Here is a 550,751-nt window from a genome sequence, read left to right as displayed (position 1 = left end):
TGGTTAGTGTTTTGTGTATTTCATTTCTCCTTCCAGTCTTCTGTCTTTCGGTTTTGCAAGGTTTTTACATCCTTCTCCAATGTACTTCACCTTTCTCTAAGCTTTGACACTAGTGACCACTCCCTTATTTAAAAATTTTGTTTGCTGTTAGTTTCCAGGAAATATCTCTTTCCTGGTGTCATTTCTTTTTTTTTTTTTTAAATTAAGCTTTTAATTTTACTTCCATTATGGTTTTTTTTTTTTTTTTAGATTATTTATTTATTTATTTGACAGAGACAGCCAGCGAGAGAGGGAACACAAGCAGGGCGGATGGGAGAGGAAGAAGCAGGCTCCCAGCGGAGGAGCCGGATGTGGGACTTGATCCCAGAACGCCGGGATCACGCCCTGAGCCGAAGGCAGACGCCTAACAGCTGCGCTACCCAGGTGCCCCATTTTACTTCCATTATGGTTAACAGACAGTGTTATATTAGTTTCAGGTGTACAATATGATGATTCAACACCTCCGTAGAGCACCCGGTGCTCATCACAGCAAGTGCCCTCCTTAATCCCCATGACCTGTTTCACACATCCCCTCACCCACCTCCCTTCTGGCAACCCTCAGTTCTGTATAGTTAAGAATCTGTTTCTTGGTCTCTCTCTCTCTCTTTTCTTGCCTTTGTTCATTTGTTTTGTTTCGTCAATTCTATGAATGAATGAGATCATATGGTATTTGTCTTTCTCTGAATTATTTTGCTTAGTATTATAGTCTCTAGCTCCATCCATGTTGCTGGCAAATGGCAAGATTTCATTCTTTTTTATGGCTGAATAATATTCCATTACACACACACACACACACACACACACACACACACACACCATCCTGGTGTCATTTCCATCCTTCCAAACCCTATGAATCCTCCGTCTCCTTCACTAATTCCTCTCCCTTCATTTACCCTTAAATGTTCACTGCTTTCTTGCTTCTCTTCTCACTCTATATCTATATTCTCTCTGCATGATCTCATTTATTACCCATGACTTGAGTTATCATTCACCTACTTACAGCTCACAAACTCCTACTTCCAAATCTCTCTCCCCAGTACTCCAGACCTAAAGAGCCAATTGCCTGAAGCACATCTCTAGTCGGGTGTCTCACAATGTGTCCCAAACAGAACGCATTATCTTCCCCCACAACCTAATCTGTATGTTGGTTTCATCACAGTGAATGGGGCTAACATCCACCTTTCTTCCCAAGCTAGAACTACAGAAGCCCTGCTCAACTATTCCTTCTTTTCCCTTCTTAAACCCGTACATTTAGTGTACCTAATTCTTGTCTAGTTCATCTCCTAAATATCTCTTTTCTTCAAACCCATGCCCTGGTTTTCCCACATTCCTGCTGTTCACACCCTCATTATCTCTCACCCAAATGATTGCAACAGCTTCTCTATCTGGTCTCTGGGTAAGTGCTGTGTGCACTGTGGTCTTTACAAAACACAAATGAGGTCATGTCACTCTCTTGTTTAAAAAGTTCTAATTGTTCTCCATCACTTACAGGCTAAAATCCAAAACCTTTCACTTACCATATAGAAGGCTCTCAGAGTCTGCCCCCAGATGCCCTTTTCAGCCCTACCTCCTGCTTCTCCCAGATGTATTCCCCCAAAATGCAGCATCCCTCTGCCTTTTTACGTGCTCTTCTTTCTACCTGGAAAGTCTTGCCTCATTTTCTCTGTTTGACAAGTGGCTTCTCATGTTTCAAGTTATGGCTTAAGTGTCTGCTTCTTCAGGGACTCTTTCCCTGGAAGCCCTCAAGAACCGCATCCCCTCATTCCTCCCTTGCCCTACCAGTTCCTTCGCTCAGTCATGACTGCACTTGTCACGGTGGCCTGTGGTTAGGCATTTACCTTCATTTCTCCTACTAGACTGTCCCCTCTTCACAAACAGTGGCCGCCTTATTCCTCTATGTACTTACTATCTCTCTCATAAAGGCTCAGTACGACAGAACTCGGTAAGCGCTCAATGAGTGTTTGTATAATATTTGATTTCCTGGCTGAGGTCTCTAATAGGCTTTGGAAGGCCCCTTGAGTTCTGTGATATTATATGGAAAGTTGTGTGTTTTGAGGGTATTTTCCTGGAAAGAAGACTCATTCTTGTCACCAGATTTTCAGAGGGGACCTGGATTCACAAAGTTGAGTACTGCTATTTAGGGAGAAGATATAGCCAGGAAGTTGTTTTTAGAAACCTGAGGTTCAGTCTGAGCCTACACTTTGCACTGGGAATGGGGTCCTTGCTGCTGCTGCTGCTGTTACCGGTCCTGCGATGAGGACAGAGATGGAGGGAGGGGTGTGCAGCAGCTCCGGACCACAGGTGGGAACAGTCAGAAGACTGGCTTCTCGAAGCCTAGGACCCTCTTCTCCCCACCTCCCTGTCTTTCTCTTTTTTTAAAGATTTATTTATTTATTTTAGAGAGAGAGCACAAGCAGGGGCAGGGCAGACAGAGAGGGAGAGAGAAACTCAAGCAGACTCCACGCTGAGCTTGGAGCCTGATGCGGGGCTCCATCTCACAACCCTGAGATCACAAGCTGAGCTGAAACCAAGAGTTGGTTACTCAACCGACTTCACCACCCAGGTGCCCCCTATCTTTCTCTTTTATGCTCATGATTTTGCATACCAGGATGAATGCACACTTCAAATTCAAACACACACACACACACACACACCCTCTCTGCATGCACAGAAATACGCACACACAGACACACACACACCCTCTGCATGCACAGAAATACGCACACACAGACACACACACACACACCCTCTGCATGCACAGAAATACGCACACACACACACAGACACACACACACACACACCCCCCTCTGCATGCACAGAAATATGCACACACACACAGACACACACACACACCCCTCTGCATGCACAGAAATACGCACACACACACAGACACACACACACACCCCTCTGCATGCACAGAAATACGCACACACAGACACACACACACACACACACCCCTCTGCATGCACAGAAATACACACGCACACACAGACACACACACACACACCCCTCTGCATGCACAGAAATACGCACACACACACAGACACACACACACTCCTCTGCATGCACAGAAATACACACACACACACACACACCCTCTGCATGCACAGAAATACGCACACACACACACACACCCCTCTTCATGCACAGAAATACGCACACACAGACACACACACACACCCTCTGCATGCACAGAAATACGCACACACAGACACAGACACACACACACACACCCCTCTGCATGCACAGAAATACGCACACACACACAGACACACACACACACACCCCTCTGCATGCACAGAAATACACACACAGACACACACACACACCCTCTCTGCATGCACAGAAATACACACACACAGAAATACACACACACACAGACACACACACACACCCCTCTGCATGCACAGAAATACACACACACACACACCCTCTGCATGCACAGAAATACGCACACACACACAGACACACACACACCCTCTGCATGCACAGAAATACGCACACACACACACAAGCACACACCCTCTGCATGCACAGAAACACGCACACACACACAGACACACACACACACCCTCTGCATGCACAGAAATACACACACACAGACACAGACACACAGACACACACACACCCTCTGCATGCACAGAAATACGCACACACACACACACACACAAGCACACAGCCAGGCATACACAAACACGTTCATCCCCACGCACAAAGATGCACACACAAATCGGCACACACAAATGTGTCCTCTGGGTCACATGCAGCCTCGCCAGGCAAGCTCCCTCCGTAACCACACACACAGAGACAGCCGTGCATGTGAGAATCACCCGACCTGGCTCCTGCCCTCCCTCCCGCAGAGAGCGAGCGCTGGCCCTGGCATCAGGCCCAGGGAGACAGCCGAGTGGAGCCATCTGTCAGGCTGAGGTTCCTGCGCCGCCCATCCTGCCTGAGCTCAGACAGTCGGCACGCCGGGCATGCGGCCTCGCTATTCTCTCTGGCTGAATCATGCTGAGTGAGCTGGCCCGGCCAGAGTTTATCAAATCGGAACAGAATTTTGGCAAAACAGATGACTTGTGAGGTTGGCATTTGTGGGCCTGGGAGGTGGAGACCTGTAGGGGGAGGAAGGAGGAGTGGAAGGAGGTGAGGAGAGAGGAAAATTGCTTCCTGGTACACTGAGAGACAATGGAGAACTGTCAAGAGGCAGTAATGGCACAGGGCCTGGGGTGTTGGATGCAGAGTCGAAAAACGTGGTGCACACTCCAGCTCTGGCATGTAACAGCCGTGTGGTTTCGAACAGGTTAATTTACCTCTTTGAGCCTTGGTTTCTCCTATAAAATTGACCTAAAGAAATCATCAAACACACAGGATTGATAACAGAATCTTGCAAGACATCGGCTAGATTAGCACAGCCTGGCACGTAGTGAACTCAACGAAGAGGGGCTGTTACAGTCAGAGAACATGTGAGTTTAAAGAGAGCACGTAGACCAGCAAGCCCGGGCGGATCACCCCCCCCCCTACCCACTGGGCAGCCAGAGCGGGTACCCTGGCATGGTCGCCGGTCTTCATCTGCAAACCAAACGCCTTGATCCCCCTTGCACTCCAGAAGCCTCTTGTGTGGCTTCCTACCGGTCCTCACACCCCCTGCTTGAATCAATCAACATTGCCCCTCTGATACTAGTCTTTATTTTTTTCAGATTTTTTTTTCAGATTTTATTTATTTATTCGACAGAGAGAGAGACAGCCAGTGAGAGAGGGAACACAAGCCGGGGGGGGGGTGGGGAGAGGAAGAAGCAGGCTCATAGTGGAGGAGCCTGATGTGGGGCTTGATCCCAGAACGCTGGGATCACGCCCTGAGCCAAAGGCAGACGCTTAACCGCTGTGCCACCCAGGCGCCCCTATTTTTTTTAAGATTTTATTTATTTATTGGACACAGAGAGAGACATAGCAAGAGAGGGAGCACAAGCAGGGTAACAGCAAAGGGAGAGGGAGAAGCAGGCTTCCCGCTGAGCAGGGAGCCCGATGCGGAGTTCGATCCCAGGACCCCGGGATCATGACCTGAACAGAAGGCAGACACTTAACTGACTGAACCTCCCAGGCACCCCGATACCAGTCTTCACCTCTGCACACCTCCGGCTGTTCAGCCCGTGTGGCTCCCACCACCCCCATTATCTGATTTGGGTAATAGTAATAAAAAGTAATGGCAGTCCTGGGGCGCCTGGGTGGTGAAGTCAGTTGAGCGTCCGACTCTTGGTTTCTGCTCAGGTGATGATCTCATGGTCGTGAGATGGAGCCCTGCGTCTGCTTGAGATTTTCTCTCTCCTTCTGCCCCTCCCACTCATACTCACGCTCTCTCTCTCTCTGAGATAAATAAATAAATCTTAAAAAAAAATTAATAGCAGTTCACAGAACCTATTTAGCCCTCACTGTGCTAGAAATTTGCAAAGCAAATTTAATTTAACCCTCACAACAACCTTATAAAGTGAGTACTATTATTATCCCCATTTTACAGCTGAAGAAACTGAGGTGCCAAAAGATGAGGTAACCTGCCCCATGAAGGACGTCGACTGTAAGTCACGCTGCGCTCTCATGTACTGCTAAGAGACACTGGCAGTTAAACCATGTGACGACGCTCAGATGCTCTGCTGCAGGGATGCTTAAAATAAGGGGGTGAGGTGCAGGGAAAGTACAGTACAGAATCAGTGAAATCGAGTAGTCGCAGCTTAGCCGGGATGTGACCTCTGAAAGTCTGTCTGCCTCCGGGGTCCGCACATGCTGTCCTGCCCTCAAGTCCACATTCACCGAGCGCTCCATGGAACAGACATTGTGCTAAACTCTTTTTAAAAACTTATTGCGGACGTCTGGGTGGCTCAGTCAGTTAAGCATCTGCCTTAGGTCATGATCCCAGGGTCTGGGATCGAGTCCTGCATTGGGCTCCTTACTCGGCAGGAAGCCTGCTTCTCTCTCTGCCTGCCGTTCCCCCTGCTTATGCTCTCTCTGTTTCCCATTCTCTGACAAATAAGTAAATAATATCTTTTAAAAAAACGTATTATTGAAGTCTAGTTGACATACAGTATTATATTAGTTTCAGACATACAACACAGTGAACTGACAATTCTCTGTATTACGCAGTGCCCACCACGATAACTGTAGTCACCGTCTGTCACCGCAATGTTACTACAACATTATTGACCATAATCTCCATGCTGTACATTTCATCTTCGTGCCATGCAGCATATTACCTCATTCAGACCTCACCTCATTACCTATCCTACGAGGGAAGCACTGTTCTCCACTTTGATTTCTAGATCAGGAAACTAACATTCTGAGAAGTTATGTAATTTGTTCAAGGTATCATCCTAACCCATGAACCTGAGATTCAAAGCAGGACCTGTCTGACTCCAGAGATCTTGCTCTTAACCATCACGCAAGTCAGATACCTCCTCAGCCTAGATGGCTGCTCCCAGAGTTTCCTCCAAAGGTCTCCTCAGGGTGGCTCTGGGGCTGAGCCACAGCTCTTGTTCTCGTGATTCCAACCCTAGAATTGGTCTTGTTGTGGATGGTGGTAAGTGGGTGGGGGGCACCGTCCTGGACTCTAGAGGGGTTCCTGGGCCATCTTTCTCTGGGTGGGATGACCTTTCAGTGAGCTCTTCTTGCATTGGGAATCGGTTACCCCATTGGTAACATGAAGAGAATAATCCTCCTCAAGTTACCTGCCAAAGTTAGTATATGCTTCTTTGAGATTATAAATGGAAGAAATCTGAAGAAAGAGTTAGTGTACTAGTAGACTGTCTATGGATCTAGCCCCCAACCAAAGTTCCAGCCTTAGTTCCCAAACATTTCCAACGAACTAGGAAAATCACCAAAGGATCTCACCTCCCTGCCTTTGTTCACACCTTTCCATGTATCTGAAAGGCCTTCTCATTTTCACCTATCATAGTCCTACCTATCCATCACGGCCCAGTTCATAGGCTTCCTTCTAGGAGATATTCCTGGACAGCTGTCCTTGAAGTGACCCATTTCTCCTACCTAATCTTTGACTATAACTTAAGACATGACCACTCATAGCCTTGCCATAAAATTACTAATGTATAGGACATTTCCTCTTTGGAGGACTTGTGTTGGTTTTTGCCTGCCCAACATCCTATCCTTCTTTTGGTAAAAGCAACTTGATTTTCCTCTCGTGAACCACCTTCCCTCCCTCATAGCCCATATGATTTGAAAGGTGTTGACCCCACTTCCTAAATCCAGAAGTAGGAATGTGCCTTAGGTCTCTTCAATCAATATAACTGTGAATTGATTCAGAGAGGGAAAGGTGATTCAATAAAACCATTGAGAGTTATCCCTGGAGCTTTCCTGGAGCCATTGGAGTATGAAACTCTACTTTTGCTATGATCGGATGTAAATTTAGAGTTGTGAGGGGTTTTCACATGGAAGAATTCCTGAGAATGAAGCCACCCAAGAGCTGATTATGGAGAGAGATCTAATCTTCATTGGGAGCCCTTGGGTCTAGATTTAGTTATTCCTAAAGTGAGAAGTAATCTGACTAGGACAAATAAATTCTGCCCCATGCACATTTTTTTTTCTCTTAAGCTAGTTTGAGTTGGGTTTCTGTAACATATAATTAAAACACACTAACACATCCCTGACTTGTTTATGGACTTCAAGAGGACAAGGTCCAATCTCTTTAGCTTGACATCTCTTTGGGGCCCAGCATACTCCCTACTAAGACACGGTGTCCTCGGGAAAGGGTGTTGATGATGGATGGATGGATGTTCAATTCAGTCTTCTAGAGTATCTACGGTGGACTAAGCACCAAGATCACAAGCATTCATTAGACATCGTCCTCTTCAAGGAGTTCGGAGCTTAGTAAAAGAAGAGCTCTGAAAGCTAACGCATTATAATATAACCCAGGCTATAATAAAAATCTGAACAAGTTTTTGTAGGATCCCAGAAGGTGGGAGGTCTGAGGAGATAGGATCTGGGAAGCCTTCTCAGAGGAGGTGACATCAGAGTGAAAGTCTTAGAAAACAAACAGAAGTTCCTAGACAGAGACGTGGGAGTGGGAAGAAGGTATTCCGGGCATAGGGTATTTCAGGCCGAGAGAAAAAGATCATATATATTTACAAAATTCATAAGAGTAACCCCATCTCCTCTTCCTCTGGCTTCTTCCCATACTCTTCTCTCTTTCTATTTCTCCCATATTGATAGAAAAATCATAGAGATCAAGAGCACAGTCTCTGAGCTCCGAAAGATTTTGGTTCTCTCACTTACTACCCATGTGACCTTGGGCAAAGCCACTCACATCTTACGAATAAGGACAGTAATTATTTGCCTCATAAGATTGTTGAGAACATTGGGGCGCCTGGGTGGCACAGCGGTTAAGCGTCTGCCTTTGGCTCAGGGCGTGATCCCGGCGTTATGGGATCGAGCCCCACATCAGGCTCCTCCGCTATGAGCCTGCTTCCTCCCACTCCCCCTGCTTGTGTTCCCTCTCTCGCTGGCTGTCTCTATCTCTGTCTAATAAATAAATAAAATCTTTAAAAAAAAAAAAGATTGTTGAGAACATTAAGTGAAATTACAGATTTAAGGAGTGGGCCTGGCCCAAGGTCGTGCTCAAGCAATGTTAGCTGCTGTTATTTTTATTGACCCAGTTAAGAACCTGTGAGCCCCAAGGAACAGAAAACCGATCTCACACTGGGGCAAACAGTGAGGAGATTCTTCCTCTCCTATAATGGGAGTCTTGAAGTGGGGTGGGCCCCAGGCATGGGATAATCAGGGCTCTGACTCCCTTTCTCCGCAGTTCTCGCAGCTCTGCCCTCTTCTTTGTATTGGCTCTGTGTGCAGGCTGGCTTTCCTCACTGTGCAGGGAAGGCTGTGCCACATGTCTGGAGCAACTGTGACAACATGCTTCCTTGTTCATGTCCATCACGACAGAAAAAACAAAGTCCCCACCCGGACCGAAATATAAATCCCTTCTTTAAATCTGTTTCGGCCACCTTAGGTTGCGCGCCTGCTCCTGGACCAACCACAGGCGCTGGGGAATTCACTGCGTTGACCGGCTGGAGCCCGGCTTCCCGAACCGGTCACTGGGAAGTGAGGCTGGCTTGCCAGGAGTGCTTAGACGAATTGGGATCTCGCTCTGGAGTCAGAGGGGGAGTCCCACTGTCTCCCGGTCCCATGGCTGTGTCAGAGCAAGAGGGCAGGTGTCCTGTCAGAGACACGGAGAGGAATATGTGGATGTTGGCTGGACACCCAACGGCGTCCTCCGTGACGACACCTATGGAATTTGTTTAGGCTGGTTCACGTGGGTCTCTTCAGGCCTTGGCTCAAATGGCTCCTTAGCAGTACGGTTCGCCTTGACCGGGAGACCCGTTACATAAAAGAATGCCCACACTCCCGCCTCTCCTACCTCCCTCACCCTGCGTTAGTTTGACCTAAAGCACTCATCACCACCTGATATGTCACGTACTTTTGGCGTGATGTGTTTATTGGGTCTCTCCCTCTAGAAAACAAATTCTATGAGGGTTTGGTTTGTTCAGTGCTGTACTCCTAGTACCTCGAGGGCTCCTGGCTCATAGTAGACGCACAGCGACAGTTTGTTGAATGAATAAAACGATCTGGCCAGACCAGACTCCTCTTAGCTTCCTCAGAGGTTGCCACCTGTTATGGGGTCTGGGAATGGTCACAGCCTCTAGAGATCCCCTTTTCTTCTCCCCCTGATCTTTCTCCATCGATACCCGCCCCCCATCTGTCTCCCTGCCCCTCGAATGTCCAACTGCAGGGCAGGCTGGTATTTGTCATTTTGCTTTCTTTCTGCATAGGATTGATTACACATCTTTTCCTTTTCCCTCTTCATGCTAACGATTCCCTCTTCTCCTCTACATGGACAATAGTAAATACATTGTGTTCAAATAAAATTAGGAAACCTGAGTGGCTCTTCCATCTTCCGAAGATTTAAGACCTGACATCTTTTTTTTTTTTTTTTGAGAACTACGTTTACGTTTCTAGACGTGCGCGAGAAATGCATACAAACTTCCTACAGGTTCTTGAGTCTACCGTTCCATGGCTCCCTGTATTTTTACTCTCTTTGAAGTCTCCTTTGGTATGACTATTTTAAAATTTCCAAGGGAAAAGAATTCTTTGTTTTCCCCCATACCTTCCCCACCCTAACACCCATCTGCCTCGAACGAGGGACATGGAATAGGACATTCTTTTCTTGAGGGACATTTTCTTATTCTAGGGCTGGACAAAAGAATAATAATAAAAGTAACAGCAAATAACTATGTATTTGCTCAGAAATTGACAATGAACCATGCCAACTGTTCTTGATTATGAAATTCACATGTGCTCATAAAATATTACTTGTTTAAAGTAAAAAGTGAAAGTCTCTCCATCTTCTGTACTCTTACTCCCTGAGGTAACTACTGTTGATGAATTAGGGTATGTTCTCCAGATTTTTTTCTTCCCGTGGATGGCGTGTCCACCAGAATTTCAGTTCACCCTCTGATACAAGCTGTCGTTGGGAAGCTGTCTGAGCAGGGATTCCATTTTCTAACCATCCTCGTGTCTAGGTGTGGCCCTCAGTATAGTTTTTGCCAGTGGAATGTGAGCAGAAACGCGGCATCATTTCTGGGCTGAAGCTTTCAGCAAGCAAGTGTGAGCCTTCCACACCCTGCTCTCTGTCTGCCTGTAGAAGCTGGGGGCCCCCGGGGGGTCAGGAATGGGAGAACGACCACGTGGAAGGACCCTGGGTCTCTGAATCACTGAGGGAAAAAGGGCCACCTGCCCAACAACTTTGAACTTCTGTGAGTGCGAAATCAACCTCTGTTTGAGTCTTTCCACCTTTGGGGGCTGGTTTGTTGCAGCTGCTGGCAGAACCGTAATTAGCATGGCGTGTACAAACACAGGCTATTTTGTGTTACATTGTATTCACCTGCCCAAGTAAACAACAACAACAACAACTTCAACGGGATCCCATGATTCACCATGAGGTTATTTGCCTTTCACAGCTCAAAGAGGTCATCTAAGAGATACGGCCAAGAGGTGGAAAAGCCAGAACTAGAATCCGGGCATGATGGCCCCAAAGCCTGTGTTCGCTCCAGCACCCTCATGCCAGCTATAAACTGGCCTGAGCCTACTTCTTTGATGACACTAATTTGGAAGAAGGCGCTATTCGTGAGGCTTCTTTGATGACTCAGAGCAGCTGCATTGCCCTCCGAGGTAGCGGGTGGGTAACCCAGGTAAGCTCTGCCCACCAGGGAGCCTGTGGCTTCCTGCCGGCCTCAGTTCAAGGGTTTCTCAGAGCAGGAGCCTTCAAAATGATCCTAGTTCTCAGAAGACATAGTTTGATGTGACAAGCGCAGGCTGCAAAGACTGCCCAGGGGACTGGGGTCTGAGGGCGTGGTGAACAGCCGGGAGGTTAGAAGAGCTGAGCTGAAAGCCTTGCGCTTACAATTAGCTAGCTTATGTCCCCAGAGGGGGCTCCTTCCTCCAGGTCACAAACACCTCCAGAAAGTGACTGCAGAAAGCCAGATGGCCTCAGCTCTCATAGGCTTCCAGGAAACTCAGCAGTTCTAAGAAGCCCCTATTTCCTGCTTCACATCCAGAGCCTGGGTGGGGAAAGTCAGGGAGGCCCCTGCTCCCTGCACCCCCAACCCCAGCACCTTACCCTGGGGAATACCTCTGTGTGCACAGCTGCTCACAGAAGCAACATGAGCGGCTGGCTGGGGTGGGGAGGGAGGCCCTCAGCCTCTCAGATTCTGGGATGCCCCACTCCTCTGGGTCACCATCCACAGCCATTTCTCCTGGCTTAGCAGACGTCTGCCACTTCCTGAGCTAAAGACAGGCTCAGAGGTGAACCCAAGCAACTGGTAACTCAAAGGCATTTTCATTGTGGCTGTGAAATTTAATAAATCAGTGTTTCCCAGTGTGGGAGCCACATAGCCCTGACGGGACACAAAATGATTTTAAGGTTTCCACATAAACACCAGCCCTAAATATGTAATTATTCCCCTTTTCACTCGTTTCAATTACATAAAAAATGTTTTTGTTAAGTGAAATCAATCTTTAACACCTCTCTAATACCAGTAAAACTCAGCAGGAAAAAGAGCGAGAAAGCACAAATAATGTTAGAAATAAAAACGGGGTCATGACAATGGGTACAACAGATATAAAAGAGACCAGCAATCAATATTTTCTAACATAATGTAACTGTTTTCAAAAAGATATCTTTTACAAAAGTAACACCATCGCACGCGTCTAGAAACAAATCTAACAGAAGGTGTGTGCCTGGTCTTTATCAAGAAAATTGTAAAAACTTTAATGAAAAGTATAAAATAAAACCTCAACTAATGAAGAGAGAGAGCATAGACAGGAAGAAGTCCCCATATTATAAAGGTGTCAGTTCTTCCAAATTATTCTAGGAACGTATGTAATCCCAATCAATACACTGACAGTGTGTGTGTGTGTGTGTGTGTGTGTATGTGTGTGTGTGAAATTTTTCTAGCTGATTCTACAATGTAGTTGGAAAAGCAAAAGGGGCTGCCATTATATTTACGGTGCTCAGGAAAGGCCTTTCTGAGAGATCATTGTGCAGAGTGAAGCGTTCTGGGCAGGTAGAACCAAAGCTCGGAGGCAGCAGGTGGCTTAGAATATTCGAAAAATATGAGGGGTCAGCGTGGCTGGAGCGGACTAGCTGAGTGGCAGAAATGAGGCCAGAGAAGTATCCAGGGGCGAGATTATGTGGGCCTTGTAGGCTGTGGTTAAGAGCTTTGGAATTAAATGTGAGATGGGAAGCCAGGAGTTTTTGGAGCAAGGAGTGACCCAATCTGATTAAACATTTTTTAAAATTTTGAAAGAGTTGGAAATCTTAAGTCAACATGTTTTCCGATGGTGTGGAAGTGCAGTAAAAACTGTGAAGGGGGCACATGAATGGGATTTTGGAAATTCTGCGGTAGTTACTCCTTAGGTCACCAGTTTGGTCTTTCTAATCCCGCTCAGTCTAAACAGAATGGGGGGAAAAATCTAAGTTCTTGGAGCCAACACTGACAAACATGCTGTAGAGTTGGGCCAGGCCCAAGTCTTTTTCCTGCTCCTTTGGTTTGGGGCTGATGCCTCGGGCGCTGCCCCCTGTGGTTGGGCCTCCAATGACAGCCTCCCAGGGACCGGGTCCAAAAAGCAGTCACTCAAGTCCTTCTCTTGAAAAACATCACTGATTTCCAGACTAATGAGGCTGAAAGAAGGCTAAAGGTGAAAGGGACTCCAGAGAGAGAAATAAAAATAATAAATTATAATACAAGTAGCATGTCCCTAAGGGAACTCATTATCGTCTCTAAAAAAATGGTTCTTTCTCTGGCCTTCCCAAGTCCAGGAAACGGCAGCACCATTATTCATTCAGTCAACTGCCTCCACAAATAGTACTTCAGCACGTGTGGTCAGTGCTGGATTCACTGTGATGAGCAAAATGGGCAAAGTCTCTGCCCTCGTGGACTTTATAGTCTAACGTGGGAGGAAAGGCAATAAGAAATAAAGTTATTACAAAATGTTCAGTGCTGTGAAGGAAACAAATAGGGTGATGTGGGACAGCAAGGGTACTAGAGGCAGCAGGTGGGCCAAATGTGGCTCACTGCCTCTTCTTTGTAAATGAAGTTTTGTTAAATCACCCCCACGGTCATTTGCTTACAAACTGGCCAGGCTTGCTTTCATGCTACAAGGGCGGGCTTGAGGAGCGCCAATGGAGACCACGTGGCTTTCAAAGCCTAAAATGTTTACTAGCTGGCCCTTTACAGAAAAAGTTTACCCGCACCTGTGATAGAGGATAATGGAGGAGCCTCGCTCCTACGAATGTCCGGTAGAACTTTCTACAATGATAGAAAAGGTCCGTGTCTGTGCTGTCCAATATGGTAGCCACTAACCATTGAGCACTTGAAATGTGGCTGGTCACTGAGCAACTTATATTTTACCATGCTCAATTTATCTATCTATTAAGCAGGCTCCGCCCTCAATGTGGGGCTTGAACTCACAACCCTGAGATCAAGGGTCACATGTTCTACCCACCGAGCCAGCCAGGTGCCACTCCCCCCCTTTTTTTCCTTATTCAATTTTAATTATTGGAAATTTAAACAGCTACATGTGGCTAGTGACTACTATTTTGGACAGCATAGTTCCAGACAACGACTCCAGTCAGAAATGTAAAGCTCCCCCCGCATCCTCGTTTCTTCCTCACACTTCTCCTAACTATCTCTTCAAGTCCCAACAAGGCAACAAAACCCAAAATCAAAATGTATGTTCACCGTAATTGCTGTTGTATACACATGTGTCCAAGGATACACAGAAGTGTATTTTTTAATACTTGAAAGCTACTCCTATTATTATTACTTGATTAAATGGGGAAGCATGATGGGTGATTTTATTTTGCTCTTTCAACATTGTCACTAGTACTATTGAATCATTATATTTCTTAAAAATCTGAGATGAGTCTGTGCTTGGTTCCTTTGGTTGTCAGGAACGAAGAATCATTCAATTTATCTCAAGTAATGTGTCTAATGTGTGTGTGAGAGAGAAATGAAAAGGAAGACAAGCTTCTCATTGACTCTAAGGAGAGGACCCCTATTGTAGTGTGGCTGGGGCCTAAAGTCTGGAAGGTTCCTCTGGATCTAGACAGGTTCAAGGGACCTTAACTACAGGGTTTCCCCGGGCCTTCACTGCCCTGGTCTATGAACGTGACTCCGATCCTCGGCTCGTCTGCATGTTGGCTCCATTTTCTCAATACTGTCTCCACTCATGGTTTCTGATTTCTCATAATTCCTGTTTCCTTAAGACTTTTGTCTGCTCCTCAGGCTTGCCCTCAAATGTCTGTTCCTGCTCCTAAATGTCTCATTCTCTCAGCATGTCTCTGTTTACATTTCCTTTTTTTTTTTTTTAAGATTTTATTTATTTATATGACAGAGAGACAGCCAGCGAGAGAGGGAACACAAGCAGGGGGAGTGGGAGAGGAAGAAGCAGGCTCCCAGCAGAGGAGCCCGATGTGGGGCTCAATCCTAGGACCCTGGGATCACGCCCGGAGCTGAAGGCAGACGCTTAACGACTGCGCGACCCAGGTGCCCCTCCGTTTACATTTCCAAATGAAGAAATAGGCGTTATCCCAGCTCCTCTTTTTGTGCCGTTCAATGTTGTCAGTCATTGGCTGCCCCGTGGATTTATTTCCCCTTTTTTTTCAAGCTTTCTGCTTCCACCTGTCCAGTCAGCTGTAGCCAAAGGGAGGTGGGATCACATGGTCAAAGCCGGGCCACCCTGGGCTGCGGGGGCTGTGGGTATGACAGCTGAGTTAACGCCCATGTCGAGTACCACCCTCTAATGCCTGCACTGGCTGGGACCATCTCTAGGTACCTGAATCTGGGATACTGTGATCCTTCCATGAGGCTTTGGCTCCTGAAGGGCTGGGTCTCTGACCTGAACTGACTCTCTTTACAGCCAGAAGTTCCCAGATGGTTGCTTGGTTGGGGCAAAGCCACAACCCTTCCCCCCAGCTCAGACTTCCCCTATCTCTTCCCCAAGTTAGAAATGCTTCGGCAAGGGAGGGAAGGCCAGTGCTTCCCGCATGCGGGTCTTAGAGCCGCAGAGAAACACTGCTGTCCCTTGGGAGGCACCCCGCTGCCGAGGCTGCTGGAGAATTTCTGATTTTCTGCTTTGGGCCTTAGTAATTCAGGGATGATGTGGTCAGAGCCTGAAGGGATAAGTTAGCAATTTCACCCCTAGCAGCATTGGCTTGGGCTCGGAAGCCTGGGCCACCTCTGACTCAGAGCTGAGTTAAGGAATTAAATCTGGGGCCTCCCAAATTTGGCAAGGACAGCGATGGGGCGGTGGCGGTGCACGCCCTGGGAATCTCCTGGGCAGGCAGAGTGGGCTTCATTTGGCCATATGGGGGTGGGGGGAGGGGGGCCTGGAAGTTTTCCATTCTCAGCACGCCTTCCCCAGCTGCTCTGAGTGCCTAAAATAAGCCAGCAGACGCTTCCCTTACCTTTGGAAGCTTTGGTCCCAATTAAGATGCAACTCTCTCTACGGCTCAAGACTGTCCTCAAACTTGACCTCAGTCCCATGGGCTTTCTCAAAGACTGAATTTCACTTCCCGTCCTCTTATCTGGTTTGGAGAGGGAGACAGCAGGAGCCTGAGGGTGTCTGTGTGTCTGTGAGGATTGGAAGTAGATGTGGGAGGTGGACTTGGAAGAAGAAACGGGTTCACAGTTGGGGCTGGGGCCCCATAGAACGCAGTAGGGACCTGCGTTGAATCTGCCCATGCCACAGACTCTCTTCGGCATGTTGCTTAATCTCTCTGGGCCTCAGTTTCCTCATCTGTAGAATGAAGAGGTTGGGTGAGGAAGTCTCTAAGGGCCTTTCTAGTTCTGAATTGCTGGCCCTCAAACAAATGCCTTCTGGAGGAGAGCCAGAGAGAGGAGAAAATTTCCACTGGACTCTCTCGTGTTAGGCTTTGAAACAGTAAGAACAGCAGCCGTGGCTCCTGCTCAGGAAGCTGCAGCGTGGAGAAGGTCTCACAGCGAAGCTCAGACTGTTGCAGCTTCCAGCCCCGAATTCCAGCCCCTGGCACTTGCACTTGCAGTCCAATTGGAAAAAATGTGTCCCTTCCTCAAGTTACTTCACTGCTGTCTTCCAGAACATGGCCAATAACTCTACAAATCTACAGCGCCGACACTGCGAAGGGCGCTCTGCGGGTGTGCAAGGCACCCCTGCCCGTTCCTCGAGCAGTGCTTCCCATGCCACCAGCACTCTGCGAGGGGCGGAGCGCAAGCGTCGGAGGCACTGGGTTCCGTAAAGGCTGCTCGAGAGCACAGGGGCGCAAAGCGCTGCACCCCATCCTGGGGGGGACTCCAACTCAGTGGGTCTGGGGTGCACCCTGACCCATCTGTAACAAGCCCCCAGGTGCTGCTGCTGCGGCGGCTGAACGGGGTACCACACACGGAGAACCGGACTATAGAGTACTAGCGAAGAAAGGAGGTTCCGAGGGAAACCCACCCCCTGCCCCCAACTCCCTTTCTCACAAATTAGGAAACTGAAGGAAAGGGAGTCGGCAACATGGCGGAGCTGTGATTTCTCATCCAGTCCTCTTTCTACTCCATCGCCTTGCGGTTCCCTGGGTAGTGATATGGATGCAAAACCCAGCACTCTCCTCGGCCTTCCCGGAGATCTTTGAGGAGAGGTGAGGCCGAGTCAGGGCTCCCAGGAGGCAGGGGGAACATGGATAAGCCTCTGGCAGGACCTGGGAAATTCTTTCGCAAATTCAGGCTGCACTAGCGGGGGCGGAGCCTCGGCTCACGGAGGGGCCCTGGTGGGGCGCAGGGGGGCAGTTCCCTCCACACCCCGCCCGGGGAAGGCCTCAGCAAGGACAGCCAGTTCAGGAGCAGCTGCGGGAGGCTGTGGTTTCCTGCTCCAGCTCCTCCAGCCCTTGCTGAGCCGACCTCTGAGTGCCTTGCTTGGCCTCAGGGTCCCAGAATTGCGAGGCTAGCTCCTCTCTGAGGCACTGGTCCTGCTTCTGCTGGAACACCTGCAGGGAGCGGAAAGTCATGCCTTCCCAGGCATCATTCTAACTTCAGGTAAGCACCCCAGTCTGAATCGGAGAATTTCTCTTTTTGAAGGAATCCCTTCATGATGCCCAAGGTTTTCCCAAGGACCAAGCACTTTGTCTTCCCAAGACCAGAGAGACTCCCTCATGCCTATCAGCTAATCAGATGACCAATCAGTATCTGTCAAATGAGTGCATTGGGTTGAGGGTGGGTGGGCAGAATCAAACTGACTGGAAGACGGACTTTATCGGCAGCTACTTAGTGTAGACCATTCAGCCTCACTGTGGCCTTGCATGATCTGGCCCCTCGCTACCTCTCCAATCTCATCTAACACTACTTTCCCCGAACTCATTACTTCTGAACTTCGTATTTATTTGTGTGACCGTCTGAATAGCATCTGTCTCTTCCATCAGATTGGAAGGCCTATGAAGGCAGGGACAGCGTCTGTTTTGTTCACCAGTGTATCCCTAGCTCTCAGCAATGTGCCCACTACATCCTATATGCTCAATAAACATTGTGCAACGGAGGAGGGGAAGGATTGCCTACTCTGTGGCAGGCCCCTGTGAGCCCTCTTAAATCCTTATTGGGTGAATGTTAGAGTAAAGGCTAAGGTGCCATCACAAAGGTCCCAGACTACAGTGATTTGAAGAGAATAGAGGTTTATCTCTCGGGGTGCCTGGGTGGCTCAGTCGGCTAAGTGTCTGACTCTTGGTTTCAGCTCAGGTCATGATCTCAGGGTCGTGAGATCGAGCCCCATGTCAGGCTCAGCATGGAGTCTGATCGAGATTCTTCCCCCCTCCTCCCCCCTCCCCCTATGCTCCTCCCACTGCTCGCTCACTCTCTCTCTGAAATAGAGGAAAGAAAGAAAGAAAGAAAGAAAGAAAGAAAGAAAGAAAGAAAGAAAGAAAGAAAGAAAACCTTAAAAAAAAGTTTATCTCTCTTTCACAAAAGAACCCCAAGGTAAGGAAGCCAGGGAGGCAGATCCCTTCTGATCCACAGTCATTAAGGGTCCCCGTTCCTGCCATCTTACTGGTTTGCCACCCTTGATGCCATGGTCATCACCTGCATGGTCAAAGATGGGCCGCGCCTGCCCTGTGCGTGCTTCAGTTTGTGAGAAGTGGACAGAGCACAAGTCCAGGGCAAGTGATGTTTTTCTTTAAACAAATGAAGCAAAGCTCCATCCTTCACTTCTGCTCACAGTGTGTCAGTGATAACTTAGTCACGAGACCACGTCGAGCTGCAGACTGGCTAGGAAAAGGGGCGGCCATTTGCCTCACTCACCCTCTATTACTGTGAAAGAAGGGGAGACTGGATCTGGGAGGATACCTGGTCGTCTCTGTCACAAGGGGTCTTGTAATCATAAATAACCATTCCTCGGGGGATATGGTCATAACCCAAATTGTTTGGCCCAAACCACTGAGTCCCAACAGTGAACTGCCAGAAAAAAAAAAAAAAGTGCCTTCTCGATTCTCAGTTATTTCTGAGAATGTTTCAGGGTGCTATTCCATGTGTCTTCAAGAATGGGCCTTTCGTCAAGGGGACAATGTATGTCAAAATGACAGACGCTCATACCCTTTGATCCAGGAAGTCCACTTCTAGGAATTTCTCCAATAGATGTATTTGCCCACATGGGAAATGAGATATGCACTGACAGTGGAAAAAAAAGAAAAAATATGATGTCCCCATACAATGGAAACCCATCTAGCTATTTTTAAAAAATGAGGGAGCTCTTTACGTACTGCTTTGCACCAAGCTCTAAGGTATGTTAATAGATGAATAAAAAAGCACAGAATAGGAAGTAGAGTATGCTATCATCATATTGAATAGAAAAAAAAGAATACATATATTATATTGATTTATATTTGCTTCTGTATTCACAGGATATCCCTGGAAGAATTCAAAAGAAACTAGTAACAAGGGTGAGAAGGGGATTGGTTGACTGGATATCTGTAGTATATACTTTCTATACTTTTTCATTTAGGACCATGTGAATATATTGCCTATTAAAAAAGAAGGAAGGGGGCGTCTGGGTGGCTCAGTGGGTTGAGCATCTGACTCTTGATTTCAGCTCATGATCTCAGGCTCATGAGATTGAGCCCTAACGCCAGGCTCTGCACGGAGTCTGTTTGGGATTCTTTCTCTCCCTCTGCCCACCCTCCTCCCCCCACCGTTTGCACGCGCTCTCTCTCCATAAATAAATAAAATCTTAATAATAAATGATAGGGGTGCTTGAGTGGCTCAGTCGGTTGAATGTCCGACTCTTGATTTCAGCTCCAGTCGTGGTGTTGGGGTTATGGGATCAAGCCACGGGGCAGGCTTCCTGCTTGGTACAGAGTCTGCTTGGGATTCTCTTTCTGTCCCTCCCCTTGCTTGCGTGCTAAATAAATAAATAAATAAATAAATAAATAAATAAATAAAATCTTAAAAAAAAAAGAAGGTAGGAAGGGGAAGAGGACAGAAAAGGAGAGGAGAACAGAGGAGAGGAGGGCAGAGCAGAGGAAGGAAAAAAAAGTCAGAAAGAAAGGGGAAAAGCAAGAAAAGGGGGGGAAGGAAGAATAGAGGGCGAATCCTTCTATTCTTGTGCTCCAGCCTTCTCTCCGCGCATCCGCACTGGGGCCTCTGCGGTCTGGTCCCCAAGGTCACTGCTCCGGGGTCCCAGCGTTCCTTTGAACGGTTTCCGGTTCACACAAGGCACTGCTCTCCTCTGGGCTTCTCCGGCCCAAGCGAGAGACAAGACCACCCTTCAGTGCCCATACGCCAGCAGAGAGCAGCCCGTGAGGTTTAAAGAGAAGTGATGGTGAGGCCAGCGTAATGAAAGTTACCATCTTCCCACAATGGCAGGGACTGCCATCCCTCCGCAGGATCCCCTGTGGTCCATCCTGGTCCCGCCGTGTTCCAGGCCCGGCCTCATGCTTAGCAGTCGCTGTTCATCATCACTGGAACTCTCCAGCGATGTCCCCATTTCAGAGACTGAGCCAAATCGGCCCTGGGCCCCACAGAGAGAAGGAAGTTTTCCCCTTTCCCCGGTCTGTGGATTGGCTCACCAGACATTATTTCCAGCCAAAGGACCGAACTCTTGTCAGGATGATTAACAATGGTAATATCCATCCCCTTCTGGAAGTATCCCCTGCATGCCCACAAGGGGGTATTTTGGCTTTATGGTCCTCAAAAGACAATCACAGGAATCTGACTTGAATGCATTTCCAGTGTCTTGTCAGTGGACTTTAGAAATCAAATTAGGGTATGTAAGCTGGGATATCAACCGCCAACCCTGGGGAAATATACCAAAGCTAAGTCTAGTTTCCGCGGGTCTCTCTTCAAGGGCTCAGAAATCCTGGGGTCTAGCCTTTCCCAGAATCAACTTATGACATAAAGAACAGCAACAACCAGCACCAGATCTTAGATACAATATGAGAAACAGGAGAAAGCTAATGGTGCTGAGAGCCTGGGATGAGATCATTACGGCTACGCACGAGTACAGCTCTCAGCTTCACGGTGGCAAGAAAGAATGATGATGAATCCATCCTTGTTTGGTGAGAGGACATTTGTCCACAGATACTAACTTGTAATTCTAGGAAAAAGTCATCACAGATTCTTCTAGAAAAGATAGTGAGGAGCCTAAGCAGTGTCTTCCATGGCCGCGTAGCAAACGCATTGAAGGAAACACAGGCTGTGCCCAAGGGGCTGATTTCAGAACTTACTGGGGGGGTGGGTCACAGGAAAGAGAATTGTTTGGGGGGAGGATCCACATCAGAAGCGGGTAGTGAGGACGGCCTGACTTCAGAGACCGTTGTCTGGCCACGCTAGCATATCTGAATTACGGTGTGCTATGCAGAGAGTTCCAGGCTGCGTGAGCCCATAGCAGACACTTCGTTGCCTCCAGCATCCACTTTAACAGAATCGTGATTTTGTTCTTCTATCCTCTCCTCATTCACGCAGCCACGTACGTACGTCAGAGAGAGTGGCTTTTGCTCCCAGCTCCAAGGGAGAGGCCTGGCTGGCTGCGCTCGAGGCAGTCTTTTCCCCTGGCCCGTGTTTAGGCTGGAAATATGCATACGACCCAATTCTGGCCAGTGAGAGCTGAGAAGTGGGCTGGAGCATTCCGGGGAAAGTTTCTTTGTTTCAAAGAAAGAATCATGGAGAGATGTTCTCTCTTCTTCTAGATTTTGTGTGATGCCTGGAACTCTTACTTCATCTTGCAGTTTGGGGGATGAAGTCAAAATCAAAGACAACATATGGAGAGAGTTGGAAACAACCAGGATTCTTACGATATTGTTGAGTTGCTGAATGAACCTGAGAACATATCCTACCTCTAAACGTATTTTATTTTATGTTTTAAAAAGATTTATTTATTTTAGAGAGAGAGAGAGAGCACGTGGAGGGAGGAGAAGAGGGAGATGAGGAGAAAGAATCTCAAGCAGACTCCCCACCAAGCACTGAGCCCGACATGGGGCTCGATCTCACGACCCTGAGATCATGACCTGAGCTGAAATCAAGAGCTGGATGCTCAGCCCACTGAGTCACCCAGGCACCCCTCTGAACTTATTCTTTTTTTAAAGATTTATTTATTTATTTGAAAGAGAGAGCACTCGAGCACACAGGGGTGAGGGAGAGAGGGTCTTAAGTGCTGAGTGCGGTGCCCTGTGTGGGGCTTGATGTCACAACCCTGAGATCACGACCTGAGCCAAAACCAAGTCAGCAGCTCAACTGACTGGACCACAGAGGCGCCTCCCTCTAAACTTATTTTAAGGCAAATTTCAGTTGGGAGTTCAGTCACTTGCAACTGAAAGCATATACTCCACAAACATATATATATTGGAATCCAACGATTTATTAGGGGCAGGGCAAGCAGTTTTCAGTGATAACACAGCTATCTCATCTCTACTTCCACAGAGCTTATCTTAGAGTGGAGGAGGGCTAGACATCAGACAACTGATTTCACAATGAATTATTTAGTCATAATAGTATAAATTGCTACAAAGGAGAACATGCAAAGAGAAGATCTGATCTTGTCTGCACATTCACGTCTCAGTCTCTCTCTCAACTGGGCGTTTTTTCACTTCAGTGTGCTTCCTGTAAGAAGGTAGTTTGCACTCGGTTCTAAGTTTTGCTTCTTGCTAAGGGGTTGTGGCATTCATTTGATGACTAAAGGGATTCCCATAGACTTTCAATATAAGACCAAAGCTGACATGCTTCTGTGAAACTTGTGGAGGCTAAACTGCATTCCTTCTCAGATGGAAGGATCCAACCTATGGTTTGCCTAGGATGAGCAAATCCCATTTCACTAACCAGCCATCCTGAAAGATTGACAAAAAGTCCTGAAAAATGAGGTAACTAGGAGGGCTTGGGACAGCCCGCTCAAGGTGCTGCAAGTATTGGTAAATTACAAGTAAGTGTTACATTAGTCATCGATTAGCGGACTTTGGGTTACAAGATAGCAACTTCAGGGTCTTTTTCTTCTTTACTCAGAAATCAGCCCACACAAACAATGAGACCAATAAAAACAGAAAGTCCAAAAAAAAAAAAAAACCCAAAAAAAACAAACAAAAAAGGGGCCCCTGGTTGGCTCAGTCGGTTAAACATGCAACTCTTGGTTTTGGCTCGGTCATGATCTCAGAATCGTGAGATCGAGCCCCGCGGTGGGCTCCACTGGGGGTGGGGCCTACTTAAGACTGTCTCCCTCTGTGTCCCTCCCCCCACAATGTGAACTAGAGAAAGCAGCTGAAGAAACCATCTTCAGGAAGTGGAGGAAGGCAAGACGGTTCCAGTAGGTCCCTGGGCTGCCTCACTCCCATTTCCTCAACCCTCCTCGGACTTTAGCCACAGCTCGACCTGGCCTGTGCGGAGAGCATCCTACTTCAAGCGTGTGACTTGCATCTTTTCTCTTTTTGCCCTGGAACCTAGCTGATACAGTCAAAGCTGCTTGGCTTTTGCGGGGGGCGGGGGGGTGGCACTTCACCAAAAGGAAAGCAAACAGTAGATAAGAGCTCCAGCGTGCGGTGCTTCAGAGAATTCCAGGAGGACCAGTCTCCAGCCCCCGTGGTCCACAGTGACACTCTCAATCATGTACCCTTCTAGGGCTTTTCCTTCTTCTCTTGGCGTGTTTTTCTTTGCTTCCTTACTCCTGCTGCCTGGGATTGTCTCCTAGATAAACTACTTGCACCCTAGTTCTTGTCTCAGGCTCTACTTTTGGGAGAAGCTAAACTAAAGCAAAAGGTATTTCTAGAGGGGGACACCGACAAGAAGCAAATCGGTTTTCCCTGCAGTCCCTAAGAAAGGACCCTCAGGAATTAGAGGGACACTAGATGCTCTGGGAGGCAGGGATGAGATCCGCCAAGGAACAAGTCAACTCTCTGCCTACGGAAAAGCTACAGGGAAGCCTCTATCAACGATTCCTGCCCGTAGACAGATTCTAATCGGCATTTAAAGACCCCACGCTTCTCTGCTGCCAGGAGATTATTGATTTAAAAAAAGATTTTATTTATTTATTTGAGAGCGAGAACGCACGCACATCTGTGCACGCACGTGTGTGTGAGCAGGGGGAGGAGCAGAGGGAGAGGGAAAGAATCAAGCAGACTCCCTGGAGCACGGAGCCTGACGTGGGGCTCGATCCCACGACACTGAGATCATGACCTGAGCCAAAACCGAGAGTCAGATGGCAACCCACTGGGCCACCCAGGCACCTGAGAATATTAGTTTTGAAAAACAATCTCAAACCTACAGGAAAGTTGCAAGTCTAATGCCGACAGAGGTGTTTTGAAAACTGGTGAGTTTTAACATATGTGGAATAACCTTCAACTGCTGAACTATTTGAGAGTAAGGCATTGACGGGATGGTCCCTCACTCCCGAGCACTTCAGTGTGTATTTCCTAAAGACAGAGGCATTCTCCTACTTAACCACAGTATGGCCATCAAAATCAGGAACTCAACATTGACGCATGACAATCATCCAATCTTCAGACCCTTTCTAAGTGTCACCAGTTATCCCAGTGCGATCTTGTACCGAAAGGTGTGCCAGTTCAGAAGCGCAGGTTGCATTCGGTTATTGGGTCTCTTCCTTCTCCTTTGATCTGACACAGATCTTCAGTCTTTCCTTGACATTCACGACCTTGACACATTTGAAGATTATCATCTAGTTATTTCGTAGTGGGTCCTGCTGTTTAAGTTTGCTTGAGATTCAGGTTAGGCGTCTTTGGCAGATCTATCACAGGACTGAGGTGTTCTCACTGCATTCTGTCGGGTACGCGGTTTTAATCGGTCCTGCTGCTAATGACGTTCCCTTTGATCCCTTGGTTACGGTGGTATCTTCCAGGCTTCTCCACTGAAAAATCACTCTTTCCTTTTGCAACTAGTATTTTTTTTTAATTGTGGTAGAAAAAAAAAGAAAGAAAGAAAGAAAGCTTAACACAAAATTTACAAAAAATTTTTTCACCATTTTTAAAAAAGATTTTATTTATTTATTTGAAAGAGCATGACAGTGAGAGCACAAGGTGGGGGCAGAGGGAGAGGGAGAAGCAGGCTCCGTGCTCAGCAGGGAGTCCAATGTGGGACTCCATCCCAGGACCCTGGGATCAGGACCTGAGCCGAAGGCAGACACTTAACCAACTGAGCCACCAGGAGCCCCTTAACCATTTTTAAGTGTACAATATAGTAATGTTAACTTTTTGCAAATCACTGTGCAGATTACTAGAACTCTTTCATCTTGCAAAACTGAAACTGTATCCATTGAGCAACAACTCCCCTTTTTGTAGCTAATGTGTATTTTGTGGAGATGTGTTTTGAAACCACACAAATATACTGTTCTTCATTAAGCTTTCTGTTTACTCATTTATTTATGTCAGTATGCACTCGTTGCTTCCTACTTTATGTAGTGGCTTGTACCCCATCATTATCATTATTTATTTTGATGTGCAGAGCATTCTAAATGTGGCCAGTGGGGGTCCTCTCATCCTTGTTTCTATGTCCATTGTTTTTTGACCATCTCCTTACTTTCTGTTATTAAAAGATGTTTCAGGTTCATCTTGTACTTTCCCTGACTGGGCCCTGGAATCAACCATCTCTCCAAGAAGCTCTGGTTCCTTTGGTGGAGAGTCATTTTTAGAAACCCAGAACTGAGTGCTAGGTACGCTCATTGTGTTTGGGATATCACTACTTCCAGACCCTAAGAATGGGCAGTTGAGGATATATCTATGTATATCCATGTGTGGGTGTGTGAGTGTGTGTGTGTGTGTGTGTGTGTGTGTGGTATATGTGTGACGCCCACATACAGACATTGGTGTGTATATTTCTACATCTATATATATATTGAAATTGATCAGTTTTTATCAATACCTCAAGTTCTAATTGAACACTACATTCTGTTTTTTCTCCCTTTCACTTTATTTAACTGTACATTCTGAGAGTTAGAAAACTTATGAATGTGTAGGGAATATACTCAGCCAAAATATGAAAAAAAGGAAGTTACAAAATAGTACGGACACTATGAGATGCCCCTTTCCAAAGTTAATAAAGTTAATCTGCATTGCAAAAAAGTCTGGGAGAATAGGGATGAAACTGCTAGCACTGTTTGTTTTTTTTGTTTTTGTTTTCAGAGAAGTGGGCTTATAGGAGCTTTATACTTTCTTCATTACATCTATATTTATGGTATGAAAAATCAGTTTTGCCAATAGCAGGAATTATTTTTTTAGCAGGATGTTGGCGGCTCTTTTCCTACTGCCCTTCAGTTGCACTAAAGCCTATGGACAAAGAAAAAAAGACAAAAGTAAATACCTCACCCGCTAAAAAGAATAGCCTACATTTGAGGATGTACCCCCCCCCCACCCCCTGTTCCCTTCAATCTTCTCCTGGGTTTACAAATAGGTACAGAATTTGTTCTGCTGCTGCCACCTACCAGCCCCCCCACTACTATACCTCCCTTTCCAAAGCAGGGTAGGGAAGACAGGGGAGAGTCCTTGAGGGTAGTTGGCCCTGTGGAGACCACAGCATTTATTCCTGATCTGTGGATGTTTTCTTCTCTATCTGAAGGCTAGTTCTGGGGCATGGATGGAGGAGTCCCAAAGAATCATTTGTAGAATTTAGAGTTGCAGGGGCGCCTGGGTGGCTCAGTCGTTAAGCGTCTGCCTTTGGCCCAGGGCGTGATCCCAGAGTTCTGGGATCGAGCCCCACATCAGGCTCCTCCACTGGGAGCCTGCTTCCTCCTCTCCCATTCCCCCTGCTTGTGTTCCCTCTCTCTCGCTGGCTGTCTCTCTCTCTCTGTCAAATAAATAAACAAAATCTTTAAAAAAAAAAAAAAAAGAACTTAGAGTTGCAAAGAAAAGAGACCAGAATTCTATTCCTCAGTTGGTTATCTGCTTGGACAGCAGATTCATGAACTACCTCCAGTGTCTAACTGAGGGGAGAGAAGAAAGTTGGAGGGGAGTGCAGGAATATCTGTCTGTCTGTCTGTCTGTCTATCTATCTGTCTGTCTACCTACCTACCTACCTACCTACCTACCTAAAGAAGCCAACATAACAGATGAATGAGAAAATATTTGCAATACAGAGTGCAAAGTTCTACCGCAGATATAAGCTCTGAATATTCCAGAACAGACTGGAGCTGGAGGATCAGTGAAGATTTCATGGGGTTGAGGATGTTTTGGGCGGGCTTGGAAGGATGAGTAGGCATTAGCCAACTGATGAGGTTGGAGAAAGAGCCTTCCTGGTAAAGCAAACAGCACATGGTGACCACAAACATAAACAATGAATTTAAGGGGCATCTGGGTGGCTCAGTGAGTTAAGCGTCTGACACTTGATTTGGGCTCAGGTCATGATCTCAGGTTGTGAGATTGAGCCCCGCATCAGGTTCCACATGGGGCTCCCACTTGGCATAGAGCCTCTGCCTCTCCCTCTGTCCTTTCCCCCACTCTAGAATAAAAAGAATTCAAGAAATATTTACTTAGTGCCTGCTCTGTGGTGATGGGCACCAGGACAGAGTGGTGGGCAATGGGATTCTGCTGTGAAAAAGATTATGGGTAAAGCTCTTGGGCCCAACGTCCACTGTCGATTAATCAGCCGATGAGGGGGATGAGAAATTGGGTGATGCAGCAGTAACGTGGCTTTTGGGAGTAAACTCCTGAGTTGAGGCCAATAGTTTCTATAGAGAAGTCAATACCCCCGGCAGCTGTAAAGATAGCAGTTTTGTCCCAGGCTCTGATGGGATCTGTGTAGTGTTGACAGCTTTTCCTAGGTCTCCTCCAGGTTACACACTCCTCACCCTCCCAAGTTGTGTCCCAGACCCTTTGTTGCTGGTTCAAGTTGTGCCACTAAGGGCTGGACAGTGAGTGACTGGCCAGGGCAAATGCGCTCTGAGTCTGGAAGCAGGGAGGCCAAGGGTGCAGCCCTCTGGGAGTTTGGCCTGAGGACAGTTGGGCTGGCCCCAAAAGGGGCAGAGAGGATATGGCAGACAGATGCCTAGTGTAAAAGGCTCCCTGCTAGGCAGCTCAACTGTGCCTCTGAGTTATTTCCATGAAATTACCACCCCGAGGCACTAGTAAGGTGATCTGAGAGGCAGCCAGTATTTTGCATAATTCCCAGGAGGCCAGCACTAAGGGACCACCATGATCGATTATTCCCTCGTATCTTCCAAGAACAATAAGGGCACGCGGATGAGTGTCATTGTAGGAGCAGAAGCCAAGGGACACCTGGCAGCCCCCTGTTGCAGAGCCAACCCGAGGGTCCCTCTGGAATGGCACTGGGGGAGGAGAGAACTGTAGCTGTTGGGAGTTTTCCTACAATATGTCCTCTCTCTGGGTCAGGCAGGGTAAGTGTAGCCTCTCCTTGGCTCAGGCTCCTCCCTTCAGCCTTCAAACATGTTCAAGCTTCATTCCACGTTTATAAAACCCTCCCCTTCCCACCTCAGTTGGCAGGTTATTTCCAAAGTCAGACTTCTGGAAAGAGTTCGCATCTGCCTCGTTCACGTCTCACCTCAACAGCTCTCATCAAAGTCGTTAAAGTGGAAACCAGTCCCTCAACTTCCTCCCTCCTCTGGAGGGTTTGATGCTCTTGGGATCCTCTTCCCTTGGCTTCTGCAGCACCACCGTCTCTGGTTCTCTTCGTACCTTTCTGTTTTCTCGGAATCCAACTTGCTCACTGAATTCTTCTCTGTGGCCATTCCTTAAATGCTGCTCCCCCAGGGTCTACCCTTGACACTCTTTCCTTTTCGCTCTGGGGGATCTCGCCTATGCGTCTGGTTTCTCCAGTCCCTCGCATGCTGACATTTCCCAGCTCCCTATCTCTTTCTGAGCTTCCAGCCTCCTCCTCCGGCTCCCTGGGTAGACCAGGTCCCCCAGCTCAGTAGCTACACAATCGAGCTAACCATCGGTTCCCTCGGATTTGCTCCTGTGGTGTTCTTGAGTTCAGTCGGTGGCAAGACTCTTTTACTCAGATACAAAAATAAGAAATCTAGGGGTGCCTGGGTGGCACAGCGGTTAAGCGTCTGCCTTCGGCTCAGGGCGTGATCCCAGTGTAATGGGATCGAGCCCCACATCAGGCTCCTCCCCTATGAGCCTGCTTCTTCCTCTCCCACTCCCCCTGCTTGTGTTCCCTCTCTCGCTGGCTGTCTCTATCTCTGTAGAATAAATAAATAAAATCTTTAACAAAAAATAAAAAATAAAAATAAAAAAGAAATCTAAGTAATATTCTACCTAATCCATCTTCGTGTCCAATGTCATTGACAGTTTAACATCTCCAGTGCCCTCCATCTACCTTCCCAACTCCCACCCTGATTTCTAGCCTCACTAACTTAGTTCAGACCTCAACGTCTCTTATGTGGACTTCGCGACAATTTGCTAACTGGTTTCTCCACTTTGCATCTTTCTTTCCCTGTATTCCATCCTCCATGTTACTCCCCAAGTGATCTATTGAAACAGAAATCGATGGCTCCGTCACCTGGTTGAAAATCCTTTAACGGTTCCCCACTTCTCCCAGGATAAAATACAAATCCTTGTTTATGATGAAGGGGGACCTGATAGGAAATCTGCAGGGGGAAGGTTGGGACAGGTTCTCCTCACAACTAAAGGGGATGCACAGGAACAAATGCCCCTCTTCTGTTTGGAGATGAAATGACTGCTTGTGACCTCTGGAAATTCTTTGCTCATCTCTTAACCACAGGGACAGATCTTGCAGACATGCTAAGGAAAGACTAGAAGAAAGACAGCACTCAGATTCTGCTGAGCTCCCTAAGCTACTGAATTACCCAGCCCTGGAACAGCATTCTTCAAGATTTCCTGGAGCATGGGATGACAAATGTCCTAATTACTTAAGCTACTTTAGTTAGGTTTTTAGCTACTTGCAGTTGAAAGCACCTAACCACCGCTATTTGTAATATGTTTCCCTTTTTTAAGATGGAGAAAATATCAAAGAGCGTGTTAAAATGAAGAAGGAGAAGGAGAAGAAGGAGTAGTCTTCTATGACCGTCTTAGGAAGTATTAGGTCTGTATCTTTGTTTTGTTCACATAGAAATAGGTACCTTCCTCTGTTGCGGCATTTAGAACAGAAATTTTTAGATTTCTTTTAACATATTACAGCCAAAGTAGTTACTGCTGCTGTGGACAGCCAAATGCCTTCCCAAATTCATCTCTTACTTCTGCAAACAAGAACTTCCCCACCCCTCAGAGCCATATCTAGCCTGCTTTCGCCCTGAGGTCAGTGTAAGGAATGTAATAATAGCTAGTCAGCGACATTCTGTGGAGAGCTGGGTGTCACAGCTCATCTCTGCTGAAACATCTAGTTATGCTGGGCTGGTCGTCATGGAAACACAGCTGATGATGTGAGCATATGGCCTAGAGCCTCTGTCTCTTACACTCCCAGTGAGGGAGGGGAGCTGGTACTGGCGAACAACGCAACAATGTCCTATATTATCTGCTGTGCTTGTTGAATAAAGGGGAAGAATAGGTTGCTGTGGAGTGAGCTGAATTGGGGGTGCTGTGAGGAATTCGAACTTAGAGAGCTCTGGTCCCTCTGAGAACAGACACTGAGTAAGGCCTGTGTACAGGGTGGAGGAGTGGAGGGGAGGGTGCAGGGGAACAAACCTGATGAATACTTACTGTGTGCCAGACTCTGAATTAGAACTAATGACAATAATAGACATTTTGGGAACACATAGTAAGAGCAAGGTACTTTACACCATTATTTCTCGTAATCCGTGCACCAACCCCATGAAGCAGATTCCATTATTTGCCCAATTTTTCAGAGAAGGAAACTCAGTGAATAATGCCCAAAGTCCCACAGCTAGGAAGTGGTTGAGCCCAGGCTCGAACCCAGGGTTGTCTGGCTCCAAAATATCTGTAAACCATTACGACTCTGCCTCTCTACTGTGATTAGTACTCTGGATATCTTATTTTGTTAAAAAAAAAAAAGTGTATCGGTATTAGACTTCACACCAATCTTACAAGATCGAGTACAAGTTGCTTGTCTGAAATATCATCCCATAGAGTAAACGAGACTTTCTTGGACTGTTAACTATATGGTAGCATAACTCTCATGACGATTCGGTGAGGTTGCTAAAATCATTTTCATTTTACAAATGAGGGGTCTTATGCTCAGATAGCTGAAACAATTTGCCCAAGGTCACGTGGCTGGTGGTAAAGAGGGAAGAGAAACCAATGGGTGCCATTCAAAGCCTGTGCTCTGTCCATTCCCTCCTCTGCTTTAGGGACAGGTAGGCTGCCTCTCCCTGCCCACTGTGGCTGCTGTTGCCATACTGAGTTCACTCCGAAGCCCACTCCTCTCTGACCAAGAGGCTCAGGCCTCTTGCTTTCGCAATTTCATAGTCAAACTTAGTCTGCCCAGACCAAAGCAATCAAGACAACGACCATCGCAATTAGAAAACCCGACATGGCCAAAGTTGACCTCAAGGTCTTCTTCTGTAAAACCCGCTCCTCCTCTCATACCCCAGTCTTAGTAGATGGCACCATCGTTTACTCTGTTGTTCATTCCAGTAACACAAGGGTCATCCTGACATTGCCCTCTCTTTCCCTTTTTTCATGCTGAATCCATCACTGAGTCCCGATGGCTCTACTGAATTGGTCTCCCCACTCCCCTAACCCCTGCTATATCCATCTTTTGTCTGATGACTGCAAGAGCTCTTAGCAGGCCTCCCTGCCTCTACTCTGTCATCCTTCCAGTCCGGTCTCCACTGCAGCAGACTCTTTCCATTACTCTTGGGATTAAATGATTCACTTGGGATTAAATGACTCTTTGAAGAATCTTTCACATGACTTTTGTCATGTTATCCTCTGTTTTGCATCCTCATGGTATTGTCTACTTTTCCTTCATAGCACTGGTCACATTTATGATTAATCATTGCATGAATTATTTGTTTGATGTGTCTCTGCATTTGAGTCCAGACCCTGAACTATTCTAGTCCTTACTCTGCCATTCACCGTCTTTGCTGCCTGCCTCGACAAAGAAGCAAGATTATTGCTTTTGTGCCAGTGTCTAGGGTCTATCTTTGTGTGTCTGTGTGCTCCACTGAACTCTGAATTCCTTTGGGAGGAATTTGACTAGAAACCAAATCAGCCTGACCTCAGAACCTAAATTTCTAATTCTTGTAGCAGAACGAGAATTAGGAAAATAAGTGTGCGGTTGAGGAAACTGAAGCCCAGAGTGGTAAGCGGGTTTGCCCAGTGTCACACAGAGCCGGAGCGAGAACTCGAGCTTCCTGGCTCCGAAGGCAGGGCTCCTTCCTGCAGCAACACCTGGCAGAGGCTAAGGGGAGCCAAAAAGGCATTTCCCATGTCTGTTCTCAGTGTTGGGCATTATGACTACTAGACTTTGCGGGGTCTCTGTACCCCTCTTTTCTTCCCGAATCTGCATTAGAGCTCAGGCCGGACGCGCTCTGGGGGTTGTTCTCTCTGGTCTAACACAGCACCGCTCATCTGCTTCGCAGGGGCCCTGGGAGGCCTCTGGGTGAAGGGGACGTATCCCTGTCTGGCCCTAGAGGATCTGCCTGGGTTTTGGGGTTACCATCTTTCAGTCCTGGATACAACATTCCTTGGCACCCACATGGGGCTCTGCTAGCTCAAGAGCAGTTCAGGGCATATAACAAGCAGGCATCCTCCCTGGTGGACCAACTGGGAAAGGGAGCTGCTCTGGGAGCCCACATGAAACAGCTTCCCTTCCTCCGCCCGGCTCGGGGTCACTTGGGGACCCTGGGCTGCGTCCTCTGCAGGTGCCTTTCTTCAGGGCACAAAGGGTCCCCAGAAGCTGCAGCCTGTCAAGTCTGGAGCCTGGAAATCTTTCCCTCCTCTGGCCATTTCTCTTGATCCTGTGCAATTTGTCCAAAGCATATTCACCACCTACTCGTTAAGACGAGGTCTAGAGAACTCCACACCCACACCTTCTGCTCTGCACCAACTTCCTAAATCATGGCTCTTCCTCTCCTGGAAAGAATCCAAGGTGGTTCTGAGGAGTCACCCAAATTGTATCCATTTACCTCCTCTCAGAATCAGACACGGGCACATTAGTGGGACCTCCTGAAGAGGGGCTGACTCAGGGGTCAACCAGGGTGGTGGGGGAAGGGACAAAGGGAGAGGCAGTGGGTAATGGGGAGCCAAGGGCACTGGACTGGAGATCAGGAAGCCTCAGCCCATTCCTCCCCTGATGTGTGATCTTGGGGAGCTGGTCCCTTTGCTAGACCTCACTCTCCTCAGCGTGGTCCAGGGAGTTGGCCCTGCTGATAACTGGGATCTCAGTCACTGCGGACAGGCCATGACAGGCTCTGTAGGGGGCTCATAAAAACCGGAGCAGGGCTCCCCAAGCGAGGTATACACAGCCCTCACATACTATGTTCACATGCACACGCATCATGTTCGATGATCTTCTAGATCTTAGAGGGTGAGCCTTTTCCATTTTCATGGTTGTGTATTTTTTAATAAAGTACAGTATGTTAGGGAAGATACAGAGCAAGCATTTGAAGAAGGGGTATATTTTTTTTCTTGGGAAATGATTTTTGTTAGACTCTCTTAAAGCATTAACTAAAAGTATGTGTGACATACAGATACAGCAAAAGAACTGAGGCGGTATATAGAGGACCAATACCGACACGATGTGGATTTAGAGAACATTCCATTTTCCCTGAAGACTCGTAATCTTTTCCTCTGTCCAAATCTTCGTCTCCAGTAATGAGAACAATACATCTGATCATGGCTGGGGTGTGTGTGTGTGTGTGTGTGTGTGTGTGTGTGTGTGTGTTTGAACACCTCTGCTGTGAAACTCAGAACTAAATTCAAACCCCAATCTCAGAAATTTTATCGATCTTTCCATTGGCAAGTATGCGTTTGCTTTGGACTTGCTTTCCTTCCGACCTCCACATTATCCTTCCGACCTCCACATTATCCTTTCTCCACATTATCCTATCCATAAACTTACCCTCCAGTGTAAACCGTGGAAAGCGGCGAGGTGCGTTTAGCCGAGGAACATTCCAAAGGAAAGAACTGAACTGCGTCCATCTGACGAGCAGGGACTGACAGTCGCTTAGCCTTTCATAACCTACGGGGCAGTTTTCACCTGTCCCTTCTTAGATCATTTTTGGCTTCAGTAATAAGACTCCTAGCTACCTACTGGGGTAAATACTAGCATTATTCCCATGTCCCAGATGGGAAGCGGGGCCATAAGGCCGCAAGAGGACCTGCTCATGGTCATGAGTTGAGAGCCAAATCGAAGTCCTCCCACTCCCATTTCCCTGTTTCTTCTGTCACCGCACATTCTTTGTTTAAAACAAGCCGGACAGCCCCCCGGGCGGGCGGACGGGCGGACGGGCGGAGCGGACGCTAGATGGAGGGGAGGGGGGGGCTGCCCCGGCGGCGGCTGGAGGCACGTGACCCCGCGTGCCGGCTCCGGGGGCGGCCCTCCCCCGCCCGCCCTCCGCGGCCCCGCGCCTCTCCGGCTCCCGAGCGGCGGCGCGCGGGCTCCGAGCACCCCAGGCTGCCTTCCGCGGCCCGGGCCGGGCTGGGTCTTCGGCACGGCCGCTTCCGCCCAGTCAGCTTGGCTTTTCACGGGCGTGAAGCCCCCTCCCTCTGATAGCACAGCCGGTCGGCGCCGCGGAGGCCACCGACGGCCCCCGCGCGCCCCAGAGTCACGCCTCCAAGCGCTTTCGCCGGCGGCCTGCGCGGAGGAGGGGGCGAGAGCTCGGCCGCCCCGGGCTGGCTCCTGTCGCGTCCGCCCGGCAGCGTGCGCGGCTTCACGTCCGCCCAGCCCCGGTGCCTGCGCTCCGGTCCTGTCACCTGCACGCTTTGCGCTGAGAGCAAGTGTGATTTTGTTGGTGCTGTGGGTTTCCCCCAGCTCGGGGACTGTGGGAGGTGCTGGGAATTGTGGCAGGTTTTTCTTAAAAAACGGGGGGCGGGGGAACCCCTCCCCTCCTTCCCTCTGTAATTACATCAGTAAGATATTCAAGGTGGAAAAACACGAAGACAGCAGAATATCCTAAAGGAAAAATACAAACATTTCTTCTAATGATCCCTGCCTCCCAACCCAACGACAACCACTGTTACTTGTTAGTGTCTGTCCTTCCATGTTACTATTTTCTATGCCTGTAAAAACATACATTGTTTTCTCCCCCACCTCGCCAAAAAAAAAACCACGAAAATGGTCAGTCTTTTGCAGGGCTTTTTATTTGTTCGTTTGATTTTTCTTCCTAGCAGCAAATCACGAGCCTTTTCTGTACCAACCAATATTCTTCCACAATGTGATTTTTAGTGCTTGTACAGGATCCCACTTGTGCATATATCATAATTTATTTAATCAATACTCTGGCATTTACGTGGTTTCCATTTTTTCCCACTACAACAATGCTGTGATGAGTACTCAAGAGCGTACATTTTTCATGCATTGTTTTTGATTATATTCTTAAATTCTTGGAAGCGGTATTGCAGGGTCAAACAGTACGCACGGATTTAAGGCTTTACTCTGGCAGTTCTACAGTGGTTTAAAAACATTATTCAATGTAAAAACAACATTAGAGCAACAATAATGAATTCCTCAAAAGAAATATCCACAAACTTCTTTCTCTGACAAATCAATTGTTTTTATTTGCTTATGTTCCTGGCCATATGCAAAGACTATTTTTATATATTTCTACCTACCGCAGGCTATTATCATCCCCAGGACCGCGTACTCACACAGGCTACAGGGTCTAAATGAAACCATTTAGCAGGAAGGGAAGAGAAAAGAGTCCCACTGAAATTCAGCAAAAGGCGCTGGAGTCCAGTAGGCCTGCTGGAGTGGAACTGGAAAGGTGTTCTGGATCTAAAGCAGCTTTCCAGAACTCAGCAGGACTTCTTGATCTTCTCTCTAGCTCTGCTATTTACTAAAGTTAGCTGCTCTTTGTGGTTTCGTGCCTCTTTCTTTCCATTCATCTGGCCTACTTCCTCACACTTTGTATCTTTTCTCATCTTACTATTTTTTAGTTCTTTATAACACACATGTTCACAGTCTCTCTTTCCCATAGTTGACCTCATGATCTATGTATCCATAAACAAAGATTTTATTTATTTGCCAGAGATAGAGAGAATGAGCACAAGCACGGGGAGAGAGGCAGGCAGAGGGAGAAGCAGGCTCCATGCTGATGCAGGACTCGATTCCAGGACCCTGGGATCATGACCTGCGCCAAAGGCAGATGCTTAACGGACTGAGCCACCCAGGCATCCCTGATCTATGTATCCTTTAAGCTTCAGCTCCTGATGTGATTTACCTGATTCTCTTGGTATTCCCCAAGTTGGAATCCAAAGGATGAGAAACCTATTGGCCCAGTTCACCCCTGTTTGAGCAGAGTTTTGCAGCAACGCATCTCAGAGGATGTTGGCTTACGCTGGATCTGTTGCCATTCCTGACCCAGGCAGCTGTGCAGAGAGCAGGGGTCATAGAGCCACGTGGCAAAGAGCAGGTTGTTTAGGGCTACTCTGCTAAGCAGGTGCTTGTAGGTGATTTAGTTCCTTAAAAGGTGATAGTGGCTATTGTAGGTATAGTGCAATACTATAGATAAAATTGTGTAGTGTGTTTTAATTATTGTTTTGTCATAAACATATAAAGACTTCAGGGGCACCTGGGTGGCTTAGTCGTTAAGCGTCTGCCTTCGGTTCAGGGCATTATCCCAGGGTCCTGGGATCGAGCCCCGCATCGGGCTCCCTGCTCTGCTGGGGGTCTGCTTCCTCCTCTCCTACTCCCCCTGCTTATGTTCCCTCTTTCACTGGCTGTCTCTCTCTGTCAAATAAATAAATAAAATCTTAAAAACATATAAAGACTTCATACTTCTCCAGCTTCAATAGGCATAGTAGTTCAGTCAGTGGACTGAGTATAATTTATTTAAGCAATCTCCTACAATTACATAATTAAATTCAGTTCTTTTTTTTTTTTAAAAGTTAACCAATTTGGAAAATTCTATAATGAACAACTTCTCAGTATATATTTTTACTTTTTTTTTTTGTTTCTCTTAGGGGTGTATCAATAAGCAATGTTTTTCTTTTTTAAAAAAATTTATTCATTTTTAGGGAGAGCAAGAGCGAGGGTCTCGGGGCTGGGGAGGAGCAGAGGGAGTGGGAGAGAGAATCTTGAGCAGACTCCTCACTAAGCCTGAGGTGGGGCTTGATCCCATGATCCTGAGATCCTGAGATCACGACCTATGCCGAAACCAAGAGTGGGATGCTTAACCAGCTATGCCACCCAGGCACCCCTACAATGTTTTTAACTGCAAAGAAAGAAAGCTTCTCTTTAAATTAAGAGATTTTTTTTTTTTCATGTAACAAGTCACTCAAAGGTAGATGTGGTTGTCTGGGCCTTTTTCTCATGTTCATATTCTCAAAATGAGTGCTGAAGCTGAGGTTATACCATCAACATTCAAGGTAGAAAAGAGGAAGAGAGAATGCCATTCAGGTCTTGCTTTTCACTGCTATCATTCAGAGTCACCCCAGTAGGCACAGGCTTATGTCTCTTTGGCCAGAATTGTGTTACATGGTCGCCTTACCAATATGGGAGGCTACAAAAGCAAGCATCTTCCCAACCTCCTTCTTTGGAAGCAGCAGAGAAGAAAAGAGTTGGGGATGTGTACTAAACCAGGTTTCTGGTGTTGTCACAGGGACTTCTCAAAAGTGTTGAAGCTGTGAAAACCTTCCTTCAAATAAAATCTTGCCTGGGAGCCTATTTGGAAAAGCTGATGAAAGTGCGATTGCTTTGGCTGAAGTGACAATGAGGGCTTAGAGCTTTGTGTGGTCAGCACCCCACCCCCCCCACACTCAGTAGGAGGTGTTTCCTGCTTTCTAGCTGTCCGGCACCCCGTATCATCTTGCAATTAGTACTCAAGTCTTCCATCTGGGTGATACCCCTCATGTGCGTATACTCGGGAGATAGTTCCCATCTCCCCTTGGGAAGCCGAGGACCCAGATTCTGTACCCTCACCTCCTGCTTCCTTGCAAAACCTGAAGCATGGGATTTAGGTTCAGTCAATGAGACATTCTTTCCTGTCTTTGAATGACGAGCACGTGACAGTGTGGGGGGAGATCAGAGGTCATTTTCCTCTCAGCAGCAATGCAACATGCACCTGATGGCTCTTGCTCTGTGACCTGTGGTTCCAGCTGCCTAGCCCTCTGGAATTCTCGTTTCCTGCCTGTTTTCAGAACCTGGTCGTAGAGAGATTCTGCGAGCCTCTGAGTTTGTTTCAGTGCATTGACTTTTGGCTTAAGATAGGCACGGTTAACTTCTTTTGCCCCAAGTCCTGGCCAATACAAACCCTCCCTAGCAGTGCCACGGACAGTTCTGTAGAACTTCTAAGGTTGCAAGGGGCACAGTTTAAAATCTGCTGCCTTAGGATAAATCCCTTGGACTGGAATTAAGGGACAAAGGTACAAATAGTTTAAAGTTTCTTGATAATTATTGCCAAAGAGTGTTCCAAAAGTATTGTGAAAATTTACGTAACCACAAGCACTGGGTATTATCGTTGTAACTTTTGCTAGTATAATGGCAGGGAAATGGCTCCTATTAGTGTTTTCATTTGCATTTATTTGAGAAGATGAAGCTCAATACTTTTCCTTATGTTGGCTTATGGTTATATTTCTATTTATGGAAGATGTCTGTTTATTTAGGCTTTAATTTTTCTGTTTACGACGTGAACTTCATGTAATTTAGATATTCATTCTTTGAACGCTCACTGCAAACATTTTTCTTGGTCTATTTTTATCTTCCTCTTGTTACTTTTCTTCCTACAGAAGCTTCACATTTTTATGTAGTAAAATCTGTTCATCTTTTCCTTTGTCATTTCTTCATTCGCGTCAACGCTTTAAAAGTTACTATTCCTCCAAAGATCTGATAAGCAGTGAATTCAATTTCCTGCCAGTTTTTCTGTGATTTGGCTTTTATATATTTTATTCTTTAATCTGGGATTTTCTTTTCTTTTCTTTCTTTATTTCTTTCTTTTTTTTTTTTTTTGGAGTATTGTATGAATCTAAATAATTACATTGGCTTTTAGATTGATAGGCTTTTGTGAACAAGCCAAGCCTCTGGGTTTTTGTTTTGCTTTGTTTGGGGTTTTACTAATGCAAACAAAATTGTCCAGGGAGCAGGGGCTTGTTATTGAGAGAAGTGTGAGTAAAATGGAGAGAGAACTTTAGACAATTGAGACAGAAACAAAGAGACAGGGAAGCTCTGAATTGGAGACAGAAAAGCTGGAACAGAGAGTGAAACAGAAACAAAGAGAAGTGAGGAATCAAAGGTCAAGAAGCAAGGGAGGGAAACCAAGATCCAGTGCAGGAGAGGGCTTTGGATGTCTCTGGGCCTCGAGCTTGGATGGGTGACCGCAGAGGCTGTGGGAGCGACCGGCAGAGGCTGAGACGGTGAGAAGGGGCAGCAATGGAGGCTCTCCCTCTGTCACACTGCCCCATCCCACATTAGCCTGTCCATGGGCCTGGGGAGGCCTCGCATTTCATTTGGGGCTCCTGATTTCCTCCTCAATCTCCAGTCGGCTGCAGGTCTGGGGATCTCAGGGCGTAGAGGAAAATATCTTTCCTCTTCTCCTGTCTGTAGTCTTCCTTCTCTCTGGTCTCCTTTCTGGTTGGCCTTCAGGCGAGCATTCAAGGAAGATCCTGAAGACCAATCATCTAAAATGGCCACCCGGGAGGGGGGGTAGGATATAAACCAAATATCTCAGCCTGGCTCGGAAGCCCCATTATTGTCCTATCTGAGGGGTTAAGTAACTGTGCCCAACATTAAAGGGTAGATCTGGGTTCAAACCCTGGTCCCGTCTAATTCCAAATCTTACAGTTCTTTACCATGCATCAAAATATTGGGCTTATCCTACATCTCCACTAGAAATGATCTTCCCCAACGTGCTTTCGTCTTCATCTCTGCTTATCCAGGTGTCATCTTCCCATCACCGCCACCTTCCATGTCCTATAGCTCAGGCTTCATTTGGCACTGAGGCCTTACTTGTAGTCCGATCTTCTACTCTTCCCTAAATATTATGGTATTTTTGTCTGGTTTCCCCATTATAACCTGGAATGGTGTGTTTTACCTCTTTGGACTCCCTGCATTACTCTCCACCGTGCTGCCCAGTTGTTGGGTCATTCACTCGATCACCCCAGGGAAGAGAAGGCAACCATTAAAGGCATGTGTTATGAAGTCAGCTAAGCTACTCAGTGGGTGAGTGGAGCTTATTCCTACTAAGAAATTATGAGACATGATCTGGATTTTCCCAAACAACGGTGAGGGAACTGCATCTCTCCAGAGTCATTGGCTGATGGCTGCTCTGAGAGCATGGCGGTGTGAGGGGGAGTAGAGGGGGTGGGTGCTGATTCCCTGAGCTGGCCTGCTGGTGGCAAGAATGGACTTGCACGGTTCAGAAAAATCCGTCCAGCAAAGAGATGAAATTCTTGAGGCACTGGGTTCCTGAGTACATTGCAAAGTCCCAGGATATGGGCTGGACTCCAGCAGCCGTGAAAGAACATATCTGTTTCCCCTGACTTTCACACCATAGTGTTATTAAATATTTGACCTTTGCAATTGTATAGGTGAAAAATAATCCTGATAAAACAAAAATAGTAACTCTGTCATTTTAATATTTATGTATAATTCACATTGACTTTTAAAATAATTTAAAACTCAGCATCCATCTAATGCTTCTTTAACTATAAAGGACTCTGACACGTGCCAGTGAGCGATCACACCCTCATCTCACCCTATGAGTAGGTGTTACTGTTATTTTCCATTTTAAAGCACCAGATAGAGAGCAAAGACATTTAGTGACCTGCCCTAAACCATTCAGTTCGTCTGTGGTAGGGATGGGATTTGACATCAGGTTTTCTTACTTCAAAGACCCTACCTTCGTGTCCTTCGGACAAACTTTTTTTTTTTTTTTAAGATTTTACTTATTTATTCAACAGAGATAGAGACAGCCAGCGAGAGAGGGAACACAAGCAGGGGGAGTGGGAGAGGAAGAAGCAGGCTCATAGCGGAGGAGCCTGATGTGGGGCTCGATCCCATAACGCCGGGATCACGCCCTGAGCCGAAGGCAGACGCTTAACCGCTGTGCCACCCAGGCGCCCCCCTTCGGACAAACTTTAATCTTTCGAATGGGAGAAAACAGACCAGCCACTTAGCCTCTCCGTTTTTGATCTATGAAACAGAGTAGTGAACATCTGTTGTTCGTGTCTCTCCAGCATCCTCTCTCTAGTCTTCTGAGAGCATCAAAACGATCAACTGGGAATTTGTTAGAATTGCCAATTCTTGGGCTTTCCCCCGGTCTACTGAATCTGAAACTCCTGGGCTGGGCCCCAGCATCTGTGTTTTAACAAGCCCTCCAGGTGATTCTGATTCATGCTGAAGTTTGAGAAACACTGGCTTAGGGGAAGGAACGTAAGAGGTGCCATAGTGCCAACCCCAGGGGAAACCCTGCTTGAGACAAGAGCCACATAGAAGCAGTACAGCTGAGAGCTACAGAGAGTGAAAGACTTCTGATTTTACCATTTGAGTCTCTGAGTACGGGCCAGCTTGAAGTTAGCACAACAGCTGTAGCCTGTACTTACATGAACCAATAAGTTCTTTTTATTTCAGTTTGAGTTGGGTTTCTGTCGCTGGTAACCAAACACATCCTGACTATCAAAGGGAACATTTATTCCTCAAGTTCCAAGTGGAGAGATTCTCTTCAAGCATTGGTTCTCAAAGTGTGGTGCCAGGAGAGCATCACCAGGGAACTTGTTAAAAACACAGTTTAGGGACACCTGGGTGGCTCAGTCCATTGGGCGTCTGCCTTCGGCTCGGGTCATAGTCCCAGGATCCTGGGATTGAGCCCCACTTCGGGCTCCCGGCTCAGTGGGGAGCCTGCTTCTTCCCTCTGCCTGCTGCTCCCCCTGCTTGTGCGTGCTCTTTCTCATTCTGGCAAATAAATAAAATATTCAACAAACAAACAAACACAGTTTATCAGACCCTCCCCCGTGCCTACCGAGTCAGAGTCCAGGGTCTTGGTGATTCTGATGCCTATTACAATTTGAAAATCACTAGAGTGAGACTCCCAGACTCTCTCCCCACCCCTTCTTCATCCTTTTCCGTGAAGACGGTATGCACTATCTAATTAATGAGTTCAGCAGAATACTCTGGGCATGCTCAGTTCAACCCTTCCCTTTGTTTCCTCTGGCAGCCTGACTAAGGGGGGCAGTCGTTCTGCGCTCCCGTATGTGTCGCAAGTTGTACTGAGGCCAATCCCCGTAAGATGAGGCCTGCACTTTTTCCAGCCCTGCCTGTAACTCAGTGGTGAGTCTGTTCTGGGCGCAGTATAGGCAAGCCCATTTGGCCTCACACCTAAGCCATGTCCTCCAGTGTAGCTCTTACCAGTAATCAGGCTGACATTTTTGTCTCCATCTGTTGGTTTTCTGTGTCCTATTTCTTACTTGGTTCAGAACTTGGAGGAGGAAGAGGGCTGTTATTGATTGGGTCCCCTAATGCCCCACACTGACTAATATGGTGGGGGGGGGTGGAGTAGAAGATCTCTCAGGTGCCTTCCCTTCTTACATTTAGGGCATTGTGTCTCACGCTCTCTCTCTAGCGCTCCTGAGTGCCCCATGAAGAAAACCTTACTTGTTCTCACTAGACCACTGGTATTGCACCTGCGGGAGACAGAAGTATCCTGTGGCTCATGGGGCACAGGAGGGGAGATTGCAATCACAAAGCATTTCCTTTCAGTTCTCTCCCGAAACAGTGTAATTCTGTGGGGCAGGAATGGGGCCTCGAAACCACTGCATTTAAAAACCCTCTTCGGAGCTGTCTACCTTGCCTTATTGTCAGGTTCTACCGGCCAGCTAACCTAAATCCATATGGCTGCACTTGAACTTGTGTCCCATTCTGGAGGCTAGGGATGTCTTAGCTTATCGTTTCAAAGCAAAGACTTCCATTTTCTCTCTTCCATGCTCTTGGCCTTCACCAGTTCTTCACAAATCTTTAAGACAGTCATAGCCATGGTCCTGGTAAGGGATGTGGATTGAAGAGGGGCCTGTTTGGAGCTCCCTAACCCAGGCCTGGGTGCTACAGAAAGCCTGATTTTCAGGGTTCCTTTCCCTCACAGCAGCAGGCCCAACTCTCTTCAGAAAGCTGCTACAGGAAAGGAAGGGACAAAGCAGCCATGACAGTTCAACCTGAGCGATAACACGACAATGGAAGTATTTTCTGTATATTGACCCTGATTCGTGTTTTCCCTGGAATAGTTAATTTTCCCAGATTATCTAACGAACACTAAATTTTACATAGTTAGATTATATATGTACAACCTTGGCTCCTGCTTTGTCTGTATCATTAAAAATTGTTCATAAACAGGGGTGCCTGGGTGGCTCAGTCGATTGAGCATCTGACTCTTGGTTTCAGCTCCGGTCATGATCTCAGAGTCGTGAGATCAAGCTCTGCGTCGGGCTCTGTGCTTGGTGCAAAGTCTGCTTGGGATTCTCTCTCCCTCTGCTCCTCCCCGCTCTGTCTCTCTCTCTCAAATAAACAAATAAATCTTTAAAAAATTGTTCATAGGGGCGCCTGAGTGGCACAGCGGTTAAGCATCTGCCTTCGGCTCAGGGCGTGATCCTGGCGTTACGGGATCGAGCCCCACATCAGGCTCCTCTGCTATGAGCCTGCTTCTTCCTCTCCCACTCCCCCTGCTTGTGTTCCCTCTCTCACTGGCTGTCTCTATCTCTGTCAAATAAATAAATAAAATCTTAAAAAAAAAATAAAAAAATAAAAAATTGTTCATAAACATGACTTCATATTTTTTCTGACTTAAAAAGGAAGAGATTGGACTTTGTTAAAATAGAAAAAACTTCTGCATCAAAGGCCATAGCAAAGAGTGAAAAGCCACAGAATGGGAGACTACATTTGCAAATCACCTGTCTGATAAGAGTTTGCTATAAGAACTCCTTGGGAGCCTGGGTATCTTAGTCAGTTAAGCATCTGCCTTCAGCTCAGGTCATGATCCCAGGGTCCTGGGATCGAGTCTGCAGGGGGCTCCCTGCTCAGTGGGGAGTCTGTTTCTCCCTCTATCCCTCCCCCCACTCGTGATCTCTCTCTCTAATAAATAAATAAATAAAATCTTAAAAAAAAAAGAACTCCTACAACTCAACAACAAAAAGACAAACAACCCAATTAAAAAATAGGCAAAGTGCTTGAATAAACATTTATTCAAAGATGTACAAATGGCAAATAAGCATATGAAAATATGCTCAACATCATTAGTCATTAGGAAAATGCAAACCAAAACTACAGTGAGATGCAACTTCATACCTAGTAGGGTGACTAGAATCAAAAATGGAAAATAACAAGTGTTGATGAAGATGTGGAAAAATTAGAACCCTCCCACATGGCCGGTGGGGATTAAAATGGTGTAGCTGCTGTGCAGAATAGTTTGGCAGTTTCTTGAAAAGTTAAACATAAAATTACCATTTGACCCAGCGATTTCACTCAAACCCAAAAGATCTGAAAACAAGAACTCAGAATTTGTGTATGAATGTTCATAGCAGCATCATTCACAATAGCCAGAAGATGGAAATAATCCAGATTTCCAGCAACAGATAAGTGGATAAACAAATTGTGCTCTATCCATACAACGGGGTACTATTTAGCCAATAAAAGGAAGGAAACATGAATACATGCTACAACACGGAGGAACCCCGAAACATTATGCTAAATAAATTAACCAGACACCAAAGGGTAAATGTTGTATGATTCCACTTACATGAAATATTTAGAATAGGAAAATTCATAGGGACAGAAAGTAGATTAAGTAGATTAGAGGTTACCAGGGACTTGGGGGGGGGGAGAGAATGGGAAATTGCAAAAGAGAGGAAGAAGGAAGGCAGGAAGGAAGAGAGAGAGAGAGAAAGGGAGGGAGAAAGAATCAAATACAGGAAAACTCAAAGGAGGAAATAAAACTCTCCTGTAATCTCACGACCTAGGATAACTGAATATCCTATTGGCCTTTCTTTTCATCCATTCATAATGATTAAGTACAAAAGCTTTGAGCCACTCATAGGTTCAAATGTGTACCCTGCCATTTACTAGCTGTATGACATCTCTGTGCTTCAACTTTTTTTGTAAAATACAAATAATAATAGAACCCACTTCAGATGGTTGATTTGTGGATTAAACTGGATAATAGGTTTTAAGTAATTAGCACAATGCCAAGCTCCTGGTTAAGTGCTCAGTAAATGGTAGCTCTTATGTACATACTTTACATTTTCATATTTACTGATTTGTATCCTAGTCTTCTCATTTTCCCATACAAATAAAAATTGTTTTTAAAGCCAAGTAGTATTCATATTCATACTGTAGCATCATTTACTTAACTGAGTCTCTGTTGTTGAATATTTAAGTGGTTTTGATTTTTCGTTATTTAAAAAAGATGCGGCGGTGGACACTCTTGCTTGATTCTTCCTGGCAGCCATGGCCTGAAAGGGGCAGTGTGACTTGGACGCTGCTCCGTCTCCTCGTCTCTGGGGCTCCCACGGCAGTGCACGAGGTTGGGTCTGGCCCCAAGCTGGGAGACAGAATCTGAGTTCCAGTCGCGCTCCTGCTCTCTCTAGGCAGCGCTGGGGACCGCTCTTTTCTATCTGGGCCTTTGCTTTCCCACCTTTAAAATGAAAGCTTTAGCGGGAATGATGTCAGGGTGCTTTTCCTGCTCTAGGGCTCTATGATTCTCCGATGAACCTCCACGAAGCTATGGATTCCTCCAGCCCTGTTGTGGCCGGCCTCAGGGCTGTGTGTGCCCACACTTCAGCGTGCGTTTCAGTTTCTATTCTTAGCAGCGTGATCTTTAAACAAGGAATAGATTCGTGCATCTGTCTCATCTCAGATGCATGCAGCTCTCCTGCTGGGCTGTTTCATTCTCCACCAGCCATTCATTCACATTAGAAGCAGAGGCCCATTAAGGAAGTAAGTGGATGGTGCGCTTCCATCAACCATGGTAAGAACTGAACGCTCTCAGCTGGGGTCTGGCCCTCTTTGGTTACTGAGGCTGGGCTCGGTCTCACTCAGCTATAGATGAGGTCAGGGGGAATCTTCGTTTCAGCAGTACCTCCTTCCCCACTCCACCCCTAGATCCTTTCTCTGGGATGGGCCAGGGATGGTATTTGGGTAATGGTGGGTTTTAGAGATGGTGAGTCACCAACATTCCAGATGAGAAGGTCATTGTTTGTTCTGAAATAGAGTGGACATGGATGAGTCTACTCTCCACCAAGAATTCTCAGTTATGGAGGTGTCTCAGGGTTACTTTGGATATTTAAATATACAACTTCGGAGTCTTGGCATGCAATCTTATTTAACAAGACGGGGGCGGGGAAGGGGAGCCCAGGTTCTTCATTTTAAGACGATTACAGGTGATTTCAGATGTGCATCCTAGTTGGAGAGCGTTGGCAGATAGTAGTTAAGATTGGCAAATGCTTAAAGCCCACAAAGGCCAGGCAGGTGACATCCATTGGATGGGCTGCAATAGGCCTGCTGGTGACTTTGAAGAACAGGAGCATGCAGACCTTTTCTCAAGGGCAGCCTGTACTTACCCAGACCCAGCTGTCATATGATAATGTTGACCTGGTGTTGCTAGACGTTCCATTTAATTTTATTGGGAAGAGTTAGAAATCCAGATTTGGGGACGCCTGGGTGGCTCAGGTGGTTAAGCGTTTGCCTTCAGCTCAGGTCATGATTCCAGAGTCCTGGGATCGAGTCCCACATCAGGCTCCCTGCTCAGCGGGGAGCCTGCTTCTCCCTCTGCCCCTCCCCCCTGCTCCTGCTCTCTCCCTCTCTCTCAAATAAATAAAATCTTAAAAAAAAAAAAAGAAATCCAGATTTGTTTGTGAAATATCCTACTTTAAAATACCGATAACTCACTTACATAGCAGTAATTCAATGAAAAAATTGAATTATGCCCCAAAACATATCTGCTGGCCAAATCAGGTCTTGAATCTGCCTGTTGAAGTTCTTGACAGCCCTTTAGCCACATCCTCATTCAACTTAAGTCAGAATGATGCGTTCAACAGTTCTCTTGATTGGTAGCATGACGCCATCTCTGTGCTGTGAGGCTCTGCGGGGTTCTGGATAACACCCAGCTTGGCATGACGTAAAGCGCTCTAAGCAAAGGAGTCAGAAGACCTGTGTCCTGCTAACAACTTGCTAGGTGACATTGGGAAAGAAATTCTTTCCCTAGTCATAGGATTTCTTTCAGTAAGGTAAGGGGGATGATCTCTACCACTCTTTCCAAGTTTGTAGGTCACGCTTTTTGTAAAGATTTACATACTTACCTATTTTTTTCCAGCTACTTGAGAAACAAACTTTCCAGATTAAGATGAAAATTCATTTTTATTTGGCTCGAAAGACAACTAGTTCTTTCGTTCCCATATTCTCCTATGTCATCGGTGATTTGTTTTTGTAGAGGTTTCTTTTTGTGTAGGATTTTGGGAGGGCAAGAGGGCAAGAAAACATTTTGGAATAGAAATCTAGGTGGAGTCTAAGCTTCTTGCTTGCTGAACACTCGACTTTGAATCTAATAATAATAATAATAAAGGAATAGAGTTGATACAGGGGACATCTTGAAATAAAAAGACATTTTCTTGATAGCTCTGATAAAATCCTGCAATTGAATCTTTTCTCCCCGTAGTTTTATTAAGATTTAATTCATATACCATAACATTCACTTTAAAAAGTGTATATAATTCAATGGTTTTTAGTGTATTTACAGAATTGTGCCACCATCATCACTATCTAATCTCAGAATATTTTCCTATCTCCAGAAAGAAACCCCATACCCATTATCAGTCACTCAGCATTTTCTCCACAGTCCTGGCAACCATTAATCTACTTTCTGCCTTTATGGATTTTCTTACTTTGAACCTTCCATGTAAATGAAATTATATAATATGTGCCTTTTGTAACCGGCTTCTTTCAGTTAGCGTGATTTTTTAAGGTTCGTCCATGTTGTAGCATGAGTCAGTACCTCCTCTTCTTTATTGCCCAATAAAATTCTGTTGCATGAATATACCACATTTTGTTTCCCCACTCATCAACTGACGACAGTTGGGTTATTTCTACTTTTTAGCTAGTATGGATATGCTGCTATGAACTTACCTGTACAAGTTTTTGTATGGACATATGTTTTAATTTATCTTGGGTCTATACTGAAGAATTTCTGGGTTATATGGTAAGTCTATGTTTCACCTTTTGAGGAAATGCCAGACTGTTTTCCAAAGCAGCAGCACCATTTTGCATTCTTACCAGCAGTGTGTGAGGGTTCTAGTTTCTCCACATCCTCGTTAATGATTGCTATTATCTGGCTTTTTTATTATGGTGATCCTAGTGGGTGTGAAGTGGTATCTCATTGTAGTTTTGATCCCACAGTTGAATCCGTTCCTGATTGCCCTGACTTAGACTATCTACCCATCCTCCAGCTAATTACCGTGGCTAGTGAAAGTTGATCATCTTAAGTGAATTAGAGTGAACCCCTGGCGCTGAGGGTGGGTGCCATTCATAAACTAGAGGGGAAATTTGGAGATACTATTTGAAAGGAGGGAGACATGGATGACTGGGAGGCAGCCGGCACATGTTTCTGTAGGATGGTTTTGCTTGCTTGGTTTCAGGAATTGTCCCTATACACAGGGATCGTAGTGGTGCCGGGTAGGAAGGAAAGAAAATCTTGGTTGGGACTTAGGCATAGAAGCGGCTTACAAATTAGGTGATTGAAATAGATTCTACTGAAAATAGGCTGGTGCTTCAGAAGGCAAGGAGCATAAGGCGGACACTTTGGTCATCTTCTTGCTCCTCAAGGATTATGGGAAATTTTAGGGCTATAGGCAATTTTAGGGCTACGCAGACATCGAGAGACATTTGTGGGAAGATTAACTGGCCCTTTCTCAGCACCTCTCTGAGGTGGGCTCCTCTTTCTTTTCTCTCTCCTTTTTCTCCTTCTTTTCATATTGATGATATATCTGTCATTGAGGCCTTTCTGGCGATTACTGCTGTAATATTTTGTTTCCTCTCACCCCAAAATAGGTGTTTAAAACAACCATTTTGTACCACACTAAAAAAAGATAAAAAGAGTTTGGCAACTAAATGCAATGCTTGATCCTGGACTGAATCCTGTGCTGGGGGGAGAATGCTCTAAAGCACATTATTGAGTCAACAGACAAAATTGGAATATCAATGTAGATTAGATTAAAATATTCATATCAATATGAAATTTACTAAAGTTGATAGCTGTACTGTGAGATAATATGAGATAATATCCTTATTTTTAGGAAATATACACTGAAGTGCTTAGGGGCAAAGGGCCATAATGTCTGTAACTTACTCTTAAATGGTTCAAAAAATTCATTTTTATATATGGATTATATATATATGTATATATGTGTGTGTGTTTCCTATATATACATATAAAAGAGAGAACTAGGGGAGTAAAATGCTCACAATAGTGGAATTTGGGTAAAGGTGGTGGAAATAATTTCCAAATGAAAAACTGAAAGAAGCACAACCAGTTTACTACTTCATTTTGCCCATGATTTTGTGGATCAGGAAGGGCTGGTCTGGGCAGCTCTTGCTTGGGGTCCCTCATGCACTTGCAGTCAGATGCCAGGAGGGACAGCCCTCAGCTGAAGGCTCGACAGCGTTGGATATCCAATATGTCTCCCGAGGCTGGCAGTTGATGCTGGCGGTCTGCTAGGAGCTCAGCTGTACCTTTGACTTGCATGCTTACATGTGGCCTCACTAGCACGGGAGTCTTGGGGTAGTCAAACTTCTTATTTTGTTTCTCCCAGAATGAGAATCCTGAGAGAACAGGTGGAAGCTGTACGGTCTCTTCTGACCTAGCCTTGGAAGTTCTGCAACATCTTTTCTGCTGCATTCTTTTGGTTCCAAGGACGTCACTAAGTAGTGTCTGAGAACTTGCAGTCATGTTCCAAAACTGCCATAAAAGCTTACTGCGTGCCAGGCACTGTTTTATGTGCTTTATAGGTATTAACTCATTTGATTCTTACTGAAAAATAAGAACAAGAACAACAACAAACAACCCTTATGGTAAGTAGTCTTACTTTCCTTAGAGAAGACAAAATTTGGGCCACAGAGTTTCAGTTCCCAACATCACACCTTTAGTGAAAGAGCTAGGATTTGAATCCAGACAGTCTGGCCCCAGAGCCTATGGCCTTATCTACTACCTGACACTACCTCTACATTGAGCTGTGATTCCTGCTACATTTGGTTAAACTGCCATACACATAGATAATCACTTAAAAAAAAGATTTATTTATTTATTTGAGAGAGAGGGAGAGAGGGAGAGAACTAGCGGGAGGGTTAGAGGGAGAGGAAGAGAGAATGGCGAGAGAGAATGGCTCAGACTCCCCCCTGAGCGCAGAGTCAAAGGCAGGGCTCTATGACCCTGAGATCAGGGCCTAAGCGGAAACCAAGAGTTGGAGGCTTAAACAATTGCGCTACCCAGACGCCCCCATAATCCCTTTTCACTCACAATTACTGGCATGCAAACTTCCCCAAAACATTCAAAATCATGTGACACAATTCGTATCTTTTCAGCTCTGGCTTTTGCACATGCAGTTTCCTTTCCCTGGAGTACCTTTCTTCTAATTATTCACCTGTCTCTATTAGTTATTCTTCAGATCTTCTAGGAAGCCTTCCTTGACTACCCAACTCTCGGGTGAATGCTTCTGCTATGGGCACACATGCTGCATGGTGCTTAATAGTTACAGTGCTTATCATTATGCCTTATAATTTTGTTGTTGTCCTGGCTGTCTCCCCCATTGGACTCTAAGTTCCCTGAGGGAACAGGGACACCGCTCTGTTCAGGAAAGGATCTTTGGCACTGAGTACGGTGCCTGGTATGAAGTATGTACATAATTATAAACTAACCTCTCACTTACAGTCTTCTAGACAATGACCACGTATTTCTCACACATAAATGCAGCCACTAGGACACTCTCCTGACATACAAAACCTGTCCCATTCACACTTACCCATGCACCCTCAATCACTGTGACTTATTCCCCACTCTCAGTCTCTGTCACGTTCCTCACACATCCTCACCACTGCAACCCATCACGCACACAATTACTGTGACACAGCTCTGATCCTCAATCACTGTCACACACTGTTTTTCACAGAATCATGGTCGCCATCTGTACTCTTAACACAGGATATTTACTCTCCTACAAAAACTCAGTTAAGATGACAACTGCTCTATTTTTCACACACGCCTTCACATACTGTATTTTTTCATCCGCATAATCCCTGACAATCCCTGACATTACACAGTTATGGTCACACACTGTCTACTGTCTTCTTCCTACTCCCACTTGACACCCACTCTGCTCACACGCGCACGCGCGCGCGCGCTCACACACACACACACACACACACACACACACTCACTCACACACAGTCAAGGGATCGGAGGGGTCCGGCCGCGGGGGTCTGAGCCGCCCTCCGTCAGCGCACGAATCTCACTCCCACACCTTACACACTTACACGCTTACACTCACTCACTAGCTCACTCGACTCACTCTCATCGTCGAGGGATCGGAGGGGCGGGTCCGCGGGGGTCTGAGCCGCCGGGGGTCAGCGCTGGAGTCTCAGCCCGGGCCAGAGCGGCCCCGCCCCGCCCCGCCCCCTCATGCATATGCAGCACCTCAGCCTAGCAGCCCGGCCCCCAGACGGCCATTTGTAGCGGCGCTGGAGGCAGCGTTCGGCAGGCGCTGCGGAGACGTGTGGAGCAGCGCGCCCCCCGGCCGCTGCCGCCCCTGGCCCCTGCGGTCCTCCCGCTTCTCCGCGCCTCGGGCGGGACCCGGCCAGCCCGGGCGCCGCGCTGCCGCCCGGAGCGGCCCTGCCGGCAGCTCCCGGCGCCCGGGACCCCCGCCCGCCGCTCGCCCGCAGCCCGCCGGCCGCACACGTACCCGGAGCCGGGCCTAGGGCGGGCGGCGGCTCGGCGTGGCCGGGCGGGCTCGGCGGCGTCCCCATGGCCGCGGCCGGCTGGCGGGACGGCTCCGGCCAGGAGAAATACCGGCTCGTGGTGGTCGGCGGAGGCGGCGTGGGCAAGTCGGCGCTCACCATCCAGTTCATCCAGGTGCCTGGAGCGGGCCTGCCGGGGGCGCCGGGGCGGCGGCGGGCGGGGGCTCGCGCTACCTGTGGCGGGGCGGCTGCCGCGACCCCGCCCCGGAGGCGCCGCGCGGGCCGGGGCGGGTGGGGGTGCGGGCCCGGCTCTGCTCTCCTGCCCTGCGGCCGTGGCGCCGCGCTCCTGCCTGCCCGGCGCCCTGCTCGGCGTCCCGGGAGTCGGGCTTCTCAGGAATGTGTCCGGGAGGGCGGAGCTGGCAGGGTGGGAAGCGCCGATCCACCTTATCGCTCCGGTCGGGGCCGAGCCCTCCCAGGAGGCTGCGCCGCGGTGCCGGGCTTCCTGCCCCGCGGCCGGGGCTTGGGGCGTCGGGTGTGGGGCTCCAGCCCGTCGCGGTGGGCTTCCAGTCGCCGCGGCCGCCTCCTGAACCGTCGGTGCGATCGCGGTGGCAACTTGGCCGCGGCTGCGCGTGGTCTGCGGGTTTCTCCGCGCACGCTGAGCCGGAGCTGCCGGCTTCGAGCTGTGTGTTTCTCTTTGTGTGTGTTTGTGCTTTTCTTTTAAGTAATCTCTTAGGTAATATGTCCGGGTGGGAGTGTGTGATAATGCCCGAGGGAAATGGTGGCTTCGAGGAAGTTAAGAATGTTCTCCGATAGGGTGAGACCATTTCCTAGGAATTCCTGGTGCCTTCCTGCTTCTCGCTTTGCCAAGGTGAAGTTTGGGATGGGCCAGGCTAGGAGATGACCGACCGGGGCGTGCCTTCTGTATCTGTTCCAACTACCCACTCCTCCACTCCCAGCTCTCTCTGGTTGCTAGAGTCGAAAGTCAGGGCTTGTGGTAAAGAAAAGGGCGGTGGAATTCTTCGTTCTTAGGATTTGCTCTTGTTAAGAGGTTTGAGTGATCTTTTTCGGGATTTTAAAAATGAGAAACCCAGATGTCTCTCTGCTTTTGTCAACCTAAAAGGTGTGGCAAATGCTGGGAGACAACGAACGTACTCCGTTGTAACAGGTAACAAAGATATTCTTACTATATCAAGAGTACTGTTAAGATGCTTTGGTCAAGAATTAATTTTTGGTTTCCATTTCATCCATTTGTTATGTGCTGGGATACTTGAATGGCTTATTTCATTTCACTTAACGTTTAGAGTGACATTAAAGTACAGAGTACTGTTAACATGAATGTGATTGTTACCTTTCACATTGACTAAATGAGCAATAATTGTTGTTATAATATTTCAAGGGGTTAAAAACTGCTGCTAAAACCTTTGTGTCCAGGAAGAGAAGATGTTTATGTAATGAACATTTACAGTATGCTCATTAAGTGGGTTTAAAAAAAAATCACACTGAGTAAGAGGTGAGATTGGTTTAAGTTTAGCAGGCTGCAGAATCAAGGATATTGTCATGTTGCTATTTCCCTAGGGCCGAGAGAGACTTTAACTGATGGCAAAGCAAAACAATTTATAGCTTAAATTTCTTTGGGGACTGTAGTTGGGGGGCCGGCAGTGGTGAGGAGTGAGAGAAGAATCCTGGGTTTCAGTATTAGTAAAGTGTCACCTGAAAGGTTAAACTACACATACTTAGGTCCTTTGTGGGGAAGGACCATCTGAATGTATTTACATCTGTAAGTTATTTAATTAAGGTATTGGAACCTTCTGCTTTTGGGAAATAGTTTTAGAAACTGCTAAGATAACAGTAATTACTGTTTTTAAAAATCATTCTCTGGAATTAATTTGTTAAAGAAACACCTCCTTTATGAATAGTACTGTACTAGATGATGTAAAAGAAGTAAAGGAGGCATACGTGTATGGATGAGAAACACACACACAACACACACACGGGAAAACGTGAGTTTTGAAGTCAACTTAAATGTCTGTCTTGCTCTGTCATTTATTGGTTGTGAGAACACTGCCAGAATATTCAGCTTTGCTGAGCCTCAATTCAATGATCAGCAAAATGGATGGGATCACACATTGTTTATAATCCTTTAAGAGAATGTTCTGAGCACTGTGTCACATAGTATGTACTCAGTTAATGATGGCTACACGTAAGTGTGTATAATTCTGTAACACATTTAAATGCAAAGGGAATTCAGAATTGGGGGGAAAAGTCAGTTTGGGAAGAATTGATAAAAGTAGTGTGTAGGCTTGGTGGTAGGGAGAGAGAATGCATCTTATGTGAGTATGGGGAATTATATGCTATTTTGGAGAGGGAGAAGGCAGGCAAGGAGGGGAGTGGGAGAGGCAGAGGTGTTAGAGCCCGTGGAAGGGAGGAATGGGCTCTGACTCCGAGGAGACTTTCTGCAGAGGTAGAAGCCAGTCCACCTGGATGGAGTCTCAACTCTTCCACTTGCTGCATGTAAAGTCTTAGATAAATTACTTAACCTCTCGGTATCTCAATTTTCCCCATCTGTGATCTGGGGAAATACAAAGTACCTCATACTCTTGAGGTGAAAATTAAATGAGTTGACCTATGTCAAGGGCTTAAAACAATGCCTAGTGCATAATAAGTCTACAGATATTATTGTTGTTATATTAATCTTATGGAGCTAAAGTGACTATTTATCATCTACACTTAATAGAGTCACTATTTATTGTCTGGCTCTGGGGAAATTAAAATTCATTCTGCTGTGATTGCCTAGCAGTAGTAATTGGAGGGAGAGGAGATGGCAGGAGGATAATAATCTTAGCAGGTGGAAGTCAGTTCTTGTTATAGGAGATCAGGATGACACAAATCGGTTTTATTTACTTTTTAAGTCTCCTGAAATGACTTTTTAGTATTCAGTATATATTTTTCTATTATATAATCTTGAGCAGAAAAAATATAAGTTGGGGAATCGAGAATTTAAAAACGACTTTGTTTTTAGCCTTGACTTTCTTTAACCTTAGATGTACTTGGGACCTATTCATATGAAGAGCTGCAAAATAGGAAATTAAGGCAATAATTACTTAATTGAGGTGCCTTTTCCTCTTTAAAAATGAATTTAGCGGATCATAAAGTGTCTGCATAAAAATGTAAAATGTGGAGTTAATGTTTCTATTGTTCATAGTCTTTTGAAAAACGTTTTAAGTTTTGTTGGTAAATAGAATACCTAAATGATGAGTAAACTGTAGTTAGGAAATGATCTTAACATTGTACAGAGTGAAATGGAGAGAGTTTTGCGTATCTGGATTCTTGGTCTCCCTACTCAGGTGATGCTGAGGAATCTTTTAATTTCTCAGTCTTTTCAAGGCTTTATTTTTTTCCTCCATAAAATGTTGAGTTTGGGTGAACAAATCTCTGCACCTTTGAAACTCTGGTTTTTTTCTTATTTAGTTAACTGGCTGTGTGTCTTTTAGTCAAGTGTCTTGGGTTCTCCAAGCCTCAGTTTCCCTGTATGAAAAGGGAGACTAGTAATAGTACCTTTAGGATTTTTGGCATAAATACAATAATGCACGCATATCATTCAGCACAGTGCCACCTACAGAGTAAGTTCATAATAATTAGTTACTTGGTTTTATTTGCTATTACTTCTGTATCTTGTTCTTCCAAAACAAAATTTGTAATTTCTGCATTTTTCCTTGACACATAATCTGGTCTGTTAAGCCTTCAGCACCGCCCACCTCCCACCCCAACCTCAAACTCCCCTCTTCACATTATGTGGTATTTAGGTGATAAATGTTGGTCCCGTTTTGAGTTGGGGAAACTTCTTTTTATCAGTTGCAAGTTGGTTTTTAGGAAATGATGGAGTTATTATTGGGGTTTTGGGTTAATGCTTTACCTGCTAACTCTCAGAAGAGAACACACGTGTTTTACAGAATTAGAGGAATTTCCCAGCTTTTAGTCTTTGTTTAGCATCCTGACTTTATTCAGTAGTTTGTCAGATTTTGAACTGTGTAGGGGGTAGTTAGTTGCTCACGTGTTGAGTTTTAGTCAGTGTTAACAACCTGTTAGTCTGGACCTGACCCAGACATTGCTTTTTACCCAGAGTTTGTCTTTTGCTGAATGCTTTTTCATTGACTTTTCCTGGGGCAGAGATCCTAGAAGAGATTTCAAGACTCCTGTATTTATGTTATAGTTAATTGATCCACGTGTGAAGGGTGTGGGTTTAGGTTCCGGAATTGCTGCTCTTCTGCAATGTCTTGAAGACACTCCCTGCAGCAGAAGTCACTTAAAATAACTCGTGTCTGTGAATTTGAAGCTATGGACTTACTTTTTTGTGTGCAAATATATTGCTTTACATTTTCAGAGTAATTTACAAATGAATTCTTAGTATTGAAAAATAAGGCACCTCTCCTGATGGTGGTACTTATTAGAGGTTGCCTCATTTTGATAACACCTCATTTTGGTAACGGATCTGCTGGCAATTCCTGCATAGAGATGGTAGGCACGCAAGGAAGAGGATGGCCACTCTTGTCAAAGGAAAAGCAGAAGGAAATTCTAACCTTAGGTTTCTTAAAACTCCTTCTTCTTACTCATTCTAACATGTGTGCGGCTCTCCTTATTGGGATGGGGGAATGTTACAGGAGTGTAGTGGGGACATTTCTGTTGAATAGGTCAAGAATCCTGTTTTTCCCCTTGGTATAGTACCATTAGAAGACAAAGTGGTGATGACAGGCAGCTGCCTACTGGGATGAGATTTTTAATTCACCTGTGAGGCTGAAATGTGGGTCTTTTGCAAATTTCGAAGTGAAAGTAGTTGTTAATTTGGTTAGGAATTAAATTGATAACTCTAAAAGGGGTAAGAGGTGGGAAAAGAGACTTTTTCCCCCCAAAGATTTTATTTATTTATTAGAAAGAGAGGGAGAGAGAGAGCACAAGCAGGGGGAGCAGCAGAGGGAGAAGGAGAGGCAGGCTCTCCACTGAGCAAGGGAGCCTGAGGCAGGGTCCTGTCCCAGGACCTTGGGATCATGACCTGAGCGGAAGGCAGACCTCAATCGACTGAGTCACCCTGGAGCCCTGAAAAGAGACTTTTTTAAAGCAGTATTATTTTTTAATTTTTTAAGTTTCCTTTTTCTTATTCGTTTCTTTTTTTGGGGGGGGGGAGGGACAGAGGGAGAGGGAGAGAGAATCTCAAGTGGCCACTTACTACCTGCTGAGCTTGGAGCCCATCACAGATCTTGATCTCAATGACCATGAGATCACGTCCTTAGCCAAAATCAAGAATCGGACACCTAACCAACTGAGCCACCTAGGAGCCCCTAAAGGTTCCCTTTTCAAATTAATTGACATAAAATTGAAACAGATTTTATGATGCCGTATGAAGATTTCTACCTCCCTCCCTTCCTTCTTTCCTTTTTTGTGAGGAAAAATAGAAATGTTCTGTCCTTACTGAAAAGTGATAATGAATAAAAGACTTTCACTCAGTTGGTAGATATTGTGGAGTTAATAGTGAGTCTTCTCGCAAGGCCTTGATCTTGAATTACTTTGGGCAGAGTTGCTGAGTTTGTGTTTGGGATTGAAACTTAGTTTAAAGTAATGTCCTTGGTAGGCCTTTGATTTATTTCTACTTTGCAAAGAGAAACAGCTCTCAGGCTTTTATAAAAAAGGCAAAGATTTATATATTCACTTATTTTCTGTGTGGTTCTGAAAGAAAGTTATGCTACTGGAGACATAGAACAAGTTCTTTTTGCCTTATAAATTATATTTTATTTTTAGTGTTTTATAAAAGCAATGTGATTGTTTACTGGTTACATAGCATTAAATCATAGTTTAATTAAAAATATTGCAGTCACAGAATTTGTTTGTAGATATTAGTAGTTTAATATTGCCCGCCAACTTATCTTGTCACCTCATATGGTGATGTTTTTTCTAGGAGAAAGAGCTTTGTATACAAGTAAGTACATGTTCAGTACTCGATATGGATATAAATGTCAAAGTAACATCCAATGTTTTTTAAAAAAAAAATTGACTCAGATTTTCCAAATGCTAACATTTTGCCATATTTGTTTTATCCCTTCCCCCATCTATGCTATTTTTTTTAAATCATTTGAGTGTAAGTTGAAGATGTTGACCCCTTATTTTTAAGTATCTCCATGTATATTTCCGAAATACAAGGGCATTTGCTTACATAAACGTAGTCTATAACCAACATCAGAGATTAACATTGATATATTACTAATGTAATGTGCAGAGCTTTTCCAGATTTTGCCGGTTGTCCTAATAATGCCCTTCATAGCAGGAGAAAAAATCTTAGATTATGCACTACATTCCGTTTCCATGTCTTCTTTAATTTGGAACAGTTCTTTAGTCTTTGTATTTTAGGACATTGACATTTTCGAAGAGTATAAGTTATTTGTAGAGTTCCCTCAATTTGTCTGTTTCCTCATGGTTAAATTTGGGTTATGCATTTTGGGGGCAGGAATAACATGGAAATAATGAGTTGTTCTTAGTGCACTATATCCGGAGACATAAAATAGATGTAGATTTGACTGTATATGTGTTTACCTTTTGACTCCGTAATCCCAGAACTAGGATTTTACCCTGAAAATACACTTCCACGAGTATGAAAATACACATGCGTGAGGTCACAGCATTATTTGTGATTTAAAAAATTAGAAACAATTTACAGAATAGGAGAGGGATTGAAATAAAATGTTCTACATTTACCCAGTGGAGCATTATGTACCTATTAAAAAAATAAGGAAGATCTCTATGAACTGGTATGAAGTGCTTTCCGGGATAAATTGTTCAGTGAAAAAAAGTGTGAAAGTATCTACTGTATAATGTGCACTATACTACCTTTTATCTAAGAAAGAAGGGGAAATAAGAAAATATGTATTTTCAGCACTGAATGGATAAAGCAGAGATTAATGAGATTATTGGCTAGCCATAGGGAGTGGGTAGGAATGAGGGGAAAGGGGTAGAGAGAAGGAGGTTGGTGACCTTTCTGAGGATTCTTTCTGACTTTTGGAACCATGTTTACTGTTTCACATACTCAGTCCATAAACAGCAGACACCAGTATGGTCAAGTGATGAAGAAAAAAACCACCCCAAGGTGGAATACAAACAAACAAATGAACTGAACTTTATTTCAAATGAGTAACATAACTGCACTGAAGGGGGGAAAGAAAAAAAACTAACTTTTGAACTGGGCGTTTGGACTATGTCCTCAGGATAAAGACAAAGAACTTGAAACAAACATTGAACTCTAGTTAATAGGCTTTGTGTGTGTCTGTTTGTGTGTGTCACAGAGGCATGGGTTTTCAATTCTGAAATGATTTTCTGTACTAGGATTAAGCAAATAAGTAAATATATTTTGGAAAATAGGAGTCAACATTCTCCCTATTTGTTCTCACTGTGGAAAGGGGGAATGTTAGCATCAACTCCGATGCTTGATTGGAATTGAAGATACTGGCATAAATTCATGGTTTAAAAATTATAGATGCAGAAGTAGATACATATGAATACATGTACACACATCTGTGCATCTTTTTTCCAGCTCTGTCTGCTAAGAGTGCATAGAAACAGTGACTCCCCATTAGCAGTGAAATACCTGGTGCCAGATCGTGGTTTCTAAATACCATTCTTTACTAACAGGAACCTTAGAGAAATGACTGATCGCAGGGCTAGGGCAGGGAAAAATAGAAGATGAGCTTGGAGTATCGTGTAGTGTCAGAAAGTAAGGAAGTGCTCAAAAACAATAACAATGGTGACATGTCATAGTGACAGCCAACCCAGAAGGATGCCCATTGGCTAACTCAGGGACAGTATAACCAAATTAATTATTTGTAATTGATTATTATTATTAGTAGTAATTGATTACTATCCATAAAGTAGGAATCTGTGAATCCATAGGAATAAATAAATGGAGGAAGGGACATTCTTCCTTAAGGTAGAATTCTCCTAATAAACTTAGGGGAAATGGTGGAATTAGGAAATCACTATTTGGTGGTCATAACAATTGATTTGAGTCAGAATCATAAATAGATGGTAAAGCTAGTGGATTTTAGAGTAGCTGGATATTAACATAGTCTTAAAGTATCTGCCCATGAGATATTAATTATCGAGGGAAAACAGTAACCACAGTGGGAAAACCTGGCTGACATCACCTTGACCAAGTGATCAAAACTAATGCCTCTGATGTTGCTTTAGGTAATGATAGTCAGTTTGTTTTACTCAGTTATGTTAAAAAATCTGGTTTTCATAATCAGTCTAGCTAGGCACCGAGTGAAATTAAGTCTAAAGAAACCAAGTTGAGGCAAAAAGGGGACCAGCTTTGTTTCTGTTTAAGGAGAAAATTTCTGCCTAATTTTCTATCTAGGTATCTTTTGAGAGTAAGGTTGAAAAATTCATGTTAGGTCACTACCGATTTTGGCCATGATCTTTAGCATAATGACCTCCCTTTGCACTTATCTTGTATTTGTGTGTGTGTGTGTGTGTGTACACACACACACACACACACACACGTTTTTTCTGTGCTCTGTGGTAGATTTGAATGGTAGATTCTCTCTCTCTCTTTTTTTACGACTCAGATTTACCTTAAAATTATTCATAATCTTGGGGCGCTTGGCTGGCTCAGTTGGTTAAGCATCTGCCTTCGGTTCAGGTCATGATCTCAGGGTCCCGAGTTCAAGTGCTGCATCGGGCTCTTTGCTCAGCGGGGAACCTGCTTCTCCCTCTGCTTGCTGCTCCCCTTGCTTGTGCGCGTGCGCTCGCTCTTTCTCTGACAAATAAAAATCTTCAAAAAATTATTCATAATCTTTAACATTTAATTAGAAAAACAGAATAATAGTGTTTTATTCCTAGTTATGGGAAATGAGGAATTTAGCAGTTTTGGTTGCTGTTTCTACCCATCCCTTTCATAAATTTAGTGTCCTTATTTAAAGCAACCAAAAATGTGTGTTGCAGTGTTTTTAAAAGATTTTTTTTTTTTGGTCTTTTTCATTCTTTTTTTTTTTTTCTTTTCTTTTCTTTTTCTTTTTTTTTAAGATTTTATTTATTTATTTAACAGAGATAGCCAGCGAGAGAGGGAACACAAGCAGGGGGAGTGGGAGAGGAAGAAGCAGGCTCATAGTCGAGGAGCCTGATGTGGGGCTCGATCCCAGATTGCCGGGATCACGCCCTGAGCCGAAGGCAGGCGCTTAACCGCTGTGCCACCCAGGCGCCCCCATTCTGTTTTTCTAGTAAATAATAATGGTATTAATGTCTTTCTTATGAAAGGTTATTGCTTTTATTTGCCATTTGTATCATTCTAACTGGTTTCATTGCTTACAGTAGTCTTTATCAATAGCTAGTTTTTATTTTGAATTGTGATTTAGAGAACATTTTCAAGTGCTTTTTACTGAAAAGGTACCTAAGATATTTACTTTTGCATGATAAGTGATGACTTGGCTGGATGTAAAATTATTGTGGCCCAACACTTTTGTATTAAAACAATGGAGGTATATCTTTGTTTTCCATGTCTTTACCTTTATTTGGCTAACTGGCTCAAGTTCCCATTCTGCAGGAATAACTTATTTTTTACTTGGATGCTTGTAGCCTTCTCTCATCATTGGAAATGAAAACATTTATCCGGATATAAGTAGAACTTTTTCTCTGTTCACTAGTTTTCCCTGGGAGATAATGAAACACTCTCAGGTCTGGGAAGGTTGTCTTTTCCATTTTTATTCATTTTCTCAGTCATCTTATGAAATACTTACTATTTATGCATTTATTCTCTGAAATCATACCATATTGTGTTAAGTTAATCAGCAAAAAGGATAAGATAGTCTCCATCTAGGAGAATTTGTTAGATTTGTTAAATCACTGATGAAATTTTCTGGATGTGAAATCTAATTACTGTCTCAAACCGATTTAATGCCCTTGATATCTCAGTCTGATATCAACCAATGGTAATGTTCTCTTGTTTTTTTTTTTTCTTGAGGCCGCAAAACTGCTATTTTCTAAAGTTTGGTGCTGTTTAAGGAAACAGCTCTTTCCAGGGGAGGAGTTTCTTCTTGTGTGGTAGAATATGTTTTTAAAAATGTATCCTGTCACAAAGAGTTGATTTTAGCTGTTCTGGTGTTGGAGGTGAAGAACTGCCCATCTTTCAGAATTACCGTGGGGCACTTCCCAATCTTTTTTGATGCTGAAGGTCAGGTTGATACCAGGGAGCTATAATTTTTGGAGTATCAGCAGGATTTCAACAAGTGTGAAATTCTGTTAAACCCACTAAGACTTTCAGTCAGTTTTGGGGTTTTGGCTGAGAGGTATAATTTTGGAGATTTAGAGATGGTTAAAAGGGATGTTTTTCAAATTTATTTACCCTTCAAGACCGAGTTTTCTGCGCTGAGCCACTGAAGAAGCTGGGGAAGCATGAGTGTGTGTGTGTGTGTGTCTGTGTGTGTGTGTGTGCGCGCGTGTGCTGTAAAATGATCGAGGCAAAGGTTGTTCTTGCTTTAGGTATAGAAATTGGAATGGCTTAGAAGCAAAAGAATTCCTTTTTTCAGCGTGTGTGTGTGTGTCTAATCTGAAGTATGCTTATTTATATTGTATTGTGTATAGATATCTTTTTATGATCTCATATATAAACTTTTGTTGTGCTTTATAAATTAAAAAAAATTTTTAAAAATTTAAATTCAGTTAACATATAATGTATTACTAGTTTCAGAGGTAGTGGTCAGTGATTCTTCAGTCTTATATAATACTCAGTGCTCGTTACATCATGTGCCCTCCTTAAAGTCCATCACTGGGTTACCCCATCCCCCATGGTACCTCCCCTCCAGCAACCCTCAGTGTTGTGCTTTTTTTTTTTTTTTTTTTTTAATGAGAGTGATTGCCATCTGTTTTTCACAATAGTACTTAGGTAATTTTATGTTATAATGTGTATTTTTAGTGGCATTTTAAAGAATTTTAATGAGAGGTTCTCCAGAATACTTACAGTATCCTAAATGATTTGTGGAAAGGCATTACAGGACTGATTTTGCATTGTTTCCTTTGATATGAAATCTTATACTTTTCATTCTTAGGTAATTTTAACTTCAGTTTGGATATCTCTTAATTTTTAAAATGTATATTTGTTGAAGGATTGAGTGGATCCTTTTGTGGATTTCTAGCTTTGTTGGGCTGTGTGGTCAAAGAACATGACCTGTAAATTCTGTTTTGGGCTATTAAGGATTTTTAATGCCAAACATACTGTTAATTTTTATAAATATTCCAAGAACATGAGAGAAGAGTATTCATTTGTAGCTTATAAGGTGCAGAGTTTTATTCAAATCTCTTACAGTGGAATTTGTTCATTATATTATTCAAATCTTCTGTATCTCCCTTTTTTCTTATCTAGTTAATCTGTGAAACTCTGAAATACATTTATTAAATATCTCATGAAGACCATGTTTTATTTTTTTCCTCGTATTTATCTTTTCTTTTTTTTTTTTTTTAAGATTTTATTTACCTCGTATTTCTTATTTTGCTTTATTTTGATGCTGTGTCATTTGGTATATAAAATGTTATGATTGAATTTTTGTGTCTATTAAAATTCGGTAGTATCTTGTGTGGAGTTTAACCTTGATTTTGATCCTGTGATATTATGTTGCCATTCCTGCTTTCTGTTTGTATGCATTTACTGCATTTATATTTCACATTTCTTTTTTGGTCATTTTCTGGTAAGCTTTTTTGAACAGTACTTAATGTGATCTTTAAAGTCAAATCTGAGAGTCTCTGTCTTTTAGTAGGGAATTCAGCCCATTTACATTTATTGTATAATTTGATTATGTATTTGTGAAGTAATCTAGATACATTTGTTTTTATCCTTTTTATTCATTTTATATTTTGTTTTTGATTTTTTTTTATGTAGGCTTAAACTTGTTTTTATTCTTTTATTTCCCCTGCATTGAGAGTATAAATGTAGAGATTATTTTAAAAGTAGAGGTTATTTCTGTGAAACTTATTCCTTGTGGTTGCTTTTGTCATAGTCATATGCAGTCTATGAAATTAAACACCACAGTTGCCATGTTTTTGTTTTATAAAAAGATTTTTTAGACCTGGAAAAATTCATGCTGCTTATCTGAGAAAAGACAGCTTGAGGTAGTGCAGAGAATCCTTTTTGTGAGTCAAGACATTTATTTAGATCTTGGTTTAGCCACTATATGACTATGGCTTTGGACAAGATAACCATTCTGTGTCAGATTCACTTTGGCATCATTATTTTCAACCCTGTTAACACTAGAACATTTAAAGCAAAACAAGTATTTTAGTAGGGGATTTTATTTATTTACTTATTATTTAAAGATTTTATTTATTTGAGAGAGAGAGAGAGAGTGCGTACGCGAGCGACAGCAAGCACAAGCCCGGGGAGAGGCTGAGGGAGAAGCAAACTCTCCGCTGAGCAGGGAGCGTGAACCCTGCGATCATGACCTGAGCCAAAAGTAGACATTTAATCGACTGAGCCACCCAGGCACCCCAGTAGAGGATTTTACAGATTTGGGATATTTTGCCTGAATGTCTGCCCCTTAGTTGTATTTGTTTGTACATTTTATACTTTAGATTTTGAGAGTCAGAGACCAGGATTACATATATGATTATGCTATAATCATATAGCAAAATATTTGTTAATATTTATTAATTGTTAGTAGTAGGTCTTGAACAGGATATAGTAAATAGTTGGGGGGACAAAGGGGTCTTAAGAAAGATGAGTTGTATCCGTTATGGTTCCATAGCCGCTAGTTACTGAAGAGGAGAAAGAACTGAACTGTTTTTCATTTTGGATTTCAGAGTTTCTCTGTAATTAAAAGGTTATCTATATGTAGCCTGTGTACATTTGAATTGAATCTTGAGTTTTAGAAGTTTTAGTAGTTGATCCATAGCATTCAGTTTTATTGAAAATAGTCTTTGGAGAAGATAGTCCCTATTTTAATTTCTTTGTGGAAATTCTGACTCAGGAAATGTAAAACAGCCTGAGAGTAAGGTCTTAAAGATTTATTACCTTTGTCTTATTTCCTGGTGGGTTTTCTTTTAATGCCTTGCTTTTGGTTAAATGATGACATGTGGTTGAGATTACAATACTCAGCATTTTGTTAGCTGAAAGGAAAAGAATGGTAAGCAAGTAGTTGAGTCAAACTGCGAAGGAAGTTTTGTGATAGATACATTTTAGAAATCTTATGGAAACAATACGTGACTATGAAATTTGTAATTTTTGTCCCTTTTGTCTCTGAAATTAAGGTGTGTCAGTAATGTAGGGAAGTTCTCCTTATGTGTGTGTATGCATGTGTGCAAGCATACACAGAGGTGTATGTTACTCAAACTGAGAAAAGAGTGAATTTAAGTTTAGAGAAAGGTTCATGGGTTTTTGAATCAAAAAGCGGAGATAATTCAACAACGGACTAGGTCTATGATAATTTAATGAGTTGCAGATATTTAAATGAATGGTTATAGTAGCTTAATTGAGTACTACTCCAGTTTATTGTTTTCATAATACTGGCATAGAATTTCCCTGCCAAACTTGTTTTGAATTAGCTACTTTTTAATTATCAAATTACTTAATCTTAACAATTTCTTATGATTGCTGCAGTGTTATATGGTCAAATACTTTTCATTTAGTTGAAAGTTAAGAATGGAGTAGGAGTTGGTGAGGTTACATATCAGTAATTCAAACTTCATCAGACGTTGGGTTTTGGGATTATTTTCTTACCATCATAAAGTCTGATAGGTTCTGTGATCATAATTTTAGCAGGTGTTAAAATAGTGTGGAAAATTTTGTTATAACGCTAGATTGTGATTTTCAGTTTTTAATTTTACATTTAAAGTCATGGGTGTTTTGTTTATTTTTTTTTTCTCCTTCCTTAGTTGCAAATCGTGTATTTACTTAGATTTCTCTGTAGCAGTTTCAGGAAGGAGCCTTTGGCTGAGCTGATTAGTCAAATGAAGTTGTCTGACATGGGTTACTTTAGTTTGTGGTTTTAGATGAACAGTACATGGTGCACAGCTGTCGCTCCAACAGCTTTGTTCCAGCTGTCTTACTGGCCTGTCACAAAATACCCCACATTCCTTTTTTTTTTCTGTTTTTTAATGGAACCCCTTGTAATATTCTATACTTCATTGCTTAAAATGGATCCTACTAATTACTTTAATGACTTCTTCACTTTTACGCCTATCCACAGCTATTTATTTAGAATGGTGCTAAAGTGGACTATGAATAATAGGTTTAAGCCTTGTCATATTTATAATTTTTTTTGTTAAGGTTGTATTTGTGAAATAGCTGTACAAGTAGTTAACATTGAAAAAGGCACCAAACTTAAATAATGTCCCCAAATAATTCGTTGGTATTTAAATAATGAAACTGTTCTAATTCCTTATTTTAACCTTAAGTTTGTATTAATAAGTTTCAACAGAATTGTAAAATGAAAAGTCATAATAATATGGTTTATAAAGCTTTTATAGTACCTTATATAGGTAGATTTTAGTTTGTGGGTTTTTTTTTTTGAAGATTTTATTTTTACCTAATCTCTACATCAACATGGGGCTCAGACTTAGAACCCTGAGATCAACAGTTGCATGCTCTTCCGACTGAGCCAGCCAGGTGCCCCTAGTTTGTGTTTTTGATAAAGTGGTTGGACTTGATTCAATTCGTTTTACTATCTTATACAGTAACCGAATTATAATATGAATGGTTTCAAGTTTTGTTTTGTTTTTTAATAAGTAACAGGGACCTATGCAGACTATTTTGTATCTGTAATGTCTGATGTATATCGAATATATTCTGTGTTTTAGATGTCATGCTATAAGCTTTACCAACATTGCCTCGTTTAATCTTTACAGCTTATTATTTCTTTTTTATAGCTATGGAAACTGAAGCTCAGAGGTTAAATCTGTTGCTCAGGATCCCACAATACTGGCTGAGATGCGACTTGAATCTGTGTTTTCTGATTTCAAAGCACCTATGGGTGCTAAGGGCTGCATTATACTACCTTGCCCAAATAAAACACTTTTCGTTTAATGAGTTACCTTAATAATGGAGTCTTTGAGGGTTTTTTTTTCTTTTTCGTTTTTTAAAAAGGTTAGGTTCATGAAGCATTTTCCATTTAGTTGAAGTTAGAAGAGCTGGGGTTGAATAGGGAGTGAAGTTTTGTTTACAGTATTGCCTTGCCCTCCGGTTCTGCTCCCCTGCCTCCTTGTGATCGATGTCCCATTACTCCTGCACACGCTGCCTTGGCTATTGCTCTCTCCAGACCTGGCAACCCGCAGACACCTGTACATACTTATTTGAAATTCCTGGTCTTACACATCGTATCATGTCTGGAGAAACACAGTCTCAACACACTTAGTCACAATCTGTGTCAAGTGCACATCCACGACTCTTCTGAACCTCTGTCCTTGACCAAGTATGCCCTTTTCTCTGACTAATTCTTAGTCATCTTTCTAGATGTGACTCAGTGTTCATCTCCAGCGAGCCTTTCCCCAGGGAATCTCCAGATTGGAGTAGGTGCCCCTCCCATAGTATCCTGTACATTTTTTTGGTGAACTTTCTGAGAGTAAGTTGTGGAAGTAATGTCCCTTTAGTGTTTTTCCTGAAGAACAAAAAAAGAGAGAGCCTTAGTACAGTTACTAAAACCAGGAAATTATAATACTGTTACCTAACCTACATTATTTAAGCTTAGTTGTTCCAGTAATGTTCTTATAACAAAAGAAAAACTTTTTTGGTCTAGGATCCAACCAGGATTGCACATTGCACTTATTTTTCATGTTTTTTTTTTTTTTTTTTGTCTTAAAGTTACGTGTAAAATATTCCACAATTTGGGTTGTCTGATGTTTTCTTATCATTAGAATCAAACTGTGTAGTTTTGGCAGAAATATCACAAAGGAAAAGTCTTCCTCCAGTACCTCATATTAAGGAGGCACATGTTGTCTGTTTTTCCCAATACCGGTGTGGAATCTGACCGCTTAACCACTGAAAAGTGACAACTCTTCCCTTTGTGATCAATAAATATCTTGTGGGTAGAGATACCGAGGTCAGGTTAATAGCTAGTTATTTTTGAGCCTTGAGGTTGTGTCTCTTTCTTGTTGTTCAACTCTTGTCCTTTCTTCCTTCATCCTTTCCTACTTTCCTTCTTCGTTTTTCTTCTTATACTTGCTGTCTCCAGTTTACATTTTTGTGACAAGGATGTTTTTTTAATCCCCTCAAAGAATGCCTGATTTATAGTCACATTTTCTTTAGGGGCAGAAGCCCTCAGTTATCCTACATTTTCTTTATTTAGTGAAAGGATCTATAGTTTGTTGGCCTTGGTTTCTTCATCTGTGAAATGGAGGTTCTGAAATAGATTATATCTAGGGTCCTTTGAGATTCTACAGTCCTATGAGACACGACTTTATAAAGTTTTTTAAAAAAATTAATTGTTTTATCTTGTTTCGCCTTTTTTCCCTCAGATTTTTAAGAAGTCGTCATCATACTTCTTTTTTTGTTTGTTTGTTTATTTATTTGTTGGGGGGTGGGGAGAGAGAGAGAGATGCACGTGCATGAGCGAGTGCAAAAGCAGGGGGAGCGTCAGGCTCCCCGCTGAGCAAGGGTCCTGATGAGGGACTCAATCCCAGGACCCTTGGGATCATGACCTGAGGTGAAAGCAGATGCTTAACTGACTGAGCCACCCAGGCATCCCATACATCTTTCTATACAATATATAAACGCCTCATTGCTTTGGCTTATAAGAACTGTCCTTACTTTGACAGGCGCCATGATATTCTTCACACCTGCATTGATAATGCCTCTTCCCAAGCTGGAAGACAGTGTATGGTATTCTTTTTTGAGTGGGGTGGGGAACGCATTCCCATAACAGTCAGTAAATAAATCCTGTCATTCCGTGGAGTTTTCTAAATTGCTTAAAAAAATAAGAGAAGAAAAAAACCCATTTGGTCCAATAGTGTTTATTACCTTTAAAAACATGGTTTATGTGTAATTTCTTTTGGAGGGTTTTATAGTTTCTAATTATTATATCCTAATTTCAAAGGAAGTGAGAATCTTGATTCATTGTGGAAGTTAGAACAAATTATTTAGTTGTAGAGGTTAATTTCATTTTAAACAGACGGAAAGAGTTGTGTTATTTCAGCGTTGTTAATACTTTTAAGTTCTGTAGTAAAAGCATTGCATTACTTAATGAATTATAAATTGGCCACATTTTGCCCTTTTAAAATAATTCTTAAGAGTTTTTATAATACCTAGAATTTACCTTTTATGACGTTTTGCATTTGTGTAATACTTTCGTTTTCAGAGACTTTATGTGTACATGGTTTCCTTTTAATACCAGCAACATCCCTTTATGATGGCAAGGTGGCGATCGTGGTCACCGTTATGTCCATCCTGTAGGAGAGGAGATGGAGGTTTGGGAAGAAACAATTTGCCCAAGGTTCTCTAGCCAAGTAAGCATTGAAGCTGATATTGGTTTTCCCAACTCCTAAAATACACCAGTCTTCTTACTGTAGACTGTGAATGTTAAATTGGAACAAGAATGCCAACACCTACTAGAGGGGAACTGAAAGGAATGATATGTTCTCATTTAATGGATGAAATTCTGTTACCTGTTACCAGAATGAATCTGGGGGGAGCACTGAATTTGGGAAGGAGGGGAGAGGGAAACAGTAAATGAGGTTTTATCAGAAGCACACTTGATGACTTGATGGGTTTCTACTAAGACTGTTGGTGAAGGCACTTTCGAAAGCTAGTGTGGGGGCAGAAATTTGTAATGCATCCTCTCTGTAAAAGCAGCTTAGGAATGTTGAGGTATTTATTGACTGTATGGATATATCACTGTTGAAATGCATGAGAATGACAAACATCAGATTTAGGTTCCATATTGATTACCTCTTGGAGTAGGGACGGGGGGGGGGGGAGGGGGGAATATGATTGTCAAGGGACAGATAAAGGTCTAGAATTATTGCTAATATTATATTACCTAAGTTGGGAGGTAGGTATACATATTCTTGATATTTTTTCTTCATAAAACATTTTCTGGGTTATTTTATAGTTAATGAAGAACCATAATGTACTCTGAATTGACTTAAATATATAGTCAAAAGGAAACTTAGCTTTTCATTTGATGTTCAAGGTATCATGACTTGGTTGACAAGACATAAGTGTGTTCTTTAGGGGTTTTCCTTCAGGGTGGGAAACTACTTTTTTTCCCCCCGACTGTTCAAACAGCAAATAAAAGTTGAGTACAATTCTTATTGCAATAAAATGTTCATATTTGAATTTGTGAACAAAACTGTTTTGTGTGGATGTGTGTGTATAAGTGTGTTGTGATTTGCTTCTAAAATTACTATGCACCATTTCTGAACATTTTTCCAAAGCACTGTCCCTCATTGCATATTGGTTACAGGAACTGATGATTAATTTTGCCTTAAATTTCCTGTATGAAGAAGTGATACTTTAACTTTTCCCATCACAAAATTCTTAATACTATTTGTAGATATACAAAATGAGTGCTCACATTATGTGGTTTTAGGTAGGCGTGACTAAGGATTAGAAGAAAATCTAGAGTATATATACTAGACCTGTGTTCTGTGTTTCACTGTTGACATTTTTGGCTCGTTTATAAAATGGGTAACTTTTGGGCTGAGAATATGTTTCATCAGGAGCTGATAATTTGGGGGGGGGTAAGATTATTTAAAAAAATGTGTTACCCTTTTGGTGGCCTTGTGAATGAAAGGAATTTCATTTCTAAGTTTGGATGATCATGGGATTAGAAAAAATGCTCTTGGTGGTTATTCATCTGAAAAGCTTTGCCTTTATTTGGATACTTGTGCTTTTTGGAGAGGTAAGATGGGAGTGAGAGAAGGAACTCTGTGTTTTCCAGAGTGAAAGTATGTATACTGAGATGTTGCTCATTTTCATAAAGAAATTGATTGAAAACATGTCATTTAAGGGCACCTTTAGATTTATAGATTATAATGTGTGCTTAAGAGGAAGTGGGTGGGATGGGGTGGTAAGAGGTGGAAGGCTGGGGAAGGTGGAATTTTCTTGTTTCTGAGTTTAGGGGTTTGAATTATCTCCTTATTTGGGAGATTACCTACAAATGAATCCACGGTGTATGTTGGGGGTTTCTTGGTGGTTTTTTGATAGATTCTGAGTGTCATCTAAGCACTAGACTCGTATGGTATTGATTTTTGAGAACTTGAGAAAGTGTTCTGCTTTTGGCATGGTTTAATTTTATAGGTTTTCTTTCTCTGGTGTCTTCTCAAAAACGGCTGTTCTTCCCATTCCAGTGGCAAGTGGATGCTGTGGTCCATTAAGACTTTTGAAGTAAAATTTGGAAAATTTTCTACATGCAGGGTTTCCTTAACCTTTTTTTGTAAAAGGACTCTTTTTGGCAGTCTGGTGAAACCTATGGACTCCTCAGAATACAGTTTTTTTAAATATATAAAATAAAGCATGTAGGTTTATAAGGGAAAGCAGTTACATTTAAATCCAGTTATTGAAATACAACAAAAATCCTCCTTTTTAACTCATGTTGCTATTCTGATTAATCTGTTACGTGAGATATCTGTGATTTGTGTTGGCGACTACCATAGGTACTGCTGTGGTGGCTGATTGAAGGAAATGCTAAATTATAGTTGGATGATCTTCGTTTCAGAATGAAGATTCAATCCCAGGAACCTTTTTTTAATGTAGTGAATAAGTGTCAGGATTTGGAGCCAGGTAACTATGGGATTGAGTCTCCTATTACTACTTAACTACTGTCTATGTACTTTCTCAACTCTGAGCTTTAATTTCCTCATCAGTATAATGGAGATGATAATAATACCTGTGGGATTTTAGCTTATTGTACCTACAACACCCACAAAAAACCTAAAATCCCACAAGTACTATTACCATCTCCATCTATTGTAGTGAACTGGTATTGTCATTTTACTAGTTTGAGTAAAGTACTAAAACCTTACTTCCCTTCATATCTCTTTTAGTCTCCCCCGCTTATAATTATTTTCAGTGTTTCCTCCACATACATATAGAACCACTTCGAACAGTGTTATAATTTTGCTTCAGTTGTCAATTGTGCTTTAGAAAAATTAAAGAGCGGGAAAGTCTGTCATACTTGTCCATATTTTTGCTGTGTCCATCCTTCCTTCCTTCCTGAGGTTACTTTTATTGTTTTCTTCCTGTTTAGAGAACCTCTTTGGCCATTCTTTTAGAGTAAGCCTGCTGGTGATAGAGTCTCTATATTTGCTTTATCTTCATTCCTGAAGGCTCCCCCCCCCCACCCCCGATATAGGATTCTGGGTTGATAGTTCTTTTTGTTTGGCACCTAAAAAATTGTGTCACGTCTGGTCTCTAAGGTTTCTGATGAGAAATCTGTAGTCATTCTAATTGTTTTTTCCCTGTAGGTAATATGTTTTTCTCATATTGCCTTTTTACGACTTTTTCTTTAGTTTTTAGAAGTTTAATTATGATGTATCTAGGTGTGGATTTCTTTGGGTTTTTTCCTTTTTAGGATTTGCTCAGCTGCTTGACTGTAGGTTTTTGTCTTGCCAAATTTGGGAAGTTTTCAGCTATTATTTCTTCAAGTATTTTCTCAGTCCCTCCCTGTCCTCTCCTGATATTCTGATAATGTGAATTTTAGGTCTTTTGTTTTAGTCCCTTGGGGCATTGAGGTCCTTTTCATTTTATTCCAGTTTATTTCTCTGTTTTTCAGATTGGATAGTTTCTGTTGTTCTGTCTCTCACTCCATTGACTATTTCTTCTTTCCTTCCATTTTGCTATTAGGCCATCCTCTGAACTTTTTATTTTGGTTATTGTATTTTCCAGCTTAAGTTACATTTGGTTCTTTAAAACATATTTGTTTGCTGAGACTTTGATTTCTGAGACTTTTTTTTTTCATGTATTTCAAACCTGTTTGCATATTTTATCAAGATGGCTTTAATGTCTTTGTCAGATGATTCTAACATCTCTGTCATTTTGATTTTGGTATCTTGTGATTATTTTTGCCTTTCTGTTTGAGATCTTCCTGGTTTTTGGGTTTTCTGATTGAACCTTGCACATTTTCGTACTTTGTTCTGAGCCTTTGGATCGCACTCAAACTATTTTAGTTGACTTTTTTCATACTGCTCTGGCAGGAGAAGGAAGGTGGAGGTGCTTCCTCATTACTGCCAGGTAGAGATAGATGTCCACATTCCCCACTGAGCCTCCACTGAAGCCTGAGGTGGGGGGGGACACTCTATATTACTCCTGGCTGGGGGTGGAAGTGCAGGGTTCCCCACATAATCTTTCTTCCATATTGTTAGGGGAGAGTTCATTACTGGCTGGCAGGGATGAAAGCCCTGGCCCCCTACTTGGCCTTCTCTGACACCATCCCAATGGGGTGTTTGTAGCCTTGCGAATGGAATTCTAGACTTCGTACTGGCCCTTTGCAGGTGGGGGTGTGAGTGGGACTATAGTGGCTTTTTTTTTTTTTTTTAAGAGCCAGTGCACACTCGCGCACGCACACACACACAAGTGAAGGGTAGGAAGGGGCAGAAGGAGAGGAAGAGAATCTTAAGCAGGTTCCAAGCCCAACATGGAGTCTGACACAGGACTCAATGTGGGGTTTGATCTCATGACCCTGAGATCATGATCTGAGCCGAAATCAAGAGTCTGATGCTTAACTGACTGAGCCACCCAGGTGCCCTACACAGTGGTTGGTTTTTTTTGTTTGTTTGTTTGCTTTTTTTTTTTTTTTTTTTTTTGGTGGTGTTTGACTGGAGTAGGGTGGTTGTTGTCTAAAAGTTGTCCATCTTTCTGGGTTGCTCTTCTCATAGTCCCTCAGTCAGAAAGAGCATGCTTTTGTTGGGATTCTTTTTGTTTGCTCTCGTTGGCATTTCCAGGTTGGAGGCTTTTTCAGGTCCATTTCTGGCATTTTCAGGGTTAAAAAAACTCCCAAAACTGGAAGGGACTCACCATAGTTTTTTCCCTCGGTTTTCAAAGGATTAGCACTGCCTCCTGTTTAACTTTGAGTCTTCTTATGTTTGTTTTGTGTATAATGTCAGGTTTTATTTTTGCATAGCAGAAGGAATGGAGAAAGTTTGTGTGCTCCATCTTCCCTGAAGGAGAAGTCCTTTTAAGTTTTATTTTTGTTTTTGTGTTTTGGTTATATTAAATAATGCTGTAATAAATATTTTCCTCCAGTGTTTTTATTCTGTTTGTAAAATTTCTCTTGACTTAAGATTATTAGTTTAAGAATGAATTAATGTTTTAATGCCTCTTGATTCCAATTGCAAGTCATTATGCCATTCAACTTGATTTTGTCATGAGTTCAGCTCTGTACCTATTGTGTTTGAGGTACTTTAAAGGCAGCAGTGTGAAGGCATGTATTATCCATATTCATGACTAGAGGAGTAGTGTAGTAAAGATTCTGGGCAGAGAGAGATTTGGGAATATAAAGTAATAGATGATTGTTGAGGGTAGCTTGTGTAGATGAGGCTTACCCATGTGGAGGAGAGGTCATGGCTCAAGATGGAACTCTGGAAGGCTGCCATTGAAAAGAGGACAGGAGGAAGAAAAGGAACAAAGTGACTGAGGAGAATATACTGGAGAACTAGAGACAAAAACCGTGTTAGGTATTGCAGGAAGAGAACTTCAAGAAATGTTGTGAGTGTTGAGCAGGGTCACGTCTTAACTGGTTAAGTGATGTAAGGGTGAAAATTCTAAGATTGGCAATGAATAGGTCACAGAGGGCGGTATTAGTGGAATGATCAGAATAGAATCCAGACTACACTGAATGGGAAGTTAAGAAAAATACTGATGGAGGAGAAAGAAGGAAGGTAAAAACTGGGGTGCACATGTTTTAAGATTTAAAAAAATTTCTTATATGCCGAACAGGACAAGCTAGTATGACAGGAAATACACCAGCGAAAGGACTGTTGATGGTAAGGACCTTTGAGAAAGTGGAAGATCGAATCTAGAGCACAAACCGAAGCATTAAAAGTTGATCAGGGTAGTGATACTTTGTTTTTCCTCCTAGAAGGGTGGAAAGGAGATGTGTATAGATAGTGTGATTATGGATGAAAGAGACATTTTAGAAACAAGGGAAAGCTTGATGGGAGTCTCAGCTAGAAATAGGCGAAGTAATCTAGATGTACATAAATGCTTTTCAAAAAAATTTTACCCAAATTAGTAATTTCATAGGTTACATTACAGGCATATCAGAATTGATTATATTTTTAAAAATTTGCTGACTATACAACAGTTCCTGTATCTTAAAAGAAAAATGTCAATAGGATGAGCAGTTAAAAAACAAAATACAGTGAATGTTTTAAATTATCTCTGAGTAGCAAAAAAAAAAAAAAAAAGGTCTAAATAAAATAAGCAATTTCTAAATGATCAATTGGCAAAGGTCAGTAAAAGGTTACCTATTGTAGGTAAAGGTATGGAAATACGGATACTCTCTTACACTGTTCCTGAAATTATAAATCCAAAAGCTGAATTAGGCCTTCAGATTCATAAACTTTGACCTAGTAGTTTTCAAGGAATTTTTTCTGATAGAGGAATTTACTTTATAGTACAAAGGTTTATATACAAAATTTTATGACAGTGTGACTTATGCTAAAATTTTAGAAAAGGCTTATGTGATCAGTAATAAAGATGGATTAAATAATGGCCCATGTTACTGAAATTAATTTTGAGACACTTTGGTAAGGAAGAAATGCTCATTAAGTAGGGGAGGAGAGTAGATTATAAAAGCATATACAGTATAACACAAGTTTAATTATGTATGCATATGGAAAAAAGGACTCGAGAGTAAACATTCCTGGATGATTGTAATTATTTTTGGTGTTCTTTTCTGTGTCTGGGTTTTCTTCACTGTATTTATCATATATCCTATAATAGGGAAAAAGAACTTTAAAACTCCAGTGCTGCTGAATGCACTCTTAAGGGAATACAATTGGTATAGCTTTCTCGAGTATAGTTTGTACTTTATCAATAGCCTAACCTTCTCCTTTGACTTGATAAGTATACCTCCAGGGATTTTTACTAAGGAAATGAGTAAGAACCATAAAGATCGTTTTACAAAGATTTGTTATGGCATCATTTATATAGTGACGTGCTATAATTGTCCTAAATAGGCCAATGGTTAAAATATAGTTCATCCTTCTAGTGGATGTAAAGCAGATCAATGCAGCCTACGAAAAATGATTTTAAAAATCTATATGATGAAACAGGAAGTTGCTTATACTATAATTTACACAAAGGAAAAATATAAAATGGTATGTCTTGTCCTGATTTTCATTTTAAAATAATAGAAAAAACAGTGGGAAGAAAGAGACCCAAATAATGAGTTTCTTCTTTATACGGTTACAAGTTTTCTACAGTGGTCATTTTATAATTAGAAAGTTGTAAATTGCTAATTGGTAGAAAAAGCTTCTGTATGTCTTTTACTTCAGTTAGTTTCTCTGTTATGTGGTAAACACAATATACTAAAATCAAGATTTCTTTTATCACTTAAAGCTTAGAAAAACATCTCTCTCAAAATCTGGTACACACTTCTTTTTCTGTGATCAGATTTTCTCACATTGTTTTATCTTTTATAAGGAATCTGTGTCTTGGTTTTTTTTTTGCTCCACTGATAATGTATGTGTGATTTTTTTTAATTGATTAAAAAACTAAGTAAAATAGTGAAAATTTCATTAAAAATAAGATTTTTTGTTTTTACCTTATCGTATGTGAAGATGTAAGCAATACAAATGTATGTAAAACAAAAAGTAAAAGCTTCCTGTGACGCCCATTCATTCCACTCCTGCTTGCCTTCTCATTCTCTGGTTGTAACCATGTACGATAAAATGCTACTATATTCAGTGTATTAGGTGAGTTTTGACAAATTTATATGTCAAAACTGTGTAACCATTACCACAAGCAACATATAGAATATTTCATCACCCCAAGAAAGTCCCTTGTGTCCTTTCCCAGTTAATAACCTCCAGATGTAATTACTGTATTGACTTGATCACTATAGTTTAATTTTGCCTTTTTTTGGACTTCAAATCATGGAATTATACAGTATGTACTCTTTTGTATCTGGGGTGTTTTGAGATTCATCCATGATATTGCTTGTTTTGGTAGTTTGTTCCTATTTCTTGCTTGGTAGTGTTCCATATTATGATATACTGCAATTTATTTGTTTACTTGTTGATGGACTATTTGGGTTGTTACCAGTTCTTAGGAACTATGAATAAAGCTGCACTGAACATTCATATATATGTTAATGTATGGATTTATATTTTCATTTCTCTTGGATTATAAACCAGATTGTGGATTATTAGGTCATATGTTTAACTTTGGAAAACAGTTTGGCAGTTTCTTGTGAAAAGGTTGGATCATTTCATATTCCCGCCAAAGGTGTATGGAAGTTCCAGTTATTTTGGGTCCTTACCAGCACTTGGTATTTTAGCCAGTCTAATGGATTTGTAGTGGTATCTCACTGTGGTTTTAATTTGCTTTTCTTTGATGACATTGAACATCTTTTTAGGTGCACATTGGCCATGTGTCTGTTCAAATCCTTTGTCTTTTTAAAAAAATTGGGTTGCTCGTGTTACTGAGTTGCAAGACTTCTTACATTTGGAACACAAGTCATTTGTCAGCTATGTGTATTGTAAATATTTTCTCCTTGACTTTTTGTATGTTTCTTCCTATTATTTTCTTTGTTTGAGATATTATTGAGATATGACATTGTATTAGTATCACGTGTACAGCATAATGATTCAATATTTGCATATGCTTTGGAAGTGATCACCACGATAAGTCCAGTTAACATCTGTCTCCATACATATTTCTTCCCTTTTAATATTTACATCCTGTTTCTGTGGTTGTACTGCTTGGGCCAGAACTTTTAAACTTTTAAAATAACAAAATAGTTAAAATGAATCCAGTAGCTGTCCTTGCTTGCTACTGACTTTTTCCCCCCTACATCATATAAAATACTTCACAAATTTTTTGGATAAGTTAAGTAAGTATTCTATTAGTGTTTTATTTAATGTTACTATTAGCAATGTAATTTTATCAGATGCTCCTTTGGCATCTGTAGAAATGGATCTTATTTGTTTTTGCTAAACCATTCTTGGTGGTATCCCTTGATGTTGAATTGGTAAGAAATACCTAGGATATGTATCACTTCATTAGAGTGTATTAGAACACTGAGGAATTTTACATACTATCATTTCACCTGGTAAGTTTCTGGTTTATTTTATTGTATGGATGTTGTTTTATTTTCATTTTCTGGGTACATAAAACCTGTGATCAAGATCATATTTGTCTTGTAGGATGAATGGGATGGTGTGTTCATCTTCACATTCTTCAAGAGTTTTAAATTTTCATTAAAAAATTCTGAACTTATCACTGTTGTCATTCATTATTCCAGATACTCATTTTGTTCATAGTTCTTACTTAGACAGTGTTGTCCATTTTATCTTGTTAATTTAGTTTTCTATTTCTTGTGATAACAGCTTTGTGTGAAATTATGTATTTTTCTTTTTAAAATTTTGTGTAAAAATATTACGATGGTGAAGCTTCTCCATTTTATTTTATGGCTGTATATAAGAGTTTATTTTATACAACCTCTTTCCATTGTATTATCTGAATAACCTCTTTCCATATGTATTATCTGAATCTTTTTCCCCCCCCGCGTGCTACCACATGCCAATATACTGCCTCTTTTTCGGGGAATCTAAGATGATTAAGGCATTCCTGCCCAGTACTACTCATTTAAATTTTCTAGAATGGTCCTCACCCCATCCCAAAGTGCCAGCTCTTAAATTGTCAGTGTTATCAGTTGATAGATCTTTGTATTTATCATTCATGATTACGTTCTGTTTTCCTTTGGGCTTAATAGTTTTCTAAAATCTTATATTTTATTACTTTTTCTCTTTTGATGAACACATTGAAAATTATGATTTCACCTGTGAATACTGCGTTGGTCATTTGGTATTTGTAGAAATCCTGTTTTCGTAAATTTTTTTCTCATTTGAATTGTTTATTATAATATATAGTTGAAATTTAAGTTTTGGTTTATTTCTGCTTTTTTGTTTTGTTCTGTGTTTAGCATTGTGGCTAGGGATCTGGAATTTCTGGACATTAGAGAAGATATATTTCTTGTCTTTAGTACAGGAAGAGATCCAAGTGTTGAGGGGCCCAAAGCTTGTGTAGTTTTTGCATCCCTCTTTAAGAGGGAATACAGAATTGTGTACACAGGTGAATATTTGTTTAGAATGAGAAGAGAAGTCATTTGTGTAACCAAAGGGCTCAGGGCCCAGTCTTCATTCATTTTGTGGCAAATCTGCCTGTGCTTTAAAGTATAAAATTTTGTTTATGTCCATTGAATCTTCATTAATCTTATGTACTTTGTGTCCTACACTTTTGACTACATGCTGTAGATAATATTTTTTTCAACTTCCAGTGCTTACTAATAGTTTTTGCATTGATTCTTTTTGTTGCCTAGATAATATCATTTCCATTATTGTGTAATGGCATTTAAAAATCTTACTATAGCTGTTGTCAAACAAATTTTCCATGTTTGATATTAATGTTTCCATACTTCTGTTGACTAAATTTGATGCTTTTTTTTTTTTTTTGCTCACCCTTTTGTTGTTAGCCTTATAAGCACCGCATTGTTAGATTTTATTTAAAAAGAAATCCTGTTGAGCTTTTTTAATGAAGCCACTTAATGTGATCATGATTAATAGTTTGGCTTCTGTATTTTTTCCTCCTTGCTTTCTCAGGTTTGACCTGTGTTTTAGTCCTTTCATTTTATGGTGACTTTTAAGGAGTAGCATTTATTTTCATTACCTGTAGTGTGGGTGGGGAGTAAGTGAAGCTTTCATCTGTGAGTTTTTTTTTTTTTTTTTCTTCATCTCATGGGTTGTGGTTGTGGGCAAGAAGTACGTATGAAGAGCTGGTTGGAAGACATTGAAAGTATGTAATGCGCATTTTCTTTTTCCCTAAAGCATTTAGAGATTTGTTAAGTAGGGGAGAATTTATGTTGTTTGGGTTTTATTGCATGACTTCATGTTGTCACAATTCTAGTAGCAGTTTTAACTGATGACTTTAGAATGAAGTCAATTAAGAATTGATAAGATAATCACTTGTTCTCCTCAAGTAAAGTTTTAATCCTCACAGCCTTCTGGGGTTCTTCGTGTGTGTGTGTGTGTGTGTGTGTGTGTGTGTGTGTGTGTGTGTGTGTGTGTTAGGCAAGCTACTGCAGACTTAGTTTGCTTAGTTTATTAGTGCAAGTTAAAAGGCAGTTTTGCTAGTACTGATAAAAATGCTTCTCATGCTAACAGAATACTGCTTGCCTCTTAATGTTTGTAATGGCAAATTGTATTTATTCTTTAAACACATAGGAAGGGCATGAAACTGATTTTCCTCTATAGGACTCCCTTCCCCAGTGGAATAGAAGTTAGATAGAATGAGAATTTTTTCACTCTTAAACCCAAGAAGACAACTTCCTCTATTTTGCATTTTTGGGTGGTGGTTATAGCACTTGTTTTGAGGTTTGACCACCCTTTGTTCGGCTATTTTTATTTTCACATATCACTTTGAGTACACTTACTGGTATTTTAACTATATAACAGCTTGTGTAATGAAATTCATACATGCGTATTATATCTTAAAACTCTACTGTTTTGACTTATTTGTATTAATTGGTCTATTCTGTTTCTGCTTCATCAGAGTTTTTTTTTTTCTTTAGCCAAGTGAATGCCTAGTTTTCCACAGCTGAACTAAAAAAGCCAAATCATACTCTTAATAGATTTGCAATGTTTGTTTTCTCTGCTGAACATGTAAATTATTTAAGATATGACATGAATTTTAACTGTTTGGTTGCTCTGTGACCCCACCCTCCCACCCCCAAAAACCCCAGTAGAGGATGGCTTTCTTTCTTTTTTTTAAATGAATTTTGTATTTGCAGTTTGCTTTCATTGCTCCACTGCTAGACACTGAACATAAATCTGGGTGCTGCATGTTACAATATTCTTTCAAATGCCCAGGATCCCGTAATAGTGTAATGTTTAGTTTCTAAGGTGGGTAAGACTGGCTGTCGGCCAAGAGCATCCATTGAGCGCTTTCGTGGCGAGGACTGTGAAGAGAAGGAGCAGAAAAGACTGATGGAGAGAGCGTACAAGAGCAATACTGACGACATGCTTTTTATGGGGCAACATGACAAGAAGTTTGAAGTCCCATATTAACAAAGCAAGGGCTTGAGTGCTCAGAGGGTCTCAAACTGAAATTCAGGGCTCAGTTGGAATCTGAAGTTCAGGTGAGAGCAGCTGTGGACAAAAAACAAGGTACAGATGGGGCAGTTTTGGGGGGCAGCCAGTGTGGTCTAAACACAGGAGAGGACAGACATTTTGCTCTTACTGGAAACTATGTCCTGAATTGAATTGGAGCGCCTGATTTTGTTATGTGAGCTGGAGTAAAGGCTTAGGAGAACTTTTACCCCTTATTTATTATTTATTTATTTATTTATTTATTTATTTATTTATTTATTTATTTTTACCATTGTTTAGCTTTCAAAGGTCTTTTTTTTTTTTTTTAAAAGATTTTATTTATTTATTTGACAGAGATAGAGACAGCCAGTGAGAGAGGGAACACAAGCAGGGGGAGTGGGAGAGGAAGAAGCAGGCTCATAGCGGAGGAGCCTGATGTGGGGCTCGATCCCGGAACACCGGGATCACGCCCTGAGCCGAAGGCAGACGCTTTAACCGCTGTGCTACCCAGGCGCCCCTAGCTTTCAAAGGTCTTACTAAACAAATTTCAGATTCAGTGAAACTTGGTAATTAAAAATTAAGCAAGATGTTGGGGCACCTGGATGGCTCCGTTGTTAAGCCTCTGCCTTCAGCTCAGGGTGTGATCCCAGAGTTCTGGGATCGAGCCCCACATCGGGCTCCCTGCTCTGCTGGGAGCCTGCTTCTTCCTCTCCCACTCCCCCTGCTTGTGTTCCCTCTCTTGCTGGCTGTCTCTCTGTCAAATAAATAAATAAAATCTTAACTATTTTACAACTTGCTTAATTTTTTTAACTGCATATTTCTTTGCACAGAAATTCAGTATACGAAATGCTAGAAATTATGTAATAACAGCAACATTTCAGAAGCTATATAACGTAATAGTTACTTGTAGATTTAAGCTGATACTCTCTCTCATTTTGTGAGAAATAAATAAAGTATCAGGCATATGCCCTGAGATTTTCAGATTTGTACATATTCTGTCGAAGACTTAACTGCTATTTACGGTTTCCATGCCATGGGGTAATAAGGTCACTTTTAGTGCTATTCAAGGAGAGGAAATCACATTATGTTGACGAGGTTCTAGTATTAATATGCTAATGTTTCGCTGGATGCTTTTCTTTAATACTCCCGGACAGAAAATCTTAAATTTCAGTAAGTAGATTGAGTAAAGCCTGATTAGATTCTAAATTCCATCCTCCCTCAGAATGGGATTAGTTGCTGCTCTTTCTCCAATCCCTACTCCATTCCATATTGCACAGTAGTATTTCATGCAAAAAATTATCATTTTACAAACCAAGTAGAAGATACAATGGGAGACCCCTTGTATGACAGCAAACAAAAAGTTCTTTTTATACACTAAAAAAATGTGTAACATTTCTATCAGAAAACCTAAAAATGCTACTGTGGTTCACATAGAAGATTTAAAGGAGTAGAAAAGCACACTGTATTCTTGGATTTGAAGATGTAAGCTCTTAACTATGTCAATTCTAAAAGCTAATCTACAAACTTAATGGCATTCTAAAATAAAAAACTGAAAGGATTAAAAAAACTCCACCAGTTACTCTGTTGTCAAGTATTAGTCTAAGCTCATTTTGTAGATGAGTAATGAAGCTCGGAGAGTCAAGTAACCTCTCCCAGGTCGCAAAGCTAGGAAGTACTTCAGTGGAAGCAAGGCTTCATGACAAGGTGAGTTTGAGGGCTCAGACCTAAGAATAATATTTAGTAAGCACTTATATCATTAAGTATTACTATTCCAAGCAAAGCACTATGCATTTTTTTCAGTTAGAATGACATCTAAATAGTACTTAGAAAATAGGAATCTGTGAGACTTTTCTAGAGAGGTTCTAGAGATAATGCATGCTGTGTTTATAGACTTACAGGTCCTTTATAATTCCCTCCGCCCAGTTTCACTTTTCTCTTATACATAAGCAGTTGTTCCAGAACCTTTTATTGACTAGTCCATCCTTCCCCTAAAATCTCCTCCTCTTTATATGTCAAATTTCATATATATGGATTGTTTTGGGCCATCTGTTCTGTTCCATTAGTCTTTTTGCCTATTCCTGTTATCAGTTCTATACTGTCTTAATTTTATAAGTGGTTAGGATAAGCCTCGCTACTGTGTTCATTCAAAAAAATATCGTTGAACCAGTATTTGTGGCCAATACTGTGTACTAAGAACTGTGTAAGTTCTGGCAAAACCGCGCTGAACAGAGCAGTTCTCATGGAGTGTACTCTTGTGAAGAATTTCTTGGGTATTTTTCCTGTTTATAAATTTTACAACCATCAGGTTCTTCTGGTTCTTTCAATTCATTGACAAATCCAATAGCTTTTTTATTTTATTTTTATTTATTTTAGAGAGAGAGAGTGGGGGAAGGAGCAGAGGGAGAAGGATAAGCAAACTCCACACTGAGCGCAGAGCCCAGTGTGGGGCTCAATCCCATGACCCTGAGATCATGACCTGAGCGGAAACCAAGAGTCAGATGTTCAGCTGACTGAGGCACCCAGGTGCCTCAGCTTTTTTATTTTAAATTGTATCATAATAAGGAAAATTGACATTTTTGACAATTCTGTCCGTGAACATAGAATGCTTTTCAAGTCATATGTATCCCCCCCCCCCCAGTCTTTGGCCTTTACTTAAAGCCTTATGGGGGTGCCTGGGTGGCTCAGTCAGTTAAGCGTCTGCCTTCGGCTCAGGTCATGATCCCAGGACCGAGCCCCATCTCAGGCTCCCTGCTCAGAGGGGAGCCTGCTTCTGCCCCTCCCTCTGCTTGTGCTCTCTCCCTTCCTTTCTCTCTCTCTCTGTCAAATAAAAATCTTAAAAAAAAGTTAAAGCTTTATAGTTTCCTTCCATAAAGGTCTAGAATATATTTTATTAGATTTACTCCTAGTTACCATATATTTGCTGTTGCTACTGTAAATGGTATTGTATATTTGACTTAAGTTTTATAGCGACTTGTATACAGAAATGGCCTTTTTGGGAGGGAGGTCTGGGGGTTATATAGATTTTTGTATCCAAACGCCTTGTAGAACGTTTCCAGTAATTATTCTGTATATTCTGTAGAATTTTCTGTATTGATAAACATATCATCAAATAATTTGTTTTCAATTCTTCTACTTATTACATTGGCTAATTAGGACTTCTAAATTTAATGTTGAATAAACATGGTAATGGTGGACATTCTTTTTTGTTCTTGATTTTAGAGTTTCACTGTTTAAAAAAATTGTTTCTGCAGGTTTTTAGTTCCCTTCTAGTCCCATTTACTGTGAATTTTTAAGATAGATGTGACATTTTCTCATGCTTTTCCTATATCTCTTATGATCATGTTATTTTTCCTTTAATCTGCTCATATGGTGAATTATATTTGTAACTTTTCAAATAAAGTCTATCCTTAATCCTGGATTCCTGGAATGCATTGGTCATAATGTATATTCTTGCTTATGTACTCTTGGATTCTGCTTGCTAATGTTTTATTTATGGGCTTTTGGGTTTTTTGCATCTATATTTTAGTGAAGTTGGCCTATAATTTTCATTTTCCCTGATGTCCTTGTCTGCTTTTGATATCTAGGTTATACTGGCCTCATGAGTTGGGGAGTGTTTCTTCCTTTACTGTTGTCTGGAAGAATCTGTGTAGTACTGGAATTACCTGCTCCCTGACAGCTTGGCAGAGCTGGCTCTTACCATTCCTGGACCTGATTGTATATGTGCAGCAAGGTTCTTTTGTTTCCTAGATTTTTCACTTATATTGGTCCTAGAACTATTCAGACATTCTAATTATACTGTCCGCAAACATGGGTGAACTTAAATAAGAGTAGGGAGGACTTATTGATAAGAAAACACAGGAAAGGCAGAACTTCAGGAATGAGTCAGAATTTCAATTAGAAACTACACTTTGGGCCAGAAACAAGTTGGGGGTGGGTGGATGGGAAAGGAGCTAAATCTGAGATTTTGCTCGAGAAGAAGGATCCCTCCAGCCAGGCTGATGAGGGCATAGGTGAGCTAACGTGGTCTTAGCAAGTTGACACCCCTCCCCCCCACTCCCACTTACGCCTGAATGATCAAGCAAATGTGCACTAACAGAACACAAGACATGGCAGAAGTAACAAACAGATTTAGGTTCCACCCCTGCCCCGTGCGGGGACTTCAGAGATTTTGGCACTTTCTGATCATTCTTCAGAATGTAAATATAAAGAATAAGGGACTTCAGTGCCGTCCTTGTAGAGTTCCCTACCCCATTCTCCCACCTTTCCATGAAGGGAGGTATATTAAGAAAATACAAAATTTGCTCACAGTCAGTCATACTGGTAGAAGGGGAGAGACGGTATGGACATTCTCCTGAAGTTTAAAAGGATTGACCTGCATTTAGTTCTTTACAATCAGTTTCTCTTTTATTGTTATGTTTAAAGTTACTGTGAAAATTAACTCATATTTTCACTGTTTTCCGGTATTTTATATCCTGTTTCTTTTCATAACTGTTTATAGGGACTTGAAAAACTAATTTTGAAATAAATTTAAATTATTTAGTATTTTTACTTCTGCCAATTCATGCTATTTTATATAAACACAGTATATTTAGTGCCTTTCAGAAAAATTCCTTTTCTCTACTTGTTATCTTCAGCTATTCTTAGCTAATGTTTTTACATGAGTTTTTCTGAAAGCAACAAAAAATTGATTAAGGCAAATCTCTGGGCCAACCTGAAGTTTAACTTTGGAGACTTAAGTATTAATGAGTTTCTACAGAAAAAATTTCCTTTGCTTTTGTTTATAGATTGAAATCAGTGAAATGAGCAAGTAAGTCAGTGAGAGTTGCTTAATGAAGTCCATTGTACTTTTTGACTTAATTTCCCGATCTTAGTGTCCATTGACCTGACTTTAGGTAGAAAGCATGTGATTCTAGACAAGCATGCAGTCAGTCATTCTAGGTATATTGCTGCTTAAGAAAACGACTTTAAAAAATGTGTTAGAACATGGGAAAAAAAGCTCTTGCTCTCTTGTGGTTTTACAGGGTGCCAGAGGTTTGGTTGCTTGTATGTTTCACTCAATTGCTTTCTGTTCAATGAGTAGGATCACCACCATGCCTCACAACTTTGCAGACTCACTGCAGAGGAAATAGCAAGAGGTAAAATGACCTCAAATGAATGTGGCTTTTTTGTGGGATGTAGTGAGTAGACAGTGCTACAACTAAATAAATGAATTATGCAGGAAGACCTTTACTTAACTCATCTTTATGTTCTTTTTACACTGTGACTCCCCTGCCCCCGTCATTCCTTGTTCTTTAAACATGTGTACAGTGATTAGTTTGTTGTAAACATGTAACATGATTACAGTTGAGTTTCTTATTTTTATAATCTTATTATCATTTCTCTAGTAAGCTCTTTCTTTTCCTCTTTTGCGCTGACAGCTTCCTTACTGTGAGTGCCTTAAGGTAGGAGATCTTAGACTCAGTGTTGGTTGAATGGAACTAACTCACTCCATCTTGTCATGTTGGATTCTCTATATCCGGCAAGTTCCTATTGTTTTCACTGCATAATCATTTTGTACTTGGAAAAATAAAACTGGTATTTGTATCTCTCTACCATAAGTCTTGGGTAGCGGCATGACCTTTTATCAATTCAGTCTTAGGTGTGAGAGATTTTGATAACAGTTTAAAGGGGAAGCAGAAATCATTATGTATGGTAAACTCCCAGTTACCTGTGCTCTTAGAAGGCAGAAGGAAGTCTGGGTAGTTTTATATCTGTGTTTATTGCAATGCCCATCATACTCACATGCCTAGGAGGCACTTCTTTGCCTGTTGGCCAGCTTATTACCAGTGTCAGGATTGACTGAGATGTATGGGGACGATTTGAGGTCTGGACATTTAACTCCATAAGTATGGAGAAAATAGAAGTGATACATTTGCTTTGTTTTCTGAAGGTAGCTCTCAGTGTAATGTAGTGGTTTTGGGCACAGCATCGAGCCAGACTGCTTGGAATCAGTCTCCAGCACTTACTGCCTGTGGCTTTGGGCAAGTTACTTAATCTATTCTGTCTCCTCTTCCTCACCTGTAAGATGGAGACGAATAGTAAGAGTACTACCTACTGCGTGGACTTCTTGTGAGCTTTCAGTGTGTAAAGTGCTTAGTGCTTGCAGCATGGTAGACATAAATTCAGTAGAGGTATTGTTGCCAAGTCAAACGAGCCAAGTGTGACTCATTGTGTACCTGATGTACGGGTCCCTGAAGGAGTTTGGGGTGTAAAACTTAATTTTTCTGCAAGTCTGATTTATAGTTACTTTTGAATAGCCTCAGAAATGGGGACTGAAAGCATCAATAAGGTATCTGTGTTTGGGTTGTCTTTACTGTACACTGTCTACCTTCCCCGGGAAATATTCTTTTGTCTTAGCTGTTCCATGGCCTGAACGAGTCAGGCTCTTCTGCAGTGACCACAGCAGGGAAGCTTGTCCTGGGAGACTGGGTGAGGGGCACCTCCCCACCCCCCATGCTAGGTCCATGAGTCATGCTGTGAAATGAGGCTTTTGCTTCTCTTATAGTGCCCTAACTAAAAGGTTGCCATCTCATCCCTGGGCACTCTAGTGTTGAAAGACGTGAACATCCAAAATAGGATTTATTAGGATAGTGATTCATTCATTCAGCAAGTGTTTCCCTAGGGTTTATGTGCATGGCCTTAAGGAGTTTGCAGAGACAGGGTTTTCCTGTCCTAAAGTAGAGTGTCAGTCCTAACTGAAGGGAAAACATGAAAATGATTGTTTTGTTCTTCCTGCTATCTCTGAAAATGGCCTGGTTCTCTTTTAGAAATGGAGTTTATGATTGCTCTCTTTGTACATCTAAAAGCTTTGCTATGATTTGTTTTGTAGAGGAAGGTTAAGAGGAGAAGCCGTTAAGTTCTCTCATCTAAGTTTCTTCCTGATAAAATGACTACGTTTCTAAGAAGTGAAAAATTACCCGTGAATTTTGTTTCCCAAATAATTTAGTGAAATGTCAAAATGAATTTATTCATGTTGGCTTTAAAACTTATTAATAAAGATATTCTGCATCTTTATCAAGTCTGTCTTCCATTTTGTAAATAAATTTGTTCTTGGCAAGACGTATACACTTTGAGTTGTATTTTCCCATTGACTTAGAGATGACCGGCTGCGGCCCTGCTCGTGCCGACACTGCACCCCCACGCCTGTGAAGATAGTGTCAGGTGGTCTGTGCTTCCCTGTACTTGACGCTAACTCACTGTAGCGTTTGTCACTCAGAAACTGTGCTGTCTTAGCCTTCCGGAGACATTAAATTCTTATTTTAGTATCTTTGTAATTAGGATGTATCTTCCAGTTGATGGCATCCTAGAGTCAAGAAAAGATGGTATTTGTTTCTTGTCTTGTCTCCTGTTTGACATTGAGTAGATGCCTTGAGGGCAAGGACTGTTACTCATTCATTCGTGTCACCTCCAGTGCGTGATTTGCAGTTAGAACCCCGCTTTTGCTCATCTGCAGTGTAGCAGTTTTTAGGATCACGTCAGTAAGCGTTAATTGAAATGAGTTTCTTCAGGACACTTTTGCAGGAGGAGGCGTTTAAGAGGAGGCCTGGTAAGTGCTGGGAAGTAGTTAAATGTGACTTCAGTTTCCCTTCCTTTGTACCCATTCAGTCTTTCTCTCGTGGTTCTCTTGTTCATACTGACGGAGACCTCAGTGACAAAGTGCTACGTCCACTTTACCAGAATCAGTTGCTTTTAGCAGATGCCAGTGAATTGAAAGAATAAGACTGTTAGGTTCTTATTTGTGATATGCTGTTATTTTGTGAACATCTTTTGGTTATTGCACCGTGCCGTAGTCACTTTTCCTTATGTAAATGAGGAAATGGGGAGTCGGTGTATTTAGGGACATAATGTTTATTTTAGTCCGTGGTGATGGAAGAAAGGCCAAACTTCCTGCCCAAAGCTTCTGCTTTAGAAGCATCTTCTTCTGAATTACTATTTTTTGTTATTTTTATTGGTTTAAAATTATCTGTCTTATTTATAAATAGCTCTGTGATTATGAGACTTTGGGTTTTCACACTCTTATCACAATAAATCAGATGTTTGCTTGAAAGGTAGAGTTGGTCTAGACACCCTTTATCTTGCCCGCAATACTTGAATTATCAGTCTTGCAAAATCCAGATGGAATCTTAGTGCTAGAAGAAACTGCTTAGTGAGTGGTTCTAGTTGTTTTCTGTAAGTTAAGCTTTTGCATGTGAGTGATTAGAAAAGTCTTACCTGAGACCTTAATTGGTATTTTTCTGGAAATGACTACCGTGTACATTTTTAAAATAGACTTTATTTAAGAAAAGTTTTAGATTTACGGAAAAATTGAGAAGATAAAACAAAGTTCTGTGGGGTGCCTGGGTGGCTCAGTCACTTAAGCGTCTGCCTTCGGCTCAGGTCATGATCCCAGGGTCTTGGGATCAAGGCCCGGGAGCCCTGCATTGGGCCCCCTGCTCAATGGGGAGTCTGCTTCTCCCTCTGCCTGTGCCTCTCTACCTCTCCCCTCACCCTCCACCCCGGCTCTCAAAAATAAATAAAAAAATCTTTAACCCCCCCCCCCAAACAAAGTTTCTGTATACCCATAATCGAGTTTCCCTGTTATTAACCTGTGATATTGTATGGTACATTTGTTATAATTAATGACCTAATATTGAAACTTTATTATTAACTAAAGTTCATACTTTATTCAGGTTTCCATAGTTTTTGCCCAATACCTGTTTTCTCTTCTGGGATTCCATCCGGATACCCCACTGCATTTAGTTATCATGTTTCCTTAGGCTTCTCTTTGCTGACTTCCTTTGTTTTTGGTGACCCTGACCATTTTGAGGAGAATTTATGAAGTATTTTGTAGAATGCCCCTCTAATGGAATTTTTTTGATGCTTTTCTCATGAATAGAGTGGAGTTACGGGTTTTTGGGAGGAAGACCCAGGTAAAAGTGCCATGCTCATCAGGTCACATCACATCAAGGGTATACGCCGTCAACATCAACACGGTTCTTACTGTTGTTTACCACGGTCAGCTGACTAAGGTAGCGTGTGTGGTTTCTCTACTGTAAAGCTCCTCCTCTCCTTTCCCGCCATGTTCCATATTGTATTCTTTGGAAGGAAGTCATTGTGTGCAGCCCACACGGAAGGAGTGGGGATGCTGTGTAGTTTTGAGTAAACATATCTAATGGCAGAACCGTTTAAATTTGTGTTTGCAACAAAAACATCACTTTACCCTGCATTTCAGAGATTTGGTTTGGCAGAAATTTTCATTCTCCGTGTTTTGAGCTTCACTGCCGTGTGGCTGCACTTAGGTGTTCCTCTTCACCTACTTCTTGTGCCATCTATTTGATACTTATTTTTGAGAAAATAAAATGAAAGCGAGATGTGGGAGATTATTCAAAAACTCTTGAATAAATTTTGTTAGTGTTTTGATCTTCATCTATTGCTTTTTCTCTCTTAAAAATATTATTTCTAAAATCGAGGGCTTGCTTGATATGTAAATTATGATTAGAGACCAGAACAGTTTAGGACCCAAAATGATCAAGGGAAAGCACCTTGTTGGAAACCCCCATGACAATAGCCTCTCCTTGTAGTTCCCATTTGTGTGTTTCAATTATAAGGCTTATGTTAAAATTAGATCAGAATTTCCATTGTAGACTCTCAATTTCATAGTTGTGTAACTGCCATATAAACTTGATTGTAAACAAAGGCCTGTAATGATGGCCTTATTTGTGCAGTTCAGGTGAGAAATTGTGAGGACTTAATTTGATTCCAAAGGTGAGTATAAACTTTTTTTTCTTACGATTTCCTAAGTTTTCTACCATGGGGACGTATTATTTTAAAATTAAAAAACTAAACTAAAAAATACAACTAATTTGTTATAGTCTTGAAACTTTATTATTATTTGTAATTATGTATATTTCTTTTTGACTACTTTCCCCAAACTTTTAGAAACTTAGAACCATTTAAATCCATTTCCCTTCTTTCACTTCTTGTGTTTTTGTTGACTAGCTGACTCTTTCTAGTTCAGAGAATGAAAACGGTTACTTCGTGTGTCTATGTATATCTCTTTGTAATAAATTGTAATGCTGGTGCTGTGAAGGCAGCTCAGTTTTTGAGTTCCAGTAGTTTGTGAATAGAAAAAAAATCTGCCCTCCATTTTTCTTGGGTTTATAAGCTACATACAAAAAATTATTAGCAAGAAGGGGTAGTTCAAAGTTTATAGGTGAATGTATATGCTATAACAAATTACCACAAATGTTGTAGCTTTAACAGCAGAGAGATATTCTCTCTCAGTTCTGGGGGCCTGAAGTCAGGTTGTTGACAGAGTTGGTTTCTTTCACAGGCTGGAGGAGAATCCCCTTCCATGCCTCTCCCAGCTCTGGTGATTGTTGGCAGCCCTTGGCTTGTGGACACATCGCTCCAGTCTCTGTCTTCGCCTTCATGTGGCCTTGCGCTCTGGGTCTTGTCTGTGTTTGTGGGTCTCAAATTTTCCACTCTTTTATCTTATGAAGATACAACCATTTGATTTAAGTCCAGGATGATCTCATCTGGAGATCCTTAACTGTATCTGCAAAGACCCTATTTCCAAATAAGGTCACATTCACAGCTACCAGGGTGTTAGGAGTTAGGCATCTTCTTGGGTGCCACAATTCAACCCACTATAGTGAGTAAAACCTTTTCTTAAGTTTGCTAATAAGCATTGTAAAAGTTCTTTTACTGAGGGGAAGAATAGTATCTGACCTATGTACATAGAAATGTGATTCAAAATTTAGTTGCATGTTTATTTTCTCTTCGTGTGGTTTGCAATTGATGTGGCATTCTTGTACTGTGAAATTAGGCTGTGCGCATATAGACAAGCTATAATTTGGAACTTTAAATGGTGTGAGCAAAGTCTTAAATTCTACGAACACATGCCATTTAGCTCTTGACTTTTAAAATCTACATAGTTGGGTATTATTGTAAGATGAATGTTTATATGCTTCCTTTTGATATGAACCATGTTTGTCTCCACTTAAAGGAGTTTAAATTTATCCGGTGATGTAGTCTAATTTGAATTTGTGTGCCACAAGGAGGGATTTCATAGATACCAAGAATTGCTGGGTGGATAAATGAGGTTAAATAATCAGAAGTAAGAAGGGTAGTTTTTGGTGTGAATAGACAGAGCCGCTTTCTGAAAAGTGCTGGCCCGTTCTTCTGGCACGTGGTTTGGAGAGAACCTCTGGTGAGAGCATTCTCCTTCTCTCCCACTTTGAGATGAAAGCCATGAGCAATTTAGTTCTTACTATTAGAATAAGTGGGTTCAGTAAAGCTTTTTTTTTTTTTTAAGTTCATTTGTGCTGTAGACCCATGGCTACAATATTTAGTAATGTAATTTTTAAAAACAAGCCCCTTCTTCCATCCATTCTCTATCCACATGAGTGTTTTGTTTTGTAGTACATATTTCAAAAATTGTTATCTTGGGGCTCCTGGGTGGCTCAGTCAGTCCAGCGTCCGACTCTTCATTTCGGCTCAGGTCATGATCTCAGGATTGTGAGATCGAGCCTGCTTGGGATTCTCTCTCTCCCTCTGCCCCCCACTCTCTGCCTCTCTCTCTCTCTCAAAAAATAAATTGTCATCTTTCTTTATTCTGCTTGCCTAGGTATTGTCTCCACTACTGTGATGTAAGCTCCACAAGCACCAGGAGTACATCAGTTTTATTCTCACTCAGGACTGTACCCCATCTCTGAAGTAGTAAATACTCAACAAATACTTGTTGAGTGAATGAACTTAATATACCATGGGTACTCTTAAAATTCATACTACAATGCTAATATTCTTCATTTGTATTTACGTTTCTATAAAATGATTAAGCACATTTAAAAATGTTTAACTGAACTAACTTCAAGTGTAATTGACCTACAGTTTCCTAAATATGCTTGAAGTGCTTTTACTTTTTCCCCCTCCTTGAATTAATAGAAATCTTTTGCCACAACATCCTAAAGGGGATCGTAAGGAAAGTGTACATACACACAGCTCTGATTGCCTCTGTGGGGTGGTTCTTGGCTAATCCCTGTGAAAGGAAGTATCAGAAAGAAGACTTCTGTCCATTGCAAGACTGGGAAAGGAAGGCAACAGCCAGTGTAGAATAAGATCAGAGCATCAGACGCCACATGCTTTTATTTAGAATAAAATCTAAGTCCTTAACCGTGGCCTACACGGCTTTGACTGCCTCTGTTAACTTCCTGAACTCATGTACTGTTTCCCGTGTCGTTCATTCTGTTGTAGCCACACTGGCCTCCTTGCTGTTCCTCAAACATGTTACCCATACTGTCACCTTACTACCTTTAACGTAATGTTCTCTCTGCCTGCAGTGATCTTCCCCCACATGGCAGCATGGCTGACTCCCTCCATTGATCTAGGATTTTATCCTAAAATGTCACATTGCCAGCGAAGCCCTCTCTGGCTGCCTTATGCAATATCACATTCTCCTTGCTAGTTCCTGCTGCTGTCAGCCCCCTTTATTTTCCTTTAGACTTCACGTGACCTTTCCTGTATATATTTTGCCTATTTATATGTTGATGATCAATTCTCCACAAAACTGCCAGCCCCATGAGAACTGGGATTCCATCCTCTGCTACTGACTCATAGGTGCTCGGTTAGTATTTGTAGATTGAGTGGGTTGGTGAAAGAGCCTAAGGAAGATCCATGTGGAATTTTTTTTTTTTTTTTAAGATTTTATTTATCTATTTGACAGAGAACGAGAGAGTGCGCACAAACGGGGGGGCGGCAGGGAGAGGGAGAAGCAGGCTTCCCGCTGAGCGGGGAGCCTGACGTGGGGCTTGAATCCAGGACCCTGGGATCGTGACCTGAGCTGAATGTAGCACTTAACCAACTGAGCCACCCAGGAGCCCTTCCTGTGGAAGTTTTAAAAGTTTAGTAGAACATGGGCTGTGAAAATCACCAGCTCCCTTTACTTCCAGTTTTGCTCTAACAGACGATTCAGTCTCTGTTCTAGAAGAGATGAGAAATGAAGACGGGGTTTAGGATATTGGGAGGTGGCAGTGGATAGAAGGGAAAGGAAATGAAAAGGAAAGTAACCAGCCAGGCCCTGGGGAGCAAAAGTTACAGCTAGAAGCAAGTTGGTCAGCTACCTGCTTTATGGGGCAGCCTCTTGTTTCTAAGTTTGGAAAGGAAGAAAACCAATTCTTATGCATTTATTGACTGATCGATTAAAAATATTTTATTTGAGAGTGAGTGAGAGTAAGAGAGCACAAGCAGGGGAAGCGGCCGAGGGAGAGGGAGAAGCAGGCTCCTTGCTGAGCAAGGAGCCTGATGCGGGGCTTGATCCCAGGACCCTGAGGTCATGACCTGAGCCGAAGGCAGATGCTTAACTGATTGAGCCACCCAGGCACCCCAAGAGAACCAAATTTTAAATGCTTGCTTTGGGCTAAGCCATACACTGGGTACTTGACAGTCATTTAATTTTTTTTTTTTTTAAGTGTCATTTAATCTCCACAGTAGCCCTTTCAAATGAGAATCACGATGGCCATATGATAAGGTCAGGAAATTGAGATTTTTTTTTTAAAGATTTTATTTATTTATTTGACAGAGAGACAGACAGCCAGTGAGAGGGAACACAGGCAGGGGGAGTGGGAGAGGAAGAAGCAGGCTCCCAGTGGAGGAGCCTGACGTGGGGCTCGATCCCAGGACTCTGGGATCATGCCCTGAGCTGAAGGCAGATGCTTAAGGACTGAGCCACCCAGGTGCCCCAGGAAATTGAGATTTAAGATTTATTTAAGAGATTTAGATAACCTTCCCAAGATCACATATCAGTTAAGTGGGATATCCAGGCCTGACAGATTCCAGAATCCATGTTTGTTCTTAAACTTAGTTTATAATACCTGAAGGGGGATACTGTATACATTAATAACTTACATTTCACGTAGTGGTGTAAAAACCTCAGAAGATTTTTGGGTGTCTTACTTGACTTCTTGTAGCAAACTTGTGAAAGTAGCTATAATAATAGTATTTAGTGATGTGATTCGCTGCAAATTCTTTAGCTCGAAAGTGGTGGGAGCTAGGGCTGTAAGCAAACCTTCCTGACTTAAACTCTGATATTCTTTCTGTTATACCACACACATAAAACAAAGGAATTCTTGATAGCACCTGCCAGTTCTATTTGACCCAGTGTAGGAGCTAAATATGTCCTAATAAAATTAGAGAACTGGAGTCTTTTAAAAACATCAGCCAGAGCAAATAGCTCCTTTACCCTAAGACCCAAGAAAGAGGTTGACTCCTCCAGGAACACTTGTCTGGTTGTTGTAGAGCTGGGACTAGAATTCAGGCTTCCTCACACTCCCGTGCTCTGCTTTTATTACTAAAGAATTTGTGTTTAATTCATCCAGGTCTTTCCCCTTGATTCCCTTTTTCATTCACATTTCAGATTTCAAGACCAACAAACAATTTTCCTTCCCACTCGTGTCTCCCAGCTTACAGGTTGGGTTCTTCCCATAGGTAATGATATCTTGTGTATCTTTCTTGTATATCTTTCCAGAGATACTTTATGCAAAATAAGGCAAATAGGTAAACTGTGTTTCTTTAACAACATATCTTGCTGATTCCTCTATATTATTAGTACATGAAGTCATTCTTTTCTTTAATGGCAGCATTCATATTGAATGAGTGCTTCATAATTTAAGCAGTCGTTTACTGAAGGACATTTAAGTTGTTTCCAGTCTTTTAGATTAAAAAAAATTCAATAATGAATGACCTTGCACATGTCATTTCTTATATGTACAGATGTAGTGATAGGATACATTTCTAGAAATGAAATTGCTAGATCAAAGAGTATGTGTTTTTTATATTGCCATCCTCAGACCTTTATTCTCAATGTAGAAATGTTTTCAATTTGAATGAAACAGTAAAAATTGCTTTTTGTATTTGGCAGTAGCAGTTCATAATTTTAAAAATAAGTTACTTTCAGAGTGACGGGATTTATTTTTTAAACTGGTGCATATTGTATGCTTTGATGTTAATATGACAGATTAAAGAATGTGTAATGCAAGCAGTATTGCTTTGGACTCAGACCTGAATTTGGGTCCTTGTTCTACCAGTCTACTGACTTTGTGACTTTTGGCAGGTCATGTAACCGCCGAGCCTCAATGATCTCATCTGGAACAACAATACCAGCCTTACAGAATTATTGTCTAGAACTCTACTGTATTTCATTAATTCTAAGACACATTTTTTCTTTACATTCTAGTATCTTTGACATTGAGAGGCTCATAATCAAAGACATGCTGCATTTGTTTTGTTTTGTTTTGTTTTCTTTCTTGGCACATAAGATAATGTTGGTCTTAAAATTAATGACATCTTATTAGATTTGATGAAGTAGGGTGATGCCACAAATTGGCACAAGTGAACTGTGCTAGGGCATGGTATAAGCAGAGGAAGTTCAGTGTGATGAGGAAAGTTCAGGTTTGGGGTGGGGTGGTTGGGTGTTAGGGGAGTGGGTATAGCAGTGGAAGTTTTGTTCTAGGCAGCAGTCAGCACAGAAGAACCACCACATACATAGTAAAAGGGTAGTGCGGTTGGTTAATGGAGCAGAAGGGCAGACATTACCCACAAATCTGGGTATATGAAGTTGGAATTATGGCAGGTTGTTGGTAGGTACAGGACTTTGGCCCAGGGTTGAGAGGTTAAGGAACTGTATGCTTATTTATAGCAGGAAGACTTCAAAATTATGGGGCTATGAGAAAATTTTTTGCAAATGATACATCTGATAAGGGATTTGTGTCCAGAATATGTATATGTGTATGTGTATAATTTTTAAAAATTTTATTTATGTATTTGTCAGAGAGCACAAACAGGGAGAGCAGCAGGCAGAGTGAGAAGCAGGCTCCCTGCTGAGAAGGAGCCTGATGCTGGGCAGGATTCCAGGACTCTGGGATCATGACCTGAGCCAAAGGCAGTGCTTAACCGACTGAGCCACTCAGGTGTCCCTGTAGCCAGAATATATGAAGAACTCTTACACTAAACAATAAAAAGATGACCTGATTTAAAAGGGGGCAAAGATTTGAACAGACATTTCTCCAGAGAAGGTCCACAAATGGCCAATAAGTATGTGAAAAGATACTCAACATGCCATTACGGAAATACCAGTCAAAACGGCAAGGAGGGGCACCTGGGTGGCTCATTTGGGAGAGCACACGACTCTTGATCTCAGGGTTGTAAATTTGAGCCCCACGTTGGGTGTAGAGATTATAAAAAAGATTCTTAAAAAAACAGCTGTAAGGAGATATTACTGAACACCCACTAGGATGACTAGAATCAAAAAGACACGTTGAGCAACAAGTATTGGTGACGATACTGAGAAATTAGAACCTCAACCACTGTAGATGGGAATGTAAAATGGCACAGCCACTTCGGAAAAGAGTTTGGCAGTTCTTCCAGTTAACGGTATGATCCAGCAATTCCAGTACTAGAAATACACCCAAGAAAAGTGAAAACATATGTTCACCCAAAAGATGGTACATGTGTGTTCATGGCAGCATCATTTATAATAGCCAAAATGTAGAAACAACTCCGATGTCCATTACCCGATGGATGGGTAGATAGAGTATGATATATTCATATGATGGCTTATCATAGCAAAGGGATGAGAAATGATACCGATGCATGCTATGACATGGACAGATGTTGAACACATATGCTAATAACTAAAGAAGCCAGACACAAAAAGACCGTGTGTTACATGATTGGATTTATATGAAATGTCCCAAGCAGGCACGTCGATAGAGACAGAAAGTAGATTGGTGGTTTAGTGGCCCTATGGGTGGGAGAGGGTGGGGGATAGGAGAAATGCCTGCTGAGGGGTGTGGGATTCCTTTTGGGGTTGGTGAAAATGTTCTGGAATTAGATCGTGATGACCGTTGTACAAGCTTTTGAATTACTAAAAAGTGTTGAACAGTGTACTTTAAATGGGTGAATTTTTTGGTATGTGAATTATATTCACATACAGTAATGCTCTTAAAAACAAAAAGAGGCCCTAGTTCTGGGAACGGCCTGGATTACTTACTTAGCAGATTATTTGTATAAGAAAAGGGTTAAGAGTAGAAGCAGCAGATTGTAAGAGCTGGAACGCATGCTGATTGGGAAAGTCTGAGAAGAGGGAGGAGAGATGGTGATGGCTCGGTCCTGAATAAAACAGTAGCAGTTGTCAGCATTGTTACTATCCTGCCAAGGTCAGATGAGTAAGAACTAACAATGCTGAGGCTCTGAGTGTGGATCTTGTAATGATTGAAAATGCTTCCTGCCTAAAGTCCGTATTGGCCCTGAGGTCTTAGTTGTGGGGACCCCCATCGTGGGGAGGACCCTGATATGGAGAGGAAGGATACAGAGAAAGGGCCCAGGTGAGACCTGGACAGTTCATGTCCCGGGGCAAGGACTGTGGTCTTCATCTGAAATGTTCACATTGTTTAGGCGGCTTTGGTCCACATGAGGGTGGAGGTAAGGAAGGCTAACTTAACTAAGTTAATGGCTATCAGGATGGAAAGGATGGATGGATCTGGAAATTCCCTAGGAGACAGGGTTCAGTCAAGACAAAAACCGAAAGGCAACAGTAAAGACTTGGTGTGTTAAAGGGAATGTCGTGGGATTTACTCAAATTTCCCATGGGGATAGTATGAGCTATTAGTGTCCACATATCATTCACAGGCTTATATGGCCCTCTGTTTATTACTTCTGTCTGTGCCAATTGTCATTGTGTTTTTAAAAAATTAAGTGTTATCCTTAAAACTTCATTCGGCTTTGTATATTACCTTTTGAAATAAGATTGCAATTATTGGGGGAATGAGAGCAAATGAGTAACTATTAAGTTCAAACAAGGAAAATAAACTTTATTATGCTGCATGATTGAGGCCACTGGCTTACCGTTGCTCACTGGTTTCTAAATATTACGGCAACTCTGAAGAATGAGTGTGTAGTTGTGTAGGCAGGACCTGAGTTAAGCTTGCTGTACCTACTAATGGTCTGTATATATGAATAGTGGCCACAGCCGTGGCAGGGCCCTCCTTTCCTTTTATCAAAATCACTTCACTGGTACTGTGAACTAAACATTTTTGTCCACCCAATAGGTTAGTTTTACAAGTCGTGATAGCGTTGGTGGAGGGAAGTGAAAGAAGAAAGAGGAAAACCTTTCTCTTCCCTTCTTTCCTTTTGAAGCCTTGGGTTTGGAAGGATAAAAGCTTTGAAGAGTAAGCTGACACTCCCTTTGGGGAGCTGACATCATGAAATAGTGGTTTACCCCCCTGAATAATTTTCCTTTCACAGAGTCTGAAGCTTTTCTTTTTCTTTTTGACCTGTGCTGAAAATGTTACTAAAGATTCATTTTGGTTTAGAATTTTGCTTTTCAAAGAGCAAGCATCACTTGAAGGGTTGGGGTGAGCTCCTACTGCAGTGTGCTCTAATTTGGACCGACAATTTTCCACCCAGTGCCTCTGGGTGAGCTCTAGCTCTCCTGAGGGGATTGTTAGTTTTAATTTGAGAGTGGAAAGTGGAAGGAACAGTGGGCAGAGAGAGAAGTGATTTTGTACCTAGAACGTTATCAGAGGAAAGCGAATGCTAGAATAAGAATGAGGTAGTGGAGAGTTAGGGAAGGATGATGTGGCCGGGGTGACTGGGGGGTGCCCCAAAGACAAGCTTTTCCTCCTCCTTGGTGTAGATTCGGCCTGGCTCTCTGCACTGGGAAAGGAAAGGAAATTCCCTTTCTGTCTCTTCTTGGGCCAAACGCCTCTGCTACAGAGGTTAGACTAGAACTCAGGGTTAATATGGCTCAGGACCATATTTCAGTGGTAGCTTTTGTGGTCTGGCCTTATGGACCTAAACACAGATGAGAACAATTTTTCCCTGGGGAGATGAGCACCAACTAACTTGACTTAGAAACAAATTTTTGACATAGAACCAGTTTATAAGTTGACTTTATACTGTACTTTTTTTGTTGCATACCAGGCCCATTGATTTGCAACCAGGTACTTCACATGAGGTGTGAATATCATCCCTGAGATTGCACAGAAGTCACATGAAAGGCACACGGTGGCTTTGGACAATCTGAGACAATTAGCAACATCGACTGAAGGCCAAGGTTTTATTAAAAAGAAACTAAAAGAATTACTGGACTTAGGATAGCCTTTTATTCTGCATAGAGTCCTGGAGGATCCATTATGGGGAGCTCCATAATTAACACTTGTTAGATTAAATGAAATACTAATTTCAGTCAGGAAAAGCTATGTCCTTGCCTGAAGGAATATCAAGCATATTGGAAACATTTGACCTAACAATAAGGGAGGGTGTTGCAGGGAACAAAGGTTCTCTGTGACTTGACAGCTGCTGTTAAAAAGTGACACCAGGAAGAGCCTGACTCTGGCTCCAGCTGCCTGAAGTTGCTATAGCCTTCTCTAGTGTTACCAGAGGAATTTGCACTGCTCTTGTGTTAGCAGATAGAGGCTAGTGATGGATAGCTAACCAGGTCCTTATTGTGCTCTGGGAAATCAATTTCTGACCTCTCAGTACAATCTTCTGAACTTGGGTTTCCTAATGGCCAGTATTTTGAGGTTCTAACTATGTACAGGGTACCTTGCTTAACTCAAAGACGTTCTAGGAAGCATGAGCTATGCCATGGATACATCAAATCTAGTTGGAAATATGTAACACGGCTTTAACTGGAACTCTAACCTATTTTCGTTTCTCTTGAAGCCCAGAGGCTGAGAATAAAGCAGTGGTTACCAAGTTACCCTCATATTTCAAGGACTTGGCCTTGAAGGTAGCCTAATGGTTTTGCACATTTTGCCCATACCTTATCTCCAGGAAATAAAAGTGTGGAGAGTTAAAGTTTCTAAGACAAGGATGTTTTTGGAGAGAACCTTTAGTATGTGGTGTGTTTTGTGTCTTTTCCCACCTCTACACACAGCTTCTGGAGAGGAGGATGCTTCTCTTAAGTCCCTTTCAGTGAAGGCAAATGATAGGGGAGGCGAGGCTCTAGTAGAATCATTCTGAGAACTTGACATGTATCTCCTGGTGTTTAGCAGAGCATAAGGAATAGTATGTGAATCTGAGGATCCGTAGAAGAACAGAAAGAAACAGGGCTGTATAGTTAGTCATCTGCATTTCAGAGGACAGTAGTGTTTCCTTGAGCTTCTGGATGGAACCAGGGTAAAACCTTCTAAAGAGGGACACTGAGTGTGACCACCTGGAAGATGATATGAACTAGGAGGAGGTGTCCATGGAAACCCTAAGGATGGAGGGTTAGAGGTGTAAATGGCCAGTTCTCATTTAAGTCCTGGGAATTACACATGGAGGGTCCCACATAGGGACTCTGCCAGGAACCCCACAGAAAGTTAGCATGGACATCGGATTTCACTGGTGTGGCCTTTTCAACGCCCATTACTTCTCCCCACTCCTTCAGCTCCAACCCTAAAGGAGCCAGAGACAGCCTTGTTAGAAGTAGAAGGGATGCTGAATAAGATGGGGAAAGAGAGACAATGACTGCTATCACCCCCCACCCCTGCCCTGCCCCACCCCAGCCCAATTGCATACTTCTCAGCTCTAGCTCAGGAGGGGAGAAGAGCTTTTTAATTTAGGTGAGTATTGACTAACACACTGTACTAGACATCTTAATTTTTGAAATCATCATGTCTTGGGGCTGACGGTGAAATTGAACCACTATTTATAATCAAAGAATGATTGGAAAAAATTAGGAGACTCGTGTTAGCTTTCATTCAGGAGTAAGGAAAACTTGTCCACAGAAGGGCTTTGAAGGAAAGCTATAAAGTTATGCTTATACCCTGTTGAGTTTAGTTCAGTACATCATTTCTACATCCACATATACACATGTAGGAAAAGATAAGCAGTTGTGAAAGGAAATTGTAAGTAGCAGTTAGAAAGTATACATAAAGTTTGGTGTACAGATTTTCCAAATCACTACCTAGAATATTTGAAGTTGGGAAAATCTAGACCTATCACCTTAAGGGTAAGAGGAGTCCAGGCGTGTTGAGATTGTTTACTGGTTGGAGTGTTGTAGGTCTTACAAGGAGGTAAGATACAGATGGCGCTTCATTAGCTATGACTTGTAAGAGCCTACTGTGGGTCGGAGGTCGTGCTTTGTACTCCACATCTGCACATACAGTGGTTTTACTTTTCACAACAGTCCTGCAAGCTTCGTATTATTTCCATCTTTTTTTTTTTTTTTGAGAGAGAGAAAGAGGGTGGGCTGAGGGAGAGGGAGAGAATCTTTAGAATGTATTTTTAGATTTGTTTATTTTAGAGAGGCAGAGGGAGAGAGAGTCTCAAGCCGACTCCATGCTGAGTGCAGAGCCCGATACAGGGCTCGATCTCACAACCCTGAGATCATGACCTGAGCTGACATCAAGAGTTGGACGCCCAACTGACTGTGCCACCCAGGCGCCCCTGGTATCATTTCCATCATATCAGACAGTGAAACTGAGGTTCAGACAGGTTACATGAGGCACTCTCATTTCCCACAGGTAGTAAAAGCAGAGAGCTGTGTTCTGGACTGTTTGACTTACATCTCAGGCTCTTTCCACTCCGCCCCGCTGCCTCACCCACTAGGGTGCAGCGGTGGGATGAGGCTGCCGAATCCGCGGGCGCTCGCAGCCCCGAAGAGAATGGGGCACACGCAGCACTCCCTGGAGACTGCAGCTCTTCAGTCCCTCTGGTCAGCTTCCTCCATCTACCCCCACCTCTTTCTGGAAGATTGCTGTTTTCCCATGATCCTCTAGAGCCTCATCTGAGGTGGGCACTGGGACATGCCCTCCTTAAATTATCCGGGTTCTTATCCTTTCTGTTGAGAAAATGGGCTTTAGAGATGTTAATCAATTTACCCAAGGACTCAAACAGCTAGAAAGTGGAAATGGCATCTGGGTTTGAATTTCAGGTTTCTCAGGCAAAGACTTTATAAATGCATGTATTAATAGAAAATGAGCCCTTATGAAACCTCATGTTTTAGTTTATTTTATCATGATTTAAAAAACATAGGTTTTGTGGATAGAATTAAGAATAGGAAAATTTTGACTTGAAATGGAGGGGGGGAGCAGAGAACCACAGAATTCTGTATCTGGAATGTTTCATGATGTGGATTCTGAACAGGATGCCAAGAAAAGAGTCTCCCTTTCCTTTCTGTACCCCATGTTTTTAGAGGACTCCTGAGACTCTGCTGAGACTGGCACTATGCTTAGAAATGGCCTTTCATTTGTTTATAACTTCCTAGCGGCACCTTAGATCTAGCGTCCTGTCCTTTTTTATATGCAAGGGTAGTAAATTTAACCAGTGTGCTGGATTCATGGAGTTTAGGAATCGCCAGTAAATTACCCGTCCCATTGTGTAGACCAGGCACCGCTCTGTGGCAGTGCTTGGGAACTACACTTTCACCAGTAGCTGGGGGTCAGGAGAGAGTGGGCTCTCACCCCGCCCCCTAAAATGCAGAAGTGGCCTCAGCTCAATCTCTTTCCTCCCCTTCCCCCTTCTTTTCTTCCTTAAGGCAGCTTCTTTGAATGGGAAGATAGTGAGTTGGCAGTTCTTTTAGGCCAGGCAGAATTCCTATTGTGCAATCTGGTGGCATATAATCAGGAATACTGTTTATGCCGTCCCAGCATAATGTTCTTGCATTATTAAGGGCTTCTGACAAACTTACCCAGACCAGATTTTATCAAGGGAAAATCTACTCCCTGTCTGAATGGGATAGCTTCCCTAATCCTAAACTTTTCTCCATAAATTTTAACAACCTTAAGGAGACTTGTGTCCATTTGCCCTTTGTACTACCTGGAAGGCATCCTGCCCTTTGAAAGTAGGCATTCCCTTTCTTTCTGGCTAGGGTCCTTCTCAGTGCATCCTTTCCTGTGATACCAAGAAAGCACATTACTTTTCTCCTTGCCCACCTTCCCCTTTCAGTGTGTTCTCTACTGTCTTCTGCTATGCAGTACTGTGCTTATTTTTTTTCTTGCTTTCTGCTATAGAATATCCTTTCTGGACTATGGTTGGCAACTTCTTTCAGCCTGAGGACAGAGACTGTTTTCTTTTCTGGCAGATTGCCGGCCTATGTTTATAGGTGAATGTACACATAGCTCCTGTACGTGACTGCAGTCTTTAAGCCACTTAAATTTTGTTGCCTTCTGAACTAGTATGGTCGGCATTTCATGCTGTTTCCGTTCTTCGGCCAGTATATTTCACACCCCATTCCCCTCAGCCCCAATCGTAGCACTGGATGTTGTGTAAAAAGCAGTGAGGCTCTGTGAAATTTGGGCCTTGTCCCCGTGATGTTCCATAACTGTTGAACAAACGAATGAAACCAGGGGAGCAAGAGCAATCGGCTGAGGATTTCAAGTAGTGAAAAACAAGGCTTCTTATGATGAACAGTACAGATCAAACTAGAAGGCTTTGCGTGCTGTGGAAAGAAAGCACTGAATCCTGTAAACAACAGGGAGCCATTAAATTTATGTATTTTGTAGAGGTCTAATTTGTATACATACAAAAAAAGTGCACACGTTCTGTGTACAGCTTGATGAATTTGTACCTATGCGAATATCTGTGTAATTACTGCTCGGATTCCAGAAAACTCTAAAACCCCGGATGAGGAGATTTTGTCTTGACTCATAACATGTTGGATGCCACGTGCCAATGTTTGGTCTGTGGTATAACCGGGATTGGAATTATTACAGCTGTTCCCAGGATTAACAAGTCTTTATACTTGAATAAAAACACTAACTCGTACCATCTAATCGTGTGACAAAAATCTTATACAGCGTGGTTAACGTTTATCAGTCATCAGTATGTCTTGGCACTTTATAGGCACTACTTGAATTTATCTGCTCCAGAAGCGTTTGTTACTGTCGTCTTTTACAGATGCTAAAGGTTAGAGAGGTAAAGTGACTTGCCTCAGGTTCTGCACTTAGGAAGTAGCAGAGTTAGTATCAAGTCTAGGACCGTCCATCACCACAGACAGATTTCTTGTTGGTGATCTGCTTCCCTAAATATCTAGTACCTAGGCTTAAGTAACAGAAATGGTATGTCTTTGTGGTGGGAGATGATGATTATGTTTATTACCTGCCCCTGAAGAATGCTCTTCTTAGGCACATTCTGACCTGTGGCTTACAAGCATTACGAGAGAGAGAGAGAGAGAGAGAGAGAGAGAGAGAGAGAGAGAGAGAGAGAGAAGGAAGGGGGTCTTGGATTCTTTGTCAGGCCCTGGAGCATTGTTAATTGGATGGATTTTTATGAGGGAGGAAGGTGCTTTCTGGTTCCCTAAAATCAATATATAGCAACAAAATGATCGTCCCTATAGACACAGTTTGAAAACAGGACACAATGAAGGTGAAATATGGACCAAAATATCTAGAAATTCCAGCAGTTAGTTTGTCTTAAAAATGTCAGCGGAATAAGTGTGTGCCAGTGTTAATTAGCAAAATGGCAAAATTCTTATAACACTAAGATTATGTTGGGGCACCTGGGTGGCTCAGTCATTTAAGAGTCCAACTCTTGGGGTGCCTGGGTAGCTCAGTCATTAAGCATCTGCCTTCAGCTTGGGTCATGATCTGAGCCCTGCATCGGGCTGCCTGCTCCCCCTACTTGTGTTTGCTCTCTCTCTGAGTCTCTCTCTCATTGTCAAATAAATAAATAAAATCTTTAAAAAAAAAATAAGACTCCAACTCTTGATTTCAGCTCAGGTCACAATCTCAGGGTCGTGAGATCGAGCCCTGCATCTGACTCTGTGCTGGGTGTGGAGCCTGCTTAAGATTCTCTACCTCTTCCCCTCTCTCCCTCTCTCTCTCTCTCTCTTTTTTTTTTTTTTTTAAAGATTTATCTATTTATTTATTCGACAGAGATAGAGACAGCCAGTGAGAGAGGGAACACAAGCAGGGGGAGTGGGAGAGGAAGAAGCAGGCTCCTAGTGGAGGAGCCCGATGTGGGGCTCGATCCCAGAACGCCGGGATCACACCCCGAGCCGAAGGCAGACGCTTAACCGCTGTGCCACCCAGGCGCCCCTCTCTCCCTCTCTCTCTCTCAAAAAAAAAAAAATTATGTTTCAGGAGTTAAGAGGGCCAAAGAAAATGTGAAACTTCCATAGCCACTAAAAGAAAGACTAATTTATTTTAATGGCCCTCAAAGTTGCTTAAACCCAGTAATCTTCTACATATGTTAATGTCTTAATTCTTTCTCAGTGAAAAGTCACATCGAAGGAATTTGGTATTATGCAGGACTAAAGTATATTTAATATTTGTCCATTATTTTTTCAGGTAAAGTGGGAGGGACAGTGTAGCACATTTTTGCACATTTAGGTATAAACTGGGAGTAGTCACTGAAATTCAGGTTTTACAAGATGAAAGCATGGCAGGAAGTATCCAGTTGCTGCAGAGAAACATGTTTCAGGAAACGAATCTTGATATAAACAGCATGCTTATCCAACTTGCTTGGGGGAAAGACTACAGTTTTAAGTTGTTCAGAATATTGTGTACAAAGGTACTGTTGCTGGTTGTATCACTTTTTGAGGAGATGTGGGTGCCAAAAAGTAAGTTCAGGATTGTTTTGGTATCTGTTTATTTTTAAATGGGGATGGGCTGGTGATGGAGATGGTTTTCTACTCAAAGCTGCTCCTGTTGGTAAATGTTTCTTTTACAGACTTTGAAAAATCATGCATTTAAGTGAAACCATCCAAAGGGAAATAGGATTATGGATACTGAATTCTGTGATTAAAGTTAATCCTAAAATATAAATAAAATGTGGAAAGTATCCATCAAAAATAAAATATATCACGTCACTGTAGCAAGCAGATCAGTGCCCTCCCCCCAGCTCCCCAGCCAGGGGTTTCTGTCTTGTCCAGGTTGCCTACTTCGAGTAGCTTTATGGTGTCTGCATACGGCACATGCCGGGGGTGTTGTCACTTAAGAATGCTGTGGCCCTGGAGCCAGCAGGCCCAGCTGCCAGGAACCCTTGCCTGAAGAATGGCTGAACCCCTTTGGCTCTGGTTCCCAGCATCAAGCTGCCTTCCTCTAAGTCATTCCCTCAGGTTTGGTAACGAGCCAGCGGGAAAGTAGGCTTTGAGGAAGTCAGTCAAGAGGGGAGAGCAAAGGAGATGCTCAGAACAAAAGAAGGATGATGTCAGTGTCCTAGTTAGTGCCCTTCTGTTGGAAGCGGGAAATAAGTTCTCTTTCAGATTCTTATTCTTGCCATTGTTTTCTTTTTAAAACCTTTAAAGAAATGAAGTGTAATACACAAACATTTTTAACTGGCTCACTGAGACTCTTCCCTTCTTACTCTGCTACCTTAACTGTCCTTTCTTCTGATGATGATTGCAGAAGATTACAGTTGGGAGGCTTTGCTAACAGAAGACAGAAATAGAAGTTGAGATGAAAAAAACCAACAAAAATATCAGTGAAAGAATAAGTTTGAGATCCCTGCAAATGAAAAAAATTCTGAAATCTCATTTCCTTATGATAATACACAAGGCAGCTGAATGGGAAAAAGACAAGGTGTGAGGAAAGAAGGGGAGAAATGAAGATGAGGCGTGGAATCTTCCAGGGCCCTATTTGTTGTCTCCCTTTGTTTCAGACTGCTTTGTTCTCAGGACTGATGCTTACCACTGGGTTGCAAATAGACCTGGATCATAACTGACTGTTTTTCTAGTTTTTGAAGAACGTGAGATCTAGATACATATTATCTTAGGTGTATACACTTATGAAAAAACAATTGCATATAATTATGAAAAAACTGTTAGTAGGTCTTCTGCAGTCTGCTTGGATATATCAGGAAAATTCAGAGTTATTTAGTGCCTTTTCTTTACTTGGAACTTGCTCTGAATAGATTTTAGTGGGAAACCAACATAGTAGGATAAACTCTAATACAATGAAAATATCATTATTAATTCTGCATAAGTGGGATTTGATAAAGTTACATTGGTGCTTGGATAGGCAAGTAAACATAAATTTAAAATTAAGATTATTTTTCTTACAGTCCTATTTTGTAACGGATTATGACCCAACCATCGAGGATTCCTACACAAAGCAGTGTGTGATAGATGACAGAGCAGCCCGGCTAGACAGTAAGTAATCGTCTTTTCTTTGATAGTTCACATATCGTATTTTTACAAAGCTTGGGTGTTTTGCTGGTTGCATACTACAATTGAAATATTAGATGGTCTTGAATATAAACCCATCTCTTTCATTAGTTTTGATTGATGAACCAGCATTGTAGAATATTTAAATATTCCTCAGTAAATGTAATGTAAAACGGTAAGTGTGTTGATCTTGTGCTGGTGAAACTAATGATGTCACTGTAACTTGGTGAAGTTGTATTTTTGGGAACATTTGGGAAAAAAACGTGAGGTTTCAGCTCTTCCTGCTTTCTTGAAAAGGTTAAAATGGGTGAAGTAAGTATAGAAAAGATGGAGTATTTGTTAACTTAGAATTTTTAGCACAGAGGCTTTAGCAAATAGGGTTTTGTGCTTGGTCACACACTCTGTGTCTCCACAAAAGATAGCCCTGTCCTTTTAATTTACACGATTCTTTCTTGCACAGAGATCAAGAGGTATGTTAGCACCTGCACTTTAAGTCCGGTGTTTGGGGGGCGTGTAGACGAAGATTTCTTTCCTGAATTTACAGGTATCTTTTTCAGTTCTTTCCATGGAGGAGACAACACCTCCAAGTGACTTCAGAGGTGATCTGACTCTGTCTGCCTGGGTGTAGTTGGTATTTTTAACCTTGTAATTGGTATGCTAATATATTCTAGCTACAAAATCAACCCGCACTGATGAAGAGGACTCTGAAACCATCTGCTGTGAGATGTTTGTGTCTGGTGTTGAGAATAAAGCAGTACGAGGAGAATGTAATGATGTCTTTATCACGCTAAGTCTGATGTGCTCTAAAGGACCCACGTTAATTGGGCCTGCCCTTGTGGGAAAGCCATTTATGAAACGAAAGCATGAACATGGTTACATGTGTTGTTTTCTCTTTAGTTCTGGATACAGCAGGACAAGAAGAGTTCGGAGCCATGAGAGAACAGTATATGAGAACTGGCGAGGGTTTCCTGTTGGTCTTTTCAGTCACAGATCGAGGCAGGTTTGTAACAGTATTAACATGTAGATCTTCTGTTTATGCCTAGATCACTATTGTAGTGAATTTGGACTTTCTTGTTTTTAGAGAAAAAGGTAAAGTAATAAGATATTAAATGGGGTGTCAGACTAGCCAAGTTCTGATATTTGAGCAAATTGATTTGTCTGTTTCTGTTTTAGTTTTGAAGAAATCTATAAGTTTCAAAGACAGATTCTCAGAGTGAAGGATCGTGATGAGTTTCCAATGATTTTAATTGGTAATAAAGCAGATCTGGATCATCAAAGACAGGTGAGAAGGAGTGTTGCTGCTGGGAATCCCACTGTCGATAATTGTGTGGGTGAATAGACGTGTTTCATGAAACCATTGAAAGCGCCATGATCAGAGAAACTGCCGGGTTTGGCACACTGGAGCTGGGAAATCAGATTCTCACATATATTTACACAGAACTTCAGTGGACCCTGTAAGCCTGTAAGTATTTGTGCCAGCTCCACTCATATGCTGTAATTTCTTGGATAAAACTCTAATTCAGTTAGCTCATCTTAAAGTTACCCTTATTATAGACCAAGTTTTTTCAATGTTAATGCTAAATTACTTTCATTTAGAGAGTAGCTTTGACCTGAATGACTGTATTTGGGTTTTCCCTGAGTTCCATCAATGATGGAATGTTCTGTTCATTCTTTACACTGGCAGGCTCTAACACCAGTAACCTGTAAGGGAAGAAGATTTTTAGTATTTATTTAGTAGGCTAGATTATACTCACTTGTTTCTTTACCCACTTATTTCACATTTAATTTTTAGAATTTGGAGTATATATTGTCCACTCATCTTTTTGCGGGTGAGCAGAACAAGGTCAGATGTTAATCAGTGCAGGCTCTCTGTGATTTGGGTTTTTTTTGTGTGTGTCTTTTTATTTTCAGGGTTTAGCCTCTACCCCACATCTGGAATATAATTGTTTAAGTTGTTTCTTAATTTTTGTTGGTATTTAAGTTGTCTTTTGTTTTTATATAGCATAGCTTTGTGTTAACATTTTTAAGTTTTTGTTTGAAAAGTACAACCATCAGGAAGAATGGGTTGATAACAGCATTGAGGACAGCCTTCCATTTTGTAGTTAACTATTTAAAACAAATCTTTGATTTGTGTCCTGTATTTGTAAAATTTTGTTGAAGGTATACCAAGTTTAAATGTGGGCTTAAGAGAATATTATTGTTCTGATGCTAAGATTTAGAATTATTTACTGGTGATACTTGATGTAGAATAAATATTACGGGTAGGTCTTTTAAAAATCTGAATTATTATAAAGTTAAGGTGAAAAAAATTTGATCTTCACTTCAAACCAGTATAAGCTTTTTGAAATAATTTAGAATATGGCTTTGTTCACATCTTAAGCCTAGGGTAGGTAGTCCTTCTGTTTTTTAATTTTTACTTTTTGGGGTCATTTCCTTCAGGGTTTCTGAGTCTAATTATATTTATTAAATGTTGCCGGTAGAATCTGTCTGCTGATCTTCTCAGTCCTTTCTAGTACTAGAAACACTTTGATATACTGGACCTGGGGAATAATTTCTAAGTAGCTCTGCGGTGAGCAAGAGGCTGTCCTCCCTACCTCACGCCGAATTCTTTCCTCACCCCACCCGAGCGCTTTCTGCCCTGATGATGGAAAAGGTTTTTCTCAAACTTTTTCATGGTTGTATACAGCTCCAGTAATGGAATAGGTGGGAGGGCTGGGGTGAGTTGGTGGTCTCCTGTAGGGTAGGCGGTGGCAGGTCAGGGAGAGTGGGGAAGCTGTGTGCACCAGAACAAACAGGCCGTGCCGTGGTGGGCCTGGGGCAGAGGGTCTGTAGGAGTTATTTCTAAGTCTTGTCCATACTGAAGATTGCCAGTGTTTGTGGTATGGTTTCCTCTGTCTGCAGGTAGTCCACATATTACGGCACTTCAACTTTGTTTCACACCCTGTGCTTATAAAATTTTTCCTCTAAATTTTTTTCATTTTTATAAGAAGAGTAAAGATTCTCAGAGTAAAATAAAAAACAAAGGTGATGAGAGGAATAATATAGGGAATGATAAGTTTCATATTTCCATCACCCCGAAGGTATGCATTTAGCCTGGAGTAAGTTCTTCTGTATTCATTTCTCTGCTTTAAACTGTATGCAACACAAATTATGTATATGCTGAAAGCTCAGACGTGTATATCCACGGGAGAAGAGCAAGCAGCTGAGATCTGACTGCTTAATTTTCGCTCATTCCTGTAGTTTCTGCTCTCTGAAGGATGGGCACTGAGAAAAACTGGATTCCTGCATGGCTTCATCTACTCTGTTCTAGATTCCTTCACCCCTGCACTCAGGCACGACTCCTGCACTTATGAGAGCCTTGAGTGCTGGCTGGCTGCAAATCCTACTGCCTTTCCCTCGTCCATTCATTTCCCACTTGTCTGCATGATTCTTACTCACTTTCTCATTCTTAAACCGACAGCACTTTCTTCCCCCTCCTCACTCTCAGCTAATGATGAGTAACATTTTCCTCTTTCACGGAGACATTTCTGCACATTTCCACCTCCACATGTACTGCTAAGTGCACATGTGCCCCTTCGATTCTGCCTTCTCCTACTTAGGTGGATAAACTGTTCACCTCTCTGTGCCCATCCTCTCTGGTAGGCACTGGGTCGCGTTCCTTCTCACCAGCTCGTAGGCCTCACCCCAGCAACGGTCCCGTTCCTGTTGTTCTGTTCTCTGCCGCACGATCACTGCCACCAGCATGGATCCTGCTGCAGTGTGTCTCCTCTTTTAAAACAAAACATAACTCCAGCAGAAGCTGTTCTTAAGCTCACGTTCTTCTCTATGTACCTTTCTGCTGCTTCTATCAAGCAGAACTCCTTAAAGTGTTATCTACACTTGGTTCTCTCTCTCCTCTCTTTCCTGCCATTCTTGCTTGCCCTGACCTCAGGCCTGCAGCGCCCGAGTCAAGGTCACCATTTACGCAGATGTCAGTAACATTTGACACAGTTGCTCATACTCTCATTTTTGAAACACTTTGTTTACTTAGCTCTGGGACAGGGTAACCTCTGCCTCCTCTCTGCTCCCTTTGCTCATATTTCCTTCTCTCTCTCAGGTATCTTAAGGCTCAGGTACACCCTCTTCTGAGGCTCTGGGTGTATGAAGACCACCATACTTCACCTCCCAGCCTTTGAGGGCCGTGCACAGCGCATTTGAAATTGAGGTGCTATGCTAAAGGTTTTTTACCTTTGTAAAGTCTCTTCAGAATGAAATGTGTTGTCTAGAATGTCTTGGCACCTTCCCTTGCTTTACCAACAGCCTGGACAGGCCACAGGGATCCCATAAAAATTTCTTCCCCCTGTTCAGAAATGCTTCTACTTTTTTGGTCATCACCCCTGAAAGGTTCTTACTCAGTAACCAGTGTGGCTTTGCTCTTAGTTATTGACCCAGTTCATTGTTCTCTGACTTAGTCTTAGACATGATCCTTTGAACTTTTTCTAGTTTCTAGCTAGTTTTCTCTTACGTAACAAATGCCAGTTCTCCACGTTCTTTGAATTTGTGGGTCAGCCCTGAGCATTCCTCCTACTGGTTCCTGAGATTCTGAACCCATCTGGGAAGGGAGGTCAGCCAGAAGAGATTTTGCTTACTTTCTTTTGGCTTCTGTATCTCTGCTTCTTCCACCTGTCTGTCCGTCTGTCCGTCCGTCCGTCCATCCATCCATCCGTCCATCCAGTATTTATTGAGCCCTTTTTCTAGACACTAATGACAGCAATAGAAAGAACAAAGTCACTGAAGTTTACGGTAAATAAAAATAATTTGGATGGTTAGCGTTACCACACACCTAGCCCCTTAGAGATACATTGGTCATTCTGTTTAACCTGTCAGAGATGTAGGCAGCAAACATAGGTGAATGACTTGTTTGTGCTTACTGAACTGCTAAAGTAGGTAAACATGATAGCACGCCGATTCTGAAATTTAATACAGCAGTACGTGAGGTTGGGTTATGGACTTCGTGAAATCTCTGATTTCAAGTTCCTTGTCCTTGACTCAGCCCTGTCTAGAGACAGACTGTTTTGCTTTTTTGTTTTTATCCTCTCTTTTCTCCCCCAGCTTACCTTAGCCTCCCCTTCTCCTTTTCCCTTTGTTAGTGCTAGGGGCCACTGTTAATTTGAGAAAGGAACCCCTTACACTTAAAATAATGCCTAAGTGTCCTGACCCCCACTCTGTCTGTTAGTACCTTGACCACAGTATGCCCCCGTAGCCTCCTAGGAAAAAGACATCACCCCTACCCCCAACAGTAGATTGAAGGTCCTCTTCTTGCCGTACCTGTTTTTGCCTTGTCTGCATCTAAAAGATTTGTAAACTACTGAGTGTAGGTAGCACGAGGGCGTCTCAGTTTTGACTGGTTAGTTTTGTTCACGCGTTGTCCTTAGCACATACAACAAAGATACATGTGCTCAGTAAATATTTGCTGAGTGAATGATTCAAGGCATTAGTGCATCAAGCCATGGTATTGATTTGATGATTCTTTCTATGCAATAGATACTTTTGAAAATAAAACAAAAACAAGTTTTGCTTTTGTAAACTTAGGTTAGTCATTAGACACATCCTTCAGTGAGCATTGCAAATGTTTTGGTCTATTCCTATTAAACCCAGTTTGTTTAATAAAATTGCTCTCATCAGTCTTATTTTGCTTTTCTCTATTTGGAAATACATAGAACTAGATAAACTCATTATTGTGGATGTCTTCTAATACTCTTTCGTGCCTTGGAAGTGAGACTCATTGGAGGTTCCCAAATGTAGGTCTGTGAATTTGTTCTATCGGATTCACCTTTGTTGTTTAAAACATTTCTGGGTAGTGCTGCTGTACCAAGTTAAAACATCCAGGAGATAAGTTTTAGGATTTGGTATCTTTGTAAAATTCTCTGGTTTGGGGAACCTCTAGGAAATCCTTGTTTGTGTAGCTTTCAGTCCACACATCATGCAATACTCTTTTTGTGCTTTTTGTTTGCTTTGGTGGTAGCAATGCTATTCCTATTTCTTAGTTAAAGTAATGCTACAATGGTGAGCTCAAAAGCAGCTTTATATGTGGTTAGAGATTCCTTGACCAGTAATGTGTGTACAAACTTTGCTGACCTCGATTCCTAGGAGACAGTGATGTGAGACCATGCTTTAAAAATAAATTAATGAAGCATATAAATAATCTTAGCAGTGGGATTATTTTATCATCTTGATCATTAATTAACTTTTCCTTACTATTTGCCATTTCTCTCTAGCTGAATTACATGAAGGAGGGATGGGGCAAGGTACCTTTTAGAAGAAGAATTGAGCAGAAAGACAAATAGCAAAATTCTTTAGGACATGTATTTCCCTTCCCCAATCAAAGCTATATTAATAAAGTAATTCTTGATTGACTTGTCTCACATACTAATTTTTATTTTTCTTCCTGTATGTTTTCATTTACTTATTTGATTGGTCATACTCTGTATACTTAGCATATGTCTTTATTTAGTTAATGACTCTGCACTCTCCTGGGCTCTGGGCGTACAAAGACGAATATGCCTTACTCCCTAGCTACAAGGGATGTGATGTTGGGAGAGTGGGGAAACAGACCCAAGGATAGGAGTGTAGTGTGTTCAGGGTTTGTCACTGGTCACTGTAGGGCATGATGGGACCTCTGGGGTGCTGTTCCAAAACCACATTGGCACTAAGAGGGAAGTTACTGATTGCTTGAGTCTTGAAGTATTACTAAGGAACGTATTAAGAGTATGGAGTTGGGAGAGAAGGGGTGGCATCCCAGGAAGAAGGAAAAGAATTTGTCCACACAGGGGTATTTTTGTAGGAAGGAATTTCCCATGTCAATTTAAAATAGGAATTTTCTTTTTTAAATTGGCTTCTGTGAAGCTTTTTTTTCTTACTTGACTTCCTTACTTGTTAATTGCTTGCTTGATTTGATTGATTTATATTCCAAAACCATAGGCCTTCTGGTATATAAGCCATTTTGAAAAGAGGCAGGAAAGTTTAAAATTTACAAAAACTTGGTTATACCAGTGCTGTGGAGGACCTGCCTGCTGCCCTTCTGGAGCACGACAAGGTTATCAACTACTATGAAATAATTATTAGGTGTATGTGTTAATGTAATAAACTAATGATACTGCATTGAGGTTGCTGAATTTTGGAAATGGAATATTAAGTTGGGAGAACAAACTAGAGGGAATAATACCTTGAGCTCAAATAGGGCCAGGAATAATTCCTATTCTAGTTAGCCGGAGTGTAAAACCTCGTAATTCTTGGGTTATTGGGTAGTGTACTCAGACGGATTTTGTTCCGGTGGTAGGGCAGAATTAGCCCTTGATGAATTCTGTTCTGGCACTATGTAACAAAAAGGATCACACTTTCCAAATAACTGCATCCCTGAAGAAAACTTAAGAACATTTATAGGAATATAAACTTTCTAGAACCCAATAGGTAAAAGTCCAGTACCCAGCTATCCACTCAAAAATTACCAAGCAAGAAGCAGGAAAATATGACTCACAATAGAGAAAAAGCAAGAAATAGAAACAGACCCAGAAACGACACAGATGATAGAATTAGTGAACAGATACCTTAAACCGTTCTTAGGACTATATTCCATATGTTCAAGAAGCTAGAGAAAAGACTGAAAATTGAATATGGTAGGTAGAGACATGGAAGATGGAGAAGATCAAAATCAGACTTCGAGAAATTAAAACTACAGTGTCTGAGGTGAAGAATGCGCTGGCTGGGGTTAGCAGCCGGAAGCACTAGCTGAAACATTGCTGAACCTGAGGGCAACTGTGAAATGCATATATCTAAGAAACTCAGCAAACCCCGAGCATAAGAAATACGAAGAAAATTACAACAAGACACACACATTTTAATGAAATTGTTTAAAACCAGTGATAAAGAGAAAATCTGAAAGATAGCAGAGGAAAAGAAAACTATTACACACAGAGGAACAGAGCTAAAGATGGCAGCGGTCATCGTGATTTCTCACGGGCAGTGATGCAAGGGAGAGGGTGATAGTGGCACAATATCTTTCAAGTGTTGAAAGGAGAGACTGGTCTAGAATTAAATGCCCACTGAACATGTATTTCACAAATGAAGGTGAAATAAAGACTTTCCCCAGATCTGCAAAAGGTGAGAGGATTCATTACCAGCAGACCTGCATTACAAGAAATGAAAAGAAGGAAAATTATACCAAATGGCAGTCTGGATCCACAAAAAAAAAATGAGCACTAGAAATGATAATTGTGAGGGCAAATATAAATTACATTTATTGTTATTTAAATATCTTTAAAATATAATTGGATGTTTAAAGCAAAAATAACCGTCTATTATGAGATAAAAGATAACAATAAAACGGAGAAACGTACTATTGTAATAAGATTCTTACACGATAACGTGCATTGGTGTAAAGCATTTGAATTAGACTGCGATGAGTGAAAAATGTGTATCATAAACCCTAAAGCAGTCATTAAAACAACATAATACATAGTTCATTAGCCAACAGAGAAGAGAAAATGGAATCATAAGAGCAAAACAGTTAACCCAAAAGATTAGATCAAAGAACAAATGGGGTGGATAGGAAAGAAAGTTGAAGGTGACTCTGTGACATCAGGAATCACATTAGCAGTAAATAGTGTGAGCACCTCAATTAAAGGCAGATGTCATCAAGTAAGATAAAAAAATGAGACCTTATAAGAAATCTGCTTTCAGTATAAAGGCCCAGAGAGTGAAAGTGAAAGGGTGGGGTAACATATAAGACACACCGTGCTGATCCTAATGGAAAGCACACATAAATGTCAGCCTAAGTCCATTTCAGAGCAAAGATGACCAGGAATAAAGAGGATTGTTTCATAATGAAACATGAAGAGAACATAACAGTTCTAAACATTCATAGACTGAATAACCACTTCAAAATTCTTAAAGCAAAAATTGAAAGAACTGCAACAAGTAATTGACATACTCAACAGTCAGAATTTTTAACACTGCTCTCAGTTGAGTGAAAATCAGTAAGGATCGTGGCAGCTTGAATAACATTATTGAACAACTTATTCTAACTGACATTTCGTGAACGCTCCACCCAACTACAGCAGAGTACACATGATTTCGAAATGAGAACAAGTCTCAGTAAACTTAAAAGGACTCTAGTCAGGCCAGGTATGTTCCTTGACCATGGTGGAATTAACGTGGAAATCAGTAACAGAAACCTATCTAGGAAACCTCTAAATATGGGGAAATCAACAAACTTCCAACTAACCTTTGGCACAAAGAAGTGATCAAAAGAGAAATTAATAAAGTATTTTGAACTGATTATAAGTAAAACACAACATATCAAAATTTGGGATGCTACCAAAAAAAAAAGTATAGAGAAATTCATAGTATTATGTGGTTCTTATTAGAAAAGAAAAAGTCTCCATTCAAAGACTAGCTCTACCTTAAGAAACTAGAAGAACAAAGCAAATCAAAACCATAGTAATTAGAAGAAGGGAAATAATAATGGAAATCAGTGAAATTGAAAATAAAAAATCCATAGAAAGGTAAATCTGGTTTTTAGAAGATTAGTCAAAGTGACATATCTAGCCAGAATGACCGGGTTTTAAAAGGAGCAAAGCACAGATGATCAGTATTAGTAATGGAAGAGATTCCATCACTTCAGATCTTACAGATACTGAAAAGATAATAGATACTGGATGAAGAAATATTATGCTATCAAGAAATACCATTCTATAAAGAAACTTTATACCAATAAATTCAGCAAGTTAGATGAAATAGACATAGTTCTTAAAAAGCACACAAACTACCAAAACTCAAGAAAAAAAAATGGATAACCTGAATAGTGCTGTATCTCTAAAATCAATTCAACTGCTTCTAAAAACCTTCCCTCAGAGAAGACGCCAGGCTCAGGTGGATTTGCTGGTGAATTATGCCAAACTGATTTTGCTGAAAGTGTTCCAAAAAATTGAAGATGAGGGGATTCTTTCCAACTCCTCATATGAAGGCAGCGTTACTCTGATACCACAGCCAGAGATTGCAGAATACTGTAGTCCAATTATTCTTGCGAACACAGATGTAAAAATTCTTAAAATTTTAGTAAGTAGGATTTAACAGTACATGTATGAAAGGGACAACGCATCATTACTCAAGTGGGGTTTATTCCAGAAATGCAGTGTTGATTTAAGAGGCAATAATGAATCAACACATTTCAGCATATTAATAGACTAATGTGGAAAAATCACGATCTCAGTGGATGAAGAAAAAAAACATTTGAGAAAATTTAACATACTGTTGCAAACTCTTTACAGATGGAATAGCAGGAACTTTGTTAACGTGCTAAAGGGCACGTGCAGTGAAGCCCTACACCGAACAGGGCGCTTCACGGGGAAGGACTGAATGCTCCTGGCACAGCACCGAATGTGCTAGGCTGTGAGGTCCGGCCAGAAAAAGAAATGAAAGGCATGCACATCAGAAAGGAAGCAACAAAACCGTCTTTAGTAGTAAATGACATGATCCTGTAGAAAAGCCTATGGAATTTACAAAAGAATACCCAGACAAGTGAGTTTAACATAGTCCCAGGGTATAACATACACAAAAATCATGATCCTATTTTTGTAGAGATAAAGGTATATCATTGAAAAAAGACCAGAAGAATGTGGTTCTCTACGGGCGATGGGTCCCTGAGTCCACCCCCTCCCCCAGTCTATAGTTTCTAACTTCTCTGCAAGTGTTTACTTTTGTGCTAATGACAGAAATCAAAGTCATTGTTTCAGAAAACTAGTTTTCAGCCACACTACATAAATGTGATGTAGTTTAGCAGCTTTTGGTAAATGTCATGACTTCAACCTGTTACACTGAAAACATATAGGGCATTATATTCATTTTATGTTTCTTACTCTGTCCTGCCATTTTGGGTTGTTAGCTCTGCCACCCTTCACATCCTGGTGTAAGGAAGGCATCGTGATTGTAATCATGACTCATTTTTCTCATGTATTTATTGGGCATCTCCTATGTACCAGGTATTGGGGAATGCAGAGATGAGGGAGACCCATGGCCTCGCGAGGCTTCCATCCTTGAGAGTTATTTTCTCACCTCTTTGTTATTTTCTCTCTTGGCTTCTTGTATTTAAGCTTTTCTAGACTTCTTTTAGTTCCTGGAACTTGGAAAGTGCACTGCCCCCCTTTCCCCCACAGTGGCTCTCACACCTGCCGTTTCTTTTGTCAGGAATACTTTCTTTACCCACGCCCATATCACTCCATACTCTCTATTTAGTTCTTAGTTTAAATATCATTCCTCAGGGAAGCTTTTCCTGGTCTGCCCAACAGGATTATAGAATCTACTAGCACCTTGTACTTTGCCTTCCCAGAATTTATCACCATTGCATATACTACTTTTTGAGTAATCACCAGACTGCAGTCTTGTTGCATGGTCATATTTTCATCATTGAGTTGTTCTTCAGGGTTGGCCTTCAGTATGTATTGAGCTTGGGAGTCTCTTGGTTTATTTTATGACAAAGCAGGTTGGCCACTGGCTGGATTAGCAGCACGGTCCGTGGCCAAGGATTAGATGGAGCACATCTGATTTTTAACTCTGTACCTCAAATACAACTCTTGGAATTTCAGGTAACACAGGAAGAAGGACAGCAGTTAGCACGACAGCTTAAGGTAACCTACATGGAGGCGTCAGCCAAGATTAGGATGAACGTAGATCAAGCTTTCCATGAACTTGTCCGGGTCATAAGGTAAGCGAAACGCATCTTAGGTGTTTGTTTTAATTTATTGAATTTGACAGGTAATCACACTATGCTTTTTAAAACCAGTAGCTGAGAGAGAGCTGGCCATTCAGTCTTTTCTGTAAGAAAGAGGAAGCTGTACGGAGAAGCGCTTCCGCGCTAGGAGTTCACACCCGCGGCGTGTTACAGATTGTAATTAGGGACGTATTATACACTAGGTACTTCCTACACATGAAACCAGATTTCATTGTATCGAAGGAGAGCGTACACTTAGGGATCTCGAGAAGAATCTGCGCTGCTCCCAAAGGCGTCTGGCTCTCAGTGCCCCCCGCTCCCGTGTGGAACCGCGCCGAGCCCCCCCGCAGCCCGGGACGCCGGACACTGAGTCTTCCTCGCGCTTGGTGAGGAGGCGGGGACGCGCCGCTGAGTTAACTCGCTCAGAGTTCCGGCCTTAAACGGCCGGGCAGGGACTGAGTCTGTCTCCGATCCCAGAGCCCGTGCTCCTCGGCCTCGCGTCCTCCCTGCCTCTTCCCGGCCGCGAGCGAGCCAGGGAGCGAGCGCCGGCCTCCGTTCGCCGGGCGGAGTGTGAGTCACAGACCGCGGGGTTTTCTGTCGGCTGGCCTCAGTGCTCGTGGCTCCGGGCAGCTGGAGGGGACGGGGGAGGTCCCCGGAGTTCGTGTCTGTGTGAGAGACACTGGCGGGTTGAAGCGGATTCTTCGCGGCCTGCGGGCGCCGCGGCTCCGTGAGGCTGCGCGTGCGGCCGGGCGGTGGCGTCCGCGCCACGGGCTGCTCGTGCCCGTCAGCCCTCCGCGGGGGCGTTCGCTCTGAGGGAAGGAAAGTGAGGACTGTAGGTCCTTCTCAGTAGTTCGCTGAAAGTACGAGTTGCGCTTCTAAATGAGCGCGGTTTCCGTTGTGTGAGGCCGCTCCCCGCCGCGGGCCCCGCGGGTGTGGCGACTGCGGGCCTCGGCCGCCTGAGCGGTCCGGTTGGGTGCTGCGGGTTTCAGCCCGCGCGCGTGCGCACGAGTCCGCACCTTCGGGACGTTTACTGCCTTTTGAAGTATTTTGTCCTCGGTTCCGATGCTCAGAATCCATATCCGTATCCGTCAGTCAGTCTGGAGTGAGGAGGCTTTTTAAAAAAATGCCTCATTTTATTTTTAAGTAGGCTCCGTGTCCAGCGTGGGGCTTGAACTACGACCCCGAGATCAGGAGTCGCGCATGCTCTACCCCCTGAGCGAGCCAGGTGCCCCCGGAGGAGGCTTTTTATGCCAGGCACCGATGGGCCTTTCGGCATAACAAGATCTTCCTAAGTCCTGCTGGCAGCTGTGGACGGTAGAGTTCTGCGATCCCTCCTCAAAAACAGGCTCCACAGAGGTCAGCTGACTGGTCTACTGCTGACTTGTGGCCAGTAAGTGGCCAACGGGCATAGGAACTGCGTACCTCTACTTTATATTCTCCCCTAGCAGTGGATGCTGCTGCCTTTTTTTTTTTTTTTTTAATATTTTATTTATTTATTTGGGAGGGAGAGAGTGAGCAGGACAGAGAGGGGGAGAGAATCTGAAGCTGGCTCCTCATAGAGCCAGACGCAGGGCTCGATCCCACAACCTCAAGATCATGACCTGAGCTGGAGCGAAGAGTCAGACACTTAACTGAGCCACCCAGGCGCCACAGTGGACGCTTATTCTGAAGGATACCTTATGTCATGAAATTTCAGATTGGGACGGGAACTTAGAGGTCGTCGAGTTCAGTATCTCCATCTGATTCCAGACTCGCCTATGGGTGACACTCAGCTCTGCTTATGCTGGTGTTGAAACATTTGTGCCTTTTTTCCCCTTGAAGATTTGCTTTGATTCCCTAGTTGAAATTGAGAAGCATATGCACATAAACTAGGCTTGTCCAAAAATAATATATTTGTAATATTACCAGCAAGACAATTATATGTAGATTTTTCTGTCTTACAGGAAATTTCAGGAGCAGGAATGTCCTCCTTCACCAGAACCAACACGGAAAGAAAAAGACAAGAAAGGCTGCCATTGTGTCATTTTCTAAGAATCCCTTGAATTTTAGCTACCAACTGCCAGGAAAAGCCCTCACCTTCTTCTTCTCTCTTTATGGTTTACATCACATCACGTTGGTACCTTTCTGGCCTTAGACAAATGATCACCGTGGTAGCCTTAGACCAAGAAGCTGGCTAATCCTTTCTGTGAAGCTAACCGTATGGTCATTTCCAGACAGATTTAAAGGAAACACTAAGGCTGCTTCAAAGATTATCTGATTCCTTAAAAATACTCATCTATATACACAGACACATTCTTTTTTAAGGGCTTACATTTTAATAGGGATGAATCAGTTTTGGAACCGAAGCTGTTTGCCAAGCTGAAGTCATAGGTTGTGAAATAACTTTTAACTTCTGGAATCATATTTCCTATTGTTACTCTAAATAGAAACGTGAGGAGTTTTTTTAAAATGTGAATTTTTGCCTATCTCTAAAAATTTCGATGTCAACTTTCGTTAACCTTAAGTACACTGAATTGAATCCACAAAAGTGAGACATCTCAGACCTTTACCGATGCTACAGCCTTTGTTTTCCAGTGGCCAAAATACCAAAATGCCTATTGTATTTATAGATTAAAAACTGCGTATGAAGCCTTTATTAAGTGCTCCCCTCCTGAAGATGATAATGTTCTGTGTGGCCAAATATTTGGACTTACTCTGGACTTAGGCATTTCAGTCTTGGTTTTTTAAGTTAACTCTTTTCACAGCCATGTCAAGAGTAAAAATAAATAATTTCTGTCTGTCTTCCTTTTCAAGTATTTCTGGATAAGGGATTCAAAAAAACTAAAACCGTTTTTGTTTGTAATATAAAATATGGAATTGATCTTTCCGAGGTCAGAGATGATTAATGTTTTTGCTATATACTTTTATACATTATTTTCTTATCAAACTAGTTAACAAGTATTTTTATATGTTTGTAAGCAGATATGCTTTCACAGCATACCTTGTGTATATGTAAAGATAAGTATTTAATTCTCACTGTTCACTTTTAACTGACAAAGGAAAAAAAAACAGTGAAAACTACAGAAACCAGTAGAACTTTACTTGCCGTTCTGGTCCTGGTCCTGGTGGTGCCCACCTCTGGCCAGTCACGTACCTGCTCGAGAAACCTTCTCCGTAGATACAACAGGATGAGAATCTGAAGTCACTCTTGATACCCCGTACTAGGTATTGGCTGTTATATCAAGTAGTAAGTGTAAAACTTTTAATTGACAATTAGTGTAACTGTGGATGGCTTCTGATTTTGTTTTTAATTCTGTGGATTGTGTTTAAACAATTCAAAAGTATGTTCCTGATTGTGAGATACTAAGTGGTATTGCACAGTTGTCACTTTACTGAACGTGTACAACAGTCCCATAAAGTCGATAAGGCGTACCCTTGTATAGCTTCAGGTGCTAGAATTAAAATTGATCTGTTATCACAAGATGAGGCTTGATGACTTGTTATTTTGGTGGTTTCTTGAATGAGTGTTGGAAGAGGAAACTTACTTGAGTAGCTAGTTCTGTGCCTTTTTCCAACAGTGCCTTAGGGTTTGAATCTGAAAATCCGTATTGGTTTATTTAGCAGGTGAACCTGAGGTGAAATGGCTTGGTGTTCTTAAGGGTTTCCTGAAAATTTTCTTGAGTTGGTATTTCTTAAACTTCTATGAAGTGTCCCTGACAGAAACGCCGTCTCTGAGGGAGCGAGGAGGGCGAGTACGTACACGTATTCCCCTCTGAAGATGGAGCCGGAAACAGCGGAAGTGGAGCGCACACGTTTATTTGAATGCTCCTTGAAATTACTGCCCGGGAAGGTAGCACAGTTATCCTGTGGGTTTTGATACTCTAGTGCTTTCGCATATCCTTGTTAGAACTTTCAGCTGGAAACATTTATTTATCATAGGTAACTTAAGATAACAAGAGATTGCGTAATAGGTAGATTTAATGGGAAACCTTAAATTTTATTCTGAGTGGACGATTTATAGCAAAGCAGTTTGAGGGTTAAATTCTGTTATATCGGTTTACTTTTCTTTCCTCTTTGCGCTTCACTTTGGATACTTTTTGTTGCTACAAGTTCCCTAACCTTTTCTTCTCTGGTTGTTTCATCTGCTGTTAATCACATTTAATGAATTTTTCATTTCAGACCTTGTGTTTTCTTTTTTCTTCTGTAGAAGTTCTGTTTGGTTCTTTTTTACATCTTCCATCTCTCTCACTGCTCATGTGGTTCTCTCATCCAGCCCCTCTTAACTGAGTTCCCGGGGAACCGAGTCTAATATGTCATCTGCCGGTGGTGTGCAAGGAGTTAACTTCTCTTCAGTGCATCTAGGGTGGTTCTAGTTGGGTACCATCCTTGGGGGAATCGAGAAAGGCTGCTTTGACTATTTGAACATGGTTATAACGGCCGTTTCAAAGTCCTTATTTCTATAATTTTTGGATCTGTTTCTGTTGACTGATTTTTCTCTAGGTATGGGTCACATTCTTCTGGGTTTTTTTTGTTCGTTTGTTTTTGTTTCTTTTTTTTGCATGTCTAGTAAGTTTCGATTGGATGCTGGACATTGTATATTATCTGTTGTTGGGTGCCTGGATTTTGTTGTCTTCATCTAAAGTCCTCTCCCACCCCGTGGTTAATTTACTTGTAGTTCAGTTTAATCCTTTCAAGGCTTGCTTTTATTTATTTTATTTTATTTTATTTTTTAAAAGATTTTATTTATTTATTCGACAGAGATAGAGACAGCCAGCGAGAGAGGGAACACAAGCAGGGGGAGTGGGAGAGGAAGAAGCAGGCTCCTAGCGGAGGAGCCTGATGTGGGGCTCGATCCCATAACACCGGGATCACGCCCTGAGCCGAAGGCAGATGCTTAACCGCTGTGCCACCCAGGCGCCCTCAAGGCTTGCTTTTAAACTTTACACAGTCTCAAGTACCTTTCTCACCCCCCAACCCCCAGGATGGTTCAGCTCTACTAAGGTGCGAGGCTCTTAGTGTCTCTACTGAATACCCTGTGTAACCAGTGAGGACTCTCCAGTTTGGCTAATGGGAACCAAACAGTTCCCAGCCCCTGCGAGCTCTGGGGAGCCATTCTCTCCACAGCTCCTGGACCACCCTTTGCACAACTTCCAGAGTTTCATCCTGTACTTCGCATGAATGCATATGTTAGTACCCAGCGAAGACTTGCTGACCCTGTGCATATTTTTGTTCTTTTTTTCTGTGTAGCTCTCTCCCCTCCAGAACTTTGTCCTGCAACTTTCAGCTGCCTCAAACTCCCGGTGTCTGGGACAGATCTCCAGTGTCTGTCTTTTCAGCTTAGGGAAACATTTATGCCCTGCTTGGAATCCCCCATCTGCTCTGCAATCTGGAATGTGCCTCTCGGCAGAAAGTCAGGGCAATCTTAAGGCTTACCTTTTTGTTTCTCTTCCATTAGGGATGGTAGTCCTGTGCTGTCTGGTGTATAATGGTTGAAAATAGGTGTTTCACACATTAACTCCAATTTTCTGGTTGTCTAGGGTAAGAAGGTAAATCTGGTTCCTGCCACTTCTCTGTTGGAAGCTGAAGTCTCTCCCATTTGATACCTATCATACAATCAGAGGTGCCTTGTAGCCCTCTTAATTTATGACTTGAAATCTTTTTTTTTTTTTTTTTAAACAAAGAATGGCCAGTCTTGTGACATGAATACTCCTTGTCTGTGTGACCATTTTTTTTTCTCTATAGTTGGGGGATTGGCTTTTTTTTTTTTTTTTTTGTAATGAACCATATGGTAAATATAAATATCACCTTGGGTTTTGTGGGTTTTATGGTCTCTGTCCCAGCTATTCAGCTTTGCCATTGTAGCACCAAAGCAGCCATAAACAGTGTATAAATGAACGAATGTGGCTGTGTTCCAATAAAACTTTATGTGGGGACACTGAAATTTGATTTCATACCATTTTTTTTTAAAGATTTTATTTATTTATTTATTTTATTTTATTTTATTTTATTTATTTTTTTTTTAAAGATTTTTTATTTATTTATTTGACAGAGATAGAGACAGCCAGCGAGAGAGGGAACACAAGCAGGGGGAGTGGGAGAGGAAGAAGCAGGCTCATAGCGGAGGAGCCTGATGTGGGGCTCAATCCCAGAATGCTGGGATCACGCCCTGAGCCGAAGGCAGGCGCTTAACCGCTGTGCCACCCAGGCGCCCCTGATTTCATACCATTTTCATGTCATGAAATATTAATCTTCTTTTGAATTTAAAAAAAATTCATTTGAAATTGTAAAAACTATTCTGTACAAAGGCAGATGGCAGGTTGGATTTGATCCGTGGGCCACGGCTTGCCAGTCCTGCTTGGTAGCACATGTAGCATTCGAGATCACATTCTCAGCTGTAGGAGCTTTTCTCTTTATACATGTGAAAATTCTTTCAAACAGTATTTCCTGAATCGAGAGTCATGAATTTCTGTCCTAGGAATTTTCTGTCTATATTATCTGTTTAGGGTTGGGCTTTATGCCTTATTAACATACATCTTACATTGATGATTCCTCTAAATTTGGTGCATCGAAGTTCTATCATATAAATTGGTCCCTATATCATTTGACTTTAAAATTTGCTATAAATTCTGTTTCTCATGAATAAATAAATACTAAAAAAATTTTGCTATAACAAGGTTCTATATATATCAGGTCTATCTTGTTCCTCTTCTGACTTTTCATCACTAGTTTTAATTTATTTCTTTTCCCATTCCTGCACATAAATGACCCCATTAAACAGCTGCAGATAATAGGACGAGATGGTGATAAAGTGGTTACTTTCAATATCACTTGACCACTTAAGAGTATTTTACCAGTAACTGCATATAAAAAGCCTCAAGGAGCTTTTTAGAAAAAAGGCATTTTAATTTGAACAGATGTCTTTCTGCAAGACTTCATTAGGTGTTCTGGAAAATGGGTAAACGTGGAGCATTTCCTTCCTACAGACTTCGATACCTAGTGGAGGAAGACTGTGAGCGAGAAGACAAATGCCAGGGCTGTAGTTAAAGCAAGAGTGAGAAGCGTTCACAGAGCCGTCCGGTCCTGCAGGTGTTATGTGTTCCTTCGTGAAGATCTGAGGGAGCTGCTTAATTAGGAGTGGTGCTTTAGCCAGAGCTGGATGGATTGGTGGGATCTCCGCTGGGGAGGAGGCGAGGGGAAAGGTGGTAGGAAGGAAGGCTGGGGAAAAGCCTGGGCAAAGACACAGAGTTGGCAGAATATAGGAGTATTCTGGGATTGGAACCTTAATCTAAAAGGATTTTAAGTGCAATGGGGAAAAATAATGATAAAGTAGACTGGGCTGGGGTTGTGGAGAGCTTTAAATAGGATGGCCCTTCTGTATGTAGTGGGGAACTGCCAAGGATTCTGAACAGGGAGTGCCTGGATCTAATCTAGTGGTATGGATGACAGAGCAGTGCGGCTTTGAGGAAGGGCGGTCAGGTAAGAGGTTACTGGAGTCATGGAATCTGTCTCTTTCCAGTTTGTTCTGCCACCCATGTTATCGCAATGGCTTTTGAAGTAGTCTTTTTATTTGCATTTTGCCCCCCCAAAGCTGTTCTGTAAATACAGCTAAAGGGATCTTTTTTAGGCCATAAATTAAATGTTACACTGCTGCTTAAAATCTGTCCTCACCTCAGTGCACTTGGACTAATATCCAGATTCCTTCCCGTAGTGTACAAAGCAGGCCCCTTGCAGGATCTGTCCTCTCCTTGCTTCGCACACTCAGGCTGATGTGCTTTCTTAGACCCCGTAGCATGCCCGTGTTTGCCAGACCGTTGATTCACTTGACTCTTCCAATGAGGTGTTCATCCTTTTGCTTTTAATTCAGATGCCACCTGCTCAGAGAGCCCTCTCTGACCAGCTCCCTGTAACACCACATCGCCCTGTATTTACTTAGGGACACGTAGGCATCTGTGATGACTTTGTCTCATCTGATCTGTACTTGAGTGTCATAGGCCCTGTGAGGGCAGAAGCACGTCTGCTATGTTTGGTGCTTTACCCACATTGCCTGGCATGTGCAGAAAAACCATCTGATGAATGAGCAGGGCACACAGGCAACTCTGGTGGTAGAAATACATGGTGATCGTGGCAGTTACATGCAGGGTGAGTCCAGGAGGCATTTGGGGATGGGGATTGGAGCTCCAAAGAAGAGGCCAGGACTGCAAGTGCAGGTTGGGAATTTATCTGTTTTGAGCTGGTGATTGAGGAGGTGGGAGTGGATTGAAGTAGAAAGAGTTCATCTGAGAGAAGATCCAAGGGTAAAATTTTTTGGGAAGACGATCATTTGGGGATAAAACATTAAAAGTCAGCAGAAAGCTAAGAGAAACAGCCATAAACTGGAGGAACCAGGAGACTATTGTCAAAGAAGCCAAGGGGTGGTCAGCAGCTGTGAGTGCTGCACGAAGATTGGGGTGGGGGGTGGTGGGGACTAAGGCAGCAGTGATTGTGAGATGTTGCTGATGACTTCGAAAGTTTTGTGTCGTCTGGTTGTGGGAACCAGATCATAGTGGGTTGTGGTGTGATTGGAGGGCAAGGAAGTGGAGGACGTGCGGGCTACCATTCTGAGAAATTCTGTGGCAAAATCAGAGGGTGATGGGGCAATTACCGTGCTCGCACAGGGTCGGATGTTAGAGGAATAGGAAGAGCCAAGGCGCGGTACTTAATCTAGATAAGTGGGTACACAGATCCGGAAGTAGGTATTGCCGTGTAGACACGGATGCTTTGGAGACGTTCAGAGGCTGGCGGTTTGCAGCTGGCATCGCTTTCTGCCTGGGGAGTGAGAGTGGCGCGCAGTGCTGCACGCCTCAGACTGTTGCAGGTGAACGAACAGCCAGTTTGAGAAATTGTTCCTCTCCTCTGCTGGGGAACGATATTTTTGCTAAATGTAATTTAAAAAACCCAACTATTAGAAAAATAATCATACTCTCGGATATGGTGGCAATGTCAAATTACCGTAGAAGTTTCTGAACGCTCGTTTCCCGGTTTCGTATCTCGTTGTAGAATGGTGACGGAGGACGTTCGCAGGCGGCCGGTCTCTGCGTAGCGCTGACGTCGTGGGTGAGGGGCCGCAGATGGGGTGTTTTTCACAGGCGCCCCCTCTGGCTTCCCAGACAGGCTCGGGCGTCCCGGGGGAAGAGCACAGTAGGAGCTGCTTGCCTCCTAAAAATACAGACTCTACTTTTTTTTTTTTTTCTTTTCACAGAGTCTACTTTCATAAACGGTCAGTGTTGTAAAGCAGTCAGTAGTCTCGAAAAAGATGTTTGCCCTTTTCCCTTCTGCTAATACTTGAAATTATTTGAAGGAAAGGAAAACTGTTCAAACACGTAACAGTTAGAATATGAGAACCGTTCACTATAATGAGAAATCCTAGAATATGAGAACTATTACCAGTCAGTTCTAAAGCCAGGAAGTGGTTAAGAACGTATTCTGAATTTCATGAGAATTTAGAGCAATATGAGAAAATGTTAATGAATGCTGTCTTACGTTCAACACCATAAATGTTAAGTGAAAAATCTGAAATTGCATTTTGGTCTGATGAGAGCCGGGTTAAAAGTATCGCATGTATATTTTCTCCGGACGTTTTCAGTTATAGGTGACGGTAAACGTTTGCGAGTCAGGCCAGCTTCAACACAGAGTGGGCCTTTACTGGTTTCTGAAGACGTGGGGGCTGGTGGGGTGAAACTGGCGTCCAGCGATGACTCCGTCAGTGTGCCGTCGCGACTCGTTCTCAGGCTAGAACTGGCTAAACTGGGGAGGCCGGGCAGAGAAGTCCTTTGGTGTAAGAGGGCTGTGTCAGAGCCTGAGCCAGAAAAGGGCAAGTCCCTGGCCCCCCGCTCTCGTGGCTCCTCAGGTCGTCTCAGGACGACCACAGTGGCTTGAACGCAGGTTCCCTGTGCTCAGCCACGGTAGGACTTCTGCTTCTCTCCCCCACCGAGTGTGTAAAGCCTTCCAAACCCACGGGGATCTAAAGCAGGGACGCCATTATTTAAATTTGACATTTTAGTACAGATCTCTTGCTCACAGATTTCAAAGGATTCAAAGTGAAGAATTATCTTCATGCTCATTAGCATTCAGTCGCTATTTATAGTTTTACGGCATCTCATTCATTTTCAAAAGGGACTAATTTATTTCCCTCATTCTCCCTACTTTTGGGCAATATGAGGAGTAAAATCAATCATTGTATTAAAATTTATAGCACCAAATAAGCAAAGAGTGGAATGAATGTGTCCTCTTTGATTCTGTGTTGTAATTAGGGATTAAACGTGTATGTTTTACTCTCATTTGGACAGTAGTGTCCATTTCTTTAGGGTGTAAATATTTAACTCTGGGGGGAAAAGGGGACTAACTGTGTGGTCGTGGTACACTATAATATTGAGCTCCTTTAATCTGTTCCTGAAACATGTAGGCTGATAGGTCACAGAGATCATCTGATGCAGAGAATTATTGTGTATTGACATTTTAGCTACAGATTGAACCTGGACTAAGTTTCTGGAGAATTGTAGTCCTGTGAGAATGTGTAATGTCCTCTTAGTTCCCATAAGAAGTATACAGACTTTTGAGTATGCCTAAGACCTGTTTAATACACAAAGTTTAAATTACAAACACAGCATGAAATCTTTCATTTTTTTCAGTTCTGGGTCTGAAGAAGCCCAGGCTTTATTCTCTTTTGCTACAACAGATCTCCTTCAATTAACACAGTGGCAAGGAAGGTGGCAGGTGAGTGACCATGGTCTGCTTGGGGAATAGATCTCTGAACTTACTGTCCTCTTAAAATGTGGGTGTAAATCGGTTACAGCTGGTTTGGCATTGATAAAAATACACAGAAGTGTAGCTCCTCCTTATGGGGCGGCTCTTCCTGCGTGTCTTGTGGTCTATTATCTCAAGTGGAAGCTGAAACAAATTCCATTTTTGTAGTAAAAAAAAAAAAAGTATTTTCAAAAGGATGGGTTAGCCAGGAAAACTATAAACTACCTACCCCAAGACTTTGGTAAGAAAGAGATTTGATGCTTCTTATAAATTCCCCCTTGCAAAAGACATGAACACTTCTGTAATAAGAAACAGGTTCCCCATTCTCCGCCGTTAACCAGTTACCTGGTTTTAAGTGTCCACAATCAGGATTTAAAATGTATCCCATAGAGACCTGATAAGAACTGAGACCCAGGGCGGCTTGTCCTTAGACTTATTTAGGAATCACTGACTTGAGGAACTTTGATCTTCACGGGGTGAGAACAAGCATGCTTCTAGATGGCCAAGAATACGGCTGCCCAAGTGGGCAGATTCTGTATCAAGACTTTGTCCAAATTAAACCTCCTTTCTTTATATTATGCTTCTTTGTGGGGCAAGATAGCAATTCATTTAAGGATTACAAAAATAATATTGGAAACAACTAAAAGTTCCAGAAGACTTGGGGATGTGGTAATAATGGTCCCTCTCAAATGAGGGAGCAAAAACCATCTCTATTCCCGAATATGATTCAGGTGGATAACTGAAAAAAGCCCAACCTTCTGAACGCTTAGTTAGTTTAAAAACACGGAAGACAGACCCAAATGCGTTTTTTATTGAAGATTCAGGGCTATATCATATGGATGTTGTGTTTGGAAATATTGTGATATGTTTAATGCAAATTCTTAAAGTAGTGTGTTCAAAACATGTATCTCATCCATGATACATATTTGGATTAAGCGTAATGAAAACCTGCAACAGAAACAAAACAGTTAAAATAATTGAATGAGTAAAAACTGTACTCAGCTCAGTAAAATGTCTTCTTACACGAATTCTTGGTAGTCAGAATCCCTGAATTTGATGCTTACGAGTGTTTGGAAGGGGATGGAAAACCATGGCCTTGGAGGACCCCAGGTAAAGGTGGGCTTTCCCCCAGCTTTTCCTACCCAGCCTGATTCTATGATATTCCTTTCTTCCTCGATTTCTGTTTTGCTTGGTCTCTGAAACACTTTTTCTCTCTACATATAAAACTTCATGATTTAAAAAACAACAAAAACGAAGCCCTTTAAAGTATAGATACTGTTTTTGTTCAAGCAGTGGCTTGGTGGGATGCGGGCAGACGTACAGCTCAACGATGTTTTCTTGGTAAAACTGGTTTGAAAGTGTAAAAGTCTAGATGTGCGTCAGAAGATTTTAAAAGTGCAGGTTCGGGACTGCTAGAGAGGCCAGTTTTGCTGCCTTGGCCTGGTTCCAGTGAGGAGGTGATGTCAGAAGGTTTATAAGGCTGGCTTCCCAGGAGAATTGTGGCAACAAAACAACCAACTTAGGGAAAAATACTTTCTAGACTTAGTACCTTTTACCTCAGGTGGAAGAACTGGCAACTTTACGTTCCAGTAAAGCAGCCAGCGTGTCCTTTCTCTGCGATACCAGGACCCACTAGTAGGAGGGGAGCTAAATGTATTCAGAGCTTCAGAATTTCCGAAAGAAAAGCCACCCTGTATCCGTGCTCTTCACGTCTACCAGCTCTGTTTCCCCCACGAGGAGACTCCACAAAGGACCTAAAGTTCCACTAACTGAAAGGACACGGGCAAACAAGAGGTTCCTACGAGCAAGCAGGCCGAAGGCAAGAATGAGGGGAGTCTGCGCTCTCCATCTGAGCAGGACTGTTTCCTCCCTGCTGTACCCCGAGACCGAGGCAGGGGAGCACTTCCAGACCCTGCGGCCTGTCCCTGTGGAGGCGGCCAGGCTTCTGTCTGCCGCCCGGGGGGGGTGCTCCAGAGGGACACATTTCCGTCTGGGACAGGGTGGCTGACGCTTCTCCCTGCTGTGCTGGAGCGGGGCCAGCTGGGGGGGGCACGTAGCCTGTGCCTACCGAGCCGTGGACAGAAAGGATGTCCCGGCCTCCACAAGGCTACTGGGCGAACCGGACTGCAGAAATGAAAACTAGTGTATACGATTGAAATTGCCTTAAACAACAAGCAGACAGACACTCCAGCCATTGGCGACTGCAGATCTAGGGTGCAGCCCTGGAACACTTAGACCCTTGTTAACAAGGGTGCACGTTGCATGCTCTGATCTCCTTCTTGTCCTTGCAGCTGCTAAACTGGGAGCTTTTGAACCTCTTCTTGACAGTCATGTAGCGTTCCTGGATCCCGCCGCCGCACAGGTTGGTGCATTCCGACCAGGCTGTCCAGGGGCGCATCCTGCAGCCTGGGAGCAGGGGAAAGCCCGGTTAGGGCGGCAGAAACTGGGAGGCTCCGGCTGAACTCCAGCTGTCAATTGAGGGGTCTGGGCTTCCCTGCTCTTGAATGAAATGATGGGTTGAGTTAAACAATGGCTGGAGTCCTTATTAGGGACCGTCAGCCCTTCTGTGGCAGAGCCAGAAATGACCGTAAATGCTTTGCAGCCTTTCCCATCAAGGGGCAGGAGTCCCCATCTCCACTTCCAGAATCGGGGCTGGGCTGTAGGATTTGCTTTGGCCAATGGGACATGAGCAAATAGGGCTTGAAAAAAAGCTGCTGGGAACACTTCCCTCCCCCCACGTAAGCAAGCCGGACGAGACTGCTGGAGAGACCATGTGGGGAGAGGCTCCAGCCAGCCCTGCGGAGGCCCCAGAAGTGCATGGGAGGCCGGTGTCGCCCTTCCAGCTCTGGTTGAGCCTCCAGCTGACAGGAGCCACGTGGTTCTCAGCGAGACCTCAGAAGAGCAGCCGGCTGAGCCAGCCCAAGTCACTGACCCACAGAATCCTAGTAGTATTATGGGATGGCTGGTGGCTGCAGGTAACTGCTTGAGCAATTAACCACTTTCTCCTAGTGCTTTGCTCCCCTTGTACCTGGCCTTCTAAATGCCAGGTAAACTCAGGTATAATTATTTCCCCATCACAGATAAATACGCCTGCCCTAAAGAAAGTTTCCTTGGGGGCCTGGGTAGCTCAGTCTGTTAAGTGTCTGACTCTTGCTTTCAGCTCAGGTCATGATCTCAGGGTCATGAGATTGACCCCGGCCTCTGCACTCAGCAGGGAGTCTGCGCTGCTGCAACCCGCGCCCCCCCCCTTCCCAATTGCTCGTGCATGTGCTCTCACGTGCTCAATCTTGCTCTGGCTCTCGCTAAAACAAACAAAAACACCTTCTCTGACTTCAGAGGTTAGGTTAGATCTTTTTAAAAAATTCTTCCATGGCCCTCTGTTACTCTTGTTCAGCCGATACTATGCTGAGTTTCACGGAGAAGACCACGGCCCGGCGCCTGCCTGGCACATAGTTGGGCTTAATGAACGTTTGTTGAGTGGCTGACTGACTACTGACCAACAGACAACACTGATATGTGCGCGGCTCCTTAACAGACAGGTAGTGAGCTATCAGGGAGCTCTTCATAGCTGCGTTTTTCTCATTGTCCTAGGTGGAGGTGAAATGTCTTAAGAGGAAAAGGGGTAATTTGAGCTGTGTCTTTTAAAATAGAAACTCAGCATACCCATTAACCTTCAGTTTTACACGGTACCTTCCTCACCCACTCCAGGGAATCTAAACCCCACTGATCAGTCTGTACCCAGCACTGAACCACAGATCTTCCTAGTGCCTTGTTTCATCTGTTTGCCAATGATAGTGCAGTCCTTGCCTGTGGACCGGATTATTCAACAGTGAAGCCCCCAGGCTTTTTTTTTTTTTTTAAATGCTGGAGTAGGGGACAGATTTTCCTGGGCTACAAACAGAACTGGCCTTGTGCTTCTGTTTTTACTACCTCCAAACCACTCAACACTGGCCTGCTTAAGTCCGTCTTGCTTAGACCCTCCTGCAGAACCAAGTCTCGAATCCTCAGCAGGCCGCTGGACTTTTTAGGGTCTGGTTTCCTGCCTCTTCTCTTGGGCTCTGCTCCATCTGCCTGTTTCGTTGACCATCTCGTGCTCTTTGGCACTTCTGTGCCTTTGTAAGAACTCTTCCTGCTGCCTGGGCTGCAAACTCCTATCAGCTCCTCAAGACCCACTCCCCTCTGCCCTGCTTGGACAGTGCCCCAATTAGGAGCCGTACCTGGGAACTGCTCGCCGTCAGACTCCTCCCTCAGCTGCTCGCTCCTCCGGCTCTCTCGGGCCTCCCTCCAGCGCAGCTTCTGGATGGATGGATTCTTCAGGCATTTCCGGACGCGGCACTTTTTCCGCTGCACAGTCTCTGGGCAGGGTGCACCTCCAAACTGAGGCTCCATTTGGATCATCCGGGTTCGAATCATGTGGCCTTTCCCACAGGACTTGTTACATTCCGACCACTGGGACCACTCGGTGAGCTCACAGTCAATGGCTGGCAAGACACAGATGGGCATGAGTGTATCTCATTCCTGTCTGAAACAACATATGGCCACTGACACTTTGAGCATCTCAGCACCAGCCTGTGAGAAATGCAGAAGGTGCCGTTATCCCATTGAGAGAACAAACCGAGACCCCTACTCGAGGCACACGGACTTCATCCAGCCTGCGTGGTTGGTAAGCAGTAGGCGCAGGACTGGTGTCCAGGTCTTAATCCATGTTCTATGCCCACGTGATAAAACGCTTTGGGGGGACTTGGGAGATATGTTCAGAGCCTCTTGCCCTGCCCTGTGTCTAGATATTGTCAGATCAGCCTCTGGTGGCATAGAATAGCCTTCCACAGTCCCGAGGACTTGGATTTTCCCAGGGAAGGCACAGCTTGCTGGTGCTTTCACAGCTGACCCCCGTGGACCAATAGCCAAGGCCATTGTGACTTTTGCAGTAAGACCTGTAGCTTCTCTTGTTCGACATCATCCTGGGTCTGCTACTTGGCCGTTTGTGCAAAATACATAGGAGCCAGAAATGGAAGATTCAGTAGAAGAGGGGTGAGAACAAGTGGTATCTTATGGTTTATCAGGATTACAGGATCCAGCAAATTCTTCGTACTAAGCTGGCAGCTCACAAATGTAAAGGGGAAATCACCCAACAGTCTGATTGTCAGGATGTGACCTAAGGAGGCAAAGAATTCTGGACCCCTCCCTGGCTTTGCAGAGTGCAGATCCGGGTTGGATCTAGGAAAGAACTCATTTTGGTCAGTTTTGGGCCCTTCTCCCTGTGAGCCCAGGCAGCTTTCTTATCTGTAAAATGGGGATACTGGTATTGTTCCCATTTGGATGTGAGGATTAGGTGAAATAATCCAGCCCAGTTGCTGGCCTACACTAAGTGTTCATCTTTCTTCTCCATTCAACGAACCCCGTGAATTTATGTTTGCAGCGGTAGCTATCTTGGTCAGAAGTTCTGGAGCCCCAACTCTGGTGAGCTGGGTTGAACACTGGGTTGACCACATGGTCGATCTCCGTTATTAAAAGCCTCAGGCTCAGTTAGTTTGATGGTCTGGGTGTTCTCCCCCTATGACTGAGTCTGGCAGAAACAGGATGTTCCTGGCAGGAACTGTAATGTGGGACATTGAGTGAGGCCTCTGCTTTGTCAGGTCTAGTGCGTGACACTTTGTACCAGGTACGTGGTTTAACGTGCAGAGCAACCTAGGAAGTGTGTCCTGCTGTTTTACAGATGAGGGACAGGGATGCTAAGTCATCCGCGGAAGGTCGTGCAGCCTGTAGGGACAGAGCTGGGACTTGCACCCAGGCAGGCAGCCTGAGTAGTAACAAGGAAGAGGGAGCACAGAAGACCAGGTACGTTTCAGAGGAAGCCAGGAAACAGCCTAGCAAGCGGGTCTGACTTTCTACTTCTACAAGAGAAGCTCGCTTGGAAGACTAGCCAGAAAAATGGGCTCTGTCTCCTTGGAGGTTAGTACTTGTGAAATACAGCTCATCATGGGTGGGGGTGGGGAGTTGGGGTTGGGAATCGAGCTTGTCACGGTTTGTCTTAGCAGGGCTGCAAACGTACAGGAGTCACTGGTTTAATGTCCACCCTCTGGTCATGGGGAAATGGTCCCAGGGAGAAGGACTAGAAGTAAAAAGCATGGAAAACGCCTGGATCAGACACTCATGGAGGGGGGGAGGGCAAGCCCTACGTGATGAGGCATCTTGAGCCCGTGCTGTTTTCCATCCCAGTCTCCTCTTTGGACTTCATAGCAACTTTAGTTTGGGTGTTTCGTAGGTGGGATCCCCTCTTGCTCCTGAGGAGACTGAGAGTTCAGTAGCTTTGCTAACAGATCCAGAGCGCATGCTCTTTCTCCCCCGCAGACGGCTGTACTACACGACCTGGCAGTAGGACCCCTTCCAGTGCTGGTAGGAGGGCGGGGGGGCACCAGCAGCCCCAGGACTTACGGCACTCAGGCAGCATGCACTTCTCCCCCTGCTCCAGCTCCTCGTTACAGTCGCCGAGTTCGGCCAGAGACTTGAGCATCCGCTGGCGGGTCCGCATGCCCTTCCCGCAGGTCACACTGCAGTCACTCCACTCAGACCATGGGGACAGCAAGCAGGGGATGGTATCTAGGCCAAGAGCCAGGTTTGCCTCTGAGAACAGGCTCCTTTCACTTTCTCTGCTCTCCTCCTTGTCTCCCCTACCCTGTCCCTCCACTCTGGCCCCTGGAGTCAAGTGAAATGGACCGATGGCTTCAGATAACCCAAGGGACCCCCCGGAGCAAGAAGCAGCTCAGCAGACTGCTGCTCTCGTCACTGTCCTGCATCTCCCCTGGGGGTCAGGGCAGCAGATGTAACTCAGTAATACAAATACCCAAGTCCCCGCCTGAAACACCACCCATTCCCCAAGAACCATGCAATAAAGTTTTGGACACTTGCTGCAATCCTGGGATGTCCATGTACCTGTGTGCGTATGTATGCTTGTGTACTGACGTGTGGGCCTATGTACAGTAGGCATAGAGCTGGGGTTGTAATGCTTTGTGGGGCCAGGCAAGTCCAATGTTACTATACCCCCCCCCAAGATACTCTGGGGTCCTATCAAACACAGCTGCAGGCGAATGCTTTCCAGAGCCAGCAGTTTGCCATCTCAGCATTGCTCAGAATGTCTCTCAAGGGGGGCCCCTCTCTGGGTCTGCTTGATGGCCCTTCTCTTGCAAGGACAGTGGGCCATATTTTCTCCCAGCACCCGCGCAGCCTCTGGTCTTGCTGCTGGAGGGTAGTAAGGGTGCTGGGATCCTCCACACCGCCCCATCCCCTGCCCCACGCCCACTCACGACACTCGGGCATCATGCACTTCTCTGCCTGGGATGTCTCGGCCTTGCACATGGAGCCGTCCGCCGGGCTCATCTTGACCATGCGGTGCCGCTTCTTCATGCCCATCCCGCAGGTGGCGCTGCACTCATCCCACTCGCCCCACTCGGTCATCAGGCAGCTGCTGGGAGCTGGGAGGCCAGCCCTGTTGGAATCGTGTCTGCGGCCTCTGCCCGCCCCCCCCCTCCCCCGCACTTGCTGGGCGCCCCTACTCACAGCACTCCTCGTTGACCATGCACTTCTCCGTCTCCTCGGTGGGCAGCGTGCACACAGAGCCATCCTCAGGGAACTGCTTCACGTACCTCTCCCGGGACCGCATGCCCATGCCACAGGAGATGCTGCAGGGTGACCAGGTGATCCACTCGGACATGGTACAGGTAGAGCCGTCTGCAACACATGAGCAGACGCTGTGGCCTGTGTGCCCAACTGCCCAGGGCAGGGACCGAGAAGGAACTGGCCGGCTTTCCCATGGCATGTTCTTGTCTCTTCTGTCCAAGATTAATTCACCGTATAATCATGGGCTTGTTTCTGGGTTTTCTGTCCTGTTCCACTGATCTATAGGTCTATTTTTGTGCTAGTACGCAGCTTTGAAGGAGAAAAAGACAGTCTCTTCAACAAATGGTGTTGGGAAAACTGGTCAGCTACATGCAAAAGAATGAAAATGGACCACTATCTTACACCATACACAAATCAAAATGGATTAGGGACTTAAATGTGAGACCTGAAACCATAAAGATCCTAGAAGAGGGGACAGGCAATTTCTGATAATCGCTATAGCAACATTTTTCTAGATAGGTCTCCTGAGGCAAGAATTAAGAGCAAAAATAAACTGGGACTACATCAAAATAGAAGCTTCTGCACAGCAAAGGAAACAATCAGCAAAACAAAAAGGCAACTTACAGAATGGTAGAAAATATTCGCAAATGACCTCTCTGATAAAAGGTTAGTATCCAACATATATAAAGAACTTATAAAACAACACCCCCAAAATAATCCAATTAACAAATGGGCAGAAGACATGAACAGACATTTCTCCACAGATGACCTACAGATGGCCAAAAGACACATGAAAAGATGCCCAACCTCACTCATCAGGGAAATATAAATCAAAACTACAATGAATTATTAACCTCACACCTGTCAGAATGGCTAAAATAACACAAGAAACAAGTGTTGGCAAAGATGTGGGGGAAAAGGGAACCCTCGTGTACTGTTGGTGGGAATGCAAACTGGTGCGGCCACTGTGGAAACACTATGGAGGTTCTGGAAATAGAACTATCGTATGATCCAATAATCACACTACTGGGTGTTTACCCAGATTAAAAACAAACACTAATTTGAAAGGATCCATGCACTCCTATATGAATTGTAACATTATTTACAATAGCCAAATTATGGAAGCAACCCAAGCATCCATCACTTGGTGAATGGATGTAGGTGTGGTAAATGTGTGTGATGGACTGTCATTCAGCCACAGACAGGATGGAACCTTGCCAGCTGCAACGATATGGATGGAGCTCGGGAGTATGGTGCTAAGCAAAGTCAGACAAATCGCAGAGGATTTCACTTACCGTGGAATTTCAGAAACAAACACAAAGGAAAAAAATCTTATTTGGTTTGCCTCTTAACTATGGAGAAACAGATGGTCACCAGAGGGGAAGGGGATGGGGGAAATAGGTGAAGGGGAGAAAGCACACTTATGATGAGCACTGAGTAACGTACAGAATTACTGAATCACGGCACTGTACACCTGAAACTAATATAAGACTATGTTAAATATCCTGGAATTAAACCTAAAAAAAAAAAAAAAAGAACTGGGTAGAATTCAAGGGGAGTCAGGCAGTTGAGGATGGACGGGACCTTAAAAGGTATACATCTTGAAACCAGGGATTGTTCTCGAAGAGGACATGCCCGTTTTCCAGGTGCATGGAGCACTCAGGATTATGTCTTATTCCATGACGATACATTTGAAAGCTGCTTGGATGGTTAGAAGAATGTTTTCTTATACATAAGATTTAAGATAAATCATAATCTATCTTAAGTTAGAGATCTCTATGGTTTAGGGTGTATCCTACATCTAAGACCATTAAATAAAATGAAAACTTCACTTCCTAAGTCACTAACTACATTAGAAGTACACAGTAGCCACGTGTGATTATTGGCTACCATTTTGGACACTACAGATACAGAACTTCCCATCACAGAAACTTCTACTGGACAGTACTGGAAAGATAGGTATTCTGAGATACAGGGTAAGTAAGCTCTTTTGCTCAGAGGAACCAGAGATGTTATAGTTCTGGTCTAAAGCTGCCAGTTCCCAGTCTAGAAAAATTGATGAGAATTTGGTTCCTGAGGGTAAGGATTGTGACTGGCCTTCGGACATCGGGACTGGAGGATGGACACAGGATGGATTTATAACCAAACGGCAGATTATACTCAGTGACCCCAGACCTCCCATTGCCTCTACTGAGGCTGGTTACAATGGGGAACAAACGGTGGGGTGGGGAGGGAATGTGTGTATGCTAGAAGAGGGGACAGAGGAAGAAGGAAGAAGGCTGTATAACCAGCCGTCGCTGTTGATATCTCGGGCTACCCCATCACGAGGTGTTAGCAAAGGCCGTGATCATATAGGAGACACTTCGGAGGCTGGTGGAAAAGATAAAGCTCTCAGCATGGTTTGGTAGTCCTGTTTCCAAGTAGTGGTGGGGGTGCTACTCCTGGTGGAAACACGGGTGTGTGTGTGTGTGCGCGCGCGTGCCTGCTTAGTTCTTTAAAAAAAAAGGCAATGAAGTCTTCCCTCTATCCATGTATTCGTATCAATAAAGATTTACTGAAGGCCTTGAATACTTCATGGTGCGCTCGGAAGTTCAAAAGATGTGTAAGATCTGGGTCTTGTTCTACTTCAGAAAGAGAAGGACACGATGATTCCAGGTATGGGAAGTGTGACAACACAGGTAAGCCCAGGGAACTGAGGTGCAGGAAGGGGGGAAAACTCACTCCTGGGAGTTTGGGGGGAAGATTTCACACAAAAGGGCACATCTGAGTGTACTTTTTTTGGTAAAGGATATCTGGATTTAAGGTGAGGGAAAGCTTATGCAAACAGCCCTGTATGGAGTGTGCACATACGTGGTACTGGGAGGTGAAGCGAGAAAGAAGGATCGAGTGTGAGTCCAGCCTGCACATGTCCACAGCTGTCGCTTGCACACGTGTGATGCCTATGATGGTTATTTAACCTCGGGACAGTGCTGGTGGTAGGGGTAGGAAGAAATCCCTGCCGGGACCCACGGGTTAGACCCAGAGGCAAGGCTAACTAAAGGCACTATCCACCAAGAACATTCTGGTCCAGTCTAATAATGGTTAGGGGACAGGGCTGACAAGCCCCAGGTGTCTTCCAGGACCCGGTAAGACATCATGGCAGGAAGGGCAGAATATGGTCCCCACCCACCGGAGTATGTACTGACAGAGCTTCCACTCCTCCTGATTTCAAAACTTACCTGACTCTTCCGCATTCACAATTCCTGATTTCAAAACTTACTACGAAGTTACAGCAATCAAAACCAGGTGGTATCGGCATAAGAACAGACATATAGACCAGTGGACTAGAATAGAGAGCAAGGCTAGAAACGAAGTCTCACATCAATGGGCAAATAATGGGAAATAATTTGACAAGGATGCCAAGACCATTCAAAGAGAAAGGACAGTCTTTTCAATAGGTGGTACTGGGAAATTTGGATATCCACATATGAAAAAATGAGGTTAGACTTTTACCTAAGATCATAGTAAAAATTACCTTGAAATGGATCAAAGACTTAAACACAGCTAATACCGTAAAGCTCTTAGGAGAAAACACAGGGCAAAACCTTCAGGACATTGTATTTAGCAATGATTTCGCAGGACACCAAAGGCACAGGCAACCGAAGAAAGAGCCAAACCAGATTTCATGAAAATTTAGAACTTGTACTAAAGGACCCTGTCAAGAGTGAACAGGAAACTCGAAGAAGGAGAGAAAATATTTGCAAATCCTGTATCTGCTAGGGGATTAATATCTAGGATGCACGGGGATGGAAGGGTTCACTCCCCTATGAAGTACCTTCCCGAAGGCACGAACGGCAGTAAACCACTGTGGGGGACAGCCAGGAGAGGTATTTAAGACTGTCCTCGGGGAAGAGCCGGAGGGGAAGTGACCTGCAGTGGAAGGAGCTTCCTTCCATTACCCTCCGCTTGGAAGGGGTTTTCTTCCCGCCATAAACCAGCCCAAATTCTGCAGCGCTTCCTGTTGCCTCACAGCACCCCTGAGACAGTCAAGATCGAAGTTCAGAGAGGGTCTAGATCTGTCCAGGTGGAGAGCGAGGGAGAGCCCTGGAAAGCAGGTGCTGCGCTCCGCGCCGCAGGCAGCTTGAGCCATCACGACCGAGGCCCTGCAAGCTCACAGCTCAAGCGGGAGTTTTGCGCCGTCGCAGGGAGCCGGAATTCTTGCAATAGGCCCAGCGGTCCCGACATGGGAGGTGGGTGCTCTGACTCGGGCGGAAGTGAGACAGGAAAGTCCGTGAAGGCCACAGAATTAGGGCAGTGGTTCTAGATTCAATGTTGGCCTGCTTGTTCACCTGTTTCTTCAAAATCGACTGGAGCGAAGGCCCGGAAGCAGGCTGCTCGTTATACTTGTGATTTGTCATACGATGTTTGCTAGCTCTTTAGTGACTCGTGTGACATTGATTCCACGGCTGCGGAGGGACTTGGGTGGATCATCTCAAGAATGATACAGGTTTTTAGAGCCCTCGAGACATTGTTGGAGATGGGGGTCTCCCCTAGTGGGCCCCATCGGCCACTACAGTCAGGGTCCCGGTGCCCTCGCAGGGACACCGTCTGGCGGGTACGAGGGGCCGGCAGAGGCAGGCAGCACCTCCCTCCCCGGCCTCTGCCAGCCCCTGGCGCCCCCGGGCCGCGCCCTCACCTTCCTCGCTGCAGCCCGGGCCCATGCAGGGCTGGAAGTCCTGGGTGTCGGGGCAGGGGACGCTGAGGTCCAGCTGAGCCTTCAGCATGCGCTGCCGCATCCTCTTGCCTTTGTCGCAGGTGGAGGAGCTGCAGGCGGACCACGGGGACCAGTTGGAGTAGATGCAGGTTTCGGGGGTGTCATCTGGAACGAGTACGTGACGGGTTTTCCTGGGGAGCCTGCGGCCACTGGGGCTGGCCCCACCCCCACCCCAGCTCATCTGGGGATGAGAAGATCCCCGCCGCCTGACCTGCCTCAGCGAACCTGGGTGCTCTTGGGGTGGAAGCAGCTACTCACTTGCCTTTAAAAATTATATTTTAATCATTCCAGTAATATCTAAGCAGGGAAGGTCTCTTACTGTCCCTTCCCCTCAACATGTGAAGGGCTCTTCATTTTTAGCCCCATCTTCCCAGTGATCCTATACACAGGTGTCTCGTAAGGGCCGCCTGTGTTCACGGAGCACTTCCTACACACCAACAGCATTCCGAGAACCTTCCAAGTTTTAGCCCCTTTGATTCTTAAAACAAACTCTCAGTGAGGCAGGTGTGGTGACCATCCCCATTTTACAAGTAGGACGCTGTGGGGGGACGTGAGCTGCTGGCCCCAGGCCACAGAAAGAGCCCAGGTGTGGCTCTAGATCCCATGAGGAAACAGCCTCAAGCCTCGGCTCTGCCCCTCCCTCCTCATGGTAGGGTCTGGGCCTCCCTTTCCTCACTGGGGAGTGGATGTGTCCATGCCTGCCGCACAGGCCAGTGTGACAAGCAGAGAGCGCTGGGGATACCGTGACGCCCATGCAAAGGCCGGAGATCCGTGAACACATATTCCGACGTCCCACTTACACCAACTCCCTTATACTCTGTGCCGAGTCCTGGCCTTATTTTGGACGATCTTCCATGCAGAAGTCCTCAAAGATGGGATTACCCAAAGGACATGATGTCTTTGCAGCTCTTCAAACCTGTTAGAAAACTGCTTTCCCAAAAGGCATCGCCAGTTTAACTTCCTACCTGCAACGAAGGACAACTACGTACCTTCATCTTTCTCTTCTGGAGCCAGATCTGCTACAATATCATCGACATTGTCAGGCACAATATTGCATTGTTCCCCCTGCAAAAGGAATTTTACTTGGAGGGCCCACATTAAAGAATGGCATGTATGGGGGACAGAGGAAGGAGGACCTAAAATCGGATGCCCACCCCGTGTACAAATCCCAGGCCACGGCAGAGTTCTGAGCCAACATTTACAATCGGACTGAAAGACACACGGCAAGAAAGCAACAGCTTTCCAGTTCCTGACCCATGGCAGACATTAGTAATCAACTGTGGAACTCACAATGAAACCTGTTTTTCTGGATCAGATCATTCAGTCGAGCATAGAAACTTACCCTTATGTTTATTTTGCTCATTTATAGCTTACGAATAATTTGCATGCTTAGAAACCTCGGGAGGTCCAGGAGTTCTACATTATGGAATATGCAAGGGACCCCATGATTCTAGAGCAGAAAGGGGCACAGTCTACTTACACTCCTGGTGGGAAAGGTTCGTGCCACGGTGAGCTCTACCCCATTACCTTCCGGGCGATTCTCTCGATGACAACTCTGGCCACTTGAGTGATAGACCCGCCCTCTGGATCGTAAAAAGGACTCTGAGGATGGTCCAGACTGGTCAGGGGCCGGATTTTCTCCTGGGGAATTGTGGGCTTGTTGGGTGACTGTGGAGGGAAGAAAAACACAGAGTGTGGGAAACAAAGTGGTTACAAACCACAAATGCAATTTGATTGTAATAGGTTCAGAGCAAAGCCGGGATAGGGACCTCACAGCAGCTATAACTACTACGGATGTTTATGCAAGTCTCTCCATACTGTGTATCGTGCAAGGAGATTGGTGACCTGTACTTTCAGACTGCCAGGTACACAGGATTCCATCCTGATGTAGAACAGATTTCAGAGAGGTCACCCCAGGCTGGCCTGAATCCGGCTCTTGCTACTAGACCATGTGTTGGCAAACTAGTCTGTAGAGGGTCAGATGGTAAATATTTTAAGGCTTTGTGGGCCATCCTGTGTCTGCTACCACAACTCAAATAGCTGTTGTAGTGAGAAAGCAGCCGCCGACAACATGTAATTGGGGGCGGCTGGGTTTGAAAACCTTGTTTACAAGTCAGGTTAGGCCTGATTTGGCCCACAAACGATAGTTTACCAGTGTCTGCTCTAGATGGCCCCGCCACTGGTCTCTAATGGCCAGATTTTAGTGCAGTTGGTGTGCTGACCATAGCTGAAAATTTTTAACATTCAGGACATAATCCAAACTCCTTAACCTGGCTGTCTGTCTGGAAACCTCCAGAATCTGGCCTAGCCTGAGGTACGGATATCAACTTCTGTTGTTCCCCGTTCTCACCCCTTCTCTTGCTCTTTGCTTCCCTGTTTCCTGCTGTTCCCTGGCTTACCTAGGAACTGCCCTTTAGCAGGTCCCTTCTCTGTGGCCACTGTGTGGGTCACACTGTATATGGTACGTGAGGCTGAGACAATGCTGGCCTGCCAGACCACACTGTGAGTTCATCCACATCATTTATGTCCAGACCCCCAGCGCGGGGCCGGGCAAAGAGGAAGTACCCAGGAAGCGTCGTCCGTCCCCACTGCAGGCGCTCACCCACCTCATAGGTCACCCCGCTGTCGGTGCCGGCGTCCCAGGGGATCAGGTCCTGCACCACCTTCTGGACCCAGCCGCACTCCTTGGTGCACAGATCCTCGGCAGACAGGCCCACATTCCAGTCGGGGCTGGGGCCCATCATGGTCAGGAAGGACATCAAGTGGCGCGTCCTGTCTACTGAAAATTCAGCTGAGGGGGCTGCTCTCCTGGAAACCAAACACATCACATTAGGGGCTCTGGGGGTGCACACTCTGAGGGTCGTCTGGCTAAGGGAGGAGAGGACAGAAAGGAGCGGATTCTTGGTGTGCCATGGGTCTCTGCCTTTGGCCATGACTGGCCGCATGTGGAGGGTCCCCTGCTACCACCCTGGCCAGTTTCAGTGCATTCGGAGCACTTACTGTTTCCCATATGTGGATGGTTCAGCTGCTTACGGTCAGCTCTCACTGCACGTGAGCTCTGGAAAGCCAGGCTCGTGTCAGTCTTCTTCACATCTTGATTTCCAGTGCCTACAACAGGGCCTGGCACGGAGTAGATGTTCAGTAAAGTGTCTGAATAAATGCCTTGTGTGTTGTAACCGCATTCAAGCTCATTTGTCTGCTGCCCGGCAAAGACAATCACGCAGACGTGGAGTAGGCAGCCAGGAAAAGGCGCAAGAGGCAGCCAAATGGGGAGATGGGAGGGCAAGCCTCAAATCCACCTCCCCCAAGGAGGAGTCAGGCAAATTTGAAGGCAAATGAAAAAGGTCTGGGTTAAAAAGTTGCAGCTGAGCTTCCTAGTCCGCAGCTGTGATCAGCCCCCTTATCGCTGTGGTTACCAGTTCCAGTCCCCCCTGTCCTTTGATCATTCCTCATCCTGGAGGAAATGGGGACCATGACGGCTCCAGTTACTTCCTGCTGAGAGGGGGCAAGGACCAGAGTTAGAGGAATGGAAACTCTCTGCCCGCCTTTGGCAGGATTCTTCAGTTCCAGGTAGAAACCCGGCATTCTGCACGACCGGGATTTGTGCACTTTGGTGATTAGCGCTCGGACTCTGTTTTACCCAGGGCCTTTGGAGAGACTGGGCATAACCAAGCCTGTTGTACGTGAGGATTTCTTCAGACCGACTCTCCTGACTAGTAGTTTCAGGCCTGCTGGGGGCTGGCTGTGCCAAGCGGTGCTCTGTGCGAGGTCCTCCTTGCGGACAGGCTGTAGGGAGCTTGTGGGTTCTCCCAACTTGAACGTGAGGAACCCAGGGCTTCCTTCCCTCCAGTCTCACCGAAGAATGGGTGGTCAGGGTCCTGGGTGAGGAGGCCAGAGCTGGCCCTGCGCGTGCTTGCTCTGTGGGTCTTTAGTGACCCCAAGTCTCCGGGATTCTGGTGGCGTAAGGGCACCTCTGGGGGGCACGTCAGCCTGCTGGCAGTGGATTTGCCCACTCAGCGTGCCTGATACTATCCAATTCCCTAATAGGAGTTCCTGACAGGGCTCACAAGTCATGAGAAGGGTGTAGAGTCTTCCGTATAACAGGTCATAGGGGCTTAAATCCAGCCCACTCTCGGGGAACACTCTTACCCAGCAAGGACTTTTCCCCAAGTTAGTTTTCTGGCAGATCTTTGCCAAATTTATTATTTTTTTGTTTTTCCAGTTTCCTGGCATATCTTTGCCAATTTTTTTCTGTTTTTCCAGTCAGTTGGGGCTCTAGGAAGCATGTGTTACCACTGACCGCCCAAGGCACTGGGCACCGCCTGTGGGACTTTCGCCACAAATGCTGCTCCACAGTCATCTGAATTGTTAGCGCGCTCCAAACCTACAAGAATTTTGCTTACAAGTGTTTGACTTCTGAGGCCTTCTCTGAAGGGCGTGGGAAGCTTCAGCCCACCTTTTAGAGGTATCTATAAATACTGGCAAGTACTGAAAATTACTTGTTTTTGGCCTCATGGTAAAATCTACCTGCCAGTCTTCTCCAGGTTCAGAGCCTAAAACTTCATAAGAAGTTAGACAAAGTTCCAAGGTATTTGTTTCCTCCCCTTTTGGACAGATTTTGCCATGGAGAGAAGATGAACTTACCTGACTCTCAATAAACACGGGCAGAATAAAAGTTCTGTATTTAATGCTTTTAATTCTAAACACATGTCCATTTTAATTAAACCAGCAACTTTAAGTTAGCTTTAATAGTGAATATTTTCCAAGATTATGTGAAAAACACTTGGGTTGGTTTCTGTCTTTGAGTTTTAGAATGTCCAATTCTAACAAGCACTTGCTTTTAAAAAAAAATTTTTTTTAATTAACGTATAATGTATTTGTTTCAGGGGTACAGGTCTGTGATTCAGTCTTACACAACACACAGTGCTCACCATAGCACATACCCTCCCCAATGTCCATCACCCAGTTACCCCATTCCCTCCACCCCCTCCACTCCAGCAACCCTCAAGTTTGCTTCCTGAGATGAAGAGTCTCTATGGTTTGTCTCCCTCTCTGCTTTGGTCTTGTTTCACTTTTTCCTCTCTTCCCCTCTGATCCTCTGCCTTGTTTCTCAAATTCCACACATCAGTGAGATCATATGACAATGGTCTTCTCTGATTGACTTCTTTCACTTGGCATAATACCCTCTAGTTCCATCCATGTTGTTGCAAGTGGCAAGATTTTTTTGATGGCTGTATAGTATCCCATTGTATATATATATACACCACATTCATCTGTCGATAGACATTCCATAGTTTGCTATTGTGGACATTGCTGCTATAAACATTGGGGTACACGTGCCCCTTCGGATTACTACTTTTGTATCTTTGGGGTAAATACCCAGTAGTAAGCACTTGCTTTTTAACAGCCTTTAATTATCTGCTAAAGTATAATTATCTGTTAAATTAATCTTAGCAACACCATGCAGACGTAGAAAGTAGCTCACGCTTAGAACACATTCAGACACATACAAATACACCACCAAGATGCAAACAGGCTCTTAAAGGCCCAATTGCAAAATCTCTTTTACAACACAAATCTAATTGCAAGGTGGTATAGCTTATGGGTCCATTAATTGGTCATTTTTCTCAAGACTCTAATGAATACTGTGGCCAACCAGTATTGCAAAAAAAGATTGCCCCGTTTTGGAGAATAGAGCCCAACAGGCTGCATGTAGGATCAAATGGTCACTTCCCATTTTCCACTTAGAACACGGCCAGTTTTATTCAAAGATCCCCAAAGCTGCCTCAACAAATGAGCCAAACGAAGCCCAGAGTCTGGCTTCCAAGGGCATCGATTCCTCCAGAAAAGTCCAGGCCTCACCGACTGAACCAGATGGCTTCCTAGTCTCTAGCTCCTCCCTAAGAGTCAGAGCTTTACTGGCTGAACCGGTCGCTAGTCAGCCTTGTCCTGAGAAAAGGAGGCTGAGAGAACCAAAACCCTCTACTTGGAGACCGCTGAGTGAGAGGAAGAAAGCCAAGAAAGCCAGACCAACAGGGAGCAAGAAATGAGCTCCCATGCCACCAAGCACAAGTACTCACCCAGACCCCTCTGGCCAAACCAGACCCCAAAGCCATCGCCTGGCTGCAGCAGTGAATTGAGGTGCTGAAGGTCGGTGGGGCCCTGAGGATGGGGGTCAACAAACTAGGGGCACAAAGCTCCTGCCGGGCTCGCCATGTCTGCATGCAAACCCAAGATCGTCCCCCCAGTGCTCAGCAAAGACCGCCACTGTGAGACGCGGAGTAGGCCGCAGGGATAAGGGCTTACGCGACAGGCAACCCAGTGAGGAGACCGGAGGCCAGACCTCAGATCCATTTCCTTCAAGGAGGAGAGTCAGGGAAATTTAAAGGCAACGAGGAAAGGTCTGGGTAAAAAGAGCCGCAGCTGGGGCTCCCCGGTCTGCAGCTGAGGGCGGTCCCACTCAGTCTTCGCTGGCGTGGCGGCGTGGCCAGCTGGGTTGGGTGGGAGGCAAACTTTACAAATAACAACGGCTGAACCGTGCCCCAAGCCCGCGCTCGGGTGTTCTCACTGAATCTTCGGAACACACCGGAGAGAAGAATGATTGACTCCAACTGATGGATGAGGAAACCCGGGCTCAGAGCGCTCTGTTTATGTAATGGGTCCAAAGTCACAGAGATAAATGGCCCACCGAGACCATGACCTAAGGCAATATTAGCTCAAGATCAGTGTTCTTTCCATCATCCATTTCAAATTCCTTTTCCCTGCACCCTTTTCACTCTACTGAGATCTACCTTGTGCCACTGGAGGGGGCGTCTCCCCGGCCTGCTGCCTCCATTGTCCTCACAGGACTGCCTTCCTCAAGGCCCTGCCCTGGTCCCAGAGCTCCCCCAGGGACTCACAGCTGCTTCCAGTTGCTGAGCAGAGACCCAGCTATAGCACCACAGACCTTTGCCTGACGACCCCAAGCCACAAGAGGTGATTCTTCGACCTCTGTCTCAAGTTGCTAAGAAGAGGTCTTGTGGCCACGGCTGGGCGAGGTCAGTGGTGGTGGCCCCCAGGGGGCTGGGGAAGAAAGCGTTCTACTCACTCAGCACACACTTGGTGATGGGCCCGAGTTATTTTATTTCCCCACCCTCCTGACAAACCCGTGGGGTTAGAATTATTATCCCGTTTTGTAGAGAAGAAAGCAAGCGTATGAAGGTTAATGGACCTAGAGACACAGCTGGTAGGGCTGACGTTGAAAGGCAGCCCGGCCCGACTCTACACCCCCAGGCTGCTAATCGTGGGCGATCCTTGGCTGGGGACCAAGTCGTCTGCTCAGTCCAGCTGGCAGCCGGTCCACGTCGGCTGTTTGGGAGTCCCCGTGTGCCTCTGTGGAGACCAGCTGCTTCTGGCTGCCCTCACCTGTCCCTAAAAGCAATGACCCCACACCTGGTGAGGCCTCGGGGACCTGGACCCCTGGGGCTCTTGCAGGGACAGAAGGCTGGGTGTGCATCCTGGCAGGCTACCTCTTAGAACCGTGTAGCCTTGGGCAAATGACCAAAGCAGTCTGTGCCTCAGTGTCCCAATCTGTGAAAGGGGACGTCCCTGTGTCTACACCCAAGTTTTAGTGTGTGTAATGCAAGAACTTGCCTATAGTACTTAGTCCAGTGCCTGGCCCTTGAGCTATGAGTGCTCTATTGACAGAGCTCAGAGAAGAGAGGCAAGTGGAGGGAGGCCTTCCCGAGTAGACCGTACGTTGTAGCCTGCTGCCAGTCTGTGTTCTGGCACATGAGTGCAGGAAGAGCCCGAGCCCCGGCTTTGGCGTCAGCAGCTCAGCAAGGCCTGGCGTTGCCTTCGTCTTCAGCCTCCTGCCTCCCCTTCCCCACTGCCCGGTGCCCGGCCCAGGCCAGCCTCGGTGCCGGTCCCACGTGCACCTGCAGCTGCTGGGAAAGCCCGTCTTCAGTGGTTTGCACCGTGTGGTCCTCCGGCAACTTGTAAGAAAGGCAAGTTATTGAGCCCCGCCCCAGATTTACCGCATCAGTGACTCTGGGGTAGGACCCAGCCTTCTAGAAGAACAGCCCCTCTAGCGGATCCTAACGAGCTCAGGTTTGAGACTCGTCGGTCTGCTCATCTTTCAAGCCACCGTACCCTGGAGCCTTTCTGATGCCCCTGACCGGGACCCGTACCCGTGGTCTGTGTTGGCACACACTCTGAAGGTCTCTGGAGCCGCACCCAACGGCTGACATCACCCTGTCACCGTGTGGTCTTCCCCGCGTAGACCGGGAGCTCCCTGAGGGCTCCCTCCCGCTCCCTGAGCGGCCCCCACAGGCCCCAGGAGCCCCGAGGGGGCCCGAGGGCCGGTGGAACCGGGTGTGTGTGTGTGTGCGTGCGTGTGTGTGTGTGTGCCTGAGCTCCGCCACCAGCGGCTCCAGGTCTTGGCAGGAAGTTGCTGACCGTCTTCCAGACGACACCACCTGCAGGGAGGCTGGGGGGCTCCACCGAGAGGCTTTTTCAGTAAGCCTTTATCACCTGCTAATGTCCCACACCTACATCGTCTGCTGTGTAGACAGGCGCAAACTGGGGCTTTCATCTTCTCTTCCCGGGTGTGCCTTTACTGGCATGTCGCTGAGTGGTTCTCGCGGCTTTTACGAGAACGGCAGTCTGGGTCGCTGTGGCATTGCTCAGCTGGCAGCTAACAGGACATGGGCCAGCCCCGCCTTCTTGTGTGGGGCGAACAGTGTGGATATCTCCACGGGCTTGGCCCCCTGGGAATCCGGCAGTGCCACGGCTGGCAGACCATGCCATAGAGACCAACCCCTCCACCTGTTACCGTCCCCTTTCCCTGGGCATGTGGCATTGAGTCAGGTTAGTCATTTGTATCCTGTCATCCAGGGGTGACACTATTCACCATGACAACCTAAGGGGCAAAAACCTCCCTACTCCGGAGTCCAGTGCCGGGGAAACAGAACCAAGCCAGACCCCACATGCTGTCCCGATACTCTGCTCAGCTGATGGATGTGACCATCTGAGACCCTCCCGGGGATTACAAGGCATGGTGCAAATTGTTCTCTGCAGATGCATTTCGGCCAACTCTGTAACCTGACTGAGGTCTCCTCCAGACCTTGGTGAGTTTTAAGGAATAGGAAATTTGGGGCAACCAATCCCTGCACAAAACGCCTGACCTAAGGCTGGGTAATAGGGCAAGTCTGAATCTGTAAGGACCTGGTAGAAGTTTTAGCAATTTTCTAGCATCTTTAGGTATGCGCTGCATACCTATCTCTTGTCCTTGACTGGGAAATTTTTCTCCTGACCCCCAGCTCATATATGTCCTGGAGGAAGCATTTCCTGACCTCTCCTCAGATCGTTTAGGACCCCCGGTGCACTTTCCCAGAGCGTGCCGAGCTCACTCTTTCCTTGGGGTTTCTTGTTTAATTTCCATCTTGCCCATTAGGTTCCAACGGAGTAGAGACCATTTTTGCCTTGCTTACAGCTAAATCCCAGAGCCTGGCTCAGAACTTGGCATGCCGTGGATTCTCCTCAAACATTTGTTTTCAATAAATTACTTAATTTAGGAAATGAATATGGAACTACTGTACTTCCTTTGACCTTCAAATCTAATTTAAAAATCACCTCAAAGTATTTATTACTTCTATAATAAAAATGCTATTTAAAATGATGAAATGGATAAGAATACATGTGAGTTTTCTTTGGGAAATGTGAGGTACGACTAGAGTTCTTTAATTTGTCCAAACCATAGTAAAAATTCACATTCATGCTTTCTCATATGCCATGTCTTCCCATATATGATATTTTGTTAATTTGGTTTTATTTCTCTATTATGGGATTTAAATTTTTTTAAAGATTTTGTTTATTTGAGAGAGAGAGTGAGAGACAGAAAGAGAGAGAGCACAAGCCGGGGGAGGGAGGAGCAACAGATTCCCCACTGCACTGTCGCGATACTCTGGGATCATGACCCGCCCCGAGTCAAAGGCAGACACTTAATCAACTGAGCCACTCAGGTACCCCGGGATTTAAATTTTTATCAGTTTTCTAGCAAAGAGAGTTGATCTGGCTATACCATATAACAGAGTACATTATAAATCATGGTAATTAAAATGGTGTCGTATTCAGGATAAGAAAGAAACAGAAATGAGTGGCATAGATTGGAGATCCCAGAAACTTTAGATAAGGTATTATACAAAACAGACTTCTCAAATTAGGGGGAAAAGGATTGTGCAACAGTGGGGTTGGGCTAACTTCACTGCAATTAAAAAATATATATATGGGATTCGCATCTAATCTCATACACCAAACTAAATAAATAAAAATCCTGAGCTAAATAGAAAGCAACCAGATTATAAGAAAAAAGTCAAGTGTACTGATCTGTTGGAGAAATGTTAATTTTCTCAGCTTTGAAACAATAAAGCAATCACAAAAGTAACTAATTGAATTATACACCAACTAAAGACATCTGTGTAATGAAACAACAGTGTCGAATTAGAGAGAGAAAAATGGCACGTTGGCAAAAACATCTCCGCGCAGTGTGACTGACAAACTGACTCTCTGTAGTAGACAGAGAGCTGATCCAGATCTGCAAGAAAAACACCACCATCTCAACAGATACAGGAAAGCTATCAACAGACGGTCCACACCAGAAAAACGAAAAAGGAAGAGCAAATGAAGACATGGGGACGTGTCTGACCTATTTACATTCAGAGGCAGCGTGGTGTGTAGGGAAGAACAAAGGGTTTTGGAAGAGGCAGCTGGATTCGAATCTGGGTTCAGGTACTTGCTAGCTCTGTGCCCGGGGCTTTTACCCCCTTGTGCTTTGCAGTTACTAGGGCTGCAAAATGGGAGCATCATCATACCCACCCAAGGGCTTTGTGTGAGGAAACTGCTTACCATCGTGACCCGCTCATCACAGGACTTCGTAAACATTGATTTTCTACTCATTCAGCTTTTCCAAACAAAACTTCGAAAAACACCGTAAAAGGAAAGAGGCAGTAAGGGATTTTTATGCTCCTGCTAAGGACTTATTATCCCCTTTTAAAATTCAGAACCAAACCGTGTGACTCGGGTCACTGGTGAGACTCAAGTCGCTGGCAATTCAAGTCCCTCTGTTTTTCAAATAATCCCCAATAAGGAGCTTTCGAAGTTGCAGAAACTCCACGGAACCACGAGAGGGCGCCCGAGCCATGCGCTAGGCTGAAGCCCCGCGTGGGTGGAGGCAGGTTTGAGTGCGGTTTCCTGCCTCAGAAAACTGCTGATAACCTGGAGGCATCTAGGAGGACCCTGGTCCCTCTGGCCGATTCGATCTACCGCCTGCTCCTCCAGTCCAAGGCCAGTCTTCTTGGCAATCCTGAGGGCATCCGCGGACTGGGCAAGTGCTACAGGAAGCCAGGAAGGCCCTGAAACTTTGAGCCCCTATCGGACGGAGAGAGACTCCTCTGTCCTCCTGGGGACAGCCCCGGCTTGGGTGATTTGCGGGACACCGACCCTCCGGAGGCAGGATTTCTGGAGAGGGCGACCATGTCTCTGGTCCACCCTCCCCTCATCTGTCGGGAACACAGACGGTTGTCTTATCAAATACTAATTAAACAGAGTGGCTGGGAATCACGAAGGGCACTGCAGACCCTTAGGAGATTCAGTATGAGAATAAAAAATGATTTTTAAAAGTTCCAGTAACTCCTAGTATTCAGATGAAACTGGAGCAACTGGGTGGTGGAAATTCAGAATCGATTTGCAGGAAACCCGGTCACTTTCTACTCAGGCGCAGGAGGAACTAGGGAAGGATGTGGGCTTTGCTCAGAATCTGTCTTTTCTGTCTCTACCTGGGCTCTGGGCTGACAGAGCCGTGGCTTGATTTATTGAGCTAAACAAGTCAGCTGCTAATTTGTTCGTTCATGGCTGTCCTTTGAGAAGTGGTCCTGGGGAAGAAGATGAAGATCATTGAAAAGCAAGTCAGTTTCACAGGGCAGGACCTCACAAAGTAGGTCACCCCGGCTTTCCACTGGCCCAAGGGAGGCTGGAATCCCATTAACCTCAATCGGGTGGGCTCAGTGAGGGGGGGGGGGCTGTTTCTGCAAAACAAAACTTGGCTGCGTGGAGGCTTCCTAATTTGACTTCCTAATGCGATTTGGAAGAGGGAAGGGGAGACTGGGGTATGGGAAAATCAAAGGAAAATTCCTTTCCCTTAACAAGCTGGTGGCACTAGGCGGAGGTTTGTGTGTTCGGGAGGTCTGATGTTTGCCATCGATTAATTCTGCTCCACGGGGGTCTCAGGAAGTCTGAGTGAAGGGTGAAGAGTGGGAAGGTGTCCCCAAGTATTTTGTGTTTTTTTTCCCCAATTATTCAGAAAGTCTCTCCCATCTTAAAAAGAAGGCACAAACTTCATTGACTCTTGAATCTCCTGAGAGCTACTGCTCAGTCTCTCGTCATCCCAGCAAACTGCACAGAAGACTTGTCTGTACACACTGACTCCATAAACTCCCTTTCTGTTCACATTTCACGCTGCTCGAGGCCTCTCACCATTGCTCAGCAGGAAGGAATCTCAACAAGGTCACTGCATTTCTTCATGTTGATCCATCCAACCAGCAATTCGCAGCCCTCATGCTCCTTGACCTCTCGGCTGCACTGGGCACAGCTTTCTTCCCTTGGCTTCCCGGATACCAAGCTTCCTTCCCCAGTCGGTTTGCTACTCCTTTTCTGTTTCCTTCCTTCGCAGGCAGGTCCTCCTCAGCATTAGATGTGGGAGCTCCTTGCGACTCAGCCTTAAACCTTTGCCTTGTTCTCAGGCTCGCTCTCATCCGTGACCTTGGCGTTGATTGTCTACTACTCCTTGACAGCTCCCAGATTTTATATGTTGGCACAGAATTCTCCCCGAGTTTCAGAGCTTTATAGTTAACCGTCAACACCTCTAGCTGGATAACTTGAAGGCATCTCTAACATATCACACCCAGAACTGAGCTTATGGTCTTTCCCACTGAACTTTGTTTACTGTTCTAAACCTTGTAAGTGGCCCCGCCAACTTACTAATCTAGATCTCTCGGCCTCTTCCCCCTCCTTATGCGTCCTATCACTGCAGCCTGTGGGGCTCTACTCCCCCGCGTCTCTGAGATCTCCGCACCTCTCCCATCTCCACCACCATCCTTGTCAAGGTCACTGTGAATTAGAGAATTCTCCTCACTGCTCTTGCTTCATCTGTTCTTAACCTTTTCATATTGGAGCCAGAGTGTTGTTAATTTATTTTTTTAATGCAGATCTGATCGTGTTGTCATCCTGTTAAAACCCTTCAATGATTTCCCATTACTCTTAATGTAAAAATCAAAATCGCTAATGTTGCATGGCTTGGCACCACACCAAGTTCACCTGTGATGTCTGGACCTAGTTATACCACAACTGTTTAGTACCTTAAGTATGCTGATCCCTCCTCAGGGTCTTGACACATGATGGTCTCTCTAGACTTTCTAGAATGTTCTCCCCTTGCTTTGCTTCTTCACCTAGCCAACTCCTATTGATTCCTTAACTTTTAGCTCAATTCCCATCCCTTAAGGAAGCTTCCTCTGACCTTCAGGCTGGGTCAGGGTCCCCTTCACACACTCTCATGGCACTTTGTATCTCTACTTCGCAGACACATCACAGTTGTCATCATCTGGTTAATGTCTCTCCGTCACCAGACTGTGAGTTCATGAGAAACTCTGGGCTGCTCACCGCTGTATTCCTAAGCACCTTTGGCAGTACTTCCCTTTAGAGACCCACCACAAATGTTTGTTGAGGCAATGAAATGTTTCAGTCATCCTTGACAGAAGGACACAAGCTAAGTGAACATCAAGATTCTGTTTTGTTTTGGGGCAGGAGTCAGGCAGTTTGGTTGTGGTCACATTGTTCATCTCATGCTGGCCCGAAGTCTGACTGGCAGATACATATGTTTTGATTGATTAAAAAATGGACACTGAATGAACTGTTACTTAATTGGAGGGACTCTGTTAGAAGTGAAGGACACAGGTGGCAGAGGCAGCTGGTTGTGTTGGAATTCGAGTTCCTCGACCGGCGGAGCTGGATGCTGAGGTTGGACCTGCCGTGGAACCTCTGAGCCTCAGTCTTGTCTGTGAAGTGGGGCTCAAAAATCCCTACCTTGTGGGGCACGTATGAGAATGACGTGGGATAAGGAACAGAAGCGCCTAGCAGGGTACCTGGCACACAGTAGGTACTCAAGCAGGGGTACCTGGCACATAGTAGGTGCTCAAGACAAAAAAGGTTAGTTCTTGGCTTTTTTCTTTTTCTCTCTTCTCTCTTTCCTATCTCCTTCTGGAAGCACCTTGCTTTACATTTTCCTAAATCCAGGCTCGTTAAGGGAAAACTGGGCTCAGGCTTCCTTAGGGTTGTCAACATGGGCATCCACAAACTCTGGCCCAGATGCCCCCAACCCTTCCCTGGCCTTGAGCCCCTGCCTGCTTAGAGGGCTGAAGGTGAGGACTCCTTCACATACAGGTTCTGGGACCTGGGAGCAGCTGAGGAGAGCCTGAGCAAACAGGATTCACAGTGGACCTTTTTTTCTGACTGATGTTAATTGTGTGAAGGTTGCTCAGGGCCTCTGCGAATTCATATCAGTGTTCTTTTTGTGGGACAAGCCTGGGACAGACAAATGCCCACCCACCAGGGGAGAGCCTGGGGCATCAGGGCCTGCCTCCGTTGCTTCTCCTTGGAGGGAAAGGCGCTTCCAGGGCTCGGCAGGTTTTCAATCACTCCGGTCCCAGCTTCCTTGGAGGAGATCACAGCAAGCTAGGCAAGGCCTCCATGCAGCCAGCTGGGCTGCCCTGGGTCAGCTGTCTGTGTGGGCCTCTCTCTTTCCTCAGGTCTCCACGTAGGGCCTTAGTTCTGCCCAGATCTGGGCCCCTCCAGGGCAAGGAGCATCCTTTCAGACTCAGCCCTGTGACGCCTCCTGAACAAGGCCTTCGTGACCTCTCCCAACCTTCAGCTGTGGGAGGGGGTTGTGCCCCTTCTCTGGTTTTCTGGAACCACTGAGATCCTCATCATAACATTTATCCTCTTGGCGCGTACACGGCTGCCATGATGATGTCACTTATATATATTCTGATATATGGTGCCCCCTAAATGTGTGCAAAGGGCTGCTCTGGAATGGCAGAACTCTGTTTTTTGTCCACCTCCCCCCAGCTCTCCCCCCCGGGCATTCCACAGGGTGGGGACTGGCTGTATAGGGCTGGCACATCGTGGGGAATGAACTACTAATTTACTGAATGGTTAAAGAGGTGGGCACCAGGTGCCTGGCACGGCGCCAGCTTCCTGCTCCCCGCTGGTCCTGTGTGAGAGCACCTCCTCCCCCCACTCCTGCTACGTCGTCCTATGCTTCCCTTCCTATCATTTGGAATTTGGTTTTTCTCCCACTGAGCAGAATCCCAGCGTTGCCCGGGTTGCTGCTGTCTTCATCAATGCCATCATTAGTGTAGAGACTACTCCAGAGACTAGCTGGCCGAGCCTTTCTTCATAAACCACTTTCATGTGGCTGGTGAGAACTCTGCTCCAAATCTTCCATCCTTAAAGGAGGAGTGAAACCAGGGCCCGCTCAAGGAGCTGCGTGGGATTCAGTGCAGCTGGAGTGAGGTGCACAGTAGGGAGGAGCAAGACGTGAGCCCTGAGGAAGAGGCAGGGGATGGGGTGTGTTCGGCTCCCGGGGGCCTCACAAAGCAATCCTGGAGGCTGAGAGGTCATGGCGGGATTCTAAGGAGAGGAGGACACAATCAGATTTGGATTCTTAGAAGATCACTCCAGTGACAGCATAATGGAAGAGGGAAGAGTTGAAATAGTCCAGGTGAGAAAACAGGGTGGTTGGAACTAACAGTGGGGGTCAGGTGGAGACTGATTTGTGAGATATGAAGAAGGTATAATCCATAGGACTTAGTGACTTTTTTTGCATATGATGAATTCAAGGTCCATTTTGCATATGATGAGTTCAAGGTCCATGTATGCCCGCCACAGAGAGGTGTCCAAGAAACCGATGGATGGATGATCTATCTACTTACCTATCTACATATCTGCCTACTTCCTACGTACATACATATCTGCCGGGGGGAGTGGTCGTTTAGACAGCCATCAGCACACCCTTGGTCACCAAAATGCAAGGGAGGATGAAATCTTGACGGGACAGAGTAGACAGGAAAGAGATGGGGACTGACAATGGAAGCCGGGGGGAATCGAGTTTTCCGTGAGTCAGACTGGGCCTTGGGTAAGTACGCCTGCGTGTGAAGGCATGTTTGACCTGTGCTGAGAACATGAGTGAACACGGAATGGTTAGTCATGATGTCTGGTTCTGTGGTATTAGAACCACTGGGGAAACAGAGACCAAGCTTGTTTCCCTGAGAAGATATGGGCAAGTATGGTACCCCACACATGGGCGGTGCACTGGACCTGCTCGTCCACCCGAGAGGTACCCCTGACTTTACCGACATAACTGGCAGACGGTGGCCAGGAGCTGGGGGGCTCTGAGTACAAGGCTAGGACAGGGCCGGGCATGGCCAGGGTCTGGTTGCTACTTACACATTGAGAGGCTGCCAGGCTGGCCACTGAGCTTTGGCTTTGATGACGGTGAGGACCTCATCACTCTGCAAAAAAGGACCAGAGATATTTAGTGAGGAGAGCCAGGCTCCCGGGAACCAGAGAGTTGTGACATGGTGACACTGTCCACCCCACTCCCTTACCTGCCGCTGCCGCTCCACCTGCCCGGGTGTGGAGCCATCCCTCTCCAGGGTAGGGCAGCCCCGGGTCTCAGCAATCCCAGGGGCTGGGGGGCTGAATGACCACTGTGTCCTGTGTGTGCTGCATGCTGATGGGCCCCCTGAGCCACACGTTGGTTTCCGGCTCCATCCACCCCTCCCCCACCATAGCCACAGCTCAGACCAGCATTCTGCTTCAGATGGCCAGACTTCTGGAGGGCAGGTCACGTGCTCTGCGTTCAGGCACTGGCTACACGAGGAGCTGCAGTGTAGCCAACACCCGCTCCAGAGGACTGTCCTTCCCGAGGCCTCCCCTGCTCTTGAGACCCACACGCCTGATCAGACTCCCTTGGACAAGGAGGTCAGAACAAAGTCGGGGGCCAGTACCTCTCATGCCCCTCATATTATTCTGCTCTATTTTGCTTTGGACAATGTGCAGCATGGGAGCTTAAAATGATTTTTTTGAGGAAGAATTTGATAATTAGCATTTTGATGGAAAGCATTAAGTCATCCTCGAGGGGCAAACATCAGAACTTTGTTGATCTTGCTTAACTCTACAGTTCGTTCGGGTTTTTATTTTCAATCACACATCGGGACAGAGGAGCACCATAACCTTTTCAAGGCTTAAGACTTCCACAGGCCCAGATTTGGCTTTGGCTGGGGACCTTCCCTGGAGTGGATTCAGCTGGTCCTGGATCTCCTCTTCCCCTGGCTGGGCCCAGCGGGGCTCAGACCACTGTCCACTATGCCAAGAAAAACCCAGAATGTCATCAGCTGAGGAAGGAAGAACTTTGTTGCCGACTGAACAGGTCCCCGAGTTGCAGGGGGCAGAGACTTGCCTGGCTGGCTTACAGCTCTGCCCTAGTCCTTAGAGCCATGCCTGGCTTAGTGCTTAGAACATGCTGAGGGTGAACTGGTGAACTTCTCAGTTGGTGGGTACCATGCCCAGAAAATCCCACAGCCCTGAGGAAACTGGAAGGAGGTCAGAGGTGTCCCCAGACTCAGGCCCAAAGACTATGAAAAGCCTTCTGGCCTGGAGCACCTCACCCGCAGCCCATGGGGTGGGGGACCCTCAGAGGACAGGAGCTCAGCCAGATCCAGCTTGGTCTGCGCACCCACAGACGGTTTTGGGGACAAGCTGGCAGAGCCTTGAGCTCAGGCGTCCCTGACGGTTCCCTCTTTTGGTCAGAGGAAAGAATCTTTGGAAGCAAAGACACCCCCACATTCACATGGCTGCAAGGAGAGGATTTCTAAGTCCCAACTGAGTGGTTTACATGGCTCACGGGAGACCTGGTTATTGGTTGGGAACGTCTCCCTCACTCATTTCTAATAAATATCTGGTGAATGGCTGAGAGAGGCTGTCTAGCATGAAGTCACGCGTGAGACATGACGCCAGCACCAGCTCTCCTGTGACCTGGTTCCCGTCTCATCTCATATGTCCCATGTCCTGCGCTGAGCCCTGTCTCTGATGCCAGAAGCCCACTCCTCCTCCAGCTGCCTCCAGTCCTCCATCCTCCCACCCCTCACAGCGGCGGGCTCCCAGATCCCCTGCACTCATGGTCTGCAAGTCCTCTGAGCCCTTCCACAGCTTCCACACCTCCCTCCTTCCCCCCAGCGCGCCCTCCACGCTGCTGCAGATCCAACCACCCCCAATCCCTGCCTCAGCCCTTCAGCGGCTGCCCACAGCTTCCATGATAATGTCTAAATTCCTGAGTCCCCTGCATGGTCTTCATCATCTAGCTCTGGGATACTTGATTTTCCTTCGATTTTACATATACAGAATATTGCATAAGCAGAATTGTACATGCTTACTGCAGACAAATTTAGCATCCCAGAAGCACACAGTGTGAACGTGGAGCACATTCCACCCCAGCATCTACCCAGCCTTCCGCCTCCTTCTCCAGAATGTTACAGTTTGGTGTGTATCGTTCCAGACCTTTCACTATGCATATGCAACGACGTGTGTGTGTGTGTGTGTGTGTGCACGCATGTGCACGTGTGCACGTTAGCTGGAGCTCTTCCCACAAAAACTGCATCATACTGAATAACTTACTCTGCACCATGCTTTAAAAATTTTTCCTTAATATCCTATCATGGGAAACTTTCCGTGTCAGTAGATAGGGCATTATAGCAATCCTTTTGTTGATTTTAGTGTTGGAGATCTTCCAATTATGGTCAACCAAGTGAAGACGTATAAAAGCGAAATCCAAGATAGGAGAGCTGAGTAACGAGATACTGTCTGATGACAATCCCTTCGCCCTTGAAGAAATACTTTACTGAGAAGTAAAATCAATGCGGGTGGAGTTAAGATGGCCACCAAGTTAGCTGGCCCTGCAGACTTACCTTGCATTATCATGAGATCTTGGTTTTCAAGTCCCAACTCATGACCTATTGATTTTACTTTTGCGGTATATCACTCCACAAAAGTTGTTTGGGCCCTCCATTAGTGTTTATTTATGGTGATGAAATTCCCCCTGTAATTTTGAGAGCTACGGAGACTCCGAGGATGGTGGACCCACGCGTGTGGGCGTTGGATCAGCTTCTCGCTGTAAATTGTTTCATCTGGTGGTTGGACGCCAACTGCATGGTCCACAGCGTGTTTTTCCTTGTTTGGGATCATTTGTGTTTTTCAATCATATAAGGGAGCAGGAGCATTATGGAAAATTTACTTCAAAAGCTAAACATTTTTGAAGCATCAGAATGCTCTTGGTAGAACCTGAATGCTGCAGGATTGGAGGGTGTCTGGCTTGTCTGTTCATGGCCGTATCCGGTGCTGTGGATACTCAGCAAGGCCTTTGGTGTAGAGTGGAATTCCATAGCGTGGACGTTCCGTGATTTACTTAACCAGCGTTATTGGTGGATCTTTGTTTCCACACTTGACGCTATGATGAACACTTGCATATGTATTTCTTTGTTTACAAACCCAAGGCTTCCTGTGTTATAGATTGCCAGGAATGGTTAAAAGATGAAGCAAATTTATAATTTTGGTAGGACCTACCAAATCGTGCTCCAAAAACCTGTACCAATTTATACCCCCGCAAGACTGTATATGTGCCCATGTTGCCACAACTTTGGGCTCACTCCGTACTATCAAGCTTTTTAGTGTCTACTGAGCCAGCGGGTGGGAGAGGAATGTGTTTGGGAGCATAAACTCTAGAATCACATCTCAGTTCAAATCCAGACCCCACTGTTAGCTAGCTAGCTTGCCCTTTGGCAAGACTCTTGACCTCTCTTAGCTTTCTCATCTGTGAAATGGGATTTAAAAAGAGTCTCTCTCCTGGGGCACCTGGGTGACGTGGTGGGTTAAGCATCTGACTCTTGATTTTGGCTCAGGCTGTGATCTCAGGGTGGTGAGATGGAGCCCCGGGTCGGGCTCTGCGTTCAGTGGGGGGGTCTGCTGAGATTTTCTCTTTCCCTCTCCCTCTGCCCCTCCCCCCCTAAAATAAATACCTCTTAAAAGCAAAAACAAAAAGAGTCTCCACTACATGAGGTTGTTGGGGGACTAAATGACATAATTCACAGAATGTGTTAATACCGGTCCCGAATGAGCATATATTAGCTACTATTCTTACTCTCATTTACATTCAGGCCAAGCTGGTATGAGAATCAATTTGTACTGCTTGAGTACAGATTGTGAAGCACATAGCTGCATCTCTAAACCCACAAAGCCTCGGGAGAACACTCCCTCACTTAAAGCCAAGCTCTGAGTCTCAGGGAGCATATGATGGAGGTTTATGTAGCTGGGTGAGCCTCGGATGGGGCTGCTGGGGGGGCTGGGCATTTTCCATTCTGAAGAATGAAGGACTTAAAGTCAGAGTAAGCAATCCAAACTTTGGACTTAAATGAAAAGCTTGTTTTAACAAGTCTCTAAGGCACAGAAAGGATCTTTCAAGAATCCTTAGAGCCCTTCTACATCTCCCATAGGACTCCTTTCAAACCAAGTATTTCAGGGTATTCACAGTTCTTGCCTCTTCTGGATGACATTAGCACTTTTCCAGAGATATGCCAATTAAAATAAAAAGCCCCAAAGAAACCACAGGTCACTCATGTCCATCTTCATGGGGGATGAGTTCTTTCGTTTTGCTTTTGGTAAAAATATTGTGAAGATATTACAGCCGTACCCAGACTTCAGAGGCCCCGACACCAACTGGGAATCACACAGCTCCCAATGGGCCACAGGCTCAGGTCAGATCTGGAGGAAGGAGGGTCGTGTTGGGGGGGAAACAGGCCAGGGACAGGTTGGAGGTGGAAATCACATCGGTATTAGGAGATATCAAGTCTGAGCAGAGCAGAGAGTAAGAATGTGGGTGTGAGGGATCGGGCAGGGGCTGGTGTCAGAACCAACCCCACCCAACATTGACCCTCCCATGCCCTCCAGAGCCAGCACCCAATGCTGGAGGGCTCTGGGCATCTCAGCCATGCCCACAGTGAAAGGCCAGGGTCTGTCACCTCCTCTCCGCCTTGTTCCTCACCTCCTCACCTCCTCTCTGCCCTCTGCGCCCGTGCCTGCCTGAACCCTCACCTCCCAGTCCCGAACCACAACCTCTTTCCTCATCCCAAATCCCCCTTTGCTGCTGCAGGCACTGAGCATGTCCTGCCCTAGACCTACAGTCTGGGAGTCAGTCCAGATGACCTGCCTCCTCCCCGCAGGAAGAGAAATGGGGCGCAGTCCATAATCAGAGAGGGAAAGTGATCAAAGCAAGTAGAAATAACAACAGTAACAACAGTGATCTATTGCTTCGATGTGCTAGGCATCTTGTTAATTACCTTCATAGAGCATTTTATTTAATCCTTACAATACATTTGCAAGGTAGGTAGGTGTACACGTTTTAATCCTCAGAAACACATTTATTTGGCCAAATTAGTTACCCAACTGGTCAATGGCAGAGCTAGAGTTCAAACCTCAGTCTGACTCTGGAGACCACACTCGTCACCCTGTCACCCTGTGCAGCCAGGCAGAGGGAAGCTGGGAGGCTGAGCTGTGGTACAGAAAGGCCAGACACTCGTGGAAGGTCGGGGCACCCCTGCTCACCCGCACCTCTGCTGGCCCAGGGCATGTCCTAGCCTACTCTGAGCTCTGAACGTTACAGCTGCACTCGGACAGTGTTCATGATACTGGCGGTGTTAATGCTGCCCCAAGAACTGGTTTTGATGCCGAGCAGGGGAGGCACAGGGTTCTTGAGCTGGAGAGGAACTACTCCCAAAGGGGGGATCCCAATGATATTAAATGCACATGCAGTGATCCACATACTCGCACAGAGAGCCCCCCACCCCATCGCGCACTTCCTTGCACTCATCAGCTTGTTTCTTAGGAAAACCTTTGGGAATAGCTATCATCTCATTTTGCAGACGACGAAACGGAGGTTCAGAGAAGTCACGTGACTTGGTGAAGCCCACCCAGGAACCATGGTTCCCACATGGATACGTCTGACTCCAAAACTCCTGCTCTTTTCACTTGGCCCATTCTTCCTCCATCTTGCTCTCGTCCCTCTTCCATTTTGTTCGTTTTTCAGCAAGAGCATGGCTGCCCCTGGCTGACAGTTTGCCCCAAAGAGTCCCTGCTTTGAGGCACAGGGTCACCCAGATCCCTCTGTGAGGGCTGTGCTGGCATCTTATGTAAAGACTCTGGCGCACGGTGCTTGGCTCCATTGTTTGCTTCTCTCCTTTCCCAGAATTCCCACTTACCACCCATAAAAAGTATCAACCCTGATGGCTTCCATGTCTGAAGGGAACTTTTCATCCCTTGGTGGGCGTCCTGGTGATGAGCAGCAGGAAATGAGCCGTTTTATGAGGTGATAATGGAGCCATGAGCATCTTTAAAATCAATTGTGCCCAACGTCACAGTTTCCCATCGTTTCGACAGGCTTCGGGTTTATTGGGTCATAAATAAAAACAGATGGTTCACATTGGTGGTGCTCTCCGGCTCTCCCGTGGGCTCATGAGGTCCACACTGCCAAACTCTGAGGTAGGCAGGCAAATGGTTCCCATTTCTCAGATGAAGGAACTGAGATGCCCCCTTCCTCTGATACTGCTCTGGGCGATCACCAAACACCTCACCGCTGCCAAGGGTCAGTGCCCAGCTCTTCGCTTCCATGACCCCTCAGCAGTGCTGGACACAGCTGGTCCCTCCCTCTGCCTTGAAGCACTTTCTACCTGGCTCTGGCACCTGCCGCCTCTCCATCTCTTCTCACCTCACTGGCCGTTCCTTCTCAGCCTGCCTTTGAGACCCCTCTTCATCCATGGGTTCAAGCCCTTGATCCTCTTCCACATTGCTTTACCATTTCGGCTTGTCTCATGCTTTAAAATATCACCATGAAAACACTGATGACGACTGAAGTTTAATCTTCTACCATATGTATCAACTGTTGAACATTTCCATCTGGATGTCGAACTGGTGTCTCAAACTCAAACTCTCCCCAAGCCTGGCTGGCCCCGTTCTCCCCGGCCCATTCAATGGCAATGCCATCTTTCTAGTTTCTCATCCCCGATGCTTCTTTCTCTCCCACTCCACATCTGATCTTTAAGCCATCCTGTCAGCTCCACTTCTAAAGTGTATTTGGGAGCCCACCACTGTCCCTCACCTGCCTTGCCACCACTGTGGTCCAAGCTGCCATCACTTCTCACCTAAATGATTGCCACTGCTCCCTGGCTGGTTTCCCTGCCTCCTCTTTGGCCCTCCTCTGGGCTCTTCTTCACCCAGCAACCATGTCATGCCATTCCTCTGCTCAAAATCCTCCAACGGCTTCAACCCTCACAGCAAATGGGGACCTTCCATGGCCCCCACGGCCCTCCCTGACCAGCCCCCCGCCCCTGGTCACTTCACTGACGCTATCCCTTAGGGCTCTGTCCCTCGCTCCGCTTGTTTTGGCAATTCTGGACAGCTTGTGTGTCCTCGAACACGCCGGGCACGCTTAGCACTTGCTGTTCTCTGCGCCAGGAACGCCGTCCTCCAGGTATCGCAGCACCCGTTCCTTGCCTCCTCCAGGTGTTTGCTCAAACGCCACCTTCTCTTGGGGTCTTCCCTGACCCCACTACTAAAAATAGCAATCCCATGGGGCTCCTGGGTGACTCGGTTGGTTAAGTGACCCAGTCTTGGTTTCGGCTCAGGTCATGATCTCAGGGTGATGAGATCGAGCCCCGTGCTGGCCTTCGCGTGGAGTCCGCTTGGGGTTCTTCCTCTTCCTCTGCCCCCCCTCCCCCCACCCCCTTACCCCGTTTACGTGCGTAAGCTCTCTCTCTCTTTCTCTTGCTCTCAAAAAAATAATTAAAAAATAATGGCAATCCCATGCTGGCTCCTCAACGTGGCCTGCCCCCATCACACTATCTGATAGTATTTTCTTCATCACATTGGTCACTGTCCGATACACTATCGACTTTGTTATTTACTCTTTTAAAGACGATTTATTTATTTATTTTTTCAGAGAGAGAGAGAGAAGAGGGAGGGAGGGAGGGAGCAGGGGGAGGGGCCGAGGAAGAGAATCCTAAGCAGATTCTGAGGACCATGGAGCCCGATATGGGCTCCATCTCATGGCTCTGAGATCATGACCTGAGCTGAAACCAAGAGGCGGAGGCTTAACTGACTGAGCCACCCAGGCGCCCCCCAACCCTTTTTTTTTTTTTTTTGAGAGAGAGCATGTGCACAAGCAGGGAGCAGAGAGTGAGGCAGAGAGAGAGAGAGGGAGAGAGAGGGTCTCAGTGCAGAGCTGGACGTGGGGCTTGATCTCACGACCAGGAGACCATGACCTGAGCGGAAATGAAGATCGGATGCTTACCTGACTGAGCTACCTGGGCGCCCCTGCTTATTTACTTCTTATGGTCTATCTCTCCCTGGTAGAATAGGGGCCCCCTGTGGGCAAGGGCTTTCCTCTGTTTTGCTCCATGCTGTACTATCAGTATTTAGGACCATGCTTGGAACGTGCTCAAGCAATATTTGTTGAATGAATGAAAGGCTGTGAACAGGAAGGGCTGGTGTCCTCTGAGGCTCGGTCCGTCAGCACTTGGTGAGCCCTAACAGTGTGAAGTGAAGCTCAGAGATCTCAGCACGGAGCTGCCGGGCCTGGGCTCTGGCAGGGCAGGGGAGAATGCCAGCCAGCCAGCTCTGCTGGAACTGCCTGAACTGGAGGGAGAGGGAAGGGCCAGGACAAGGGGCTGCGTTAGGAACCATGGTCAGAGCTCACAAATTCTGAGTATGCCTCTGGCAGACACCTAGTGACCCGGGCTGGCCATGCATAAGGGCCCCAGCGAGCCTCACCCCTGGGGCAGCAGCTGCCATCACAAGCCACTGTCTGATCCGCTATTTCAAAGCCAGAGAGGGTATCTGAAGCCCATTCACAGATCCCCAAGAAGATGATGTGGTTGCACAGAAGCATTTCAAATTCAATTTCTTTTTAGTTCTTTTCAAACACAGCCTGTAATTCCGATGGGAAAATTGCATAATGCCTGTAGATAACCGTTTTCCCATGAGACGGTTTTGTGAAAGCAGCTTGGCATTTCTGAAGCCGGAGGGGAAGGGCCCGTCAGAGTCCCCTGGGTCTGCCCCACTGCCCCTCCACGTGCAGCTGACTCTGGCAGGTGGGGCGCTCTGAGGACGGGCATCACCCCGTGACCTGCGAGAGAGGGCTTTCCTTCTGTGTGCTTCTATTAGCCACAGGCATCGATTTGGCTTGTCCTTTGGTGACCGAAGTGTCAATCCTGGGTTTCACCTCATTTTCCGGACTTTTTCGTTTTGTCCTTTGTAATGCTCATGAAAGTCCGCCCCAGGGAGCAGAGGGAGCTGGGGAGGTTGATAGGGAACATCTGTCTCTCCATCCCACCAGCGCCTCTCAACCTGCTCTCCCCAGGCCCTCTTCCCCACCTTCCACCCCGTCTCCAGCAATCAGAAAAAACTACGTGTCACGGCCAGAGCAGAGAAGTAGAAAAGGGGCTGAGATTCTGACATCGCATGGGACAGGGTACCTTCAACAGAAGCTGTCTGCTTTTGAACGGGCAGGGGTTGCAAGGAAGCCCAGGCCAGGCCCAGCTGAAGGTGCCTATGACATAGCCTGTAAGGGCAGCGCCCCAACCCTCCACAGCTCGGCACTGGACACCCCTCGCCCCTCTTCCCTGCCTCTCCCACCCCCCACCCCACCCTCCTCTGAGGACAGCTCCAGTCCAGGTCTGGTCCCAGAAGCCAGAGGGAGAGCAGGGGTGGGGACTTCATCCTCCCTGTGCCACCAGCATTGGCTTGGGTTAGAGAGGTGTGCAGGGGATGATTAAGGGATGAATAATGGGTGAGTTAATTAAAAGATTAATTAATGACAAACTAGAGGAAGCCTCTGGCCTGTGCAGCCCTCCCGGGGGTCCGAGGGCACTTCTTCTGAGTGCTGCGGGACCGGGATGTCGCCAAAGGGTCTGCAAACAGGACAGTGTGACTTGATTGATATGCTCAGAGGGCTCTGTGGACTGCTGCAGGAGAGTAAACACTAGTGGTGCACATGGGGGGGCAGCAGGGGTTGGCGGGGGGCAGGCAGGGGGCATCAGACCAGGAGAGAGCAAGGGGAGCTGAGGAGACAGTGGAGGCAAGGCATTAAAGAGAGACGCAGAAGGAGCGCTGATGGATGGGGGTTGTAAAACAAAGAGGGGTCAAGGATGACTCCAGGGGGAGGTGTCTTGTCAGCAGTTGGATATAGGGGGCTGGAGTTCAAGGGACAAGTCCAGGCTGGAGATATAAATTTGAAAGGCATCAGCTTATAGGTGGTAGTTAAAGTTACAGGACAGAGAAGCTGGGGAGTAGGCAGAGGCAGAGAAGAGGGTGAGGATAGCAAAGGGCCTAACACGGGACAGCCAGTGAGGCAGGAGGACACTAGGTTCTGCCCCAGGGCCTCTTCAAAGCTCTTGTGCTGTTCCCACTGTCCCCCTGCTGCCCCTGCTACCCCACTGTCCCCTGCATCCCCACTGTCCCCTGCATCCTCACTGTCCCCTGCTGTCCCCACTGTCCCCTGCTGTCCCCACTGCCCCCTGCTACCCCACTGTCCCCTGCATCCTCACTGTCCCCTGCTCTCCCCACTGCCCCCTGCTCTCCCCACTGCCTCCTGCTCTCCCCACTGCCCCCTGCATCCCCACTGCCCCCTGCATCCCCACTGTCCCCTGCATTCCCACTGCCCCCTGCTCTCCCCACTGCCCCCTGCATCCCCACTGTCCCCTGCATCCCCACTGCGCCCTGCATCCCCACTGTCCCCTGCTCTCCCCATTGTCCCCTGCATCCCCACTGTCCCCTGCTGTCCCCACTGCCCCTTGCTGTCCTTTTTGCTCCCCGCTGCCACCACTATCCCCTTGATACCCCCACTGTCTGCTGTTGCCCCCACTGTCCCCTTGCTGCCCCACCGCTGCCGGCAGGCTCCCTGCTCACTGCTGCCACCGCTGCCTCGCTGGTCACTGCTGCAAATGCAACCGAAGCTGGTTTAGGAAAGACAAGCGGGCGAGGCAGTACAGCCAGCAAGCCCAGACAGCTCTTTGGAGGAGTCTGCTGTGCGGGATATCGAGAAAACCGGCAGTAGCAGGAAGGACACATGATTATTCTTTAAAAGATGAGTGACGGGGCGCCTGGGTGGCACAGCGGTTGGGCGTCTGCCTTCGGCTCAGGGCATGATCCCGGTGTTGTGAGATCGAGCCCCACATCAGGCTCTTCCGCTATGAGCCTGCTTCTTCCTCTCCCACTCCCCCTGCTTGTGTTCCCTCTCTCGCTGACTGTCTCTATCTCTGTCAAATAAATAAATAAAATCTTAAAAAAAAATAAAATAAAAGCTGAGTGACATGATGGCACGTTTGTATGTGGAAGGGTATAATCTAATACCAAAAGAGAAAGGGCTGTGGTGGGAGAGAGGGTGCACTTGCAGGAGTGGGGTCCTTGAAAAGGTGAGAAGAGGCCAGAGCCAGACCCAAGATGGAGGGGCGGCCTTCCAGCCAGAGCAAGAGGAGGGAAGAGCAAGGCTCGGTGTGGTGGCTCCTGATGGCTGAGGTTATGGGCATTGCCGGGAGTGGGGGGGGGGTGGCTAGCAGATCCTGGAGGAGCACGCACCCTCTGCCAGACTCCATCATGGGGGCTGGAGACGGAGCCAGGAACAAGAGCGATGCCAATCCCTGTCTGGTGGAGCTTTCCTTCCCGGCAATGAACAGTTACAGCGTGCCACACTTTGATGGGCTCTCTGGGGACCAGAAAGCAGGGGAGGGTGTGAGAGAGGATCAGGGCCGCAGAGATGGGGATGTGAGGACGGCTTCACTGACAAAGCCACTCAAGTATTCTTTTTTTTTTAAGATTTTGTTAATTTATTTGAGAGAGAGAGAGAACACATATGAGCTAGGGGAGGGGCAGAGGGAGAGGAAGAAGCAGACTCCCATAGAGCAGGGAGCCTGATTCGGGGCTCGATCCCAGGACCCTGGGATCATGACCTGAGCCAAAGGCAGACACTTAACCGACTGAGCCACCCAAACACCCCAACACGCAAGTATTCTGAGATACAGGTGCTGATGCAGGTGAGGAGGGCCAGGTAGACGCTCTGTCAGGATGAAAATTACCTCACCTACTAAAATAAGGTCTTTAAAATGAAAAAAACAAATAATGTAACCATATTACAGGATGTTAAAGAGAAAAAGAGAGAGTGTGTGAGAGATGCAAAAAGAAATAACCCATATAACCCATAACCCAATAAGTCAAGCAGAGAAAGACAATTATCATATGATTTCTCTCATCTATGGAACATAAGAACTAGGAAGATCGGTAGGAGAAGAAAGGGATAAAGAAAGGGGGGTAATCAGAAGGGGGAGTGAAGCATGGGAGACTATGGACACTGAGAAACAAACTGAGGGCTTCAGAGGGGAGGGGGGTGGGGGAATGGGATAGACTGGTGATGGGTAGTAAGGAGGGCACATATTGCATGGTGCACTGGGTGTTATACACAACTAATGAATCATCGAGCCTTACATCAGAAACCAGGGATGTACCGTATGGTGACTAACATAATGTAATAAAAAAACATTTTAAAAAAAAGTTAAAAATTGAGCTACTCTATGGTCCAGCCATTGCACTACTGGGTATCTACCCCAAAGATACAGATGTAGTGAAGAGAAGGGCCATATGCACCCCAATGTTCATAGCAGCATTGTCCACAATAGCTAAATTGTGGAAGGAGCCGAGATCTGCCCTTCAACAGATGACTGGATTAAGAAGTTGTGGTCCATATATACAATGAAATATTACTCAGCTATCAGAAAGAATGATTTCTCAACATTTGCTGCAGCATGGACAGGACTGGAGGAGATAATGCTAAGTGAAATAAGTCAAGCAGAGAAAGACAATTATCATATGGTTTCACTCATTTATGGAACATAAGAAGTAGGAAGATCGGTAGGAGAAGAAAGGGAAGAAGAAAGGGGGGGTAAACAGAAGGGGGAATGAACCATGAGAGACTATGGACTCTGGGAAACAAACTGAGGGCTTCAGAGGGGAGGGGGGTGGGGGAATGGGATAGGCTGGTGATGGGTAGTAAGGAGGGCACGTATTGCATGGTGCACTGGGTGTTGTATGCAAGTAATGAATCATGGAACTTTACATCAAAAACTAGGGATGTACTGTACGGTGACTAACATAATATAATAAAAAAATATTATAAAATTGAAAAAAAAAAGAGAAATAACCCATAATCCCACTGTCCTTGCCTAGCAGCTACGATCAAGTCATTGTTATATTTGTATGTTTTTGTTACATAGTTGAAATCCTAGCTCTCTGTCACACACACACACACACACACACACACACACACCCATTTTCCTTACCCCTACCTTTTCTTTGTACAAGAGTAGCTAGATTATTATACAGACGAGTACACAAACTGTCTGTGCCCTGCTTTCTGCTTTAGTACACTTCAGAGATGGTCTTATTTGGGATACAGCTCCTTTAATGATGACTTCAAAGACCACAGAGCAGGACTGCTTGTGTGATGCAGTCGGTTAAGCGACTGACTCTTGATTTCAGCTCAGGGTGTGATCTCAGGGTGCCCCGCACTGGCCCCCTGCTCAGCACAGAGGCTACTGAAGACTCTCTCTCTCCCTCTCCCACTGCCCATGCATGCTCTCTCTTTCTCAAATAAATACAATCTAAAAAAAAAAAAAAAAAAGACGACCGTAAAGCAAAGTAAAAAAAAGATACAAAGCCTATATATGTGTGTTTTTACACTGCTGTATAGTCTTTGGGCTCATTATTAAAAGAGCTATATCACTAATGAGATGATCTCTAAAATACCCTATACGGAATTAGAAAGCAAGGTAGAAGCTTCAGGTACTGTCCTGTCAGCCTGTTTTGCTGGGTCCTTAAATATAATAACATTTCACTTCATCGTCTCCCCTCGTCCACTGATTTCCATAAAAAGCTCTCAAATTATTAAGTAATGAAGCTCCAAATGATCTAGATGGTGGAAAAAAAGGCGTGCCTGAAGGTGCTCAGAACGTTGGCATCAAATAGGATTCCAGAAAGGCTGCTTTCTGCAATAGTCCTATTTAAATGCAAAGGACACTTGCAATGAGCTGTAAAAGCTTAACCCTTCTCATTCCTGAGACCCTCTACCCTCCATGTCCTCACAGAGGTTCGGGGACAGATTGGGGAGGTAACAGGAGACCTTGTGCCTTGCCGCTGACACTGCAGGGGTGTCCCTCCCGGGAATGTGAGAGGCTGGCCTCTGCCTGCCTTCCCTGGCTAACATGCTTCCCTGGCCGTGAAAACCAGCTTCTAGTTATAACTGTGGCATCGGGGACCAGGAATTAAAGAGCAGAGTGGTGGGATAAGTCAGACCAACATTCAAATCCTGGCTCAGCCACTTACATGCTGTGTAAGTTTGGAGAAGTCACTCATCTTCTCTGAGCGGATTCCTTGTGTGTAAAACACGGATTTATTGAGCTCTTTTTACAGGTCAGAGACTCTGCTGGGCACGGGGCATAGGGCAGTGGACAAGATGACAAAGTCCCCGCTCTTGTGGGCATGTCCTCTGGTAGAGTAATCATAGTATGTGAGGATTGAGGGAGATGGCGTAAGTGAAGGGCCAGGCGAATGGCGATGAAAGGGTCACCATGGTTACTTAGTTACCCGCGCATGTCTCCATGCCCCTTCCTTCCGTGTAGTTGTCCACTTGTGGCCACTTATCCCTGTCCCTTCAAGCAACTCCTCCTTTGAAAGGCCTAATATATTTTTTTTGAGTAGAAATGTGTATATTGAAGGTGTACAACACCATGTTTTGATATACGTACATAGGCCTACCTTGGGAGTACCGTGGGTTCGGTTCCACACCACCGCAATAAAGCCAGTATCACAATAAGGGGAGTCAAATGAAGTTTTTGCTTTCCTGTGCATATAAAAGTTATGTTCACACCACCCTGAATTCTGGTAAGGGTGCAATAGAATTATGTGTAAAAAACCAATGTGCATAATCAAAAAAATACATTCTTGACAAAAAAGGCTAACCCATCATCTGAGCTTTCAGAGAGTCACAATCACTGATCACCATAACAAACATAATTGTAGTGAAAGAGTCTGAAGAGAATTACCAAAAAGTTACCAAAAAGAGAATGTCCGAAAAGTTGGCAAAAATGCCCAAGATGCGACACAGAGACATGAAGTGAGCAAATGCCATTGGAAAAGTGACGCCGAAAGATTTGCTCAATGCAGCGTTGCCGCGAACCTATTTGTGAAAAAAAAAAAAAAAGGCAGCATCTGGGAAGCACAGTAAAGTTAAGTGCAGTAAGATGAGGTGCGCCTGCTCCTAGTAACATGGGTACGGCGCTCAAGCCCATTATCACAGTCATCTCTTCACATAGTTGCCTTTTTGTTTTTTGGGGGGAGAGCGCTCAAAATCTACCCTCTCAGCCAATTTCCAGTATACAATACAGTATTTTATTTATTTTTTTAAAGATTTATTTATTTATTTGAGAGAGAGAGAGAAAGAGGGAGCACCAGTGTGGGGAGGAGCAGAGGGAGAGGGAGACAGGAATCTCAAGCAGACTCCCTGCTGAGCTTGCTGCCTAATGTGGGGCTCGATCCCACGACCCTGAGATCATGACCTGATCCGAAATCAAGAATCAGATGCTTAACCCACTGAGCCACCCAGGCGCCCCCAATACAGTATTTTAAACTATAGTCACGGTGCTGTACATTAGGTCTCTAGACTTACTCATCCTACGTAACTATCACTTTGTACCCTTTGCCCAACATCTTCCATTCCCCCACTTCCCTGCCCTGGCGATGCCTTCTTGTTACCCCTGGATCCTCTTTTTCCATCACCTCAACCACGTTGCATTATTAATATTTGCATGAGTATTTGTTCACTTATGTGTCTTTCCCACCAGAAGGTATCAAGCAAAGCACCCATCTTTCAGTGGGTGTTTAATCAAATATACCGAATGTCCAGTAAATGAAAGTTTTATTCTCCCCATTCTCTTTCTTTGAGGGTTATATGATCTAGCAGTGCAGGCAACTCCAGCAGCCGGGATGCGTGTGTGTTTATGTCCCACTGCTGCTCTGTACGACTTTACCGAGGAACGTGATGCTCTCCCCAGATCCCTCCTCAGCGGCTGGCAAAGCTGCGAAAATGCTGCCCTTAGTTGTCAGTTCTTTCTGGGGATTGCATTGGCTGGCTAAAACCGCCTCACGTGAGTTGGCAGAGGCCTTCCTTGGGCTTGCAATGCAGCTCAGCCTCTCCTTCTGCCCATTTCTGACTGCCACCTCTCCCCCGCCCCCTCGCCACCCCCGGTGTGGTTCCCAGGAGCGGTCCCTAACTTCACGCATGCCAATCTGGACTCCGCCTGCTGCTCAGAGAGCCCAGCTGCTTCAGTTAGTGGATAAAGAGAGGCAGAGTTAGCATATCAATGACATTCTCGCTGGGTAAAGCCCAAATGATATGTGCGCCCTCAGTGGGTCCGTGGTCGGAAAGGTGAGTTCGGCCAAGGGACCCTGGTGTACAGGCACAGCCTGAAGGACCCAGTCAGGGCAGCCAGCCTCAAATCTGGATTGTGAGCAGTCGATTTCAACAAAACAGCATCACCCACCATGTTCAAGCAATGTTCCTAAATAGCATTTTAAAAGGTTTGTGGTTTGTGTTAGTATTATTATCCTTATTTTGCTTTTATGGTCATATGAGAGCTATAAGTGTAAAGAGTTAATATCCAGTTATCTTTGCACACATTTAAATAATATGATAATGAAAATAATTACAACTCAACCCTAGGGGTTTGTGAGCTTACATAGGCCCTTTAAAAAAGGTCCATACATTACTCGGGTTTGGGAATGTTCTAATTTTGCAAGAGCACGGTATGAAGCAGCTTGGGTTTTAGAGGCTCTGTGGTTTAAGTGTGCAACCTTGGACATGTTACTTAATTCTCTGAGCCTTGATTTTCTCATTCTGTAGAGTGGTCTAATGAGAACGACCTTACAGGGTTGTTGCAAGATATACATGAGCTATAAAAGAATGCAGAATGCTTGCACAGGTCCTGACACATAGTAAGTGCTCAGTAAATGGCAGCAGGCAGGAGAGGCCTACCAGGAGAGAATGTACATTTCTCCAGGCCCTTTCTAAACCCGGCTTAGCAAAGCCCTGCTGTCTGCAACCATCCTAGAAAGATAGCAGGAGGATGAAATTTTAGGTAAGTTACTTCCGACGTGGAGTCAGAGTTAAATTTGCTTCAAAGTACAAGCAAGCAAACAAACACGAAAGCCCCAAGGTACTCAAAAGTGAAAGGTTAAAAATGGAAAACTAAAAAGAGCGTTGACCTAAATTTAAATTCAGAGAATTTTACACTGAAGGACCATTCAGTAAATATTCCCAAGGGAGGCTGAACAACGGCCCCCTGCAAAATATCCATGTTCTAATCCCTGGAACCTGCGAATGTTACCTTATGACCAGAAGGACTTTGAAGATGTGATTAAATTAAGGACCTTGAGATAGGGGAGACTATCCTGGATTATTCAGGGGGCCGGCAATGTAAGTGTCCTTGTAAGAAGGAGGCACGAGTTTGACTATAGAAGACAAGAAGGCAATGTGAGGTTGGAAGCAGACATTGGAGTGATGTGGCCACAAGCCTCCGAATGCCAGCAGCCACTGGCATTCGGGAAGAGGCAAAAAGCCTTCTGGAACCTCCTGAAGGAACCAGCCTGGCTCCCACCTTGATGTCAGCCCTGTAAGACTCATTTTGGAGTTCTGACCTCCGCAAGAATAAGAGAATAAATTTACCTCGTCTTAAAATACTTAATCTGTGGTGATTTGTTGTAACAGCAATAGGAACTAATACTATCCCTATGGACCCTAGTTTCCCTTTGAATGAGTGGGTCTAGTGAAAATGAGGTAACTAAGACCAGTCGTTAGAAGGGAGGAGAGGAGAGAACAGCACTGAGTCTGAAGAGCCGATCCGAGTCCTATCTCTCGGCTTTCTAGCTGTGTGGCCTCAGGCCAATTGGTCAGCTTCTTGGAGCCTCCATGTCTCCAGCTCTACAGTGAGACTCAAATTAAGTCATAGGCTTCTTGTGAGGACTAATACACTTCATGTACCACAAAACTGTGTGACCTCTTTCCCTTATTATTATAATTACCTTTTTAAAAAAACTCAAGTTGAAATTTGTAATTAAGATGCTACCTCTTAGAAGACAGCCTAATGGTGCATAAAATGTCTTATCTGAGGCAACTCCATGAACATGGGACCTAGGCATGACCATTCAATGTTCTGGAGCAAGGAGCTGAAAGATTTCAGTTCTTGGACCTCTGTAGTTCCCACTGAATTTCACTAAACTTCACCCAGGCCCACCTGTAATTCCTTATTTTTACAACCCAGGTTGAGATGCCATAGTCACTTGGACTTCTCTTTGAGGAGATGCTTGTTTCCTTTAAAAAAAGAATATCAATAAGCCAATCACCTCTAACTATTGGGCGTTTTTCCTGTACCTGAAGCTTCCGGAAGTAAAAATCATGGAAAGAATCCATGCTTGAAGCCATCACAATAAAAACAACTTATTTTTCAGACTCAAGACTCTTCCTATGTCTCTGGTCTGTCTTCATTGGCACAATCTTTTAAAGCAAAAGGAAGAAAATAAACACCTTAAAAGTTTGAAGTTGGATCCTCTCAACAATTTTTCCCCCCATTTGTAATTTAATTGAGCATTTCTCTACTCAGGTAGTAAGGAAAGAATTGCTGTTTTGATTGAAACTACATGTAGTTATGTTTTTTTAGAAAACATTTTTATAATGGATTTTTTTCTTATTACAAAAATATGTTCATTGTAGAACATTCAGAAAATTGAGATAGGCAAAAAGAATAGTAGAGACAACCTGTAATCCCACCACCCGCTGCTCACCACTGTTACTATTCCCATTTTAAATGGAAAAGCATACTTCAGTGGAATCACCAAAGCCGCTAATTCCAACAAGAACAGGAGCCTGGATTCTCTATTCTTCCACGCGGTCAGGCCCCGCTGTGGGGTAGCGGAGCTTCCCCGGAAGTCCAAGAAATCACAGACAACACCTTCCATCCGGGGCTCTCTGAGAGGCCGCCCCACCGCTCTGCCCTCATCCCACCATTATATGAAGCCTGGGCCTCCTAAATCCTTCCTGCCTCCAAGGTTCCTCTCGTGCTCCCACTCCAGTCCCTCATGGGGACCTTTCTAGAGCATACATTGGACCAGCTCACCCTGTGTCTTAACATACTTCCTTTGGCTTAATGAATAATGTCCACAGTTTTTAGCATGGAACACAAAGCCCACGCTCTGGCTCTGCTTCCTCAATCCCTGTCACTGCCACCTTCTTCTTCAGCACCAAACTGGCCACCAAGCACTCGCTGTGATCTAGGTGTTCGGTACTACCTTAGCTCCTCTCCACACCAACCGTCCTATAAGGTGGGGGTTTCTGGATGAGGCTCAAAGGAACCCAACGATTCACTCCCCTGCATGTGGCTAATGAGCAAGAGAGCCAGAACCTGAGCTCGGTGTCCTCTCATGTCAAAGCATCAGCATTAGGATACTTATACCTGCTTCCCTACTGAACTACTTGAAGTTTCTTGAGCCAGACATGCTTTTTTTGAGCTACTAGACCTTTGCATAAACCACCATCTCCCCAAGGTGACTCTTAGCCCTTTCTCACCCAGCTAATGCCTCCTGGTCCTTTAGAATGCTGCTCAAGCCTTTGGCTTAGTGTAGCTGCCCCTCCTGTGTGCATCCAGGGTAGCTGATGTTGACCTCGGTCACGGGATCCACCTCACTGAACTGCAGTTACCCTTTTACAGGCATGTATCCGCACCCCCCACCCCTGCCCAGCTGTGAGTGCCTCAAGGGGGGAAACTGTATCTCATTCACCTCTATCTCCCTCTTTCCCACTGTCTAGCACAGGATTTGGGAGATAATAAATACATGTTTGTTTAATAAATGAATGAATGGGCAGCAGTTCCTAGAGACTTCAAATAGGCTTCGACTGATCAAAACTTGATTTGCTTATAATGTTCCTGCCAGAAGTAGCTCAGAGAAATAAGGAAAATGAAACCCAGAATTCTTCACCACCAGATCCCTTGCCAGGCTGGAGCCAGATGAAAGAGCCCATCATTTGTAACTAGCTGCTGATCCACAGCAGTGCACAGGGAGCTGGACTCCTTGACCTTTCCTTGTTATGTTTACCTCTTGTCACTTGGTCATTTTGTCATCAGGCTAAGGTCCAGTGGCAGGTGAAGGGTAAGAGACTATGCCACCCCAAAATATGCCTCTTTGGCACAAAGATTATTTTGAGAAACTGCAGACACAGGAGAAGCACTGAAAGTAGAATAAAAGTTACCCTTTTGCAAGGGAAAATTACATTTAGAGAGGGGCCCTGTACTGGCAAGAGAGCTATTACTAGAGATCGCATTTTCATCTGAGAGACTTATCTGCATCGCAGGGCAAATTTTGCTTATCATGTATTTCCTCTTCTCACCTTCCTGTGATTGCCTTCCTCCCCTTTGAAGCCCCAGACTCTCATGCCTTTTCTTAGCTCAGGATGGTATATAAGCCTCAATTACCTGGCTGCCTTTTAAGGTACTCCTGTATGTATAGACAGATAAACATATGTAATTAATTTTTTTTCCTCTTGTTCATCTTTCTTTTATGACAGGGGTGGGTGGGAATGTCTTAGTCAAGAACCTAAATGGGTAGAGGAAAATTATTTTTCCTCCCCTACACAGGGCACCTGGTTTTGGAAATTCTTGAGAAGCAAAGAACAGAGGCAGGAGGGAGAACTGTGTGCAGTGAACTACATTTTGGGGAGTGGGGAGACAGGGGGGTAGGGGATTCGGGATGAGGGTGGGAGGTGCAAGGGTGGACATAGGACTGGGGAGCCTTCTCCCCAGTTTCATGTTCACAAAAGCCACAGATGAGAATCTGGCATGATTCCAGAGGTCACAGAGATACACCAAACAGTACTGAATGAAGAAGCACATCTTACAACTTTGAACATGTCCTGCTCTTGACCAACCAACCCCACCAATGAAGAGGTATAAACAAATATTTTTATAATTCTTGTAAATAATCTTGAGATTAGCACAATTTTATTGCCCTATATTTTTTGGTTACAGCATTACCCCAATTTTGTCAATCCTTTTATAGCATTTCCCCCCACTTTTTAATATGCCGAAAACTTTAAAAAAATGGGGATAACTTGATTTCTGAGAAGCCCTGTTTGTGTTGTAGGATCTGAGACCCCTGCTCCTTGAGCAGAGGCTGGTCTGCTCTGTGGACATAGGTAAGGAGTGGGTGGTACAGCATGTGGTGGCGCTGGCCTGCTCACGGAAGCTGATTATACACACCTTTGCCCAACTCTGTGTTCAGGGACATCATGTTAGTAGCTTGCATTTGGCCATAGTGGGGGTATTTACATGATAGAAATTGGCAAACACTACCTATCAGGGCTTTTCTTTTCTTTTTTCTTTTCCTTTTTTCTGAGAGCTGTTGGTTAAACATTTATTAGCCTATCACTGGTGGTGGGAGAGGGGATGGCAACTTTAAGCTGGAGGCCGATGGTACTTTTCTGGCTTCATGATAGTGAACATGAGGGAGAGGGAGTCACTACGCTCACCTGGTGTCAAGACGTAGGGAGCATCCAGATTCATGGGTAGGGGCTGAATGCCGGTGCTCCCCAAACCAGCTGTGCTTCAGAATCAGCTGAAGGCCTTTTAAGTCTACTTAATGTTCAGGTCCCACCTCGGAGCTCCTGAATTAGAATCTCTGGGTGGGGCACAGGGTCTGTAGTTTTAAAAGTGTTCGGAAAATGGTTCAGGTCAATGGAAACTTTATTATGTGTCTCAAGGTATGTGCCTCAAAAAGAAGATGATGAGGTGCAGCCTATGAGGTCACAGATTGCCCAAACAGGTCCCCTGCCTCTTCACACAAGGCCTCTGTCACCTGTTATGGTTTGAAGGGATCTGGGTTATGATGGAGGCAGTGGTACAAGGCCTAAACGAGAAACAGGCTGTACAATGAGACTTTGGGAAAATGTGTGGCCTGAAAATATTTTTGTACTTACGTAAAACTTTATCAGACATACTTCTCTGATTTGGACTTAGCCTGTTGTATCACCTGCCTCTGAATTCCTGACTGACTTCACAGGGCAATGAAATATCTTCTGGGGCCACAGGACTCCAGCCATCCATAACAGCTGGAAGTGGTCCCAGTCCCAGTAAAAACTGCTGATCTGCTTTGGAAAAGACAGTGACCTCAGGGCCAAAATCTTCAGTGATGGCTGGGAGTGACCAGAAGGCTGGAAGGTGGCAGCGACCAGGAAGACAGAGGCTGGGTGGGCGGGTGTGAGGAGCCTCAAAGGAGCATGGTTCTTTCTATGAGATGAAGTGAGAGGAGGTGATGGAGATGAAGTAAAGCCTCACCCTTCCTCTTGCCTTGAGTTATATGGGATGTGGGAGAACAAATGCCCTTTGTTTGGGAGGACACAGAAACCAGGTTTTTTGAGAAGAGGTGGGAAGAGAGCTGTGTGATGGGTCAGGGAGGTACGGGAGCTTTGCATGACACATTAGGCCACCTAGACATTTCCCAATGCCCAGAAGTGCAATGCATCCACCCAGTGTGGGGATCTGGCTACCACCACCATGGTTGTCCTGTTCCATATTACTCTGTGCCATTTGCATAATTTATCACACTGCATTATAATATTTTTAAAATGTCGGGGCTCCTGGGTGGCTCAGCCATTAAGCATCTGCCTTTGGCTCAGGCCGTGATCCTAGGGTCCTGGGATCAAGCCCCACATCGGGCTCCCTGCTCGGCAGGAAGCCTGTTTCTCCCTCTCACACTCCCCTTGCTTGTGTTCCCTCTCTCACTGTCTCTCTCTGTCAAATAAATAAATAAAATCTTAAAAAAAAAAAGTCTTTATAACCTAAGTCCAAATTCCATGTATGGTGAAAACAACTTAGACCTTAAAATGAATTCAGATTCTTTCCCTTTCTAGCTGTGAGGCCTTGGGCAAGTCATTTTACCAGTCTGACCCTCAGTTTCTTCAGGTATAAAATGGGTATAGTAACTCTACCTACCTCATGGGTTTTAGCGAAGAATAAATTAGATATTTGGAAGCATCCACTATGTTGTCAAAGATATATGTTCTCCATAAGCCTTGACCCTCCCTCCCTGACCAAATCATCTTTGTTTCTTAATGGTCTGACACCACTCATGGTTTTGTGATGGTAAACAAAATATGTTGGTTGAATGAATGAATGAATGAGTTGGCTGAAGGAATGAATGGTAAGTGAATGAATGAATGAATGAATGTTAATTTTCAGAAAGATATGGTTGAGGAAACTCATGGCACTCTGCCATGGCTGAAAGGACTTCTCTTGTAATTCTTTCAAACATTTAGCCCAGGCCATGTCCTCTGTCCTATTTCAAGGTCAGAGCTATTCCTTTGTTCTGACCTTGGCATAATGAGCCATGAAAAGCTTGCAGCTTTTTTTCTATTTTAATCCTTCTGTCCATTTAATGGGCTATATTTTTCTCTGGAAACAGTGGGGTGAACATCACCAAGATAATGGGTAATAGCATTAACATTATCACCACTGGCATGATCCAGATATTATTCAATTAAAGTAATAACTCCTAATGTAGGATGAATTGTTTTTATCTTAAGAATCCAATTCAGCTATCAGCTCACCATCATATTCAAATGACAGAAATTACCCTTAAGTCATAGATCTGTAATGTGATGTTGAAATGATTTCTAGTTATATTTTATGATGCTGTGGTACAGACGTTTTTAAGGTCAGAGTGTATAGAGCTTGTCGTTTTTTCATTTTCTATCACCAGGCAATTTGAAATCCTTTTCAAATGTATAATGAACAAAAATTAGAAATTTGGGGAGCAAAATCACTTCAAAGGAGTGCTTTAAACAACCTAAATTTCACCTTACTGAGAATAAAAAAGAAGATACTCTGGTTGTTATTTAACTTGAACCCTGGCCCTCTGAAGACAGAGATGGGGAAGAAATATCCCCTTCCTGAAGTTGAATTCAAAAGTTTTGTCCCCTGGGATGTTGGCTGATCTGTGTCCAGAGTAAACACATCTCCTTTTTTAACCCAGGACCTTGATTTTGGTGGTGTGTGCCAAGGGGTCCGTCAGAGGGCTGGCTCATGCTACCCAGACTCTCACAATGTAGATGTGATCAACAGTGAGAGATACAAAAATGACACGGCACAGCCTCCATGTGCAGCAAAGCCTTCTTGAGACTCTATCATCTTAACTGAATGTTGCTTGGGAAGCATGAGTTCAAGAAAGGGGGTGGAGCTGAATGGCTTTAGTGGACAGAGTCACAGAGCTATCTTAGTCAAATGCGCTCACCTCCATTATGGGGACAGACCCGCCTTGTAGATCAAAACATTCATGTCTGTGGGTCATGGTGTCCACTCTCCTGGCCTGCACAGGAGACCTTGACCAACTCTTCCTCTTTGACCACCATCTTTCTAGAGGCTATGCAGACCACTCCCTTCTGTCTGTACCTTCCTTCAGTCAGGCTACAATACACTACAAATAGGCGGCAGTTTTATAACAAACATTCGACCTTAGAGGACACACCCTAGTCACGATGGCTGGAATCTGGCCAGCCCCCACTCATCACCAGATCTCAGGACCATTTCTATGTGTGGTTTAACTCCGACCCTTCCGCATCAATTCTTCCTCCTTCAACTCCTAGAGGGTGCCTGCTCTCCTCATTATGGGAGCCCCTCACCATAGCCTAATACCTATGGTCCACACTCTCACTTGGAGAGAGAGAGGCTCATCTGCGATAGCTTGCCCCTCACAGCCTGAGCTTAACCGTCAATGTTTTCTAGCGGAGGATGAATTCCCTGCTGCTTTTCAATAAAGTTGAATGTGACCGCAGCAGGTAGGCGCTTTGCAGTGAGAACGGAATAGGAAGGTCCCATAAATTAACGTGTGGAAGAAGAAATCTATATTTATTCCAGTTTTTCTGAGTGAGCTAGCTGAATGGCTTCCGGCTGAGGTGGCAGTGGATGGGGACAGGCTGAGGAGCAGGGTGGCCTCCTGCACCCATCCGGCATGAAAAGACCCGGAAGGCAGCAACAATCCACGGAAAGCCCCAGGAGAGGGCCAAATCTTCTTCAGCTAAGGCTGTGCTCAGCTCCCATCTGTCCCACTGAGTGCTTTGTTCCTTTCCCACAGCCCAGAGCAGAATTCAGTCCTCCACTGTTCAGGATTCATGAAAACAGTATTCCACCCAAACCATCAACGGACAGAGTTGATTTCAATTTCGCCAGCAACTGGGAAAACAATTATGACAGAACAAAGAAATGGATACTTGCAGTTTACTTTTCTAGGCTGTTCCTAATGCGGTTCTGATCTGCCCTGAGAGACTGTCACACAGCCTTCCTTGTGGCACAGAACTGAGCCGATGGATGGAGGAGGCATGGCTCGGGTAACATTTCACAGGCCCTCGGGTGCTCCCATTGCCCATTTGTCACCAGGGCCAGAGATATATTGGCTGCGAGGACCCACCTACCACCTGAGTGCTCCTGGAACAAATGCCCCTCTGATATTTGGGGCTGACACTTCATTCATTCGCCACCCATTTATTAGGTGTCTACCATGTGTACCAGGCGCTGGGAACACAGAGATGATTAAGACATAGTTCTTGCCCTCAAAGAACTCATATTTCATCAAGGGGACAGACGGAGCCCACAGTGACAAGTAAGGGAGATATGGGTGCTAGGACTGCTCTAAGGAGGAGCTATTCACTCTTTCTGGTAGGGGCTGAGTTCTCTGAACATATTTTACAAACCACCTGACACACACAGGATGCAAACGCCCTTGGGGGGGGGTGGGAAGAGAGGACATGGGAGGGAGAAGGGCAGGAGGTAGGTTTTCCCGAGTCTCCTACCTTCCATCTCCTTGTAAGGAATGGTTCTCAGAGCCACACATGGCACAGACATGACTGAGTCAGTAGGACTCTGGGGCCATCACCAAACAAAACAGAAGAGGGCATGCCTGCATTTGTTCCTGCCCAAATTATTAGCTGTAGTCACGTGGATGTGAACATCATGGTCTCTATTTCTTGAACACCTAGGCTGGTGGTCTGTGAACTTGAATGCGCATCAGAATGACCAGGCGGGCTTGTGAAAGCAGAGTGTTGGGACCCCCCCCCACCCCCATTCTGATTCAGTGGGGCGGGGTGGGGCCTGAGGAGAATCTGCATTTTTAACAAGTTCTCAAGGGACAGCCACTGACCTAGACAGTGCCTACCACATAGTAAGGGTTCAATAAATGATGGTATTAATAGTATTAGGCACGGTGGATTTTTTTAAAAGTTAAATTCAATTAGCCAACATACAGTACATCATTAATTTCAAATGTAGTGTTCAGTAATTTATCAGTTGCAAACAACACCCAGTGCTCATCACATCACGTGCCCTCCTTAATGTCCATCACCCGATTACCCCATTCCCCCCAACCCCTCTCCTCCAGCAACTCTCACTTTGTTTCTTATAGTTAGAGTCTCTCATGGTTTTTCTCCCTCTCTGATGACTTCCCATTCAGTTTTCCCTCCCTTCCCCTATGATCCTCTGCCCTGTTTCTTATATTCCACATATGAGTGAAACCATATGATAATAGTCTTTCTCCAATAGACTTATTTTGCTGAGCATAATACCCTCTAGTTCCATCTACATCGATGTAAATGGTAAGTATTCATCCTTTCTGATGGCTGAGTAATATTCCATTGAATATATATATATTGAATATATATATATATATATATATATATACATACATACACACACACACACACACACACACACACACACACATACACCACATCTTCTTTATCCACTCATCTGTCGATGGACATCTCCGCTCTTTCCACAGTTTGGCTATTGTGGACATTGCTGCTATGAACATTGGGGTGCAAGTGCCCCTTTGGTTCACTACATTTGTATCTTTGGGGTAAATACCCAGTAGTACAATTGCTGGGTCGTAGGGCAGCTCTATTTTTAACTTCTTGAGGAACCTGCATACTGTTTTCCGGAGTTGCTGCACCAGCTTGCAGAAACCAGCTAACTAAACCCTTATAACAGCATGACATGGTGGGGATGGTTACTATTGCCCTTATTTTAGACACAAGCAGATGTAAATAGAGAGATCGCAGTATTTTGCCCAGGGTCACAGAGCTAGTAAGTGGCTGAGATGATATTTCAACCAGGTCTTTTGAGTAGAAAAAAATCCGTGTTTTTTCTGTCACTCTATTCTGCCTCTTCAGGTAAGAAGTATTTGTTTCTTTCTTCTTTTAAATACAGAAGCTAAAGAGATTCAACTATAAATAAGTGAAGTCTAGAATCATAATACTCTCATTCCATTTCATATATGTCCTCAAATATATTATTAAAATTATCCCTCAAGAGCCAGTGGAAAGACCATTTATTTCTTGAAAACAGTTGTGAAAATATATGAGAGCATAAGCTGCCTGTGCCCTGAGCCCAAGGAGACTCTGAAGCCAATAGCCATCAATCCTTTTTTTTCCCCCAAGTAATGGAACACATTTTGTTAAGCAAAAGCATACTCAGAACCCCAATATATAAAGCAGACAGGAACAGGGCTGTTTTAGACTTATAAAACAATGTTGGTGCTGAAAGGACTGGACTGTGAGTGCTTCTGAGCAGAGATGGAGAGCTGTCCCCATAGAAGCACCAGCTCTGAGCCAAGTGAGACCCAGCCCACCCGCTTTGGTGTGGGATGCAAAAAGGGCACGGTGAGGTTCTCAGGACCAGGAAGAAGGCTGAAGTAATCCCAGAGAACACCCGTGACACATGCCACCTTCTCCTAAGAAGGGCTTCACCAATGCCCCAGTGAGGTGAGGCTGCTTGCTTGTTAGGCCTTCCTTATGGACTGGTTTTAACACTAGTTAGATCTGCTGTATACTGTATAACCATTCAGCGAACTATTGAGCGCTCGCACATTCCTTTTCAACTAATTCTTTTGTGGTCTTTGTGAAGTTTGGAGTAAGATGTTGCATCGGATATTTCTAAGGAGAAGGACCCCACCAAGTGAACCCAACTGATAATTATCCTTAGTATTCAGTGAGAGGTTCAAGCAAGGTACCACTCCTAATAGGGGGTTACCTGCACATTGCTTCTGTGTGGGTGAGTGGCCCCATCCTTAGAGGTGTATTTAGAGTACCTGTGATTCACTAGCCAGCCCTGGATGTGAAGATTCTCTGCATTCACAGGGCTGATTCATAAACCACCCCCAGATACCAACTTCACTATTTAGAGCTGAAATTCATCCACCGTTGTCTATTTATTTCTCAGCTGTCAAGAGAGACTAAGAATTGTCTCTCAATCCCATTCTCCCCATCTTCCATTTGGTAATAACTTGCAGTCAGGTGTGACCATGGGACCAATATTTAGCCAATGTGATGCAAACAGAAGGGATGTGTATAACTCTTGGATCACCTTATTTAAGAAAGCTGTCTGCCGTCTGTTTTCATTACCCCTTCCTGCTGCTTGGAAAGGAGTAGGAACCACAGCAGCTGACTTGGACCCAAATCTGGGAGCCATGTGCGGAGCCTGGCAGAAACAGACCACCAGCCTTGTGTTGCTCCTCTCCGCACTGTTATGTGTGAGGGAAATAAACTTCAGTCTGATTTAAAAACCGTATTTTTGGTTTCATTATCATAACAGCTTAGTTTACAACCTATGTATGGGTCAAAGATGACCATAAATTCTGTCACTACTCCCATGAAGAGGTGGGGGTCTATGTCCCCTCCCCTTGAATGTGGGAAGCTTTGTAACTGCTTTGGCCAATTTCTGGGCCCAGGCTTTGAGACACTGGCAGCTTCCTCTTTCTATCTCTTGGAACACTCTCTTTGGGAACCCTGAGCCATCATGTAAGAAGTCTAACTCCCTGAGACCACCATGCTGATGAAGCCATGTGTGGGCATTCCATGAGACAGTCCCAGCCTTCTAGACACCCCTCCAAGGTTCCAGGCATATGAATGATGCCATCTCAGATCCCTTAGACCAGTCTGTTTGTCGGCTGAATACCGTGAGTAACCCAGTCAACAGCACCCTGAACAGAAGAAATCACCCAGGTTGTGACATGAGGAGGCCACATGTGGAACTGCTGCAGTGATCTTGTGGCCACAAAGGGAGCCATGGCTGATCCTTTAAACATCGCAGAGTGGAAGGATGGAAGTGGCTTAGTCCCTGATGACATCTGCGAGCCACTGTCCTAACCTTGGAACCAGCTATCTCCAAATTGCTCATTCAGTGAGATAGTAAACATCTGTGTTGTTTCAGCCACTCTTAAGTTTTCTGTTACTTGTGGCTGACAGCATTCTAGGAATACACCCCCCCCCCCCCCGACCATCTTGCCTCTCAGGAGGAGTTTGTTACAGGAGCAAGAGCGTGTAGCTGGGCATCCAACCAGACTCCTACTTCTTCAATAAATTTACTGGTTGGGAATGGTTGATTTCTTTGAGGTTCTCCTGGAACTTGACACACAACCTCCAGTTATTCTAGTCTGCTGGCTAATGTTGCAGGTGGAATTCCACTGCACATCATCTCACCTGCCTTCCCTTTATCTCCCTTCCCCTTCCCTAGGGTGAGGGAGTGGAGGAGAGCCTGGAAAACCCCCATGAACCCAGAAGGATAATGAAGGGAATTCTTCCACAGTTACCTTGATACAAGGTTTTTCTGGCTAGGGCCGGGGGCTTTACAGGCAGAGGACTGAACTGGAGAGTTTCTTTCCCAAGACGACACAGAGAAAGGGGCTAAAACTCAAGGAAAGAAGCAGAACCAAAAACCATATGGAAAAAACTAAATCTAAGAAGCCAAACTTTGGAGGTCTTCAAGCTGAGGCCATCTGGGAATGAGGATTTGGGGTTGGACAAATGCAGTGAGGGAGAGGAAAGCAAACACATGTGAATTGGGAATGTGTTTGTGTGCACACATGGATCTGGTGGAATAGCCCAGAATAGCTGCTTGTGTTTGCTGACATCTGGGGCATAGTGCATGGGTGTACTGGTCAGCTCATCCAAAAGAATCAGAGGGAACACATGCCTATAGGAAGCCTATTTATGTTCCAAGATGCAACATAATTGCAACTTGCTCGTGAAAGTCCTTTTGATCCATTCCATTGATCTGTGCTCCCACATGTGTGCCTTACAACCTGATTAGAGCATTTATTTCAACTTCTCTTGTATTACAGCCAGTCTTTTACTTAGCCATTTCCCCAACTGGATTGAAGGACTTTTGAGGGTAGGGACTCTTTCTTAATTCTTCCCTCATAGCATATACTACAGTGGTTTATACATAGAAAGTGCTCAATGAATAGCTTTTGATTAATTACCATTGTCAACCTTTTGGCTTATTTTTCTGTTGACATTTACAACATTTACAAACAGATCAAGAATGTTTCTAACAGTGCATTTATTCTAAATGACAGAATAAACACAGAAATCCATCACCAAGGAGGCAAAATAAATCTTAAGCGGAAGAGTTAAAGATATTTCAGAAAAAAAGGGGGATAGAGAAACAAGAGAAGGATTTGGAGGCTGAAAATTTCTGTCTTAAACCAGCTCCAGGCAAATGAATGCCCTCTGAAAACTTCATCAGCCTTTTTCTACGCAAAGTGCTTTCTGACCATTTCTCTACAGTGTCTCTCCTATTTGGACACAGAGTTTCATTTATTAATCAAACATAATTGGGCTCCATTTCAAAAGGATGAACAAAGCCTGTTTTGTTGTCCCATTCAAAAGCTGGGTTTAGTCTGGGTCACGGTGTTTGTCAGCGTCTGTTTCTAGGCCCCAAAGGGTTGGATGCTGGAGCAGTACAATTGGGGGCCAGTTGGTCAATTTCCCACTCCCTGGAGCCCTTGAAAGGGCCTCTGCCGAGCTCTGGAGCCTGTGTTCACTGACTATGAATGTAAAGCCTACACCTCCACATCCCACTTGGCAAGAGAGGTCTAGCTGGCCCCTTGTCAACTGTGTCATTTCTCACAGCATAGGCCCATCTCTGATGATCTGTCCACAAACCCAGCTCAGACACTCAATTACCAGAGCTGGTGTTCTTTCTTCAACATCTTCCAGTGGCTCCCCCATTGCTTATATGTTGCTTCTGAAAATTTTGAAAAGACTATGAAAAATAGAAAGTCCATGCAAATATAATTCAGAACAGAAGAGAAAGGAGACCCACAGCATTCAAAAAGAGAACGCTGTGATATTTTCTATTCATTGAGGACAGACAGAGTGCTAAGAACTTTACATACATTATCTGTAATACAGCAACCCTGGGATGTAAGTAACATGACTTCTATTTATAGGGAAAATGATGTCAGAAGTCAAATTACTTGGTCAAAATTGCATTGATAAATTAGTGGTAGAAGCTGGATGACAATTCAGGTTTCATTCCATATATGAAATGTAAAAAGGGAATAAACTTATATGTGAAAACGATACCTACTTACCTGCTACTTGACTAAAAGCCTCAACACATGGATAATATTTTATAATAAAAATATAAAATACCCCAAATGAAACAATGAGGTAGGAAACCTTACTAAACCAGTAACAGAGAAAGAAATTTTTAAAATTTTCAGAAAACTAAAAAAAAGCAAGGCACACAGACTTAATGGATTTCTTCAAACTCCCAAGGAACAGATAATTTCCAAGCTAGGTTGACTGTATCAAAACACAGGCCAGGATGGATTCCATCTGATGTATTCTATGTGACAAGTTTGATCTTAATGAAGGCTACTCTGGGAATGTGGAAAACAAATCAATAAAAGAAATGTATTAACATTAGATGATGGAAACTATTTCAACATATTTCAAAAGAGGAATTGATAAAACCTTTTCTTTTGAGTAAAATAATTAGGACCTTAAGTTGATAAACATACTATTTAAAATCATGAAGCAATAATGGAATAACGCTAAAAGCTTTTCTTTCAAATATAGGCCCAAAAAAGGAATGTCACTATCATTATAATTTAATATTGCTTTAGGCATATTGCAAAAGACACAAAGAACAACTGTTGGAAAAAAAGTGAAAAATATTTACAAAGACTTTGCTAACCATTTGGAACTAAATCATCAAGCTTAGAAAGAAGGCAGATTTGGTATTCAAGGCAAAAAATTAGTAGCTTTACCATACACAATATATTACTGTATACTATATATAATACCACACACAAGAAGAGCTAGAATCATATAAATATAAGAATATAAGACACCTAGAATACATGCAGTGATTTAAGAAGTTAAGTATAATGACTTGATGCATTCTAAATCAAAATCACCACTTTTTCTTAGAATTTGACAAAATGCTTTTAACATTTATTAAGCAAACAGTGTCAAGAACATGAAAGGATATTTTGAAAAAGAAGTCTTCTGATTGGGTAAGACTAAACCATAAATTCTATACATATTGCAAAGCAAGGATAATTAAAACAGTGCAGTACTGGTACGAAACCAGACATAAAGAACAGTAAAGGAGAATCAGAAATGCCGAAATGAACCCATTTATATATGATAACTTGATATGTGATGAAGTATGTTTAAACAATGAGTCAAGGAGAAGTTATTTAATAGGTGATATCAATTTTTTAAAAAAATTTATTTATTTATTTCAGAGAGAGAGAAAGTGCTTGTGCATAGGGGAAGGGCAGAGGGAGAGGGAGAGAGAATCTGAAGGAGATTCTGCCCTGAGCCTTAGCTTGACGTGGGGCTCAATCCCACCACCCTGAGATCACGACCTGAGTCAAAACCAAGAATGGTCGCTTAACTGACTGCACCACCCAGGCGCCTCTGATACTATTTAAATATCAGTTATATCTAGGGGCTCCTGGGTAGCGCGGTCGTTAAGCGTCTGCCTTCATCTCAGGGCGTGATCCCAGCATTCTGGGATCGAGCCCCGCATCAGGCTCCTCCGCTATGAGCCTGCTTCTTCCTCTCCCACTCCCCCTGCTTGTGTTCCCTCTCTCGCTGGCTGTCTCTCTGTCAAATAAATAAATAATATCTTTAAAAAAAATATCACTTATATCTAAACATGTACCAAATACACTCAAGTGTTAAATATATTTTTTAAATCCATGGAACAACCAGAAGAATAGAGAACCAAGATTGCATCAGAGCTTGGGAACTATGAGTAATGAATCAGGAAGAACTTTCCAAGGCTTGAAGCAATAGAAGAAATAACAATGGAAGAGATCCAAAGATTCCACTGGATAATACTTCACATATTTTAATCATAAAAAATATAAGAAATGGAAAGAAAAAGAACATTCTGAGAAAATACTTGTATCAAAAGAGTAAAATCCATAACATATAGGGAACCTGTTAAAATCAATAAGAACACATTTATTTCTAGAAAAATTGTCATAGGTATGAGGATATTCAACATAGCATTATTTCTAGGAGCATAAAATAAAAAGCTGTTTTAACTGTGATGGGAGACCTGAATAAATTAGAGCCAGCCAACCTAAACATTTGTCATTTAAAAAGGTAACCACAAAAGATGTGTCTCACATAATGGAACAATATTTACGGTATGGTGCTAAATGAAGAAAGAAAATACAAAATGATGTGTGCAACATGACAGCAATCCTATAGAACAAGGATGTGCGTGCTCTGGGCCTGGAAAGGAGGTCAGAGAAATGACAAGCGCTCTTTGAGGGCTGGGCTTGTTGCAAACTCAAATGATAGCTAGGATCAGGCAGGTGAGGATGGGTAGGAAAAAAATAGCAAGTGGGGGGGGGGGAGGACTATGGTGGACCGCAGAATCAGGCTCCACCAAAGGCAATAAAAAACAAAAGTGAAAACACAAAACATTTAAACACTTGGATTTTGTGGAACCTCTTTTTTTTTTCCTTTTGGAAGATTTATTTATTTATTTGATGGGGTGAGAGAGAGAGAGAGAGAGAGCACATGCATGCGCACGAGTGGGGGGAGGGGACAGAGGGAGAGAGAATCCTCAGGCAGACTCCCTGCTGAGCATGGAGCCCAACCCGGGGCTCGATCCCAGGATCCTGAGGTCATGACCTGAGCTGAAATCAAGAGTCCGTGGCTTAACCGGCTGTGCCACCCAGGTGCCCGGGAACCTCTTTCACGGTAGCAAAGGGTGTGTGTCCCAGAGCCACATCCCTCTCAGTCAGATCTCCATGGAGACCTTACCCATAGAGGTCCCCAAGGAACCCCTGAAGCCTCAGAGAAGAATGCAAAAGCCATAGGCCACAGGGAGCTGCATAGATTTTAAGTGAAGTGACTTCGGATCAGCAGGGTCGAACCGTGCCAATTTAAGGGACTGTTATTTATTGTCCATGGGTTTTCAACGTGTGACCTCTGTACAGTATTTGTTTTAATGTTTTAATAGCTATTTTTACAAAAATGAAATTCAGATCTAAACAGAAGTAGTTAAAAGAAGTTAGGTTCTTTGTTAACACAGAGCTGCTTGAGTTGGTTAGGAGAGTGGCTCTGTGTCTTTGAATTCCTTCTGAATAAAGCTGTTTGGGAAAATGCCAGCTTACTATCTAGTGGTGAATTAAACAGCTCCACATCCATCCATCAAATATTTATGGAGCGCCCACCGCATGCCAAGCCCTGGAGGAAGATGGAGGAGGAAAGAAATAAGACATGGGCTCTATCATCTGTGAGTGTGCAGATGGGTCCAAGATTCAGACACATGTAATAATTCCACGTGCATCAACACATACCCAGATGCTAGGGGAGAATGGCTAATTACTGTGAATGAGGGAAGAGTAGCACTCAAAAGGCAAAATCTGAACCCAATCTTCAAGCAAGAATACTGATCCACCTGGCAGAGAAGAAGGAGCACTTTCCAGGCAGAGGGAACAGAAGGGAGACATGGCACAGTAGGAGACAGGAAGGTCGTTAGGGATGCTGGGATGGTGCGGGTGGGCAGGGGGCTGAGAAACACCCACGATGAAGAACAGGCAGGACTCGTCCAGATTTTACCCTGTAGGCCGGTCTTTTTGGAACTTTGTTTCTAAGTCACAAAACTCTTTGTTGAAAATCCTACTTGGAAGCCCGACTTGTAGAAGAGATAAAAGGAGAACTCGACCGAGCAGAGGAAGACAAAACTGGCCCCCTCACACCCTGGAAGCCAGACCCTGAGGGCCTGAGGAGCACTTAGAAAGCCACAGCTGTAGGCAAGAGGAGCCACACAAGGATTTTAGACAGCGAATGTCTCTGTCAGATTCGCTGGGGTCGAACTATGTGAAATTTTAAAAATTGCTCTTATATTGAAGGTAGGCCCTTGGCAGTAATAGCAAAACACCCTGGATTTCTGATTTCATTTTCTTCGTACCTGAGCTGCTAAGCCTTATGGATTTTGGACTTCCCTGCTCCCACTGCTGGAATCATTTTTCCAGTTTTTGAAAAGTAGAGAGGAAAAGTCTTTTATGGTCATGTCTCCCCTGATGCTGGGGGACTGACACTAATGTGGGGATCGACACTGTGCTCAGTCCTTTCTTTCAATCAATGCACAAAAACCTCTGGGGGGAGGTAGTGTATCCCTTGTGTACTCATTTGTGGACTTGGGGCAACAGGGACCGGAAGGTTGCCTTCTTCCCCAGCCCTCTCTGAGGTGCAAAGATCCTTTCTAAGATAGCGGGTGCCACTCAGATAACTAGCTATGTGTTGGCCAGAAGTAGGCAGGCACTTAGAGTTTACAAATTTATTTTCTCTAAAAGCTCAAATTCTCCATCTGTCACCTCCATTCTTGGTGACTGTATGTGATCGGGCGTCCGGTATAATGCTTCTTGGAACGGACATCTTGATGTCTGACAATCATCTCTTAAGGACATTTACATGGCACACTTCTCTTTCAGAAGGTAACATATGAAGATGTCTTTCAATAAAGCAGGTGCTGTGGCTTCTTGCCAAATCCTGCCTTGCGGATTAAAAGCAGCCCACCCAACAACAAGACCTGGTAAGTGCCAACAGCAATGTCTGTGTGTGGGGCTGAGGGAGCCAAAGATAATATCTTGCTGGAGAGGTGATTGGGTGATATTAAATGTCAGGGTCCCAATGAATTACTCTCAGAGGTTCCATTAAAGAGAAACATGGTCTAGTTTCCATTGTTGCTGTGTCAAACAAAAACATTTTTTGTCTGCTCCTTCGCAGAGAAATGTTAACTATTGGCTTTTGATTTGGGAATACATCCTGAGGAGGAATCAGAGGAGAGATCGACCTCCTAAATCAAGAGTTCTTGGGCCCTGGCAGGGCGGGTGAGGGATTTTCTGGGCCTCAAGGGCTGCCTTCTGTGTTCCTGCAGTCTGGCATTTACCTTTTGGCGTGATGAAGGGTAGATCGAGGTTGATTATAGACAGACACGATTAGCACGAACACAGCAGAGATTAACAGCACCACAGCTTCCAGTTGAATCTGTAAAGAGCAGTGCCAACACCCCTGCTTGACTCTGCTCTGTGTAATCAGTGATATACAGGAGCGCACAGTGAGATGGCCTTGAAACTTGAATTAAATAGGAGATTACCCTCTGAGAGTTGAAGGAGTCAAATAATCGACGATATTAGCCACCTGCAGAAATCATGGTCAAAGACAGGATGTTTCCCTAAGGGTTAAGCAGGAAGAACAGGATTTGGCATGACTGAAAGTGAAAGAAACCGAAGGCTCCTCAGTGAGCTGGACTCAAAAGGAAGAAGAGGTTAACCGAAGTGGGAGAGGGTGGGCATGGGACTGAATAAACTTGGAAAACAGTCCCAGACACAGACTTCAGTGGAGTGGGACCCAATCTGGATGAGCAAGCATTGGGCTCTGGGGGCCGTGAGAATGCCGGCTCTTTCCTTGTTTCCATTCAACACATTCACTGAGCACTGCTCCAGACCACACGCTGTCCTAGGCATGAGGGGCAGGGGCGAGGAACAAGACAGAAGGGTGTGCGTGGAAGATGCGTGGAAAGCTGCATGGCCCCAAACCATAAACAAAGGTACCAGATCTTTTCAGAAAGTGACAGGTACTGTGAAGGAAATATAGGGGATGGCTGGGGGATGGGGAGAAGGGCTTTCTGCAGAAAGGACATGAGGCAACTAGCTTTCCAAGCCTTCCCCTTGTCTGGGTGACTGAGCCTGGAGAGCTCCTCCCTCCCTTTGCTGGGATCTGTGCTGATGACAGGCTGCTGTGCAGGTGTTCAGGGTCTAGGGAAAAGGATGCCCCGGGCAGGCGGACAGACGGGAGTGTTCTGCTCACCAGCCAGCACCTTCCCTCTCTGTAAGTGGAAAGTCAGCCTCTGGCATCGGCAGGAGGCTTCAACGAGGTTGGGTAGCCTGATTTGGGCGGCCTGACACCCAGCAAGCACTCGCTTAATGTCAGTTATGATTATTCTTGTGCTTGATGCCCTGAGATCCCTCGGACGCACTGATGGATGTCCCCTCAGAGACTGATATTTATAAAGGGACCATGTCTTTGACTCATGTTTCGCTCCTACAGTGGTCCATTAGAGTGCTCTATTTAGGATACTAATCCAGGAAATCATATTAAAGGGAAATTCATTCCACTTAAACTAGGATATCTTTTCAAACAAGTTAATACAATGAAGAATTTATCCATTTTGTAGGTGAAAGAATAATCTTGTAGCTTAATTTTAAGAAAATGAGCTAAACATATTAGAATAAAAATGGTTTCTCCATCACCTCATTATCTCTCCATTCCCAGTGAATGTTCTGTTTCTCCTTTATTAGAATCTGCTACTTAATAGTCACCTACTAATGAAGCCATAACTTAAGATTGGATATATTAGGTTTTGTCCATAATCATTTTTTGAGCAGCTATGTGTATTTACTTGGTTGTATTTTCTCATTTAAATTTCAAGCTAATGTTAGGAAGTTGTTTGTTTCATTATTCCCATCTTACAGATGATGAAATTGAGGCTCAGGGAGGACAGGCAACTTGCCAAAGCCACACAGATGGCAACTGGCCAAGAGGGATTCATATGGGGGCTTCACTTCACAGCCCACCTTCTCAGCCACCATCCTATGGAGGACCCTTTTCTGAAATCTGGGAGCATGACGGGTTCCTATGAATCCTTTGTCTAACTTTAAAATAAGTCACCAAAAGTGAGAATAAGGAAATAAGCCAAAAGGTCTTTTACATAAAGACTAAAAATGCATGACGTCAACAATAAAACCTTATAGAAGTTAATTAAATGGGTGTTAAAAATATTTTTCTTTTCTATGGCTTTGATGGAAAGGAACTGATGACAGCTCTGATTTTGCACCTTCTCTTTCTTCTTCCCTTCTGTCCACAAATGTCAAATATTAGCAAATACCTAGGGTACAAAGCACTATGCGAGGCCCTGAGGTCATAAAAATTAGTAATTCAAACTCACTAGTCTCAAGTAGCTTACACTCTAGTGTGTGGGGCAAGCTAGTTATTAGAGATAAGCATGGCGCCTTAAATGAGCTTTGGGGCAGGACATAGGGATGTGGATAGAGCATGGAAGGTTTTCTGGAGGTGGGAGTTCTTCAGCTGTGTCTTGAAGCATTGGAAGTTGCTAACCTGGTGGAGGAGGGGTGGAAGAAAGTGTTCAAGGAGAGAGAACTCAAGGTATTACCCATAAAGTTACATATTCTGTGCTTTATCGGTGATTTCGGAGACTTTAAGGACAGCTGTGATGAGGTGTGGTTCTCACATTATGCACTGATTTTTAGAGCCCAGCCTTCACTCCAGATGGGAGTTCCTGTCATCATTCTAGTTATCTGCACGGTGGCAAACGGAGTTAATTAAGCAATTGCTTCAACTCTATTTTTAAGAAGAACTGGAAGGCTAGCAGGCTAAGAATGGTAAACTGCTTCTAAAAATGGACATTTTAAACACAAAACCAAAATAAAATGCAATTAAAAGGAGCAGGGGTGGGGCACCTGGGTGGCACAGCGGTTAAGCTTCTGCCTTCGGCTCAGGGCGTGATCCCGGCGTTATGGGATCGAGCCCCACATCGGGCTCCTCCGCTATGAGCCTGCTTCTTCCTCTCCCGCTCCCCCTGCTTGTGTTCCCTCTCTCACTGGCTGTCTCTATCTCTGTCAAATAAATAAATAAATTCTTTGGAAAAAAAAAAAGGAGCAGGGAGATGAACATGACCAGAGGCAGACTTACCAGGGGGCTAAGGAAGCTTAACGTTGAGGGTCCTCCTTGTGTAAGCCTCCGAGGTTCTGCATTTAATTTGCATTCATAATTGTGCTTTTTCTTTTTCTTTTTTTTTTTTTTTTCTGAAAAAGGATCCTCTCCCAAACTGAATAAGCTTTAAGCTCTATGGATTCGGGATTGGCCCTGTAGCCAGCAGTCACTACTCCTGAGCCTTATATTGAGCTCTGCGCTTCCAGACACGTGGGGCAAAATGGGACCTGTGACCGCTCACCAGGAGCAGTGAAATGTGAGGAGGGAAGTCAGCATGGCCAAAATGCCAAACTGAGCAACTGCCCACATAATTTATAGAGCCTGAGCTGACAGCTGCAGAAAATTAGGCATCAATGGTAGGAAATAATACTATGTCACTGCCGTATTAGTTAATATTAGATTTACTTACAGTTCACCAGTATTTCAGTACACAGACATTTATCAAGTTCCTACTTTGTGGCCAGCCCTGAGCTAGATTCTCTAGGAAATAGAAAAGCATAAAGATAGTGAGGAGGGCACGTGTTGCATGGTGCACTGGGTGTTATACACAACTAATGAAGCATCGAGCTTTACATTGGAGACCAGGGATGTACTGTGTGGTGACTAACATAATATAATAAAAAACATTAAAAAAAAGAAAAGCATAAAGATAAGTTCTTTTTTTCACTTTTTACTCACACATTCACATGGCAGAGAAGAGGCAGATGGCTGTGTCCTGAAAACAGGGAAACACCTAACAGAGGGAACACAAACCCGTCGCTGAGAGCCATTGCCGCCATGTACACTTCCGTACAAACACAGACAAGTGGAACAGCCACTGGCTGGAAATCAAGGAACAGGGATATTTGATCTCCTTCCTTCCTTTCTTCCTTCTTTTTAATGTTTCCTGAGCACCTATTTAAAATTGATATATATTTTACATACTGTACAACTTACCTATTTCAAGTGTGCAGCTCAAAGGTTTCTAGTATATTCACAGGGTTGTGTGCCCACCACATCAATGTAAAACATTTCGATTGCCTGTCCCCCCAAAGACCCCTATAGATATTAACTGTCACTCCCCAGCTGCTTTCTCCTCCCCAGCCCAAGGCAACTACTAATCTATTTTCTCTTCCTATAGATTTGCCTATCCTGGACATTTCTGAGCGCCTGTCATTCATCAGGCCTAAAGCCAGGAACAGGTGGCTATAGACACCAGTATCTCTTCCTTCCACTCCCAAGCTCTACTCTTAGCTCTGAGGACACATCACGTATGCTTGCTGGGCTTCCCTTTTATTCCTCCTAAAAATGAAAGGGATGGAGTCCCTTGTACTTTAGAACACCCTCCTTTAAAACCCAGTCCTAGAGAAAAAGGCATGGGGAAGTGGTGACTAGGTGGGGAAATGCTCTTTAGGGACAGACTGTACAATCTTCCTAGAGACCATTTGCTAATATGTATCAAAAGCACCAAAAATGCATATATGCTTAGCCCCAGAGATTCCATGTTTAGGATTCTCCTTAGGCGTTCATCATGGATGGTTGCAAAGAGGTATTGACAAGGATGACCATGACAGTGTTGATGGATCCACTAAAGACGGTGAAAAATTGTCTGACCTCTACCTCTAAATCCCACACAGGAAGCCCCAGTTAAGAATCCTTATTCTAGATCCCATTCTCTAATGTCTACGCTCACGCCAACTTTTCCACAGCCCTCTAGATGCCACTGACTCTGGCCTCACCACCCACTAAGACCCACAAGTTCTTTTTCTGCGCAATCCTGTTCTCTGATCTTGTAATTGTGTGGTTGTTTCAGGCCTGAGTGTGGGGCCTGACATTCTACCCTCCACCAGAAAGCAGGATGCTCCCAGGATTTGATTTGATCTGCACGATGAAGAAATCCATGGTATCCTAGGGTTTCTGACTGTGGGATTTTGCTGTATTATCTTTAACGATGCCAGCTTTTGTTCTCTGACTCTGGGCTTTTCCCAGTCATTTTTATCTTCACCGTTAATATCCACACTCTTTCAATTCATAAATAACTTTCATCATGTCAGAGAGTGGAAAGCCGGACACTTTGATCACAAGGTGTCTCCACCTCTCTGTGATCGAATGGAAATGACTTTATTAAGGGCTTTGCAAAACGGATTCATCAGAGGCAGTCACTTTTTGAACTTTGGCATCTGGGGAGGAAGAGGAAGAGGGAAAGAATTCCAAGCAGACTCTGTGCTGAGCACGGATCCCAACCTCACCTCACCCTGAGATCATGACCTGAGCTGAAACCAAGAGTCGGACGCTTAACGGACTGAGCCTCCCGGGTGTCCCTGAGTACACCCTTTTGCAAAAGGTACTACTTCCAGCTCCTTTGTTGACAGCACGTGGTGAGGCGGGTCTATCAAATGATGACACATACAGCAATCGCCACTAATTTCCACCCCTGAAGACATTCTGGTGTCTCAGAGAGCTCAGCAGGCGAGGACTGGCTTATCAACATTCCACATAGACGGCCCCCTCTAGCGTTTTCAAGAATTCAAACACGCTCCCCCCCCCTTTTTTTTTTTGCCATTTATTAAGAAGAGAGTATTTCTTTTAGGTGTACCTTAAATTTAGGATTTCCTCCTGGAATAACAAATACATTCATAAATGAAATCAACAAGATATTTCTCAGTCTAGAATAATCATTCAAGCTAGTGTTTTACCCTAATTTTCAGAAGAGTGCCTTGACTTTCACGTTGATAACAACTAATTTATTCTGTAGCTAATTTAATGACTTTGTAATTAGCTTACCAGAGCAGGAGAGAAGACAAAATAAATATCTTTGTGATTGGTCCTTTGTAATGAGCTGGGTGAGTAAGTAAACACGCAGGTCTACTGTGCCCGTCAAGGCAGGCCCTACGTGCGTGCGGTGGGCTTGGATCCTTTTCTGTTCTGTCCCATTGCTTTTTAGCATTCTCCCTCTTGAGCTTCTGCTGTGGACATTTTCCCATTGAAAACTGTCCTTAAGCTTTAAGCTGACCCTGTAGCTGACATTTGCCATTCAAGTTAGATTCGCTAAGGAAGTTTAATTTGCATTTATTGCCAAAGGAGCTGAAGGGTACTTAGGACTGTCAGGTGACTCCGTGACATGCCTACAGGCATGTGCTTCGCTATGACCCACGTGAAGAGGAATCTAGAGCATACCCCAGAGACTACATCTTATACGTGGATGGGAAGGTTTAGCAAGTATTTTCTTTTTTTTTTTTTTAAAGATTTTATTTATTTGACAGAGAGACAGCCAGCGAGAGAGGGTACACAAGCAGGGGAAGTGGGAGAGGAAGAAGCAGGCTCATAGTGGAGGAGCCTGATGTGGGGCTCGATCCCATAACGCCGGGATCACGCCCTGAGCCGAAGGCAGACACTTAACCGCTGTGCCACCCAGGCGCCCCTAGCAAGTATTTTCTGCCTCACTGGTGGGGGGGGGGTGGGGGCAGGTGAAATTCATCCTTAACCTGAAGGGCTGGAACCCCTGGCCTGAGTTGGCAGCTACCAGTGCAGGCTTGTTTCCCACAGTCGGGCTCAATGAGCTTGAAGAAGTTTCTAGAAAAAGATGTTCCTGGGGCATCTGCACAGCAACGGGGCTCACTAGAGAGAACATCCGTGGGTGGGGGGGGGTGGGGAGAGGGAGAGAATCCCAAGCAGACTCCCCACTGAGCATGGAGCACGGTGCTCAATCCCAGGACCCTGAGATCATGACCTGAGCCAAAGCCGAGTCCACCGCTTAACCGAGTGAGCCACCCAGGTGCCTGGAAACTACCACATTTTAGAAGCACCGCTGGGGTCTTGCAGCTGCTAAAGAGCTATGCAGGCCAGCAGGAAACCCGGAGAGCCACCGATGGCCACTCCTGTGCAAGACTTTGTGTGAGTCTTCTGCAAGCATCCTGTGATGGGCGAGGCCTCATAGTGGGGCCACCCTGCTGCAGGCATTCCTGGCTATCAGAGGGGACAGTACAGACTGACGGTGTGTTTTACTATCTCCTCCCAGGCAAGAGAGAATAACAGCAGGACACAGATGCGCTTGGAGACCCTGGTGGGGCCCAGGGTCAGGACCGATCTTGAATTAGGACCCGGCTTATAGTTTCCCACTGGAAGGCCTTGCTGAGAGGCAGTGAGATTCTGAACGTGCATCCCTCCTACTCACCTCCTGCCCATGGACACCAACCAACCCCCACCTCCTAGTGCTTTCCTTTTCCAAGGTTTGGGGTAACACATGGCTTATCTTAGGAGAAAATTTGTACTCTGAGAGCAGAGTAGTGGGATTAGTCAGTGGGAATCCATAGCCAGCACCCCCTTGGGGCTTTTATGCAACACCTGTAATTTGGAGACAGTGTCCTAGCTCCACTTGTCTGGGGAAGGACAGGTAGAGGAAGGCGGAGAATGAAGACCCTCCTCCCACAGCATCTCGCAGAGCAACCTTCTGAAGGCAAGACACACTGAATGCAAGTTCACTTAAAATAAACTTTAAGGTCACTTAAAGTGAAATGAATTACCACCCCCTTTATCTTTGGGTCAAGCGGGGCCCATCAACCTCAGAAGCCCTGGAGCAGGATGATAGTGGGGTGGCATGGCAACGGAGGTGAGGCCTGTCCTCCCTTCCAAGGAGGCCCTGTCCTTGCAGAGCATCCTGGTCACCCCAAGGCCTTCCTGCCAAACCCTTCCAGGCTCTGATCTTGGAATTCCAGGCTGACCCTGCTCTGACCTTGTTCTTGGGCTCACCTGTTGCGGACCCTGCTTTACCTCTGGGCTCGTGGCATCCGTACCATAAAAATATCTCTCCAGTGGCTGACCTCAACTATATCCAATTTGTGGCTTCATTATTTACTTTTGGAGCTAACACTCTGAAGACTTGCTCTGCTGGGGCACCAGTTTAGACTTTCTTCTTTTCATATTGTCATTTATCCATCTTTTGTACAGTTGCGACATGCATTCTGCCCTGGTTTCTTCGAGTGTGCACAGCAAGCTGGTGGGAAACACCAGTTTGGACACCTTCACTTTACTTTGAGAATTCCTCCAGACTTGTCTCTTTGAATACTCCTCACTCACTAGCATCTCTGGTTTGATTCTTTGTCTTGGGTATGAATTTTCATTTTATTCCTTAGCTTGGATTACTGGCCTTACTGTCTCTCTCTTGTTTTTAAATTGAGGTGTAAGTGACTATAACATTAGTTTCAGGTGTACAACTTAATGACTCGACATTTATATACATTGTGAAATGATCACCACAATAAGTCTAGTTAATAGTCTAGTCTCCATACATAGATACAAAAAGATTTTTTTCTTGCTAAGAACTTTTAAGATCTACTCTGTTAGCAACTTTCAGATATGCAACACAGTATTACTAACTATAGTCACTGTACTGTGCATTATGTCCTCATGACTCATTTATTTAATAACTGTAAGTTGGTACCTTTTTACCCCCTTCATCCATTCCCTCTTGACCCCCCTTTCCCCAACCTCTGGCAATCACCAATCTGTTCTCTGTATCTATGAGTTTGTTTTGTTGTTGTTATTTTGTTTTGTTTTTAGACTTAGATTCCACATATAAGTGAGATTGTATGGTATTATTTGTCTTTCTCTGTCTTATTCCACTTAGCATAATACCCTCATTATGCCCTCATAATGACCTTGATCTTGATGCTGGCTTTCCTTCCGGGCACACCTTCCAGTTCTATCTGCTCTCTAAACACTGCATTCTCTGATGAGAGGATACCCTTTCCTTGGAAGACATGGCCTGGACAGGTCTGTAGTTTGCTTGACCTCAGTCAGGTTTGTGTGTGAGACTTGAAGGAGGGGTGTAGTGTGAAGAGTATTTGCACAACAGTCGGACAAAAGGTCTTCATTGTCACCCTCTCTGCTCAAGTCCACTCTTTGCCCCTGTAAGATGCTGATCGATAACAAGGCATAGTAACAGAGCAGGCTGGAATCCATTCTTTCCTGCTTCCCTTTCTATATTTAGGGATGGGAAATGTACCTCTACTTTTATGCACAACGAAATCCCTAAAACATTGAACCTGACTTATGTTATTCATTTATTCAACAAATATTTCATCCATCTATTATGTGCAAAGCAGGTGCTGGGACATAATAGTGAATAAGAGAAGGGTCTAGCAGGGTCCCAGGTAAGAGAAGTTTCCATTTTCAGCAAACAAAACCCAACAAATCCAACTCCTTAGTGATACCTTCCCTTTTACCTTTAATTTGCTACCAACATTTTCTCCACATGGCTACCTGCCACGGTGCCAAGTAGCAGGTTTCATTTTCAGGAAACTAAAAGAAATGTATAGCTCCCCGATGACACCTTGTCTTTCAACCACAATTTGCTACCAACATTTTTAATATGTGTTGTTGTTTTCCTTCAGAATGGAATGCATGGTTGACTGGCTTAAGTCCAACGACTATCTGAGGCTAATGCTCTTCTGTTTTCAACACATCTCATAATTTCTTTTTACTTTCTCAAGCATATTATGAGCTTACAAGACTTCTGCTCCTCCTGATTTGTTCTTTTGCTTTACTACTCTTTCTACTAAGCCAGTAAGGGTGAACTACAATAAAATCCTCAAATAATTATGCAAACACCACTGTACAAACTGCATAGCTAGCTGGCACTTGGCGTTCAAAGGCAGCTGAGAGGTCAGATGTGTTTAATGTACAGTTGTGAAGGTTATTTGAAACTCGAATATACAAAACTACAGGACCACTTGGATCTTGAATGTCTCTTGTCTGACCATTATGACTTTCGTAATCGGCATCATTTTGGCAAAAATTCTATTTCCAGCTGTTTCAAGTCACAGATGTACTCTTTTCTAAATTGTTCTAAAAATATGTACAGGCTGTTCTCTTAAGTTTTAAATCAGAGTTCTCTTGATAGATTTTTGCTTTGATTTGGAATCTTTTGGCTCTGGACTGTTTGTGAGCGTGAACTGGATGCTAGCTTACCCTGGAAGAAAATTTCTGGAGCCAGAAAGTCACGCAGCCCTTGCTGTTCCTTCCCTTCCTTTTATTATTTCACAATGTGTGCCCAGTACCGAAAGTCCGTGAAGAACAAAATGTGCCCAACTGGTTTAAGTATATGGGGAGGGAAGAGAGAAATGACTCTCTCTACATTAAAGGAGTCCTGCTTGTGGAAGTGGGAGTGGGAAGATCTGTGGGAGGGGACGGATGCTCAGGCATAAGGTGGAAATCAACACTGTCCATGCAGTGTCTATAAACTTAATCTATGAGCTCTTCCTAGAAGAGACTGGTTCTTACTTGTCCAAGTTCTCTGTCTTCAGGGGCCACTTGGTACAGGAATTGGATTCCCAGCCCAGGGCTACTGCGGACCATCTAAGGCAAACTGGGGATGAACAGAATCATCTATAGAAGAAAGCTAAGCCTCGGAAGCTTGGTAGAGCACATGGGAGGATTGATTTGTGTGAGGTGGCCTGTAATAATGGAACAAACAAAAGCTTTGGAGCCAGTAGACCTGTGTTCAAATCCCAGCTATGCTGCTTGGACTCTGATTTGGGGCAAGTGAGTTACTGATATGCTCTGAGCCTCAGGGGTTTCTCATCTGTCAAATGGAGATGATAAAAGCTCATGTCAGGGCTTCCGGATTCACAACGATGCATGTCACAAGTCCAGTGCAGCAGTGGCTGCCTAGCCAACGTTCAAAATTGTGGGACTCTTAAGTATGGCATTGTTTTATTTCTCCGAGAAATGTCTGGTGATACAGAGAGATATATAGCTTCGTTTACATAAATTTAAGGAAAAGTTGGGAAGAACACACACCAGTCTGTTAAGGAGAGTTACCACCTCTGGGGTTTAGAAGGTGGGATAGAAAAGGAAAGATGTTCCGCATTTTCTTTATACACTAAGTAGTGGGATTGTAAATGCTTTTTTCTTTTTGTTTTCCAGCATTATGTAAATAAGAAAGAAAAAAAGGAAGGATGAAGGGAGGAAGGAAAAAGACAAGAAGGAGGGAGGAAAGATGGAAATAAGGAGGAAGGAAGGAAGCTGGAAGGAAGGGAGGGAGCTGGGCCAGCATGGGCTACCTGCATATCTGCAGCGCTCACTACAGGACTCCTGGTGCACAGTAGGTGCTGAGTAAATGCAGAGTTGAAATATTGATTGATTCTTCTTCAACCAGTAAAACAAGATTAAGAAAAGATGATCACTCTATTTACTTTTACAAATACACCCATAATCTGTACGGCAATTGTATGAGGCTGCTGCCCTAGGCTTCCGGGACTGAGGGAAGAACGGGGCCCTGGCAGCTTGCTCTGTGGTCTGCTGGAGGTTTACAGAAGGTTCCACTACATGGTGGACTTGGGCCACTCAACGTGCAGATGCTGGAGCTGTCAGGAAAAGCCCAGTGGTGAATTGCCCTTAGAGTTGCCAGCGCTGAAGCCAAATGCTATCCAGTTGTGCCAAAGCTAAGAACTTGCAAAATGTACATAATTACACAAACTCAGGAGAAATGACATGCTCTTCCCTCTGGATGTGATCAAAAGAAGTTCTAGCTTACAGGATAAAGGCAGACCAAGTGACTTTCCTGAACTTTCTTTTCTACCAGTGAAATGCCTGTGTTTTTAACTTCATGGATGCCAGCTTTGAAATGATGTGGTTGAATAACATTTCAGTCCTGTCTTGAGGGATTTCACAAAGTATTCAATGCTTTAAGACTCAGAGTCTTAGTGTAAACCGGCTTCTGAGTAACCTTTAACATTGAGGTTAATCGTTTCCCCCTTTCATTACGTGTATTTGGATGAACAAATTTTGGACACCCGAGAAAATATGTTCTCTAACTTAGAAGGACACACAAGCTGTGTCGGAAACAATGGAAAAGAGGTTGCAAGTGGGCAGAAAGCAGGGATGTGACGTGGAGAAAGGTCAGGACCAAGCAAGATGCATTTGTAAGGCAGCCCTGGGACACAGAGAGAGCCGAGCCAGAGGACCCTGGTCAGCTGGTCGTGGAGAGAAACTCTATGTCTGCAGGAGAAGGAACTAAGGTTTGAAGCCACAGAGGGGCTGAGGCAGTTGGGTAAGAAGCCTAAGGTGTGCGTGGTGGGCTCGGGCATGAAGCCCCCGGGGCAATGCCCAGATGGCAGGACTCTGGCGGAAAAGGGGCTAGATTCGCTGGCCTGTGGGCCATGCAGGAAAGCCCTGCAGAAAGAAGGGGTTGGTTAATAAACCAAAGAAAAGATGATGTTTGATCCTTGATTGATTGATCTTGCCCAGCCTAAAACATGGGTATTAACTCTGTATTTAATATTGATTTAAAGCATCTTTAGAGCATCAGCATAATGCAGAAGCATCTGTCCCTGGTCAGGTTGCTTCGAATTTTTCACTGTAGCAAGCCGTTCATGCAGTGAAACCCTTTGCTCATTATGCTCTTCCTGTATCGAGGACAATTTCCTAAGAATAGATTCCGAGAAGTGGAACAACTGGGTCAAAGGATATGAACGTTTTTATGTGTCTTAATACACAGTGGAAAGCATTTGGAAAGCCAAATTGCTTTCCAAAGGGTTGGTTGAACCCAATCACTTCTATTTCAAACAAGATTTTATGGGTGATTATGCAGGGCTTTTAATGAGATGTTTGGCTAAGAAATGATAGTATAAAAACGGACGTTTATTCTGTGCTAATCATAGCCTTTCTATCCACTGTCTTATTTAATCCTCACAACAACCCTGTGAGGCGGACGGTATTATCCCCATTTGACAGATGAGGACACAAGCTCAGAGGGATTAAATATTTTCCCAAGACCCTGTGGTCAGTTGAGCAGCTGAGCCACTCGGAACCCATGCCTGTCTGGGCACTGCCCAGAAGCCTCGTGTGGCCTCCAGTGGTTTCAGAAACACAATCCAAGACACAATGATACACCTGAGATACATTCTGCATCCCAAACAGCTATGAGGCTAGAAGCTGATTCTTTACAGCTAACCCCATGCTGGTGGTGAGAACGTTTATTTCAGGAGAAATACACTTATTTCGCAGTGAAATGGGTTGATTCTTTACTACTGGATTTTATTTCCACCACCATTACTTTAATTCAGACCCTTATCACTTTGCCTTGGCCCACAAGATAGGCTGTAAATTGTTACCTATTCCTGCAACCTCCCCACAGTCCAGAATGTGATGGGCAGGACAGTCCTGAACTGGGTCCCAGGATTCATCTTCTGAAAACATGAGTTTTAACCATATTATTTCCTATGGTTATCATGATCCTGAAACCTTCACTGGCTGGGAATTGTCATTAGGATCAAATATGAGTGTTGGTGTTGACAGCCTTCTAGGACCCTAAACCAACCATTCCTTTGAGAATTCCTATCTGTGCCTTGTCCTTGGCACTTGGGGGTTTGCAGCAGGATAGCAGCGTGAGGTGGGGTCTAGGTTCCCCAAAGTCTGACTAGAGTAAGACATCCTATCAAGGGTGACCAAAGAGGAAAGAACCAATGGGGTGCATTTAGGCAATAAAAGGGTGCTAGCTACTAGTGATTGGGAATCATGTTATGTGGTCAACAGCTTGGGGATCAAATCCTGACTCTACCACTAATAGGTGATGTGACCTTGGACCTTGACATCTCAAACATGAATTTCCTCATCTGCAAAATGGGGGTAGGAGCAGTACTGTCTCACAGGGTTATTTGGAGAATTAAAAGTGGTAGGATACTTGAAGGGTTTAGCACACAAAGGCCCAGGGGTTTGTTTTAATTCCACAGGTTTGAGTCGGAATTAAGACGCAAATCTCCGAGGTCAAACATTTGAATTGGGTTTTCAGGGCCTGAGCAGGGGTATAAATGGGAAATGTAGGCAAGGTTAGGGGTCTAGCTGAGCTGGAACAGCAAAGGGTGGATAGGGAACAAGAAGGACAGGGTGTTGGGTAAAAGACACGGCCAAGTGTGGAGAGCGTGGAGCTTATTTTTTACTTGGTTAGAGCACATGGCAGAGGTTTGCTGGGCTTGTTTGCCCGTGTAAAGTCAGAGCAAACATCATTCACAATTTCCCTCAATATCCATGCTCTCTACTCTGCCTATTGTTAAACCCCATGCCCCCCTGCCACCCTCCCCTTGAACATCTCATTGCCTCTCTGTCCACCCATCTCCATATAACTTATCTTACTTATCTGGAATGCCTTTCCCCCTATTAACCCAAATGCCATCTGTCCTGCAAGACCCAGAACGAATCTCTATTATTCTATCCAGGCTCTCTGGAGCCTCCTTCCCTCCCTCCCCCACCAACTAGAGCTAAGCCTTCTCTTGTTCATATTCTGGCAATTTTTCTTCTCACAATTCACTTGGCAATTAATCACCTACTGTCTTGTGATGCATTTACTGTTGTTGGCTTAAACAGAGAAAAATATCTTCTATGCCTGTTGAACTTGTCACATGTGTCTGGCTTACCTTTCTGAAGGGGAGTCCAAAGGACAAGCCAGCAATCCCTAACAGGGGAGAGCTCCTTTCGGGAAAAAAATAATAATGACAATAAGGCCCATATGCTTTTCAAACTCATTTTGCATGTAGTATTTCATCTGATACTCACCCAACCTGGGGAGGTGCACATTATTCAGATTGCCTCCCCAGCTCAATAATCTTTATTGACTATGAGATCAGATGCGAAACCTGGCATTGAAAGGCCCCGCAGTCATGTCAGATCAGTTGGACTAATGGAAAGAATAAGAACTCTTTGCAATGTGAACATTGGCTCTGATGTCAGGACATGGTCTGCTTGATAAGCAAGCGGGTTGATCAGCTGACAGCCAGCTGTGGGTCATCAGAAACCACAGAAATACCCCGAAGTCACAGGTGGACTGAGGTCCGAGACAGATCTACTCAGCTGGCCTAAGCTAAGGGCTTGCCCCATGCCCCGTTTGGAGGGATATAGATTTAATGCACCCCCACTCTGCAGTGCTGCCTGTACGCTCTCTGTGGGGGCTGTGTATACACTTACAGCTCGTTGGTAAACCGCATATAGTTCATTCTGCCATGCAGTTTCAGGTTTCACCTTTGTGTTGTAAGGCATCTCTCCGGCTGTTGATAAGGAGCGCCAACCCTTGCACTGGTTGGTCAGCATCTTACTGTCTGGGATGTGCAGGTACAGAACACATTTTACCGATGAATCTGTACAGAGCGTTCTCCTGTTTATGGGGCCCACCACTGAAACACACACACACACACACACACACACACACACACACACGCTTCCAGAGTTGCTGTCCTAGGAAGGTAGTACCCACCAGCTTGACTGCCATGCCGCCACCATCTCCAATGACAATACAAGCAAGGAAGAACGAATGGAATTCCTAAAAACCCAAAGCTCTAAATGCTACAGAGTTAAATTAAAAGCCATGAAATGCTAGATTCACATCCCGAGCTTAACTCGGAACCAAGCCCCTGGTCTGGTCCCAGGATTCTTTCAGGAAAATGGTTACAGGAGTCCATAGATGAGTTGTGAGTTCAGCCAAGTTTGACTGGGAAAGGCTCTGTAGGAAAAAGGGGTGGGAAGCACAGAACTTGAATAAGTCAGGGCTGATGTTAAAGGCAGGGAAAATAGTTCGTACAGATCTGGGAGAGTAAAAGAGGGGGTAAATGTCATGGGCAAAAGTACCAACTAAATTCTGCCGCCAACAGCAAGGAACACTGGCTATACTATTTAAGAGAAAATGCTTGGCTTTGCTGACGGAGGGGGGAATATGGATAGATCCTGTGATAAGGAGAATGTGTGATACCATGTTTGCTGGATGGGGGTAATTCAGCAAAAGCATGTGCTTTGCACTGCTGTTACTCTTGAATCAAAGTGGAAATGCCTCAGGGCTGAGAGAACTGCCCGAGAGATTTGTGTGACTCGTTAAGGATTCCCTTGGTCATCTGTGAAAGCTGGTTATGAAGGGCGGGGGGCAGAGTGGGCTGATGGAAGGCTCTGGGCTCGCCCTGGCGTCCTGTTGCTGACTTGAGCATAGGGAATCCTTGTCTTCCATGGGCTCCGGGTGCTGGAGGCCGAGGGCCCCCTCAAAGCTTGGGTGACGAGACTGCAGCTCCATGCTGCATTGACCAGAGCTTGCAGGGACCAGAGGCTGGCAGGACAAACACCCATTGTCCTCTTACGTTGCCCGACTGGCTCTCAGGAACACCTGGGTGGAGAAAGGTCTTGGGGTGAGGGAAGGGCTGGCAGTGCCGGGCTGCAGGTGTGTAGTGGTGAGAGAATCACAGGAGTTATGGGGAGCACCCAGGGAGAGTCAGGGAGCACAGAGGAATGGGTCAACGCTGCCGTGGTTTGTGCTGTGTCAGCCTTCACCTGCTTGAACAGTTGTCCCCCTTATCTGCCATTTCAGGTACCAGCGGTCAGTAGGGACCAGAAGCAGATGAGCCCTCCTTCTGCTGTATCCCTAGAAGGTCAGTGGTAGCCTAACACTAGGTCATGGTGCTGACGTCATTCACCTCACTGCGTCTCATCAGGCAGGCATTTTGTCATCTCACGTCATGCCACGAAGAAGAGGAAGGGTGGGTACACGACAACAAGATATTTTGAGACAGACAAAGACCACATCCACAGAACTTTTATTATGGTATTTTGCTATAATTGTTCTACTTTATTATTAGTGACTGTGAATCTCCTATTGTGCCTATTTGATAAATTAAATCCTATCACAGGTACGTATGTAGAGGGAAAACCATAGTATATATCGAGTTTGGGATTATCCGCATTCAGGTAACCAATGGGGGTCTTGGAATGTATCCCCTGCAGATAAGGGGGGACTGCTGCGCTCCCAAGGTGACGTTCACTTTTCCTACCTGGCGGGTGACAGCTCTCACCTTTCGCAGGAGAGGAAGCAGCATTCTTTTAGCCTTGCTCTCAACTGCCCTGACCATTTGATGCTTCAAAGGTAATAGCAATTAAGGATGATTGTAACAGTTAATCCATCAATTAATAAATTAATCTCTTGCCTCATTCCACAAGGGATCTGAGGCAGGAGTTATTAGTAACATTTATCATGGTAACCAGGAAGAAATGATGATGGCCTTGCAAGGAGCCCGGACCAACGGTAATTGCAATCATGGCTGTAATAGCTGTAAGTTAGTAGATCGATGCCAAGTACAATGACTATTTGGAGAAAGAATTTATGTTAATAGATCAATGAGGAAAGAGACTTGGAAGAGGAAATCTGTAAGCAAGAGGGGATCACAGAGGTGGAAGATTGCCAGGGACTAAGCCTGGCTGAAATGATTGTGAAATGAAATGATTTTGTTGAGTGTTTCAATTCTAGGCAATGTGCTGGATGCTTTATTTGACACCATCTCATTCGATCCACAGATGAGCCTGCACAACCCCTGCTTACAGATGGGGAAACTGAGTTACCAAGGGACTTGCAGATCCATTAAATCACCTTTGGAACCATGAACAACTCAACTCCCTCTCATGGTGTCATCTTCCTTTCCCTTTGGATCTCATTTACCTTGAGTCCCAAGGACAACGTTTAACTTGTGCTCTCTCTGACCTTCTTGTGGAATTGCTTATGTGGTTTCAACCTCGCAGAAGGAAGGCAGATGCCACTCAAGACCTCAGGAGACATTACCTACCACTTCTGTATAGCACTTTATCTGCAAGGGCCATTTACATTTATTACTACCTTTGATCCATACAACAAATTGTCAGGGGATAAGTATTATTATCATCCCTGTTTTATAGATGAGGACCCTGATGATCAGAGTGTTAAAGTGACTTTCCAAGTTCCCAGAACCAGTGAGTGGCAAAGAGAGGCTGACAATTTAAATCCCAGCTCTACAATTTGCCAGCTGTGTGACCTTGGGCACTTCACTTACCCTCTCTGAGCAAAAGTTTTCCCATCTGTAAGTGGAGATAATAAGGCAAGCTCACAAGGCTGTTATAGGCATTAAGCATCCTATCCAGAACTTAGCAGATGGTGCCTAATAAATGTTCATTTCTTCCCTCTACCCTTCTTTCAATTCTAATGTTAGAGGCTGAGACAGAACAAACACTAACTATGATATTCAGAAGAACAGGAGAGAAAACTTACAGGCTCTAATTAGATCTTAAAAACATTTCAACAATGGTGTCATATTAACCAGACGTTGTGTCTGCTAGCAATACTTAATGGTTCAAGTGGGATTTCTTTCAGTAAAGGGTCTATACCTCTAATTGCACAGAAAGTTGTGTTCCATGAACATTGCTAAGCAAAAGAGGGGGAAAAAATAGCTCTTCTTCAGTTTCTTTTGCAAGGAACACTGAGACAATCTAATTAGCATGCCTGGTGTCTCCAAAATTGAATTCAACCTAAGAGTATGCTATTAAAGGCTCCCACATTAGACAGGAAAGTAATTTGAAATGACTGAGCTATCTGCACAAACACCTTAATGTTACTCTAATGGGCCCAGAAAAAGGATGACATCAAATACAGTTAAAAGGAATTTAAGTTTAATTGCTGCCTAATAAAATTATTAGTACATTTTCCTAACCATAAAGCCATTTCACAGTCATGGATAAGATTTTGCAATTTGATAAATGATGAAGCCTAGCTTGCTGCCATAGGTCCTTGTTTATGTGGTACATTCTCCCCTTGCAGAAACATTAGCTTGGATGCTAATTGCTGGTCTCTCCACATCTGGACTCATTTGGGGACTCGGCTCTTGCCAAGAGGAGCCAAAGGACACAAAGTTTTGCCATTTGGCATCTGGAATGACACCTTCATGATGGAAACTGGAGTCCCTTCTAGTCTTCGGGGAGCAGTCTCCCTTTAAGAGCTCTGGAGTGTGTTGACCTGCAAGGATCACTACTGGTCCGTATGATGCCTTTGTGTAAGGTAGAAAAAGGAGCCCCCTGGAGATGGTCAGATTAGAAAACAGATTCCTTCAAACGGGGGCACTCAGCTTGACAAACAGAAAGGAGACTGGATTCCAGCTCCTGTGTGGGTCCTCCAGCTGGGTGCCAAAGTGTGCAACCACACATGGTAGTTCAGAAAAGCGAGGTCCCTGTCATTGGAGCCCTGGTAGGGTGACTATCTGCTAGGAATGTGATGGAGTGGTTTCTAGCATTGTGTGAGAACTTGGGCTGGGTGATGGATATTTAGAGATTTTACCTAACAGCTGATAAACATGAGCATTGATCCCGTGTAAGCATGAAGAACCAGGATTAGAACTTGGGCTTCTGATTCTGAAAGCCTGTCTCATTTAGTCTTGCTGGGTTGTCTTCCACAGCTCCCTATGGGAAGATTTTCGCTTGAAAGTGAGTAAGCTTCCCTCACACATGCCTATTCAAATGTGATTTTAAAAGATGAGTGAACTTGGGAGGTAAATGAATAACTATCAGAAACATTAGTTTATGGGAATAAGGGATCTAAGGGACAAATAGTAAGAGGTATATAAGAGAGTTCAAGGTGTTAGAGAGACCCGTCTCCATTTCTAAGACTTAGGAGCACAAGTCTGGGAGTCAAAGCAGAACACAGGTGTTTCTAGACCTTTCCAGAGACTCACAGACGCTTTTTTTTTTTTAATAAATCACCATTTTTTGGCTTTCACGGTTTGCTCCCGAATAGAAACACCACATTTCCCAGACACCTCTGGATAGTTCTACTTTGACCCTGTTCAACATACTATTGTCTTTGTATTCGAAAGCAGGTAAATTTTAAAATGCATAAATCTAAATTTGTTTCCATTTAAAATAATCTTAATGGGAGTTATCATTATAAAGAAATCTACAAATGAGGGGGAAAATCCTTCACCAGACAAGAAGTATCATTTTAGCAAATACAACAGGAGTCAGGAGAGGGGAGAAAGCTAACATGTACCAGACATACCCTGTGCCAAGTAGGTTTTGTAAATCTTCTCACTGTAGAGATTAGATAACCAAGGCCCAGTTAAGTGGGGTCACATAGCTTCTACATGAAAGAGCTAGGTTTTGATCCCAGATCGGTGTGACCACAAGGCCCTTGGACCTTTTTCTATCCCACACTTATTTCCAGAAACAATCACTCATGTTCCTATCTGCTCTCATTTTCTCCATCCTGCCAAACCCCTTGAGGTCTTAATCCCTGCTAGGTTTCCTACTCAACTTGCCATAAAACTTTTATAGGGGAGAAAGTTACAGCTTACTGGCTGGAAAGGTGGTTGGAGGAAATGGACGGACCCTGCCTGCTGCCTGACTTCCTGCCATCAGGCAGTGGAATCTGCATTGTCACAAAGGGCTCCCAGCTGTTTAATGCTGAGCTCCAAAAAGACTCTACCGCTATGGAAGTCCAAATGACCCATATTTCATCTCTCTGTAGTGGGAAAGCCATCTGGTATAGCTTTCTTCTCTATATGCTAGTGGCCTTTATACTCAACTGTGTAGGAAATCTAGTTGAGAATCATCTTCTATCCGAAATCAGCCTTTGGACAGAAACCATTTTTCTTCTGGAGTTTGTGTCTATAGGAGGGAGGCATAACCCCGGTAATTTTTAGTGGAGAGCTCCCTAGGGACAGCATGCGGCCATGTTTGGTTCCAACACCTGGTACCTTGTCTGGGGGACCATGGCTAGGGCAGGGGACAAACTGAAGGGAAGTTTATTTCACCATGAAAGTTCATCATCTGGCTCCTATCTAAAGAAAGATGTGTTCATCCATCCATCCATCCATCCATCCATCCATCCATCCATCCATCCATTCAAAATATTAATTGAGACCTGCTGTGTACCAGGTACTGGAGGAGAAAACTAAGAAATCAAAGAAAATCAAGATAGGTGTCCTTTCTGCTTTTGAGAAGTTCATGTAGCTGTGGGAGTGGGGAGCAAATGTGTATTCCTCATGTGTTCATTCTTTCAACAGTGAGCTCCTGGAGTTACAAAGATAGAGAAGACACAGTCCCTGTTCCCAAGGACCTCTCTGTCTATTTGGGGAGACAGACCAGAATCACAGAAGAGGGCAGTAGATATCAGGTCAGAGACAAAACCAGGGTGCTACGGGGGCACAGTGGGGCAGCATCCAGTGCAGGGGCTAGGTGAAGACTTCTCAGAAGAGGTGAGGAGTTAGGAACTGAGGGAGTCAGCAGGTGAAATGAGTAGGGGAGTGGGCACTGCAAGTAGAAGGAATGGCAAAGGCAAGGACAAAAATGGGGCTAGGAAAAAGCACGAAACATCTGTGAAAGCCCAATCGCACCGAAGCAAAGGTGTGCGTGTTTGTGTAGCAAATACGGACGGCGTGGTGAAGATGATGGTCGAGAGGAAGGCTGGGCCCGATGACAAAGGGTTTTGTTCTGTGTGCTACACTGACGAATGTAAGTTCATCTTGCGATGCTTGAGGAACCAGTGCGAGATTTTAAGTAGGGGATGTAGGGTGACCAACTCATTCTGCTTTGCCCAGCACTGCCCCGATTTTAAAACTCAAAGTTCCGAATCCTGGGAACCCCTTCAGTCCTGGGCAAACTGGGATGGCTGATCACCCGAGAGGGGAGGGACGGGAGAGATCACTGTGGAAGCCTCACCAACATGCCAAGGAGGGGGTAAGATGAGAGGCGTGCAGATCTAAAGAGGCTGCTGCATGAACGAAGAAAGCATGCATGAATCATGGCAGTTAGCAGTGATGTCCAAGAGGAGGGAATAGACTTGGAACAAGAGACAGCTGAATTTAATCACATTTTCCCTGCATAGGGGTAGGAGGAAAGGACAGAGTCAAGTCTGAATCCTGGTGTTCTGACTTGCTAATCAATTAGCATCATAAAGGAGAATTTAAAGTGCTGCTGTTGGAGGTGTGGAAGAGGAAAGTAAATTATACCTATCATGCCCCTTCTGTGACCAGACATTATCCTGAGTGCTTCCTTTATAAAGTATCTCATTTGATATGTGTAACAACTATGAACTAGGAGAATGTTAATTCTCCTCCAGCGTACAGATGAGGAAACTGGGGCTCAGAGAGCCTAAGTAACTTGCCCAAGGTCACCCAGCACTGGCATTCCCAGTCAGATACGTCTCATCTAAGGTCTTCTGCTCTTCCAATTCCCACCCCTACACTGACCCCAGGGAATGACAGAGGAAGTAGCAATTGAGCTGTGCTGTGCTGGAAGATGCTATTTGTCCAAATGGAAAAGGAGAGAAAAGGGAACAGCATGTGCCAGGACCCAAGGGTATGAATGAGTATGGAGTGTTCTGGAAAACCCCAAGAATGTCTCTGGCTCTGTCTCAGTGAAACAATAAATAAATACATATTCATGTCCGGGTTAATTATTCTTGACCCTTTTATGCAGAACATCTGCAATGATGGCGAGATGCTGTCTCATATCTTGACCCACTCAATGCATTTTAATTGCCCAAGTAAAATAAACAAAAATAAACTGAATGCTGCTTTCTTCATGGCTTCCAATCTGCTTGCAAATCTCAATGGCTTGCCAGTATTTCCCAATACAGAGCTGGCTGAGTTGTGGCGCAATGAGAAAGGAGATCTGTGTCAGTAGAGACCACTGCACCCTGGATTTTACTTTCCTTTCAGGAAGTCTTTTGTTTCAGGACACTGAGCAGGGGTGAAAGTGCTACACTCTTGTAGATGTAATTAAAATGCAAGCACTTCCCTCTTCCTCCGTGACTCAAGTCATTGAAATTAATCATCACTGGGCTAGTCTACAGGCTGCCACAGTCTCTATAGGAAATGCATCTCAAGGTGTCTGCTGCAGCAGCTGCAATTAAAATCTATTGAGCGATGGGATAAAACGAACCAGACGCTTGCCACAGTAGCAAAGGCACTGGGTAATTGAGGGACATGTAATTAACAGATAACTTGAAATGGGGCCGGGGGCTTCATGTAGATTGACACTTTAGTGTTTTACAGGAACCATCTGATGGTAAGAAATTACTAACTCTAGCCATGATTTATTTAGGCATTTATTGTATTTATCACTGATTTCATGTGTATGATGGGTTAGTCTCGGAAATATCTATTCTCATTTCCTTGCAGCATAAGCAACAATTGAGTAAAGGAACAAAAGAGTGGGGGTGGGAATTGGTCATAAAATGAGACCACGTTTGTGTAGAATTCTGTGTTGTTTCTGACTTCTAAACCTTCATTTAATTGAAGAATTTTGGGTAGAATACAGTTACCAATGAGAACAAATACCTCTTTGCTAGTCACTTGAGACCAAAGTGTATATATATGTGTTTAGGACAGTGCAGTGAAGAAAAAGCAAGTTAGAGAATCCTCGATCTAAATATACTTCACAGGACAATTGCCTTGAAAGGGAATGAGAAACATCTCGATCTCGGAAATACTTTTGGAATTCTAACCTATGTTGGCAAGGAATAGATCTGACTGCGTATAACTTAGAAACTCAAATATGATAACTTAAAACAAGAATAAAAAATTTGTCTCTTATATAAAAGTTCTGTAGGTGGACAATCCAGGGGACAAAGACAGGCATGCGCACTCCTTTTGCGTACTCTGCCAGGAAATAGCACACATTATTTTTCTTACATTTCATTGGTCAGAAAACTCAGTGTCATGGCCAAGGCTAACTCAAAGGAAGCTGGGAAATGTAGTCTTTATTCCGGGTGGCCATATATCCAGTTAACAGTTGGTATTCTGAGACTAAGTGGTATAGGGGACTAGACACTGAGCTACACATTAGGTTACTTGATAGTGGCAGCTTAAACTAGGAAAGCGTGGGCTTTCTCTGAGTTCCTGCCATTTTGGTGCAGCCAGTACATCTTTACTGAGTGACATTTATTTGGAGGAAGAAATCAGTTTCCAGAGCTAATGGTTAAGGGTGGCTGAAGTTGGGGCCCTCCTGCCCTGCCCATTCAACCTGATAAGTGCCAGGTAAAATATGGACATTTTATGAGTTTTTCCAGAAATCACGATACTTAGTGACTGAACAGTGTCCATTATAGAAATCATTACTGCTATTGCATGTGTTGGGCAGAATTCCTAAAAAATCGGTACCCTCCAGTCTGAAGTGCTTTAGAGTACAAGCCCCCTGTCAACAAGGGGGCATCTGTGCTGGGATAAAGAGCTTTCCAGGTGTGGAGGCCACTAGGGCTGTTGCCAGAGGGAGGTGGGGAATTGGGGAGCCCCTTTCTCAGGACTAAATATGGAGGACAACCACCCAAGGGTGCATTTGGTTCCCACTACAGCATGGGCGATGAAGAATGGGAGCTCAGGAACCAGGATTCAAATATGCTGTAAGTTTCAGGAAACTGTTGTTTTTTTGCATGTATTTTCCTCTTACTCTGTGTCTCCATAGTGATGACAGTAAAGTCCTTAAATCACAAAGAGCTCACAAAGATGTCTTCAGAATCAATGAAGAAAAAGGAAGCTTCAGACACAGGAACTCTGCACTTTGCCAGGTTTGGGAGAGGAGGATGAGAGAGCTGGAGGTTATCAACTCCTGAAGGGAAGGAAAATGGGCTGAGTTTACAGGTGCTGACTGGAGCAAAAAAGGGGAAAATGGCAGCATGGGGAGCTGGCCCCAGCCTGAGAAGTGGGCAGTGGGCTACCACAGAGAGGACCAACTCATCACCAACTCCCAAGTTCTGCAACAAGGGATGCAGCTTAGTGTGGGGTAAAAACGTGGGTTCCGGACTCTGATGGCCTGGATTTGAATTCTGCATTTACCATTACCAGTGAAGCCTTGGCCAAATCATTTCACTCCTCTGAGTCTCAATTTTCCTCAGGTATAAAATGAGGATAATAATAGTACTGCTTGAAAGGGGTATGAAGATTCAGTGAGATGGTGCTTGTTTCGTGTGTTATCAAGTGCCAGAATGCACATTCACTGGTATTATTATTAAATTTAGGCAATATTACACACTGGTGAAGGAGCTAATTCCAGTCATTCTGAAACCATGCCACTGAATGAATATGAGGAACGGGGTGGGGGGCAGGTAGCAAGAAAGGTGACTTCAAATTGACAAGATTCAAGCCAAGCTGAGCAAAATGAACTGTACCCATTACCAGCACTGTAGAAGCTTTCTTGACTAACTGCCACTTCACCTCCTCGCAGGACTAACCAATGCTTGTCATTCTCTCTGCAGTAAATCCTGACAGAGTCCACTGCATGCTGAATGCTTTAGCTGTGCGCCATCCTTGGCGACAGCAGCACGCTTATGCTCCTGCAGCAGACCCGTGTGTTTACCAAGTTGTGTATGTCCCCAAATCTCCTTCTGCCAGTTATTCTTATACTGTATTTACATAATTCAGTTAATTTTTAAAATTGATGAGAAATGAGTGAGAAAAGGAAGGTGTCATTTTATGACTGCTGTGGAAGGACTCTATAAAGGCAAGTTACTAAAAATATTGGATGATTAGGTGAGAACAAGATAACTGTCAAAGACTGGGAGAAGTAAACATCGAGGATTCTGCACTCAGATTGCTTTACAAGTATCTTTAAGTACTAGGTCTGCTTTCAAGAAGCCTAAACTGGAAATCGGGAAAGATGAATTCTTTGAGTGATTTATATTTGTGACTGAAAGTATACTTATATAAGTTAAAATATTTGACACATTCATGTACTAGTTTTTATAATTCCCTGCTTCAGCACATTCTTCTTTAGATTACAATAATTAACTATTGCTCGCAACTGAGCTGGATTGGAGGGCATCTACCAAACTAGACATTCCTATGTATGTGCTGATTGCTGCTCAGTATATAGCCAACACAGTCTATTTTATATTTGCAGCAAAATCTACATTATTTTAACATAATTCCTTTTCAAAGATACCAAGAAATTCTTTGATAACGCCTAATTCACATCTAATGACAACCATTGAGAAAACGTGGCATTAATTTTATAACATCTTAGAAGAATCAGAGTCCTACTAGTTGACTACTGTAAAATATTATTTATTTTAAATCCACAGAAGTTTAAAAAAGTTTTTTTTTATTAACAGTTTGAATATCTGGAAAAGTCAAAATCCAATTTTCTTAGCACTTATGATGACATATTTAGCAAGTCTGTCACTCGTATGCAATGGAAATCAATAAGACAGAGAGCAAAGCTCCAAGAGAGATAATTTGAGTTCAAATTCAGGGACAGGTGGTTCCTTCACACTGGGGTTAAGCGAGTGGAAGCTGGACACAGAAAAACAATGTTTTCACCAAGAGGAGAGAGATTTCAATGCAGATGAAAGCCTATGGATCACAGTACCAGAACATCATAAGACCTTTCCCCATTGCAGAATTTTGCCAAGTCACTCGCATTGAAAGAAGTCCCATCTGGTGTAATACTGTATTTTCTACCATCAATTAGGAATGAAAACAAATAGCAAATATAACTTAGACAATATATAACTTAAGGGGGAACTTTGAAGAGTTATAGTCAGAAAGCCCTAGAGTACTCCACACTTAGCACATTAGTACTGAAACCAGAAAAGTGGGGTTGGGTGGAAGACAAAGGATCAAAATGATGTTAGAGACCCACCTGTATGTTGGAGGACAGAACACACGTGCTTAAAGAAGAGATGCTATCTTTTTGAATCAGCATCTTTGTTTTCTTCAGGTAAATACCCAGAGGTGGAATTGTTAGGTCATATTGTAATTCTATTTTTACTGTTTCCCATAGTGGCCGCACCAATTACCTGAAGAAAACAAAAATGCTAAATCAAAAAGATATATGGGCCCTCTAGGGGCACCTGGGTGGCACAGCAGTTGAGCGTCTGCCTTCGGCTCAGGGCGTGATCCCGGCGTTGTGGGATCGAGCCCCACATCAGGCTCTTCCGCTATGAGCCTGCTTCTTCCTCTCCCCCCCCCCCCCGCTTGTGTTCCCTCTCCCGCTGGCTGTCTCTCTCTGTCAAATAAATAAAAAAATCTTTAAAAAAAAATAGATATATGGGCCCTCTTATTCATTGCAGCATTATTTGCAATAGCCAAGATATGAAAACAACCTAAATGTCCATCATAGATGAATGGATAAAGAAACTGTGATATATATATATATATATATATATATATATATATATATATATACACACACACACACAAACACACAAAGGAATATTATTCAACTATAAAAATGAGAATAATCCTACCATTTGTGACAACGTGGATGGCTCTAGAGGGTATATGCTAAGTGAAGTAAGTCAGAGAAAGACAAATATCATATGATTTCTTCTATATGTAAAATAATCTAAAAACAAACCAACAAAAACACTAAGCTCAGAGATACAGAGAACAGATTGGTGGTTACCAGAAGTGGGGCGAAGGGAGTAAGAAAAATGGATGAACTGGGTTTTTGTTTGTTTGTTTGTTTTTAGTTTAAATAAATTGAATAATAATAATAAACCAGAAAGGGGCACCTGGGTGGCTCAGTCAGTTGAGCAGCTGACTCTTGGTTTAGGCTCAGGTCATGATTTCAGGGTCCTGTGATTGAGCCCTGCATCAGGCTCCACGCTCAGTGGGGAGTCTGCTTGAGGATTCTCTCTCTCCCTCTGCCCCTCCCCCCACTCCCTCTCTCTAAAATAAACAAATAAATCTTTAAAAAAAAAATAAACCAGAAAAAAAAGAGAAGAGATTCTAGTTTTACCTCCCACGATGGTGAACTAGCTTATAGCAGACCAACAACCTGCCAAGAGCTAGAATATATGGATGAAACAAAACAAAACAACTTGGTTTAAAGCACTGGAGAGCTCTCAACACAGCCAGGACTTGAAGGCCAAGATCCTGGAGAGAAGGGAGATATGCAGAGAAGTGAGTCAGATGTTCCGAGCTGCTTTTCCCCTTCAGGCACTAGCTTTTTCATCAGCCATATGAGGCTAAGAGGCTGAGAAGCTGAGCATAGCTTTTGGCAGGACTGGGGAGAGAAAATGACTTGAGCCAAGATCCTGAAGAGAAAGGAAGGACAGAGAAGCAAGCCCAACATTTGGCACTGCTTTTCCTTCTGAGGCAGTTGCTGATTTGTAAGAGTCACAGGAGAGAAAGTTTGCAAATCTGAGTAGAAATTAGTAGCTAAGAGACTGAACAGAGCTTCAGCAGCCTCATGTTTCAAGAAGATTAAAATTGTAAGTCAGAACCCAGAAGGAAGAGAGACACTGATAAGCACCCCAGACTTGCCATTAGGACCCCAGCAGAGCTGCATCCTTGGAGTAAAAGTGAACCATACATACAACAGCTCTCACAAAGATAAAAATTCAGCTTCAGAACAGCCCAATTGAAGATTTGATTAAAGTGATCTACACTTACTGCCTGCTAAAAGTGGAAGTAAATCTTCTGTGAAGGAAGATAATGTCATCCAGAGCCTCTACAGTTTTTCCTATACAATGTCTAGCATTCAGTAAAAAATCATCAGACATACCGGATACTGGACCAACAGAAAAAGGCAATAGAAAGAGACCCATAGATGATCCAGATATTGTAGTTACCAAACCTGGATTTAACTAAAAACTGTGATTACCATGTTCAAAGAAACAGAAATCAAAATGGAAGATTTTAGCAACACTGGAATTTGTAAAAAAGAATCAAATGGAAATTCTAGAACTGATAAATATGATATCTGGAACTAAGAACTCATAGGTTTAACAGTAGTTTAGACCAGAAGAAGATGGGGTTAGGAAATATCCAGACTAAAGTATGGAGGGAAAAAATGATGGAGACTATTTAAAAAAAACCCATATGAAACATACGGAAAATGATAGCGAAATTTAACATAGGTGTCATTGGAGTCCCAGAAGGAGAGAGAAAATTGGAGTAGAACCAATCCTTGAAGAAACAATAGCCAGAATTTCCCCAAACTGACAAAAGACAGGAAGCCGTGAATTCGAGAAGCGTTACAGCCATCTGCCAAAGGATCAATAAATCCAAACAAAACCACACCTAAGCGTAGAGTAAAACTTCTGAAAACCACAAAGACAAAAGCTTAAAAGCGGCTAGAGAAAAAAACATGTCTTCAAAAGAGCAACAGTCAGACTGACAGATAATTTCACAACAAAATGACGGAAGCCAAAAGCAGAGGAATCACGTCTTTAAAATACTGAAAGAAAATATTTGCCAACTTACTTATTAAAAAATAACCTTCAAAAATGAAGGTAGAATAAAGATATTTTCAGACAGAGAATACACAGAAGTTTTGCCTTCAAATTCTCACTAAAGACAATGCTACACGTGTTCTTTAGGTAGAAGGAAATAATCCTGGAAGATAAATGGAAATGTAGAAAAGAAGGAAGAGCAATAGAAAGGGTAAATATAGGGGGTAACGCCAAATGAATACTGATGGTAAGAAATAATATGAATAACGTCTCGTAGGGCTAAACATATATAAAATTTCATTATTTGTCATTATTAAGGAGGCAGTGGGGTACAGGGAATTCAAATGTCCTAAGGTCCTTGCATTGTCCCAGAAGAAACAAAAGTATCTTCCATGCTAATATATTAGCCTCCAGTGAGTTAATAACGCATCTTGTAAAAGAATGCAAAAAGTCTGTGGAGGTTGGAATAATAAAATAAAGCCCTAACCCAGACCAGATACCTACCCTGCAATAAACACCGTCTTAGGCTCCAGTTTGGAGCCTCATCTGAGTTCATCTCAGACCCACTTCTTTGTGGTTAGCTTTGTACATTATATGTATTTAATATATCTATATCTATCTATATCTATATCTGCTTAAGTCTGGAGTCACTACTCTGCATATACATCATTCAAAGGGGTGAGTTTTAAATAATTAGCAAGTTCATTTGAAAAAGATAACCCTTTGGGTGTTGGTATAGAGGAAATCCTCATCTCGGAAGACTCAACCATATTTGCAGTCATGATCCCAGATCATTAGCAGGTGAGCATACCCTTTATGTTTGCATTGATTGATATTCTTGAATATAGTCTGCAGGGAATTCATTATACTTTAAAGAATAAATTAATTTTGCTCCAGGAAACACATATATATCTGTCAGTGCTTGTTTGTTAAATACATGCATCTATGAAATTCTATCACGTACTTTATCTCTACACCATATTACTGACGAGCCAATAGTCTTCCCTTTCCTACCAAAAAAAAAAAAAATCCCAATAAGAATCTGAATATGTGCCTACGCATTAAAGGCTAAAAACATCCCAGTCCACCCAACACCACCCCAGAGAGCTGCTCTCAGGAGCTGTAGTTTCCAATGAACAGGCTACCCATAACATACATGGATCAATGCCCTTTGGAAGAGCATTGGCTTGCCAGTTAATAGACTTTTGATTTTCTATACCCATTGATTAATGAAGCAGTAACTTTGCTTCCAAATAGGAAGATAAATTAAGAATTACTGTAACTGGAGCCTACTGGGAGCTACGGTATCGTTTGGAGAACTGGTGGTAGCTATTGAGACAAAGTTGGTCGAATGGCTGCCTTTGCTAAAGCAGTCTTCCTGTCAGCAAACCCAGGGCTAAAGGGTTTCACTTAATTCCACAGACACTTACAAATGTGTTACGAGCCAGACACATGTAAAGCCCCGAGGGGGAGAGGAAGGGGTGGGTCTGGGGCACAGTCCTTCTCAGACGGACCCCTATGTTATGTTCTTTATTCCAGAAGCAGACATAGATGCCCACAATGTGAGGCAGGAAATGGGCCAAATTGGGATTCAAGGAGGTGGAAGGTGGAAGCAACATGTGTTTGAACGGACCAGGAAAGGCATCATGACAGGGTGGGATATGGGGGCACTGGGTGGGATTCTGATCCAGATGGGGAATGAAAGCCCTTCTAGGGATGGAGAGGCAGCATGAGCAAAAGTAAAGAGCCAGCCAGTAGGAAGGAACTCAGATTCAGGTGCTACTGATATTAGCTGTGTGACCTGGGGTTAGAAAATTTACTTAACTTGCCTGGGCTTTGGTTTTCTCATGTGGAAAATGAAATGACTAATAATCACCTTCCAGGCTTGCTGTGAAGATTCATTCTGATAGGTAAGTCTGTAAGGAGTCTATCAGCATGACTGGTATGGTGTAGACACCATAAATGGCATGCTGTAAGCCCCTTCCTTGACTAGGAAGACTTGAAGAGAATCATTGGTTTGCCTTCCTGAAGCAAAAGCAGTGTACTGCTTTTCGGGTTTTCTGCCTATCTGCACTCCGAGTACTCGAGCTCTCTCAAGGTAAGATCTGCGTCTGTGTACTTGTGACTGCCTTCCTGCTTCCCTGAGGGCAGGGCCCGCCATAGGTGCACCTTTGCGGGAAAGAATAAGTGAATGAATGGGAATCCTTGTGGAAAGAATAAGTGAATGAATGTGTCCTGCCTATTCTGTCTCCTACCGCTCCCCCATCACTTAGGGTTTCATGAAGGTATCTCACACTTCCACGTGGCATGGCTCCACATGCCCTCCCCTTTCGTCTACCAGCAAACTCTCTTCATCCTTCAAAATTCAGCTCATGGTTTCATGAAGTCCTTCATTCAAGACAGAACTGGACAAGACTGACACTTTCTCCTTTGTGTCCCCCTGTAACCTTACACACAAAACTCTACCATAACGCCCAGCTCATCAGCTTGAGATTGCTTGCTTTTCCCTTTGCTCCCTCAGCCCTCCATGCCAGGTCCTACAAGCCTCATTGGCTACATGGTGTCAATGAGACTTATTCTTATACGAGGACAGAACCTGAAGAGGCAGCAGAACATCTCTCCATGAGATGGGGCTCTTGTGTTCTCTTTTGTTTGCTTATATATTTCTATTCCAAGGAAAAATTGTTATGTTTACATAGTTACAGAACAATTGGAAGTCTGACTTACGGCTTTAAATTTTCTGTAGCTAATTTCATATAGTAGTAAGTTTCTCAAACAATTTAATTTCTTTACTTCCCTGAGACAAGGATTCTAAATTGTTGCATGGGGTAGAGTGCATTATAACCCAGGGGGATGATGTGATGTATCTCCCACACAAGGTCTTACTCATCTCTGTGCTTTTAGGGCCTAGCATGGGGGCACGCTCAGTGCTCTGCACACAACAGATGTCAATAATTACATTGAATGAATGAATGCCCTGGTCTTTGTTACTTCCCTTCCCCAGAAATCTTCAATGGCTGCCCTACTCCTACTAGCCTACATCTAATCTCCACAGCCTGGTATTCAAGTTCGTTCATGAGATTATTCTAACCTCTAACTTCAGAAAAAGCCATTTACAGGCCTGTCCTCTACCCTGTTATGTCATGTATCCTTCACGGTGGGCAAGCTGGACTATTGAGTGGATGGCTCTTGGTTCTATGGGTTAGATGAACTTGTTTGCTGGGGGAATGCCAGGCTTGGCTTCAGGAGAGCTTCAGGATGAGAGAGCCAAAGAACTGCACAGCCAGGAGGGACCTTTACAGACACTCTGATCAGGGGTGGGAAATGAACACTGCACTCTGGAGCAGATGTGAAGACCAGATGCGGGTGAGGGAAACAGCCCTTGGGACAGCTACCCCGTTCAGCCAAAGGGCATGTACTGGCTGCGTTCCTAACACGCTCAGTTCATGAGCTCATCCTCGCACAGAGAAGGTGACAACAAAAACTGCTATCCTGATGGTCCAGGATGAACAAGACAAGAATGGAGCTAATATTTTTTTGAGCATCAAACTATTGAATTTAAGGCTGCTCATGGTACCGCCATTTCCCGAAGCAGAGAAGGTCCTGCTCTGTGCTCCCAGTATGCCCTGTACTGACTTCCCCGCCCAAGTCATGCTGTGTTGTCACCACTGATTTCCACGTCGGTCTTTCTCAAGAGACCATGAGTCTCTTAAGGACATGAGATTTCCCAAATATGGTGCTTCACACATGAATGAATGAATAAATGAATGCATGAAGTCTATGTGAAGCGCATATACCTTTTTTACTACCAGGTGGCAAATATTCTTTGGAAAGTCTAACTGTAAACTGTCTCAGAGAGAGTCTGGTGAAAGTTTTTCAGGAAACTGGATGAGTACATCCAACGGTGTGAGATTTTCAGGGCTGCCTATGTTTCCTGACTTTTAGCAGAGAGAGGAGAAAGCACCAGAACGGAAGGCATGAGTCCTGGGGTAGGGATCTGTGCTGCCATTAGCATTTGGGCGAGTCACATATATTTTCCAGGCCTTGGTTTTCTCATTTCGAAAAAACCTGTGGACTGTGGTCAACAGGTGTGAGCATCTACGCTCTCCCAGACCCTGACTCAGGTGCTGGGGGTAAAGAAATGGCTCAGATAGAGTTGTTGCTTCTAGAACAATGCTTCTCAACTCTGTAGTGAAAGACCTGTTTGTTGCTATTGTTTTTAAACTATGTAATCTGTTGCAGACTGTATTTTGGTAAAATTAAAATGTAATAGTAAAACAAGTAAATAAAAGCGTACAAAACCCAAGTTCTGATTTTTTTATTATTAAGATTCATGAGACATTGTTAAAGTGCTATTTCTAAATGCTTCTTCTTAACTTCTGGACTTAGCACATCATGGGCTGGTAGCAAATGGCCTGCGAATAGGCACCACTCCACAGACCACACTGCGTAATGCTGACTTAGCTCACACTCTCGTGAGAGAGGCTCGTACAGTCCCCATCAGGGCTGCTGAATGTGGGACGCTCCACTGATAAGGTTCTCTCTTCTGCAGAGTAGTAAACATTTACGGCACATAGACCTACTGCCTGGTGGTTACAAAGATGAAAAGGGGTAGTCGTGATCACTTCTGAAGCCTTGAGAAAGTTCTGGCTGGTCCCCTCTGACCCTTTAAGACATCAGACTGTCCTAAGCCATGTGGCTGCCAATACCAGAAAGAGCCTTTGGGCACATCACAGACCTTTCCATGGACTTCCTGTTGGTGGCCTCACCCCTCAGACCTAAGGCCAGGCACTGACTTGGACCTTTCCTCCTTGGCTATGATTTATGCTCTTTCTCTGAGTAAGCTGCTTCCGGCCACCTGGATTATAAATCCAAACCTCTGACCAGTCCAGTCCCTAGGAAACTAGTGGGGGCTTTCAGGGAGCACTGGCACCACACTGGCGAGTGTAGACAAGCTCTGTTAATCACCAGGATAGAATAATCTACCAAGACCACACAATATGCTTCCTTATATGGTGTCTTTTAAAAATTCCTAAGCTGGGGGTGCCTGGGTGGCTCAGTTGGTTAAGTGTCTGCCTTCAGCTCAGGTCATGATCCCAGGACCCTGGGACTGAGCCCTGTATCGGGCTCCCTGCTCAGTAGGGAGCCTGCTTCTCCCTCTCCCTCTGTCTGCTGTTCCTCTTGCTTGTGCTCTATCAGAGAAATAAAATCTTAAAAAAAAAAGAATAATCACTTTTTCGAATAGATATTGCAAAAACATGGTACAATATTCAAAAGGCACCTTGAGAATACGATGGGAGGTCCCCCTTGCATTCCCATCCCATAATTTCTCAGTTCCCCACTCCCAAGGCAACCATTATTCACGTTCTTATACACCCTTCAGGAGATGTAGGCATATGTCTTTAAAAAGATAACGCAAATGGAACACACTATAAATACCCTGCTGCACTTTCTTTTTTAACCAAACAATTTGTCTTGGCAATGTTTAATTTCAAATTCTCATTTTTATTTAACTGGTCCCCTATTAATGGATATTATAATTTTTCCACTTTTTCTGTTACAGTGTTCAATAAATAGCATATTCCTATGTGTGAGTCTTTCTGCATATATAAATTCCTGGATATTAACTACTGAGTCAGAATAATGTACCCTCCGCAAAGTTGTACCGGTCGGTACTGCTACAATCAGCTGGGAAAGTGTCTGCTTTCGTATACCTCTGCCAACATATGGTTATCAAAAGCCTAAGAGATCAAGAATTGCAGCTCTGTGGAATGAATCTGCATTTTCATAATTGTGAATGAAGTTGAGCATCTTTTAAAATATCTAAAAGCCATCTAATTGCCATGTGTTTTGAGAATTTTTTCTATTGCTTTATTGATGTTTTAGAAAGCAACCCATAGAACTCTTTATGTATTAAAGAAATTAGCCCTCTGTTTATTGTATGGGCTACAAATATTTCCCCCACTTTGTCCTTTACCTTTGAAATTTTCAAGCATTTTCTACAATTAAAAAGTTGTTTTTAGTTTACTTAATCAGTCTTTTCTTTTATGACTTCTGTGTTTTATGACATGCTTAGAAAACACTTTTCTCTAGATTCTAAAAATGATTCTCTCGTGTTTTCTTCTAATGCCTTTATATCTTCATTTTTATTTTATTTGATTATTTTTTAAAGACTTTATTTTATTTTTTTAAAAGATTTTTTATTTATTCATCTGAGATAAAGAGCACGAGCACAAGCGAACAGGGGGTAGGGTCAGAGGGAGAGGGAGAAACAGACTCACCGTTGAGCAGGGAGCCCAATGTGGGGCTTGATCCCAGGGCCCTGGGATCATGACCTGAGCCAAAGGCAGATGCTTAACTGACTGAGCCACCCAGGTGCCCCTTAAAGATTTTATTTTTAAACAATCTCTACACCCAGTGTGGGTGGGGCTCAAACTCACAACCCGGAGATCAAGAGTCACTTGCTCTTCTGACTGAAGCCAGGTGTCCCCTGTCTTCATTTGTTAATATTTACATCTTTGATATATCTGGAGTTTATTTTAAGGATTGAATTATGGAGCAAATTATTTTTTCCCCATGGCTTTCAGTTGTGTCATTACCATTGATTAAATAATCTATCTTTCCTCAACTGACATTTTATACTTTTTTCATAATAGTTATGTTCAAATGAATTTGGTTTTATTTCTGTGCTTGTTAGATTCTATCGATCTGTTTATTCATGCTCTAGTTTCACACAGTTTTATTTAATGTGGTTTCATAATGTAGTTTTATTTGAGCATAGCTGACACACAATGTGGTATTAGTTTCAGGTGTACAACACAGTGACTCAACCACTCTATGCATGATGCTGTGCTCTCCACAAATATAGCCACCATGTCACCATACAGCACTATTACAGTATCACTGACTATACACCTTATGCCTTTTATTCCCGCGACTTATTCATTCCGTAACTGGAAGCCTGCACCTCCCACTCCCCTTCACTCATTTTATCCGTTCTTCCTACCTACCCCTTGCCCTCTGGAAGCCATCAGTTTGTTCTCTGTATTTATAGGTCTGAGTTTGCTTTTTGTTTGTTTATTCATTTGTTTTGTTTTTTAGATTCCATATATAAGTGAAATCATATGGCCATTGTCTTTCTCTGTCTGACTTATTTCACTTAGCTTAATACCCTCTAGTTCCATCCATGTTGCCACAAATGCATAATCTCATCCTTTTTCATGGCTGAGTCATGTACCATTGTTTGTGTGTGCACATGCGTGTGTATCTCCCTCCATATAGATATAGATATAGATATAGATGTAGATGTAGATATAGATATAGATGTAGATGTAGATATAGATATAGATATCTTCTTTATCCATTCATCAGTCAATGGACACTTGGGGTGCTTCCATATCCTGACTATTGCAAATAATGTTGCAATAAACATAGTGGTGCTTGTATCTTTTTGAATTAGTATTTTGTTTTCTTTGGGTAAATACCCAGTAGTGGAAATTACTGGATCACATGGTATTTCTTTTTTTGAGGAACTTCCATATTGTTTTCCACAGTGACTGTATCCATTTACATTTCCACCAACACTGTACTAGCGTTTTTTTCTCCACATCCTCACCGACACTTGTTACTTCTTATACTTTTGAAACCAGCCATTCTGACTGGTGGTTGTATCTCATTGTGGTTTGGATTTGCATTTCCTTGATGATGAGTGATGTTGAGCTTCTTTTCATGTGTCTGTTGGCCATCTGTATGTCTTCTTTGGAAAAATGTCTATTTGGGTCCTCTCCCCAATTTTAAAGCCAGATTATTTGCTTTTTTGGTGTTGAGTTGTGTAAGTTCTTTATATATTTTGGCTATTAACTCTTTATTGGATATGTCATTTGCAAATATTTGATTTGGCTAGTCTTCTCTCCCCCTTTGCCTCCAATTATTACTATCTTTCTGACATTTTCTGGCTATTCTTGACTAGTTAGTTTTTCATTTCCATAGGATCAGCCTGTATAGGTTAAAAAATTATTTGAGTTTTTGGGGGAGCATATTAACTTTGTGGGTTAATTTGGAGTATTGGTCTTTTTACAATATTCAGTTACATATCAAAGTTTTCTGTTTATTTAAATAACATTCATTTAAAAAGGTAACACGTACACTTAGAAATAGTACAAAGGGGTAAATGATAAAGTGTGAACCACCTTCCAGTTCTGGCCCATACACTCCCAGTTTGCTTTAGAGACAATGAGTTTCTGGTATATGTTCATAGAGATATTCTATGCACATAAAATGCTATACATGCATACATTCATTTGGCTCTGACCCAGCTGCCTTTTTCCCAGATGGCAGCAAGCTAGAGACACTGTCCTGCTTTTCCTTACCCAACAATATATACTGGGGAACATTTTATATCAATACATACACACCTGCCTTGTTTTTTAAATAGCTGCATGGTATTGAACTATATAAAAGCAGCCAGAATTTTTAGTATGTTCCCTATTGATAAAAGATTGCTTCTTTCTATCTCTTATTTTTATAAACAATGTTGTAATGAATGTCCTTCCTCATATACCTTTGTGTGAGAATGATTCTTAAAGACTAACTCCTAGATACAGAATTACTATGTTGAGTTATAAAGAAAATATACATACAACAATGTGAATATACACTATTGAATGGAACACTTGAAAATGGTTAAGATGCTCAATATTATGTTATGTGTTTTTTGCCACAGGAAAAAAAGAGAAAATGTTCAATTTTGACAGATATCGTCAAACCGCCCTTTAAACATTAAAGAAACTTATTAATTATACCCCATTTAAATTTGCCTTCTGTTTGCCATGTTTTGGCTCAGTTGTAAAAATTGATTTTTTTTTTTTAGTGAGTTAAGTAATCTGTAAGTTTTGAGTAAAATTGTTCCTCATTTCTCTTGTAGAGAGATTTTTGGAAAAATTCCAGGGATTGGTGATGCTCTGCTGGAAAACTGTGGAGGTTGGGAATTGCTGCTAAGAGGCAGGCTCTGCTTCCTTCCAGCAAAGGCAGCCCGCGCCAGTTTTATTAAAGAACAGGCATTGCTGAATCACTTTGGCTGCCTGTCCTACTGTGATTTGGATTTGTTTGAAGACTCAACTGAAAGCAAACAAGAGGTTTCATATGATTGAAATCACACCTTTCAAAGGATGTTCTAATTTCCGTATCAAGTGTCTGTGATGGAGAAGCTTTATTTAACTCCTTTCCCAGTCCCCACCCTTAGAATCACCTTATTTCTCTCAACTGCATGCCTGCTTGGACACACTCCATGGAGGTAAGCCTTGAATGAGGTGGGAAGGACAAAGGAGGTATGGGCAATGATATTAATGTGAACCAAATAAAACTGGGCCCTGCTGGGGGCCTTGGGCTGATGGGTGACATACCTAAAAGAATCTACCCAATTCAACTCCAAGAAGCTTGAAAAGCACGACAGGACTTTACGGAATGTTTCTTGAGGAGGCAGCAGAGGGTAAATGACCTCACACAGTGTTTTGCAAAGTGGACTATTAACTATTACCTTTTGATGGCTCTTCTTGTAGAAATTCAATTCACGAAAAGTCTTCGTTGGCCCTTTCCTTCTCTCCCCAGTTTCCACTCCAAATGGCAGCTGCTCAAATATGTCTCTTTCTTACTCCTTAAAATTCTAATACTGTCTCAGCTTCCCAGCCTTCCTTCTGCCTTCACTTCTCTTTCCTGGTCTTCGCTCTCTGGTAGCTTCTGTGTAGCACACTTCACCTCTTCCAGTTGCATTCCCACCCAGTAAAACCAAAGCATCGTAGAAGGTGGGAGGAAAAGAGGATGATAAATCCTTCAAATTTAAGTTTTTGTCCCAATAATAAGAGTAATAATGGGCTTATACTTTGACAGGCACTGTATGTACACGATTTCACACATTACTTCATAACCAGCATATGTAGTTCGTATTCTCATTATGGCCATTTTGCAAATGAAGACTCTAAGGCTCGGTGAAAGTTAGGTGACCTACTCAAGGTCAAAGGCTCAGGAAGCCACATTAAAGTGTACTTACTTGCCCTGTAGTGTTTTTTGATTTTTAAGCGGCAAGGCAAGGCAGCAGGTGGCAAGGGCACCTTGTGGTCTTGACAGTGCTCTCCATGCCCATATCCTTTCTCTCCTCTCTCTTTTTCCATATCCTTATGCTTGGGTCTAGCAATGCCATCCTGGTCCCACTTCAATGGCTGAACCAATCTCTAGACCTAGCATTTTTTTCCCAATTGGCTTAGCTCTTCATCCTGGGGTTCTGTTAACCTTTCCTCTCCTTCATGCTATCTCTGTTTTCTTTAGTGTTCTCCTTCTCTCCTGCAGAACTGACATGTTGCCCTGAATTCAGGTCTTTTGGCTATGGTTCACTGTCCTGAATTCTTGCCAATCCACTGCTGTCTTGAAATGTCAATCAATTTACCTTCTACTTTCTATTCATTTTTTAGTATAAACTGCCCTACCCATAGTTCCTATATGGAGTAACAGGTGGGGTGGTTCTTTTCATGGAGATAAGCACTGATTGGACTAGGGGTGGATATCTGATACAGGGGTGCCTGTGTGCTGACTATCCAATGATCAATCTGTTTTTCTAGTGTTTCAGCTAAGGACCACCAAAACAGCTCACTTGGCTATGGGAAGCCAAGGAAGAAAGTTCTATAGCCAACATATGGGGCCATGTACAACATAAGTAAGCAGGGACAGCAGGTCTATTGAGAAAGGATGGGGGAAGAGATTCACCTAGGAGAACATAGAAAAGACTATGTGACTCTGGAGGGTGGTGGGGTTAGAGAGGGGGAAGAGTGATAATTTGTCTCAGCCTGATACGTTCCAGTTATGGCTCTCATGAGGCTTTTTGCACTATTAACTTGTGTTCTCTTAAATTCTATTTTGTCCCTACAATAAAATTTCCTTTGTTCTTGAGTTAGTTTGAGTAGGTTCCTGGTACTTATCATCAGGAAGCTTCATTGGGGCACCTGGGTGGCTCAGCTGTTAAGCATCTGCCTTCGGCTAAGGTCATGATCCCAGGGTCCTGGGATCGAGCCCCGCATTGGGCTCCCTGCTCAGCGGGAAGCCTGCTTCTCCCTCTCCCACTCCCCCTGCTTGTGTTCCCTCTCTCACTGTGTTTCTCTCTGTCCAATAAACAAATAAAATACTTTTTTAAAAAAAGAAGCTTCATTAGACCACCTGCTTCCTTAGACTGGGAGCCTTGTCTACATTTCCAACTGCTGGCTGTGTCCCATTGCATATGGGAAGATCTCCTGGTTTTAGTTGCCTCTAGACCTTGTTCTGGAGGTGGCACTGAACTCGCTCCTGTGGACATCCAGATAATGTTATTCCAAGGAAGGGGAAGCGTCTGATGACAAGAATAGGGTTGGTATGGGTCTGGAGTTTTGTTGTGGCTCCTTTTTGATATGAGGGTGTAGTGATTGTCCTCGAATTATCTAGGGTTAACTTTGGGACAGAGGGTTAGGGCATATGGGGAGATGACATTGTTCAGCAGGGGGAGGTGGGGCAGGCAGAGGTAGAGCCTGGGGGATGGCAAAGGAGTTGTGTCCGCATCCTGTGGGTGTTCTCAGCCTGAGGAATGACATGATGAACTTGAACAATTAGAGTCACTAGCTTTTCTAGCGCCTGCAGAGGCTTTTCCATCTGAGGACAAGCCACTGATTTTACTGATGAGGAAACGAAGACCCAACAATGAAACCATGACAATGGTAAGTGGCGTTCAGTGAGCACTTTCTACAGGGGAAGGCTCTGCTCCAAGCACTTTACACATATCACTGCACTTAGTCCCCATGGTAACCCTCCGAAGCTGGCACTATTACCACCCTCTTCTCAAGGAAGAGGAAACTGAGGCACAGAGGGGCTAAGTAACTTGCCAAACTCACACAGTAAATGACGGAGCCAGCACTAAACACAGGAAATATTGATTCAGAGCCAATGCTTTTAGTTATTATCCAGTGCTACTTCTCACAAGTACTGAAGATCATGGGAGCTTTATTGTTATAAACAAAAGCTGGTAATGAGTGTGTGCGTGTGTGGGTGTGAGTGACTTTCTCAACCAAATGAGGCAGCATGTCACGATCCATGGAAAACATGAGAACTAAGGCAAGGGTTTTAATTAGAGGAAAGTGATGACATTTTAGAGACTCAAAAATCAGGAAAAACAAATGTTCAGTAGACATATGATTTAAATGTATTAAAGGAGATAAGAAAAGAAAATTCTCAAACCCTTTCTGCGTGTTCCCAGAGCCCTATACACTATTTTAACTTTAAAGAAAAAGAACACCTGCTTGTTTATTGATTCTTATGCCACAGGTGGTATGACAATCCTGCTGGCTGGCTTAAGTAATCTGCCAAAGCAAGGCCTCCCGAGGTGAAGTAATCAGTGCCTATTTTAGGGCCCACCATTATCTGACCTCTTACAGTCAGAGAAGTCTTGAATTCTGACTTAGATATTATATAAGTTATATATATATAACTTATGTGTCCAGACGTCTATGTTACATAAAAGCAGGAGTGTTTTTTTTCCTAGGGCATTTTTTATGAGTGAGTGGTTATTCAACCCTCATCGTTTTATGCAAAAACCATTCATGGCTCGCTTGTCAATGAATCAGTTCAGATACTTGTTGAGTACCTACTATGCGTGAGACACCGTGTTAGGTGCCGGAGATATTAGGTGGACATCTGGAAACATGAAACACTGAGCTGAGGCAAAAGCCCAGCTTCTTCCCTCCTGCTTCAGACACAAACGTGTTAGACAAAATATAACGGGCAAATTTTTAAAAATACGTAACTGAAAACTTAGAAACATTTAGAAAAGTTTCCTGGATGCCAGCACTGGGGAGGAAAGTCTAACCCAGGGCAGTGAGCAGGCTGGCCTGCTGGTGGCCAGCAGGGGTGGCGGACTGGGATGCAGGCCCCAGGGGCAGGGCGGAGGTTTCAAAGCCACGTGAGGAGAGAAGGGAAGTCTTGAGCAGGCGTGAGATGAGATGTGGGAAGACCCCGGCGGCACCAAGCTGGACATTTTGAAGGGCTGCCCTGTTTATGAACAGGGGATGGGGAAACCTTCCACCGATCACCCCAGGAAGGCGGGAAGGAAGCTTGCACTCTGCCCTCGCCCCTAAGTAAAAATTCTCCTTCAGGGAACGGAAGTCCCGAGCTTTCTCGTAAGAGCAGAGTCCGTATTTATACTGGGTGTTCAGGGGGGATCTCCAAGCTGAGAAAGGACATAAAAATGCAGGTTGACAGATGAAAATACGCTGTACTCCCGAGCAAGCACCACACCTCGAGCACATAGGATGCTCACTGGAAAAAAAGAAAAGCATCTGCTGGAGGTGAGCGAACAACCCAAAAGCAGAGGAGGAAACTAGTGATGGGGAGAGACATCAAGTTCAATTCAAAGGAAGATTAGTCCCAAGACCCTGAGATAATAGAGTAATCTGAAAGAGACAATGAAACATGTTTAAAATTGAAGAGATAAAAGAAACCAAAATAAAGCAACAGAGTAGGTATGAACAGAAGCAGAGGTGGGTTTGAAAAGGAGACTCTAGCAGTGAGGAAAACCCGCAAGCACCTGCCTACAAGGGACACACTGCCTACCTGGGAGACGGAAGGAAATGGCAGGGATGATCCAGTCTAGGAGAGAGTCTGCACAGGGAGCTAAGCAAGCCCAGGGAAGGGGCTCCGGACCCAGCTTCCCCAAGTGATGTGGAAACTAACATATATCTCTGGCCACGGGGGACGGGGGCCATGAAAGCCCAGGGTGGTTCAGAAAATGGCACATCAAGGACTGCCACAGTCCCACATCTGCATTCCCCTAGCTGATGCAGAGATTCCCCTGAAGTCCAAGTACTGTATATGGGAATAGGTGCTCATGGACCCGCCTCTCCCACCCCACCCGCGTAGAGATGAAGGGCCCTCCATTCAACTCTGTCTCATGCTGGGCCACACTGGCCCTCCCTCCCTCTCCTCTTGCCTCACCAGTCTCTTTTGGTTTCTTAAAGCATGGCAAGCTCTTTTCCACCTCAGGGCCTTTGCACATGCTATTGTCACCATCAAGAATGACCTTTTCCTTATGCTTTTCTTTTGGGTCTCAGCTTGATGGTCACTCCTCAGGGAGCTCTTTCCTGGACACCTTAATTCCAAGGTCCCTTCCTAACACTGCTTTCTGTGTCACCTCTTGTTGGTTTCTTTTTACTTACCCTAATTTCCAGTTATTTAACTAATTTTGTCCTTGTCTTTCCTGCTAGAACATAGACTCCATGCAGGCAGGGAATCATCTGCTCACTGCTGTATCTGTAATGCCTGGCATTTAGCTGGTGTTGAGTAAAGATGAGTGGATGAATGAATATACTCAAGAACCATTCATGAAGCAGCTAACACTGCCCAGTTCAGAAGGCACACCATGGAAGCACAGATTGGAACTTTGCGGTTTAGTGAGGGAGACACATCCAACAAGGACTTACAGTAAATGTGATGGTGGTGACGACAGGGGAGGTACTGGGCGCCATGCGAGCACCCGGCAAGGACACCCATTTTTTTTTTTTAAAGATTTTATTTATTTATTTGACAGAGATAGAGACAGCCAGCGAGAGAGGGAACACAAGCAGGGGAGTGGGAGAGGAAGAAGCAGGCTCATAGCGGAGGAGCCTGATGTGGGGCTAGATCCCATAACGCCGGGATCACGCCCTGAGCCGAAGGCAGACGCTTAACCGCTGTGCCACCCAGGCGCCCCAAGGACACCCATTTTGTACAGAATTAGAGAAGGCTTCCAGGAAGAAGCAACATTTCAGCTGAGGCTGGAAGGATATTTAGGAGTTCACCAGGTGAAGGGGAGCTGGAAGATGTTCCAGGCTGAGGAAGACTCAGATGCAAGAAGGACATGGCTCTTTGGGGAGACTGAACGTGGTTCTGGTTGGGCAGAGCTTAGAGCTGCAGCAAGAAATAAGATGGGAGAGGAGAGACAAGACTGGATCATGGAGGGGTTTCAAGCTACGATAAGGAGTTTGAACTTGATCTTAGGGTCAGTGAGGACATCTTAGTTGGGGGGAATGGCATAATCGGATTTGTGTTTTATTGAAATGGCTCTGGAGCAGTGGGGATAAAAGGAAGAGGATGGGAGGCAGGGAGATCAGGAAACCAGTGCCTGAGATGAGGATGGGGTGAGGGAGTGAACTGGATAAATTTAGGACAGAAGGCGAGCGTTGGGGCAGGGGAGAGAATCAAGGATGATACGTAGGTTTCTAGCATGACTAACATGGTGAATGGGGCACCATCTTGGGGCCACGTCTGGCAGAGAACCAGACACCTAGTACACATGGCATAAGTGTGTGCTTGATAACGTGGAAATGGACTCAGTACAATGTTTCCATAACAGTGAGTATACACCAGCTCACTGTTAGTTCCCGGCTCTACCTACAAGTGTGATCCACCATTCCCTACTGCCTCCACCCACCTTGGGTTGCCTATTTGTGACTTGTCAGTCTAGTCTGAGCTCAGTGGTTCTAATCCATGGTCCCCACTCGCCACCAGGACACTCTGTCTCTCTGCTAAGAAGTGTGCATTGTGCCTTTCCCCCACTCTTTCTGACCACCCGTGTTTTGGCAATAATGCTACTGTGATTTTTCATTAATTTTCTTGGTTATTTTGTAGTTATAGTAACAGTAAAATTTATACTCAATAATATTATTACAATTTTCCACTACTAATGGGATTATTATTTTTGTTCATTTGTGTTTGAAAGCCATTAGCATAAGATTTACCTCCAACAATATCTACTGTGATTGTTAATGCCCTTGAAACTTGCAAGTGAGCGATAAGTCTATAATAAGAGAATGCTAGTGAGCATCTAAATGTCTTTCTTGGGAACAGAGGGCTCCCCCCCCATCCTGGTTGGACTCAGGTTCTTTGATAGAGAGATTGGTAGGATATAAAGCATTAAAGGCTGAGAACCCTGTGTTAGTTTGTAGATGTGTTCAAACAAGTTCCCAGTTATTCAGAGGACACTTTTATTTTTTAGGAGGATTCATATTCTTGCTGCTTTTTATGTTGTTCCTTACCTGACTTACAGAAAAATATAATAAATTATGTGTTTGCAGGGAACAATATTGAGAACTCTAAAATGTCTGGAAGTGGACGGATCTGGAAATCACTCTATCTGACTGACTTTCCAAGGGACTGGGGGCTTGAAGCACTGCTAGTGGAGCTCTGGAAACAGGGATTGTTTCAGAGGCTGGTGAGAGGAGTTTCTTTGTGGGGCAGCTGTGGGGGCAGGGAAGTAGATGCGCAGGGCTGGCTTCATGGGTGTGTGCCCAGCAGCCTCCCAGGGCCCCATGCTGTGAAATTCACAGCATCACCACCTTACAATTCTTAAGTCTTGAATAAGGGACCCCACTTTGCACAAGGCCCAGCAAATGATGTATGTGTGACTGTGTACAAATGGAGCGAGGCAGATTTGGTTTCAAGTTCTAGTATTCTCTAGCTATGGACTGTGCCTCAGTTTCCTTATTTGTAAAACAGGGATAATACTATTGTCTTCTCAGACTAGATGTGAGAGTTAAAAGTAGATATCCAGCACCAGGGGGCCTGAAAGACAGTGACACACCCTGAGATAGGCTCAGTGGAATTTTAACTCCCATGTGCAGTACTCATAACTAAACTTATTATTATGATTGAATGTCAGGAACACTAGCCAGTTGGGATAGGCAGAATGTGTGTCGCAGAAGCTAACCCCATGGGTGCTGGTTAGGAACACGCCAAGCAAAAAATGTTTTCCTAAGAGGGACACTCTAAGGCTGGGGGTCCCACCCATCAGCTTCCAACCTTTGTGCTGCTATGACACATGATAAATAATGTTTTTTGGCACAACTGGTCCCAGTTTCTCATGACTCATACGTGTTTCTCTTCTCTCCAGAAATCTCTCCGGACAGACAATGAAGGAGACTGGCATTAAGATGAAGCTGCCCTTGACCTTGACCTAATTTATTTGCAAACTTTAGTATTTCAATTATTATCTGTAACAATTTTTTTTTTTTACCGTACCACATAATGGGACTCGATAAGCCAATGTAACACCCCGGAATGTGGACAAAGGATCCTCCCCCATGACAGGCTGGACAGAGCAGGACCAAGCTGGAGCCTTCCATGGCTTCCCAGATGGCTGTGCAGTGTTGTAGCCTGAATGCACGAGTCAGTCACGAGGCCTGCCAGCCAGAGTCAGAGACACACTAACCAGTTGGTTGGACACCCTTGTGATGAAAAGCATGCAATCTAAAAACACCTGGCTAAACGTTTTCCCCCAAGAATGTAGAAAAGGCTTTAAATCAAATTAATAAGAAACATAAGCTAATTCCTGGGCATTTCTGGACTCTGGCCCAAAAGGATTCCTCAGGGGATTATAGGAGTCAGGGTGACCTTTACTGCCTTCAGTTTAAGGTTTGTGGGCAGCCCGGAGTCCCGATGGGAGCCTTCAAAGGGAAGCACAGGGGACCTCAGTGGTGCTTGCCCGCCTGTGCATCTCAGGCTTCTGGGCACATATGCATCACGACACGCAGGCCCCATGTCTCCAGGGCTTCCTGCGGTCTCAGATGTGGGACAGCCTCGCAGTGACCTGTGCTGTGAAATGTCCACTGCCCAAGCATGGTTTGCTCCTTCCTAACTCCCTCCTGAGCGCTTGTGGGCAGTGAGCCCTGGCTGCCCCCTGAGCTCTCTCAGGCCTGAAGGGCTTCCGTGGGCGGCGGTAGCCAAAGCTGGCCCATCACCTCTCCCCAGTACAGCTGTGAATGGCCATAGAAAAACTGCAGCTCTTCTTCCCAGATCCCTCCTCGGCCTCTTTCTAGTGCTTTGGATGAGGGATGATATAGCACTGTCAGTCAAACAAATCAGAAAGAACGACGGGCCATTTTTCCCTCACCCCTCCACGGGACGAGTGGGGACCTAGATAATGACACAGCTCCTGGGCCCACGTAACACGGTATGTATGGGGTGCATAGAAGATGCTTCAGTCTATAACTATTATGACTAATGACCGATGAATTTGTCCAACACCTCAAGGCATGATTATAAAAAGCATGTGCTAATAAACAGTTTATTTTCATGGTGATTTTGAAATGGTGATTTTGGTTTGGGCAACTCTGGTGTCACTCTCCTGACCCTCTCAAGGATCATAGCAAGAAAACCGAAAGCCACTACATCGAGTCTCAGGAGACCAGAGACATGGCACCCCACCCATGCGGCCGCAGCAGTGGCTGTCAGCATAAACTGGAGAAAATGCAAATCCGGTCAGGGAAAATCTGAGACAACAAGAGGGACCTGTGTGCCTCTGTCCTGAACTTGACAGAAACCCCCTCATCCCAAACTCAGCAAATAGATTTGCTTCCTAGGGCACCCACCTTCCAGCACATCGCATACTATAAACTTCAAGCCCCCAAAAAAGAAATCTAAGGGATGCTTAGACTGTGTTCATGGTTTTTGGTCATTCTGTGATTGTTTTTCTTACCTGTTGCCGAATTTCTTCCTCCATTTTCACGGGGGAGCCCAATTCTGCAACTTGTTTGACACCTTCACTCGCATATCCTCCATACTCCCACAGCACGTAATTCTTGGAGTGGGATCCACCAATGATTGCAGACCAGTGATTGGCCCGACCTGGGAAAGCCAATCAAGATGCAGGGATCAGTGCAGCTGTGGCGAAAACATGAGCCCCTTAAATGCTGGGAGGAAACTGTAATTTGACAATCATTCAACCAGCGCTGGCTAAGCACCTACTCTGTGTTGGGCCCTGTGCTATTCAGAGATGAGTAAGACCATCCCTGGAAGAGAGAAGGTCTTGGGACTATGCAGACAGGACAACAGATGCCGGAGCGAGACACAGAGGCAGCCCAGAATGATGACTTCTGTCTGGGAGGGTTTCAGAGAAGGGGACAACTGCGAGGCTTTGAAAGGCGGATCAGATTTGTAAGACAGAATGGAGAGGAGAGGCTATTTCTGGCAGACTCAGAAGCATTAAATAACATTGTGTGTTTGGGGAGCCATAAGTAATTTACCATTGCTGTGTCACCAACTGTCAGGGGAGAGGTAGAAAGCAATGCCAGGGAGGTAGGAAGGAGCCTGCTCATGGGTGGCTCTGCTCTCAATGCTTCAGGAGTTCGGATGTCATTTGAAAGTGTCTGGATCCACTGAAGGGTCCTGAGCAGGGGAATGGCATGATTGCATCTGAATTTTAGATTAGTCATCCAGGCAGCAGTGTGAAGAATGTATTAGAGGGAGCAAAATGGGGGTGTAGAGCTATAGTGGGAGAGCATGGAGCTAAGGGTAGAGGAAGTGACTAGGGAGTAGGGTTGGGCAATTCTCAGAAATGAGCATGGTTGACTTTGAGCTGGCTTTCCTGTGCCTTCCGGGATGAGGGGCAGGTGAGCTAGCCGTGTGAGAGGATGGGGCGGGCAGTCAGGATATGTGGGAGGGACTGGTCTGCAGTGGTCTGCTGAGGCTCATGGGAGAGGGGGCCCATCCGGGCTGCAGGAGGGAACCAGCGGGTGACACCAGGGAGAACAGAACAAGATCTGGACAGGACCAAGACAAAACTGACTGAGGGGTTTTCGAAGTGCTAGGGGGAGGAAGGAGAGGGTCGGAGAGTCAACATCAGCACTGCACTGGTTTGTTTCTGCATGTGATGAGTGTTGATGTACACATACACACACATATAATACAATAATTATACATAAATATATACATATATGATACATATATATACATAATATATACACACAATATACATATATAGTATATATAATACACAGGTATGTATTAATTACTGGCTAAGTAACATACAATTCATCATAAGTTCAGCTCTCAGCCATTCTTGGTTGACTAATAAAGCCCTGAATTAAAGAACATTTTCAGGCATTTTCCTCAGTGAAGAGGAAAACTGGAACTGGGTGGACACAAGTGACACGTGTGGCTTACCACCCTATGGCCCGAGGTGACAGAACTCTCTGCTCCACCCCACCACGGAAGAAGACCATTCTGAATGGGGCCTGATCCTATTTACATCAGCTCTCTGCTACCCCAGAGCCTTCTGCTGCAGGGGCACACTGAGAACTCGGGCACCAAGCCCCCCTCCAGCCTGCTGAGGTCAGGCAAACCCCCTCTCCCCAGCCAGGCAGATGACATCACTACATCAGCCTGCCCAATCGCTTGCTCATTATTTCCTCCACATTGGGGAAATGCAAACATTGTGTTCATCCATCAGTTCCCTGGAGAAGACAGACGGATATGCTGCCAGCTCTTTCTGTAGCTCACTTCCTGAGTGAGGAGACTGTCCTAGCTGTCATCTAAGCCAGGAGCACTGCTTATGTAGGGGCAATGGCTGGGAGCCACTTGTGACCTTTGGTTCATGCTGTGAACCCAGGGAGACCAGCTTCAGCATCTCTTGCTTCCTCTGCCTTGTTCCACCGAAGTGTCCCCTTTTCCCAGACCTATCCTACCTGCAATTCTGTACCTCTGGGGCTTAGCATATGCTGTTCCCCATGGCTCTCTTCCTGCGTGGCTTGGCCAACTCTCATCCCTCCTTCATGATTTACCCAGAAGTCCCCAAGTTCCCCCCAGACTGACATAGTCTTGTCTTCTGTCTCCCCACAGCACAGATAACATGTCTGATCACTGCTACAGGTCTGTTTCCCCACCAGACTGTCCCTGAGGAGACCTGTCTTCAGCTCCGTGTTCCCAGTGCCCAGCAGTGTGTCTGATGCACTGTGAGTGCTCAGTGCATGTTTTCAAAAGGATTTCATCAAATCAAAAGGGAAGGTAGGCAGTATATGTGCTCGAAGCACTTGGGAGCGGCTTGCACAGATTTGATTCAATGTGATTAAATTCAAGTCTCAGCTCAGCAGAGTTCCTGACACCTACTGGGCTAACACACTCAGCTCACCTGCATGCTATTAAAAACAAACACCACCACCACCAACAAAGAAAGGCACTGGTCTTAACGGCTGGCAGACAGGGATTCAAATGGTAGCGTTGCCACTTTCTAGCTAGGTCAACTTGGTCAAATTCCAATGATTTTATTTTCCTGAGTCTCAGCTCCCTCCTCTGTAATTCAAGAATGATAATGCCTATCTTACTGACCTATTATAAGAATTAAATTCAATTTTTAAAACATGAGATAATATATGTGAAATCACTACTGGCACACAATAGACACTCAATAATTATAGTTTCCTCCTTTCCTGGTTGTTAGGGAGGCTAAAAAATGAGTAAAACATGAAACCTGCCTTTTATTCAGTATGGGAGATAAGATATCTATGTACTGTGGAATAAGAGAAGAGACTAGGAACGAGCACAATCATAGGGAGAGGAGGGGATGGACCCAGATGGGTCTTCCTGATTTATTCATTCAGCTTCCATTTACTGTTTGCCAAGCACAGTGGCAGGTCCTGGCCACTGGCAGGAGTTGGATAGGTGCTTGTCCTGGAGGGACTCACGGTCTGGGGGCGGGGAAACAGATGGCTTAGCAGATTACTTACAATCCAGCATGGGCAGGGATATTAGAGAAACAAGAACACAGAGCAGAGGGAATGGAGCAGCTAACTCCAAAGTCCCCAAATCCCAAGAATCAAAGTCCAAAGTCATGAGTGCAGAGAAGCAGGTGCCTTAAGAGTGGAATTTGTCTTTGTGGTTTCTTACACTTGAATAAAATGTCATTGTACCGGTCCAACTTTCTGATCAATTTAGTTGTTAATTTCCTACACTGGTCTTGCAAATTACCACATTAATTCAAATTTCAACCCACTGAATGACATCAACCACATAATAGGTATCTGACAGGCACTAGGCTAGGGGGAGGGACCAGATTCTATCCTGCCTGGGAGGACAAGGCAGGAGTCCATGGAGAATGACCTGAAACATTAGAAGGGTCGATGACTTCAGGTGAGTGGCAGTCACTCGGGTGCAGAACAGTACAGGGAGAGAAGCACTGACGACCAAGAGGCAGAAGAACTGGACCCCAGGCCTCTCTGCATGACCATGAATCAGAGCCTCAGTTTACCTTTTAAAAATAGGGATAGTAGGGGCGCCTGGGTGGCACAGTGGTTAAGCGTCTGCCTTTGGCTCAGGGCGTGATCCCGGCGTTATGGGATCGAGCCCCACATCAGGCTCTTCCACTATGAGCCTGTTTCTTCCTCTCCCACTCCCCCTGCTTGTGTTCCCTCTCTCGCTGGCTGTCTCTATCTCTGTCAAATAAATAAATAAAATCTTTAAAAAAATAAAAAAAAAGATATTTAAAAAAATAGGGATAGTAATTACTAGTTGGACTATTGCTCAGAGTTGTGCAAATTATTTGGGCTGGTTTTGGAAAGAACTAGGAAACTTTAAAGAACTGTATAACGCCAAGTTCTCAATATTATTATGGATGGAAAGCATAATGGGAATCCACAAGAGAAGTCCAAATATGATGGAGGAGCAAGGAAACTTTCCCAGTGGAAGGGGGCTCCCATGGGAGGACTGGCAGGACAGGACAAGCAGGAATTCCAGTGATGACATAGATTAAACACCTATTAGGTGTTAGGTGTAATGCTTTCCTAGGGGTAACCCTCACTACACTCTCATTCTCATTTTATAGATAAGAAAACTGAGACCCAGAGATGTTAAGGAGGCTGCCAAAGCTCACGGAGCTAGCAAGGGTCAAAACTAGGGTTCAAACCCAGGTCTACCTGACCCCAGAGTACATGCTCTCTTCCCTACATCACACTGAGAGGTCAAGAAGGAGAGGAGACTGTTTGGTGGATTGGAGGGATGGAAGGCAAAAAGAAAAGATGAAAAAGAAAGTTGGGACTGGGTTGAGGAGAGTACGGAATGCCCACCATAAGAGGGGGAAATATGATGGAAGTTTCCTTCTGGGAAGAATGATAATGACAATAGTTAACATGCATTGAGCCTTTAGTAAGTGCCAGGCACTGTGCCAAGGACTGACCTACATTATTGCATTAAACACTCAGATAAAGAACCTCCTCTGACACAGAGGTTATCAGAATTCCCATTTTTCACATGAGGAAACCCAGACTCAGAGAGGTTAAGTGAGTTAACCCAAGATCACAGAGTCGATGAGTGAGGACACTGGGATTCAAGGTCAAGTCTGTCTGGGACCAGAGCTATGGTCTCCACCACACCATCTCCAGGCCATGCCCAGTGGTGGGAAGGGAGAAGGCCCAGGGTGAGAAGACCCATCAACACTCCCTGCGTGAGTTGTGTAGGGTTTGACTTAGGGCAGCGGAGAGGGAATGCAGACACAGGATCAGAGGTATGAGCCAATAAGAGGGAAGATTGGACAGACTTCGGAAGGCAGTTTGGGGAAGTGGTTAAAGCTCTGGTGTTTGAATCAGACCATCTTGTGTTTTAGGTTCAGTTCTGAAGCTCAGTTCTAGACTGGACAAGTCAGTAATTACTCTCAAACTCAGTTTCTTCATCTGGATTTTGACATGACCAGTCTCCTGGTGGTGTTCTGAAGCTAAAGTCCATGATGTCATGAGTAGTGGCTTGAACACCAAGTGGGCTTAATAAATCTTAGCCAGTCAAATTAAATATGAAGAGGATGGATGGGGCAAATCCAGACAAGTTTCTGGAAGGCATGGGAAGCAAAAAAGATCTGAGCAGGTAGTTTGGTTTAGAATTGGTGGGTAGAGATGACAGAATGTCAGATGCAAGGACCTGAAGCTGAAAGAAAAACCAGGAGGGAATCCTCTAAAGAGGACTCAGTGATCTGGGGCCTGAGAATGAGGTGGCTCAGCAGACTCAGTTAGCTGGGACATGGAGAAGTGCAGCACTGGGCCCCAGCATCCTCCAGGAAGTAAGGGAGGAAGGAGAGGGAGAAGCCACAGGTATTGGGAGGCCTGGGGAGAAGGAGACAAAGTACATGCTGTGGCTTTCTTAAAGGGATGTTCAGGGGGGCTATGGCTGAGGTACTTGGTGAAACACTAGGGCTTCAGCCTTGGGCCCAGGGGGAGAGAAACAAGACTATCACCAACCTCTTTGGCTCTCAGGTGAGGCCAAAGCTCTTTGGTTTAGCATGCCTCTCTCTGGTTCCAGCAGTGTTCTAGTGGCCTATACATACCTGGGTCTAGAAGTTTATTCCCAATAGTTTCTATGAGGCATAGATGCGACAGAGGCACGTGGGAAGCTGGGAGGAAGAAATGATTAGACGTGTGAATCTGAGATACTGATGCGCAACCAGGTGCATTTGTCTGAAAAGCATGATCCAGGGAGATGTCCTGAATGTAAGTGCAGTGACCTCACTTCTGACACCTTTTCTATTGTCATTGCTGGTGCTATGTTACCAGTGATGCCTAAATTCACAATGGTGCCAAAAATGCCATTGCTGATGAAAAGAAGAACCGTGTCTGGCTTTTTGTGTTGTGTGGAAGGAGGCGTGCTGCACGTAGATGGATTCTCTGAAGTGTTCTGCCTATGGCAGGTATTCAGTGACAGCCCAGCTTTGCTGGCCTCCTTTGCCAGTGGCTGCATTCCCCATCCAATCTCAGTCCCGCAGAAAGTCACCCACGCATTTCCTTGACATAATATTCATAGCGCTTCACTGGAGAACATCCTGTCACCCTGGTGTTTAGATTGCTACAACCTCCCATTATCCAACCTCAGCCTGACCCACTGTATCTCAGCAAATCCTGGTTTTTGGCGCTGGGTAGGTCCTTCCAGATCTACTATGGTCGCTGCACTGAAGCGTATCCAATCCCTAAGTCCTGCTGCCTGTCCTCCTTTCATGTCTAAGTGGATAACCTTGTCACTTAGCTCTTCCGAGAAGACCCAGGTCAACCCATCCACAGACTTACCAAGGAGGCCATGTGGCCAGGGACCAGCAGAAAAATGCCATGGGCCTGCCAGCCCTATTCATAAAAGTTGTCTTGGATCTTACTTCCCTCTTGCTTTTGCTGTTCTCACCCTAGGCTCACTTCCAGGATCTGCCTGGGTTTTGATGCTTTGGATTTGGCTACAGAACTTGGCTCCTCTGGGTTTGCCCCTGGGTGCTGCCCAGGACACAGCTTGTACTTGCCCTCTGGCTCTTCCTGCCCTTGGCTGCTTTATGAGCTCACTCTGACCAAGCTATTCAGGTCTTCAGGATCCCATCCCAGGACAGCCTCTTGGAAAAAACCCTGCATGGGGAGATCTGAGATTTTGGCCAGAAATTCTTCAACTTTCTATCCTTCTGCCTTCTTCACTCAGCTAGCCTTTTTTCTTTACTTCAGGTCTTAAGAAAAGTGTGACTTGTCCATTCCAGGGGAAACCCTTGCACTTACAGAACTGATTGTATTCTTTTGCATTTCCTCTGAGGTTTCTGATAATAATATTCTATTCTATTAATTCATTCACTAAATAAATGTTTACTAGGCATACTATGTGCTAGGTTAGAAATCAACAAGCCAGAGCCCACTGCTTGGTTTTTTTTTCTTCCAATAAGGTTGTATATCTCACATGTTATTTACGTATTACTTATGGCTGCTTTCCTGCTACAATGGCAGAGTTAAGTAGTTATGAGAGAGACTGCCTGGCCTGCAAACCCTAAAATATTTGCTATCTGATCCTTTATAGAGAAAGTTTGACAAAATTTGGGCTAGGCCATGGAGACTGAGCAGAATGAGACTTGGTCCTGGTCCTTGAGACATTCAGTCTGGAAGGTGGGGTGAAGCATATGGAGGACAGATCACAACAGGTCATTACAAGGGAGTGTACATGATACAGTTTTCATAAAGACAACACAGGGTGACATCAAAACACAAATGGGGGATATTCAACCCAGACTGTACTAGAGCGAGCTTCCTGGAAGAGAAGACAGCTGAACTACCTTCTGAAGGATAAGCAGGTGATAACAAGGCAATTAGGGGGAAGGAGGAAGGTATTTTTTGTAGAAGAACCAGTATGTGCAAAAGCAGAGCGTAAGAGAGAGCCAGAAGTACACAGAAAGCCATAAGGTAGGTCCAGGAAGAAAGAAAGAAAGAGTATTTGTAAAGAAGGAATGATCAATGATGAAGCCAGTCAGTCAGTCAGATCAGAAAGGATATGAATGTCTTAATAAAAAGTTTTTATTTTATCTTGAAGGCAATGTGAGGTAAAGAAGAAAATATGATTGTTTTGTCTACAGAAAAACTCCAAATTTATAAATGCTCACACAACTTTCGCTTCTCACTCTGATGGACTAAATGGCTCTGGACTAGCCCTCTTGACGTAAGTGATGATAAAATTGGGTAAAATGTATGAAGCACCAATTTTCAGAAGGTAGAAAATAGGCGGCAAACTACTATGACCCCCGAGAGAAGGGTAACAAAAGAGGTGAGTTCCATGTTTGTCCTGGACATTTTCTGGTTTGTGGTACAGGAAGGTGGAACACAACAGAGCATGACAATCTGACTGAGCTGAGGAGGTAAAGATAGGACTTTGAGGCTGCTGGTAAGAATACCAGAGAGGAAGATGCTACAGGGAGAAGGAACTTCAGAAACATGCATGGGAGTCCCTCTAAGTATTTGACCGAACACCAAGTTGCACATGTGCCATGACAAAACTCCACAGGCTTGGGAAATACAGCTACGGGGGAGCTCAGAGCTAAATGGAGATTGCAGAAGCCACACAATGCTGAAGATGCAGGACTTCCAACCACCCATGCTCGAGAGACCTTGCTGACCATCCTGAGCATTCAACTGAGACCCTGGAAAAGGCACAGTTCAGGAGAAAAAAACTTGAGCACTACAGTAAGGGCTAGTCTAGACTTATCCTTAAAAAGCTTAGAAAACAAGCCTTGAAAGTAAAACAAGCAGATATACCAGTAAATTATCTGCCAGATCAAAACTCCATACTCTTTAAAAGAAGATAATAAATTCAGTTATTCACCAATGTCCATCATACAATAAAAAATTACTAACAAGTGTAGAAGCAGGAAAATATGATCTATAACATGGGGAAAAAAAAGAGTCAAAAGAAAGAGTTCCTGAAATGATGGGTAGGTTGGGATTACTATATAACAACCTTAAAACACTAGTATCAAGTTCAAGGACTTAGAGGAAGAGGAAGAGATGGACATAATGGGGTGAACAGATGAGGACTCTCAGCAGAGAAAGAAAATATATTTTTTTGAGAGAGAGAGAGAAAGAGTGCATGCACGAGTTAGGGGAGGGGAAGAGGGAGAGAGAGAGAGAGAGAATTTTAAGCAGGCTCCATGCCCAGTGTGGAGTCAGATGTGGGGCTTAATCTCATGACCCTGAAATCATGACCTGAGCTGAAATCAAGAGTTGGACTCTTAACCCACTGAGCCACCCAGGTGTCCCAAGAAAGAAGCTGTTTTTAAAAACCCAATGGAAAATCTAGAACTCAAAAATATAATGTCTGTATTAGCATATGGCAAAGAAAAAGGTCTATAAACTGAAAGGGTAATGGAAATTTGAAATGAAGCACAGAGAAAAAGGATAAAAAAAGTGAATGGGAGTCTCAGTGACCTTTGGAACAACAGTAAGTTGTTTATCATAAGTGTTATGGAATCCTGGAAGGAGAGGATAGAGAGATTGAGTTATAAAGATATTTAAAGAAATAACACCTGAAATTGCCCAAAACTTGATGAAAAATATCAATCTATGGCTCTAAGAAGCCCAATAAACTGCAGACAGAATAAAAACAAAAAAAATTGTATCTATGCACATCAAAATCAATTAATGATGATTAAAGAAGGAGGAAAAAGTCTTAGAAGCAGCCAGAGCCCAAAAGACACATTACAATCAGAAAAACAAAAATAAGAATGACTGCCGGCTTCAAAAACAAGATAAATCAGAAGACAATGAAATGACATGGCTAAAGTTCTAAAAGAAATAAAAAACTGTCCACCTTGAATTCTATATCCTGTAAAAATATCCTTCAAAAATGAGGGTCAACTAAAAGAGTTTTTTGAGAAAGGCAAGCTGAGTGACTTTATTACCAGCATACCTGCTGTATATGAAATATTAAAGGACTTCTGGGTGAAGGGAAGTGAAAACAGATGTAAACTCAGATCTCCATAGAGGAGAAGAGTGCTAGAGACGGCAAATGCGTGTGTACGCTCCACCTTTCATCTCTTTTTCACTAAGGAGCTTCTCCCTTGAAGTAAAGAGGTTCAAATTTCCTCATGCTGAATGAAAAAGTTTTTCCCGTCAATGCTCTCTTCCCACAGACTATTTTTTGTCTTTCCTACCTCTCTAGGCTTTTTGAGAAAGTTAAGCTCACTGTTTCTACTTCCTCTCCTTGAATTCTTTTCTCAGATCCTTGCAACCTGATACTGGGCTCCCACCTGAGCTCATTTTTGCCACCCAGTCTTTGAAACTTTGACTTTTGCTCACCTCTATTCCCACAGTTGGACAATTGCAGGGCCAATCAAGAGAAAATTACTGTCTGCTTTATTTCCCTTTTAAAAAATAAAAACATATTTTAAATTCAATAAAAGTCATCTTTTCAAATATATCATTTAGTGAGTTTTGACAAGTGCATGCAATCACGTAACCAGTCACAACCGGGGTATAAAATAGTTCTACTACCTAAAAAAGATTGCTTTGTGCCTCTTTGCAGTCAACCCCATTCCTCCATCCCTGGCCCTTGGCAACCTCTGGTCTGTTTTTGGTCCCTATAGTTTTGCCTTTCCTAGAATATAGTATAAATAACTCATACAGTAGGTAGCCCTTTGAGTCTGGCTTCTTTAACTCAGCATAATACATTTGAGATTCATGCATGCTGTTATATGTATCCGTTTATCCTTACTTCAAATATCTTAAAAGAAAAAGGAGATTGACTACTGGTTTAAGGTCATTCTTACATTCCTGTTTCTAACATTTACTAGCTGTGTGACCTTGAACAAGCAACCTAAGTTTTTTAAAACTCAGTTTTCTTTTCTGTGAAATGGTAACAACAATAGTACCTACCTTCTAGGGTTTTTAATGGGTGTCACGGAAGGAAATCCATATAACAATAGTACAGTTCCTGGTACATAATAAACATTCAATAAATGGTTACTTTTAATATTGATATTCCATTTCTCCAGGGAAGGTAGAGATTGGGATCCAAGTGGAGCATACACAGAGTCTGTTCATGAGGGTAAAGCAAGGTCTTAGAGGATAGCTGGATTTTCTAAGTAGTATGGTTAGCTGTAGTGGTGGTCCCAGTGGCAGTCAGCTTTGGGGGGGGGTATAGAAGCCTACTGGATGAGTGGAGCAAGTGGTGGGAAAATAGCAGCAGAATGAGTCAGGTGAACAGACAGAAGTTCCCAGAAGCAAGCAGCAGAGCCTCTGACACAAGCTTCTAGTTAGCATTCAGGTTCTATTTTCTGGAGTCAGGTCTGTTTTCTGGAGGCTTATAGGGAAGCAGTGGCAGGTGTGAGAACACACTCATGCCATCAGTGAGCGTTCACCTTAAGTGTACTGTGCTTCTTTCCATTTACTGCCTCAAGGCCTTCTCTGAAGCTTTGAAAGCCCACTTGGCTAGCAAGCAAGCGCCTGGAGTGCAGGGAAGTGAGTGTTCCTGGAGACAATCTTAGCCTATGGAGGGGTGAGTGCTGCTGGACAATTCCAGAAAGCATTCTGTACACTTTTCAGAGGTCTACTGATGCCAATGACCTCAAAATACACTCTTAAGTTGATTCTTCCTTTTCCCTTGTCATTCTGCCCCAGTCCCTTCACTCCTGCTTCCTGGCTCACCTTCTACATAAACTACCTGCACCAAAGTCCTTTCCTTAGGCTCTGCTTTTGGGGACATGGATCATTCAACCAAGATCATGTGTATGGCCCCAGAGATCCATAAAATAATAGTTGGAAGATTAGGCAAGAGCCAGCTGGGGCTACTCTTCCTGTTTCTGAAAGCAGAGTAGTCTTAGAGAATACAAATGATCCTTCAGCACCCCTCCACCCAAAACTATGGGTGTTGATTCTGTTGTTATTGTCATCATAATTCTTGCGATTGTTATCACTATAGATATCATCATTATTACAATCACTAACATTTACTGAGCACATTTCCTGTAACAGGCACTTCATAGGCATTGGGTAGCATCCTTCCATTCTCACAATGGTCCTGTTAGATGGGTCAGTTACCATCCCCATGTTATGGATGAGGTAACTGAGCTGCAAGTAAGTGGCAGAGCTGAAATTCTCATCAGGTCTGTCAAACTTAAGGCCACGTCCCTTCTACTCCAATGGAGTAGAAAGCCTAAGTCAAGTCCAGATTTAGTTAGGAGGTCATTCTGATGTCATGCATGGCTGTCACCAGAATTAGCTCTTGGGGTGGGGATGCCAGGGAAAAAGTAGGGTAGTATCTGTCCAATGCCCCAGACAACAATGGAAGTATTGGCTCTTGATGTTCATAAATTTCTGCCTTCTTTGAACTCAGTATTCCCAGCCCAATTTTTCTGAACTTCTGACTCCTGATTTATTTGGATATCTCTAAAACCTAGCCAGTTATTTTGTTCTCATCTCAGAGACAAAAAAAAACATGATCTCAGAGCACCACCAAACTCCCATCCCTGTTGCTACTCTAGAGGCTGGTTATAGGTTTATTGTGTACTGACAAATAGCACTGCAGTTATATTTTTAGAAAGAGGAACTTTATTTAAAAGTGTCCTTCCAAGCTGACTTTTCTACATAAATATTGTTATATATGGGAGAGAGGCTATATTTCTGGACAACTTCCAAATGTTTAATACACCATTAATACCTGAGTTTGAAGCCTCAGGGAAGGAGCTGTAGTACTTTGGATGATAAATTCTAGCAGTGTTTATCTAATTAAAAAAATCTAGGAGGTCGTATTTAAAAACTTAGCAGGAGCAGTAAATAACTGCTTTGTGTTTTAGAGTTCAACAAAAAGAATGGACTTCTCCCATCCCCATTAGTTCATCTGCAGGTTTGAATCTTAACTGTTGGCTAAACTCCATAAATAAGTAAGCCGATGCTCTTCTGTGTTTGAAAGTTTTTACATAGTAGATAGAAGAGTAGTGAGAAATAGGAATTACTGAGCATATACTTGAACCAGGTGCTTTTGTATGTTATTATCCAATCTACTTTTTAATCCAATTTCATTGATGAAGAAACAGGCTCCGAGAAGATCTGTGACTTGTCAATGGACACATTGTCAGTGAGTGGTTGAACTGGCATTTGGCTTGTGATTGCTTTGTCTTTGGGGAGGTTTTTGCACTGCCAGTGAGAGAAGATAGAGGTCCTAGGGGAAAGTTTGTTAAGCTAATAATAGAAGCAAAGCCTACTGAAACAAGTCTATATATAGGATAAAAGGGGAGTCAGGCTGGGGTAAAAAATTCCACCTCAAACTTGAAGGGAAAAGTGAAGACAGAACTCCAATCTCTTTCGCGACCATAAATGCAGAAATCTCAAACAAAATATTAACAAACCCTATATCCAGTTAAACCATATCACAACCATGTAGAGTTTATTCCAAGAATAAAAGTGTGGTTTAATAATCAAAATTCAATCAATACAATTCATCACATTGACAGAAAAAAAGAAAAATTATACGTATATCTTCATAGATACAGAACAAGTATTTGATTGCATTCAATACCCATTCATGATTTAAAAAAAATACTCAGCAAATTAAGAATAGAATGGAACTCTCCTTACCGGATAAAAAAGATCTACAAAAAAGCCATAGCAAAAATCATACTTAAAATGAGATGGTAAAAGCTTTCCCCACAAGATTGGGAACAAGGCAAGAATGCCCACTATTATCAGCTTTTAGCCAGTGAAATAAGGCAATAAAGAGAAACAGAAGGTGTAAGGACTGGAAGGGAATTGTCAGTAGAAGATACAATGGTGTATGTAAAAATTCCAAAATAATTTATATGTAGGGGCGCTTGGGTGGCTCAGTCGGTTAAGCGTCTGCCTTTGGTGCAGGTCATGATCCCAGAGTCCCGGGATTGAGCCCCACATTGGGCTGCTTAGCGGGGAGCCTGCTTCTCCTTCTGCCACTCACCCTGCTTGTGTTTGCTCTCTCTTGCTCTCTCTCAAATAAATAAATAAAATCTTTAAAAACAAAACCCAAAATAATTTATATATAAACAATAGAATTAATAAGTATATTTAGCAAGGTCTCTGAATACTAAGTCAATATGCAAGAATCAATGTCATTTCTATATACTAGTAACAAAAACCCCCCAAATTTTAAAAAGCTATTACTTGCTATAGTATAAAATACATAGTATCTAAGAATAAATCCAGTGAAAAACTCTTCTCCATCAAAATCCATAAAACATTACTGAGTAAACTGAGAGTAAACCTAAATAAATGGAATGATAGAATATATTTGTTGATTAGAAGAGTCAATAATGTGAAGTTGTCAAATCTCCCTTAATTTGTTCATAAATTCAACATAATCTCATAAAAATACTAGTGGGTTTTTTTTAAATGAAAACTGAGTCATGATTTTAAAATTTATGCAGAAATGTAAAGGACTAAGAATAGTCAAAATAATCTTGAAGAAGAATAGAGAACATTCCCAGATATGAAGGATAGACAAATCGACAAATAGTCTATTCTGTCTATGACAGAATACAGAGTCCAGAAATAGACCCACGGATATATAGTCACTTCATACATGACAAAGGTGACACTAATGTAGCAGGGAAAGGATGGGCATCCCGATAAATGATTCTAGTGCAAAAAAAAAAAAAGATATCTTGACCCCTATCTCACACCATACACAATTTCAATTACAGATCAATTCAGCACCTAGATATGGAGGGTAGAAGCAATAAAACTTTTAGAAGAGAATATAGAACAAAGTCTTTACAACTGTGGGGGAAGCAAAGATTTCTTAAGTGAGATACAAAAAGGGCTAACCACGAAGAAAAAAGATAATTTGGATTATGTTAAAATTAAAACCTTCTGTTCATCAGAAGAGTGAAAAGGCAAACCACAGAATAGAAGATATCTGGACTACATGTAATTGACTAAGGATTCATATCTAGAATATAAAAAGAACTGCTACAAGGAAAAGGCAGACAACCTCATAGAAAAAATGGTCAAGAGACTGAACAGGCACTTCAGATTTATCTAAATGACCAATAACAACATAGTAGTCAAAACCAAAGAAATTCAAATTAAAATCACAATGTGATATCCCTACACATATATCAGGTAGCTAACATGAAAGACCAACGATGTCAAGTATTGGCAAGGATGTAGATTATCAGATTTCTCTAGCTATGGAAAACTGTTTAGCAATCTCTACTAACGCTGGGCTGCATATGTTATGACCCAGCAATTCCACTCCTAGTATATAAAGAACAGAAATGCGTACATATATTTACCAGAAGACAAGCACGTGAATGTTTATACAGCACTATTCATAATAACCCCTTGTTGGAAACTATCCAAATGTCCATCCGTTATAGGATGAAAGAATTAGATGTAGTATATTCACACAGTGAAATATTATACAGTTATGAGAAAGAACAAACCAAAATTATGCACAGTCACATGGATGAATTTCACAAACTATAAAGCTGAACAAAAGGAGCCAAACACAAAAGAGCCCATCCTATAAAATTCCACTATAAAAAGTTTAAAAACAGGCAAACTTAATCTATGGTAGAAGTCAAGATGGTGGCTGCCCTTGGTGGGGGAGCACTCGCTGGGAGGGACAAAAGGAGGCTTCTGGAGTTGCTAACATGCATGTGTTCAAATGAATGGAAAACTGAGCTGTACGCTTAGGATGTACCCACCTTTTTGTATGTAGGTATGTATGCTTCTATTCAAAGTTCTCTTTTAAAAAGGAAAACGTGAAGGTAGAAGCACTGTTAGCTTTCTTTCCTTGTCTCTTAAGGCTCACTCTGGTCTACCCTAGGCTTGGGCTGCATTGTATTTGAAAGAAAAATTTAATTCTCATGTAGTGGGAATGGTGACAGGGAAATGACAAGGACGAGCTGTGAGCTCATAAGAGGTAGAGGTGGGCGTTCAAAGCTTGCCTCAGAACGTTTTAAGGATCAGAGGTCAGGTGCTCTGGGCAGGAGCTCAGCCTGTATGGAGCCAGCCATTAGCCAGGAATTGCAAAGCTGGTATCTTTATTTTGGGATTTGACCTGTCAGGGAGGCAGCTTAGTAGAGAAAGAACTTGGTTCCTCTTAATTCAATAAATACTCACTGGTCATGTGTTATGCTCTAAATCCTGGGTCCTGGGGATTCTGAGCCAAACCAGATAAGGGCCCTGCCCTGTCTTAGGACATAGGGGAAATCAAACATGTGAACAGGCAATTGCAACACCGCATGGAAGGGGTCACGATAGGATAACCACAAGGCTGGAGCAGAAAAGAGAGGGGCTGCTAATCCAGCCTGGGGAATTGGAAGTCTTTCCAAGGCAGTGGGGTCTAAGCTGAGAACAAAAGAAAGGGGTGGGGTTTGGACAGAATGTTGCAAACAGACAAAACGGCCAATGCAAAGACCCAGGGGTCACAGAAGCAGTGTCTGAGAAGATAAGATGGATGTGGAGCCAAAAAAACAAATTACAGAGGGGCCAGAGATTAGGCTGGTCAGATCTCAGTAAATTTTATGCTGTTGATGAACTAGCCTTTTAACCCAGGCTCATGTAATGAAATCCTGGATCTCCCCCTCCTGTGGCATGTGACCTCAGTCAAGTCTTCTGCTTTGGTAATATCAGAACTTTCTTAGTTTTGCCTTGAGTATTAGCTTTCCTTTCAATGCTTTTATTTATTTTTTATTATTTTTTTAAAGATTTTATTTATTTATTTGACAGACAGAGACAGCTAGCGAGAGAGGGAACACAAGCAGGGGGAGTGGGAGAGGAAGAAGCAGGCTCCTAGCAGAGGATCCTGATGTGGGGGTCGATCCCAGAATGCTGGGATCACGCCCTGAGCCGAAGGCAGACGCTTAATGACTGCGCCACCCAGGCGCCCCCCTTCCAATGCTTTTAGAAATACATAAAGAGGTGACTTATTTTTTAAAGACCTGCACATAGTAGGTGTATGTAGGAAAGTTGGTTGATAGATGGGTGTCCAGGGTTGGCTGCTTGCTGGGTGTCCAGGGCTCTGTAGCAAAGGAGGACAGCATCTCAGCCTCATTATTTAGAACACAAAAGTTGGCTCATACCCACGCCCACCACCATGTGCTGGCAGCTGAGAACACTGCAAAGGCAATAATCAGGATGGAAAATTCCCTTTCCAAGTTCCTGAAACCTGCAGCCCAAGGTGGCAGCTGGTGGCCTATTATTCCCTGGAGCTCTGGTGAAATGGAAGAGTTCTGCTTGTGCAATTTTAAGCAGGAAAAGTCTATTTTTCTCTTGATGAAGAGGGACCCTTTATGATTAGAGGGCTATTTCCTTAGGTTTTTGTTGTTGTTGTTTTTGTTTTTTTGTTTTTTAACTTCTTAGAGATTAAATTACTGCAGTAAGGGGTAGCAGGAATTCCTTTGACTTGATAAGGTCTGGCTTCCTAGTTCTTCCTTGGAGGGAAATAAAGGGTTGAACAATTTATACACTGCTTGAACAAATTTCAAGGGTGCTACCAGAATCAAGACCGGACCAGGCAGTGAGCTTAGAGATGAGACAGAGAGACTGGTGGTGGAGATGAGCAGGCAGGCTGGGGAGCTCCCGATATTAGAAGAGACCAGGGACACTGGGCATCAGTCAGGTCTGGCCACTGTAAGAGGGACAATTTCAGGAGCAAGGGAAGGATCTCACCCCTGGTGGGGCAAAGAGGACTCCTACATGGGTCTCACTGGGGAACAAGGCAACCTTAAAGGCAAGGTCAGCCAGATGGTAGGTGGTTCCTAAATATCTATGGAATCCATGAAAGCCTAAAGATTGAGATCTAATTAAGAGCACTGGAGTTTAAGGCAAGAAGTGGATCACACAAAAGGAATTATAATAGTAGCTAACAATTATATAACACTTAATATATGCCAGGCTCTTCTAAGCTCTTTACATACATTAATCCATTTCATCTTCACAAGAGTCCTGTGAAGTTAGTATTGTTATCATTCCCACTTTACGGATAAGAAAACTGAAGCACAGAGAGGTTAATGAAGGGGCGTGCCTAACAACTCATGGACAGGTGGAGGCAGGATTTAGTCTGGTTCCAGAGACCACACTCTTTACTGTTAGATGTGATGGACTTGTTAGAATTGGGACAATGACTGGTTGCTTAACTCCTGCAAAATTCTTCCAAACAAGGAAAATCACTGACACCGGAATGCTGGGGGCCTGCACTGACTCTGAAAACAGGATCTTCAGCAGGCTCACTTTCCAGGAGCACTTTTGCCTAAGTGCTCTTTGCTGTGAGTGATTCTTCAAGCATACACCCCCGAGTAGCTGCGATTAGCAAATCCAAGACTTTGGTCTGCCAGTTTTTTGCTTTTTCTTCCCTGCCCCCCTCCCCCTACCACCTGCAAGCTTTGGCATTGCTTGGGCTACCGGGATGGGGAACTGATTTCTTGCTTTGGCTGATGGAAATCTCTGACTGACCACCTCTCAGTTGGTGCCTCTGGCGTGGAAGCAGCAAGAGCCACATGCCAAATGTTGTGTGTTCACAACCCAAATTGACATCACAATTCTGTTAACTTGTTTCCATGCTCTTCGGTTGAAAATCCATGTCACTTTGTCAACCTAAATAAGCATTTCAAAGAGTTAGGATGTTGCTCTACTCAGGGCAGCCTAAGCAAACACTAATGAAGAGTAAGACCCATGTCAGTTGGGTTGAAGAGGCATTTTACTGCTTTATTTCCAACGTGAAACCCAAGAATCCTTGCAAATTGGGAGGATGTTTGGCAGGAATGCAGTGGCTGGCAGAAAACATGCAGCAATTTCAGTCATGACCATGAATACTCAGCCTTATTTGGCATAAACAATTCTTCAGGGTATATTTTCAACTCATTGTTTGGAAAACTTTAAGCATGTAAATGCTGTTAGCTTCGGTAGAGTTCTGTGTATATGATTCTGAATAACCTTATGAAGAGTTTTAGAACATATACATTCTCCCTTCCTATGACTGTCTTAAGTAGAGTAAATATATTTTTTTTAATGGAGAAGATTTTTGCAGCAAGTCCATTGAATAACATGTATTGAGCACTGACTCTAGATCAGACACTGTGTTGGAGCTGGGGATACGGTGACGGTCCCAACCAACCCCAACACTTTTCTCCAGGGGTCTAGCATAAAACCATTGTAGAAGGTGGGAAAAAAGCAAAGAGGACACAGGAGGTACAAGGTAAGGAAAAGGATCATATAGGAAGTTTGTCCGATGTTATCTCTAATATACATAGTACCATGAAGATGTTATTATAATTGCCTGCCCCAAGGTTGAGGAGGATATGAGAGATTTTCCCACATCTTATGGATTAAAGGAAGTGAGATGCACTTAACTAAGGTAGATTTTAGAGAGGGTCTAGATTCTGTCCTATGTGACATTTCCTTGATGTCATTACAGGGAATGGTACAGACCCGAGAAGGCTTTGAGCTCAACAGCTAAGTGGTTTCCTTATCCCAGCTTTGCTTCTTCACTAGTTGGGTGCTGCTCAGGTCCCTGTTTACCCTGAGGCAAATCCCCGCTAAGAATTTTTTATGTGTGTTTATAGGGGGTGGTGGGGAGAGGGGAGGGAAACCAAGTAAAACCAATCTTGGCCAACAGAAATCACAGAACACATAAATCTCAAACTCTGTTTACTTCTCTTAGCTTATTTACAAAAATACAATCAGTAAATACTAACTTGTAATCAAGATTAGCTGACTAGTTCCATGTGTTTGCCTGGCTGGTTGTGAAATGTATGTTGTATTTGTTATTAAATTCTTTTCTGAGTGGGGAAAAGTGTCAAAAATACAAACTATTTCCTCACTGCTGGTTGGGCTATCCACAGTATGAGATCTTTTGTATAGTATCTTTGCATTTTAAATTTGGAGCTATTCACCTTCATCATATTTGGTTATTTGTAAGGTTAGGGATGATAAAATGTATCTGGAACTCAGCCCTGTTTCCACTGGGACATGGAGGAAATTTAGGAGCCAGGTGGAAACTTCAGGAAATTCTCACCAGGTGATGGAAGCCAATCAGATGAGAGGGTTTGCCCAAGATTTCAACATGAGATCAGAGCTAAATCCTTATTTAAAGGTTGAGAATGTGGGTGGGAATAATGACAAGGTTAGAAATAAGCACCTTATAGCCACAGTCAAGACAGAACACGCAGTGTGTCTGGTACTAAGCAAAAAACCAAACCAAAGCAAAACACCACAGAAACCAAACCAAAACAACAACAACCCCCCCCCCCAAACCACTTGGGAGTTATCTCATTTAAAACTCATAATGACTAACACTTTGTGAGCTTCCACTATATACCAAGGCTGTTTTAAGGGTTGTAAGAATATTAACTCATCCACCCCTATGATAATCCAGTGATGTAGATTTTGGTTTTAGTACATAAAATCAGAGCTCAAAAGGTCAGCTCGTGTCTTTTCCAAGGTCCTACAGCCAGTGAATAGGGGAACTTAGACTTGAGCCCTGGCCCATTTTCAAAATAGTTTCATTAGGTAGGTGCTTTGATTATCTCTGCTTTACAAACGAGCACACTGAGGCACAGAGAGGTTAAGCAATTTTCATAAGGCTCCATGAGTGAGTGTCTGATACAAGACTCCAAGTGGGATCTGACTTCCAAGTCCACGATGGTTCAGACTATATATGGTATACATTGCCTTTTAGCAGAGCACTCACCACTGGCCAATCTTTGGGGCAAGAGAAACCTGGCTTATAGCTTCTCTCACCACAGAAATGTTCTTTCAGCTCTCACATTGTTCTGATATTTGGTGCTGAGGTTCTCTATTCCAGCAAGAAACTGCTCTCTCCCACCTCCTGCTTTAGCTTATTTTTCTGGCTTTTAGCCTTCACATTAAAAGCTAGCCCTCTTTCACTTTTTTTTTTTTTTTCTGACGAGCTTGCCTTCAGAATACAGATCAAAGTTTAAGAGGGAGGCAGAATTAGCCCCAGAGCTGGGGAACCACTCAGGTCTGCAGGCAAGAAATGTTTACCTAAAAATTCAGTCAATGGACCCAAGATGGAACCAGAGACTTGCAAAGCAAAGCCAAATGAATCCATGTCTGCTGCAGGAGGGACAGCCAGACAGATGGACAGCTCTCTTCAAAGGTTGCTTAGGGACCCAATAAACCTGAAAAGACTGTGCCCTGAATCTCAATGTGGGTGGGCGGATAAAGGAACATTATTCCTCTTCTTCCTCTTGGTTTTCCCAGGGTGTGTGCAACAAAGCAAACGCAATTTGCATTCAATGACTGAAAGCCACTCACATCTGTAAACACTAACTGTCCCAGTCAGCAAAAGCCTCCAGAAAGCCTCTTACCCCATTTCAAGGAGCCAGATGTGAAGAGAAAGCCTTCTCCTTTTCATTGTTCTTTCCACTTGAGCTGCAGGACCCTGGGACGCTCCATGTGCGGGGAAAACATGGCACATGTTGCTCTTAAATTGAACCAAGCTTATTATGTTAGAGAGAGTTTAATTAAACTCTTGCTGGCAGTTGTGAAAAGGTTTAGCTTGCTCCCAAGCCTTTCTTCACGGGTTCCCTACAGGTAGCGCACACTTTTCCCTTCCAACGGAAGGTCATTAGGATCACATGAATACGTTGAGACTGAAAGGTTCCAAGATGTTCTGGGGCGGCATTTGACTCATAACTTTTAATTTAATCAATCAACTCAGTGGTCTAGTAAAGAGATTACAACCATCCCACTCCCTGATCCCAGGCAATCCGCTTTACTGCAGGGCAGCCCTTACTAATCCTTTTTACTAAAAATAAGGCAGGGCTGCTTGTGCTGTGATTTCCTATATCCTTTGTCCTGTGATGTGTTTGTTCTTTTGCTCTGAAATTTAACTGAGGCTAGGAAAAAGCTGCAAGTATTTCTTTGTACTCATGCTTCACTTCCAGCCCCAAACAGTAGAGTTCTTGCAAATTGGGAGGGACGTTTGCCAGGACTGTAGTGCCTGGCATGGACCTTTGCAGAAACTCCACTCGTGATTATAAATAGTTACCCTTTCTCAGCATAAACAATTCTCGAGGGTAGATTTTTCAGCTCGTTGTTTGGAAAACTTAAGTATATAAATGCCATTAGCTATAGCTGAGTTTTGTGTGCAAATTCCTGGGTAACCATACATAATGCTGTGGTTTAATGGACTTTGTATATTCCCTCTCCTTCAGTTTCATAAAGCTTTTCGGAGTTTAGGATATTTTCATGCAAAGGGAAAATCAAGTCTTTATTATTAAAGTATGCGTTTCTTGGAGTTGCCACACAGGTACTGGCAAACAGTTTCGAAGGAAATACTGCATGAAAAATGCATGGGCTGGTGTCATACTTAAATGTTAATCACATCCATTTTGCCAGGGGAACTGGTGGCATTAGAACTTACATAATAACTGATCCATGACTTGCCAATGAATCCAATCTTTCTTCCTCCTGAAATCAGTTCCAAACAGGTGGCCGTTTAAGCTGTACGAATGAGAGACAGGAACCATGTGCTCTTTGAACTGCCAATCGGCAGGAGTAAATGACAAATAAGTCATCAATGAATTAATTTACCCCTATCGGTGGTAATGAGACTTTACCTCGATAGATACAAGGACAGCAATACTTTATATAGCATACTAAATGGTCAGCCCAATGAAGGCGTATCTTATTTAAGAAACAGTACGCTCAAGAAATAGTTCGGGGATCTCCAGGAGGCAGGCAGCATGAGAGGCCGGAACCTTCCAATTTCAAGTCCCATTTAAATGCCAATAAAATCGTCTGAGGCAAAGGTTTTGGAGATAGCAGTCATAATCATCCCTCAAGGAAAAAATGAGTAAAAGGGGGAGAAGTGATTTTGAACTATTAAAAATGTTTGGCAGTATGAGAGAAGAACTCTGAATTAAGAAGCTGGGTGTGGATGAGGTTGGGGAGGAGCAGTAAACCATGGAATGAAATCAGAATAAAAACAGAAGTGAGAGAGGAGTTTCAATCTTTTTTTTAAATATACCTATTTCAGGAGAGCTCATTATGGGAGGAAGGAGTAGGCAGGTGCCAACAATGAGAACATGGGTCCAGGGTGGGACTGATGCTATAGGAAACTAACCAGAGAAAGAGAAATGAACCAGGGAAAAACATGCAGAGCACAGAGAGAGATAGGAAAAGACGCAAAAGAAGATGGGTCTGGGGAATGCAGCACCCTGGCCGAGCATGGAGTTCCTGAGGACACAGAAGGAATAAACAGGAATGAACTGACACGCCTGCACACAGGATATGCTCTGAATAGATCTGCAGAATGACTGGACAAACAATAAAGAACAACAACAACAAATCAAAGATTAGGAAAAAAAACCCAGACGACCTCGAAGAATAACGTCACCACTAATAAAATAGCTGACGGCATACATAAAGCCTTATTTAAGATCTCATTTAGAATAGCGGGCATCATCAAATATTTTAACTGCAGGAGAAGAAGAAAGCACTCTGTACAGAGCTTAGGTTATAGATTTCATGTAAAGGAATAGAAATCATAAGTGAATAAGGACTAGGGTTTTTTTTTTTTTCCACTGTAACAGAAAACCATGGATAAACCATAGTCAGAGTAAAAAACTGTATAATTTGGGCTTTTACCCAGTTGAGTTGTTAGCCAAATACAAAGACTCACACAGAATTTCAGTCTTAAAAATTCAATCACCTGCTAATGGGAAAGTGTTGGATTCCAAGTTTATTTCAAAAAGAAATCTAATCTTAAAAGATCTGAAAAAAAGGATGCTGTTAAAAATAGTAAGAAATTCTGAATTGTACATTTTTACTGAAGAGGTAAGTAAGTAAGAACAGTAACAGAGAAGAATTGATGGGAGTTGGGAATGAGGAGAATTGTTAAAATAAAAGTAGATAAAAAAGAAATGAACGGAGTAGTAAGTGAAGTCAATGGGGAACGGAAGTAAGAAAAGGGTTGAGAAAAACAAAAACCAGCAGAGGTTTCTCATAAGAATGAATCAAAAATGCTATCCTAATAAGATAGGAGTATATTAATAAAATAGAAGTAATATCCTTGCTGTATGTTTTAAACTGATAGCTAATTAACTTAAAAGAAGATTGCTGCCAAACGAAATAAAAATAAGCAAAACCCAAACCAAATAAATGCTCATTGCCTATGTAATACCAAAGAAAATCTAGAAAAAAGAAAACAAATTAACTATAACAACAGAGAGGTAAAAAGTAGAATGGCAGAACAAAAACTCCATAGGACTGAGGTTAAAATAAGTGTAAGTTTAAATAATTATGTTGAGAAATAAAACAAAACAGAACAGACAAATAAACAAAAAAACTGAACCCCCCCCCAAAAAAGAAAAGAAAAACACAAAAGCCCTTCCAATTGGATGAATGCAATAATTTACTGGAAAATCTTTAAAAGGCGTTGAAAGCCTAAAAATAAGAAAAATAAATTTATAAAACACTAAAAAGGGAAATTAAAGGGAAGAAAAAGCAGGTGGGGTTTCAGACACGATTGAATTTAAGGTGAAAGTTATTAAAGCCAGCTAAATATGTTAATTATGTGTTGTTGAAAGTCAGAGTTAATCATGAGGATATAATGATATGATGTTATAGGTTCCAAAGACATAGCAACAAATGGAAAACAATCATTTAAGCATCAAGGAGAAATGATAAGCACACAGTTTTAGATCAAGGTGTTAATACCCCATTATCATAATAGGAAAAATCAAGAAGAAACGATCAAGTAATAGAGCCTGAATAAGCATAATTAAACTTACCATCATACAGCAGTAAGTAGAGATACTGCCAAGAATTAAATGGATTGAACACCATAAACAAAATCCCTGCAAGTTTATTGCTGGTTCCTGATGAGACGGTGAATTAGCACCCATGCCTCACTCCTCTGAGTTCAATCCCGGGAAACTTCAGAAACACAGACCCATGAAACTACCAGAGACACTGAAATACACCAGAGATCAAAGGTCGTCCTTGAAAATAACCAACATGATTGTGTATCTGGGTAGAGGGGTGGTAGACAACAAAGGAATCTGAGAACATGCTAATGTTCTTATTTTGTTCAGAGGAAGACCAATATTGAAATGTTTATGAAATCAACACAGATAAATCAACCTAAGTATGTGTTTTAAATTAGAGGCAACCACCACCAGAACAACAACATGAATCAAATACTGTAAACCAGCAGAAGAAAACTTAATGCAGGCAACGGAAAGAAAAGAAGTGGTTAAAAAAAGAAACAAAAAGAAATTATAATCAGCAAATACAAAATAAGATGGCGGAAAGATTCAAATATGACAGTCGTCCTATGTGGGGTACATGGAATGTAACAAAAAGCAAATGAAACCAGAAGGACCCTGAATGGACCAAGGATGCTCGTGTGCTATGAAGTAAATAACATATCCCTCAGCATCTGTGTGGAATAAGAGAAAAGGCTTTCTCAAGTAAACAGACATGAGGTCATGAAAAAACAGAGCAAATTCTGTAAATACAAAAAAAGCAGATATGTTCTATTACATACTCTCTCACCAAAACAAAATAAAGAAACTTCAATGAAAAAGCGATCTACAAAGAAACCCAACTAGCACACGGAGGCAATAACAGAGCTGCTCTGTCCTCGCCTGGTCTCCAGGCTGAGCAAAAGGGTCCCCCCTCAGAATTTATAACCATGAGTTTGAAATTTGACATTGCTCCTTTGGACTGTAGCTTTTGCGTTGTTCTAAAGAGGTCTGATTCTTTGTTGCCTGTTTTTCTGGATGCTTTTCGGGTTGTCCCTATCCCCATTATTCTAAAGTTTCACGATGGTAGGCTTTTCTCATCCATTGTGCTGAACCCCTGGTTCCTGAGGCTATTCCTGTGTTCTGTGCAAACAGTTGGCTTGGCTCTTATGCACCCCCTCTCCGCAAGTATGTAGGATTCTTCGTTCTTTGCTCTGCTGAGAGTTGCCACCTCTCCAGCTCCCCAGATTTTGGCAGTACCTCTGGTAGGGTGTAGCCTTCTTTCCTTTTTCCTTGTCTTTGTAAGTTTATTTTTTATTCATCTAGTGCTATCTTTATGGGATTGGAGGAAAGATCAGAAATTAATGTTTGGATTCAACCTGCCATGTTTAACTGGAAGACCAGATTAACTGACTTTCCTTCCCTACTACTGGTGCATAACACAGTGAGTTGTTGCCGCAAGACTTCCCAGACAGATGGAGAGAAGAGAGGAGAAAAAGGGGGAAAGAAGCTGTTTAATCCTTTCTCTTTTGCTCCGTCTTTCACTGAAACTGTGTATCATGACACATGTACTTGGTAGGAAACTCTAATTTCCAGTCACATCTCTATTCACACAGCCTGGTGGTGACGTCACTAGGGGGCGCTGATGGGCACACTTACTCTGGAGAGGGATTTCCCTGTGATGGTGGGAAGGAGTAGGATTATTGTTTGTTGAATGTTTCATTTTGTTTCTGAAGTTAGATGGAAAGAAGAGGCCTATGGTCTACCTGTGACTCATCACCGTTCTAGGCACTGGGCTGCGGAAACCCACATATTGTCTTATCATAAATGGGAAGAAACTGAGCAAGCTAAATATTATAAAGCTAACAATTCTTCCAAAAGTAATTTAGGGATTTAATGCAATCCCATTTAAAATTCTGACAGAATCCTTTACAGAATTAGATAAAATGATTTTATGATCATTTGCAAAAATAGAGACAATAATACTGAGGAATATTTTAAGAAGCAAGATTACCTGTCAGCTCTGATGCTTTTCTCTGTCACTCCTCGACATCCAATCCATGACAGAATCTACCTCTGGAAGATATCTCCAGTCCATCATTCACTCCATCACCACATCCACTGCCTTAGTCCGAGCTGGCCCCATCGCTGTAATATCCTGCTCGCCTACCTTCCCAATTATTGCCAGTACCACCCAATCTGCTCCCTACTTAGTGGCCATATAAGGTCCTCTCTCTCCTGCCCCAACCTCTTCAGTAGCTTCTCATTGTTCATCTCCCTCCACCTTCTTCCTTGCTCATTTTGTAACTGCTTCTCATTCATTCATTCCACATTATTTATTTAGAGGCTTTCAATGTGCCAGACAATGAGCTAGGCCCTGAGGAGATAATGAACAAAATCAGACTTGATTCCTGTCAGTGCCGTAGGGGTTTTAAAGGCAAACACAATAAGCACACACACAAAAAGATTCAAGTATGTTAGTCATTAAACCAATGCCAATTTAAAATAATGAGATTAATTTTTTATAACCGTTAATTGGCAAAACCCAAACAGAACACGTTAAATGCTGAGGAGGCTGGGAGAAAGAGATCTATTTACTCATTATTGGTAACATGGTGAACTGATACAAATATGTTGGAGAAGAATCTGGCAAAATGTCTTAAGAGCGCATAAAAAGTGCATATCCTTTGATCGGGCTGTCTTATTCTTGGGAAACTATTTCAAGGAAATGATTCAAAGGAAGGACAAAGGGTGGAAGAAGACTTTACTGCAAAGTTTTTTTTATTGTGGGGCACCTGGGTGGCTCAGTTGGTAAGTGCCCAACTCTTGATTTTGGCTCAGGTCATGATCTCAGGGTCCTGGGATCGAGCCTCGTGTCAGACTCCACGCTCAGTGGGGAGTCGGCCTGAGGATTCTCACTCTCTCACTCACCCTCCCTCTGCTCTCTTGCTCTCTCCAATAAATAAATCTTTTTTAAAAAGCTTCTTTGTTGTAGTGCTTTCTATGTTAGCAAAAGACCTGACATCACCTAAATGTTCAATAAAAGAACAGACAGGTGGTTTAGAGCAAGCTGACGTAACAAATTATGACTATGGAAACAAAACCAAATGCACAAAGTAGGATGCAATGTTTCCAAATGTGCCACTCTGTATGTGGATGAACATATGAAGAAATGAGAGTTGTTGCAAACGTTAGAGTGGTGGTCTTTTATGTGATTGGATTTAAAAGCTCATAACTTTTAAATAACATGACCCAATGGAAAAGATGGCTGAGTTTCATTGTAACAGTAACTCTGGTTCTGTAGACTGTATTTCCCAGTGGCCATGTTTATATTTTAGGCAATGTGTCGTCAAATGAAACAAAAATAATTGGCTCCTGGAAAAAAATGTTCCTTTCATCAATATGTATTTGTTAAACAGTGTTAAAACTGATACCATATCAAAAATGGAGAGTGTTGTGCAGTTTACATCGTCAAGGGACATTACAGAGTCTCTACAGGGTGGAGTCATTTGTCAAAAACCTAGCACCCTGGGGCGCCTGGGTGGCTCAGATGGTTAAGCGTCTGCCTTTGGTGCAGGTCATAATCTCCAGGTCCTGGGATCGAGTCCCACAGGGGGCTCCCTGCTCAGTGGGAAGTCTGCTTTCCCCTTTCCTTCTGCCCCCACCCGTTCGTGCTCTCTCTCTCTCAAATGAATAAATAAAATCTTTAAAAAAAAAACAAACAACAAAACAACCAACAAACCTAGGAGCTGTGTTCAGAGCAAGTGAGCAAAGTGACTCAGCATCTAATCCCCTGGCAAAGACAGAGCCTGTCTCCAAACCCTGGGACATCCCTCTGAAGTGACCCTGCTGGTCACCATGTTCCTGTAAAAGACACATGGCTCCTGGACCGCTGCTAGACACTAAAGACTGCTGAGGACAGACAATGGGGAAGCTTGCTTGCATTCCTCCTAACACTCCAGGGTTCTGGAGCTCTGTTCAGGCTCAGTGAATCCAGACCTTCTCTTTCTGACTTCTAAGTTAGGATCTATGAGGAGGTCTTTGTACAGTGGGGCAAAGTTGTTCAGAATTTAGTATCGGCTGAGTCCACATTGGTACAGCAGATGCTTAAAAGATGCTTTGTGTACAAGACATTTAATTTCACTGCAGAGGAGAGAAGACTGTCTTGTGACAGCCCCCAGAAGAAGGCAAAAGGGAATCAAGAGATCTGAGCTTTGATTTTGTTTCTGAAACTCTCTGGCTATGTGATCTGAGCCCTTAACTTTGTGCTTCTGGTTTTTTCACTTATAAAATTAGGAGGTAAAACTTGCATGATCCAGCCTTAAAATGGATTTCTAGAAACTACCCAGTTGGAGGTGTTTTAAAAGGATTTCACTATTTCCAGATGGCCAGCAGAGGTTTACGGCATTACAATGGAGAGGGGATGTCCGCTTGGGCTGTCTTCTCGCCTTCCTGATTTCACCTCCCAGGGAGAGGAGTGTCATGGATACAGAGTCCTCTGTTCTCTAAGAAAGGGAACCCAGAAACAGCATTCAGAACCAGCCATCTTGCATAGCATTGAGAAGAACCACCTGTCGATGTGGCCCCCACAAGCGAGGACTGAAGGCACAAGAGCGTTACCCGATCCTCTTGTGGAACCCAGTGTGAATTCTCCAGGGCAAGTCACCCAAAGAGAACTAAAGGACAGACACCTCAAGGTGCTAACCTACCCTATAGCAGAGGTTCTCCAAGTGTCGTCTACAGACCCCTGGGGACCCTGAGGGCCTTGCAGGGGGTCTGTGAGGTGAAAACTATTTTCACAATAATACTAAGACATTTGCCACATGTTGGCGTTCACCCTGATGGTCCCAAAGCAGTGCTGCGTGATCCGCTGTCACTTAGCACCCATCCACACAGTGGCCTCCAACGATGTCAGCAGTCACTGCCAGGAACCGCGGTAAACAATGTAAAGAGTCGGCTTCACTTAAGGATGTTTTTGATGAAACAATAAAAATTATTACTATTATGTATTAGTCTCTGTATGTCTGAGTACACATTTTTCTCCCATTCTGTGTGACTAACTGGGGATCATGCACGAAACACTTCTGTGTATACTCGGGTGCGATGACTGCCTTGAGTAAATGCTCTTGCAGGCTGGACTGTACACTTTTATTTCCATAAACATTATTTTTACTTGAATGAACCAATGACAGACAAATTATGGTTATTCAGACTGGAGAATGTGGTAGACGTTTCCTCAAAAATGAAGTGAGCCTGTCATTTCAAGGAAAACAACGGACAGGATGTGTTGCCAATGAAAAAATTAAAACTTTCAAGCAAAACTTAGAATTTTGGAAAACTTGTTTCTGTCATTATGAATCTGGTAGCTTTCCAATACTTAAACACGTTTCTCTGATGAGACTGGAAGTGATACTAATGAATGTGATTTTTTGATATTGTATAATGGAAAGTCTCGACATCTGGACCATCTGTGTAACTTGGTAAACCAGTATTTTCCAAACGACCATTGTATGATGTTACAAAATCATTCATTTGTAAAAGATTCATTCAAAGTGTAAAGTAAAGCAATGCATTTTAATATAACAGAGTACAAGTTGGTTTCATGTTCTACACTGTAATTATCTTTTAAGAAACTACCCTTTGTAGGGATACCTGGGTGGCTCAGTCAGTTAAGCGTTTGCCTTCAGCTCAGGTCATGATCCCAGGGTCCTGGGATGGAGCCCCGCATCAGCTCCCTGCCCAGTAGGGAGCCTGCTTCTCCCTCTCCCTCTGCTGCTCTCCCTGCTTGTACTCTCTCTCTCTGTGTCAAATAAATAAATAAAATCTTAAAAAAAAAAAAGAAACTACCCTTTGTAGAGTTTTGGTATAGTATCAAAGAAGATTATCTATAATTAATGAAAAAGTTATTAAAATATTCTTCCTTTTTCCAATTATAGATCTGTGTGAGATAGAATTTCTTTACATACTTCAACCAAAAAAACATACCACAACAGGTTGAATGCAGAGGCAAATATGAGAACCTAGGTGTCTTCTAATTAAGTCAGATATTAAAGAGATTTGCAAAAATGTAGAACAATGATGCTCTTTCACTAAATTTCTTTTGTTTTAGACAGTATAGTTATTTTCATAAAATATGTTAACATGTAATGAGTTTATTATTGCTAATTCATTATGTTACTCTTTAAATTAATTAATAAGTACTATTTTAAAACTTGTTTTTATTTTTGATAAGTTGAATTTTGATAGACACAACCCATAGAAGCAAAAGGATGTTCGAGTTCTCAGTAATTTTTAAGCATGTAAAAAGCATCTTGAAATTAAAAAGCTTGAGAGTTGCTGCTCTGAGATCCTTGTGGACAAAGTGGTGTTTGGGATGAGCAATAATAATGGGGTGGGGGACTTGATATTTATCAATTTGCACTATTGTCAGGAAGCATCATGGCTTAATTGGGCTTCACGGCAAGGGTCGGTTGTCAAGACAAGATCATCCCTGCAGCAGCAAAAGGAAAGTCATCTATTACTTAAGATTAGTAGAAATCACTTCTGCCAGCATTGAATTTTCAAAGTCCTTATTAGACACTCTCTGTGTCCTTCCAATTGGCTCCAATCATCTGAGTCCCTTTCCTTCTAAGGAAGGTCTAGTCTATGATTCCTCAACAGTATTGGCCATGGTGACTAGCTGGGAGCTAGAAATCTGCCTCCCAGGTCTCAGTGAACGCTACTCTGAGTTTGACAATCAGTACACAGTACTTGGGAAGGCACCAGGCACTTCCAAGGCACTAAGAATGAAAGATGAGCGTGTCATGGCTTTTGTCCTGGAGGACTGCTCTGTCTGATGGAGAAGAAAGACTCTTTAAGAAATAATTACAGTCCAATGTGATAAACGCTCCTCTGTACATAGTGACCAAATTTTTCTAACCCAAATTTAAGACACACCGACATCTGACAATGGAACAATCCTGGGGGATCTAGAGCACATGCCTGCTTTATTAAGAAACTCCCAGGGGCGCCTGGGTGGCACAGCGGTTAAAGCGTCTGCCTTCGGCTCAGGGCGTGATCCCGGCGTTCCGGGATCGAGCCCCACGTCAGGCTCCTCCGCTATGAGCCTGCTTCTTCCTCTCCCACTCCCCCTACTTGTGTTCCCTCTCTCGCTGGCTGTCTCTATCTCTGTCAAATAAATAAATAAAAATCTTTAATAAAAAAAAAAAAAAAGAAACTCCCAAAACTCCACAGAAATTCTGTATAGATTTGTACTTGATTTGGCCCAAAGACCCAGAAACAATGGTCTGTGCTCCCCCCCCCAAATTCTGGGGAATAATAGTGTCAGAACAGAATAGCACAAGAAGCTCCTTAGGATTACGGATGAGTAATGGGCCCCTAATGTTTTATTTCCTCTGGGTTAGTGGACTGAGGCAGTGGAGGAATTTTTTTTCCATCATCCTTGTTCCAAGTGGTTTCTTCCCCCGAAACTACCCCCCCAAGGCAGAGAGTCCAACTTTGTTCACACAGGTCTCGCACACCAGCTGAAGAAGATCAAGCTGAATCCCAGAGTGAGAAGAATGAACTAGTAAGAAGCTTCTAAGATCCCAAGTCTTGATTACATGTGGGTAAAATTAAACAATAGGGCTCTTGATCTGCCAAGTCCCCGCTGGGTGGGCTGCCTGGGGACTATGGAGGCTCTGGTCGGGACTAGGTCTTCTTAAGTCCCAACCATGTACCCTTTGCTCCCCCTTTTTTGGGGGGGGGGTTTGACCCAAATCCCTCTTTTTAATCTCTTTCTCCCAGTTCCACTCATCTTTCCCAGCTGTGGCAACTCCAAAGTGAAACGAACAAGAATAAAACAGACAACGAACAGAAAAATCATGCTGAGTGCCACACACCAACAGCCACCCACAGTCAGAGAGAAGGAGCGTCACTGGGTCTTAAAGGCAGCCCAACTGAAAGGCAGGACAAGGAGCCTGACAAATCCCTTTCAAATCTTGGATTCACTACTAACTTACATCTGACTAAGGACAAGTCATGACATCTCCCTGAAATTCAGTGAGCTCATCCACAAATGCAGGGTATTCTGAGGTTTAAATGACATATGTAAAAATGGTTGGCACAAGATAGGTCCACTATTCACTGTTAGAATTTTCACATTTTTGTGTGTGATTATTCAATAAATGCCGGTCTCCCCACAAATCTCTAAGTTGTATGAGAATATGGGTTGTATCTTTTTTTTTTGCTCACTATTATATCGCTAGAGCTTAGCATGGTGCTGGCACATGCTAGGCATTTGTTGAGACGATGGTACGATAAAAGCAGGTTGGTAGGGTCCTGATTAAGGATCTTCTCTAAAATAGCAAGTTTGGGGCCTCCTAACAACTCCCATGGATTGGAATTAGCTATCTGGAGCATGGTGTCATGAAGGATTCTAAGGTGGTATCTGGAATCCGTAGGGAAAGGGTATGCAGATAGATTACCAACATGATTGAGGATGTTGAATGTTTGTTGACCTTGATCTGTGGAGTCAAGAGCAGGTCCCTCTTGCCAGCTATTTCCAGCACAGACAGACCTATTGTGTAATTCATGGATAGAGCCTCTTTAGGGGGACTGAGGTTACCAAATGCATGACCCTAGGAATATTTTTTTAAACCACAGATTAGAACAACGCTATGCAAAGAAAGCTCAAAGCATACCAGTATTACGTCTGCTAGTCGTGACGAATTCACTGCCTGGGAATGTGTATTTCATGAGTCAGCTGGTAAAAGCAAATAGATCTGACATACTTCGGCTGGTGTACCCTACAACCAGACAGAACTTCACCGTGCGCCTTCCCCCAGTCCATGACGTAGCCACTCTACTCACGAGGATAATCCTTTGGGTGGGTCTTCTCGGACCAATTCCCATAGAATGTGAGTCTGTACTTGGCAGTTCCACAGGCACAGCAGTCTAAGATTGGTTTGTCGGTCACCCCGTCAAACATGGAATCTGAAACAGTCAGGGAAATCACTAGGTTAGGAAACAAATGTGGGTCACTTACAAGGCATCGCCATCTTGGTCTTGTCCTGTCCTTAAAGCTTGGGAAAAGATGGGGTGCAGTTTTCATTGACTAATAACACCCAGAACCAGGTCACTACTTGGGCTATAAAGGATTTTTATATACCTCTAAGTATGGTCATTATATTCTGCAAATAAAAGAGACTCAGAACTTTTGCTCTAACAATGTGAGGAGACCTGTGGGACCAACAAGGCTGAATATTTAGGAAGCCAGGGATAAAATTTACTCAGTTATCCTTTTTCCCCCACAATAGGATTTTTCCACTAAATTTTAAGAGGAATACGCATGTGTGCGTTTTCTCTAAGCAATGTTCTCTGGGGCCAAACTGCCAGGACCAGAAGGAGCAGCTTTGCAGAGGAGCAGTGAGAATAAGCAGACAGACAGAAAGGACTGCTGAAAATTATTGTAAAAAGTGCATATTTAGTCACATCCCTTCTTATCAAGCTTTCGGAGATTTGGGAGGGGTGGGGGTTTAGGACTATTTGGTAAGTTCAGGTTTACTTCTGAGCACAGGAGCTGCCAGGAAAAACTTAACAAGATTCCCTCTCTGCCCCCATTTTTATCTGTGAATAGCTGATAAGTGGGGAAAGAGAGATTACATAAATAAATGCAGTATTTCCGATTGTCAAGCCCACAATCCTAACTGTGCATTGTTGCTTCCAGTCTGTTCTGCTTCCGGCAAGACGAAAACAATGGCTACAGTTGCAACTTGCTTCAGCTGCTTTTTCTTTGGTTTCTCCAGTGGTATTAACATAAAGGTTCTTTTTTTCTTTTTTTTTTTGGCAAGTTGGACATGTATTCTTAAATATTATATAAAGAGCAGCGACACTATAAAAATCTGTTTGAGTGTCAGGAAGAGCATTTTACAAGTGTTCCTTATGGAATTCACTGGGTTCCTTTGGTTTGAACATGCAAAAGCACTGATGGGTAGAAGTGAATTCTGCGCTCTAGGATGGAGACAAAAGTATGAAATACAGTAATAATAACTACATGGTATAGAGTCCTTGTAGGTGCTGATCTCTTTCCATGCACTGTCTCATTTAATCTGAGCAATCGTAGGAGGTAAGTACTTTAGTTAACACCATTTTGCAGATCAGTACACTGAGGCAATTAGGTAACCAGTGCAAGGTCACGGGCTTAGTAGGTGTTGCAGGCAGAACTGGAACTCAGGCCTTTCTGAGTTCAGAGCCCAGGCTCTTAATCTTTGTGCTGTATCACTCCAGGAAAGACCTTCTGCTGGATAGGTCTGCATAAACACCAATGAGAATAATTTGTGTGTGTGTGTGTGTGTGTGTGTGTGTGTGTGTGTGTGTGTGTTTCTCTTTATGCTTTTTCAAGTGAAGGCTGGTGCATTTAAAAAACGACCTCCCCATACAGCTCCAGGATTTCTAAATGGCACCAAGGAAGAGGTCTGAAACCACCCAAAATAGAAATCACTGTTTGGCTATTTTTTTGGTACACTTGGAAGAGTGTACAAACATCCATTGTATAGACATCCATTGTCTGCTTAGGAGCAGGCTCTCCATTGCTTAATGCATATGAAACCCAGGTACCATTCCTGCATCAGCCACTTTGATAGTTAAGGGACAAGCCCTATTGAATGTATTTCAGGAAAGGTAGTGTAAATTAGGAACTCCTAAAGATTTTTTCCTTTTACATTACCATTACTATTATTATGACCAACTGTATTGTAAAAGAACTAAATTAGTTTTGAAAAAGGAATTCCAAGCTAAGAGATACACGTTGGGGTTCCAATTGTAACTCCCAGGTGCTATTTGATGAGGGAGCAATGTCTCAAAAAACCCAAATAAGGCAAATTGGTAGCTTTACCTTCTCAAAAGGGCTTTCAGATATGCGTAGTAAACTTAAAGATATATTCAGAAGTTCAGGGGAACACACTTACAATAAACCTTCCGGAATTCCAGAGGAAAATTAGCTTCCATCGAAAAAATAGGGCTCTAAGTTTGAAACTAAAACCAGACATACTGTTCCCTATGAGGAAAAGACTATTGAAAAGGAACCAGGTTTTCAAAGGGCGGGGATGAAGAGAGGTAACTCACCCCTCTTCTGCTAACCGCAACGGGGTCTCTGCCCAATAAGGGGGACTTTCGGCCGTGCTGATCTCCCCAGCTGCCCCCCTCCCCATTTCTACTCTCCATCCATTAGCTTCTTCCTTTTCAGCTCTCCCCTTAGTCTTCCTTTTCTCCTTATCCCTTCTCTCCCACATTTTCCTCCCTTCTCTGCGTTCCCTCTCTGTCTCTCTCACTTCATTGTTTGTGACATGGTATTAATGTATTGCATGGTGCACTGGGTGTTATACGCAAGTAATGAATCATGGAACTTTACATCAAAAACTAGGGATGTACTGTATGGTGACTAACATAATATAATAAAAAAATATTATTATAAAAAAAAATAAAGTGAGCCTGGGTGTGCATGTGTTATTACAGGTCCCCTTTTTGAATATTTTATGTTTCTCTGTTCCTAATTGTAAGTAACTTACTGTTTTATGTTTCTTTTAAAAAATATGATTGCCATTGCCTTTTATCTTTGCAGTTGTTACTTTACCCCTATGGATGAACAGCTTCAACTGGGAAAAAATACTCGATGCTAGTTTCTTTCTCCCCTTCCTTGATAGATTTGATTTGACTCAAGGAAGCAGAGGATGTAAAGACCTTAATGAAAAACGTAGGGATAATTAAGTGGGCATACACATTTAAGAGCAATCCCTTTGCTCTCTGCTTACAAATTAAAGACTTTCTTAATGTGATCTGCTTTGCTATTTGTGGGATTTCCTCTTGGGTTTACTATCTCCGGGGATGGTCTACAACTTCACGTAATGATCCTTCAGCCCAGGGCCTGCAGAAGCTTTTTTTGGCCACAAAGTTGCTATTGGAAAACAGTCTTTTTACAAATAGGCATGTTTAGTCATTTTGATAGGATCTCCGCTTCAGAAGTGATAACCAACAGAAACTCGCCAGCCATTTGATTGATGCCGCCTCTGCCGAATTTAGCATATTTGTGTGGTTTCACACAACTTCAGGGCTAAGGCTCTGGCAACTGCACTCTAGTTAATGATTGCTGTCCCTATGCAGGGGGTGACAGCAAAGTGTTTCCTGAGAACCCTCAAATCGGGGAAAATAAGACTGTCCTCTGAATGTCAAACGAACAAAACCAGACCACAGTAGCTGTGATTAGCCATCTGTGGGTGTAGACTGAGAGGTGGCTTCTAAATGTGTTATCCAGGACACCCTGAATCTAACTTGCGGGACCTGGATGTCATCTCATGGAGACAGGGCAGGAAGGGGACCGTACTTTAGGAACAAAGAGCCTCAACAGTCAAGATGTTCTGTGCTTGCAAAAAGGCTGAGTGAACTTGTGGACAATTAAATACAAAAAGGGAAACCCCCAAAGCCATGTGTGGTCATGTCCACCTGGAAGCTGACCAGGGACCTGGCCCCCCAGTTCTAGCTCTCTGGCCCCAATGGCAGGTCTAACTCTAAGGCAGGGCATCCAATTCTCTCCCTCTGCTCTTTCTATGCTTTCCGAGCCTTCTTCCACATAGGACCTAGTTTCTGCTCTTGCTTATCCAGAGGGAGCTATGCTTTGCTACAATGCATTGAAATGCAGACCCTTCAACAGAAAGGCAGTGGTTAACAGCACTGGCTCCTAGATCCCAATCCTGCTCTCGACCACTGGCTGTATGACGCTAAGTGAGCTTTTCAAACTTTCCGTGTCTCAGACTTCTCATCTATAAAATAGAGATGATCTAACAGTCTTCACCATATAAGGCTGTTGTGAAGTGCTTAGAATAGTGCCTGGCATATAGAAAGCACTTGAAAAATATTAGCTATTATTATTATTTTCCCAGAAGACCCTTATGAACCTTTCTTTTTCTTAATAGCTTATGATTTGCTAGAATTGGAGACGATTATTTCTCTGAAAATGCTAACTGCTCTAAATGCAAATGAAAATTCTGCAAAAATTAATAGAAATTAGACAGTTAAGATATATAACTGTAGAACATTTTCTATTTTTATTTAGTTCTCTAATGACTTGTGAACACATTCAGATGTTTAAGGTCTTAATGTTTTACGATAGATTAATAAACAAGCTTTCGGATACAGATAACAATAGCTAACACTTATATATACATATATGGCATTTACTATGTGCCAAGGAGGCGCTCTACTATTTTATATATATACTAAGTCACATGGCTGGGAAGGGCAGAGGGAGGATTCAAACCCAGGCTGGATCTGAATGCCGGCCTCTTCTCTGACCTGCCAGTCTACTTGATCTCCATGAGCTTTGTTAGAGGGCCGTCAACCCAAGGAGAGGGCTTCGATAAGCTAGCACATCTAAGGGCCATGTCCTTGAATGTGGTAAACTCGTAAGGTTAATACTCCCTTGGCAATCCCACCTCCCGCTTGTCTTTCTAGAGAAAATCCCCCCATGTTGCTCAGGTGTCACACAAGTTCTGCCGGCGATTATTTCAGAGAACTGCTACAGACATCTTAAAGGTACACAATTGTGCATTTCTTAATTAAGTCCTGTGAATTATTCCAAGGAACCTCTTTAGAATAATCACTGTTTCACAAAAATAAGAAGACGACACCAATATAAGGTACATTATCTCCTACCCAGGGAACCAAGCTGAGTAATTAGAGCTTAAGGCGGATCCAATTACCCACCGCACACATCCAGATTAAAAATCAGTGCTACACAAGGAAGCACAACCCGGAGCAGCTCAGAAAGCCCCGTCACCTAATTCCTGCTGCTGGATGGTCGGACTGAATGAACCCCCTTCCATTTATCCGGCCCCTCCTCCACCTGCAGGCCTTACCTTGTTCACAAAGTTTCTTGGTCAGAGAGCCCTCATCTTGGAAATAAATGATGCGTTTCTGTACGATGCTGGCCCTGTCGGGAAAGAAGACACGAGCACAGTGATGAGGGGAGCAGGTTCGAGGGATGTCAGATCCTGGCCTGGCCACCTATGGCTCTGCGGCTTTGCGAGAGTCACCCCCACTCTCTGGGCCTCAGTTTGTTCACTGGAAAACTGACATTCGTAACAATGCATACCTCATGGGATTGCTCTGAGAGCTAAATAAAAAAACATGTATGTCAAGAGCAGAGCACATACTTAGAAACCACTCAATAAATATTAGTTATCATACTCTCGGTGGTGGCGCTAATATTACTGTTAAGGCAAGAAAGTGAACTAATGGCATTTTCAGTAACTTTTCTCAATGGCTCATTTTATTCTAGTTTTGTATCAAATGATTGAAGCCATTTATAGACCCACCAAATTCAAATCAGAAAAGCATGTCAAGTCCTCTTCCTGAAGGGGGAAAAAAAGAATTAAAAAATGTATTTTGATTTGTTCTGAAAATGTCATTCTCTATCTTTCCTGAGAGTCTAGACGAAACTGTCTCCTACATTCTGAACAAAGACAATTTCAGCTGTTGTATCTCTCTCTTAAACATGTCAAACACAGGATCTTAGAATCTGGAAAGAATACTTGGAGGTTGAAAAATTACTTCTGGCCAGCACACATTTTCCCTTTAATCTAGGACTGCACAGACAGACTCCTTCTCCTTTAACCCACTCTGCTGTGTATTTTCAGCTCATCTCGCAGACATTGAACCCTGAAACCCAGTGTTCCTATAATGTGAAGTCTGCAACAGTTAACAATGAAACGGTCGGTACCAGTGGATTTTGAACCCTTTCTATTGATTTTCTTCAGCAACGCTACTCAATTAAAAGGTAATTTTTACTTTGATTGGCCCTATTTCACAGAGAAAGGGATCCCTTGGCTCCATTACAGCTAGGCACACTAAAGGACTGTTAGGGTCACGTGATTTGCCCTGTGTCATACGACTGCAGACCCAGGCAGGGGCCCATGTCTCCATGGCTCTACAGAATACGGAGGCGGCTTTCTCGATGGCGTGGGCCTAGGCCAAGATTACTTTCCAAAGAAACATCTACTCTACACCCAGTCTTGCACAAAAGAATAAAATTCAGACCAGCCCACAGATGTCTTTTATAGTCTTTCTTTACCCAAGAGAGATGAGATGTTGAAATAAATGAATGAAATATGCTTCTTGTTTCCGAAAAGCTACTTTGATCGTTGATCCATTCTGTTGACCATCAAACAGAAAGTTTCCTCAGGCCAAGAAAACTCTTTTGAGAACACTCATCCCAAAGCCAAATGACAAAGCCTTTTGTTAGTCAGAGCATCCCATTATCTACCATTTTGGAGTGTTCCCCACCAAGAAGTGCCTCAGAGACCCCTGTGGAGGGTGAGGAGAAGGACTTGTGGGAAGTAGCCCAGGCTTGGCATTCTTGCTTCAACTAAAGGCTTCATCTTCTTTCCTACCAAAGTGGCCTCCTCCCCCATTTGCCTTCCTGTAATATTTATTGGTATATTTTCAACCAACAGTTGTTGGAGGCCTACTTAGTGGCCAGACACTGGCCAGGGACACCGTCATGAATAAGCCAGATGGGGCCGCTTCCCATTCTCAAAGTTGACAGCATAGTGGGCAGAAAGCACTATACAGTTAATCATTTAACGTGACGGTGATTAAGTGCTGAACAGAGAAGTCCCCAGGGTGTGGGGGAGTATAACACAGGGGGCCCTGACCAAGCCAGGAAAGACCCCCCCCCCCCCCGCCCTAGAAAAGAAGGCTTCGATTGGAAAGAGTAGGAGCTTACTAGGGCAAGTGGGAGGGAGAAACAAAGAAGAGGACATCCTTTCAAGATCCTTGAGATGGGATTAAGTCAGGGAGGTGGTGTGAGATGAGCCGGGGAGTACACAGGGCTACACGACCCCGAGTCTGCAGGGAGATGGCATTTTACACTAAGCTTGATAAGATCTCTTTGATAAGTGCGTCCTAAGAAGTGAGATAATCAGATTTGCTCTTTTAAAAAGAGCACTTGGGGGGTGCACGGGTGGCTCAGTCAGCTAAGCGTCTGCCTTCAGCTCAGTACTGATCCCAGGGTCCCGGGATCGAGCCCTGAGACAAGCTCCCTGCTCAGTGGGGAGTCTGCTTCTCCTTTTCCCTGGATCCTTCCCCCTGCTTATGCTCTCTCTCTTTCAAATAAATATATAAAATCTTAAAAAAAATACAAAGAGCACTTGGGGGTGCCTGGGTGGCTTAGTCTGTTAAGTATCCAACTCTTGATTTTGGTTCAGGTCATAATCTCAGGGTTGTGCCTAAGATTCTCTTTCTCTCTCTCCCTCTGCCCCTCCCAACCTCTTCCCTTCTCTTAAAAAAAAAAAAGTAAATAAAAATTAAAATTAAAATTAAAATAAAAAGAGCACTTGGGCCTTAGAGTAAAAATGAGTTGGTGGGTCATTGCAGTGTAGAGTTCCCAGGCAAATTAAATTTTACTTCAACAAAATTCACTTGGGGTGCCTGGCTGGCTCAGTCAGTTGGGTGTTGGACTCTTGGTCTCAGCTCAGGTCTTGATCTCAGTGTCTTGAGTTCAAGCCTTGCATTGGGCCCAGCATGGAGCCTACTTAAAACAGAACAAAACAAAATTCTCTTGCTAACATAGTATGAAAACCCCTGATCTATAGGATAAAATATAAAATTACCACTGTATTCAAGGGTTTTCATAAAATGTTCCCAAGCGCCCTTCTGACTTCATTTGTGTCCATTTTGTGCCATGCTCCCTGGGTTCCAGAGTTTGAGAAGTTTATTCCCCTTATCTGAACACCTCTTCCACTCTACTAGGTCCTTGCTGGTGTTGTTTCCTCTCCCAGAATTTCCCCAAATCTGCCTTTGTTAGCATCTGTAACAAGTACTCTGAATTTTCTTCCTTCTGTGAATAAGAGAACAATGGCAAAGGCTATGATCACACTTACAAAACTTAAATCCCCCCAAATTTTCACAAGTATAATAGTAAAAATGTGGGGGCCAAAGACAGAAAATATGTATTTCCTATAAGATATTTTCATTTCCTTCATGCCTTGTTTTATGAAGTCTATGATGGCTTACTCTCTCTTTTTGATAATAGTTCTAATTTCTGAGCCCCATCTATGTGTCATCCACTGTGTTAGGGAGGCCCTTTATGTACAGTACCTTATATATCTTATGTTTTACATATATTACAGCTCCTCAAATTCTTTCCTCATCCAAAACCCTTGGGTTAGATGCATTTTTGAATTCAGAGTTTTTCAGATACTGGAAAGTTAAGATGATAATATACTATTAACATCCCCATAATCAAACCCATCAATACTCTGCAGCAAAATGTAAGAATATTCATAATAAGACAGCAAATAAAAACTTTAAATAGCTTCCTGTCAGTTTAGGTCAACTTTAGCAAACTTGTCAAAATGCTCTTATTTTTAGAAGGATTAAGATGGTTTGCAGCTATTTTCCCCTTTACCGGTGACGATGACCGAGATGGGGGTGGGGGTAAGTAACATGCTCAACGTTTTGATGTTTCCCCTGTCCACCTCCAAAGCTCATGTCCTGTCCTACGCCCAGCATGGCCGTAAGGCGTTAAAGATGGTCACATATAAAAAGTATAATTGGGCTGTGAGGTGAGTGTTATTATGAAATGTAACCTCAAATTGACTTTCCTTGGATCCATTTTAGCATCTCATGGAATATACCGTGAAGAACTGAGACTTTGGTGGGTCTCCCTGCAGCCTGGATCATGATCACCTGAGCTCTCCCTGAAAACTGAGCATACATCTTCCTGCCCATGCTCGGCCAAACCTCTGGATCATGCCCTTTGGATTTCAAACTCTGTGCAGATCAAATGTGGGATACAAGGCTTGTTCTGATCTGACTTCCTCTTTATCTAACCCCTCCTGAGCACTCTGTCCAAGCCATACCCTATATTTGCCTTCGCAATCTCCGCCCCTGGGCCTCTGTCCATGGAACTCCTTCTGTCCTTTTCTGTGACTCTCAACACACATATTAGCATACCACACACACACACACACACACACACACACACACACACACACACACACACCAGTTACCCAGAACTCATACCCACAAAGATTGGTTTCTTGACTGGCTGCTTGGTTGGGTGCTCTTCCTATGAGCCACAGCCTCTTGGGTTTCTCCTACACAGCACTTAATAACCTGGACTTTAGCTGCCTATTTACTTTTCTATCTCCTGTGTTAGTTTATAAGCTTCTTGAGAGCAGGAACTGTATCTTTCTTACTCCTCTTGATGTTAGTATTGTTGTAGTCCTGGGATTCAAGGAGAAGGAACAGAGTTTGGGGAAAAGGAGAGAATTAAAGATTGAGTGGTCTGTAGGGCATGATGGTGACCTACCTAGTGGACCTTAGACACAGGGATCTGTAACTCAGGAGGGATGTGAGGGGTGGGGAGCAGAGGCATGTGAGTCACTGGAGCAGAAGGAAGAGGTGAAGCTTCTGAAGCAGCAGATGTCACCCAGGGCAAGTGTGCAGAGTGAGAAGAGTCAGGTTGAACCCAGAACTCTGGAGAAGACCAACATTCACCTGCAGTTATGCCGGCAGAGACCAAGATTTGGTATGCTTGGTTGCAAAAGATGTTTCTTTTTTCTTTTTTCTTTTTTTAAAGATTTTATTTATTTATTCAACAGAGATAGAGACAGCCAGCGAGAGAGGGAACACAAGCAGGGGGAGTGGGAGAGGAAGAAGCAGGCTCATAGTGGAAAAGCCTGATGTGGGGCTCGATCCTATAACGCCGGGATCACGCCCTGAGCCGAAGGCAGACGCTTAACCACTGTGCCACCCAGGCGCCCCAAAAGATGTTTCTTTTTATTCCTCATCTGGTCAACTCCTGAGAAAATTTATATTCTGAGAAAATGCATTTCATTTTGAGTCTGTTCCCATCAAAAGTATAAAACTAAGCTGAGATTTATAAATCATACTATAGTTCAGAAAAATAATAGCTTTACAAGGTGAGAAAGCTGTCAGTAAGAATTCCCTTAGCATTTCAAAATGACAAATTTCTCCCGTTCTGTGTTGCAATTTGGCAGTCCTGTTGCATAGCATTTATACACTGATAACCTGAATGCTCTCTTATCATGAGAGAGTGTGTTAAGGAAATCTAAATTAAATTTCTCAGTATGTTAGCTTCTCAAACTTTGGAATATTGAGATTCTAAATAACTTACTAATCATTTCAAAAGTTTTCTTTTAAGCTCAAAGTGGTGGAGCATTTCTAGAAACGCCATCCTGGATCTCTTAGATGCTTGACCCTTTTCTGTCTGCAGGGTTTATTCATTTGCTGTTATTTTTCTTAGGGGAATTTTCCAGTTGGGATAAAGTTAGAGTTTGTTAAGTTGTGGGTATGCTGTCTCAGGCTAGGCCTGGACCCCTGCTCTCACCAAAAAGGGAAAGGGAGTCATCAGAAACTGAAGGACTTGGGAGAAATCAGGCCAGGAAATGACTTCAAAATTCACATGGATCGGGGCGCCTGGGTGGCTCAGTCGTTAAGCGTCTGCCTTCAGCTCAGGGCGTGGTCCCAGCGTTCTGGGATTGAGCCCCACATCAGGCTCCTACGCTGGGAGCCTGCTTCTTCCTCTCCCGCTCCCCCTGCTTGTGTTCCCTCTCTTGCTGGTTGTCTCTCTCTGTGTCAAATAAATAAATAAAGTCTTTTAAAAAAAAATTCACATGGATCCTCAGTGCCTGGGTCACTGCTGTGGAGAGATAATTCATGTAAGTTCCTTAATACATGGGTGTTGCATGAAGTAAATATTCACTATGTAGTAGCCATCACCCTTACTGTTGTTAAATCATCATCTCCTAGCAAGTACCTGGCACATAAAAGTACTTAATAAACAGGAGCTATTATTATGATTAACATTGGGTCTGTCTCCTTGGCTTGTGGAGAGAGGAGTGAGGGTGCTGCCTTGGTCAGCTGCTTCAGGCAGAGATAACGAATGGCCAAAATGAAGCTCAGGTTTGTGGTCTCCAGACTAAGGTTGCCAAACCTCTTCCCAAGTCCAGTAAAATCCCTGCTACCGAACATTTCTTGGGGTGCTTTAAAAACTTTGTCTATGGGACGCCTGGGTGGCTCAGTCAGTTAAGTGTCTGCCTTCGTTTGGCTCAGGTCATGATCCCAGGGTCCTGGGATCGAGTCCCACATTGGGCTCCTTGCTCAGCGGGGAGCCTCCTTCTCCCTCTGCCTGCCACTCCCCCTGCTTGTGTGCATGCTCTCTCTCTCAAATAAATGAATAAAATCTTAAAGAAAAAAAGCTTGTCTATGTTCTCAGGGATGTTTCTTCATGGAAGTGGTCCAGCTTATAACCAGCGACATCAGTTCCTTCTACCAATGAAAGAACAACTCTGTGGGAGTGCCCAGAAATAAAATATCAGCGCCATAGTGTTGGTACATCATCAGGAGCTGAGGCTATCTGCCTTATTTTACTTCATGAGGATACCAAGTACAAACCTGACCACGGTCTCATGTTAAACAACAAATATTTATGGAGACTACGTGCATTCCATGATCCAAACCCTTCCCAACTTTTTATATGGCTTTAGGTGGGTGTCAGGACATGACGCTATGTCCAGGAGTTAACAGGCACCCTGGCATCCCATCACAATGGGCCCATGGGAGAAGAAAAGTGAAAGCTTATCTGCAGGGCTCTATCTACAACACCCGTGAGAACTCCCTGGCTGCCCAACAGTAAGGTCATAATCTACGTTTGGGGTCACAAAGCTACAGACTCAGAGACTGGTATAGTCATCTACCATTACTGCAAAGAAGCAAGGTTAGTAACTGCCATGAGATTTTCCTGCTTAATTATCAATCATTCATAAAACATTTACTGAGGACTTATTTTGCGTCAGAAGCTTTGCTAGGAGCTGAAAATTCAAAGATGAATAAGAGACAGTGCCTTTCAGTAAGGAGATCCTAGTCCAGTGGAAGAAGAGAGAGACACGTAAAGGAAACAGGAAATCAATGTTGAGCAAAATGACGGAGGAGCCATGGGAGGCAGAAGAGCAGTGACTAACTTGGCCTCGGCAAAGCTCCAACAGGAGGCAAAGATGGTGGCCCTGAGGGTCTGAATTAAGATCGGGGCAGTGGAAATAGAGAATCTGAGGCACATGTTGCAGGAAAATTTATCAGGACTGGGTAACTTACAGGACCTGGGGCAGAAAGAGGAGGTTGAGTACAAGAGAGTTTGTTTTTTCTGTCTTTAACAAAGAAACATCCAAGTCCTTCACAAATATTAACTCATTTAATCCTCCCACCAATCCCATAAAGTAGGCGCTACTATTATCCCTGTCTTACAGATGAGACAACTGTCAAAGGGAGGTAGGTTAAGTGACAGCCCATATATAAACCCCAGTGACTAGAGGGAGGGATGGTGATGTCAACCACCAAAACAGTGGACAGAAAGGGCAAGGAGGAATTGTGTGTTTCAAAAAAATTTTTTGGAATTCGTATTGAGATAATTACGGATTCACATGCAGTTTTAAGAAATAATACAGAGAGGGGTGCCTGGGTGGCTCAGTCGTTAATCGTCTGCCTTCGGCCCAGGGCATGATCCCAGGGTCCTGGGATGGAGCCCCACATTGAGCTCCCTGCTCTGCTGGGAGCCTGCTTCTTCCCCTCCCACTCCCTCTGCATGTGTTTCCTCTCTCTCTGGCTGTCTCTCTGTGTCAAATAAATAAATAAAATCTTTTTTTTTTTAAGAAATAATACAGAGAAATTGTACACTTTGTCCAACTTTCCCCACTGGTAACATTTTGTAAAAGTTCAGTCTGTATAATGTTACAGTGAGGACATTGACATGGGTACCATCCACCAGACTGGAGTCTGGTAACAAAATGGTGTAATAGGATGAGATGAGGGCCAGATGAGGCCATCCTAAAGAAAGTGTGCCTCTGATAAGCTGCCACACTCTAAGAAAGAACATTCTCAAATGACTCTCAGGACACATGGTATGTTATGGGGTGCCTGGGTGGCGCAGTTGTTAAGCATCTGCCTTCGGCTCAGGGCGTGATCCCGGTGTTCTGGGATCGAGCCCCACATCAGGCTCCTCTGCTATGAGCCTGCTTCTTCCTCTCCCATTCCTGCTGCTTGTGTTCCCTCTCTCGCTGGCTATCCCTATCTCTGTCAAATAAATAAACAAAATCTTAAAAAAAAAAAAAAAAAAGAACACATGCTATGTTAGATCCCCAACTGGGGAATCATCTACAAGTGCTATGGTGACTCAGGGGTAGCAGGTCATTTCTGGCTGGGATGAGGTGGGGGTGGGTAGAGGTGGAGTTGGAGGAATTATGGTAGGAATGAGGTCCATCAGAATAACTTCTTGGAAAGATGTCAAAGAAGCTGAGTCTGTAACCAGGGATGGGCACTTTGTAGCAGTTAGAGCTGCATGCCAGAAAGCGTCCCTTGGCAGGTCCACCATCCATGGTCCTTTTTATTTTATTTTTTGAAAGATTTTATTTATTTATGTGAGAGAGAGAGAAGGAGCAGTGGGGAGGGGCAGATGGGGAGAGAGAGAGAAAGAGAGAGAGAAGCAGACTCCCTACTGAGCAGGAAGCCCGACACGGGACTCGGTGCCAGGACCCTGGGATCACGCCTGAGCCGAAGGCAGATGCTCAACTGACTGAGCCACCCTGGCGCCCCATCCATGGTCCTTCTATACCTAAACTGGGCTGCCAGCTCTACACAGTGCTGCATGTACACACACAGCTTATGTTATGACCAGAATCTGGCAGAGAGGTCCGTTCGGTTCTTAACAAGACTATACTCCATTTGCAACCTTGTATGATTGTCATTGGATTTCTCAAGCTCTTGACTCACATCACTGAACATAGTTACATCTACAAAACCCCAGTTTCAATTTTAACAAAAACTGGAGAAATATTTTTAAACACAGTTTATTTCTCCTCAGAATTACCCCATGACCCTGGGGATAACGAGCTTATCATGCTTCCATTTTTTCTCTTATTATTGTCCAATTTCAGACCTAATCTTTATCATATAGCTTGTCAATACTATTACTACAGCACTTTACATTTTATTTTCCCAAAATCCAATAGGAAATTAACAATGAGGAATTTATTTTCATGAGAGATGTGAAAAGAATAAAACTGGATTATGTTTTAAAAGTGCTAATTTAGATATGAGGCATTCAAACCAGCCAGGCATTCATTTACTCGTGTTTTGTTTATCAGAGTAGGTGCCACAGAGCTGTGTGAGGAAATGGAGGCACAAAGATGAATAAGGCCTAGTGTGACATCAAACAGTCAACAGCCTGATAAGAGAGAGAGAGAGAGAGAGGGAGGGTGTCAGATACGTAATCTGCTAAACCAGAATCCTGCATAACAAATGCTGGCCGTCTACTCAGTACCCATGCCTTCTGTCTTCCATGATTTCATAACCCTGATCTCTGGGGGGTGGTACCAGGTAAGCCAGTCATGACAGTCCTGTTCTCACTGTCCCAGCCTTCCTTGCAGCTGGGGAAGGGGCGCACGGGCCCCACTTGTGGCCTCAGTATCAGAAGAGGAGGTTTGCAGGATGGAGGGGAGACCCTCTGAGAAAGTTTTGCTTTCCAGATGAAAAAAATTAATGACCTACCTGGCCTGTCCCTGTTTTTTTCTAGCCTTGACTACAAACAAAATGTGTGAAACAAAGCAGCCATTCTGTGACCATGAGGAAAAGGCCAAGAAAAAAAAGCAGAGACACTGGCCCTCATACTGTTTAGGTACAGAAACAATCTGAGCAGTCACCTACCTCTGGCCTTTTTGTTATATCGAAAACAAACAAAAAAAATCCCTCTATTTGTTGATGTTATCATGAGTCAACTTTCCTGTGAGCGCTGTTTCCCAAAAGCACGCCTAACTGATTGAATGAGGTTCGTAAGGACAAACCATTGTGGGAGCACAGGAGAGGGTAGCGCAAAAGGTGAGGTAAACCCGTTCTGCGGACGCTCGATACCTGGCCAGGAGGTGGCACTGGAGAGCCACTGGAGGGCGCTGGTGGGAGTGGGGGCAGGGATGCTTTGATCTGAAGAGTCTGGAGAAAGACTCTGGATTTGGTGAGTGGGAGGTCATTCTGCCCTTTGCTGGGACTTTCGATGGAATGCCAGGGATAGGCACCTGTTCACATTGACTCAAAAGAGAGCAGGCAGGCCTGCAGGTACGAGCCAGTGTGAAGAGCGACATGCTGGAAAGGAAGCAGTGTGGGTGGAAGTTTGACAGGAACACACAGGAGAGTGAAATAGTCTTTTTTTTTTTTTTTCCTCTGCTGGAGGCTTTTACATGCCTATAAGCTGTGGCTGAGGAAACAGTGGAAACCCTTAGGGGAATCTGTTAGATCACTGGCTGGAAATTTGTCATCTGTTGGAAAAATCTTAAATAAACTCCCATGGACAAAATAAATAGACGGCAGGACGTATTCCCAGTTGTGGGAGCTCTGACAGGTAGGCAATTCTGGGTGGTGAACAGCACCATTTCTTATTTTCTAGAATTGTCTTAAACCAAACTATCAATATTTTTTCAGCATCTTTTGACCCTTCATGGATTCCTCCCTCTGGCTTAACTGATCCATGGCATTTCTTAACCTTGCAAAGAGATATACATCTAATTGTTCTGCCTGGGGTGAAGGCACTATCTCACGATACGACTTTAGGCCAAAAATCTCTTTCTCTAAAGATTACAATAGCCTGGGGTTTGATGTTCCTGAAAATTCCTCCCCCGCCCTTTCAGCCTTGGCATGCTACTTAGCATTTCATAACATGATTACTGGTACTTGGGGTGTTACCACTGGGGACAACTGACAGTTGGGTTAGCTGTTTCTCTGATACTGCTGACCCCATGGTTCTGCTCGATAATGTCTCATCCAGTCAAGCTGCTGGTCAGTGCCTGCTTCACTTTTCCCTCCAATGTCTTCACATCTATAACCCCTCAGTGGACTGCGAGCCTCTCCACCCCCGGGACCATGTGTCTTCTTCATCATTGCCTGCCTGGAAACTAGCAGAGGACCTGACCGAGGCTTTTTGAACCTGGGGTTCTTAATCTGGGAGTCCACAGACAGGTTTCAGGATGATGAAATTTTGTGTGATGTGCACAAATGCATATGTCTGGTGAAGAGTTCACGGTCTTCCTCTGCTTCTCAAAGGGGTCCCTGACCTTGAAAAGCTTCAGAACCACTATTAGGTCTGAAATGAAGGATAGCAGATACGTGAAATCGCATGACTGTCATTCCATTTAATAAAATCTCCAACTAAGATATACGCTCTTTTTTTTTTTTCTAAAGATAAAGGTTAAATTTTTATTCCAAGCACCCAAGGCTTCAACTGCTCTTTCTCTCTCTCTAGACTATGCTCTGATCCAAAATAGAACTTTCTCGGCTGGACAACCAGAAACAGAAGAGCAGCATTGCTCCTGGGGTTCCCGGTGTGCCTTGCGGGTCTTGCTGCTCTGGGCAGGGCACAGTTGTCATCATGTAACCATCCCAGCCTCTCTGCTCCAGGAAATGCTGCCACATCGCAAAGGCCCTCCTGGCTGGTGCATACAAGTCATCACCTTCCCCAGTCGGTCCCGCTCTGCCGTGCTGTGGTCTCCGCTGCCTGCCCTTTCTGTGGGCTCCCGCAAGCCATGGCCAGCAGTACTGTTCTCTCAAATGTAAGGAAACAGTTCAGGCGACAGAGCAAGGTCCTTACGCATTGGCCACCTGCCATCCTTTCTGTTCGTCCCAGAGCCTCCCTGTCACGCCGGTCTTTCTGCTGTGGAAACGGGAGCTTCCTGTACAACAGCAGATCTCTGTGTTGGGAGGGTCTCCTTCCTCTAGGCTGGACTAGGGACTGTGGGGGTGAAGGGGTGGTGGTGGTGATGGTTCTTAGCTAGGGACTCATGGCCCATGAATGGGTTTCAGAAGATTCCTGAGTCCCCGAAAAATGGTCTGCAGAACTGTAAGTATGTGCATTGTTTGGGGAAGAGAGTCTACAAGAAGCACTGCTCTTAATTTCGGAGATGGTTTTAAGGCCTGCCAGTCCCCACCCGAGGCCCACCTCCCTCCCCGCCTGAGGAAGGACACGCACGGGGGAGTCAATGAAGGGCTCCCCGGACAATTACTGCAGTAACCTAACATGCCTCCTCTCCTTGCCGAGCCATCCAATTCACCTACACTCAGCTAGGTGATTAACTCTTACCTCCAGCACATCATCACTTCCTCTCGCCGACTATTGGGCAGAGTGGCGCTGTGGTCCTAATACGTCATCTCCCACCTCCACCCTGCCCCGCTCCACCCCAGCACCAGGTCCTCTCTACACAAAGGTGCCTCTCTCACTTACAGATCATGGTCCAAACCCTCAGCTAAATGTCCACACTCCTGAACCCCAGGATGCAAACTGTCTTCAAGGTCCGGGCCACATCCCCCCACCGCCACTGTTCCCCAGACTCTTCCCAACAACCTGAACTCAGCCCTGCCTTTTCACCGGGTGCAGAATGTGTGGCACACAACCCCTTCTGGCTTCTGCCCCTGCTACTTGATAAGCCAAGAATGCTCTCCCACCCCCCTCATTTGTCACCATCTCACTGCTGCCTTACAGTCTCATTGACCAGGACTGTCAGAAGGGACCTCCTCCAGGTTTCTAGAACACCATTGATCTTTCTCGTTCATTTGGCATTCGGGCACTGGACGCTCAATGTTTGCTTAAACTTTAATGTCTTGTACTACAATTTAACTTATTGTTTGTTTCTGTTTTGTACTTCTGACTGAATTCTGAGGTTTTCAGGGAAGGGACCTTTTTGTATACGCCAGTCCCTCTAGCACTGAGCACAGTGCCTTCCATGCAAAAAGTGCTGAAGGTGTGTTGATGTGATAAATTCTCACATTACTGACTTTACCTGTAAGTCAACTTTTATACTCAACACATCGTGTTGCATGTCTGCAATATGTCCATGATCTGGCAAGAAGCATAAGGTCCTTTGTGTTAGCAGGGCCGCCCAGACTGCTGGGTGACCAGCAAACAGTAACTGGGCTGAGTCACGAAACATTTCCCACTGCATAAAGGCCAGCTAAGTCGGCTTCACTTTGATCAAGCCAGGCAGTTTGGCCAATGGCAGCCATTGTTCTAAAAAGGGACCACTCGGGTTGAATTCAAAATCCCTTCACAATGTTGGGAATCAGCAGGATGATGGTAGGTCTGCGAGGAGGAAGTCAAATCAGAGACAGAGCTTTCTTTATGGAAAAAACCATTGCTGATTGCACCACGCATTCCACTTTGCTCATCCTTTGAGTTGACTCTTCGAGAAAAGACACTCATAGGCCTTACATTTTTGACTCACTCCAAATTTGTCCCATGTTTCTTTTTTTCAACATCTGCGGCCCTCTTGTAGCATCTGACCTCATTCTTATGCTCTATGAGCTCATCAGCGTTTTGCCATGTCACACTGGACCCCCACAGAGCTCCAGAGCAACAACATGAGAACACACGCAGGCCACAAAATGTGGGCCTGATCTGTCTGGTTTTCTCCCCTTTCTCATACAGAATACTTTCAGAGATAAGTTAAGAAAAGAAGAGAGGCAGGGAAGGAGGAAAGAGAAAAAGGAAGAGAAAGCAAGCAAGCCAAGAGCTCTATTTTTCTGAAAAATAATGTGGAAGAGAAGGAATGGGACCTCATTTTAATGCAGAGAAGAATGCAAGTGACATGTTCTTTTTGAAAAATATATGGTAAATTTAAAAAACTTCCACCAACTCTTGACATGGGGAGTTAAGAGTGAGCCTCTTATCCATGTTAAACGAGGTACTGAAAATCTTTCTCCTCAAGTAGGCAAGGAATAAATTAAAACCCAACAAATCAATAAAAACATCTCTCACAAAGGTGAAGGTGTATCCACATTTACATGTTGTGTATCTTGGAGAGATGAGGATGTTTAGGTTGAGAGCATGTGTCCCTGGGAAATGCTTAGAACCATCACAGAGTAGGGACAGAAGTCACAGTAGAGATGGAGAGGAAGAGAGGGAGGGAGGGGGAAGGCTTCAGTTTCCCCATCTCTATTAAGGGAGCAAGAGTAAAACCAGAGGGTCGCCACCTCCAGAGGGCAGCACAACAGACGTCCTTGAAGCTGGACCCTCACAATGCGGTGAACCCACAGATTAAACTTTTTCCAGGGTCTGTGCCCTGGGCACTACTTTGTTTTGTGTTTGCAAGTGGTTGAGTTCATGCCATCAGATTGGGATGTACATTTCCCTATTTTTCTTGATGGCTCCATGTCAACGATGTTTCTGATACAAAGTAAGATACATTTCAAGAAAATGAACTAGCAGAGTCCTCATCCTAGAAGGATATTTGGTCTTCCAGTAAATGACAATCTATTTAATCCCACCGCATCCAAATGCATCGACATGCATAGTGCTCCTTTGGGTTGACGTAGCTGGGCCTGAAAATCTGGAATTCAACTTCCTGCTGCTTTGGATTCTTGTCTGTTCAAGCTGTTCCAGAGAGGACCAGCAGTCCCTCTTGGCCAGAGGTCTAATGGCACTGACAGGCCCAGTTTGGGAAGATATTGTGCTGGATTATCAGTAGAAAAAGTTAAAGATCCTGGCTTTCCATGTGTCTGGTACCTTCCCTAGGAAGGCCAAAGCATTTCTTTGATTAATAAATTGTTACGATGTATGTAACATAGTGAGTGGGGACCAATACACGGATCAAAGACAACCACAGATGGGCTGGACGAGAGAGAAGTTGGCAACTTCTGAACTGTTTTCCTGCGAACTCTGACCAGTAGTTCTGTATACTGAATGGTGCAAACTGGCCTTGTAGAATTGTCTTTCGGGGGTAAAAAATGTCAGACAAATTAAGAGAAGACGGGTCGCTACACAGGCAATGGACAATTGTTCCTGGCACATTTCTGCTCCTTTCTGGAGCCTGTGGCATCATCCCTATATGACCCAAGACAGCCGTAGCTGATGTGAGGATGTGACTTGCTGTGCTGTCCCATATACCCATGGACGTGTGTGATAAGTTTCCAGCACTGAAGGTCAGCTGTGCAGGAGAAATCCTACATGCCAGCCAGCAGTGAGCAGCATTTCCATGTGGGTCGGGTGGGCTCTTTTGGTGGTTGTTGTCAGGGCTTATCAGCATAAAGTTGTTTTGACTTACCACTGTCTCTCTGCTATCAGAAAACTGTTATTAGGAAAATCGCATTAATTAGCAACAGCTGAGGGGAGGACCAGCCATTTTGGAGCAGCAGCTGCAAGTCTCTTGCAGTCTGACTGTTGCCTAAATTTTAACAATTAACAGAATAAACAGTCTCTGAATGTATTTAATCACGTTAATTTTGTTTTCCTCTATTTGTATTACTGTTTAGGAGGGGTAGTTAATCTGCATTAAATACTCTGATACCATTAGCATCTTTCAAGCACATCTTCAGCTGTACTATTCCCCTATGATTTACTGGAAGTCAAGTTTAATGGTAATTTTTTTAACTTCACTTAAACTTCACCTAACTTAAAATATACCCCAAATATACCCTAAAGTTTGGCAGATTAGCTAAAATATTTGATTAAACTTCTTCTTCTTTTTTAAGTAGGCTCCATACCCAGCACGGAGCCCAATGCGGGGCTTGAACTCACGACCCTAAGATCAAGACCTGAGCTGAGATCAAGAGTCAGAAGCTTAACAGGCTGAACTATGCAGGCTCCCCTAAAAATCTTATTTTATGGCCATGTTGGGTAACAGAATTGGATGGATGGATGGAGAGAAGGAAGGAAAGATAAGTGGAAAGAATGATAAAGAGTAACAGACAGATACATACATACAGAAAGACCGTTTTCAAACCTTCTAAATTCTGATCCCAACTAGTTCATTACTTTTTCTTTACAATCACCATGAAATCAGAATGATAAAGACATGGTATGAGAGAAAGACCTTTCTAGTCAGGTTTGATCCTGGACCTGCCTCTTCAAGGTATAGTAGATGATGTACAGCTTATGTCTCAGGTTTCTGCCCCACACATTTGGGTTAATATCCACTCTTGTGAGCATTAATGAACTAAACCAGGATGAAAAGCACCTATGCCAAATCTTCCTTTCTTCTTTCAACTTTAAACCTCATGTTGCTATTTAACTTATCATGTACTTATGCGTTTTCTATCCAACTAAAGGGTTAATTAAACCCGAATGAAGTAGGGACTTTCTCTTGCTCATCTCGGTACGTACCCCCAGTGCATTGCCCAGTAGCTTGCGCCCACTGGATGCTCACACCAGTCCACCAGCGCTAGTCTGCTGGCCTTGACCTTATCACCAGCTTGCGCAACAACTAACATGTACTGAGTCCTTACTATGTGCCAGGCACTCTGCAGTAAATGATTTTATATACTTTTATATACTTCAAGGGTTCTCAGGGTTGAATAACAAAAAGTCAACTGAATAAATTTTAAAGCTCTAATTGGCTTTATTAATCAATTCATGAAACAGGCAGAATCCCATTTACCAAGTAGAAGAGAGCTCCAAAGGGCTACAGAAAGACAAAGATTTTTAAGGGCAGGACAAGGAAGTAAAAAAGCAGAAAAAAGGATTGTTTCAGGTGAGGTCATCTCCATTTGGGGAGACAAAAGTTTTAGTAGATGAATTACTTTATCTTCCTTTGGGGGATAAAAAGGGCCCATGGAACTGACTACCTTATTAGTACCGACCAGAAAACTCCTGAGAGACTGGTTAAAAGTTATATTCCTTGGTGGCGGCTGGGTGGCTCCATCGGTTGGTTGAGTGTCTGACTCTTATTTTGGCTCAGACCATGATTTCAGGGTCATGGGGTTGAGCCCCATGTCAGACTCCGTGCTGTGTGTGGAGCCTGCTTAAGATTCTCTGTCTTCCTCTGCCTCTGCCCCTCCCCCCCGAAAAATAATAAAATAAAAAGTTATATTCCTTGGGGGTTGTAACTGCAGTTAGGTTAGGTATTAAGTCTTGGTTTACTGACTTGAAGCCTTAACCTAAGTAACACCATTTTGGGCCTGTGGTTGTCTTTTTAACATCAACCCTGGCTACTCATTAAAATCATTTGGAGGAGTTCCTAAAAAGTGTTGACACCCCGATTCCACCGTAGTCAAAGGAGATCAGAATTTCCAGAGCTGGGGCCAGAACACTGGTGAGTTTAAAAAGCCGCTCAGGTGATTCTAATGTGCAGCCGAGGTTGAAAATCACTGGCATAGATGGTCTTGTTTAATTCTCCAGTCAGTGAAGTTGGTACTATCACAACAGAGCCTAGGGACTGAGGGGGCAAGTAGCTTGACCAAGTTTACATAACTCTTCATCAGTGAGGCAGGATTAGGAACACAGTGAGGCTGACTCCACAAACCACAGCTTTCTTCACGGGGCTTTCCTGACTCCCATGCAACAAGGAAATCCCGAGCTAAAACTACTGGCAAAGAGAGTCTATGTAGGTGTCCCCAGCGTTCTATAGTGACTTTGATCATCATTAAAGAAAAGGTGCAAAAGCACAGCAAATCATTTGTTTTAAAAGTGGAGACCAAGTTTCTATCTTGACCTGTACACGCAGGGTCTGGATGGTCCCGTTCAAATCACAGTACCTCTCTGAGCCTTAATTTCCCTCGATGACTATGATGTCAAGTTTGCAAGAGTATTGGGAAGGTGGTCTGTAAACTGTAGACTACTTAAAAAATGCAAAGGGGCACTTCCCATGCCTTAGCTCCTCATCTCCATTTTATAGGGAGGAAAACCTGCTCAGACCTGGTAGAGCCAGGCTCGACCTTTGACCTGAACAACCCCAGAGCCCATCTGCAAGAAGCAAACTCTCTAACGCAACATTGCAATCCATCAAGAACCATCTTGCAGAATGTGATTAGCAACAGAATCTGTAGGGATGGCCAGAGAAATTAGGCTTTCTGTAAAAAGCTGTTTTAGAAATGGCCGTGACAGTGGCTACTGGCGGGGGGGGGGGGGGGGGGGGAGAGGCTTGCTTTTCCCTCCCCCACTCTCCCTGCCCCCAGGAGGTCACACTTGCCAGCTTTGTTCCAGGGGCTAAAGTGAAAATGGAAACACAGGCGTGTTTCAAAGAGAACCTGGCATTGCAGGTTCTCAGATCAATATTTGTGTGCCAGTCCCTCAGCCTCGTTCTCTCTTCTTCCTTCCCCATACCTAGCACAAGCTCGGCATGAAGTAAATGCTCACTAAGTGTTTGTCAAGATGAATAACTGAGTCCTGTTGGAGGAGGGCTAGAGGGTGGAGAAAAACACAGTGTCCTCCCTTCCCACTGAAGCCAAGGGCCACCTACAGCACCACACGCCAAGGGGCCTTGTACACGTTTGCCTTATTTAGTTTCCAGCCTGAAGTGCTCACCTTGATCCAGCCTCGTGCCCTGTTTCTCCCCTTGTGACTGCCTTTCCCACGAGGGCCCTTCGGACCTGACCGTCAGCCTTTCTTCTGTGATTTGACCCTTTGTTTCCTTCCTCCACCATGAGCTGCCCTGGCTCTGCAGTCACCCAGGGTACAGCCATCACCCGGTCCAGCCCAGGCGCCAGGCTTACCTGGGCCCATGGTAGGTCTCACACGAGACCGCTGACAGTGCAGGCAGGGGAGGCCGTGTGAGGGTGAGAGGGGAGTGACTCGAGTAGGTAAGATGCACCGACGACCGCAGTTCCCAAGCACCTCCCCCATTCGCCCCTACCATTAGAGAACTGGATATAAAAGACAATCCTCTTTATAAAAGACCAGTAAGCCTCGTGAGAACTCAGCCTCATTAATGACAACTACATACACTGGCAGAGCAAGAGCTTGGGCTGTGGAGTTGGGCTATCTGGGGTTCAAATCCCAGCTCTTCTGCTTTCGATGTTGGAATTGATGTGCCTCAGTTTCCTCTCTGTAAAATGGGACAATACTACCTTCTTCATAAGAAGATATGTCGGCACGTATTTTATTATTACTTCTGTTATTAAAAAATTAGAGCAATCCCAGCTGAATGCTCCAAGAAGGGATGTTTTGGTGAAGGAAAGGATAGAGAAGGGAAGTAAAGGGAAAAAAGTCACATTTATTGAGCACCACCTCTGTGCCTCCCCGCCCCTGCCCCCAACTGCCCTCTTTCTTGCTACACCATCTGGATCCATATGCAGGTTCTCAGACATTCCTTGCTTTCTCTGGGCTAGGGACAATCCCACACTCCGTCTCCTCCCTCTCTCTCCCCTAGTGCCTTGTTGTCTGTCAGGTTACAAACTGTGCTCTCTGGACCTTCTATACCACCCCAGACTTGGCTGGGTGCCCGCCCACCCCAGCCCTGTGCTCTTCCCAGTGGGGCTCCTTCTATACCACGTAGTCCTGTTCCTGCCACTGCGAGTTCCCAAAAGGCTGCACCCTGCTCAGCTCTGCATCCCTGCTGCTGGGCTTGGTGTCGGGTACAGACCTATGGTGCCGCAGGAAGGAATCTAGGAATGGATGAACTTAGCCCGGAGATCAGACCTGGTGAGTCCTTGCCTATGTTCTTGATTGAGCCCAGCTTACTCTCATCCACATCTTAGCCCAACCTTCTGAGAGGAGGAAACTAGGAAGAAAAGGGAAAAATCCAGAAGGGAAGATACAAATGCCGCTCTTCCCTTTTCCTTTCTACCCCACCAACCCCTGCCTTTGCACTGGGCCCATTTAATTCAAAACCATTTCGACGTTAAAGAAAACTCACAAGAACAGTACAAAGAACTTGTTTTCCCCTGAAGCATCTGCGAGCAGGTGGTTGAATGATGTCCAATCGCCTTAAGTACTTTCTTGTGTATTTCCTGCAAACAAGGATCTCCTGTGTAACCACACACAGCCAGCCGACACAGGAAATTAACATTAATACATCCAACCCCCAAACCCTGTTCCAGTTTTGACTTAAATTGTCCCTTTATTGCCAAAAGATCTAGTTTAGAATCACAGCATGCACTTAGATTTTATGCCTAGAACGGTTCCTCAGTCTTTCCTTCACTTTTATGACTTTGAAACTGTTTGAAGATTACATGTCAGGTAATTCTATAAAATGACTGAGCTTGTCTGATGCTTCCTTGGGATTAGATTCAGGTTATGCGTCTTTAGCTGGAATATCAGAGAAGTGACTCTGTGTTCTTCTCATTGCGTCCTATCAGGGGGGTTGTGATTTAAATTTAGATTTGTCCCATCACTGGTGTCTGCCAGACTTCTCCCCTCTAACGTTCCTGTTAGGTTCTTTTTAGTTATTAAGCATTTTGAGGGCAGAGACTTTGTGATGATATAAACATCTTGTTCCTTATCAACCTTTCCAAATTTCTTTGTTGGTTTGTTTATTCGTTCATTCGTTGAAGTGGCACGTGTACTTATGTATATCAGACAGCCCGCAGCTCTCCATTTTATTGAATGGGCTACAATCTGTCAGTCTTACAAGTCTGCGGGAATGTACAGCCCATGTCTATTTGTATTTGGTCTTCCTCTTGATGTTAGATTTTAGTTTTTATTTTCCTTGGTCTTGAGGTCTGAAATTTAACATGACTATTTTGTTTTATGTGGTTCTTAACACCACTGCACATTCTGTATGGGAACTGGCAAGGAGCAAACAAGCAAACAGAAAGCAGACCCAGCGAGACTGAAACCTAATAGGGCATTTAAGCTTTACACCAGGCTTCAGAATGTACCGGTTTTGTCCTAAGGGCCAGAAACTGGAATTCACTTCCAGGGATGAACCGCTACTTTTGTCTTAGAAACATGTACCTGAGTTCTTCATTTTATTGCAAACGTAAAGCAATAATAACAAAAACAGTCATGTAGCCATTTATAGAGCTTATTCTATACCAGAGGCTGTTCTGAACACTCGTCCTCACCTCAATCCTATGAGGCAGGTATTATTATTATCCCCATTTTACAGGGGAGGCATCTGAGGCACTGGAAATTTTTTTTTAATTATTAAATTTTTTTATTATGTTAAGTTAGCCACCTACAGTACATCATTAGTTTTTGATGTAGTGTTCCATGATTCATTAGTTGCGTATAACACCCAGTGCTCATCACAACATGTGAGGCACTGGGAATTTAAAATGACTTGCCTAATGTCATCAGTTAAGTGGTGGAGCCAGAATTCAATCTCAGGTCACCTGACCTGTGACTCTACCTTTCTAACTGTAACGCTGAACGAACTAGTCCACAGGGGAGTTGGGTCTGGAATTTGGGGCAACTGGGATTTGTGCCAAGGCATTTTTTTGGGGGGAAGTAAACTGACCACTGAGGGTAGGCAGAGAGCCAGATGGTCACCAGGCACAAGGAGCAGTGAATACGCCCCCCTCCCCCTGCCCTGCCCTCAAGGATGAGCTTGGGCTCCTGGGCCCTAGGAGCAGCCAAAATCTAGAAGCCAGTTATATAGTTTCTCTGTGCTACAATTCCCTCCTGGCACCCCCCAAGCTTTCAACAACGTCTTAGTAACCACTGTGCTAGGCCTTGGGTGTGATATAGAGTATTAAACGACAGGGCTCAAAGTATGGAGCAAAGTTGGGGAGAAACTGCCTGAGGAATGGACCTATAGTCTAGCCCTAGATAAATGGCTGGGGTGGCAAGCAACAGCCAGGAGATTTTAATACATGTCAGAATCTTCCATAATTCTTGGGTGGTCACCATGGCAGAAGCCAGGTGTATCTGTAGTTAAGGAAGAATTAGTTCCTGATTGATAACGTTCAAAGAATCCTTTCTATTTAAAAAGATGTGGGGTCCCCTCTTTGAGGAGCCAGACTGGCCCCGGGAGCCCACCTTGGTTCTGTTTAGAGCGTCCTGTTATTTCTAGCACTAGCTAGATGAAGCTATAGATCATTCTTCCTTCAAACCATGACTTCAGAGCTGGGATCCAGGACATCTGCCAATTTTTCCTTGGGATGGATTCTTCTTTAGCACAGCACATGTCACAGTTGTTGACTGAGGAAGAAGGCAAGGTGTCTTCCATCTCAGTGTACAAAGAACTGGGTACAGAGATATTCAGGAAGTGTGTTATTGCCTACAGTGTCCCTGCTACGGAGGCGTTGTCAGAGAGGGCCGTGGATGGCACACATGACAGGTACAAAGTAGGAGATGAGTGAGACCACTAAAAGCCAAACAAAAAAGCAAAGGTAGAGAATTCAGATCTGGGAAGTAGGTTTACCTAGCAACACAGCTGGTGTGAAGGAAGAGTCCTCCAAGCAACGTGGACTGGAACAGTGGGGCCTGTTCAAGTACATTCTGACTCATCAGATTTCTACGTGGAGCCACAGATGTGTTTAATTTTATACATTGAGACCAATTTGCACACTGTGAGCATGCACGAACCCAGCTTCCCAAGCCCCAGAAGCATAGGAGATAGGAAGAGAGTGAGTGGGAGACCCTGGCTGCCATTCCAAGGGTTCTGTCTCTTTGCTCCTGCTGGTTTCCTGATTCCACAGCCGCAAGACGAGACTCAGCCCTGTGGCTTTCATCTGGGGTTGTGGCCCAGTCACCCATCGCTCGCCACTCCCCGATTTTTTTCTGCACTCTGGAAGGCTTTTCTGGGTAGCTGGGACTTTGTTCAGAGTCTGGGTGTAATTATCCAAAAAACAGCCTCTGACTTTAGGAAAAAAAAAATAAGAAAGAAAAGATGGACCTTGGACCATGTAGGAGATGATAGCTAACCACTCCTGCACCCAAAACTGCAATTAGAGCAAGTCTGAGGTCATCATTCATCACGCCGATTTAGGTTTTGAAAGGAAATCAAATGATGAATATAATGATTATTTCTGTTTCTGCTTCCCCCTCTTTTTCTCCTAAAAAATTGGCAATAGCACTAAAGTCAAATTAAACATCTGTTTGAAAAAATAAGCCGGAGTCTGATGACAGCTGCCTTGGACTTAGAAATGCACCACAGCTGTCAAACTCTAAATTAACAAGATTTTCACTTATGAATAGCAGAGGACTAAGATATAAGGGAGCTTTTTCTCCTACTTTCCTGGCTTCCAGGGGCTGTTCGATGTGAAATCTTCGGGAAATGCCCAGGCAGAAATGGAGCTGCAATCAGCCTGTACGAATCAATCATGGAAACAGTGGGGAACGTTCTTTCTTCTTATGTCATCTCATTTCTTCATTGGCTTTATGCTGAGTGTTGTCTGTGGCAAGCAGGCTTGCAGAAAGGCTCACAATTCAGGGACGAGTCTCTGATGAGTAGATGAAAGTGAATAGCGATGGAGCCATGGACCTCCGTGGAGGAACGTCTTCTATGACACCAAGGACCCTTGGCTTGTGGTCAGTATCATCTGCATCTCCGAGGGCTTCTGCCTCTGCCCCTTCCAGCTGCAGTAACGAATGCCCAGATATATCTGACTTGGTTATACTGCAGTCCCATACTGGGTGCAAAAGCTCTAATCAAGCCATTTTGATGACGGGGTGAAAGATGCTAACTTGTTTCATACTTACTTCATGACCCTGAAACACAAAGTAGACATGGAACCAATTCTTCTTTTCTACCCTTGTCCCCGAGTCATCACTGTCCTTCTCAGGGATGGGGTGTGGCTCAGGATGGAGCAACACATCTCTTGTGTGTATTGCCCAGTTTGAAAAAAGAGAGAGACTAATATATGTAGGTGTACATATATGGGTACTTTTTCACCATTGCCCAAACATTTCTAAATATTTCTAGTTGGATCCTTTGATTATTCCATGTCAAAAATGCCCACGGGGATAAACAAATGGTGGTATATACAGATAATGGAACATCACTCAGATATATAAAGGAATGAGCACCAAAACTTTGCTACAATATGGATCAACCTCAAAAACCCCATCCTCCGTGAAAAAAGCCAGACGCAAAAGGCCACCTACTGTATGATTCCATTTATCTGAAAGATCGATAGGTAAATCCATACAGACAGAATGCAGACTGGTGGTGGCCAGGGGCTGTGGGCAGGAGAATGGGGAGAGACTGCGTAACGGGTGAGGGGTTTTACTCCCGGAGCCATGGAGATGTTTTGGAAATGGATGGAGGTGGTGGTTGCACCACACTGCGAATGTACTAAATGCCATGGAGTGGATGCCTTTAAAATGGTTAATTTCACGTTATGTGAATTTAATCTTAACTTTTAAAAAATGTCCACAGGGTCAAAACCTCATGCGTTGATCCCACCCCAACTGGGGTGGGGGACGTATTAGCAGCTCCTGCTCCATCAGTGGGGGAGAATTGGAAGTGGTCTTGCTGTGGGGTGCGGGGCCCTGGTACACTCTCGCCCCCTGCCATCCTCAATGTTGGCGCGGTCCGTAGAGCAGGGCTTCGGGGTTCCACCTGAGCACTGGTCTACTGCTATGCCTACAGCCCTTCTGCAGCCTGCACTACCTGTTTAATGCTTGCCAGTGCTCCCCCCTGCAGGCTGCATCCTGCACCTGGGACTCCAGCTGCTGAATCAGACTGCTGCCATTGGACTGCTCTCCTGGAACCGTGCCACTGCTGGCCTCGTAGGAACTCCTGGCATCTGGATTCCACCATTAGATGGTAGGTCTTCGGGCACCGAAATCTTCCTAAACCAAGTACATATTGCCCTTTTAGCCATTGCCTCCATCTTTCTGAGTGCTATTCCAGAACCAGCCACTTCCACAGGCTCAGGGGTTCCCAGCTCCGTTCTGGCCACTCCTGGCTTCCTCGCCTGGTTGGTCCTGCTGATGACTTGGCCAACTGCGTGGGAGAGCCCCCCGACTTACAACAAAGACTCAGTGGTGTTTCTCAATACTTCATGCCAGAAAAATTGTGGGGGAAGCTGCACCCCAGACCCTCCTAACGTTGCCAGCTTCCTCTAAATCATACAGTCATCTCATGTGGGCTTCCTCTGTTATTTCCTTCTAAGATAAAAAGGTTTGGTGAGCTCTATGAAGTTACAAAGTATTATGAGTGTTTCCTGATTCCTCCTTAATACCCAGCCTCTCTTCCCACGAATAAGCCTTTCTCTTGCCAAGTGCAGGGTTTGTTTCCACTTTTCAAATGGCAATTAGTTTCCCCCCTTGGGAAACAACATCCTCCACCCCTCAACCCCCCAACAGTCCCCTACCTTCCTCGTTTACAGGAGGGGCTCTAAGCTCACAGACCTCACAGACCAACTGAGGCAGAAGGCAGAGGGCTGGTGGGGGTGGTTGAGCTTAGGGTAGTTTGGTGGTTTCGTTAACAACAAAGGTTTCGGCATCGGGTGGAAGTGGGTTTAAGTCCCAGCTTCATCACATAGCTGCTTTATTACCCTGAATATGAACTCTCTAAACTTTGGTTTTCTCATCAACAAAATGGGAAAACCCTACAGAGAAAATAGAGAAGACCCTAGAGGCTTTTAAGGGAAGTAACTGAGATAAGGCATGTGGCACACCTAGCCCAGTGCTTGGTGAGGAATATAAGCTACTCACATTGTCAGGCACACCATCGATGCATTGGGCACCTCTGTGCGCCTGCCTCATCACATCCTCCCAACCCAGCTCTGAGCCCTATCATGGGGACAGCAGTGACCAGCTCTGCCCTACTGCAGTTGCATGACACACACTTCATCCATATGGGGTTCTCTTGCTTCCTGTCCCTGAGCTTCACTGATGCTACAGTCCGTGTTCAGAATCTGATGAATGCTCACGTGTTTGCAACCCAGAAGTGCATGGGGAGTTCATATTCGCGGGGCTAACCTTGATCAATGGAGGATGGAAGCCAATTGATAATGGCCTCTCCCTCTGTCCTTGGGCACACTGTTCTGAGGCATGTGTCATAACGCCTCTCAAAAGGTCCCGGTGTGATCAAGCACCAGTTGCCTACAGTGATGGCCAAGTTAGTAACACTTGACTGAATCAAGCCTTCCCTACCGCCCCCCTCCCCTGCTCCTTGGGATCACTTCCCAAATAAACTACCTGAATACAAGCCTGTGTCTCAGCTGGGCTTTTCAGAGAACCTGGGACAGGAATCAGAAGTGACTAAGTTTTTAGCACTGCGGTATGCATTAAAGCATTTTCTAGAAAGTGCCAGAGAAAAAATATTTTACTGTTGCAACGTCTCAATTCTGTTGCTGTAGCACAAAAGCAGCCCTAAACAATACCTAAATGAACGAACGTGGCTGTATTCCAATAAACCTTTATTCATGAAAACAGGCAGTGGGCTGGATTTGGCCGACAGGCTGTGATTTGCCAACCTGTGCACCAGGGCCACAAAGAGGAGTAAAATTGCTCCCCTCCATGAGGCTCAGTCTCAGCACCTAGAAATGAGGCTGTCGAGATGACTAAAACACGTCATGAAGGGCGTGGACACCATGCTAACTGTGTTTTTCGGCAATGGGTGACACTGAATAAGTTCTCAGATCTCGTAGCAGCAGAAGCTGGGAAGAGGTGATGAAACTGGGCAAGAAATGTGTTGCTTCTTTTTAACATTTATGTACAACCCAGTCCCGCCACGGGGCTACCTCTCTTGTACTCTTGGAGTGATACTTGTCATTACCAAACTTCCCACCTGGGAATGTATCAACAGGACAAAGCTCCCTTATCTGATACCCCCAAGGCCAGGTGTGTTTCAGAATTCAGAACATTTTTGGATTTCAGAAAGACAATACAACGCAAATTCCATATATTTTGTACTATTTCCTATCAGGGTCTGGGGCAGCATTGAGCACATGAATATTTACACTAAAAGACTATGAACAACTTCAAGTCAGTTCAGGGCAGGTTTGGGCCCTTAGTGAGTTAAAAAAAAATACTTTTGGATTTTAGAGCTTCTTGGATTTCCAAATTGCAGATGAAAGACCGTGAACCTGATTTCACTCCTGGACTGTGACATCCTCAAAGATAGCTTCTGAGTCCTCAGTGCCTAGACCCAGGAGGTGGTCAATAAATGTTACCAAGAGAATGAACATGCAGGGATGGCTGGAGCACAGGGTTCACGGAGGGATTCAGGGCAAGAAGAGACTGATCAGGGGCTCTGGTAAAGGACACGGGGAGACTTAAATGCTCTGATTAAAATTCTGGACTTTATCTCGAAGGTGACGGAGAGCCCCGTTCAGCTTTGGTAGGTAGGTGGTGGGACTCAGGTGCTCATGAGGACAGCAAGTCTTACCCCAGAGGCAGGAGCAGAGGGCAAGGAACCAGAGTGATCAGTGAGGTGGTTTATGTAACACTGTGGCAAGACGTGTCTGTGGATGAGGCCATGGATGTGAAGCAAGTGCGAGACAGAAGAAACAGATCCGGCAACTAATGGTACTGGGCGGGGGAGAGTGAAGTCAGAGTTGAACCTGACCCAGGAGCACCGATCAGCGATGGTAGAGTACAGATCGCAGACTCTGGTGCCCAGATCTTCTGTTTAAATCCCAGCTCTGTCACGTACCCTGTGACCTTGGGCAAGTTACTTACTCTCTCCTGTGCCTCAGTGTCTTCTGTAGTTTCTACTTCAGAGGGTGGCTGTGAGGATTACATAAATATTTGTAATGTCCCTACAGCAGGGCATGGCTCTTGACTATTAGCATTCCCTGGGCCCTGTATCCAACCCCCATTTCCTAAGGTAGAATTCCCCAAATAGTTCATCAAGTGACTCTCTCCTCAGGAGCACGATGACCCACATCTCAGACCCTCCCGGAAAGTTACGAATGGGTGTCAGAAACCCAGTAATAAATGTATGTAATAAAGGTGATAAATGTATGAAAAAAGAGGATCACTTCAGGGGACAAAAGCTGTCACATTTAAGGGGACGAGATTTTCTCTGGTGGGGTCTGTACACATCCATTCTATTCCCAGGGGCTCTTTCTTTCCCTCGGTTGCTACTTTGCTATCATGTTTACAGCATTCTGGCAGCAATGCAGCACGCCGGGGCAATGTTAAGTGCTGGGTCATTCATTTGTAGGGAGAAGGCTCTAAGGAGGTCTGCCTGGAAAGCCTGTAATTTAGAAATGTTCAAATCTTTGCATCCAAATGGAAAATGGAAATAGTGTCAGGTTTGTGCCAAAAGGAAAGTCGTAATTGCTATGTGCTTCCCTTCCTGCCCTCCTGGGCAAAGGAACACAACTAACCAAGCGGGTTTCAGAGCTGTCATCTACAGACATTTAGCAGACTCTGCAGCTTATTCTACCAGGAATATTAACCAAATACCACAACACAAATGCTCCTTTTTGCAAGTGAGGGTTCTGCAAGAAAGTTGGCATCTCCCCTTTCATCTGCCCTGAGCTTTGCTGCCAGATTTGAGTATCCTTACTAACTTTTTAATGAACTTTCCTCCCAGCATGTCAGTCCACTGTTTCATAACCACTAATGGCTCCCTCGTGCCTCTTGAATCAAATTCAATCTCTTCATCTTGACACTGGAAGACCTCCATGACTTAGCAACGGATTTTGGCCCCCAAAGACCTTCTAATCGCACAGAGTCTGCCTCCTGGGGCTGCCAAGCTTATGCTCACCTCAGTTTCACTAGGTCCACTCCCATCACCTGGAATAACCTTGTCCTTCTGTCCATTTACCCAAACCTTACACAGCCTTCAAGATATATACGAACTTTCCAAGAAACTCTGGTGCTCCCACTATTCCATTCCTCACTCATCTCCTTTCTGACTAACCACGTTTAATTTGTCCCCAGTTCAAGCTTGTCCTGGGCTTGCTAACCTTTGCAGACATATTTTTATTTATACCACAACCAGGCTGAAAATACCCTGGAAGTTAGGATCGTTGTTTATACCCTGAGTCTTTCCCATGCTCTGGGCACATGGCAGGTACACAGGGAATACTGGTTGGCCAGTTTCCCAAATGCTGCCTTCTACGTGAAAAGAAGGAAATTTTCTCAGCTAGATAAAGAGTCCTTCTCAGGGCACTTGGGTGGCTGAATCAGTCCAGCTCAGGTCATGATCTCAGGGTTCCTATGTCCAGCTCCACACTGGGCATGGAGCCTGCTTAAGGATCTCTGTCTCCCTCTCCCCCACCCCTCTCTCTACAAAAAGGAGTCCTTCTCAACTTGATTAAAGCATCAATTTGAAACCTGTACTTCATGTTATACTTAAAAAGTAAAATATAGAATCCCCATTAAAATCAGGAATAAGCATGAATACCACCATTTAATAGTCTACTAGAGGTGACAGATAATAAACTAAAACATGAAAAGGAATCACAAAGTATACTTATTCATAATTTCCCCAAAGAATGAACCAACAAGCCATTAGAACTATCAAGAGTTCAACAGTGTCAAGATTCAAATTCAGAGTATAAGAATCAATGGCTTTCCTAAACACAAGAAATCAATGATTAGAAAGTATAATAGGAACAAAAAAGGAGCCCATTCACAAAAGCACTAAAACTACAAAATACCTATGAGGAAAAAGCCACACAAGAATGTACAATCTCAGGGGCGCCTGGGTGGCACAGCGGTTAAGCGTCTGCCTTTGGCTCAGGGCGTGATCCTGGCGTTCTGGGATCGAGCCCCACATCAGGCTCCTCTGCTATGAGCCTGCTTCTTCCTCTCCCACTCCCCCTGCTTGTGTTCCCTCTCTCGCTGGCTGTCTCTATCTCTGTCAAATAAATAAATAAAATCTTAAAAAAAAAAAGAATGTACAATTTCAATGAAGAAAAATCACAGTAGTTTAGTGAAGGATATAAAAGACCTGAATAAATAGGGGATATTCCATGTTTCTGAATGGGGAAACATACTGTAGGGATGCTGACATTTCCCACACTTAACTATTAATTTGATACAACCCCACTCAAAATCCCAATATAAGTTTTATTGAACTACAACAAACTTACTCTAAGATTCATCTGGAATTACGAATCTGCCTGAATGGCCATGAACATTTTGAACTAGAAAATTAATGGGTGATGACTTGCTATCAAAACATAAAATAAAATTATGCTATAAATGGTGTGGGTTTTGTGCAGGAATAGATAAAAAGACAAGCAGAACAGAACGGACCTGTGTGAAGATTTTATATCTGATGAAGTAGCATTTCAAGCAATTGGGGAAAAGACCAACTATTCAATAAATGGATGTGGAAAAACTAACTAGCCATTTTGAGAAACAGAAGTACATTTTGATTTCCCATCTGTGCTGGATAGTTTTGGTTTGCTCCTCCAGATACCTTCTCAAAAAAAAAAAAAAAGAAAGAAAGAGGAAGGAAGGAAGAAAGGAAGGAAGGACAGACCTGGGACTTTGCAGTTAAATGAATATATGACTCAAGAAACTCGCCTAATTTCCCTGGGACCTCCTCTGGAAAATGGGGGTAGTTTGTTAGGAAGACTAAATCTGATAAAACCCGCTAGATGTGCTGCTGAGTTACTGGTACTAGAAAGTATTGTTGACCTTTTCTCTCACCTCCATTTGGCCCGTGAAAACCTTGAGGGTCATATGTCAGTTATCTATGTATCCTGGATGCCTGTGCAAATAGAAGCTCAGTTACATTTGTTGAAAGAACGAGTGACTGAACTAGCCACACTTGTTCATTGTTAATGGATAAACATATGTTCACATATGTTCATTGTTAAAGGGTAAACAAGAAATGCCTTTCTGGCTTCTGCCAGGAAGATCAAACACTTCTGGTTTGTGAGAACAATAAGTCAAAGAAAACCACAGATCCTAGCCAGAAGGATCAGGATTTTCAGAGCAGGAAGACCCATCGCATAAATCTAACATCTTCCAATTTTCTTCTTCAGAGCCCCAGGCTCTGCGGAGTGACCAGGCAGCCAGGGGCAAGAGCGTGGGTACCAGAAAGCCACACTGGGAACCTGGTCTCCAGGCCAGGAGAACTGAAAATACCAATGGACAATAGGCAGACCACATATGACCACAACAATAGAACTCTGACCCCCAAACTCTGCAGGAACCAGCCTGGGAAGTCAAACCACAATCCCTGTAGTATCAGCCCAGAACATTAAGGACTTGTCAATGACCACCAGCTTCTCTAATTTTTGCCCCCACTGCCTCCTCTATTTCTGACTCAGGACCAATAAGAGAAAGCCAAATAGGCTCTCCAAACCAATCATATAAGATGCTCCCTTTCCGTTAGCCTGCTTCCAGCTTCCCCAAGCTAATACCCTACCATTCAATCACAACATACCTGCAGTCTGCCCTTCCTTTCCCTGTAAAGTTTTCCCACTCCTCCTCCAGCCAAATGCTAGTGATAGCAGCCAACTCCCTTGCTATATAGCAAACACTCAATAAATAGGCCCTGTTTGTTCTCATTTCAGTGACCTTTATTTCCATGGGCCTTCTCCCATATTTCAACTGGATACTAGATACATGTTATATACTGGGGTTTATATATAAGGTTTCATTTTTAAAAGTTCTACTTCTAATTCTTTATTTTATTTTTTAAAGCTCGATGATTCATTAGTTGCGTATAACACCCAGTGCACCATGCAATACGTGCCCTCCTTACTACCCATCACCAGCCTATCCCATTCCCTCACCCCCCTCCCCTCTGAAGCCCTCAGTTTGTTTCCCAGAGTCCATAGTATCTCATGGTTCATTCCCCCTTCTGTTATTCTTTTTTAAAAAAATTTCACCGATACAGATTGATGCCAAGAGACAAACTTCTCAAGGAATCTGAGTAAGCATGTTCAGCTTGCCTCAAACTAAGACACAAGTGATGTATAGCCAGATGGCAGCAAAGGGAGGCCTGACAAAGACAGTGCTGGGCTTGGACAATGGACAGAGGCTTCCAAAGACTTCAGTGGGCTTTTTTCCCACAAGCCAGGCACAGCTGAGTCCCGAAGCTGCAGGGACTGGAGTGCCTGGTTGGAATGCCTCCTTACTAGCCCCTCCTCAGAGGTGGGCTAAAGTTAACCCCAGTCCTAAGACTGTAGAAATGTCCACCTGTCAGAGGTGCAGACAAATGAACCAAATATATAAATAAGGCCCCAGGGACTCAAATAAGAGGAAGATGGTTGGGAAGATCCCAGCCCCTTACCTTCATGGGAAAATGGCTTCTTAGATGCTGTGATTGGAGCCTTGTCCATCTACCTATGACAGTTTGCCTGTCTGAAATCCTAAAATTCCCAGTATCCCTCCATATGGTCTTTAAATCTATTTGAAATAGGTATGGCTGCACTTCCCAAACTGGTGAATGTTAATATATGTCTCAGAAAAAAAGGAATCAAATAAGTTTGGGAAATGCTGGTGAAACCACATTAAACACATTTCATTTGAGTAGGACTTTGCAAAACCTTGAATCTGCTAATATATGTTGTGAATCTGCAAGAAGGGGATACAGTCTACAGCATTTTCTAAACTTATTTAAGTGTAGAAATTGGTTTCCTGCCCACCTATTTACATCTCCCTGAATACCATCCTATGGTATACCATTTTGGAGACACAGGTTTGAGATAATGCTACCTTTTACAGGAAAACTATTAGCTGGTTAACACCTCTTCTTTTTTTTTTTTAAAGATTTTATTTGAGAGAGAGAGAGAGAGCTCACACATGTGCACACACAAGTGGGCAGAGGGGCAGATGGAGAGGGAGAGGCAGAGAATCTCAAGCAGACTCTGTGCTGAAAGAAGAGCCCAATGTGGGACTCGATCTCACGACCCCGAGATCATGACCTGAGCTGAAATCAAGAGTCAGATGCTTAACCCCTGAGCCACCCAGGCACCCCAAGTTAACACCTCTTATCATGCATTGTAACTTAACAAAGGGAGGATCAGGAGACCAGACAGGAAGGGGCACACGAGGGCAGTTTTGAGGATAGGAGGAAGAAAATAAGATCATAAGGCCAGGGCAGAGACTAAGGAGGTAACAGCTGGGTCTCAGGTCAGCCTAGCACAATATAAGGGTAGGGGTGTTAAATTCCAGAGGGAGGAAGTCAGAGATTCTCCTTACCTGATTTGTAATTTTTCTTAACCAGCCCTAGTATCAATATCTCTAGAAGCTAGAGCGTAGCCAGGAGAATCACTGAATTCGAAAATCACTGAAATCACTAAAAATAGAGATTTGGGCGAATGGTTCTTTTTAGAGCGTTTCATCAGCAATGGCCCTCGACCCCATTTCAGAGTTAAGATAACCAAGGACAGAGAGATGATGTCACTCATCTGCTGTCCCACCAAAGCCACTTTTCCTTCTGCAACCCCACCGTGAAGCCTTTGACAGCCCACAGGGAGGGAGCGTGAAGGGTTCCGAGGACCCCGTGTTCACTTACTTGAGAATCACACAGCCTGTTCCTGCTGGTGGCGCTATCCAGAACACCTGGATCCGTGTCCTCCTCCGTGGGGTGCTTTCAGTGACCGCAACGGGGCAGTTACTCATAAACTGGGTTTCTTCCTCATCTATGATCTGTGGAGAGCAAACAGATTAAAATGCAATGTCCCTTTGGGAAGCCTCGTAAGTTTCCGAGTTGACACTTCCTTAATTTTATTTTTAAACTTGTCGTTTTGTGTTAGCAGCTCTATATCCCCAGACACCAGAATAGTGCCTGGCATAGAGTTCCAGTCAATGCTTGTTGAATTAACATGAGGGGATTTGGCACACGGGCTCCGCTCTCTGGGACCAGGATCTGGTCTTTGAGGAACAGGCCACTAGGTGATGATCTTGCTTATTTCACTATCATAACTACGTCCCACTTCAGGGGAAGGAAGAAGAGGAGGAGAACAGGGAGGAAGAGGAGGGGGAGGGGAGAATCCAAAGCCAACGCTCTCTAAATAGCTAACACTTGTAATTCAGCTACAGTTTCATACCTTGAAATCGAAATGCTAAAAGAAAACACCCCTTTGGAGAAAGTCCACCATAGTACACGAACTCTGTCCCAGCTTCATGGCATTATTTACTTGGCAGTTTCTACCTCCCGAGCATGTGCATTGTGTCGTGTTCTCCCAACTTAACCATCAAAGTTTCCTTGGACACCGCAAAAAAACTGGTAGCCATTCCCATTCCCCAAGACTGGTAGCCATTCCCATTCCCCAAGACTGGTTCAGCATTTCTCTGTTTGCTTCGGGGTCTGCTGCCAGAACTTGTCTATCCCTCTAGTACTATTACAGACCGTTAGACCGGGAAGGATCTCTTGCGGGAAATCATTGAAATGCAACAGGTCCTAAGTGTCAACTCCAATTGATTGGTAGTAGTTGTGCCATGAGTAGTGCTAATAACAACAACAGAAAACATTTATTGAGTGTTTAAGTATGTGTCACACACTAAGCTAAGTGCTTCATCTGAATTACGCATTTAATCTTCAAATATAATTTAATAAGATGCTAATATCTATTTTGTATTTATTTTACTTTTAAAAATTCATATTCCTTTTAGGGAAGCAGGTAAAAAAAATGAAGTCACTCAAACTCCTTAATTCATCATATATTTTTATCCCTGGACAAAGCAAAAGCAATCTTCTATTGTATTTCATTTATCTCTACATTCTTTATCCTACTCTCACTTATATATGTCCTTCTGAGTGTGTTTGTGTGTGTGTGTATGTTTATATAATATATAATGTACATATAAAATGTGTATATATTATATACGTTATGTGTGTGTATATATATATACATACACATATATATGTAACTTACTTGAAGTTACATAGAATTGTTTTACATTTTAATGTTTCTTTCACTTGATCTTATGCTTTGAAGATACAGGTTTTCCCCACTATCTGAAAGTAGAGCATACCTATGAAATCTTTTGTAAGCTGGAATGGTATAAACTGAAAAAGCAATTACCATCGATTTATATGAAAAATTTTTTGAGTGTTCCCAGACCCCAAAAATACCCTGTCTTAGGCTTTTCTGATACCTTAGGACACATCTTAACACAGATGCTCACAGACACAGTTCAAAGTTATATGAGGCTTGATGCTGAGATGCTGAGTGTAGTTCGGCCATATCTCTCTTGCTGCTCAGGTTTGCACTGCTTCTAACAGCTAACTGCAAAACAAATGCTGAGTGCTATTTTCACTTTTTGCCTTTTTCATAAAAGTGAAAATCCTCTTTTGATTTCTTTCAGTTGGTGAAAACAGGCACTAGTATAAGTCTTCCGTAAAACCAAAGTGGCATAACATGAACTTTTAAAAAGTGAGGATACCTGTATGTCAAAGTTACTATATGTGGGTGTAATTCATTGATTCTGACTATGGTCTATTATTCCACTGCATGCATAGACCACATTTTACGTATCCATTCTCCCAGTGAGAGGCAGTCGGCTGACTTCCAGATCTTTACCTCCACAAACTTCGCCACAATGAAGCTCTTCATGCTGCTCTCCTTGCGAACCCACATGAGAGCTTTTCAGCAATATGCACCATGTAGTGGGAGGTTCATCTTACTTTTGGAATTCTTCATTTCACAGAAATAACTTTCATCTAGTCAAATTCACCAATTTCTCTCCTATGGCTTGCACTTTTGTGCTCTTGCTTAAAAAACAGACCACAAAGATATTTTTCAGTATTTTTTCCCCATTAGTTTTATCATTTTACCTTTCACATTTAGGTCTTCGATCCACTTCGAGTTTATTTTTTAATACAAGGGAGTAGAGCTCCAACTCCACTTTCTCCACATTGTGAGCTACTTTAAAAAAATTAATAAACTTAATTTTTAAGAGCAGTTCAGGTTTATAGCAAAATTGAGCAGAAAATGCAGTTTCCACAGACTCCCTGTCCCCACACATGAACAACCTTCCCTATTATCAACATCCAGCACCAGACTGGTACATTTGTTACAAAGGATGAACCTACACTGACACATCATCATCACCTAAAGTCCAGAGTTTACATGAGGGTTCACTCCTGGTGCTGTTTATTCTGTGGGTTTTGACAAATGTATCATGACATGCATTCACCACCGAGGTTTTATAGTATTGTACTGAATAGTTCCACTGCCTTAAAAATCCTTGGTGCTCTGACTATTCATCCTTCCCTCCCTCCAACCCCCGTCAACCACTAATCTTTTGTTATAATTGCTTATTACTTCCAGAAGGTTTTTCGTTGGTTCTTTCAGATTTTCCTATGTAGACAATCATGTCATCTGAGAAAAGAGTTTTATTTCCTCCTTTCCAATATGTAGATCTTTTATTTCCTTTTCTTGTCTTATTGCATTATCTCAAATTTCCAATTATGATGTTAAAAGTAGTGGTGAGAGTTGATTTATCTTGTCTTGTTCTTGATTGTATCGAGAAAACGTCAAGTTTCGTACCAGTAACTATGCTATTAGGGATAGGTTTTATTTGTAGATGCTCTTTATCAAGTTGAGACATTCCTCTCTATTCCTAGTTTGCTGAGGGTTTTTATCATGAGTGGATGTTGGGTTTCGTCAAATGCTTTTTCCACATCTATTGATAACGATCACATTTTTCTTCTTTAGTCTGTTGAAGTGATGGATTATGTTAATTGACATTTAAATGTTGAACCAGCCTTGCATTACCTGGGATAAATTCCACTTGGTTATGGTATATATTCTTCCTGTACATTGTTGGATTTGATTGGCTAACATTTTGTTGAGGAATTTTGTATCTATATTCATGAGAAATAGGAGTCTGCAGTTTTCTTTTTTTGTGAAGTCTTTCTCTGGTTTTGGTGTTAGGGTGACACAGGCATCATAGAATGAGTTAGAAAGTAGAGTGTTGGTATAATTTCTATATTAACTTTTTGGTAGAATTCATCAGTGAACCCATCTGGGTCTGGTACTTTCTGTTTTGGGAGATTACTAATTATTGATTCAATTTTTTAATAGATATAGGCCTATTCAGATTGTCTGTTTCTTCTTGTTTAGGTTTTGACAGATTGTGTCTCATGTCTCTCAAAGAACTGGTGTGTTTCATGTAGGTTATCAAATTTGTGGGCACCAAGTTGTTCATAATAGCCCTTTATTATTCCTTTAGTGTCCATTAGATCTGTAATAATGCTCCTTGTTTCATTTCTGATATTAGTGATTTTTGTCTTCTCTCTCTTTTTTAGTTAGCTTGGCTGGGGGCTTATCAATTTTTTTGATCTTTTCAAAGAACCAATCTTTTGGTTTTGTTGGTTTTCTCTCTTGATTTCTTGTTTTCAATTTCATTGATTTCTGCTCTCATTTTCATTATTTGTTTTCCTCTGCTTACTTTGGATGCAATTTTCTTTTCTTTTTCTAGGGAGGGAGCTGAGATTATTCTTATATCTTTTTCTTTTCTTTTTTTCTCTCTCTATATACATTCAGTGCAATAAATTTCCCTTAAGCATTGCTTTTGCTACATTCCACAAATTTTGATAAGTTGTATTTTCATTTTCATTTAGTTTAAAATATTTTTAAAGTTCTTTTGAAATTTCTTCCTTGACCCATGTGTTGGTTGGTAATGTGTTGTTTATGGGGATTTTCCAGCTATCTTTCTGTTATTGATTTCTAGTTTAATTTCATTGTGGTCTGAGAGTAGACATTCTATGATTTCTTTTCTTTTAAATTTGTTAAGGTGTGTTTTATGGCCCAGAATGCGGTATATCTTGGTGAATGTTTCATGTGAGCTTGAGAAGACTGTGTAATCTACTATTGTTAGATGAAGTAATCTATAGATGTCAATTATATCCACTTTATAAATTGTACTGAGTTCAACTATGTCCTTACTTACTTTCTGACTGGTGGATCTGTCCATATCTAATAGAGGGATGCTGAAGTCTCCAACAATGATAGTGGATTCATCTATTTCTCCTTGTAGTTCTATCAGTTTTCATCTCACATATTTTGATGCTCTGTTGTTAAGCGCATACACATTAAGGATTATTATGTCTTCTTAGAATATTAAACCCTTTATCATTAGGTAATACTCCTGTTATTCTTGATAATATTCCTTGCTCTGAAGTGTGCTTTGTCTGATATTAATATAGCTACCCTTGCTTTCTTACGATTGTTAGCATTGTGTATCTTTCTCTATCATTCCACTTTTAATTACATGCGTCTTTATATTTAAAGTGGGTTTCTTGTAGACAACATATGAAGATCTTGTTTTTGATTCATTTTAACAATCTTTAAGTTGGTATACTTAGACTATTGATATTTAAGGTGATTATTGATATAGTTGGATTAATATTTGCCATACTTGTTTTCTATTGGTTTACCTTTTTGTTTTTTTATTTTTGTCTTTCACACCGGTAATTTTTTGTCTTTGACCATTTTTATATGATTCTATTTTCTCTCTTTTCTTAGCAAATCAATTTTATTTCCTTTTTTTAACTGCTTTATTAGACGTTGTCCTAGAGATCATAGTATACATTTACAACTAGCTCAAGATTATTTTCAAATAACACTATACTGCTCTACAGATAGTTCAGTCACCTTATAATAACCAAATATTCCTAGTTCCTTCCTCCTGTCCTTTGCATTGTTGTTGTCATTCATTTTACTTCTTCAGAAGCACGTATGTAGGCATAAACATATATAATTGAATGAATTGTTGCTGTTATTTTGAAAAACTATTAGCTGTTAATTAATAAGGAAAATAAAAATTTTTATTATTCCTTCATTTTTTCCTTCTTTGATGCTCTTTTCTTTATGAAGATCCAAGTTTCTGACTTACATTATTTTTCTTCTCTATAAAGAACTTTAAAAACATTTCTTGCAATACAGATCTACTGACAACAAATTCCCTCAATTTTGATTTGTCTGAGAAAGTCTTTATTTCTCCTTCACATTTGAAGAATAATTTTACAGGGTACAGAATTCTTAGTGTTTTGTTTCTCTCAACACATTAAATATGTCACTCTACTCTTTTCTTATTTGCATGGTTTCTGAGGATAAGTTGGATACAATTCTTATCTTCATTCCTATGTAGGTAAGAATTATCCCCCTCTCTGGCTTCTTTCGGGATTTTTTTCTTTACCTTTGATTTTCTTTAGCTTAAAAATAATATGCTTAGGTGCAGTCTTTTTGGATATTTATCCTCCTTGGCATTCTCCGAGCTTCCTGAATCTGTGGTTTGTTGTTTGATATTAATTTGGGGGAAATTCTCAGTCACTATTGTTTCAAATATTTCTTCTGTTCCTTTCTTTCTTCTCCTAGTATTCACATTACTCACATATTACATAGTTGTCCCGCAGTCCTTGGATATTCTGTTCTGTTTTTTTTTCAGTCTTTGACCTCTTTGCTTTTCAGTTTTAGAGGTTTCTGTTGATATTTCCTTAAGCTCAGAGATTTCTCAGCTGTGTCCAGTCTACTAATAAGTTCATCAAAGACATTCTTCATTTTTGACAAGGTCTTTGATCTCTAGCTTTTTGTTCTTTTTTTCCTTAGGATTTCCATCTTTCTTCTTACATTGCCCATCTGTTCTTGCATGCTGTTTGCTTTATCCATTAGATCCTTTAGCATATTAATCACTGTTGCTTTAAATTCCCAGTCTGATCATTCCAACATCTCTGCCATCTCTGTTTTTCCAAATTGTGTTTTTTGCCTTTTAGTATGCCTTTTAATTTTTTGTTGAACAGTGGACACGTTGTCTGGGTAAAAAGAATTGAAGTAAATAGGCTTTTAGTAATGTGGTGGTAAGGTGTTGGGGAGGGGAAGTGCTCTCTAGTGCTATGATTAGGTCTCAGTCTGTTGGTTGGTGACTTGTGCCCCTGGACTGTGAACCTCAGTTAGGCTTCTCAGCCATCCCCCCAACCACCCTCCTTTGCTTTAGGTGGCACTGGATGGATGAAGGGTCTGGAGTTGTATATTTTCCTTCCACCACATGGAAAGCTAGAGGGACCTGGTTTTCATTATTTCTCTTCCCCCAAATAGATTAGGCTCCGATAAAACCTCAGCAGGTTAGGCTCTGGTAAAATAGTTTCTCCTGAGGGCAGGCCCTGTTAAGAACAGAATGCTTTGCTGTATTCAAAGATGGTTTCTTTTCTCCTCCCCCTGCCAGAAGCACAACAGTTTTTCTCTGATACTCACTTTGAGAATCTGATAGAGTTCCTGGAGTTAAAACTCACAAAAGTTTTGTCCCCCATCTCCACCCCAATTATTGGGTGCCTCTGAAGTTTTTAACTCTCAGAATTGTCCACACTGAGCCTCTAACAATCTAGCAATCATAGTTTAGGCTTTTCTATGCTGGCATGTGGAGATTTTTCTCTGGTAAGTTGTGATCCTGTGTATCCTCTTGTCTATCTCTCCAATATTGGGGACAGTGGTTTGCCCTGTGAACTCACTTCTCTGATGGATCTAAGAGCTGTTGATTTTCCAGTTTGCTTAGCTTTTTACTTGCTGTTAGAATGCAGTGTTTACTTCCACTTCTTATATGTAGGATGGGACACCAGAAGTCAACACTGTGAGTTACTTTTACACTACTCAATCCATCTTTCCCCCACTCTTTTGTGATGCCATCTCTGTCATATATAGAATGCCAACATAATTTATTGTCCAAACAAGGATGAAAAGGCTGTTAATAATCATTGTTCTGGGATAACAGGCAAAACTGGGACTTTCCCAGGCAAATGGGGCATACATTCAACCTAATCATATACCAAGATCCCAAACACTCATGTTGTTTCTGGGCTTTCTGTTCTAGTCTCCTGCCCATTCTTGTCCATGGCACTATATTTTAGCATCTAGAAGGGCAAGTCTCCTTTCCTTGCTCTTCTTTATCAATATGGTGTTATCTATTTGTAGGTCTTTATTTTTGCATATATAGTATAGAAACTCTTAAAAACTCCCTTACCTTTCTGTCATTTTATCTTCCTAATGTGATAAAATCCCAACCTTAGATAAATTGCTCACCTCATGACGAGGCCAGTTGTCTTCTATATTAACTGACTTCTAGCCTTGAGTCTGCCCTGCTACACTGCTGTGTGTATCTGATAAAAACTCAGCAGGTTAGACTCTGATAAAACACTTCCTATTTGTTATTTTACTTTCCCATTCTTGACAATGATGATTTCAAATCTTCTCGACTCTCCCCAAACCTCCAACTTTCATCTCTCCTCTTTACTTATTGTTTTACCTTGTGTCTTTACAGAAAAAAATCAGAAGTCATCAGATGTAGAGTCCCTCATTTCCTCATTTGCATCTGCCCTCTCCTCCTTCTTGCTGTTATAATAGAGGAGCCTTACTTTTCTTACATTTCTGCTTTGCTCCCATCACTTCTTCCTGACTCTAAGAATGACTTTTCTCCCCTCCAGATTCAACTTTTGCCTCAGTGGAATCATTCCCATTAGCCTATTGAGCATATTTGAGTCTCTCCATTTAAAAATTAAGCAACCCGGAGTTATTCCCTCCCCACTTACGGTGTTCCATCTCTCCTCTCCATCACAATCAAATTACTTTAAGGAGCTGGCTATGCTTACTGTCTCCATTTCACCTCCCACTCATTCTCAGCTCAATCCCAGGAGTTTTGGGAATATCATGGTACCTAGGCAGCTCTAGCTAAGACCATTAGTGCCTTTTGCAATGCTTAATCCAGTAAATCCTCTGTAGTCTTTCTTCTTAAAGCACTCTCCCTGCTTGGCTTTAGTGCCTGAGCTCCTTCCTGCCCTCCTCCCTGCCTCCATTTTCTTATCTATGCTTTCTCCACTTTCTTTGGCTGCTCATCCTCCTCTACAGGTCTTTGAATCTGAAATTGCTCAAGGCTAGTCCTAAACCCTCTCCAGTTCTGACTTTATTCTGTCTCTGCAGGTGATCTCATTCAACTCATGGCTTTAATAACTACCTATGTGTGGATGATTCACAAGGTTGTATTTCTAGTCTTGGTCACTCCTCTGATCTCCAGACATGTATCTCTGACCTTCTATCTTCTACTTGCATTTCCTCTTGGTTCAAAACCACCTCAAATCTACCTCATCAGCAACTGACTTAACTATCTTCCCTCTAGCCTGGCCCTACTTCAGTTGTACAAGTCAGAAACACTGGATGTCCTCCTTGGCTCTTCCCTCCCTCTCACCTTCATATATAAATGCTGTCCATTTTACCTTCCAAATATCTCTTGAATTCCTACTACCATCCCTACTAACTACCCAGAACAAGCTACATAATTTTTAATCTGAACTAAAATAAAGTTATTCTAACTAGCCTTTGTACATTCTCTCTTGCCTTTCTCCAATTTGTTCTCTATATGGCAAGCCAAAGTGATCTTTTAAAAACACAAATTTAATTCTAATATCTCCCTCCTTAGAACAACTTATAGATTTTCACTGCTTTTAGAATCAAGACTGAAATCCTTAACAGAGTTGAATCTCTGCCTTCCTACCTCTCTAGCCTCATACTGTGCCATCTCCCTTCTTGTTTTCTGCACTCGGCTACATTGAACTTGTGTTTTCTCCTGCCAAAGATTGACCAATTCCTATTTCCTTTTTCCTTCTCATCTTTTCCCTTCCTCCATCTTCCCCCCTCCTTCCTTCCCTCTGCCTCTCCTCTCCTCCTTCCCCTCTTTACTTCATCTCAGCTCACTCATCTTTTTCATTGAAAAGCCTTCCCTGTTTTCTTTCACTGTCAATTCCCTCCCTTATATGTTCTCACACGACCCATCTATTTTCAGACACTTTATTTTTTAATTTTACATATATTTCTTTGATTCCTTGATTAATGTCTACTTCTCTAATAACGTGTAAGCTACCTGAGGGCAGGCACCATGTCTCTTAGTTTTTTTCTCATTGTTTCCCCAGTACTCAGCACAGAGCCTGATACATAATAGCTGCATGCTGAAGAACTTGGTGTACTTGCCTCCTCCCTTTGGTTGTGAGATTCCCAGCTCTATGTCTGGGCTGTAATGTCTGTCTTAGCTCTCTTAGACAACTCCCTGGACTTCCTTCTGACTTTAGACTTTGTTTCTCTAGATGGTAATTAATAGCCTTAATTATAACAATAGCTACCATTTTTGAGTACTATTTTGACCAAGGACTTTACATATACTGTTTCCATATCCCCCCAAACTCTTAAGTATTATTGGGCCTATCCCTGAAGAAACGACTGTGATGTAGATGGCTTAAATAACCTGTCCAAGTCCCACAGGGGAGGAGCCAGTGTTTGAGCCCTACCTGTCCCTAATGCCTGTGCTTTTTTCCTATGCCAACAGGCCCTCCTAATAGTGTCATTCCCTTATGTTAGGTAAGAAGTTTCTCTCTAGTCAAGCTTAGTCCCATGGAACCACACACATTGGACCAGCCCACAGCTAAATACCTCACTCCAACACAAAATAAATACTTGGTAAATGTAAATAGTACTTTACTTCAGATTTTCTTAGAGGGCACTTAGTTTCCCTTACACAGCTTTGCTGGTGTGAGGGTGGCATTCCAAACAATGTGCTTTTCTTAGACCTATGCACTTGGCTTCCAGTGAGAACCTGCCTTACTGGGAGTCACAGAAAACTTCTGGAACTTTTAACCCTAAATATTTACAATCTTTGGGAGGGTTCCAGGTGACTATATCAGAAAAGCCAAACGTAATTAATATTTAATTAACATTTTTCTATGTGTCAGGTACTTAGCATGGTCACATCATTGAATCCTTCATGGCAATAACTGTTTCCATTTTACAGATGAGGAAATGAAGCTCAGAGTGATCCATTCTGACCTAGCACTGTCTGAAGCCAAAGCCTGTGTTCTTTCCAGTTGCCTCTGGCAAACAGCCCAGTCTGGGATAAGACTAAGACCCTTGGCCCAGTACTGAAACAAAGAAGAATGTCTTCCAAGACATAGGAGCCACCTCAGGTAAATATGATTGTTTATCCACAACCTCAGTTGCCAGATGGTAATTAGGCATTGAACAGAAGGAGTTGTTTCCTTCAATTCAGAGAATGCTCCCAAAGATGTTTGCTTTTCAGAACATATTAGCCTCTTCCAATAAGCCTTGGGTCTATCAAAACCTGCTCTTGTACCTTTCCCCATCTCCCAAAATCTCCATCCTTCTTGTGGTCTGAATAGAGCCACCATGTTAAACGTCAACTACAATGACTAAATAAAACCTTTACCACTCATTTCAATCTGTGATTTCTTTCTGAGTACCTCAGACCAGAAAATTAAGACATATTACAAGGGGTGATTGTGTCTGGTAATAGTATTATGGGTGATTTTTATTTCCTTTCTATGTTTTTTGTATTTTCTAAGTTTTCTAAAATGATGACGTATTATTTTAAATGAAGAAGTTTCTAAAATTTTTTAAGGATCTCGTTAAAACATTACATGGCTAACGTTTCTGTTCTTTATTGTTGTTCTTTTATTTTAAAATTTTAAATTATTTTTAAAATTTATTTATTTGAGAGGGAGAGAGCATGCACATGCGTGCATGAGCAGGGAGAGGGAGAGGAAAGAGAGAATCCCAAGTGGACTCCATACTGAGCACAGAGCCCAACGTGAGGCTTGATCTCACAATCCTGAGATCATGACTTAGAAACAAAATCAAGAGTCAGAAGCTTAACCAACTGAGCCACCCAGGCACCCCATTTGTTGTTCTTTTTTTAAAAAAATATAGGCTAAAATAAACCTTCTGAGGCTAAGTTTAAGTTCAAAGTCACTTGGGAAAGATTTGCTGGTACAGTGGGCTCCTTGGCTCCCCTCGAGAGACAGCTCAAAGGACCTGTGAAAGTGAAGTGAATGAAGTGAAGTGAAGCAAAGTGAAGCGAAGCGAGATAGCCAGGTAGGACAAACTCAGGTTCAAACAGGGGGACAAGGTTTAATTTCCAGAATGCTTCGCAACCTATAGCTAAGGCAACTGGTTGGGCATCTGGTCATGAATAGACCTTTTCAATACTAGGGGCTTTCTAAACATGACCACAGAAGTTTCCAAAACTTTTCATTGATCACACTCTTAGTCCTGAATCACATGCCATACCCATTTTGAAAGCTGCATCAGGACCTGTCTTTGCCCTTAGGGTATCTACTCTTGCCTCATCCTATTTGTGACCTCACTTTCTTTTCGGTCTCAAATACGCAATACTTCTTTCTTAAATCTAATCTTTTTTTTTAAAGATTTATTTATTTATTTATTTATTTATTTATTTATTTATTTATTTATTCGACAGAGAGAGACAGCCAGTGAGAGAGGGAACACAAGCAGGGGGAGTGGGAGAGGAAGAAGCAGGCTCACAGAGGAAGAGCTTGATGTGGGGCTCGATCCCATAACGCCAGGATCACGCCCTGAGCCGAAGGCAGACGCTTAACCTCTGTGCCACCCAGGCGCCCCCTTAAATCTAATCTTGATCTTCCTCCTCAACTCTGATCTGGATCCTCTCCTGATATGTTGTCTTACCCTTTCTGGTCTGACAGACATAAGCCTCAAGAGATTAACCTAAACAGTGTCAAGGCCCCAGATGGAGTCTCAAGCATTCTAACAAGTGGGTGGACCATGGTAGTGGGACATTTGGGAGAATACTGTCCAGAAGTTCATGTAGGTGGCATCTTGGACATTTGTCTTCAGGAAGCAGGGCCTCAGACCCTGGTGGTCAAGGTCAGGGCTCCAGTTCCCACATGAGAACCAAGGATAAGTCAGATAATTGGAATAAGAACTTGAAATGGCACCCACAACAAGAAACTGGTGCCATGAGCATGGCCTTGGAGAAGAGCTGGCAGGAGATGGTAGGTCTGGAAACTCAGGCCTTAGTTTAAGAAGGGACTTCCGCTGCGGGGATGTGAGATGGGAGTAGGAGAACAACTCAGCCTAGTAGTCAATGCAGGGTACCACAAGCAAGGATGGCTCTCAGAGATAGTGATGTGATAACCCCCAATTGGGAAGAGTGGGTGCTTAAGCATGCTCTGTCCTCAAGTCCTTATTGATCTTGGTAGTGGGTGAGCTGAGTCTGAGGGAGAGGGCAATAGTATATCTAAATATGGATTGTTGTGTCAGAGAGGGCAGGCAACAGTAACACATAGGGTGGGTTAGGATGAATGAAGGAAAATATGTCCTTTGGCATCACCTCATAAATGTTTTCTCTGGACACTTGCGTGAAGTGGTATGGTAGATGGAAAGTGCATGAATGTTTAAGTCAGGTAGATTTGGATTAAATCTTGGCTCTGCCACTTTCCAGTTGGATGACTTTGGCCAAGTTTATGAGTCTGTTTTCCCATCTGAAAAATGAGGATAATAAAACCCATTTTGCTTGGTTGACATAAAGAATAAATGAGGTTGTATTTACAAAGTGTTCAATACCCATAATAAGCCCTCAGTATACTGTAGCTGGAGGGAAGTGTTCCCACAATACCTTATGCTAGTTAATCATATTAACACAGGAGGAGGACATCCTAAAGAGAAGTAGGTATGAACTTTTTACTATTACTACATAAGAGATATTTGTTCAATGTAGGAAAATCAGAACACATAAAGAAGTAAACATTTTGAAATAAGTACTACTTATAATTCTACTACCCCTGAAGAGAGTTATTATTAATCTTTTGATGTGTATCTTTTCAGTTTATATATAAATACACATACATATATGGGATTCTAGAAAACACGGTAGTTACTGTCTTGTGACCTACTTTTTCACTCAATAGCACATCATGAACAACTTCCTTTTCTACTAAGTATATCTCTTAATAAAATTTTCTATGATTGCATAGCAGCCCATAGTACGGATACTCCACATTTTACTTCAAAAACCTCAAAGTGTTGAACATTTTGTTGCTTAAAATTTTTAGGCTATTATGATCATCCCTTATGGCTAAATTTCACATTTTTAATTTTTCTGGGAGTGATATTAATGTAGGTTATTATTGCTGGATCTTTCCGGGAAGGGATTTTGAACCACTTAAGTAAAATCTGAGTGAGAATCCAAAGAAAATAATCCCGGTCATTAAATCACCTCTTTCTAGTTTCCCATGTGTATTTATTTTAGTGCAAAAGTCATGGAAGAAAAGACAGCTGCTTTGTCTTTTATGAAAGAGCTTTCAATACAGATTTTAAAAAATTAAATAAGGACTTTGCCTTTATTGCTCTAGGAATGAATTCATTTTAGAAAAGTTTACAAAGACAGAAAAGTTAAGGAGAGAAAAGTCCCCCTGCTGTTTCAGCCATTTTGGTCTGTTTCCTTCTAGACTTTTCTCTCTTTATATTTTGAAATGTGTAGATAGTTGTGTTCATACTGCGTGTACAATGTTGTGTCTTGTTTTTTTCCATTCGTCCTAGGAGCCCCCACATTTTTGCAGGTTTTTCTAAACACATCAGAAACGTCATTTGAATGTCTGCATTGGCTTCACTGTGCAGTGTAGCTTTGGATGGTCCCTCTTCTAGGCTGTGAAGATTTAGGTTCAAATCTTGCCCTCTTTCCCTACAAAGACCCTCACCTCCCAGTGCCTACCTCTATACTCTCACCAGTTATCACAGCATCCTTTTCTGCACTAGCATCTCTACACTAGATTCTTATTTTCATTTTATTCATCTCCTTTACCCTTTCTGCTCTATCCTCTCTTTGCTAGGGGTGTGCACTCCACCTCCCAGACCTGAGAAGCATGTGAGGACCTGGGGGAGGAGCAGCACAGATGTGACCATGAGCATTGTAGGGGGCCCCTCTGTCACCTTGTCCTGGGTACATGGCCTCCAATCTGTGGAGGTTGAGTCCTGAGAGCTAATGGATCGAGTTCTCTACTGAAAAGCAGATTAATCCTCCATACTATGTGGGTTCTTTCACCTATTGAGAGCAAACACAGCAGGCCAGGCTTGGGAGCAGGGCTGGACCAGGACATGTGGGTGCCCTGAAAATGATATTCTCTAACTATTTGCCCAACATTCATTTGGAGGAGAGGCTGAGTACTGTGTAGGAGGAGGCAGGGAAGACTGCTGGCTCAGCACTCACTCCCTCTTTATTGCCTTGAGCAGTTCAGTTCCTGGCCCTGAACTTGCACACCTCACCAGCAACTAAGAAGCCTGGAAGGCAGCCTAGACACCATCTCTGGTCACTTAAGCACTCTTGGGGGTTTGCCTCCTACCAGGAGGCAATGGTGAAAGGCCTGGGAGAGCCCAACACCTTGTTTACTAGTGGTGTGACTCTGGCAAATTCCTTAACCTTTCTGGAAGGAGTCTTTTGATCTTTAAAGTGGGAGATAATAATAGTACTGACCTCAATGGGCTGGAAGGGTTTAAATGAGTTCCTGGCACGAAACTATCCCTGTGTGTATTATAATCATGGTGTATTGTGTATAATAATAAATATCATTACTATCATTATTCTCATATCATGATTACTCTCAATAATTCTGGTAAATCCCATTTTCTCCCATCTCATTACCTTTCCAGTGATGTTTTAGTAATTCTTATAGACTGTTATCCTGGCACCAACCCAGCTGGCCTGCACCTAAATCCAGCTTGGCTTGGGAGCTTCAAGTACAGTGGACAGGCTCCAGCGGAGCTGGTGTGTGTGTGTGTGTGTGTGTGTGTGTGTGTGTGTGTGTGTGTTGGGGTCATTGCCTGATCACTTTATCTACAGTATAGCCCTTGGTTAAAAAAAAAAAAAAGAACTTCATCCTCCACTTGGGAGATGCTAAGAAAGGCAGAAATGGACTTGGCGGAACTGGTAATTTACTAGGGGTAGGTAATTCTCAGCAAAAGAAGAGGCATGTCCTTTAGAAGAACTGGGGCGTAGAAGAAAGACTTCTTCAAACCAAGTGAAATATGCCTCCTGGAGTCCTGAGAGACAGTATGGGGTGACAGAGAGAGTCTGATGTTTGGGCTTTCAAACCAGAAAGACCTGGGTCTGATTTCTGTCTTAGTAACTGAATGACCTTGAAAAAAGTAACTAACCTCTCTGTGCCTCAGTGTCCTTATCTGTAAATGGCTGTGTCGTGCTGATAAAGGAAGAACTCCAAGGTGCCTAGAAGAATTAGGTGCCCAATAACTGTGACTTCTCTTCGAGACAACCAGAGAATGGGCTCTGCCAGCACCCTTAGTGCCCAGAGCCTAGCAGGTGATTGATAGACATGTGTGAATGACCGGGAAATCCAGGGCATCCCAGAATGCACAGTCATAGCAATAATACCTACATGTATTGAGTCCATCCTCTATGTCGGTGCTAACACTTCCTATCCACTACTTCGCACAATCTTCCCAGTAATCCTGTGAATTCAGAAGCTGGGACTAGGAAGTGGGGAGCCTGGGCTCACATTCCCCAGGACCCCAAAGCTAGTGCTTGTATCCACTGGATCTAACTTGTCCCCTCAACTCCCACTTGGGGAGCTTTGGTCTCATTTTGACTCAATGCTAGAAAATCACTCTGATAAATAGGTTCAAACAAATAGAACCATCTAATTGGGAAACATTATAGTAGGTAGTCTAGTGCCTGGGAAATAAATCAGCCTTTTAAATTTTATACTGCAATACAGTTGAAATGTTTAATAATTATTGCCAGAGAATGGTATAATGCAGTACTAAAAATGAGTAATTGAAAAGCCCATCAAGGCAGATGAGGCATCCTCTCACTGAATTGCTCTTGAATACTTTACATAATTATTACATTCAGATTTATGATCAGCTCAGCAAAGTGTACATCTCTCTATCCTCCTCTGCCTGTGGCTGGTCAGGAAGGCTTTTTCTACTGTGCTAGCACCTTCTGGGATGAACGAATGGATGTCTCTTGTACACCAAGAGGACTTTCAATGGTTTGACTTCATTTAGCAAAAGACAAAGTTAGGAGTGAAATTTCAGTTTGCTGAGGACCTCTGTGTCCCAGGCACTGTGCTGGAGTTTATATGCATGTTGACTCATTTCAAGTCCACAACAGTCCTGGGAGAAGACTATGTTTTCCATCTCACAGAGGAAACTGAGGCTCAGAGCAATGGTGTCACTGAATCAGATTCACTCATAGCTGGCAGTCTGGCTCTCAACCACTGGCTCTTCCACTACATCACCAGCCTCCAGAAACACCCTGTGTGCCCAGAGAAGGCTTAGATTTTTGGAAAGAGGATTCTGGTAAGGTCAGATGCAGAAAAAAACTAATCCCAGCCAGATTTTATTTGCTGTTCTGGCTCTTTAAACATTTGAGTTGATCCCCCACCCCAGCCTCATTTCCATCATTCTTACGGTGTCAGCACCTCCAGGCACAGAGGGGATCCAGCCCTGTCTCCATGGGGGCCCCAGTTCCCCATGGATTCGGCTTCCCCGCCCTGCCCAGATCACCTGAAGCTGTGGGCTTTATCGGAGACACAAGCTTATCAGCCTGCCTCTCCCAAGAGCCTGTGGAGTGGGAGTTCTTGGCAAATTCCGTTCACTGGCAAGTGTGGACAGATGGCTGCTGGGATGAGCCAGCAACCTTTGTTTCTGGTCTCACCCATATGTCAACATGACCCAAAATGAGGAGAAGTGGGGAGGGGGTAGGAGGAAAAGGATGGGGCTACCTTACAGGCAGGAAAAATAATATAATTATTTTTTTTTCTTTGCATTGCATTTAGAAGATTATAAATAGAAAAGTGAGACTCTCTGACTCTCCTCTACCCTAGCATCGGACAATGACATTTGCAGCAGAAAACTGATTCCCCCCCCCCAACACCCCAGTCTCCTCCTTACCTCTGAGTACAACCTCTGCTTGGTTATACTCTGCTTAAGTCAGCAGATATCGGCACAGGATCAAAACTCTGCTCCTTTCGCCCCACCCCTTCACCTTGAGGATGAGGTAACATAGTGCTGAGGGTTATTTCACAAGAGGTTTAAACAGATCATTGGATGCCTTCATTCTCCAGGATACAAAAACATGTCAGGTTTCCCTCTCAGTTTTTTTGTTTTTGTTTTTTGTTTTTTCTTTCTTTTTTTTTTTTTTAGCATGAAAACAGCAGACATTGTGTATGGACTTATTGTATCTTACTGAATATGGTACAGGTCTGTGACCTTCTCCACACCCTGGGGGAATGCCAAACTTCAATCCAGCTAGATTTTAACAGTAAGGAAGGACCTCTCTTAAGGGAGAAGATTTATGGTAACTCTCAGTGGTTATTTGTGAAACACGTCCAATGTGGTTACCAGTCTGTGAGTGCTGAGCACTTGCAAAACAAATCAAATATCTGGGGGGAAGCATTTTGTCTCTGTGTGCCTAAAGGTAGGGGCTTGGGGTGAAAACAGTGATCTAATCATACAGGCAAGAGTGTGAGGCATTCCCCTCTGCTAAAGTGAGGCACCCTGAGCTGGGGGCAGCAGGGAGGGAGCCAAGATGAGAGCAGTTCAGCTGCTCATGGATGACAAGAAGTTCTCCAAGATCATTACTAGAAGCCAGAGAATCAGCTGTTGTCTTGTCAACACAGTGTATTGTAGGAGAAAGAACATTTATGGGAAGGGTGTGGGGCCGGGAAGAACAAAGGAAGAAAGAGAAGCAGGCAAAGAAGCAATAGATGGAGTGCTCTTCTCTGGCCCCGGACTATGTTAAGTGTGTCTGTTACCCCTCCAACCCTCAGAGCAATTCCCAGAGGGCCTGAAGTCCTCCCCAGACTCTCTTTCTCCTTCTTGTTGCTAGACTGGCTTCTACCTGTGGTCTCACTTTACATGCCGCTTCCTCTGGGAAGCCGTCCAGGCCTGAGCCAGCTGTGCTGCACTCTGAAGCCATTACCACCCTCATCACCTGGATCCTCACGTCTCCAGTGCTCCTTCACAGCCTGAATCCAAAGCTGAACCACCTGGGGGCTCTGTGAACCTAGTGAAGCCTGAGTCCCACCCTAGACCCATTGAATCAGAAGCTCTGGGAGTGGGACCAGGGTAGCAGTACTTTTTTCAAAAGCCCTCGGTGATTTTGATTTTGGGATGAAAACCATCTTGAGTCTAGTCCATTGTATCCAAAAGCTGGGGCTGGCTTACTTACTTACCTTTGTGTCACTGCCCCCCAGCCCTGTGCCACAACCTATACACTTAATCCATCTTTGCAGAATGAATAAATAAATTAAAATTGAAGAAGTATTACTAATTCCTTTTTCAGAGATGAGGAAACTGAATCATGGAGGCAAGAATCACTGGCATGTGGTGTCAGAGTTGCCGTAAGAGGAGGGCCTGGGGATTGAGCTCCCTGTCTGTTCTACTGCCCTGTCTGCTTCCAGTGCCTAGAGCCGGGTCTCAGACAGAAGAGGAGCTCAGTACGGGTTTATTGAATGAATGATGCCCCTCGTCTCTCTTATTTTACAAATCAATCTCTTTCCACCATATCTTGCTATCAGCCCTGTCTCTGCCATTATCTATGTGGCTTTGCACAAATCACTTCTCTCTGGATCTCAGTTTCCTACAATGAGGACATTGGGCAAGATGGCCTTGAGGATTCCTTCCAGTTCGAATCACAGCCAACTGCCCCATCATACCTATACCATCACTTTGAAGGGTGCAAGTCCAGCTCTGATGCCAGCACCTTCCACACACAGCATCTTCATATTCAACAGGAGGCCCCTGGACTGCTCCTTCCAGGCGTTTTTCCCATACTTCTCTCCCCTCCTTCGCTGCTTCCTGCCTCTCTTTACTTTCTCCCTCTCTTGGCAAGTTTTCCCAGGAGGCAGGCTGTGGTCAGCAGGAGCTAGCCTTCATCTTCTGGGTGGCCCTGGTTCCAAAGAGCAAATCCATAGCTCAGAAAATGTAGTTATTAATGTACCACCCCCTGAAATCCAATTAAAGAGAAAAGCACTGTTCTGTTGATGTGGTTGTAGCACCAACCAGGGAAGATTGGAACTCACGTTTGTGAAATGTGTACTACACGCTCACATTTTCACTATGTTGTCTTATTCAAGCTTCGCCTTGACTGCCTGCCAGTGGTGCCTCCACACAATCTCTCTCTAGCACCCACAGAGCACCCTCACTCTGCAAACACAGTGAACCTCCTCATTTCTCTCTCTGCTTCCATACTTAACCCCCACAATCCAATCTTCCTGCAGAAGCCAGAGGGCATACTGAAAATCATAAATCAAATCATGCCACTTCCCTGTTTAAAGACTTCCAATGGCTTTCTGCTGCATTGACAATCCAAACTCAGGGATGCCAGCCTGCAGTTCCCCACCTGAGCCTGCCCCGCCCAACTTGCCACACATCATCTCCTGCCACTCTTGAGTCGGCCTACCATGCTCACCTCTTGAACATGCTCCACTCCAGAGCTTTTGGTGGTTCCCTTGTCTTGTCTCCATCCTACATGATCCCACCCAGAGATCTCAAAGAATTAGGGAGGAAAAGAGCGAGGAACAAATTTAGGTATACTCCAGACTTCCGTGGCAGCTGGTTTTCCAGGTGAACCAACATGAACCTGCTTTTAGCTTTGCTCCTCCCCTCTGCTTCTGTGTGCTCCGCCACGGGAAGGGAGAGGACACAACTTGTATTCTGCAGATAAGTCCAGTGCCTCTGCGAAGTGTGGTAAAGAGCCCAATATGCTGCCTGCTCTGCCCCTACTGAAAGATTCCAGGAATTTATAACTTGATATTTTTAGATGGTAAGGGAACAGAAGTTTAGGGGAAAGAAGCTAGAATTTACTGAGCTATGTGCCAGGCCTTTTCAGCATGATTTTGTTGAATCAGCAGACCAACCCTCTGAGATAGGTAGTATGATCCTTTGTTACCAAAGAGGAAAGTGAGGTTCGGGGGAGTTCCTAATGGACAGAGCCACTATTCTACCCAGCTGTACTTGATCGCAGATCTCAGGCTCTTTCTCCTCTGCCCATCTTCCCTGAGTGAGGACATTCTCCCCTCCCCCGCTCAGGTGCGGTGGGGGGGGAACACCTCAGAGTAAACAATAATGTACGGGTAAGTACCGATTAAGATATCAAAGTGAGAAAAGGCTGTTTTCCAAAAGCACATCTGAAGTCTGAAGCTTCCATTTACCTGTGCTAATTGTAATATCTTAACAATAAGTTGTTCTTAAATATTCATTAAATTGGATCCCTAAGGGCCTGTACTTGAGAGCTCAGCTGGCTGATATTCTGAATTCCTAACTGTGCTTGAAAATAACCAAATGTCTTTTCTCCCAAAGCATTCTATAGTTTAGCTTGGTAACCAATTCAAAATGACCCTCTGTTCAATTAGTGCTTTTCTGCCTTTTTCTTCTATTCTGCAACCTTAAGGTCAAACTTCAACAGTGTCACCTGCTGAGTCTCCTGCTGAGCTCTCTTTCTGGATGCCTGTTGCCAAGAGAACAATCCCGCTTTCAACAATAGAAACAACAACCAATGCTTGCACAAAAGACTGAAGGACAATGGGAGATGTGGGTGAGTTAATTACGCCCCTAGTCCCTTTGTTCCTTACAAATAAAGGGCATGGGTGATCAGTGAACTTGAGTAATGCAAGTCACACTACATACGAGAAATGGGTTCTCGGGGATCCAGTGAATGTCCTCTGACAATAACTTCATTTAGATCAGAAATACCCACATTGGTAGGTCCCTGGAGGAAGGAGCCAGCACCAGAGCAGGACTGGGAGACACACATTCTGGGGGAAGTCAGAGAACCCACCTAACCTTTCTGAGCCTTGGTGTATTCCTGTGAGAAATGGCTCCATAGTACAGAAATCCCCTGCAGCTGGGCAATATATGGTTCTGCTGTCGGATTCAGACTGTTTGGGAAGTGAACAGAGCCAGGGACTGGATACCGGGGATCTGGGGCCTGATTTCTCTTCAAGCAGTCCCCGTCCTGGGAAATGGCAACATCCAGGCTGATGATGACCGCCCTCGGCCTGGAGCTCTGCTCCACTTACCACCTCCTCCCTGAGGGCAGCCTGGGCCTCGTGGGTACCAAACAGCTGCATTTTTGTAATCTTGGTCTATGCAGCTTCCTCCGAAGCACAACCTCTTACTTATCATTCATTCATTCATTCATTCATGTATTCATTCAGCAAATGTTAGTCAGCCAGGTGAATCAGACATTAAGCACCTGTGTTTTAAAGGTAAGAAATATAGAAATGTACAAAGTAGAAAGCGAATTGTGTCCATGTTTCCACTTCTCAGAAAAAAGCACTGTTTAACTGCCGATTGTATTATCTTTCTGTTCCGTGACTTCATGTTTTTTCCCTATCACACAAACGGCTATTTCCATACATTTATGTCTACCATGTATTTCTAAATGCTTGCATAGTAATATGTGCCAGACATATACTCTGTATTTCATTTGTATCAAGCTCCTTAATTATCAGCATAACTTTGTGAGTTAGTATTATAATTATCCCATTTTATAGCTAAGGAAACCAAGAGTCCCAGAAAGCTTCCCAGAGACCTGAGGGCACACGGCTGGCCAATGGAAGAGCCAGGATTCAAACTCTGACACTCAGATTTCAGAACGCTAGCTTTCAGCCACTGTGCCCAGCATTGTGTTGCCAAGATGTACCACTGTTTGTTTTCATTAATCCTGTGTTATGGACTTTAGATCAATTACCATCCCCCCCCTTTTTTTTGGTTATAAACAAGGCTGCAGTCAACATTCTTGTATTTGTATCAGCCTGTACTCGTTTCATTCTGCCTGTTGGGTTCATTCGTAGAAGTGGAACTTTAAAGGGTATGAGCATTCTACGTCTGATACACATTGCCAAACCAACAGAAACGTTGAATTAATTTGCACTCCCACCAACTGCATGGAATAGAGATTGCCATTCTCTTCTCAACCCTTGGCGCCACTGAATCTGCTCTGGCAGTGACCACGACACCCTCCTTGCTGCCAAATCTGACAGCTCTTTACAGCCTCATCCTGCATAAAGCTCTACCCCATAGACCCCTGCAGACACACCCTCCTGGAAACTCTCCCCAGGCTTCTCTAGGGGCTCTTCTTTGCCTCTCCTCTCCTCCCACAACCATCCCCTACAACTCTAAAAGGGAAATGCTATTATTATCCCTGTTTTACTAATGAGGACATGGAGGCATAGAGGGATTAAGGAACTTGCCCATGGCCATAAATCTCCAAAGCAGCTGGGCTAGGATGCAAACAAGGGCAGTCTGGTTTCAGAGTCCATATGCCTGAATACAATGTCAGAATGCTTCTTAGCTACCTGGATGATAAAGGGCCTTAGATTTAATGTGCCCCCAGTGGCGCTCAACATCCCCCTCCCTCATAAACGGGCTGCTCCTCCACACACTCCTTCCTGATCAAGGCAGAAACTTGGGAGTCTCCTTGGACTTGAGCCTCTTTCCTCATCCACGTCCAATCAGTTACCTTCTGAACATATTCTGAGCTATTCCGCGGTGCCTGGCTTACAGTAAACGCTTAATAAATGCTGGCTGCTATTACCAGACTCTTCAGGGCTTAGACTGCCCCTGCTGTCTTGTCTTTCACCATAAACCTCCCACCCACTGAACTCACCTGATCTTCTGACCGTTCTTTTACTTTGGGTCTCTGAATACTATATTGTTTCCTCTGCTGTGAGTGCTCTGTACTACACTCTCCCTAATTAAATTCTTCTATAACTTAGCCCAAGTGTCACATCCACAGGAGGCCTTCCAATTCCCGCCCCCCACTCCCAAACTGACCTCCCAGCATGCTCTGTGGATCTCCATGCAGCCCTTATCATACTGCAGTTTAATCATTGGTTTGCTTATCTGTTCCCCTCCCCCCATCAACCTTGCTTTCCCAGACCAGGTTATAAACTCCTCAGGAGTAGAATACAGTATCTCAAACTGAGCCCCTTCTCTTCCCCCTCCCCTGCCCTTCCTCTGTTCTCTACCTCAATGATGGGCAACACTCAACTAGGAATTTCCATGTCCTCTTTTAAACCTCACAGCAAACTTCGACCTCTAATATGTTTGAATCCATTCTTTCTCCTCCATTCCCAAGCGACTACCTGGGTGCTTTAAGATCTCATCCTTGAGGGGCACCTGGGTGGCTCACTGGGTTAAACCTCAAGACTCTTGATTTTGACTCAGGTCATGATCTCCGGGCCATGATCTCAGGGTTGTGAGATCAAGCCCCACCTTGGGCTCTGCATGGGTGGGGAACCTGCTTAAGATTCTCTCTTCACCCCCCGCCCCCACTTGCATTCACTCTCTTTCTCTAAAAATATTAAAAATAAAATCTGCTAAAAAAAAATCTCAGCCTTGATAACTTTGGCAAAGCAGATCTCTTTTTTATTTAGGACCTAGTGAGGGCTTTTTGCAGAGCTGAGAGGTGGAGCTGGTTGTTTGAAAGGTGCTTCAAATTCCAACAGAAGCCCTCTGCCTCTTTGTAGATTGAATATATCCCTGTATTGTAAGATGTTTCACCTCTTTCAAATTAGCAACAAGATCCAATGACTCTGAACAGTACCTTGCCCCAGGGTTATTTCATAGGAGAAGGGAGCTAAAGAATTGCTCAGCTCTGGCAAAGACTTCTTAAAACCAAATAAAGTATTAGTTAATCAATCAGGCAGGCGATCAATAAAATATAACACCAAACACAGCATTCAATAATAGTGAGCTCTCATTCTAAGTAGTCCATGATTCATGTGTTTGGTCAATACATTACAAAGATGTAACGAGTATGAAAACACAAGGAGCCTAAAAATAGTGGATGTGATGCATCCATTATCACAATGTACATATTTTTCAAGATACTTAACTAGTCCTAGTGAACCCAGCAATTAACTTTCGCAATGTGCTGAATAGCAGCAGAGTTTTGATGAAGATCTTCCATCTGAGGGTCTAATTTTGTAAATATTTAGAAAGGCAGCACCAGCCCCATGAATATGGTTGACCCTGCCATTTTCTGGCTTGGTGACCTTGGGCAAGTCACTCAACCTCTGATTCTTCACCTGTAATATGTGGATAAGAACCCGGTTCTGTCTCTACCACAGGGCTACGATGGGGCTCAAACGAGAGGATGGATGGGAACGCGACGTCAGCACTGCTGAGTTCTCTAGAAATGTAAGATGCATTTTGCAAAAGGGTCAGTCCCTATTCAAGCCAGACAAAAAAGGAGATAAGCTTCATTTATAGATTATTAAACAAAAATAATGATAAACGAATTTTAAGATCCTTCAGTCTAGAAACAAGGATCTTAATTAAAAAAAAACACATTGATACTGATTTTTAAAATCAGTTCGTTTCATTTATTTTATTATTTGGCTTTCCCTATTAACTAAAGCGGTGAGAAATTTTTAAAACAAAAATAACTATTGTTATTTATAACTTCATTGGCTTTCAACTCAGTGAAAATGCCTTAAAGAAACAATGTCGTTATTTCAGGGCCCTGAATTCAGTTAGACTTGGCCATTTGTTCAGTCACAACTTGGAAAGTGGTTTGTAATATTTTCCTTAATAATGAGTACTTCTGGAGAGCAAAATTAAATTTCTCATGTGAACACAGGAAAACGCAACTCTATGCCAGGAGGGCCACTGACAGTTCAAATGGGCCTGACAGCAGCACTGGACTGTGAAAGGGTTCCACAGGAACCTGCAAAGGGGGTCTAGAGGCTGCCCTGCAGAGTTGCAATGCCCCGAGTCTGTTCTGGAAGCAGTCTGCAGTCGGCGGCAGCACAGGGCCTCATGCAGGTCTCACTGACCCAATGCGGCACCTGGCACTTACTAAGCGATCTCCAAGTGATGCCTGGATTGGAACGAAACAATGGCACATTCCCTTCTGCAGAGATTGAAGCAATTGTGTGAGTCAACAAACACCAAGCCTCCTGACTTTCCCAACTCCAGTCCCCAAAGCGCTCATAAAATGATCATTTTAAAATACTACTTTAAAAGTGTTAATTTAAGATTAAACTAGATATGAGCTATCTTACATTCTTTTTGAACAAAGTTGGGCTTGTATTTCTTTTCAAATGTGAGTATAAAAATATAACAGGAAAAAAACCTTACTCTGAGAACTTGTTTTAAAGCACCCATTAGCAATAAATGAACAGTATGTTCAGTTGACTTTTCTAATTAAATTAAAAAAAAACATAACCAAGGCTATAGTTATGTGGGCCCTTTTCCAAATAAATGCATGAATAAGTTGGCTGTTATTTTGGTATAAATGTCCACCTGGATGCATATATTTTTGCCTTCTTGCTGAACACAGAGACAGCACAATGGACTCGTCCTGGCAGATGAGTTTGCCTCACCAGTTAAACCCTTTCACAGGTTAGTGCAAGTGGAAAGTTCACAGATGGTAGACCCACCTTACTAGTTTCCTGAACCACTTAGCCTCTTGGTGGTTCAGTCAAATGAATCATATTAAATGAGCTAGGGTATGAAGAGTGCTTTAAACCTAGCAAGTGATCCCATGAAGTGTAGACACTGGGACTGCACCCACGGAGAAAAGAAAATTCCCGAGGCATCACCAGTAGGGTATACAGGAACAATAGTGTCTGAACCTGCTATGATATTCTCTCCCCTTTTTGGCTTTCCCCTTCCCTGCCAAGGAAGAGGAAAAGGATTAGTCCCATGATTAGGTGACCCCAGGGCATAAGTCATCACCTGTCCAGGCCTCTGTGACCACCTGCACTTGACCCATAAGAGGGAAAGGCAGTGGTTTGGCACTTTAGAGATTCCTCCCATAGTCCTGGTAGTGTGGGCATTTCCCCGGCCTGCTATGAGCAATTCAGCTAAGGTACGTAGAGCAGAGGTGACCCAGAGCCCACATATTCCCTGGGGGTGTTCCTAAGACCCTGGGCCCCTGACACACGCACAGGGACAGCACGGACTTGCTCTAACTCCTAGGAAGAGCGGCTGCCAAACGGCCAACATGGTGAGCACTGAGATATTTCCAATATCCTCTTGTGCTTTTTTTGGTAGGAACACAAAGTCTTTATTACTAGCTTCTATTTATCCATAGTTAGAAGTGTCAATCAACCAAGTCTTTGGAACATTAATTCACAAATTATCAAAAACTTAATCCTGTTCATAGCTCTTAATAGACTCATTTCTGGGAAACCATTTTCATGAATTAATCTAAAACATAAAAAAAGCTTTATTGGTCAAAGATTTTTCCCCCCAAGTATTTATTTAATTAAAAAACAGGAAATAATCCTCAAGCTAGAACTCAATGAGGAAATGTTAAGCAGACTATTTTGGGCCTATTAAAAATGACGTTTACCCAGAATTCTGCTTCTAAAAAATTTATACATATACAGGTGAGTATGTGAGTGCACACATACACACAGGAACATGCATATTGGTTTGCAATAGAAAAAGAGGTAAAAAACAATCTATGCAATGAAACATTCATTAATAGTCACATGGTCAAATCGTCTATACAATGAAATTTTACAATTTCACACTTCTATATCTTTGTTCTACAATAAGAATGTACTATTTTTTTTATAATTAAACTACTACTTCAAAAGTATGAAAGCTATTTAAAAGGACCAAGTCACAAATCTGTGTAAGAAGAGGCAGACTCCTGACCTGGTCCCTGGGAAATGTCTCCTGTGCATTATGCCCCTCAATTTACAATGAAAGATACGGCAGGTAACCCTCCATTTACTTCCAAAGACACAGCACAAAGGTGCAAATGCCTAGAATCTGAGGTTCCACACCATCTCTCATGCACACGGACGCCCCACCTTATCATTCTTCCCCAGAACACAGCACCAGACTCTTCTCTTCCCAAACGCCAGATAGTCTCCACCAATTGATGAGAACCAAGACTCAAGACAGAACCTGCATTGGCACCTCAAATCTAAGATGTCACTGAGTTTTGGGAGCGTCACTGGTATCATAACAGGTTATCTGGGGAGAAGGAATCCTCCATTTCATGTGCGTGTTGATTGTGAGTTGCATTCTGATTTCCCACTGCACTGTTAAAATGGGTCTTTCAGAATCGGTGGAATGTTGCCATTGCCAGCCCTGGTCTGTGATAGTCCCTCCTTTCTTTTCTTTTTTTTTTATAATAATTTTTTATTATGTTACGTTAGTCACCATACAGTATATCCTTAGTTTTTGATGTGGTGTTCCATGATTCATTATTTGCGTATAACACCCAGTGCACCATGCAATACGTGCCCTCCTTAATACCCATCACTGGCCTATCCCAATCCCCCAGCCCCCTCCCCTCTGAAGCCCTCAGTTTGTTTCCCAGAGTCCACAGTCTCTCGTGGTTCATTCCCCCTTCTGCTTACCCCCCTTCATTCTTCCCTTCCTTCTCCTACTGATCTTCCTATTTCTTATGTTCCATAAATGAGTGAAACCATATGAAATTGTCTTTCTCTGCTTGACTTATTTCACTTAGCATAATCTCCTCCAGTCCCGCCCATGTTGCTGCAAATGTTGTGTAATCGTAATATTCCATTGTATAAATGGACCACATCTTCTTAATCCAGTCATCTGTTGAAGGGCATCTCAGCTCCTTCCACAATTTAGCTATTGTGGACAATGCTGCTATGAACATTAGGGTGCATATGGCCCTTCTCTTCACTACGTCTGTATCTTTAGGGTAAATAGTGCAATGGGTAGTGCAATGGCTGGATCATAGGGTAGCTCAATTTTTAACTTTTTAAGGGACCTCCATACTGTTTTCCAAAGTGGCTGTACCAACTTGCATTCCCACCAACAGTGTAAGAGGGATCCCCTTTCTCCACATCCTCTCCAACATTTGTTGTTTCCTGCCTTGTCAATTTTTGCCATTCTAACTGGTGTAAGGTGGTATCTCAATGTGGTTTTGATTTGAATTTCCCTGATGGCTAATGATTTTGAACATTTTTTTCATGTGTCTGTTAGCCATTTGTATGTCTTCATTGGAAAAGTGTTTATTCATATCTTCTGCCCATTTTTTGATTTGATTATTTCTCATGTACTGAGTTTGAGAAGTTCTTTTAGCAGCCCATGGAATGGGAGAAGATATTTGCAAATGACACTACAGATAAAAGACTAGTATCCAAGATCTACAAAGAACTTCTCAAACTCAATACACAAGCCCCTCCTTTCTTGCCCTACCCATGGGATTCTGTGCTTGCTACCAGAACCACTTAGTGTTAAGAAGCCCCAGCACAGATATAAGTCAGTGGGCAGGGCTGCAAGGGGGAGAAGAGCCAGGGTCTGGATGTGGCTGGCAGATTCAAGTAGGCCACAAGCAGTCTGGGCTGGGAGAAGGGCAGGACAGGGTCTCTCACACACAGCCTCTCCCCCAGCATAAGCTTCTAATTTAATTACAGACAAAGGCTTCAAAAGAACCAGCCTTTTCCCTTTACTATGCTTAATGCTCCCCTTTTTCTTAAGACCGCAGCAACTGCAAAGAGGCTTTAACTTTCTTTCTCCTGTCTACAAAAAACCCAAGGAAAAAAACACCCCAAAGTTTGGGAATCCTTGCTGTGTGGGCTTGAGCCAGTAAATAATCCCTCAGAGTCTGTTTCCTCATCTCTAAAATATTTATAACATTTTCTTATAGATGGCTTGTAAAGATTAGAGTTTAAGGAGATAGGGCATCCAGTGGATAGCCTAGTATCCAGTGGGCACTCAATAAATGCTGGCCATTACTAACAGTAGTATGGGGATAAACACAGTGAAACCATTAACACATTCTCTAGGGGGTGTGCTTGACCTGAATGGAGCCTAAATCTATAAATATGAATAATTTTTTAAGTGGCTGACATGTCCAGATATGTCAGAACTGTATCTTATAATCTACCTTCCTCGAAGATAAGTGCTCTGGGATGCACTTAGAAATTTAATAAGGTGAGCTAGATTTCCCTCAGCTGGGTAAACTGGTTGTTTAAGAGGCAGTGTATTCAATAGCAGCAATATAGTGAACAGAACTCAAGCGGCTTCCGACACCGCATTTGAGTTGCATAGATCCAGGAAGATCTTACTCAATATCCAGGCAACACAGTGAATGGGACTTGGGGCAAGTGCAGCCACAAAACCACTGGTGGGTCAGAGAATTTGGGGAAACAATTGTCACAAAGCCCCTTAACTCCCCCTTTTTAAACAGAATGGCCAAATTGGATTAATTTGCAAGTCTTACTCAGAGAGTCGCTCTAAAATGACTAATTATCACTTCTTTACTAATAGAGTCAGATTTTTTTTTTTTATTCCAAAATCCCAAACTAGGATAAAAGCAGCCCAAATGGAAGCGGAGCGGGCTTGGTTTTCTCAGTCTCTGAGCACCACCCCCATGCCCTTACCAATGGAGCAGACAAGGCTACACAGATTGCGTTCAAAGAACAAGAAGTGAAAGGCCTATCTATTCAATAACCTGCATAATCACCCTAAGCATTAGCAGAAGTTGTTAGCATGAGCCTCTGGGACTGCCTGGATCCATAATCCCAGCCTGCAAGTTGTTCTGAAGGAGAAGCAAGAACCTAGGTTCAAGCTGGAACAAACAGATTTAGTAATGTGTGAAATTATGTTTGGAGGATGGGGTTGCTGTTAGAAACAGACCCACAGGGAAAAGACGTAAGAAATATCATGGTCACTGGGGACCATTTTGTTCAGGGACAGGCAGCACCTCTCCAATGAGGCAGGATATATAAACAGACACACATAATATTTAATAATTAAGAAATACAACATAACATAGAGCCACCTTTTTGTTCAACAAGCACCTATTAATTAATTAACTACTAAGAACTAATTTCTGTGGTGCTGGACTCTGGAGATTTCCAGATGATTAAAACATACTTTACCTTCAAGGGACTTGCAGTCTAGAAGAGTGAGGGCAAGAGATACAAATTAAAGGAAAATTCACCCAAACCAAGGACAGTGGAAGCCTAAGGTAGCTGTGGCAGAGGAAGGAAATGAGTAGCTTCACAGAGGAAGTGGAGTTTAGTGAAAAAAACATGGGCAGAAGCTATGAATGCAACTTCATATAGCATATAGACAACAGAGGTCATTGTCCCCGGCTTACCTGTCTCATGAGTTTGGGTAGCTGTGATCTATTGAGAAACAGGCTCACACTGAGAAAACGTAATCATGTTTCCCCATATACATGCTCATGTACACACATGGGCGCACGAACGTGTGCGCACACTTTGCTCACATAGGTTACCTGCAGGAGCTCTCCTTCTCTCAGCAAACGTAAAGCTTCCACATTCTCTGCAAGTCCCCATCCTCCCCCAAGGTTCTCCACCTTCACTGGCCCCACCTTCTGCTCATGTCTCCCTCCAACTCTGCCTTCCCCTGCCACTTCCACACTTCTCTCTGCCACGTCCACCTTTCACATCTGTGCCTCTTCCTTTCCAGAATGCGCTCCCTGTCTGCTCCTAATCCCATCCTGCTCTCATCTTCAGATGCTAATCCTCTTGTAGCTCTAATCTTTCCTGTCTACCATGGTTTCACCAACAGCCTAAGTCCAAATAACCAGCCTGGACCCTGTCTTGAGCTCCCAATTCAAATTTCCAACCAACAATGAACCTCTCCAACTGAATTATCTACTGGGCCTTCTAACAGGTGCAAGATGGAGTTGTGACTTTTCCACCAATCTCTCTCCTCTTCCTGTATCTGATCTCCTCCCTGCCATTATTCCATTATCCATTCATTTCTTCCAGCAATATGTATTTTGGGGGCATTTAAGTGTGTCAGATGACATGATAAGCGCTAGGAATATAGTGGCTGCAGTCATCAACTGATGGGAAAGATGGACATTAAACATAAGGTCCTCAATTACAAACACAATAGCTGTGGCTTTTCTATAAAGGAAGGATATTAATGAGAGCATATAAGAGCATATAAGGGTGCTAAGGAAAACTTTTCCAAGGAAGCAATTGCAACATATATGCTGCGATCTGAAGATTGGGTAGACATTACGTAAGAAAAGATGCATTGAGTGTTCCAAACAGCAACAAAAACATTTATTTACAAAGGTCCTGGGGCAGGAGGGAAATTGGAGTATTAAAAGATCAGTGCATCTACAGCCCAGGGAGCAAAGGGAAGATGATGTGACAGAGATAACTAGGGGCCAGACCTTGCTAGGCCTTATAGGCTGGTATGAAATTTTGTCTCCTTCCTGAAATTTTAGTAATAAATTGACTACCTACAGCAAACAATTACTGAGCACCTACTTTCTACTGGGAACTCTTCTAGATGCTGGGGGCACAGGGAATATAGCAAAAGATGAAACAGAGTCCTGTCCCCATGGAGCCGACACACTGGTCCTACAGGCACCAAAGAGTGCTCAAGCAGAACCACTGTGAGGTGGCAAAAGTGGGAGCAGGGAGGTCACTGTGATCACCCAGGGGTACATGATGACAGACTGGACTACACTGAGCTGAGAAGAAAGGAAGCTGGTGAATTAGAAGGGTACATGGGAGATACAATCAATAGGGCTTAGTGGTAGATTGGTCAGGGAATGGTCAGTTTTTGTTTATTGTGAGATTTTTGGTTGTTATTTTAAAAAGGGAGAGTCATAAAAGAAGAGATGTAAACCCTGAGCTGAAGGAAAGGCTCTAATGAGAAAGAAAAGACTGGCTCTACAAAAGGGAGAAGGGGCCATTGGCCATTAAACGCTCCCAAGAAGGTTAGAGAGGGAGGTTCTCAGAGCCCAAGCAGAGAACGTGGCCTTGGGAGGAGGGAGAGAGTGCTCCGTTACCCTAGTGGGAGGATGGTGAGGAAAGATGCACGTAGGTTGATTAACTTGATACCAACAAGTTAAGGAGTTTTGGTCCAGGAATTTCCTTTCGGTTTTTTTGTGTTGTTGTTTTCCTATAGAAAAAGAGACCAGGACATTTGATAAGAGTAATATAGAAAGAGGTGGAGAAAGGTGAGAACTTAGAGGAAATCAGCAGTAGGGAAATGGGAAAGAGAACCTTCCAGAATAATTTAGTCAGATTGCCAGGCAGGTTGAGGGCCCTCCAAGGTCAGTGATGCTAAGGAGATGTGTGTGGCAGGCAGAACAGTCCCCCCAAAATATATTCACCTTCTAATCCCTAGAACCTGTGCATACAACCTTACATGGCAAAAGATGTGTTTAATTTAAGGATCATGAGAGGCATTTATCCTGGATTACCTGGATGGGCCCTAAATGCAATCTTATGCATCCTTAAAAGAGAAAGGCAGGAGGGTTGAGATGGAGACACAGGGGAGAAGGCCATGTGAAGACAGGGGCAGAGACTACAGTGATGTGGCCACAAGTCAAGACTGCCAGCAGCCCCCAGAGACTGGAGGAGGTAAGGAGGGTATACTCCTCTAGATTCCCCAGAGAGAATGCAGTCCAGTTGACACCTTGATTTTGGCCCAGTGAAACTGATTCTGGACTTCTGGACCCCAGAACTATGAGAGAATAAATTTCTGCTGTTTAAGCCACCGAGTTTGTGGTACTCTGTTACAGCTGCCCCAGGAAACTCATAGCATGTCAGTCCACCTAGCTGCACTGCAGTGAGACTTTCTGCAGGGCTCAGATACAAGCACACAAAGAAACAGAAGACATGTTCATTCAGGGTTGGAGTCTGGCCAAGAGGGTGTGAAGACAGGGGTAAGGAGGTTCTGGGTTCTGGCAGAATTAGTGGGACACTAGGTTTAGATGAGCAGGGGCAAGAAGAGAGGAAGGGGCAGTCAGATGGACAGACAGCAGAAGGCCTGGTGGACTGGCCGCCCACCACCCATGGCTGAGCAAGAAGCTCAGAGTCCTCCTCAGCCCTTCATCTGTTCCCAGTATTCAACTGGTCAAGAACTCTGGCCATGTGAGCTCTTTAATGTGAGTGGCAAATATTCATCTCCTGATGGGTGGGCCTCGTCATCTCTCCTGTGGCTCTTGCCACAATCTCCTAACCAGCCTGCCTGCCTTTGGTCTTACATTTTCCAAATTCTTCTTAATTGATAAGAGTTATCATCCCCAAATGCAGAATTAATTATAATTAATTATAATGTCATTTCCTAGTCTAAAACTCTCCTTCCCTTGCCAACAAACATATTTTCATCCACAGTTGGTAAAAGAATAAAGTCCGTAGCCCTAAACTGGCATGGAAAAGCATTTAGATTCTGGCTTTCCTCAGTTTCATCTCGGGCCCCAAGCTATGCACTAGCAACTTGGAATTCCTTGCCATTCCCAGATCATAGCACTGTTTTCCATGCCTCCAATCCTTTGGCCTCACTCTCTGCCAGTGCTGGCCTCTTCTCAAGCTCTGAAATTCAGCTAAAGATTAGCTTCTCCCATGCTCCCCTAATAATAAGTGCTAATGCTTATTAAGTACCAATGTATTAGACATCATGTTAAATCCTTTCCCTAGAATTACCTCATTTGATTCACCCAGTGAAGTAGGGACTATTATTACTATTCCCTTTTTACAGGGAAGAAGAAATGGGCTTAGAGAGGCCATGGAATGGAGTTGCAGAATCAGGATTTGAACTCAAGTCTCTCAGGCTCTAGAGGTGAACTGTCAACACTGTATTACTGGACCCAGTGGGGCTGACCACCTCCTTTGTGCTTCAGAAGCCCATTGCGCTTACCCTTAAGGAGCTGCAATAATGATTATGAAAGTTATGATCATTACTGTTCAACCACTAGCTATGTGCCCAGGATTTTGTTAGTCACTTGTAGGTTTAACCTCTTCATTATTTCTATTTGTCAGACCAACGAATGGAAACTCGGAGGGCTCAAGTCACACAGCAAGAGTAGAACAGAGATTTAAATCCATGCTGTCTAATTCAAAAAGCCACAGTCTTAACTTATCCTCCCTCTCAGCCCAAAGTCTAGAACGTGGCAGTGGGCAACAACTGTTTCAGTGAAGTAAGAATGGATGTCATTATTATGAAGATGGCGCTTACAGTCAAGGAACAGATGAGCCTACCTTAGACTGTAGAGAAAGAACAGAAAGGAACACAGGACTGGGGGAGTGCAACATTTAGATCAGTGGGTCTCGCGGAGGGCAATTTTGTCTCCAGGGGACATTTGACAGCGTCTGGAAACTTTTTGGGTTATCACAACTGGTGTGTGGGAGGGTGCTACTGGTCTTCAGTGGGCGGAGGCCGGGCATGCTGCTAAACACCCTTCAATGCACAGGGCAGCTATCCCACAAGAAAGACTTACCTGATCCCAAATGTCAATAGTGCCCAGTCTGAGGCACAGGTTTAGAGGTCAGGTAGAGAGGAGAAGCAAATAAAACCACAGCCAGAGCCCGAAAGAAAAATAAATAACACCAGGAAGACATGAGAGGAGAGTGTTTGAGGAAACAGAATGTGGTTAGTCCTCTCTGACCCTGAAGGATATGTAAGGAGATGATGGAGAAGTGTCTACTGACAACATGGAGACCATTGAAGAAATCTGAAGAACCAGTTCAGTGGAGTAATAGGGCTAAATCCAGGCTGATGGGGTTAAGAAGTGAATGGATGGTGAAGATGTAAGAAAAACAATGTGTAGGCATAACTCTCTTGAGATACTTGGCTCTGAAGGGGGAGCAGAGAAACGAGTTAGTGGTGGGAGGAGATGCGCAGTCCTAGAACATTTGGGGTTTTTTAATGATAGGAGATACTGGTGGTCCCAGCCTGGACCCCTACCCAGCCTTCTCAATGGTGCCCTGGTTCCCTCTCCTCTTGGGTGGATGCCTCTGGCCTTCCCGTCTTCCACTATACCCCTGGGTTTGTCAGCCCCGCAAAACCACACCACCTGTTCACCTGGCTCCTGCAACCAGGCTCTTGAGGGTTGATGGAGAAAATTTCAAATCTAGTCTGAAGGTTCCTCCTAGGAATGTGTTTTCTAAACTGGGTCTCTCTGTCATTAGGTGGTCTTTCCATTCACCCTACGGACTTCATACTTACTCCTGCCCTTGTTCCCAGGCTCTTCCAGCTCCTCAGTCCTCAGCCCCATCCTTGCTCCTCTACAAATGAGCTTGCCTCTACCTACTTGAAAAATACTTGTGGAGCATGGTTCCGGCCAAGCTGTCATCACTGTTTACATATTTCTTGAAGTGTGGTCTGTGGGGCAGATTTACCTGGGGTGTTTCTTAAAAAATGCAGGTTCCTCTGCCCCACGTCCTCACCCTCTTACACGCATAGGATCCAGTTCTCTGGGTTGGGGGCCAGAGAGGTGCATTATAAACAAGAACCCAGGAGATGCTGATACTCCCTACAATTTGAAAAACAGTGTTATATATTATTTGATTGTCTCAATAATCTTGTGAGGGAGATATTACTATTAAAGTCTGAATTATATGGAGAGCATCCTACGTGAACTCTATCACCTTCATTTCTTGTTCATCAGATTGTTGTATATTTTCACCAGTTTCATTGGCCTTTCCCCCACCCTCAAATAAAGAAGCATTCCCTCCCACCCCTGATCAAGAGTGAGTCCTCTTTAAAAGGTTGCCTTTGATCCAAACCCTCCTTTTGTAATTGTCCCACAGTTTTTGGACATTCTGATACTTTTTTTTTTTTCACTCCTTTTTCTCTCCGCATTTCAGTTTGGAAAACCTCTACTGACATATCTTCAAGCTCACTGATCCCTTCCTTGGCCATGTCCAATCTACTGGTGAGTCCAACAACGGTATTCTTCATATCTGTTATGGTGTTTTTGGCTTCTACCACTTTCTTTTGATTCCTTTGTAGAATTTCAAATTCTTTGCTTACATTACCATCTGTTCTTGTGTGTTATCCACTTTTTTCATTACAGTTCTTAGCATATCAGTCACAATTATTATAATTCCCAGTCTGATAATTGCAAAATCTCTGCTCTAAGTCAGGTTCTGAAGCTTGCTTTGTCTCTTCGGACTGTGTTTTCTCTTGCCTTTTAGCATGCCTTGCAATTCTGTGTTGAAAGCCAGACATGATCTATAGGATAATAGGAACTGAGATAAATAAAACTCTAGTGTGAGGTTTTCTGTTTATCTGGTTGGAAGTTAGGGTGTGTTTAATGTTTGCTGTAGCTATAGGTGTCAGAGGCTTCAATTCCCTCTAGTATCCTTATTTCTGTTTTCTCCATTATCATTGATTTTCTCTAGAAACTCCTTCTTAAAAAGAGTTTGTGTCTTGAATCTCTCTAGATTATAATCCATTGTTATTATACTGGAGCCCTGTTGATGGGACAATAAGGTATAGGGAGGGGAAAACAGTCTATAACCTTATGATTAAATCTTAGTTTTTTACTGGGCCCATCTCTTAGCCTTCTCCCCCCACTCCCTTATATGGTTAGAAAGGAAGGCTAGAGGGGGCTACAGTTGGCTAATTGCCCTTCCCAAAGCCCAGATAAGGCTCTGGTAGTTTCATTTGAGGGCAGATCTTATTATGGGGACTGTTCTGGATATATTCCAAAATGGTTATTTTTTTCCCCTTCCCTCTGCCTGAAGCAGGAGAGAATTTCTCTCTGATCTTTACCAGATGAGACTATGCTGGGGCTTCTGGAGGTAAAATTCACAAAAGTGTGGAGATTCCCCAATACTGGGCTCTGAGGAGTTTAACTCTCAAGCTAGTCTATATTCGGCCTCTAGCTATCTGTCAGTGACCATGTAAGTGTCCCTTCACTTACTGTCTCCAGAAGCTTCTGCTCCTGAGAAGCCGTGCTTCTCAATAGCCCGTCTCTCCAGTTTTGGGGCAAGGAGAAGCAGTTTGTCTTGTGTCCTCAATTCACTGATGGATATAATTAGAGTTATTGATTTTTGGTTTTTCAGCTTATTTCTGGTAAGGATAGGAGTAGACTTCCAAGCTCTTTATATGTCAAGGCGGAAACTGGAAATCCTTATCTCATCTTTACAACTCTCTGAGTTAGTATTTTTCCAAACTGACAGGCAAGGAAACTAAAGCTTACCAAGGTTAAATTAAGTGGCCCAAGCTTATGCAGTCAGTGAGGGGTAGAGTGTTATGTTGCCACTAGAATGATAAAATTAAATTGGGATTCAGGCAAAGTCCTGTACTAGGATCCAGAAAACTGCACAAGTACAGGCTGCTTTGGAAAGAGGCCAGGAGCTGTGCGTAAGCTTGTGTGTCCTCAGATAGATACATATGAAGAAACCCTAGGATGCCAGCTGACTTTGAGAAGGAAAGGGGTTGAAAGTAGGTGCCAGAACACTTATTTTACCAAAAAGTCAGTGTCATTCTATTGTCAAAAAGAACAACTTGTTCTATGGCTGAATTTAAAAAGGCACACTAGGGGTGCCGCCTGGGTAGCTCAGTCAGTTGAGCGTCCAACTCTTGATTTCCACTCAGGTCATGATCTCAGGGTCGTGAGATCGAGCCCCATGTGGGACTCAGGCTGAGTGTGGAGCTGCTTAGGATTCTCTCTCTCTCTCTCTCTCTCTTTCTGCTCCTCCCTCTCTGTGTGCACGCTCTCTCTCTCTCTGAGAATAAATAAATAAATAAATAAATAGGCACACCTAAGAAACTGACAGCTATTTATTAAATGCCTACTATGTGCCAGGCACTGTGATAGTGCTGAACAAAGCAGTGGCCCTACTTTCATGGAGTAGACAACGTGGTGAGGAGAAATAGCTAATAAGCCCTCAAGTGATAACATGCCAAGTGGTGACAAGTGAAAAGAAGAGAACCGAAGCAGGGTAAATGGGATTGAGTGATGGGAGTATTGTTTTACAAGACATGGTCAGAAATGTACTCTTTGACAAAAATGACCTATGAGCAGAAACCTGAAAGAAGTGAGGGAGAGAGCCTTCTGGATACTTGGGGAAAGAGCATCCTGGGCAGAGGGAAGAGCAAATAGAGTTCCTGGAGAACGCATCAGTGGCTTAGCTGAAAATAAAGGCTCATCCAATCTGCAGATGACGTAAAGCTGTGAGGACAGTGATGAACTATGTTGGATAAAAGATGCCAAATCTAGAAGAATCTTGAAATGCTGGAGAGATGAGCCATGTTGAACAAGCAATGTATCAGGGCAAAAATCTAAGGACTTGAACTTTATTTCAAGATGGTTAATTGCACAAGAATGGGATTTGCAAGTTGTGGTTTAGGGACTACGTGGTAAATGGATGGGAACTCCTTCCAGCCAATACTGTGGCCTCCCCCAGATAAAGAACTATGGAACATCAGGTATCAGTGGGGGTCAGAAGGAGGGATAGCTTTGTGTCCAAGGGGGCTCTCCAAGACAAAGTAATTTGGCAAAGGTTATACATTCTCTCTAAAAGTAAGATCTGAATCAGGCTCCTACTCAAATTCCTACTTGATCAGCTGTGACAGAAAGTGTTATAATAATATACATCAAGAGCTTAAACACTATCTGATACAGAAACTTGGGGTTTTATCCCATGGAAATGACCTAAAATATGGAAAAGTAATATCCACAGGGCAGGGATTTTTGTCTGTTTGATCATAGGTATATTCTCACAGCCTAAAACATGCCTTGTACATACTAGTCTTAATAAATATTTGTGAAATGAATAAATATATGAAAAAGGATTTATCAAAATTAATTCTAATATTTTAAAAATTTACCGAAATTTCCCACCATAGACTACTGTTTAAACTCTATTTTAAAAAGTAAACAGATGGTTTAAATGTTTGTAACACCAGAATTAAGATATGTCCCATAAAGTAATTAGATCTGGAATGTTGGCTCATTATTCTCATTTTAAAGATGAGGGGATGGCAAGGCCACACATTGACTTGCTGGGCATTTTTAAGCCACTTAATACATATGTGATTAAAATTCTTTTGAAGAGGACACAAACAAATGGAAAGATATTCCATGCTCATGAATTGGAAGAATTTATATTGTGAAAATATCCATACTATCCAAAGCAAACCTCAGATTCAATGCAATTCCTATCAAAATGCCAATAGCATTTTTCAAAGAACTAGAAGAAATAATACTAAAATTTGTATGGAACCACAAAAGAATAGCCAAAGCAATCTTGAGAAAGAAGAATGAAACTGGAGGTATCACAATCCTAGATTTTAAGATATGCTAGAAAGCTGTAGTAATCAAAACAGTATGGTATTGGCACAAAAATAGACATATAGATCAATGCAGCAAAACAGAGAGCCCAGAAATGAACCCACACTTACATGGTCAATTAATCTATGACAAAGGAGGCAAGAATATACAATGGGGAAGGATAATCCCTTCAATAAATGGTGTTGGGAAAACTGGACAGCTACATGGAAAAGAATGAAACTTTTCTAACATCATAAACAAAACTTTCTAACATCATACACAAAACTAAACTCAAAATGGATTAAAGACCTAAATGTGAGACATGAAACCATAAAATTCCTAGAAGAAAACACAGGCAGCCATTTCTTTGACATTGGCCTTAGCAGCATTTTTCTAGATATGTCTCCTGAGGCAAGAGAAACAAAAGCACAAGTAAATATTGAGACTACATCAAAATAAAAAGCTTTGGTACAACAAAGGAAACCATCAACAAAATGAAAAGGCAACCTACTGAATGAGAGAAGATATTTGTAAATGATATATCTGATAAAAGGTTAATATCAAAAATACATAAAGAACTTAGACAACTCTACATCAAAAAACAAATAATCTGATTAAAAATGAGCAGAAAACCAGAATAGACATTTTTCCAGAGAAGACATACAGATGGAATGATATTCAGCATCATTCATCATCAGAGAATTGCAAACCCAAATGACCATGGGATGTTACCTTACACCTGTCAGAATGGCTAGAATCAAAAAGATAAGAAATAACAAGTGTTGGCGAGGATGTGAAGAAAGGGAACCCCTTGTACACTGTTGGCAGGAATGAAAATTGGTGCAGCCGTTGTGGAAAACAATATGGAGGTTCCTCAAAAAATTAAAAATAGAATTCCACTACTAGGTTTTTACCCAAAGAAAACAAAACCCACTAATCTGAAAAGATATATGCACCCTTATATTTATTTCAGCATTATTTACAATAGCCAAGATACGGAAGTAATCTAAGTGTCCATCAATAGGTGAATGAATCAAGAAGATGTGGCATCTCTATATATAATGGAATATTTCGCAGCCATAAAAAAGGATAAGATCTTGCCATTTGTGATAACATGCATAGACCTAGAGGATATTACGCTAAGTCAGACAGAGAAAGACAAATACCACATGCTTTTACTTATATGTGGACTCTAAAAACAAAACAAATGAATAAACAAAAAGCAGAAAAAAACCCATAAATACAAGAGAACAAACTGATGGTTGCCAGAGGGGAGGGGTGGGCAGATGGGCAAAATGGCTGAAGGAGAGTGAGAGATACAAGCTTCTAATTATGGAATGAGTAAGTCACAGGGATGAAAGGTACAGCATAGGGAATACAGTCAATGGTATTGTAATAGCGCTGTATGGGGACAGATGTGAACACAGCATAAGGTAGAGAGTTATCACATCACTATGTTGTACACCTGAAACTGATGTAACATTGTGTGCAAGCTACACCTCAATTAAAAAAATTAAAAATAAAAATTTAAAAGTGAAAATAGAGGCTCCTGCCTGGCTCAGTCAGAAGAGCATGTGACTCTTGATCTCGGGGTTGTAAGTTTGAGCTCCACATTGGGTGTAGAGATTACGTAAAAATAAAATCTTTAAAAATAATAATAAAAAAAGTGAACAATAAGGATGAGAGGATTGCAAGGCTATACAGTGCTTACTGGCATTTTTAAGCTACTTAATACATATCTGATAAAAGTTCTTTGGGGGCAGTCACAGTTCTATATTGTCTGCTAAACAATTCTACAATGTATTTAAAAATGATTTCCAGACCTTTAGAAAGATAGATGTGGAAACAAAACTAGTTCCCATGCAAGAAAGCGGGAGACCAACTAATGCCCACAAAAAGTGGGAAGGGCCAGAAATTCCAGCAGCAAGTCATCCATCAATTTGGAAAACATTTATCAACTGGCCAGAGTGCCAAGCCTTTGGGAGGCCGTGGGAATACAGAGATGGCCACGGCCCAGATTTCTGTCGCTCTGCAGAATTGTGGAGGGGAACAGGGATTTAACACATCAGGGCCACAGGGTGTGAAGAACTAGAATAAAGGGAGGTGCCAAGCGTGTGGGAGCTCAGAGATGGGGTCAGGGCCCAGACACCAGATGGGATGGAAGTAGGACATGGGGGTCAGGGGTGATGGTATGGGAAGGGCCTGTGAGGTGATAAACCCCCATGTGTTCTCTGGAACGTCCCTGAGAGGATTTTAGGGGACAAGTAGTCAACTTCTGGGTATCTCTCCCCCACTTCTGCTCCTGGAGCTACACAAGATGCTGAATAGACGAGATAGTACAGAGTCTGTCCTCACGTGTTTCCATCCCTGTCCACTGCTGTTTGTGGCCCTGTGTCCTTTGTCACGTTTCTATTTCACTCTAGTACTACCTGGCCTGTGTGATGTGGATGAGAATAGTGCCTACCTCATGGGATGGGTCAGAAACGGACAGGATATTGGTACATTTATTTATGTATGTGACAAGTGTGTGCTGAGTGCCTGTTGGCTGTGCTGTCATGAAAGAAATAGACGGTCCTATTGTCGTGGAACTTAAAGCTAAGAACTAGACTAGTTCATACCTGGAGGCAATAGTCATGGTTTCCTGTGTCTGCACATTTCCCCGTGTGCAGCCTTCGTCGAAGTATCATTTGAACCAGTTTTCAGTGAAGCTGCTGTGTGGGAGGAGGTCACAAAGCCAGTAATGGAGCCTAGCCAACCACCTAGCACCCTCCTTGACCAGAGTTTTGCATTTATTCACTGGGTATCCTGGATCCAGCAACACTGACATTTTTCAATTTTACTTTATAGCTTTCTCAATCATATGACAATGAAGACAGAAAGAGTTAGTCAAGCCTGTCTCTCCCCTCACTGGTGGAGTCAGACAGACAGTGGGTTGGTTATACCTCAGAAGGGATGTCTGCTCACGTCTACAGAGGGATGGGGTTTGTGATTCACTGGCCACAGAGACCTGGAAAGGGCACCGAGCTGCTGGCTCAGGAGGAAGAGACATTGATTGAGGGTCCACTGCATCCTGGCACTGTGTTGGGAATTCTACATAAATCATCTCCTCTGATTCTCAAAATAACCTTGAACATCCCTATTTTATAGATAAAGGAACTAAGATTTCAAAGAAATTAAGTGACTTTTTCACCCAGCTGTAGAGGCAGAATCTGAGCCCAGGTCTGCTGACTCCAAAACCATGATCTTCCTACACACCCAGTATATATTGTAAATAGAAAAGTTAAGCTAGAATTGGAAGAATAATGGGATACATGGTCCTTTTTGAGGAAGAAAATCAGCCTAGAAATAGGAATGCTTTCTTCTGTCATAATAACCGATGTGCCCACCAGTGACGCTGTCAAATTCCAAATGACCACCTCTAGAAATAGAGGAGCTAACATATACATATACGTGTGTGTGTGTGTGTGTGCGTGCACGCGCCTGCACGTGTAGAGAGAAAGAGAGGCTTTGGTTTAACCCTGTAATTTAATTGTTGAAATTAATAATAAGGAAATGCTCAAAGATACTAACAAAGATTTATGTGTTGTGTTCATTGCAGTGGCTTTTTTGGGAGTAAAGCGAGAAAACTAAAGAAGGAAAACTGGAACTAACTTGCCCAACAACAGACGAATAGTTAAATAAATTATAATTCAATAGAATAGTGGAGTATTATAAAGCCATTAAAATTCATGCTGTGGAATAATGTTTAATTGCATTGAAATATACTCATAATATAATGTTCATGAAAAATAAAAGAGGATATAAGACCCTATATATAGTTTGGTTCCAATATTTGTTGAACAACTACATATATGCATCTATATTTAAAATCTGGGAGGAAATGTACCCAAATGTTAGTAATGATTGTCTATAAGATGACATTTTTTATTTCTTCTTTATCCTTCTCAGTATTTATCCTTTTCTGGATAAAATGATAAAAAAATGTATCATTTTCCAACAAGGGTGTGCTCTGTTGCTCCAGTCCCCTCAGAGCATGTGGTTCTCAGACTTAGTCCTTGCTTGCTTGGAAGGAAAGTGCTTTTCGTCCTTCCTGGTAGCAGACACCAGAGATTGGGGCTGTGGAAGCCTGAGGAGCCAATGTCTACCCCAGGCATTCACAAGGCAAACTGCTTCTCACTCTTCTTACAAATGATTTTACATAGTAATTTTTAAAAAGAAAGCTAAGCGTTAAACAAGAGGTATTGTCATTGCTTTTAAAATGGGTTCTTTTGATGGTTCTTTTAGAATCACGTCCCCACAGAGGCATTTTATACCAAGTAAGTTCCTGAAGGCGAGGGGCTGGCATAGTGTGTCTTTCATCCCCTGGTTCGTTCATTCATTCATTCATTCATTCATTCATTCATTCACGTAAGAAAACTTACTGTGTCCTTGCTGGGCTCTCTGCACTAATCAAAGATGATATAGTGAAACATTAAATAGGGAAAGTTTTAAAACAGAGGTCTGAGGAAAGAGTATAGCCGTCTTCATACATCCCCTTCATCTTCACCCCTTGTCTACCTGTACGCTTCAACCACCCAAAGAGACAACTCAAAGTAATCCCCTCTATAAATGTCCTTTCTCTCCTCCTAAATCGGCACTCACACCTCACTTCCTGAAGATGCCTGTTTTCTTATCTGTACACATGCAGCAATTCTAGCACCTACCCTGTTGCAATATGGTTCTTTCTATATAGTTCTTATCCACTTGCTTAACGTGCTTCCATAAATTCAAGTCTCTTCTTATACATGTGCAGTTGGCTTACTCTATGTCACAGGGGGGAAAGGATAGAATTTCCCTAGGGTAAACAAATGAGAGCACCCCGATATCTAAAGAAGTAAATATCTAGGTGTTCCTATAACCCACTTGGGATCCTCCAGTATACATAGCATACCAGGGTTGGGAAGTTCTGCTGTAGATCTTGACCTCCTGATACCAGGGGCCAGGCCTTCATTATTCAGCTCAGTATGCCCAGAGCCTAGTGTGTTTGTAATTAGTGCTTTCACTAATTCATCTCAGCCAGCACTTACTGAGTGTCCACCATGTGCCAGGTATGGTGCTGATTGTTAGAAATATACTAGTGAACAAAACAGATACGGTTTTGCCCTACAATTTGGTAGGGGCAGAGCAATGTTAAACAAACAACCCTACAAACAAATACATAACTATAAGTTGTAAAAACTACTCTGAAGGAAAAGTACAGAGTGCTATGAATGCTAAGGAACTATCTGAATGAATGAATGAGTGAATGAATGAATGAAAATGCTATATTTTACACTGTAATATTTGTTCACTAGGAAGGTATAATCTATATATATAGAGAGAGAGAATATTATGAGCTCTCAGGATGGATTAAGAATCCCATAAGACAATCTAACTCCTGTGTTTATGCTCCCATGATGTGTCCTAAGATCTCATTAGTTTTTCATGGTGCTATCTCATAGGGGCCTCATTCTGAACTTACAGACAACTAAAAATCCTAAGGTATTTTGTTGTTGTTTGTTTAATGTGCTGCCATAAATTCAACTATCTCTCTTTGTACACATGCAATTGGTTATTTGGACCTTAGGAGGTGACTTTCTGTGTTCCTCCATTAGCTTTCATCTTACTAGATCTGGTCTCTCAACTTGACCTATGTCAAACCTACGACTGGGGATTGCCCCAATCCTAGTCCTGACATGGGAATATATAGTCCCCTTCATGTCAGTGGGTGTGGTTACCATGATGAAATGCCCATATCAGGTTGTTGAAAGGAGTGCTGAGTGGAATTTTATGATCACCTTTGCAATAGATATCAAAAACATTAAAATGTCCATATCCTTCACATTTGTAATTATAGTTCTGGGAATCTACTCTAGCAACATATTACCAAACAAGGAAAAACATATGCAAAAGATGTTTTTAGTCCATTATTTATAATAGTGAATGGCAGACTGAAAAATCCTAGTATCTTGTAAAGGGCATGATTAAGCTTAGGTGGCTAAAACAAGAGAAAATTTTCCTATAAACTAAGAAAATTCCTAAGAATTTTGGGCTTGCAATGGCATTTTATTTTTAGAAAAGTGTGTCCAAACCTCTTTGAGCCTCTCACATAGCTCAGGACCTATTAGATGCTAATACAGATTATTAATGAAGAGAAAATGAAAACAGGTTAGAAACAGGTGATTAAGAATATAGAATAATTAGGGGCGCCTGGGTGGCACAGCGGTTAAGCGTCTGCCTTCGGCTCAGGGTGTGATCCCGGCGTTACAGGATCGAGCCCCACATCAGGCTCCTCCGCTGTGAGCCTGCTTCTTCCTCTCCCACTCCCCCTGCTTGTGTTCCCTCTCTCGCTGGCTGTCTCTATCTCTGTTGAATAAATTAAAAAAAACTTAAAAAAAAAAAGAATATAGAATAATTAGTTATTAGAAAGATACTTGTGCGTATGGTATCGATATGGGATCTTCTCAGGCAAACAACCCTTTCTAAATGAAGCCTTCTTCCTTTGATTGGCAGACCTAAGCTGGTTGATGCACACAGGCCTTAAGAATAAAATAAAGAGATAGTATTATAAATTAGCAGCTTCAAATTTTGTCAATAAATATTTGAGTGTTTATTCCATGTGGGGCACAGTTGGAGGTACCGGGGATACGGCAGCAAACGAGACCAATAAAAATCCCTAGCTCGTGGAGCTTATAATTTAATGGAAGGGGGCAGAGAACAGCCAAGTTGCCCAGTAAAATGGCACATCATATGGCAATAAAGGCAACAGGACAAAAATTCAGTGGGGAAGAAGGCTAGGAAGTCCAGCCCAGGAGTTGAAGGGAGGGGAGGAGGTTTCAGATAGGGTGATCCAGATGGCCTCCCTGAGAAAGGGCCCTCTGAGCAGAGACATGAAGCAAGTGGGGGAATGTGCTGGACAGTTGGCTGGGCCCGGAGCATTCCAGGGAGTCACTGGGTTTCAGCAATACAATTTTAAAGGATTAGTGGTTTACTTGTGTACAAGCAGTCCATCCCCCGCATTCCTTGTCACTTTCAATTAACCATAAGTACACCCAGCTCGCTCATCAAAGAGAGATCCCCATGTCTCTCCCTTCTGGCAGCCACAGACAGATACCCTCGTTGGTGCCAAGGCTCCAATCCCGGACCCGCTGTTGGAAGCGGAGGAGCAGCCCACCCCCTTTTCCTTGCGCCTTCTGCCGCGTGGTGAGAGCTCGACTCTGTACCCAGTCGCCCCGTTCCCTCACCTGCTGAGTCTAAAGGGGCATTAAAATGCACATTTGTTTATACCTGGTGAGTCTGTACGCTCTGTGTAAGGGCTCACTCATGTAGAAGCAAAATCACCCACTCTGAGAGCCACTCTTTAGAACTAAGAATGTAATCTTTGACCAGATTTAAAGAATATAAAAATTTTGTTGTTGTGAAGTCTGCAAAAGTGTGGTGTTTGGAGTGAGGATGTTAACAAAGAAGTAGATCTAAATATTCGTTAATCACTACGCGTATGTTTTTAAAATCACCATGGCCTTTGCGGTTTCTGTTCACCTGCTCGTGTTCTGGCTGGCGACTCACTGCCACACCTGTTGGCAGCAGGGGTAATGTAAGGTACAGTTCCAAGGAGGACACCGTCAGCTGCAGGGAACAGGTCTGTGTCTGTTTTTCTCACCTCCGTCACCCCCAGTGCCTACCTCAGTGCCTGGCATGCAGGAGGCGCTCCATAAATGCTCATGAATAAATGAGTGACACCCAAGATGACAGCTTTGGTAGACAGAGAAACGATGGGTAGGCTAGAGTGGGAGGGGCAAGTACAGAGACCACGGTGTCTGAAGCAGGAGAGGGCAGACCGAGGTATGGGCATGATTCCTCCCCCTCCAATCTCTGAGACAAGGGGAACCGAAGTGGAGTGTGCATTTAACGCACAAGGGCAGGGCTGGGGCAGGGACAGGAAGCGTGAGAACATCACTGGCACACAGTTTGGCCCATCTCTCCCACGTAGATGTTGGATTCCTTTGGTCAATTTACTTAGCACCTTGGAGACTCAGTTTCATCCTCTGGAAAATGGGGGTAACAACACTGACCCCACAGGGTTGTTGTGAGAATGAAGGAGGATAATGCATATAAAGCCCTTGGCACAGAGACTTTCACCATAAAAAAGTCATAGTAGACCCTCATGTTTTCACCACTTAACATGGACACATTGAGAAGCAGTGTAGACCGTGGTTGGGAGCAGGGACCTGGAGCCAGACTGGCTGAGTCTGAATCCCAGCTTTATCACTCAGAGCTGAGTGGTCTTAAGAAAGTTACTTAATTGCTCTGTGCCACAATTCCCTCATCTGTGAAAAACAGGACAACAATGCCCATCTCATAGTCTTGCTCTGAGGATTAAATCAGTTAATAAATGTAAACCACTTAGAACAGTATCTGGCACACAAGCATTATTACTGTCTGCTTGGTGTTTTTTGTATTTGTTTCCCACTTTGATTCCTCTAGGGCTGGTGGAAGCAGCGAGGCTATGTGGGAGCAGACGGATATGTTGTTCATGTTGGATAGGCTTGATGCAGGTCTCATTTCAGCACTGGTTCTCAAACTTGAGCAGACCCTGGATTCACCCTGAGGCCTGTTAAAGCACGGGTCATGGAGACCCCCACCCTCAGAGTTCCTCATTCAGTAGGTCTGGGTGGGGCTTGAGATTTGTTATTTCTAACAAGTTCCCAGATGGTGCTGATGCTGCTAATCTAGGGACCACACTCTGAGAACCATCGTGATGTAACAAGAAAGGATGTCCAAAGCTCCAAAAGAAGGAAGAAGGAAGGATGCATAGAGATAGGAGTTCTGGAAAATTCCAAATAGGACTGAGTAACGGACACTAGTGGGAAGAATGTGTTCATTTATTCATTCAACAAACATCTACTCACTGCCCACTGTGAGCTGGGCCCTGTATTCACCCATCAGTTGAAAGGACCAAGATTTAGTGGAGTAGAAAGGACAGTGAGTTAGAGAGGACTATCAACTTATCAAATTAAAACAGAATAGCCTTTAAAGGAATAAGCCACGTAACTCCTCATGCCTAACTCTACATCATATTCCCCTTAGGCCTAACTCAGGCATCGTGTGTACATGTGCATGTGTGTGTGTGATAGAATATATATGAAATAGACCATTCTAACCATTTTAAGTGCACAGTTCAGTGACGTCAAGTACATTCACATTTTCATGCAGTCATCACCCCTGACCCCCTCCAGAATGTTTTTTCATCTCCCAAACTGAAACTCTATACCTGTTCATCAGTAATTCCCTAGTCCCTTTTCCCCTACATCCCTTGGCAGCTACCATTGGACTTCCTGTTTCTCTGGATTTGACTACTCTCCGTCCCTCACGTAAGTGGAATCATACAGTATGTGTCCTTTTGTGACTGGCTTATTTCACTTCACACAGTGTCTTCAAGGTTCACTTACGTTGTAGCGTGTGTCGGAATTTCTTTCCTTTTTAAGAATTCACATTGCACTGTATGAATACACCACATTTGTTTATCCATTCTTGCATCAGTGGATGTTTGGGCTGTTTACACCTTTTGGCTACTGTGAACAGTGCTACTATGAACAGGGTGTACAAATATCTGTTTGAATTCTGATTTCAACTCTTTTGAGTATACATCTCTAAGCTTCACTTTAAAGCAGATAAATTTTGTTTGGGTGAAAATTAAGGTCACACGTCCCCCATCCCACCCTCCACCTCTTCCCTTCATAGAACTTTACCCCTCCTGACACTCAGGTACCCAGATCTCTCAGCTGCCTGAATCTGAAAAATCATCCACACCTCCAGGTTAATTAGCACAAGGCCCAGGGGAATATATCCCAATGCTTTGTGGGCTGAATGCATGCATGAATCTCCCTTTCACTATGATGACAACCTGTCCAAACACACTTGTGCCAGGAGCTTATTCAGTACTATTCAGAGATTCAACAATTTACTCTCTGGAATCAGACACCTGGTGGAGGAACCTGGACTTACTATTCACTAGCTGTTCAAGCAAATGATTTAGTCTTGCTGGTTTCAACTTCCTGATCCATAAAATAGGGATACTAGTTCCTACTTGGTTGTTTGGAGAATCAAAGTGAGATGAAGTACACTAATTAAATTAAGATAAACCAAAATAAGGTAAAGAACTTAACCTAACACCTGGCATATGGTCAGAACCCTGCAAATATTGGGCATCGTTAGTATTATAATTGGGTAACGTCTTCAGATCTATGCCAAGAAAGTTTCTGCTACCAAAGTATACAGAAGGACATTACAATGAACATGGAATTAACAGTCCCACTAGGCCAGAGGCCCAGAAGCCTAAACAATGGACAGTTTTTAAGACACGGGATTCAAAAATTACTATCTGGCTACAAAAAATTACAAGATGTCTTTGGATGGGGAAGATATTTTGGGGCGGGGTCCTCTGTGGCACCCACAACTGCACCAGAGTCCCCAGCAGTCAACTATGGGTGTAAGTATTTTTGAGTTTTTTTCCTTCTGAGTTTGCAAAAGGCAGATAAAAAACGGATTCTAGAACAATGGAAATTTGAGATGAGAAATGGTTACAGCCAATTTGGCCAGGCCTCCTCCTAGGATGGCCCCAATCCTTCTGGGACATGTTCTCACGACTGGATGGCCTTTTTTCTAAACCTCTGAAAGGGGATGATGTTCCCGCCACTTCCCTTGGAAGAATATTCCACGGTGAAATATGACTCACTGTCAGGGCCCTTGCCTTTGCGATTCTCTTTCTTCTCGTGACCCACTTTCGTCTTGCTGTGCCCTTTTCCACAAAGTCAAACACAGCCTCCCCTGGAGGAGGTTGCTCTGTGAGGACTGACATTTAAAGACCATTACCACCTCTCACACTCAGCCCTGTTCATTTAGCCAAGCAAAGCATGTTTAATTCTTTTAATCTCCTCTCATAAATCAGTCTCTTCGTTCCCTTCATAGTCCTTCTCCTGTGCTTCGTATTCCTTCCAGTCTGGCCATCCTAAGCTCTTGTTCCGTTTACATTTGAGAATTGCCAATCACGAAACGGCTCTCAGGAAAGACAGCCGGCCCTGCCAGGGCTCGGAGTGCTCCCACAAGGCTGGGCTGTCTGCTGCCCGCAGGCACTGTGAGCCCAGACGAGAGCCCTGCCTGCTGGCCAGACCCGAAGGCCTTCAGGCATATGCTGCCTACTCCATTATGTGTCTTTCAAATGGACCTGACCCACCGTGCCTGTGGTCACGGGAAGTGCCCGAGAAGCCACCTCAGGCACTTGAGTCTCTGCTGTCACTCAAGCTCCTCCGTATGTCCACCTTTCACCTGGCTTCCACCCACAAGGGCACGAGGGCCACGGAGGAGCCCAGAGGCGTCTTACCTGGAAGGTCCCCGCGTGGTCTTCTTCCTTATCACCCTCTCTGTTCTCTTTGAGGGCAATTAACGTGAATCCTCTGAAGTAGGAGGGAGGGGCAGCTGAAAGCGTTACTGTGGGGAGAGAAGAAAGCAGATCAGAAGCATGGGAATTAGCTGGCTTCCATTCGACAAATGGATGTTCTCGAGTTCTCCATCAATACACCACACCTGTGGGCTGGAGGGGCAGAGGACAGTGGAAAAGCCTCATCCCTCTGAGTCGTGAACTATCGCTCTCCACTCTGCTCCCCCTTACATTTCAGAACCTGCAAAATGCCTCAACTACGATCTCAGTTGGGCCTCCCTGAACCAACGAAGGCTTTGGTGAGCTCCCTCCCAGTATCCACCATTTGATAAAGATAGTCCCTGGTCAGCAACCCCAACCTTGATAGCTATCTAATGTTACACTTCCATTAGACTGGTCCAAGAGCAATCTAGCCGCTCACAGCACAAACTCCCTTACGAAGTCATTTGGGGGCACAGACTGCTGGGTGTTTTCCAAAACATACTTCCTTTTTCTTGTGGGCTCTTAGCTAGACCACATTCCCAGCCTCCCTTGAAGGTCAGTCTGTTTGCACCCTCGTTCTGCCAAGGGAAAGCACGTACAGACATGATGTGTGCCACTTCCTGCCTGGCCCATACAACCTTTCCACAGGATCCTCCATTCTTCCTCTCCCACCTATGGCTGCAGAATGCAGGGGGATCCAGCAGAAGGCTCTGGTGTCCTGGAAGAAGATGGTGGAGTCACAAGATGGAAGGAACCTGGGTTTCTAAATAACTACACAGAGACTCACCCACTGACCAGAAACATCCATATTGTACTTTGCATGAACTAGAAATAAACTTATATTGTGGGGGATTGTTTGTTACAGCAGCTGGAGTTATGAATCTACATTATACCCTTCCTCCTCACATCTACCCAGATAACTATGTTTCATGGAAATCTAGCTCCAGGGCCTTCTCAGCAATGACGGGCACCCTTTCCTTTGTATCCCCAATCTCCTTAGATGGAAATCCTTTACTGCAATTTTTGCACTGCATTGCAATTGTCTTTTTACCTGCCTTCTCCACTGGACTGTGACTTATGCTGGAGAGGAACTCATTTTAATTCCCTTTGTATCCCTAGCACCTAGCACAGAGCCTGGCATCTAATAAATGCTCAATTCGAGTTTCTTGAAATGTGTATAAGTTGATATTTAAATTACTATGTGGGTTAAAGTGCTATGATTCTGGCCTTTAAACATGGAATTATAGACTATTAGAGCCTCAAGCCTATCCCAAGAATCCTCGATTCCAGCCTTCTAATTTCATAGACAGGAAACAAAGACACAGAGAGGTCAACAGACAGCCCACGTAGTAAGGTAGTAAGACCACCCAGAGGCAGACTTAGGGCCAGACTCCCTCCCCAGATTAACTTCTGCCAGAATTATACATAGTGAGAATATTTGTGATAGTGTGGGTATTCCACAAGGGCTAAGTTTTGAAATTTTAAAAATCAATTCACTTAACATATAACATTTATGTGATTCTGATAAGCAACCCCCTGTCAGGGAAGGATTTCTAGTCTTCTAGTTTCAGTCCTAAAAAATAAAGGACCCCGAACCCCCCAAACTAAAACAACCGTCTTAGATAAGGCAGCAGTGGTCACAATGACATCTCAGGGAAGTACTCTGAGACACGAAGATTGCAAATCTCATGCTATAAAGGATCAGTTCATCCCACAACAGTAATAGAGCATCCTGATTGGCTACTGATGTCTAGAAAAGGTCAGATAGACCTTCCTAGTAAGGAAGAGAAGGTGAGAGAAAAGCACAGTAAAATAGAGTCAGGAAAGTATGGTGCTCAACAGCGGCCAGCAGAAAATGATGACTGTGATGTCAGAAGAAAGAGCTGAGCTCTCTGAGGGATAGACTGACAGCCCTAGAGCAGGCTGAGGCTATCTAGAGTGGGGTAGCAAATGAACAACAAAACAAAACAGAAACAGACTCATGGTTACAGAGAACAACCTGGTGGTTGTCAGAGGGGAGTGGAGTGGGGGGATGGTGAAATAGGGGAAGAAGATTAAAAGGTACAAACTTCCAATTATAAAATAAATAAGACACGGAGATACAACACATAGCATAGGGAATATAGTTAATAATATTGTAAAAACTTTGTATAGCGATAGACAGTAGCTAGATTTATCATGGTGATTGCTTTGTAATGCACAGAAATGTTGAATCACTATGTTGTACACCTGAAACTAACAGAATATTGTATGTCAACTGCACTTCAATTAAAAAAAAACCTACAGGTGGGCCTAATAACAGCACTTACCTCAAAGTACCAGTGTGAAGCATAAATGAATTAATACATGCAAAGTTCTTAAAATCCTGCCTGGAATATAATAGGCACTTAATAAATATTAGCTCTTATTATCAGTGATGAGATTATCACATCGCATTTTGAGCATAAGTGTTTGTTTACCTACTCGTTCAAGTCCTTCAGAAGCAAGAACCACATCTAAGCTCGGCACAGTGATTAGCACAGAGTTGATGTGCAATTAAGTTTACTGAATTGTGTTCATGGACTAGTAAACTCAGTATTATAAAGATGTCAGTTCTTCTCAAACTGATTTATAGATTTAGTGCAATCTAAATTAAATTGCTGTCATGTTTTTTGTGAAATGACAGGTTGATTCTAAAATGTATATGAAAATGCAAAGGGCCAAGAATGTCTAAGGCAATCTCAAGAAGAAGTGAAAAGTTGGTGGGCTTGTACTACCACATATCAAGACTTATGCAGCTACAGAAGTTCCACCAGTGTAATTCTAGAAAGGAAAGGAAAAGAGGCCAATTGTATAGCTTGGGGTCCAGGAAAAGTTCCACAAGTACCTGGAAATATGATGTACGATTAAGGAGACCAACTGCAGAGCTGTTGGGGGAAAAGACAATTATCTTCAGCAGAGCTGCTGGGGCAACTGGATAACTAGGTAGAAACAGGTGAATCTTGGTCTTACACATCATACACAAACTAAACTTCACACGGATGGCAGAGCTAAATGTGAAGAACAAAACAACAGAGCTTTCAGAAGTTGGCCAAGGATAAAATATGAATGACCTTGGAGTCAGAAAGATTTTTTAAACAGGACATAAAAAAAACACACCACTGACAATAAAGGAGAAGATATATAAATGGGATGATATAAAAATTTTGCTCAAGAAAAGACACCATTAGGAACAAGTATGGCAGAGTGTGGAAGACGGTATTTGCAATGCATTTAACCGCAATTGACTTTAATCCAAAGCATATAAAAACTCTTTCAGATCAATAAGAAAAAGAGACAACCCAATAAAGGAAAAACAGGCAAAACACATGAACTAATACTTCATAAAAGAAGGTGCCCACATGGCCAAAGAGCATAGGAAAAGACACTCGACCTCGTTAGTGAACGGGGAGATCAAAATTACTGCATTTCCATCAGATTGACTAAACGTAAAAGGATTAACAATACCAAAGGTTAACTGGAACTTTCACACATCGGTGAACCGAAAATAAGCAATTTTCACTGGAAAACTCTTTGGCAGTATTTACTGAGGCTGAACACATACATACCCTATGAGCCAGTAAAGCCACTCTAAATCAACAGGAATGCATACAGATGTGTACCACACAACACCTACCAGAAGATCCACAATAGCATGGTATTGGCACCCAAACAGAAACACTCAATGTGCATCATCAGTAGGATGCATATGTAAGTTGTGGCATCTTCGTATAAGTGAATGCACTGAAGTCATGAAAATGGAGGAATTACTACTACATACAACCACAGGGATGAATCTCATCAACATAATCGAGTGGAAGAAGACGCACAAAATAATACAGAAGCTGTGCGTCTTCTTTGCCTTGAGATTTATATAAAGTCCAAAAACAGACCAAGGAATCTATGATGGCGGAGGCCAGGACAGCAGCTACACATGCGGCCAAGTGGAGTGAGAAGTGAGCTGGAGGGGCACCAGCGATGCCTCTGAAGTGCTGATCATGTTCTGTTTCTCCATCTGGGGGCCGGCTGCAGGAGGGTATTCCGCATGTGATAATTCACTAAGCTGCGTGATTTGTGAACTTTCCCATAGGTAAGTTATATTTTGATAAAAATGTTATTAAATAATGTTTCCGAATGATAAATATTCACCTTCTTGTACATCTGGGTAGTGCACGTAAAGGGCTAACCATAAACTCAGCTTCCCAGAGTGCTGTATTCTGTTGGTTCAGAAACACTGGGGGCGAACTCTACCTCACTGAATACAAGCCACAAGATGGAGGCTCTGGGGGCTGAACTCAGGGCGGGGCTTCGATCTCTAATTATCACTGGTGATGATGGTAGTACACAGTGTAATCTGAAGGAAGAGAGGAGATCCGATCCCTCCAGAGAACCGCATTATATGACTCTTTCCTGAAAGAAACAAATGTGCAGTATGTTCTGAGTCCCAGTAATGACTGAAGATGACAGCTCAGCCATAAATAATAGAATCTTCTCTCTAATGACTCCTCCCAAGTGCCTCCCAAGAGAGGCCATTAAGAGACCCAAGAAATTCAAGAAAAAATGCTTATGAAGGATTAAAAAAAAAAAAAAAAGGTCCATTCAGAGCCATCCTGGGAGCACATCCAGGGAACTGGTTAAGAGCAAGATTTCGGATGAGCATCCTAGAGCTATCATTTATTAATTATGTGACCTCTGGCAAGTTATTTCACCTCCCTGTTTCCTCATTTTTAAAAAGAAGTTAATGATTTTGCCTTCCTTGTAGGAAGGTGGAGAGGATTAAATAAACATTTATCCCAGAGCCTGGCATAAAAGGATTCTAGAGCGGTAACGGATGCTGGCGGTGGTGCTGGTGACGTTGGGGCTGAAGAAGATACGAGGAAGGTGATGATTATGATGATAAGTTCATGAGGCTCAGCGGGCTGATGAACCAACAATGGGTTTCAAAAAGCTGGTCCTCAGGGACACTCATTGAACCACCAAAGAAAAACTGTAGGAGGTGCCAATGAAGGACCATTGAGAGGACTGGGGTGGGGATACTCCTTACAGGATTGGGGGACAATCCTCACAGGGCCAGGTTATGGGGAGGTCTGGAGTAAGTGCTTAAACTGAACAGTTTTCCTGCAGCTCATCACACCCAATATAGGGTTTGCTGTGAAGCCCTCTCAGCCCCACACACTATATACCCTTTCAAAACTCCTTCCCTTTTTCAGAAATCCTCTCACCCAACTTGAAGTACATACTTATTTGTGAATTAGATATTAAACGCTGGTCTCCCCTAATAATCTGTTAGCTCCATGAGAGTAGAGACCAAGTCTGTCTTAAGCTGCACTGTATTTTTCACATTTAGTGTGCCTTTTAACACACTGTAAATGCTCAATAAAGACTCACTGAATGAATGAAAGAAAAGGTATTCATTTATCTTCAATGCGTAGTTTGCTCCTTCCTGCTCTGGTCCCTTTTCCAAAGTTCCCCTGGGTTACTACGTGTAGTATGTCAGCCTCCCTCATCCTTTTGTTACTGAGCAAATTTTTCTGTGCCAGCCCAGGGCTCTGCCCCTGGAGACACAGAGAAAAGACATGGCCTCTCCCTCTAGGAGCATATAGTCTAAGAGCTGGGAAGAAAAGACATATTGGCAGGTATTTTTTATAACATATGATGGGTGTTATGGAGGTAGGAACAAAGTGCTCTGGGATCCCAGAGGAGGGAGCAACTGGGTCTAATACGGGAGTCAGAGGAGACTTCAAGGAGGAGGTGGCATTTGAGCTCCAAGTCGAATAAGGAATAGGAGTTTGTCCAGTGGACGAGAGGACTAACAGCACTCCAGGTAGAGAGAAAGGCATGATGAGCCAGTCTTGGCCTTGGAAACCAGAAGCAATTCTGTATTTCATAAAACACAAGCTAGGAGGGAGAGTATGCTAAGAGGTCAGGGGAAGAAGGTGACTGGGGTAGAAACTTAAAAGCCTTCAAAGCCTTGGGATACCACCCTGGAGGTGATGAGGGGGTCTTGAGGGGTTTGAGTTAGGGAATATCATATTCAGATTTCTGTTTTAGGAAGATGAGGCTGGAAGTTGTATGATTACTGAATAATAGCCCTTCCCTAAAAACCAGTGGCAAGGGTCTCTCTGGCCTGCCTTGCTTGTATGAGGACCTGTGTTTCACATAGGAGCGAGCCTGGCCTTAAATCTCTACGCAAGGTTGAGTTCTCCCCATCCTTGGGTACACTGGCCATATGCAAACCCCAATTCCCAAATAGCTTCCTTTGAATGTCGGTGTGTCAACCATCTAACACAAACTTTGATGACCTGTTACCCAATTCATCTGTTGTGCCTATCACCCTCACTGGAGCTCATCCAGTACCATCATGCTCCCCACTCTGCCTTTGGGTTTCAGACTCCCCAGCTCAAACCTCAGTGAAAAGATCCTGAACCAGACCACAGCTCCACCCCAGGACCAGCGCCTGCCATCTACCTGCTAAATGTTACTGAGATGCCCCAGTCTTCAGGTCCCACACATCAACTACAGAGAACTTTATCTCCTGCCTTAGCTTGCAACAGGGGGCTTACTGGAGCAGTCCACGAGCCACAGTGGTCACCTCCCTGCTCTTCATGACGTTCAGAGAGCCAGGAAGCTGCAACTCACATGCTTCACTTAGAAATTGGCACAACAATTGAGCCCACCCAGCCAGGATCAGGCAGGAGATGCTGGTGATGGGTTGACAGATGGCAAGACAGGGCTTAGAGTCCAAAGGTGAGCAAGTGTGTACAGTGGTGTTGTCTTACCCTGTTCCCCTGGATGGTCTTCTTCAGCCAGTGTTCCAGCATTCCCAGCCGGAGATGAGACATCTCCCATTCCAAATGAAATAGCACACATATCTAAAAATCGAAAACTGTTTTTCTATAATGGATGTAGGAAACAAATCTGGGTTCAAATCCCCCCTGTTTACTATGTGTAATCTTTAACAAGTTACTTAACCTCTCATGGTCTCAGTTTCTAATCTCCTGTAAAATGGCAGTAATAGCATTTATCTCATATTGTTATTATGACAAGTAATGAATTAATATTTGTAATAGTAAGTATATATAAATGTTAAACTAATAAGATGTCTTAAAAATAAATCATTCTCTTCTATAAAATAGGGATCATCATCATCTCATGAGTTTGTTATAAGGATTAGAGGAGAGAACGTATACAAAGCACATTGTAACTGCTCAATAGCAGCTCATTCTTTCCCCCATGTGCTACCTCTTCATGGGATAGCTGGGAGCCAGATGAATGAGTCCTGAGATGAACATTATTTGGACAGGAAGAGGGGTGGGTGGGAAGAAAGCTCCTGGGGACTTGGAGATGTGTCAGCCAAGAGAATGTAGCTGGGAACATGGGTGAGGGCAGGTAGCACCAAGGGCCACACACTGTCTGGGAGCCCCACTTCTTCCCCTACTCAGATGATGGGATCTTTGGGGCTGGCAACAATAGTACCCCGTCTCCCTCCTGAAACATAATGTCACAGAAGTGACTATGACCCAAATTTAGTCTCCAATGCCCCAGTCCCTTGGGTCTGTGACCAAGATGGACCAACCAGAATGCTTCTCTGAGATTTTCCAATTTGGAAGTAAAGGGAGAAGGGCTTTTTCTTTAGTTACAGAACTAACTGAAAGGCTTTTCATTCAAGGTTGGCAGCTCTCCTCCTTGTTATTTGGAGAAAGTTATCTATAGTAAGAAAAATGAGGACAACCCACAGAAACACAGCCAAGAGATAAAGGATGGGAGGAGTTAGACCAGGTGGAAGGAAGGGGTGAAAAGGAGAGAATCCTTTTGGGTCCCTAGATCCATTTATACCTAATGCCAGACCCACCCCTAGACTTTCCAATATGGGACTCAATAATTCTCTTTTTGCTTTACTTAGTTGACTTTGTTTCTGTCACGTTGCATGGAAAGAGCCTTCACTAATTCTGAAACAAAGAAAGAAAAATAATTCTGGCTATACTATATGATTCCTTAGCAGGCTAGGGAAAAAGTATCTGTGGCTAAACTGAGGTGGCTGACCAGGAAGGTGGCAGTTGGTACTTAAATGTCACTGAGATGACAGCAAATCAGTTGACTTCAAAACTATTAACTAGATGCCAACTTTAGGGAAAAACTCAAGGGATGTCAAAGGAGCTCTGACCTGCTCAACTATTCTTATCAGCTTTGATAAAGCTTTCTAAGACTGCTTATCAAAATTGTAGATAACCCAAAATTAGATTATGTGGTTACGTCACTCAGTGACAGAATCCAGATTCAGGAGTGGTTGACACCTACAGGGATGGGCCCAAACATGCGGGATTAAGTCTGAGGAAGACTAAGACTAAGTCATGAGGAATCGTGACAAGTCCAATCTTAGGTTCAAGAACCAGTCGCACCAGTATAGGGAGAGAAGGGAAGCAAGTAAGCCTTCCCAGCAGTTCACGGAATTTTTGCTGGCTACAAGCTCAGCGTGATCCCAGAGTACAGCACCACTGCCAAAATAGCAAACACAAGACCTGGCAAGCTTAACACAAACACAGTGTTCAGGACAAAGGGAGATAATCCTTCCCCATGTTCCATCCCTATCACAGCACATCTGGAGTACAAAGTGCAAGGGGACAAGAAACAGCATCCTAGAAAGAATGGCCGAAGAAAGGGGCCATTTGAGTCAGAAGAGACGTCAGAGTTGGTATCCCTCCACAAACACCTCAAGGGCTGACCTATGGCCAAGGGGAGACCTTATTTGCTCATCTCCAAAGAACAGAACCTGGACCGATGAGTGGAAGTTACATGGAAGGGAAATGTGGGCAAGAGAAAAGTACAACCAGCTCAGCCATGGCTCAGGCTCTGCCAGTTTGGGAGTGTTGTCACCTAAAGGAAGCTCACGATGCTTCTCTCCCCACCACTCCATGGCCGAGGCAGGGGAAGGCTGCTATCATTCCAGCTTTGAGGACATCCTACTGGCCACTCCACTTGTGTCTCACTGCAACAGGAGAGGGCAGTGATGTGAGCAGTGCTAACATAAGTGGAGCATGGAAGGCTGCGGTGGGGCAGGAGAGGCTGTGATGAGGAAGCATGTTCATAGGGAAGTGACCACCTTTGGGCCTCCTTCTCTTCGTGTCTCCCCATCTTGTTTAAAAAGAAAAAAAGGGGGGGGCACCTGGGTGGCTCAGTCAGGTAAGCATCTGATTCTTGATTTTGGCTCAGGTCATGATCTCAAGGTCATAAGATCGAGCCCCATGCTGAGCCCCACATCAGGCTCTGTGCTGGGCGTGGAGCCTGCTTAGGAGTCTCTCTCTCCCTCTCTATTACAAAAAAAAAAAAAAAGACATATTATAGATTTCTGGAATCCAGTCCTTTGTTTGTGTTGGGTGCAGTGAAGCTATAACTTTCCAAGTAATTCTGATGCATGGCTAAATTTGGAAACCACACAAATGACCCCACCGAGTGCTGATTCCAGGGAAAGCAACTTAATAACTGGTGTCTAGGTTTGATGGATCAACAATCCTCTCTGCTCTCTTTTCCATTCAGTCAGAGCCAGTGTCTGAAGCTGGGAGCCCCTTCCCTTCGTTCTTTGGCCTGCCGCCCTTCTGCTCTTCACCTCGAACCACCGATGACCCAACTTTCCAGCATGCCTATCTCCTTCCTCCCAACAGTCTTCACCTGGGATGCAAGCATTTGCTTGACCTCACCCCTCACCCCCCACCCCCAGCCAATGCCCCCAGGGCACGGGGCATCCTTTCTCTCTGCTGCCACCACCTGGAGCTTCCTCCTTGCTGTTGGTCCCCAACCCTGGTCTCACTTCTCTGGCTGAGAGAGAAACACTTTCTCTTTCTCCCATCTAGCTCTCTTAGAGGGAGATCTCACACCAGGAGTCTTCTTTTTTTTTTTCCCCAAGAATAATGATTTAGTGCCTGTTATGTCCACAGACTGTTCTGGGTGCTAGAAATAAATGGCAAGTAAGAAAGATACAGTCCTTGCTCTCATTAAGTTCATATTCTAGCTTGAGGAGGTAGATGATGTACAAGATAATTTCCGAGAGTGATTATGGGCTATGATGAAAATAAAATCCGGCAAAAGTAATGGGAAACATAAATTGGTAGTCAGAGAAGCCTCTTTAAAGGGATAAAATCTGAGCTGAAACTTAAAAGCAAGGGGCGAGCCACACAAAGATATGGGCATGACCATTCTAGTCATGGGGAAGAGCATGTACAAAGGGCCTGGGGTGGGAATGAGCTTGGTGTGTTTGGAAAATTCAAAGGGTAGTGTTGCAGCTGTGGGGAGAAAGAAAAGGAAGGAAAGAAAATGAAGAAGGATGAAGAGAAGGAGAAAGAGAAAAGGAGAAGGGGAGGACAAAGAGGAGGATCATAAGAGCTTCCTATAGCACCTAGAATCACCATCCAGTTTTTATGACCTGCTCTGAGTGTGCCCATCCTCCCACACTCCTATCCCCCACACATGGTGGCTTGTGCTGGGAGCCCTTCCCTGCCCTCCTGTTGTCTCATGAAGTCCATGAGGCCTATCTGCAAATATCTGAGCCACAACTGTAGATAGGGTTTGAGTTATTTCCCATGTGTCTCCTGGGCCTCTGCTAATCCGTCGATGTGTTTAAGTTTTCCGGAACTTCTCATGGAAGTTTTGAATATTCTGTGAAAGTTAGAAGCTTTGTCTATGTTGAGCTCACAAGGATGTCTGGTGATGTCACCTAACTCCTTACCCTTCCCATTCCGGCCTCAACTCCAGCCTAGCCAAGACGCCCTGTAAAAGTGGGAAATGTATACCAGCAAGAGCTGGCCAGCCAGGTGGAAAGCGTTATGGGATGTGGTGAGCGCCCTGATATTGTAGGTGCCTATGACATCATCAAACACAACTGTATGCTGTCAGAAGAAAAATAGAGGAAAGAACACTTTTGATAATTTGGGCCACTTGCCACCCCATTCAATGCATGCACGTGCTTGAGTGTGTGTGAGAGGAGACTTTTGTCCCCTCACTCCTTCATAGTGAGTATTTTGTACCTGTCACATCAGTGGTTGAGGACAAGCAAATCGCTTGTTCTTCCTGTTATCTAGTTGAGGGAGCACTGGTCCCTTCCAATGGTGGAAGGACAATTAGAAGTGCTGGACTTACTGAGAAATGTTGGTTCGCTTCTATTCCCCACTAGCAGAACAGTCTGGAAGGGGACACAAATAAGGCTGCATTGCATCTAGTACCCATGTTGTTTACGTACAATTTGAAAGGATTTTTAAGGAATTATTTTGACTTGTGGGCTCTTTGCTTTCCAAAGTGCCTCTTGAACCTAACCCTCAAGTAAGATGGGACTCCAGTCTCCTCAAATTGTCTTTCATTTTCATTCTGAATATATATCCTAGTGAGCTTTTGTTTCTTCTCTTTTAGTTTCTTTTCCCTTCTCCTCCTCCTCCCTCTTCCTCCTTCTTCCTGCCTCTCCCTCTCTTCTTCCTTCTCCTCCACTTCTTCTCCTCTCTCTCGTTTTCTTGTTTTATCCACTTCCTCCTTCATTCCTTTCTTTCCTTATAGCTTCCTCCTCTATTGAGGGAGAGGGCAAGAGAGAACAGGCTACTCTGACAGATTGGCCCCTTTTTTCTTCTCATTATAAAACCTATCAACACCACACACACACACGCACACACACACACGCACGCACGCACATGCACACGCATGCACAGCAACACTTCTTTCCCTACAGACTCATTTAGCAAGTATATCAACTTCACATGCTGTTGAGAAGACCATCTAGATACCTTTCACTGAGTGAGAGAACTTGAAATACTGTGTTTTTATATGACTATGCGTTAAAACATGCGGCACAGATAGCTGACTGTCCCTTTAAAATGTCCCACTTTCACCTTTGTCCTTTTGGTAAAACGACAACAACAACAACAACAAATCCTTTCCCCAAGTTTTAGCTGGGCATGTGGCTGCCCAGTTAAATGTTCTATTTCCCAGGCTCCCTTGCAGCTAGGTGTACTGAAGTCACTAAATTCTTACCAGTGGAGTGTGGTGGGATGTGCTGGGCACCATTCTGGTTCACATCATGAAAAAGAAAGTTGCCTGCTGACTGGAACCCAGATGTGTTGGTAGTGAGCCGGCTGTAACCAGTCGGATGAGCACCCCCACAACAGTGCTGTCCAGTAGACATAAGCTCAAGGCAGGTGAAATTCATTGTATTTGTTAACAAGTATCCGGTAGGGATAAGTGTAAAACAAGTAAAATTAATTTTAATACTATGCCTTATTTGACCTAATATATACAATTATCACTTCAATGTGTAATCAATATAAAAAATTATTGGGAAGTTTATTTTTTCTTTCATCCTAATTTTCCCACAACCAGTGTGTACTTGACACTCACAGCACATCTCGATTTGGACTTGCTATGTTTCAGGTGCCGTAACTCATGGCCACTACCGGACAGCAGGGTGCTAGGGGACTGGCAGAGCAACCCAACAGAGGGAATCTGGGTGCCTGGGTGACCCTGTGAGCAAAGCTGTCCATCCTCTTAGACTCCCCCTTTACCTCTTATTTAAAACACTGTATTTCAGGGTCTCTTTGAAACACAAGCTTAACCTGTATCTTGACTAACATAAGACGGTAAGAGGCTTTCCTCCCTGACAGAAATTAATATTGACCTGCATCTGACACGCTATAGAACAAGCAAATGGAGAGTTATAGTAAAAAGTTCTTGATATATCAGCCCATGTTTGTGACCATATCACCAATTACACCCTATTGTTCCAGTTGAGTCAGTTGGCAGAAATGGCATGACAACTTTACCGTGTATGGGGGGGGGGGTACCCAAGTTCTAGCCTTGACAAATGCCTATTTGATATGCTTTCATTTTTTGGTATGTTTTGATTTTTTTTTTTTTTTTTGCATTTCATGAAACTCAAAGCAGTAAGCAATCTCTTTTAATTTTTATTATCAATCTGAACTAAATACTTATTAAAGGAGGGCAAAGTTTAAAAAATAAAGTTACATGATAAAAAAGAGGGGAATGGTAGAAGAGGAGAGGTGGGAGGGGTGACTTACAGGTAATTACAATATCATCAGCAGTACTTAATTTTTTAAAACCCCACTAGATCAGAAATAGTTGATTTAAAAGACCTTATCCAGTTTAAATTTCTCAGATTCTCCATATGTACTTTACAAATACATAATTTTGTAGGCATGGTAGTATAAATCTGCATGTAAAAATAAAGCAACCATCAAATTAGGGTTTTTTTCCTATCCAATTTGTTTCTGTTTCCCCACAAACAAAAGGAATTGGCTAAAGATTGACAAGGTTGTTCATGTTTCTAAATTAATTCTCTGGTTTATGAGGAAATGCAATCCTGAAGTCTATAAAAAGAAAAAAAAAGCAAATGTAAATAAGGAGCCATCACTTTATACTTTGTATCCCAAGATATGTCAGTTATTACCTTGAAATGTTACTCCTTTCCTTCAGTGAAGACTCACCATCCAGAAGGCCAAGGGTAGCTAGAGTGAATTCATTTTATTCCCCCTTCATGTTCATGTGTCAATACAGAAGGCTGGTTAAGAACACAGCTTAAGGAGTCAGACATCCCTTAGTTTGTATCCTGACTCCACTTATTATTAGCTGTGTGATCATGGGCAAGTTACTAAACCTCTCTGAGACTTAGTCTTCTCATCTGTAAAATAGAATAACAATAAATTGCCTCTAAGTACTGTAAAGAATAAGTGAGATGAGTAGGAAGTACCTAACACAATGTCTCATCCGAGGTCGCTGCCAAGTATTTTTCTATTTCCAAAATAATTGTCTTATTATATATATATATTTTTGAGCACTTACTCTATGACATGACAGGTTTGGTTTTTTTTTGTGTTTTTTTTTTTTAAACGGGGATTATTTCTTTTTTCTTTTTTTTTTAAGATTTTATTTATTTATTTGACAGAGACAGCCAGCGAGAGAGGGAACACAAGCAGGGGGAGTGGGAGAGGAAGAAGCAGGCTCATAGCGGAGGAGCCTGATGTGGGGCTCGATCCCATAACGCCGGGATCATGCCCTGAGCCGAAGGCAGACGCTTAACTGCTGTGCCACCCAGTCTCCCCAAACGGATTATTTCTGACGCCCACAGCAATGCTGTAAGGGTTGGGGAAGCACTCTCATTTTACAGCTGGAGAAATTGTGGCTCAGAGAGAAGTGGCCTGCCTGAGATCACACAGTGAATATATGACTGAGCAGAAGTTGAAACAGACCCAGTCAACATCAAAGCCTGTGCTCTTTCTACCAGACTGAGATGGGGCTCTCCAGGACACCCATCCCTATGGCATTGTGTGCCCCAGAGTGGGACAAAGAAAGAGAAAGCCAAGCAGCTTTGGAGGTCTCCAAACCTCCCGGTTTAGAATAAATCCCCCAATTATCCTTGAAGTTGGACAAGCTTTTGAAATCTCAACTGGACATTTTTTTCCCATCAAGTTCCTTGAAATTTCCCTTTAAAAAGCATCTAGGAAAAGCCACTCTCATTAGCCAGGGTCTGGCTTTATTTTCCTAATAAACAGACCTTTAGTCAGACAAAAGAGCCTCTTTTATTTTCAATCAATTCTTGAACATTTCAGCTGATTTTCTTCTATTTGGCTTGAAATTGTGATCTGGGAATGGCTGGTCCTGCAAACTGTCCTCCTATAAGGGAAGCCCCTTGAGGATCCTCAACTTGTTATTTTTAATTACTGTAATCTCCTTGTCAAAGGAGGCCATGGTCAGAAACAGAGCAGGCCTTTCAGAGCTTTCTAAAGCACAATTATTGCCAAGGGAGGGGGGACATGGGGAAGCGGGAGGGAGAGTAGAGAGAAGTGGTGGGAGAGAGAAGGAAGTCAATATAGTACTAACAACTTGGAAAAGCCTGAATAATAATCTCCATTGGATCCTGGCTGTTGAGAAGAAACGCCATGTTTTCATAAATATAAAGATATATATTTTTAACAGTGACCATTTTAATCCAGTGTAGAACACCTAAAAGAGATCCTGGGTGGGGGACATGGAGAGCAGAAGCTATTCAGGGATAAACTGGAATTCTGGGGACAAAGATTCCAGGCAGGAAAACAAGCCATTGATTCCAAGGCTTGTGAGGGTCTCTAACTCAAGACAAAGTAAAAAAGCAACTCGAACACCAGGGGAATTTTAACTCCCACAGCCCTGAGTCAATACCCTGAACAGAATGCATTCGATTTACTTTTAACATAATTATTCTTAGAAAGTATAAGCCAACAGAAAATGTCACGAACTAGGAGAGCGCCCTTTTCTTCCTAACTTGGAGTAGTGGAATCAGGTTTGCTAATCTCAGAGTATTTACTCAGAAGTCCTGAGCATGTTTCCTGCAACACCTTCCTTTCAAGATCTCTCAGGCACCAGAAGGGAGAAAAAGAGACTGCGGGCCAACAGCCTGAGTGGGGAGTCACAGTCCAAAAGGCTAATGTTTAGGTTAGAAAAACCTGTAGGTGAAAGTCTAGTGCTCCCCTCTTCCCTAGGCCATGGACACTCTGGCAGTCGTGGAAACCTGCCAATCATGTGAATACCAAGTGCCCCTGTTTCCCAGGGCTGGGGTAACCCCTGCCAATGCTCAGCCCACATGGAGGATTTGTGCAGGAAGAAATGCCTGGTAGGACCCTCGGCATGGGCCCCTGACTTGCCTAAATCACCTAAAAACATCCTCTTGCACTTATATTAAGAACAATCTTAGGCTAGTGTGGAGAAATCATTCATTCACTCATTCCATTAATTCATAGGGACCCAGATAGCCACCATTCACTGGTAGATTGGACCAAGGAGTGCTGAGAACACCTACTCTTAATCACAGGCACACACATCAAAAACAAATCTGACTAGGCACATCCCTCGGCTATTAAACCAATAAGGGCCTCATATCCAACTCAAGCAAACTTGTACTGGGGACCTCAGGCACACTCATCTTTGTCAACTCTCTTACTCCCTACAACCACCAGAGCGGTTGGATAAATAGCTACTTCCACTGCTGGGAAAGAAGTTCAGTGAAATTAAAGGACTTGCACAAGGTCACACAGCCACTAAAGCCAAGTCCGTCTGACTCTTTCCCTGCCACGTGGAGCTTGGGGGGGAACCCAGATCCTCGGTTTTGGTGAGGCCTCAAGAGACCGAGGGCGGGTACGCCCTCCTCGCTCCAGTCCACGGAGAGGGCTGGCTGTCTCCCAGCTCCTCGGAAAGGCTGTGGCCGCACCCGCAGCCCCGCTACCCCCGCCGACTCCCTCGCGAGTTGGCCCGGGGGTTCTTTCTCCACTCTGTACCGAGGGTCCCGCCTCCCGGAGCGCTGGGGTCAGAGGGGCTCGCCACGCACTGAGCGCCGCCACGTGCGGGGGGCGCCAGGAAGCCGTTCTGGGAAGCTCCAGGTGGACAAAGTCTGGGACACGATCCCGGAAAACCGGGAGAAGCATTCTGAGAAGGGTAGTGCCTGCTGATGGCGGCCTGTGCGGCCGGGGCGCCCGCTGACAGTGGCCCAAACTTTCTCCAGTGTTCTCCCACCGCTTCCTCCTGCAGCGCTCTGGGAACCCGGAAGGCGGGGGGTGCAAGGGCGGCGGCTTCGAGCCCACCAGCTGCCGCCAAGACCATCTCTTGCCTGCAAGGCACCAGGGCTCACTTAACGAAGAGGTGGGGGGACTTGCAGCCCGTCACTCCCCGCCCGCGGAGCCCAAGGTGAGACCGGGCAGCCTTCCTTGCCTGCCCCAGGTCCTGTCTCCCAACTGGAGAACGGCGGCTGCTGCGCGCGGAAAAGCTGTCTGGGGAAAATGATGGGCGGCGGAGAGAGGCGGTGGGCGGTGGGGATGGAATCAGGGGGCTTCAGGTCTGCGCGGGTCGAGCGGCTCTCCCGGCTCTCCCGCCCAGGACGCGTTCACCTGCTTGGACCTTCCCTCCCCGCGCTCCTGAAAGCCCGCGCTCCGCCGGGAAGCGTAGGCGCTACATTCCCCCCCACGCAGAGCCTCGGGGTGGCTGAAGCCAGGGTCCCCCGGCCTCCACAGAGCAGGCCTCGGGAATACGGGCTTCCTTTTCCGTCTCCACTGAGTTTCCCTTCCCATTTCGAACCCACACAGAGCTACTCGGAGGCCCATTCCATTGGGAGCCTGTCCTAGAAATCCAGACTCTTCTCCCTCGCCTGGGACCATCAGAAAATAATTTGGAGTTCTTTCCAGGGACCCTTCCGAAAGCTTCAGGCTCTTCCTCCCCTCCTCCCCGTGCCCGGGACCAGTCAAGGGGGAAGCCGAAGTCCCTTTTCCTGAAGGCATCTGTCCGAGGAAGCTGGAGTGACCATCCCGGGGGTGGTCTGAGAGAAGCTGGTATCCTCTCCTTCAGGAATGGGAGAGGGGAAAGCCTGTCCCCCACCTGGTCTGGGACTCGACAGAGAGAAACCAGGGTTCCCTTCACTCCAGAGGCGGATCTGGAGGAAGACGGGTTTCCACTGCTCTCCCGGAGCGGGCCGGGGGGATGGGGGTGGGGGGGAGAAGCCAGGTTCCCTCCCAGCCAGGCCGGCGTGGCGCGTCACTCGGCTGCAGCCCACGCCCGGGAACCGCGCATCCGAGATGGGGCTGCCCGGCCTGGCTGCGGCCCCCGCGACGGCCCCGGACGCTGGCTCGGGAGCCGCACGGAGCTGGCAGCGAGAGGGGCGGAGGGCGGCCAGGATAGAGGGCCCTTGCCGGGCTCTGCCGGCACCGTGCGCCCGTCGACCGGGCGCCCTCCTCCGGCACCGCGCGGTCTGCGCCGTTCCGGGGGCTGGCTTCCGCGCCCCCAGCACCACGCCGGGCCACTTACCACGGTAGCTGGTTCCTGGCTTGTAGAAGTCGGGGTCGCCCTCCACGCGGAGGCTGAACTCGGTGTAGCCCTCGCGCCGCGTGCCCTGGGCGCGCAGGATACGGCTGCAGTAGCCCTCCGACTTGGGCACTTTGTCCAGGGTCTCGTCGGAGAAGGCCAGCGCCGCGGCCAGGGGCAGCGCCAGGGCCAGCAGTGCTGGACTCCGACTCAGCCTCAGGGGCGCTGGGGACAGCCTCATCCTCGCGGGCGCTCAACTTTGTGCCGCTTCCGCCGGCCCTCGCCACGCGACGCCTGCCCGAAGGGGTCCCCGTAGAAGGGAGACCTGGCGGAGCTCTGGCGGGGAGCGGGAGCTCGGAGCCGGCGCTGGCGACCGGGAGACCGTGGCGGTCTCGGCTTGGCGGCTGCCGAGCTGCGCCGCGCTGAGCTGAGCTGAGCCGAGCTGAGCGAGCCGAGCCGCGCGAGGAAGGGAGGGCGGCGGCGTAGGGGGAGGAGGGCGGGCTGATTTTGCCCAGATCCCCGAGCGCAGCGCTGTTTTGTTTCTGAGCTGGCGATGAGCGGCCCGGCCGTGTTTATTTTGCGACGCTGGATTCCCAGGGTCTGGCGGGGAAACCATAAGGCACAGGGACACGACAGGTTCTGTCCCACCACCAAGGAGGCTGCCGCCACAACCCCAGCTACACCTTTGCACCCTGCGAAGTAACGAAACTAACTTTCGCTGAACACCTACTTTGTGCTTACCAGTATGCTGGGTGGTTGGTGAAGGGTATCTGCTCACCTTCTCCACTCTCCTTGCACACAACAAACATGACCTTACTTTCATTCATTTTACAGATGAGCAAACTGAGGCCTGCAGCTAAACAGTTAAGGCAGGGTCGGATGCCATGACTGTTTGACTCTACTGCTCTCTTGGAGCAGGTCAGACTGGAGGATGAGAAAGGAGCGGCATGACTCATCCAACTGCGCCCAGTAGGCACAGCGCCTACAGCCTGTAATATTTTTGGAGACTCCTGAAAATATTTTAAGATTAGAAGAAAAAAAAACACATTTAGGTCTAATAAAATGTTATACTAAATAATGTTAATGTATTTCTACTATACCTACACAGTCATAAAATAGAATGTTTACTATTGTTTTATGAAGGAAGGAGACCCCAAAGAGAAAAGTGCCTAAGGCCCGGATAAGTCCTCATATAGCCCTAGAAAGGAGTTTCAAAAGGTTCAAAGAAAAGTCTGTGTTTTCTTGGCTTAGTATTTTAGTTCAGGTTCTCAGTCCCCAGTAACCGATGTTTAGAGAGGAACTGAGCCTGAGACGCCAACCCTAAGGCCAGACTGGAAAAGGCCCAGGTGAAGGAATCTCTCCCAGTGTTTCCCCCCAGGGACAGACCTGAAGCAAACCTCAATCCTGCCACTCACCTACTGTGAAGCTTTGGCGATTTATTCTCTTCAAGCTCCAGTTTCAAGCTCTGGAGGGAGTGTGTGTGCGCCTCCAGGGTAATGCGCCCTTCCTCTAGGGGGTGCTAGAGTCCAATGAAATGACCCATATAAAACACCTGGCCTAGCCTCCAGGTCACCCTCCTCCTCAATGGGTAGGCCTGGGCTGGTCATGGGTACCACAGCTGGGAAGACCAAGCCCACCTGGGAGATGCCTTAAGGCCCCTGACTCCCCTCAGTGTGCACAAGCATCCCTCTCCAGGTGCTTTCACAAGTTTTGGTGACCCCTCTTCCTCCCTCTGGGTCATCAACACACCTTAAATGCCTACATTTAAAAAGCAATCTCCTTTGCTTTCCAGGTCAGGTTTTTCCTCTTTGACGTCACTAACAAACAGCCCAGAAGAGCTGTCTGCATTGAAGGTCTCCATTCCTCCACACCCGCTCACTTAACTTTTCAGTCCTTATCCTGGGACTCTCCCAGGACTGTTAACTGGGCACCTTCTCTCAGAAGTCACCCACGAGCACCCCCTTACTGAAGCCAATTCTGCTCTTTTCTCAGTCCTGACCTTCTTTGACTCTCAGCAGCACCTGACCCAGCTGACCAGCCCTCCTCTATAGAGGTGACACTCAGATTCACATCTGTGTCCTGAGTGAATTATCTCCTGTGTCACTGGCTCGGAGCTCATATTAGATTCCACGGTGCATAGCCCCAGTCATCCAGCACGCTTTTGTTGAGTGCAGATTTGGGGCCAAGTCTGTGCTGAGCAGTGGGTACCACAGGGAACAAAAATTCATTCATTCGTTCGTTTGTTCATTCATTCATTCATTCATATTGAAGGCCCTCCATGTGCTCAGCGCTGGGACACAAGACAGACTTATTACTTGCCTTTGTGGATCTTACAGTCCAGTGGGAAAAGCAAACATTAAATACATAGCTACAGAATCTTTTCAAATTATACTTGTGATATATGCTACAGACTAAAATAAGTGCTTTGTGGGATTTTATCTCAAAGGACAGGAATGAATGTCCAATAGCCCAAATATGTGCTCTTTTCATCTAAATCAACATATTCAAATCTAACATGGATATGGGAAGGTATGGAGCGGGCAGGGACGTAAGAGTTAATTTTTTATTAAACATTTACAGGGAAACCATGTCAAGTGGGAGGCCCATTTCCCCTCTAGCCTCGATTCCCAAATTAGGAACCTACAAAATCTCCTGTCTAGGTCCCCCAGCTGAAAGGGGAAAAGATGCAAGATTCAAAACAGGCCTCACCAAACACCAAAATGGAGTTCTTCCCACTACACAGTGTGGACCTCAGGCTCAAAGCAGCCCATCAAGCTCCAGGGCCACTCCCCAAGCTAGATTTCCCCAACCCCGCTCTGCCATCACGTCAGACCTCCGTTCTCCACACATCCAAACCATCACCAAGTTTCACCTTCTAACTACCACCTGAACCTGTCCACTTCTCTCCATCTCCTCTGCCACCACACCAGTCAGGTGTCACCATCTCTCAACCTCCTAATTGGGCTATCTGCACCCACTCTGCCCACTCTTGCCCCCCTCCAACATGCCTTCTGCACTGAAGCCCAAATGATCCTTTTTTAAACGCAGATTTGAATGTCAATCCCAAGGTTAAAATCCATGTCAGTGGCTTTTCGGGACTCTCAGAACAAAGAAAGCATCTTCAACACGGCCTCCAATGCCCTCCTCAACCTTCTTGGGCCATGCACCCCTTCTGTCATGGGCTCCAGCCCCCAGGGCTCCTTGGTGTGTGAGCGTGTGCCCGTGCTGTTCTCTCGGCCTGGCGCCCCATGCTCTATAGTCCCCTCCCCCACCTGCCATCCTCCTGAGCACCTCTCCGATCTCCGTGCAAACTGTTCCTCAGAGGAGTCCTTCCTGCCTGTTACATGCTCCTCTTTATACACTCTCCTGGCACCTGATGTATTTTCTCTTAATATTCTCAAGATTTATAATTCCATATTCATTTTTATGTTTGATTTTTACATTTTTTATTTATTCTTGGTTTGTCTCCATCACTAGATTCTAAGCTCTCTAAAGATAGGGACTGCCTCTATGGTTCACCACCCTATTCTCCAGGTACATCATGTTCTAGGAATAAAAAGCCTTTCACAGCCCAAGGTCTTCAAGTGACCTTCAAGGCCCTCCATGATTTGGTTCTAGACCCCAGACTGTGCTCTCAGTGCTGTCAGCTGGGTTCCCGGTGTCCCCCACTTTCAATCCTACCTTACACCTTTGCCAGTAGCTTCCCATCACCTAGAATGCCTTCCTCTCCTGCAACCCATTTATATTCTCCTCTTCTCCACGGAATGAGATCCTGCATTCTCTCCTCTGGACTTCAGTAGAACTTAAAGGACAAAGTTTCGTATTCTGGCTATTGTGTCCTGGTGGATTGCCATGAACTATTTCGTGTGTGTCTATGTCTCATCTCTTAGCAATGAATCCAGTTTACTTTCTATTTAATTTCCTGTTCAGATGTTTTGTTCTGTTGTAAAATACACTGGACTTCAAGAAATCTCTTTCCAGTTTTGTAGCCTAAGGCAGAGCTGATGTTAGTTGCTAGGGTGTTGCTAGGGAAAGTCATTTAGCCAGGGCAGATAATTAACTTTATCAGTGTGTGTGGGTAAGTCACAGAAAAGAAGAGCTGGGGGCCCTACTTATCCAAGGGAAAAAAAAAAAATTCCTTTGATTGGTAAGAGGTGAGATCAGCCTTTTTTTTTTTTTTTCCTTTAAGAGAGAAGGGAAAAAGGAGTTTCTAGATTAGTGTTTTTCAGAGTATGGCCATTGAAACACAAGCATTAGATGTTTGTCTCAAAAGCAGATTCCGAATTCCCACCCCAGACCTATTGAATCTGCACTTTGAACAAATTCAAGCCAAAGTTTAGGAAACCACCGCCTCAGGCTTGAAACATAAGGGTTCTAGTCTGGCTTTCCCATGTTTTGGCTATGTGAAGCTGAGTGGTCTTGGTGTCACCAGACCAGTTCAAACTATTTTCAATGTACAAAATTGAAAACAGTAATACCCATTTTGCCGTCAAACTGGGGTTTTGAGAAATAAATGGGTAACTGTGGTGATAATTTGTAAACAGCAAAATGATTCATACAAAAATTAGTATTGTTACTGTTATTTTATTAATTCAGAACAAGAACCAGGAAATACCTATGTTTCTCTAACTCCTAGAGTTATAGTCAGAGGCTTTCATGGAAAGGGGTTTCTAGAAAAAAGAAAGCAGACAGATAATAATGGTAGCTGAATCACTCTGAAAAATCTATTTGTAACCTTTCACGTGGAAAAGCTATCTACCAGTGAGCCGGTAGGTTTTGAGACTAAGTTATGGAAGATGACTACAAGAAGTAAAATTTTTAGGGGCGCCTGGGTGGCTCAGTTGGTTAAGCAGCCAACTCTTGATTTTGGCTTAGGTCCTGATCTCAGGGTCCTGAGAAAGAGCCCTATGTCGGCTCTCTGCTCAGCAGGGAGTGTGCTTCTCTCTCTCTCTCCCTCTGCCCCTCCCTCCACTTGTGCACTTTCTCTCATTCTCTAAAATAAATAAATAAATCTTCAAAAAAAAAAAAAAAGTAAAATTTTTAAAAAATTATAAAAGCAGAAAAATCAAATGGGGCACCTGGGCAACTTAGTCGATAGAGCGTGGGACTCATGATCTCAGGGTTGTTAAGTTCAAGCCCCATGTTAGATGTAGAGCTTACTTTAAAAAAAATCAGTTAATTGAAGAGATATTTATCCAGCACCTGCTGTGTTGCAGGTATCAGCCATATCCTACGGAACTACCCTACCTTTGGAATTCTGAAACTGATGGGGTCTGTCCCACAGCTCCACCCAAGGTATGACCTTTCTGTTCACCTGATCTCTCCAGTCTTTTGGCCTCCATTCAATTTTGCCCTTCCCTCTACTCCCTGGAGCATTTCTCTACCTATTTCCCACTGCCGCATCCAGGTGGGTGTTCTAAAAGGTCCTTCAAAAGTCCCTCTAACTTTAAAGCATCCATTTTAGGGGCGCCTGGGTGGCACAGCGGTTAAGCGTCTGCCTTCAGCTCAGGGCGTGATCCTGGCGTTATGGGATCCTCCGCTATGAGCCTGCTCCTTCCTCTCCCACTCCCCCTGCTTGTGTTCCCTCTCTCGCTGGCTGTCTCTATCTCTGTCGAATAAATAAATAAATAATCTTTTTTAAAAAAAATAAAGCATCCAGTTTATATTTCTTCATCCTCCCTCATCCTACCTCCATCATCTATAGCCTCCTGCAGCCACAGAAAACTCTGCCACTGGCCACCTGCTTCCTGCCCAGCCTAACCCTTGCTATAATCTTGGGAGACTAGAAAGCCTGAGCGTTATACAGCCATCTGTCGGACGAGCTTGGCTCCCTCCATGTCAGCAGCCATCACTGACAGAAACCTCGCTTTGGAGATCTTGATTCCCAGCAGCCCCCCATCATTCCATTTTTAGCTTTCCCATGTCCTCACCCCCTTGACCTCTCTGTGTCAGTGAGACCTACTATTGCTTACTCACGTCTGACTTTCCCAGCACATCTTGTTGTCAACTCCTCTCTCACCCTGTCTGGACACCATGTTTAACCATTTTAACCACATCCTCACCAATGCTCTTCATGATGTCATCTTTTACTTCTCCACCTAACTTCTCCAACTAACCCCCAACCCTAGATCAACTAAGCAGAACGGTGGAACTACCTCAGACTTCTGAGCTCTGCTGCATTAAACCTGATAACCCCACCAATTGCCCTACTACAAACCTATGAATTCTGTTCTTAACCATAGTTTTTATATTTATTCCTAAGCAGTTTCCTCTCCCATTCTTCACAGTACCTTATCCCTCTCTTTTACTCCTTACCACCCTCTCAAGTCTGCTCAATCACCCTTGATATCAAATCACCACAGAGTGAGGAGGAGGGGTAACCCGGTCTCTTATTTCACCCCTCAGACAGAAGACATAACTTCCTCAGATTTCTGTCTCCTTTATCATTGCACCAAATGGGCAAAACCCAAGTTCACTTCTTGCCTCAAAGGCAGAAAGGTCTGATTCTTCGATTCTTCCAAGGCTGATTCCTTACCTGTGTTCTTGTCCTCAATTCCCTCCTGCCTTCTGCTGACTGCTAATCTGTCTGTGAACCTCTCTGCCTCTTGGACTTCAGTTTCCCATCCTATTCACGTCTGCAGCCTGCAGACATGAGTGAGTGCGTGACTCTCCCCCAATCCTGGGATGGGATCAGGAGTGGGGGAGAGGTGGCACTAGGCATCACTGGACATCTCAGCCATCTTGTTTCTCTCCAGCTGTTCTCTTACTGTGTGCTTCTGAGCCAGGTTTGTTGAAAGAGATGCCCCCCCCCTTGCTATACTACTGCTCCCTCAGTTTTTATTCATTTTCACATGCAATGCAGTTTGGGAGCAGCTCATATCTCTTTGTTGACTGCTCCAACAGAGGTCACCTAAGACCTCCGACCTGCCATCGCCATTGTCTGAGTTCAACTAAACACAAATCATCAGGAAGAGCCCTGCCATTGCACAGCTGAATGTGAACTCACCACTAAAAGAAGTTAAAGGGAGTTGTAGAGTGGGAATAGGTCTAAGGCATAGGCCTAAGTTGTAGACCTGGTCCCACCCCGGAGACCTCTCAGTCTTCCTGCTTTGGATTTATGGGTAAGAGAGAGCATCATGTCTGAATGAAATACAGCATGAGAGGTGCAGCTGTGGGCAGCACCCAAGAACAAGCTCTTGCAAGTCCGGCCATGCACGGAACCCAAACTCAGCCCACATTCCCCCTTTCTTGCTATGAATCCAGCAACCGGGACCAGCAAAGCCACCTCCTTTTAGTTTTGGAACTTCCTAGCTCAGACCACATGACCATGGCGCACTACTGCCACCTGGTGATGGGGAACAGAACATGCAGCGATAGTAAGTAAGGAACTCTCACAGCACTCATAAGGTCATCTCCATGGGCTTATTTTAGAGTACATTGTTTGTTCTTTGATAATAGAGTCATTGGGTTTTCCACTGTGTTTAGAATAATGCGTCTGCATGAAGTAGATATTAGGCGAATTTCTGGTGAAATTTAATCCTTTCATTCAACAAATATTTATTAACTAGGAGGAAGGTAGTATAAACATAGAACATAATTCCTGCCTTCAAGAAGCTGCGAGACAGACAAAGCAGATATTTGTAAAACAAAGAATCGTATATACTATTAATGAGAGCACAGAGAAGGGAGTGACTGATTCTGTTTGGGGTGAGGGCCCCGGAAAAGGTGACATTTGAAAAGGCACTTGACACCTTCTTGCAAGACAGATGAAAAGCTGCTGATTGGACAAGGGCCCAGGAGTTCTAGGCAAAGGGAACAGCTAGTGCAAATGCAGAGGTGTGTGAAAAGGCAGGATGTGTCCCTGGGATAATAGAGTGACATTTTCAGTGGCACGGTATAAAGATGGGTTGTCAGTCAGAGTGTGGGGCAAGGTCATATGCTAAGAGGCTTCAACAGCAGTCCATAGGAGGGCCACGGGCTAAGGCTGGAGAAAGGATGACATGAAGGGTTGTTTAGGGTGAAGAGGACATAGTGAATGGTAGTGTGTAGGAGTGGAGAAGGGAGCCAAAGAGCTCTGCGGGCTCTCTCCTGAGCCATAGGGTGGTCGGGTGTCACGGTGGTATAATGGCCTGAGATAACGAATTCAAGAAGAGAAGCTACAGTGTGTGTGGGAACAGGGGGATAGTATGAGATTATATATATTCGTCTGTGGTTATGTCCCATTTTAGAGGTCTTTCGAAGGTCTGTCTTTGACAGTGGACTGTCCAAGGCCATAGGTCTCTAGCTCAGAAGCTAGGTGGGAGTTGGGGACAGAGACCTGGAAGTTGGTAAGATCTTGTGCCCCAGCCCTCCCTTTTATACACTCTCAAAGCTTAGCTGTCCTTTCCTTCCTCTCTGCTTTGTGCTCTGATTTCCAAACAAAAAGACCAATTTGATAAATGTGCCATTGCTAGAATGCTAATGGAAAAAAGAATAATCTTCTGGGTCCCCTACCTGCCTTACCAGGTGACATATGTGGCTGTCACAGCTGGGTCCTAGAGTGAGCCAAAGACATACGATGCTAGATGGTATAACCTGGAAGGTATCTGTGGTCTCGGGTAGTTTCCAGAGCTTGCTAGCTGATAGCTCCTCTGCTCCCACCCAAGGCTAGCAGGAAGCACCAAGAGAGGAAAATAGAGAAGAAAATGAACCCACATCCTTGATGTCATGAAGAAACAGAGGGAGGGAAGGAGACACAGGAAAAAGAAGAGGTCAAGGGAGAACATAGAAATGGCCAGAAAGTGTATTTAGTACAAAAAGGAATACATAGGAGAAACAAAGAAAGGGCAGAGGAAAAGATGCTTCTCTATTCCTATTACCATAATGAAGTGTCCATGTGCTACAAGCAAACAAAAAGCCTTCTTTGCCTTCCAATTAACTGTGGCGCAAGTTTTGCACCTCTCCCAATCTGCAACAGATAATTGCTGAAGCTTCAGGTTTATGGATTGGATTGTGGCTTAAATAAGCTGCATCCAACTGTTATTTCAAATACACACTCAAAGAGCGAGGACCTGGAAAAAAAAGAAAAGTCCCCAGAACACAGTTCAGCCCCAAACTCATTTCTTTTGGAAAACTGAGACCAAATTTATTGGTCTGAGCATTGAGAGAGAGTACGAATAAAACACATTTTATTCATTCATTAAATAGTGATGACGTTGACAATGCTGGGCCCTTTATTGTGTGTCCGAAGGATGTGAGAGCATGCCTCCTGTCTACAAAGGGCTTGCTATACTCAGAGCAGGTGGTCCCAGCCTGCCACTCTGAGCCAGACAGTAGTGGTCTAAGTGCTTCCCATAAATGGGCTCATCTAATCCTCACGACAACCTGGCTACTTCTATTAACCCCATTTTGCAGATGAGCAAAGTGTGGCATAGGGAGGAGGTTAGGTGACTGGCTTGCCCAAGGTCACAGTCTATTTGAGAGCCCATGCAGATCTATAAGAGACATTTCAGCGCCAGTTGAAGACCAAGACAAATGGTCTCTGTGTTTCTTGCAGAGTCCCCAGAGGGAGAAATCCCTGTGGGCTGGTGTGGTCCAAAGGTTTCATGGAAGCAGTGAGGCCTACTGGAGGGTTAGGATTTGGAGAGACGAGGGGAAGAGGTGCCCTGAGTAGCACAGACTGCAGGGGCAAGTGGCGGAGGAGTGAGGGGCCTCCCTGTCTGGAGCAGAAGGCCTGTGGCAGGGAATCACAGAGGAAGCTGTCACGACAGTGACAGAGTTGTGATGAGCCTGCGGTACAGGGAGTTCCTCTTGAGAAGATTTAAATGTGAAATGAGCTTTAGTTCTTGGCCCAGTGCATTTTAATGCTGTGATACAGAAGCCAGAATTCAGAGAGCATTCATTCATCAGGCTCCATTAACTCATTAAACTTACATTTCACTTTTGTCTCTGTTCCTTCGTTCTCCTTAACAAGTCCTGGCATCTCGGATGCTGACCTTTTAGAAAGATTCTTATGCGGATTGTCAGTCCCCTTCCTTATCCTTGAAAACACAGCTCAAATGGCACCTCCATGAAGCCTTCACTGGTGCCCTGGGCACAGCTGTCACTCTTTGTGCACGGGGCTCCTTGTGCATGACCCCTGTCATACTTATCACCTGGGATCACCATCCGTGTAGACATCTTGGTATCTCTCAGAAGCCCCCAGCGTCCTTAAAAGGTGGAACTGTTTCCTTGGTTTCGTTAGTGCCTGGCACACAGATGCTCAGTAAGTGTCTGCTGCATGAATGAATAGATGAAGGAATGAATGAGTCCCCATCATTATATTGGAAGGAACCTAGAAGATTATCTGGCTCCTTAATCTCTTTTATAAACTCTATAAAACCAAAGTAGCTCCCCAGAACTTAGTTGCATTTATAGTAGCCTATTTATTTATTGCCTTCATAACACTCATCACAACCTGTGACTATTTGATTTGCTTGCTCCCTCTCTTAGGACAGGGCAAACCCCGTATGAGAGCAGGTGCCACACCTGTCTTGCTCACTGCTGCATCTACATCTCCTTGCACAGTGCATGGCATGTAGCAAATGCTCCAGATAGGTGCTGAATAAAAGAAAGACTATCACATCTCCAGTTAACTCTTCAGATTCCTTTCGGATTTCTCACGTGAAGGGAGGAGGGTAGTATAAACATAAAGCATAATTCCTGCCTTCAAGAAGCTGCAAAGACAGAGCAGATATTTGTAAAACAAAGAATCATATATACTATTAATGAAAGCACAGAGAAGGGAGTGACTAATTCTGATTGCAGTGACTTTCCTTTAGATGACTCTAATTATTAGGCAAAAATTCTTTCTACTGAAATAAAAAACTACCTTGCTAGGATCCTTACAGAGTATGCCTAACTCTCTGTCAAGAAGTAGACTGTGGTTTTTAAAAAATATGTCCCCAGATTCCTTGAGACTCTTTCCTTCCAAAGGTAGAGCTTAATCTTCCTCCCCATGAGTGTGAGCTGGACTCCGTGACTCACTTCTAATGACTAGAATAATACCGAAATTATGGTGTATGGTTTCAGAGACAAAATCATGAGAGGCACTCTCATTCCTAGCTCTTTTAGCTCACTCTGGGTGATGTTATCTGCCTTGTTGTGATGACACTGATGCTACCATATGGAGAGACCCATATAACAGGAACTGAAACCTCCTGCCTGTGAGTAAGCTGTCTTGGAAATGGATCCTCCAGCCCCAGTCAAACCTTGGATGACTGCAGGCCCTATGGACATCCTGCCTGCAACCTTGTGAGGAACCCCAAGCTAGAGCCACCCAGATAAGCCACTTCTGAACTTCTGACCTAGAGAATGATAAGATAATAAATATTATTTTAAGCAATTAAGTTGTGGTATAATTTGTTACACAGCAACAGATAACTAATATATAACTCCTTAAGTGTTTGCTGAAAATTACCATGTGGCACTATTTTCTTCTCTTTTCCAGGTTAGACCTGGTTTCTGGATCGCTCATCCTCCTCTTCTCTCTCCCAAGGGCATGTTGCACCTTGTCACTGACCGTGAGAAAGGCTGGCACCAAGAACTGAATATAGAATTTAAGGTATGGCTGTGTTACCCCAGAAGAAAGAAGCTATATCTTCCCCATCTAAACATGGTCACATTATGCTATCAATTGACATTGACTTTTTGCTTCATTTTATTGTGAAAATTTTTAAACATATGTAGAAGTTGAAAAAATTGTATAATTAACACCCATATATCCACTAACTAGATTCCATAACAAACACGCTTTATCAGAAATCGATCTACCCATCCCTCTATCATTTCTTTTGTCCTTATTTGTTTGATGCATTTCAAACAAGTTGAAGACATCCACATTGACCTTTCAGCCAACCCACATCTCCAAATCCTTTACTTACTTGCTGCCTCCCCTTACTTATTTGTTCTCCATTCTCTGCTTGGTCCTGAAATACAGGACTTGTTTATATTTATTAGCATAGAAAAGCAGAATGGCATAGGGGAACTATAATAGGTTTTGAAAGTGGATAGACCTGGGAAGGAATCTAGTTCTTTTATGTTCAATTATGTGATACTGAGCAAGCGACTCAAACTCTGGGAGTCTTGTTTTTTTCATCTATAAAATGAGGATGATAGACCTACACTTCAGGATTATTTAGAGGACAAGAGATTACGCATGAAAAGCATTTAGCATCATGTCTGGCATGTAGGAGGTGTTTAGTGAATGATAGCTAATATTATTTGGTCCACCATTCCTGCCCATCTAGTTAATTTTGGATTCTGAATCTGTCATTCCAGATTTACATCATCTTCAAGTCTATAAGTTCTGCTAGATATTCACACTAGAAATTGACACAGAACGTGACTGGGACAAGTCCTGAATCTCTGCCAGTTATATATGTCGTTATTGTTCTTAAGTCTGATATTAATTAAAATAATACAATGTGGCACTAATAGATATTGCTTATAGAGGTGACATTGACTATTCAGCAGCAGTCCTTTGAGTCTTTTAACTGGTTATAAATCTACCTTACTCTATTGTCACATCATCTATATTTCTCCAACTTATCTATAAGGACATTACAAGCAACTTTGTTAAATGCCTTGCTGATGATGAATGCACTTACTACATGTACCATATTTCCTTCTCTACCAGCCTAGGAATATTTCCATTGAAGAAAAGTCAGTTAATTCGCTTGGCAGGTCCTTTGCAAACTCATGGCAGTTCCTAGTGATGAAGTCAGTCTTTCTTTCTTTCTTTTCTTTTCTTCCTTTTCTTCCTTTCCTTCCCTTCCCTTTCTCTCTCTCTCTTTCTTTTTCTCCCTTTTTCCCTCCCTTTATCCCTTCCTTTTTCTCTCTTCCTTCCTCCCTTTCTCCCTTCCTTTCTTCTTTCTTTCTTTCTTTCTTTCTTTCTTTCTTTCTTTCTTTCTTTCTTTCTTTCATTCTTCCTTCCTTTCTTCTTTCTTTCTTTCTTTCTTTCTTTCTTTCTTTCTTTCTTCCTTCCTCCTTCCTTCCTTCCTTTCCTTCTTTCTTTTCTTTCTTTCTTTCTTTCTTTCTTTTTCTTTCTTTCTTTCCTTCCTTCCTTCTTCTTTCTTTCTTTCTTTCTTTCTTTCTTTCTTTCTTTCTTTCTTTCTTTCTTTCTTTCTTTCTTTCTTTCTTTCTTTCTTTCTTTCTTTCTTTCTTTCTTTCTTTCTTTCTTTCCTCTTTTAACATACTTAAACCCGTTTCTCAGAAAATCTGTTGTTGGAAAGACTGCTAGATGTGTAACCAGCACCAATGATTGCCTTTTTTACTAACAAGTCCCTGGTCTTGTTGGGGAAGGGAAACAATGTGTCCGGGTAAAAACAACTACATTCTCCACTTGTTTCAGAAATAATGGGCCATCTGGCACATTCTGACCAATGGGATATAGGTGGAAGTGGCTGGGTAGAGCTCTGGGGGAAAGCTCCTTAAAGAGTGGGGTGGGGAGGGAGGGGCAGAGTCAATTTGCTCTTGTCCGTCCCCTTTCCTCTGCCTGGCACACAGAAATGTATGCTGGTGACGGAGAAGCCATCTTGGTACCATGGGGTAACAATGAAGGAAAGGCCAAGAGAATCTCAGAGAACTGAATCCTGACATCCCTGAGCTGCTAAACAAATGTCTGCCTTAGGGCTGTTCACGGAATGAGAAAAGTTAAGTCTCTAAATTGGTCAAGCTACTCTTTAGGGATTTCAACTACTAACAGACACATGGGATTCCAAAGTGATACATTTGTCCTAGAATCCTAACCAGGATCAACACCACTGCTCTGCAGTTTGAAGACTCCATCTTCTTCTGTGATATAGAATAAAGATGATGTGTCACTGTCTTCTGATTTCCAGCACCTCTGATTGCCCCACAGTTCTGCTATCTATATGCCAGTGACCTTACTGCCAACTTATCTTCATCATGAGGTGGGTAATTTGTTTAGTCCAGGAGATTCGGCCTCATATGGAGTGGCCCATTTCTCTAATAATTTTTCTTGGACTTCAAGTCTCTCATGCCAGTATAGGTTTCACCCTCTCTAGTCCAACAAGCGCTCTCATTGACAAAGCTGGAAGCCAAGTAGAAGAGCCGCTCTGTTTTCCCTCTATCATCCTCTACTTTTACAGCCCCTCTTTCAGCCACAAAGGCTGGGCCCTGCACTTATTACTCTTTCAGACAGAAGAAAAAAGTCTATTTTGTTGATCTTGACATTTCTTGCATGTCTCTGCTCAGTTGATCTCCAGCCTTCCTTATACAATTCCCAATATGTGTTTGCAGATTGAATGAATGTATCTAAGATATGAAAAATCTAATGAATTCGATCAACCATAGAAAGACAACAAGGAATGCTCAGTTGCTCAGAGAGTGCAGGCATGGCTTGGGGTTTGTTTCTGCTGCATGGGTGGGGTGGGCCAACTGCACTACTTGAGTATATTTGTGTAGCAACACTCACTATGCAAAAACCCTGGGAGCCTTAGGAGAGAGAACATACGTCGAAAACAATGGACAAAAGAAGGAAGTGCCTGAATTAATTATTTTTTGGGCCAGCCATCTCTCTTCCAGGCTAAATCCACGTTCCTTTTCTGCGTTTGCCATCTAACTAGATTTTTTAGGAGCAGAGGACGATTCCATCAAACCCAATCAGAAATATGCTAAATGATCTGGTAAGCATTCTCTATTTTAAAGATCCTCACAATCTCTAATTTCATAAGTATGGTGTATTAAGCAGGACTCTTTTTGTTGTGTGAAACAGAGGAGGGATTGGCAAACTTTTAGATAATAAATATTTTAGGCTTTATGAGTCATATGATCTCTGTAGCAACTACTCAACTCTGTCATTGTAATGTAAAAGCAGCCATAGACAATACATTAGCAAATGAGTGTGGCTGTGTTCCAATAAAACTTTATCGATAGACACTGAAATGTGAATTTTATTTAATTTTATGGTTCATGAAATATTATTCTTCTTTTGATTTTTTTCAATCATTTAGAAATGTAAAAACCATTCTTAACTTCTAAGACAGAGGCTAGATTTGATCCATAGGTCATAGTTTGTTGAACCTTCGAACAGAGCTACCCTTAGGGCTGGTTCAAAAGAAGGATTCCTTTTTATAGAGGCAGTAAAAACTTACGGAAACTGGAAATGGGAAATAGCTCTCTGGACCTCAGTCTACTCCATGCCAGTCATGGTCTCCCATGTGGCTTCCCTGTATCATTCAACATTTCAACTCACTCTGTAGGTCCAGCCAGCTACTCCTTCCCACTTGGAAGCTAAAAAAATAAATCAATAGACAATTCAATATGATGGGACAAATGCAATGAAATTGGTATGCACAAGATGCTATGGGGAACTATAAGAAGTTAGTAGCTCAAAAATAAGGGCCACTTTGGAGAAAGGCCTTGGTAGTCAGGGGTTTGAGGAAAGCACAGAAGGTTGGAATGGTCAGTGTGGAGAATGAGATAGGAATTAAACAGAAGAATCAAAGAAATCTCCTAGGTATTACTGAAGGCCGAAGTGATACTTAGAGTTTTAGCACTTGGTGGATGTATTAGTTTGGTTGCCTGTGACAACAAGTAAAAGAAAATCTTTTCAAAGTGGTCTAAGCACTAAGTTCACTAGAATACAGGTGTCATAAATGTAGGAATCTTCCCATCTTGTTCACTGATCCAGCTCCAATGTCTATGAAAGTAGATGTGCACGGTAGGCATCTAGGAAATATGTATTGAATGAAGGAATGAATGATCTCGCATGAGAGTAAGTGAGTTCCAGGCTTGGTTAATTCTGGCTCACTGGCATATTAAAGATTCGGGTTCAGTCTATCTTTTGGTCAGTGGGCTTTGACTTCAGGCTAGTTTTTCATGGTTACAAGATGGCTGCTATAGTTCTGATCATTATGACCAGACCTAAAAATGTGCTGTGGAAGGAAAAGCAGTTATCTACTCCTTGAGTCTCTTTTAAAGAGTGAGAAGACCTTTTTCAAAAGCATTAGCAAACTTCCATCCAGTTATTTTGGCCAGAAATACATCACATACCAATATCTAAATTAATCAATGGCAAGAATAGTGGGACCACTATGATCAGCTTAGACTGCTGATTCCCCACTGGGGTGACTTTGTCACCCCCAGCCCCACCCACCAGGCAATGTCTTGAGACATATTTGATCGTCATGATTGGGGAAAGGAGTGCTAATGGCACTCTTGTTGGTAGAAGCCAACAATACTGAAAAACCATCTTAAGATGCATAGGTCAGCCTCAACCACAAGAAAGAAGTATCTCAATCGAAATATCAGTAGTGCTGAAGTTGAGAAACCCTGACTTAGACCAATCCAAATCTTCCCCTAGAGCTGGGGCAGTGGCTACTTTCCCTGAAGCACAGGGCCAGGGAGGAGCATGAATATCTGTTTGAAATCAGATAAAAGGCAGGAGGAAATAAAAAAGAGGTAGCAGTGGGGGAGAAATGGATGCTGGGGAGGCAATCAACTGAGAGGACACTAGAGGGGTTGATTGAGTTTTCCAATTTAGCGGAGGACCCAAGGAGCCTATGGAAAGGGTTTTTTTTCTTTAAGAAATATGGAGCAAAGATTCCCTGTCTTCTGTAAACATAATAGTTTCTGCCTTTTTGACCAAAATAAAAATTATAACCTGCTGGCCATTCACCACTCCAATAAATATACATGTGGAAATATTAGGGGGAATTGATGTTCACTGATTGCCTGCCGTGAGTGTCAGTGCCAGGGGTAGCCAAGGTGTGCAGAACCCAAGCCAGGTACTTACACACACCACTCCACGTCATCCTCACCACTACACAGCAAGGCGTGCATTATGATCTGTGTTTTGCAGATGAGGAAGCTCAAGCCCAAAGTGATCCCCTGTGAGTCAGGGAGCTAGGATTCTCCACCACGTTCTGCATATGAAACCCCTTCTCTTAGTTGAGGATAAAGCAGAAGGTGCAGCATTTCTAGAAGGAGAATAGCTAGAGAGGATACCATGTGCTGACTCATGGTGTCTGGATGCCTTAGAGGCTATAGCATCTTTCAAGGGCAAACAGGCTGGGTCAGAGCTGCTCTGGAGAAAGGGCCTCTGGACAGAGATCTGCTTCTTTTTTTATGGCTTACAAGGCCCAGGAGAATCTCCCAATCTAAAACTGTGTGAATTCAATGATTTCTTCAGAGACTCCCCCCCCCCCCTCAGCACATACTCAGCTTTTTATACCACTCAGCTCTCTGAGTCTGATGGGAAAAAAGCCAGAGGAGGGACAGAAAAGAGAGCCAGAAGTTTTCTGAAGTATTCTTGTAAGACCATAGTGGGTCACTAGAGAGTGTTCACCTATTTGCTGTAGAAAATCTTTCCTGAGAAGCCCCCTCTTACTGCCTGGCATTAGGATTCAGTCTGGGTCTCCTGGCATGCACACTGGGGCAAGAAGGGGGCCAGTCTCAGCTGTCCAAATAGAGGGGAATTGAATGCCTTTGTCTTGTATGAGACCACCGAGCTCCATGGTGATTTTCAACTCTCACCCAGGGCTCTCTCCCTCCCTCCCTCTTTCTTTCCTCTAACTTCTGTTTGTCTGGGGTGGGGGAAAAAGGCTATGGTAGATAGGCTGCAGGTTTGGAGACCGGGTCTTCAAAAGAACAAGGAAGGGAAAAGGCCTTAGCTGTTATGCATGCTGGGTCCCAGCCAGGCACATGGTTCCACCCTCATGATAAGTGCTACAGTGTTGTAAGACTTCCAGGCACATTATTAGAACACAAATTGGACTCCGTGGAAAACCAGGGGCTTTAACACAACTCTTTTGGCCTGAGTTGTCTCATCTATAATAAACCTCATTTCACAGGGCCAGTGCATGAAATCAGATGGAACATAGGCTCCTGGTTCAAAATATGCAGTTAAGTCGGTTCATTGGCTAATTCGTTTGTGTTGAGCTATTCTGACTGCAGCTCAGTTCATGTGTCTTACTGGAATATTTTCCCTGTGCGCCCTTATACTGGTGATCTTTTGTTGCATAACAAACCACCACATAATACAGCAACTGACATCAGCCACCATTTTGATTACTCACAATTCTATGGGTCAGCAAATCAGTCATCTGGTGGCAGTGTTCTGTGGCTGGATGATCTGAAATGGCTTCTCTCGCATATTGGGGCTCTCTGTTGGCTGCGCAGTGAATCTCCAGGCTACCTTGGACTCTTCAGCTGGTAGACAGGTTCCCAAAGCAGCAAGACATTGGGCATGCACCCATGTGCAAGGTTAATCCTCAGTTTCCCTTACGTTCATTAACGTTCCATCAGTGTAAACAGGTCACAGGAGGCAATCGGGGAGGGTGTAAAATGAGGTGGGATAAGGGAAGCATAATTCCCTGGGGCCACTTCTGTCAGGATCTTGGAAAGCTATCCTTTGCTTCTCACTGGGTCTCCCAGAAGTGGACTAGTTGTTCAATGCATGTAAATCTGTTGCAAAACTCAGTTTGGCTAAACTCAGTATACATTTAATTGAAAGCACTCACTCCACACACCCCCACACACACCTTCTTGCTGGATGGTAAAAATTTACATTTCATTCTTAGTTGCTTCTTCTCTTCTACTTCCTGGAAGTCTCATCCAAGTTCCAGGGTTGGGGAGACATTTTCTGCTATAGGTTGTCACCTATTCATAATGACATCTATGGAATGTTCCGGCTCTTCTATCAAGGGTCCATGCCAGCCCCTTGAAGTCTGGCCACCTTTTAGCCACTTTTCTGCCCCTCTGTGGTGCCCTCAGTTATTGTACTGTGACGCCGCCACTAGGTGTGTGGGAATCTCTATGGGGCTGTTGAAGGACCTGTCCATATATTATGCAGTTCTTTCTTTTCTGAGGTCTTGCTAACTTATGAGTTCCACACAGGAAACAAGACAAGGGTCTTTCATCTCTCCATATTCCCCAACTTTTCTGAAGCATCTCTCCTGAACTCAGCCTGATTGAAGGATAAATAAGAGATCCTCAAAGTTGATGCATTTATCCCTTCCCTGGTGGCTACCCCACCCCAGGGACTCTTTCTAGTTGGAGGTAAGTACAGCCTGGCTCTTACTCACTTCGTTGTTTCCTAATCTACTGCTCAAGCACTCCTGTTACCCCTGAGGACTGACTTTCTGAAAACTGAGAGCAGTAAAGCTACTGGTTCTCTCCCTTTCTGGGGCTTCATTCCACTCCTGGGACAAGGAACTCAGAAAATTTTAATTTGAGCAGGGGAATGTCCACTCTTGGGAATGGAGGGAGAGGATGTGTTCATATTTCAAAATCCTATCCCAATACACTTGCTTCCTGTTTCCAGTGTGAAAGGATTTCAATCTAAAATGGAACTGGAAGATACGAAATGGAGCATCTCATGCATGGTACCACAGAACAATGGAACTTAGGAACTGAGAGACTGATTTATTTTTATTAAATGCCTGATTTACAGAAGACTGAGATTTATCTCCTGACCAATGAACATCTGCCAAGAATCCCTCTCTACCCTCAAGCCAATGAACCTACTGCTTGAACTCTGGGTGGACTTCCCCCTTTGCACGCCTGGTCCATAAATACAGCCTGCCCCAAGCCTTCAATGGGCTTGCCTGTAGCTTCTGACAGCATATGTTTCCCAAACTGCAATTCCTCTGCCGTTCCTGAATAGGCTCTATTTCCCGTCATTTAAGCATGCCTCATTTTGTCTCCTTATTTAGGCTGACCTCAACTACGAGGGTCCAGAATCAAGTGTGCACTTTCTCCACCAGAATCAAACTTGCAACTCCCATAGTAGTGCTCCTTGGAAATGCTCACTCCTAGGGTATACCTTGTTGGGTTGCAGGTGGGTATCTACTCAGAAGAAGGTACTGGAATTGAAGGAATGGAGTTTTATTTTGTCGGGGAGCATTTTCCAGAAAAATTAATATCTTGGTCTATATGGTCCTTTGTCTGGACCACGGTGACTGAGTCCCATCTGAATGATTCTGTCCTATTTTTTTTCACAACTACTGGTAATTTTTTTAAATGTCTACAATTTTGTATTAGTTTTCTATTGCTGCATAACACATTGCCACAAAGGTTACTGTTCATAGTGTTGCTTATCTCAGAGTTTCCATGGGTTAGGAGTCTAAGCACAGCTTAGCTAGGTCCTCTGCTCAGGGTCTCGCAGGGCGATCAAGGCCTTTGATCTTATCTGAAATTCAGGGTTCTTGTCCAAGTTCACGTGGTTGTTGGCAGAATTCATTTTCCAGCAGCTGTAGACCTCATAGTGTCTCGCTTCTTCAAAGCCAGCAGGAGATGTTTTCATTTACTTGAGGCAAACCCATCCAGGATAATGTCCCTTATGATTAACTCAAAATCGATGAATTTGGGACCTTAATTACATCTGTAAAATCCCTTTACTTTTGCCATATACGTCACTAGAGTGAAATCCATCACTACTCGCAAGTCCCCCACCCCGCCCTGCCACACTCCAGGGGAGGGAATTATATGGGACATGCATACCAGGGGATCTTGGGGGCCATCCTAGAATTCTGCCTACCACACACTTACTGATGCTTGAGCCAGGCACCACGCTAAGCACTTTCATAAACACTGCACTGTTGTGAAAATGGGCAACTAAATGATATCACTTGTCTGAGGTCATTGTTAATAATGTCAGTCTCCTGCTTTAATCGATGTGGTATACTGCCTTATACTCTGGTACAAGAATGCTTTTTTAGCCATTAGAGGAGCTTTGTTAAACCAGGAAGACATCAAGTCCTAGAACAGATCCGTAACACCCTGTCGAAACGTAAGAGGCCATGCAGAGACTGAGTTAAGGGCTCTGGCCAATGATTGAAAAAGAGTCAAAGGAATCATTTATTGAGCACATATGTGCAAGACTAGATTTTTTTTAAAAAAAAGACTTATTTATTTGAGAGAGAGAGCGAGAGGGAGAGAGAGAGGGGCAGAGGGAGAGGGAGGGAGAGAGAATCCTCAAGCAGAATTTCTGCTGAGCTTGGAGCCCAATTCAGGGCTCTATGCTACAACTCTGAGATCATGACTTGAGGCAAAACCAAGAGTCAGACGCTTAACCGACTGAGCCACTCAGGTGCCCCTAGATTTTTTTTTTATGGGATTCGACTTTCATGTTTCCAGTAGCCCTGCAAGTAAGTATCAGCATCTGCATTTCGAAAGACAAGGAAACTGAGGTTCAGACCCTTGTGTACCTTGGCTGAGATCACACAGCCAGTAAATGGTGGAGAAGAATCTTGATCTGAGACCGCCATAGCAAACACCCTGTGATTGATGCAGTGGGCAATGGCGTTTCTCATGAGGCACAGAGTCTGTACGTGAGAAATACCTCCAGCTCTCTGAGCCTTCTCTCTTTCCTGGACTGGGGATGCAATCCAAGAAGGGACAGAGATTTTGAATCACATTGATTTGTGGGACTCCCTGCCGTTTCAATGCTCAGCCTCATCTTGGGAAACGGAAGTGGCCCAGCCACTCCCATGTGAGCTGTGCTTCTGCCCCAGGGGAGAGGATTAGCCTGTGCTGCGCCCCTCAACTCTAGAAGCATCAGCAGGCACACCCCTGACAGTGCGGCTCTCCCTCCAGACCCACCTCCACTCGCAGCCCTTGGCAGTGCCAGAGGCTCCCGCTGAGCCACTCTGTCCCTCTTTGTTTAAGACACACTAACAACATTTCCATTTCGCACGTCTTAGAAAATGTCCTGACAGCTTTACTACTTTGGCTTCTTTATGGGGCAGTGGAAGAGTGAGGGCGGGAGAAAATCAATACAAGGCAATGGAGGATGCGGGAGAATGCTGAGCGCCTTTGCTCCCGGACACCTTCAGTGCCCTCCACCCCCTTCGGTGGCCCTGCCCCAGCCCCAGGCAGAGCTAACACTACTCAGATTTAAAAGCGTGCTGCGTGGGACCTGGAGGGCATGCGAGTGGAGCTGACCAGATCCAGGGAGGCTCCAGAGAAAGGTCATGACCACAGATTCATTTGCTGGGGACCTCCAGACTGCTGGGAAGAGGTGGGAGCCAACTGGGGTGATAAAGAATCTTTGGATCTAAATGGTTGGCACAGTACAGTGGTCCCTCCCTCCGGCAGCGACACTCAGAATGGAGTAAGGTTGTTAAGGAGAAACCAGTATTCCCCAGGCAGGCGTGGCGGGGAGGCAGGTCAGCAAGAAGCAATGATGGGATGTGAATCACTGTGACAAAGTCAGCCTCTTCTACCTGGCAGAACTCTGAAGTCCTTTACGAGGAAGCCAGCGGCAATCACTTTGCAATATCTGTATCAAATCAAGTACTGTACACGTTAAACTCACACAATGTTATATGTCAATTATATCTCAATAAAGTTGCAAACAAATAATTTTTAAAAATTATAGCTCAATTAAAAAAAAAAAATAAGGGAGCTGGAGTTTCCCTATGCTGCCTGCCCACATCAGGAAGGGACTAGCTTTCCCTTGAGTAGCATCCGCAGGAGACGAACGAGCCCCTGGCTCCACCTGGGTCCCCTGAGTAGACATGGTATCCTGGGGGCTGGGGTAATGAACGTAACCCTGAAGCTGGCCTCTCCCAGCTGGCCCCAGGGGAGTCCCCCAAATGACAGATGGTTGGGGGAAAAGTAAATAGTAACATTCAACCCCTTCTTAAGTGGAATTCCTATGAGAAGAAAGTAATTTCCCTCACGGTGTTATAGTAAATTCCCAAGCTGCTGTGTTGTTGTATGTTAGATGAGTCAATGACGGTTAAATGAAATTGCCCTTTGTGGCTTTCACTATCTAATGCAAATTCCTGCCCAAAGGGCTGCAGGGACTCACACTGTCACAGGAAATGGGAACTGCTTCCCTGTGGACTTGGGTTTCCTTGTTTAAAAATTTTTTGACTGCCTTAATGCCATTTTTATTTTTAATTTGCACTTCTTTGCTTATTAGTGAGGTTAAGTGCTATTTTTTCAGATCTGTGCTCCCTTATGGAGGTTTGGGTGACTTAGTAACCTGCTTATGGAAATGAAAGAGAAGGGCTCTTGAGACACCAGTGAGAAGAAAAAGAAGGGTGTGAATTAGGAAAAAGGAAAAATCAGAGAAAGAGACAGAAGAGTTTCTGCACTGAAATGAAGCAAGTCCAACAAGTATAAAATAAGCAGAATCTGGAAAGCCCCACCCCTTGTGCCCACGTCTCCTCTCCCCCATTCACAACACAACTCTACCACTTGATATGTAATATTTTTTTAAAAAAGATTTTATTTATTTGACAGAGAGAGCACAAGCACGGGGAGCAGCAGGCAGAGGGAGAGGGAGAAGCAGGCTCCCAGCAGAGCAGGGAGCCTAATGTGGGACTCCATCCCAGGACGCTGGGATCATGACCTGAGCCGAAGGCAGATGCTTAACTGACTGAGCCACCCAGGCGCCCAGGACATGTAACCTTGGGCAAGCCACTTTATGTCACCTGGAAATATTAAAAGTTCCTGATTCATGGGATAATTATAAAGATTAAGTGAGTTAATGTATGAAAAGTACCTACTTTAGAGACAAGCCATTGCAATAATTAAAAATACATAATAATTGCTCTAAATATAATAATTTAAAATACATGATTGTTATGAATTATAAATATTTAATAACATATTAAATAAGAGTATATATATAATTCTTCTTACAATTATTATTATCCAAGCACTATCCTAGGCAGTTTCCATAGGTAAGTATTAATGTATTTATTATAATAAAGCAGCAGAATAGTGAATGGAGTAGAGTATCTAAAATTGGACATGCCTGGGGATAAGTCCTAGATCTGCTACATACTACTGATGTTAAATACTTCAAGATTTAATCTTACCATTTATTAAGTCAGAATAAAAATAACTGGTTAGCAGAAAGTATCTAAAAATTAAATGGCATAGGGGTGTCTGGGTGGCTCAGTTGGTTGGGCATCCATCTGTTGGTTTTGGCTCAGGTCATGGTATCAGGGTCGTGTGATCAAGCCCCACATCAGGTTACCTGCTTGAGATACTCTCTCTCCCTCTGCCCATCCCCCCACTCACTCTCTCTCCTCCTCTCTCAAATGAATAAATAAATAAGATCTTTTTAAAAACTTAAATAGCATAGACAAAAGCCCTTGGCCCAGGGCTTGGTGAGCAGAAGTTAACTAGCTGTAACAACTAACACTCAGTGAGTATCTCTGTGCCAGGCATGTACTGAGCACTTTATGTGTATCTCATTTAATCCTTACAAAACCTTGAGAGGTAGGTATTCTATCTGTTTTATAGATGAGGCAACACGAGGTATTATACCCATTTTACAGAAGCTTAAATAGGGCTCATGTGACAAACCTTGTAAGTGACAGAATTTGAACTCAACTCAACTATTGGCACATACTAGCTTTCAGTAAGCTTCTTCATCTGCCCTTTTAAAAATTATTGTAATACTTTATTCCGTCTTTATTTTTCCCACTTGTCACCTAAAATTACTACTAGCTTCCTCTCTCTACTGTGAAATCTGGGGGCGTACTCTTGCCTCTATTCCCACAGTACTTTCCCACATTCCCTAGCTCGCCTCTCCCCACCCTGCCAGGCCCACCTCCAAGCCCACGGTGCACCTTGTAGAATGTGTGTGCCTTCCAGCCCACCTCACCACCTCTGTACCAGTCCTTCTTCGCACAGCCTGGGACCCGTGCTCCCCTCTGGCACGCTCTGTTCCAGCTCTGCACTCACAACCAATCCCAAATGCAGAAGTGCTTGGCCCAGTGGCAGCCCCATATTCAGGGGCTCCTCATCAGTCTCCTAATGCTGTTCCTTGGACTTGAAGGAGTCCCCCCCCCCCCCAGCTCTACTAACAGAGCCTCCAAACCTATCTTCTGCTCACCTTTCTGGTGATTTCTCTGCACCCCTAGCCTACTTCCAGAGTGGAGGGGAAGACATGGTCTTAAAGCTATGATGAATTACTCCTCCACTCCTCTGGCCCTTAGCTACCCCCATCTATGCCTGTGGTCAGAGCTGCAATGCTAACCTCGAGAACATTCCAGTTAAGATGACATTTTCATGGCTTTCATTTCAAGCCCATTGAAGTGAACACCCTATAAGCCCTGCAGACGAGACCTGACGCAGAAGTGGGGAGGCCAGCGAGGAGGGCATTCAGTTTGATGCTGATCCTACTGATGTATGCTTTGTATTTCAGACCCAATGGTTACACAGCCTTCCTACTGAAAATGGAATCCATCTCCATAGCACTTGATGGGTACCAGCTTTGTGCCCAGCTTGTGCAGGGCACTGGGACCACAGGGACTGGAAAGACCCAGTCCTTGTTCTCAGGGAGCTCTCGTCCATCTGGTCCACATTCAGATTACTTCAAGTTCATGATGGTGCTAATCTTCCTCTTATACATAATTATATTCTATGTATAGGTTTTATTTTAAAAAATCCACTGGAGAGCCATGCCACCTGCGTGGATTATCTCTTATAGCACTTAGCTCAGTGCCATGGGTCCGAAAGCAATTAATGTAAGCTCTTTGATGATATTGAATTTCCTGGAAGCTTCAGGCATTTTCTTTCAGTCATCCTAGTTAGTGTCTTAATGTGATAATAGGTTGATTGATTTTTATGTGAGTCTTAATCACCCATCAGATGCTCAACTTGAAATTCAATTCCAGCTCCACCAACCATATGACCTTGGGCAGGTTGCTTAACCTTTCTCAACATCAGTTTCCTCGTCTGGTAAAATAGGAACAATAAAACCGCCCACACAGGCTTGATGTGATAATTTAATTAAATAGAATTCCAGCCAAAAGGTTATATACAACCTTAACATGCATTTAGTTAGAATTTTTTTTCCTCTTTTCTCTTTCTTTTTTTTTTTTTCATACAATGTTTCAGATTCCTTGCTAGGTCTTGGGAATACTAAGAGAAGAACATATAGTCTGTGTTCCCCACAAAATCCACAATCTGATGGGCAGAGACAGGTGTAAGCAAGTAGCGATGATACATATAGATCTCTAAGAGATTCTTCAGAGACAGTGAGGAGAGGGAATAAATATTTATTAAGTATCAACTATGTGAGTGTGAGGGACCCTCAGGAGAGTCAGTGTGGTGTGTATTTGTATGTATGTATCCATAAATTCATACACATTTTGGACTTTGCCTTCTCTGTGGCTGGAATCCCTGGATGTCTGACTTTCCTGTAACAAGTATCAGGAAGCCAATCTTGATTCTTCTTTCCTCCAGAGCAACCTTGTCTGCAAGAACAGCAGGGAATGCTGATGACCGCTTAACACATTCTGAAACCATCAGCCAAATCTGGGGCCGGATAAATATGCAAAGAAGGGCTCCCTGTTGACCATTCCCCTGAATGCTTTTCCCAGCCCTGCTGTCTCCTGCTGCCCAGTAACCCGTTGCCGTGGGAGACAAGTGTACTTAGTGTGACAAGTCACACCACACCCCGGGCCCCCCCAATCCCATGTCCGCCCAATCCCAGTGCAATAGCAACTCCCCCAAGTTACCGAGGACAGAATGCATTTCTGTTTAAATGCATCACACATTTCTATGAGATCTTCCTTTGCATAATGGCATGGCCTTTTCCCTCCTGGCAGGAGCCTGGAGAGGAAAGGGTCTTGTCTGGCTGACCCCTTCATAGATGCCTGGGTTGATTCCTTTGCTGCTACTCCCATCTCCTGGGTGTCAGGTTCCAAACCCACCCGAAAACAAGCCTGGATGGGCCCCTTTCTTGATGAGACAAGACACAGAATACAAATAGCTACCCTGCATTAGGCTCCCCAACAGCATGGAGATGGAAGGAGAAGAGATAAACCAAAGCCAGCTGTTAAGACTTCAGTTGTTACTACTGATGGGTAGAATTGGGGTACAAGGAGGCAAACAGGTTTAGCTACTCTGCAGCTTAGCCTGACTTTTTTCCTTTCTTGCAGAGACAAATTGCAACATTTGGCAGCCCTTATATATCACATGCCCTTGTAATGTTTTGCTTATGGAGTTTATTATGAATAATAACAGCTAATATTTATTGAACGATAATTACATGTCAAGCACCTGGTATATGTTTATCTCCTTTAATGCTTACAGCAACTCTATGAAGTAGGTCACTGGATTAGCTTCTCTTTACAGAGTAGGCATTTGAGGCTTAAAAAGTACGATTCTTTTGCCCAAAGTCATGTCATAAGTGGGGAAGGCAGCATTCAAACCCAGGATGACTCAGACTTAACTCTTGTATGATATTGTTGCTAGAGAAGCGGCTTGGGAGAGTGACAAGTTAATAAAGACCACCCAGCTTTGCTACTTAGCACCTGCATGACCTTGGGTAGGTTACTTAAGTTCTCTATAAAATGAGGGTAAATAGTACCTACATCATGTGGTGGCAGTGGTAGTCAGAGATTTAATACAGATAAAACATTTAAGATCACGCTTGGCACAAAGTAAGGAGCCAGCACACATTAGTTATTTTTATAAACAGTAAGTCCTTCTAAAGTTACGGGCCTTGTCTTAGTCCCCTTTGAATCTTTATTGCCAATACACAGCCCAGCGCAAAAGCACGTACTAGAATTTGACATTATTGGCATAAATTAGGGGATTAAATATTCTAGAAGACAGTAATAATTAAAATTTTTTTAAAGATTTTATTCATTTATTTGACAGAGAGAGAGACAGCCAGTGAGAGAGGGAACACAAGCAGGGGGAATGGGAGAGGAAGAAGCAGGCTCCCAGCAGAGGAGCCCGATGCGGGACTCGATCCCAGGACTCCGGGATCACACCCTGAGCCGAAGGCAGACACTTAATGCCTGAGCCACCCAGGCGCCCCTATAATTAAAATTTATAAGTGCCTTATTATTTACAAAATGCTGTCATTTGGTTTAATCTGGTGTAAGGTTTGTGTTTGAGTTGACCCAGCAATTTGACTCCTAGGTACAAACTCAAAAGAAAGGAAAACATGTCCACACAAAAACTTGTGAATGGTTGTTTATAGCAGCACTATTCATGATAGCCAAATGGCGGAAACAACCAACTGTCCATATCAAAGGATAAATGGACAAGCAAAATATGGTATAGCCACAAGATGGAATATTATTCAGCCATAAAAAAGAACGAAGTACCAATAAATGAAAGAACCTTGAAAACATCATGCTAGGTGAAAGAAACAGTCATGAAAGACCACATACCACAAAATTCCATTTATATGAAGTGTCCAGTAAAGGCAACTCTATAGAGACAGAAAGTAAGTATAAAAAGATGAAGGTATTGGAGAGAGTGATAACAATAAGGTCTGGGGTTTCTTTTGGGGGTAATAAATGTTCTAAAATTCATTGTGGTGATGGTTGCACAACTCTGTGATTAGATAAAACCATTGAACTGTACTCGTCCAATGGATGAAATACAGAGTATGTGAATTCTATCTCAATAAACAAAGCTGTTACCAAACAACAACAACAAAAACAACAAAGTCAATAAAGTGATGCATCTCCAAATCAGAAGCTCAACACCAGTGAGTTCGCGATCTTAGCAGACTTCCGGTTCTGCCCCACACTGACTCAGGCAGCCCGGGTCACCTGCACAAACACATCCTGGCCAAGACTGACCAAGGCGGGGGATGAAAAGACCAACTGCCTGTCATTGTTCAAGAGGAGGTGAGAAAAAATTAATTAATGATTATTCTTCTGTTCTAGTGCAGTTGCCCTTCAACTGCTTCTTTTTAATTTTGCCTCCTGTCTAGCTCTGCTGGGCAAAACGAAAGGCTAGTGGGCTGGTCAATCCAATGCAGAAATGCAAGGTGTGAAATGAAGCTGTAGCAACAGGCTGGTCTTTCTCAAAATTAAATGCAAGCTCCAAGGCTGGAAATCAAGCCTGGAAAGTCTAAATACCAAGTCTATTAATCATTTGCAAGTCACTTCCCTCCTCACGATCTTGTCTCCTTGTCTCCGAAACAAATAAAAGCTCGATGTTCAGGCATACTCACTGCATCCTTTGTTTTAATGATGTTTTTCAAAACTTAAGCAAATTGCTGATGGAAAGGAGCAAAGTCAGGATTCTAATTAAGCTGCCCCAGTTTGAAAAGTTGCAGAAGATTGCCAACAGGATTCTGAAACCTGAAGGTATTTAAAAGCAAAAACAGACGAGAAACAAGGCTTGCAATTCATGAGAGTAGCTATGAAGGTGTGTAATTATGACTGAGACCAAAATATAATCTTATCACTTGGAAATTTTGTTCTTTGCTCTCCTTTTCACCAATTGATGCTATATATAGACATACTCACCAGGGAAATTCCTTAGGCAGAGGCAAAAAAGAAAAATCACACTTTCCCTTTTCCTAAAAACTGTTAGTGCTGTTAATTCAAACTCAAATATTTATTTAGGTAGTGATATTAAGAAGACTTTCAAAGGATGTGTTGGTTTCACTAAATGATGAGTACTGATATTTACTGCCTGTTCTCAGATCCTCTCATCTTTTATCTCATTTAATTCCTGTAGCTACCCTATGAGGTAGGTACCCTTTATTATTATTATTATCATCATCATCATCATCATCACCACCATCAACATTATCCTATTTTGCATATGAAGAAAGTAAGGCACAGAGAAGTTAGGTAGCTTGCCCCAGGTTGCACAGCTACTATAAATAACAGAACAGAGGTTTAATCCTGTCTGACTACAGAGCCATGTTCTTAACCACTATCATATTCTGTCTCTCCAGTAAATTGACAGTTCTTAATTTTACTTTTTTTTTAAGACTTTTATTTATTTGCCAGAGAGAGAGAGAGAGAGAGAGAGACAGAGCACAGTTAGAGGGAGTGGCAGGCTGAATGAGAAGCAGGCTCCCCGCTGAGCAAGGAGCGTGATTCAGGACTCGATCCCAGGACCCAGAGATCATGAACTGAGCCAAAGGCAGACACTTAACCAACTGAGCCACCCAGGAGTCTCTTAATTTTACTCTTGATGATTCCACTTTGAAGAGTTGAACATGTTAGAACAGTGGAAAGAATTACTGTACACAATCACGTTGTTTCACTTACTATATGTTGCCATTTTCTTTACATGATACATGTGTGTTGAGTACTATCTGCATGCAAGTGGTGACCTTAGCCCACCATGTGGTAGTATGTGCTTATGAAACTTTGCATATGCTATTCCCTTCCCTGGCATGCTCTGCTCTCCTTCTGCATTACCTAGCTAACATCTATCAATCTTCAGATGTCAACTTAAAATATCACTTCCCACCGAACCAGTATTGTTGTAGCCTTTGGGCAAATACCCAGTACTATAATTGCTGGGTTATAGGGTAGTTCTATTTTTAACTTTTTGAGGAAACTCAGTACTGTTTTCCAGAGTTTATAGCAGCATTATCAACAGTAGCCAAACAATGGAAAGAGCCCAGATGTCCACTGACAGATGAATGGATAAAGAAGATGTGGTGTGTGTGTGTGTGTGTGTGTACACACACACACACACACACACACACAATGGAATATTAGTCAGCCATCAAAAATAATGAAATATTGCATTTGCAACTATGTGGATGGAGCTAAAGTATATTATGCTAAGCAAAATAAGTCAGAGAAAGACAAATGACATATGATTTCACTCATATGTGGAATTTAAGAAACAAAACAGATGAGGATGGGGGGAAAAGGAGGGGGGGGTAAACCAGAAGAGAGACTCCTCACTATAGAGAACAAACTGTGGGTTGTTGGAGGGGAGGTGGGTGGGGGATGGGTTAAATAGGTGATGGGGATTAAGGAGGCATTTGCAATGAGCACTGGGTGTTATATGTAAGGGTTGAACCAGTAAATTCTACTCCTGAAACTAACTATAACTAACTAACTCTATATATAACGTTCCAAACAAGCTTTCCTTGACCTCCCCTTCGCTCACTCCTCTCTTCACCTACCCTCCTACACTTTGCCTTTGTAGTATTTTCTAAGCTTGTAATCAAATGTGGAACTAGTTGTTAAATGGCTGGCGGTCTCCCCTTCTAGAACACAAGCTCCATGAGGACAGAGCCAGGGCCTATCTTGTTCACTACTGTCTCCTGTGCTTTGCAGAGAACCTGCTATGTTTTGCTGATGTATAAACAGGAAACGCATAAAGGAATGCATGAGACATCAGTTGTGCCCTTGGGTTGCTTACATTTCAGTCGTGTTATATATGGGCACGTATCTGCAAGGGGGAAATGAGTTTAGGAGGAGCTCCTCAGAGAAGGGGCTTATCAAACCGATACCATTTGAGCTAGTCCTGGGACGATGAGCCAACATTCCAGATGGAGAACATCCAAGAGCCAAGCACGGAGCTAGGCGAGCACAGCCCGCTGAGTAAACTGCTGTGGTGTATTCATACTTATTTAGAAAATAAGGTGAGAAAAGAGTAAAACAGTGAATGTTGTTTTTCTGTCACTTGAAAGCATTTAGGAATAGGCTGCCTTTTGGGGCCTAAAGACAAATGGATTTGCTTAGCCTGAAAACAGCTATCTTCGTGTACTGATGAAAATTACAGAAAGATACAAAATCTAACTCATGCCTTTAACCCATGCACCGTCCCTCACTGAGAAGAAACAGAAAAGAGCCCCGAATTTCTGAGAACAGGTGGGGAAGACGTCTCCTTTTCTCCTCTGCCTCATTCGTTTTTCCTAATCCCCGTGAGGAGGATGAGGTTGCAGAATTTCTCAGCCAAGTCAGGAAGAGTCTCTTAAAAATCAGTTCGTCACTTTTTAAGCTCAAAATCAATAGAAGAAATCACACAGAGATCAATAGATTTAACTCCATAAAAATTAAAAACTGCTCTATGTCAAAAACTCACACTACCTAAATGAAAGACAAACAATACACCAAGAAAGATATTCCCCACGCCCATGATGGCAAAATCCAGTGCAGTCCAGTTTAGTTCAACACCCCCCAGCTGTGCATTCCCGAGGAACTAGAACTGGGGGACCTGGGGCACCCCGAGCTCAGTAAGACGGTTTCTGTTTGCACAGGGTTCTGCTGAGAGTGCAGGATATAGAGACAGACCAATCCACGGCGATGCTGGAAGGGCACAAGAGGCTCTGACAAAAGGGAATGATGGGCACCTCATGTGGCACGAGGTTCAGGGAAGGGTTCCCCCAAAGAGGCCTCAGACCCATCAAAGCTGAGGAGAATTTATCCAAGGCGACAGGGGAAGAGGAGGAGAAGACTTAAAGTGGTGAGGACAGTGACAGAAGGCATGGAGAGGTGAAACATCTTGGTCTGTGTGTGCGCATTGGGGGTGGCGACAACTTCTTCAGGGTTCTGGAACAAAGGGCAGTGTTGGGAGTGAGAGAGATGAGGCTGGAGAGGCTGGATAGGTAAACCGGGATGCTGACGGGGAGCCATCCAAGCCCGGAACCAGGGCCTGGACAGGGATTTAAAGTAAATCTTGCGAGACAAGGAAGGAGGTAGGATTGGGTAGAGTTTATGGCATGATAGCTTTAGACTGTGAGTAGAGCGAGGTTAGGACTTTGAAGTGAGTTTTGATGAACACGGCCTTAGTTTGGATAACTATTTAGCTGATTCACAGCCTCACCTTGCAAGAGTTGGTGTTTCCTCTGAGTGAGCACTGAGTTAATGCTTTGCTTGATCTGAGCATGGCTTATCACAGGCACCAGAGGAGAGTGTAACCGGTCCCAGAGGGGTTTAGTGAGTGACAGGAAAGTGTGTTGGTTTTAGCACAAGCACCTTACCTAAGACTGCTTTGCTTCAGCACCCCACCCCCAAGCCAACCCCATCCCTGCATGATGTTTTGGGTGAACAAACCATATTTAAAAAAAAAAAAAGCGTTTGGGAAATGGGATTATAGCGACCCTGGGATTGCCTGACTCGGAGGAACAAATAGATTCTAGAGTTAGACCAACAGCTATGGGTGGAGGGGGAGGTTCCCCACCACGTAGGGGAGGGGTGTGCTTTTACATGGAGGGAGCTGAAGAAGAGGGGTCCAGATGGAGGGACAGAGAGGAGTGCTGACCTCAAGACAAAAGGTGTAAACTGGTACCTTTGGGAGACACAGTGGGATCCTCTGAGAAGGGTTTACCATTTTTAGTTGTTCTTTTCCCATAGACCATATGATTACTTTCGGTGTACTATTCAACATTTTCTTCTCCTTTATTGAGATAACTTTTGGACATCCCAGCAGGGAACTTTGAAAGCGAGGTGTTGGGAGCTAGAGATTTGAGCAGTAAAGGGAAATACGGTCTTTGCAATGTGATCCATTTACTGAGGCCAGTGTGGGCTGGCGGCACCCCAAGAGAGAGGGAGGGCACCCAGAGCTCCAACAGAGACGGGAGAGGCAAGAGGTGTGCCCTGGGCCCCCATAGCTGCCATGTGGATGCCAAGAACAAACTCTTCCCTTTGCCCCAAATCTGTTAAAGGAAGTCTGCCCTTGAAGAGGACAAGCTGACACTCGGGTTGTCTTTGTATCACTGGAAAAAAGAAACAATTTGAAAACCAGAAAGAGACCTAAAAAAAAAAAAAAAGAGTTACTTTCATTTTCCATGTATTTTATGCAGGGAGGCGGAAAGAACTAGATTAAAATGAGCAAGAATAGCCTACAAGATCCTTAATTGATAAGGGATGAAGAACTCATTTAATTGGTGGCTGTCCTGAATAATATGCATTGGAAAGTGTGTAATCTAAAGTAGCACGCAGAATAAGAAAAATAACCATGGAAATAAGGAAGTAGTCAAGAAAATTCCATAAATTAAATCATAGTTTGAAAGGATAAAGTCATGTTAACACTCATTACCATATTTTAATTTCATGGTGATTAAAATTATAATGTAGCATGTATTACCACTTAATTGATCTGCCAACATCAAGTATTTGCAAGTTTCTTTTTGTTCTCCGAAGTCATAAACTATCTATTCTTTGCTGTATAATTTTGGAGGTAATTTCAAACCATAAATATTTCTCTTTATTAAAATTCTCAGGAAATTAGAACCTCGATAGCTACTTATTTATATCTGCTTTGGCAAGAGGCCAGGAAATTCATTTTCTTATATTTTGAATTCTACAAAATTAAAGTGCTAAAGAATATTATCTATTAATCTTCATGCTTCTTTTTATGACAGTTTTACACTTTAACAGCAATGTTCACATATCCAAGGGTGACTGGCTAAGCTATGTCCCTTTAAAACCGGGTATTTTTCTTTTTATAGAAAGCTGTCCCTTGTTGAGGATACAGACCCATGTCACTGCCAAGCCCTGCACATTTTCAGCACAGGGACAGCCTGCCCCAGACAGAATCGCCCCCCGCCCCAGTGGTGCCAATCAACAGAGACCTGGCAATTTTCAGGGCCTCTGCCTTGCTCGGGTACCCCTACCTCACACCCCGCCCCCTTGGATGAGATGATGTCTTTGTGCCAATCCGTTGCTGCGGTCTGCCCTGACCCCTGAGAATGCAGCTGCCTGCAGCCCAATTTAGCTCATCCCTCCTTGGTGCGTCTGTGTTAGACCACCCTGGTTCTGATGGAGTAAATAGGACACATATGCCACTGTGAAGCCTCAAGAGTCTCTTTAGATAAAAATAAATTCAGAAAATTGCAAAACCTTTCAGAGACAATACTTTCCTAATGATTCCTGACTCCTTTGACACCCCATCGCACTGATTAATGGTCATTCAAATTGACCACCTGGCATAGCTCACTGTCAAAATCAAAAAGGACATATTTTCAAAAGTCAGGTACTGCTTTTTGTGCTGTAAAATCCTGCTATGCACGTGTGTGTGCATGGGGGGGGGAGTGCATATGCACATGCAGCCTTTGACAATGATAAACAGATGCGGTATCTGAATTCTAAAATTTATTGGTGGCCCCTACTCCACGTGTATGTTCTCCAGTACCATTCTTCTTAGCACTTATAAAATTAGCCATTACAATGAGTTCTCATACGTAGCAATATGGTTACACTGAGGCTGGTCAAATATTTTAAGACTACTAGAAATGGAGGAAGGTTCTGTAGAGATCTTTGTTATGAACTATCTGGAGTTTTAAAACAAAAACAAAAACAAAAAAAAAAACAGGAGGCAACGGAAACAGCCTGTTTTACATCATTACGAGCTATGAACAAACTTTCAGGGCTGAGTCTCAGTATGGAATGGATCACTCCCCCTAACATTTTTTAAAAATCTGGCTCTGATGGGGTTCACAAGTGAGCACATATAAAGTTCATACCCGAGAACACTGTCCATGATTGTACAGCAGAGTCAGGGAACATTGGATGGTGAGAAATAAAAACTCATTCAAAATGATACAAACCCCAGAAGAGAGCATATTGGAAGCAGACAGGGGATATCTCTTGGGTCCCAAGAGCAGAAAGTGTAGCCAGAGGGCCAATATAAATGAAAGGCAGGATCTAAGAGTAAGGACTGCATAGTCCCTGAGCTGTTCCCTGCGTGGTCCAGCTTGTTTCAGTTCAAGCAAGAGAAAGAGAATTGAGTTGGTCACTGGCCAGCCACTGGACTGGACCCTCCTGGGCCAAGTGGCTCAGAACTCGGGGTAGTTTTAGATAGACTGGACTCTTAGCAATAGTGACCTGATGTCGTTTCACATACATTTCCCTTTGCCTTAACTGTACTCTCTCACTCACTCTTTCGGTGACAGTTCATCAGTTATTCAAGGTCTAGGTAAAATATCCATGAATTCCTTGGGCTGTTAGTGGTTCCCTCCTAATACTCCAACTGTGCCTGTTACAGTAGGGGCATTCTATGGATGATATTTATGTGACATGTGTGCATTCTATCCACCCTTTTGCCTGGCCATCTAGCTCACCCGTCTCTGACAATCCAGAGGGCAGGCCTTGGGTCTTCTCCGACCCTACACCTCCAGGGCCTGGCACAGTTCCTAGGGTAGGCTGGTAATCACTGCTTGTTGAATGAATATGACCACTGGAGATTTCACACTCACAGTCGGTCTCAACTGGTTATTTTGCAAGGATTTTATTCCACTCCCTGTGGTTGAAGCTTAATCGTGTTTCGATACAGAAGAAAACAATATGGAATATTGTTGCTGTGGAAACAAACTTGGAAAATGGCTTTCTTTTCTACTGTGTATAAATGTAGACGCTGTATCTCAGGGCTAAGCTGAACGTGAATCCTTACACAATGGCACTGAAAGCACGGAGCTTGCTCCCGAGGCGCTCTGAGGCGGCCAGCTGTGCGGACCATGGAACGCGCTCCAGGTACCACTCCAGCATATAATCGTTCTCACTTTGATGAGCAGTCACTGGGTTAAATATTATTTTCAGGGTATCCTACAACGAAAGTATTGCATTTTAGTGGATTTCTGTTTGGGGATTTAAGATGTTTTAAAATCACACCGTGTAACAATTCTTTGAGATAGAGGAAAAAAAAAAACCCCACACCCATTATTTTTAAAGGTTCCTTTCAAAAGCTTCTATTCTGTTTTATGTATTTGGGATCAGCCCACATGGAAAGCCTTTCTTGAGATTCTATAGAAATATTTTCCCCTTCCCACCATGAACTCCTACAAAAAAGGAACTTAAAAATAATAACAAAATACTTGGCATCTTGTGGTATTTCCCCTTGTGGGATGAATCTTTGTCTAACCACCATGTCTCCTGACTGATTACTGTTCCTGGAACAGGAACATGAGGAAATTTTCTTACTCTTTTCACCTTAATTGACCAAAAGACCATTTTCATGTATCAAAATCTCCATGTCCTATCTGATCTCTGGGGCTCTCTAACTTGACTTTTACCATATCGATAAATTTCCTGGCTCTCAATCTAAACTGTAGTATCAGCCCCAATATCCCTGCCTCAAAAATTGTAAAAAGAAAAAAAAGGGGGGGGGGCGGAGTTTCTCATTTTCACCTTATAGGATATTACATAATTCTAACATTAAAGAAAGACTATGAGACAATACTCAAACTTTCTCTACACGCTTTCATGCATAGGTAGGTGCCCCTCATGTAATAGATGTGTAATTCACATGTAAGTGGATTTGACAAAGAAAAGATAAAACTGAACTCACCGGGTTGTTAAGAGGATGCATTAAGAGAGTGCCTATGGATAATGCAGGGTTTGATGGGGTTCTGTCCTCTTCCCTCCGCATGCTCTGTACTAGCCCTGGGTGACCCCCATCCATTCTGGGGACGGTGTCCCCCAAACATGCGTACTTCAGATTTTGCCATGAGTTCCCAATCTATACACTCAACTGTTCACCTGGATTTTCCAGTCACCTCTAACATGATATATATGTAACACCAAACTTACCGTTGGTCTTTCCAAATTGGATTCCCTTCCTGAATCTCCATGTTGGTGAGTGCACTATCACCCACACCCATCTCGCTCCTGCACAGCCTTCATTTCTGATCCATCACCAAGCCCTGTCATTCCATTGCCAAGCCTGAGTGGACCCCTCACTTGTCTCCATCCTGTGCCTCCACTTTGCCTAAGGCTGCTGATCTCTCTCTGCAGGAGGTTCGGGGGGGGCCCCCGCCTCCAGTCTCACCCTCACTCTGTCTTCACTGCAGCCAGAGTCCTCACCTTCCCTCCTTTCTCCCTTTCACAGTCCTCTTCCCCTAAAAGCAAAACCAAGCTCTTTGTGATCCTCTGAATCCTTTCTCTGGTCACATCTCCACCTCTTGCTTTCCCATTTTCCTAACGTCCCACTCTCCAGAAGTACCAAGTGCTTTTATTTCTTCCAACGCCCAGTGTTTCTCTTACCTCCAGGCCTTTGCACTCGCTCAGACTTGGCTGACTGGGAGTTATTAAGCTACGAATAGAAAAAAATCCTAGGATTTCTACTCTCTTTTTCATAGGGAAATGTTTTCATTCACCTCTCCCTTGAACTCCAGACCATATTTCCAAGTGTTCTCCAGTTCACCTTTCCCTTGGATATTTAACAGACATTTCAGAATCAACCATGTCCCAACCCATCTTCTCTGTCCGCTGATGCCACTGCTCTCTGTAACACACATCACCCCTCACACGCTGGGCTTTTTACTTGTTCATTCTGTTCACCATGTGTCTTCCTCAGGAAAGGTAAACTCCAACGGAGGGAGCAACTTTTTCTCTTTTGTTAAATAATGAATTCCCAGGTCCTAATATAGTTCTAGACTATTGTGGACTGAAGGTCTGTGTCCCCCTCAAATTTGTATGTTGAAACTCTACCTCCCCCCCCCCCACCTCTGTGATGTTATTCGGAGGTGAAGCCTTTGGGAGCATTAGATGAGGTCATGAGGGTAGAGCCCCCATGATGGGATCAGTGCCCTTGTAAGAGTCACAAGGGACCTGGCTTCCTCTGCTTGGTTCTTTGCCTTGTGAGGATACCTTAAGAACTTGGCAGTCTGCAACCTGGAAGAATGACCTCGCCAGAACCTATGCCCACACCCTGATCTCGAACTTCTAGCTTCCAGAACTGTGAGAAATAAATTCCTGTTGCGTATAAGCCATTAAGTGTGTGGTATTTTCTTACAGCAGCCAGAACAGACGAAGACATTGACATAAAGGAGACACTTGATAAATGTTTCTTGAATGAATAAATGGCCCTATAGCAACAGAGTGAAGGCAGATTGAAACTTACCCAGAATTCCTCAGATCTGGATAGCCACGGTGTAGCAGAAAGATCGTACATTCTGACGGGCAGATCTGTCTGGCTGTGTGACCTAGAGGAACTCATTTAATCTGAGACATTTTTTTGAAATGAAGGTAAGATAGCTCAAAAGACGGTTGTAGGCTAATTGATATAATTGGCTTTAACTGTACTGTGCTGGGTCCTAAATAAATACATTCTATTCCCAAATCCTGGTCTGACAAAGATTACTGGAAGCCCAAAAATCTTGGCAAGGTTAGCAAGCCCCTTCCAAGGCAGACCTCAGATGAGGCAACTCGGGAATTAATCAAACTGTGTTCTATAAGGAGCTCATTTTATTAAAAGTGTGATAGGTCTCCTTGGGTGGAATGGGGTTTAGTGTGAGGGTCAATTAAAAGCATACTCTTGTAAACAGTTGCTCAAGGCACGGTCTCCTTGAGAGGAATTGGGGGCATGAACTCCCCTTGCCAACTATTTCTCCCAACTCACTAGGAAGTGTTTATCTGAGACATTGTTTATTGAGCTTGGAGGACTGTGTTTTGCCCTCCTGCTTAATGCCTAATAGCTGCACAATTATTTATAAAGTTCCGTTTGCTGCAGTGTGGCCACCAGTCTTCCAAGGGGCTGAGATGGGAAGGGAGTTGGCACTGAAAAACCAGGCCGTGCTAGGAAAAGGTCCCAAGTTTCTGGAGAAATGAAGTGAAAATGCAGTTTTGCCTGTGCTTACGATCCTCAGGGCAGAATAAAACACAGTCCCCTTCCAGGGTGAACTCGTTAAGATGCATTTGTGGGATGATGTTTGCAGACACACTGATGTTTGTTGACATTGCAGTGACCCACAGGAACCAAGCAAATTGGACATGGAGGGAACTGACACATCCTATAAGAATCACAGACTAACACACCTAAAATGAAACCTTAGGAACCCTTTGTTTCCAAGACCAGATAAATGAAGCAGAGAGAGAGGAAGTGGCTAGATGAGGGTCACACTGCTGATAAGGAGCAGAAAGACAGCTCCAACCCTGGTCTGTGCAGTCTCAGGCCCATGCCATTCCTACCACACGGTGCTCAGAGCAAGAGAAGAGAGGTCCAAAGAGGCAAAGTGACTTTTCTATGAAATTTTTAAGGTTTTCTTCACAGTTGGATTAAAATGACCTAAATAAGCTCAGCATCCAATAAATGAGATAATGCCTATAAAAGTGCATTGTCCATATAAAATATTGCCTAACTATTGGGTGAATTGCTGATTAAATGTGTGGGATTAATAAAGAAAATGGTCTGACCAGATGGATAGATTCATACAGGATTACACGTCATACTTTAATGGCAACCAAACACAGCAAAGTGATTTTACCTGCTTTGTCAGCTGTTCCAATGAGTCTTTGCTGCTGACTCCAGGGGAGGTAACATACTGATCGCAAATGTGTACAAGGAAAATGTGCAGGAAAGTTAATTTGTACCTGGTGCTTTGTATTAAGATTTTTTTCAATTATAAAAAGAATGCATAAATGTTGTACTTAGGACACTGGGGAAATACAGCAAAATAGAAAAGAAACTGAAAATTACCTGCATTTGGAAACAGATACTACTAAAATTTTTAAAAGATATTTACAAATGACTACTACCCTATAAGCACATCGTGTGTGTGCAGATCAAAACCCCTATCTCCAAACAACGGTGTTCAGTGACTGTTTTTTTCCATTTATCTTTAAGAATACTGCAATTGATTGTGCATTATTTCTTTATATAGAACCATCATAACTTCTTTATCTACTCGCCTATTATTGACCATTTATCATGTTACCAAATTTTCCATATTATAAATATTTCTGAAATGAAAACAATCCTTCTTGGGCCACATTTCAGGTATTTATCCTTCCCAGAATAGATTCCGAGAAGTTGGATTATGAGCTCAAAAACTCTGACACTTTTTTTTTTTAATCAGAGAGAGAGAGAGTGAGCACAAGCAGAGAGAGTGGCAGGCAGAGGGAGAAGCAGGTTCCCTGCTGAGCAAGGAGCCCTCTGTGGGACTCGATCCCAGGACTCTGGGATTATGACCTGAGCCGAAGGCAGCTGCTTAACCGCCTGAGCCACCCAGGCATTCCAAAGACTGTGACATTTTTTAATGCTCCTCCTAAGGATACTCAAGTGCTCTTCCGAGGATGTGACCTATTTATCCTCACACCAGCACTGTGTATACATACACGTCTCACCACATCCTTGTCAGCATTGTCACAGAAATAGTTGACAATGAGTGAAAGTTTAATGAGAAAGAGGATATATATGTGGTCTCAAAATCAATTCCCACAAGGTGCCTAATAACTACAAAGGGAAAAATAATAACTTCACAGAAGAGAAACCTTGCAGACACCACGTTAACAGAGATCAAAGTTAGTATCATTAATAATGGGACAAGCTGACATCATGTTCTTCATAACAGGATGCACAGAGAAGGGCGCAACATCACTTCTGAGATCTTCTTGCCAAAAATGCATAACCTGAATATGATTATGGGGAAACATCAAACAAGCCCAAATTAAGAGACATTCAACAAAATCAATGATCTCTATTTTTCAAAAATGCCAATGTCATGGGGCATTTAATGTTTTCTAGTTTCTATTATGATTGAATTCTGTTCCCCGTTATATTATCTGAGTGGTATTGCTGGCACGGAAGAAAGCTACTGGATTTTGTACATCTTTCTTGTATGCCACCATTTGACTTATTCTGAATTAATGTTAAGAGCTTCCCGCTGATTCTCTTGCAATTTTTTTTAAAGATACATCACCATATTGTCTGAAAATAACAGTAATTTTGACTCTTCCTTTCCAATAATTTTACCCTTTATTTCTGCCTGATGTCTCATTGCAACAGATAGAATTTCTAGAACACTGCTTTGTAACAATACAGACATGCAGCATCTCTGCCTCTCCCTGGTTTTAATGGAAATGTTTCTGGTCAACATTAGGAATGAGACAGGCTCTCAATATCTGTTGTTGTATGTTAAAGGGAGGTTTTTTTTTTTTAAGTTATTTATTTATTTATTTGAGAGAGAGAAAATGAGAGAAAGAACACAAGAAGGGGGAGAGTCAGAGGGAGAAGCAAACTCCCTGCTGAGCTCCCTGCGGGACTCAATCCTGAGACTCCAGGATCATGATCTGAGCAGAAGGCAGTTGCTTAGCCAAATGAGCCACCCAGGCACCCAGGGAGTTTCTTCTCTTTCCTAGATTGCTACGGGCATTTTTAAAAATCGGGCATGGATGCTGAATTTTATCTGAGCATCATTTTGTCACCTATTGAGATTATTATATGGTTTTTCTCACTGAGATTGTTGAACTGCTGTTAATATATTAATAGATTTTTCTAACATGAAACTATCCTTGCTTCCCTGGAGCATACCTGATTTAGCTGGGGTAAATAGTTTTCTTAGTACTTCATTTTGCTGCTATAATATTTTTGCCCTTTGCAACTTTGTGGTGGATTTGTATTGTATCAACTTAGTGTAGCTGGTGCTGTTTCCAGAATTCCCTTCCCTGCATAGTTCTGGGTTAGCTGGGCCAAAAGAGACAATGGTGTAAGACTGGGAAGGCTGAAGTGAAGCCGGAGCCATATTCTCATTTGCTCCCAGGTCAGTGCAGGGCATGGGGCATCGAGGCCCCTCAGAGTTTGTCACTGCCCTGCTGGCTCACCGGACTGGGATGGGTCAGCAGCCTGGTGCGCAGCAACCCCAGCTCCTGGTGGGCCAGCACCTTCAGTTTCACTGACCCCTGGCCCCAGATACATTTTGGCTCTACTGGAAGGGGACCAATTTCTCCCACAGATCTCCCAATCACTAAAATTGGAGACTTGGCAGCAGTGACAGACTGATGTAGATTCCAGTCCATCTTTGCAGGCTTCAGTTCTTGCTGCCCCCACTTAACATCCATCTTTCTTTCCTCACTGCCTGCTTTGCTGACTTCAGGCTCCAGCCTGAAATACAAATGCAAGAGTCATAGAGAAATTGTTTAACCAGCTCCCATGATTGCATAAGGTTCAATCCATAGGATATATCCCTTACGTCCTGTATTTCCTAGTGGTTGTCCTTCTCTGACCTGATCGAAATATTGTTCATGAATAAGCTTGGTCTGAACAGGTTCTGATCATTCTTCGTTGACACCATAAGATTCATCCTCTGACCAGCTCAGCCCTGCTCTGTACCCTGTAGCTAATGTTTACAGGCTGGGGCTCACTTGCCCTCTGGCTTCTGTTGGGCTTGGTCAGCGTCTGCACTGGCAGAAGTTTGAAGGGCAGGAGGAGAGAGGACAGAGGGCTTTCTTCTGCCTCTCCCCTCCCCTCTCCCCTGGGCCCAGCAGCTGTAACAATGGCCATATCCTCCATGGCTTCAGGTACTGCTCAGGAGTCCCTCTGCCATAATTCAAATCTTCTCTAGGGACATTTTTCTCCATGCCTAGTTCTCTATTGCAGTATAACAAATTGCCTCCAAATTTCACAACAAACACTATTATGTCACTGAGCGTGTGATTGTCAGGAGTCTAGGAGTAGCTCAGCTGGGTGGTTCTGGCTCAGTCTCACCTAAGGTTGCAGCCAAGATGCTGGCTGAGCTGCACTCATCTGAAGGCTTAACTGGGTCTGGAGGATCTGATTCCAAGCTCTCACAGGTGGTTGTTGGCAGGAGGCCTTGGGTCCTTATCCTGTGAATCTCTCCAAAGGGTTGCTTGAATGTCTTACAAAATGGCAACTGGCGTCCCCCAGAACAAGCGATCCAGAAAGAGAACAAGGAGGAAGCCACATGGCTTTTAGTCTTGGAAGTCATACACCCTCACTTCTGCCACATTCTGTTCATTTGAAGAGGGTCACTAAGTCCAGCCCACACTCAAGTGGAGGAGAATTAAGTGCTATTTCTTCAAGGGAGAAGTAGCAAAAAATTTGTGGATGTACTTAAAAACCTCCACACTCCCTTCATCCCTTTCAGGACTGGGATAGTAATGGTTTCCCATCATTGCTAGTCTGGAATACCTCTATATATGTGAACTTCCTAAATGCTTGATCACACTTCCATAAACAATCTCTTCATTAAATTATCTGTAGATAAACCTGTTTGAATGTAATTCTGCTTCTAGAATTGTAATACAATATATTGGGAGGAAGGGTGCACAGTTACATGGCATGGGAATTTCATGGGCATATACATGTATGCATTCACTTACATATTATATATAATTATTCTATATATTATATAATTATTCTATAAGTATATAAAATATATAATCACTGTACATATACATATAAGTGTTTAAAATATATAATTACTATACACATACATGCAGATAATGAATATGAGCTTTTCATGTTTTCCTAAATAAGATATTTAATAATAAAATAAATAGATGTGCCAGGATGGCTGCTGGTACTCAGTACCATTCTCCTCCTCCCCTTTCTATGCTCTCTGCATTATAGGGGGTAGAAACCTGAGAACTACATTTCCCCAGATCCTTTGCTGGCAGGGTTCTGACTCACAGTCTATCAATGAGAGGCACTCACTATGAGATTTAAAAGGCAGAAGCATGAGAAACAAACTGAGGGCTTCAGAGGGGAGGGGGGTGGGGGAATGGGATAGGCTGGTGATGGGTAGTAAGGAGGGCACGTATTGCATGGTGCACTGGGTGTTATATTCAACTAATGAATCATCGAACTTTACATCAAAAACCAGGGATGTACTGTATGGTGACTAACATAATATTATAAAAAAAAACATTAAAAATAAAAGGCAGAAGACAACATATGCTGTTATTTCTCCTCCTGCAGTGTATTGGCCTCAGGGCCTTTCCCGCCAGAGATATCCACTTGGTGGGGAAGGCAACTGTGACCACTGGCAGGGGTTGGTTTCCTGCACTTGCAGAATGGGGACACAGTAGCAACTTCCTGATTCTCTGAAAGCCAGCAAGAACCTGAGTGCTATCAGCCATCTATCTCAGCCTTTGTTTCTCTGCCTCTTCCAGAGGTTTTGTGTGTTTTTGTTTTTCCAATAGTTTTTTAAGCATATGGTTTCCTGTCCTAAATCACATTCTCCTCAAAATACCCAGAGTGCTTCATTCTCCTAACCAAATCCTGACTAGTACAATAATCAGAAGGCAATAAAAAACCGGAATATACAATGATTATTTTTCATTTCTCTTTGCTATAGCAAAAGATCCATTTATGAGATTCCTGATTTCATTAGCCTGATTTTCTCCTAAAATTGTAAAATTCTTCCTCTCATGATACACTGGTATAAATCTTAATTTATTTTCTTGTCATTCTTTTTAAAACTTAATTTGCCAGAAGTTTTATTTTTATTTTCAGAATCAGCTTTGATTTGTACACCATATAAATTAGAATTGTATTTGGATGCTTGCATCACAAAGCGAAATTAATAGTGGCTTCAAATTAGCATGTATTTTTCTAACATAATCATGAGTTCAGAGGTGGGTGGGTGTTGGCATTGTTCAGCTACTCCCCAGTGTCATCTAGGATCTAGTCTTATTCTGGTCTTCAGATTTACTATCCCCAACCCTTTGGCTTTTCTCCTCATGTTGGTGGCTTCCTGGTCACAAGATGGTTATTATGACCTCAGATATCAGAAATACTGTCAAGATAGAAAATGTGGTTGGGGAAGGGGGAAAGCACTAAATCATCTCTGTTGTACCCCTTTTGATCATTAAGGCAAGAGTGGGTCCCAGAAGCCCCATCAATCATCCTCCACTGATATCTCAGGGATAAGACTTTTTTCACATGGCCACTTCTAACTACAAGGGACCCCAGGAAGTTAGTTATTTTATTTTCTGGCTTCTGTGAAAGAAGATGACAGAAAATGAGGCTAGGACTGGAACACAAAGAAAACCATCCTACATTCTCTGCATCTGTCAATTGCACAGTGTTTGTTTTGCCTCATGTTTATTTACCTTGCTGTTTATTTTCTAAGTTAGTGAGTTCAAGCAAAAAGTTTATTTGCTTTATTTTCTTGTTAAATAATGAGATCACTTTATGCTATGAATTTTCCTATGAGGATAGCTTTGACAACATTCCATGAGTTTTGATGTACTGTATTCTCACTGCAATTTTCTAAATAATCTTCAATTGTGTCACTGATTTCCTCTCTTGATAGTTTTTTAGGAGAGCATTTTTCATTTCCATGAGATTGAGTGCCTTACCCTTGAACTTTCATGATTTCTAGATTTACTTTATTTTAGGCAGAGAACATACTCCACTTTTTGAGATTTATTGAACTTTCCTTTGTGGTCTAGTATAAGGTCTGTTTCCCCCCCACCCCATTTCTATTTAAATTCAATTAACATATATTATTTGTTTCAGGGGTACAGGTCTATATCAGTATAATACCAGTGCTTATTACAACACACGCCCTCCCCAATGTCCATCACCCAGGTGCCCCATCCCCCCACTTCCCTCCCTTCTAGCAACCCTCAGTTTGTTTCCTACGAATAAGAGTCTCTTATGGTTTGTCTCTCTCTCTGATTTTGTCTGTTTCATTTTTTCCTCTCTTCCCCTATGATCCTCTGCCTTGTTTCTTAAATTCCACATATCAGTGAGATCATATGATAATTGTCTTTCTCTGATTGTAGGTCTGTTTTTGTTAATATTTCTCAAGCATTTTAATAAAAGGGATAATTTGGCTTATAATATTATATAATATGTATGTATTGTTCAAATTCTCTATAAACCCGTTTTGTGGGGTTTTATTTTTTACTCTTAATTACAGAAATCACCCAGATAATTGTAAAATTATCAGCTTCTTCTTATGTTTGTAATCATTTTTTTTTCTTTATCTGCTTTGATGCTTTGCAATTTGGCACTTACATTTCACGACAATACACTTTGTTATCACTGGACATTGTGGAGTTATGGCTGCCTGGACTTCTGATAGAAAGACCTTGTCTTTCTGAACTGCGTATACAATGAAAGAGGAGACTAGAAAAAGCGTGTGGATTTTAAGATTGGCTCAATTACTTCCTAGCTTTGTGGCCCTGAACAAGACACTTAGCCTCGCTGTGCCTTAGTTTCCTCACCTGTAAAATGGGAAAAATAATAGTCCTTACATGATAGGGTTGTCAAGACGGTTGGATGATGTAATTCATGCAAAATGCTTAGAGCAGTACTTCACACATAGTCAGCACTCAGTAAGTGTTGTTGAAGGAATCAAACAAGGAGGCCATTGGACTGAGGTGGCTCTAAGGCCATGGGTAGCCTAGTAAGCAATCCAAAACCCAAGCCAGAGCCAACTCCCGTAAATGCCTCATGGGTAAGAGGAACAACCAATCACAAATAGCCAACTAGGCTTTCCCAAATAATGCAACTGCTTATGCTACAGCTAATCAGATAATTTCCTTGTTTGGCTTCTGCATCTTGTCCAAGAAGTCCTGCCCAGAGCTCCTGACCATGGAGTGTTCTGAAGCAGTTCCAGTTTGGCACTTCCTCATTCAAACTGACTTTGGCTAAAATAAACTTTTAAAAGCTTTAACATGCCTGCTCACCTTTTAACAGTATAAACACTATTATTACTATTACTGTTCTCAGTCCAGCCGGCACACTTTGTTTTTAATATCAGAGCAAGGGTAGGACAGAAGCTGCATTCCCAAGCTGATCCCATTGGTGTTCAAGTTGGTGTTAATTAGTACCAGATCCTAGCAGTCTGTCAGCACCAGTCCGCAGGTTTTTAAATGCATTTTTGACATTTTCTCTTTCTTCATAGACTTTTATTGGGAGGTTGGAAGAGGTTGGGTCAAGGGTTACTAGCCAGCCACCTTTTAAACCAGAACACTTGTATCTAATTTTTAAAATAACCTCCTTCGGTGTGATTCAAGCTAGGTGGAGATTGATGCTATAATTCAATTGCCATAAAGAAATAACCATTAATGCACTTTTCAGTCCTGGCTGGGCACTTTCTTAATAGCCTCAAAGACTGTGAAATATTTCAGAAAATCCTTTTGTTCTTATCAGAAGTTCATTTGAGAATTTAGGTCCCATTTTTTTCACGTCATGAATTTCAACACTATCTTTCTGAATCATATCTGATCTGCTCTCTAAAACCAATCACAGAATCATCTCTAAAATAGCATCTCTGCTCCAATGAGAGCTCTCTTTTAAAAATAATAAGTCTGACAGGCATCACACATTTTAAATTGAACATAGATGGCAAAGCAGCCTTCATCCATTAGTCCAACTGACCTTTGAATAACCCAGACCGGAAAAGAATAGGCCATAAATCGAAGAAGACTAATCCTGGCTGGGTCTTGGTGATCCTATCAGCCCAGGAGTGGAAACAGCAATCATGCATGATACACGAATTGTTCTCACAGAGAAGTCAGCTTCTTATAATGGAAAGAGCACTTGCGTAGGAGTCAGAAGATAAACGTTGTAGTGCTCAACTAATTTCAAAACATACAGATGTTAATTGACTTTCAGAGTCTTAATTCTCGTATTTATAAAATGAGGATAATGTCCGAGGCCATGCCTTCTCTCGACACTGTCTTTTCCTGCCCTCAAGAGGCTCATGGTTAGTGGAGGACCATAGGGCAAAATAGTAGAGTGGGTAAGCTTTGGAGATTTGGGATTTCAATACCAGCTCCAACCAATTATTAATTGTATGACTTAGAGCAAATAATTTGTGTTCTTGGTGCCTCGGTTTCCTCAAATTTAAAATGGGCATGATAATAGTACCTACATCATAGGGTGTTTTGAGGATGAGGTAAAATAATGTACATCAAGCTCTTGGCCCAGTTCCTGGCATAAGGTAGGATACAATAAATGGCATATGCCCCAAATGTGACTGGTTCTCTTTGGGCAGCCTTGGATTTTTCCCTGAAGCCCATCCTGAGGCCAGACTTAGTAGTTTACCCCATTCTCCTGAAATCCTCTCTTCCCCTAAAACTCCAGGGGATTGACAAACGATCTTGATGGGAATGAAGATTTCATAGAGGTTTAGAGGAAGGGGTAGAATAGCAATAATAACAACAATGACAACTAAATTTTATGGATTCTTAGTATGTTTTAGGAACGGTGCTGAATACTTCCAGTGGATGATCTAATTTCATTCCTTACATACAGCAACTTTAAGCCAACTTTCTCTTGGATATTTTAATTTTTCTGTATAGCCTCTTCCCTTTAGAGAAAGAACTACTTTCTGAGGATTTTCTTTCTTCTGCCCTCTTTTTTTGTCAAGGCACCAAATACTCCCTCTATTGTCCCAAGCAATTCAGTTTTCCCATCAAGTCTCAACACCCCGTTCAGTAAAACCAAGGCGAGGTGGCCGGACTGACCCCTACCTATGCTTCCCTGAGATACACTGCCCAGGAACATCTCGGTTCATCCCACAATGCCTGCTATTAGGGTCCAGGAGCCATGGGCCTCATCATATCATGCTGTTGGAAGAGTGTCTAATTTCGATCTTGCTCCCCATTTTGTCTCCTGTGCCTGATGCAAAGCCTGAGATGTAGGTCATTCGTAAATATTTATGGAGTGACAAACACATGATCAAACTAACATAACATGCGGGAATGAACCAGTGTCTAACAAAGACAGTGGCAATGTGCTGTGGGGTACCGACTGAAAGAATGTGGGAAATTCTCATGGAGAAGATGGGATTTGAACTTGAAAGCGAACTAGGGTTTTAACAGGCAGAGACTAGAGACAAGAACATTTCCAATAAAGGGAGCTGTGTAATAGCACAATACAAAAGAGCATACGGTGTGTTTGGTGTGGAGAAGTCATTTGAACAGTCTGCATCATGGAGGTTCGGTGCCTGAACTCCAGAGCTGTCTGAACCTTCAGGGAGACCAAAAGGGCATAGTCAGAGATGGGGCTGGCAAGCTTGCAGGAGCCAGTTCAAAGGAAGACACTTAAACACCTTATTTAGGAGCTTGATTTGTAGACAGTGGTGGAAAGCCTCCCAGTGACTGGCTTGCTCAGGTATATCCTTTAAAAAGATGACTCTGCCAAGGATGTAATCCATCCTTGGATGGGCAGAGTGAAGATGGGTACAGCAGCCAGGAGACAGGATGGCAGCACACCAGCTAAGCACCCCCTTCCCCAAGTCTTTGAGGCAACCTCCCCAAAGAAAACTCTGGAGTGGCACTTCTGAAACCAACAGATTCGGGAATACTTGTCTTATGAAACAGTTTTGTCTTCCCTGTTCTTTGCAAGTACTTTAAATACAAGGTCATGGAGAGGAAGTTAATTAACACAGAAAATATATCACAGATATTAAATCTTCTAATCAAAGCTAACAACTCCACTTTAATTGCGGCAGGGTGGGGTGAGTATATTCATAAATCCAATGTTTGATCAAAGAAAAGGGAAGAGAAAAGCACTTTTCAGATCCTGGGAGCCTCTCCATTGCTCTCCGCAGAGCTGCCACTTATTTCTAGCAGGTGCTGGTATCATTAATTCATTGACAGTCTCTAATACATCCCCAGAACACGTAGGATTCCAAACCATAAAGCACCTCTGGTACTTTATGGTGCCAACCTCTCCTTCTGAAGAGAGGTTGCGTCTGTTCACAGCCCCCACTTTGTTTTCCTCCATAATTACTTTTCGTTTGCCATCGCTCTACACATATTTAAATCTCCAGTTAAATCTAGTGTCACATAATCACCATGGAATTCCCCTCTCCCTTCTCCACTGCAATTTTAAAAATCATTCCATGTCCATTTGAATGTATGTTACAAGTAGGCATCGAGAGTAGAAGATAGGAGGGGGCAACATTAAGACACAAGATAGCAATAGTGAGGATAGCAACTTGAAATTGGTTAGGTATGGTGATAACAGACAAAAAAAACAGCCCAAGGTGATTTACATTTTCTAGCTTGGCTACTGGAAGGATGGTGATGGTTATGTGTTAGAAATAGTACTGGGACGGGCCCCTGGGTGGCTCAGTCTGTTAAGCCTCTAGCTTTTGATTTTACCTCAGGTCATGATCTCAGGGTTGTGGGATCAAGCCCCGACTTGGGCTCTGCGCTCCTTGGAGAGTCTGCTCCTCCCTCTCCCTCTGACCCTCCCCCTGCCCTCTCTCTCTCTCTAAAGTAAATAAGTAAATCTTTTTTTAAAAAAAGAAATAGTACTGGGATTTGAGGTGCTATTATTTAGTATTTAGTCAGAAAACCAGGGTCTATCATAATTCCTTCCCAAACCATAGCCACCCACCGGGTGACACAAAACCCTGTGGGGCACCAGAGAGCTCTGATTGTCCCCAAGAAGGGCCCCTCCCTCTCTGATGCACATCACGAAGTTGGCCAGCTCGAGACATGTGTGTTCAGTGGCAAAAGCAGCCCAGGCAGAGTAAGGCCCAGAAACAAACTGATGCTGCTGAAACCCATCTTTACATCATGCTCTTTTTGTTGGGAACCTATCATTCCATTCATAACTTTGGGAAGATAATTACACCATGCTAGTGAGAGACAATTTGATGAATAACTGTTTATTTTCAGAGGAGGCATATTTGGTACACTGGCTGCATAATGGGGTCAGGAACACAGCAAGCTGTCAGCGTGTTCTCTATGTCATTTAACTGCCTGGCAGGGTTCTACACGGGAAATGGAAAATCTCCTTATGATAGATAATATCATACCCTTGGCCTTGCTCAGAAGCCATACTCTGGAAGCAAGGTTTGTAAGGGTGTTACTATCACTTGTCAAATAGTACCTGTCAACCTTGCCTTGTTTCTGCCCCACCCCAGGTCCCAGCACAGCCCGGTTGTGAGGCAGGCAGTAAATCATCAACCCTCCATCTGATGAGGCTCAAAAGAGGTAGTTAGTCGGGTTATAACTGAGCTCCATGTTGTTTTCACTGCAGACCAGACCTTGGACCTACAATCAACCCTTTCAGGGCTCAGAGGTTTAGAAGAAATGGAGAACATTTTTTACAATAAAAGCATATAAGTAATTAATTTAACGTTTGGGCCAAAAAATATAGGAACCAGCATAATGTTAACAGCTAACATTTACTGAGTGTTTATTGTGTGTCTGCTCCTAACCTAAATACTTGACACAGATTATTCAATGAATCCTTGCAAAAAAACCTTTATAACGTAAATCATATTATCTATTTTATAGATGAGGAAATCATGGAACCTATCACAAAAAGCATTCAGGCAAGAGACGGCTGGAGCAGAATCCAAACTCAAGAGAGTCTGAATCCAGGGTGCAAGCGCTTTACCGGGAGGTATATTCCTCCCTGTGGTGGGTGCTGTGATGTGCTGCTCAGGACTGAAACACTCCTTTCCCCAGCTGAGGGGAGTGTCATGCCTCACTGGAATTATACCACCCATCCAGTGACCAAAGGCCCAGCGTTTTGCCCCAATTCAATATGACTTGGAAGGGCCACCTAGGACTCAGAGCTCTCCAAGAATCAGCTGGTATTCTTCATTGTGATTGCATTGCAGATCACCTTGAGGCTCTGCCCAGCTCTGCTTCCTTCCTCCCCCACAGGTCTTACTGCCAAGGGTGCACCCGGTGTCCTTCCCGCACACAGATCTTCATTGCAGAGCCTGCTTCCCCAGACAACCTCCTCACTTTGTGGGGGTCAGGGAAAACCACACTCCAGGACACAGAAACGGCATCCGTAACAGTACCACAAACACACACACACACACACACACACACGCTCGCACGTACACAGGCACATACACACACACAGTCACAGACACACACAGACACGTACATACACACACACACAGACATGGACACAGACACACACAGACACACACACATATAGACATGGACAGACACACACAGACTCACACAAAAACTCGGGACTTGGAAGTGAGTCTTCGGGGGTTAAAATACACATTCCCATACAATTGATCAGAACCATCATCAGCTAAAAGAACCAGTACGGGGGCACCTGGGTGGCACAGTTGTTAAGCGTCTGCCTTCAGCTCAGGGTGTGATCCCGGCATTATGGGATCGAGCCCCACATCAGGCTCCTCTGCTATGCGCCTGCTTCTTCCTCTCCCACTCCCCCTGCTTGTGTTCCCTCTCTCGCTGACTGTCTCTCTGTCAAATAAATAAATAAAATCTTAAAAAAAAAAAAAAAAGAACCAGTACGATCTCCAGCCCCCGACAAGAACTGAATGTGTACCTGAGCCACAGGGCTGATCAGATTCAGAAGCACAGAGAGAAGTGCTGTGCAAAGCACGCCCAGGGGAGAAAATGCCCAGTCAGGTCAGGGAAGGGCCAAGCCACCAGCCAGGCCTGTCCTTACTACGGAAATGGGAGTCTCGGCTTTTCAGGGCCTGAGGCCATTCAATTTTCAGATTCTAGAACTCCCTTGTTCTGCTTCTACACTCACCAAGGCCCTGTCTGATAATCTGGCTCCTATGGAGCAGGCTGGTCAGGCCACACAGTGATGGATTCGCTTGGCAGGTGGATTGCTCATTATAAATTAATGAGTTGGTGTTCTGATTTTATTTCCACTTCTTAAAGATTTTGTTAGCATGCGTGAGCATTCTGAAGTGTGATCACCTCTGGAAAGCTGATAAGTATAGGCTCTTAACTCTGCAAGTTTGAGGGGCTGATCCTAGGCTGTGGTGAACCCACAGGACAATACCTAACAGGGGAATCCCACAAACCCAGCCATGAAAAGTTTGTTTTTTCTTTTGCAAAACTGAAATAATATTTTCAAAAGCTGTAACCTTTATCAAGGGAGGAGGGAGGCATACTGACTTGTGTGCAAACAGAGATGGTTTTGATTTTTCACTCTCCCTTGGACTTCTCTAGACCTACACTGTCTTTCAACCAGAATACAGAGCGGTAGAGCAATTCACGATGGTTCGTTTGTGACCACGTATCAGGGGAGGCTGGGGGGATGGTGCCCCAAGGAGGCAGTGTGGGGTGAGAGGTGCTGGGAATAGAGCAGGGGAACTGAGAGGGACATTACCCAAGGCCTTTGGAGGCCGTGCAGTGCATATGGAGAACAAAGGCATTATTGCTCTAAGTTCCAAGGTCATAGTGTGTATCAGATCTGAGGGGCAAAGAGAAAAACCAGGAGGAATTAAAAAATGAGAGGCCAGGGAAGTTGGGAATAAGACAGGGTGAGGTCCAAGGAGTGACTTTGGGCAGTTCACATGGCTAGCTCAGTGTTATGCTCTCCCACTGCAGTTCCATTTTCATAAAAATATGAAGGCCAATTCAGTGCAATGTCCTGGATTGGATCCCAGAACAGTAAAAGGACATTTGTGAAAAACCTGCTGAAATTCGCATGAAGTCTGCAGTTTAGTTAACAGTCATTGTAGCAATGCTGATTTCTTAGTTTTGACAGATGCACCATGTTTACAGAAGGTGTTGACATTAGAGGAAGCTGGGTAAAGGGCACACAGGAATGCTGTGTTTGCAACTTTTCTAGAAAGCTAAAATTATTCAAAATAAAAAGGTTATTTAAAAAATAGAAAGGTCTATTTGTTTTGGATTGGGCCTTAGAACACACGAAAGAAGATCTAATTAGGTGATGTAATGGCATCATAGGTTCCTTTTTAAAAATTCCTTATCTGCTACAGATATGAAAATATGTCAGTGTAGAAGAAAAATCAATTAAAAAATATAAAGGCCTATCTGTTCTTTAGCTCAGGAAAGTTTTCTTCAATGTGCCTTTGATTATTGTTTCCATCCTAGTTGCTTTTTTTTTTATCTATAATTCTTAGATTGGATCTTTTTTTTCCCCTCTATTTTTGTTTTTAAACTCTGCTCCTCTTCTCTGAATTCTGAGAAACCATCTGCTCTTCATCCTCCTCATCGCGGATCTGACTTTCTGCAAGCCTGCTCCTGCTTGCACATCCTCCAGTGTAGACGTTCAGCTACTGTTCTTTTAGTTTCTTTGGAATTCGTTCTTACTTCAGTCATCATCTTACATGGGGCCCAGCCATATATATATATATATATATATATATATATATATATATATATACATACATATATATAATATATATAACATATATATTATATATTTTAAGATTTTTAGAATGTATTTATTCCATTGATAGAGTACAAGTGGGGGGGGGCAGAGGGAGAGAGAGAAGCAGGCTCCCCACTGAGCAGGGAGACCAATCCCAGGACCCTGAGATCACGACCTGAGCCGAAGGCAGATGCTTCACTGACTGAGCCACCCAGGCGCCCGCCCTGGCTATGTTTTCATCACAGACTACCTTCCACTGTCACTTGATGCTATTGTTTCACTAAAGCCAGGGCTACTTACATTGCAGCAGACATCCACCTAAGCTGACTTTGTGAGACATGAGCAGGTGCGCTTTCCCGTTACCTCTAATGGCTGGTCCTTTGCTCTGACTACAGCGCACAAGAAAACACACTCATGGGGCGCCTGGGTGGCACAGCGGTTAAGCGTCTGCCTTCGGCTCAGGGCGTGATCCCGGTGTTACGGGATCGAGCCCCACATCAGGCTCCTCCGCTATGAGCCTGCTTCTTCCTCTCCCACTCCCCCTGCTTGTGTTCCCTCTCTCGCTGGCTGTCTCTCTCCGTCGAATAAATAAATAAAATCTTAAAAAAAAAAAAAGAAAGAAAGAAAACACACTCATAAACTGAGCGAATATGGAGCTCATGGCATCTCTGGATCTGCCTGGGATAGCTGCTTGTAGAGACTGCATTCCTGAGAGTCAGGAATTCTTGATCAAAACCCCAGAAAACTTGTGTCTTCTGAGTAAGGTATCAATCACAAATAAAGGACAACCCCCCAGCTGCCTAGCTAAATGTTGACACTCTGATGTTGTAACTAGGCCCATCAAAAAGACCTTATTCTTAGAAGGTACTTCATAGGAAATGAGAGTATGATTACATACCACCAAGTATGGAGTCAGGAAAAAACTTTGTGATGCTCATGACGCTTCTATTTAGAAAATGATATTTCTGTGACTCTGTGTCTAATGAAGAGATTATTGTTTAGCGTTTGAGATATTATTCTACAGAAACCTAAAGGGACAAAGCCTCCCTTTGTGGGTGGGAAACAGGGTTGTCATCTGAGGAGTAAGTTGCGAGTGTGTGTGTGTGTGTACTGACCACCAGAGCCCTGCTCATCAGCTGGGGAGAGAGCAAGGCCATGCCCCTCAGACAGAGACTCCACTAAAGGGAGCACTGCAGGGGAGGAGGTCATTCTCCCTGAAGGATCAAGGACGTACAGGAGACAGGTTTGGGTATGGTGGAGAGAGTCTGGGCTGTGCGAAGGACAGGAGGCATGCAGGACGTGTGAAATGAAACAACCCTTTGGAACCAGAAGCCACTTGCGATAGAATAAAAGAAATGAATATAAAACATCATTTCGACAGTCTAACTTTACGCTACTTGTACTTAAATTATTTTTCCTTTTTATGTTCTCGTTATTTAGTACAGTTTCTTTAGGAAGTTAGAGTGTCTTAAAAGATATTTCCATTTCTGCAAGAGCAGTTTTCAAAGATGGTGAGTGGCTTCCCCAGGTGACTAGACCATAGTGACAGCTGGAGCCAAGAGGGAGCCTCTCTAAAGGAGAGAGAATTTAGGAGCGATGAGAGAGGCACTCACTCACGGGAGACCCTCACTGCCCTAGCAAAGCTGTGCTTTGCTTTTAACATGGAATCAGTCCTGAATTGGTTCTTAGGTAGAGATGCCATTCTCCACCATATTGCAGGCTTGCTCTCAACTACTGTTTCTGCCCTTTCCAGAACCCTAGACAAACCCACGTGCCTGCCAAGAAGTTGTCCTCTTGCTCCCTGAGCCACCAAGAGTGGAAACCACTGAGATCACCTGCAACTCATGGACCTTTCTGTCCTTTGCTGGATAAAGGATTTGCTTAATTAAGGAAATAGTTCAGTATGTTCTAGAACCTGCTTTGCATTCCTAAAGCACTTAACCTACCACATGCACTCTGTTTTTGCAAACTTGAGTCTTAATATTTTATTTTGTATAAATGGATATAATGGGACACTACATTCTCAGAATAAGATTTCAGCCATAGATTGAGAAATTTTCTTCACTCAGCCACAAATTCTAGGCTCCTATGTTTTTCCGCAACAAAGCTGAATTATTGCAATTCAAGCTCAGGGTTTATTGCCCACCCCCATCCTCACAGTAAAATCCCAGGGGGAATTGCTAAATATTTATAGAGCACTTGCTATTTGCCAGACACCATTTTGGGTGCAACAATCAAGAGGGTGTTACAATGAAGAGAAAGACAAGAGATAAACTTCGGAGTTAAATAAAACTGGCTCGGATCTCCACTCTGCCACGTACACTACCTATGTAATTTTGTTCAGATTTCTTAACCATCTTATGTCTCAGTTTCCTTATCTGTAAAAGGGAACTAATAGTAATTCATACCCTCCAGAGTGATTTGTGAAGATTAAGAGACACAGCATATGGAAAGAACGCCTGGCATATCACCAGGGTCCTTCTCCTTTATTCCTTCCTGATGGAAGCATAAGTGTGGCAGAATGTGTACCATTTGACCCACAACACCACAAAATGCAATGGTTAGTTTTCTACCTTCCAATAAATGGTCTCATTAATATTTTGGCAAAGAGAGCAGAGAAGGGCTGGCAGTTTACCAGGGCTAATGGAGTCTTTTGTAGGACTCCGTGGCTTATTGTTGATGAATGAAACTCTTACCCACCATTACTCTGCAGGGCAGCACAATCCAAATTGGATGCAATTATGAGATTTCAACACCCAAGGGTGTGGGGGGAAGTGTTGATCCCAGAGCAGTGGTCCTCAAACTAGGCTGCGTATTCTAATCCCCGGGGATTTTTGAAATGATCAGATGTGCGGGCTGCTCCCCAGGCATTCTGATGGAGTCGGGCTGGAGTGAGGTCCAGGCTTCCCTACTTTTTACAGTGGTGCTGGCAATCAGATACGAGCCCTCTGAGGTCAGAGGTCCGGTTCTACAAATTTGGCCTCCAGATGTGGATGTGGGCTGCGGCTGGAGCAGCCTTCACACTCTGTTGTTGCTGCTGCTTCTGCCACCGCTATGTCCCCTTGCTGCTCCATCCTGCCTGCCTCCACATGGCCAGAGATGGGTCACATCCACCACCACCATTTCTCCAGACCTCCCTCAGTGTCTAGGGGGTGCTCAGCTGCACCTGGCTGGTATACTGGCGGGAGGGAAAGCAGATGTCCCTCCCTCCACCAGTCCAAAGACCCGCCTCATGAACATTTTCAAGATGATTGCTTATTGGGATATGTACCATCTCCAGAAAAAACTCCCACCCCACCCACCAGACTGCAGTCTACTTCTATGGCCCCCACACGATATGCACAGGAGAGCCCCCAGTTGTGTGTCACTTGGATTCCACACTCTGAAATGAGAATCATATGCGGTTTACTCTGTATCCACTAGTCTGCAAGGATCTACAGCCTCCAGTCTGTGTTCACTGAGGAGCTCATGTTTATGTGTCCAGGGTGACTAAGGGAATAATTCTGGTCTAACTGGGGTCGTCATCTGGGGGTTCGCTGCTCTCATGCCAGCTGGACTGTTACAGGCTCCCTTTAAATTGTAGGCTCTGTTTATGCACTGGCTTAAAACCAAGTCTTCAGTATCGCTTTTGTACAGCAAGCTTATCTTTCCTTAGGGTATTGCCATTTTATCATTTCATGCATCAAGCAGTCTATTTTAGACAATGATTTTCAAATGTTTTCACTATAAGATAACAGCAGTTTTATAAAATATTCAAGCAAGACAAAGTAAATACAATGCTTCCTCTCCCCTTACAAACACCACTCCCTAGTATTAACTAACTTTAACTTGGTGTGTGCATTTCTAGATATTTCCTACGGGCTATATTTCAATACTCATAATTAAGGAGCACACACTTTATTGCATAAAATATTCCATAATAATTTTCCAGTCTCCCTGACCACTGTTTTAAACATTTGGATAATATTCTAATAAATGGAAGTACTATAATTAGCTATTACCAGTGTCAGTGAAGTGGTCATTTATAATTTTTCATGATTATAAATAATGCTGTGATAAACATCTTCTTGCATATTTTTTTCTTTTAAGATAATTTACTTTGGTTTAATTCCCATAAATGAAATTACTTAGTGCAAGAGTATGAACAAGCTGAAGAAGCAATTTACAATTTAATGATAGGAAAAGAAGAAAGACATACAGCCAAGCAATGTCTTTGGTTAAATAAATGATAGTTTAGCTGTAGAACTGAATACTATGAAGCCAATAAAAATTATTTTGTAGAAGAACATTTAATATCATGGAAAGATTTCCACTAAATATTAAGTAACTTATAAAACAAGTTACAAAACTTCCTATGTAATTTGTCTAAATACATGTTTATAATCAAAATATACCTGAATAGAATTTATGTGGAAATACCAAGGCCCAAGAACAGTCAAGACAATCTCGGAGGAGAACAGAACTAGAGGGTTTACATGACCAAAAATCTGAAAGGGGCGAGATAAAATACTTCAGTCTTTCTAAGTCACAAGGTCAGTGACTACCACTTAACTTTGAAAGCAACCATAAATAGTATGCAAATGAATGGGCGTGGCTGTGCCAAGGCAACTTCATCTGTAAAAGCAGGCAGCTGGCCTCAGTTTGCCTATACCTGGGACAGAGAATTCAAAATGAGAGCAGTGTGTGTGTGTGTGTGTGTGTGTGTGTGTGTGTGTGTGAGAGAGAGAGAGAGAGAGAGAGACGGCGGGGATGGGGGGAGCTGTGGCAAAGGTGGTGCTTGAACAGAATGACAAAGGATTTCTTTTTTAATAAAGGACACAATCCAATTGGCTCCTATATTTTTTAAAAAATGAGATTTGATTCCTACCTCACATCCTACTTCAAAATAAATTCCAGCTCCATTATAGACATAAACATGAAAAATCAAATGATAGCACTTCTAGACAGTCATACAGGAGATATATATATATTCATGACCTTATGGTCGAGAAAGATTTCTTTCTTAGGTGAGACACAAAATGTACGAACTGTGAAGGAAAAGACTGGTACATTGGGCTCTGTTAAAAATTTGAACTTCTTTATCAAACGATAGTGGCAAGTTACAGTCTGAGAGAAGAGAGTAGCAACGTGTTAGTGAAATAGTATCCAAAAATATTTAAAATGACTACAAGTCAGTTTTTTAGAAAAGAGACAGAAAATCCAGTAGTAAAAGAGGTAAGAGACTCAGACGCTTCACAAAAAGAGAATACTCAAATAGCCAACAGATCCCAGAAAGATGTTAAACTTCATTAGTCATCAGGGAAATGCAAATCTAAAACCTAGTGATAGAATGGTTAGAGGAGCAAGAGCTGATGAGGATGGGAGCGGCCACGGATACTCCCAAACACTGCTGGGCATGTTTATGTACACTGGCGTAATCCATTTTTAGAGATCGACTAACGCTGAGCCCATCTGTACCTGTGCCCCGGCAATTTCCTCCCAGGTTCACACCCAACAGAAATGCACATCTGCGTAGTGAAAGACATGTACCAAAATGCTCACAGCGACATTACTCCAAACAGCCTCACACTGGAACCAGCTCCAATGTCTCCAAATAGTAGAATGGATCAATAAACTGTATTATAATCCTATGATGCAGACTATACCGCAATTCTGTTCCCATGAAGGACTTCTTCACATGATTTGCATGAACCCTACATTCATAATTTGCACGAAGGAAGCCAGATAATAAAGACTGACAACAGGCAAAACCAACTCATTCCTCCCGAGAGCGGAACTGGTAGTTGGGGCAAGCAATGGAGGGAGTTTGAGTTCCTTAGAATATTCTGCCTATTTCTCTGTGGGGCAGTTACATGAATTATTCACTTCATGGTAAGTTGTTAAGATTTGTGTTTATAACAGATATGCTTCTCCATATGTATGTATATTTTAGTTTTTGCAGAAGCTTAAAAAAATGTATCTGAATAGAAAAAGAAGGAAGGCAATTGATACCGTCTAAAATGGATAAATCGAGATAAAGGTAAAAGCGTATCTTTGTCTAGAGCAGCACTGGTTAATATAAGTTTCTGTAATGATGGAATGTTCGATATCTGTTCTATCCAGAGTGGGCGCTTCTAGACACAGGTGGCTACTGAGCACTTGAATGGAGCCAGTGAGACCGAGAAACTGAATTTTCATTTGTGCTTCATTTTAATTAATTTTAAGAGCTCCATGTGACCAGCGGCTAATGTACTAAATAGCACCGATCCTGAGTTTGAGGGCAACCACTATGGGAAGTGGAATCCACTAAAAAAAAGTTCTCTGGGAAGGGGGACAATATGAGGAGGCAGAGACGGAGCCTACTTGTTCTTTATAATAAACTTTTCTGTACCATTTAATGTGTAATCTGTGTGTGTTAGTAGAGACTAAAACGTAATTTTTAAAAAGAAAGTTTGAAGCATATACTCAACTGTTTGCCATGATTTATCTTTGGGTGTTGGGATTTATGGTGATTTTCCTTTTCTTCCTTTAAAAAAAATTATCTCTTTTTTAAAATGTTTACCATAAGCACACTTGGAAAAAGAACAAATTAATAAATCAAAAGTCAAAACTAAATATTGATGACAAATCAGAAAATTCTTTAGGGGCCTATCTTTACTTGCACGATTATGGCAATAATGTGTTTAATGAGAATTTATGGCAGATCATATTTTTCTTCTCCACATTTAATATCTAAACATGCTGGCTAAGCAGAGATTTCACATAAAGCAGGCCAGATTTCTGCTGCTCTCTACTTTCTCATACAGCCCACAGATGGTTGGATTTGGGCTGAATCAACAATGCAGAATTTGGGGTGAACCCACCTTCAGGATAATTTGAGCATGTGTCTTTGGAGGAATGGCTTCATCTTCTTGCTGCACTGTCTTACAGCTCAGTATCAAGGTCTTCCAAAGGCTAGATTTTGGGTGAACCTTCTAATAAATTTGTGGTGAAGACTGTTATAGGTTCCAAGCTGTGTATCCAACCATCATTGTACTTCCAATATGTATCCACACATGCAGCCAAGCTAGCAACCTGGAAATCTATGTTCATCTATAAACCCCTGCCTTCCCATCTAGGACCTGGTACTCTGGGCTCTCCAAATATTGCACTATTCCTTGCTCATTCATGTTTTGCACACCTTGGCATTTGCACATGCTATTCCTTGCCTAGAATGTCTTTCTCCCCTTTTTTTCTTCCTGGTGAATACTAACCTGTCCATTAAGACTCCTATCAAATGTCATCTCCTCTGAGAACCCTTTTCTGTTACTAGAAGTCCACAATCCTAAGTGAAACTTCTCAACCCTCAGCACCTGCTTAAAGCCCCTGTCATCTGGTCCCAGCTATTGGGTGAGGGATGAAGATGTGACATCGGGAGGAACACCCCACCAAGGGGGCGACTCATTCATAAGCTAGCCTATAATCTGTTGCAAAATTTTAATTAGAAAATTGGAAAATTTTATGGCATTTAAATTATACCTCAATAAAACTGTTCTAAAAAATTAAACCAAATACCTGAAACTAATGCAACATCACGTGTCAACTATACTTTAATTTTTTTTTTAAATTAAACAATTTTGAAATACTGAGGCTTCTCATGAGAATTGACGTTAAAAGCCTGAGGTAGATGTGGACCCCAAGGAACCATTCTGACCACGCACCACAGTTCTGATGAGCAGAATCCGTGACTGAGCAGAGGAAGGCAGCCAGGAGTGAGAGAAGGAATCAGACAGAGAGAGAGAAAGGGAGATGCCTAGAGAGACTCAATCTCAGTCCATGGCTTTTCCTTACAGTAACCACTGCCTCCTTTTACAAGGAACTGGATTTGTAACTACAAGAAATAGATGATAGCAACTTCCCTAATTACCCAAAGACAGTTCATCTCTCTCTTTTGTGCTGTAACAGCCTATTCAAATTGCAATTTGCATATGCACTTACAAAAAATATGTTTTCATTGGGAAGAGCAGACTCTGGAGTCAGATGGACCTGGGTTTTAACCTTGTTTCATCACCTATGACCTCTGAAACCTCGGGCACGTGACTTCTTTCTGGGTCTTCATTCTCTCATCTGCAAAATGGGAATAACCCCAACTATGAGGATTTATTGAGATGGCACATGAACCATTGGTGAATGGGTCCAGATCCTAATAGATGCTCCGTTAAATGTCAGCTTTATCCTTTTTTCACCCTGTGCCATGACCGGCTCTCAGAGCCTTCAAACATGACCTCCCTTAACTCCTCCCTCCGTGGCTTGTGAATTGGTGGCAGAAACTGTGTCTTGTTCACTTGGACGCCACTCTGACATCCAGCACCTCGCCTGGTAGACAGAAAGTTTTCACCTGATAGTCTTGTCTTTATTTAATAATACAACCATAGGATCACATGGTCCATCTTGATAGGAACGCCAGATGTAGCAAATAAAAATACAGGACACCCAGCTAGCTATGTTTGAATTTCAGACACAACCAACAATTTGTACAGTAAGTATGTCCACCACATATGTCCACAAAAAATTATTTGTTGCTCATCTAAAATTCACCCTTCACTGAACTTTCCACATTTCATCTGGCAACCTCACATCCTGACCATTCCTTTCTCATCAATCCACACCTTCTATCTCAGACATTTGGATCTAAAAAACCTTTTGGAAGAAAAAAGAATTTGGTAAGTGCCTTTTCTAACTATGGGATTCCCATTAATGAATCCTAGGAAGAGTGAAGATGTATTTGAGACCTGGACAGCCCCACTTGGGCCTGCTGTCCTGGTGTAATTCATAATATATAAGAGCTCCCCTTGCCACTTTCAAAAGTGACCCAGGTTGGAGGGTGACTAATGACGGCCTCCAGGACACCAGCCCCTGTTCTCTGAGGGTGGATGGAGGTAGGGGGAGTTACTACCTCATAAGGCAACACACCAGGGCTTCTCCCTGTGCTTTTGTCTTCATGCTGTCTCTTAGGCTCAACCCTTCCACATCTTTACTAGCTCTCGGCATCACTGTCCTCCCCCTTCAATGCCCTTCCTGCTGGCCCAGTACCCGCCATTTACTGGGTGTTCATTGTTTGCTGAGATCCAAGAAAAACAGGTCAGAGGAATCACTTTGCTTCATCTTCACAAGACCTTGGAGGAGGTACCATCCTCTCTCCACGGCCCAGGGTCAGGTTCAGACCCAAATCTGAGCCGTTACCCGCATTTCTAATGGAGCCTGTGCCCCTGGTGTGGTGCCTCAGTTTTGTGCAAATATGAATTCTGTGAGCCTGACCTGTGGGTCAGGGGCACTTGGAAGGTGTGACAGTTGTGGGAGGGAGGGATCAGAGTGAATGACGGTACCAACTGCCCACTCTGCGCTGTGCCTAGGTCTCAGAGCCTTCACAAGTGACCTCACTTAACTCTCTCAGCCACCCCCGAGAGATAAGCAGCACCATGATGGTCATTTTACGAATGAGGAGACGAGGGCTCGGAGCGGAGACGGAACCCAGGTTTTTTGCAACTAAAAGCCTATGTATTTCCTAACGCACTGCATGTGATTCTCCAAATTGTGTTGTTTTTGGAACACACCCCCTGGGCAAGGAGGCAATGCCAGGTGAAAATGGAAAGGATCCTGATAAGGACACTTAGAAGTGCCCCTTCAAAGACACCTCTATGTCTGGGAAGCCTCCTGGGAGGGGTGCATATTCAGACTCGAGCTTACCTCTATCGGGAGCATTTCTCCCCCAACCTAAGACCATCACGGATTGTCCCCCGGTTCACTGGCCCACCGGCCACTTGGTTTTTACCCAGCTTTGTAAATATTCAGAACAGGTGGACCTAATAAGGACCAATGCCTTGTAATCTGACCCTGAACTCCCGCCTCACAGACCAATGCTTCCGTCAGTCCATGAGGCAAAACAATGATTACACTCTAGCTCCCACCGGCACAGGCTTCTGAACAGCATCCGCGGCACAACGGTTTATTGGCAACGAGACCGGAGGTTTGAAAAAAATCAATTTTGTTAAAAATAAACAAACTATAATTCTACCTTCCTGACGAAAGGACATTGCCAAGGCAAATGAATAATGGCCTGGCATTTTAGTTCCCAGAAACAATTCCAGAATCATCTTTACAACACATTACCGAAAAACAAATGTGTCTTGGCACGGCCTTCCAGGCCCCCTGCAGTCGGCTCCTGCCAGCCTTTCCTCCATTCCTACCTGCCTCTTTCCAGGCACGCGCCCTGGCTCCAGCACTGCTGAACCATTTCCAGTTCTCTGAACACATTCGCTTTCTTGATCATTCTTCAAGACTCGGTACAGCCCCCACACATCCACGTGCTCGTCCGGACACTCTTTCAGTGCTGTCACAGAATCCATGCCTCGTTCCCTCAGCACGGCCCGTACCGCCTCATGACACGATTTTACTTTCCTAGGCTGCCTTAATCCGCTTCCGCTGCCAAAACAAAACACCATGGAGCGGATGACTTACAGCAACAAACATGGATTTCTCACAGTTCTGGAGTCTGGGAAGTCCACGCGTGAGGTGTTGGCAGTTTCCACGTCGGACGACGGCCTGCTTCTTCCCAGGCGGCTGTCTGTGCGTTACAACCTCACACAGCGGAGGGAGCCTCCTTTCCAGGGGCACTAATTCCGTTCAAGATGGCTCCACCCTCGTGACCTCGTGACCTCCCGAAGGCCCCGCCTCCCAACACCGCCGTCGCGCCTTACGCTTCCGACACAGGCATTTTGAGGAGGTACGAGCTCAGACGTAGTGTATCTACGAACGTTTACGAAGCATTCACAGGGTTCCAGGAATGATTCTAAGAGCTTCTACACGTATGGTGACAGTCTTGACGATGCTCTCATGAAGGAGACAATTTTTATATTCCCGTTTTACAAATTAGGAAACCAAGGCACAAAGAAGAGAGGCGAGTTTTTCCAGGCCAACAGCTCCCAAGTGGTGGAGCCAGGACTTAGACCCAAGCAGTCTGGCTCCAGAGTCTACACACACAACACCACCTCGTATTTTTCTTTTTCTTTTTCTTTTTTTTAAAGATTTTATTTTATTTATTCGACAGAGATAGAGACAGCCAGCGAGAGAGGGAACACAAGCAGGGGGAGTGGGAGAGGAAGCAGCAGGCTCATAGTGGAGGAGCCTGATGTGGGGCTCGATCCCACAACGGCGGGATCACGCCCTGAGCCGAAGGCAGACGCTTAACCGCTGTGCCACCCAGGCGCCCCCACCTCGTATTTTTCGGTCTCTTTTAGAAAACAGCGAGACCCAGCGCCTGACGCATAGAAAGTGCTTCAACAAACGTAGATGAAGCAAACAAATGGATGAAACCTAGTTCTGGGCTCCGAGCGGCCCCGGGGGGCTTTTCTAACGTGGAACCACCCTCCCAAGTTCTCGCCCTGGAAGCGGGGAACAGAGTCAGCGGCCCCGGGCCGCGCTGTGCCGACGCGCCCCGACACTGGTTGGACACAGATGCCCCCTGCTCTTTAAAAGAACGTCCGCTTCCGCTAGAACAGGTAAATCGCTTCGGGGAATGACAGGTTACTCCACTCTCTCTAAAGATAAAAACTGTTACTTCAGCCCAGAGTGAGTTAGTTGGAAAAAACTGATTTCACGCTTTGCTGAGTCTGATTGCCCTTGAACACCAGAGCACGTTATCTGTCCGCCTTTGCCGGCTGAGCGCGAGGGCTGCCGTGACCGCCGGGCCAGGGCGCAGCGGGGCCTCTGGGGGGAGATCTCAGATCTGTAGGCTCCGCCGGTCCCCCCGGAGCTCCGTCACAGCCAAGCCATCGGGTAGGCAGCTCTTCTGGCCATAGCACTACTTTCTTGCCCTCTACTCCCCCCCACCCCAATTTTTTCGTGTTTTTCTCCAGGGGCTGCAGACCTGCTTTCCCAGCTGCCTACCTTCAGGCCTTTTGCCCTTGGTTGATCCAGGCTTCTCAGCTTGACTGCACCTGAAAGGGACCTTTCCTCCCCAAATCTGCTTTGCTTGTGTTTCTCTCAATGTCACCTTCAGGCAGCCAGGCCCCCCTAAGGTTGAAGTCGCTTAGACTCCGTCCCCCTGTTAACGGATTTCCTGGTCATCCCTATGTCCCCTTGATGCTGACATTCTACTGTTAGAAGATGGTCCCGGGTGCCCTGCCTCCAGCCCCCTGCACAGGATGGCATGGGGCCCCTCACCGAACAAACTGCCTCGTTGCCTGGAACCTTCCAAAGAACCGCCACCAGCCCTCTCCAGAGAGCAAGTGTGTGACACAGGGCCCAGGCTGGGTGTGGTTTCTAGCCTGGGCTGCGGTTTGTGTGGTTAAGGGCAGGGAGGCAAGAAAATGAAATCAGATCCAGACAGCCTGATGGTCAACCCAGGGGTTGAGTGGTGTAGAGAAATCCTCCAGAAGGTAAGAAGGGGGGGGAAGCTGGGAAAGCAGATGGAAGAGGAAAACAAGCAAAGCCTAGCCCCCGTGGGGTCCCTCTGACAAAGGACTGAATTTGGCGTGTTAAAGGGAAGAATGCTATGGCTGGTCTTCTTTGGGTGCCTTTGGGTGAAGTTGGTGAAAGATGGCAACGTTCAGCAAAGCTGCTTAATGAGTTTGAGATATGCAAAGGGAGTCCAGGGTCTGTGGGCAGAGGGTGGAGAGCTCAAGTGTCCTGAGCATGAAATTCGTTGGAATTTGGTGGTTTGGGTGGGGAGCTGGCAGCACTGGAGGGGATGAGAAGGTTCTTGAGGCTGGGAGCAGAGATGACAGGAGGCCTGATGGAAACCAGCCGGCAAGAGGCTCCCCGGGGCACGAAACCTCCTTAGTCATGTAGATACCAACAAGTAAGACATGATCGTAGGTTGTGCTAATGTGGTATCCTCAAATCTACCTGCTACCCCAAAACCTCCAGGAACGTCTACTCCGGAAGAGGCCTTCGCAGCCTCTGTAAGTCTTCATAGTAACTCGGGGAGCTATGATGGCTACCAGGTGATACATGAAATGAAGCAAGGATGGGACAGAGGGGATCAAGAATCCAGGCAAGGTGGGAAACTGGAGGTAATAGGGGATGTTGTGCTCCTCCTCCCCATCTATGGGACAGGATGGGATTCATTTTTCTGTATCCATTGAAAGATGGAAATGGCCCAGCAGATGGGAAGACTGGGGACACCCAGGTGGCTGACATCTGCAAGAGATTACTGACCAGAACAGGAAGGTTTGAAGCAGAGAGAACTAAAAGGAACTTAAGCTGGTGGAGATTTTTTTTTTTAGATTAGGTATCTGTGGCTAGAGGAGGGAGCAGGTCAGGAGCTGTTACTGGCACTGGCCCGCAAAATAGAGAAGAAAGCAGGTTCCCAGAAACCCAGCCAGAGAACTGAGCCAACCCTGTGAGGTTACAGATATGCACTGGAGATAAGCGAAAGAAGACAGCTCTGTGTCTGGGCTAAGAAAGTGGGACAAAAGGGTTCATCCAGGATGAATGAGCCCGAGGTGCCAAAGGTGGGAGGGGTGGGCAGAGATGTGGTGGGAACGTACAACCAGCTTCTCTGCATCTGGTCTTGGGGCTAAGCCAGCTCACGTTTCACTTTGCTCCCATCCAGCTGATGGAGCAAACGCCTGGCTGTGTTCTGTAGCCCTGAAATCCCCGGGCCTTCAGCAAAGCCTGTTTCCTGGCAGAACCGCTGCTGGTGGAAACCCAGTTAAAAATGCCCCTCACTCCCCACCTTCAGTTAGCTCCTAAATTCTGTAGCTTCTACTTCGCAAATAGCTTATCACTGCTTTTTCCTCCTAATGCTGCTTCCTTTGCTTACTCCTTTGGGCCTGAAGTCACAGGGCCTGATGTGCCATCCTCTCCCTGGGGTAGGTCTCAGACTTCCCTTCAAGGCTTGGGCACAAGCCAACAGGTGCACCATAAATGCTTATTAAGTGAATAGTTTCCCATCAAGAGCCAAACTGTTGTACTCCCCACCCCTCACTGCGCGCGCGCACACACACACACACACACACACACACACACACACAGATTCTAATTCCTAGAGCAGTTCTTTTTCCTTTCAGAAGCACATGCTCTCCAATTTCACACACATATTTAAGTGTACAAGTAAAATATGCCAACATGGGAGAACCAAGAGATCTTTCAATGTGTTGGGAAGGCCTCACAAAGGCTCTTAGCTTACTCCAAAGCTTTACATGGATTTAGGGACCAGAAAGCCACCCTACTCTGCCACAGGGGATGACATAGCTATCTTTAAATCTGCAAGCTGTCCCTTCCAGGGGCTGCTGAGGATTCATGCCCCCATTTGCCTTCTCTTCTCCATCCTTTTCCTCTCTTCCTACCCCTCTCCCCCCCCCATAAGGTCATCATTTATTCGTATTTGCTACAGTGCCAGGCACTATGGTAGGTTCTGGGAATAACTTAGCTCAGTTAATCCTCACCAGCACCCTCTGAGATGGGTACCAGTACCCCCATTTTATGTAAGGCCCCAAGACGAGGAGAGAGCAACAGTTCTCTTTGGTTGCAAAGCGCCTGCTTTTATTATTAAAATTTAAAATAATCTAAGTGTGCAATGCTCCTTAACAAACTGCACTGTGATTCTCTATCTGCCTCCACTGGCCCACGATTAGCTAGGAGAACAGGGACCAAGTCTGATTCATCTGTGTAACCTTTACAACTCTTCATCCAGAGCCTGGGGCACTAGGGACATTCAGGTGGTGTTTCTGAGTAAATGTTGACAGCTAGAGTACAGAGTATGCGATCATAGTCAAATTGTCCCAGGTCTGATTCTACTCCATGTCCAGCTCTGTGACCTTGAACAAGAAACTCACCCTTCTGCACTTTAGCTGTCAAAATGATAAGAATAATAGTACACACTACATATTATATGAGAAATGCACATAAAGGGATCAGCACACGGCCATAGCAGAGTGAGTGCTAAATAGATGTTGGCCATTATTAGTGGTGGTGATGGTGGTGGTAGTGAGTGATCCTTCCTGTCTCTGACCCTTTAAGACCAGCCAACCTAGCTACCCAAACCTTCCTGACCTATTAGGGCAATTCCTTTGGGCCTTTCTGATTGTTCTCACCCTGTTTTCCCCAATCATAATCTCTTGTCTCTGTAGCTAGCCTTCTGATTCTAATCTTGCCTCACCCCTGGCACGTGGATTTTGTGTTTGGTTTCTAGTGTTTGATTGTGGTTGCCCCTGCATGCTCTGGGGCTTGGATGGGTCCTTTTGGTTCTTCCTGGAGCCTGGGGTCTGACCCTGCCTGGCTCCAACCAGTGGCCACTGAATTTGCCCTAACTCTTCCCATTTCCTATACACACTCCTCCTACCGAGAAAGAGAAAGAAGGAAGATATGAAGGCAGGTGGGATGCAAGGAGGAAGAAGGGAGAAAAACAAGGAAGAAGAAAAGCCTTCAGTTAGCCTCTCCTAAGCCCTCTCTGGGCTTTTTCACTCATGCCTGAACTGGTATTGCTGCTTCTAACCTTCTTGTCATCCGGCTCATCACCCATATGGTCACTGAAATAACAACCACAGCAACCACAACCACAACCAGCAGGCATTAATCGTGTGTTACGTACGTGACAAATACAATTCAAAACACTTCACGTGCGTTAATTCATCTGACCCTCACTGCCCACATATAACGAACGGAGCCACTAACAGCAGCTTCATTTTGAAGATGAAGACGCTGACATGGCCGCTTGCCCACTTGCTCGAGCACCGTGACCAAGGCTGCACCACCAGTAAAGTAACAGAGCCGAGATTCCCATCAGAACAGTCACTCAAAGGGTGCCTGGGGGGCTCAGTCAGTTAAGCATCTGACTCTTGATTTCGGCTCAGGTCATGGCAGGGTCGTGAGATCGAGCCCCCGTCGGGCTCCACACTGAGCCTGAGGTGGAACCTGCTTAAGATTCTCTCTCCTTTCCCCTCTGCCTCTCTCACGGCCCCCCTCCCCTGTCCATGCACACTTTCTCTCTCTCTCTCTCTCTCTCTCTCTCTCATTCGTGCTCTCTCTCTCAAAAAAAAAAAAGTCACTCAAGATGAACTAAGTTGCTGTCTTTGCATGAGACTGTGAGCACATACTTCAAGAGAGGGGTAGGCAGATTTTTGAGGCAACATGGCTGGATTTGGTTACTCCCTGGGACTGAATTTTGGATAGGATCAATATTTGTGCAAAGGTGTCCCCTGCCCCCCTACACAAATTTTCCCTTAAAGAGCAGGCAAAATTCGAGAGGTCCGTGAGCCAAGAGAGACCCTAAGGGCCCCACTGTCTTCCCCAACCTGATACACACATGTCACAGCGGGTTCCTGCAGGTCAGGGACTCTCATCCATCTTTATCCCTCCCTTCCTCTCTTATCTAACACAATGCCTCACCCGGTGCATGTTTTGCACCCATGGTGTTGTTCATACTGCTACCTCCAGGTTGGACTGAGAATTTCATGAAATAATACTTGCAGGAGTGTCTTATGTTAGGTGTTTTTCAAATAAAAGTTATTATTATTACTGTCTCTAAAAGAATTCTAACTATCTGGGAGGCTATTGAAAATTTTTCATACCATTGGAAAAGCAAAGGAAGCACAGCCATGCAGAATTTCTTTGAAGGGATTGAATCGTGGTTTGAAGACCTCTGTATAGTTTAAATTTTGCTTGTCTTGCAGACTTGTGGAGAAAGAGAAGCCTGGGCAACCCACCTCCCCCCCCCCCCCACCTGTTGGTGGCAGAGCCACCAAGAGCCCACTACCCTCTGGAGCGGGGGCTTGTTCCTTGACTTTGGTCGATAAACAAACCCGGGAGACTGAGTAGCCAGTATGGGTGTTTGTATAGAGCAGTTGAGGAAACATTCCCAGCCCAGAGGACACAGCTGGGAAGGCCGTCAGAACAATCAGGGCCTCTGGGAAAAGGCAAAGCTTAGTCCAGCAAACATGGCCCCGGCCTGGGCTTGACCTTTGGATGCCACGTGTCACCTTCGGTGGGAAAATAAATAGTCCCCTTGTCTGGAATGTGCACCCCTTCTCTTGTGAAACATGGGAAACAGGCAGCAATTGTATGAGAGGAAGAGCCTGTCTGCGAGCTCTCCTTGGAGCATGTAGACAGGCCTGCCTCCCGCCAGCCGGTCAATACCGCTATTGTCTCCCTGCATGGGCGGTGCTTGTCACTCAGCCTCCCAAGATTCAGGCTCGAGGTTTCAGGGACAGGGCCATTGTCCACACAGTTTTGTAAGGGGCAGGAGGGGAGGGCAAAGGGACATGCTTCACCTCGGTTAGGGGAAGCTTGGTGCTGCTTGGCTCGTGTGAAGACCATGGGCAGGGGGAAGGCCGAGGTCAGGAGGTGCTGAGACTGGTGGGCCTGGAGCCCTTGGAGGTGCTGAGAAAAGACAGAGTCTCAAGGTGGGAGTGAGGAAACTGGCCTAGATGGCAGTGAGTTTGCTAAGCGGGCACCGAGGGAGGACACAGCTTTCTTACCCATCAACGGCGCTCCTAAACCTCTAGGTCTGTAAGAGGAAGCCAACAGCTTTCATCTTCAGAACTAAATTTAACTAATTGCTCATGGCTTCCAGGAACCATTATATGGCAAAGCGGGCTGACGCTGGGTTCCAGTGCACTGGGAAAGAGTGGTACGTGGCTTAATAATGTCTGTCAGAAGGCTTGTGAAGGCTTGGAACTGTCAGAAGGTGCACCCCTCTCTGCCATCCCTGCCCCAATTCCACACATGGCTGTCAGGACCTTTCCCTTTCCCGGACCCCCTCCAGGGCTGACTACTGTCCACCTTTGTCTACCTCTGTCCCCACCAATGAAAAGATATTCTATTCAAGTCAGAAACCCGGGTCTTATCATGAACTTCGCCTTTTCCATTTCCCTCCACATGGGTCGTTTACAAGTCCTTCCAGTTCGACTTTCTCAAGATCTTTTCAATCCAACCTCCTCCCTTCCCCTACCACGTGGCATTTGTCTTAGCTCATCCCTCACCTCAGTGAGCACAGAGCCCTTCCAACAGCTCTGTCTAACTTGGACTGCTTCCCATCCAGTTCATCGTCCACCTGTCACATCCACCACAAGTGATCATAGGAAAGCTTACGTCAAGATTTACAGGCGACAGGACTTCAACACAGAGAGGGGGAGCTCTTCAAGTGGGGGAAGAGATTGTGGCAGGCCACTTGTAACTCCTTGCACTCCCAATGCCTAAAATTTGTGACAGTTCATAGTTTTCTTGCTACCCGCACCGTTCTCTCATTCTCTGTCTCCCAGTTACCTTGTTAACTGATCTCCTGAGTGCCTTCCAAAGCATCCTTATTCAAGTATGTGCATTAACCAGTTCAAAGATCTTCATTCCTCAACCTCTGAAGTCTAGGAAAGCTGAGAATTTTCTCTGGTTCTTCCAATGGCCTTCCTATCTGTTCTGGTCATTTTGCTCCTATCTCTAGTGGAGTTAGGTGCCTAGAGGAAAGTTTGAGGCAAAATATGGATGGCTACCAGCCAATGAGTGGGAAGCAAGACATGGCATCTCACAGGGCTCAGGAAATTCTTAGAGAGTCAGCTCTCAGCAGAGGGTCTGCCCTGACGAGGAGGGAGCCATTGTAATTTGTTTCAGCCCACTACAAGGAGATGAGTTATTTCCCTGGAGCGGTATGATGGGCTTCATAACCATGGAAGAGGAGCACAGAATTATGTAATAAACCCAGCAGATGCCCTTGCCCTGCAGATGCCCTTGCCCTGGAGGAAGGAAAGCTTAGTGACTCAGATATTAAACCGTCACAGTATGACTGGACAGGTCAAATGAAGATAACCCTTGCAGAGGACCAGGTTCCCAGATTCTGGGGAAGGCTTGAGCCACCTACTGGTGAAGGATAAATAAGACAGCTTCCGGAGAGCCTTGAAGGGAGAGAGCCTGGAAGCCAATGTACTGCTTTCAATGAAAAATCTAAGATGTTGGTTTTTATTTAAATTAGCAAATATAAGACATTGTGCCTGTGTATGGCACATGGCAGGAAAGGTAACAACTATTCCAGAGTTTCCAGCGGACTTCTCTCTTTTCATCATTTTGCTGGCATGTCCAAAAGCATCCTAAGGCAGGAGGAGAGAGAGAAAATACAGAAAATAGGAAAAATGCTTGGGAAGGTGTGGGGAAAGATTGGAAGTATTGGGATTTATTAGAAGGCAATTGTCAGTGCTTTTTCTAGGTAAAAGTTGAGTGGATTTCTTTTGGATAATTAAAAATTAACATTTAAACTGCAGAAATAACTTTCCCCCTTTTAAAAGAGGAAATTCTTTCAGTATTTTTCAGAGAGTCTTTCCCTGTCCGCAAAGATTAGATTAGATAGTCCTATTATGCAAACTCATTGCCTCCTGTACTTTCCCTTCCAAGCACTTCTCATAATTTTTAATCACACATCTGTATGTTTCTTCATGTATTTAATATCTATTCCCCCACTAGACTATAAATTCTAGGAGTACAGAACTGGATTGTGTTTTTCCCCTGCTCTATCCCCAGCACCTAGCACTTGCCTGGGACATAATCTAAACGCACAGGGACTGATAATGATGGACTGCATGGTGGATAGGAAGGAATATGAGGACATGAGGGAGCAATGAAGAGTGAAAAATGGTAGAGTCTGTGGTTTGAAAGTCTAAACGAGGACGGAGAATTTTACAGTGTGAGTTCTAGAAGTTTGGCTGGAAGTTATGGGAGGAATGGAATTGAGATTTTAAGAGGAGATGTAGCTATTGATGACGGCAAGACCTAGGCTAAGGTATCACATAGATGTTGGTAGCTAAGGTGGGATAGAGAAATTCATGACAGGTGAGGATCTGTCCTCACCTCCTCAATGTCTGAGTCCAGCTGTTGACTGTGTCTTCTCCACAGATGTTGCCATTAACAAAATGATTGTAATGTCAGGAATGATATGAAGAACTGAAGCCACAGTAAACACTGGGGAGAGAGAAGTTGGTGGATGACAACAGGAAGGAGAAAGCCGTGGCATAGTCTCATGGCATATGTTTTCTCCATCCGTTTTTTTAAACAAATATTTCCTAAGAGCCTCATGAAGCCCAATTCATGCTATGAGTGATAGGAATAAGAGTGAAACATTGTCCCTCCTTCAAGGAGCTTATTATAATTCACTGCCTATAAATGTAAGTAACATTGAAAGGCATTTATTGATTCAAGTGTTATTAATTATCTTAATGCGTGTCAAGCATAATACTAGGCCCTTAAGGATATAAAGACTCATGGATCTTGCCTTCCAGGAGTTTATCATATGGGGGAGACACAAACAGCAACACAGAAAATTATAACCCAAATGGATAAATGCTAATACTGAGGTTTACCCATAATGTCAGAAGGCATGAGGAAGTTTCTTAATCTAGACTAAGGAAAGGGAATCAGTGAAAATTTCTAGCAAGAGAATATGCCTGATTCAATGTTGAAGAAAGAATAAGGGGAAGTGGAGAGGCAGATTGGGGATTGTTCTAGAGAGAGGAAATCAGGAGTGCAATGCCTGATGGCGAGTGAAAGGATGGCACATTCTGAGACCGGCAATAAGCTCCGTGTGATGGGAGCCTAAGGGGAGAGGTGGGCAGTGGCAGAAGATGAAGCTGGAAAGGTTAGCAGGTGCTAGAGCATCAAGATTTTTATGACAGACTAGGAAATTTGAACGTCATCCTGAAGATTACCAGGAAACCATGAAGTAGAGTAATGAATGACCTGAGTCTCTGAATTATTAGTAGCAAATGATGAAGGGAACCAAAAAAAAAAACCTGACTCAAACAAGCTTAAGCAGAAACATGAGTTTATTGGTCACATAACCAAAAAGCGCAATGGTAAATGTGGCTTCCATCAAATCCTGACATGGACTTGCTTCTCCATCTTTTGGTTCTGCTCTCTTAAGTGTTGCTTTCATTCTAGCTCTTTGAGGCGGCAGTTCTGAGCCTACATTTATCCAGAATTAAATCTAGTAGAACCCGACGTTTTCTTCCCAGCCGTTCTCACTCAAGCAAGACCCAGGATTCCTTCCGCTTAGAACAATTTAGTCACGTGCCATCTCTGAACCAATCACTGTGGCAGTGGCTCAGTGTGCTGATTGGCCAGGCTGCTCTCATGCTCCACCCCCTTGGACCCGAATCAGGGCCCTCGTGGAGATGAGGGAAGGGGGCTCTTCCACGTGAGTACATTGTGACCACAGTGAGGGTGAAGGGATGTTGAGCAGGCAAGAACAACAAACGTGTGCTCCAGTTTTAAGAAAGATCACTCTTGGTGACTGTGTAGAAAATTTGAAAGCCTAGAGCTAAGGATACTTGTCAGTACCGTCAGAGAAGAGGTGATGAGGACCTGAGCAAGGCAATGGAAATATGAGAAGTTTTTAGGTAAAAGCGATAGAATCTGGAGAATGGCTGTGAGTCAAGGGAAAGTGAGAAGTCAAGGTGACTCCCAGGTTTCTCCCATAGACAACTAGGTAACACCATTCAACAGAGATAGAAACTGTTGAAAGAGGAGCAATTTGGATGGTGGTAGAGGTTAATCAGTTTAGCCTTCACATTGTGAGTTTAAAGTGCCTGTGGTACACTCAAGTGGAGAGTTCCAGAAGGCAGTTAAATGGAAGAGTCTAGAATCGAGGAAGAACTCTGAACCAGAAACATGAATTGGAGAGTTAGGTTATAGATGAGGACTGACTCCATGGAGGAAAAATTAGATGACCCAGGAAAAGTGTGTAAAGGACAGAGTCTCAAACACCCCAAAACCGAAGGGGCAGGCAGAAGAAAATGAGCTTAAGAAAGATGACTTGGAAGAAATTACCAGAGAGGTACGTTGCAAACCAGAATAAAGCATCATCAAGGAAGACAAGAATGAGGCAGCAGTAGGTGGAAGCAGCTGTGTGGGGGAAAGAGGATGCCCACTTTCCACCTCATGCCTCAGGAGAACATGCTAGTAATGCTCAGGAGGAACATAGCAATGCCACACCTTCAAGGACTGTCTTGTCTTATAGTTGAGTCAAAAAGGCGAAGGGAATAAGTAATGAGGATGGAATATTTATTCTGGAACCGAGGGTTCTAGGAGACAGGGTGGAAACATTCTAAGGGAACAGGGTGGGATTTTGGGAGATAAAGCCCCAGAAAAGGATTAGTGACTGCAAGGGTTTAAACTTTGGGCTCATCCAAGGTTGATAGGTATGTGGGTGTGGTCAGGAGAGGTGATTTCAAAGTTCTAAATAAAACGCTGCCAAAAATTGCTTCAGTGCTGGTGTAGACTGGTGGTATATAAATCAGATAATATCACTCCCCTGAGGCAGCCGGCCAGTGGCTTCCCACTGTCCCTGGAGGAAAATGCAGTACCTTCCCTAGCCTTCAAGACCCCACCTGGTTTGGTCCCTGACCACCTCTCTAACTTCCTACCCAGGCACTCTGCACTTTATTCCATCTACAAGCACACACACATTCTTTCTGTACCTGGAAAGTCCCACACTTGCTCCCATCTCAGGGCTCTTGCACCTGATGTTCCTTCTGTCTCTAATCTTCTCCCCTTACTCAAATCTAGTTTGTTCAGTTCATTCAGGTTTCGGTTCAAGCATCACCTCCTCAGAGAGGCCTTCCCTCTCCTGCCTCCACAAATCACCTTCTTTCTGTTAATCTGCTTTATTTCCTTCAGAGAATTTATGACTCTCTGAGATGCTTTCATGTATTTAATATCTATTCCTTTCCACCAAAGTATAAGATTCAAGAGGTCATAGACCTTTTCTGTCTTTGCTCATCTGTTATCCCCAGCATCATGAGCAGAGTCTGGTCCAAGGTAGGTGCTCCATAAATATTTACTAACTAACCGACTGAATAAAAGAATATATACAATTGCAGCCTCCTCTGTAGACTCTGGGTAGAGCTGTAGCCAGATTCCTTTGAGCTTTTAGGAACAGACAGGCTGACATATTTTGAAATGAGAAGCCACTCAAGGTTCTTCAAACAAGACATTTTTCTCTGATGTAAATTATTTTGAATATCATATAGCATTTCCAAAGAGCAAAGTTTGCTGGTGAGAGAAAGAAACAAAAATCTACTCAAATAAAATATGGCAAACAGGTCCACATTTGGTCCACGGCAAAATGGTCCACCTATAAATAGTTTTTCATAAGGAGCTATTGCACAAAACAAAAAGCCACCTACTCTTACCTGAAATATTTTTGGAGTTTTAATTTTAAATGGAAATTTTAGAGTGTCACATTCTCCAGCACTGTCGAGGCTTAATGAGATGACTGCACTTGGCAGAGACTGTCAGAGTCCATGTCCGGACTATATTTTTGTTGTAAAACTGTATTTCCTAAAATAGAACTTGTTTAAGGGAGGATAGTGCAGTGAGATCTCCTGAGTAAGACTTCCCAGAAAATTGAGAATGTGAGAAGGGCTAGAGCCATGAACGAGGAGTGGACATTAATGTTTTCTAAATGTGTTCCAGAGAAGGCTAATTCCCTTAACTTGAACAAAAGCAACAAAAGTTGGGTGGCTGTGGGGCAGGGTAGTGTTGTGTCAAAATAAATCTGGTCACATAGGTATTAAAACTAATTTAAATAGGCTTCTGTACTGCTGAATTCCATGGATTTGGAGATGTTCCTAAGCTTTGACGTGACCTATCATATCCATTCTTTTCACCTTAACACTTCCCAAGGAATAGCTACTAACATGGGTCATGGCATCAATGGTAGTTGTATGATTTTTTTTATGATAAACTTGGCTTTGACATATTGGAGCATCAGGACTGAATAGTGGTTTGTGGAAGTGATAAAAAATGGGTCCATATACACAGAAAAAGGATAGTAAACAGAAAAGACGTAGCTTTGATGTTCTGTCACCTTGAAGGACACAGGCTGAAATGCTTGAGGTAGAAAATGTGGGAAGGGTTGGGATTTTAAGATTTCATGCTAGCTAAGCCTTCCTCTGTTCCCTTTAATTCATTTGGCTAGAAGCCATCTCTAACACGAGCATCTCCTTATCTAAGGTTTGGAGTCATTTTTTTGCTTTCTATTTTGGTTTGAGGCTTAATACTGCTTCTCTTTTGATTAGTGTAAATTTAGCTAGAAAAGATCATTCTCCTTTCCCTTCATGTAATTCCAGAACCAAGATGTTCAGAGAGGCAGGGTAAAGCACCAGCTTGGTGTTAGAAAATATAAGTTACAGGTATAAGTTACACATATAAATTACAGTACATCTGTGGAATATATCTTGTATTGTTTTTTGTTACATAGAGGATTTCCTAAAACTTCTTTTGAATGGCCCATAGTCCTTCTGGGTATTAACTGGGGTAGTGTTAGGCTGTTAACTAGCTATATATCGCAGCTCTGGAAGGAGGTGTGATGCGCAGACTAGACATCCAGTCACTCATGTGCCTTGAATGTCGTGTCTAGGAAGAAAGACTGGTCATGCTGCTGGTACTTGAGACCCTCTTTGAAGGGTCTATAAAGCCACATGCACTGGTCTCATGGCCAAACTATGGGAAGAAAATAAGACAATTCTATAATGCCAGGTAGAATTTAAATGCCATAAGAGTGGATCAAAAATGTATTTGGTTATAAAGAAGAAAAAAATGAATGATTGGGAGAGGCTGCAGTTGGGAAAGACTTCAAGGACCTTCATGGATGGAAAATCCATCCCTGAGGTCAAAGAAAAGTAGAGGGACAAGGTACTGGGCCTGATGGTTCCTGTGTCAGGACTCCTGGTAGGGTGGACTGATCAAGACACATTAGGCTAGAGAAGGCAGTATAGAATGGTTGCCAATGGCATGGTACTGATTGGGAGAGTTCCCAGGACCCATTCTTCATTTGATTGCAGAGGGAAAAAATCACAACTGAACACTTCTTTGACCTCACAGACTTCAGAATCAGTCAAATCTGTGTTTAACTCTGTCTATGTGACTTCAAAGAAATTATATAACTGCGTGACCCTCCATTTCTACAACTGCAGAAAGAATATAATGATACTCTTTCAGCAGTATTGTAAAGAATAAATGAAATTGGTGGTTAGAGCGGATCAGCCCAATGCCGGGCACACGGTAGATGTAAAATAGTTTCCTTCTTCCTTAGAAGGAAGAACGCAGTAGAGTGGCAATAGAAATCAGATGTCAAGTTGTGCTTTGTCTTGAATAGCAAATCATGTGTATTTAAGCACCTCTTGGTGGTATCCCACATGCATGCTCAGAAAAGGGGTTTTCAGTTACTGCTTAGTCATGAGGGAGCTTATTTAAGCTGTACATTTTGGTACAGGAAAAAGCCTTTTGGTGCACCTGGTTTAAGTCTCTCTACTCAACAATACCAGTTTAATTTTGGGGGATCAGTAGGGGCAAAAAAAGACTACGGTAGCCAAATAGGAGATGTAGATGGAGTTTTCTTTTTTTTATATGACTCAGAATTATATTGCCAATGCCGAAAGTAATAAAGTTGCCAAAGAAGTCAAAAAGCACAATTTGTGAAAAATCAATACATAACATAATGGTAAGCAGAGCTACTATTGGCAAAAAAAAAAAAAAAAGAAAAACCCAAAAAACAAACCAGAAAAAAATTTGAACTCAGTGTTTGAAAACAGCTCAGACTCAGGATCTGATTACTATTGAAAAAGGGAAGTAGTGCATAACTACACAGATAAAATGAGTAGAAATGTAAAAATGTGTGTTCTTTAGTGTTTGTTTTCCCTGAGCTGTTTGTAAGTGGATGGTATTTTATAATTGAAGATGTCTCAGAATCTGAAAAATCTGGTATTTTCTGGCACGGGTCCAGAACCCCCTTGGTCCCTCCTGCCCTCTCTCCTGTTCACTGACGCCGGGCTGATTCTACGCACTTTCAAGGACACCAGCCGCAGCCTGGTACCACAGTCAGTCCATTGCTCGCAGGTTCACTCTCTGCAATTGCTCCAAGTTCGGTCTTCAAAGAATTAAAGTTGCCACCAACTGCAGATGAATTCTAGCTTTTGAGGTCCCTCTTGGCTATTTTACTTATCTGTATACCATGTGAATAGCCAGAATAAGAACTGGCTATTTTTATAGAGAGTATAAAATCACTTTTTCCCCTGCAGTACTGTGGCTATTGACATCAGTAGTGGATTGAGGAGGCAAAATAATAATTTCTGTGTTAATTATAAGTACAACGAGCTTCCCCCCATTACTTAGAAGCTCTTTTTTGTTTATATTTACTTTCTGTGTCCTGCTTTCACGTATCTTTCTGTAGAATGTGGGGTTAAAAATTCTTCATATTTATCCCATGTTTACAAAAATATGGTTTACTTCAGCTCATATAATGAGTTTCCTGTTTTAATTTAAAAAAATGTAAAAGTTTGTTTTTAAGCTTCGTACATTCATCTATGTCCACATGATTTTCTTTGTATTTATAATGCAACAATTTTGATCATATATATACACACACATATATATACTGTATATATAGAAATATACCTTATATGTGAATCTGTAGGTACCTGATTTATAAACTAAACACTTACAAAAAAGGCATGTATCTTATTCATTCTGTATATCTAGCACCTAGTAGAATGCGTGTGTATATAATGAGGCACTCGGTAAATATTTGCTTATTATGGGTGAGAAAAACGAATCCATTTCCAGTCTGTATTTAAGGTTTGGGGTTAAAAGGCTGTACTCAGCCTAAGTCTGGATTTGTAACAGGAGACTTTTTTAAAGATGCCAATTTAGGAGCTCAAGTTGTTCCTGAGAAGTACTATTCTTATATTGGTTCAAGTCACATTTAGAACATTTGAAATCCCTCTTGCAAAGGAACATGCCTCACTCTGCTTCAGGAGTCAAGGAGATAATCACTTCCATTTATACAGAGAGTTTGAGAGATTAGAAGTCAGAGGGATCCTCCCACTTCCAGAAGCATCCCCACTCCACGTGATAGCTTAATTTTTCATTCTTGCCATGTAGGAAAAACAACCCAGGACCCTGTAGACAGGTGAACTCACACATTCCATTAAAAATACTTCAGTCAATTTCAAGAAAAAAAAAAGAAAGAAAGACCTTCAGGGTTTTGATGCAGTGAGGTCAGAATCCTTGATAACTGTGGTGAAAGAATGTACTTAGTGTATATATAAGGGTTTATTTTGTTTAAAAAAAAAAAAGCTGTCACAGTACAAGTAACATATAGAAATAATGTTTTGTTCACATCACTTGTTTCCCTGTTTCAATAAGACTTCTGTTTCTATAAAATAAGTGGAAAATTATGTTGGCAATCAAAGGAGGAAATAAAGCACAGCCCTGGCAGTTCAAATCCAAGGATCCTATCACCAGCCAGGGGTCAGAGGTCTAACTTTCAAGCAAAGTTCTCAAGGCAAAGGAGGAGGAGGAAGAGCAAAGAAGAGTCTTTGAAATATTTAATTTGCTAACATTAATTGCGAAGTCATAGAAGCATCAAAATATCAGTGAACATATTTCCACAGGGGCATCAGCCAATGTCCTCTAAGTAATTTCATTTTAAATATCCCACAAAATTAAGTTCATAGCATCCTTCCATTTTTCCTATTGACTTGCTCTTACTCCTTGCCTGGCCCCACCTCCCTTGATGCTGGGATGCCCTCTTCTTCTACTAAACTCTGCACATCTTTTAAGGCCAGTGCAAGTGGTCCTCCTCTGTGTCTCCACAGCACATTGGACATCCCCTGTACAATACTTACCATGGGGATGTCTGGGTGGCTCAGTCGGTCAAGCATCTGCCTTTGCCTCAGGTCATGGTCCCAGGGTCCTGGGATCGCTGGTCTCCCTGTTCAATGGGGAGTCTGCTTCTCCCTCTTCCTCTGCCCTTCCCCCTCCCTGCCCAGCTCATGCACTCTCTCTCTCTCCCTCTCTCTCTCACATGCACTCTCTCTCAAATAAATAAATAAAATCTTTAAAAAAAATACTTACCATGCATCTCCTCTTGGATGATAAGCTCCTCAAGGGTAGACACTGTTTCTCCTTGTCCCTGTGCTCTCAGAATTTGTTCTGAGGCTTGGCGCAGCATGGTTGCTCAGCAAATATTTACTGACTTGAATTCTGGGAAAGACAGACAAGGAATGAAATATGGAAGGGAAGAGAAGTTCCTCGAAATCACATCTCCAGAGCTACATGACAGTAAGGAAGAAATACGAATTCATCCTTGCTTTCTGTAAATATTTATTGGGTGCCTTCTAACGTGAACAGCTATGTTCCAACAGTACCTAACGCACAAAACAAACCAAAGTCTTCACCTTGGAGGAGCTTACATTCTAGTTGCAGGAGGCACAATAAATAATAAGTAAATTGCATAGTATTTGGAAGGTAGCAATTGATCTGGAAAAAAGAAAATAAGAGCCGAGAAGCTGACCAGGTGCAACTGTAGGTTGGAATTTGCGCATAGAGAGGTCAGAAGATGACATTGAGCAAAGACTGGAAGGAGGTGGGACTCTGCCATGTGGAGATCGGAGGGAAGAGTGTTCTAAGCAGAAGGAACAGCCATGCAGAGACCCTACAGAAGGAGTGTCTCTGGGGAATCCAAGGAACACAGAGGCCCTGCTGGCTAGAATAGGAGAAAGGAGGAGAGAGCAGGAGGAAATGATGCCGGAGTCTAGGGGTCCAAATCCCAGAAGGGATTTTAGGCTGTTGTGACAGCGTAGCCTTCACATGGGTGCCGGGGTTGCTGCTCTGTCCTTCAGAAGCAGAGAGCAGCTGGCGCCATGAAGCCCCCTGGCAGTACAGAGAGCCTGTGGCCATGCTCTGTGCGCCTCCCATAAAGCAGGCCCTTTGCCCTCTGACCTCACCTCTTCCCGGAGCCCTAGCTACGCCCATCTGTGCCCGCTTTGTGTCTGCTTCTCTCATTTCTCCATCTACATTTTGCCTTAACCTGTGATTTTATACAGGCCATAGACTTTGTCATGTAACCCCAACCCACCCATATCTTGTTGGCTTGTCCAAGGTTTTAAACTGGGATGTTTCAAGTAAAAATCAAGATTGTGTGCTTTTCTTTAAAAATGGGAAGATCTGGTAATATGGGGCCTGCATCCCTTCATGGCCACAAGTCACTGGATCTGAGGATCCTTCAGACAGAGGCACTTGCTTCTAGTTTGACCCAGTCCCCACCACTCCGTGTTACACCCGGCTCTCTCATTTCAGTTACCAGCTGGACTCTTACAGGCATTTCACTGCATGATCTTGTTCTATAGGCCTACTAATGCCTCCCTCTTCCCCAGTTTTTGACTGCTTCCTGACTTCCATTCTTTCCTTGGATAGTTTATTTCTGCCCTTGGTCTTGGCATGCCTGCCTTTCTCAACCTGGGCCAGCTCCTGGCTTCCAACCATCCTAGTCTTTGCCTTCAGACTCAATCTTGCTGGCTCAGTGCTGTTGAGAATTTCCTTATTCATGGACCTGGGCTGGAAGGTCTCCAGGAAGTATGCCAGCTAAGGAAACCCCAGATCTCCTCTTTGAGCACAAAACACAAATGTGGAGAAAACAGGTGCTCAGCTTTCCTCTAATAAATGCACTTTTTATTCCCTCATCTTTTAAATCTACATAAGGATGAAAGGCTGCTATGCTGTTCTCATTTAACTCCCAGAGTTCTACCTGGGGCTTCAGTGGTTCCAGAAAGAAACGTTGCAGAAAAGCCAGTTTTTCTGTTTTCCTTCTTTATAATTAAAGTGTCCTTTTGCCCATAGTCAATCTATGGGAACTGAACGACTAATCAAAGCAAGGTTGTTTCTGAAGTGGGGTGGGAAGCCACTTGTTTCGCTGTTTCAATAAGTCTTCTATTTCTATAAAATAAACGGAAAATTATGTTGGCAATCAAAGTAGGAGATACAGCACCTGCCTTGTGGTTCAAGTCCAAGGATCCTATCCCCAGCCAGGGGTCAGAGGTCTAACTTGCAGGCAAAGTTCTCAAGGCAGAGGAGGAAGAGGAAGAGCAAAGAAGAGTCTTTGAAATATTTAATTTGCAAACTCTAGTTGCAAAGTCATGGAAAGCATCAAAATGCATTTATTTTACTCTCACCATATTAGATTTTTAAAAGTAAGTACAAAGAAGGAAAGGAAAAGGAAGGGAGGAGGAAAGGGAGGGAGAGAGCAGAAGGTCAGCATTCCTCTTCCCTCTGCTGGCTGCCCCCCACGCCCTACTCAGCCTCTGTGCCCCGACCCCCCCCCCCCGCCCCGCCCCGAGGGTGTCATAGACAAACCTCAGGTGCAGGAGTGAGATAGTAGTGTTCTCCCACCCCACCCCATTCCTCACCCCTTATGGTGCATTCCCAGGCTAGACTGGAGTCTGACAATACCCGGTGCGCAGGAGGTCCCTTTGGCTCTGGACAGCTGATGTGGGTCCAGCAAGGTCCAACGAGGAGGGGCAGGAACTGGTTTCTTGGATTTAAAGCTTCCCGAGGCCTCAGTGGGGATGGGAAGGAGGCCATGCCCTCAAGAAGGCTGAAAGGCAGGACAGCAATGCAAGGGTGTATTTAAGGCTGACTCCAAGTCAAGAATAAAGAGTAAGAATTTGTTTCTGTGCCCTGGTGTTGGGCTTCCGGGATGCCTGAGAGGGTAAAAAGGTGACTCGAGGGAGGACATCCTAACACGAGGCTATCCTACTGATTTCCAGTTCTAGGCTGCGTGTTGAGTGAAGAACGGAGGCATTCTCTGGTGGCCCATTCAATAGCTAAACGACACCCCAGGAAGCTTTATCTGCAATGTTCTTTTAAAAATTGTTTTAATCACGAGCCATTAGAAAGCCCATAATGTTCACTGGGTAACCCTGACTGGAGCGAATCGGCCTTCTTTAAAGAACCAGAGACCAAGCAAAAAGCCTTTGCTCTTTTGATTTGCGAGCCCCTGAGTTGCTCGAATGCTTCTCGTCAAAGATTATTTTTCCCATTTCATGCCTGTCGATTTATTTTCTGATACCTGCTTAGAAATAACCTTGTCTTTCTGGTACTTAGTTCTACCACATACATCCTTCTGCCGTTCCTGAGAAGGCCCAGAACGCTGCTCCGAAGGCCTTCCCCTCCCGGGCAGCTGGGCTGCGGCCGCACCGCCCGGCACCGCCACCTAGGCCGGCGTCGTGTGAAAACATTTAATGGGCTTCCTCCTGCGGAGGACTTGGACGGAATTTGTAAAATGGGATTTAATTGGGACTGAGTAAACTCCTTTAAAATTCCTCACACATCGGCCTCTGCTCAGGGCTGACAACAGTCGCATTTGCTCTGATTTGTAACCGGCCGGCTGCAGCCCCGCCCCGGGCAAGAGGCAGCGGCGGGAAGGCCGCCCCACCCTGCGGAGCTGTCAGTCATCCTGGCCGCCCGCGGAGAGGCTCCAAGGCCCCGGTCCCCTCCCTCTCTCCCCTAACAAAGGACGCCGGAACTACCAGGGAGCCCAGATGGAACTTTGGGGCAGAATGACAGGCTTTCATTTAATGGAGATCTGTTCTCGTTCATGGCTGTGCAGTGCCCACTGACTCCGCGCTGCCCGTCCACAGCTCTCGAAAACTCTAAAAAATGGGCATTCCCATTTGATATTGATGGAGGAAGCAAAATTAGACCCCTGACTAGTGGAAGTCTGAGAAAGCTTAGCAGGAAATCCTGTGTCCAACCCAGAGCTTTGCCATTGCCCGGGGCCACTGAGAAAGCCACAGATACTGTTGTTCTTAGAGTGGGTGTGGGTCTGTCCTTTGGGGTAAGACTGGGGGGAATGGGAGCGGGGTGGGTTGCATGCCGAACCCAAGGGTTGTTTGTATAGAGATCCCTGGAGCAAGAAACAGAGGGGAGCAGGAAGGATGGATTGGGATTACCTGGATGACAGAATCTTTCTCCACTTATGAAAATGGCAGGCGAGCCTAGAATCAGGATGGCAACTAGATTTTATCCGGTGCATTGGTAACTGCGTAGAAGACTGTCTTGAGAAGAATTTCTATTCTCCATCTGGGCTCCTGGGAGGAAAAGTAGTCATACTGCTTGATTAGTCATACTACTTGATTAGTAGTCATATAGCATGATTCAGTATAGAGAAGAAGCTTTGCCTCCATCCAATAGGAACTCATCCAGTGAGTTCATTGCCTTCAGAGACAGTAGAATAACTTAACATGGTACATAAAATTCTTCATGATATGGGCCTAGAAGCTTCTCCAGCATTGTGTCCCTCCCTGCCCCTCATCTCTCACTTTATAAACCCATCATGGTTCTCTGAACACACTCTTAGGCAGCCAGAAAAACCCATGCCAGAGACCACTGGAGCTCTAGCCCTTCGGAGACCAGAGCAGGGGCCCCAATGCCACACTGTAGATGCTGGAGGCCCAGGTGTTTGGAGGTGCGGGTCCTACGGGGGGAGCAGCAGCAGGGGGGAGCCATGTTCAGCCGAGCCCCAGCAAAGCCTTTGGACCAGAAGAACCTCAGGAGAGAATGGTAACTGGACAATGAGGAGGCCCAGACTGTCATTTGAGAAAAGCCACCAGTTAGGGATGGGGCTAAATTGAGTCTCCTTGGTGAAGGAAAGTAAGAAAGCAGGTATTTCCCCAAGTAGTGCCCCTGCTAAGAGGGGTATGGAACCCATACACTTGTGATACGGAACAGGGCATGGAGGCTTGGTCCTTAGTCCCACCCATCATGGGATTTAGCCAAAAGACAAAGGTAGGGTGAAGCTCCGCAGTCCCCTCTTAGCTGTGGAACCCACAAGCACATCCTTTAAACTCTGAGCTTCACTTTCCTTGTTCGTAAAATGGGAACAGGAAGACCAATGCCACAGGGCCACTGTCCACTTGCTTATTCACTCGTTGCACATTGATTATGTGCCCACCAAGTGCCAAGCACTGAGGTAGTTGCTGGATGGACAAGACATAGTCCCTGAGCTTGAGCCAGGGACTTAGACGCAAAAACAGAGTCACAAAGCAAAGGGGAAATGCTTGGCTGCTCTTCCCATTTCACGCGTGTATTCTCTAATACCCCGTTACACAGAGATGATGACCATAGAGGGGGCTAAGATCCACCTGGAATATAGCAGGTATTGGAGAAATACTGGTGTTGGAGGAGGTCATGGAGTAGACATGACCGCCACTGACCCATGCGCTGGACCCCAGCCATCGGAGGCTCCCCTCCCCCTCCCTGTCCTTGGAATGTGCATTCTACTTGCCTTTGCCACTCCCAGAGGCTGCCCAGGGTCACAGCTCAGAGATAGTGATGTGGTGCTGAGACCATCTGGATGGTATACGCGGCTGAATCCACTTAAAGCCTCCGTAGAAACTTTTAAGACTTGGCGGCAGGTGTGGCATCCACATGTCTTGCCTCTCAAGACGAGTCTGGTACACAAGTTCCGCTGTCTATCTCACCTGCTGCCCACCAGTCTGGGGTGGCCCGCCTCTTTCTTTGGTGTCTTAGGGTCCTCTGCTTACAGAAGGTGGGGGGCCTCAGATTACACTTGGGAAGCTCCCCAGGAGCTTAGAAACACCAAGTGGATGACAGGAAGGGAGGCATGGAAGTTAGTGGGGAGGGGGAGAAAGGGAAGGGAGACCTTGCCCTCATGGCCTTAGGGGAAAGGCCTTGGAGCCCTGTGTTTATCTGTGAGCCCTGGCCACACTGACACTAGCTGTGAGCGTCTCCCCCTCCCCTAGCTGTCTTCCCAGGTTCCCAGCAGTCCCTGGGGCCATCCTCCTGGCTCACCCACAAAAGGAACAGCTCAGGGCTGGCCTACAACCCCCCAATTTGCCTATCTGTATCCATTTTGCTCTTCTGTCTCCTTCGACAATATTCTCCAGGTAGAGTCCGGCCACGTGTATGCTCAGGTGTGAAGGCTCTGAGCCTGAGCAGAAGCTACAAAGGGTAAATCCCTCTTCTAACCACTGCTCTGCTGTCATTATCCACCCAGGATGCAAAACAATGGAATGACCTGGAAATAGCAGGGAAAACATTCACATAAACAACCCAGACAAGACTGATAATGTAACCTTTTCACTAGTGGAAAGAGCAATACTTAGGGTCTCTAACACCTCCTAAATGCATACGAAACAACTTTGACAATGGGCGGATAATCAAATTATTCTGAATAATCCAATCTAGTGTTTTCCTGCTTTCTCTTCATGCTAATTTATTCTGACATGGCTTTTCAATAATGAAAATCTGTTCTCGTAGAATCCATTTCATCAAGATTTTACATATTAAAATGGAGATGGAAATGTCGTGGAGAATTAGATTACTTGTCCTCCATTCCTGGGGAGGGGCTTTGTCTCACCGTGGATAACCAGAAGGCATTAATTGGAGAGGAGAGTGTACCTTCCACAGGCAATTATTTTTAAAGTGCTCTTTCCGTCTAGTCGAAGCTTCTTGCCTGCACAGACTTTCTGAGTTCCTTTCCTCGTGAAATGTGTTGATTTTCAGAGCGTTTTCAGCCCTGATCATTACCACCCTGAAAAACTATTTTAAATAAACACCTCAATGACCAGAACACGTGTTGGGCTCTCATTCTGGAGAAACACACTCTGGGCAAACCAAACCCTTAACCTCACAAACTAAAAGGCAGATTGATAAATAAAGACAGATGTGGGGAGAGCCTTCTGGGCTCAGGACCTGTGTGGGGGCTGGGGGTGGAGCTAAAGAGGGAACAAGGTACGGCTGCCACCTGCGGGGAGCCAAAGTCCTAGTGTGGGCTTCTCAAGCTCCAGGGCATGGAAGAATCACCTGGGCCGGGTGTTAAGAACGTGGCTTTCTGGGAATCCACTCTCAGGGACTCTGAATCCGTTGGCGCTCAATAGTTTTAGCGGCCAAAGGCAAAATACATGTCATACATTTCTCATAAATTTCCTCCAGTAGTTTACTGCATGCAGTAGTGCTGGGTTGTCATCAGCCCCCTTTCTCGAGCACTTCTTGGAGGATCTTAAATATGGGACAGGTGCTCTTTCCAAAAGCTATGTGAGCAATATTTAATTCATGTCAAATACTATTAATGTGGTTATTGCTGTAAAGACAAGGCACCTCCAGGGCTCCAAAGTTCTCATCTTACTCATTTTATCTACGTAGCATTAGTTTTCATTGGCTCTTCAGCACCACTTCCTAAATTCTCCTGCAGGATCATGCTAATTTAGCTCTTCCCAAATATGTGTCTAGATAACAAGAATAACAACAATGACAATAATAGATACTTACTGGCAACTTACTATGTAGCAGTAAGCATTCTGCATGTTCCATCTTCCTGACTTCTCCCAGCCACCCTAAGTGACACATGCTATTGTTATCCCTCGTCTTGCAGATGAGCTGTGCACCGCTGGAGGCTTCCCTAGCTGCATGTGGGCTTGGAGGGAGGGGGAATTAGCGGGGCCATCTGGGTTTTCTGGAGATCTCCTGCATAGGAGGACAAACCAGCATGGTTTGTCCAGGACTGAAGGGTTTTCTGGGAATCAAGGCTTCCCATTTTAAGACTGGGGAAATTGGGATGAGTTAGTCACCCTCCTCCTATATGAGGGGTTTTTTTTTTGGGGGGGGGGAAGACACCAAAACCCAAAGAAAGAATAGTTTCAAGTTCTGAGTGGAAAGCCGAGGCCTGTGACCCAAAGAGGGAGTCCAAACGGTTCATTTAAGAGACAAGAAGCAACCAAAAGCTGTGGCAGCGGGGTCAGCAAAATGAACGTGAGAACATCAGGTTTGAAAACTTTGTTGTGGTCTGGGACAATGAGAAAAAGTAGCTTCAGCTTGCCAGCACAGCGTGGGTCATGGTGTGTCAGCCACATTTAAAGGGCCAGGTATGAGGTACATATCTCTGCTCTTCTCTCTCCTCTTCCCTTAGGTAGGTGGTCCTGAGGCTTCTCCAGAAATGCCCGTGATGCATTGTGTTCCAGAACCATTTGGTGCCATCCCGAGTCCCACTGCTTAATCTCAACTCTCAGAACCTCTTAGGAAAAGCAGTGGTAAGACTGGCAGCTTAATTCCTGTTGCCTGGGAGCATATGGAGAATAGCCTCCTTCTCGTCTTTCCAGTGGAATGGAGAAAGTTGTCAGGCTGCCCATATCAGATTCAGAGTCATCCACGCGGTGTTTCTAAGCCCCTAGAGAGCTTCCCAAGTGTAATCTGAACACCCTACCCTCACTCCCACCTTCAGAGACAAAGGACCCAGAGAGACCAGAGAAACAGGTGGGCCACTCCAGACTGGTAGGCAGCCAGTTAAACAGGCAAGGAAGTTACATATGGGGCTTGTCTTGAGAGGCAGCAAGACATGTGGATTCCACACTTGCCGTCAAGTATTCAAAGTTTAAAGGAGGCTTTAAGTGGATTCAGTTGCGTAGACCATCCAGATGGTCTTAGCACCACATCACTAGCTCAAGGCTGTGTCCCTAGGGCACCCTTATTGTTCTAGTACTTTTAAAACCACACTTACATCATGTCCACTAATGTCCCCTTGACCAAATCAAGTCATGTGGCCAAACTCAGGGGAGGAGAGGAGCTACAAAGAATTTGTGCCCATTTTCTGCCACTTGCCACACCTACCATATACCAGGCAGTGTTCTAGGCACTGAGGAGATCACCATGTAGAAAACAGACCCAAGTTTCTGCCTTTTCTTTCCTTTACATAATTATAGCAACATATGGTAACTGTAGATAGTCTTATTAATAACATGGTAAGTATAGAGTAAATGTGGGGAAAGGTAATATACAGTGGACTTTCTGTTTATTCTATGTTGTAATGTTACCCTTTTCTGTATTTTTTTCCCTCGACATCTTTTTTTAAAACCACTTTGTTGAGACATAATTCACATACCATACAATTTGCCCATTTAAAGTGTACAATTCACTGCTTTTTAGTCGATCCACAGAGTTGTGCAATCATCACCACAGTCTAATTATAGAACCTTTGCTTCTCCTCTAAAAACTGCTGCAAATATTAGCAGTCCCTCCCCATCGGCCCATCCTGACCTCTCCCCCAACCCTACTCCTGCCAACTCTTAAATGGAGGTGAAAGAAGGAAGAGATCTGTCAAAAATCACTGGAGAACAAAGGCAAACAGTGCTAGAATTAAAAACTAAGGGGAAAGATACACAAAGAGAAGCTTCCTCTCAGGTCTGTTCTTACTGCCTCCCCTTACCGCCAGCAGTGAACTTGGCCACCCTGGACTTGAAGAGGCCAAGTGGGTTTTCTTCAATCATCTACTCAGTGAGTGATCATTGGGCCCGGCCCGGGGCATATAGATGAAGGTATGGACCGTGCTCTGAAGCAGCTTAGACAGAGACCAGAGGTTGGGGGGTGGGGGTGCAACACAGTAAGAGTCTGGAGGACAGTGTAGCCCACAGATGTAGAGGTGGCCACCTGTAGAGATAGTTGGCCTGATGATAAAGCCAACATGGATGGGGAGGGGAGGAAAACCTGGTCAGAGAGAGGAGGGCCACCTGCTAATGACATTGTTGGAGCTCCATATCCAAACATGCCACTAATGTGCCTCAGATGTCCTAGGTACTTGACACACAATTTCCTTTCTCTGTTTGAAGTTGAGTATCTGTCACTTGCAATCAAAATCAAATATGTTCAAACTAATACGCGGCTCAGGTCCCTCCTGCCTTCTTTGCCAAGTGTCAACAGAGAGTGTGAAAGTTTGGGGGATCTCTTCATCTCGCTGTCCACCGAGACTGAATGTGTCTCCTGCCAAGGAGCCTCCACTGACACCAATGGTTCGTAAGCTGCTTGGTGGGTAGAGAATTTGAAGAGATACGGGTGGAAGGTGGAACGGCAGGTGGGAAGTCAGAGAGCAAACAGAAGAGCACTGGAGCTACAGAGTTAGGTGAACCGGGGCCACTTACTTCTCTGGACCCGAAAAGGGGAAAGAGTGTTATCTGCCTCACAGACTTGAGCGAGCATCCCAGGAGATAATACATGGGGCTGTGCTGATCTCAGGGCTTAAACAAGAATCAGTTAGTGCCCAATTTAACTTTGTCTCCCTCCCTTCTCCTTGATTAGGATTCTCAGGAGAGAGGACTCGGGACCCAAGTTAAACAGTTTTTTTAAAGATTTATTTTTTTGAGGGAGAGAAAAAGAGAGAGAGAGAGAGAGAAAGCACAAGCGGGAGGAGCAGAGGAAGAGGGAGAGAGAGAATCGCAAGCAGACTTCTTGCTGAGTGTGGAGGTCAACACTGGGCTCGATCTGACGACCTTGAGATCCTGATCTGAGCTGAAACCAAGAGTCGACCGCTTTACCAACTGCGCCAGGTTCCCCAGGTTAGTTTTATCCTGTTTGCTTATTTACATAATTTATTCAACATATTATTACCACAAATGTAAACAAAGTCCAGCTCCTACCTTCCAGGAGCTCTGAATCATTAATTCAGAAGCCTGCTGCAAGAACTGGAGTTAGGGAGAGAGGACAGGAAGGATCACCGACCCCGGGGCCAGTGGGGTCGTCTGTGGCACTACTGGGCGTGATGGCATGCTTCTTCTCCGGAAGGCTGAGCTGCTGATGGGCAGGGAAGCCGATTGGCAAGGTGAGTGTTGTGGACATGCCAGGGGCTGAGGAGCTAGGAAATGTGAGGGAGTCCATAGAGTGGGCACTCTGAGCCCAACAGGGGATGCTGGGCTGTGTCGTTCACAGGAGGACACTTTCTACAAAAGCTGTCCCAGGGCATCACCTGATGGGGACCTGCTGTTCTGTGTGGGCAGTGGGTGACCAAGCATCTGAGGCCCTCTGTAATGGGCCAGGAACACAGTTACCATTCTGGTTGTTTACAAAGATTGATTGTGGAGAAGGTTTGAGACTGTTCTCTGCCGTGCAACATAGACACCAACTAAGGCTGCTGTGTGAACAGGCTTCATCTTGGAGAATCGCCTTCTGGCTTCTTCCCATGAGCACCAGTTAGTGCCTAGGGGCCAAGCAGAGTGCAGGAAAGAGGGAGCAGTGCCCTTGGGACAGTCACCAACTGGGGTTACTGCAAGGTGACTTTCTGCAAAGGGTGGTGAGAGTGGGCTTCTGCTTGAAAGACATTTATTCTGACTCTGATAACTCTAAGGAGGTTCGGGAGGGGGGACCGACGGCCAGACACTGAGGAATAAGGATGTTATCCAGGCAGGAGGGCAGTGCTTCAGAATGAGTTGAGATGAGAGCTTCCCACACCCTCACGAGGGCTGTGTGGGGACACATGGCCCCAGTCACTCATGGCACCTCCCACGCACAAGCCAGACGATCTCACAGAGCGTGGACAGTTTGCTGTGACTTCTAGACTACCTGTGAGTGGAGTGGAGGAGCTGTCTTTAGGAATTGGCCATAGGCAGAGCTCTCCATTCCCCACCTTGGAGACACTTGAAGGACTCCAGTTGCTTGGGGCATCATTTTCTTGCTTCCTTTGATTGCTTTTTGAGGAGTGTCATGGAGGAACCCAAGAAGTGTTTAGAGTTAGACTGAGCTGGATTCAGACAGGGCTCACACTGACTAGTCTTGTCAGCTTGCCAGAGTTTCACAGGCTCTCTGAGCTTTATTTTCCTCCGCCAGAAAGTGAGGATAACAAAACCCTCTTGGAACTGTTAGGATTGTTGAGCATGGACCACAGCAGGCTCATGATGAGTGCTGATTCCCTCCCTGTCTTCTGGGCTTCCTGGGTGCCTACCCCTTTAAGGCAGGAAGAGCGCTACTCCCCATACCACAGGCTCAGAGAGAACAGTGTTAACACAGTAAACAGAAGGAGGGGATTGATTTGTTCCCCTTCTCACACAAAGCTGAGCACGCGACAGGTTATGGTTTTGAATATTAATGCATTTGAAGTGAGAAGAACCACTTATAACAGAAACTGTCTTGCTTGCAAAGATTTATTCCCCATGTAGTTTTCCATGGCTCATAAAAGGTGATGGATGAACGTAATTTTTAGTTTAATTTCTCTCCGTGCAGTTCAGTAATTTTTGAGATAAACTCAAATTACTAAGGTTCTGGAACTGTTCAAAGCAATGAGGAGCCATGCACATCTGGTTATACATGGGACACGGCATGTTTAATTTTTCAAGCCAGCGAAGGAAGAGGTGATTAAGAATCCCAGCACACATGTAAACCGTGTTATCTTTAAAGTTCGCTTCTGCTGTCTCCAAAGGCAAACCAAACCTCCCTTTAAGAAAACTTCTCTTGGGGGCGCCTGGGTGGCACAGCGGTTAAGCGTCTGCCTTTGGCTCAGGGCGTGATCCCGTCTGCCTTCAGCTCAGGGCGTGATCCCGGCGTTATGGGATCGAGCTCCACATCAGGCTCCTCCACTATGAGCCTGCTTCTTCCTCTCCCACTCCCCCTGCTTGTGTTCCCTCTCTCGCTGGCTGTCTCTATCTCTGTTGAATAAATAAATAAAATCTTTAAAAAAAAAAAAAAAGAAAACTTTTCTTGGCTCCTTGGGAGAAGGCGGCAGGGACATGGATAGACAGGACAGGCATACAGCTTTTTTTTTTCCTTAGATGTTTTCTATCTTTTATCACAATATATATATGAATGTTTACAAAATGGAAAGTAGCACTTAAGATGAATCTGTTTGGATTTTAAAATTGATTTTATTTTTTTCCTATAAGTTTTGAATGTTCATCAGGCAAGATGAGCATAGATCCTTTAAAAAATTAGCAGCGTGGTATAGTAGGGGGAAATCTCAGTTTCAGAGTTCATCTGAGCCAAGCGTGCACGAGGACAAGTGACCGCGACACTAACTGACAGGTGCAGTGACAGCCCCCAATTGTTAGAGGCTGCAGTGGGCCAAAGGGCAAATCTTTACAGACCAGTCTTCTCTGCAAGTAGTAAATAAATAAACAGGTAAATAAACAATGAAATAAATGAAGGAGTGTAGTTAAGTAGTGACCAAAGGCAATAACATCATGACGAAGGTTAATAATTTTTTAGTAAGGATTTATGTCTACATTAAAAAAAAAATCTTGTTCTATGTTATAACTTACCTTAAATGTGTTCCTATTTATTAAACAGTGTTAGGTTAAATAAAATATGCTACTCTCCCAAGGAAGATCTTTTCCTCCTTATAAACTTCCTGGGAACAAAGGAGAAAAAGGTAAATGTTCAAACAAGCGTGTGTTTTGCCCTCTATCACTGACAATAGCCTAAAAAGAATTTTTCTATATCAGCAATTGAATGGTGGGGACACTGTCCACACCCAGAATTACACGCTCAGACTGGATGGCGAGATGATATTTGCAGCACGCCAGGCACAGCCAAAGTGTTGAAAATAGAAGGGCAAAAAACAAACAAAAACCACTCAATACTGTGATGATTCTGGTTCTATGGCTGCAACAGTCTTCAGAGGTCCGAAAATCATGCCTGCAACTAAAATTAAAAAGATAGAAGGTAGTGATTTAATAAAAACTATTATGACAGCTTAAAGGATCTGTGGATCCCAAGTACTGTCATCAATGGGCATGCTGGAAGCTCTCTAAAACTTCTATGGATAGGAAAAAAGCCACACCCTATAAACTTGCCACAGGATAGTATAAACAAGATGATAGGACCTAAAATAAAATAAAATGAGCTACAGTCTTACCAATCTCCATTTATTTATTTATCACTTGCATCCCACTGGTTTAGGAAAAGAATTCAGAGTGGCTTTGTATGAAAGATTCAAAGGTATTGTCATCGTAAAATAAAATAGCAAAACCCAAAAAGTCGTGTAACAAACGATACTTGACCCCTCCTGGGTACTTTCATCTCTCAGATTTGCCCTCACCCTGAGCAGCCAAATCACCTAAAAACAGGTCTTCAACACCACAGGGTCTCTGCTGGGGAGCCCCTGCACCCGACCAATCGTCCAGGCTTCCCACTGTCAGTCTCGTCCCTGCTGCCTTCTCGTCCACCTCACCTCAGGCCCTTCTGCTCGGCACCGCTCTTTGGGTTTGACCTTCAGCTTCTCTCTCAGATGATCCCTCTGGTTTATTATGCAGGAAGAAATTGATCCAAGATCAAGGAGAGGGATTTAATACAAATTGCTACTGACATGGTATACCAATTTAAGCATTTATTGACTCTAACAAACTGTGTTCAGCCATGCCAGTGCACACGTATTTAGACGTCAGGTTTAATGCATGCTTGGGAAGCCCTGGCTCACTCAGTGGTACCACTGATGTTAGCTTTCTAAGTTCTCTCCTCAACAATGTCCAGTTTTTGCCCATACTTTGCCATCACCCACTTTGGGTTTTTTGGTGTCGTGCTGGTCTGCCCCTCTCCTCAGAGAATAAACTTAGCCTTCCTATAGGCTCTAGACCAGAGGTTTCAAATTGTTTTGACCCAGAATCCACAGTAAGAAATACACTGTTGATCACAACTGGGGACACACACACACACACACACACACACACACTGAAGCAAAGTTTCGTTTAAAAACAAAAACAAAACCTTACCTTTAAGACATGGAATGCATGCTGATTTTTCTATTCCATTTTATCTTATTTTTTAAAAAACCTGAGCCAAGATGCTCTGAATCAATTTCACAATCCCCTAAAGTCATGTGACTTGCGGTTTCAACAACTCTCATCTTGAGTAGTAGACAGTTCTGGTCTTATCGGCTGGGAAGCAGGGTCTTACCAACTTTGTTTTCTACTTTTGGACTGTTTACAGCTGAGTGATTCTCAAGATATTACTGGATTTTACTAGTCATGGGACCACTGGTTTAAGGGACATCCTCAGTAAAATAGGTACACATGGACGCCCATGGGCACGCACGTGCACACACACACACACACACACATACATACACACACACACACACACACCCTTCCTCTATTCTGTTGCGTTCATAGAATTTCTGATAGGTCTTTTCCAGTTATGGACTATGCCACGTTGTCTCTGCCCCAATCATAACAGAGCCCTCACTGCATTCACCACCCTGAGTTGTCTAGGTCCCCCAGATCTCCCAACACGACCCCATACCTGATGCTTCTCCACGCCACAAACTAGCCCCTGAGAGCAGAGAGTAGTGCCCAACCATCAAGGTAAAGGACACTCTTCCAACCCTCTGGAAGTAAAGACAAGAAGAGAGCAGGAGCGAAGGTTTTGTAGGGATGTTGACATAATTCTCATTAACTAGTAAAAGGAAATGTATTTCATCTGGAAAATGAACAGAGGAATTTATTGTGTGATATTCTTATATCTTCAGTAAACTTTGAGAGGCATAAAAGCTGCTGGAATCTTAATCTATATATAAAGAGTTCTACAGTGTATGTCTTAGTTTTTGTCATTATTTATGTAGTTAATGTTTCTAGGTTTATTTTAAAAGTGTTCTAGAATTATTCCTAGATTTCCCCAAAGAGCATTTATTTAACTAACTGGCAGAACTGGGTTCTGATAGCCCTTAAGCAACCTTGAGAGGAATTCCACACTTGCTACTTACACTTCCTTACCACACAACCACTCTTTAACCCCCTGAGCTACAATTTAATTACTCTTTACCCCCTTGAGATCAGACTTCAGTATTTCTCAAATGAACCTTTTTTCTAGGTATCAGTAAGGATAGGCTAAGTTATACTGTAGTGACAAACAACCCTAAAACCTTAGTGGCTTAAAACAATCCAGTTTCTATCTCACCTAAGCCACATGTGTCCATCCCACATTGGTCGGGAAGTAAGGGAGCTCTGCCATATGTTGTCTTCACTCAGGGACTCTGGTTTATAGAGTCTCCATATCCAAAATAGCACCAGTCACTGCGGTAGGGAAAAAGAGACTAGGGAATTTGAGCATCGACCCTTAAAGTCCTCTACCTCATAGCGTCACATGCCACTTCTGCTCTCCTTTTACTCACTAGAACAAGTCACATGGCTATGGCTAACATCAAAAGAATGGAAGAAGTACCATTTTACCTTGTGCTCAGCAAAGATACATACGAAGGTTCATGAACAGCCTTTCTCTCCATCAATGAAGGATGCTTCTCCTCTGTGTCTCAGCAGAATTTAACTCTCTTGGCCACTTGTCTTTCTTTAAATTCTCTTCTCCTTTGGCCCTGATCACTTCTCTGACTCCTCCTATTACCCTTCTTTTCTCCCTCAAAATGCATGTGTCCCCCTCTTCTGGACAAAGATTTCATCCAGAATAGACCAGGAAGAAGCCCTAGAAGAAGCCAAATTCAAACTTTTATCTTTAGTCCTACAAAGAATGATCATCTCAGAAAACTAGGGCAAAAGTAAATATGCATGAATTGACAAAAAAAACACACATTTTTCTCCAAGTTCTTTCTTTTTAAATAGACAAAAGAACCAACTGTCTAGAAATTCCACTTTGGAAAATCTACCTAACAGAAACAAAAGCCCCAATATATAAGGATACATCTACCAAGAGATTTATTGTATCATGGTTTATAGAAGCAAAAACCTGGGAAGAACCTAAATGCTCAGTAAGAGGAATGTTCCCGACTCAATTGCAATGTATTCATAGCATAAACTATCATGCGGCTCTTTAAAAGATTGAAATCAATCTGTCTCTAATTGCCCATGGTGTATTGTTAAGTACGAAAAGCAATTTGCAGAGTTACATTTATAGTACCATTCCATTTCTATGAAAACAAACACCAACACCAACCCAAAAAGTCCTAAATATATGTTTCTGTTTGAGCATAAAGGAAATTGTGGAAAAACACACAACAGCTTGTTAATGTCGATCATCTCAGGAGGATTAGAACGGAGGGCAGTGGGAAGAGATTTTTAACCTTTAAAAATTTATCTGAGGATGGTCTCATAGATTACAAGCACTAATACTGTAATTTTTTATTTAACATATGAAAAGGTAAACAAAAGCAAAAACTAAGAGGAGTTTTCATTAAGAAAAAACAAAACAAAACAAAAAGAAATTCCATAATTTCAACACTGCCATCCTGCCACATGGCCCTCCACCTGTCCGGACTTATTTCATAGCTGCAATCCCAATGCACTTCTCAGCTTTTCATTTAACTTCACATCTTAAATGCTTTTTCTCATCACCCCTCAGTCGCTACAAAGATCATTCCCTTTATCTCACCACCTTCTAAGGGACCAATAAACTGTAATTTATCAAACCACTATTTCAAAGCAGATAGCATGATGACCGTCATAATATCAGATCTGTCATCCTCGTTTATGCTTTTAGACATTATTTTTCCTTGAGATCCCTTTTCTATTATGAATTTTTGATGTACGAGCAATATTAGTTTTTTTTTACTCTAGGATGATTTAGAAGGTAAACACTCTGTTCTTGCATCACTCATCATTAACTCAGACCTTCCATAAACATTCCGTGTACTATCACCATCAATTTATATGTATCTATTCCAACATAACTTAGAATTTCTTTTATGGCAGATAAGGAATTACATCCTTTTTGAATTTTTTTAATTCCTTCATGCCTTCTCATTGAGCATTAGCTTAATCTGAGAGCTAATACACCTCCTTTTGTGTCTTCCAAACCCTGCTTTCATTCCAAGCAAATTAAAATAATTATCTTCATTCCATCTCCTTCTATGTGTTTGTAGAAAGAGGAAATAAGAATATATATTTATGTTTCCTTGTTGGTGCATAAGAAATTTCTTCTGGTGTTATGTGTATTAGCTAGATATTTTAAAAGTCACTTCTTGTAGTAAGGTGGGGGTGGGAATCGGGTGGATGGGACATAGGATTCGGGGGACATAGATATTTTACAACATTGATCTACCATCTCTCAGCTATGCATTTATCTCTTCAAGAGGTACTACCTATAGAAAAAAATCCCAATGGGCCCAAATTAGGATAATTTCATATTCCTCTATTACAACACATAGTAGCGTCAAAAGACAATGAATTCTATTTTCAGGATTTCTAAAGAAAAAAGAGTGATACCAGATGGCTATGTCCATTCAATCTATTATTTTCTCATGGAAGATATTCTAAGACTTGAAGATGTTTAGGAACTATATAACTCAGATAGTTATTCTGTTGAAATCATCAGAGGGCTTTAATGAGAATAATGAGTGTTGAAAGGAGAGATTTGGGCTATAGAAATACATAATAATAAGCAGCAAAACCGATTATTGCATATGAACTATAACTATTATCTCAACCACCTATTTTGAAGACAAGTAGAAATAATGTAAGTGGAAAAGGGTAGCTTCTAAGAGAACCAAGAGTAAGTAATAGAGGAGTGGAAGGGTGTGACTGAATACTATTGGTGTTAATCTCCTGTTTATATAAAGTCCATCAGGCGATGGTGGGGGGGTAGGAAGCATTCTTGACATCTATTTGGGCACTTTGTTTTCAGGTACTATGTATGTTTCGATTGTATCCACCTTATCTTTCACCATTATAATCTTTTATAGTATCCATTTTACTTTGTTTTTTTTACAGTTTTCTATGATTCTAATCATTGTAGAGCAAATTTTTTTTTAAGATTTTTAAAATTTATTTGAGAGAGAGAGAAAGAGAGACAGAGAACACAAGCAGGGAGGGGCAGAGGCAGAGGGAGAAGCAGACTCCTCACTGAGCCCGGAGCCTGATGTGGGGCTCAATCCCAGGACTCCAGGATCATGACCTGAGCTGATGGCAGACACTTAACCGACTGAGCCACCCAGGTGTCCATGTCCAGAGCAGAATTTTAAGCTGTTCTGTTTGTATTCATAACTGCCAATTCCTTGATATTAACCTGCAGATTTTGTTTTGTTTTAATTTCCATGCAGGTCGTGGAATACAAAGGGAGGCAGGAAAATGGTTTCAGAAAAGAAAATCATCTCTGTCATCACTGAAGGATTCACAATATAGAAAAAGAGACAGCCATAGAAACAAATAACTGTAGCAATACAAAAAGCAGCACTAGAAAGAGATGTGTCAAATTATGTGGGAACAAAAAAGGGGCAATTAGAAAGATAACATTTGACCTTGGCCAAAGATGACCTTATCCCCATAAGGACTTGGATGGGAAGCATTGTAAGCGGAGGGAAGAGTATCTGCAAAGATATGGTTGCTTAACTAGTGAGCGCCTGATAGGAACTGGACAAGAATAATATGTATGAACAAGAAGACTGTGGATTTTCCCACAACTCAACTTGAAATGATCTCCAGTTGGCTGTTCAGTCCCTCCAGAAATATGTCATTTGGTAAGTAAATCAATTCAAAGTGTGATTTATATTCTAAAAAGACTCTGAAAATCCTTAGTTCTCTGAGGGTAGCTTCAGGATGTTCCCAGAACACACCAATATACATCAACGTTCAGTGTGAGAAGAGGCAGAGGATGGGTTTCTAACTGTCAGAATTGTGGTGCACCTGACAAAGTACACGAAATCCGCTACGTAAGTATCACAAGCCGACCTACTCAGTGACAGCATAAACCTCAAACTTTTTATCAAGTTAAGCAATAAAAATAAAGGAGGACACTCTCTGTGTCTTCTCACGGAAAGTCCAGCTACTTCCACATCCTGATTTTCTATACTTCCTTTCCCCAGACATTTTTTTTCGTGCCAATTGTATGTCTTCTTCTACTAAACAATTTCTCTCCTCTGGGTCTGCACTTAGGGCTAGTGTTTTGCTTTTCAGAAACACTAAGGATGTGAAAGAACAAAGAATATATTTTGAGCTGCAGTTGCGTCGAAAGGCTAGTATTCCTGCCAGAGCTTCTGTGAGAGAGAACCGCAAGAACTTCGGTTGGGTGATTGGCAATGCTGAGCGAAGCTCGCTGGGGCCAGGACAGGCTGATGGGCAGAGAGAGAAGATCTTCTGAAATGTAAATGTGTCCGGCCTCCTCCTCTGCCTCACAACCAGGAAACCAGAGCACTGAAGGCGACTCTTGCATGAATAATGCATGACAGCCTGGGATGGTTGTGGCTCTTAAGACTGATATTTGTCAGAATAACAATGGGATCAGGTTGTTTCGGACATTCCAATTAAATTCAACAAATGTTTATTAAATACTTTGAGCACAGCTGCCAGTCACTGTGCCAGCTTCGTAGCATTAGTGCAGGAGCTACTGAGAAAAAGGTTTTTAGGCTTTGTCCACAAGAGTGCAAATCTAAACAGGGAGAGGGAGCAAGAGCACAGACAATCCTAATAACGTGCCGAAATGCAAATGCCATAGAGAGGTCACAACTGCACACGTGGGGGTTGAGTGGAAACAAGGTCACAGGTGGTTGAGGGGCACCAGAAGGAGATGGCAACTGAAACGGTTTGGAGGAGTGGGACAGCAACAGTTTTAAGCACCAATGGTGTGCCAGGAACGAGCATGAGACGTCACATTTAATTGTCCCGGCAGCCCTACCAAACAGGTACTGCCATCCCCATTCCACTGATGAGTAAACTGAGGCTCTGGGGAGTTGGGCAGCATCTGCCAAAACCACAGCTCTTTAGAGGATGGAACCAAAGTTGAAGCCCAGATATATCTCTTCATGCAGCACCGAGCTGATGTTTCCAGGAGTCAAAATGGGGAAGATCTTCAGGAGTAAGGAAACAGCCAAATCAAAGGCATAAAGGTAGCAAAGAACAACATGTATTACGGAAACAGAGTGATCTGGTTAAACTAGGGAGAAAGTGGAGACTGATCAGGCTTTAAAATGCCAGGGTGAGACGTTTCTACTTTTGCTGGCAATAGGGAGCCATGGGAAGTTTAACCAAAATGCCATGGATTCTCTCTATTAGCAAGTGGACCTAGATAAATTGTACAGGTGGAACGAGAGTGGGAAGAAGTTAAAGTTGTTTTACTAGTCCAGAGTTGAGGTGGTATCAAACTTCGGTGTAGGATGAATCTACCTGCTTTCTCCTTCACATCACACACCCCTATTCTGTAGGTGAAACCACGTGGTGCCAATCTGCAACTTAGAGACCCATCTCGTTCTTACAAGAGTCAATGACTCAGGGGACCACTTCTTGCGACAAGGCTGCTATTCTGTTTGAGTGGCCACCACACTCTTTCCATCCGATTCTATTCTTTTTCCTTGTGTAGGTAAGTGTGAGGACACATACATTCATACACACACAGAGACACGCATGTTCTAGTTTTGGCCTCAAGCCTCAAGTCCTCCAGACACTTGCCTCCCCTGCAATATCTCACTGGTCCCAACACCTGCCAGCATCCCCACCTGTTTCCTCCTGTCCAGTTATATTGCAGCATGTGGCCACATTTCCTGCCTGGAGCATGAGTTTCAGGCACTAGACTCCATCTTCCCACTTGGAGCCTCATGCTTTGTTTTGCTTGAGGTGGGTCTTATCTCCAGGAGCTGCTCACTCTGGTAGGCAAGTCTATTCACCAAGATCTGGCCGTTTCATTATCTTCTCCACCCCCTTTGCACAGAAGCAGCAGGTATGGACAAGAGGAGGTGTCAGAAATGAACAAAGGAAGAACCTACTGGGACTTAGAGATAGGCTGAAAAATGAAATGAAGGAGAATAGGCCAAAGTTTCTTCATTCACTCATTGAACAAACACCATATCCTTCTCTGATTACCACGTCCAAGGTTAGATCCTGGCTATGCAGCTGTAAAAAATAGTATACATGCTTTTGTTGACTTTACAGAGTAGTTGAAAGATGGGCGTGAAAGTAAATTAAAAAATAAAAATTAGGACTATTTCGGATCTTTAAGGAATTTAGAGAAGATAGTGTCCAGATGTTAATGAGGGAAGAGAGTGCTCAAGGGTTGGAGAGGTGGCAGTGGGCAGATGATGTGAATCACTCACCAGAACCACACAGGGGGTTTGGTACGAACCGTAACAGGAGGCAGGGCAGTGAACTTTAAATCACTTGCAACCAAATACAGCTGCCCTCTTGTCCCCGATCCTTCAGGTGCCTTGGTTCTCTTGTCCTGAAATCTTGCCTTTACCACAAATACCCCCCGGTGTAGAACTCAACGTCTTTTCTTGTCTCCTCTCACCTCATGCTGCCCCATGGCATCAGTGAGCAAGGTGGACTTGAATGGAGATCCCAAAAAAGAAGGAGGTGGCTTTCACGTCCCACATGTCCATTGTCCATTCTGGCCAGCAGTTTGGTCTTTCTTTTGTTTAGTATCTTTGCTTGTTTTCTTTCCTTTTCTCTCCCTTTCCCACCAGTACTCTATTCCCGGACCCCTTCATCTTTGATTTCCCTTGGAGGATCTCAATTTTCTATCTCTTCCACTAAGTAGCCGTGCTCCGTTCCTACTCTCCAGTTGACATGCTGACTCCACTACCCTGTCCCGGAAGCAAAGGGTCCTCAGGTTAACAGGCTCCACCTCCCTAGATAACACTATAGTGGGGCGCCTGGGTGGCTCAGTCGGTTAAGCATCTGTCTTGCCTTTAGCTCAGGTCATGATCCTGGAGTCCCAGGATCGAGTCCCGGGATCAAGTCCCAGGATTGAGTGCTGCATCAGGCTTCCCGCTCAGTGGGGAGTCTGCTTCTCCCTCTGACCCTCCCCTGTCTCCAGCTCTCTCTTTCACTCTCTCTCAAATAAATAAATAAATAAATAAATAAATAAATAAATAAATAAAATCTTTTAAAAAAAATCAAAACAAAAAAGAAGACACTATAGTGATTCTCTTTTGTTAATTGAAATGTCTTATGAGTCTTGCTTTTCTACCCAACCCTAACCTGCCCTCTGTACCCCCCCCACTCTCAGGTCTCCTCACTCCTTATTGCCTTATTTCTTCCAAACAAATATAACTGTCTTCCCATGAAGAATTCCAGCAACAAAATTGTCAAAAACAAAAAAACAAGTTATTTATACATGTCCTCAGAACAAACCACTATTTCAAAGTTACCAAAAGGTATGACCTGTTTCTCAAGTAGTAAAGGAGAACTCATCTGTGACAGGCATGTCCCAGCAAAGATGTCCACAGGCTAGTCCCCAGAACCTGGGCCTATGTGACCTTACATGGCAAAAGAAGCTCCGCAGATGTGCTAAAAAAAATCTTGAGATGGGAAATCTTCCTAAGGTAATCTGGGTGGACCCATGTAATCATAAGAGATCTTACAAGGAAAGAAGAGACATGTCACAAAAGGAAATCAGAGTCAGAGGTGGGGAAGACCCAACTGGCCATTGCTGGCTTTGAGGATAAAAGGAGACATCAAGCATCATGCCTCCAGCATTCTGTTTACAAGGGGTGATCACCACTGAGGCCTGCAACAGGTGGCAGCAGGAAGCCAAGGAGAGGGCTGACCTCTGTTTGGGAGCCATGTCTTTTTGTGGCTTAGGGGGCTGAGATGCCCAGAACCCTGTTTGAGATTTATTTTCTGTATGTTGAGGTTGTTTCCATCAAACTGTTAAGTTTTATTGAAATGTATGACTTGAGCTTAGCTGTGTCTTAGAGAAAGAGGGGGGAGAATCTGGAGAAAAGTTTAAGGTGGCAAAGGGTGACCCAGAGGCCAGAGGTGACAAGTAATGGTCAGGACACAGTTCCGGCTCACACAAACATTGTTGCAGAAAACTCAAAAATACTGGGTGGGGAGGGTCTTCTTGAGAAAAACCCCATGGAAGACCAGAATTCCTGCAATCACCACGGAGGGAATCTTGAACAATTTTGGTTTGATATTTAAAGGGTGATTCTGTAGGGCAGAGAGTTGGGGGGGGGGATCCTGGGAGCTGTATATCTACATAGTCTTATATAGCTTTTAAAACAAGCATGGGTAAAAGGAATTTTCTTTTAGATAACTCCATATCCCAGTTAAAAGCACTAAGATAACTCCTAGGCCAGACACGCATTTATTTCTCATTCCTTCAATACATTTACTTAATATTACAAAAGAATAAAAATAGACATGACAGGGGCTCCCAGGTTTCCTGGCTTTAGCCTTAGCTCCTTTCCCCATTCCTCTTTCCTCTCTCTTTTTTTTTTCTGCTACCGCCTCCCCACCTGAACCTTGACTAGCAGACAAAGTGCAAAGCTTAAAAAACAGTCCTTGAAAGAACTGTCCCAGGGTTGCATTAAGGATGCCAAACCAGAGGCACCGTTCCAAGCATAGGTTTCCCAGCACTTAGTGACGAAAGGGACTGCCTGCACCAAGCCACAAGGACACACACCTCTCTTTCCTCTTCACCCCGTAAAACCTGCTTTGACGTGGGGCATCATCTGGTTGTCAGGTGCTCCCTGATGCTCATCAGCTGGATAAAGCCTTTAGCCTCTACTGAGTCACTTAAACTATGCTTTTTTCGACCATATCTTGTGTAAGTTAGGCACTTCAATAAGTGCTTTGTATATACTGTCTCATTTAACCTTCACAAATAACCCTGATAAAAATGTTATTCTCGTTTCACAGATGTCAATACCGAGGCTTGGGGAGATGGTATAACCTGCCCAAAGTCAAACAGCCAGTACATGGTACAGTCATGGTTTAAACCTTGATCTACCCTTCTCCACCCACAGGTGCAGAGAGAGATGCAGAAATCAGGAGACCGTGGACGGTGTCAGGAAGCTGAGAGAGGAGCGGAGGGAGGAGTGACCGCCCCTCTATGTACCATGCTCTGTGCTACCTGCCTTCACACAATCCATCTCATTTCATCCTCACAAGTCAGTGGGGTGGCCGCTGAGATGTGCAGGTTACAGGTGGAGGCATGGAGCTTCCAGAGGATAAGTTACTTGTCCGAGTTCACACAGCCAGGTGGTGTCCTTGGCCCCTTCCCACCCACTTCCTGTGAATAATGTGCCATCAGTTGCCGTTCCCACACATATTTCTTATGTCTCCTTCTCAACTTGTGGACAGCTTCCTCTCTACCCTCAAGGTCATGAATTCTCAAAGGAAATTCTCTCTAAACCTTTCCTCCCCTCCCCCCAAGGCACTTCCTCATACCCATTCTAGAAAAAAATAAGTTTATACTTACCACCTCCACTTTCTTACGTCCCGTCAACTTATTTCAGCCTGGCTTCTGCACCCACCCCTCTTCTGAAACTGACCTAAGGCCATGTATTCATCAAGGTTCTCCAGGGCAATAGAATCAATAGGACATATAAAGAGAAGAAGAAAGAGAATTATTATAAGGGATTGGCTCATGTGATTATGGAGGCTGAAAAGTCCCATCACTTGCCATCTACAGAATGGTGGCCTAAGAAAACTGGCAGTGTAGTTTCAGTCTATGTCCAAAGGCCTGACAACCAGACAACGGTGAAAGTCCCAGCACAAAGGCGAGAAAAGACTAATGGCCCGGCCTAATAATCAGGAAGAGACCAAACACTTCCTCCTGCTTTTTGTTCTATTCAGGCCCTCTGTGTACTGAATGATGCCCACTCATGTTGAGAAGGGCAATATGCTTTACTCAGTCTACCAACTCAAGTGCTTATCTCATCCTGAAACGCCCTCACAGCCATATCCAGAATAATATTTAACTGAATATCTGGGCACCCTGTGACCCAGTCAAGTGACACATCAAGTTAACCACCACACAGAGATGCCCTAATCCAATGAATCCTTCATCGCTTCTCAGCCCCCATCCTCACTGAGCCTTTTATGGATTTGACAGTGTTTATGCAGAGTTTACACGTAAAACAGATGGAAGTGGGGCTATGTTGTAGCTGCTGTTGAGGCAGGGGAGGGTCTTGGCCCAGCCTCTCAGCCTCCCTTCTTCGCCCTCCTCCCTGAAGCACTTTCCAAAAAACCTCAGGGGGACCCTAGAATTCTGAGGGGCAGAGACTGAGTGCCACTCTACAGAGAACAGAGCTAAGGATTTGACAATGGCCTGATATGGCTTAGATATTTGATGTCTCCTATAGCCTTGAGGAGTAACGGGAGCCTGTGGTTGGTTTGCTCCTTCCCTAGAAAGGAAGGGAGCTATTTCAAGGGAGTTTGACTGATGGACAAAGGAAAAAGAGCCTTGAGGAGCCAACACCACCATGAACTTGGTCCTAGGAACATGGTTAAGAAAAACCTTTAGGCAGAATGACCAAAGAGCATTAGGATTTACTCTCAACCTTGAACCCTTAAAAGAAAGTTGACATATCAGAGTAACTTGCATCTTCTACAGACTATGAGCTCTTTGAGGGTGTGGACCAGGTCATAGACTTTTCTGCCTCTCCACCAAACCCAGCCCTGACATGGAATCTCAGAGGAAGCCCCATCAACACGTGGTGGGTGGCATAAAATTGAAATCCACCCACACACCACATGCATTTTTTTGTCCTTAGAAATCACCCTCATCTCTGAGCCCACAGCTCTTCATGGGTCCAGGGAGCAACTGGTACTGATATTTCTATATTTATATTAATGCTCTCCAGCCAGTTGCCACAGGTATCTGGACGGTAAGCAAGGTACCAAAGTGGAGCAAAATTCAACTTTCAAAAATCTTACACAACCATAGGAAAGTTTGCTTGTTTGTCAGATAGTTGTTAAAACATTAGTTTTTCACAGCAGATACTCTGTTTTGCTGTCAGAGGAAGGAATAAATGAAGGGAGCTTGTGCTTGGCCTGGGAATTCAGAAGAGATGGCTGTGTAGTTTTTGCTTTTTTCCCCTTCCAGATCAGCACCTGTCAACTTAACTCACACAAATTCAGAGTGAGGCACTTTCTCTCCATTTTACAAATTTTATGACACTGCCATCTATTTCCTGTCAAATTAGCGCAATTCTCACTTTTTACTAGCCTTTGTTATGTAGATCTATAGATAATTTTAATTCTATTGTCCTTGTCTTTATTAAACCGATACCCTCTACTGAATTAAATTGGGTCGTAAAAATTGTATCACGTTATTTTATGTAGCATAAATATAATGTCGCGTGTTCACTGTCCTGTCAAGTGTTGGTGGTAATGAATAACTGACTTTCACTGCCCGCTGAGAATGCTGACTGTCCCTCCCACTCCACAGCTGTGGCTGCTACTAGACTATTTTGAAGCTACACCATCTCTGCTTTCCCCTAAGAATCACCTGGTGAGACAATCACCTATTCTATTCCAACCTAATTGTATCATCTCTCCACTGAAAATAAAGAAAGAAAAAGGAAAATAAATCCACAGCAGTCCCCGTCTTTGTTCATGACTCAGACTCCCCTGTGAGATTTTTCTTAGGCAGGAAGAAATTGAATGCTTTAAATTTTGAGAAAATGTGTAGTCTCTTAGTGACCTGGCTGATGAGACCAACTTCTTCAAACTTTGGTGTCCTGTGATGCCTTTTGACACCAGTATCTAAATTTACCAGGGGCCACCGACCATTAATCAAGGTTTTCGTGGCCTCAAAGGACTGGGGCCAAGTCGCAAAGACAGCACCCCCAGAGGATAAGTTGGGAATGGCAGAGCCAGGAAATGAGTGATTGCCAGTCTGGAAGACTCCAGAGAGGCAAATGGCCCAGGGAATCTCCAGTGGCTAGCCAGGCTGCAGTCTTTTGGCTGGAGAGAAGCTTCCTAAGGGGACAGAAGCATTTTCATCCCTAAGCTGGGGAACAGTGGGAAGAGAGGGGAGCTAGTGGGCTCCACTTTCTGAAATAAAAGTGGATGTTTGATGATCACTAAGGCTTTCCTTATCTATCTCACAAAAGGGTCACGTACCCTATACCTGAGGCCAGGACTGCAAAGAGTCTGCAAAGCTCTTATTTTTGTCACCCCCCTCTCTGTGTCCTTATAGAGACCTGTAGTGAAACCTTTAAGGCATAACGGAAATTAAGTGCTTGCCTTGGAGAGTAGGGAGGAAGCAGGGAATTGGGTAAACCACAGGACATTGTGTATCTGAGATTGGGGGCAGAAAACCAGGGGAGAGTGATGGAAGCTCTAGAAGAAAGAAAAGCAGACCAAGTCACTGGGGCTTGGTTCAGGAAAAGAAAAAGGAGAGAACAAGTTGCTGGGCAGGCCCGAGGAAGCACCCTGAGCAGAGCAGCAGGCAGGCCCTGCCTAGAGCTCCTGCTAGCTCACCCGTGGCTGGTGGAGAGGAGGCCATCCCAGGCCAAAGAGTCCTGGATTCAAATCTCTGCCACTGTTAGTAGTATAAACAGGGACCAGTGTCTTCATCTCCCCATGCCTTTGTAAAACGTGTGTAAGAGTAATTTCCACCTCTTAAAGTTATCATGATTCTTTTTTCCATTTTTCTCCCAGCCTTGATATCAAAATCTCTCAGAAATTTTTAGTTCTCAAACACATTTGTGGGGAAAAAAACAAAAACAACATTTGGACACTCCAGATATGGAAAGTTGTCTTGGTCCTGTCAGTGACATCCTGCCCAGCTTGGACCCTGATAAGGAGGAGTTCATTTCTAAGTTAACCCCTGTTTCATTAAGGGCAACAAATCATGTCATCCCATTTATCTTTAGACTGGTTACAGTGGCATCTGGATTCTGAAGTTGCAATGTGTTCCCAGACACAGCCCAATCCAATTTAGGAGGGACTGTTTCAGATGGTGATGATGAAAGAAGGCAGCTCCCAGGCAAAGGATGACTCCCCAGAAGAGTTGTCAGTGCCTGAAAAAGTACAGGGATCCAGAAGAATGGGAAAACAAGCAACTGTGCAAACAGAGCAGAAACTCTGAGCTGCTTTACCCCAGGACCAGGGGTTCCAAGCGTGTGCATGTGAGGTGGAGGGTAGGCATGAACAGAGGCGCTTGGTCTTTCTTCACCAATGTCCTGCCTTAGTTCAGACCTTCCATCTCCACTTGGACTTCAGTAACAGTATCCTGTAAAGAATGAAAGCAAAATGCAGAGCCTCCCAGTTTGGGAAGAAGAGAGGGTGACTCTGGCAAAGAGTGGTGGCTAGAGGTGACTGGCCAGAGAGCCCTCACCAAATTCTCTTATCTCCCACTTGGGGCACTCCTCCTGCTTTTCCTGCCACTACTACCACACAGACCCTGAAAGTCAGGTGGAGAGGGGGCACCACTCCTTCTGCTTTATGCTTCTGACCCAAGTAAGGGCTTAAATCTTTACCTTTAGATCCATTTAGAACAGCTGAGAAAGATGGAAACTGCAAGAATATTTCACTAAATCCAGAGAGAGAACAGTAAATAAATAATTCCCCAGAATGGACATTGCATAGAAACAACACGATTTCCAGAGTTTTTGAGGCTCCAGAAATGAACTCCTAGTCCCACTGGAACAGAGATAGTCAGGTTTCCAGAGTCCATGTTTCCATGTTCCTGTCTAAGGGACATACCTCTTCTTCAGGGTATTGATAATTTGGTATTGACTAGGGTATGTCACAAGGTGTAAAAAGAAATGCCAGGAATGTGGAGAGATAAATTGAGGGTCAGGACAATCAAAAGAAGATAACAGTATGGACAATAGACTATCACATCTCAAATGGCTATGCTCCTTGTATTATTTTTATGCCAGACATGAACTATACTTTGTTCTCTGAGCAATGGGCTAGGGACTGGGTAAAAGTGATAAAAGTGAGATAGGGACAAGAAGTCTTTATTCACAGAAGCCAAAAGAATAAGTTTATGCTTAGACAATTTTTCCTTGACCAATTTAATCACTTTTTAATGATGCTTTCCCTGACCATTTTCCTTAGTAATTTCCAAAGATGGCTATCACAAATGCCTTCCCACCATGTACATGCGTGGCTTCCACTCTTCAAGAAGTGAAATCTATGCCTCCTCCTCTTGAATCTGGTCTGGACTTGTGACCAGATACAGTGAAAGTGATATTCTAGGACTTCCAAGCCCACGCCTGAAGAGAACTAGCAGCTTCTATGCTCACCTCTTAGAAGTTATCTGCCAAAAGAAGGCCAACTACACTGCTATGAGGAAGTTCAAACAAGCCAGGAGGAGATGCCACTTGGAAGGTGAGAGTTGCCTGGCCAGCACCCAGCTGTTCCAGTCCTCTCAGACGAGGGTGCAAGTGAGACATATGATCAAGGAGCCATCACGGACTTTCTGCTCCAGCAGACAACGCAAAAAGCAGGACAGTTTCCCAGCCACACCAAGCTGAGATGAGAGAATAATGAGAAATCATAAGTTGTTGTTTTAATTTTGGTGTGGCTTGTTACACAGTAATAAAACCTGAAACACCACCCTATGCCATAGTAAGTCATCATCAGCTCTGTGCTATCTAGGTATTTTCGTACACACTTTTGTAACTGTTGGATTTCTAATGGGTTAGTCTTCCTTTAGAGTCCTTAAAGACAAGGACAGTGTCTTAAGCACCTCTGATTCCCCAAAATAGCAGGTGCTCAATAATTAGTTGTTGGGTGGATGACTGGCTAGATGGATGGATGCATGGGAGGTGATAAATACAGGGGCCCTTTTTCTTCAAGGAGCCAAAAGGAGTAATCTAGCTTAAGTGAAGAGTACTTTCCCACAACCCCTTCCTCTGACATTTGAAGGAAAATGAGAGAATTCAACACAGAAATATAGAGAATTTAGAACCTGAGGATGAATGAGGGAACTCCTTCATATCAGTCAGCTTCTATGAGGTAATAGAAAATATATATTGGTCTCTGCCCCCAGTTCCTTTCACATAGCTCCAGAAATCCTTGTGATTTTCTAAGTGATAAGAGCACTAGGAGCATCTTTTGTTCTATTGAAGCAGCTCTGGGTGGGCTTCTGGATGGGGGCTGGTCACCAGAAAGACACAGCCATGATTAGAAGCTTGGAATTTTCAGCTCCACCCCTCCCATTCTCTAGAGAGGGGAGAGGGACTAAAATGGAGTAAAAAACTGATCATGCCTATGTGAAGAAGCCTCCATAAAATTCCAATAGAATGAGGTTCAGGGAGCTTCCAGGCTGGCAAACATATCCATACCAGGAGGGTGACACACCCCAACTCCACGGGGACAGAAGCTCCTGTGCTCAGACCTTACCTATGTATTTCTTCATCTGGATGTTCATCTATAGACTTTATCATATCCTTTAATAAACTGGTAAATGTAAGAAAATGTTTGAGTTTTGTGAGCCATTCTAGCAAATTAATTGAACCTGAGAAGGGGGTCTGAGAATCTTCCATTTGTAGCCAAGTCAGACAGAAGTTGTGAGTAACCTGGGGATCTATTAGTTGTGATGGGCATCTAAAGTCGGGTGGAAACAGTCTCGTGGGGCTGAGTCCTTCACCTGTGGGATCTGACACTATCTCCAGGCAGATACTTTTAGAATTGAGTTAAATCACAGAACACCCAACTGGTATCTGGAGAATTACTTGGTATAGGGATAAACCTCCACACATTTGGTGATCGGAAGTGTCAAAAGTGAAGTGTTCTCTGTGGAAGTAAAGGAGACACACAAGGAAGAAACACCTAGTAGGGAAGAACTGGGTTTTTCCCTACACAGAGAAAGGGAAAAACTGAGTTTTCCCTTTACAGCTTCCATCTCATCAGTGATGAAGGACATATAGTCATGTCTTGAGGACAATGATGGGACAGATTTGAGATAGGAACTCAGAGAAAGGGCTGGGACAGATAATGCAAAAAAAAAAAGGCATTAGAATGACTACAAAGGAGAAAACATTACTGGGAATGTCAGTCTTAGGCAAAGGCTGTTGACAGAAGCTTCTTAGAAGGAGGATAACCTTGCTATCCAGGAAGAAATAAAAAGATACAAATTTAAAGAATGAAAGCCTTTTACCTACTGGAGATGGCTGAGATTTGAATTCTAGAGAAATTCCATAGGTTGCCCAAAAGTCCAAATTGAAATGACCATGAAGTAAATTCATGATTAAATTTATAAAAATAATTGTACATTTTTTTCAAGTAATAAGACTCAACGTACTCAGCAACTTCGGTAGACGAGGTGAGGCACGCACCATCTGTGTAACAAAAATTGTCACCAAATGCTTTCACACATCCCGATGTTCAAATGTGTCGTGAGGTCAAAAGGGGGAGATGGTAAGGGCTAGAGATTTTTAAAAATAAATCTTTATAAGTTACTTTGAAAATTAAAATCAACATATGAATAGTAATTGCTTATGAGGATGATCACAGATTCTTCAAAAACCAAAACTTAAATATAGCAGGTCTTAATTTGTAATCACCATGCTCAGGTTAAGAAGCATTATGTTATCTATTTTCTTGGAATTTTCTTAAAATTATATTCAAGCTGACTCTACCCAGCTTCTGACTGGCCAGTTCCTGCTCCCATTTTCCCCTAGAGTCTTACATAGTCCAGAATATTCAGGAAGGAACACTACTGGTCATAGCTGATTACCTCTTGTCTATACCCACATGGTCTTTTGAAGGTAGAAAGTTTTATGTATTGTGTGCCTGATTTAAAATAGTCAAGCAGAGAAAGACAATTATCATACGGTTTCTCTCATCTATGGAACATAAGAACTAGGAAAATCGGTAAGGGAAGAAAGGGATAAAGAAAGGGGGGTAATCAGAAGAGGGAATGAAGCATGAGAGACTATGGACTCTGAGAAACAAACTGAGGGCTTCAGAGGGGAGGGGGGTGGGGGAATGGGATAGACCGGTGATGGGTAGTAACGAGGGCACGTATTGCATGGTGCACTGGGTGTTATACGCAACTAATGAATCATCGAACTTTGCATCAAAAACCAGGGATGTACTGTGTGGTGACTAACATAATATAATAAAAAAACAGTAAAAAAATAAAATATAGTATATTAGTAGAAAATTTGAGGTTTAGTAAGGCCAACAGATCAAGAGATGATTACCATTGAATAGACAGTTTGTAATTCACAGTTCCCAAAAGGGGAGGTCATGCCATGCCATGCAGGGGCCATACAGAGAAGTACCAGTGTTGGTTAGGAGGCACAGGGATGGGGGCAGAGCTACGTGCAAGAGTCTTTATTGTGTTTTCTTCAGAAAGGAACAGACAAGGCATGGTAAGCAGGTTTGGGATTGGCTAGTTTGGAATATTTCAGTGGGGTCTAGAGCATAGGGGCTGTCCCTGGTTGTCTGGGACCTGGCCCTAGGGTGATTAGTGCAGGTGGAGAGTGGTTCAGTGGGTGAGAGTCAGATAAAGGAGGTAGTTGGGGTGTGGGCTCTGGATTGGTTGGTTTGCTTTTGAAAAATACTCTCAAAGGTAAGCTATTTACTATCTCTAGGAATTGGCTACCATGGGAGGGGCAGTCCCTCCAGAGTGAGCAGGGCCCAGAGGTCAAAGCATCAGAATACAGAAAATAAAAGACATGGGTAATGCAGTGCCAGGATGTTTATGCAGGGCCTGTGGACTTTTGTGCAGACCGGAGTCCCAGGGTGGAAGATCCAGTCTCCCTGAGAGCTGCCATTTCCCTTACCTTTTGGAGAGCCTATCACCTCCCAAGAAACCATCTCCCCCCTCAGCTTTGAGAACTGCTATCCTCTCCCAGATAAGCTACTTCGATCTACACCCTCTGCATTAATTACAATTCTTTTGTCTATGAGAATTAAAAAAAAAAAATCTCAACTCAACCTGGCTTTAAAGATAAAGGAAAGCGTTGGCTGGCTTACTGGTGGGAAAGTCTTCAGGTATGGTTATAAGATCTCCAGCACCCTGTGTGGTGGGAAAATATGACTACGAATTTTTTGCTGCTTCTCTTTTCAAAAAGTGAAGCCTCATTCCCCTCCCATTCAGTATGTGCTGGACTTAGTGCCTTGCTTCTAATGAATACAATGTGGCAGAAGTTATGTTTTGTGACTTTTGAGACTATAAAATAAAAGTTAAAGTTTCCTTACTCTGGAGGAAGTCAGCTACCATGTTGTAAGAACACTTAGGCAGCCCTACAGAGAGGGTCCTACCTACAGCAATCACAAACCTGCTGTCTATGTGTAAGGACTGATGTGAGAAACAAAGGCAGAAGAAAAAAATTATGAAATTTCCTTACTACCTACAACCCATCGACAAGTCCTTGAAACAGGCAGAGTGACATTCCCCTAGGGACTCAACTGCCTCGATGTTGATACTTTGCTAAGGGCAAAAGGCAATTCTAGTCTGATTCTCCCCACCCCCCACCCAAGGATTCTGTAAGTCTACTTTAACAAATGAAAATTCCTTTGGAAACTTCATCTCTAACCCCCCCCCCAAGATACATATTTGTAATCATCCCCCAAGCATATGGCCCACTGATATACACCTGAAGGGTCTCATGACTAAGGTTTTGATAGACGGTAATAAATGACCTTTTCCCAAAAATAGCTAGCCCCCTCAAAGTCCTGGAAACCTTGCTTCCAAGATCCCTTAGAGACTTACGTTCTCCCTAACCCCCTCCCAACTTGGAAGTATATAATGGGCCACTCTTCATGACCCCGGTGCAGCTCTTTCTGCCCACAGGTCCTGTCCGCGTGCTGTAATAAAACCACCTTTTCACACCAATAATGTCTCAAGAATTCTTTCTTGGCTATTGGCTTCAAACCCTAATGTCTTTCCTACATCAAGGACCATCTTAGAATCAGCTCCTCCAGGATAAAAGGTATCCAAATCGGCAAAGAAGTCAAACTGTCTCTCTTCGCAGATGACATGATACTGTATATGGAAAACTCAAAAGAATCCACTCCCAAACTATTAGAAGTTATAGAGCAATTCAGTAATGTGGCAGGATACAAAATCAATGCTCAGAAATCAGTTGCATTTCTATACACAAATAATGAGACCGAAGAAAGAGAAATTAGGGAATCCATCCCATTTACAATAGCACCAAAAACCATACGTTACCTTGGAATTAATTTAACCAGAGATGTAAAGGATCTATATTCTAGAAACTATAAATCACTCTTGAAAGACATTGAGGAAGATACAAAAAGATGGAAAAATATTCCATGCTCATGGATCGGAAGAATTAACATAGTTAAAATGTCCATGCTACCCAGAGCAATCTACACTTTCAATGCTATCCCGATCAAAATACCCAGGACATTTTTCAAAGAACTAGAACAAATAGTCCTTAAATTTGTATGGAACCAGAAAAGGCCCTGAATCTCCAAGGAACTGCTGAAAAGGAAAAGCAAAGCTGGGGGCATCACAATGCCGGATTTCGAGCTGTACTACAAAGCTGTGATCACAAAGACAGCATGGTACTGGCACAAAAACAGACACATAGACCAATGGAACAGAATAGAGAGCCCAGAAATGGACCCTCAGCTCTTTGGGCAACTAATCTTTGATAAAGCAGGAAAAAACATCTGGTGGAAAAAAAGACAGTCTCTTCAATAAATGGTGCTGGGAAAATTGGACAGCTACATGCAAGAGAATGAAACTTGACGACTCTCTCACACCATACACAAAAATAAACTCCAAATGGATGAAAGACCTCGATGTGAGACAGGAATCCATCAAAATCCTAGAGGAGAACATAGGCAGCAACCTCTACGACATCGGCCAAAGCAACCTTTTTCATGACACATCTCCAAAGGCAAGAGAAACAAAAGATAAAATGAACTTGTGGGACTTCATCAAGATAAAAAGCTTCTGCACAGCCAAGGAAACAGTCAAAAAAACTAAGAGGCAGCCCACGGAATGGGAGAATATATTTGCAAATGATGCTACAGATAAAAGACTGGTATCCAAGATCTACAAAGAACTTCTCAAACTCAATACACAAGAAACAAATAAACAAATCAAAAAATGGGCAGAAGATATGAACAGACACTTTTCCAATGAAGACATACAAATGGCTAACAGACACATGAAAAAATGTTCAAAATCATTAGCCATCAGGGAAATTCAAATCAAAACCACATTGAGATACCACCTTATGCCAGTTAGAATGGCAAAAATCGACAAGGCAAGAAACAACAATTGCTGGAGAGGATGTGGAGAAAGGGGATCCCTCCTACATTGTTGGTGGGAATGCAAGTTGGTACAGCCACTCTGGAAAACAGTGTGGAGGTCCCTTAAAAAGTTAAAAATTGAGCTACCTTATGACCCAGCCATTGCACTACTGGGTATTTACCCCAAAGATACAGACGTAGTGAAGAGAAGGGCCATATGCACCCCAATGTTCATAGCAGCATTGTCCACAATAGCTAAACCGTGGAAGGATCCGAGATGATCTTCAACAGATGACTGGATTAAGAAGCTGTGGTCCATATATACAATGGAATATTACTCAGCTATCAGAAAGAACGAGTTCTCAACATTTGCTGCAACATGGATGGCACTGGAGGAGATAATGCTAAGTGAAATAAGTCAAGCAGAGAAAGACAATTATCATATGATTTCTCTCATCTATGGAACATAAGAACTAGGATGATCGGTAGGGGAAGAAAGGGATAAAGAAAGGGGGGGGTAATCAGAAGGGGGAATGAAGCATGAGACACTATGGACTCTGAGAAACAAACTGAGGGCTTCAGAGGGGAGGGAGATGGAATGGATAGGCTGGTGATGGGTAGCGGGGAGGGCACGTATTGTATGGTGCACTGGGTGTGATACGCAACTAATGAATCATTGAACTTTACATCAGAAACCAGGGATGTACTGTATGGTGACTAACATAATATAATAAAAAAACATTAAAAAAAAAAAAAGAATCAGCTCCTCCAGCTCCAGAGAAGCCTTCAGATGAGTGCAGCCCCACCTGACATCTTTTTTTTTATTAAGATTTTATTTATTTATTCGACAGAGATAGAGACAGCCAGCGAGAGAGGGAACACAAGCAGGGGGAGTGGGAGAGGAAGAAGCAGGCTCATAGCACGCTAGAGGAGCCTGATGTGGGGCTCGATCCCATAACACCGGGATCACGCCCTGAGCCGAAGGCAGACGCTTAACCGCTGTGCCACCCAGGTGCCCCCCCACCTGACATCTTGACTGCAACCTCATAAAAGACCCTGAGAACCAGAACCACCCAGCCAAGCCTCTCCCAAAACCCCTTGTCCAAAGAGACTGTATGAAATTATAACTTTGTGGTTTTAAGCCACTTCGTTTTAGGATAATTAGTTACACAGCAAGAGATAATGGTTGTGCCTGTTTCTGCTATTTTTCCCTGGTATGCCCTTTTCCACATGGCAGCTTAGTTTTTAAGCTTATTTCCTTCATGAGGGTAAAATGGCTGTATTAGTTCCAGGTCTGAAAAACCTACACCTCACTGTTCAAAAGGAGAGTCTACATGGATATCTTAAAATCCCCAGCAATTGTCTTAAGCTTCTGACAAACTGGGCCACCCCTGAACCAATCCCTGAATTAGGGAAATAACATATGCTGACCAAGGAAGCCCTGGGTTACCTGAACTGTAACAAGTAGGGAGAACTTTACCTCAATCTCCTGCCTGTTGCACACACCTCTCTGGAAAGGCCCCTTCCAGAAACTCGAAGCTTTTGAAAACGAAAGCGACAAGGGGTTGCCTTCGTGCAATGGACATTTCTATTGCCAAATAAACTTCCCTGGAGACAAAAGGAAACAAAAGCCTGGCTTCCTCTTTTGTCACAGAAGTGGGGATGTGGAGGGGAAAATATAATGACAGCAAAATGCAAATTACCATCTCAATGAACTAACTTGCCTCATATTTTCGTGGGTCTCTGATGACTCCCTGTAAGATAACAGAAAATATATATATATTGGTCTCTGCTCCCAGTTCCTGGCATGAAAATCCTAAAACTCTTATAATGGCCTATGTGACTATAGTGCTAAGTACCATCTTTTGTTCTAACACTTGGTCTTGACCCTGGTTCCTGACACAGAGCTCCTAAATCCTTTGGAATTTCCTGGGTGATAGCAGTGTCTTGTTCTAACGAGGCAACTCTGGGTGGGCTTCTGGATGGGCACTGATCACCACAAAGACCAAGCCACGATTAGAAGCTTGAAATGTTCAATCCCACCCCCCACTCTCCAGAGAAGCGAGAGGGGCTGGAGATGGAGTTAAGGATGGATCACGCCTACATAATGAAGCCTCCATACAAATCCTAGAAGTCTGGGGTGTGGAAAGCTTGCAGGTGGGCAAACACATGGAGGTGCAGGGAGAGAGGCATGTCTGCAGAGGTGTGGGAGCTCCCTGCCCCTTTCCACCTCGCTTGTCCTACCCATCTCTTCCATCTGGATGTTTGTTTACCTGTATCTTTATCATAACCTTTTATAATAAACGGTAAGTCAACTGTTTTCCTGAGTTCTGTGAGCCACGATAGCAAATTAATGGAACCTGAAGAGGGGGTCATGGGAACTTCCAATTTATAGCTGATCAATCAGAGGCACAGGTGACAACCTAGGCTTATGGTTAGCATCTGAATTGCATGGGGGGGGGGCAATCTTATAGGACTGAACGCTTAACTTGTGGGATCTGATGCTATGTCCAGGTACACAGTAGCAGAATTGGGTTCAGTTGTACGACCGACAGCTGGAGTTGCAGAGAATTGCTTGTTGGGAGAGAACCCACCCGCCTCTAGTGTCAGAAGTGTTCTGAGTGTAGCAGTGCTGGAAAGTAAGGGAGAAACACAGGAGAAGGACTGAGTCTTTCTAAACACTCCCAAGTCTATATCTGTATGCCAGAACCCTTTCTCAAACTCCAGAGTCATACCCAACTGCCTCTTGACATGTCTACATTGATGCCTCATAGACATCTCAAATTAAACACATCCAAACTGAGATCCCGATTTGCCTCCACAAGCATGCTCATGATCAGGATCTGATCCATCAGGAATCATGCTGGCCCTCCTCCAGAGTTTATCTTCAATCCCATCACTTCTCACCACTTTCCATTACCCCTGAGTCACAATCATCTCTCACCTCCATTACTGCCTCCTAGCCAGGTTCCCTTGCTTCCTAGACATTTATTTTCAACACAGTGGCCAGGAAACCCTTGTATGCTCAAAACAAATGTTCAAAATCTTGTAGTGGTTCTCTATCTTGCTCAGAATAAAACCCTAAATCCTTATAGCAACCTATGAGGTGTTATGCGATCCTGAGACATCCCAGACCCCCACTTCTCCCTGTTTTTTTTTTTTTTACTCTGTTTTAGATATACTGACCTCCTTCATCCTGCAACATGCCAGGAAACTTCCTACCTTGGTGCCTTTGCACTGGCTCTTCTTTCTGCCTGTGAGGGTCTTCTCCTGGCCATCCACTTAGGTAATTCCTTTACCATCTCCAGGTTTCAGCTTAACCTCACCTTTCAGCAAGGCCCACCTACACCACTCTATTTAACTGGGGAACCTGTGCAGCCCCATCCTGCCCTCCCGAGCCCACCTTGCCCTATCATATTTTCATTTTTTTCTAGAATTTATCATCTTTTATATAATTCATTTGTGAATTATATTCATTGTCTACCATCATCCCCTGTGCCGCATACTTTCTACAAGAGCGGGGCTCTTTGCACATCTCTTTCACAGCAGTATCCCAGTCCTGAGGGTTTGGAACCTCAGAGCAGGTGCTCAGTAAATATCTGTCAAGTGAAAGAATGGTTGGCTCACACCAATCCCACGATGTGGGTACTCTTTACACATACATTTGTGAAGTGGTTCAGGAAGTTGCTGGAGATCACAGGACAAGAGGAAGAGGCGCTGGGATTAAAGTCTGGCCCATACTCCTCCCCACCAGAAGTCTCTGTATTACACCCATCTCCTCCCTTCTGCCATAACTTGGAGCATAATTATGGAGATCCTGTTTTTTAATCAGAGCAGATTTCATTAAGTTGAAGAAAATGTAAAAATTATGAAGATAGCCTGAGGCTAGGAATGCTATCAGTGAAATGAGGCTCTTAACTTACATGATTTGACAACTGGGAAATATATTTAGTGATCACTTTTGTCTTCAAATATGTAACAGTGTCCTGACAAAATGTTTTCCTGCCAACTGTTTCCATCTTCACTTGGGCATATTGGGTCCGTGCATGTGCACATACACATACCCACGCAATTAGGAAACTGATGAATCCCTGTATATATATATATGTTTTTGAAATATTTTTGCTTAATGCTTCTGACCTTGCTCCATTGAATAATCAATGGACAAAATGTGCTCCTGTTGTATCATCAGAGGCCCAGGATCTTGTGTCATTCTGAGAAGTAACCTTGCCCCCTAGGGAAAGACCAGTGAGTCTGGAATTTGAGAGCCATGAAACACACCCAAGGCCAAGACCCACCTCCCTACGCCTCCACTCCTGCCAGCCACTTATCCATCCCATCCATGACTGCTTACCCCTGGGTTTGCCCTATCCTTAGGCTTCACCACTGGGGATGGTCTGCATATGAATGCCTGATAAAACGTGGGACGTACCCAAATTTATCTAAGGTAAGTGGAGTTTACCTTCCACGCTAGCCTGTACTTTAAAAAACCAGCCACTTGATTTCTGGCATTATAATTCAAATGAGATTAAGTGGCCCAGTGTGAACTCCAACAAATTCTAATCGCTCCCATAACATAGCTCTTAGCTCACTTTTGAATTAAAGCCTGTTTCCTTGGCTCTAAATCCCTATAGCCAATAACGTCTTGGAGGGTGGAACCCTATCTGACTCACTTACCATTGTGGCTGTAATTTCTGTGCCTGACACACAGTAGGCATTCTGTAACTAATTTAATGCTTGTTAGATTGCATAAAAGAAAGAATTGATTAATAATGTAATCAGAGAATGACATTAGGAGAACATTGATAAATAATGCATACAGAAAAGGAAATTGATTAGTAAGACTGCACCAGGGTTGAATTCACTGTTTCCGTAACAAAGACTGAATTCTGGTCACCGGAAAGACATCCTATGGCATATAATCCTGTGGCCACGGATCGTATTAAACTGATTACAAAATCTTTGCAGGAATACTGCTAAAGAAGCTATGGGGACTTCAGTTCAATGAGCCTGAACATTCTATTTATTGAAAAGGACCAAAATGGGACGGGCTGCGTCTGGGGTGGTAGATGCTGTCACTCTGAAGTCGAATGCCATTTTCTCAAGAGCCTCCGCAATCAGGTAGGGAATTCGACTGAAAACACCTTAAGGTCCCTTTAATCTGTTACTTTATGAGTGTGGCCTTGAGGGGTCTATAACTGGGAAGCAGAACGTGAATTCTTCTAGAAGCTGCTTCAGAGAAGGCACCTGGAGCAAGCCTAGAACCAGAAGCCAAGAGGAGCTCTAATGGCTTTCCCAGGGCCATCACCCATGTCCCAGGAAATGGCTCCTGACAGCTAGTGCAAGGAGAGGCCTAGGAAATGCTGGGTGATCCTGTAGGGTGGCTAATGAAGAAAACTGCAATAAGCAATTTTCTTTTATTTTTAGTGTTTGGATGCCAGTAACCCTGACTTCACCCCAGGCTCACAGGACTTAGAGGAAATACCTATTATACTTGTCCCTCTCCGCAGTGCTGCCTCCCACTTCAAACTGATGTTCAAAACTCATCATATGCTTTCTTTGACCACCCCCAACACCACCAATAAAGTTTACCTCATCTTTTCCTTTCCCTATTCTGTAATCACCTGTTCTTTGTCTTGTGCAATCTGGATCTTTAAACGATTAGATCTAGAAAACTAATTTTAGAAGGTGTAAGAATTTTCTTCATTCTGGAGCTGGAATTTGTTCTTAGGGCAGGCAGACTCTATTCGTTGTTTTGCTTTTCTTTTAATTGTCTAGAAGTCTTGGAGGTATCTACCCAAGAAGTGATTCTAATGCAGATGCTTTGGGCTGTGGATGTTAAAGATTCCAGTTACTAAAGGAAATTCATTCATTCATTAGTTCATTCATTCATCCATTCATTCAACAAATATTTCAGTGCCTGGCTCATGTGGAGGGCTTGGCAGGACTTTCGAGGCAGCTGAGGCAGTCTTTACAGCACCATCTTTATGCCAACATGGGAACACTTCCCACTTGTAAGACTCCCTCTCATCCCTTCCACACCTTCATCCCTGGGGTCTAAACAGAGCTCCCCATGCTCAGTGGACAACTGATCTTCCACAGGCCTCCAGACCCCCAGGAGGAGTCTAGAAAAAGCACCAGAGCTCAGAATCTTCCTTGACAAGATCTCCAACCATCCCTTCCCTCTCAACACCCACAACTTCAACATCCATCTGTATGTCTTTTGTCTCCATTTTTATTAGTCACTGCATGGAAGCCCACATCCCTCAGTTTATCCCTCATCCCCAAGATCTCCAAAATGTTCTGTATGTTCTGACTGCATCTCATGACCCTCTCCAACTTCTAAAACAGTCAACTATCTGGAATTCATGGTCATAATAAGCAAGGTTCCCTAAACACTCAAGCCTTCTCTATAGGTTGCCTCCATCTTCTAACTGAAACCTGGCTCTTCCCTGAGGGCACTGCTCCTAAGGAGCAGTAGCTTCGACATCCCTCCTTTCAGTGGAGCTGATGGGGAAGGGTCCTTCCAACTCCTCATTGTTGCTTCCCCACCATTATCTCCTCTTAACCTCTGTAGGAGTCATAGCTCTGACTCCCATGTCATCAGACTTTAATCACCCGCCGTCCTTCGTTGTTGTCATCATCTGTGAACCCTGGGTGACTCCCACTATTTCTTCAATATTTGGGGTCCTCTCTCACTTGACCAATGTCCATCAATGTCTGTCCCTCCAACCCTCCTCCTGTCATTAATGCTGGATGACTTTAAACTCCACCTACTTGATCTTTCAACTACCCTGACCTCCAGTTTGTTGACCTCCTCCCCTCCAATGGTCTTGTCCTTGTGGAAATGAACCAAAGCCTGAACTCACTATAGAGCAAGTGAGTCACAGGCAGGCAGGGGAGCAAGAAACGTTTACAGTGGGAAAAAGAGGAAGGCTTCAGGTGCGCCCCGACTGAGGTCATTGGGTGGGAGCTGGAAGCGGGCTAACGAGAAGTGGGCCATCCTGTGTGATTGATCGAGAGGATATGCAAAATCGGCTATGTTAAAAGAAAATTTTCCACAGACAATTTATTATTCTGGCAGGCTTTCTTTTCAGTCATTCATGAATCAGGCAGCATCAATGCAGCCGATAGAAAGGATCTCCAGAGAGCTGTACAAGGCAAGAGATTTTTCTAGACCAAAGCGAGCAGGAACAAGGAAGCTGTAGTGGCATTTATTGATTTGGAGCCAGGTCAGATAACTTGTGCCGCGCAGGCATATGCGGATGGTGGACCTGGGCCTCCCTTTTCTGGGAGAGCCAGCATAGAAACTTAGTAATGTCTTGGTTTGCTGATACGGGTTTAACATGAGGGCACTGTCTTGGGCCTAATCTGGTTACTTTAACAATCATGCAGTACTTTCCAGGGCCCATGAAAATATTTGAATTTATTTTAAAATTAGAAGAAAAAGTAAATATGATAACATGTTCAGCCTAGATATTAGTCATCCTAATAGATGCTACTGCTATATATTTATATACATAACATGTAATCATAATGAAACCTCTTAAAAGCATAAAGTTGAACAAAAATCAAAATAGCTGTACTAACGTTCCAGCGAAGTTGGATTTTAAAATAACCTTTTACCCCTCTTCTGCAAACCTTCCCTCCTCCCTTCCTAGGTTTTTGTTTCAGAAACTCAGTACCACCCTAAAGACTGACAAAGGCGGCTGGCAGTAAGTACACAATGCCAGTCAAGGCAGCTAGAACCTGCATTTCCCTATAAAACCCCGCAGCCCCTTCCTCCAGGCAGGCTTACAGTCTTTTGAAGTCCATAACCAGCTGCAGCCTCCTTTGCCCAGCAAAGCAGTAAAGTTATTGTTCTTTTTTATTCCAAACTGTGTGTGTGTTATATTTTGGCTCTGAAGCACAGAGGTCGGTTTTCGACGACAATAATATATAAATATACAATAATGTAATTATTTATTACTTTGTTAGTATACCTATTAGTATATTATTATTATCAACTCTATTATTACTTGCATTGACTATATTAATTATTAACAATTATATAATTTTATATGATTATATATATATATATTTTTTTTTAAATGGAGGAAGAGGCTCAAAATGGCAAAATTGCCTAGAGCCCCAACAGTCAACATGGCCCTGCATCTTAAGTTTTTAAATACCATTTAGATATGTGTGATATTGTGATTTTATAATAAGAAATATGTATGGGGCTACCTTAGAGAGATTTCAGGTTGGGTTCCAGACCACTGCAATAAAGCAAATATCAGAATAAAGCAAGTCAAATAAATTTTTTGGTTTCCACTGCATATAAAAGACTATATGGCAGTCTATTGTGTGTGATAGCATTATGCCTAAACAAATGTACATAACTTAATTAAAAAATGCCAACCATCATCTGAGTGTTTATCAAGTTTTAATCACCGATCACAGATCACCACAACAAATACAATAACAAAAAAGTTTAAAATTTTGTGAGAAATATCCAAATGTGACACAGAGACATGAAGTGAGCAAATGCTGTTGGAAAAGTGGAGCTGATAGACTTGCTTGAAGCAGGGTTGCCTTAAGCCTTCAATTTGTAAAAAAGTGTAACATCTGTGGATCACAGTAAAGCCAAGTGCAATAAAACGTGGTATGCCTATAGCTGGTCTTTGTTCTCTTTCTGGCATGACCCTTGGAATTTCCTAAGTAACAAAAGCCAAGGCAACCAACCTAATTATTAGAGGGTTGGAACTTTCAGTCCCACCCCTCTATCCAGGGCGGGGAGAGGGACTAGAGGTTGAATCAATGGCCAATGGCCAATGACTTGATCAATCATGTCTAAGTCATGAAGCCTCCACAAAAACTGTGTTCAGAGAGCTTCCATGTTGGTGAACCAGGATGTACCCATACTCCAGGCACCAAACTCCACGGGACAGACGCTCCTGTGTGTGGGACCTCTCCCTATGTATCTCTTCATCTAGCTGTTCATTTGTATCCTTTAACATCCTTTGCAATAAGCCAGTAATCTAGTAAGCAAACTAGTTTCCTGAGTTCTGTAAGCCACTCTAGCAAACCAATGGAACCTGAGGAGGCAGTTGTGGGAACCTCTGATTTACAGCAAGGTGGTCAGAAGCCCAGGCAACCGCTTGGATTTGAACTTGGCCTCTTAAGTGAGAAGGTGGGCAGTCTTATGGGACTGAGCCATTACCCTGGGGAATCTGACACTATTTCCAGGTAGTGTCACAGGTGAGTTAAATTTGTGGGACACCCAGTCAGCATCTGCAGAGAATTGAGTTAATTATTTAGTGATGTGATAAGGAGCCACATAGACACTGGAATGTGGGTAACATTCCCCTCACAAATGTACTCCTCTGACTTGAACCTCTACCCTGAACTCCAAATTTGTGTATCTGTCTATCTTTGTGGACATCTAATATATTTTTTTTGCAATCTTAAAATACACAAACCAATCTATTGATCAGAATGAATCCAGATTTTGGGAGCCTGAAGTTTATATCACATGGGGGTCCCGCTTTTAAAAAATGCATTAAAAATTTAGGCAGAAAGTAAATATTTACTTAAAATGCTAAAAGGTAAGTGAGGCATATTAAAAATTTTAAGAGTTTGAGCAAAAATCAATTTAATTGGGCAATGCCGAACCAGAAGTGGTGAGAGGCACCCCACTGACAGGACCTGGGAGAAAGACATATAGAGAAGAGCTGAAAGCATAGAAAGGAAATTATTTGATTGGCTATAGCTTAAAGCTTAGCCAGCCTTTTTGATCGATTGTCCTTAGGTTTCAATTTCATAACCTTGAGGCATTTTATATACACAAGCTTAGATTTTGGGTTGCTATGTAGGCTGCCACCTCATGAAAGGTACTTCAGTCTAATGGCTTCCTTGTTTAATTAATTTAACAAGAGTGAGGGGGGAAAACATCACAACTAGATCCAAATTTTAAAAAGTCAACAAAACCTGTGAATCCAGAGGCAATATCCAGAGGCGCTATCTTGATTAATTACCTACCTGACACACCTTCATCATACTTTCTCCTACCATTTTGGGGGTGTGTACTCTTTGGTCAACTCTTCATTTTCTACACCAAGAGTAAAAAGACAATTAGGTCTTTCCTCTAACATGGTTGGTGAAAGTAGATTTTTAATACTGATATGTTAGAAAGTTTCTTTCAACTTTACAACTTGTTATTGGTAATGTCATGTAAGTTTTTAGGGTTGTTTTCAAATTTGGGAAAATCTCCATCCAGTTTCCTTCATATATAAGCTATAAGATTTCAGAACATTTCAAGCTTTTCTTTCCAATACTTTTTGAATTGACAATACTCTTTAACTAGTTTTCACTGGTATCTTTTTTTTTTTTTTTTAAGATTTTATTTATTTATTTGACAGAGATAGAGACAGCCAGCGAGAGAGGGAACACACGCAGGGGGAGTGGGAGAGGAAGAAGCAGGCTCCTAGCGGAGAAGCCTGATGTGGGGCTCGATCCCAGAACGCTGGGATCACGCCCTGAGCCGAAGGCAGACGCTTAACCGCTGTGCCACCCAGGCGCCCCTCATTGGTATCTTATTGTGTTGGCATAACTTGACTTTTCTGTTATTTTCATTACAGTCACTGGTTTTTGCCAAATTAGCAATGCGCTTATTTAATCACTTCTCCTTATTAATTGGATTATCGAATTTATGGGATGATCAACTTTATAACTTCTATTTTATTTAAGATTTGATTTATTTATTTATTTGAGAGAGAGAGAGAGCACACACTAGTGTGAGCACATAAGCAGGGGGAGGAGCAGAAGGGGAGGGAGAGAATCCCAAGCAGACGCCCCGCTAATGACAGAGCCCCACACGGACTCAATCCCACAACCCTGAGATTATGACCTGAGCTGAAACCAAGAGTTAGATGTTCAACCCATTGAGCCACCAAGGTGCCTCATAACGTCTGTTTTAAAATTATCTCTTCCTCTTAATGAATTGCTGCTTTCAGTAGAATCTGAAAATTTTGTTACAATTCACTTCAGTATCAAAATAACTTGACTGATTTCACTGTTCATCTTTATTGTTTTCGCTTCATTTTCCACTAATTTTAATCTAAATCTCCTGTCAGTTCTTTTTAAAAAAATGGGTTAGAAGATGTCAAATGGTACCCTTCAAAAATATTCAAAACAGTAGTCTACAATTTCTCACTCATTTTGTTTAAACATTCCAAAACCCCTTTCCAAATTACACTGACAGTAGCATATTCGTGCATTAACAAATACATATTTTCATCAAAAAAAAAAAGAAAACATCTATTGTGTAATTAGTACCCACTTTATCGTCAAATGTATTCCTGAAAGGAGAGAACTATTTTGACATGGTCTTGGTAAAAACCAAGTTCTCTGCTTACAGTTGTGTCTCTCTGATGGTTAGAATTTTCCATAGACTAGCTCTGACTCTGTATGTTTCTGCTCTTGAGCTTTATGTCTTTTTCCAATAAAACCATCAAAGTGATCTTATTAAAAAGCAAATCAGGCCCACGTCAACCCCTGCTCAGTTTACCCAATCCTACAGAGTGCGGACCAGGAACTTCTCTGACCTCACCTCCCACTGTTCTCCCCCTTTCATTTTGCTCAAGCTACACACAGCTTCTTCCTTTCCCTTGACTTCTCCCAGGATTCTCTGCCTCAGGGCCACTATACATGCTATTTTCTTTACCTTAAAATACTGTTCTGTGAGATGTACCCTTAACTCTCACCTCCTTCCCTTCTTTCCCCTTGCTTCACCTCTTACTCCCTCACTTCCTTCAGGTCTTACTCAAACATCAACTCAGTGAGACCTTCCTGGATCGCTCTATTTCAAATTGGCCCCCAATACTTCCTACTGCCTAAAAACATCTTCCCCTGCCTCTTTTCATCAAAAGTACTATGTACCCCTAAGATCTACATAAGCATTCAATAAAAATTAGATGATTGAATGCATGAAAGTCCAAAAGTGAGGCCCTTTTTGTGGGTTATGGAGGTTAAATACAATGTAAATGGAACCATTCTGGAATATCATTGCTCATTTTAGGGAAACGTGTTTTGTCAAGTACTTGCTCATTTGTTTTCTCAGTCAGCAATTCGATCAATAAATATCTGGTGTTTGCTGCATGCCTAACACTATTCTAGGTATTGAGTACATATTGGTAAGGGAAGGAAACATGGTCCTTGCCCTCCTGAAGCTCATGGCTTCTGGAAAGAGAGAAAGGCTATGAAGACAAGCTGATTGGAGTCTTGGCACATCACCACCTAAACATGGTTTACTTATGACTGGGCAAACCAGGCTCCTGGAAAGCAACTTTTGGCATATTCTACAGGTCCATTAATCTTAAACACAAGATTAAGCAAGACGGCAACATCATATGCAATGAATTTCAAGCCAGGCATGGAATATACTAAAAGTTTAAGAAACCATAAATGTTGTCTTAAGTTTCTTTTCAGTCTCACGGGCTGTGTTAATATCTGTCATTACTGAGATTTGATGACATCTATATTCCTAAAGGAGGAGCCAGTGGGGTGGCACTTTGAGTTTTGGATTGCTTTCAAGCAATGAGATTTCGAATCTTTACCTAACTTAAATATTCAGAGAACATACATCAACTCCCCAACTCAGGCTGCCACAGATTTGAAACAGACTTTCTCACCCTGATCTCAGATGGCCATGATATTTTTTGAATATGTGAGTCCTGTCTGCTTTAATACATAGTATTTCGCAAGTTTTAGTCACTGCAACTAGAGCGTGGGCAAAGGTGGGGGTGGTGTGAGGGAAGAGATTCTCACCGAGAAGGAATCTGAGACTAGCAGCTATTCAAACCAAAATTGTCCATATTTCCTCAGAACTCCATAAAATTCAACTCAGAGGAAAAGCACATCAGTGTCCGGCACACTGTGGGTTCTCAAAAAGCATATTAACGCACAAATATGCATTTTCAATTATTTCAATTAACAATTTCATATTCAGGAGATATTGCAGGCAGACCACACCCATCCAGGTTAGTAAGCAGAATTGAGGACAATATGTTGTTTCTAATAAACTTGATGATACTTTTTTGGTTTGGCTCATTTGATTGTAAATGTAACCCAGATGGCTTCAAATTCACTAAATTTCTGGATTCTCTTTCTTTCTTTCTTTCTTTCTTTCTTTCTTTCTTTCTTTCTTTCTTCTCTTTATAAATGTGTGTGTGTGTGTGTGTGTGTGTGTGTGTGTGTGTGTACACATGAGAAATATAACACACATACAGAAAAGTAAATGAAATAAGGGTATACAACCAAATGATTTATCACAAAGTCGACACTTTGTAACCAGCATCCTGGTCAGAGTCCACACTTCATAACCAGCGACCTGCCAACCCCAGGAGACTTCCTCATACCCCTTCCCCATTGCAACTCTTTCCCTGCCTCCAAGGTAACCACTACCCTGACTTTGATGGTAATCACTTTCTTGAATTTCTTTTTGGTTCAACCATCTCACATATATCCCCCAAATAGTACAGTAGTTATTCCATGTTTTTAACTTCCAGTGAATGGATCCCATATAGTATGTATTCTCTACATCTAGCTTCTTTAACTTAATGTTATATTTGGGAGATACGCATTGCTGTATATAGCTATAACTTATCCATTTTATTTTATTTATTTTTTTTTTAAGATTTTATTTATTTATGTGATAGAGAGACAGCCAGTGAGAGAGGGAACACAGCAGAGGAGTGGGAGAGGAAGAAGCAGGCTCCCAGTGGAGGAGCCCGATGTGGGACTCGATCCCGGAACGCCGGGATCACGCCCTGAGCCGAAGGCAGACGCTTTAACGACTGCACTACCCAGGCGCCCATAACTTATCCATTTTAGTTATCATACAGCATTAAGGGGTGCCTGGTTGGCTCAGTCAGTTAAGTGGCTGCCTTCTGGCTCAGATCATGACCCCAGAATCCTGGGATCGGCCCAGTGACAGGCTCCTTGTTCAGCAGGGAGTCTGATTGTCCCTCTCCCTCTGCACCCACCCCCACCCCCTCCACTTGTGCTCGCCCTTTAATAAATTTTAAAAAAATTTTTTTCATATAGTATTTTATTGTATTACTATACCACTATGATTTATTGATGACATAGCACTACAGTTTGGGGTTCTGACAAATACTACTCTTATCTATATTCTTATACATCTCAAGGTATGCAATGTGCTTGTATTTCTGTTGGGTATTGTTGTGGGTTGAACTGCGTCCTCCATAAACACATGTTGAAATCCTAAGCCTTGGTACCTGTGACCTCAATCCTTTCTTGTTTTCTGTACCCTTATGTTTTATGAACATCTCATCTAAAGCATGAATTGAGTTTTTAATCAACTCTAGTTATCTTTGATTTTTAATCAGAGGGTTTATTCCATTTGTTTTCTAAATACCAATATGGAGGTGTTTTAATTTACCATTTTATTATCTATTTTCTCGTTGTCCCACATATTCTAACTCCCTTTGTTCTCCTTTCCTACTTTCTCTTGAAATATTTTTAATTGCTCAATTTTTTCTTTTCTATTAGCTAGGAAGCCAAATGCTGTTTTATAATTCTTTTAGCGGCTGCCTTAGAGATTACATCATGGTTTATGAATTTATTCAATCCAATATTAATTGGTACGTTTACCTTCTTCTTGGACAATGTAAAACTCTTACAACATTTCAACTCTGATTTATGTGCTCTTCATCCTATAATTTATTTACAAATTTAATTTAAACACTTAAATGGTTAATATTTTAAATGGTTTTATACAGTAGATATTACTTACATTTACTTATTTTTATCGCTCTTTATTCCTTCCTACATGACCAACTGGTATCATTTCCTTCTGCCTTTTAGGACTCCCTGTAGTTCAGTCTACTGGTTATGAATTTTTTCCATTTAGATTCATCTGAACATGTCTTTGTTTCCTATTTATTCTCGAGGATGTTTTTGATAGATATAAAATTCTAAAGTGGACAGTTTTCTTTTAGCACTTTGAAGTTCTTACTCCACCGTCCAATGGCTCCCATTCTTTCTGTTGATGTGTTAGTTGTTGATCTTATTATTGTGACTTTGAAGATAATGTGACCTTGTTCTGTTGCTGATTATAAGATTATTTCCTTGTCTTTGATTTCCACATCTAAACACATCATAGAAAAAATGGTGAAATTATTTTTATTTGTCCTGCAAGACATTTGAAGGGAGTCTTAAAGACTAGGTCCACATTGCTCATCCATTTTGAAAACTCTTACCCACTATCTCTTCAAGTATGGCTTCTTCCTCATTCCTTCTGTCTCTCTCTCTCTCTCTGTCCCTCTCTTCCTCCTTCCCTCCCTCTCACCCTCAATCCCTCCCTTCCCTCCCCCACCGTGTCCTCTGCTTCCTAGAATGTTAATACAAAAATCAAATCAATCTAGAATATTCCTATGTCCTTTTGTCTCTTAGCTTCTACTCTGTGTTTTTCCTACTGATGCCTCTCTGTGTTTTAGTCTGGGTGCTTTCTTTCACTCTGTCTTCCAATGTATTAAGTCTCTCATTAACTGTTAAACCCATTAATTGCCTCCTCAGTTTTGGTTTTGATATCTAGGATATTCATTTGATTTGTTTTAGAAAATAGCTTTCAGTTCTCTCCTTAAATTCTAGACATTGTATTTATCCCCTTGAATACTGTAATCCCCACTACTTTAAAGTCTATATCTGATCATTCCAACATACTAAGCCCTATTGGCTCTGCCTCTGATGGTTTTCATTCTTATTGGTTTATCTCCTTGTGTTTCTGGCTAGTTTTTATCCAGTTCAGGATGCTGTCTTTATAAAATCGTTTGTGGAAATAATCTGTGACCTACCTGATTATATCTTCTTTCTGATAGGATTGACATTTGCCACCACCTGGTGTTTGGCACTGTTGGGTTCATCTTAATTGTTAAGGATTGGGGTAAAGCAAAGCTGAGTATAGTCCCTGTGATACGTCTTCAAACTCTATTTCATACTTACTCCAAAGGTCCAAAATTTAAGGACCTAAAGCTAAAGCCAGTAGGGCTCACCAAGTTTCCCCCACGACCAGCAAATGATCTGGTTATTAAACTATTACTACTCAGCTTCAAACCCACCCTTCTATACTCTGCTTTGTGATGCTAGGGCTGGAATTCTGTGAAGAACCACATTGAAAATTGAATAAACTGTTATTCTGTGGTTTTGAGCTAATTACTTTTGTATGTTAACGTATCCTAAATCTGGTTGTAATCACTGTGCTAATAACACATGGTTGTATATGTATATTTAATATCCTTCCGTGACAGAGTAAAATTTAGTACCCCTATGTGTGTCCCTATTGGCTTTTCTTTCTCACTTACTGGGCTCTGAAACTAAAAGTCTTGGATCAAAAATGCAGTAGACGTCGCGGCTCTGGATTTCTGCGGGGTATCTGGCCAGCTCTTTATGAGGCGCTCGTGGCCAAAGTGGAGACAGGAGCTGGATGTAGAGCTTGTGGAGGCAGGATGTCCCGATGGCAGTGTTTTATAACATGTCACCCTGGCAACCAAGCCTCACACATTCTATGCTGCTTGTCAGAACTGCTCCTCATGGGGCTCTCCCCACTCTACCTCATGCCCTGTCCTCCTTCCGACCCTTGGCTTCATTACCTATTCACAGTCTTGCACCTGCTCTTTCCTGGGGATTTGCATTTGAAAATTTGAACATAAATGCACTAGGCATTCAATTGAGAAGATTAGAAGAAAACAGAAATATGAGGGAATTAATAAAGATAAAATGCTGAAAATAATGAATCACAAAACAAGTGCCAGCAGAAATGATAGATAAGCCCAATACTCTAGGAAGTTTGAATGAGAAAAAGTGCAAGACAAATAAATACATCAGGAATGAGAAAGAAGATAAAACCGTAGTTGCAAAAAATAGCAAAAATCGTTATAAAATATCATACAAAATGTTGTCAATAAATTTTCAAATCTAGATGAAATGGCTGATTTTTCCTGCACAATAGAAAGGACCAAAAATTGATTCAAGAAAAAGTAGACTATCTGAACACATTAACAACCACATAATACACTAGCAAGATTTCTCATAAATCCACCACTTTAAAAAGTAAAAGTGAACAAGAACATTAGACCCTGCTTGCTTTACAGGCAAGATCTAACTAACCTAACCATCAAGGAACATACAATCCTACTTAAATAAGACTGAAACTGTTTCAGAATATATAAGTGGAAAGTTTCCCAAATCACTTTATAAGTCTAGCATAAACTTAATACCAAAACTTAATAAATAACATACCAAAAAAAGCCAATCTTGCTTAAAATAAATATGCAAAAATTCTAAAGAAAATATTTTCAGCTTGTATTTTAAAACAATAATACACATGTTCAAGGATTCAGAGCTCAGTGAAGCCCTGTTAGCATTATAGCATTGTTACAATGTGTATTTATTGTCCTCTGTGGGCTGTGCTTTTCCCCACCGGTTACAATGTTTGTAGGGCCAACAAGATGTCCCTCCTTGGAGTCTTGCCCCCCACTCCTTATATATGACAATCTGGATGTCTCAGACCCTGGGACTCTCTGCCAAAATGTCCCTAATGCCACTTAACTGGCCTGCACAGGTCTCTTCCCCTGTCCATTCTCCTGAGGGTGGTCTGCGCCATTAGAATGCCCATGCCTATGCCCAAAGTGCAGCCAAGGGGTAGCTTTTTGCAGGGGGGTAATGACGCTTTAGTGCATGAACTAACGTGTACCCCAGTCTGGGGTAGAAAGATAGGGGGAGCGGGCCACAGGTCAGGGAATAGCTTTTCCCATACCACTACTTCTGATACAGAACTCTGAGGGATACAAGAGTTCTAAATTTGAACCTGACCTTCCCAGGTTCTTATGAAGATGTAATTGTCAAGGTAGAAGGGTAGGACGTATTCTGTTTACAATGGATTAGCTTATTTTATAGCTTTTAAATATTCAGACATGATAAGTAAGCCTTATTTTTACTCTTGCCTCAGGCCCCACAAAGAGTGAGCCAGCCCACCTCTTCCAGATTTAGCACAGGTGAAAAACAATAGCAGACTAGTGAATATAGCATGAACGAATATTAGTGGAGTATATATAGGAGGCATATATATGTATGTATATGTGTTGTATACATGCATGCATCGTTATGTATGTGTATGTACACATCTATCAAAGAGAATGTAAACCTGTGTACACAGACACACAAATATTTGCACATTGCACACACTCACACATACATACACACTAGCAGGAACACAGGAAAAGTTGGAGCTTCCAATCCTAGGCAAGATGGAAAACTAACGGGCGCTGCTGGCCCCCTTTCTCCCTGCCAACCTAGAGATGCCAGAATAAATATAGGGAAACAGACCAAATGCAGAGCCAGTCCCAGAAGCCTAATCCTTACCAGATCGAAGGTAGTCACGTTTTAGCATAGGAAGGGAACGACATCCTGAAGTTAGCAGAGTCCGAAAGCCCGGGTGAATGTTGGGAGTGAGTACAAAGGTGCTGCAGACCAGTAGAGGTTTTTAATTGTGCTCTCTATTCCGCATTCCCCCGGCTGGTGGAGAAAATGGAGACTGGTCAGCTTCTGCCCCAACACCCCATTCATGCTACCCCTCTGGCCCATATGTGCACCCAGGAGGCCTGAGCTTTTTCAATAGGGATTGCATCGGGACAACTCGTCAGGCCGATGCCCTAACTGATGCTGTCATTGTTCCAAGGGAAGAAAAGTAATGGCAGCAGCTAGAAGGAAGGGAACATAGGCCTGGTAGTGCTTTAGCCCAAATGAGCAGGAAAGCCTATTGGAATGTCTACAGACCAGCTGGCTAGGCCTTGGGCATCCATTCAATCACCTGTCATGGAGAATAGCTACATCAGTTAGCTCTTTTTATATAACAAATCATTCAAAACTCTCAGTGACTTAAAATGACAATTATTTATTTTTGATCATAGATCTGGAGGTTGACTTCTTAGGCTGTTTAAGGCCAAGCTCTACTCCCTGTGTCTCTCATCCTCCTCCTGAGCCAGCAGGCTAGCCCTGGCATGTTCTTTACATGGAGATGGCAAAACTTCCCGAAGGCAATGGGCAACATACAAGACCTCTTGAGCCTCGGCTTGGAACTAGCATGTCATTACTTCCACTTCATTATATTGTCTGAAGCAAGGTACATAGTCAACTTGAAAGTCAAAGGGTGGGAAAATTCTTCTACTCCTCTTGCAGATGAAATTGCAAGGTCACATGGCAAGAACATAAAATAATTTTCAATAAACTTTAAGAGATTGGAATCTTACAGCGTATGGGCTCTGGCCACAACAGACAACAAAACCAGCTAGAAATCATTAACAATAAAATATCTAGAAAATCCCCCTATTAAATATTTAGAAATTAAACAACAAATTTGTAAATTTGTAAATACTCCATTGTTCAAAGAAATCACAAGAGAAATTGGGAAATTGTTTCAAAGGAATAATAATGGAAACGCAATATATTAAAACGTGTAGGATGCAGCAAAAACAGTGCTGAGAGTGATATTTATAGCTTTCCTGGTTAAAGCAGAAAAAAATGGCTTAAATTTTAAAAAAATCAGAATTTTTACTTAAAGAAGCTAGAGAAAATAAATAAATCCAAAGGAAGAAGAAGGGAAGAAATGATAAAAATAAAAGCAGAAATTAATGAAAGAGAGAACAAACATTAGGAAAAATTAACAAAGCCAAAAGCTGATTCTTTGAAATATTATCAAAACTGATCAATCTCTGGTAAGAAAGAAAAAGAAGGAGAGAGAATTCAGATTGCCAATATTGGAGGCGGGGAAATCAGCAGAGAACTGACATTCAAAATGTACTAAAGAAATATTGTGAACATAGTTATGCCAAAAATTTGATAGCTCAGATTAAACGGACAAATTACTTATAAAACACAACATACTAAAACTGACTCAAGAAGAAAAAGCACCGAATGATCTTGTATCTATTAATGAAATAGAATCTGTAATTAAAAAGCCTTTTTTTTTAAAGATTTTATTTATTTATTTGAGAAAGAGAGACAGCCAGCGAGAGAGGGAACACAAGCAGGGGGAGTGGGAGAGGAAGAAGCAGGCTCCTAGCAGAGAAGCCTGATGTGGGGCTCGATCCCAGGATCCTGGGATCACACCCTGAGCTGAAGGCAGATGCTTAACGACTGCGCCACCCAGGAGCCCTTGAAAGGCTTCTAACACAGAAAATTCTAAGCTCAGAGCCTTCACTAGTGAATCCTATCAAATGTTCAGGAAGAGGTGATATCAACCTCACACAAATTCTTCCAGAAAATAGAAGAGAACCCTTTTCAACTTATTTTATGTGGACAGCACTGCTCTGATACAAAACCAACAAAGATACTATAAGAAAAATAAGACAATATAACTCATAAACACAAAATCTTCAACTAAATATTAGCAAATTGTATCCAGGAACACAGAAAAAGGATAATACGTTATGACTAAGGAGACATGATGACTTAATGGACATGGTACCCTGGATGAAGAGCAAAAGGACACTAGGCACAAATGAAGGAAATCTATGGGGCACCTGGGTGGCTCAGAAGTTAAGCGTCTGCCTTCGGCTCAGGGCGTGATCCCAGAGTCCTGGGATCAAGCCCCACATCAGGCTCCTCTGCTGGGAGTCTGCTTCTTCCTCTCCCACTCCCCCTGCTTGTGTTCCCTCTCTCGCTGGCTGTCTCTGTCAAATAAATAAATAAAATCTTTAAAAAATAAATAAATAAAAAATAAAACCAGAGTTTACGATACAAATATTCTGGGTTAGAGAGGGGAAATGAATCTTCCTGAAGGTGCTCCGTTTTCTGGGCAGACAACATCGATGGGAGATCCCTGGCTAGCCTTCTTTGTGTCCCTTTACGAAGTTGTCAGCACTTTTCATAAGCTACATTTGCTTCTCGGTTCTGAAAACATTCTCAACTCTCAATGAGCAGATCTCAGGGTAATAGAAGGAGACAACAATGAGCTGTTGTGAATTGCTTCCTGTAAACATCCTGCTGACCCCCAATATGGCAGACTTCTCAGGTTTCCTGAGCTGTAAGCCCCTGATGGGGAAAAGGGTGATGATATTTCAAATATTCCTCATTAAAACTATAGAAATTATTCTAGAACCAAAACAATCTAACACCTGAAACTAATTTTCTTGACACATTCATGGACTTTAATGACAGCTTCATTAATTGAATGGAATCACATGGGGGCAAAAATCATGTTTTCCTTAATGACCTGCCAGATGATGGATTTGTTTGGTTACTTACTTTACTATGAAAAATTTCAGAGGAAGGAAAAGAAAGAAGGACGAGCTGCGTGTGTCATATCACAGCTGAGTTTGACCAAGAGGCCTCCTGGGGTCTTGGTGGTGGGCCAATGGGGAAAACAGTGAGGTGGTTTTGGTAGGATAGGGAAGCAGCATGATGTCATTGCTAGGAGCTTTGCTCATCAAGGTGAAGTTGATGAACCAGTAGCATCAACATCGCTGGGAAGCTTATTAGAAATTCAGCATTTCGGGCCCCACCCCGGAGCTACTGAATAGGAATTTGAGTTTAACACGACCCCCAGGTGATTCTCAGGCACTTTAGAGTAAAATGAGGACTGGTTGGGAGCCCAAAATTTGGAGTCCAGTGCACTTGGGGGTTCCACCTCCACTTACTGCTGGCTGTGAATAGGGCATATTATTTAGCCTGCCAGCCTCAGTTTTTCTATCTGTGAAATAGGCATAATAGTGTCTACCTCATGAAATTATGAGGATTGGACAAAATAAGCACTTAGCATGTTTTCAGGTATGTACTCTATGTCGAAGAAATGGCAAGTAATAGTACCACGTGGCTTCTTTTGTCCATTCCATTTCAGAGAGGAAGTGTCTTGGGAATCAGAACAGAGTTCAAATCCAGTTTTCACAATTCAATAGCTACGTGATCTTGGTCGTGTTACCTAACCTTCCTCAGCCTCAAATTCTCTGCCTATAAAATGGGATAACTTAAATGTCAGTTGGAGTCTCCCAGGTCTTAAGATACAAACCAATTACACAGCCTAGTGCAGTCATAAAGCTTTCCGAGCTTTCTGCCGCCCGTTAGATTGCTGCCACGTCCTGTGCTCTATCTGCAGATGCTGTCCTTGTTCATTTGCGAGTCTCTCACAGTGCAAAGTCCAAACCATTCCACCATTTCTGTAAGAAACCCACTTACTCCAAACGTTGTCACGAGTTGGGTAGAAATTTCTAGAGATGTAGAACGTGGGTTACAGGGAAGAATTCCATGACGTGTGGCACAGTCTTATGCTGTCCCCCAGGCTCCTTCCTCTCTTTCCTCCCATCTCCCCCATCACAGCCCCCTTGTCATCCCAAAGAAAGCTTACCTTCAGCAGAGACAGTGAGCACAGAGTGAGAAGTGTTCTCACGCTCCTGTCACTATTACCTCCTCTCTGCGGGCCTCCACGCCCTCATCCACACCTGGGCAGGAAGTCCTCGGAAACAGGAGTGCCACAGGAACTAAAGGAGGCCTTGTAGCTGACCATACTTCCAGGACCTGGGAGCTGGTGGCTCGCTGGTGATCGAGCCGCTGTTCTCAGCCCCCTCTTCCCCTCCTCCACAGTTGACTTCAGATGCTGGGGCTGAGCTTCTGCAAACCATGTCTTCCTTTTCCAGCTGGCTCCTGGTTAGGCTTTGCCTGTCAGGGGTGCCAGGGGTGCCACAGGGAGTGTGAGGGTTGGAGGAAGATGGAGACTTTCTCCTTTGTTTGCTTTCCGCTCCTATCAGCGTTGCCCCAGCAACATGTCTCCCCCCACGGCAGCGGCGGCGGGTTCCAGCAGCGCAGGTGGCTCCAGTTTGTGGTTGTTCCACGCCCAGGACCAAGCACACTGAGCCCTCTCTGAAATACAGCCCCAGCTGCTGGCACTGCTTCCTGCGGGGTCGAATCCCAGCTCCAGACTCCGAGTTCCGAGCACTGAGTTCCATTTGAGCATGCCTCCTCCAGAGAGGGCCGAGTCCCAGCTCTGCAGGCTCCTTCTAGAAATTTCTCAAGCTTTAGTAACCCAACATTTTCCCTCTGTTCCCCCATCTCTACAGGAGACAGTAGCTTTCTATAACTACTACCTTTGTGATACCCCAGTGTCCCCTTTATGCCTGCCCGCTCTCTTCTCTCTGGGAAATAGTTTCTTTATATCTCTCTGCCGAAATAATGGCGTGGTTTTGGCTTCTGACAGGATCCGTCTGATATGGAAAGTTATGTAAAAGATACCAGTTTCCTTCCAAAACAAATTTAAAAATCTACCTTCTAAATACCAAGTTATGCCACTAATAAGGATATTCAAAAGAACATGCCAATGGCTTTGAGAACAATTTCCAAAGAAAATTTTCCAAACTATTTTGGGCTCTGACAGCGCTGTTGGAATAGAACAGTAATCCTGAGCACTTGGAACAAAGAGTCAAGACATGTTTCTAGAGAAAGAAATGCGGTTAGACGTAACTCACACGGTAGAACAGACGCACAATTTAGAGAGATGCTGGCCTGTGTAGACAGCAGTGTAGGCCCGGATGGGAAGAAGGTGAGGGGAGCCAGGGAAGGGCACCAATGAAGCACGTACAGGAAGTCACATTTCCAGATGTCAATGAAGTCTTGAGCCAAAGTTGAAATGAATAGGATTTAAAAGAGCCTGGAAATAGCGGTTTAGTTAGCGGTGCTTAAAAAGTTCGAGTTGACACTGCCCTACTAAGAAGTTGCAAAGTGCTGGCCATGACTTCAGTAGAAATTGAAATGGAACTGAAAATCATATTTTATATTTATTTAATTAGTAAAGATAAATTGAAAATTATAGCCCTCAGTGTGAGTGACCTTGCTCTAAGACAGACACCTCCACGAAGTTGCCACAGTGTCTATAAAGTGAGAGAATAAGAGCTTAGAAGAGTCATAGTGACATTCATCCTGTTTAACCCAGCCATTCCATTACTGAAAATTAATCCTAAGGAAGTAAGTTGAAAGAAGTTTTTAAAACGTGTATTTGTGAAGCTATCCATCAAAGTGTTACATACAAGAGTGAAAAAATAACATTATATAATTAGTAAACAAAATGAGAATAATTTAAAATGTATTTATATGCACTTAGTGAAATAGTAACTTACAACAGGTGTGACAATCATGTAACAAACATGAAAAATGTGGCGTGATAGTAAGTGGAGTAACATCAGGCTGTAAAATGTCGAGTAGAGTGTAGAACAGAGAACAAGAAAGAAGGTTGGGCAGTGTTACTCTTTGTTACCCCAGGGATGAGCATACGGACCATTGAGAGTCTCATAAAGGCATCATGCCAATGAAAAATGATCGGGGCGTGTTAGACAGGATTGGGAAGCCATGCATGAACCTTCACGCCCTGTGGACTCTGTAAAGTCTGGAATAGATCTCTTGATCCTAAAATGAAGAGCCATACTGATTGTCTTCGGGATTATATGTGTGTTTGACTAAAGATAAGACAATTTTGTTAGAGGCTACAATTCTTCCCTTCTATAATAAGCAGCAGAGTTTTTTTTTTTTAAGATTTTATTTATTTATGTGACAGAGAGACAGCCAGCGAGAGAGGGAACACAGCAGGGGGAGTGGGAGAGGAAGAAGCAGGCTCACAGCAGAGGAGCCCAATGTGGGACTTGATCCCAGAACGCAGGGATGACGCCCTGAGCCGAAGGCAGACGCTTAATGACTGTGCTACCCAGGCGCCCCAATAAGCAGCAGAGTTTTAAGGTGACTCTGAGTGCTTTCTCTCCTTGGGTTGGCACTGAAGGTGGTTGTGCTCCAGGAGAAGGGGAAGAAGAGAGAAGGAAGGGTAGAATCTGAGTCAGACAGAGAAATCTTCCGTGGAAGATTCCGTATATTTCAAGTAGGGAAGGAAGTGATAGACCACTGAGTTAAACAGCTGGTCAGTGAAAAAAACCCTAACAGTTAGCCAACCAATTAGTTCAAGAGACAATTGGCTGCAGGTGGTAAGTTAAGAGCCAAGTCTGGACTCTGACTGAAGGGATTTTGCCAGGGCTTGGTGTTTGACCTTCTAGGGGCCTTGGCTTGCTGTAGGGAAGCTTGAAGAACTGAGTGCTTATGAGCCTCAGAGACACCCAGAGTTCTAGCAGTGACATGGAGTTGGGCTGCCATATTGGGCATAGAAGAAATTTTTCCAAATAGAGGAGGGGATGAAGTGTTGGTTACTAAGAGTAAAGAGAAATCCCATTTTCCTGGTGATATTTTCTATTACTGCAGAAAATCCATAAGGGTCAATTTGTTCCTCGAGATTGGCCATCAGAGAATAGCCAGGGCTGCAGGTTCCCATGAGAACACGCTGGCTTTCTTGGCTTCTGGGGAATGATGAAGATGAAGAGACCCACTTGGGTGAGGGACCTGCCACAGAAACACTCGTTTGCTCTGCAAGTACTCACTGAGCCCTGTTCTACATGAGGCCCACATTCCATGAGGGGGGATAAAAACAGAGAAAATTCCCATTAGAAGGTAACTGCTTTTTATAACGAAATTATTATACTTCAGGAAGAAAAGCATGGCCAGGTTTCTTTAGGAAAGATTTCTGGGGAAGATTCCTAGAAAAGATGCTCTCTGAGCTGAGTTTTGAAATAAGAATAGACAATTTCCTCGAACAGTGTATTGGAGAGAACAAAAGGGAGTTCTGTGCAGCTGGAATATTCAATTTGAGGAGAGCCGTGGCAGATGATCTCAGAGCTCTGGTTCTGGCCAAGGTCAGGACGGCTCTTAAATGCAGAGTTAAGGAATTAGACTTTAGATATGGAGAAACACTGGACTTTTTTTAAGATTTTATTTTTAACTTATCTCTATATCCAATGTGGGGTTCAAACTCACAACCCCGAGATCAAGAGTTGCATGCTCTACCATCTGAGCCAGCTAGGTGCCCCAACACTGAACAGTTTTAAGCACAGTAAGGAGGTACATTTTAGGAAAAAGACTCTTGTCTGTTGAAGAGGGGGTGGGGGGTGGACTAGAGTGGGCCAAGGCTGGAGGCAGAAAAGGTAAGCAGGGGACTCTTCCAGTAGTCAAGGCAAGAGATAATGAACACCTGAAAGATGGGCAATGACCACAGACAGGGGAAGCTTGCCTTTCTGCCTGTGCTTTCTCTCCCTGATGCCAAGGATGCAGGCCTTCCTCCCACCTCTAGCACTCACCCCAGGGAGCGGCCGCCTGCTTGCGCAATGCTTGCTGCCATGGTCTGGCTCCGGGCACAGATTCTGGCACGTGGAGGGATCATGGGACAGGGCCAGGAGACAGGTTTGGGAGTCAGAAGAGAGGAATCCAACCCCAATGCCACCATGTTATGGACCAAATCGTGCCCCCACCCACCCCACCAAATTATGTGTTGATGCCTAATGCCCAATGTGACTCTATTCAGAGGAAGGACCTTTAATGACATAATTAAGCTTAAATGAAGTCATAAGGGTGGGACCCTAATTGAGCGGTTGTTGAGCTTATAAGGAGAGGAAGAGACACGAGAGATGTTTTTCTCTCCCTTCACACGCATAAAAAAGTCCCTATGAGGACACAGCAAGAGGGTAGCCATCCGTAAACCAGGTTGAGAGGCCTCACCAGACACCAACCCTCCTGGCACCTTGCTCCCTGACTTATGGCCTCTAGAACTGAGAAAATAAATTCCTGTTGTTTAAGCCACTGTAGGGGGACAGAATATGCCACCCCAAATATGCCACTTAGGCGTAGGATTGTTTTGAGCTGAAGGCAATGGAGAAGTAGTAGATACAAAAAAATCTTTCTTTGCCTAAAAATAGTATATAAATCTCCCCTCTCTGCCAGTAAAAACAAAAGTCCATCACTGGAGACAACTTTACACCTTTTTCGGCCTAGCAATGGAGAGGAATCTATAAAACAGACTCCACTAACCAGCCTTTACCTACCACTAGTTTGCTCCCCTTGAGACTCAAAGTCCTTTTCCTTTGTCTTGACACATTCTAATAATGTATTGTTCTTCTGCTAAGACGCTATAGGAGCCCAGATTCTAATGAACCCTTTGAGTTACTCATCTCTGAGTGCTCCCATGTATAAGGCTGAGGCACATGCTAATAAATGTTTTTCTCTTGTGGATCTGCCTTTTGTCAGGCCAATTTACAAGGCCCCAGTCAAAGAACTTAAGAGGGTAGTAGGAAAAAGAATTCCTACACCACCCAGTCTATGGTATTTCATCATGGCAGCCTGAGTTGGCTCATACATGCCATCAGCAGCTAAATCTCTTGAAGAAATTATTTAAGCCGCCTGAGCCTCATTTTCCTTATCTCTAAAATAAAATGGTAAAATAATACTAATCCCTACTTCACAGGGCTCTTGGGAGTGTCAAATGAGGTACACCACCAGGAAATGCAGCTTACATGAAAACTTTGCAAATTGTACATACAAAATTAAATAATAAATATTCCTTCCATGAGTGCCCTGGGCTGATGAGAGATTAAAAAATGTTCAATCATGGTGTTAGTTTAATTATTATACTTAACTGTAATATCTGTCTCTTGGCTATATTTTAAATGCATTTAATTAGCCAATAATCAAAAGCTAATTGATCACAGATGTCTAAAGGGCTTTCGGCCCAAATTCCATGATGGTAACCAGTGCCAATAAAACCATTTGAGGAATTTCTGTGTTTTCATTAAAAGAGGACACAGAGTTCCAAGTATAGGAAATACCCCAAATATAGCATAGCCTACATAAGAGGCTTCCTCGAAATGTTTATAGACACAGTCCGCAGACACATCTGCAGACACATTCTGAAATGGTCTTTACTGGAATCTTCAACATTCATTTTGTTTTACTGATGCTTGTTACATGGAAATATATTAACAAGCAGGGACAAAGATAATCACGTAGAAAGTGAAAGAAATATTCCTTTCATCTTTAGACCCCCTATCTTAGGGTCTTAAGAGTGTTTCTCTACCTTTTTTCCCTATTGCCCCCAGGTTGCCTAGTAGGCATTTTTTCCCCTAATACCTTCCAGTGAAACTTTATTGCCACAGATATACTGTGTATCTGTTTATGTGTGTGTCCGTGCTTTCTATGTAACCAAGAACCAATTTTCACCTGATATTGTCCCTGTTGAGAATGCACGGCCTTAAGATGATTCACACAATAAATAAAGATTCATGCAGTAAATCGAATCGGTCTTCATAATAAATTGATGGAAATTGCACTCAGTGTGAGAAATGAACCCATTTCTCAGAAGGCATACCCGGACACAGAGACAAACGGAGCTGGAAGGGCCTGGCTTGAGGCCAAGCTGTGGTCACTCTAGGAACTCTAGGAGTCAAACCTAGGAGCCAGGTACAACGAGGTATGTCTACTGAGAACCCATTTTCATGAGAAGCCCAGGAATCTTCTGAGAAGGAATTCACCATAGGGGGAAAGAACACAAGCTTGAGTCAGAGACTGTGAACCAGGGGGAAAGGTGAGCAGACATCTAGGCCCAGCACGGGGTCTGTTCTGTGGATGGTCCCTCGTCCTGCATCCTAAGGCCAACGTGCTGCCGTACAAGGGCAATAAAAGCTAAAATGTCCACATGCCTTCCTGCCCATTGTTTCCATGGCCCACTGAGGAACACGGGGCCAACGGCGGCAGCAGCACGAGCGCTGCATGTGTGCAAGCAGTAGGGGGGCTCCCGGGGCTGCTGCACACAGGCAAATGTGACTTGCAACTGCTGTCGTCGTCTCAACCCCCTGAGCTGTGCGGCCTGGGAGCCCTGGATCACACCCACATGCCAGTGGAGGTTGGTATGTCTGCTCGATAGCCGCCAAACATCTTAGCGCCACATTCAAGGCTCTTCATGAGGGAGGCTGAGCCTGTTTTTTGAGCTCTGGCATTGAAGTCCATTTGACCCAGATATGACTGCTGCTTCTTCCATCATCTAGTGGTGTGCTTGCAGGCACATCACCTATCCTTTCTAAGCTCCCCACTTTCGCCTCTGTAAAATGGGAATAGCAGCACCGAGGAGATTCGATCAGACAATGCATGCAAAGCGTCTTTGCACAATCCTAGCCCAAGGTAAGTACTCAATAAATGTTAGCTTTTTCAGCCCTCGACCACGATCATTGCACTCAGCATTCCAGCCACAGGAAACTGAGGGAAGTTTCGCAGATATGCTCCTGTACCTTTGTACATGTTTCCTGTCTGGAGTGTTTTTTAATGACACTTCTCTGTCTGGAAAGCACACAGCCACCCAACTCACATGTCATGTCTGAGAAGGAGATTCCAGAAGAATCAGTGAAGCTCTCTGCAACTCTTTGCTAATCTTCTGTTAGAGCTCTAATCATACTGCAGGTTAATGCTCTCTCTTCCTCCCCTCCCCCACGGGACTGTGAGCTCTTTGACAGAGAAAGCTGACCTCACTCACTTCCACATCTCCGGGGGCCTCACACCGAGTCTGGACCAAGAAATGATGCACTGGTGCATGGCCGATTAATTATATTTCTAGAATAATACCTGACTCCAGCCATCCCCACCTTGCAGAGCCCACCTTCGGCTTCTCCCGGAAGCTTCATAAAGCCCAAGTCACTGCATTTTCTACTCACTAGAGGTCCTCCAGCCCAACCCCAGGTGTCTCTTCTCTCAGCCCAGGATGATATGTGGGTGAATGCGGCAAGGATACGCTGTGAACGTTCATGCCTATGATAAATAGGTTGTAAACACTGTATCTGATATCGCAAACACTTATTAAGTGCCTACTATATGCCAGACACTCTCCTTTCAGGTCCTAGTTCAGAGCACTGAGGCTCCGAGAGATGAGCCGCTTCCCCAAGATCACTCTGTGGCAGAGCTGGGATTCGCATCCGTGCCTTCTGACTCCTAGTCCTTGCTCTTCTATTGTACACGTTGTCTGTCTCTGACACTGAAGCCGACGTGAGAGGTGAGCGATGGGTGTCTTTGAAGGGGCGATGGACATGTGCTCACAGGGCTGCTGTGCGGTGTTCCCTTCTACACACCTGGCGGGCTGCCACCCTGCCCAGAGGTGAGGGGCCTCGAGCCTCCTCCAACCTCCGCTCACCTGTACACTCATCCTTGCCAACGGCAGTGCCACACACACACACACACACACACACACACACGGGGACATACATACACAGTTCAGGTAAAATTAAGAAAAGAGTATATACTTTGAAGCAAACCTTGGCCGCCGGCTAGATGTAAGCCGAGCCCTCAGCACAGGTCTGGAGGGACCGGCTTCAACGAAAAGATCAGGTTTGTGATGAACAAGGAACCCTGGTATGTCAGGGGTGTCTTGGGAACGACGGAGGCTGCTGGAAACACTTGGCTCTCCGAAGGAGATCAAATATCTCGCCTTGTCTCTCTTAATGTCTCTCATCAATCCAGGCAGGGAAACTGTCCCCACCCGAGGGTCCCCTTCAGGCAGCCTAGCTCGGCTGCGTGCCCCTGCAAACTTGCACTTTCTCGGTGGGCTTCAGGTGGGCCTTTGGGAAGACGTGGGATGGAGAACAGGCCGGCTGGGGCCCAAATCCTGACTCTGCTACTCACTAGCTGTGTGACCTAGGGCAAGTTACTTCACCTCTCTGAGCAGTTGTCTCATCTCTAGGATGAGGATCTTAATCGTAACAGCTGTTGCAGTTATTATGAGGATGACATGAGACTGTGAAATTGCACAGCACTGAGCATGGCACACAGCGAGTGCTGCTGCATAACGTTAAAACCAGTACAGTGACGCCGCAGACACTTCCCGGGCTTCTCTGACTTCCCCGCTGACCTGCACCTGTCACTGAAGGAGGCCTCAGGCCCTCCTGCCCCATGCGACTGTCCCCGCACTAGCACCGGAGGTCACCACTTCACCGTCCCTGGATGAGGTTACATGAACAGCTGGTTTCTCCTCTGCTCCCCCGAGTCCCCACTCTGGCGGCACGATCAACACCAGACTCCACTGAAATGGGTAGAACTGAAGAGGAAGAATGGGCACTGAGCCGCCACGGTGGGCCGGGGGGGGCCCTCCAGGGAAGCTAGCCTCCCCTCGGAGGCAGAAGCAGCAGCAGCACCACGGGCCCGGCCGCAGCGGGAGCTCATGGCAACCTGTTGTCATATCCAAAGCAGTGGTTCTCTAAGGGATGGATCTGCCCCCCAGGGGACATTTGGCAATGTCTGGAGATGCGTTTGACCGCAACCACTCAGTGGGGCGGCGTGCTCCTGGCATCTAGTGACAGCCTCCTAACAACAAAGAATGATCTGGTCCAACATGTCAATAGTGCAGGAAGTTCAGAAGCCCTGGCATGAGGCGAGGACACAGGGACCGGCGGGGGAATGGTCAGCCGTAGATGAGCTTAGAGAAAGGGGACTATAGAAGCCGCTTCAGGGGCGCCTGGGTGGCACAGCGGTTAAGCGTCTGCCTTCGGCTCAGGGCGTAATCCCAGCGTTATGGGATCGAGCCCCACATCAGGCTCCTCTAGCGTGCTATGAGCCTGCTTCTTCCTCTCCCACTCCCCCTGCTTGTGTTCCCTCTCTCGCTGGCTGTCTCTATCTCTGTCGAATAAATAAATAAAATCTTAAAAAAAAAAAAAAAAAAGAAGCCGCTTCAGCAGGGACCATCTGCTATGGTTGAATTGTGACCCCCCAAGAAGATATGTTGAAATCCAAATTCCCAATAACTCTGAATATAATCTTATGTGGGAACAGAGCAGTTGCAGATGTAATGAGCTCAGATGAAGTCATACTGGAGTTAGAATGGGCCCCAATCCAGCATTACTGGCATCCTTATAAAAAGAACACCAACGGAAGAGGCTTGCACAAAAAAATCCACTGCCCTGTGAAGATGAAGGCAGTTCCTGGGGAAGCCTCTACAAACCAAGGGACACCAAAGATTGGCAGCAAACCACCAGGAGCCAGAGAAGAGGTACGGAACTCGATCTCTCTCACACCCTCAGAGAGAACCAACACCGGCAACACCTTGATTACACTTCTAGCGTCCAGAACTGTGGGAGAACACGTTTCTCATGTCTAAGCCATCCAACCTATGGTCCTTCGTTGTGGCAGCCCTGGCAATGGATACACCATCCAAGCACTCTTTAGGGAAGACAATGCCACGGCAAATGGGCTTTGCACAGCCTGGACCCCCAGCCATGGGCGTTGTTCAGTCCCTGTATTTCCCTTGGTTCTGTTTCCAGCTTCACCAAGTTCGAGATAATTTTGACACTCATTCCCTCTCCAGCCCAGGGAAAGGATGGGCTGACTGTTCAGCATGTGTACGCCAGCCCTAATACCTCTGAAGGCCTGATCTCCCCTGAACACGAACAGCAGAGAATTCCTGTCTCAGAGCAGAGAGCCAGCCCTGGCTGGCCTCACTTTAAGCTGGTGGTTTCCTGAGTGCACAGGCAGTGTGCACAAGGGATGGACAAGACCTCCCGTCGGAGTATGGGAAGGAACTATGAGACATTACTTAGAATTTCTTTAAAATTAGAAATAAAGGTCTAAAATATTTAATGCATGCACTGACAAAATCTATAAGTAATTTATGAATAAATATTCATGCAGTGTGAGTGTGTGCTTCAAAACAGTGGTCACGGGGCGCCTGGGTGGCTCAGTTGTTAAGCGTCTGCCTTCGGCTCAGGGCGTGATCCCAGGGCTCAGGGATCGAGCCCCGCATCGGGCTCCCTGCTCAGCGGGAAGCCTGCTTCTCCCTCTCCCACTCCCCCTGCTTGTATTCCCTCTCTCACTTCCCCTCTCTCTGTCAAATAAATAAAATCTTTAACAACAACAAAAGATCATTCTAGCTCTATTGGTTAAGAGAATACCTTAGTTAGTTAAGAAATTAGCTTTCCGGGGTGCCTGGGTGGCTTGGTCATTAAGTGTCTGCCTTCGGCTCAGGGCGTGATTCCAGAGTCCTGGGATCGAGCCCCACATCGGGCTCCTCCGCTGGGAGTCTGCTTCTTCCTCTCCCACTCCCCCTGCTTGTGTTCCCTCTCTCGCTGGCTGTCTCTATCTCTGTCAAATAAATAAATAAAATCTTTAAAAAACCAAAAACCAAAAACAGTGGTCACCACTTAAGACACAGCCTTAGATAATACCACTGCCATTTCTCTAACCCGCTCTTGCTTGAAAGTGATTCATAAAACACTGTGAGTGGCAGGCTAGAGGATCCAGCACCCGTCCTGTGCACCGTGAAAGCCCTCAGAAAATCTGAAGTAGAAAAGAGACTGTAGAAGTTCTGGGGGGAGATTAACAGCACAGTAATGAGTGTGGATTCTGGAACCAGCTGAATAATTTCCTAGTTGCAATCCTTGCTACCTATTTAACCTTGGGCAAGTTAGTTAGCTTATGCAGGCCTGTTTCCTCATCAGGAAAGGAGGATGATAAGAGTCACCACCTCTTGGGGGCGTCTGGGTGGCTCAGTCAGTCTTCAGCTCAGGTCATGATCCCAGGGTCCTGCGATGGAGCCCAACACCGGGCTCCCTGCTCGGCAGGAAGCCTGCTCCTTTTTCTGCCTCTGCTGCTCCCCCTGCTTGTGGTCTCTCTCTCTCTGTGTCAAATGAATAGATAAGATCTTAAAAAAAAAAAAAAGAGTCACCACCTCTTGATGTTGTAAGGATTAAAAGGGATACTGCATTCAGAGCCCCTTACACAGGGCACCCCGTACCCTGCAAGCCACGTTATGGTTCTCTTTTAGGTCAGCACCCTCTTGGACCCACGTCTCAATGTAAGATTCAGTCAGATCTCCAGCTGCCACATTCTAGAACTTGCTCTTCAAAGATAGGTAGAAGCTGGGGCTCCTGGGTGGTTCAGTCGGTTAAGTGTCTGACTCTTGTTTTCGGCTCAGGTCATGATCTCAGGGTCGTGAGATTGAGCCCCATGTCTGGCTCCGTGCTCAGTGCGGAGTCTGCTTGAGATTCTCTCCTTCTCCCTCTGTCCCTACCCCCTGCTCACGCTCTCTCTCTCTTTTAAATAAATAAAATCTTTATATATATACATATACACATATATGGGGGTCCAGGCTGTGCAAAGCCCATATATATATGCTGCCTAAAAATTAATGTTTGATGATACATAAATTCTTTGGCTCCGAAACCTCCTGTTTCATTCAGCCCTGGGAATAACGGCTTTGAAGACCTCTGGTAACATGCAAAGGTAGGTCTGGAAGATACAAGCCATTATATGTGGCATTTGTGCACAAGATATAAAGCCAGGTCTACCACACCCCAGTGTACCAAGCTGTCTTTATTCTAATGTGGTAAGATCAAATACTAGTCCTTCCTCAAGCACCTTATTTTTTTCTACAAAGTATTATTACTTCCTGGTTTAACATCACAGCACTGGGGCTGCACCTGCCCCCCCCAACACACACACATTAATCAGCATTAATTGAATTTTTAGATCCAAATGAAAACACGACAGCTGGTGTTATTATGTTCTTAGCCACTCGGGCTTCTAGCTGGATTTAAAATTGCATTCTTAAAAAAATAAATATAAAATAAAATTGCATTCCTCTCCCCAATGGAAAATCCAAGTCATTTTCTCAGTTTAAGAAGGATTTGCAGGTGCCGAGTGGGTCTTGTAGCACCAACACCGAGGAGTCCTCTGACAAATGTCGTTCAAGAGCGCCATCTCCTGGCCAAAGTTTAAAACAAGGAAAATGAACGAAGAAGCAGGTGCCTAAATGGTCCGTGCCTTTAATCAGCAGCTTAACTACTTAACCGTGAAAATGAGCTTCCCAGGGCTAATGAGAGTTGCCCAATTTGCAGAAAGTGGGTGTTTATTTTTGTAGCACAATTTTCCAGCTGCCTGCATCCCACGTCCTTTACAGTGTGTAGCATCTGCTTTTGCTGCGTTGCTGGTGCACATGGTTTTGCTTAAAGGCCCCTCCTGGGTGCTGAGGGGCACAGCTAGGTCTTCCAGGTTGAAAATTAAATTCAGGGAATCCAGAAAAGCTTCCAGGTTCACCCTATTAGGACCCGAGAGTCAAGCGTAAGTCCTTTTATAATTCAATACTAAACAAACAAACACCATGAATAAAAGGTTGAACTTTGATAACACCATATAAAAGCAAGCAAAGGGAGGAGAACTGAAGCAACATGGTCCAAGGTCAGCACATCTATGGCTATCTATCATTCTGCTCTTTTTTAAAAAAGTGCAGATGTTTCTGCAATAACGAGATCTGTGCGCTCCTGAGGGAGGGAGAAAATACTTTCTGTAAAATTACACACTAAAAATAATAAGACTTATGGGAAAATAGGTTGAGGCAGACAATTCCACATACACAAGTTTGCAACCAGAGCACTAACCAAAGCAATAACAATCTTAATTTAAAAAAATACCAGCAGAGTCTAAAAAAGAACGCTCAGCTCTTAATACATTTAAAAAACATTCTGCAAAAAACAAAGGACTTTGACTTGAAAAGGAGAAAAAGGAGGAAAGGGTCATTTGGCGGAAGGCAATGTAAGAGAAGCTGTGGTTCTGAGTCATGGAGATAAGGAAACATGCCCAGGATCGGGGAAGACAGAGACTGTGGCTCAACTAGAGTGACAGGAGGCAAGGGAGGCCCTCGCGTCGTCAGCTGTGTTCCGGCACTTGGGCTTCCACTTCCAGCAGGCTGGGAGCACTCCCTGGCAACCAGGGCAACTTCCACATCCCCTGGACATCATCACCCCATTTATCACCCCCATCTGAGCTAATTTCTGTTGAAATCACCCAGGACACAAGTGCAATAGCAAAACAGGCTGGACGTGGGATGCTTCCCGAGCACACATTTGACACTAAGCCCTGCAGGAAGGGTGGAGCTGTCAGCCCGGCTTCTTCTTCTGGCCTTCTCCCTACAGCCCTGTGCCGGAGTCACAGATGTCCCCATCTCCCAGCCACAGGGCCCCTGTCAAGACTCTGAGCTCCCTGGCTTCAGTTATGTTTGAGGTGCTACCAGGTAGTCAGTAACACACTATCTGACAAGCTGATTGTGGTGACTAGTGAGAGAATGCAAACTAAAACTGTGTTAAGAAAAGGAGAAAACTTTGTTAACCTCCTCAAAGTCCAGATGTAGATATGGCTTCAGGTACAGCTGGAGCCAGGAGCTCACATTTGGTCCCTGTCTATCCCTCTTTCCCACCTTCACCCTCCCTGTGTGCTGCTTTCCTTCATGATAGCACGGTTCTTTTCCAGGCCCCTCCCATTGATGGCACAGGAACCCTCCAAATCCACAATCCTGTAGCTAGCTAGCAACATCGGAGGAAACAGAGCTTCTCTTTATCAACAGTTTTTGAAAAAGAAATCCAGGAATTGCCTTATTGCCCTAGTCCACTGCGGTAAGAGGATGAGGTCCCCGGCAGAGCCAGGCTTGTGGGCTCACCTGCACATTCAGGCGCGGAGTCAGCCTCACCCAAACCACATGTAATCGGGGGTGAGAAGTCCCCGAAGGAGAGGCAGGCCCAGTACCTGGGAAGGGGGAACAGGTCAACCCAGACACGCATCTCCCAAGGTGGTCAAAGCCAGGCACCCTCCTAGTAGCTTGTGACATTCGGAGAATCTGGTTTTCTGATGAACACCCTATCTGAGAGACGCTATTTATCTTGGACTTAAACAAAGGAACAGAAAAAGATGCATCTTGCCAGCTTGAGTATTTTGTTTGGCTGGATGGTCCTGTTTTTTTTTTTTTTAAGAATTTTTTATTATGTTATGTTAGTCACCATACATCCCTAGTTTTTGATGTAATGTTCCATGATTCATTACTTGCATATAACACCCAGTGCTCCATGCAATACGTGCCCTCACCGGCCTATCCCATTCCCCCCCTCCCCTCTGAAGCCCTCAGTTTGTTTCCCAGAGTCCATAGTCTCTCATGGTTCATTCCCCCTTCTGTTTACCCCCCCTTTCTTCTTCCCTTCCTTCTCCTACCGATCTTCCTACTTCTTATGTTCCATAAATGAGTGAAACCATATGACAATTGTCTTTCCCTCCTTGACTTATTTCACTTAGCATAATCTCCTCCAGTCCCGTCCATGTTGCTGCAAATGTTGGGTAATCGTTCTTTCTGATGGCTGAGTAATATTCCATTGTATATGTGGACCACACCTTCTTGTTTGCTTTTTAAAAATGTAATTAGCTGCAAACATTTAGAACTCGCAAAACGTAGGGCTTCTCTTAAACTTGGGGACACTGTGCCTGTTTGCCCACAGGGCGACAATAGGCTGAGCTGAGTATCAGCGGACTGTTTATTGGACAGTCTTCTGTTCCAGAGAGTCCCGACTGCTGCCTGTGCGGCTCCACCCTCCCCCAGGTCATGAGTTTTGTTACCCACCTGGCCCCAGGAGGCATCTGAACTTGCAATCAGCTGTGTGAGTGGAGCTCTGGCCACCCAGCCTCTCTGGTGGCAGTTGGTCAGGAAGCACTGGGTCTGGTGCCTTGTGTCTTACTCTGCAGTCTTGTCCTTATGGTATTTCAAACATACCTGAAAGTGAGTTAGTGGTCAGGTGCTCTATTTCTAGGACTTTGCTGCCTTAGCATTATACCTTTAAAGTTAACTAGCAGGTAATTTACTGAGATAGCTACTCTAGTTTTTTTCCCCACCTATAGGCAAATGAAAAGGTAAAGCCCCCCCACCCCACATTTCTGGAAGATTAGCCAAACATTTGTGTCCAAGAGAGCTAAGCACCCTTTGCCTTGTGGGAGAATTAACAGGTTCTTTTTCTGTTCATTTTCAAGGGCCTAGTCATAGAGAATCTCGAGCTGGATTGTTCCAGAATGGAAAGCCTTCCAAGGGCTGAAAATAGGGAAAACACCCAAACCAGAAAAGAATGATATTCTTAGAGACTTAGAGGACAGAGGGGAGATACTGGATTCATAAACAGCCATGACCTTTGCCTCACTTAAAGTTCCCAGGAGGAGGAGGACTCAGTATCTGTTAGGATACCTTCTATTGCAAATGATGGGAAACACAGGCAAAACAGGCTCAAGGGGGATGGGGAAGATAAAGAAAGTTGGGTAATTCATTGGTTGGTTACTAAATAGTGCATGGGTAACTAACTTCAGGTATGGCTTGATCCAGGGATCTAAAATATATCATGAGGACTGTTTCTCTCTATCTCTCAGTGTTGTATTTCCCTCTCTCTGTTGATTTCATTGGCAGGGTCTACATGATGTTCCCCAGCAGCAGTCTCCGAAAAAATCGTATTGGCTTTTCAATAGAATATATGCCAATTACTGAGCCAATCACTAAATCCATGAGACATAGCACTTTAACTAGCCGATCATATGCTTCCTCCCCGGAACTTAGAAAACTGGGTACTATAACTAGAGGAAGCAGGGGGTGGATGCTGGGTAGCAAAAAACTACTAGGGACTCCAGACAGAAATGGCTAAGAACACTGGCCACCAGGCACCAGGGCTTAGGAATCTTAACAAAGACCTCTGTGTTTCAAGCTTGTTATAAAATGCAAGGGGGTCACTGCTTCTGAATGGATCCAACAGGACACGGGCAAGGAGAACCAAGAGCTACATCCACCTGCAAAGAGCCTTGTGTGGGGGTTACCCATGAGCCTGATTACTATGTGGGAAACACACACACACACACACACACACACACACACACACACACACACACGTACATGCAATGATAGACTTGGCCTTTCCCATTAATTCTGGCAGATAAAGGACTAAGCCAAATTTGTTTGGGAGTGTGAGGATCTAACACTCAAATAAGCAGAGTAGATTCATTTTTATCATATAAACTTTTTGTCTCTGATCTCCTGCAGTTTCTGAGTGAGCACAACTGTATTGCACCCCACTCTCCTCTTACTTCTCTCATCTACTTTAAGTCAACCTTGTCCCGGGCCCCTTCGTCACCAGGCGCCACATCTCACTGGCCACAGCTGGCATTAAAGCTGTGTATCACACAGCCCTGGTCAATCACAATCTAATCCTAATCTGCACAAAGGAGACAGTTACATCCCTTCAAAAAGCGTCTTCATTTATGTTAATTAGAATTGGCCCCCTAGCCAACACTATCTATCTCCAGTCAAAAAATTTTAAAACGACAAGAAAAATACATATGACAAGTCCTTCACTATGGCACATGCTGGTTTCTTCACTTTAAAAACAGGAATTTTCTGCCATTTTAAACCTCTGTCCTCTTTTGCTAAATGCAAAAATTCCATACCTTCTTATTCTAGGGTACTTTGAAATTATAAACCAAATACTTTGATGAAAAATCAAATTGAAACAATGATACTTTTAGATCACACGCACTTCCCCAAAAGGTTTTGAACCAGTGGGTTGAGGGGGTGGGGGGCACTTGCTTTCCCCAACCCTGGAAAAGCACTGCTTAGAAGCATCTCCCAGACAGGGTAAAGAAGTAAGGACTTCATAGAAGTTTTATGGGTTTTAACACCTTTTTTAAAAGCCCTTTCCGTACTTCAATAAAATTCTACTGTTGCACTTGAAAAACAAGTGCGGGCACTGACCATCTGAAGCCTCAGCGTTGTGCATATCAGCATGTGCACACATACATACACACATACGTGTTGCATGCGTGTTTGCAAATACCCACCTGCACAGCCACCTGTAATTTGTTTGGGTATTCATTTCAACAGGTAGGTATCGACCACCTACCATGTGTCTGACACCAGTGGGTCGAAGAGCAAAAACTAGCCCCCGCCTGTCCTCGTGGAGCTTGCAGTCTCGCTGGGGAGACAAATATTAAACGATCTCACAAGCGGGACAGTGGAGCTGTGTTTCACTGCTGCCGCGGCTCAGTGGCAATTACACATTGGTTCCATCCGGCTCTCCCACGGACAGAGGAAGGGTTCCCTCCTTGCCTCCTGAACCCCTCAAGTCACCTAGAACCCCCCCACCTTCCATTCTAGGCATTATCGAGGGTGCTGAGCCATAGAAAGGGCGCATGCCCACAGGGGATGACAGGCTTTTTAATCTGTTCCTGCCCCTCATCGTCTCCCCAGGAAGAAAAAGAACACTCACCCTGCAAGTTTGCACTGGAATATTCAGTCTTCTGCTTAGAAAAGCAACATTTTCTTCTCTGTTTTTGGTTAAGTATCTGCAATGTTTTGTCCCCAGTGCCACAGGAGGGGACTTCTCTCTGTCTTTCAGGGGAAGCCAAGAAGTCAGTGAATGCAGAATGGAGTGGGGACCAACAGGCACATGGGTATTTTTGAAATGTGATCAACAAACACGAGGGAGGCTAGCATGGTGTCGGAGATCCAGCAATGAGGGATATGTTTTACAGAGAATTGAGTGGAATTGTCTTAGGTGGCTAAGCCTGGAAGCGATGGGACCAGGCAGGAAGTCTTTGAAGGCCGACCAGGAGAGGCATAACAATGGTCTGGACCAGGGTGAGGACAGAGGCAACGTGGTGACTGGATGGATCTGAGCTCCATGTTGTAAGGAGCGCCGATAAGACTTCTGGGCAGGATGGAGCATGAGCAGGCTGGATGGGGTATGATGCCATTTACTAAAATAAGGAATGCTTGGAGAGGGACAAATTTGGGGAAAGGAGGAGAACTGAAGAGCTTTGACTTGAAACAGATCATTTCTGTATTTCATTTTTATCTCAGGATCTCAGTGTATGCTTTTAGGGGAAAGTGAATGCAAAGGTAGGTAAGGATTTAAAACCTGGCTCTACCACCCACTATTTATTTGACCATGATGAGGACCAAGGTTAGGGGAAGGAAATGCTGACAGATTCCCTGGCCCAGTTTGAAGGACAAGTTTTGAGCCATCCCCCACCAGGGGTGGAGGATGGAGGACAGGAAATGGTAGGGGTGGGGAAGGGGGGAAGAGAGTCGGCTTTAGGGTGGGGAGTAGGGTGAGGGTGGAGAGGGAAGAAGACAGGGTCAGAAGCTGAGGACGCTCTGTTCTTGAAGGCCCTGTGTGCTGTTTCAGGAGCCAGATGATCCAATGTGACTCAGAGTTGACAGGGGTGGTCACACCATACCTGACTCCCCACTGAGGGCTTAGGGCACCACCAACAGAGGACAGCTGTGCCTGACAGGACTGTGTAATAAACAAACCAAGGGCACCATTCGCAGAGACAGGATGGTTTGCAGCACCAGTCTGCATCAAGGAATGGAAAAGCATGAATGGACTCAGCCTGGGTCCAGGTAAGCAGCAATACCTAGGGGTGACTTTGAGACCACCTGGAGGTCTTTTGTAAGCAGACGGGACTCGTAGCAATCAAGATGTGAGGTTCAATGTTAATTCAACCATATCTTACACTCTCAGGTTGGCGAAGCCAGGGAGATTTGTGGTTATACAGGTGAGGTCAGCAGTGGCCAGCAAGTAGTGGATATGGCCTATCTCCACCCACGCCTAAAAGGCTGTCTAGCCCAGATGCTACTGTTTTTATGCTAGAGTAAGAACCCACAGTACTTTACCTTATTGGCGTTGTGCATAGCTCAGCTCCTTCATGTCACACTATGTTAAAGTGAACATGTGTTCTCTGTTGCCTGGCAACATGGGAAAAAGCTGGTACAGGAGGCTAGGTGAATATGTGGAGATGATGATACTCACTCATTCACTCCACAAAAATTAGACTAATATGTGTCACGCATCCTGTGGATTCCAAACCAAATTGTATACTTACTTCGAAATAAACCTAATGGCAGAATGGGCACATCTAGAAGATACACTTTCCAAACTTCTGTATGGTTTTTACTTTTCATATGAGATTTTACTATTGGAAGAACTCGTATTTACCACTGACATCAAAACACACATACCCCTTAGCAACTGCTGACTAAATATCATAACGTCTAGCACACCTTTCTGTTTTCAAATGTCATTCACTCTTAATATCATGGTTGGACAAGCCGCCTCTCGAGGGGGTATTACCGAGTATGATCTTGGTCTGGACATAGGCTAGAAAGAAGCTGTGCAAAAACAACTCTGTCCCAAGAAGTTTTCTACCCCAGTTGAACAGATAAGAGCTATCCCTGAAATCAGGCACCTCCCAGGCAATCAGTAGGACTGCCTTCCTGGCCCCTTTGGAGGCATGTGGAGTATGGGGCCTTGTGGCAAGTTTGGTGTCAGTTTCAGGCCAAACATTTAATTGTCCATGCAAGATGCTCCAGAACTCTCTTTCCCTCTGGCACAATGACCAACACCATCTGTTGGTGTCACTTTGGTCCCTGAGTGTTCACTATGAGCAGAGCCCTCTGCCAACTCATGATGGACACTTAGCAGGAACAAGAAATCAACCTGTTTTTATCTTAAGCCATTCAGTGTTGGAGGCTGTTTGTAACCCGAGCGTGACCCGGGTTCTTCTTCTTCTTTTTTTTTTTTTTTTAAAGAGAACGAGCACCAGAGTGTGAACTGGGGGTTGGGGTGGGGGAGAGGGAGAGAGAGAATCTTAAGCAGGCTCCATGCCAGTGCTGGGCCTGATGTGGGGCTCAATCTCAAGACCCTGAGCCACGACCTGAGCCAAAATCAAGAGTCAGACACTTAACTGACTGAGCCACCCAGGCGCCCCATGACCTAGGTTATTCTGACTGAAAAACTGAAAAGGAGAAGTGGCCAAATCTCTAGCACATGTTAAAGCATAGGGGAGGGTATTAAAGAACTGACACCATGGGGCGCTTGGGTGGCTCAGTTGTTAAGCATCTGCCTTCAGCTCAGGGAGTGATCCTGGCATTGTGGGATCGAGCCCCACATCAGGCTCCTCCGCTATGAGCCTGCTTCTTCCTCTCCCACTCCCCCTGCTTGTGTTCCCGCTCTCGCTGGCTGTCCCTGTCAAATAAATAAACAAAATCTTTAAAAAAAATAAAGAACTGACGCCAGAAATGCAGCCATATTTTTTCAAGAGTGTTCCCAAAACTACAGCCTGACAAACCTGACATTGACTCTCTACTAGAGTCTAGAAGGAATAGGTAAAGAGAATGGCCTGTGAATGCTTAGAAAAGAAAGCGGAAACCATAAGGAGTCAATGTGGCTGAAAGACAATCACGACCAATTTCATTTACCTTGCAGAGAGGTTTTATGCCAGGTCACAGATAGTGTACGCAAATTAGGATGGCCTTAAAAGAGAATTTTATAAAGGAACTGTGGACAGAGATGTGCAGGATGTAGGAAGACCAAAGGAAGAGTACAGTACCCTGGGCTAGCACAGTGGGGATGTTACCACCCCCGAGCCGGAAGGTGAGTGGAAACCTGAAGACAGAGCTACTGTTTGCAGAGCCTCACCACCTTTGGTGGAGAGATCTGGGCAGCCTGAAGTAATCTTGCAGTAAGGGGATTTGGAAAATGAATATCCCAACTCATCTTTCTCTTTCCCTCCAATTTCCTGTCTCTGTTGGCCAACCTCAACTGGAGATTCAACTAGAGGGCGAAGGAACTGTTGATATAGTCCAGATAAGTCAGCCTCCTGGGGCACAGAGCAGGTAGAGGCAGGGTGGAGGAGAAGGCTGGAGAGCAGGTCTGGGGGGCCAAATAAGAGATATCCAGCAAGGTTATTAGGAAACTTAAATATACATAACGTATCTAGACTTGAGTGGAGTATTTGACAAAGGTTGTCAGGAATTCCTTCAGGAGGAAATACTGGCCACACCCTCTTCTGTGAGTGGACTATGGTTACTGTGGTTTCATCGTCTTGGCATGCTTCTCCGTCTCATTTCTGCCAATATTCTCAAAGGAACTTGCCCCCAGTCCTTGTGTTTTGGATATAGTCAATTGCCACACCTTATCTTTCCCTAATTCCCAGCTCCAAAGGGTGGGCACCTGAGTCAGTCAGACCAGAGTCCTAGCAACATTACTGCCCAAACTAGTGAGAAAAATGCTCTCTTGCCTTTGGTTACACTGCCGGAAAGACACAAGTTTGGATCACTGGACAGCCATCTTCCCTAGCTTGGCAGAAGAAGCTATTTCTAGCAAGAGAGTTTGTGATTCTCACACAAAGAAAAGCAGGGGGGAAAAATCTAAAAGATGAAAAAATATTGTCTCAGTTTCTGGATTAAACAGTTTTGAGGTGAATAACTTCTAAATTTCTAACTTACATGATTCACTCCACTACTTGTTTCATTTTTGCTGCTTCAACCTGGATTTATTTTGCATATCACAGATATCTCTGATTACCTGTATTATGGGGCTTTCAACATTAACCTCACAGTTAATCATAGTTGATAGTGTTACCACCAGTTATTTATTAGAATAATTGTTAATCCAGCCAAATAATAAAGTCTAGCATAGTGATAATAGCAACTACTATTTTTTTAAAGATTTTTTTTTTTTTTTTTTAAGAGAGAGCGAGTGCATGTGCAAGGAAGGGTGGAGGCAGAGGGAGAAGCAGAGCCCCCATTGAGCAAGGAGCCCAATGCAGGGTTTGATCCCAGGACCCTGGGATCATGACCTGAGCTGAAGGCAGATGCTTAACCGACTGAGCCACCTAGGCGCCCCAAGCAACTACTATTGTTGAGTGCTCAGTAAATATTCATGCTGTGAATGACTGTCTCCGAAGTAAAAGCCTTGTTAAAAAGTAGGAAGTGAGGGCCCAGCTGAGGCTACCTAGTCTTGTGTCCTCTAAGAATTTCAGTTCCTGCCTGCTGTCGCCAACGTCTGCAACTACTGGAGAAGCCACAGAAGGAAAAGCTGCTCATGTCAGTTTCTTCCCTCTTCTTTACTCCATTGCCTTCCACTATATGAAGCCTCCATTTTGGGGCGTCTCCCAGGTCATATGCAGGGACGAGCAGGAGATTTGAGGAAAAGGGCAAGACCCTCCAAAGATAATGTTGTAATATAGCCACAGGAACCCCTGAGTAGCAGGTACCAAGTTATGGGCTTTCTCTCATGGAGTCCTTTTATGGGTCTCCCAAACCCCTTCTTGTTACACCATCCTGTGCGGTGAGTGACGCAAGCTCTGGCTGACTGCTCACAACTGGCCCCTCAGTCCCTGCTCTTTTGGTGCACTGCGTGCAGCATCTCTGTACTGGAGTGAGTACAACGCAGTGGCTCCCTTAAGGTGACGAATGTCCCATGGAGAACATGCCCGTTGCCCTGCCATACGTACAATCCACCTTATTCACTCTGCAGCTCTCTCTCCTTGCTGACGTCAAGATCAATTCCAACCAGGCTCACTCTTTGGCTTCAGCGTGTGTACTGTACAGAAGCTTCCATGACATGGCTCAAACTGAAGGAAGGGGTCTAAACTCCTCTCCTCCATAGACAGGGGAAGGGAGTCACACAGCATGCCAACAATTCTTTTCAAAGAAATTCCCACTCCGCAGTTCTACCTACCCTCCAATCCCCTACCTCCTCTTACAAATGGTCCAGACATTGATTGTAGGCTAAGGGTCATAGGCTGGTTAGAGACTTCCAGTTAGGAAGGCTAACTGGATAGCCAAATTCCTTTCTTTAGAACCACACTATGCAATATGGCAGCCACTGGCCACTGGCCACATACAGCTACTAAGCACTTGAAGTATGGCTGGTCCAAACTGAAAATATAAGCAACACACCAGCTTTCAAAGACTCAGTATGAATAAAGGAATATCAAATATTTCATTAATATTTTTTATATCGATTAGACATTGGAATAATCTTTTGATATACTGGGTGAGTTAAATATCTCATTAAAATTGATTTCACCTCTTTTCCTTTTTTTTTAAATATGGCTACTAGAAAATTTAAATTACATATGTGTTCCACATTATATTTCTATCGAAGGGTGCTGATTTGAAATGCGCAGGCACATGGCTTTAGGGACTTGCCCTCACTCTGAGACAGGAAAAGCCCCATCAGGGAATCTGTGACGTGATGTGGGTAAATCCCTCAGGCTGCGGCCTGGCACCTAGGAACCACTCAACCCTTAGGCTAGGGAAAAGACAGGGGGTGGGAGAGGAAGAGATGCTATTTTTGTAGTAGCAGCTAATGTTATTGACATTATTCACCTCCCTTTATCCATCCGTAAGATAAGACTAAGAACTCCTGCTCCCCGACTTCACTCGGTTGCCCTGTGGTTTGGGTGCAATAATATGCGTGAAGTGCAAGCTCCTCAAACTGTAAATAGCTGCAGAACAGAGGTCGTCACAGTGATAATAATCACGAGGGCTGCTGCACGACCCAGGCTCCTGCCAGCGCACGGCCGTCAGCGGGCCTCGGGAGCCCAGGGCTCTGGCTGCCAGCCCAGCCGCTCTTTCCATTGCTCCAAGGCGGGGCGCTGGATCCACCACCGGGTGGCAGGGGAAGCCAAGCTGTGTCCCCAGCAGGTCCCCCGAAGTGCCGCCGCACCCTGCCTCATGCCGAGGAAGATGCAGGACTGAGGACCCGTATGTGAAGCGCCTTTTGCATCTCAGAGAAGTACACAAAAGCTTCTAAGACGTGGTCTGGTCCTTCTGGAAGGAAATGGACCTCAGAACAGCCATCCAATAGTGGTGATCCCTACCACTAACGGGGAGGGACCACAGCTGTGACTGGGCCTCGGGGAATTAGGAGAAGTGTCCAAGGATGTGACATTTGAGCTGGGTGTTCCTGAAGGGCTTCGTGGAGAGGTGGGGGTGAGAAGGGACATTCCAGGCAGAGGAACAAGCAAGTGCAAAGAGTGCCTGGTACACTTGGGAAAGAGGGGAGGCACTTGGAAATGAATGGTAGGGGGTGCGGGCTACAGGCATTCAGTGAGTGGAGGCCAGTGAGGCCAAATGTCCATAAACGTATAGGACAGTCGTGCTGCCTGAAATGGCTGTAGCAGCTCTGTTGAGAAACTGAGCATCGATCGTCAGGGTGGGGAAAGGGAAGCTTGAGAGAGAGAGGTAGGTGGAGAAATAAAGTAGGGGCAAGCTGAGAAGGGTCTCCTGGCTAGATTATGCGTTTCAGGCCCTCTTGCAGGGGACACAAAGCCACCGAATGCCTTCCCATCTACCGGGATAGGTCTCCTGGTTCTAAACCCCGGCCAGGTGTCCCTGCAGGGCTCTGGGAGGGAGAAGCTGTTGGTGGGGGTGCTCATACGGGGTAAGCTGTGCTCCCAAGGCTTACACCCCACTCTCCCCTCACCCACGGCCTCTTGCTCAGATTCCCAGTGGGTTGTCCTGATGCCACCCTCCCTTTGAAACTCCAGACTAAGTGTTGACACAAACAGGCACTTAAAACCATTTGCCAAATTGAGTTCACTTCCCAGAGCTGGTGTCCCAGCGCGGTGAAAGAAAACCTGCATTTCATGTTGCTCGTGTCTCTTTAGGTTGAGTAAAGATGGCACCACTAGGTTGTCAGAATCTCTGCTCTGAGCCTGTAGGAAGGTCTTCATCCCAGGAGCAGGCCAGAGCTTGTGCTCCCAGACTTGCCTGTTAACGATCGGAAGAGCTAGCTAGCACTTATTAAGCAAGTTAACTTTGAGTCAGGCATCGTCCTGGGTACATTACATACTGATCACATTCCATCTTCACAGTAACTTATTTTACAGGTGAGAAAACAGACTCCGAGAGGTAAATGAGTTGTCTAAGGTGCTCAAGTGACATGGCCAGACCTTGAACCTAGATCTGTCTGACTCTAAAGGCCTTTGTTCTTTCCCCAACATCCCCCTATTCCTCTGTCATGAGAAAATGGAAGGGAGGAAAAGGGACCCAAGTCCAGGCAGTGCGCAGACAATGAAGACAGGCATCTTCTTTCAGCAATCTGGCAGGATGCGGTCTGCAGAGGGCCGCAGGGATGGTGTGAGGTTTCTAAGCCCACAGCTCTCTTGGCTCTTACTCAATTCAGAACGGGGCCCAGGAGAGCTACGGAACGGAAGCAGGAAGGGGAACAGAGCTTGGGCTGGGAGCAAAAAGGGAACAAGAATCGTCCAATCAGATTTTGTGGGGAAACTGAAAATATTAATTCAATGCTCCCAGTGAATATAGCTTGTGAATATAAATGGGGGCCCATGAATTCAACTAACTCACTCAGAGACTTTAAATCCCTGCAGTGTCCCTCAAATATTTCTTGAAATTCCCAAAGAGTGTCTGACATATAATCCTGAACCAATCCATCAGTTTAACCAACACTTAACCCTCACACACACATCGCCCAGATTCTTCCTTGTCAATGTCCTCTATCTTTACAGCTGCAAAAAGGAGCGTCCACATGCCAATAAATGACAAACCCATAGCTATTCCAATACGGTTGCCACAAGACCACAAAGCCTTCGACGCAAAATAGAGGAAGCTCTTCCTTGCTTTTGGTGGACTTGAGCCCTACTCCCAGACCTTTGTTCTGGGTGCAACCCATACATGGTAGGGCTGGGTACCAAGGATACCCCCCGAACCTCTAGGCCTCAGGGTGCCAGAGTGATACTGGGTTCCATGCCAAGGAGGAGAGATGGCCTCTCCTCACATTCGCACTGGACTTTGTCACCAGGAAACCCCAAGTTTGCATTGTCTGAGCCCAGGGTGTGTGACTCACCTCTCCACCAAGACTCACCAAAATTTCAAGAGGTTTGGCAGAGAATAAACGCCTCTTATGAACAGCCCCAATGCGTTCCTATCTCCCATCTTTGTTTTCCAATCCCACACTCAGTGCTTCCCCCCAAACTACCCTCATGCTTATCAGCCCATGTGAATAGAATCCAAGACGTGCCTAGTCCACCAATTCTGACTCCCATTCTAGCCTCAGCTAGAACACTCTTTTGCATAAGTAACTACAATGCAGTTGTGCCAAAAGCTGTCATAGAGAAGGGACAGGTAGATCAGACAAGTGTGTCTTCGAGAAGGAACACCTGGATCGAGCCTTAACAATGAGTACAGAAAGTTAAAGTTAGGGACGACATTCTAGACAGAAGGAACAGCACAAGCAAAGCAGGCTTCAGCTTGCTGTTACCTGAGTATAAAATGCAAGGTAGGCAGAGAGAAGGAAAGGCAGAGGAGCCAACAGGAGCCAGATCAAGGATGGTTTTATAGACTATATTGAAGAGACCATACTTTACTTCAAGGCAGGGGGAAGACATCAAAGTGTCTGGCAGATGAGTGAAATGATCCGTTGTGTGCTTTAGAAAGATCATCCTGGTCACCTAGAATGAATCTGAGGAGTGCCAGAGAGGAGGAAGTGGATCTATTAGGGAGTGGGAGTGTTGAAGTCATTGGGGTAAGAGGTGATGAGGACCAGAGTTGAAGAGAGGTACAGGAGGAGGAGGAGAAAGGGGAAATGAGAAATAACTGCAGCCTAAGATTGATCTGGGGTATCTCCCTGCACTGTGGGGCGTGGGGGGGGGGCGGCAGTCATTGTTCTGTGTCCACCTTGTCTCTGCTGGCCCAAGCCCTCAGGGAAGAGTCATGGTCCCCAAGTGAGTTTCCAGGCAGGTGCCTATTTCAAGGCTGATCTCCCTTTCTTTCATTCTCATTCACTGTGACTTTCTCTCTTTGAAGATGCTAATGGGCAGGCTCCCCAGTCAATCCCTTAACCCAGCCTCCTGGGTCAGCCCTGGGTCAGGGGGAAGTCAACAGAGCATAAGAGAGTAAGGAATCACCAAGTAAGCATATCTGAGAAAGAACATTGAGCAACAGTACCCTCCTACCCCAGAGGAAGTGGACCTTCTCTCTGCACTTGAAACTGTGCCGCTCCTGCTGGTCACAGACACCACTGGTGCCTCACCCACTCCATTCCTACATCTGCCCAGCCTGTTTACTCACTCCTTCAATTCTGGATTCACTGCATGTTCACTGGTCCCTCAAAACTCAGCTGCATCCTATGTCCACATGGTCTGCCCTAGAGCCCATGGCCTGTGCTCACCCCATGCATCCCATGCCCAGGCCTCACTCTTCCTTTGGCTGCTATCGCCAGCTAAGCCCTGCTCATGGCCTCATGCCGATTCTTCTCCCCATAGGCTGACTTCTGAATGCCTCCCACTTGCTTGACACTGGTTTCTGGGCCCAGAAGCAGTGGGAACGACTGACTAGCTGAGGCCCTCTTGCAGTAGGTCCAGTCATCCGCCTGGGTCACAGTGAGGGCTGCTGTGCTCTC

At 43.9% G+C, this 550,751-nt stretch overlaps 2 protein-coding genes across 6 annotated transcripts; one reads left to right on the top strand and one right to left on the bottom strand.

The window, feature by feature from the left end:
* Positions 1–51,958: 51,958 nt before the first annotated feature.
* Positions 51,959–123,620, top strand: RRAS2 (RAS related 2). 5 transcript variants are annotated; one of them, XM_045796538.2, is made up of 7 exons: positions 51,959–52,215; positions 108,312–108,399; positions 109,086–109,181; positions 109,312–109,414; positions 109,588–109,696; positions 120,036–120,154; positions 122,104–123,620. In XM_045796538.2, the coding sequence occupies exons 1-7, from the start codon at positions 52,108–52,110 to the stop codon at positions 122,189–122,191; spliced, it is 711 nt and encodes a 236-aa protein (XP_045652494.1). In that variant the 5' UTR covers positions 51,959–52,107; the 3' UTR covers positions 122,192–123,620. The 5 variants fall into 5 exon arrangements, with proteins under 5 accessions (XP_045652494.1, XP_045652497.1, XP_045652493.1 ...); XM_045796537.2 differs by lacking the exon at positions 51,959–52,215 and adding an exon at positions 89,875–90,352; XM_045796541.2 differs by lacking the exon at positions 109,086–109,181.
* Positions 123,621–131,710: 8,090 nt separating this feature from the next.
* SPON1 (spondin 1) lies at positions 131,711–383,441 on the bottom strand. The gene is made up of 16 exons (XM_045796534.2): positions 382,988–383,441; positions 365,117–365,223; positions 314,444–314,577; positions 281,258–281,331; positions 276,219–276,341; positions 243,117–243,265; positions 159,828–159,892; positions 145,898–146,099; positions 144,819–144,959; positions 144,281–144,356; positions 143,214–143,396; positions 138,479–138,649; positions 138,226–138,393; positions 137,357–137,521; positions 135,139–135,402; positions 131,711–133,327 (listed from the first exon to the last, which is right to left on the bottom strand). Exons 1-16 carry the CDS (start codon positions 383,223–383,225, stop codon positions 133,164–133,166), a joined length of 2,424 nt encoding a protein of 807 aa, XP_045652490.1. The 5' UTR covers positions 383,226–383,441; the 3' UTR covers positions 131,711–133,163.
* Between the last annotated feature and the right edge of the window lie 167,310 nt (positions 383,442–550,751).

Source organism: Ursus americanus, chromosome 24 (genome assembly GCF_024610735.1).
Source record: "Ursus americanus isolate L20-20 chromosome 24, mUrsAme1.1.p, whole genome shotgun sequence".
Lineage (NCBI taxonomy): Eukaryota > Metazoa > Chordata > Mammalia > Carnivora > Ursidae > Ursus > Ursus americanus.
Note: the sequence above shows the minus strand (reverse complement) of the source record. Positions and strands in the feature narration are given on the sequence as shown.

What these genes read in the sequence shown, in the direction of transcription:
- SPON1 (XM_045796534.2), bottom strand. Translation starts at nt 383,225, where the DNA reads ATGAGGCTGTCCCCAGCGCCCCTGAGGCTGAGTCGGAGTCCAGCACTG. An exon ending in ACAGGCTGTGTGATTCTCAA is followed by an intron (nt 281,332 to 314,443) that starts GTAAGTGAACAC and finishes CTTTCCCGACAG; the next exon opens with GGCCAGCATCGTACAGAAAC. An exon ending in CCACCCAAAGGATTATCCTC is followed by an intron (nt 243,266 to 276,218) that starts GTGAGTAGAGTG and finishes TGGCTTTCCCAG; the next exon opens with GTCGGGCCAATCACTGGTCT.
- RRAS2 (XM_045796537.2), top strand. Translation starts at nt 90,212, where the DNA reads ATGAATAGAGTGGAGTTACGGGTTTTTGGGAGGAAGACCCAGGTAAAA. An exon ending in ACCACGGTCAGCTGACTAAG is followed by an intron (nt 90,353 to 108,311) that starts GTAGCGTGTGTG and finishes TTTTTCTTACAG; the next exon opens with TCCTATTTTGTAACGGATTA. An exon ending in TCAGTCACAGATCGAGGCAG is followed by an intron (nt 109,415 to 109,587) that starts GTTTGTAACAGT and finishes TTTCTGTTTTAG; the next exon opens with TTTTGAAGAAATCTATAAGT.